A 542,968-nucleotide genomic window follows, 5' to 3' on the forward strand; every position below is an offset into this window, starting at 1 on the left:
TGAGGGGAGGGGAGGGGGAGGAGGGGAGGGGGAGGGGAGAGGAGGGGAGGGGGGAGGAGAGAGGAGGGGAGATGAGGGGAGGGGAGGGGGAGGAGGGGAGGGGAGGGGAGCCGAGGGGAGGGGAGGGGAGATGAGGGGAGGGGAGGGGAGATGAGGGGAGGGGACAGGGAGGAGGGGAGGGGACGGGGAGGAGGGGAGGGGACGGGGAGGGAGAGGAGGGAAAGGGAGGCAAGGAGAGGAGAGGGAAGGAAGCTGGAAACTTGTCGTTGGAGAAATGATTGCATTTGTACATTTTCTTGTGAAACAACCACCAAGGGCTTTATGCACCCAGAAAATGAAGATTCCCCCCAAAGGTAGATGAAGCTATATCACCTTTAGTTACTGACATGTGTGCAAAAAAACTGCCCATTACATACCAAACAGTGCAATAGGAGCAAGGAGAAACTGCCAGATCTCTGGTGCAGATGAAAGAAATTTCAAGGCAAGGAGAAGCTAGTGTGGCCAATTCATACATTATATAGGGCTATGGTTTCAGGCAACATGCCAAAGTTTAATTAGCAGCACTTGTCTTTCTTAGAAGTAAAGAAATAATGTATGCCTTTAAGGAAAGGCATCTTATATTTGATTAAATATATTCCTCCATTTTGCAGGTTAAAAAATTGAAGATTAAAGAAATTAATTTGCCCATTTCACAATGTCAGTAAGTTACAGAAACAAGAGTCAAATCCCAGCCAATCTGATTCTAGATCTCACAGTCATAATTGCAAAACTGCCCCTCACTGCACTTAGCATGGTGCCTGGTAAAATAAATATTTGTCAATGCAAACTAAACTGTCTAAAGAAGATGTATTCCTGGTGAGAAATAATCAAATACTTGGAGAACTTTTCTAAACACGGAAACATCATTCTGGTAGGAGAAGAACTCAGCGCACAGTTGCTTCCGAAGCTCTGAGCCCAGGAATAAACTGGAAAGCCAGAGGACTGCATTTTCACCTATAGTCTCCAGTCCAGACCCCTGCAGACACCAGGGATGGGGGCCAAGGGTCATACTCTTGGGCCTCTGGCTTGGAATTTTTTTTTTCTTAAGACAGAGTCTCACTCTGTTGCCCAGGCTAGGGTGCAGTGGCACGATCTCAGCTCACTGCAACCCCTGCCTCCTGGGTTCAAGTGATTCTCCTGCCTCAGCTCCCAAGTAGCTGGGATTACAAGTGCCTGCCATCACACGTGGTTAATTTTTTTTTTTTTTTTTTTTTGAGACGGAGTCTTGCTTTGTTGCCCAGGCTGGAATGCAGTGGCGCAATCTCGGCTCACTGCAACCTCCACCTCTCGGGTTCAAGTGATTCTCCTGCCTCACTCTCCCAAGTAGCTGGGACTACAGGCACCTGCCACCACACCTGGCTAATTTTTGTATTTGTAGTAGAGATAGGGTTTCACTATGTTGGCCAGGCTGCTCTCAAACTCCTGACCTCATGATCCACCTGCCTTGGCCTCCCAAAGTGCTGGGATTATAGGCGTGAACCACTGCGTCTGACCAATTTTTGTATTTTTGGTAGAGACACATTTTCGCTATGTTGGCCAGGCTGGTCTTTAACTCCTGACCTCAAGTGATTTGCCCGTCTTGGCCTCCCAAAGTGCCAGGATTACAAGCATGAGCCACCGCTCCTGGCCAGCTTGGAATTTGTAAGAGCTGGCCCCCAAGAGGCTAACTTCAGCCCATCAAGTGAATTATCTCTGATTTTGAAACTTAAATATTTTATTATGTTAACTATTTTTTCTGATTCCTAAAGTAACTTATGCAAAAAAAATATGGAAAATACATAAGAAAATGTAATCACTGTTCATGTCCTGGCATATACACTTATGTTTTCGTAATCTGTGATTGTGGGGTTTTTTTTTCTTTTTTTTTTTTTTTGTTGGAGACAGGGTTTTTTCGTTTTTTTTTTCTTTTTTCTTTCTTTCTTTTTTTTTTTTTTGAGACACTGCACTGTTGCCCAGGCTGGAGTGCAGTGGCACAACCTTGACTCACTGCAACCTTGAACTCCTGGGCTCAAGTGATCCTCCTACCTCAGCCTTCCAAGTAGCTGGGACTATAGGCACGCACCACCATGCCTGGCTATCTTTTATTTTTTATATAGATGAGGTACCACTATGTTGCCGATGCTGATCTTGAAATCCTGGGCTCAAGCGATCCCTCTGCCTTGGCCTCCCAGAATGCTGAGATTACAGGTGTGAGCCACCATGCCCCGCCTGATTTTATTTTGATTATCTTAAATCTTATGATCACAGATAATTTATAAACTCGTGTATGTCTCTTCTACTTTAATCCGTCTAATGAGTTGCCAAAGCACACATACACAATAGTTCTGTAGTTGTGTGTGTTTTTGAATAGCTGTTTCAAGACAATCCTAATTATAATTTGCTCTCGCCAGGCCAGGCGCTGGGGAGATTGAGTAGGGAGATCGGTGGGAGTGAGAGTGCGCCACTGCACTCCAGTCTGGGTGACAGGCGAGATTTTGACCATCTAAAAAAAAAGCACCTGACCTTATAGATCATCTATAAAATGTGAAAAGTATTAAATATTTTTTGGTATTACACAGAAACCACACTAAAATGCCTTTCAGTAAGTAAAAAGCCTGCTTTTTTTTTTTTTTTTTTTTGAAATGGAGTCCCTCTCTGTCGCCCAGGCTGGAGTGCAATGGCACGATCTTGGCTCACTGCAAGCTTCGCCTCCCGGGTTCAAGAGTTTCTCCTGCCCCAGCCTCCCGAGTAGCTGGGACTATAGGTGCATGCCACCACACCTGGCTAAGTTTTTGTATTTTTAGTAGAGACGGGGTTTCACCGTGTTAGTCAGGATGGCCTCTATCTCTGATCTCAAGTGATCTACCTGCCTTGGCCTCCCGAAATGTTGGGATTACAGGTGTGAGCCACCGCGCCCAGCCAAAAAGCCTGCATTTTAGATACAGGGAATTCTGATTAGATTAGCATAGTTAGGACCAAAAATATAAAGTAGACATTGCTATCTTATCTTCAGCCCTTGCCTTTAATACGCTAATGAACACAAATTAAACCACAGGTGAGTGTTACTTGGTTCTGAGACAGTGAAGATATTTCCCCAGTATTTAAATATATTCATATAACCAGATGTATAAATGTAAATATAAAACTGACCTCCAATATGTTTTGAGACATTTGCCATCTCTGTGAGAAGTTGGACATTACTAGTGAAGTCCAATCATATCTTCAGAAGGGGAAAATGGTAATAGTACTCTGAATTACTATCAAAATTCATAAAAGCTGATCATATTCATTTAGCTATAAGCCAGTCTTATTTAAATCAGGACTGTTCAACCAAAATCTCCTGTCATTCATGATCTGAATTCGGGCGTATGAGATCAAATTATGGTAACACATTTGAAAAGTCATGAGACATTTCTGTTCTGTAATAAATAAGGCAGTGGCCAATTATTATCCATTAGCAGCTTTTTTGAGATAAGCTATCAAGTCTGCCCTTTCTGACCTCTCAATGTCAGCAAAGATGATTTCTGTTCCAGGGATGTACTTCTTGGGATTCTCCTAAGACCCCATCGGTGTCTCCTCTCCCCAGGTGATGCCTTTGTTCTTGCTGGCCTCTGTGTGAGAGGATCCAGCTGCCTGACTTGTCTTCTGCCCAAAGAGACCATGGGGATTTGGCACAGTTATGTGCTTGCCTCCATTTTCCATGGTGCGGCAAGGGGTGCACTGTTTTTTGTTTGTTTTTTTTTTTTTGAAATGGAGTCTCTCTTGTCGCGCAGGCTGGAGTGCAATGTGGGATCTCGGTTCACTGCAACCTCCGCCTCCCGGGTTCAAGCAATTCTCCTGCCTCAGCCTCCTGAATAGCTAGGATTATAGGCACATGTCACCACGCCCAGCTAATTTTTGTATTTTTAGTAGAGACAGGGTTTCACCATGTTGGCCAGGCTGATCTTGAACTCCTGACCTCAGGTGATCCGTCTGCCTCAGCCTCCGAAAGTGCTGGGATTACAAAGTCTTCTTACTGTTCTCCACACCACCCCTATTTAATACTCTTTTTTGTTGCTCCCATTACAAAGGTTCCTGCTTAGAAGCCAGATGTCCCTCTCACTTCATGTCCACATTTTCAAGTTTTAGATCAGGTTGCTTTGTAACCTTTTCTTTAGATGTAGTATATTTTCTAAATCCCTTCTCATAGATTAAACATCTAAAGTAGAGGATTCCATTGTATAATTCTTTTTTTTTTTTTTTTTTTGAGATGGAGTCTTGCTCTGTCGCCCAGGCTGGAGTGCAGTGGCGCAATCTCGGCTCACTGCAACCTCCGCCTCCTGGGTTCAAGTGATTCTCCTGCCTCAGCCTCCCAAAGTGCTGGGATTACAGGTATGAACCACTGCGCCCAGGCTTTTTTCCTTTTTTTTGAGACAGAGTCTCGCTGGAGTGCAGTGGCGCAATCTCAGCTCACTGCAACCTCTGCCTCCTGGGTTCTACTAATCCTCCTACTTCAGCTTCCCGAGTAGCTGGAATTACAGGCACATGCCACCATGCCTGGCTAATTTTTGTATTTTCAGTAGAGATGGGTTTTTGCCACATTGGCTAGGCTGGTCTCGAACTCCTGACCTCAAGTGATGCACCCACCTTTACTTCCCAAAGTGCTGGGATTACAGACGTGGGCCACCATGCCTGGCCCTAAGTGACATTCTTGAGGGCTGTGTCTCAGGCTTCTCTTTCTGGTTCTCTATGCGCTGCCAGGCTCACATGCCTGCTATTTGTAGGTAGATGTCTCTCACTGACCTCTGTGTGAGTCCGGACCATAACATCCAACTACCCATGACCCACTTTCCCCCGAGTCTCACAGCCACTCGGACGCTCTGTGGCCATGGCTGAACTCTTCATCTTTCCCACGATCGTGGCTTCTTTTTTTTTTTTTTTTTGAGATGGAGTCTCGCTCTGTCGCCCAGGCTGGAGTGCAGTGGCACGATCTCAGCTCACTGCAACCTCTGCCTCCCGGGTTCAAGCGATTCTCCTGCCTCAGCCTCCCTAGTAGCTGGGACGGCAGGCACCTGCCACCATGCCTGGCTAATTTTTTGTATTTTTAGTAGAGACAGGGTTTTGCCATTGCTAGGATGGTCTCGATCTCCTGACCTTGTGATCCACCCTCCTCGGCCTCCCAAAGTGCTGGGATTACAGGCGTGAGCCATGGCACCCGGCCACTTCTTGCCATTTTGTTGTTGTTGTCTCAGTGAATGGTGTTCATGACACCCACTGGGCTGCTCCACCTGAAATTTGGGAGTCGTCCTTGCCTCTTCTTCCTCCCATGCCTCAGCATTCCATCAGGCATTCACCAAGCCCCCTGAGGCTCCTCCCAGTCTCTCCTCCATCCCTTCACCTGAGTTAGGGCCACCTCCGACTCCCCCCCAGATTCCTGCAGCCGCCTCCTAATGAGGTCCCCGCCCCCCATCTTGTCTTCTTCCAACCCACTTTCTACACTGTTCACAGTGATCTTTCCAGGATGCAAATTTGATCAGCATCCCACCCCTACCTCCACTCAAAACCCTCAAAGCCCTCAGAATAACGTTCAAACTTCCTAAAATGCCCCACAGTAAGGTGGCCTGTTCATGACCAAATTAGCAAACTGGAGTTTGTTGGGAAGAGAATCCTTTAAGACTGGATTTCCAGTCCTCCTCCTCCTGTGTGCCCAGTGGGATTTTGCCTTTGTCTCTCAGTAGCTTCCCATCTCTCCATCCTCCCAGGCAAGTCCAAGCTTTGGGGCTCAGTGGTACAGAAGCCCAGCAGGAAAGGAGGCAGTAGGAAGCTCTGAGAGGCTTTGCTTTTTTCATTTGTCTATTTCTTCTTTTTTAATTTTTTTTTAAAACTTAGAGACAGCATCTCATTTTGTTGCCCAGGCTGGAGTACAGTGCAGTGTTGGGATCAAAGCTCACTGCAGCCTCAATCCTCCTGCCTCAGCCTCCCAAGTAGCTAAGACTACAGGCATGTGCCACCATGCCTGGCTAATTTTTTAAAAAATGTTTTGTAGAGACCAGGTTTCGCTATGTTGCCCAGGCTGGTCTTGAACTCCTGGCCTCAAGTGATGCTCCTGCCTCAGCCACCCAAAGTGTTGGGATTACAGCGTGAGCCACCACGTTCAGCCTCCTTTGTCTATTTCTTTTGAGACAGAGTCTGACTCTGTCGCCCAGGCTGGAGTGCAGTGGTGTGATCTCGGCTCCCTGCAAGCTGTACCTCCCAGGTTCATGCCATTCTCCTGCCTCAGCCTCCCGAGTAGCTGGGACTACAGGCGCCTGCCACCACGCCCGGCTAATTTTTTTTTTTTTTTGTATTTTTAGTAGAGACGGGGTTTCACCATGTTAGCCAGGATGATCTCCATCTCCTGACCTCGTGATCCGCCTGCCTTGGCCTCCCAAAGTGCTGGGATTACAGGCGTGAGCCACTGCGCCCGGCCTCCTTTGTCTATTTCTTAATACAACATTGTCAGCGCACAGGCCCGTTCTCTGCTGCAAGGTGTTTCCATGTTTTCTTTAACACTTACAATCACCTTGTGAGGTAGGTTTTGTTCTTATTGCCATTTTGCCGTTGAGAAAACAGGCTCAGAGAACTTAAAAGACTTGCCCAAATTCCGTAGTCAGCAGGAAGCAGACCTAAATTCAAGTCCATATCCAAAACAACGAATGTCTTCCACTCTCTCATGCCGTTTCTCATACCCTTTCTGCTCCTTTTGCACTAGATTTCTCCAATGCCACTTCCTTCTGCATTTTCACTTCTTTTGTGCAAGGGAAGTGTTTCTTCTGGCTTCCTGTCTCAGCTCTCCCACGGAGCCCTTCTGCCTGTTCTATTGCATTCCACAGAGCTGATGAACGAGCTATCATTGAAAATGGATCTTCTTATTTGAAAATATAATTGTTAATTTAATTTTTGGAACAAGTAATTTGTATCAATGGCTCAAAAATTAAACACACAGAAAGATACAGAGGGAAACTATTTCTATTATCTCCCATCTTTTTGTTTCCCATCGATCATCACTTCCATTATTTTCTTATTTGTTCAGAGCTTCTCCATGTGGTACAAGTACCAATATCTATTCTGTTACCCCTTACCTTTTTTATTTATTTATTTATTTATTTATTTATTTATTTATTTATTAAGACAGAGTCTCGCTCTGTTGCCCAGGCTGGAGTGCAGTGACACCATCTAGGGTCACTGCAACCTCTGCCTCCTGGGTTCAGGCCATTCTCCTGCCTCAGTCTCCCAAGTAGCTGGGATTACAGGTGCACACCACCACACCTGGCTAATTTTGTATTTTAGTAGAGATGAGATTTCACCATGTTGGCTAGGCTGGTCTCAAACTCCTGACCTCAGGTGAACCACGTGCCCACCTTGGCCTCCCAAAGTGCTGGGATTACAGGTGTGAGCTACCACGCCTGGCCACCCCTTACCTTTTATACAGAATTTTGCATACTATACACTCTTCTACACTTTCCTTTTTTCATTTAACAATAATATATATAAGAACCCGTCTATTATCAGGGCATAGAAAGTTATCTCATTCTTTATTATAGCTGCAGAACAGTTCAATGAATGGATGTATTCCACGATTTATTTAGTTAGTTCCCTAGTGATGGAATTTGGCTAGTTTCAATTCTTTGGCTATTATAGAAAATGCTGCAAGGAATAACCTTGAAGATACTTCATTTTGCACACATAGAATAAGTATGCCTTGTCAAAGGAAATACTTGATAGTGCCAAATATCTGTCATTATTTGTCTAATATTATATATTGTCTAATATCCATTCCCTGAATGAGAGTGCCTGGCCAACAGTTTGCATTGTCAAAGTTGGGAGTTTTTACCAATCTTATAAACATTAGTATCTTACTGTAGTTTTAACATGCATTTTGTTTATGTGTAATGGGAACTCTCTCTTCATATTTTAAAGGAATTTGTATATATTTTTTAATGATAGCTGTTCATGTTCTGTTCTTTCTGGGGTGGTGTTCTGGCCTTGTTGACACTTAGAGATTTTTGTATATTTCGGAGAGTAGTAGTTTGCTTGTGATATAAATCACATAAATACTTTTTTTTAACATTGTCATTTCTTTTCTGACTTTGCTTATAATGCTTTGTGCTACGCAAAAAGTGACTTCGTTTTTTTAAATTAACATACAGTAAAATTGAATTGTTTGCTGTGGAATTCTAGGAATTTGAACACACGTATAGACTGTGTAACCACCACTGCAATCAGCAGACAGAACTGTTCCATCATCCCCCAAAAATTCTCGGTATTATCTTTCCCTCCACCCTTCCAGAGACCACTGATATGTTCTCATTCACTCTGGTTTTTTCCAGAATATCTTATAAATGGAATTATAAATATGGAGCCTTTGAGACTGGCTTGGCCCACTTAGCAAGCATAATGTCTTGAGATTCGCCTGATGTGTTGCCGCATTGATTGCATGTTCCTTTTGATTACTGGGTAGTACACCATTATATGGATGTACTGCAGCTGTTTGTCCGTTCACCTGTTGAAGGACAGTTCGATAGTTTCCAGTTCTTGGCAATTATGGATAGAGATATATAAGCATCTGTGTTGGCCGGGCGCAGTGGCTCATGCCTGTAATCCCGGCACTTTGGGAGGCCGAGGCAGGCGGATCACTTGAGGTCAGGAGTTCGAGACCAGCCTGGCCAACGTAGTGAAACCCCATCTCTACTAAAAACACACACAAAAAATTAGCCTGGCATGGTGTGCACCTGTAATCCCAGCTACTCAGAGGCTGAGGAAGGAGAATCACTTGAACCCAGGAGGTGAAGTTTGCAGTGAGCCGAGATTGCGCCACTGCGCTCCAGCCTGGGCAGCAGAACAAGACTCTGTCTCAAAAAAAAAAAAAAAAAAAAAAAAAAAAAAGCATCTGTGTACAGGTTTTTGAATAAACATGAGGTGAATACCTGGGAGCGGAATTTCTGTGTTGTATGTTTGACTCTATAAGAAGTGGCAAGTTGTTCTCCAGAGTGGCTGTCTCATTTTGCATTCCCACCATGAAAGTATGAGCATTCCAGTTGCTTCTCATCTTCACCAGCAACTGGTGACAGTATTTTTATTTCAGCCATTTTAATAGATGTGTAACAGTGTCTCATTGTGGCTTCAATTTGCATTTCCCTAAAAAATGGCTGTGATATTGAACATATTTTCATGTGATTATTTCCTTATGTTCTCTTTGGTGAAATATCTGCTCAAGTCTTGCCCATTTTTAAATTGGGCTACTTGTGTTTTTTTGCTGTTCTTTGTATATTCTAAACACAAGTCCTTTGTGGGATACATGATTTGAAAACATTTTGTTCCAGTGTGTAGTTTATCTTTCCATTCTCTTGGGTCTTTGCAGATAAAAATTTGTATCCACATGATACAAAATCATATAATTTTGATGATGTCTAATCATTTTTTTCTTTTATTGATTATGCATTTGGCATTCTGCCTGAGAACTCTTTGCTTAACTCAAGTTCATGAATACTTTCTTTTATGATTTCATCTGAAAGATAGCCTTTCATTTTACATTGAGATCTAAGATATATTTGGAGTTAATTTTTGCATAAGCTGTGAGATTTGGGGCTCGTTTTTGTATGTGTGCATATGTTCAGTTGCTCAAACACCACTTATTAAAAAAGATAATGCTTTCTCCACTGAATTGCCTTTGCATTTTACTCAAAATTGGTCATATTTGTCTGGTCCAATATTTAGGCTCTCTTTCCCGTTGCACTGATCAATATGCCTAGCCCTTGCCATACCACACTGTCTTGCTTACTTTAGCTTTATAAAAATTTAAAAATTTAGTAGTATGATCCCTCTGAATATATTTATTTCTTTCAAAATAGTTTTGACTACTCTAGTTCCTTTGCCTTATCAAATAAACTTTAGAATCAGCTCATCTATATCTACAAAAATCCCTACTGGGATTTTTTTTTTTTCAGATTGCCTTATATCTGTGCATTCATTTTGGGAGAATTGCCATATTTACTATGTTGAGTTTACTAATCTATGTTTTTGAGACAGGAGCTCACTCTGTTGCCCAGGCTGGAATGCAGTAGCACAATCACGGCTCTGCAGCTGCAACCTCCCAGGCTCAGGTGGTCCCCCTGAATAGCTTGAATCTCTTAATCTATGAACACAGTATATCTCTTATTAATTTTTGTCTCTTCAGTGTTCAAGTTTTATAGCTTTCAGTATTCAGATTCTATACATATTTTGTTAGATTCATACCTAATCATTTATTTTTGAGTGAGCGATTGTAAATAATGTGTGTGTATATATGTTTAAATTCTTCAATACGCTTTGTACTATTAGTACATAGAAACACAATTGATTTTCATGTTGACCTTGTATTCTGCAACCTACTAAGCACATTTATCATATCTCGGAGGCTTTTTGTTGATTCTTTAGGATTTTCTATGTAGTCAATCATTTTGTCTGTGCAAGAAAACCATTTGGATCCCTTCCTAAAGTGTATGTGCTTATTTCTAGATCTTGCCTTATTGTGCTGGCTAGGACTTCCAGCATGATGGCAAAGAAGATGCCAAAACTTTTGTAGTTTTTGTTTTTACTTTTCAAGGTTGCATTTATCAACCTTTTCTCTTTTTTTTTGTTGTTGTTGAAATGGAGTCTCACTCTGTCACCCAGGCTGGAATGCAGTGGTGTGATCTCAGCTCACTGCAACCTCCGCCTCCTGGGTTCAAGCAATTCTCCTGCCTCAGCCTCCCGAGTAGCCAGGATTACAGGTGCGTGCCATCATGACCAGCTAATTTTTGTATTTTTAGTAGAGATGAGGTTTCACCATGTTGTTCAGGCTGGTCTCAAATTCTTGACCTCAAGTGATCCACCCACCTCGGCCTCCCAAAGTGCTGGGATTACAGGTGTGAGACACCACGCCTGGCCAATCAATCTTTTCTTTTTAACTTTTATTTTAGCTTTGGGGGTACACGTGCAGGTTTGTTACCTAGGTAAACTTGTGTTATGGGGTTTGATGCAGATTGTTTCATCACCCAGGCCCTAAGCCTAGTATCCAATAGTTATTTTTTCTGATCGTCTCCCTCCTCTCACCCTCCACCCTCAAGGAGGACCCAGTGTGTGTTGTTCCCTTCTTTTTTCTATGTGTTCTCACCATTTAGCTCTCACTTACAAGTGAGAACATGCGGTGTCTGGTTTTCTGTTCCTGTTAAAGATAATCTATCAATCATTTCTTAATGAATGATAATGTGTCATTAAGAAATGATTGATGCATTATCCTTACATTTTTTATTTTGAGTAATGATAAAAATTGCTTTCTCATTGAAAGTTATTTTATAACTTTCCTTCCTATGTTTTTTGGAAAAATGATGGGCTGGGCACGGTGGCTCATGCTTGTAATCCCAGCTGAGGCATTTGGGAGGCTGAGGCAGGCAGATCATGAGGTCAGGAGATCGAGACCATCCTGGCCAACATGGTGAAACACCGTCTCTAATAAAAATACAAAAATAAGCTGGGTGTGGTGCTGCATGCCTGTAGTCCCAGCTACTTGGGAGGCTGAGGGAGGAGAATCATTTGAACCCAGGAGGCAGAGGTTGCAGTGAGCCGAGATTGCACCACTGTACTCCAGCCTGGAGACAGAGCAAGACTTCATCTCAAAAAAAAAAAATATATATATATATATTAGGGCAGCTACATTTGTGAGGCCTGGATGAGGGAGAAGGAGAGACTTAGCCATGTATTATGGTAGTTTATGTATTTCTTTTCATGGTGTCTGAGAAATGCTATATGAGAACTTGAGTTATTTTGAAATTAATTTTTTAATTATTGAACTCCATTCTTTAATCGCACTCCACTCACACTGGATGATGTGAGTGAGAGCTCTACGGGGGTCATATTACCTCAAGGATACAAAAGGTATCCACACTCACTTTTTTTTCTTGAGATGGAGTCTTGCTCTGTCTCCCAGGCTGGAGTGCAGTGGTGCGATCTCGGTTCACTGCAATCTCCATTTGCCAGGTTCAAGGGATTCTCCTGCCTCATCCTCCCAAGTAGCTGGGATTACAGGCACCCGCCACTACACCCAGCTAATTTTTGTATTTTTAGTAGAGACGGGGTTTCGCCATGTTGGCCAAGCTAATCTTGCACTCTGGACCTCAAGTGATCCACCCGCCTTGGCGTCCCAAAGTGCTGGGATTACAGGCGTGAGCCACTGCACCTGGCCCACATTTCAGTTTGAAAAAGAGTGTGTTTACTAATGTGAAGTGAGGCTTAAAATTCAAGTGTCCTGCAAATTTTAAGTACGATTTCAAGAACAACTAATAAACATATAAAAACATGCTCAATCTTATGAGACATCATAAAAATCAAATTAAAGTTCCAGTGTGACACTATTGCATACTCAACACAATGGCTAAATGGAAAAAGACAAATACTGAGTATTAGTTAGGATATGAAAAAAACAGAATGTTTACGCCCTGCTGTTGTGAATATAAACTGGTACAATCAATGTGAAAAGTTAGTGATATCTACCTAATGCTACTGTACATATCCCATGACCTGCCAATTACATACTTAAGTAGATGTTCAAGATAAATGCACAGCTATGTTTGACAAAAGATATACACAAGAATATTCATAGCAGCACTATGAGACTAGTCCGAATTGGAAGCTACTTAACTCTCCATCAACAGTGGAATGGGCCAGGTGTGGTGGCCCATGGTCGTAATCCCAGCACTTTGGGAGGCTGAGGCTGGAGGGTTGCTTGAGCCCAGAAGTTTGATACCAGCCTGGGCAACATAGGGAGCCCTGGTCTCTACAAAAACATTTAAAAAATTGGCCAGGCATGGCGACGTGTTCTTGTGGTCCCAGCTGCTCAGGAGGCTGATGCAGGAGGACTGCATAAGCCCAGTGTGAGGTTACAGTGAGCTGTGGTCACACCACTGCACTCAAGCCAGGGCAACAAAGCAAGACCCTATCTCAAAAAAACACCAAACACACACACACACACACACACACACACACCAGTAGAACAGACAAAAAAATTATGGTATAGTCACATTGCTGTATACAAAACTATATCCACTAAGAATAAAGGCCAGGTGCACCTTGAATCCCAGCACTTTGGGAGGCCAAGGGGGAAGGATGGCTTGAGGCCAGGTGTTTGAACTAGCTTGCTTAACACAGTGAGACCCTGACTCTGGAAAAGTTAAAAAAAAAATTAGGCCAGGTGCAATGGCTCATGCCTGTAATCCCAGCACTTTGGGAGACCAAGGCGGGCAAATCACCTGAAGTTGAGAGTTCGAGAGCAGCCTAGCCAACATGGTTAAACTCAGTTTCTACTAAAAAAAAAAAATGTTAGCTAGATGCAGTGGTGGGCGCCTGTAATCCCAGCTACTAGAGAGGCTGAGGAATGAATCCGGGAGACAGAGGTTTCAGTGAGCCGAGATCATGCCACTGCACTCCAGCCTGGGCAACAGAGCAAGACTCCATTTCAAAAAAAAAAAAAAAAAATTAGGTGAGTGCAATGGCACATGCCTGTAGCCCCAGCTACTTGGGAGGCTGAGGAAGGAGGATTGCTTGAGCTCAGGAGTTTGAGCTTGCAGTGAGCCATGATCACACCACTGTACTCCAGCCTGGGCAACAGAGCAAGACACTATCTCAAAACAATAACAACGACAACAACAAAAAACACGAATGAACAGCCTCTAACTACATACAATACTGTGGATGACTCTCACAAGCATACAAGCATAATATCAAGTGAAAGAATCTAGACACAGAATAATGCATACTGTGTGAGTCCATTTATATAAAGCTTGAAAATAAGCAAAACTGATCTATGGGGTTAGGAATATAAGACAGCAGATACCCTAAGGGCTGTAAGAGCAAAAAGAGGCATGAGAGAGCTTCTGATAACACTTGGTCTGTTGATATGAGTCCCATTACATGAGTGTGTTCAATTTGTGAAAATTTACCAATTTTACTATTATTATTTGTGCACTTTTCTGTGTATATTTTACACAAGTTTTAAAAATGAACATGTTTTTATTTAGTAATCATGATTGTTAATTGGTGGAATAAGACACAACTGGTCTCAAAATTCAGTCACATAATGCATTATTATTATTATTATTATTATTATTATTTGAGACAGAGTATCACTCTGTCACCCAGGCTGGAGTGCAGTGGTGCAATCTCGGCTCACTGCAACCTCCACCTCCTGGGTTCAAGCGATTCCCCTGCCTCAGCCTCCCAAGTAGCTGGGACCACAGGCATGTGCCACCATGCCCGGCTAATTTCTGTATTTTTAGTAGAGACGGCATTTCACCATGTTAGCCAGACTGGTCTCAAACTCCTGACCTCAAATGATCTGCCCACCTTGGCATCCCAAAGTGCTGGGACTACAGGCATGAGCCACCGTGCCCAGCCTGTGCAAACTCTTCACAGTTTACTTGACCGTCACCATCAATATCTGCTTCCCTGATCATTTCATCAACCGCTTCATCTGTTAACTTCTCTCCAAGGTTTGTCATCGCATGGTGAAGTTCTGCTGCACTAATATAACCATTGCCATCCTTATCAAACACACGGAATGCTTCTCTCATTTCTTCTTCACTGCCTGCGTCTTTCATTTTTCTTGCCCTCATTGTCACAAATTCAGGGAAGCCAACTCTGCCATTACTATCAGCATCTACTTCATAAATCATGTCCTGTAACTCTGCTTCTGTGGGATGCTGCCTAAGAGACCTCATTTCTGTTCCCAGTTCCTTTGTTGTTATAGTTCCATCACCATCTTTGTCAAATAGTAAATAAGCTTTTTTGAATTCTACAATCTGCTCTCCAGTCAGTTGGTCAGCCATGCTGAAAGCGCTACCGGTTTCCGAGACGCGACTGCACGACCACTCGGCTAGCTCGCTCCACTCGGACTCCCTTCTACTTTAAAGATCAGATAATCTCAATGCTCTTAATTCCAGACCATAGAAAAAAAGAAAACTATAGATCAATTTCACTTATGAATATCAATGCAAAACTCTTAAATATAACTATAGCAAACAGAATCCAACAGCGCATTAAAAAATAATACGCTGGCCGGGCGCGGTGGCTCATACTTGTAATCCCAGCACTTTGGGAGGCTGGGGCGGGCGGATCACCTGAGGTCAGGAGCTCGAGACCAGCCTGGCCAACATGGCGAAATCCCATTTCTATTAAAAATACAAAAATTAGCCAGGCGTGGTGGCAGGTGTCTGTAGTCCCAGCTACTTGGGAGACTGAGGCACGAGAATCGCTTGAACCCGGGAGGCGGAGGTTGCAGTGAGCCGAGATCGTGCCACTGCACTCCAGCCTGGGCGACAGAGAGAGATTCCATCTCAAAAAAAAAAAAAAAAGTTTGTACAAATGATGATAGCAAAGACCTTGTACAAAATGTGTTAAATTTCTTTTACAAAATTATTTATTTGCCTTTTCTTTGTTTGTAACTTATCTGTAAAAGGTTTCTCCCTACTGTCAAAAAAAAAAAAAAAATGCATGCATAGTAATTAGGACTTAATTCCTCCATGTTTTCTTCCCCTGTCTCACTGTCATTGTCCTGAAACTTTATTTTAGAAAATTGAGGCTGGGCGTGGTGGCTCACGCCTATAATTCCAGCACTTTAGGAAGCCGAGGCAGGCGTTTTAACTGAGGTCAGGAGTTTGAGACCAGCCTGGTCAACGTGGTGAAACCCTGTCTCTACTAAAAATACAAAAATTAGCCGGGAGTGATGGGACACGCCTGTAATCCCACCTACTCGGGAGGCTGAGGCAGGAGAATCACTTGAACCCAGGAGGCGGAGGTTACGTTGTTGAGATAGTGCCATTGCACTCCAGCATGGGCAATAGATTGAGACTCCGTCTCAAAAACAAAAAACAAACACCACTATATATATATATACATATATATATATACACATATACATATATATACATATATACATACATATATATACATATATACATACATATATACATATATATATATACACACACACACATACACTTAAAAGTAGCACTATTGCAAAACGGGCATATTATTCAGGTACTCTCATACTTTTTTTGAAATGGAGTCTTGTTCTGTTGCCTAGGCTGGAGTGCAGTGGCATGATCTCAGCTCACTGCAACCTCCGCCTCCTGGATTCAAGCAATTCTCCTGCTTCAGCCTCCCGAGAAGCTGGGACTACAGGTTCGAGCCACCACACTTGGCTAATTTTTATATATTCAGTAGAGACGGGGTTTTACCATACTGGCCAGGCTGGTCTTGAACCCCTGACCTCCTGATCTGCCCACCTTGGCCTCCCAAAGTGCCGGGATTACAGGCATGAGCCACCACCCCACTGGGCCTATACTCTTTTTTTGTACTGCTGGTTCTGTCCCAGAAACATTTTAATTGTTACTTGCTTTTTAAACTTTGTTTAGCCACTTAAAGAAAATCCACTTATGGTACAATTTGCCTCAAATTCATTCCAAGTTGCGTATTTGTTTTCTAATACAAAATTACAATAAAATCATCATAATAAAGTAGATGGAAGGTAGAATTCCCCTGTGAAATCTGGGCTTGGTGTATTTATTTATTTATTTATTTATTTGAGACAGAGTCTCACTTTGTCGCCCAGGCTGGAGTGCAGTGGCTTGATCTCCGCTCACTGCAAGCTCCACCTCCTGGGTTCTCGCCATTCTCCTGGCTCAGCCTCCCGAGTAGCTGGGACTACAGGCGCCCGCCACCACGCCCGGCTAATTTTTTGTATTTTTAGTAGAGATGGGGTTTCACCATGTTAGCCAGGATGGTCTCGATCTCCTGACCTCATGATCCGCCCACATTGGCCTCCCAAAGTGCTGGGATTACAGGTGTGAGCCACTGCACCCCGCCAGGCTTGGCATATTTTTGAGGAGAGCTCTTTAGTTACTTCTCCTATTTCTTCAATGGTAGTTAGCCTGTTTCAACAGGTTAATTTTTATAAGTAGCGTTTTTCTTAAAAATTATGTATTTTACCTAAGTTTTCAAATTTATTTACAAGGAATTGTATATGGTAATGCCCAATTTTTTATTTCCTCTGTGTTATGGTTATTTCTAATTTTGTATATTTATCCTAGTGGTTTAACTGTTCAGTTTACATTTTCAGAAACCAACTTTTAGATTTATTAGTTCTGTTTATTTTCCAACTCATTAATTTCTGTTTTTATATTTATTGTGGTTTTTTTTCCTTCTGCTTTGTTTTGGCTTATTTTTTCTTTAGCTTTCTAGAAAGGAGGTTTAATCAATTAATTTCCTTACCCCCAGGTACTTAATGGTACTTATATATACTTAATGCAATAAATGTTCCTCTAATCACTGCTTTAGTAGTATGACACAAATTCTGATACATCATATTTTCATTATCTATATTTTCAAGAAGTTTCCATTTCAATTTCATTTTGACCCAAGAATTATCTAATAGTATACTTTGAAATTTGCAGGTGGAAGAATATTTTGCTTTCATTATTTCTAGTTATATTGCACTGTGGTCAGAGACCACTGTGTACTTTCTTTCTATTTCTTGACATTTCTTGAGATATTATCTTTGTGCCCTAAAATGTGGTTATTCATGCATATGCACTTGAAAAAGTATATTCTCCAACGTTAGGATTTGGAGTAAGTTCTGTTCAGCCTACGTATTAAATAGGTTTTTAGTTTTGTATTCCTTCCTCCTTTTGTCTGCTTGATCAGGCTTCTATTGAGAGTGCTCAGGTCCACCCTTATCAGTGTGTTTGTTGGTTTCTCACACATGTCCTATAAGTTCTGCTTTATGAAAGTTTTAACTTTTAACTTTTTTTAAGTTTTAAGTATTTTTTAACTTTTAACTTTTAAAACATATTAATTTTTCTGAATCTTTTTTGAGATGTGTCTCTTGTATATAGCAGAGTGGTAGAGTTTGCTCTTTTAAACAAGTTCGAAAATCTATTGTTTCTTGGCAACCAGTGGCAGCCGACAAGTCTGATGACACTATGATGCCCTTTTTTAAAAAGCGACATGATTTTTTGTGTGTGTGCTTCAATATCCCCCCTTTTTTTTTGGCTGCATGCAGTGGCTCATGCCTGTAATCCTAGCACTTTGGGAGGCTGAGGTGGCAGATCACCTGAGGTCAGGAGTTCGAGACCAGCCTGGCCAATATGGTGAAATCCCATCTCTAATAAAAATACAAAGATTAGCCGGGTGTGGTGGTGCATGCCTGTAATCCTAGCTACTTGGGAGGCTGAGAAACGAGAATCACTTGAATTCTAGGGGGTGGAATTTGCAGTGAGCTGAGATCACAGCACTGCACTCCAGCCCGGGGGACAGAGCAGGACCCTGTCTAAAAAAAAAAAAAAGAAAAAGAAAAAGAATATCTCTTTTCTTCCTCTATTGTCCAATTGTTTTGCTAAAATATGACTTGGTGCTGGCTGTTCTGGGTCAGTTTCCCTAGGTATGACAGGTAGAGTGATCTTTTAGTAGGACGTTCTGGTTGTCTCTCTTTCAGGAGGTTTTTCTTTCTTAGATCACTAAACGTGCATCTTAGGCTAATTACTTAATCAGAAATGGAAGCCTCCATTTCTGTCTGAGAAAGGGAATAATGAGAGACCCTCTTTCACAAGAATGTTGTGAAAATTAAACATCATCATATGCGCAAAACCCTTGACTCTGTGTCTTGCAAATAGTAAGTGAATATTAAATATTAGCCAGTATGACAGAGAACCTTAATACCAAAAAAGATTCTTTCAGAACACCATTGATCTTCTTAGCATTAGAAGAATCAATTACACTTAAATCCACTGCCTTGTAGTAATACCCTTTCCTTGGATAATCACCGGTATAACACATACTAAAAATTTTGCTTTTTCAATTTTTCCTTTATAGTTTAAGGCATTTCACCTACATTACATTCATTGGTTTTACATAAGAATTGACAAGTAGGCAGTAGTTTTTAAATAAGCATTTAAAATGTCCGAATATAAAATTAATAGATGTTCATTGCAGAAACTTTGGAAACTTTGGAAAATAATATTTTTAAAGAAAAAACACCCAAAAAATACACCACAAAATGGTAGGTTTACCCCAAAATTTTCTTCCTGTGCATTTAAAAATCAAAGTTGTGATTCTCTTTTACATACAATCTTTTGTCCTGGTTCTTAAACCGAGTATAATGCAAATAATAACTTGTTAGCTTGAGCCACCAATCTCAGCACAGTATCTTATCCAACAAAAACATATGTGACCTTAAAAAGCCAGGAGAAGTCTGGGTGCGGTGGCTCATGCCTGTAATCCCAACATTTTGGGAGGCCAAGGCGGGTGGATCACGAGGTCAGGAGTTTGAGACCAGCCTGGCCAACATGGTGAAATCCTGTCTCTACTAAAAATACAGAAAAATTAGCCGGGTGTGGTAGTAACATGCCAGTAATCCCAGCTACTCGGGAGGCTGAGGCAGGAGAATTGCTTGAACCCAGGAGGCAGAGGTTGCAATGAGCCAAGATCACACCATTGCACTCCAGCCCGGGCAACAGAGCAAGACTTAGTCTCAGAAAAAAAAAAAAAAAAAAAAAAAGGCCAGGAGAAATCATGTAAAACTTTACCCAATATCTCTTATGGAGGTGGTGTTGGGGGAGATTGAAGCAGATGTAACAAGGAGAATTCCTAGAAAATTAGAGCAATGTAAAATGGATTTGGGGATGTTTTGCTGTGTTTTCGTGGTTAACACCCCCTTCAGAGTCCCCAGAGATGGTTACAGGACAATGACCCGTGTCTTGCTTGCCTTGCCTTAGCCCTCTGTTCTAGTTGTCCCTGACATCCATTCTCCCCTTATTTGCTATAACTGGGATTCTGGGTTTGACATATGGTGGCTCTACTGACTATATTTCCAAGACCCTTTTGCATGAATGCATCATCGTGACCAAATTCTAGCCAACAGGGTGTGCCTAGAACTGATGCATGTAACTTCCAGGCTGTGGTCCTGCAGGGAAGGGGTGTTCTCTTTTCTTCCCCTTTTCTCCTCCTTTAGAATGTGGGGGCTGGAGCAGTCATCTTGCACTATGAGATGGAGGCTGTGCTGAGAATGGTAAGGCCACAGAAGGAAAAGAAACTGGGTCTCTGATGATGTTGGGATTCCCAGACAACCTGCCTGGATGTCTGCAAGAAAATTAAACTTCCACCTTGTTAAATAGAAGTTTGCCTGTCAGAGCAACCAAACCTACATTCTAACTAATACACCTTCACATGTGAGTTTACACTCAGTTCTCATTGGCTTTGCACTTGCTCAGGTCTTTGATCCCCTGGTCTGGTATCTTTGCGAATGCCTCATCACACAGGTGGGTGATCCATTCCTGCCACCACCCTTCCCCGCCCAGGCCTGGGCATGGAGACCCTTCCCTTCTATCTTAGTGCCCCTCTAGCTCCATCAGGCAGAAGAGCCCATGAAGCATCTTATTAAAAGTAATTAAGGCCAGGCGTGGTGGCTCACGCCTGTAATCCTGGCACTTCAGGAGGCCAGGTGGCCCAGGAGTTCAAGACCAGCCTGGACAACATGGTGAAACTGTGTCTCTAAAAAAAAAAATTAAAAATTATCCAGGTGTGGTGGCGCATGCCTATAGTCCCAGTTACTTGGGAGGCTGAGGTGGGAGGGTCACTTGAGCCCAGGAGGTGGAGGTTGTAGTGAGCCATGATCGAGTCACTGCACTCCAGCCTGGGTGACAGAGTGAGACTCTGTCTCAAAACAAACAAACAAACAAACAAACAAACAAACAAACAAACACCAAGTGATGAATAAACCTTAAAGAAACAATGTTTTGATAGCTGAAAATATTCCATTCTAGAATTTTTAAATCAAACCCTATTATTGGTTATTTAGGTTTGTTTCCAAATATTTGCCGTTACCAAATATTTGCCATTACAAAAAAAATAACAAGGCATAATGGGAGGAAAATTGGCTGAGAGAGGCAGATGGGAGTTTGACCTCTGCTCCGACCACTCACCATCTGGGTGATTTGGGACAAGGCATTTTTCCTCCCTGGCCTTCAGTTTTCTCCTTTGTAAAATAAACACTATAATACTCATCTCTCTGATTTGTTATGGAGATTAGAGACCATTACATAACTCAACTAGCACAGTAGCAATCATATAGGAGGCTCAATACATGGTAATTACCAGCAGAGGAGTAGTTACATGCTTTTGTACATAATACTATTTCTAGGTACCAGAGTTTTTAGTGATAAAACTCCTGAAGCAGGAGATTACTCGTTCAAACAATATAACTTTTTCAGATTCTTAATACACACTTGATAGGAATCATGTCTGACATTTTTTCAGATGAAGAAACCAAGGATCGGAGAAGTTAAGCCATTCATCTTGGGTTTTAGGGCTCATTAATAGTAGAGATCAGATTTAACCCATATTTTCTAGCTTTTAATCTAGGGCAGTTTCTACTGTATGTCACAGACCCAGAACCAGAACCCTTACAGTACAGGAAACTGAATTAAAACCCTTTGTGAAAATCAGATAGGCGTGATGGCTCACATCTGTAATCCCAGTATTTTGGGGGGCTGAAATGGAAAGATCGCTTGAGGCTAGGAGTTTGAGACCAGCCTGGGCAACACCTTGTCTCTACAAATAATAATTAAAATGTGTGTGTGTGTGTGTGTGTGTGTATTAGCTGGGTACAATAGCTCACACCTATAGTCCTAGCTACTGAGGCAAGAGGATCACTTGAGGTTGCAGTGAGCTATAATCTGTCTTCCACTTCAGCTTGGGCAAGAAAGTGAGACCTTTTCTCTCATAAACAAACAAACAATAAAAGCATTTTGTGAAAATCAACTGTGTTTGTATCAGCTTCTTTCTAATACTGTTGTTACATTCTGACCTCTGCTTCCTTCAGTGAACTTTATGGGTGTCTAATACCATTGCTACATTCTGATCTCTGCTTCCTTCAGTGAACTTTATGGGTGTTCAGTAAGGGAAGGGTGTGGAGAGAAGCCACCAGCTTCAGGGAGTCAGGAGGGCTGGGATTTCTTCCCAGTCTTGTTATCTACTACTCATGTTCTCTTGGCAGAAAAGTCAACTTATCTGGGCCACAGGTAACTTATCTGTAAAGTGAGAGAACTCCGGGTGATACCTAAGGTCACTTCTTGTTTAAAGTTCCATCATCGAGTAGAGTGAGGTAGACAATTCTGAGTAATCCAGACTGAAACTGACTTCCTCCATGCCCTATAGTAAATATTAGGTCACAGCGGAATGAATTGTTGCAAGAGATATGTACATTTGTTGGTAGATTTTCTTTCAATTTTTTTTTTTTGAGACAAGGTCTCACTCTTTTGCTCAGGCTGGAGTGCAGAGGCACAATTACAGCTCACTGCAGCCTCAACCTCCTGGGCTCAAGCCATCCTTCCATCTCAGCCTCCTGAGTAGCTGGGACTATGCGTGTGCACTACCACAGTTGGTTGATTTCTTTGATGTTTTGTAGAGACAAGGTCTCAGTATGTGGCCCAGGTTGGTCTTGAACCCTGGAGCTCAAGCAATCCTCCTGCCTCAGCCTCCCAAAGTGCTGGGATTATAGGTGTGAGTCACCGTGCCTGGCTCAAGATATCTTTCTACATCAGAAGGACTCCTCATGTATGCATCATCCCATAAATGTTCAGGAGAAGTTGTGTTGAAAATTGAAGATGGGTCTACTCAAGAGTTTTATGTGTAAGAAAAGCATGTATTCATATGGTAAAGGGCTGGAGGGAAATGAAGAAAGGAGAACCACTTGATTTGGAGAGATAATATAAAAGTAGAATTTGTCAGGTTTTTGTTAAAGTGATGGAGTCTTGCTCGGTCACCCAGGCTGGAGTGCAGTGGTACCATCATAGCTCACTGCAGCCTCAAACTCCTGGGCTGAAGGGATTCTCCTGCCTCAGCCTCCCAGGAAGCTGGGAATATAGGAGCACACCACCACACTTGGCTAATTTGTTTTATTTTTTGTAGAGACAGGGTCTTGCTGTGTTTCCCAGGCCGGTCTCAAACTCCTGGCCTCAAGCAGTCCTTCCATCTCAGACCCCTAAAGGGTTGTAATCACACGTGTGAGCCATCATACCTAGCCCAGTTGTTTTTAAAATTTTCCTTAATGTTGTTTATGCAGTAATAACATCATCATCAACAATAACAATCATACTTCTTCTTTTTTTTTTTCTAGATGGAGTTTCGTTTTGTCGCCAGGCTGGAGTGCAGTGGCGCAATCTCAGCTCATTGCAACTTCCGCCTCCCAGATTCAAGCGATTCTCCTGTCTCAGCCTCCCGAGTAGCTGGGATTACAGGTGAGCATCACCATGCCCAGCTAATTTTTGTATTTTTAGTAGAGACAGGGTTTCACCATGTTGGCCAGGCTGGTCTTGAACTCCTGACCTCGTGATCTGCCTGCCTCGGCCTCCCAAAGTGCTGGGATTACAGGCATGAGCCACCGCGCCTAGCCAACAATCACACTTCTTAAGATGCTGGTGGTGAATTTGGACTTTGAGAACTTTGCTTTGAGGACTTTAAAAGAGGAGTCTTCTGTTTGACTTGGCATGGGTAAACATAATAGATGCAAGTAGCCTTGTGGTGGGGGCCAGGAGGGTATCTCTGAAATTGTCCAGAATCTACAAATGGGCAGATTTGTGCACATAGCATATTTAATTATTTGTTGCACAAACAAGTGTTTGAGATGCAGTGGCAGGGGATCGCCTAAGCCTCTGTTCCAGCATTTACCTGCTTGCTCCAACCCTCCCCTCGCTCCAGTCTTACTTTCTGCACCCACTTGAAAGCAGAGGCCCTGTGTCCTCTTCTTATTGCTCTGAAAGTGGAGGGCAGCTTGGCATCCGTAGTTCTCATCCATGGGTGGTTTTGCCCCGCAGAAGGGATATTTATCAATGTCTGAAGACATTTTTCCTTGACATAAACGAAGCATCTAGTGTCAAGGCCAGGGGTGCTACTAAACAGCCTCCAATGCACAGGGTAGCCCACATAGCCAAGAATTATGCAGCCCCAAGTGTCAATAGTGCCAAGGTTGAGAAACCATACTTTAGAGATAAGAGAAGCAAAGACAGGGTGGAGGCTTCTACCCTGGTCCCCTGGGGCAGGCCATTGTTTGCAAAGGGCACAGAGAGTGAGCAGGGGCAGGGGCTGGTCCTGCAGCTCTGCCCCAGTGATGTCATCAAGCCCTGGAATTCGGTGCCCTTCCTGGAAGGGCTTCGCCTAGATGGAGACTGACCTGACAGGAATCGGCTCCACCTGTGGACGTACAGAGTTGGACTTTGTCCCAAAACTGTGCCTGTGACATACATTCCTACCTTCACAAGGCTTGTTCATGCCAATCGCCCTGTCTATAAAGCCTGTTTCTCACTGCAGCAAGCTTCCTGCAAAGCCAGTTTCTCAAGCTTGTCATCCCGAGGGGTGTGGTGGCATACCCCTGATGCTTCCGAGCCTCCTCTTCCTTGATTACATGAATTCCAAGGCATGCAAGGATGTTCTAGACAAGGAGGCCAAGCACTTGGTGAAGGGGAAACTGACAGCAACAAGGATTGAGAAGAGAAGCTTTGAGAAATGATCATAAAATAGTCAGGTTCTGATGAGGAAGTGCAACTAGGATTGGCACGAACTCCATGCAAAGGATGGTGATGGCGCAATGTTTTTGTGAGTTGAGTTCTGAGAGTTGGCTTGGAGCATTGAAAAGGGAAAGGTGAAGAGAAAGGAATTGGTCAGAAACACAGAAATCAGAAAGGAAAGGGGTTCACAAGCAGGAAAAACAGTATCAGTCTCTCGATAGTGGAGAATGGGAACTTATTAGCTGACCATGGCTTGGTAAAAATATTTCTTCCAACAGCTGGCTTCTTTTATTTTAATTTCATATTCACAGCACAACTCCAATCCGAATGCATTTTTTTTTCCAAGGTTACTGACCTGCTAAAATGAAGATGTGACTGTTTTCACTGTAAATGTGTAAGTGAGCATGTTGGTTTTGTTGAGTCTTGCCCATGGAGAAGGCCTGTTCACCCTTGAATAAGTCTGAATGGTGGGATCTCTAACGCTGAGAATTCTGGAAACTGAGCTGGAGGCCTTTGGCAACCTCCATAGCAACAAGATGAGGACCCACGTTGCTTCTGAAAGAGTCTTTCAGAAACCAGGTATTAAAACTGGTTTTCAGCAAGCATGGGTCTCTGTGCACAGATTTGCATACCAGAGCGGTGCTCCTGAAATATATAGTCTTGTCCAACCCTTCATGGTTGACATCGCTGATGGAGAGAGGAGATAAGGTTTCAGAAACACCTGATTGTTTGTCTCTCCCTCTCCCCTAGAAGGATTTTGTCCCCCCATTAGTCCAGCTGAGGACATAGTCATATTAGTTAAGCAAGACAGTAGGGTATCTGGTTAGGAAAAAGCGCCTTTTAAGTCATAGGAATGGGTCAGGTAGATGGGCCCCAGCAGATCAATAGACATAAAAGTTTTTTCCAGGGTAAAACAGATTACAAGAGATTCTCAAAAGCAGACTCTCTGGAGCGATTGTCAAGGCCCATGTGGTGAGCAGGGTGGGGCAGACCCCTGTGAAACAAAGGAGGCTGTGTCTCCTTAACTCCCGTGCCCTTGGCACCTGCCTCACTCAAGTCCCTTCCCTGGTGGTTTGGGCCTTCTTATTCCAGCTGCTCCAACCACTGGCTTCTGGAATGTTTTCAGTCTTCAGTCTCCTGCTCCAGACTTTGACTTTGCTCGGTGGACTGTACCTGCTCAGATCTTGGTCCAATTTTCCACCCTGGAGCCCTTACTTGTCTTAATCACACTCAGACTTGCCTGGAGAGCTTAAACAGATTCAATGTAAAGGTTCCAATGGAGGGAAATGACTATGTGTCCCCTTGATGGAATGTTGTATTTCTTCTGCCAGATCCCATACCCTTCATCTGAGATCAACAAAACCACAGAAGAGTTTGAGCTGGGTCAGCTAGGAAAATACCACCTGCACTGTGACATTATTAAGATGTATGGAAACTCTGTAAAGGCCAAATTACAGTGTGGAGCCCATGTGGCAACAAGGAAAGATGCTTATGGTGAAATGGTTCAGTGAAATAGGACTAGAATGTATATGATGCCGAGATTACAGCCCTGTACAAGAAGATTTCTCAAAGACAATGCTCTCAGAAGTATCCAGGTCTCCAGTCGTAGGGCTGCTGGATCAGAGCTTTTGGGGCTAGAGTCCAGGAATCTGAACTTTAAATGAGTTTTCCAGGTGGTTCTTCTGCACTCTATAGAATGAGGTCAGCTATGTAAAGAACTGTGTGCTCAAGGCATCATACTGCAGCAAAGAATTGTGGCCAGATTCAGTGGGACTACTGATGGATTTTTCTTAACCCACAATTTTCAAACTTTATCTGTACAAATAAAGTATTTTACTTTTATAATAAAACAAAATACATGAAAATAAAAACAAAAATAAATAAAAAGTTAAAAACATATCAATAAAAAGGATAGATAAATTAGATGAAGAAGGGCCTGGAGACAGGGACAAAGGTAGGCAGCCACTGATTGGCCCAGGTGAGAGAGGATGAAGACAGGACCTTTGCAGTGCAGGTGTAGACAGGTCCTTTCGACCCCGACTTAGGAAGCTTTGATGCCAGCTCTGGGTTGCTGGCTGTTAACTTGGGGTGAGACATTGAGCCTTAGGATGTTGTTGTGAAGTCCAAATGTAATAATTGATGTTCTTGAGCACTTTCCATGGGCCAGTCCCTGTTCTGAGTGCTTCACATATCATGTGATCATCACAGAAGCTCTTTGGTGTAGATACTATCATTATCCCACTTTTTCAGATGAGAAAATTGAGAAACAGAGAGGGTAAGTAACTTGCCCAATGACACTCAGCTAGGAAGTGGCAGAGCTGGGAAGTAGGTATGGACATACACTGTGATGTGTACAGCTCCATAGAATGTTAGGGGGAAGCATTTTTCTGTCTCCTAAACGTGGCAGAGTAATCCCTTTAATTAGAAGGAAACCTTTAGATTCTTCTTAGTGGCTTCACATATTGCTCTGTTTCTAAAGAGTCTTTCTCTCTCTCTCCCTGTGATCAGCACAACCTGAAATGGAGGCTCTCAAGTGGGAAAATACCATCCCTCCGTGGCAAGTATTGTTGAGGGAAGCCCAGTCTCTACTGTCAGCCTTCTCTCGGTACATCTGCTCTGTGACCTGGAGGTGTTACTTGCACTTCCAGCTCCAGGAACTGGCTCCTTAAGCCAGAGCTTGGGTTCCCGTCAATAGATCTGGGCTCAAGTCACAGCCCTGCCACCTGCTGGCCATGGGATTGCCTGCAACATATTTAACGCAGGGGTTTTCAACCAGGCTGCCGTGTCTGGGGATTACCAGGGATTGGGCATTTAAAATCTCCAGGTGACTCTCGTGCACAGCCGGTGCTGAGAACCTCTGGCTGACCTCTCCAAAGTTTTTGTTCCTTATGTGTAAAATGGAGGGATCCACTCTTAACCAAGATTTATTCATTGAGCACCTTTGTTTTTTTGGCCATCAGCAAAAGCCCACAATTTCAGTACTACGTATCTCCCATGTAACAGTTTGTGATTAGCCGCAAACTAGACCCAAACCTAGCTGATCCGACTGCCGGCCAGCTCTTCCCACCATTCCACAGCCCTCCATCAACAGATATTTTCCACACATGGTTGTTCTGAGGATCAGCCACGAAACTCCAAGTACAATGCCTGGAGCATATGAGTCAGTAGCAGTAATATACTTAATTAACTTGAGATTAGAACATTAGAACTAATTCTAATTTACATCTTTCCAGGTATCTTGGAGCTCAGTACATACATACCTACATACTATATATATATATACACATACACACACACACATATACACACGCACACACATACATATGTATAGATGAAAAAATAAAGACAAACAGAAATTAAAATACATATAGCCGGGTGCGGTGGCTCACACCTATAATCCCAGCACTTTGGGAGGCTAAGGCAGGCGGATTACCTGAGGTCAGGAGTTCGAGACTAGCCTGGCCAACATGGTGAAACCCCATCTCCACTAAAAATACAAACATTAGCCGGGCGTGGTGGCAGGCGCCTATAATCCCAGCTACTCTGGAGGCTGAGGCACAAGAATTGCTTGAACCCAGGAGGCAGAGGTTGCAGTGAGCAAAGATCGAGCCACGGCATTCCAGCCTGGGCGACAGAGTGAGACTCCATCTTGAAAAAAAAAAACACAAATAAAATTAGGGCCATTACCCCTAGTCCTGGATTTCCTGGATCAACTTTTCTCAGCCAGGTCTGCGTCAGGTGGTCCTTGGGATCATTACAATGTGGTCTGTTTGCTGGAGTGGAGGAAGATGATGGCTTCCAGTGGAGCATGCGGGCTTGGAAGTGGTGTGGATGCAGGATGGCTTGAGCCATATCCCATTTGTCTCCCTGAAGGTCCCGTTTCAGGAAATCTTTGACTCTTGTTTTGGGGTATTTGAGTGACTTCCTGATATAGTCCCCAAATTCCAGGGCTGTGGCTCCAGGGGGCCAACTGAGGGCTGTGCATTCTCAGGGTGACAGCCTGAACCACACAGACGTCAGGAAAGCCTTCCTTGAAATCCCTGCCCACTTCCCCTCTCCATATCAGAATCATCTGGAGACTCGTTAAAGCACAAGTGTGGAGGGTTAAAGCAGAGTGTTTGCTTCAATACAGCTGTGGCAGTGCCTGAGAAGGCACATTTCTAAGTTGTTCTCAGAGGCCGCTGATGCTGCTGGTCCAGGGACCACGCTTTGAAAAACCACTAGACTAGAGAGAGAGCTGGCATCATCACCTGAGTCTTGTGAGGCTGCCTCTTGGGGATACTAACAGTGACTTTGAGGCCTCTAGGCCTGACCTGGTCCATGAACTCTTTGTTCACGTTGGAGGATAGAAGACCACGGGGAGAAGTAGGAGGGGGAAGTTTGGGCAGATCCACGACCAGGAGTGTAGGAACTCACACTTGAGGCTGGACAGGGAAGTCTAGATAGAGTACAGAGTCTGTTGTTGTTGTTGTTGTTGTTGTTTTAAAGAGGTAGGAGTCTTGGGTGTTTTTTTTTTTTTTTTGAGTTGGAGTCTAGCTCTGTTGCCCAGGCTGGAGTGCAGTGGTGTGATCTTGGCTCACTGCAACCTCCACCTTTCAAGTGATTCTCCTGCCTCAGCCTCCCGAGTAGCTGGGATTACAGGCATCCGCCACCAAGCCCAGTTAATTTTTGTGTTTTTAGTAGAGATGGGGTTTCACTGTGTTGGCCAGGCTGGTCTCGAACTCCTGACCTAGTGATCCACCTGCCTCAGCCTCCCAAAGTGCTGGGATTACAAGCGTGGGCCCCTGTGCCGGCTTTTTTTTTTTTTTTTTTTTTTTAAAGAGGCGGGAGTCTATGTTGCCCAGGCTGGTCTTGAACTCCTGACCTCGAGCCATGCTCCAGCTTCAGCCTCCCAAGTATCTGGGACTACAGGCATTTGCCGCTATGTTGGCTTAGTTACAGAAGTCGTACACGCTAGGATTGAACATCAAAGTCCAGGGATAAATGCAAGCCTTGAATGCCAAGAAAGTCTTAACAGCAGGCAAGGTTCAGAGGCAGCAAAATGTGGGATGGTGATGCCAAATGGGAATCACTGCCATGATGAATCCTCAGGCAGAGAAGGACCTGATATTCTGTGTGCAAAGGTGGTGAAAAGCGGGGTGGGATCCTGAGCTCATAGGGTAATAGCTAAAGCCAAAGGCAGAGTTGAAAGAACGTAGATGCATTCTGATTGGGCCTGGGGCAGAGGAGCCCAGAGCCCTAGGAAGCAACTCTGGCCAAGCCATGTGGAAATATCAGTGTGATAGGCATATGTCTTTTGCCACAGGAAACTTAAAAATAAGTTTTTTTTTTTTTTTTTTTTTTTTTTTTTAACATTTAAAATACAGCCTTTTTTATTTTCTTTTTTTTTTTTTTTTTTTGTTTTTTTTTTTTTGTTTTTTTTTTTTTTTATTGATCATTCTTGGGTGTTTCTCGCAGAGGGGGATTTGGTAGGGTTACAGGACAATAGTGGAGGGAAGGTCAGCAGATAAGCAAGTGAACAAAGTTCTCTGGTTTCCCTAGGCAGAGGACCCTGCGGCCTTCCGCAGTGTTTGTGTCCCTGGGTACTTGAGATTAGGGAGTGGTGATGGCTCTTAACGAGCATGCTGCCTTCAAGCATCTGTTTAACAAAGCACATCTTGCACCGCCCTTAATCCATTCAACCCTGAGTGGATACAGCACATGTTTCAGAGAGCACAGGGTTGGGGGTAGGGTCACAGATCAACAGGATCCCAAGGCAGAAGAATTTTTTCTTAGTACAGAACAAAATGAAAAGTCTCCCATGTCTACCTCTTTCTACACAGACACGGCAACCATCCGATTTCTCAATCTTTTCCCCACCTTTCCCCCCTTTCCATTCCACGAAACCGCCATTGTCATCATGACCCGCTCTCAATGAGCTGTTGGGTACACCTCCAAGCCGGGGTGGTGGCCGGGCAGAGGGGCTCCTCACTTCCCAGTAGGGGCGGCCGGGCAGAGGTGCCCCTCACCTCCCGGACGGGGTGGCTGGCCGGGCAGGGGGCTGACCCCCCCCACCTCCCTCCTGGTCGGGGCGGCTGGCCGGGCAGAGGGGCTCCTCACTTCCCAGTAGGGGCGGCCGGGCAGAGGCGCCCCTCACCTCCCGGATGGGGCGGCTGGCCAGGCGGGGGGCCGAACCCCCACCTCCCTCCCGGACAGGGCGGCAGGCTGGGCAGTGGGCTGACCCCCCCACCTCCCTCCCGGACGGGGCGGCTGGCCAGGCGGGGGGCTGACCCCCCACCTCCCTCCCGGACAGGGTGGCAGGCTGGGCGGTGGGCTGACCCCCCCACCTCCCTCCCGGACGGGGCGGCTGGCCGGGCGGGGGGGGCTCCTCACTTCCCAGTAGGGGCGGCCGGGCAGAGGTGCCCCTCACCTCCCGGACGGGGCGGCTGGCCAGGCGGGGGGTTGACCCCCCCACCTCCCTTCCGGACGGGGTGGCTGGCCGGGCGGGGGGCTGACCCCCCCACCTCCCTCCCGGACAGAGCGGCTGGCCGGGCAGAGGGGCTCCTCACTTCCCAGTAGGGGCGGCCGGGCAGAGGCGCCCCTCACCTCTCGGACCGGGTGGCCGGCCAGGCGGGGGGCCGAACCCCCACCTCCCTCCCGGACAGGGCGGCAGGCTGGGCGGTGGGCTAACCCCCCCCCACCTCCCTTCCGGACGGGGCGGCTCGCCGGGCGGGGGGCTGGCCCCCCCACCTCCCTCCCGGACGGGGCGGCTGGCCGGGCGGGGGACTGACCCCCCCCCACCTCCCTCCTGGACGGGTTGGCTGGCCGGGCGGGGGGCTGACCCCCCCACCTCCCTCCCGGACAGGGTGGCAGGCTGGGCGGTGGGCTGACCCCTCCACCTCCCTCCCGGACGGGGCGGCTGGCCGGGCTGAGGGGCTCCTCACTTCCCCGTAGGGGCGGCCGGGCAGAGGCGCCCCTCACCTCCCGGGCGGGGCGGCTGGCCAGGCGGGGGGTTGACCCCCCCACCTCCCTTCCGGACGGGGTGGCTGGCCGGGCGGGGGGCTGACCCCCCCACCTCCCTCCCGGACAGAGCAGCTGGCCGGGCAGAGGGGCTCCTCACTTCCCAGTAGGGGCGGCCGGGCAGAGGCGCCCCTCACCTCTCGGACCGGGTGGCCGGCCAGGCGGGGGGCCGAACCCCCACCTCCCTCCTGGACAGGGCGGCAGGCTGGGCGGTGGGCTAACCCCCCCACCTCCCTTCCGGACGGGGCGGCTCGCCGGGCGGGGGGCTGGCCCCCCCACCTCCCTCCTGGACGGGGCGGCTGGCCGGGCGGGGGACTGACCCCCCCCCACCTCCCTCCTGGACGGGTTGGCTGGCCGGGCGGGGGGCTGACCCCCCCACCTCCCTCCCGGACGGAGCGGCTGGCCGGGCAGAGGGGCTCCTCACTTCCCAGTAGGGGTGGCCGGGCAGAGGCGCCCCTCACCTCCCGGACAGGGTGGCTGGCCGGGCGGGGGGCTGATCCCTCCACCTCCCTCCCGGACGGGGTGGCTGGCCGGGTGGGGGGCTGACCCCCCCACCTCCCTCCCGGACGAGGTGGCTGCCGGGCGGAGACGCTCCTCACTTCCCAGACGGGGTGGCTGCTGGGCGGAGGGGCTCCTCACTTCTCGGGCGGGGCGGCTGCCGGGCGGAGGGGCTCCTCACTTCTCAGACGGGGCGGTTGCCAGGCAGAGGGTCTCCTCACTTCTCAGACGGGGCGGCCGGGCAGAGACGCTCCTCACATCCCGGACTGGGCGGCAGGGCAGAGGTGCTCCCCACATCTCAGACGATGGGCGGCCGGGCAGAGAGGCTCCTCACTTCCCAGATGTGATGGCGGCTGGGAAGAGGCGCTCCTTGTTTCCTAGATGGAATGGCGGCCGGGCAGAGACGCTCCTCACTTTCCAGACTGGGCAGCCAGGCAGAGGGGCTCCTCACATCCCGGACGATGGGCGGCCAGGCGGAGACGCTCCTCACTTCCCAGACGGGGCGGCAGCCGGGCAGAGGCTGCAATCTCGGCACTTTGGGAGGCCAAGGCAGGCGGCTGGGAGGTGGTTGTAGCGGGCCAAGATCACGCCACTGCACTCCAGCCTGGGCACCATTGAGCACTGAGTTAACCAGACTCTGTCTGCAATCCCGGCACCTCGGGAGGCCGAGGCTGGCAGATCACTCGCGGCTAGGAGCTGGAGACCAGCCCGGCCAACACAGCGAAACCCCGTCTCCACCAAAAAAATACGAAAACCAGTCAGGCGGGGCGGTGCGCGCCTGCAATCGCAGGCACTCGGCAGGCTGAGGCAGGAGAATCAGGCAGGGAGGTTGCAGTGAGCTGAGATGGCAGCAGTACCGTCCAGCTTCGGCTCGGCATCAGAGGGAGACCGTGGAAAGAGGGGAGAGGGAGAGGGAGAGGGAGAGGGAGAGGGAGAGGGAGAGGGAGAGGGAGAGGGAGAGGGAGAGGGAGAGGGAGAGGGAGAGGGAGAGGGAGAGGGAGAGGGAGAGGGAGAGGGAGAGGGAGAGGGAGAGGGAGAGGGAGAGGGAGAGGGAGAGGGAGAGGGAGAGGGAGAGGGAGAGGGAGAGGGAGAGGGAGAGGGAGAGGGAGAGGGAGAGGGAGAGGGAGAGGGAGAGGGAGAGGGAGAGGGAGCAAAAATAAGTTTTTGTATGATGCTAACTGAGGCAGGTAATTGATCTTGAGAAAATGCTTTGGTAAAAAATATCTGATGTCAATGGTTTTTGCACGTTTAGATAGAGCCCCCAGGCTGGTCTAAGTCAGCCATTGCTTTGAATCTGCTGGTTCTCTTAAGTGTCAACTTCATTCATTTGGAAATCGCATTGTATTCTTCTGCAGTATGGTTAAGAGCAAGTGAGGGCTGGGCTCGGTGGCTCACACCTGTAATCCCAGCACTTTGGGAGGTCGAGGCGGGTAGATCACGAGGTCAGGAGTTTGAGACCAGCTGGCCAATATGGTGAAACCCCGTCTTTACTAAAACTACAAAAATTAGGCTGGGCGCAGTGGCTTATGCCTGTAATCTCAGCACTTCGCGAGGCTGAGGCGGGTGGATCACCTAAGGTCAGAAGTTCGAGACCAGCCTGGCCAACATGGTGAAACCCCATCTCTACTAAAAATACAAAAATTAGCAATGGGTTGTGGCGGGCGCCTGTAATTCCAGGTACTTGGGAGGCCGAGGCAGGAGAATCGCTTGAACCCCGGAGGTGGAGGTTGCAGTGAGCCGAGATTGCGTCATTGCACTCTAGCCTGGGTGACAAGAGTGAAACTCAATCTCAAAAACAAAAACAAAAACAAAAAACAAAAAATTAGCTGGGCATGGTGGCAAGCAGCTGTAGTCCCAACTACTCAGGAGGCTGAGCCAGAAGAATCCCTTGAACCCAAGAGGCGGAGGTTGCAGTGAGCCGAGATTGCGCCACTGCACTCCAGCCTGGACGACAGAGTGAGACTCTGTCTCAAAAAAAAAAAAAAAAAACAACAAAAAAAAGAGCAAGTGAGATGCAAGGCTGGGGTTGGGACAGGTAACTGCTTTCCCTGCAGGAAACAGTGAAGCCCTCGAAGAGTCCTGAGCTTCCCCCAAGCTCTTCATTAATCATTCAGGCTCGCTTGGACATTTCCAGATCAAATGAGGGCACACTGCTTTAAATGAGAATAGGAGTTATTTTTTGTCTAGGAGTTATTTTTTGTTAGGAAAAAAAACTGTACTCTGACTCATCACAATAAAAAACATTTTCAACTGGCTGTTCTTCAACCGGTAAATTATTTTTATCGGAGCATCTTAACATCATTAGGCTAACACATGTGCTCTGAAATTCGCTGGTATCCAGGTCAAAGGAGGTTCACTTCTTTTGCTTGGAGCCTGGGATGAAAAGGACACCAGGATCTGAATGGTTAGCATTCTCCATTGACAAGCATGTTTTAGTTCTGTCTTCAGTGTGTTTTCTTCTTAATGGAATTTTAATTGCACTGAAAACTGTGTTGGCTAAAATAAGGCTCAGGAATGCATAGGAAGTCGTAAGGTGAGTAAGCGCACAAATGGAAGAGAAAATGAAATGCGCAAATGTGAGGCTGCCCATGAACCTGAGAACGGCTGAGAGGGCCTCGGAATTATATTGAAAGGGCTTTGGAACACAGAGGGAGTTTGCAAATACTCTCTGCCGTACTCCTCAGAGAGATTTTTAAGAGCATTTTTCCTAATTCAAAAAAGATCCAGAAAGTGAAATTCAGTGTGTTCATTGGGTTAAGTATTCACACGGGCGTTGTTTTGAGAACTTTCTTGGACCAAGCCCACATGACTGTCGTCACCATGCAAGGGAGTGGCTCTTTGTCCATTGTCAGCCAGGTTTTAACGACCAGATCACATCTCAACCCCCGTGTTGGCACGTGATTCCTTTCTCTTCATCCCAGTCCCTTAATTCTGTCAGGCCTACAAAATTTTTGTGAACAATAACAACAAACACAAAAACAAACAAGGTTCCAGGCGCGGTGGCTCATGCCTGTAATCCCAGCACTTTGGGAGGATGAGGTGGGCGGGTTAACTAAGTTCAGGAGTTCGAGACCAGCCTGGCCAACATGGTGAAACCCCATCTCTACTAAAAAAAACAAAATACAAAAATTAGCCAGGTGTGGTGGTGGGTGCCTGTAGTCCCAGCTACTCAGGACACCGAGGCATGAGAATCACTTGAACCCGGGAGGTGGAGGTTGCAGTAAGCCTAGATTGCACCACTGCATTCCAGCCTGGGTGACAGAGTGAGACTCTGTCTTAAAACAAAAACAAAAACAAAAACAAACAAACAAAAACAAAGAATACTGGCGTTGGCAAGGACATTCGGTGTCTAATCCAGTCTCTGATGGTACGGACATTTGGGGCCTGGTTGTTTTTTTACAACCCTAGAACAGCAGTCCCCAACCTTTTTGGCACCAGGGACTGGTTTCATGGAAGACAATTTTTCCATGGGGGGGATGGTTTTGGGATGAAACTGTTCCACCTCAGATCATCAGGCATTAGATTCTCATAAGGAGTGCTCAACCTAGATCCCTCGCAGGCGCAGTTCATAACAGGGTCCGAGCACCTATGAGAATCTAGTGCGGTGGCTGATCTGACAGGAGGCGGAGCTCAGGCAGGAATGCTCACTGGCCCACCACTCACCTCCTGCCGTGCGGCCCGGCTCCTAACAGGCCACCAACCTGTACCAATCCGCAGCCCAGGCGTCGGGGACCCCTGCCCTAGAACATCCCACATGGCTGAATTTACACCTTCTCAAAATACGGGATAAACCATTTTGGTGAGATAGGAGAGTTTTCTCTAAGACTTTAGTGTTTAGCCTTTCCCTAGCTCTCTCCAACACTTCCACACCAAATGAGGGCACACGGCTTCAAATGAGAAAAGAATTTGACCTCATCTAGGAGTTATTTTTTATAAGGAAAAAACTGTACACTGGCTCATCATAATAAAAAAATATTTTCAACTCGCTGCTCTTCAAGGACAAAAGCAAGGGACATCTCTGAATATTAAAGTTACTCCGTTCCTTGAAGGAAGAGCTGAGAAGGCATAGAGAACTCTACGCTGAGGTCTGATTCACTGTTGCCTTTGTTTGTTTGTTTTTTCTTGAGATAGGATCTGGCTCTGTCACCCAGGCTGGAGCATAGTGGCAGGATCTTGGCTCATTGCAACCTCAACCTCTGGGACCCAGGTGATCCTCCCACCTCAGCCTCCTGGGTCACTGGGACTACAGGCATGTACCAACATGCCCTGCTAATTTTTTGTATTTTTAGTAGAGGCAGGGTCTCACCATGTTGCCAGGCTGGTCTTGAACCCTTGGGCTCAAACGATCCTCCTGCCTCAGCCTCATGAAGTGTTGGGATTATAGGCGTGAGCCGGGCCCACTGTTTCTACTGGGGCCCCAATTCAGTCTTTGCCTACAGGTGGTGGTTGGCATGGAGGAGAGGCTTCGTGTTTTGTACCTAATCATTGCTACTACCAGTCATCTGATCCGTCCAGGGGTTGCCAAGGGTGCTACTAATTCTGTGGAGTCCCTAGCGTCTCCTTACTGCCCCAGCCATGCTGCCTGCTGCTCCACCATGGTGAGTTCTGCTGGAGACTTTAATTTGATTTCCCAAGGGTCACTTCCTGTGAAACTCCAACCAGATGCCCACAAGGCTGATGCCTGAAGGCCTGGAGCGTTCACGTTGGGCAGTGACTCCCGAACATCGGAAAACCACCTCAGGCCTCTGTCTCATTATTGGCTCTGGGAAGAGCAGGCTGGAAGGAGGGGCCAGGAAGAGGTGGCAGGAGGGTTGGGCGGGCAGTGGAGGGTTCTAGAGGTGAGAGGGCTCCATGCCACCCTTGGCACACGGATTTACCTCGGCAGCAGGGAGGACATTGCTCTCACCCAGCCTTGACCCTGGAAGGGTCTTCTCTCTTCCTAGGCAAGAGAGGCTGGTTCTTGCATCGGAAGGAATCAACAAAGACCACTCAAAGGAGCACAAGGAAAAGCAATTTATCCAGAGCTTGCCATAGCAAGGGAGCTGGCCACCATCACGGGCATTTGGCAGAGACTCAAAGACAGGCATGGGAATGGGGGAGCTTTACTGCTGACATGAGGGATGGCTTCAGGTGTGCCCTGTTGGAGGCTGTTGCCTGGGGAAGCCGGGGGCAGCTGAATAGCAGTGGGGCAGCCACGTGATTGGTCGGGGGCAAGCTGGCTGGTCCTAAGCTAGAAATGGGCACAAACATCAGGGAAGTGGTCAGTTACTAATCGAGTCCTGGCCATTTGGGGCCCACTATTGGAGGGGTTACTGTTTGGCTTCCTGGGCTGGTGGCTGGATGTGGTGGCCCGGGTCCCACTGGTCTGATTCATAGATATCAGGCCACGTCCTGGGCTGGCTGCTACAGCTGTGGGGTCAGAGTTCTATTTTCATGTATGATCTGGCCACGAGCCATCTGCATATTCAGCCTCTCACCTTCATCTTACTGCACAGGGGTCCTAAAGAAGGATAACAGGGACGGGCGCGGTGGCTCACGCCTGTAATCCCAACATTTTGGGAGGCTGAGGCGGGTGGATCACGATGTCATGAGACCATGACCATCTTGGCTAACACGGTGAAACCCCGTCTCTACTAAAAAATGCAAAAAATTAGCTGGGTGTGGTGGCAGGCGCCTGTATTCCCAGCTACTCAGGAAGCTGGGGTAGGAGAATCGCTTGAACCTGGGAGGCGGAGGTTGCAATGAGCAGAGATTGTGCCACTGCACTCCAGCCTGGGTGACGAGAGCAAAACTCTGTCAAAAAAAAAAAAAGGAAGAATGATAACAGAGACTGCGGACCACAAATGGGGAGTGGGCCGGGGAGAAGGGCTTCTTATTCCCCAATCCCAAAGGCCCTGCTGAAGTCAGCTGGCACGCCCATCTAATGGTCTCACCTCTGGAAAGGGAAGGAACGCCAGGTGGGTGTAGACAGAGCACGGCCCTCTCTCACTTTCCTTGGCGGGTGCTGGCCCTGCGTGCTGGTGTCCTTGCTGCCCTCCCCAGCCCTCTCACAACGCTTGGCCCATAAACGCTGGAGAGGGCCTCTCCCCAGGCTGCCCTCACCTACGTGCCCAGCTCCAGCACACTTTTTCCTTCTCCACCTCTCCTCCATCCTCATCTTCTGCCTCCAACGCTCTGTTCTCAGAGTGTGAGGTCTTGGTGGGCATTGCAAACAAGCAGGCATGTGAATGTGCCCAGGTGATCGGCCTCTCTGAAGAAGATGCTGGTTGAAGCTAACACAGCTCGCTCATGATAGCTCCGGGCTGTGTGTCTCAGGGAAAGATGCCCAGGTGATTGGTGTCCTGCGCAATGGGAGGGACGCTTTAATTTAGCTGGCTTGCTGGAGTGAGAGGACAGTGAGCCAGGAGATCTGAAGCCACCCAGAGTGGTGCCATTCATAGGAACCTCGCCACCCACCTGGCCTCTCAGCCTGGAGACCCAATCAAAGCACGTGGGCTGGCAACAGCCCTTCATGGGTAAACTTACAGAACTCTGTTCCTGTAGATTTGGGCTCAATATTTTGATGCTGATAGAGCATGTTCTGCCCACAACACAAAGTCTGTGAGTGAAAAATCGGTGGCTTGGAATCTGGAGAAGAAGCCAAGAGCGTGGGGTCTGGACCCCCTTTGTCTGATTAACAGAGAAGATTTGCATCTCTGGCCTCGTCCCTGACATGAAGTCTGCGTGCCTGGTGCTGCACAAAGTGTTGGCAAAATAGAATTAAAGTTTTTAAAAATCCACTCCCAGCCCAGAAAACCTCTCCTGAAAGGTAGAGAGGAAGAAGATACAGTTATCATTGAATAAGCATCTAAACCAGAACAAGATGAGCATAGCAGGTGACAGCTAAAAGTGTCATGGCTCTGACATTAGGCAGGTTTTACAATGTGGAGTCAGGTGATGCTCTAGGTTCTTCTCCTCCCAGGAAAGTGGGAGACGGGAGGGACGCTCCTGTCCTGGATGATTCCATTGCAAAGAGGGGGCTCCCCCTGGGTCCTCGAGGAAACATTTCTGAGTTGTAAGACTGGCTTATTTAACCATTAAAAAGATTCACATAGGCCAGGCACGGTGGCTTACGCCTGTACTCCCAGCACTTTGGGAGGCCGAGGGGCAGGTGGATCACTTGAGGTTAGAAGTTCAAGACCAGCCTGGCTAACATGGTGAAACCCTGTCTCTACTAAAAATACAAAAATTAGCCGGGTATGGTGTTGCGTGCCTGTAATCCCAGCTACTCGGGAGGCTGAGGCAGAAGAATCGCTTGAACCCAGGAGGCAGAGGTTGCAGTGAGCCAAGATCGTGCCACTGCACTCCAGCTTGGGTGGCAGAGCAAGATCCCATTTCAAAAAAAAAAAGAAAAAAGAAAAAAGATTCACATACATTTGAAAAGGATGGAGAAATAACTTCTGGAAGAAAAGGGAAAAGTGGGGGCATCCCTTTCTTTTCAGCTGGGAGAATTACCCCTTTGTTTTTAATTTGTATTTGCCAGATTTCAGGAATCAGGGACTGGTTCAGAGGGCTGACCCTGGAACCTGCCAGTGATCAAGCCTGGCACTGACATCACCCACGAAAACTAGCAGGAGTGGCGCAGTTTCCCCCTTCAAATGCCCCCTGCAGCCCAGAGCGAGACCTGGGGTGGGGGTCCTCATTCATGCTAGGGAACACTTCTCTGGCCAAGGTGGGGACCTGTGAGGGCTTACGTCATCTTTCCTTCTCCCCACAGAGCCTAAACGCCTACCCTCTGTTACAGAAAAGGGGTCCCGATCCAGACCCCAAGAGAGGGTTCTTTTATCTCGCGCAAGAAAGAATGATGGGTGAGTCTGCAGTGGACAGCAAAAATTGTGCCACTGCACTCCAGACTGGCGACAGAGCGAGACTCCATCTCAAAATAAATAAATAATTAAATAAATAAGAAAGTAAAGTGGTGAAAGAACAGGCTACTCCATAGACAGAGTAGGGCATTCCCGAAAGTAAGAGGAAGAGTGCGTCTGCCCTAGGTACAAGCATGTATATATATGTTGTGTATAGATATGCATATATACATTGTATATATATGCATATATACAATGTATATATATGCATATATATACAATGTATATATACACACATTGTATGTGTATACATATACACATTGTATGTATATATATACACACATTGTATGTATATATATACACACACATATGTGTATGTATATATACACACACATATGTATATGTGTGTGTATATATGTATACGTGTGTGTGTATATATATAACTAAAAAAAGATGATGGGAAGATGTGCTCTTCTACAAGGGTTTGTGATAAAGGATTAATTTTATTTAATTACTATATTTTGTAAGAATCAATATTATTAACTTTAAAACAAAATTAGGAATGCCTTTGTTTTCCAGATATTGGATATCTGGACATTCCCAAGTCTGGGTCTGTCTAGTAAGTATTATCAATCTGTTCCCTTAACCGTAAACTCTAGAGGCTCAGAATGCCTGACTCTCTGGGAAAGCAGCCCAGCAAGCCCCAGCCTCATTTTCCAGCCCTCACTCAAGATGGAGTCGCTGTGGTTCGAACGCCTCTGACACCTCCACAAGTCTCATGTTTCTTTCTGGTCCTGACTCACCAGATACGGTTTCTATAATGGAAAATACGAGCACAACCCATGTCAGGTGGTGAGTCAGAGATGTTCAACTGCGACTAAAGAAGCCTGCTCCACGGGGTGGCTCGGGCACTGACACCTACGCAGAGGAGGAACCTGCCAGGGAGTCGCGGCTGCTACACGTGGATGTTCTTTTGTCTTCCTTCCAAGTCATCTTTTCCCAATCTAGTCCTTTCTGGAACTGCAGCCCCTGTCCTCCCTGTGGCTTCTGGAGCTCTGAGTGGAGTGGGTGTTCTACTGTTTCTAAAACATTCCCTCAAAGCCTCAGGCATCTATTCGGTGGGTTTCTAACAAAACAATCAAATGTCAAAAAAAATGGCAAATAAATCAAATTCAAATCCTCTGCCTCCAGACAGGTCATTGCCTGATGTTTTCAAGGTGGATAACTGCTGGTCTTCTCTTAAACGAAATATCAACATTGCCACATTCTACCGACCATACATTCATTCACTTGTTGATTCCTTTTAACAAAAATGTATTGATGTCCAACTCTGCATTGGACACTCTCTAGATGGTATGGATTTAGGATAGATTCTGCCTCTGTATGCCCCAACAGATTGAACAAATCTGGCAAGCTGTGGGGTTTGAGCCATGCATCCCCAGGGATGCTTGTGTTCCTGGCAGTGACCAGGGACCGTTGGGAGTCATTTGCCATGTGGTCTGAATTCTGTATCTCTCATATTACTGAAAACTGTTCAGTGGAAAGACCGGGAAACCTTTGAAAACCTTGAAAAGCATCTGGTAGCAGATAAGGACACAAGGAAGTTTCATTTAGCCTGTGCATTTGGCCAAAGTCTGTAATTCAGCTTTGCAGTTAGGATTGCCTTTAGAGTGTCTGACAGTAAACTTCATTGGTTTTTTGGACATCCTGACCTCATGTACCTAGGTTACCATTAAGTCTAATCAATGTAGTGATGAATGCTGTTCAGGTTTATTATTATACCTGAATACTTGCTTTCAGATATGAGTGAATATTCCAGATTAATGTGTAATGAAAACACCCAGAAAACACATTCTTTAAGCAATGCATAGGTCTTAGTTTATGGGATTGCTTTGATGAGCTTGTATTTTTGCCATTGAGCAAATCTGTAAGCTCAGGAGTTAAAGAACAAATACATCTTTGCCTTTGTTGCTTGCCACTTGGAGAAGGGAAGCTTAATAACTTGGTAAACATGATCGACCCCAGTGCCTGCCCTGGCAAAGGTAATCCCCCAGAAATCTTGCTCCCCCACTGACTTTATTGGAAAGTGAGTGACAAATCTCACAAAAATGTGGTTTTGTGGCCACGAAAGAAATTGCTTTTGTGTTGAAACGTCAAAATTTAAAAACTGACTTCTTAAATTCTTGATAACATTGAAATAATAAATAATTTTTGATGAAATTTCAGATTTATTTTTGTAGCCCAGAGATTTAGTCTTTGATGATTATTTTTGGCTTCAGCATCCGCTGAATATTGAATTTAACACTCAACCATTCCCATTTGGCCAAAATAAACATTTGATGCACCTGTGGTCACAAAGACCTTCAGGCTGACTCTACCTCACTCTCCATGACTGGTCTGTGGAGGGGTTGGGGTGGGGACAATGAAGAACAATGAGGGCAAAGGTCAAGGGGTAAACAAAATAGCTGGAGAAGCTGTGAGCTCAAAAGCTTGTGACATTAGTCTTACAGCTTACCCTCCACTAATCTCCTTTTCTTCTAAAGGTAGGGACATTTGCATTTCTCTTTTGAGCCCAGGGCCCTGGTTGGTACTAGCATTTTAGCACCTGGACCTCCTCTTGTCCTGCTTCTGGTCTGAGTTCTTTGGTCCAGAGGCCTTGGTCCCTCTAGCACTGGGATCTCGTCTCATGCCCTAAGTCTACCTTTGAAGCTTTGCGCTCATGGCTCTGCCCCTACTGTCCATTGTCAGGTTCTCTGAAAGAACTTTCCATCTCTCAGAGTCTAAGCCTTGGTCTCACTGCATGGCCCCTTCCTGTGGCTGTTGGCTGACTGAGCCCCACTCTCTAGATTGAGAAGGTTCTGCTCCTGCATTGGCTTTCTCTGAAAACCCTGTGGCAAGGGCACAGCTGCCATATTGATTAAGTGTAGAAGCAGGCTTGGTCAGACTGTTAAGGCAAAATACACTGGAATTCAAGAAATCTTTGGAATAAACAGATAAAGGAAAAAACATACATCATAGGTACAGGCATTTTAAAAAATAGCTCTTGTAGCAAGCCAGATAACACCTGGTTTGGAACTGACACTGATGACATCAGTTAATGGGACTGAGGACCCCATGAGATGCCAGAGCAGGTAATGGGGAGAGGGCAAGCTCACTGCTACAATATCTTACTTCATCTTGATTATATGCCTGGAAGAGATGCTCAGAAATATTTGCCATAGAATTAAATGAACTGGAAATCCTTTTACGTCTGCCTTTCCAAAGCATGCTGTTAATATTTGATTTAACAATTTACGATGACGTTTTCATTTTTTATTCAAAGTTTTTACCCTGAAGAAAATCTCAGGCATCAGAAAAATTACAAGACTAGAACAATGAGGCGGGGAGCAGTGGCTCACGCCTGTAATCCCAGCATTTTGGGAGGCCGAGCCAGGCGATCCCCTGAGGTCAGGAGTTCAAGATCAGCCTGGTCAACATGGCGAAACCTCGTCTCTACTAAAAAATACAAAAATTAGCCAGACATGGTGGTGGACACCTGTAATCCCAGCTACTCAGGAGGCTGAGGCAGGGAGGATTGCTTGAACCCAGAGGCGGAGGTTGCAGGGAGCCGAGATCGTGCCACTGCACTCCAGCCTGTTCTACTAAAACATAGAACAACGAATTCAACAAATTTCGTACAATCTTTACCTGAATACACCAATTCTAGCCATTGTTACATGTTTGCTTTCTTGCTCTCATTCTTTCTTTCTCTTTCTCTCTCTCTCATAGTATAGTATCTCATAAGAACAAAGGCATTCTGTTACCTAACTAGAGTACAATTAGTCAGAGTCAGGAGATTGAATAATAACACTCTTCTACTAGCCCAGGCGCAGTGGCTCACGCCTATAATCCCAGCACTTTGGGAGGCTGAGGCGGGTGGATCACAAGGTCAGGAGTTCGAGGCCAGCCTGGACAACATGACGAAACCCTGTCCCTACTAAAAACACAAAAATTAGCCCGGCGTGGTGGCACATGCCTGTAATCCCAACTACTTGGGAGGTTGAGGCAGGAGAATCGCTTGAACTCGGGAAGCGGAGGTTGCAGTGAGCCGAGATCTCACCGTTGCACTCTGGCCTGGGTGACAAAGCGAGACTCTGCCTCAAAACAAAAAAACAAAAAACAGCACTCTTCTATTATCTAACCAACTGTCCAGTAATGTCCTTTAGAACATTTCTTTCTGATCCAGGATCTAGCCCAGGATTGTGACTTGTATTTGGTTGTCACGTGTCTTTCCTTTCCTTTATCAAGACCAGTTCCTCAGCCTTTTGGTTTTGGTCTCCAATTTTATATATATATATTTGTCTTTCATGACATTGGCATTTTGTAGGGGTAGAGGCCATGTGCTTTGTAGATTATTTCCCCATTTTATCTTTGTTTCCTAGTGATTATGATCAGCTTTCTTGATTAGAATCAGGTTGTTCATTTGTGGCAGGGTTTCTACATAAATGATGTTGGATCCTTCTCAGTGCAATGCATTAGGAGGCATGTGATGTCAGCGTGTCCCATTACTGCTGATCACTCAGGTAAGACAGTACCCTCCTGGTCTCTCCACTACAAAGTTCCCTTTTTTCCCATTGCAATTAATAAATTAATTGTAGGGATAGGCTTTGAGATACATCCTGTGCCCCATTGTATTAGTCAAGGTTCTCCAGAGAAACAGAACCAATAGGATGTGTGCATGTGTGCGTGTGTGTGTCCGTGTGTGTGTGTGTGTGTGCGTGCACAGAGACAGAGACTGATTTAGTTTAAGTGGCTCCTGCAACTGTGGAAGCTGTCGAGTCCAAGATTTGCAGAGCTGGCAGGTTGGTGGCCCGGGGAAGAGGAGATGTTGCAGCTTGTGTCTGAAGACAGTCTGAAGGTAGGATTTCCTTTTTCCTCAGCGGACCTTAGTCTTTCTCCTCAGGCCTTCTGCTGATTGGATGGCCCCCCTCCCCCATTAGGAAGGATAATCTACTTTGCTCAAAGTCTACTGATTTAAATGTTTAGCTCATCTAAAAAAGAACTTAACAGCCACATTCTGGTGTTTCACCAAATATTTAACCCAGCCAAGTTGACACATAAAACTAAGCATTACCCCTGTCAAACTTTCACTGTTTCCCAGTGGTATGGTATACACAATTATTACTTTGACGTATATAATTCCAATGTATTTCATTTTTTAGATATTTAAATCTTTGCTTCATTTGGAACTTATTCTGAGTGCAGTGTGACCTATGGATCTAACTTCATTTTGCTCCAGGTTAACTATCCTACTTTCCTATCATCGTTTGTTGAAAAGTCCATGTTTTCTCCCACCAATTTGATATGACAGCTTTATCGAATTCTAAATTCCCATATGAGTGGGGTTCATTTGGATCTTTATCTTCCATTCCATTTGCTTACTTGTCTTTTCATACACCTGTATTTCCTGTTTTAAGTAAAGAGGATGTAGACCATTGTCTTTGGGTCTCTTGCAGTTTTCCACATCTTGTGAGCTGAAGATGCCTTTGGTCCAGACTGTCTTTATGAGGATATTTAGATGGCAAACAACCTTGAAAGATAGAGATGGTGGCTCCCTGAAGTGAAGGACAGGCACGCCTATGCCCACCGTAAAAGATTTGGCTTTCCTAGGCTCAGAGCTCCTTCCCTTAGTGTAATCCACAGTACATGCCGGTGTCCCCTGGCCCACTCTATGTCACCTTATGGGAATCAGGGGTTGGGAAACCCACACAAGAAAATGTTGATAATGCGGACACGTGGCTTTCCCCAGGAATCTCATGTCTTCTACTGGCATCATGAAACTGTGCAGGGTAACTTGTTAGCTTGAGAGAGGACGAAACATCACACTCTCCACCATCCTTGATGCCTCATACAGTCGTCTCTCCCCGACGCTCTTCTTTTTAGTTTTCCTGATATTTTTCCATGTCTACTTGTCCCTGTGAACTTAGAATTATCTAGTTCCAAAATGAAATCAATCAAGTGAAGAAACAAAAGCTTCTAGTATTTTTATATAGAGTGTGTTAACTTTACAAGTTGATTGAGGGAAAATCTGTCTTCGTTGTCGAATATTCTTCTTTTCCAGTCTCATGCTCGACTTTGTAATCTGGGTCCTTATTAATTACAACTGAATTATAGCCCTTCTAAGAATCAAATCTAGGATTTTGTTTTAAATAAGTGAAACCTTAGGATGAAGAGCATAATGGCCAAAATGTGGCCTGTCATTTAGCAGAACCTGTGCTCCATCTGAAAAGTGAGGCAATAACAGAGCCAATCCTGTAGGGCTACTGGGGAGACCACGTGCATGACGGCATATGGGTCAGGCGTGAGGAGGGCTGGATAAATGGCAGCAACTGTTATTCTTATAACCGGTTCTTTGTTGTAATAGTGATCTTTCATCTCATTTGGTCCTAAAAGTCCCAGTTCTAACCATTGTAATATGTGCAAATCTGTACGGTGAGGAAAGTCAGAATAATTCTTGCAATATGGAAATATGATTTATTGGACTCCTGTTGAACACAAATTCATTAATTTGACTAATATGGTTATTATCATCTATAAATAAAATCATTTCCCGCAAATTTATCTTTTAATTGAAAAACATTTTACATTTCTCATGGAGGCCACTGCTTAATCATTTTTACAATGTAATGAGAATGAGAGCCCTGCTTATTCAGAGAGGGGTAATAATTGATGGCTGTGTTCCCTAGCAGAACTATTATGCTAAATCTGGGTCATCCATCCTTGGAAATGTTTGGTTCATAGATTAAAACCGATAGAAGGCACTGCAATCTTCAGAGTTTTACTGGAATTTGGCAATTTGCTTCATTCTAAGATATATTTTTCAATTCCCAATATTTCGTTTGGATACTAAGAGCCCTGCCTTTGAGGTCATAATCAAGTGACTGAGTGATTTCCATAATTACATGCTAATTTTTAAGGCCTAAATCTAAAAGCACAAGGGGACGCCTGCGTTGTTAAGGGCAAACCACTGAGCACAGTAACCTCGTCCAGAGGCAGGAGTGAAACTCAGGCAAAGCCTGCATGGGTCTCATGGAGAAGCCGGTGGGATTTAAGACACGGCGCCCTAGTCCAAAGACAATGCCCTCACTTATCTGTGACCTGGACACTCCCTCCCTGCTTCAAGTCTTCCTGCCTTTGCTTCAAGTTGTCCCGCCTTTCCAGATGGAACCAATGTACTTCTTACATATATTCATTGATGCCTCATGTCTCCCTAAATGTATAAAACCAAGCTGTGCCTTGACCGTCTTGGGCACATGTTATCAGGACCTCCTGAGGCTGCGTCACAGGTGCGTCCTCAACCTTGGCAAAATAAACTTTCTAAATTAATTGAGGCCTGTCTCAGATGTTCTGGGTTCACAATATGGACCACATTTTCTTTATCCAGTGTATCATTCATGGGCATTTGGGTTGATTCCCTGTCTTTGCTATTGTGAATAGTGCTGCGATGAACATATGCGTGCAGGTATCCTTATAATAGAATGATTTATATTCCTTTGTCTACCCCTACTCTTAAACATAGAGCAGACAGCCAAGGGTCATAAGACATCGAATGAGATCTGCTATTTGAAAAACATACCAAAAAACAAGCACATCAGAAAAAAAGGCAACTTGGGGAAAACAGAGATTACGTAGGGTAAAAAAACTTCAAAATCCGTATGTCAACTGTCTGAAACTTCTAAGAGAAGACACTGTAATCAAGAAGTACAAGCTGGATACTATAATCAATAACAATTCAGGTAATTAAAAAGCCCTTTGGATTGAAGACTTGATGAAGGAAGTAAAAAATACACGAGAGAGCTTAGAGCATAGCTGAAGAAATCTCAAAGTAGAGGCTGGGCACGGTGGCTCACACCAATAATCCCAGCACTTTGGGAGGCCAAGGCAGGTGGATCTCTTAAGGTCAGGAGTTTGAGACCAGCTTGGCCAACATGGTGAAACTCTGTCTCTACTAAAAATACAAAAAATTAGCTGGGTGTGTTGGCAAGCACCTGTAATCCCAGCTACTTGGGAGGCTGAGGCAGGAGAATGGCTTGAACCTGGGAGGTGGAACTTTCAGTGAGCCGAGATCATGCCACTGTACTCCAGCCTGGACAATAGAGTTAGACTGTCTAAAAAAAAAAAAAAAAAAAAAAAAAGTGAGAAAAAGAAGTAGGAGAGAAAGGATAAGAAAATTAGAGAGCTGGTCAAGGAGGACTAACCTCTAAATAACAGGAGTCCAGAGAGAACAGAGGAAGTGGAAGGGAGAAAATTAAAAATGAAAAATTCATAAAAATGTCCCACAATCAAAGGACATGAGTTTCCAGTTTGAAAGGGCACTGGAGCATCAGCACAATGGTTCAAAATGGGTCCATGCCAGATATATCATCATGAAATTTCAAATTTCTAGAACCCAACAGATGATTCTACAAGCTTCTGGAGAGAAAAACATTCTTACACACAAGATCCATAACAATCAGAATGCCTTGGGCTTTTCAATAGCTGAAGCATTGAAAGCTGAAACAGTGGAGTGATACTTTCAAAATTGCTGGGGAACACTGGGCATGGTGGTGTATGCCTGTAGTCCCAGCTATTCAGGAGGCTGACGGGGGAGGATCGCTTGAGCTCAGGAGTTCTGGGCTGTAGTGTGCTATGCCAATCGGGTGTCCACACTAAGTTCAGCATCAATATAGTGGCCTCCTGGGGGTGGGGGACCACCAGATTGCCTAGGAAAGGGTGAATTGACCCAGATTGGAATTGGAGCAGGTCAAAACTCCTATGCTGATCAATAGTGGGATCGTGCTTGGGCATAGCCACTGCATGCCAGCCTGGGCAACATAGTGAGGGCCCATCTCTTTAAAAAAAATTACCAGGAAAATGGTCTCCAGCTGGAATTCTATATGCAGTCAAATGTCAAGCAAAAGAGAAGGGAGAATACAAACATTTTCAGATCTGCAAGACCCTAGAAAAAGTTTACCTCCCCTATTACCTTTCTCAGGAAGTCACTACAGAAAAGTACCCCACCAAAAAAAGGGTCTTCTTTCTAAGTCAAGAAAGAAGATGATATGGGGTACAGGAGGTGACAAAGTGGAGAGATGAAGGGGACCCCAACATAGTTTTTTGTTTTGTTTTGCTTTTTGTTTTTTAACCCAAACCAAAAATGGTCAATACCCAACATAGTTTTAGAAGGATTTCTCTGAATTCTGCTGTACAATGGGCCTCCAGGTTGGAGTCCTTCAAAAGGTTCTTCAAATACTGAAATTAATAGAATACTCATCAGAGTTGACTAAAATATCAGCCTTCATTACTCTCTGCCCCCTACTCTCTTTGTTTCTGCTTTATGACACTTATCCACACCTGACATTAGACTCTCTGTCAGTTTATCTGGCCTACATCCGTGCCTAGAAAATAGTAATGCTTACTAAATATTTGTTGAATGAATGAATGGATGAGGACATATGTAAAATAATGCAAACCCTGGCATGTAGGAAGTGCTTTGTCAATGTGAATTTCTTTCCTGAATTTCTCTTAATTCAGGTAAAGCCCGTTGCTTCCACAAGATGTCTGGTGCCATCTGGAGGAATTGCGATCCCTGCTGGAATCCATACCAGAGTCCAGACAGACTGCAAGTCCGCTATGGCCAGTCCCAAGATTGAAACTTCTAGAAATACAAATACTCAGTTTCGGACAGGCCTTCTGATGTGTACGCACAAAAAAATTCCTAATTTCTGACGTTGAGAAAAGCCTTTTGTTGCCATGTTTTCCTACAAATGTGCTTTCCTGCCATCTTGTGGCCAATCTGGGGAACTTGCAAACAGTTTGCCCGGACCTCACTCAGTCTAAAGAAAAGCTCCGGGAGCTGGGCTTGCCCAGAGCCATTTGGCAAAGCACCTGTGGTCATTTGACCACACCCTGGGGCCATCCGGCTTCTCAGACGCCCATGTTTTCGAAACAGGAAGCCGCTGAGGTCACTGCTGTGTTTGGTGGCTTCTGCTGGGGACAGCTGAGAGAAGTGCCTGACCTTTGTCCTCCCGTTTAGACACAGCCCCACTATTAACCCTGTCATGGTTGGACCCCACGGATTTGCTCTGAGCATTCCGTGAACACCTGCAAACTCCTTGAGGGCAGGGCTTTATCTATTTTTTACTCCCAGTATATCAGGCAGCATTGAACACATAGTAGGTGCTTACTAAATAAATGTTGTTGAAGAGATACCATCATTGGAGCATCTAAGAGCACTTCAATGAGCCAAGTCCAAGCACTTTACATAGATTGTCTTATTAAATTAAAGTGACCAACTCATCCTGTTTGGCCAAGGACTGTCCTGAGAATCCTCTCAGTCCTGGACCAACGAGGGCAGTTGTTCGGTCCCCTTAAGGCAAATTCTGGCAATACCTCTCTGACATTGACACTACCATTATCCCCATATTTCAGATGAGAGGACTGAGGCTGAGAATTCTAAGAACTTGCCCATTATCACACAGGTCCTAAGAGCTCCCTACTTAGGGACTTAAATCCAAATCTTGGACTCTGCGACCTCCGTTCTCACCACCATTCTGTGCTATTCCCTGAGAGGCAGCGCAGGTCCTTGTGCCGCAGATGGGGCTGCCTGTCTCCAAGGCCTTCCCTGCTCCTATGACGGTGAAGGTGTGAAGGGGATTGGAAGTGTCCTCAAGTTCTTTCTGAAGAAACACATCAGGCAAATAACAGAATTATAAAGGTGAGCTGGGGGGGGGGGGGGGAGAGAGAGAGAGAGAGAGAGAGAGAGAACATGCTCTTCTTAGCAATTCCACCTTGATATGGTTACACACCTAGACTAGTTAACCAGGAAGGCAGATGGGAACTTGGATTTCCTACTTCCCAACTGTGGTTTCTGTTTCTAATCACAGACTACTGCAGTCACCTCTCTTTCTGTTGGAAACAAACGTTGACTCTCTGCTTCCTCCCAAGGTGCAGGCACTCTCAGAATTCGAGAGAACAGAGGTACAGGAAAGCCATCATCAAGCTTGGGTTTGTCTCTGTCACTTACAGAGTTGTAGGATCTCGAGCAAGTTATTGAACCACAGTGTGCCTCAGTTTCCTCATCTGTGGCATGAGGATGCTGATATGCTTACCTCCAAGGGCTGCTCAGGGTATTAAATGAATAAAATGCTCAAAGCCCTTAGAACAGGCCATGCTGAAAGTAGCAAATATCTTTCTCTTGTCTCCCACATTTCATCTGTTAGAGAATCCTGTTGGCTCCATGAACCTCCAAAGTATATCCAGAATCCCACCACTTCTCACCACCACACTGCCACCTACCTAGTCAGAGCCACCCTCCTGGAAGGTCACTTGGGAACCTGTATGGACACTTGGCCTCTTTCAGTTTATACTTTAATAATTTTTTTTGTTGTTTTTTCAAGATGGGGTCTGCCTATATTGCCCAGGCTGGAGTGCTGTGGTGCGATCGTGGCTCACCACCGCTCCGAACTCCTTGGCTCAAGGAATCCTCCTACCTCAGCTTCCTGAGGAGCTGGGATCACAGATGTGTGCCGCCATGCCTGGCTAATGTTTAAATTTTTTGTAGAGACGGGGTCTCCCTATGTTTCCCAGGCTGGTCTCCAACTTCTAGGCTCCAAGTAATCCACCTGCCTCAGCCTCCCAAGTACCCAAGTGGCTGGGACTACGGACGCGCCACCAAGCCCAGATCAGTTTATTCTTAAGACAGTAGCTAGAGGGGTCCTGCCACACAGCAGTCACGTGACTTGTAGGCTCAAAACCCTCTGGAGACATCTCAAAAGCCCAGGCTTTCACCCTGGCCTGCCCAACATGAAAGACACACCCTTTCTCTCCGCCCTCAGCAACTCGCTCCCCTCACTCCCCTGATCCTGTGTGCTGGGCTCTGGCTCTCCCTCACTCCCCCTGATCCTGTGTGCTGGCCTCTCAAAGACACCAGGCATGCCCCGCCTCCGGCCTTTGCACGGCTGCCCCTCTGCCAGGCACTCTCTGCCCTCACCTTGTTGAAGTGGCTGCTCACATGCCACCATCCCAGGAAGCGCCCTCTGACCATCCTTTTCAGTCACAACCTCTGTCCCTCTGCTCTATTTTTTTTTTTAGATCCATGGCACCCAACACCTCCTACTATACCACATCATTTTCCATAATTTCCTTATTCAGCACATTTGTTGCTTATGGTTCATCTGCTGCTGCAAGAATGCGAGTGTGCACAGAGGCAGGGGTCTGGCTTCTTTTTGTTCTGGGAGGTATCCCACGTGCCTGGCATATGTCTGCCCTTGGTGCATGCTCAGTAAGCATGGGTAGAACAACTAGCACAGGGCAAGGGCTCACCCAGGGGCCTTTCTTGGCACCACAAGGGCCTTACCCCAACCCTGGGAAGCGGGCACTGTCTTTATTTTACAAATGATGACGTTGACGCCTCCAGTGGCCTGCCCAAGCTCACAGCTCAAGGAAGGGAAGAACCAGGAGCATGACATGTTTCCACCCTCGCTCTGCAGTCTCGCTGCAGCCCCACCCTCCCGAAAGCACGCGTTCACCCAGGTTGCAGGGGTCTCTCCCCGTGTCTGCTTCTTGCCAGCACCTGCCTGCTGCCCGCCCCGTCCCACCTGCAGGCAATTTGCCCATCTCCACTTGCCAGAGGCACCTCCCAGGCCACACCACAGAAAGCCTGCACACTCCGATTTACCTCTGTGTCCTGTGTTGGTCACTGCTGTGGTTTGGGAGCCACCGCCGTCTGCTACTGACTTGGTGCCTTCCTGGACCTCCCTAGTGGGCTCATCTGTTTCATCTTTCTGTACACTCGTTAGGGAAGATGGGCACACACACACACAAGCACCCACGCACGCACGCACGCACACTCTCTCGCTCCTGCTGTAGGTCCTTAGCAACTAACGACTAGTTGTGCCTGTTAGTAGCTGGGTGGGACTTATTCCAGATCCTTTCCAGGTTTGTAAATCAAATCAAGGACCTGAGTCAGACTCCGGACTTACTGAAGTTCAACCTTCCTGAAGACGAAAACAGGCTGAGCAGCATGGATGGCAAGGCCATCTCTGCCCCAAGGCACCAGCTGGCGGACAGGATCTCAGTTCCATCTACCAGCCACTGCAAAGCAGGGACATGTGTGTTAACCGGGACCTGGGACAGGTGGTCTGGGCCTCCCCTCTCTTCCCTGTGGTGATGGGGACAGGGAACTTTGTAGGAGAAACCTACGAAATGGAAACTGTGAAGGGAAATGCTTTTTTTTTTTTTTTTTTTTTTTTTTTAATGAGACGGAGTTTCACTCTTGTTGCTCAGCCTGGAGGGCAGTGGGGCGATCTTGGCTCACTGTAACCTCCACCTCCTGGGTTCAAGTGATTCTCTTGCCTCAGCCTCCTGAGTATCTGGGATTACAGGTGCCTGCCACCATGCCCGGCTAATTTTTGTATTTTTAGTAGAGACGGGGTTTCGCCATGTTGGCCAGGCTGGTCTCGAACTCCTGGCCTCGGGTGATCAGCCCACCTCGGCCTCCCAAAGCGCTGGGATTACAGGCATGGGCCACCGTGTCCAGCTGGGAAACGCTTTCCTTGACTCAGTGCTAGGAGTAGGATGGCCCCCAAGCACAAAGGGCTGCTTAGTCAATCCTCTGACTGCCAGAAGGTACAAAGCTCTTGGAGCCTGACATGGTTTGGATGTGTGTCCCCTCCAAATCTCAGGTTAACTGTGATCCCCAGTGCTGGAGGTGGGGCCCAGTGGGAGGTGTTTGGGTCGTGGGGGTGGGTCCCTCCTGAATGATTTTGTGCCATCCCCTTGGTGATGAGTGAGTTGTCACTCCGTTAGTTCACATGAGACCGGGTTGTTTAAAAGTCTGGGATCCCCTCACTCTCTCTCATTCCCACTCTCGCCATGTGATGGGCCCGCTTCGGCTCTGCCTTCCGCCGTGGTTGTAAGCTTCCAGGGGCCTCGCTAGAAGCCAAGCAGAGGTTGGTGCCATGCCTGTACAGCCTGCTGAACGGTGAGCCAAATAAAACTCTTTTCTTTATAAATTACTCAGTCTCAAGTATTCCTTTATAATAACACAAAAGCGGACTGTGAATAATAGAGGGCCCCACGCTGGCCTCCAGAACATTCAGCCCTTAGAAATGCATGGCTTTTTGTTCCAGGCACGCCAGAACAGCACCCCACCAGATTCTCTTCCCGTGGCTTTTGAGTCTTAAACATATCTACGGCATCTAGGAGCCTCATTAGAACAAACCAGACATTACATCAAATGAAAACCCCAGTGGTTCTGAATCACCAGACGTTAGCAGGAGGTGAGATGAAAAGCCACACTCCTCTCGCAGCAGCTGCTGGAGGTGGCTGTGTCCTTGCTGATGGACCTGGAGGTGGCCGTGTCCTTGCTGATGGACCTGGAGGTGGCTGTATCCTTGCTGATAGACCCGAGAGTCCTGGAGACCCAGGCTCACTCCCTGCTCACTGCCTCAGATCAGGGCTGGAGACAGAAACCCGGACACACAGGACGCTCTTGAGAAAGCCCAGGAGCCCTCAACATCACAGGACACAGGCAAGTGGAAGGAGAATGGCTTTTTCGTTTCGCACACTCTGGTGGCCTCTGGGGTGAGGGGGAGTGGAGAGTTAGTGTGGAATGCGGACAGAGTTCCCGTTTTGCAAAATGAAAAAAGTTCTGGAGATGGATGGTGGCCATGGTCCTCCAGCAATGAGGATGTTCTTCATGCCACTCCACTGCAGACTTAAAAACTGGTTCAAATGGTAATGTTACCTTATCTGTATTTTGTCATAATTTTATTTTTTGAGACATTCTCACTTTGTTGCCCAGGCTGCAGCACAGTGACATAATCCTGGCTCACTACAACTTTCGTCTCTCGGGTTCAAGCGATTCTCCTGCCTCAGCCTCCTGAGTAGCTGGGATTACAGGCGCCCACCACCAGGCTTGGCTCATTTTTTGTATTTTTAGTAGAGACGGGGTTTCACCACGTTGGGCAGGCTGGTCTCGAACTCCTGACCTCAGGTGATCTGCCCGCCTCAGCCTCCCAAAGTGCTGGGATTACAGGCGTGAGCCACCACACCTGGTCTGTATTTTGCCATAATTTTAAAATAAATAAATGGAGGAGCCTGCCCCTTCTTGCTGCCCTGTGCTGTAGGCCCATGGACTTCCATGCTCGCCTTTCCTCTCCTTCGCTGTTTCTGGCCACTCCTTTTTCTGTGGCTTTTACTCACTCTGCCCCTAAGCCGGCTGCCCCTCCAGGTGAGATGCTGGCCTACTGCGTGGTGAGTTTCAGAGCTAATCACCACCGCCTTGTTGGAGGGGTCACCCACAGGGACACCCATAGGCAATAGGGCACTCACAAACCGGGCCCATGGGGGAGGGGGTTCCAACATCCTTACAGGAGGCCCCGACTCCGCTAAGGATAAATGTGCTGAATCTTTTCTGTTTAGCCCTTTGAGAGCAGGGTTTTTCAGCCTCTCCTTTCTACACACTTAAGCCCCTCTCAACCACCGAGGCCAGGCCTGGGGGTTCATCCTTCCCTTCAAGCGGACAGTTCACTCTCCGAAGCCCTTCAGTGCCCACTTTGCCTTCCCTTGCCCCCTTTACATGGCCTCAGCCATCACAAGTTTGCTTTCTGTTATATGAACAAAGATGGCATAGTGTTGTGGTTAACAGGGCTTTCTCTTTGCCCAGACATGCCTGGGTTCAAATCCTGGCTCAGCAAGCAGCCAGATATATGATCTTGGACCAGTTACTTAAATTTCACATTCTCCAGTTTCCTTGTATCCAAAATAGGAATAACAAAACCTTCCTTAGTTTTGTTATAAGGATAAAAACAGAATTAATCCATACTGCCCATTGAACATTGGCAGTGAGAGGCGGCTGTGTGCAATGACTGGCAGCTGGGCTCTGGAGCAGGACTGGGATGGCCTGGGGCAGGGTACTTGGTTTCACTGTGCCTATTTTCTCTTCTGTGGAATGGGAATGGGTAACGGTAATCTACATTACAAGGCTGTGGCAAGGATTGCATGTTTGTAAATTTCATTCAATAGAGTGCTTGGCATGCTGTCTGCACATACTCAGTGTTCAATAAATACTCACCACTTTTGTTAGAAAGTGAGGTGGCCATTTAGAAAGGAGGTGGCCAGGCACAGTGACTCACACCTGTAATCTCAGCACTTTGGGAGGTCGAGGCAGGCAGATCACCTGAGGCAGGCAGACCACCTGAGTCAGGAGTTTGAGACCAGCCTGGCCAACATAGTGAAACCCCCGTCTCTACTAAAAATACCAAAATTAGCCAGGCATGGTCGTAGGTGACTGTAATTCCAGCTACTTGGGAGGCTGATGCTGGAGAATCGCTTGAACCTGGGAGGCGGAGGTTGCAGTGAGCCGAGATCATGCCATTGCACTCCAGCCTGGGCAACAAGAGTGAAACTCCGACTCAAAAAAATAAAGAAGCTACCAGGCCAGACTCGGTGGCTCACGCCTATAATTCCAGCACTTTGAGAGGCCAAGGCAGGTGGATTGCTTGAGCTAAGCAGTTCGAGACCATCTGGGGCAACATGGTGAAACTCTGTCTCTACAAAAATTGGCGGCGCATTGTGGTTTGCACCTATAGTCCCAGCTACTTGCAGGGCTGAGGCGGGAGGATAGCTTGAGCCCAGGAAGCAGAGGTTGCAGTGAGCCAAGATGGTGCCGCTGCACTCCAGCCTGCATGATAGAGCTAGACCTGGTCTTTAAAAAAAAAAAAAAAAAAAAAACTACCAAAAATATTCCAGAATGCATGACAAAAATCAATGTCTAAAATAGTCAACAAAAATCAAACCTGGACATACATTAACTAAAGTAATTTTATAACATCTAAAAGAGATATCAAAATAAATATTTTAGTGCCCTGAAAAAAAGAAAGAACATTCACAAAATGAAAAACATAATTGGCTGGGCATGGTGGCTCAAACCTGTAATCCTAGCACTTTGGGAGGCTGAGGCAGGCAGATCACTTGAGGTCATGAGTTTGAGACCAGCCTGGCTAACATGGTGAAACCCCATCTCTACTAAAAATACAAAAATTAGTCAGGCGTGGTGGCACACACCTATAATCCCAGCTACTCAGGAGGCTGAGGCAGCAGAATCGCTTGAAGCCAGGAGGTGGAGGTTGCAGTGAGCCAAGATCGTGCCACTGCCCTCCAGCCTGGGCAACAGAGTGAGACTCTGTCTCCAAAAAAAAAAAATTATGGAACACATGGAAACAACAAGAATAGCACAACCTGAAAAATATTCATATATGCATTGTAAACACTTCTCAAGGTATGCTGGCTTTTAGGAGTAAGAAACGAAGTCCTGCTATGTCCAATTAAAGCATTTCCATCCCAGGGGCTTCTTTAGCTCCTCCCAACCCATGCTGAATTGTATTTTAATAGTCAGACAATGGTCAAGTCAGTGTACTATTTTGGTTATACATTGGTCATCATGGAATTTAGAGAAAGGCACAAAACACACAAAAAAAAATGAGTTGCAGGGAAAGTACAGAAGAGCAGAGGTTACTGATGGGGCCTCCGCATTCCCCTCCACCACCCCCATCCATGACATTTGCAATTGCATGAGGTCTTGCAAAGAGAGCACCCATGTTGGCCTCTGTCCATCTTGATTATGCTTGGAAGTGGTGAAATGAGAGCCAGAGGGAGGATTACTCTGAAAAGTCAACTCTGATGGGCAAAATGCCCAAGCTCCCCTCTGTGCTCTCTGCATGTCCATCAAAGGTTGAAGAAGAGCCTGTAGGCATCATTTCCACCCATATGCAGAGCACACTACATGTTAGTTACTCACACGCAAAGAACACTATGTGTTAATATCAGACTTGGTTGAGGGGCATGACAACGACCTTCATTCAAATATATGAATGCCTGTTGTGTGCCAGGCACCCTTAAACAAAGGATTTATTTTTTTATTTTTATTTTTATTTTTCTTGAGACGGGGTCTCACTCTGTCGCCCAGGCTGGAGTGCAGTGATGCAATCTCGGCTCACTGCAACCTCTGCCTCCTGGGTTCAAGTGATTCTGCTGCCTCAGCCTCCCGAGTAGCTGGGATTACAGGCATGTGCGACATGCCTGGCTAATTTTCGTATTTTTAGTAGAGATGGGGTTTCACCATGTTGGCCAGGCTGGTCTCAAATTCCTGACCTCAAGTGATCCACCCGCCTTGGCCTCCCAAAGTGCTAGGATTACAGGCGTGAGCCACTGGATCCAGCCAAACAAAGGATTTTTAAGGCCTCACATTGTCTGCCTGGTATTCTCTTTATTTCACAGGAGAGGAAATGAGATTAAAAAGATCAAAACCTGCCCAAACTTTTACTGCAACTATAAGAGTGAGCACTAGGGCTGGCTGCTGTGGCTTATGCCTGTAATCCCAGCACTTTGGAAGTCTTAAGCCCAGGAGTTCGAGACCAGCCAGTGAGACCCTGCCTTTACAAAAAAAAAATTAAAAACTTAGCTGGGTGTGGTGGCACAAGCCTGTAGTCCTAGCTCCTTGGGAGGTTGAGGTGGGAGGATCCTGTGAACCTAGGAGTTCAAGGTTGCAGTGAGTTATGATCGTGCCACTGCACTCCAGCCTGGATAACAGAGTGAAAACTTGTCTCTAAAAAAAAAAAAAATTAAAAATTAAAAAACAAACAGAGGATTACTATGTTCTGGAGACTGAACAGTGAACAAGATATACAGAAGAGCTTTTGGTCTAGGAAAAGCTAGATAGTGATGATCCACTGAGGTCTGTGCAACTTGAAAATGTGAAGCTGTGTTATGGGAGCTCAGAGCAGGGCCACAGCCTAGCATGGGAGGGAGGGAGGACAGGAAAACTCTCGGAGGACATGGCATGAAAATGAAGAGGGCTTAGCCAGGTGGAGGGGTTGAGGGTGGTGGGAATTAAGTATCTTGGGGTATTCTTTTTCTTGGCTTTTGACTTGGGAATGAGAATGTGATGTGTTCCAGGAAGGAGCAGCAGCTCCATGCTGGCAGGATCAGAGTGCATGGAGAGAAAGGAAGTGTGTCCAGAGGGAAAAAGAGCCTCATGGCCCCTAGTTAAGGAAATAGGACTCGATCCCAAGGCTAGAAAAAGTGTTAAGATTTGATAATCACATTATGTTTCTCACTCTGGACTTTGAGTCTCCCCTTCAATGCAGCCCCTACGGTGCAATGACGAGCTTGTATATAAGCATTTTAGAGGCCAAATGCGAACTCTTCCTTCTAATGCAGGAATCAGTTTCAATCATCAGAGTTATGCACTAGTTTGTCTAAGAACTGTGGCTTGTTTGTGTAGGAGTGCCAAGGTAGACTCATTCTGGACCTGATACCTGGGATGGCTAAATGATAAACATCTCTAGGATAAATTAGGCATTAGGTGTTTACAATGTTTTAGAAGAATTTTTACGCCAGCAGAAAATGTTCGTGAGTATCGAGAAAAACACTAGGAGATGGTACACAAATGTGCACATAGGACGGTCCTAGTAATATAAGTCTCTCCTATCTATCGATCTATCTAATCTATCTATCATCTACCTGCCTACCTACCTACCTACATTTATCTATCTATCTATCATCTATCTACCTACCTACCTATATCTATCCATCATCTATCGATCTATCTATCTTTTTTTTTTTTTTTGAGATGGAGTCTTGCTCTGTCGCCCAGGCTGGAGTGCAGTGGCGTGATTCCAGCTCACTGCAAGCTCCGCCTCCCAGGTTCACGCCATTCTCCTGCCTCAGCCTCCCCAGTAGCTGGGACTACAGGCGCCCGCCACCACACCCAGCTAATTTTTTATATTTTTAGTAGAGATGGGGTTTCACCGTGTTAGCCAGGATGGTCTCGATCTCCTGACCTCGTGATCCACCCGCCTCTACCTCCCAAAGTGCTTGGATTACAGGCATGAGCCAATGTGCCTGGCCTATCTATCTATCTTCTATCTACCTACCTACCTACCTTTATCTGTTTGTCTGTCTATCTATCATCTATCTATCATCTATCTACCTACCTACCTTTATCTGTTCGTCTATCTATCTATCTATCTATCTATCTATCTATCTATCTATCTATCTATCATCTATCTATCTGCCTATCTACCTTTCTTTGTTTGTCTGCCTATGAATCAATCAATCAATCAATCAATCAATCAATCATCCCTGGGGAAAACAGGACCAGGAAGAAATTTTAATGAGCAGGTGCTGCTTTTATAATCAGATAGTATGTTAAAGATTTCTTACCCTACCCAGAGATACATGAACACTTATGCTTAAGAACAGAAATTTATTTCACACCATTGAAACTTCAAAAAAATCATTACTGGCCTTCACCTGAGCTGTCTTTCGAGTTATCCATAATTTAAACACAGGTAGGGACTAGAAAAACAAAACAACAAAAACCCAAAGGTAAAGTTATCAGTTAATACCAGCCGGTCCTTATCACAGCCATTTCAAACCTGTACGTTCACTTTTGGCCTTGGCTCCTGCCTCCTTTAGAATAGTTTTTGTAAGAGTATTAGAAATGAACAGTATGGAATAGGAAACTTTGTTACCATTTCAAAATTAAGCTAGTCCAAAATAACATCATTTGTGTGATAGGGAAGATGACAAATGTGGGGTGGGCTCACAGTGCTCTAAGACAGTGTGTGTACGTGTGGCTTAAATAAGCCTTTCAAACAGAAGACTTCTTCCAGAGTTTTAGATTCATTGCTGGCTGCTTAGAAAATAGCGTTCACGGCCGGGCGCGGTAGCTCAAGCCTGTAATCCCAGCACTTTGGCAGGCCGAGGTGGGCAGATCACCAGGTCAAGAGATCGAGACCATCCTGGCCAACATGGTGAAACCCCGTCTCTACTAAAAATACAAATATAGCCGGGCGTGGTGGTGCATGCCGCTAATCCCAGCCACTCAGGAGGCTGAGGCAGGAGAATCGCTTGAACCTGGGAGGCGGAGGTTGCAGTGAGCTGAGATCGTGCCATTGCACTCCAGCCTGGACAACAAGAGCAAAACTCTGTCTCAAAAAAAAAAAAAAAAAAAGAAAAGAAAAAGAAAAAAGAAAATAGCGTTCATGGTTTAGTTCCCAATTCTGAAGTCTTCCTCACCAGGGGCCATCCAATGGAGTGTCCTGCTACCTGGGGGCAGAGGTCAGGGCATCTGCGGGCCCAGTCCATCCTCCACTTGCCTCCTGACCTTCACATCTGTGTCTGTGAATTGGCCCCTGACATGAAATATGGGTTACTCTTTTCCAGTCTGTTTTTCTTTTCATCCTCATCAAATTGAGCTTCGATCTCCGCTGGATTGATGTAAGTATAGAATCGAGCCATGACGGCAAAAATTACACAGACGACCAGAAGCAACGCGGCAAATAGAATGTACTCGGCCCACTTTGAAGAAATCAGAGTTGGAGCAGGAAAAAGAAAACAAAAATAAAACAGGTCATACTGATGAATACATGGTGCATACATTTTCTTGCTACATGCAGATGGAGAGTGCTTTGAAATTAAATTATGGAAAATTGGTAAGCAACAAATACAGATACAGTAAGGCCAGCTTTTCTTGAATGCCCAAGATAGATAGATGCTAATATAGACAACATGTTTTGAACAGCACTAAGGTACAGAAACAACAGACTTTGGGAAGATGAGAGAAAATTTCTGAAATACTCAAGCCTTAAGACATGTGGCTGGACTCTGGAAGGATGGGGCCCAAGAGAACAGCAAGCAGTCCCCACAAGGGAAAAATGAATATGCTGAACTCTAGCAAGAGCCCCACGTTCCTCCTTGGAAACACCTGGAGCTCATAAGCACACAGCATTAGCACATCTGCTGCTGGGAGCTGGTGCAGGAAGTCATGAAACGGATGGGATAACAGCTCCCTTATGAGATAGACATGCTACAGTGCAGAAGGAAAGAGTGTAAGTATCAGCAGAGCCCTCATTTAATTTTAGCTGGAAAATTTATAACCATCTCTGGGATGGCTTTAACTTCAGGTGTTATGAAAGTTTCAGGATAACATGTGTCTGCTTTGCAGCTACTAAGCTGCATTCACTGAAGCTAGGAGAGATGTTTCCCTTGATAGTAAAACACATAAGGGCAACTTCAAGTTAACCCATTCCAGCTATTTTGGTTGTCAATTTCCAGCTGCGTTAACAACAAGTGGAAATAAGAAGAATCATCAGGCCAGGTGCAGTGGCTCACACCTCCCAGCACTTTGGGGGGCCAGGGTGGGCAGATAGCGAGGTCAAGAGATCGAGATCATCCTGGCCAACATGGTGAAACACTGTCTCTACTAAAAATACAAAAATTAGCCAGGTGTGGTGGTGGGTGCCTGTAGGCCCAGCTACTCTGGAGGCTGAGGCAGAAGAATCACTTGAACCCGAGAGGCGGAGGTTGCAGTGAGCCAAGATTGCGCCACTGCACTCCAGCTGGGCAATAGAGTGAGACTCCGTCTCAAAAAAAAAAAATAATAATAATAATAAGAAGAAACAGCAGACACTTTGCCACAAGGCTATTTGGGAACAGCCCTGGCTGGTCTGGCAGTGTAATCCAGCTATTAGCCTAGATGACCACACAAAGCACACAGATGGCTAGGGAGGGCCACCATGATGACCATGAACAGGAAAGACAGAGGTATGTGCAATCTCCTCTCCCATGCCATACCTGTTTGCTGAACTGGCCTGCCCCTGCCACGATGAGCACAATGATGTTGCCAACAGCCACGGTCAGCAGCCATCCTGCCTGAAGCACCGACTTCATGTTGGAAGGAGCCTGAGGAAGCAAAGCAAAGTGAGTCCCGCTCCAGGTCTCACCCTCCGAGCAGGAGAACACAGCTCACCGATGGGCATTTCGTGAAGCAGACCACCCTAACAATGCACACGAAAAGTCAGGTGGCCTCAATGTAAAAAGGATCATCACTTAAGTAACAAGACACCCAAACATGCACAGACGAGTAGACAAGAATTCCTGTGTTTCACGCTCCACATCCTTGCAAAGCTGTCCCCTTAGTTAAATGGACACATCTACAGAGGAGCTGATCCTATTTCTACAGGAGAGCTTCCAAGCAAAGCCACCCAGCCTGGCATAGTCTTCCCCTCAAATGCAGGCTGCCCTGGGCTGCAAGCTTGCCCTTCTGTGGCTTTCCTGCCATATCTCCAAAATCTCTTCAAACACCTGTCACCTGTATTACAGTTATCTCCTTTATTAGACTGTGAGTTATCACAGAAAGTGATTTTCTGACTCATCTTGGCCTCTTTACTGTAAAAATTGATGGTACTAGGCATTGTGGGCTATAATGCCTATAACTATAGCTCTGACAACACAGTTCAATAATTAAGCTCTAATTTTGGGTATCAATAAAACCTAGCTCTTTAGTCTAACACACTTAAAAGCAATAATTCTTTTAAACTTTTTTTTTTTTTTTGAGATGGTGTCTTGCTCTGTTGCCCATGCTGGAGTGCAGTGGTGTGATCACAGCTCACTGCTGCCTCGGACTCCTGGGTTTAAGCAATCCTCCTGCCTCAGCCTCCCAAGTAGCTGGGACCACAAGCGTGCTCTACCATGCTCAGCTAATGTTTTTTTTTTTAATTTTTTTTTTTATTTTTAAAGCTAGACCTTATTTGTTATGTTTACTGGGAGCTATAAAGAGACCTCAACCAAACCTATCATGAGGACATAGACCTGTAATTGAGCTGTTTTATGAATGGTTGGTTACATTTGGTTGTTTCAGAAAGGAGAATCTGCTGACCTTCATCACTCTGGTAGCAGTCAGTAATAAATACTGGGTGCTAAATGTCTAGGGTATGACTGTGGGGCTATGGACACATGTGAACACATGCTCTTGCCAAGTTCAAGACAGTAACAATTCTTATTCACTAAGGACAACACTTGGTGACCTCAGAGACCTTGCTGTAGGGAAGATACCATAATGCTTTCTAGACTTTTTAAAAACATAGTTATCCCAGATTTAAATTAAGTCCCATCAGCATTTTCTGCGGGCAGGGGTATTGCAGATGGGTGGTAAATACAACAAACAAGAAACCTGAGAATATGAGAATTCCAATCCCGTGACAGAGAAGACCACTTCGCCACAGGTGAGAAGAAAATACTGCGGGATTTGCAGAGCCATGTTAACTGTGTTGGCTGAAATATCTTCAAACGCCTTCACTTCGGGGCAGCTGTCATTCTGCAGCAGTAAGGCAAAAGCAGAAGAAGTTGAGATAGCTTCTAAAATAAAAATTGTTCGAACAGGTAAATTGAGTTTGACCTTCTAGGGTTACATCATATGATTTGTCAAGTACGTATACATTTTAAACATAAGGCAACACTGCATTTTACACTTGCAATGGGATTTGAAGACACGTTCAGGAGGATTTTTCTTTTAGATAAGAGAGTAGGTTGGAAGTCATTTTAAAACACTGCCCTCTCTTTGAACTATGAGTTCCTCAAGTCCATGTTAGTAGTCTAGAAGGAGGCATCAGATATTGGTTAACATAAATTATTATCCAGGGGAAGTCAGTCTGTTTAGATTCTAATGATTAAGTCAACAATAAGTTAAAGAATTAGCCAAGCAAATTAATTCTAAGCCCATTTAAAATACAGACCCTAATATCACTCTAGTTAAATCATATTATGTCCTAAGTGTTTGTGAGTCTTCATATCAATCGAGTATGAGCAGATCTTCTGATACAATGAAATGAGTTACTAACCTTCCTTTGGACTATATAGGTATAAGCACTACCAAATTCAAGGTAGAAAGTATTGAAATTAGGTTGACATTGTGGCGGAATCTCTGTTGAGCTTATTGTGAAGCCTTTTCTATCAAAAGAAAGAATAATATTGGTTAACATTCTTGGCATTAAAAGTTTCAATGCATTTTTTAAAGAAAAATTCTTGAACCTTTGAGTGAAGCATTCAGTCTAGGTACTTACATGCCAGAAGGAAAAAACTGGTACGTGCTGGCATTGTAGCTGCTGATATTTGCATAAACTTTCTCACTCATTGTGATGGTGATGAGCTCGTTAAAAGTATTTACAAATCTGAAACAGAAAACCATCTGTCTTGTAACTGAACTAGAGAATAATATATTCTAGGTCACAGTACATGCACCTGAAGTTGGGCAATACTCCCTATTTTGAAGGAGTTTAAGATGTTTTCAGAATATTTCTAGAGAATAGAGACAAAAAGTGAAAAACTCTGGGTTTATCCCTGCTCACCCACTCATGAGAACACACCTAAAAGAATGTATTTAACAGTGTTTATATGTGCTGGTTACTGCTCTAGGTACTTTGTAAATCTAACCTAGTTCAATACGTTAGGAATATTAAGCAGGGACTGAAGTAGATACTGAGCCTCTTCCCTTCAAGAAGGTAGCCGTGCCTTTGTGTTCCTTGTTTCAGAAACTTTATTTATGTATTTAGAGATGGAGTCTCGCTCTGTCACCCAGGCTGGAGTGCAGTGGTGCAATCTCGGCTCACTGCAACCTCTGCCTCCCGGGTTCAAGCGATTTTCCTGCCTCAGCCTCCTGAGTAGTTGGGACTACAGGCATGCACCACCACACCCGGCTCATTTTTGTAGTTTTAGTAGAGATGGGGTTTCGCCATGTTGGCCAGGCTGGTCTTGAACTCATGACCTCAGATGATCTGCCCACCTCGGCCTCCCAAAGTGCTGGGATCACAGGTGGGAGCCACTGCGCCCGGCCAGAAACTTTAGCGCTCGAGTAGTGAAAGACCAAAACCAGATGCTGCCCAGTTCCTAAAAGATAGACCCCAGTTCCTAAACGACACCCCCTTCTTTAGGGAGTTGAGGAGGAAAGCCCACCTACTTCCTACCTCTAGGAGCCTCAGGTGGGGAAGGGCACCCGGGACCGGAGAGGAAGAAGTGGGCCAGCCCAGTAACAAGAGACGGTTTTTTTAGTCTTTTTTAGAGATGAGGTCTTGCTTGTTGCCCAGGCTAGAGTGCAGTGATACAATCATAGTTCAATGCAGCCTCGAACTGTGGGCCTCAAGTGATCCTCCCACCTTAGCTTCCTGAGTAGCTGGGACTACATGTGTGTGCCACAATGCCTGGCTAATTTTTATTTTTATTTTTGTAGAGACAAGGGTCTGGCTGTGTTGCCCAGGCTGGTCTCAAACTCCTGGCCTCAAGAGATCCTCCCTCCACAGCCTCTCAAAGCACTGGGATTATGGGTATGAGTCACTACACCAGGCTGAGAGACAGCTTTAAGGAATCCCCTTCAGAGGGTGGAGGCCTGTGCGGTCCTGGAGTGACAGTGGTCAGCATCCTGCTGGAATACAGCTTTGAATGGATACCCAGTAAGACCAACTTCCAGGTCCAAGGCTTCCTATCTCTACAAAGTCCCGTGAGGCTACGCTTCATATGGAAGCAGGTGAATTGTTTGCCTTCATAGCAAGACCATACAGATGGTGAACAGCACAGATGGCTGATTACAGACCCCTTTCATAGCTGTTCCAGGCTACAGACGACCCTGAAACTCTCATACAACCCTAGTGACCAGGACGGTGTTGCTCAAAATAAGACCAGTTGACTTTTCCTACCAAACACATGAGTGAAGGCCTAGAGCAGATTATCCAGTGTAGAGAACAATAAGTCTTACTAGTGTACACCTCAGCAGTGTAAAGAACAATTTAACCTTTCCATGCCTAAAATGTGGGGCCAAGTTTCATCAGTTTTGTGGCAACAAATAATACTGATCAAATTTTAGGTGCTGCGAGAAAATGTCTATGAATTAAACTCAGGTCCTGAAGTCCCGAGGCCTTCTACTTGGTGTCATTTGATAGCTGATTAATATAGAAAATGGAACCTGAGACAGATCCACACAGGCCTTAGCTAGAATTCCCACTGCTCTAGACTGTAAGAGCTGCTTTTATCAAAGATGAAGATCATCCACACAAAAGAGAGCATGTGGGCAGAGTATGAGCCGAGGAAGCAGAACGTTGGGCCTGAGGCCTGGCTTTATAACTTATCAGCCATCAGACTCTGAATGAAACCATCCCTAAGGCTAGAGGATTCTGAGCTGCCTGGCCTATGTCTTAGGGCTGGTGCAACAAGAAATGAAAACACAGTCCGAGTCACTTAATGATGGGGATGGGGTCTGGGAAATGCGTCAGGAGGCGATTCAGTGGTGATGGGAACCTCACAGCGGGCACTTACCCACACCTAGACGGTGCCACCCACCACACACCCAGGCTGCATGGGTGTGGCCTTTGGCTCCGAGGCTACAGACCTGTGCAACGTTGGCTGCACTGAATACTGGAGGCAACTGTGACACAATGGTAAGGATTTGCATGTCTAAACATGTCTAAATACTCCCATTCTTTCCTCCCCGGAGCCCTGGCAGCCACTCATCTGCTTTCTGTCTCTATGGCTCTGCCTGCCACTTGATTTCAATGGAATCATTCTATGCAGGTCTCTGTGACCAGCTTCATCCCTCTTAGCATATTGTCTTTCACATTCGTTCATATCGTGGCATGTATCCATGCTCCATTCCTTTTTTGTTTTTTTTTGAGATGGAGTCTCACTCTGTCGCCCAGGCTGGAGTGCAGTGGTGCGATCTCGGCTCACTGCAACCTCCGCCTCCCGGGTTCAAGCGATTCTCCTGCCTCAGCCTCCCAAATAGCTGGGACTACAGGCCCCCGCCACCGCACCTGGCTAATTTTTTGTATTTTTAGTAGAGAGGGGATATGTTAGCCAGCATGGTCTCAATCTCCTGACCTCATGATCTGCCCACCTCGGCCTCCCAAAAAGTGTTGGGATTACAGGCGTGAGCCATCACGCCCGGCCACTTCATTCTTTTTTTATGACTAACATTCCATCATATGGATATACCACCTTTTATCAGCTGATGGGCATTGGATTTATTTGTACGTTTTCTCTATTGTGAATAATGCTGCAATGAACATTCATGCACAAGTTTTTGTGTGGACATGTTTTCATCTCTTCTGGGTGACACCTCACATGTTACATTTGGCAGGCTTCCAAATCAACCACCTGAGGAAGGTCTCACAATGCATGGCTTATATCCTGTCTGTGAGTAAAGAGTGACTCCCTCCAATCTTATTGTGTTGATATCTGATTAATACATAGCCCACTAACACTGAAAAGGATGCAGATTTGCTTCTGAATCATGAGGTTTTGCTGATTGTCTTGTGGTAAAACATTTTAGCCCATATGTTGTCATCTGTAGCCAGTGATCATAAACTCTGTATTATAACCTCCAATGAAAATGGAAAGCTCGGGCGGGGCACGGTGGCTCACGCTTGTAATCCCAGCACTTTGGGAGGCCGAGGTGGGCAGATCATCTGAGGTCGGAAGTTTGAGACCAGCCTGACCAACATGGAGAAATCCCGTCTCTACTAAAAATACAAAATTAGCTGGACATGGTGGTGCATGCCTATAATCTCAGCTACTCAGGAGGCTGAGGCAGGAGAATCGCTTGAACCCGGGAGGTGGAGGTTGCGGTGAGCCAAGATCGCACCATTGTACTCCAGCCTAGGAAACAAGAGCAAAACTCCATCTCAAAAAAAAAAAAAAGAAAAAAGAAAATGGAAAGCTCTAATATGAGGAGTCCCCCTCTCTTCTCCTAAACTTTTTTTTTTTTTTTTTAAGACAAGGCCTCACTCTGTCACCCAGGCTGGAGTGCAGTGGTGCAATCATGGCTCACTGCAGCCTTGAACTCCTGGGCTCAAACAATCCTCTCACCTCAGCCTCCTAAGTAGCTAGGACTGCAGGAGTGCATCACCATGCCTGGCTAATTTTTAAATTCTTATATTTGCAGAGAGGGGGTTTTGCTTTATTGCCCAGGTTGGTCTTGAACTCCTGGCCTCAAGTAATTCTCCTGCCTCCACCTCCCAAAGTGCTGGGATTACAGCCATGAGCCACTAAACCCGGTCTTCCTAAACTTTCTTATAAGAGTCTTCCAACTTGCAGTAGACTCTGGGACATGCCCTACTTTGCTGATGTCTCTTTCCAGGTTGATCCTCACATTTGGCTTCCAATAAATCAAATTATTTCTGCCTCAACACCCTTAATTTTGGTCAACATGGTTATGTACCCAGGAGTGAAACTGCTGAGTTTTATAGTAAAACTCTATGTTTAACATTTCGAAGAACTGTTTTTCAAAGTGGCTGTATCATTTTAGATTTACCACCAGCAATGAATAAGGGTACTAATTTTTATTTATTTATTTGTTTGTTTGAAGACGGAGTCTCACTTTGTCACCCAGGCTGCAGTGCAGTGGCACCAACATGGCTTATTGCAGCCTCGACCTCCTGGGGCTCAGGTGATCCTCCCACCTCAGCTTCCCGAGTAGCTGGGACACACCACCATGCCTGGCTAATTTTTATATTTTTTTGTAGGGACAGGGTTTTGCCGTATTGCTCAGGCTGGTCTTGAAATCCTGGGTTCAAGCACTCAGCCCACCTTGACCTCTCAAAGTGCTGGGATTATAGGCATGAGCCACCATGCCCAGCCAAGGGGTCCAGTTTACCCGCCTCCTTAACAACACTTGTTATTGTCTACGTTTTTTTTTTTTTTTTTTTTGAGACGGAGTTTCAATCTTGTTGCCCAGGCTGGAGAGCCATGGCACAGTCTCAGCTCACTGCAACCTCCGCCTCCCAGGTTCAAGCGATCCTCCTGCCTCAGCCTCCCAAGTAGCTGGGATTACAGGCACCTGCCACCATGCCCAGCTAATTTTTGTATTTTTAGTAGAGATGGGGTTTCACCGTGTTGGCTAGGCTGGTCTCGAATTTCTGGCCTCAGGTGACCTGCTCACATTGGCCTCCCAAAGTGCTGGGATTACAGGCGTGAGCCACCGCGACTGGCCTATTGCCTATCTTTTTGATCAGAAGCTAGAAGGTAGGCAGTGGTATCTCATTGTGGTTTTAACTTAAATTTCCCTAAAAACTAACAACTTTGAGCATATATTCATATGCTTATTGATTGGATATCTTCTTTGAAGAAATATCTATTTAAATACTGTGCCCATTTTAAAAATTGCGTTGTCTTTTTAGTACTGAGTTGTGAGAGTTCTTTATGTATTCTGGATATAAGTCCCTTATCAGATATATGATTTGTAAATATTTTCTCTCATTCTGTGGGTTGTCCTTTCAATTCTTGATGACACCATTTGCAGCACAAAAGTTTTCAATTTTTATGAAGCCCAAATTCTTTTTCCTTTTTTTGTCACTTGTGGTTTTGGTTTTCTTCTATAAATTTCATTGTTTTGGTTATGTGAAAGGAAGTAGAACCTCAGGACCCCAAAATCACTATGCCAAAGGGAAAGCGAAGCTTGGGAACAGAGTCACACAATACTGGCTTCCCTTTGTTCTCAGATAGCTGTAATTTTACAACCCTGTGTCACAGTCTCACAGTAAGCCAGCTTCCACAATGATAGAAGGCCACATATCTCCCCAGGTGGCCTCCCTCACCAATTGCTTACCCCCTAAATCTTTCAGGATTTAAGGCTTTGATCCATTGAGTTAATTTCTGTGGAGAGGATCAACTTCAGTCTTTTGCATGTGGATATCCAGTGGTCCTAGCACCCATGGTTGAAAGCTTCACAATATATAGATGAAATCTTTTTAAAACATCAAATTATGGTCAATTATGCCCCACCGATACTCCCTTCTTGAAGTATCTTTTTCAGTATGACAGTCATGAAAAACAAGCATTGAAATGAACTGAACTTAAAGCCAGACTTTTGCATAGCTGTTTTCAAATCTTACATTGAGATTTTTAGAAATGAACAAAGTATATTTCAACCACATTATCTACACTAATGATTTCTGTACCACTAATGAATAAAAACATTTGTAAAATACTGATTTAAAAAAACTTTTCTCATCCGCTTTATATTTATTTTTTGCATTATTTATGAAGCACATTAATTTGATGCAGTTTATATATATAATTTATAAAGGATACCATACTCATACATAGTGGGTGCATGCTCAGAATATTTTCATTACATGTGACAAAAAGTTTTAAAGAAATCACTGCCCTAGAGAAACTTCATACATGTGGACAAAGAAACAGGTAAGAATGTGAATTTTGGCATTGTTTGGCAAAATCAGAATCATCTAAATGTCTTTGACTAGAGGGAATGAGTAAATAAATTGCAGTATATCCATGTAATGGAATACTATACAGTGGTTAAGTGAATGGATAAAAGATGCATTGGCTGGGCGTGGTGGCTCATGCCTGTAATCCCAGCACTTTGGGAAGCTGAGGCGGGTGGATCACGAGATCAGGAGATTGAGACCATCTGGGCCAACATGGTGAAACCCTGTCTCTACTAAAATACAAAAAAAGATTAGTTAGGTGTGGTGGCATGCACCTGTAGTCCCAGCTACTCAGGAGGCTGAGGCAGGGGAACCGCTTAAACCTGGGAGGTGCAGCGAGCCAAGATCACACCACTGCACTCCAGCCGGGGTGACAGAGCGAGACTCCGTCTCAAAAAAAAAAAAAAAAAAAAAAAAATAGATGTATATATCAATATGGCTAAATACTAAAATAACATATTTTCTAACATTATTTATAACATTGCAGAATGACATGCATGCAGGACAGTCACTTTCCTATTTAGTGTAAAAATGTGCTTAACAACGTGTTGTTTATAGACATATACATACGGAACAATGTATGACATTTAAAAAGTGCATGAGAAAGATCACTATCAAACTCTCAACCAGTTATTTTTTATTTTTTAGATACAGGGTCTCACTATTTTGTTCAGGCTGGCTTCGAACTCCTGAGCTCAAGTAATGCTCCCGCCTCGGCCTTCCGAGTAGCTAGGACCACAGGCATGCACTGCTATGCCAGACCCAATTTTTTTTGTTTGTTTGTTTAAGACAGAAGTCCCACTCTGTCGCCCAGGCTGGAGTGCAACGGTGCAATCTTGGCTCACTGCAACCTCCGCGCCCCGGGTTCAAGTGATTCTCTTGCCTCAGCCTCCCGAGTAGTTGGGATTACAGGCACACACCATGCCCAGCTAATGTTCTTATATTTTTTAGTAGAGATGGGGTTTCACCATGCTGGCCAGGCTGGTCTCAAACTCCTGACCCCAGGTGATCTGCCCACCTCAGCCTCCCAAAATGCTGGGATTACAGGCTTGAGCCACCGAGCCCTGCCCAGGCCCAATTTTTGGCTGATGCATTGCCACTTTATTCAAAAGGTTCTACTGAAGTTAATCACTTAAGTCTTGCAGCTTACTGATACCACATCGTCAAAGGATTCCATTTTGCTTAAAATAGTATATACTCTTCCTTTAATTCACATATTGCTCAGAAGTCTGACTTCCTGAGATTCTCCGTTGTTCTATTTCTCTGTTATTTTCTGACAACAGTTTTCTAGAACTTCTCCTTTTTTATGTTTTGTCCCTAGGGCCTCACTGAAATAATAAAACCTTTCATCCATTAAAAATTTGATGTTACCAATTAAAATTAAAAGGAAAAAAGCTTCCAGTTCATCTTTTACCACATGGGTGGGGTAGTCAAGTGTTGCTAATCTCGTGGGTCTGTCTTCTTTTCTAAGATCTCTTTGAAGACAATTTTTTTAAATGGAGCTTTGGGACTGGGCACGGTGGCTCACAACTGTAATCCCAGCACTTTGGGAGGCTGAGGTGGGCGGATCTTGAGGTCAGGAGTTCGAGACCAGCCTGGCCAATATGGTGAAACCCCGTCTCTACTAAAAATGTGAAAATTAGCTGGGCGTGGTGGCATGTGCCTGTAATCCCAGCTACTCAGAAGGCTGAGGCAGAATAATTGCTTGAACCCAGGGGGCGGAGGCTGCAGTGAGCCAAGATGGCACCAGTGCACTCCAGCCTGGATGACAGAGTGATTCCCTCTCAAAACAAAACAACAACAACAACAACAAAAAACCCAACGACAAAAAAAGGAGCTTTAACAACACCAAAACAAGAAAGGATCCCCCAATCTCAATTGCTCAAAGTTTCCAAGGTTAGGAAACATTCCTGAAGAAAGTAAAGCAACGGAAACCACATTCTGAGGCGAAAGGGAAACTCCAGAGGTGCTTCCAGCTCAGAATCAAATACAAAGACCAGGACAGGACCAGGTGACCACTGTCAGTGTGTTTCCTTCCAGATCAGCCATGGCAGCTGTGTATGAGCATGTGTGGGGGACAGGAATGATCCCAGAGAGGTGGGAGAAGGGGTGAGGGGCTGAATGGTGTCGCTCTCAAATTCACAGGCTGGAACTCTAATCTCCAGTACCTCAGAGAGGGCCTGTATTTGGAGAGATTTTTAAAGGGTTTCCTCCTTTAAAGGTGATTAGGATGGGTCTTAATCCAACGTGACAAGTGTTCTCATATGAAGAGATGATTAGGACACAGCCACACACAGAGAAAGGGCCATGTGAGGACCTAGAGGGAAGGTGGCATTTACAAGCCGAGGAGACAGGCCTCAGGAGAAACCAGCCCTTCTGGCATCCTGATCTTACACTTCCAGCCTCTGGAGCTGTGAGAAAATTAATTTCTTTTCTTTTCTTTTTTTTTTTTTTGAGAGGGAGTCTTGCTCTGTCACCCAGGCTGGAGTGCAGTGCCGCGATCTTGGCTCACTGTAACCTCTGCCTCCTGGGTTCAAGTGATGCTCCTGCCTCAGTCTCCCCAGTAGTTGGGATTACAGGCACGCACCACCACGCCCGGCTAATTTTTGTATTTTTAGTGGAGACGGAGTTTCACCATGTTGGCCAGGCTGATCTTGAACTCCAGACCTCATGATCTGCCTGCCTTGCCTTCCCAAAGTGCTGCGATTACAGGTGTGAGCCATTGCTCCTGGCCTGAGAAAATAAATTTCTATGTACATAAGCTACTCAGCCTGTACTATTTTGTCATGGCAGCCCTACTGACCTCATGGAGAAGGAAACAAAGAAAAGGAACGAAGGAACAAAAAAAAATGGAAGACCCTCTTGCTGGCAAGATGAATACAATTATAGCCATGTTTAGTTACACTGCAGAGAAATTTGGCAACACCAAAGAGAAAGAAGACACTGAAAGCTTGATGAGCAGAAATGGAAGTCAACCACAAAGACTGGCCGATGCTTTTTTTTTTTTTTTTTAATCTTTTAGTTAAGCCTCCAAAGTTATGGAAGAAAATGGTGTCTAGCCAATGATCCAAGTGTGAGAATATAAAAAGGCAATTTCAGCCAAGCAACAACTTGGAATTGACCTCGTTTTCTCTTGACAAGATATTTGGCCATACGCTGCCACAAAAGTAGAAAGAAGTCTGTGAAAGATGACATAAAATCCAAGAAAGAAAGGCATTAACCTGGCACACAGTGAAAAATTCTACCAGGATAGTGGTTCAGCAGGACGACAGAGCCAGTGCTCCCGTTAGCTCAAAGAATGTGCTGAAGAGTTGGTTTTTCAGGAGGAAAAGTGGATTCCCAGAATAATAGTATAATTAGGAAGCTGGTAACCTTGGAGACTGGGTAAAGGCTTATGTTTTTGTTAACAAGAGGCCAACTGGGTTACGGGGAAAAAAAATAGAAGCTGTGCAAGAAAGCCTTGGTGAAATGAAAGCAATCAAGATGGGCACCGCTGAACAATTCATCAATGTAACAGGAGAGTCCAACGCACCTGGATAGTCAAGACATTTTCAGTTGAGGGATACATTTTCAAGGATATAAAGTAACATTTTCTCTTGCAGACTGATCACACTTTATTATGTTGTAAATAATATTTATAGGGTCATATTGTAAATCCTGTTTATGGATCTATTATTTAGACTCAGCCTAGCACAGGGAAAACAGAAACATAAATCTAATAAATATTAACAATGTGAAGCAAACAGGAGGTGAGATGAAAAGTAAAAGTCCATTTCACCACCATTTGTATTAATAAGTTGTTTTTTGGTTTTGTTTTGTTTTGCTTTTTTTGAGACAGGGTCTCACTCTGTTGTCCAGGCTGGAGTGCAATGGCAAAACCTTGGCTCACTGCAGCCTCCGCCTCCACAAATGTTCAAGCATTTCTTCTGCCTTGGCCTCCCGAGTAGCTGGGATTACAGGCACATGCACCATGCCTAATTTTTGTATTTTTAGTAGAGACAGGGTTTCACCATGTTGACCAGGCTGGTCTTGAACTCCTGCCCTCAGGTGATCCACCTACCTCAGCCTCCCAAAGTGCTGGGATTACAGGCATGAGCCACCATACCCAGCCTACATTCGTAAGTTAATAGACATTGTCCCAAAATATACTTAATATATTTTTTGTATACTTTTGTATATTAATAGTATACAAAATATACTATTACTTTGTGTTTTATTGCTAACTAGTAAAAGCTAAAATCAGGAATTATCAAAGTTGTAGCTACAGGGGACTGGAGACTGGGGTTGAACGTTGAGGTGAACAGGATACCTACTCTCATTCCCCCCAGTTTATTCTTATTAAAGATTTATTTATAGTAAATTGGCTTTTGGGGTGCACAGTGCTATATAAATTTTAACATTATCTTGATTTATAAATACTGTCACGATTAGAATACGTAGACCCCAAAATTGTGCTACCCCATAGTCAAACCTTTCCTCCACTCCTAACCCACGCCAATCACTAATGTGTTCTGTGTCCCTGGAGTTTTTGGCTTTCTGCGAATGTCATGTAAATGGAATTATACAATTATTCTGTCAATGCCACTTTTTTGGGGGAGTGGGACTGGGCAAGAGAACAATTTCCATTTTTAACCACAGAGCTACGGCAGAAGGAACCAGTGAGCTGTCCCTCTGTTCCCCTTCTCCACATCTCCAATCACAGGTGTGAGAAAAGGAACTCCAGCCCAGGGTGGGACCAGCCCCTCCCCACGCCCTCAATGTTTAAGAAATAAAAGTGTGTAATTTTTTGAGGCTGGCTTCTTCCACAGCACAATGCATTTGAAATGCATTCACATCGTTGTATCAAGTTTGTTCCCTTTTTTGCTGAGTGGTGGGTGTTTATGCATCCTCCATTGAAGGACATTTGAGTGATTTCCAATCTTCAGTGATTATAACCAGAGCTTCTATAAACATTCATGTGTGGGCTTTTATGTGAACACAAGTTTCCAGTTCTCTAGGGTAAATATCTAGGAGTGGGATGGCTGGGTCACATGGTGAGTGTTTACCTGTATAAGAAATTGCCAAACTGTTTTTCAGAGGGGCTACAGCATCTTGTCCTCCAACCAGCGATGCAAGGGAGTTCCAGGTGCCCCATATCCTCACCAACACTTGGTGTTGTCAAGGTTAAAACAATTATTACAGCCACCTGATAGGTGTGTTGTAACTCATTGTGGTCTTCATTTATATTTCCCTTAATAAGACCAATGCTACTGTTCATGCGCTTATTTGTCATGTGTGTATATCTCCTTTGGTGACATAGCTGTTCAAATCTTTTGCGTTTTTAATTGGGTTATATAAAATTAAATTTAAATTAAGATTATACAGATTTGCTGTGAAAGAAGCCAGCCTCAAAAAGTTGCACACTGTATAATTCTATTTACATTGAGCTTTTAGACTACTTTACATATTTTGGATACAAGTTCTTTGTCAAATACATGATTTCTAAATATTTTCTCCCAGTTTATAGTGAATCTTTTTATTCTCTTCAGGGTGATACTGGCTGGGTACATGTATTCAAATTTGTATTCAAATCTTAGTGTAGGCCTGCACAGTGGCTCATGCCTGTAATCCCAGCAATTCGGCAGTCTGGGGTGGGAGGATTGCTTCAGCTCAGGTGTTTGAGACCAGTATGGGCAACATAGTGAGACCCCATCTCTACCAAAAGTGAAAATTAGCTGGGTGTGGTGGTACATGCCTGTAGTCCCAGCCACTTGGGAGGCTGAGGCAGAAGGATCACTTGAGCCCAGGAGGATGAGGCTGCAGTGAGCTGTGACTGCACCACTGCATTCTAGCCTGGGCAATAGAGCAAGACCCTGTCTCAAAAAAAAAAAAAAAAAAAAAGGGTGATATCGACAGAACAAACATTTTTAGTTTTGGTGAACTCTATCAAGTTTTTCTTCTATAGATTGTGTTTTTGATGTCATATCTAAGAACCCAAAGTCACAAGAGTTTATGTTTCTTGTATAAATTTTATAGTTTTACATTTTACTTGTAGATCTATAATCAATTCTGAGTTTTCATATAAGATGTGTAAGAATTTAATATAATTTTTATGTATGAATTGTGTATAAGATCTGAGGTTTAGGTCAAGTTCATTTATTACATATGAATGTTCAAATGTTTCAACACTGATTGTTGAAAATACTTCCCTTAATCCATTGAACTGTCTTTGCACTTTTGACAAAAATCAGTTGATTGGGTCTGGATTATTCATTCATCTGTGGGTCTATTTCTTTGCCAATACCATTTTGTCTTGATTGCTGTAACTTTATAGTAAGTCTGAAAACTAGTGGTAGTAAGACTCTTCCAACTTAATTCTTTTTCAAAATTATTTGAGCTATTCTAGTTCCTTTGCCTTTCCATATACATTTTAGAAGCAGCTTTTTTATACAAATAAAAATAATGCTACGATTTTGATAGGAATGGCAATAAACCTACAGGTCAGCTTGGGGAAAAATGACATCTTTACTATATTAAATCTTCTGATCAATGAATACAGCTGTCTCTCCATTTATTTAGCTTTTCACTGATTTCTTTCATAAGCAATTTTGTAGTTTTCACCACTCAAATCCTGCACGTTTTGTTAGATTTATATCTAAGTATTTCATATTCTGTGGGGGGAGATAGTATACATGAAATGGTTGTAAAATTTCAGATTCCAACTCTTCATTGCTAGTACATTGAACGGTGATGGATTTTGTTTTTGTCCTGTGTCCTGTGACTTTTCTAAATTCACTTATTGATTCTGTGAGCTTCTTTTGGTACAGTCCTGGGGACTTTCTATATAAACAGTTGTCATCTATAAAGTAGAAATTAATTAATTAATTAATTAATTTATTAATTTATTTATTTATATTGATTTATTTTTAGACAAGGTCTCATTCTGTCACCCAGGCTGGAGTTCAGTGGCAGGATCACGGCTCACTGCAGCCTCAACCTCCCCAAGCTCAGGTGATCCTCCCGCCTCAGCCTCCTGAGTGGCTGGGATTACAGGCACACACCACCACACTCAGCTAATTTGTTTTTTTTTTTTTTTTTGAGACAGAGTCTTGCTCTGTCGGCTAGGCTGGAGTGCAGCAGCACGATCTCAGCTCACTGCAACCTCCGTCTACCAGGTTCAAGCAATTCTCCTGCCTCAGCCTCCCGAGTAGCTGGGATTACAGGCATGTGCCACCATATCTGGCTATTTTTTTTTTAATTTTTATTACAGACAGGGTTTCACCATGTCCAGGCTGGTCTTGAACTCCTGGGCTCAAGAGATCCACCTGCCTCAGTCTCCCAAAGTGCTGGGATGACAGGTGTGAGCCACCACACCTGGCCAATTGGAAATATTTTTATTTCTTCCTTTCTAATCTAGATGCTTTTACTTCTTTTTCTTGTGTCTTTGCTCTTGCAACCAGAGGATGTTTAATAGAAGTGCGGAGGGTGGAAAAATCTTACCTTGTTCCTGATCTTAGTGGAGAGCTTTTAGACTTTCGCCATGAAGCATAATATCAACTCAAGCTTTTGTAGATATCCTTTTTCAGGGTAAGAAAGTTCCCTTCTATTCCCAGTTTGTTGAGAGTTTTTGTCATGAATGGATGCTGAATTTTATCAAATGCTTTTTTTAATCAATTGATAAGATGACATACAATTTCCTCTTCAGTTTACTAAGATGATGGGTTATATGGATTGATTTTTTTGGGGAATATTGAGCCAGCCTTACATTGCTGGGACAAACCCTATAATCTCATTTTATATCCTTGTTACATTTGGACTTTACTATGGGTATGCATTACTTTCATAAGAAGCTGATAAAACTTAAATTTTAAAGAAATATACATACCTGATTCCATTTTCTCCTTTTTCTGGCTTCTGGTTAAGACCATCCTTTACCTGAGAGAGAAAACAGTAATGTAAAAATATTTTCAAAATAATATTCATTAGAATGAGTTCAGATGAATATTTCAGTCTTTGAGAAGGTGGTATTGACACTTATCCTAGGACCTAAGGACATGGTTACATTAGAAGGGCTCTGGAGGCTGGGCACAGTAGCTCACGCCTGTAATCCCAGCACTTTGGGAGGCTAAGGCAGGAGGATCACTTGAGCTTAGGAGTTTGAGACCAGCCTGTGAGACACAGTGAGACCTTGTCTCTATTAGAAATTCCCAGGTGTGGTGATACACACTTGTAGTTCTAGCTGCTCAGGAAGCTGAGGTGGGAGGGAGAATCATTTGTTGAAAATTATTCTTGGGTCTGGGAGGTCGAGGCTGCAGTGAGCTGTGACCATGCCACTGCACTCCAGATGGGGCAACAGGGGGAGATCTTGTCTCAAAAAAAAAAAAAAAAAAGAAAAAGAAAAAAGAAAAGAAAAAGAGGGTTTCTGGGCCAGGCATGGTGGTTCATGCCTGAAATCCCAGAGCTTTGGAAGGATCTCTTGGGGCCAAGAGTTTGAGACCAGCCAGGCAGCATAGTGAGATCCTGTTGAAAGTGAAAGGAAGAAAGAGAAAGAATGAAAGAACAGATGGACGGACAGAAGGAAGGAGGGAAGGAAGGAGAGGAAGGAGAAAAGAGAAGAAAAGAGAAGAGAGAAAAGAAAGGAAGGAAGAAGAAAGAAGAAGGGCTCCGTTTCTTCAGCCTTGATTTTCTTTAAAGCTAACATGAGCCTCTACAATTTTTGATCATTGGTTGCCGGTGCTTCCACAGAACACTACTGTCCAAAACTTTAGAACAAGCCACTCAGCAGCTCCCTAATTAAGCAAATGACCAAGAGTCTTAATTCCATATTGCAGTTCCGTAGAAGCTCACTTAAATGCACTTTACAGAATGCCCACAACTCTACAACTCTTTCATTTAGCTCAACTATACCTTTGTAGCTGCTGCTGCTTTTTTTTTTTTTTTTGAGACAGGGTCTTGTTCTGTCACCCAGGCTGGAGCACATTGGCATGAACATGACTCACTGCAGCCTCTACCTCCTGGGCTCGAGCAATCCTCGCACCCCAGCCACCCAAGCAGCTGGGACGACAGGCATGCACCACCACACTCAGCTAATTTTTAAAATTTTTGTAGAGACAGGGGTCTCACTACGTTGTCCAGGCTAGGTTTCACAGCTTTTTATGTGCGAATGACATATTTAGATCTCTGTATTTTCTCATCAAATATTTTGTATGCATAGTATTTTATTGCTTTTACCTGGTAGGCTTATTATACTTTTCCAGAGACTGCTCTAATTTTCTGACTATTTAGTGCAAATTTTTAAATTCAGTGCAATTAATTATATATTTTAAACTATCTGAAAAAGTCCCTGAGAATTCACATATGTACTCTGTGTGACTTCCGTACACACACGCATGCACATCTGTGCACAGACCCCATACAATGTCCAGCAGTTGTCTTTTTAGAAATTTCAATTAATATTAACTTTTACTATCCACCAGTCATACTTTTATTGGAAGTCTGACAGGTGTTCTTGAAGTCTTGTGCTCCAGAAGAAGGAAGAAATTGAGGATGATCTAATATAACACTATATGGGAGTAAAACAAAGTCACACCATAAAAATTTTGGCCTCCAGTATCACAAATAGCAAAGAGTCAGCTGTAGGTGTTCACACACTTACCACCTGGTAGTGATTGGGGGCCCACACTAGAAGCGTGTGGCGCTGGCCCTGCTTGAAGTCGTCAGTTACAGCAGTGACTGGTGATCCAGGAGAAGAAATGTTTATACTTGTCAGTTTGTTTACATCAAAAGTCATAAATGCATTTGTCTATAGAGGGAGGGAAAGAGGCATAGTTAATATCACAGAGTCTCGGCACTATGCAACTGAACACTGGAAGAGCAGTTATCTGATATTCTGCATTTCCAGGTTCATGTTCATAGATACCAAAAAAATGCCTGTGGGGAGTTGGCCTTTATTTGCCTCAGCTTCCCACCCACCCTTACAGACACCGTCATGAAGTTTTTGGTACCAACACAGGAACCATACTTTTCACCAAGCATCTTACTTTTATTTTGCTTTTATCAAAAATAAATACTATGAGAATAATTTCTACTGTTAGGCAAAGAACAGCACCAGAGCAAAAGCAACAGCCCTGGTAAAAATCAATACTGGGCTGCTCCAAGCATTAGGAATCGGGCTTTTTGTTTTTACCTTCAAGATTATTAGTTTGGCAAGGTCTAAGGTTGTGGTGCTCATCCATGGCTAAACAGGAATGAGACTGGCTAAATCTCAACATCTCTGGGGCTAGGGCTGGGCGTGGTGGCTCATGCCTGTAATCCCAGCACTTTGGGAGGCTGAGGCAGGCCAATCTCTTGAGGACAGGAGTTTGAGACCAGCCTGGCCAACATGGCAAAATCCTGGCTCTATTAAAAATACAAAAATTAGTTGGGTATGGTGGTTCATGCCTGTAATCCCAGCTATTTAGGTGGCTAAGGCATGAGAATCGCTTAAACCCAGGACGCAGAAGTTACAGTGAGCCAAGATAGCACCACTGCACTCCAGCCTGGGCGACAGTGTGAGGCTCTGTATTTAAAAAAAAAAAAAAAAAAAAAAAAGATCTCTGGGGCTGGGACCCAGGTATCAAAATTTTCAAAGCTCTCCTGGTGATTCTGATATGGGCTGGAGGTTGAGTACTACAAATCCAGAACAAAGGTGATCTAGAGCAGGGCTTTCCATCCTTGGCACTGTGAACATTTGGACCAGGTAATCTTTGTTATGGAGAGCTGTATGTCAGCATCCCTGGCTTCTACATGAGACGCCAGCAGCATACTCCCAGTTGCTACAACAAAAAATGTCTCCAGAGATGGCTAAATGTCCCCTAGCATCAAAATCGCCCCCAATTTAGATCCTTGATCTGGTGGTTCCAGGCTCCAGCAGCAGCAGCATTCCTGAGAGCTAGTTAAATGCAGCATTTCAGACCTGCTGATTAAGAATCTGCATTCTGGCCGGGTATGGTGGCTCACACCTGTAATCCCAACACTTTGGGAGGCTGAGGTGGGCGAATCACCTGAGGTCAGGAGTTCAAGACCAGCCTGGCCAACATGGCAAAACCCTGTCTCTACTAAAAATACAAAAATTAGCTGGGCGTGGTGGCACACACCTGTAATCCCAGCTACTCAGGAGGTGAAGGCAGAAGAAATGCTTGAACGTTTGTGGAGGCAGAGGCTGCAGTTAGCCAAGATTTTGCCATTGCACTCCAGCCTGGGTGACAGAGCAAGACTCCATCTAAAAAAACAAAAAAATTCTGCATTTTACCCAGCTCCCTGGGCAATCTGCATACACAACACACAACACAGTGTGGAGCACACTGGTTTAGAATATAGCCAACATGAGATCAAGATCCTTAGTTCACTTCTGGGCTGGCCTTGGCATTTATACAAGGACCAAGAAAAACAGCTTCTCTAAATCCTATTATAACAGGGTCAGAAGATGAAAAAGAAGGCAGCAATTTCCTTCTACTTACTTGAGACATTGGGCCAAGTGTCACCATCTCTCCAGGAAGAGATATATTCATGGTATTGTTTCCTATATTCAAAACTTTAATTTGGACTTCGTTTCCTTTGGGGAAGACTGGAAGAGTTTTCTGAGCAAAATGAAAGAAAATTGGCAGTGAGGTCTTCAATACAACACGGAAAGTCATCTTAACCGTGACAAGGGGGTGCTTTCCTCCAGCTGGGAAAAGCTGTGCTGGCTGAAACACGCCAGGTGTCTCCCACTAAGCTGCCAATCACAGACCTCGTGGCACCCACAGAAATGACTTTTGCACGGAATACTGAAGTGATATGGTTTGGCTGGGTCCCCACCCAAATCTCATCTTGAATTGTAGATCCCATAATTCCCGGGTGTTGTGGGAGGGAATCAGTGGGAGATAACTGAATCATGGGGGTGGCTTCCCCCGTGCTGTTCTTGTGGTAGTGAGTAAGACTCACAAGATCTGATGGTTTTATAAGGGAAAACCCCTTTTGCGTGGCTCTCTTTCTCTTTTTGCCTGCAGCCATGCAAGATGTGCCTTTCACCTTCTGCCGTCCTATTGTGACACTTCCCCAGCCATGTGGAACTGTGAGTCCATTAAACCTCTTTTTCTTTGTAAATTACCCAGTCTTGGGTATGTCTTTATCAGCAGTGTGAGAATGGACTAATACGTGAACAAGTCAGAAAGATGCTGCTCTTATCTTATCTAGCCACTTCCAGCCCAAGGGCTGTCAAGATACGAAGCCGAATATCTGACGGCTCCGAGTCACTATAACCTAAACAAATATCCTTCTTGTCATGACACCTGAGATCTACCGTCACCCGACTCCAGTGTTCTACTGTAAGTCTGGAAGCCCAGTCCCCAGCCCTAGACATAGCAGTGTACACATCTCACAAGTGCCTTATGCTCTCCTGCCTCCATACCTTTGTTCAGAGTTTTTGTCTTTTTTCTACAATGCCCTCTTTCAAAACCCAGTGTCACTGAAGCAATCCATGTCCACCTTAGCCCACAATTCATCTTCCACAAAGCTAGCTATGTCCAAGAGGAGCGTGAGTACAGCCATGTTCATGGCGGCACTGTTTGCAATAGCCAAAAGGTGCAGGTAACCCAAGTGCCTGTCGGGGGTGAATGGATGAACAATGTGGTGTATACACACAATGGGTTTAGTATTCAGTTTACAAAGGAAGGAAATTCTGACACAGTCTACAACAGGAGGAACCTTGAAGACAATATACTAAGTGAAATTAGCCAGTCACAAAAGGACAAAGACCATATAATGCCACTCATAGGAAGTGCTAGAGTAGTCAGATTCATAGACTCAGAAAGTAGAATGGGGGTTGATGGGGCTAGGGAAAGGGGAAATGGGAGTTGTTTAATGGGTATAGAATTTCAGTTTTGTGAGATGAAGAGTTCTGAAGGCTGACTGCACGACAACGGGAAGGTATTTAACGCTACTGAACTGTACACTTAAAAATGGTTAATATGTGACCGGGCATGGGGGCTCATGCCTGTAATGCCAGGACTTTGGGAGGCTAAGGTGGGAGGATTGATTACCAGCCTGAGCAAAACAGGGGGACCCTGGCTCTACAAAAAAATTTTAATAAATTAGTCGAGTGTGGTGGTGCATGCCTACAGTCCTAGCTACTCAGGAGGCTGAGGTGGGAGGATCGCTTGAGCCCAGGAGGTGTGGCTGCAGTGAGCATGATTGCACCACTGCACTCCAGCAGCCTAGGCGACAGAGTGAGACCCTGTTTTAAAAAATTAAAAAGAAAAAGAATACGGTAAATTTTATGTTATATATAATATATATTTACTGCAATTAGTTTTTTTTAAATTTAAAGATATTAAAAGAGCTGCTCTGCCTGTGGAGTAGCCAGTCTTTATTCCTCTACTTTCTTAATAAACTTGCTTTCACTTAAAAATATAAACAAAGATATTAAAAGATGGGGGGGAGGGAAGGAACGAGAGAAAGACAGAGAGAGAGAGGCAAAGAGAGGGAGGAAGTGGTGGGGAATGGTGGGGAGAGGGAAGAGACTCTTACCCACCACATAGCCCTGTTTCTAGGAGCTGATCTCAGACTACCAGCATTAGGAGTCTAGTTTAGCCCACTGCGAGTCCAATAGATGTGTGGATTAACTTAGAAACCAATCCTTTTTAGAAACACTAGAATTCAAAATACATTCTCCCATCAAAAAGACCATTTACACACATTTGAAGTGATGCTTGTTTGTAAGTGATGAACTTCTTTTAACCAGATCCCCTGGGAGTTCAGATTGTGAAGGAACACGTTCTGTAAACTTCTTTTCCATTATAGAAACTGTATTATACATGCAAGCTACTTATGTAAGCCTTTTTCCCCTACTGAAGCCCACCCACTTTACCCTCACACCCATGGTGCCTCCCACTGCCCACAGCTCCAGGGCTCAGTTTACAGAGAAAGACCTCAGCCTCCCCTAATCCGCTTCATCCTGAAGAAAGACGATTCTGAACGCTCCACCTAAATCCACCAGGAAAGGACATGGGAGAACCAGGGGACAACTCACATCGATTTCCACCTGCACGATGGCAGCCACCACAAAGGCCATGGAGGCCAGGAACATGCCAACTGTCATCCTCTTCAAGGAGCTGATGGCAGAAGAGAAGAGTGACTCTCAACCAGTTTCACATAGATGAGCTAAGCTAAACCCCCACCTCCACCATCCCCCCAACAAAACTAAATTCCTCCAAAAACATGGGCTTGAAAGCACCTCTCCCCATCTTGGTCATGGATTCATGAGGATTCAAGGAGGATAAGTGGAATATAGCTTCTTGTTTGCATATTTACTTTTTTTTTTTTTTTTTTTTTGAGACAGAGTCTCTTTCTGTCACCCTGGCTGGAGTGCAGTGGCACAATCTCAGCTCACTGCAACCTCTGCCGCCTAGCTTCAAGCAATTCTCATGCCTCAGCCTCCAGAGTAGCTGGGATTACAGGTGAGTGCCATCACACCCAGCTAAGTTTTCGTATTTTTAGTAAAGATGGGGATTTGCCATGTTGGCCAGGCTGGTCTCGAACTCCTGACCTCAAACGGTCTGCCTGCCTTGGCCTCCCAAAGTGCTGGAATTACAGGCATGAGCCACTGTGCCTGGCCTGTATATTTACATTAATTTCTAGAAACTATGGTTCAGGTGATACTGCAGATTACAATGACCATTCCTATCATCTGCATAGAGAAGAAAGCCTTGATTAAAGGCCTTTTCAGGCTGTCAATCACAGCATTTTTATTTTAAAGAACATTTTCAGAAACATCAGCACACGAACATTTGTTTTCTTCATTCTTCAAAACCCTATCCTCTAGGCGAGGTTGCGGGAAGGGCTGCAGGCTGAGCGCAGCCCATCTGCAAAGCCCTGGGACCAAGGGAGCCTCAACCAACCCAACCCACCCGTCACCTACGTGAAATTGAAGCCACATTTTGCAATGAGAGGGTACAGCACAGCATCGAAGATCGGGACCATGATCACGATCAGGATGGCGTTCACGGTCTGCAGAGGAAGTGGAGGAGAAATGTTAAGCTTGTCTCAAAGACGACTCTGATCCCTGAAAGCAACTTACATGTCTTCTACCTGCATCTGATCGGGCTGAATTTCAAGAGCTCCCTAAAAAGAGAGGACAACAATCTCAGTGAAAAATGTCATGAAAGGGAAGAAGAAAGGGGACAAAGAAACTAAAGCAAAGGAGTCAAACTTACGATTTTCCCGGACATAGTTGTTGCCTGCAGTGTCCACCTGGAGCCCTTAAAAATGAATACATTTGCTGTATTATTTGGGGATGTGGGTTTTTAAAATTTTACAAGACAATGGTGAGTCTTTTCCAAATCAGGAATGAGGTCTGACATGTTATGGGATTTAAAGTTGTCTTAAACATCAAGTTAATCTCCCAGCTCTATTATAATACTAGGTCAAAAGAAACAAGTTGCATTTCTAGTGTACGAGGGAACACAATATGGAGTGCTCCAACCCCTCCTGAAGCTGCACAAAGCAGTACCCTGAGATGAAGCTATCCCTAGGAAATACAAAAATGCATTTCTGAGGCTCGTTGGAAAGCGTGGCATCGTCTGCAAGGTAAAAGCAGCTGTGTATGTTGCAGATGGTCCATATTCACTGCCATCCAAGATTCAAAAATATTATTGTTAACAGCCATTTTGACGGTCTAGGCTGGTTCCACCCAGATCTCCATCAAGAGAGTGGTGGATTTATACCTGGGCAGCCCCTTTACAGTCAACCTGTTTCACAGTGAAAGAGGACCCAGGACTGTACAGGTAAATATGATTATGTCTATGGAAGACTAAACATGTAAATGCTTCCGTATGAATCCATCAACTCCACTAGAAAGACATCATAGAAAGTCAGGAAATTGGCCAGGTGCAGTGGCTCACACCTATAATCCCAGCGCTTTGGGAGGCCGAGGCGCGTGGATCACCTGAGGTTAGGAGTTGGAGACCAGCCTGGTCAACACAGCAAAACCCCATCTCTACTAAAAATTGGCCAGATGTGGCGGCAGGTGCCTGTAATCTCAGCTGCTCAGGAGGCAGAGGCAGGAGAATCTCTTGAACTTGGGAAGTGGACGTTGCAGTGAGCCAAGATAGTTCCACTGTACTCCAGCTTGGGCGACAGAGTGAGACTCTTGACTCAAAAAAAAAAAAAAAAGAAATCTACCCCTGTTTGAGTTCTTCATACAGGCCAGTCACTGAGTACCTTATGGATATTCTCACACTGGACCCTCACAGCCTTGCAGAGGGTGATTAGCACCCTTTGGAAAATGTTAAGGGTTATTACAGTGACTCAAGTCTCACAGCTACCAGGTGAGGAGTGTGTTTCCAGTGACCGGCTCCTGTCCGCATGCAGTGCTGCCTCCCGGGTCTGTCTGACACATCTCAATCTCCTACTTAAAATGAGGAGATGAATGTGTACACTCACATTTCTCCCAAGCAATGGCTTATCCCTATCATCATCCTCCCTGCTCAAACCACATGTGTTCATATATTTTTTTTTAACTCAATTTCCTAAGAGAAACAATAGCTATTTTTTTGTTCTGTAAACCAGGATTGATCTTTAAAAACAAACACTTTCCAATAGCTTTGGTTACTGAGCCCCATGCACTGAGTTGTCTAACATGATTGTGAAAAATTCCTGGGTATGTGTCTTAGGGCTGTGGTAGAAAGAGACAATAGGTCACCTGCCAGGTTTTAGGTCCCTGCTTGGAGAGGAGTCATTTTTCACCCCATGATGGTACTTCTAGCCCAAGCATTCCATCTTACAGTGGAAGAGATCAAGTCCCTCTCCATTTATGTATGGGCTCCATAAAAGGCAATGTATCTTGTTACCACGGTGTATTAGTAGGAAAACAAACTCTTGACTCTCAGTTTTGATTGGAAGAGTGCTGGATGAAATCTTTCCCAAGGCTACTTGACTTGACCTCATGTAATTGTCTTCATTGTTAGCAACAGAAATGTGGATAGAACTACCTAGAATTGCTTTTGGTTTTGTTTTGTTTTGTTTTTTTACAATAAACTCAATGTGATCTAACAATTAAACAAATGAAATATAAATAAGAAACTGGAGGAGAACTTTTTAGGTGTGAAATACGAAGTGAGCCTTGGTACCTGGCAGTGCGGGATGTATGCTTGCTCCGTGAAGAGGAGCGCAAGCAGAGTTTCACATTACCTGCTGGTCAAACAAGGCCCAGAACATTGGGAGTGGAATATACAGGAACATCACCCTCGTAACCATCTTAATTTGGGAGATGAGCCGCTCCTGTAGTTGGAGTGGGGAAGGGACAAATCAGCCACACCCTGTGTCCTGTGCGACTCATGGCTTACAGGTGCTGCTGATTTCAGTGGAGACACAGATATTTGCATCTAGAGGCAAGCTGGGAGGTGATTAATCCAAAACATACTGCCGCAGTTTTCTTTAGAAAATCGAAAATGTCTAAACTATTTAAAATATGAGTGAAAACATCTATTTAGGAGGTAAATTACGTGAATTTACTAAATGTAAATCCCACCACCGCCGTCACCACCTCTTGACTCTCCTATATTCAAACTAAGGTTATGTGATCCCAATTACATATAATTAATGCCAGATTATACCAAATGAAAAACTATGGAAAGGTAATATTATTTCCAGATCTATTTGAAAGATCTAATTGAAAGATCAAGTTCTTTCAATTAAAAAAATGCACTCATGCATAGTTTTATTTAATATGCTGTAAAGGTTAGGAAGGTATCACTGATCATTTTGTCCATGTAACCTTAATCTGAATTGAGATTTTTGAGTGTTCACTTCCTGGGGGAATCAGGGTCATTGTAGCAATGACCGTTACTTACATCGTATTTCTCTTTAGCCCAGTCCAGCCAGTGCTCCCTCTTGGGAAATGCCTTACTCCGATGCCTAAATCTATTTTTGATGGCAAACTGAAGGAAGGAAGAAAAATCAAATTTCAAAACAGGACCAACAGCTTTGTCAGGGAAGCACATTTCAATTAAACTACCTTTAGTAGAAAAATATACGTGTGAGAAAAGCAAAATACACAATTGTATCTACTAGTATATGAGCACTTATTTCTATTAATAGTCTCTTTCCAACTAAGAGCATTTGAGTTGGGGTGAACAGAATTAAGCTGTGTCCACTTTACTCTCCAGATCCTCTAGAGAAGCACGCCCAATAGAAATACAACACGTGTTTGCAATTTAAGTTTTCTAGTAGCCGGCTTAAAAAGTGAAACAGGTGAAATTCATTATACATACATTTATATAACATGATAAACCCCACTATGATTTTAATAGGTAATCAATATTTAAAAATTAATAAGAATTTTTACCTTCTTCTTCCATATTGTCTTCAAAATCCAGAGAATATTTTACACTTATGACATAATCTCAGTTTATTTGTTTGTTTTTGAGACAAGGTCTTGCTCTGTCGCCTAGGCTGGAATACAGTGGCACTGTCTTGGCTCACTGGAGCCTTGACCTCCCAGACTCAAGTGATCCTCTCAGCTCGGCCTCCCAAGTAGCTGGGAGCACGGGTATGTACCACCATGCCTGGCTAATGTTTTAATTTTTTTTTTTAATGGAGACAGGGTTTTGCCGTTTTGTCCAGGCAGGTCTCAAACTCCTGAGCTCAGGCGATCCACTCGCCTCAGCCTCCCAACGTGCTGGAGTGGCATGAGCCACCATGCCTGACCAGCATATCTCAATTTGGATGCTAGATTTTTATTAGAAATACTTGATCTGTATTTAGGTTTTATAAAGTTTGTGTTTGAAATATCAGATTTACATACTAAGTTGTTTCAAACATACTTAAAGTCCTTCCAATAACTGAACTATTAGTTTTTAAGAGTAAGAACACACTACAGAGAAATACATTTATTAAAAAATTAAGGCTATAGGGAAACATATTTTAAGATATAATAACACAGGTCAGAAAAATACGATGGCCCACCCATCATAAAATTAGGGGCCACTAAGATTCCTTGTTAGTGTTGTTTAGGAAAAAGGCCTTTGGGAAGAGCAAAGTGCATTTGCAATGACACAGCAAGAGGTGAGGCTGGTGGAGGCTGGAGGCATGAGCATGATCGAAAGGCAGTAAGTTGGCCAGGCGCAGTGGCTCCCACCTGTAATCCCAGCACTTCGGGAGGCTGAGGTGGGCGGATCACTTGAGACCAGGAGTTCAAGACCATCCTAGCCAACATAGCAAAACCCCGTCTCTACTAAAAATACAAAAATTAGCTGGGCGTGGTAGTGTACGTCTATAGTCTCTGCTATTTGAGAGGCTGAGGCTGAGGCAGGAGAATTGCTTGAATCTGGGAGACGGAGGTTGCAGTGAGCCGAGATCGTGCTACTACACTCTAGCCTGGGTGTCAGAGTGAGACACTGTCTCAAAAAGAAAAAAAAAAAAAAAGAAAAGCAGTAAGTCGAAGCTACAGGCTGACTTTAGGATACTTCGCAATATAGTTCTCATAACCCTAAATAGCTTGAAGTTGTTCTTCTGGAGTTTGAACTAAGTTGTCAATGACTTGTTAAGGAAGGACTTGGATTGGTAATTGGCAAGGTCCCCTCTTTGCTTGGAAAAAGCTTTTTGGTGGGAACAGGTCTAATGTGAGAAGAAAAGAGTATAGCTGCCCTTGAAGGGATTTTTTTGACAGGGAGAGGGCACATTTATTTCAAAAAGTGAAATACAACACAATACAACAGTCTAATAGTACAATACAATTGAAATATAATACAATAATCCCAGCACTTTGGGAGGCTGAGGCGGGCGGATCACCTGAGGTCAGGGGTTTGAGACCAGCCTGGCCAACATGGCAAACCCTGTCTCTACAGAAATAGAAAACTTAGCCAGGTGTGGTGGAGTGTGCCTATAGTCCCAGCTACTTGGTAGGCCGAGGCAGGAGAATCACTTGAACTGGGAGGCAGAGGTTGCAGTGAGCTGAGAGTGCACCACTACACTCCAGCCTGGGCGACAGAGCAAGACTCCATCTTAAAAAAAAAAAAAAAAAAAGAAATGAAATATAATACAATAATCTAATGCAATAAGGCCAGGTAAGATAAAGTAAGTGATCTAAAATTATCTTAAGGCTACCTTTTCATCCACAAGATTCACACATGTGATTTTTTTTTTAATAAATGACACATTTACCTCCAGTTATACAACATATACAGTATGTTCACTAAAAAAAGTGGGGAGTGTATAAGGAAAAAAATCATTTGATTCCATTATCTAAGGATTCTACTCTCAACATTTATTTCCCACCCATAAATGTATGTGTATATGCATATACTATGGAGGTACTTATGGAAGAAACCATATTCTGCACATTCCTATTACTAAATATTCCTTAGAAACAAGACTGCTCCCGGTTGCGTGCTATGCCAGAGATGAACTGTAAGTTCAGCACTATCTTCCTATTTGCAGCAATTTGTGGGCTTACATTTTTGCTATTATAAGTATTACAATGATAATCTTTGTACCTGAGTCTGTGTTCACTTTTTAAATATTTTTTTCTTACTCTAGTTTTGTTTTGAGACGGAGTCTCCCTCTGTCACCCAGGCTGGAGTGCAATGGCACAATCTCGGCTCACTGCAACCTCTGCCTCCCAGGTTCAAGCAATGCTCCTGCCTCACCCTCCCGAGTAGCTGAGATTACAGGCACCCGCCACCATGCCTGGCTAATTTTTGTATTTTTAGTATAGACAGGGTTTTGCCATGTTGGCCAGGCTGGCCTCGAACTCCTGATCAAGTGATCCGCCCGCCTAGGCCTCCCAAAGTACTGGGACTACGGGCATGAGCCACAGTGCCGAGCCAATTTCTTACTCTTAATTCTTGAAAGCAGCATGACTGACTTGAAGCAACTGAACACCTGAGACTCTTGCTACACATTGCCAAATTGAGCCTCCCCATTTTTGATTCACTGCTCCCTGACAAACCTCAAGCACTGTTCTGCCATTTTGACAGATGAGGAGTCACTTTGATTTGCTTTTCTTTGACCATTGATCTTATTTTATAAGCTCAAGAGCCATTTCTATTCTTCCCTTATTAAGTTCTGTTTGTGTCTTTTTCCATTTAGAAGAAGCTACAATTTACTGAAACAGTTAAGAACACTAAAAATATATTTAAAGGAAAGTCAAAGCTTAAATTTTAATTTAAAGAAAGTAGAAGGTTCTGAGGTGGTTAAATAGCCTTGAGAAAGAGCAGCTGAGATACTTACACAGATGCACTTGGCCACTTTACCCATGATGTTGCCCTGTGGCTTGAACTTCTTGTACATCCCACTGCCAAGGACAAACACAACTAGATAGGGCAGAAGAAGACATGTCAGCAAAGCATGTGACCGAGCGACCTGTGGCCTAGAGAGATGCGCCTTTATTTGAGTTATAACTTTGTTTTGGGATAATGGGATTACTTATGGAATGGGTTTACCTTCCAACCTCACAGTTTAGAAAATGCTTTTAACTCTCACAATCCACGAAAACCTCTGAGTAACGTTAGGTTTGTGTTCTAATATGCAACCTGTAAGCCTGATATCATCTACTTCCCATAGCTTAAGGTAGCTCACGTACACTCACACAGCTATTTAAGCACAAGTTCTATCTCTATTTAAAGGGAGACAAAAGGAATCAGTACTTTCATATAACACATTAATGTACTATTCTACTAAGACAATAAATGGGGCCAGGCGTGGTGGCTCAAGCCTGCAATCCCAGTACTTTGAGAGGCCGAGGTGGGCGGATCACTTGAGGTCAGGAGTTTGAGACCAGCCTGATCAACATGGTGAAAACCCGTCTCTACTAAAAACACAAAAATTAGCTGGGTGTGGTGATGGGCACCTGTAATCCCAGCTACTCGGGAGGCTGAGGCAGGAGAATTGCTTGAACCCAGGAGGTGGAGGCTGCAGTGAAATGAGATCGTGTCACTGCACTCCAGTCTCGGTGACAGAGTGAAACTCCATATCAAAATAACAAAAATAAAAATAAATGGAGCTGTAATCTTCTGAATGCAATGGGAAGAGAAACCTTTTTCTTTCTCTTTTTAATATTCAGGAAAAAAGAATTAATCTTAACCATATGTGGCAGAAATTTTTTCTGTGGTCACTGTACAGAAGCAGTTAAAATTAATTGCATCTGCAGCTACAGTTTTATGAAAGTTAGAAGCACCTTTCCAATGAGGTCATTCTTCCACGGACGTTTTTGGCAAGTCATATTGTGAAAATAACTTAGAAAAAAACCATTCTGGGGCTGAGTGTGGCAGCTCATGTCTGTAATCCCAGCATTTTGGGAGGCCAAGGCAGGAGGATCACTTGAGACCAGTAGTTCAAGAGCAGCCTCGGCAACATAATGAGATCCTATCTCTATCATCTTATTAAAAATTTTTAAAAATTTAAAGCATTGTTGCAAGTATCTCTGAAAACATAGTCCATATACTAGGATTTCTGATTATCCAATACCACAGTTCAATAATTTAAAAACACCGATAGCTTGAATTCTACTTATTTTTCTCAATTAAGAGGGTCTGAGATTTTTGACAGGTGCTAGCTCCAAGTATGTGCCTATACTATAGGTGCTCTTTATAGCTGATAAAAGAGATGTTTACTTATATTCTTGCCCAATGTCAACATTTCTGAATGCAGACATGGATGGTAAAGATGTCCAAGAGATTGAGTCTATGTTTTCTTTTACCACTAATATTTAATCTTTAAGCTTCTGATTAACTGAAACCTAATTCAAGCATAGGAATTTCTAGAGGCAGTGTTGACACATCGGATTTGGCCTGTTCTCAATTCCTCCAGAAGAAAAAGCATAATCTTCGATAGAGGAATGACTTATACAGATGAGATAAGAATGTACCTAACGTGCTTAATACAGTCTCTGGTGTAAAGCAAGACTTTTGGAAATGCTCTCTGTCTCCTGCCAAGAATTAGAGAGGAGGAGGTATCAATGAGCCTGCTAGGGGACGGTGGCAGTATGGGAAGAACCATAGAAGAAAAGAGACATTAAAAAGAGAATACTGAGTTCTCACCTAAATGAAAGGGGAAAGCTAAATTGCTACACTGTGAGCAAAAGATATTGAAAATGGTCCTATTCCATGCACTACTAAGATCTGAAAACAAAAATTGGAGAGAGAGACGTGATTGTCAGCTGAGCAAAGCTGATGACAACCTCATTTGAGTGGGAGAAGGGGCTCTGAAGAGTTGAGGTGGCCGCTGGGCTGTTTTCTTTTTGCACCGTTCTTGGCCACCTTTCACATCCAAACATCCCATGTAGAAAACGCCACCTTTCCTAAAAGCCAATGCCAAGAACTAATGTGCCAATGAATGCCTCGAATAGACATATATGTTCTGTCCAGTGGGAAAGAATTCTAGTAGAAACATATGGGGGGCGGGGGGTGGTGATACTAGTTTGGTGCAAAAGTTATTGCGGTTTTTGCCATTACTTTTAATGGCAAGAGCTGTAATTACTTTGGCACCAACCTAATCGATTATGGAAATGTAGATGTTCATTGGAGTGTTTCAATGGCAACTGAACCAGGTTGCCATTTCTTCAAGCAAGTTATAGATACGTACATGTTGACAAGAACAAAAGCTTTTAGCCTTGGGTTCAGCTAATCCAGCAGATTCTATCACCTTCATCTTTTTTTTTTTTTTTGAGACAGGGTCTTGCTCTATCATCCAGGTTGCAGTGTTGTGGTGCAATCATGGCTCACTGCAGCCTCGACCTCCCAGGCTTAAGCAATCCTTCCACTTAAGCTTCCAGAGTAGCTGGGACTACAGGTGTAAGCCACAGCACCCAGCTAATTAAAAAAACAAGCAAAACAAACAAACAAAAACAACAACAAAAAAACCAGCTGGGTGTGGTGTCTCATGCCTATAATCCCAGCACTTTGGGAGGCTGAGGTGGGTGGATCACCTGAGGTCAGGTGTTCGAGACCAGCCTGGCCAGCATGGTGAAACCCTGTTGCTACTAAAAATAAAAAATACGTGGTGGCCGGTGCCTGTAATCTCAACTACTTGGGAGGCAGAGCCAGGAGAATCGCTTGAACCCCAGAGGCGGAGGTTGCAGTGAGCTGAAATCACACCATTGCACTCCAGCCTGGGTGACAAGAGCAAGACTCTGTCTTTTTTGTTTGTTTGTTTTAGAGGTAGGGTCTCTCTCTGTCGCCTAGGCTGGTCTTGAACTCCAGGCTGGTCTTAAACTCAAGGGATCCCCCTGCCTTGGCCTCCCAAAGTGCTGGGATTACGGGCATGAGTGACCATGCTGGGCCTCTCTCACCTTCATCTTAATCTGCCTAAATAGTATTACACCTTTCAATGACCAACTCAGTTGGTTCCTTTTCCTGTAATTCTTTTTTTGATCCTATTCCCTCAGAATTGATGTGCCAATCCTACTTTCTTTGAATACTTAGAGCATGTTTAACATCTGATGCCAATTCTTCTCACTACTGTTTGTTGCCACTTGTTACATGCACTTTAAAAAATTAGTCACAATCATTCACGTAGGGCCTGACCTGGTCCTAGGCTTCTATTAATTCAACCGATTTCCACTTACTCAGGGATACAGCCATGAGAGCAGCAGGAACCCCAAAGGCCAGTGGGTAACAAGCTTGTTTACTGTGAATTCCACATTGTTGAACTGGGGAGAAATGACAAGATTAAAATTGTTATGGCATTGGTAATGAGCATATAGTTCCCATTTGTAAAGATCCCTCACTGATAATTACATATTGCTTTCACGTACTGTTCTAGACACATCCATTTGCCTCACTGACATAATTGCCAGCTAAGTAAAGCAGCAGTGAAGCAGGAGGAGCAGGAGATGGAAACCAGTTCTAATCTCAGCTCCTAAATAGATGGGTGTTCCCGGCTTGGCCAAAATCAGTGGCCCCCTCTTGGTTCTGTGGATTTTCTTTACGGGGGAGATAAAGATGACCTGGATACACTAACTTGATTATATGGGACTCAGTAAATCAAAAGTACACTGGAAAATCAATATTATATGTTCCTGAATTCATGCCAATCAGGTAGCAATTCGATGACCTAGGGCAGGGGTTGGCACACTTTTCTGTGAAGGGCCCAACAGTAAATATTTCAGGCTTTGTGAACCATTGGTCTCTGTCAACTACTTAACCCCACCTTTGCAGGGGAAATCAACTGTAGACAATACATCAATGAATGGTCTTGCCCAGATTTCTGGATTCGGCCCATGGGCCACTGTTTGGCAACCTCTGACCAACAGCTATTTTAGCTTTGAAATCCCAGGCTTTATATATATATTTATAATAAATAAATAAAAATTATTTTAAAAGTAAGCCTTTGTAAGAAGTCATAGAGATTCCTGGAAATCCTTTCTATGGAATGCTGGCGCCTCCAGGCATGATCTGATGCTATCAGGGTTTTGCTTTGGTTCAGCTTTCTCACAATTCGGGAGAGAAAGAAGTTAACTAGCAGAAGTGACACTCATGCAAATGTTTCCTGTTCATGGCAAAAAATAATTTTCCCCCTATAAAGAATAGAAATTTGATAGTCAAATCTGTATTTGAACTGATTCATTATCAACTAATTAACAAGTTACATAAAATTTTTGTCACATATTCACTTTATATTTGTATGAGAGTCATGAATTTCCTTTTAAAAAATTATCCTTTAACAGATTCTATAATTTAAACATGCACCCTCTAGTAGAACATAGAGGTGGGAGAGGTGAGCTAACAGGACACACAAATAAAAGCTGTTACATTTTTATACAAAACAAGTTGGAAAAAAACCAAAAAATAAAACAAGTTGGAATGAGGTTTAATTGTCTGTCATCTTCAAACCACTATGCTGTGGAGGAATACATAAATCCCCCTGAAATCTTTATTTCATAATCTAATCTGATTCAAATGTGGACAGGATGGTCTTGTTAGTTTGTCACCAGTAACACCACATATTCCCTTCCACGTGGGAAATTCGCAAACTCTCAATGGAGCATTAGCAAGCACAAACCTCTGATAGTTACTGACACTGTCCCATTCTCTTTATCTGAGCAGTTCTTTTGGAAATACTTGAGATGATGGGAAAGCAAAGAAAAAAACTTTGCCTTGGCCAGGCGTGGTGGCTCACACCTGTAATCCCAGCACTTTGGGAGGCCAAGGCAGGCAGATCACAAGGGCAGGAGATCGAGACCATCCTGGCTAACATGGTGAAATCCCATCTCTACTAAAAATACAAAAAAAATTATCCGGGCATGGTGGCAGGCGCCTGTCGTCCCAGCTACTCAGGAGGCTGAGGCAGGAGAGTTGCTTGAACCCAGGAGGTGGAGGTTGCAGTGAGCCAAGATCACGCCACTGCGCTCCAGCTTGGGTGACAGAGCAACACTCCTTCTAAAAACAAAACAAAACAAACAAAAAATCAATACAATTTTGCCCAGTAAACTCTTCCTAAGTCACAGAAATATCACTGGGGAGCAAAGCTTGAAGGCTAAAATGGCAGCTACGGCCACCAGCTTGGCTTCCAAGGCACCTCTCTTGCCTCTTACCTCTTACCATGAGCACGACTTTGCATGAATAACAGTTTAGGAAGATGGATGCCCATGCTAAGGATGGCTTAGACTCTCCAGTGGTCACTGGGATAAGGGATTTAAATAAGACGAAAAGGAGGTGAAATTCACAGGGAAGGAAGCACTTACTCCAGATTCCAACGTGCATCCCAGCATGTAGCTGACAGCTAGAAAACAGGGCAGAAGGGAAGAACAGAACAACACGAAGAAGACACGGACTTAGCCTTACAAAAAAAAGACCAACAGAAGTTCCTTTCAGGTATCTCTTACCTCTGAGCATGGGTGTGATGATTGTGGAAAGCAAACTTCCAGCATTAATAGCCAAGTAAAAGATGGAAAAAAATCTGTTTCTTTGTTTCTCCTGCAATGAAAAGGAGAAAGTAAGATGACTTTGGCTATCGATCAACTGAGTAGAGGGAGCTGATGATCTCATTTTACTACTAACTTAGTTTTGGTTGGTACCTTACTTTCTAATGTACTTAAAAAGAATCCGATGGAGAACAGACTTTGTGCCCATGGCCTCTGACTCCTGGATGTGTAGTTCATTCACGTGGGCTCTGGGGAGGCCCCTACTCTTACCTGGCCCTCTTCAAACTGATCTCCGCCAAACGCAGACACGCAGGGTTTGATTCCTCCAGTCCCGAGAGCTATCAGGGCCAGGCCGATCATGGACAGCACCCTGGGAAAGACAGGTTGTTAGGGCCAACACGGCAGATCCTAGCAAGTAGAAGCCCTCTCTTTTCCCCAGTTTCCCTCAGTGGGCCTGGCATAGTGACACACATAGAGAAGAAGACAATCTCGCGAGAAGCCAGCTCACAGGAATGCAGCGTGATAGTCAAATGCAAACTTGAACTCATGGGCCTTCAAACTCCTGCCCCCATCTAATAATTTACCATCCGGAAAACATAAAACAGTAGCTGGCGAGCTGAGCAAAGCCTTAGGTTTGGGGTTCTTTTGTAGCTTTATTGTTTCCAGTAAAAGAGAGGATAAATGAAATGTTATTGAACAAATATAAGCATTGTGTCTGGTACAGTCATAACCGACTCATAATAGTCATTAAGTAACACTGGAAAACATGATTTCATTGCAAAGCAGAATATCAGGTTAGGTAGTATGATCTCAGTTTGTTTACAAGGTACAGAAAACTGGAAGGAAATAGACTAAAAGATCTATTGTCATGTCTAGATGGTGGGATTAAGGGTTATTTAATTTACTCTTGTATTTTCTAGGTTATTGCTAAGTATTTTAACTCCTGAGTTGAAAAAAAAATTCATAGCATTTATTGACCCTCACTTTGTAGTTTTATTAAATTTACGGGTAGGTACTACAAATTTCTGGTTTTATAGGCATGTATCCCATATCTTCTTGGTTGCTAATGTTGCTTTTAAACACTTAAAAAATTTTATGAGACAGATAAAGTCAAGGAAAATATTGCACAGGTAAAGAATTCTTTAAAAATCATGCTTCCTGAACCAATCTTCCTGAATTGGCTGGCCAAATCACCCCTTTAATCTTGTCTGCCTCTTAATACAAGTTGCATTTAATGTTGTCAATCTAAGCATTTTAAAAGACAACAAAAACACGGCCAACTGAATATTATATACAATTTACTCTTGTGAGAATTTTAGGTGTGCTCCGATACGAACTCCATGAAATGAAAAATGAAAAGCTAAGATTTCTTGAGCACTGATCACTTGCCAGGCAGTGTTCTCGGTGCTTTACTTGGATTAACCCACAACAGTCCTACATGAAGTAGGTACTATTACAACCAACGAAACTGAGGCACAGAGGTTAAGAAACTTGCTCAAGCTCACACAACTAGGAAAGGGCACAGCCAGAATCTGGCTCCAAAGTCCATGTTCTTAACTGATATTACAGATTAGAAAACTGAGGCGCAGAGAAGAGCACCTCCCCAAGGCCACAGAGCTGCTCTGTGGGAGGGCTCACAGCCGCTCCCTCCACCGACACAGTTCCCTCTGGGCACCAAGAGTGCTGCATCAAGAGATCCAGTCTGGACAGCAGTCTGATCAACTGATAAGCCAGCAGTGTGGGGATTGCCGATACTAATTTGAGTTTCTATTCTTCTTTCCCAGCTCATTAGATAGTTTACTTATAGATCAAGGAACTGAAGCACAAAAACAGGAAACTAAATAAATCTCTACAACTAGTCTACTAGGCCAGACTGCAGTGAAGCAAGATTAATCCAGCACGTGAGCATTTATCCATAACACCTGCCATCCAGAGCCCAGCACAAACAGCTGGAACAAATATTTATGAAACGGGATTATTGAAAAATAGGCAGAAGTGTGGTACAAGACAGAAAACCAAAGGTCCTGGAGTCCCGAGGACACCTGGCAGTGTGAAGGATCAAGGTCTGTGGGACTTTATATCCCTCCAGGGTAGGTCAAGACCAACATGAATCCCCTGCGCACTGACTGTACCTCACATGGGATATGACGGCCCATGACAGCTGAGCCTCAGAGTGAGCAATGCCTCTAGACAACTGTTAGGGTGGTGACATCCTGAAGACCCAGCTCAATCTATTTGACAGCCTTCTCCATGCTGCCCAAGGGGGAGGAAAAACCTCCTTATGCTCTCAGTGAAGTTCAAGGAAAAAGACGAAGACTTAAGGCATCAAATGAGCACAAGGTGGGAGGGTGATGGGGGCAGCAGTGAGCACCAACTCACACGTGCACAGGAAGGCTGTCGGGGGTGCCATCATGGTTGTGGTCTGTGAGGTCATTAATGGAGCTTACTGAGATGACCGCTTGTCCAATTGTGTAGACAATGGAGAGCGACACAATGGTCCTGTGTTTCCAAAGATTAAGAGAATCCAAGTTAATTGCACAATAGCCGTCCACTTCTGACTCCACCACAAAAGACCCCCTCCTTGAAAGCTTTCAAGAGCCCAATCCTGAATACACTTATTTCTCGAACTTGAGTAACACTGTTAACTCTCAGGAAGTCACATGGGCAAAAAGAATAGAACAAAGTTTTGGGCTAGGCATGGTGGCTCATGCCTGTAATCCCAGCACTTTGGGAGGCCAAAGCAGGAGGACTGCTTGAGCTCAGGAGTTTGACACCAGCCTGGGCAACATAGCAAGACCCCATCTCAACAAAAAAATAAAAAATTAGCCAGGTGTGGTGGTGCATGCCTGTGGTCCTAGCTGCTCAGGAGGCTGAGGTGGGAGGATCACTTGAGTCCAGGAGGTTGAAGCTGCAGTGAGCCAGAATTGCACTACTGCACTCCAGACTGGGTGACAGAGCAAGACCCTGTCTCTTAAAAAAAAATTAACAAAATTTTGGCCAGAGGGCCAGGAGAGGGGAAAGATCCGCCTCCTGGGTTCACGCCATTCTCCTGCCTTGGCCTCCCGAGTAGCTAGGACTACAGGGGCCCGCCACCATGCCCGGCTAATTTTTTGTATTTTTTAGTAGAGACGGGGTTTCACCACATTAGCCAGGATGGTCTCGATCTCCTGACCTTGTGATCCACCTGCCTTGGCCTCCCAAAGTGCTGGGATTACAGGTGTGAGCCACCGCACCCGGCCTATATTTTTAAACAGTAAGAATTACTTATATTCTGATTGGTAATGATATTTGGCCAGGAAGTAGACCTTTGGTAATTTTTGTAGAATTCTTTAGAGGTAGTGATTCTTCTTTCTTCTGTCTATGCTACAGTTTGGTTATCTGTCTCCTGCAAACCTCAAGTTGAAATGTGATCCCAGTGTTGGAAGTGGGGCCTGGTGGGAGGTGTGTGGGACACTGGGGCAGATCCCTCATGAATGGCTTGGTGCTGTCCTCATGGTCATGAGTGAGTTCCTGCAAGAGCTAGTTGTTGAAAAGAGCCTGACACTTCCCTCCTCTCTCTCTTTCGCTTCCCCTCTGGCTATGTGATCTCTGCACATGCCAGCTCTCCTTCACCTTCCTCCATGAATGGAAGCAGCCTGAGACTTTCATCAGATGCTTGGTCTTCCAGCCAGCAGAATCATCAACCAAATATACCTTTTTCCTTTATAAATTCCCCAGCCTCAGGTATTCCTTTATAGCAACACAAGCGGACTAAGACAGCCCATGTCATTCCTTTGGCCTGGAAGAGCCTCTACTTCCTTCTTCATTAAGTCCCAGGAAAACTTTCCTGACAACATCCCACTGGGTGTGCTCGTGGAGCCCTTCCTGGAGGGCTGGGTGACTTCTCTCCTTAGTGACCTCACACCATGTGACCTCAAGCAGCGTGAGCCCCTCAGCAGCCAAGGGGTTATTTTAGAGAGTTTCTTCATATCCCCAGACCTTAACTCCATGCCTCACACATCACTAATAATAGACAGTATCCCTGCTACTGTGTCAAGATGTGACAAAGATGCTACATTTGTTTGCATTAGGGAAAAACAAAAACCTATAGATGCTACTTGCAGTCACTAAATGTCAGGCACTGTTTCAGGCTCTAGGGACAGGATACTGAGCAGAAACAGAGCTGTAAATGCTCTCCTAAGGGTTTGTTTCTGTTTTTAATTTGTTTTTGAGACAGGGTCTTGTTCTGTCATCCAGGCTGGAGTGCAGTGATGTGATCACAGCTCACTGCAGCCTTGACCTCTGGGGCTCAAGCGGATCCTCCCACCTCAGCCTCCCAAATAGCTGGGGCCACAGGTGTATGCCACTATGCCTTGCTAATTTCTTTATTTTTGGTAGAGATGGGTCTCACTATGTTGCCCAGGCTGGTTTCAAACTCCTGCCTCAGCCTCTCAAAGTGCTGGGATTACAGGTGTGAACCATACCACACCTGGCCTCTTCTAAGAGTTTCTGTTCTTTGATTCATTATTCCCAGATTCCACCACTACCAACTACAAAACCTACATTTACTTTTTGGCTTGTTTGTGAACAAGAAATTTCCAGCCACTCACTTGAACTTTCCCAGCCACGAGTCGGCGATAAGAGCTCCGAGAATTGGCGTCAGGTAGCACAGAGCCACAAACGTATGGTAGACGGCGGTGGACAGGTTATCATCCCAGCTGATGAAATTTGTGAAGTACAGAATCAGGATTGCTTTTGCAGAGGACAGGTGGAAGAGGAGGGGGAAACAAAGTTAGGACCGGTTATGGCCACTCCCGCTCTTCCCCGAAGGGTGAGAAACGGCCAATACAGTTACCTCGCATTCCATAGTAGGAAAATCTTTCGCAAAACTCATTGACCACGATGAAGAAGATGCTCAGGGGATAACCAAAGAAACTCTGACAAAAAAGAAACAAGCACAGGATTGAAATACACCCCCCACTGGTCCATAGCCACAAAGGAGCACCAGCGGCATGAAAGGCAGCCAACGCAGAATCAGTAACTTACCAGTGACTGTCTAGAGCAGGAAACTAGCATTTAATCATTTTATTCCCTACACTAATCCTTCCACATAGAGACAGCAATGAAATAAAGCGTCCAGTGGTATTGTTAGTCTGAGGAGGATTATCACAGCATTTCCTCAGGAGAGGACAACTCACATGGAAATCCGGGATCATACCCTCACTGGTTCCAGATGTACAGATCTGTTAGGTGAATGAACCCTTAGGGGTAAAACAGATGATAAAATTTACAAGATGAAGATATGGAGAGAAGGAAAAAGGGTACTCACGTGTGATTTGGACATTCCTAAAAGAAAAACAGAATCCCAATATTAAAGTCAAGCCATTACAATAGTTTTTGCTGTGTCTAAACTCAGAGCCTCTGACTTTTTAGGGTGGTCAGAGGGGGCATTCACCAAACAGCTCCAGCCCTCCCTGGGATCCCGGCCCCAGACTCATGCTTCTTATCTGAGGTGGGGCCTGGCATCTGTATTTTCTTTTAAGAAGCTCCTCAGGCAATTCTCGTATGCAGTCAAAATTGAGAAGCAGCAGCTCAGAGAATCAGGCCTAAACCATTTCCTCCTGAAACACTTCAAAGGCTGCCCATCGGGATAAAATCCACACATTCTAGCATGTTCTTCAATATCTGACAAGTGTTTTGGTGGGGATGAAATTTCTGTAATATAAAATGCTTCTGAGTGCCTGACACACTGTGCACACTCAACCGCCACCTCCTATGGCTTGGGCCCTGCCTGCCAGGCTCACCCCATGATTTGAGTCTTGTCACCGATATTCCCTTCCCAAATCATCTCTGATGTGCCTACATCACCATACTGTAATGATGGGCAGTTTATATTTTTGCTTCCCTTCTGGACCAGGTTCTGCAAGCGGAAGAATCATGTGCCATCCATCACACCAACATCCCCACTTTCAACGTCCTGTACAATACCTACCACTGGTAGGGGGTTATGTCACAAGAATGAATGAGAAGAGCAGGAAGAAACAGCCTGAGAATACAAGGGAGCCGGTGCACGTCAAGTCCAGTGGACTCTCCCATCTGCATCCTAGGAGCGCCTCATCCCCATCCCGTCAGCACCTGCTCTTCTGTCTCCCCGGAATTTTGGCAAAAGCTGAGCTGTGCCCTTGTCTCTAGTCTTTACACCTCCTCACTCTGCTCCTACACAAACACATTGCCCTGTGTTCATCCGTGTCTATCACATACTACCCTGTTTCCCACAGGACATCCATCCCATTCCCCCTCACTCACCCTGATTTCCTTATATTAGAGTTCTTTGTTGCCAGGGCTTCCTGAACATGCTCCACCTCCATTAGGAATCTAGGAATCGGTGACCCCATAGCAGTGGGTCTCACACTGGAGTGTGCCTCAGAATCACCAGAGGGCTTGCAAGAACAGATGGCTGGCCCCATTCCTGGAGTTGTTGATTCTGTAGGCCTGAGATGGACACTTGAGCTTGCATTTCTAACAAGCTCCCAGGTGTGGGTGCTGCCACTGGTCCAGGCAGTGTGCTTTGGGAATCACTACACTGGAAAATTATTCTTTAGACTGTTCTTTTCCCAGTGTTTGTTCTTGGCAGCTGTGTCAAAAACAAGTTGGCTATAAATGGATGCATTTATTCCTGGGTTCTCTTTTCTGTTCCATTGGTCTATGTGTCTGTTTCCACGCTGATTTGGTTACTACGGCTTTGTAGTATATTTTGACATCAGGTGGTACCTCCGGCCCTATTCTTTTTGCTCAGGATGACTTTGGCTTTTCGAGGCCTTTTGTTGTTGTATATGAATTTAGGATTTTTTTTCTATTTCTATGAAAGTTCTCATTGGATCTTGTCATTTGCAGCAATACAGATGAAACTGGAGGACATCAGGTTAAGTGAAATAAGCCAGGCACAGAAAGATAGATATCACACATTCTCACTCATATGTAGGAGCTCAAAAATTGATCTCATGGAGGTAGTAGTGGGTAGAATGGTGGTTACCAGAGGATGGGAAGGGTAGGTGAAGGTGGGAGGATGAAGCAAGGTTAGTGGATACAAAAACACAGTTCTGTAGAAGGAATAAGAGCTGGTGTTTGGTAGCACAACACAGTGACTACAGTTAACAAAAATTTATTGTATATTTCAAAATAGAGGCTGGGCGCAGTGGCTCACACCTGTAATCCCAGCACTTTCGGAGGCTGAGGTAGGCGGATCACTTCAGGTCAGGAGTTCAAGACCAGCCCGGCCAACATGGTGAACCCCCATCTCTACTAAAAAACACAAAAATTAGCTGGGCATGGTGGCACACGCCTGTAATCCCAGTTACTTGGGAGGCTGAGGCAGGAGAATTGCTAGAACCTGGGAGGTGGAGGTTGCAATGAGCCAAGATCGCACCACTGCACTCCAGCCTAGGCCACAGAGTAAGGCTCTGCAAAAAACAAACAAACAAACAAACAGAATAGATAGCAGATCTGGAATGTTCTCAACACAAAGAAATGATCAAGGTTTGAGGTGACGGATATTCCAAATATCCAGATTTGATATTAATTGTAAAATATTGTATTAATATTAATATTGTGTACCTCTATTAAAAATCATATGTACCCCATAAATATGTATAATTATTATGTATCCATAACAACTTTTTAAATCCTTAAAGCCCTACGGCAACCCGAGTGTTGCGAGCAGCAGCAGAGCTGCCCATATGAAAAGCAGCTCAACTGGAAGACAAGGCCTGCCTCTGTGGCTGGTATTTGAGAAGACTGACTTCTCTCTGCACCTGAGATTTGCATCTCTAACAAGAGTCAAGGTGATGTCAATGATGCTGGTCTGGGGACTACACTTGGAGGACCACATGCAGGCTGTGATGTCCTGCTGCCTAATGGCTCTACATAAGAGAGTTTTATCACTTCCCTGGTTCCAAACGCCAGAAAGACCACGCCAGCTATCCAGAGCAGACACCGAATACAGGAGCCATACAGCATGCGGAAGCCTCCACCACAGCACCCTCCTCCATCTCCCACACCGTTTCCCTCTGGGGCCCTTCCTTGCAGATTTACTGCCTTATATTTTCACTATGTGCAAGTTCAAAGCCCTATCCCACAATAAACAAAGCCACAACCCTGGCAGAGGAACTCCCTTCCTGACCCTGACCACGGGGTCCTCCAGCCTTCACCACCTCTTCCTGGGCAGGCGCCTTCCCTCCTGATCTGTCAGCCTGTGCTGGTGTTACTTCCACTCCTGCAGCTCGGCGTGGCCCCAGGGGCCTCCTACCAGATGGTCTTGCATTTTTGCCCACTTAAGAGCATTTTAGGGCTGGGCGTGGTAGCTCACACCTCCATCCGAGGTGGGCAGATCACTTGAGGTCAGGAGTTGGAGACCAGCCTGGCCAACATGGTGAAACCCTGTCTCTACTAAAAATACAAAAATTAGCTGGGCGTGGTGGCGCATGCCAGCTACTCAGGAGGCTGAGGCAGAAGAATCGCTTGAGCTTGGGAGGTGGAGGATGCAGTGAGCTGAAATCGCACCACTGCACTCCAGCCCGGGCAACAGAGCGAGACTCCGTCTCAAAAAAGAAAAAAAGGAAGGGAGGGGGAGGGAAAGGGGAGGGGAAGGGGAAGGGGCATTTTAGATGCTATTTTTAGTCCTTGTCCTAAGGGGGAAATACACTGTACTGGTTTCACAGGACCCCAGTTCCCAACTCTTCCTGCCTATTAGAGTTCTGGACAGAGATTTCTCCACACGAATAACCTGGTTTCCTGCCGAGTGAGGCCTGTCGTGGGATGGGGCTGCTTCCAGGGCAATACACCAAGAGCGAGGGCCATGGAGTCAGCCCTGCGGCCGAGTCTCATGCTAGGACCTGCCAGCTGCATGGCGGGTGAGCCCATCTGTTTCGGGCCAGCCGAACAACCAAATGAGGATGACCTCCGCCCTGCGGGGTTGCTGGAAGAGTCCTGCAAACCCCACAGCCCTCAGTGCATCGTTACGGGGGAGACGCGACTGCCTCAGGGTCCTCAGCGCCTCCGCGCCGCTTCCCACAGAGCGGAAATTCAGTGTTTGTGGGACACGCTTCCTAAGGCCCCGTTTATCAGTCACAGAGGACAGTGCTCAGATCCAGCTCTGCATGGTGGGTCCCGTGGGCCCTTCCAGGACCGTCCTTCTTCTTCAGCCCCCAGGCTGACCTGCAAGGAGCTCATCCATGGCCCAGGTCTCGACCTGGCTCCCAGGTCTCGACCTGGCTCCCAGGTCCTTTGGCCAACAGGGAGCCCTGGGAATATCAGAGGCAGGGAAGAAACGTTGGGGTATTTGTTTTTCTGGTGCCCTCCCTGCAAGGTCACCTCAGACCGTCACTTCAAGTGACAGTCACGGCTTCTCTGACGTCAGCCCTTCCCACACAACTCTTTCCTTCCAGGTTTCAGTAGCGGTTCCTTCCCCTCATCTTGCAGGCCAGGGGGCAACAGGGAGGCTGCTGCAGGCCCAGGTGCCACACTACCATTTGTTGTGCCCGTCCACTGCGGCATCTTTCTGTGACCAAGCCCTCCTGTGCTGAGCATGGCCTCTGTCCTGGGAGGTCCGTGGTGAGGCAGCGCACCTGCTGTGGACTTGGGCTGTCTTTCACACCAGGCAGGGAAAGCACCAGTGTCCGGCGGATAGGAAGGGCTGGTCGGGCAAGCGTGTGTTTTGCAAGCTCGGTGCAAACCAGCCTGAAGGTGCAAAGCGTCATTGCTGTAGTGCTGTGCGTTCTTGAGGACACGGCAACAGCACGTTATGCTTCGCCTACTTAGACTTTGGGTAATATGGCCTTACCATTGCCTCCCAAAGCCAACGAGAGAGGTGAAGTCACACAAAGGTCCGTGTTATCCTTGGCCCTCTTCAGGGAAGCAGGAGCGAGCTCTGAAAACCCAAATCACCCAAATCCAGCAGAGAGAGCCTGGGGCTTCATCACAAACCTTCCTTTCCTGTGTTCCCCGGATTTTTATTTGCAGGGAAAGACTTCATCTTTCCAGAGTCGTCCTTTTGTCTTTGCTCAATATTTTGTACCTGTTATTTGCTTAATAGTGGTAAAGTTTTTCTCTACTTCAAACACACTACAGTTACAGAAAAGAGGTCATTCAGAAAGCTTAGGTCTTAACAGTCATTATACACCGAACTAAATTATGGGAAAGGCAATCCCTTGAAGTGTAAATCTGAGACTCGGTACCCAGCCATCACCAAGAAGGCATTTTGTTTTCTGAAAGTGTGTATTCCAAGAACCGCTTTTATTATTACAGGGCAGAGGTTGCTAAACTCTTTGATAGAATCCAGAGCCATCTACTGGGTGTAACACTGCAGTCAGCATTTCTTATCTTAATGTACCTGTGTCAACAGGATTGCTATCTTAGAAAGCTCAAATGCAGAAGTGGTGTTTACATCGAGACTTCAGACCGAACTCAAGTATCAACTCTCACAAGATTCTGTTTACTTTGGTGCAATCATGTTTACGTTGGTTCCCTGCTAGTAAACCTCAGAGGCATATTTGAGTAGCCTAATGTTTCTAGTATTACTCTGGGGTCCCTTGTGTTGAACTATGATCAGAGCCAAACCCAGCTTAGAATCTGGACTTCCCATAGGACTGTTCCTTAGCACCCAACACATTGCAATCACTGAATAAACACAGGCTCTTCTTGCTATTCTAGGCCCAGAAGTGGTTTTGCTTTCTTTTTGCTAAATAATTTGATGAAATAAGTGTATATTATATATTTATATGATTACTGACTTGGGGGTTGGGGGGGACAGGGAACACAGGAGAAAACAAGAGACTCCCCTCTTCCACACGACTCAATAAAATCTCCCATCCATATGAATATTTCCTACTATTTATATAAAGCATGCTCCATATTTTGAACCATTTCAGGATGGAAACTCTAACTTTGAAGTCTTATTACCTAAAAATTAATAATTCCCTCAGCAACTGAAGGCTGCCGAGAGTGCAGCTCTAGGAGTTGGACTTCGGAAGTTGGAAGGAACGAGGCATTTTGCTGAGGTCTAAGAGAGAAGGCCTCCCTTTCAGGCAGAGAGATAACTGTTTCCTATCGTGACCAAGAGTGAAACTGAAGGAATACTGTAAGTTTCACATACTGCTTTGAGGACGTGTTTCTGAAATTTCAAGGTGTGGTGGTCAGAATGGTGGTCCCCTAGAGATGTCCATGTCGTAATCTCTGGGATTCAGGGATACGTTTCCTCCCAAGGAAAAAGGGTCTTGCAGAAAAAAGGTCTTAGGGGCCTTGAGATGAAGAGTTTATCTTAGATTATCCAGACAGACCCAATATAATCACAAGAGTCCTAAAATCAGTCAGAAAAGGTGAAAAGCTGGGGAGTGACTGCAATTGTTGGAGGAGGGGTCCCCAAGTCAGGGAATGTGGTGGCCTGGAGAAGCTGGAAAAGGCAAGTAGGGTTCTCCCCGAGAGCCTTTCAATGTAGCACTGCCGACACCTTGATTTTAGCCCAGTAAAATTCATTTTGGACTTCTGACCTCCAGAACTACAAGAAGACACCTGTGTGAAGCCACTAAGCTTGTGGTTTTTTTTGTTACAGCAGTAATTAGAAACTAATACACATAGGTTTGCCCCAAACTCTGTAAATACAGGTCTTTATAATCACTACTTACATATAACTAAGACTCAAATTCCTGCCACATTTTATTTGTTGGTAAAATGCTCTCTTTATTAATTTTTTCCTAAACTATATTTTTCTACTTGGAGCTTAGAAGTGCATACCTGGCACTTGGCTTTTAAACTGGATTTGGCAGAATCTAAGCTCTGGTGCTTCCTCTGAAAATGGTTTCCTAAGCCAAGGGTAAAGGAGTAAAGTTACAAAGTTGGTCCCACAAAAGCCCCAGGAAGCCAATGGTCCCTGCAAGAACACAGCTTGGCCTTGCTAATGGCAAAAGCGGTTTTTCAGTTAAGGAGAGAATTTTCTCAATATTGCCCCTGCATCTAGCCAGTGGAAAGACATGGGCTTTTGGTAATCAGGAGATCGAACCTCAGTGTAGAGATATTCCTCCTGGCCATGTGGCCTTGATCAAGGTGCTTACCCTCTGGGCTTCCATTTCTTCATCTGCGATATAGTTTGCATGTACGTCCCCATCAAAATCTCATATTGAAATGTAATCCCCAAAGCTGGAGGTGGGGCCTGGTGGGAGGTGATTGAATCACGGGGGTTTAGCACCATCCCTCTTGGTACTGTCCTCACCACAGTGAGTGAGTTATTGTGAGATCTGGTCGTTTTATTTTATTTTTATTTTTTGAGATGGAGTCTCACGCTGTTACCCAGGCTGGAGAGCAGTGGTGCAATCTCAGCTCACTGCAACCTCCACCTCCCGGGTTCAAGCAATTCTCCTGCATCGGCCTCCTGAGTAGCTGGGATTACAGGTGCGTGCCACCATGCCTGGCTAATTTTTGTATTTTTAGTAGAGACGGGGTTTCACCATGTTGGCCAGGCTGGTCTTGAACTCTGGCCTCAAGTGATCCACTCACCTCGACCTCCCAAAGTGCTGGGATTATAGGCATGAGCCACTGCACCCAGCCTTAGATCTGGTTATTTGAAAGTATGTATCATCGATATAGCTCCCCTTTCCAAGATGGCCAAATAGGAACAGCTCTGGTCTGCAGGTCTCAGCGTGATCAACACAGAAGATGGCTGATTTCTGCATTTCCAACGGAGGTACCTGGTTCATCTCACTGGGACTGGTTGGACAGTGGGTGCAGCCACGGAGGGCAAGCTGAAGCAGAGTGGAGCATCGCCTTACCTGGTAAGCACAAGGGGTCGGGTCAGGGGATTTGCCTTTCCTAGCCAAGGGAAGACTGTACCAGGAAAAGTGGGACACTCCTGCCTTAATACTGCACTTTTCCAACGATCTTAGCAAACGGCACACCAGGAGATTAAATAGACGCAATAAAAAATGATAAAGGGTATATCACCACTGATCCCACAGAAATACAAACTACCATCAGAGAATACTATAAACACCTCTATGCAAATAAACTAGAAAATCTAGAAGAAATGCATAAATTCCTGGACACATACACCCTCCCAAGGCTAAACCAGGAAGACATTGAATCCCTGAATAGACCAATAACAGGCTCTGAAATTGAGGCAATAATTAATAGCCTACAAAGCAAAAAAGTCCAGGACCAGACGGATTCATAGCCGAATTTAAAGGTACAAAGAGGAGCTGGTACCATTCCTTCTGAAACTATTCCAATCAATAGAAAAAGAGGGAATCCTCCATAACTCATTTTATGAGGCCAGCATCATCCTGATACCAAAGTCTGGCAGAGATACAACAAATAAAGAGAATTTTAGACCAATATCCCTGATGAACATCACTGCAAAAATCCTCAATAAAATAAAATACTGGCAAACCGAATCCAGCAGCACATCAAAAAGCTTATCCACCATGATCAAGTGGGCTTCATCCCTGGGTTGCAAGGCTGGTTCAACATATGCAAATCGATAAACGTAATCCATCACATAAACAGAACCATAGACAAAAACCACATGACTATCTCAATAGATGAAGAAAAGGCCTCTGACGAAATTCAACAGTCTTCATGCTAAAAACTCTCAATAAACTAGGTATTGATGGGACGTATCTCAAAATAATAAGAGCTATTTATGACAAACCCACAGCCAATATCATACTGAATGGGCAACAACTGGAAGCATTCCCTTTGAAAACTTGCACAAGACAGGGATGCCCTCTCTCACCACTCCTATTCAACATAGAGTTGGAAGTTCTGGCCAGGGCAATCAGGCAAGAGAAAGAAATAAAGGGTATTCAGTTAGGAAAAGAGGAAGTCAAATTGTCCCTGTTTGCAGATGACATGACTGTATATTTAGAAAAACCCAACATCTCAGCCCAAAATCTCCTTAAGCTGATAAGCAATTTCAGCAAAGTCTCAGGATACAAAATCAATGTGCAAAAATCACAAGCATTCCTATACACCAATAACAGAGAAACACAGAGCCAAATCATAAGTGAACTCCCATTCACAATTGCTTCAAAGAGAATAAAATACCTAGGAATCCAACTTACAAGGGATGTAAAGGACCTCTTTAAGGAGAACCACAAACCACTGCTCAATGAAATAAAGGAGGACACACACAAATGGGAGAACATTCTATGCTCATGCACAGGAAGAATTAATATCATGAAAATGGCCATACTGCCCAAGGTAATTTATAGATTCAATGCCATCCCCATCAAGCTACCAATGACTTTCTTCACAGAATTGGAAAACACTACTTTAAAGTTCATATGAAACCAAAAAAGAGCCCTGTTTGCCAAGACAATCCCAAGCAAAAAGAACAAAGCTGGAGGCATCATGCTACCTGACTTCAAACTATACTAGAAGGCTACAGTAACCAAAACAGCATGGTACTGGTACCAAAACAGATATATAGATCAATGGAACAGAACAGAGCCCTCAGTAATAACACCACACATCTGCAATCATCTGATCTTTGACAAACCTGACAAAAACAAGAAAGGGGAAAGGATTCCCTATTTAATAAATGGTGCTGGGAAAACTGGCTAGCCATATGTAGAAAGCTGAAACTGGATCCCTTCCTTACATCTTATACAAAAATTAATTCAAGATGGATTAAAGACTTAAATGTTAGACCTAAAACCATAAAAGCTCCAGAAGAAAACCTAGGCAATACCATTCAGGACATAGGCATGGGCAAGAACTTCATGTCTAAAACACCAAAAGCAATGACAAAAAAAGCCAAAATAGACAAATGGGATCTAATTAAACTAAAGAGCTCCTGCACAGCAAAAGAAACTGCCATCGGAGTGAACAGGCAACCTACAGAATGGGAGAAAATGTTTGCAATCTACTCGTCTGACAAAGGGCTAATATCTAGAATATACAAAGAACTTAAATAAATTTATAAGAAAAAAATCAAACAACCCCATCAAAAAGTGGGCAAAGGATATGAACAGACATTTCTCAAAAGAAGACATTTATGCAGCCAACACACACATAAAAAAACGCTCATCATCACTGGTCATCAGAGAAATGCAAATCAAAACCACAATGAGATACCACCTCACACCAGTTAGAATGGCGATCATTAAAAAGTCAGGAAACCACAGGTGCTGGAGAGGATGTGGAGAAACAGGAACACTTTTACACTGTTGGTGGGAGTGTAAACTAGTTCAACCATTGTGGAAGACAGTGTGGCGATTCCTCAAGGATCTAGAACTAGAAATACCATTTGACCCAGCCATCCCATTACTGGGTATATACCCAAAGAATTATAAATCATGCTACTATAAAGACACATGCACTCGTATGTTTATTGTGGCACTATTCACAATAGCAAAGACTTGGAACCAACCCAAATGTCCATCAATGATAGACTGGATTAAGAAAATATGGCATATATACACCATAGAATACCATTCAGCCACGAAAAAGGATGAGTTCATGTTCTTTGCAGGGACATGGATGAAGCTGGAAACCATCATTCTGAAGCATCTGTCGCAAGGACAGAAAACCAAACACCTCATGTTCTCACTCATAGGTGGGAATTGAACAATGAGAACACTTGGACACAGGGTGGGGAACATCACACACTGGGGCCTGTCATGGAGTGGGGAGTTTGGGGAGGTATAGGATTAGGAGAAATACCTAATGTAAATGACAGGTTAATGGGTGCAGCAAACCAACATGGCACATGTATACATATGTAACAAACCTGCACATTGTGAATATGTGAACACTAGAACTTAAAGTATAATAATAAAAAAAGGAAATAAAATATGTAGCAGCTTCCCCCCCGCCACGCCTGCTTTTGCCATGTGACATGCCTGCTCCCTCTTCACCTTCTGCCATGATTTGAAGCTTCCAGAGGCCTCACCAGAATCAGATGCTGCCATGCTTCCTGTACAGCCTGCAGAACCGTGAGCCAATTATATCTCTTTTCATTATAAATTACCCAGGTGTTTCCTTATAGCAATACAAGAATGGCCTAACACAGAAAAATGGTACTGAGGAATGGGTCATTGCTATAAAGATACCTGAAAATGTAGAAGAGCTTTGGAACGGGCATAGGTCAGAAGAATGTGGAGGGCTCAGGAGAAGACAGGAAGATGAGGGAAAGTTTGGAACTTCTTAGAAACTGTCTAAATGGTTGTGATCAAAATGCAAATAGTGACAAGGACTGTGAAGGTCAGGCTGAAGAGGTCTCAGGTGGAAATAAGGAACTTATTGGGAACTACAGCAAAGGTCATTTTTGTTATGTCTTAGCAAAGAACTTGGCTGCATTGTGTCCATGCCCTAGGAATTTGTGGAAGTTTGAATTTAAGAGCAATGACCTAGGATATCTGGTAGAAGAAATTTCTAAGCAGCAAAGGATTCAAGATGTGACCTGGCTGCTTCTAACAACCTATGCTCATAGGTGGGAGCAAATAAAATGACTTAAAGCTAGAACTTATATTTAAAGGGGAAGCAGAGTGTAAAAGTTGGGAAAATTTATAGCCTGGCTATGTGGCAGAGAAAGAAAATGCTTTTTCAGCAGAGGAATTCAAGCAGGCTGTGGAGCAACCACTTGCCAGAGATATTTGCATAACTAAGAAGGAGTCAAGTGCTAACACTCAAGACAATGGGGTAAAGGCCTCTAAGGAATTTCAGAGACCTTCCTGGCATCTCCTCCCATCACAGGGCCCGGAGGCCTAGAAGGGAAGAATGGTTTCATGGGCCAGCCCAGGGCCCCACAGCCCTGTGCAGCCTCAGGACACTGCTTCTTACATCCCAGCCACTTAGTCTCCAGCCTTGGCTCAAAGGGCCCAAGATACAGCCCAGGCTGCTGCTTCAGAGGGTGCAAGCCATAAGACTTGGTGGCTTCCACATGGTGTTAAGCCTGCAGGCACACAGACTGCAAAAGTGAGGGAGGCTTGGGGGTCTCTGCATAGATTTCAGAGGAAAAGCCTGGATGTCCAGGCAGAAGCCTGCTGCAGGGGTGGAGCACTCACAGAGAACCTCTGCTAGGGCAGTATGGAGGGGAAAGGTGGGGTTGGAGCCCCCACACAGAGTCCCCATTGAGGCATTGCCTAGTGGAGCTGTGAGAAGAAGGCCATCATCCTCCAGACCCTAGAATGGTAGATCCACCAACATCTTGCACTCTCAGCATAGAAAAGCCACAGGCACTCAACAACATGTGAGAGCAACCTCTGGAGCTAAACACTGCAAAGCCACAAGGGCAGAGCTGCCCAAAGCCCTGGCACCCCACTTCTTGGATCAATGTGCCCTGGATGTGGGACATAGAATTACAGGAAACTATTTGGGAGCTTTAAGATTTAGTGCCTGCCCTGCTGGATTTTGGACCTGGGTGGGGCCTGTAGCCCCTTGCTTGTGGATGATTTCTCCCTTTGGAATGGGAATGTTTACCCAATGCCTATACTCTCATTGTATCTTAGAGTAACTTGTTTTTGATTGTGCAGGCTCATAGGTGGAAAGGACTTGCCTTGCCTCAGATGAGACTTTGGACTTGGACTTCTGCATTATCGCTGGAATGAGTTAAGACTTTGGGGGATTATTGGGAAGGCATGATTGTATTTTGAAATGTGAGAGGGACAAGAAATTTGGGGAGGCCAGGGGGAATGATACAGTTTGAATGCATGTCCCTGCCCAAATCTCATATTGAAATATAATGCTCAATTGTTGGAGGTGGGACCTGGGGGAGGACACTGGATCATGGGGACAGTTTCTCATGAATGGTTTAGCACCCTCTCCCTTGATACTGTCCTCACAATAGTGAGTTCTCATGAGATCTGGTTGTTTAAAAGTATGTAGCACCTCCCTGCTCACTCCTTGCTCCTACTCCAGCCATGTGACATGCCTGCTCCCCCTTCACCTTCCAACATGATTGAGCCCTCCCCAGAAGTGAGCAGATGCCAGCACCGTGCTTCCTGTACAGCCTGCAGAGCCATAAGCCAATTAAACCTTCTTTCTTTATAAATTACCTGGTTTCATGTATTTCTTTATACTACTGCAAGAACAAACTGACACAATCTACCACTTTCTCTGAAAGTTAGTTAATAAGATTGAATCTACAATGAATAAAATAAGGTTTTTTATTCACTTCATCTCAGGAAGACAACTTGGCAGATTCTTAATTGAGTATGGATGGACATTTAGAATGGACTGACTTAAAATACAGACAAGAATTTACCATGGGGGACCCCTGGCAGAGGTGAGGAGGTAGCCATCGAAGAAGAAAGAGCCCCCTCCAGGGTCACTTACATTGACCCAAAGTAGAAGTGCCTGATGATGTCACGCTGGAAGTCAGACCATGGGGATGAGGATGGTGTGGACCAGAGCCAAGTGGTCTTCTCAAATACAAGCCATCATGACAAGCATTATATTGTCTTTCAAACTGCTTTTTGGGTGGAGGTTGCTATAGTGTGCACCAGGCAGGAGCTAGGGAGAGTGAAGGTCCTGTCACTCCGAAGCCATGCTAGTGAGCTGATGCAGAAACATGCCTGGGGCGGGGAGGTGCTTGCTAGGCACGGCCCCTGTCCAGGGTCACCCGCTGTGCTCCGCACTCCACCTGGACTGTCCACCGTCCACACCAGCAACCTGAGCTTCCCCCAGTGGAGAACCTTGCTCCCAAACCTTGCGTGCTCTCTCCTTCCTGCAGGTGAAGTCCTACTCCTAGGCCCGGCATTCAAGGCCCCCCAGGGTCTGACTGTAGCTCCATCCTCCTCCACCCCAGCTGTCCATTCACATGACTCGTTTTCTGTCTCCACTTGGGCCCTTTCAGAATTCCATGTGCTATGTGGTCTCCCTCTGCCTCCTCGGCTTCCCAAATCCTCTCTCCTTTCTCAGGGCTCTTTAGACCCTTTACAGCTGCCCTGGCGGAGCAAGGGGTTCTACTTCAGAAAAATGTCACAGAGCCTCCTGTAGCATAGGATGTCTCTCACTTTTTTTTAAGAAAATAAAGCATGTGCCACTTCAAAAAGCAGCAGCGGGACCTGCACCAGGCTTCACTGTCACTGCCCTGAGGACAGGGGTGGGGTGGTGGGAAAGAGGAAGGATGTGGGTGCCTGGTGACACACACTTGGTTTGATGTCTTTTCCAAAATGGATAAACTTTGATCGAGCAATGAAAAGTGTTTTTCTTTCCTTAAATGGGCTCTTCTAGCATCAGAGGCAGGTTAGCTTTAGAAGAAATTCAGTGCCTATAACCCAAAGCCCTTGTTTCTGGAGTGGCTCTTGTTGAGGCTGTTTCTTGCCCAGCTTGATGATTTTTTTTCTTCTTGGATTTGAATGTTTTGCCGCCTTTCCCACCCTCGGGGACTCTGCTTGTCCACCCAGCATTCTGGTGTGGATTAGAAAAGTGTGGGCTTCTAGGCCGGATGCAGCCCAGTGGGGCCTGGTCTGACAAGGGAGCAAGGGCCACTCAATCCAATCAGAAAAAGTGTCTCTGATGGCTGCACTGCTGGTGACTGGAGCATGGGCTGCATTCCATACCAGGGGTCCTCCTGCTGGGACCGCCATGAAGGCATAGCCGGCACCCAGGCTGTGCCCATCCTCAACTGCTCTTCATAGAAATAGCCTCCTTTTCAGGAGCAGGCACGGTGGCTCACACCTGTAATCCCGGCATTTTGGGAGGCCAAGGCAGAGGGATCACTTGAGTCCAGGAGCTTGAGACCAGCCTGGCCAGCATGGTGAAACCCCATCTCTACTAAATATACAAAAATTAGCTACACTCCTGCAATCCCAGTACTTTGGGAGGGCGAGGCAGGTGGATCACTTGAGACCAGGAATTTCAGACCAGCCTGGCCAACATGGTGAAAGCCCGTCTCTACCAAATATACAAAATGTAGCCACATGCCTGTAATCCCAGCTACTCAAGAGGCTGAGGCCCGAGAATTGCTTGAACCCAGGAGGTGGAGGTTGCAGTGAGCTGAGATCATACTACTGCACTCCAGCCTGGGTGACAGAGGGAGACTCCGTCTCAAAAAAAAAAAAAAAAAGGCCTCCTTTTCCACAGCTACTTTCTTCCCCACTAGGAAGCTGCTGCAGTTCCTCTAATCCATAAACAAACAGGGCCATGAACACAGAACATGCTGATGTGTGGTTTTTGAATGCCATTTGCTCAAAGCAAATGAGGTATCAGACTCCAAGAATGAAGAAATCTCACTAACCCCTAACAGCAGGAAACTAACTTAGAAACCATGTGGGGAAACTGGTGCTGAAGGGAGACTGTGGGTTTATCAAGTGACTGGGTGTGTTGCCATGTGGACAGCAGCCTAGCCCTGCGGACCTTGCACGTGGGCCACTGGGCCAAGGCTTGACTGCAGCTGACCTGAGTCTCAGCAGATGCCTGGTGGTCCTCCCAGAACACAAGAGAATGGGAAGGCCGTGAGGGGCTCCACCTCCCTCAGGACCCCCAAGGATTCTGGTGAGGCGGTGGGGGAGCTTTCTGCCCAGCACCCTCACAAGAGAGACATGGAACACAAAACCACTCAGCCGCAGCCTGGCCCCGGCTCCTTGGCAATGAGCCACCTCCTACCTGTCATCAGCCCCTGCTGTTGCAGGGCTGCTTTTCCCGCCTACGTGGGTCATGAGCTGCCTTGCCTGTACCACTTCCGTGCAAAGTCAGGCCCTGCGCCATCTGGCGTGTGCTGGACAGCCTGCCTTCACCTTCCTTTAAGACAGTTCCTCCCTCAGCTTGGGTGTCCATGGCTCCAGCCTGGGGACAGCTCCTGGTCAGTGTAGGAGTTTGCCAGGGCTGTCTTACAGAGTGCCTCAAACCGCATGGCTTACAGCATGGAATTGTGGCCTTTCACAGTTCTGGAGGCCGGAAGTCTGAGATGGAGGTCGGCAGGGTTGGGTCCTTCAGAGGACGCAAGGGAGAATCTGTCCTGGGCCTGTCTCCTGGTGCTTTGAGGCCCAGCTTTGGTGTTCCCCGTCTTGTAAGAACATCACCTCCACCTCTGCCACCATGCTCACGTGGCACTTGCCCTGTGTATGAGTCTGTGTCCAAATCTCCTCTTTTTACTCATTTTTATTATTGTTGCTATTTTTGAGATAAGGTCTCACCCTGTTGCCCAGGCTGCAGTGCAGTGGCACGATCATAGCTCACTGCAGCCTTGAACTCCTGGGCTCAAGGGATCCTCCCGCCTGAGCCTCTTGGGCAGCTGGGACCACAGGCGTGTGCAGCCATGTCGGCTAAGTTTTAAAATTTTTGTAGAGACAAGGTCTGCTATGTTACCCATGCTGGTCTCAAACTTCTTGTCTCAAGTGATCCTCCCACCTGGGCCTCCCAAAGTGCTGAGATTACGGGCACGAGCCACCATGTCCAGTCCAGATTTCCTCTTTTTGTGAGGACACTGCTCATATTGAATTAGGGGCCACCCTACCCCGGTATGACGTCATCATAGTGAATTACATCTGCAACGACTCTATTCCCAAATAAGGTCACGCTCCAAGGTATTGGGGCTTTGGGCTTCAACATATGCATTTTGGGGGATAAATAATTCGCCCACAATAGTCACAACTTACTGCTTTAGGTTCAGATATCCTCCTATCTTTTAAAAAGGTTTCCACACACAACTATCTAAAATCATAGGCTGAAGAGGCCTGAAATGAACAACCTCTCGTGGTTTTATAAATTACCTACAACTTTCAGCATCTTGTTCCTGTAACTACAGGCATGAATCTTTGAACGCCATTCCTGTCCTCCTTCAGGAAGAAATGATCTCTCTGGGACCCAGGATCCAGCCACCTTTGGACATGCTGACAGACAGTTGATTTCCAACCTGCTCTCAGCTTCAGGGAAAGGTGAGCCAGGCCACAGAGTGCTCCAGAGTTCACATGCAGCAAAGCTGTTTGGCAAACCAGGAAAGATCTCAGGACAGTCCTAAGTCCTGCCTCAGGCAGAGGCCGGGTAGTCAGGTGAGATGATTTTCCTGGCTGTTACTACAGCAACCCTTGCTCTCCAAGTTAGCTTCCTGATCTACACCTGGATATTTTTAGTCTAGAAGAACACCTTTCCTTCAGAACTAAGAGTGAGACTCTCTTTAAATGCCAGACTGCTGAGGGTAAATAAACAAACATATGCTCAGGTTAAAGAGAAGAGAGACCCTTCCTCAGAGCAGACTCTAGAAGGAGAAAAGAGGAGAGAACACAAAGGGAAGCAGATACCAGCCTCCGGGACAGCATCAGCTCCACACACCCAGCAGGCAACAGAAATGGTGGCCCTAATAATATTGTATGTTGTCATAGGAGAAAATGACTCTAAAGATACATAAATATCGCTAAATTAAAAGGAAACAAGCCTGGGCAATGTGGCAAGACCCCACCTCTACAAAAAATAACAAAAATTAGCCAGGCATAGTGGCATGTGCCTGTAGTCCCAGCTACTTGGGAGGCTCAGGCAGGAGGACTGCTTAAGCCAGGGAGGTCAAGGCTGCAGTGACCTGTGATTGTGTCACTGCACTCCAGCCTAGGTGACAGAGCGAGACTCTGTCTCAAAGAAAAAAAAAAAAGAACCAATCTTTTGGTCTTTTGGAGGGTTGTTTTTCAAGGCAATGAGGTTGAAGACCCTAACTTATACACACACAGACTTTTTTTTTTAAAATGGTAAATCATGACTAGAAAAAAATGCTTTACAATCATGGTTAAGTATGAAGTTAGGGTATAAAACAGAATGCAAGTTTTCTGCCCACATGATAGATTAAAAGTAATGGCAAAGCTGGGTGCGGTGGCTCACACCTGTAATCCCAGCACTTTGGGAGGCCGAGGCGGGCAGATCATGAGGTCAGGAAATCAAGATCAGCCTGGCCAAGGTAGTGAAACCCCGTCTCTACACAAGATACAAAAATTAGCCGGGCGTGGTGGCATGTGCCTGTAATCCCAGCTACTCGGGAGGCTGAGGCAGGAGAATCATTTGAACCTGGGAGGCAGAGGTTGCAGTGAGCCGAGATCGCGCCACTGCGCTCCAGCCTGGGCGACAGAGCGAGACTCCATCTCAAAAAAAAAAAAAAAAAAGGCAAAAACCGCAATTACTTTTGCACCAACCTAATATTTGGGTTGCACATGGCTCTTTCCTATCATAAGAATATCTGTAAGAAAGTTCTTGACATAGAATGCTGTTAAAATATTATGTGTATTTTAAATTTCATTAGATATTATCTAACAATTCTCCATAAAAATGTCAGGTGACTTATTTTTTTCAGTCTTCTAATTTTAGAATTAGCATGCATAGCAGAAACAGCTATATTTTTCAAAAACCAGAAAAGTGAAACACTGCACATGAAGACTGCCTGGAAACTTTATCTGCAGGTCCACAGTACCACATCAACAGAATGGGAACGTCGTTTTTAGAACTGGAGGTAAATTGCCTGTGTCTCCTAGATCACTTTGGGGCCTGTTTTCTACATACCAACTCTCTTACTAAGTGGACCGTTTACAGTTGACCAGAAACTATGACCAGAAAACTCATCTGTCTTGCTGGGGGAAGACACTGGTCACCAGACATAGCATCCGAGCTGAGGACCGTGGTGGAGTTATCTTTACACTACAAATGTTTTCTACCTAAAGTCATCTATAAGCCATGGACATATTTCAGAGAGAATACTTTCTGTTACCACGTCGGGGTGTCAGATAGTGTCCTGCCCATCCCCCCACAAATTCACATCCTTCTCAATCTCAGAACTTGACCTTATTTGGAAATAGGATCATTACAGATGTAATTAGCGAAGACCAGGTCATACTGGGACAAGGCGGTCCCTCATCCAATGTGAGTAGAGTGCTCCTAAGAAGAGGAAAAGTGACACAGAGACAGATGGGCTGGCAGAGACGGCAGGGGTGTGTCCACAAGCCAAGGAATGCCAAAGACCACCAGCCACACCAGAAGCAAGAGAAAGGCCTGGATCGGCTTCACCCCCAGAGCCTTCGGAGGGAGTGTGGCCCTGCTGACCCCTTGACTCTGGGCTCCCAGCCTCCAGGACTGTGTGAGAAGACTTTTCTGTTGTTTCAAATTCCCCAGTTTGTGGTGCTTTTGTTACAGACACCATAGCAAACAAGTACACCACGTGAGTTTAGGTGTCTTGATTTATTTTTGTTTTTTTTAACTTGTAACATTATTTATTTACCATTTTAACTTTGATTTTAGGGGTACACGTGCAGGTTTGTTATATAGGTAACTCGTGACTCAGGGTTTTGATGCACAGATTATTTTTCCACCTAGGTACTAAGCCTAGTACCTAATAGTTGGTTTTTTCCAAACAGCTCTCTCCTCCTACCCTCTACCCTCAAGTAGGCCCCAGTATGTGTTGTTCCCCTCTGCGTCTTTGTGTTCTCATCATTTTGCTGCTGCTTATAAGTGGGAAAATGCAGTGTTTGATTTTCTGTTCCTGTTAGTTTGCTGAGGATAATGGCCTCCGGCTCCATCCATGTTCCTATAAAGGACACGATCTTGTTGTTTTTTTATTGCTGCATAGTATTCCATGGTGTATATGTACCACATTTTCTTTAGTCTATCATTGACAGGTATCTAGGTTGATTCTATGTCTTTGCTATTGTGAATAGTGCTTCAGTGAACATATGTGTGCCTGTGTCTTTATGGTAGAATGATTTCTATTTTTTTGGGTATATACCCCGTAATGGGACTGCTGGGTCAAATGGTAGTTCTTGGAGGAGTTGTCACAATGCTTTTCACAATAGTTAGACGAATTTACACTCCCACCAGCAGTGTATAAGCATTCCCTTTTCTCTGCAAGGTGTTTTGATTTAATGGAAAAAAAGGAAAAAGGTTTATTTCCTCAAGAACATCTCAAATGTATAAACATCTGCCATGTCCTAATAGAGCTTATAATAAAATCTTGTCACTAGGGGCAGATTGTAGAAGTTCTAAATGCCTAGTTTGAGAACTTTTAACGAGCCTTCTTATGGAAGTACATTTTGTGAATTTTCTATTTGTTAATCTGATCTCTGAACCAAAATTCCCTCTGGACACGGACCTGTTGTTCCATATCCCCACATCATACCTGGAGGACTCTAAACCCTCTCTCCAATGAGAGGCCCCTTTCCACAGCCCGGTGAGGGGCTTTGAGCAGTTTCCAGTCTAGGAACCAGGAGAGGAACTAGACCTTCCTCCTTCTTAAGCCTCTGTGGAAGACCCTGTCCCTCTGCCCCGTGGCTGTGGCACTTCCCAACTTCTGAGCCTGTGCTTTAACTGTGTTCTCATAGCTGCCCTCATCCTAAACCCCAAAAACCAGAGGGGCTGAGAGCAGAGGTGTGGCCCCCCACCGGCTGACACAGCCTCCTTTGTATCACATCCATGAGGTGAACCCAGGGTCCAGTGTCCTCCGCAATAGACTTCCAGCTTCTGAAACCAAGGGACAAAGGTACAAAAGAGTGACTCCCTGGTTCTTTGTGTTGCAACCCCGGGATGATGAGTCAACCGTGCTCGCTCAGCTGAGAATACTGCTCTTTCTCTCACTGTCCTCAAGGAAGAATGTGGAAAGGTTCCTCAGGCCTGACCCTTGTTTTTATTTCCTTATCGGCTCACCTGGGACACCTACCCACTTTCTCATCCTGCAAAGCATAGAATCAAGACGCAACTGTGTCTGAGAGCTTCTGCCTCAGCCATGGGAACACAGCTGGCTGGGCAGTCTTAGCTCCAAAGTTCTACACCAGGCCCCCAGTCATCAGCAGCTCCACCATGGGGAATAGAGTGGCAGTCCCATTTTCTAGGGAGGATTCCTGGTAGCTCAACTAGCCCATTGAGTAAGCCCTGTTTGTTCTTCATGGAATGGTACAGTAACTCAAAGGGCAGTAGAAAAAAATTATTAATCAAAAAAACCCAGCCTGGCACAGTGGCTCAGGCCTGTAATCCCAGCATTTTGGGAGGCCAAGGCAGGCGGATCACCTGAGGTAAGGAGTTTGGGACCATCCTGGCCAACGTGGCAAAACCCCGTCTCTACTAAAAATACAAAAGTTAGCCAGGCGTGATGGTGCGCACCTGTGATCCCAGCTACTCTGGAGGCTGAGACAGGAGAATTGCTTGAACTCAGGAGGCAGAGGTTGCTGTGAGCCGAGATTGTGCCACTGCACTCCAGCCTGGTTGACAGAGCAAGACTCCATCTCAAAAAACAAACGAACAAACAAAAAAACCCAAGGGAATCGAAAATGGAATAATCTTACTCAGGACATTTTGTAAGAGATGTGAAAGACCATGCAAACATTTAGCACTCCATCCAAACTGGGCAAACCTAAAGTAGGCAAACCCTCCTGCTTAGACAAACACTCCTAGTTGCTGCTTTCACTGGTCTCATAGTACCTCATTTTCCTCAACTCTAACTCGGAGTGGAAGAGTGTTGTTTACGGGCTTATGTTCCTGCCCCCTGAGGATATAATTTCTTCAGGCAGGATTATTTTTATCCTCACATGGTAAGTAAATACCCGCATAGATAAGCAATTCAGGTGCATCCTGGCCAGCCCAGCTGAACCACATTCATTTCTCACTCCTATTCATTTCTACTCTCTTTACTTCTTTGTTTTTGTCTTGTTGTTGTTTCAGACACAGTTTCTCTGTTGCCCAGGCTGGAGCACAGTGGAGCAATCTTAGCTCACTGCAACCTCCACCTCGTGGGCTCAAGTGATCCTCTGGCCTCAGCCTCCCAAGTAGCTGGGACTAGAGGTGCGCACTGCCACGCCCAGCTAATATTTTTGTATTTTTTTTGTGGAGACGGGGTTTTGCCATGTTGCGCAGACTGATTTCAAACTCCTGAGCTCAAATGATCCGCCTGTCTCAGCCTCTCCAAACGCTGAGATTACAGGCATAAGCCGCAGTGCCCAGCTATCCCTACGTTAAGACGGCACCGGCAGACTAGTTCTCAAGTTCTACCTGCTAATTTACCGAATGCTTCATCATCATGGACATGTACCCACATGGACAAGCCAGGGGCCAGACTGTACTAGACCTTCCCACAGCCTAATTTTTAGGGCACAGTGGCAACATGTTCACATAGGCAGGGGTCAAAAAAAAGAACCCAGGGGATCTTTAGAGCCGTGGTTCTCAAAGCATGGGCCTGGGAGCAGCAGCATCACACCACGTGGGAACGTGGTCAAATGTCAGTGCATGAGCTCTACCCTGCACCTGAGACTCTAGGCAAGAGGCCCAGCGAGCCCCACTGCTGGAACAGGCCCTCACTCAGATAAGCCTGATGCATGTTCAAGTTTGAAAAACGCTGACTTAGAGCAATATTAGCCCAAAAGAACCCAATGTTAGAAGTTCTCTTTTCTTGCTGCTGGCTAGGAGGAAGTGAGTTCCCCCGAAGGTCATATGCCAAAGGCCTCCTTCAGTGTGGGACCACCTCTATAGCTTGCAGCAGGGACACCAGCTGCCCTGGTACTTCAATATTGTTCTTCGGTTGACTCAAGAGTTGACAGGAGGAGGACAGAATGTGGAGGGACGCGCCAGGTGTGAGGGACCTTCACAGCCCATCCATCATTTTAAGCTCAGGCAGCTGGCTTGGAAAAACCTATCAGAATCACAAACAAGGCCAGCCAGGAGGCTGAGATCTGGTGGGGCAGGAAGAGAATAAAGTATCCTACATTAAGTGAGTGAGTATCTCCAAACAACCTGGAGGTCTTGGCAGATAGAGGCAGGTGCTTGCTGCATTGAACCTGAAGCCTTGTACCTAATTTTCAGAGTCCACTTAGCATAGTCTTGCTAAGCTTTGGATAAGGGAGTGAGGTGGGGTGGGAGGAAAGAGATCAAATAGTCAAAACCTTCAGCAAAAGCATCCCCAGCCCTATGATCCTACGAAGCCTTCGGAGGCTGCTTTTTCTTACTGACGCTTCTTCCCAGCATATAAGAAGTTTTCTGCTATTCAGAGACTGAATTCAACCTGACAGCCCTTGGGAAAAGAACATCTCTCCACCCCAGGCTCTGAGAACCACACAGATACCTTGGCTAGGATCCCCAAACTATGGCTCATGGGCTAAATCTGGCCCACTGCCTGTTTTTGTGTGGCTCACAAGCTAAGAAGAATGTAAGCTTACATTTTTAAGTGATTGTAAAAAGTTTTTTAAGATTTTGTGGCACATGAAAATTACATAAAATTCAAATGTCTCAGTACATAATGAAGTTTTGTAGAAACTGCTCTGCCCATTTGTTTATTGTGTACGGCTGCTCTAGAACTGCAGAGTTGAGAAGTTGCCACAGAGACCACCTGGCCCCCAGGACCCGAAGCATTTCCTACCTGGGGCTTTCCAGAAGAGACTGTCGACCACTGCTTTAAAACAAAGGAGGTGCCGTTCATGAGCCCAACAAGACACTCAGCCAGGTTTGGCTGTGCGTTGCCACACCCAAAGCAACATTTTTTTTTTTTTTGAGACGGAGTTTCACTCTTGTCGTCCAGGCTGGAGTGCAATGGCACGATCTTGGCTCACTGCAACCTCTGCCTCCCGGGTTCAAGTGATTCTCCCGCCTTGGCCTCCCTAGTAGCTGGGACAACAGGCACATGCCACCATGCCCAGCTAATTTTTGTATTTTTAGTAGAGACGGGGTTTCACCATGTTGGCCAGGATGGTCTTGATCTCTTGACCTTATGATCCGCCCGCCTCGGCCTCCCAAAGTTCTAGGATTACAGGTGTGAGCCACCGCGCCCAGCCCCAAAGCAACTTTGATTTATTCTGTTAACTGTTGTGGATTCTCCTTGCCTCTGTTACTAAGTCTAATAAATGCCTTAATGGTACGATTCTGAGTCTCATCCAATCCCTCACTTTCCTATTCATTCAGAACTTCTGCTCCTGGATTCTCAAGGAATGAAAAAGCACCTGCCGTGAAAATTTGCTCCAATTACAGTGGGACAAAGTCAGAGGCAGGAGGTACAGGCTTCTCTAAGGACCATGTCCTTTTTTTCCCCTGCCTCGTTTGCCAACTGCTTCAAGTGTCCCCTCAGTCACTGAGGGATCTGAAGCAATTCTGGCATGACCTAAGTACCAAAGATCTGTTCTTTTTTTTTTTTTTGAGACAGAGTCTTACTCTGTTGCGGAGGCTGGAGTGTGGTGGCACCATGTTGGCTCACTGCAACCTTCGTCTCCTGGGTTCAAGCAATTCTCCTGCCTCAGCCTTCCGAGTAGCTGGGATTACAGGCATCCGCCACTATGCCCAGCTAGTTTTTATATATTTTTAGTAGAAATGGGGGGGGTCTCACCATGTTGGCCAGGTTGGTCTCAAACTCCTGGCCTCAGGTGATCCACCTGCCCTGGCCTCCCAAAGTGCTGGGATTACAAGCGTGAGCCACCACGCCTGGCCAAGGTCTGTTCTTAAGAGAAGTTACTACTACTTTTTTTCCCCATAACAATCATTAAACAATTTTTTTTCATTTACTAACTAACCCTTGATATTGAAAAGTTAGGACTTCAGTAAAAATCAAATCGGTTTTTGCATATAAACTTTTTTGTTGCTATTCACATGCTATGTCAATCTCAGTTGCAAACAGAGAGGACCAGTTGCAGACTAGAACGCATCAATTCATTTGGAAAGGAGGCTTCAAATCTAACTCTGTATTCCTTCACCAATAACCAGGCAGCTGCCTCTAACAACTCTCGGGATTGGATCTGCTGGAAATGCTAAACACGGGTCATAAATTCCAACTCAACAAGGATGCTGCTCAGGTATTTGGTATTTGATGATCAACAGAAATATTTCAGAGCACCTCCCAGCAAAGTTGCATAGAGTGACAGGTGGGACTTGTTTGAGGGCGGGACCCAGAACTGCAGCCCAGGAATCTGCCTGCAGAGCTGAGCTCGGCCACAGTCTCCGCCAGAGAGGGAAGTTGCAGGTCTTTCTGGAACAGGCACAACTGGCTACAATTAGAAGTCCAAAGTGTGAACCACTCACTGCTTCTCCTTAGGAACCACCACATGCTGTGTCCGGCAGGCATTCTGAGAGCCAGAGGACGGCTGCACCTTGGGGCTGGGCACTGACACACATCACCCCACCAGGACCACTGAGGCAGCCACGGACCGACATTCCTGTCTACAGGCTCAGATCCCCCTCAACAACGTGGCCACATCTTCTGCAAAATGCTGGCCGGGGGCATCCATGGCACAACTTTGGGAAGCTGACTGGGCTTCCTCATCTTTAAGAAAGCAGCGGGCTGGGATGCTCTCAGCAGCTCTGGCTCTGCATCCGTTCATTCTCTCTGGGTCTGCCTTAGTTCCAGGGTGGTTAATTCGGAAGCGGGGCAGGAGTCAAGTTGCCTCCTAGCTGTTTTGCTGACGCTCCAGCCCCATCAAGAGCCAGCTCCTCACCTTCTGTAAGGCACAGAAGGTGCCTCAAATTAAGCCAGGGGACAGTACAGAGGGTTAAGAGGGGGCCACAAAGAGAGGCCCCATCTCCTCTTGGGCCAGGGTTCCCTGCGGAACTCCAGGGTCACCTCGCCAGCCAGAGGCAAGACAAGTGCAAAGGCAGCCACAAGGCTTCCGCCAGTTAGACGGTGTTTCTGCCACCCCTGCCGTCACCCGCTGGGTCCCGTCCCGCTCCAAGCGCACTCCCGGCCCGCAGGGTGGGAACACGAGGATTACAGTGCCCCACGGGCGGGCGGGCCAGGATCGCAACCTCGGCGGAGTCGGCGCTTCTGGGCACCTCTGGCTTCCGCGCCCCGGCCGCGCGGTGACCACCCGGGAGGGGATCCCGGGCGCCCCGCAACCTCCCGGCCCCCGTGGGCCTTCGGGTGGCCCCGCTTCCCGCCGCCGCGTACCCTTCGCGCCTCCCGGCCCTCGGTGCCGGCCCCCGCCCCGCGTAGCTCCGAGTCTTTAGCCCGGCCGGCCCCCCACCCGCCGAGCGTACCCATGGCGGCGGCTCCCAGGGCTCCTGCGACCTGCCGGCGGGACGTGCTCCTGGCAGGTGCTACTGCTCCGACCTGGCGTCCAGGCCCGGCCCCGTTGCCCCAGGTGCAGCCCCAGCTCTGCGAGGCGGGGCCGCCGGCTCCACCCGGGGGGCGGTGCTGCGGGGAGCAGAGGTCCGTGCTCCCGAGCCGTCGCGCGTGGACACCAGCCCCGGCCCAGATGCGGGTGGGCCCCGACGGGAGCGCGTGGCAGGCCGGGGGAGAGCCAGTCTAAACGCAGATTCCCAGGCCCCACCCCCAGGCCAGCTGACTCAGGAGGTCGGGGCTGGGGCCCCAGAATGTGCATTTCTAAGAAGTCTAAGGGGAGGTTGGTGCTGCTGGACCCAGAACCACACTTTGGAAACCACTGTGGGAGGAACGCACGCTTCTGGGTGGGGAGGCAAAACACGGTGGGACAGTGGTCAGCTGTGTGTGTGTGTGTGTGTGTGTGTGTGTGTGTGTGAGAATGTGTGTGTGGGTGTGAGGATTGTGTGTGAGTGTGTGTGTGAATGAGGATTGAGTGTGAGCATGTGTGAGAATATGTATATAGTTTGCATGTGAGAATGTGTGATGTGTGTGTGAGAGTGTGTGTGTGAGAGAGTGTGTGTGTGGCTTTATTTTGAGATTCAACCTTTGAAAGCATTTCTGGGGGATTCTACATTTCCTTTCTTTAAGAATCATCCTTTCTTTAAGAGGACACAACCAAATGGAAGAATATTCTATGCTCATGGATAGGAGGAATCAATATCGTGAAAATGGTCATACTGCTCAAGGTAATTTATAGATTCAATGCTATCCCCATCAAGCTACCAATGACTTTCTTCGCAGAATTGGAAAAAACTACTTTAAAGTTCATACGGAACCAAAAAAGAGCCCCCATAGCCAAGACAATCCTAAGCAAAAGAACAAAGCTGGAGGCATCATGCTACCTGACTTCAAACTATACTACAAGGCTACAGTAAGCAAAACAGCATGGCACTGGTACCAAAACAGATATATAGACCAATGGAACAGAACAGAGGCCTCAGAAATAACACCACACATCTACAACTATCTGATCTTTGACAAACCTGACAAAAACAAGCCATGGGAAATGGATTCCCTATTTAATAAATGGTGCTGGGAAAACTGGCTAGCCATATGTAGAAAGCTGAAACTGAATCCCTTCCTTACACCTTATACAAAAATTAATTCAAGATGGATTAAAGACTTAAATGTAAGACCTAAAACCATAAAAACCCTAGAAGAAAACCTAGGCAATACCATTCAGGACATAGGCATGGGCAAGGACTTCATGTCTAAAACACCAAAAGCAATGGCAACAAAAGCCAAAATAGACAAATGGGACCTAATTAAACTAAAAAGCTTCTGCACAGCAAAAGAAACTACCATCAGAGTGAACAGGCAACCTACAGAATGGGAGAAAATGTTTGCAATCTACCCATCTGACAAAGGACTAATATCTAGAATCTACAAAGAACTTAAACAAATTTACAAGAAAAAAATCAAACAACCCCATCAAAAAGTGGGCAAAGGATATGAACAGACCCTTCTCAAAAGAAGACATTTATGCAGCCAACAGACACATGAAAAAATGCTCATCATCACTGGTCATCAGAGAAATGCAAATCAAAACCACAATGAGATACCATCTCACACCAGTTAGAATGGTGATCATTAAAAAGTCAGGAAACAGCAGGTGCTGGAGAGGATGTGGAGAAATAGGAACACTTTTACACTGTTGGTGGGAGTGGAAATTAGTTCAACCATTGTGGAAGACAGTGTGGCGATTCCTCAAGGATCTAGAACTAGAAATACCATTTGACCCAGCCATCCCATTACTGGGTATACACCCAAAGGATTATAAATCATGCTACTATAAACACACGTGCACATATATGTTTACTGAGGCACTATTCACAATAGCAAAGTCTTGGAAACCAGCTCAAATGTCCATCAGTGATACATCAGATTAAGAAATTGTGGCACATATACACCATGGAATACTATGCAGCCATAAAAAAGGATGAGTTCATGTGCTTTGCATGGACATGAATGAAGCTAGAAACCATCATTCTCAGCAAACTATCACAGGGACAGAAAACCAAATACTGCGTGTTCTCACTCATGGGTAGGAGTTGAACAACGAGAACACATGGACACAGGGCGAGCAACATCACACACCAGGGCCTGTCAGGGGGTGGGGGGCTGGGGGAGGGATAGCACTGGGAGAAATACCTAATGTAAATGATGAGTTGATGGGTGCAGCAGGCCAACAAGGCACGTGTATACCCATGTAGCAAACCTGCTCGCTCTGCACATGTACCCTAGAACTTAAAGTATAATTTACAAAAAAGAATCACAAAACAAAAATAATAACACAGTGATTGTCTCCAGATTATTGTTCTGTTTTCTTGCCTGATCTCATGAGGTTTTGCAAACACAGAAAGGAACATTAAAAAGGGGAATGAAGGTGAGTTTCCACAGCCTTTTTGTTTTAATCATGCTGAAATACAATGTAAAACTATCTGAAGTGCACAGTTCAGTGGCATGAAGTACATTCTCATTGTTGTCCCACCATTCCCACCATCCAGCTCCAGAACTTCTTCATCTTCCCAAATGAAAACACTGGACCCATTAAGCAATACTCCCCATCCACACTCGCCCCCAGGCCCTGACACCCACCATTCTCCTTTCTGTCTCCATAAATCTGACAACTCTGTCATCCAGGGAAGAAATCTCCAGTGTTTGTCCTTTTGTGTCTGGCTTCTTTCACTTTGGGTAATGCCCTCCAGGCTCATCCATGGTATGAAGTACATCAGCCTTCCTTCCTTCTGAAGTTGAGGAATATTCTGTTGTGTGTCTACAACACACTTGGTTTATCCACTCACCTGACTCTATTATCTCTTGAGTCTTAGCATTCTCCCAGCCAGCCTTTCTGGAAGACTGTGGTGCCTAGGGAGAAACAGAGACCACTATTCCATGGAGGTGACTGAGCCTGCCCTTCCCCGGCTTTCTTCACTGCCGCTGAAGAGTAAGAAACTCTTCAATTAGTTGCAGCATTGATACACACAAGGTAGCGGTCAACGTTACCTCCAGAAATGGGGGCTGCAAGTCACAGGACCTCATTAGGTAGAAAAATGCAGCCTCGGCTGAAGGAAAGGAAAACTTTCTCTGGAAGGTTTGGAAGCACACTCACAGCTGCTACCCTGCGAGATATGCCGGGAGTAGAAAGGTGGAGCTTGTGATGGTTTGTTTAGGTCAAAGTTTTCTCTGCAGGGTGGTATTTCTGTGGCTGAGCTCATGAACCCTGGAATCCGGACTTCTGTAAACACACTCTTGGTCTAGGCCAGCAGTTCTTAAACTGTGATCCCTGGACCAGCAGCATCAGCATCACCTAGGAACTTGAGAGAAATGCAGATTCTTAGGCCCCGCCCCAGAGCTACTGAATCAGAACGTCTGCAGTGGGTGCAGCAACTTCTCAGTAGTTGCGAGACAAATGCTGTTTCTTCCACAGGCTTATTTAATCCTTCATTCAGGCATTACTTATTTATCACCTCCCAGTGCCAACTACCATGCTAGTGACGGCATTGGGCAGAGTGGGTGGCCAGCGCAGAGACAGGCCTGCGCCCGCAGAGCTCACATTCTTATCCGTTACAGCACGGCCAGAAGAGGCAAGGTCCTCAAGATGGAGAAGCCTAAATGAAGAACAAAAACCAAGGGGGTCAAAGAGACAGGCTCTGCAGATCCTGAATAGCTCAGCCAATCCCTGGAGACCTGTGTCTTGCTGGGCTGCTCCCTGGCAGGCTGTGTAGGGGGTAATAGTGTAAACCAAAAGTAAATTTCTAAGGCCCCCCCAACCATCTGAATGGACTTCCTCCTCTGCCAGGGCACTCTTAAAATTTAACCTGACAGACTGCTCCAGGCCATGATGGGAAGTGGGGATTGGACGTGCCTCCTTGTACCTCTTGGGCATGGCACTAACATCAACGCAGACCTTAAGTCTAATAAAAAACATTTACAATATATTCTCTCTGAAGCCTGCTACCTGGAGGCTTCACCTGCATGATAAAACTTTGGTCTCCATCACCTCTTATTGCAACCCGGACATTTTCTTTCGGTTGATCTCAGCTCTTTAGATAAATTCAGCCAATTGTCAACCAGAAAATTTTAAATCTACCTATAATCCAAAAGCACGCCTCCCCCCACCCCCTACTGCTTCAAGTTTGTCCCGCCTTTCTGGACTGAACCAATGTACCTCTTAAATGTATTTGACTGATGTCTCATGTCTCTAAAATGTGTAACACCAAACTACACCCGGATTACCTGGGACACGTGTTCTCAGGATCTCCTAAGGGCTGTGTCAGGGGCCTTGGTCACTCACATTTGGCTCATAATAAATCTCTTCAAATATTTTACGGAGTTTGACTCTTTTCGTCAGCAGTAGACTCAGTTTTTATACCCTCCATATGGGCAACACAGTCTATGTATTCTATTCGTTTCCTGTGGCTGCAGTAACAAACTGCCACAGACTTGGAGGCTTATGAAAACACAAGTGTGTTCTTTCACAGTACTGGAGGTCAGAAATCCAAAATCAAGGTATCAGCAGCATGCTCCCTCCAAAGGCTCTGGGGGGACCCTTTCTTGTCTCTTCCAGCTTCTGGTGGCTCCACGTGACCTGGGGTTCATGGCAGCATCACTTCCATCTTAGCCCCTGTCTCTACATGGCTTCTGCCCTGTGTCCTGTCTCCTTCTCCTCCCTTGTAAGGGAACTTGTCATTGGAGCTGGGGCCCACCCTAGTCCAGGATGAGTTCATCTCCATATCCTTAACTTGCTTCCATATGCAAAGACCCTTTTTCCAAAAGAGGCCCGGGTTCCAGGCAGGCACCATGAGCCCACTATACTCCCCAAAGGGACCCAAGTCTGGAATTGGAGTGTACAGAATTGGCAGGCTGGTCCTGGAGACACAGAAGTGTTGCTTGGCTTCCGAGAATTGTCCTTAGGCAAATGTTGTGATAAAGAGATCAGCACTCAGTGGTAGCAGTCAGGGTTGTTCAAAATTAGGCCTGTCCTTGTTTTCTTACTGACACATTTAAATGATACAAAGGTATACTAGTAGTCTATTCTAGGAAGAACGTGGCCTTGAAAAGGTGGCTTGCAAACTTTTTGGAGTAACAGAGTGTCATTTCCTCCAGTTCTGTTCCTCAGATTGCTTGGCTGTAAAGACCTTTTCATTCCATCTCAGAGAGAAATTGAGTAGATGTCAAATGTACAGCAATTAGAGTTGCTATGGAGATGCTGATGGTTAAGGAAGGGACTTGAGGAATAAACAATAAGAGTGAATCCCATAGCCATTATTTGAGAAGAGAGAGAGGCTGGGAAATGGAATGAGATGGTGGGGAGGAGGTAGGAGGGGAATAAACACGAGAAGTTTACCTGGAAAGCAGGAGAAGGAGGAAGACCAGTAAGCTACTCAAATTCATTCAAAGGCACTTGGGAACCAAGAGCTGGTGGACAAAATTCACATATTGTGGCACATGAACCCCCAAGGCCTCAGAATATTAAGGGACTAGCCCCAGGAACATGGGATTGGGGGGCTTCCAAGCCGTGATGTCCTATTTACAGCATCTAGAAGACAAGGTGATCCATAGTAAATAAGTACATTACCATGAGCACCAAACTAATCTGAATTAAAACAGACTTTCCTTGCAAATCTAGTTCTCAGTCTTGATTGCCTGTAGTGTCAGTAGTAATGATCAATATTGATTACACACTTGCTGTATGTAGATCATGTGATCAATCTCATTTAATTCCTTCCTCACTATAATGCTATGGGTATTATTATCGGGGAGCATTTTTTCTTTTTATTTATTTTTTATTATGAAAAGTTTCAAACATACATGAAAAGGAAGAAAAGAATATGGCCGGGCGTGGTGGCTCATGCCTGTAATCTTAGCATTGGGAAGCCAAGGAAGGAGGATCACTTGAGCCCAGAAGTTTGAGACCAGCTGGGCAACTTAGGAGACCTTGTCTCTACATAAAGTACACACAAAAAGTTACTGGGCATGGTGGAGGTCAAGGCTGCCATGAGCCGTGACTGTGCCATTGCACTCCAGCCTGGGTGACAGAGTGAGACCTCATCTCTAAAAGAAAAAATACAAAAAGAAATACAGACACAAATGTCCTATTTATTCACTTCAGGTTTAATTATACAATACCAGAACATATCTGACAACCTGCTTTAGTCAAGTCCTATACATTTAAAATACTATAGGTGATGGAGTTGGCAGTTATTTTGAATAAATATATATCTTGACACCTTATTACTCATGCACAATTACTCTATGTTTATCTTCTAGAATTACAAAAGACATGATCTCTCCAAATGCCACAGCTGACAAAGATTTTAGAAAATTCAGGTATTTCTATAACACACTGCTTAATTTGCCTTTCAAATTTTCTTTTTTTCTTTTTTTTTTTTTTTTTTGAGACAGAGTCTCACTCTGTTGCCCAAGCTGGAGTGCAGTGGCACAATCTCAGCTCACTGCAACACCTCAGCTCACCGCAACCTCCGCCTTCTGGGTTCAAGTGATTCTCCAGCCTCAGTCTCCCAAGTAGCTGGGATTACAGATGTGCACCACCACACCTGGCTAATTTTTGCATTTTTAGTAGAGATGGGGTTTCACCATGTTGGCCAGGCTGGTCTCAAACTCCTGACCTTAGGTGATCTGCCTGCCTCGGCCTCCCGAAGTGCTGCAATTGCAGGCATGAGCCACTAGACCTGGCCATCTTCCAAATGTTCTACCACTCATATGTATATTAAATAACTGGCAAAAATCATGAGTTTTTTTTTTTTTTTTTGAAAAAAGGTGTTCGTTTTCTACTGGTACTGGAATAAATTATCACAAACTTAGTGGCTAAGACAACACAACTTGCTGACAGTTCTGGAAGGCAGAAGTCCAGAAAGGCTCTTATGGGGCTAAACTCAAGGTGTTGGCAATCTGCGTCCTTTCTGGAGGCCCTGGGGTAGAACCATTGCCTAGTCTTCTCCAGCTTCTAGAGGCCGCCGGCATGCCTGATCGTGTAGCCTTCTCCTCCATCTTCAAAGCCAGCAGCATAAAATTTTCCAACATCTTCCTTGCTCTCTGCTTCTTTCGCCATCGCATCTTCCTCTCTGATCCTGACTTTCCTACCTCCCATCAATGAGGCAGAAATTTAAAGAAAAATAAATACTGCATTTATTCACTCCAAGGAAAGTAAGGGTTAAGTGAAAAACACAAGTTTTCCTCTACTGCAGGCAAGGCTATAGACAGGTCATGGTGACCCGGCCTGCAGAAATGAGCTCCACAAACCCCCAAAGCAAGGTTAAGAGAAGAACAACAAGGCCAGGTGCCGTGGCTCACGCCTATAATCCCAGCATTTTGGGAGGCCGAGGCAGGCGGATCACGTGGTCAGGAGATCGAGACCATCCTGGCTAACACGGTGAAACCCCATCTCTACTAAAAATACAAAAAAATTAGCTGGGCGTGGTGGTGGGCACCTGTAGTCCCAGCTACTCGGGAGGCTGAGGCAGGAGAATGGCATGAACCCAGGAGGCAGAGCTTGCAGTGAGCCGAGATTGCACCACTGCACTCCAGCCTGGGTGACAGGGTGAGACTCCATCTCAGAAAAAAAAAAAAAAAAAAAAAAGAACAACAACAAATTCCTTTACTGTTGCTCCTGTACTGAACTATTAGTTATGACTATGTTTGCCAATGCTTGTATTTAGTAAGATTTGCAAAGTTCCTGTTTGTTTGTTTGGTTGGTTTTTTGACACAGCTGCAAGGCCACTAGGTATGTAAGGCCATAAGTTATGCCAAGTTAGCAGTTATGCTATAGATTATGTGACCTGTCAATGTAAAATGTACTGTCTTTGTTTTGCTCTTGTATGCTAGCCTATTCAAGCTAAACTCTGTCTTTGTTCAATGCTCAGCTTTTTAGATGTGAATCCACTGAGCCAGTGTGTACCTTAAAATAAACATCCTCCTGTTTTCCCACATCGGTCTCTCTAGTCCTCAGTTTACCACAACATTTTGGTGAGCCAGCCAGGAGTGGAGATGGCAGGTTTGCTGTCTCCCTTGCCAGTGGGGCTGAAGCCCTGGGTCAAGGGAAACCTGTGACCCCAGGCACTGCCAGGAGAACTTCAGCCTGGAGGGGAAATCAGCTCTTCTGTGACCAGGCATCCCCACCCAGCAGTGCAATGGAACCTGAGAGGGGCTACCGGATGATTACTAGGAACAGCGTGCTACTGGACCATGGTAAGGTTTTGGGGCCCAAGGCGGGACCCGTCCCATAAGGACAGAAGGGGAGCCTGATCACCTCCCACGGTGTAGCTAGTAGTCTGACCCAGAGAGGTTGGGGGCAGCAAGAGTGGCTCGCCAATTCGGATGAAACTCACACACCAACCAACATAGGATGCAAGAGTGGCTTGCTAAGTCAGTTAGGAAAAGAAAACTGGAGGTGGCGAGAGTGGTTCACCACCACACTTAGGGACACAGGAACTGGGAGTGGGGAGGTGTGTGTGTGTGTGAAAGAGATTGTTCCGGGAGGAACCAATGTGGGGAGTGACGTGGGGAGTCATAGATCTCTTAGCATGGACAGTGTGCTCCGAGCAAAGTGTGGGGCCGACCTGGACTAGTGGCAAACCGCATACAGCTAATAGGAGCTGCCCCACAACTCAGAATTGTGGTGGGAATAAAGACCTCTCCAAAGCTAAGCAGCGTCTGAAAACTCCCATAATAGGAGATGGTCTGGTCAGTCTGAAACAAAAGGAAGAGTGAGTGAGCTGCGCCATAAGAGGAGGAAAATGGGAGGACAGTCATCAAAACTTACCCCATTAGAGTGCATGTTACAGAACTTTAAGAAAGGTTATGCAGGGGATTATAGAGTTAAGCTAACCGCCCAGAGATTGAGAACTCTCTGTGAATTAGAATGGCCTTCTTTGGTGTTGGATGGTCAACCGAAGGAATTATAGACAGGGAAATAATTGGCCATGTATTTAAGGTGGTGACAGGGGTCAGAGGACAGCCTGGGCATCCAGATCAATTTCGTTATATTGACTCATGGTTAATATAGCACAGACAAGACCAGCATGGATCCAGCCCTGTTTAGCAGCTTATTGCAAAACACTTGTGGCCCGAACTGAGCCAAAAATGAAAGTAAGAGCAGCTTCTCTGGCAGACACAGAGTTAAAGGGAAAGTCCCAGAGGGAGCAAGAAAGGCCAGTCTTATAGGAGCCACGAGAGGGAGCAGAGATTCCTCCTCCATATGTCCCAGCCTACCCCCCTTTACCAAGGCCAACAGCCCCCAAGGAACTAAATTCAGGAGCTAGCACGCCCCAAGTCTCAACCCAAAGGGAAGGATCGGAGCCTCAAGAGGCCAGGGAAGGAAATTAAGATAGTCAAGGAGGCCGTCTCAGATCTGGCTGTGCTCGAGCTATGCAAATGCCTCTCAGGGAGGCACGAGGACTCATTTATTATGATGACCAAGGCCAAGTCCAGGGGGGCAACCGACTTTCATCTATCAGCCCTTTACAACCACTGATCTCTTAAACCGGAAACACCATACTCCCTCCTATATGGAGAAGCCTCAAGCTCTTATAGATCTGATGCACTCCATCTTTCTGACACACAATCCAACCTGGCCAGACTGCAGGCAGCTTCTTCTCACATTGTTTAACACTGAGGAGCGTCAGAGAGTAACACAGGCAGCTCTCCACTGGCTAGAAGCCCATGCACCAGCAGACGCAGTGAATGCTCAGGCATATGCCCAGACCAAGATCCCAACTAGGACCTGGAAGATGCAACCCAGCTTCAGTGTTTGCAGAGGTACTGAGAGGCACTTCTGCAAGGGCTAAGTGATGGTAGAGAAAAGGCAATCAATATAAGAAAGATCTCAGAGGTGCTTCAGGGAAGTGATGAGAGCCCTAGCCAGTTTTATGAAAGACTCTGTGAGGCATACCAGCTTTTCACCCGTTTGACCCTGAGGCTGCTGAAAATCAGTGTATGGTAAATACATCATTTGTAGGACAGGCCTAGGGTGATACTAAGCAAAAGCTTCAGAAACTTGAAGGTTTCGCAGGCATGAACACCACCCAGCTTATAGAAGTAGCCACCAAGGTGTGTGTTAACCGTGACCAGGAGGCAAAGAAGGAAGCAGAATGGAGGCTTAAAAAGAAGGCTGATCTGTTAGCGGCAGCCCTCATACAAAGAGAAACTAGCAATGTGAGAGGACATAGACGCGGACATGGACGTGGAAGAGGTCAAGTTAGACAGGGATTCGAGAGCTGACCAAGATTAGAGAAGGATCAATGTGCACAATGTAAAAAAGAAGAGACACTAGAAAGATGAATGCCCAGAAGGCAATGAGGGAAATGGCCAAGGCCGCAAAACAAAGAGGTCACCAACCAGGGGCTGCTGCGCCCTAGGAGAACCAGATACTGATCTAATCGGGCTGGCAAGGGCTGAAGGATATGAAGACTAGGACAAACTGAGCTCCTTCTCACTGGGCCTCCAGGAACCTATGGTCACATTAGAAGTTGGAGGCCAATTGATGGACTTTATGGTAGATACTGGGGCTGAACACTCAGTAGTAACTCGACTCATAGGGCCTCTATCCAAGAACTATACGACTATTGTAGGGGCTACTGGAGTCTCAGAAAAGAGGCCATTCTTCCAGTCAAGGAGGCGTGTTATAGGAGGATGAAAAGTTCAGCATGAGTTCCTGTACCTCCCAAATCACCCAATTCCCTTGTTAGAGAGAGACCTACTTCAAAAACTGCAAGCACAGATTACTTTTGGCCTGCAGGGAGATATGACTTTAAATCTAACTCACCTGAAGGCCATGGTGTTAATCCTTACCATCCCACAGGCTGAGGAGTGGAGACTTTATAGAAAGAAACTACAGGCGCCAGTGCAGCCTTGTATGCAGGATGAAGAGAAGTTATTATTTCAGTTAGTTAGAGAAATTCCTAGAGTATGGGCTGAAGACAATCCACCTGGGCTAGCTGTCAATCATGCACCAGTAGTAGTAGAATTAAAACCAGGAGCAACTCCTGTTCAGGTTCGTCAGTACTCAGTTCCCCAAAAGGCTGTACGAGGCATCTGTAAACACTTAGAGAGGCTCTATAAACATAGGATTTTAGTCCAGTGCCAGTCACCCTGGAATACTCCACTTTTGCCAATACGAAAGCCACTGCCAGGACCAGGGTCTGATGAGTATAGACCAGTGCAGGACTTGCGTGCCGGGAACAGGGCCATGGTAACCATCCATCCAGTGGTACCCAACCCATATACTTTAATAGGACTCATTCCAGCAAGTGCTACCTGGTTGACAGTCTTAGACTTAAAGGACACTTTCTTTTGTATCTGCTTGGCACCAGTTAGTCAGCCTATCTTTGCATTTCAATAGGACAAAGAAGCTAACACAGCTCACCTGGACTAGGGTCCCAAAAAGGTTTAAAAACTCTCCCACAATCTTTAAGGAAGCATTGGCCTCAGACCTCAAGGCCTATACCCCACCAAATGATAACTAACGGTGCCTTATTGTGGTACATGGATGACCTTCTTTTGGTGGCCCCAACCTGAGAGGACTGTTACCAAGGAACACGAGACCTCCTCCATTTCCTATGGAAAGCAGGTTACAAAGTATTGTAGGGAAAAAAAAGAGATCAGAATGTTACTGTGTCTATGTAGAAAGGGAAGACATAAGAGACTCCATTTTGAAAAAGAGCTGTACTTTAAACAATTGCTTGCTGAGATGTTGTTAATTTGTAGCTTTGCCCCAGCCACTTTGACCCAGCCACTTTGACCCAACCCGGAGCTCACAAAAACATGTGTTGTACGAAATCAAGGTTTAAGGGATCTAGGGCTGTGCAGGATGTGCCTTGTTAACAAAATGTTTACAGGCAGTATACTTGGTAAAGGTCATCGCCATTCTCCAGTCTCAATAAACCAGGGGCACGATGCACTGCGGAAAGCCACAGGGACCTCTGCCCTTGAAAGCGGGGTATTGTCCAAGGTTTCTCCCCACGTGATAGTCTGAAATATGGCCTCGTGGGATGAGAAAGACCTGACTGTCCCCCAGCCCGACACCCGTAAAGGGTCTGTGCTGAGGTGGATTAGTAAAAGAGGAAAGCCTCTTGCAGTTGAGATAGAGGAAGGCCACTGTCTCCTGCCTGCCTCTGGGAACTAAATGTCTTGGTATAAAACCCGATTGTACATTCGTTCAATTCTGAGATAGGAGAAAAACCGCCCTATGGTGGGAGGCGAGACATGTTTGCAGTAATGCTGCTTTGTTATTCTTTACTCCACTGAGATGTTTGGGTGGAGAGAAACATAAATCTGGCTTACGTGCACATCCAGTCATAGCACCTTCCCTTGAACTTAATTATGATATAGATTCTTTTGCTCACATGTTTTTTGCTGACCTTCTCCTCATTATCCTCCTGCTCTCCTACTACATTTGTTTTTGCTGAAATAATGAAAATAATAATCAATGAAAACTGAGGGAACTCAGAGGCCGGTGCCGGTGCAGGTCCTTGGTGTGCTGAGTGCCTGTCCCCTGGGCCCACTCTTGTTTCTCTATACTTTGTCTCTGTGTCTTATTTCTTTTCTCAGTCTCTCGTCCCACCCGACTAGAAATACCCACAGGTGTGGAAGGGCAGGCCACCCCTTCAAGTGTCTAAAAAGAAAGTCCAAATTTGCCATGAAGAGGTTACATATCTAGGTTTCATAGTGAGCCACGAGGAACGCCAGCTTGGCGATGAGCGAAAGCAAGCCATTTGTGCACTTCCAACCCCAACCACCCGACATCAAATAAGAGAATTTTTAGGGGCAGCAGGATTCTGCCACATATGGATTCCAAATTTTTCACTGATGTCTAAGCTGTTATATGAAGCCACAAAAGGAGGAGAAAAAGAGCCCCTCCTTTGGAAAACTAATCAGGAAATAGCATTCAAATAGATCAAGGAAGCTTTAACTCAGGCCCCAGCCTTAGGACTACCAGATATAACTAAGCCTTTCTTTCTATAAGTTCATGAACGAAAAGGAATGGCTTTGGAGGTTCTGACTCAAGTTATAAGATTATGGCATTGCCCAGTGGCATATTTACCTAAACAACTAGACTCCGTGGCACTAGGATGGCCTCCTTGCCTTAAGGCGCTAGCCGCTACCATCTTGTTAACACAAGAAGCTAGCAGATTTACTCTGGGACAGCAGCTAACATCTGGGAGCCACACTCAGTTATAACCTTGACAGATCAAAGAGGGCATCATTGGTTATCAAACCCAAAAATGACTCAGTACCAAGGGCTTCTGTGTGAAAACACTTACATTATTTTAGAAACAGTGAACACCTTCAACCTGGCTACTCTGCTCCCTGTCCAACCGGGAGCTCCCCTCCATGACTGTGTCGCAACAGTAGATGAGGTATTCTCCAGTTGGAAAGATCTTACAGACTGACCCCTCAAAGACCCAGCTGTCGAGTACTTCACAGATGGAAGCAGTTTTGTGCTAGAAGAGGTTCGAACATGCCAGGTACGCAGTAGTAACATTAGACTCAGTAGTAGAGGCTCAGCCTCTGCCTACTAGAACACCTGCTCAAAAGGCAGAATTAATAGCCCTGACAAGAGCACCGTTGCTAGCAAAAGACAAGAAGGTTAATATTTACACTGATTCTAAATATGCTTTTACTACATTGCACGTACATGGAGCAATAAACAAAGAGAGAGGACTTTTAACAGCTGGAGGCAAAGAAATAAAGTACAAAGAAGAAATTCTACAGCTCTTACAGGCTGTAGAGGCTCCAGAAAAAGTAGCTGTAATGCACTACAGAAGGCACCAAAAGGCAGGAATGCCGGAAGCCAAAGGAAACAGAAAGACGGACAGAGAGGCAAAACGGGCAGCAATGATTACGCTGCATTTTAAAGAGAAAGCCAAGGAAGTCTTAGCTATGCCTCTCCTCCCAGAACCTCCTCTCCAAGAGAACCCAAGTTATACTCCAAATGAAAGAGCCTGGTTTGCCCAGCAAGCTGGAAAATATATTAAAGGAAAGTGGTAGAAATTCTCTGATAGGAGATTAGCCATTCCGGAGATGTTAGCTCCTAAGTTTGTGAAGCAAATTCATCAAGGAACTCATATAGGAAAAACGGCACTAGAAACGCTACTAAAATGCCATTTCTATGCGCTGTGGCTCTCTGCCATCACTCGAGCCGTTTGTGAACAATGCTTAACCTATGCTCAGAACAACCCGCGACAGGGGCCCACTTGGCCCCCAAGAATTCAGGAAGTAGGAGCCATGCCTTGTGAAAACCTGCTTATAGACTTTACTGAACTGCCCCGTGCCAGGGGCTATCGGTATAGGCTAGTGCTTATCTGCACCTTTTCAGGATGGGTTGAGGCTTTCCCCACCAGGACAGAAAAGCACGAGAAATGACTAAAGTATTGTTAAAAGACATTATCCCCAGGTTTGGACTGCTTTTAACTTTAGGATCCAACAGTGGGCCGGCATTTGTAGCTGAAATAGTGCAAGATTTAACAAGACTGTTAAAAATAAAATGGAAGTTACACACAGCTTATCGGCCTCAAAGTTCAGGAAAGGTGGAACACATGAACCAGACACTCAAACAGCTACTGAAGAAGTGTTGCCAGGAAACTCACCTGAGATGGGATCAGGTCTTGCCTATGGTCCTCCTCTGAGTCAGGTGCACCCCCACCAAACAAACTACGTATTTGCCCTATGATATTTTGTTCAGTCAGCCACCCCCAATCATAAGTCAAATTGAAAGTGATCATTTTTAATCACTAGAGGAAGTGACTTTAAGAAAGCGAATGCAGGCTTTAGGAATAGCCATGCAAAATGTCCATAGTTGGGTACATGAAAGAATGCCTACAAGTCTGACAGACCCAGTACACCCCTTTAAACCTTGAGACTTTGTCTGGGTTAAGAAGTGGACTCCAACTTCTCTAGGACCCATATAGGATGGGCCCTATACTGTAATCTTGTCCACTCCCACTGCTGTTAAAGTTGCAGGTGTTGTGCCTTGGATCCACCACAGTCGGCTGAAACCGGCAGCTCAGGACAAGTAGACCAGCCAGCAGGACCCAGATCATCCAGCCTGGCTGATCCTGAGACGAGACCAAGCTGCTGCTGAAGACAACAGCTCTGCTCTGGTCACTCTGGAAGCTGACCAGTCTACACATGGCTGCAGCTTGAGGAGACAACAAGGTCTGCTCTAGTCCCACAGCAGAAGCTGACTAGTCTACGCACGGCCAAAGCTTGAGGGCTCATCAAGCAAGTAAATGTAGTTAGAAATCTTAAGACTAGTAGATTTCCTTGTAATATTGTTTTTCTATTGTTCTGTCGCTGTACTCAACCTCTTCCCCCGGGGAAGGACCTCTTCTGCCCTTGCTAGGTATGGATAGCTGTACATTGCTTTGCTGTTGTTACTCCCTTTAACCTTGCTAAAAGAAGCACCCATAGAAGGGTGTCCCCACTGCACACATACTACATGGTCAAGGAACAGTATAACTAGAACTCTATTGTACCAGACCTATTATGAGTGTACTGGAACCCACCTAGGAACTTGTACTTATAATCAGACCACCTATTCAGTCTGTGACCCAGAGGATGGCCAGCCTTATGTATGGAAATGAAAACACAAAAACGGGTACACGAATGTTCATTGCAGGATTATTTATAATAGACAAACAATGAACACCCCAAATGTCTATCAGCTGATAAATGGATAAAGAAAATGAGGTATATTCATAAAATGGAATATGATTTAGCATAAAAGGAACAAAAATACTGATACATACTACAACACGGATGAACCTCAAAACATTCTGCTGAGTGTATGAAGCCAGACACAAAAGGCTGCACATTGTATGGGCCCATTTATCTCAATGTCCAGGATAGGCAAATCCATAGAGACAGAAAGGAGATTAATGACTGTCAGGGGCTACCGGATGGGGAAGGGGGAATAACTCTTATTAGGTACAGTTTTCTTTCGAGAGCTGAAAATATTTTGCAATTAGGTAGTGGTGAGAGTTGCGCAACTTTGCAGCTATACTAAAGATGACTGAATTGTGTACTATAAAAGTTGAATTTTCAACTTTTTCATATAAAATCTACGATTTAGAAAGGTTGCACTGGAGGTTCTCAGCAAATCATAAGCAGATAGCATGAGGGATTTTCACCCAACGGAGCACATCACACAACCATCACCTCAATAAAAACTAGAACATTCCCAGAGCCCCAGAGGCACCCCTGGTACCCCCTCCCAGTCACTACTCTCACCCAAAGGGTAACAAAAGATGAGTTTGGGTGGTTTCTGAACTTCGTGAAGTCACATGGAACATACTGTCTTTACGCCTGGCTTCCTTCATCCAACATGGTGCTATGAGATTCGTGCATATGGTTGTGTGTGCGTAGAGCATGCTCATCCCATTGTGGGACAGAATTCCATTTTGAGTTCCATTCTGTTCCATGCCACACTTTACTTGCTTATTCTACTACAGATGGACTTTTTGGTTTGTTTCTAGCTTTTGGCCATTAGCGTCACAAACATTTTTGTGCATGTCTTTTGACATACATATGTACAATATTCCTCTCGCATGTATTCTGCAGATTGCTGGGTTGTAAGATATGTGGACAATCAGGTTTAGTGTACAATGCCAAATAGCTTTCCTAAGTGTCAATACCAGTTTATACTCCCAACTTCAAAATATCAGAGTTCCAGGGGAATGCTTTAAAGCCAAAGTGTAAAAAATATGTGGTCCTCATTATGTCAAGAAAGGCAGGACTGTGGCCATACGTTTTATAAACGAAAATAAATAAAGGAAGAGAGAAGACATAATCACCTGGAGAAATGCAGATGGTGTATTAGTCCGTTTGCAACACTGCTGTAAAGAAATACCCAAGACTGGGTAATTTATAAAGGAAAGAGGTTCAATTGACTTACGGTTCCACATGGCTGGGGAGCCTCAGGAAACTTACAATCATGGCTGAAGGCGAAGGGGGAGCAAGTACCTTCTTCACATGGTGGCAAGAGAGAGAGAGAGAGAGAGCAGGGGAAACTGCCACTTATAAAACCATCAGATCTTGTGAGAACTCATATGACAAGAACAGCATGGGAGAAACCGTCCCCATGATCCAATCACCTCCCACCAGCTCCCTCCCTCGAGATGTGGGGATTACAGTTCGAGATGAGATTTGGGTGGGGACAAAGAGTCAAACCACAGCAGACAGAGAGCGCCAGCTGCAGGGGCCACGTGGCCCACACCTGCATCCTTGCGGCCTCTGCAATGTATGGTCTCATTGTGAAGGCAGACTTCCAGCTGCTTCTCCTGCCATGAAGTTTTCTTGTGTTAACTGTGTCACCAGATAGAGTTCATCTTCTGTGAAATACTCTTGCTGTGTTCAGTTAGTCCCCAGGTGTCCAGCTCTTATTTTGGTTTCAGCCCCGTGATAGGAACTATGCGTGATCCAGGAGGCCGTCAGATGATGTCTGCATCCGGGGCTCCAGTGGCAAGCACTGACAGCAGAGCTGGCAGAGATTAAACAAGCATCTGTGCACTGATATCTACCGATCTCACATGTCCCATGTTTCTCAGACTATAAGATGGAGAACAGGCAATAAAATGTCCCACCAAACTCAGGATGAAAACAGTAGGCTAGATTCATAGGCAGAGGAACAACCTTTATCAATGTGCTCTGATTCTGTCTTTGAAAATTTCCTGGGAAGGAGATGTCTTCCTTCTTTCTTCTTTTGTTTCTCCCCCAGCCCAGTGCAAAGCTGAAAAAGATGTCTTTCTAATGTCTCTGCACCAACATTGGGTCGTGGTTGGTTGAGAGTCCACCTGTGCCTGGTGCCATGACAAGTGGTTTCATGGACACTGTCACACAATCTGCCTGAGGCAGGAGTTCTCATCTCCATCCTATAGGTGAGGGGACAGAGGACAACTATTAGGACAACCCATTGAGATTCCTTAAACGAGGACACTCAAACACACACTTCCAACTCTATTAAGGGGAAATCTACACACAATAAAATTCATCCATTATTCTCGTATAGTATGATGAGTTTTAGGGAATTTGAGCCTAGGCCTTCAGGATAACCATCCCAAAACCATGTACACTACTAAACATCGATTTCAGCCATTTCTACGCAGAGAGGACCTTGGCAGTTGCATCTTGAATAAGTAACTGACCTTGGGATAGTCGGGACTCCACATGAAATACTGGAAACGTGAAGTTTTCTCGAGGCCATCAGACATCTCCAAATGTAGGCACCGTTAATTACGATAATTGAACTAGGACCCTCTCACTTTTAAGACAGAATCATGTGGTTCAGGAACGCAGTGAATCCCCTGCATTCCACAGCCTCCAATTCCATTTTGCTTGTCATTGAAGACTTCTGTTCCAACACTTACAGGTTTGCTACATTTCTCGTGCATAGCATTTTGGCAGCCTGATCCAAGACCTTTTGGTGACATATTTGAGAAATGTAAAATATTTTAACTGGAAAACTTAGGCCTCATGTTTCAATTTCAACACAATGCAGAACTATTTCTTCACCTGACATTCACTTTGCATAATGAGAAATCTCTAGAACCCTAATGGGCATGCAGAAGGATCAGTTCATCTGGAAATAACAAACCCCCTGTTCTAGGAGTTTCACTTGTTGACTGGCCATAATGTCTTCTGGGCTGTCGATTATAACCAAAAAACTTCTTGAAATGGTGCAGCTGAAATGACTTACCTACATGGTGAGTCTAGCCCTCAGCCTCTTCACATCCCCACCTCTGCTGGCTACTCCAGTTATTTTGCAGAACTCAGAGCTGGCCATATCTCCCTCTCTTCCCATCCCACCACCATGACAACACCTTCAGGAAATTCTCCCTGGCCACAGGTATAAATCCCAAACTCTGAAGGTTGCACATAACACACTTCACTTGGCAATGCCAGCTTGGTTTCCAACACCCGTTCTTGTCATCTCAGACTCTGAGCATGACGCTCCCTCCAAATAACCAGGTTTTTTTTATATCTCAGAACTATGCACAGGCTGCAACATCTGCCAAAAAACACTCTCCCCTATTTTGAAGTGTCGGTCTTTGTTAAGTTGGCCTGACTCTTCCTGGTGCAGTGTACATTGCTCTGGTACAGACACTGATGACATAGTATTGTCATGAGGGGTCCCCACAGTGCAGGACAGGACATGGTCCATAGTGGGTGGCCAGCATATGTGACCGTAAGAGGCAGGAGGACTTGGGGTGATTCCCGAGGCAATCGTGCTAGTGGCCGTGCTAGTGTGGGTGGTTCCATTTCACTATGACCCAGGCCGTTTCCATCTGCTGGTTTCCCTGTTTGCTTTGAGAGAGTGTGGTGGGAAGGGAGGACTGCCAGGTGGAATGAATTGGATTTAGGAGTGGTGGCTCTGGCCTTGAGCATAGCATTATACTTTTCCAAATGTCTGATAATAATAAAAACAGTTACTGAAAACACGGTCAGCTCCTGCTCATTAACAAGACGGCATGTTTCACAGCTGCCTGGGCAATCATGTGCCACTCAAATAGAATGATTTAATGTGAAACGAGCTTACTTTCAAAGTCACAAATTCATTGTTTAGGAAGGCCCAGACTCTTGCCAGAGTTTTTACTGGGTTATTTATTATTCATTCAAGACCAGGTAAACAGAAAGTTGGACGCAGGGCCACATGCTGGGATGGTGCGGCCCAAAAGCCAGGAGGTTCTGCCCAGTAGGAATAACCGTTCAACAGAGTCCCAGATGTCAAGCAGCCAGGTGCAGGGCTTCCAGCGGGGAAGGAGGCCTCCAAGCACAAAGGTCAGGTCGGTAAGAACCCAGCTGGGAGGGGGAGCATAGGGCCCCGGAGCTGTCCAAGTCACTCTAGAGCTGCAGGGAAGAGGTTGGGGTGGAGGCTGGGGCCAGAAGGGATGGGCATCAAGAGGCGAGGAAGCTAAGAATGTAGCTGAAATTGTTGCACATTGTTTAAGGTTGTTAATATGGAATCTGCTTTTTTCAAAATAATCAAGAGACCACATGGTTATCTTCACCTCTCAGGGTCTTGCTCTGTCACCCAGACTGTAGTGCAGTGGCACGATCACGGCTCACTGCGGGCTTGAGCTCCTGGGCTCTTCACAGGAGCTCAAGAAATACTTGTTGAATGGCTAAATCATCTCACTCTTCACAGGAAAGTAAACTCATAGGTAGATGCTCTTTCTAGCCTCCATTTCCTAGGGGGAGATAAGCTCTCGGCTCCAAGGCATTACACTCCACATATGCAGAGCCAGAACTCCAGGCCAGCCCCTCAGCTGCAGAGGCTGTGTGTGTCCTCCCTGGCTGTCCAGCTGCTCAGGGATGTTTTGCCCATACTTTTGTGTCTGACAGGGATGAGGTGAAGCAGGGCTGCCTCAACCCTTGGGAAGATGCGGAGTTTAAGGAGCAGCTGTTCTCCTTAGTTGAGAGATTCAGAGCCTGGGACTCCAGGCTGGAGAGCAGGCAGGCGACAGGCATGTTCTGCTGGGCCCTTTGGCTGGGGACTGGGGTCCATCCTGGAAGGAACCAGACCTGTAGAGGTGAGTGCTGGGCGGTGGTGCCGGGCGGGGGTGCAGCGCCCCTGGTGGGCTTGTTTGACGGAATTGCCCTTGGAGGTGCCACCCCTTGGTTGTCTTTGACCATAACGTCTACTGGAAGCCTGTTGAGGTCACCCTTCTCTCAGGGCCCTAAGGAGATGCTCACGTCCTGTCCTAGTTTCAGGGCCACTTAGGTTTTCCTCATCTATTGAAAACTGCATTTCTTTTTCCACTGGCAACTGACAGCCCACCGCGTCCCTTTCCTGCAACAGACGTCTAGGTCTGGAATCACAGGAGTCTCTGGCTTAGCCCCGCTCTTGTCTCTGTTTTCTGTTCCTGGATGGTTTTATTTCTTCCCTCCATCCACTTTCCACCTGAGAGTTGGCCTGGTAGTATTTATGGAGCAATGTGAAATGAGTTTAAAAATCACTGAGTTTAAAAATGGGAGGCCTCATGTTCATTAGGAAAGGTCTCTCCTTTCTTTCTTTGTCATTTCTTTCACATCCCATGGGGCTTCTGCTGTTGGTCCTGAACCAGGGAGCACTGGTCTGGAGGACTGAGAGTGCCCTGACCCTTCCAGGACCTCGCCCCTTGAGCCTGCCCCTCCCGTGAGGGTGATGAGAGGGGCTGAGGAAGAACCAGATGGCAGGCAAGGGCTGCCCAGGCTGAGAAGGGCTGAGGAGGAACAGGCCACAGGTAGGGTGTGTGGTCAACGTGGGAGCCAGCACTGAGCTGCCCTGCAGCTCCCAGGGGAAGTGGCCACCAGCCCTGGACTTCTGCCAAGGAGTCTCCTGGAAGGACAGCAGGGCGGGTGGGTGGTCAGGGTCAGGTCCACGCTTGTGCTGGCCCGTCCTGGAGCTCGCCATCCCAGGAGGGGTGCGCCATCGTGGGTGCAGGGGCATGTCCAGGCCCCAGCTGGTGACTTCCAGACAAAAAATGCCCAAGCAACTCTGAGGCCTGAGGGCAGCCTATGGGGAGTGGCCACCCGCTGAGTGTGGGAGCAACCACCGTGGGGTCGCAATTTAGGGGGCTTCGTCCTCCCGGACGCCAGATTCTGCGACCTGAGAGTCTCATGGCGGGGCTGGCCTGCCTTGAATGTGTGTGCATCCGATATTGAAAAAATGGATGGAGGGCCGGGCCCGGTGGCTCATGCCTGTAATCCCAGCACTTTGGGAGGCTGAGGTGGGCAGACCACTTGAGGTCAGGAGTTGAAGACCATCCTGGCCAACATGGTGAAACCCCGTCTCTACTAAAAATACAGAATTAGCTGGGTGGCACACGTCTGTAATCCCAGCTACTCAGGAGGCTGAGGCAGGAGAATCGATTGAGCCCGAGAGGCGGAGATTGCAGTGAGCCGAGATCATGCCACTGTACTCTAGCCTGGGCGACAAGAGCAAAACTCCGTCTCAAGAAATAAATAAATAAATAAAAATAAAAACATGGAGAAGGCAAAGCACTCAGGCTTGGTTTTCTGCAGGTGGGAAAGGACCACACAGAGGCCAGACCCCTTCAGACGTGCCTGCCCCCCACACAGCCGGCTTGGGAGCCAGGTGGCCATTTTCCCATGTGAAGGAGAATATTTCCCTCCTCATTCAGGGCATCTGGGGTTGGGGGCCAGGACCCCCTCTGTCCCTGCTTCTCCTACATCCATCTGTCCAATGGATGCCAAGCTTCGACTGGTTGCCAGGCATGGGGCTGGGCCCCAGGAGAACCGGAGCGAGGACGAGACCTCTTCTCCATCCTGGTGAAGCTTGGTTCCTGGGCAGGTTAGTCAGGTACTCAGGACACCACAGAGGGTAGTGGGTGGAGGGCTTCAAAGTCATGCCCTCTGTAACTGGCCAGCAAGTGTTGCCACCAAGAGCCGTAAGGGGGCTTCAAAACGCTGGCACCTGCTACTGAAAGGTTTGTGGAATCTTCTTGAGATTAAAAATGAAAATGCTGCTGGCCTCTGTCTCTACACATTCTCTAGTGACTCTGTGTCTTCATCAGGGCAAATCATTCCTTGCAATAAATATCTTGAAGGTGTTCAGTGAGCTGGCTAGTTAGAGCTTCTCTGGAGCCCCGTGTTCAAGTAGGACACTTGACTTTTGCTGTCAGGCCCCTCTTGGCATTGGGGTCACAGGGAGCGTGATTCTCACACCCTAATGTGCAGAGGAATCCCCTGGGGCTTGTTGGAATGCAGACTTGCGCTCGGTGGCTCTGGGTGTGGACGAGGACCCTCTGCCCGCAAGCTCCCAAGTACTTGTCTGTTCGCGGCTGCTGGGCTGCAGATCACCCTTTGACCAACAAGAGCTTAGATGGAGGCTTCTCCGCCGTGGCTGTACTGCCATCCTGGACAATCTCTGTCTGTTGTGGGGGCTGTCCTGTGCACTGTGACGTGTTCAGCAGCATCCCAGCCCTCCACCCACGGGATTACAGTAGCACCCCCACCCTCAACCATGACAACCAAAAATGTCCGCAGACGTTTTCGTTTGCATCCCCTGGTGGACTGGGGCGTGGGGGCGGGGTGTTGAGAACCACCGATTAGGAGACTTTCAAAGACTCTCCCAAATCCAGTTTTTTTTGTGATCAAAAGTCCACATCAAATCCTCTTAGTTGGAAAACACGCATCACTCTAAGGCTGAAAAAGATGACTCCACAGCTGAGCTCTAAATGTCCTCTTAAAAATATAAAATCCCAGATCAACCTGTCTTCACAACGGCCGCATGTAGCAGCCCCTCTGCAAAGGCTGGGTACAGTGGCATTTGCACCCTCCAAGGGACCCTGGAGTGCGGCCTGACTGAGAGAGTGGATGCGGAGGGGATGCTGGGTCTCTGGCTCAGGTGTTGCATGATGGGAGCCCACCAGGTAGAACAAGTGTCCTCCACCCAGCTCAGCTCCGGAGCCTTCCTCGAAAGGCAAGAGGTCAATTCATCTTCTGCCTCAGCAGAATTGTCCCTTCCTTTACAAGGGGACTTTGCTCCATGATCTGACAGACCTGGGAAGTGTGTGGAGGTTTTACACGATGACTCAGTGCACATCAGAGTCAGAGACAGGACGGCCGAACACTGATTCCAGAGATAGGCATGTGGGCCCCGCCCGGGAAGGAGAGCTGCCTGGGAGATGGGGAGCTGCAGAGAGCACCCAGAGGGGTAAATTTGCACAAGGCCACTGCATACACTGGTATGTGCTTCCTTGAAAATGTGACATTTTCAGGCAGGGCGCGGTGGCTCAAGGCCGGGCACGGTGGCTCACGCCTATAATCCCAGCACTTTGGGAGGCCAAGGCGGATGGATCACGAGGTCAGAAGTTCAAGATCAGCCTGGCCAACATGGTGAAACCCCATCTCTACTAAAAATACAAAAATTAGCGGGGCGTGGTGGCACATGCCTGTAATCCCAGCTACTTGGGAGGCTGAAGCAGGAGAATCGCTTGAACTCAGGAGGTGGAGGTTGCAGTGAGCCGAGACCATGCCACTGCACTCCAGCCTGGCAACAGAGTGAGACTCCGTCTCAAAAAAAAAAAAAAAAAGAAAACGTGACATTAGTTTTCATTGCTCTGAAAGAAAAGCGAGACTGTTTCAACAGTTGGGTAAATTACTGTGCTTCCAGTAATAAAGACAGGTTTTCAGATGCAAAGTGACATGTACAACTACTGTGGAGAAATGTCCATCAGATGGAGTGCTAAGTGGGGACAGTGTGCCACCACTGAGCCAAGAATGGAGGAGATGAATGTGTGTGTGATATGGAAAATAAATGGAAGGAGAATTCAAAACCTTTCAAATTTGTTTTATATAAGGAGTAGAGAAGAATAATGAAAACAAGCACAAAAGTTAGACTTTTTTTCTTTTTTGAGATAGGCTCTTGCTCTGTAGCCCAGGCTGGAGTGCAGCGGCACAATCACAGATTACCGTAGCCTCCATCTCTCAGCTCAATTGATCCTCCCACCTCAGCCTCCTGAGTAACTGGGACTACAGGCACACATCACCTCACTTGGCTAATTTTTGTATTTTTTGGAGAGATGGGGGTTTTGCCATGTTGCCCAGGCTGGTCTCAAACTCCTGGGCTCAAGCAATCCTCCTGCCTGAGCCTCTCAAAGTGCTGAGATTACAGCTGTGAGCCACCACACCCAGCCTAGACGTTTTTACATCTGTTTTCTCGCATAATTGGCTTTGGAGTCATGAATTTATAAAAAATTAATAGAACTTGTTTTTGTTTTTTTTGAGATGGAGTTTCGCTCTTTGTTACCCAGGCTAGAGTGCAGTGGCGCGATCTCAGCTCACCACAACCTCCACCCCCCAGGTTCAAGCGATTCTCCTGCCTCAGCCTCCCGAGTAGCTGGGATTACAGGCATGTGCCACTACGCCCAGCTAATTTTGTATTTTTAATAGAAACGGGGTTTCTCCATGTTGGCCAGGCTGGTCTCAAACTCCTGACCTCAGGTGATCTACCTGCCTTAGCCTCCCAAACTGCTGGGATTACAGGCATGAGCCACAGCGCCGGGCCCTAATAGACTGTTTTTTAGAGGAGTTTTGGGTTCACAGCAAAATTGAGGGGAAAGTACAGAGAATTCTCACATTCTCCCACTCCTCAACCCCCAAAACACCTTCCCCCGCTGTCAACGACCTGCACTGGCCGTACATTGTCGGACTCCATCAACCACGATAAACACATCATTGTCAGCGGGAGTCCGTCATTTACATGCAGACTAGCCCTTGAGTTTAACAAATGTATAATGACACATATCCACCATTATAGTATCATACGGAGTAGTTGCCCTAAAACCCTGCTGAGATGGTGCTGGTATTGTTATTCTGAGGTTGTCAGATATCTAACGTGGAATGAAGCAATAGGTCATTAGTGATATTCTATCATTCTTGATGTCCCGAAAGCCATGAATATCAGCGTGAGAGAAAGGGGATACAGATGGAAGGTGGAAGAGGAACCGCTGACATCTTGGATATGAGTTAGAAGTGTGGTTAGGAGCTCCTGGGCTCGGAAGTACTTTATTTATTTGTTTGTTTGTTTGTTTATGAGACAGAGTCTCACTCTGTACTCACCCAGGCTGGAGTGCAGTAGCGTGATCTTGGCTCACTGCAACCTCCGCCTCCTGGGTTCAAGCGATTCTCCTGCCTCAGCCTCCCTTGTAGCTGGGATTACAGGTGCCTGTCACCATGCCCAGCTAATTTTTGTATTTTTAGTAGAGATGGGGTTTCACCATGTTGGCCAGGCTAGTCTTGATTGAACTCCTGACCTCAGGTGATCCGCCCACCTCAGCCTCCCAAAGTGCTGGCATTACAGGCATGAGCCACTGTGCCCAGCAGAAGCACTTTATAGATGTGTATTTCCTAGCTCTTCCACTGTAAAAGCTTAAAATCCATGACCAACCCTCAGCCGTGTCCAGAGGGTGGCTTGCAAATTTCTAACTTAAAAAAAACCCCTGGAATCCTTGGAGAATGAGCTGATTCCATGTTTGGGCCAGGAAATGTACAAGATGAGCCACAACATCATATCCAATAGCAAAGATGTTCTCAAAGACTGTGAGGGTCAAGACAACTGGGCCCAGTAGCAACCTGGAGAAGCACACACTAGCCAAGACAAGACCATTTAAACATCAATAAAAATAAGTCAGTGCAACGCATCAGATATGTTTAAATCAATTAAGTTCATTCTGGCACGAAAGGGAAAAACAAACTCGTCACTGCGGGAGATGCAGGGAACTGACTCATTGTTTTGCAAACTGGAAATTAAAAGAAAACACTTACGTATTCATGCTGTGGTGGCTGTACTGGTGGCTGACCAAATGGTATAGATAAGGGGAATTTTTCCTTACCAGGAGTATTCCAGTTAATAGGTGAAGGCAGACATCACGATTTTGTAGCCTGTAATCAATGAAATCGAACATCATAACAGCCCCACAGGACATATCTGCCTTTAGATGGAAGATTACAGCACCATCTATCAATATTATCAGTAATCTCGCCAAAAAAATCCAAATCTAAATTTGGTGAAGCCTCTAGATCCAATGATCCATTTATAGGAAATACAAAGGAGAGAGGAAAATGTTAAGAGACAGACTCTGGCCAGGCGTGGTGGCTCACGTCTGTAATCCCAGTACTTTGGGAGGCTGAGGCAGGTGGATCACTTGAGGTCAGGAGTTCAAGACCAGCCTGGGCAACATGGCGAAACCCCATCTCTACTAAAAATACAAAAAATTAGCCAGGTATTGTGGCGCACACCTGTAATCCCAGGTACTTGGGAGGCTGAGGGAGCAGAATCGCTTGAACCCGGGAGGCAGAGGTTTCAGTGAGCTGAGATCGCACCACTGCACTCCAGCCTGGGGACAGTGCGAGACTGTCTACGAGAAAAAAAAAAAAAGAGAGAGAGAGACAGACTCCAGGGATGCCATCTGGGAAACCCAGCAGGAAACCCCGAAGGAAAAACACCCCATTTTCTTCAACAAACACATTTCAGGGAACTCAAAGGTGGAGGGGAAATTTATAGGTTAGAAAAGGCTTAAAAGAAATACCTACTCAAAATATGAGTACTGATGAGAAAACTGTGAAAAAAATTAGTATGGCATCAAAAGACAATTGGAGATAACACTGACTGGAGGTTTGATGACATCAGGGGATAATTGTGAATTTTTAAAGTCAAGCGAGTATCCTTATCTCTTAGAGAAATGCCTTGAAATATGAGGGGATGGAATGAGGTGGTGTCTAGGATGTGCTTCAAGTCACACAGCAGAGGAACTAGCCAAGCATTGATCATGGCTGAAGCTGGATGGTTCATGGGGAGGCATTGGGCAGTTTTGTCTCTTTTTAATTTTTATTTATTTGTTTCATTATATGTGTGTGTGTATATATATATACATATATAATATAGTTACACATATATATACACATATATTATTCATATATACATATATATATATTTTTTGAGATGGAGTCTCACTCTGTTTCCCAGGCTGGAGCGCAGTGGTGCGATCTTGGCTCACTGCAACCTCCGCCTCTTGGGTTCAAGTGATTCTCCTGCCTCAGCCTCCTGAGTAGCTGGGATTACAGGTACACACCACCATGCCTGGGTAATTTTTGTGTTTTTAGAGACGAGGTTTTGTTACGTTGCCCAGACTGATCTCAAACTCCTGACCTCAAGTGATCTGCCTGCCTCGGCCTCCCAAAGTGCTGGGATTACAAGCATGAGCCACCATGCCCAGCCTTTCTTTTTTATATGTTTGAAATTCTGTATAATAAAAAAATAGAGGAAATGCATAGATCAGAGTCAAGCACATATGAGAATCCTAAGCTCCAGAAGAAGTGGTGTCTTGGGCTTTGTTTGGAATTTCCTTTCTGGCTCGCTCACTATGTACCAGCTTTGTGATTTATAACCAGGAACGGAAGCAACAAAGAGCATTTAGGATGGCTTGAATTTGGAAGAATAGCATGATGGTTACACATGCAGACTCTGAAGCCAAGCTCATAGTTTCAAACCCCAGCTCCTAGCTGTGCGACCTTGGTCCCACTGTATACAACTGTATAGCCAATTTTCTTCCACATACCTCATCCTTATATGATGGTGACATCAGCTGGGCCAAGAAAGACTTCATTTGTTGAGTGCTTTGCTTTCGTGCATGTGGAATTTCAGATTTGAATCCATTTCCAAGTGGAGTTATTAAGTAGACAGGGAGACTAACAGTCCGGAGTTTGAAGAGGTCTGTGCCAGAGATGTACATTTCAAATTCATCACCTAGATGATGGATGTCAACATACAGTTAGCATAGACATGGAGGGGGGTCATCACATAGATGGTGAATGTAGTCATATAGTTGGCATATAGATGATGGATGTTGTCACATAGATGATCTATGTCATCACATAGATGATCTATGTCATCACATAGATGATCTATGTCATCACATAGATGATGGACATCACTCTGTCGCTCAGGACGTCAACGCTGTCATCACCTTGATGATGATCATCATCATGTAGTCAACACATAGACAATGGACATCATCATGGTCATTACATAGACAATCGACATCTTCATGGTCATTACACAGACAATGGACATCATCATGGTCATTACATAGATAATGGACATCATCACAGTCATCACATAGATGATGGATGTCATCATAGTCATCACACAGATGAAGGACATCATCGTATGGTCAGCATATGAATGAGATCATTCAAGCCACAAGAAGTGAGCGTTGCACCCAGGGGACCCGGGAAATAAGACACTGGGCAGCAGCACAGGAGGAACCGCTGTGGTGTGAGGGAGGAAGGAGGGGTGTGTCCTTCCTGGCAGCCAAGTGAGGACGGTGCTCAGGGCGGAGCAAGCTTTGGCTTCCACACTGCTGCTGGTCAAGTGAGGCAAGCACTGAGGACAAGGCCCTGGAAAACTTGGCAAGAGCATCATGGGTTGATGGGGGGAATCCGTGCTCCACGCATAGCCGTGACGGCTGTGACCTGGCTGGACACTGTGATGGTGAGGGGCATGGAGCTTTGGCAAGGACTCACTTTCTGTCAGAGGACAGGAGAGTTGAGGTCATAGAAGCATGGTCGGAACGTGGGTACCTCAGAGCGGGCCCCCAGGACCAGACAGGCTAGCTTTCTGGGTGCCTTGTTGGGATTGAGGACCTCCCACCCATCATGGCCACGGCCTCTCCCTAGAGGTGCATGGGAGGCACAGGTACAGGCTGCTGTTGGGGCTCTGGGGAAAGAAGGGACCCACGACCTGCACCTTATCACCCACTGCCTGCCACACTAAAGTAGAAGCTTCCTCTGACTCCAGGATTCCCAAGGAGGTGTGTGGTGGCCCAGGAAGAGCAACTGCCATGTGGACAACTCAGGAGGAATGGAGAGCAAATCCCTTCTGTCCCACATACACTCAAGGAAGCTGACCCGCTCAAGTAATGGAGGTCGGGGGAAGGGGGTTGGGAACCTGGACTCCACAGGCAGGGGGTCTACACTGACACTGGTGAAGCAGGCAGAGCCTCAGGCACCTCCGGCCGCATCATTGCGTCCCGGGGACCCAGCAGCCCAAAAGGGCTACACGGACTTTCCTTGCAGAGCCGCACAGAGGATTTCTTTCCTCTACTCAGTTCTAAAACAGCGTCTCTTGCTCCCTTCAGTAAGGCGACCCCTCCAATGGCACAGCTAATATGTGTGAGTAGAAAAATAACAGTGACACAATCCACACAAGATCCATGGAGCAGATTTATCTTAGGATGGAATTTTTCAATGACGCGCGTTAACGTGTGTGAACCTCCTTTGGTGGAATTTCGCGGGGTGAAATAGAAAAGGACAAGGAAATTCTGAGAGGTGCAGGAGGCTTTTTTGGCATGGTAATGAGACATCCTTTCTCAAAGCCCACCCTGTCTCCAGGTAAATCTTCACCAAGACAGTAGGAATAATGGGTGAAGGAAGTTACAGTGGCTCAAAACTACGGTTCTCACTCCACCAGGGGCTCTTACTATCTGCAAAGTAGAGCCCATTTGGGGGTGGGAATTGGAGGAAGTGGGTGCTCTGGACCAGCTGTGCAGAGCTCCTGTTGCAGAGACAGCTGTGGACCCAAGGCTCACGTGGGTGGGCAGAGCAAAGATGGCAGAAACCTGTTGCTCAATTTTTATCTTAAGGAAAATGAGCTCTGAGTCACGTTGAAAATCTGGTAACTCTAGGTGCTCCTACACAGTATTTACCGGGAACCAAAACTTCTAAAGTTGAGGCAACCTCAACTATGTGGGTCAAGAAACAACAGGAAACTCAGAAGACAGAAAATGCTGGAATGGAGCCAGTGAAGTGTCGATGGCAGTTATCTGGAAGGGATGAGGGTTGGAGGACTGTGGATATTTAAATTCTCATTTCTATTTTTTGGTATTTTATACACATTCTACTAGGAGCAAATAGTGCTTTTATAATTAGAAAAAAGTACAGAGGCCATTTTTGTAAAGAGAGGAGGGGGAGAGTTTACTGGATTTGCCTAGAACATGAGATTGTGACTGGGTGGAGATAACAGTGATAAATTCCTCTATTTTAAGCTACACAAATCTAGGAAGTCTACAACATCTAGAAATGTAGGAAATCGGAGTGTAGAGCCTGGCCATGGATTCTGTTCTTCATGTTTGAAATGTGCACGCTGAAAGAAAATTATCGTTTTAAATTCTGTACAGTGTGTAACTTTAAAAAAGTACTGTATCTTCTAAACTTCAAACATTTTTTTAATCTACTTTTGAAAGTGTTTCCCTTTTTCTCTTGGCTGCCAGGATGCTCAGAGCTAAATTTGGGGCTTAGTCCGTATTGTTAAGGATAACAAACAACCATCTCTTCCCTTCTTTCCTTAATGTCCATTATTTTATGCTTGCTTGAATGATTTTATTGATTATGTTTTTATTACAAGCCCCTACAATCCTTTTGGCTGGGGATATAGTAATAGTAAATGATGTTATTTGACAGAGAAACTGTGAAGTCAAGAGAAACAGGGATTTTCCTCAGTTATGGGTGTCAAAGCTGGAGCTCAGATGGTGTTGGACTCCACAATTGGGCCACTGAGCTAGAATCCAGCCTCTCAGACTCCTCATCCAGTGCTCCTTTCACACTGCCAAGCTAAGCAGAGGACATTGGGTGGCTGTCTGTGACAGCTTATGACAGATGGTGAGAGAGGGGCCATATTACCTCCCACTCACTTCCGGTCATGCCCACCTGGAAAGGTGGGAAGTCATTTACCAGGCAATGTGGGCCCTGCTGTTGCCCCACTCCTGGAAGCACCTGCTCAGAACCAGTCGGACAGGGCTGCCACAGCCAACGGTGACAATATTTCCCAATCTTGGTTTCAGAGCAAGGCTAGTTCCTTCAGAAACTTGTTGTCCTCATCCTGTCTTGGTTTGGTGATGTTTCTGTTCAAACCTCTGTCTCTCTAAGGATCTGAGTCTCCCCACATGTCCTGGAGCACCATGGCCCCATCCCCTTGTGTAGCATGGGGTCTGGCTGTGTTAGTCCACTCGGCTGCCATAACACAGCTCCACAGGCTGTGGTTTAAGCAGCAGACGTCACTGCCTCACAGTTCTGGAAGCCGAAGTCCGAGATTAAGGCGTCAGCAGGGGCGGCTGCTTCTGAGGGCCGTGAGGAAGGGATCTGTTCCAGGCCTCTCTCCTTGGCCTGTGGACGGCCATCTTCCCCCTGTGTCTTCACTCACCTTCCCGCTGTGTGAGTCTGTGTTCAAATCTCCTCTTCTCACAAGGATACCAGTCCTGTTGGATTGGGTTCCACTCTAGTGACCTCGTGTTGACTTAATTACCTCTCTAAAGACCCTACTCCAAATCCAGTCACTTTCTGAGGTGCTGGGGGTTAGGACTTCAATACAGGAATTTGGTGGGGGCACAGTGGAGCCTGCAGGACTTGCCCCTATCTCTGCAGAGGCCGGTGTGGCCTGGAGGTGCTGAGCACCTTGGCCGACCAGGCCCCAGGTCAGACGAATCTCCCCGTGTACCGTGTGACTATGCCAACTTCGCCCATCTCTCTGCCCATGGTTTCTTCACAGGAAGCCACCACCCACGTGGCAGCATTGTTCTGAGGATTAAGGGTCACACTGGAAAGTGCTGGCACCTGAGAGCAGCGTAGGAAGAGGGTGTGGTGAGTGTCCCTGACACAGAGGGATCAGCCTTTGTGAGGAGGAGGCCCTGCCTGCTCTCCTCCTGAGCTGATGGGTCAGTCACACCAGGACAAAGGTCTGCCCGGGGCTGTGTGGGTTCCTCCTTCCTGAGCTGCACACCAGCATCTGCTGAACACCTTCTGGAGCTCAGCTCAGTGTCTCGTCCAGAGACGCTGGTACCCTCGGCTTCTCAGCAACTCTCGGATCTGGGTCAGGGTCTAACCTCAGCGGTGGTCTTGCCCATTTCTAGGGCCTCACAATTCAGCCTCATGTCTTCACCTGTGGCTCTTTTGCAAGGCTCAGAAAGCTCTAGGGTCAGTTCCAGATGACTCCCACCAGCATGCCAGTAGGAGCCACCACCCCCTCTCAGCCAGCGCCACCATATTCCAGGCAAATTCCAACTGACACAGACTTCAAGGAACGATTGTAGCCGTTGTTCTTGCTTCTTCCAAATGGAAGAGCGCATTATTGGGGTCCCTTCTAGCACGCATTTCATTCCCCACCGTGAGGCAGGGGATGCCCGGGCTTTCCCCTGACTTGCAGGGGGAGATACAGGAGTGAAAATGAATCTGCTCAAGTCACTTGTGGACAAGAAGGTGCAAGCTCCAGACTCCTATGCTGCATCCTCATCCGGTGTATGCGCAGCATCACAAGCCCGGACCAGCACCAGATATCAGGCCAGCCTGTGCCGGGAAACCTCCTACATCAAGGGTGCAGGCTCAGCCCACTGGGGTGGGCAACCTGCGCCCCTTCCATCACTGCGTCTGGCTAAGCGGGCAAGTAGCCAGCCACCCAGGTGGGGCAGGTGATGGCTGTACCCCTGCTCCTGGCTGGAGTTGCTAACCAAGCACCCTTGCGAGCCACCCTCTGCCACCAGGGATGAACCGCAGCCAAGGAGGCAGGACAGAGGCCCAGTCTGTGTGGTCTCTGGAGTATTTCTCAGAGAGCATTTGTGGGACCCTGGCCGCGGGCCAGGCTCTAGAGGAGCAGGTGTGTCTGTCAGTGGATTTGGGGAAATAGTCATTAGCAGGGACCTGTCTTAGAAGCAAAGTTCATCCAAGAGGCTTTGAGAGGTACTAAAGGAGAAGCTGCTCAGTCTAACCTCTTATAACAAGGAAACCCAACCTCCTTTTAATTTTTTGTCCCTCAATGTCCCTGTTAACATCCCATGTCCTTGGAACTGGTAACGTTCCCTAGAACGCCTGTGGGAAAACATGGGTCAAAGGGAGTATTGAGCAAGAATTAATGCTGAATTCTCTCCTCTTCCCTTATTTGCGCTGAGTCCTGGTTAAAAAATAATAACAATAATAACATTTACTCAGGGCTTACCATGAGCCAGTCGGCAGTGCTTAGCCCATTTCCTCCTCGGGACCGCTCCAGGTGCGGCAGACTATTACCATCTCATTTGACGCATGAGGGGACTGAGGCTAAGGAAAGTCGAATCACTTGCCTGAGGTGAAACAAGCAGTAAGTGTGGGATGAATGAAGACACAACTCACCCTTGGGGGCTTCATTTCATGTCTTTTTCTGTTTGCTGAAGTCTAAGTAATATTGTTAAGTTGTACCAGGCACATTCCACAGGCTGTGAGTGCAGAGTGCATGTGAGTGCAGAGTGCATGTGAGTGCAGAGTGCACCGTAACCAGAACATTCGTCAGAACACCTTCAAAGACCACTACGAACCCAATGCAGATGCCAAGGCTTAAAGGAGATGAAATAATGAGCTTTGCCGGTTCCCTCGTGTTATTTTGTGGAGAGCAGTTCAGTGATGCTGGTCAAATTTAAAATGTGCCTTCCCTTTGACCCAGCAATTCCGCTGCTAAGAATGTACCCTTTGGAGACAGAGACACGTGTGCAAAGGTGAAAATATAATTTGTGCACGTCTTTTCTCCTACACCTTATCCCTCTCTCTCCTTTCTTTTAGTGGATGACCCTGCTTTTCATTTCCCAAAGAAAACAGAAGCAACCAGCAGAGAACCGCATACCCTTCAGCCTGTGTTCAGCAGAGCCTCCTTCCTTTCTGAGGCTCCAGACCCAGCTCGGGCACCCCTGCCCTCTAGTGCCCAATTTCCTCCCTCCTGCCTGTTGGAAGACATCACTCTTTTTTGCATGATCAGTTTTCTCCCTTTCTACCTGGCTATTTTCATCAGTCTGTACACCTGCTGTCATTCTGCTATTGAAAAAACCTGAGTCCTCTCTTTACCTGACTTAAAACTTTCCTCAATATCATCAAATTCTCCACTCCTCTTTATAAAGCAAAACATGAAGTGCTCATGCTCATACTCAGCGTTCCCATCCTTCCTGAAACCCACTCCCATCAGCCTTTGGTCCGTACCACTCTCTCAAGGGCTCCTTCCAACCACCTCCTGATACGGTTTGGCTTTGTGTCCCGACCCAAATCTTTTTTCGAATTGTAATCCCTGTGTGTCAGGGAGGGGCCTGGTGGGAGCCGATTGGATCATGGGGGCAGATTTCCCCCTTGCTGTTCTCGTGATAGCCAGTGAGTTCTCACGAGATCTGGTGGTTTGAAAGTGTGTGGCATGTCCCCCTTTGCTCTCTCTTCTGCCGCCATGTGAAGAAGGTACTTGCTTCCCCTTCACCTTCTGCCGTGATTTTAAGTTTCCCGAGGCCTCCCCAGCCATGCTTCCTGTGCAGCCTGCAGAACTGTCAGTCAATTAAACCTCTTTCTTCATGAATTACCCAGTCTCAGGTGGTTCTTTGTAGCAGTGTGAGAATGGACTCATACACCTCCACTTTGCCAAATCCAACGGCAGATTCTTGGGCCTCATTTTATTCTCATTGGATTCATTGGGTCACTGCCTTTTTGAAATACTTTATTCACGTGGTTTTGAACGCCCCTCTCTTGGCCCTTCCAGACCTCTGCTTCTCTCTCATGGTCTGCATTGTTGGTTCCTCCTCCTCTCTGTGGCCTCTCAACACTGCAGAACCCCCACGCTCTGCCATGGACCTCTCCTCTGTCCGCACTCACCAGGGCCCCAGCTGGTCCTCATAGCTTTACTATCATCTACATAGCAGTGTCTCCTCCAGCCCAGACGCTCCCCTGAATTCGACTTCTAAATCCCCTGCACTCCTGACCACACCACTCTCAGAGCCCTCTCAACCTTAACATGCCCAGAAGGGGGGCTGCTCACATCACTGCACCTTCCCAGTCTCCCTTTTCACTCTCTCCATTCTTCCAGTGGTTGACCAAAATTTTGGATCCCCCCAACTCCTGTCCCTCCCCCTGTCCCTCTCCCCTAATCCAGTCCCCAGCACGTCCTGGCAGCACTCCCTTCTGTGTATCTTCAGAATCTAGTTCCTCTTCAGCCCCTGCGCACCTGCACCCAACCTCAGCCCCCACCCCCGGGCCACAGCCACAGCTTCACCATAAGCCCCGCTTCACCCTTTGCTCGCAGCAACCCCTTCTCCACAGAAGCCAACTGATCTTTGAAAAACCCTAAGTCTGGTCGTGTCAATTCTGTGTTCAAAACCTTCCAATTGATTTCCATTTTTGCATAAAACACAGGGTCCTGCCCAGGCCACCAGGGCCCTCTGGGGGTCACCTGCTGTTCCCTCTGCCCCCGTGCCTCCCCTCCCTTGGCATCTCTGTGAACAGCCGGCACCCACCTCTGCTCCCTCTGCTGAAACACCTTTCCCCTCAGTTCCCCCAAGGGGCTTGGCTCTCACTCATGTCCCTCTCCAGTGTCCCTGATCAGAGGCCTCCCTGGACCCCCCGCAGACTGGCCGATGGAAACCCCTAGAGGATTAAACATACATGCAGAAGTGTACCATCTTAACTCTTTACAAGTGTACAGTTGTGAGGCGTTAAGTACACACACATTGTTGAACAACCATCACCACCACGCACTTCAGGACATTTTCCATCTTACCCAACTGAAACTCTGCACCCATTTAACACTCACTCCCCATTCTCCCTCCCCAGTGAGGCAGGAAAATAGGGTCTGGAGGCAGGGAACATAAGGCCAGCCGATTGATACTTCAGCTATGACAGGAAATATCCTGTCCATAGGGGGTACGCCGAGTCAATGATTTTGTAACCTTACTTCATCCTCTTCATTTACATAGGGCACACACCAAATTGCCAGTGGAAACCCCTAGAGGGTATTTAAACCCCCACAAATTCTGTAACTGGGCTCTTGAGCCCCTATGCTCTGGCCTGCTCCCCCCACCCTCGCTGTGGAGTGTACTTTCATTTTCAATAAATCTCTGCTGTTGTTGCTTCATTCTTTCCTTGCTTTGTTTGTGTGTTTTGTCCAATTCTTTGTTCAAGACACCAAGAACCTGGACACCCTCCACCGGTGACAGCAGCAGCCCCCATTCTACTTTGTCTCTATGAATTTGCCTACTCTAGGTATCCATGTAAGTGGAATCACATAATATCTATTCCTTGGTGTCTGGCTTATTTCACTTTGCGTGATATCTTCAAAGTTCACCCATGTTGTAGAATGTGTCAGAATTGTTTTCCTTTAAAAAGCTGAATCATGTAATAATTCCATTGTATTGAGACTCCTTTTTTTCAGTCCATTCATCCGTTGATGGATGCTTGGGTGGCTTGCACCTTTTGGCTGCTGTGAATAATGCTAGGAACATCCTGAATCTGTTCAAGTCTCTGCTTTCAGTTCTTTTGTTTTATACCCAGAAGTGGAATTGCTGGATCATACAGCAATTGTTGAGTTTTTTGAGGAACCTCCATAGCATTTTTCATGGTGGTAGCACCATTTTCCATTCCCATCGGCAGTGCACAGGGTTCCAGTTTCTCTACCTCCTCATCAGTGCATTTTGTTTTGTTTTTAAAATAATAGCCATAATAATAGGTGTGAAGGGGTGTTGGCCTTTTTTTTGTCTTTGCCTATTAGCATTTCCCTGTGGTTAGTTTCTTCGGCTCCAAGTATAGGATGTATGAAGCAAAAAGAAAATCAGAGAATTCACAACTCATCACTCGCTGGACCCAAGGCCTCTGGTGGGTCTGCCTTCTTCACTCCGCCTTCCAGGGTCTTCTGTTGATGCCTAGTGTGCAGGGATTTTAGCTGTACTTAGTGGGGACATAGGGAAAAGTGTGCCTACTTCATATTCCTAGACGTGGGCCCCGAAGTCTTTTTTAATACATAGGTTCCCTCTCCATCTCTTTTTTCTTGAAATCTGTTTATTGAAGAAACCAGCTTGTTTATCCTACAGAGCTTTCCACAGGATGGACTTTGCAGATTGCATTTCCCGCAGTGTCACTTAAGGTGTTCCTCTGTGCCCTGTGTGTCGTGGAGAATTGGTAGGTAGAGTCAGAGGCTTGATCTGAGTCAGATGCAAGTTTTTGGCAAGACTACTTCATAGGTGGTGGTGTGTACTTCTACCAGGAGACAGGAGAACGCTTTGTCTTTTTTGATAATATCAACTCCTTCAATAGTTACCAAGCAGTTTTCCTTTCATTATGAACTCGTAGACTTAATTACATACTTTCATCCCGTTGCAATTATTATTATTATTTTTTTTTTTGAGATGGGGTCTGGCTCTGTCACCCAGGCTAGAGTGCAGTGGCATGATTACCGCTCACTGCATTGCAATTATTCTTACTGATGCCCATCCTGCACCTTGCTAGTGGGAGCTTCTTTAAAATCCTTCTCACACGACCCCAAAGTGTTTTAATTTAACCCTGCTGGTCTCATAGACACATCTTTTCTTCTCCCATGTAAGAAGCTGGTTCCCGATGATACCAACATAAATACTCATTTACTCTCTGGCAATAAACATAAAACAGTCTCAGAATAAAAACCAATGCAACACTTAAACAAAACAATTACTGAAACTAGTTTTTATCAATAAACCACTAATAAATAAGTGGTTGCCACTTATTTGGCTGGGCGTGGTGGCTCACACCTGTAATCCCAGCACTTTGGGAGGCTGAGGTGGGCAGATCACTTGAGGTCAGAAGTTTGAGACCAGCCTGGCCAACATGGTGGAATTCTGTCTCTACCAAAAATTCAAAAATTAATAAATAATAAATAATTGATTGCCACTCTTCTTGACCTGAGGGCATATCACACTAAGAAAGCACAGTAAAACTGCTGTAGTTTAAACTTGTTTGAAATAATTCCTTTCTGTATGTTACCAACATAATATTATATGTTTAGGTTCATTTATCACATTTTGCCTTCAATTTCTTAGAAATTTAAAAATTCATTGGATAATTATGTAAATATTTGCATGGTTCTGAAGCCAAATCTATAAAGCAAATGATATTAGACAAGTTTATCTTCTAACCCTGTCCCCTGTAAGTCATTCCCTCTCCCTTGCTGTAGGTAACAACTATAAAACATGTTATTTGCCTATATACATTACTGTTACTGTGCACTTACAAATTTGTTAAGAGGGTTGATCTCGTGTTAAATGTCCTCACCACAAAACAAGAGGGGAGCACGAGGCAACTTCTGGAAGTGGTGGATATATTTTACTGTTTTTTTGTTTTTTTTTGTTTTACCTCAGTTGTGGTGATGGTATCACAGGTGTATGCGTGTCTGCTCTCATCAAATTGTATACATTATTATTATTTTTTGAGACAGAGTCTCACTTGTCACCTAGGCTGGAGTACAGTGGTGTGATTTCGGCTCACTGCAACCTCTGCTTCCTGGGTTCAAGTGATTCTAGTTCCTCAGCCTCCCAAGTGGCTGGGATTACAGGTGCCCGCCAGCATGCCTGGCTAATTTTTGAATTTTTGGTAGAGACAGAATTCCACCATGTTGGCCAGGCTGGTCTCAAACTTCTGACCTCAAGTGATCTGCCCACCTCGGCCTCCCAAAGTGCTGGGATTACAGGTGTGCGCCACCACACCCAGCCAAATTGTATACATTAAATGAGCAGATTTTTACAGCTGCATAGTATTCCACTGTGTGGATGTACCATGGTTTATACAAGCGATCCCCCATGGATGGAGATCACATTTTCTTGGAATGGAGTCACTGCTTTGAGTTATATGATGAAGCCATTCTGGATGGCTGCTTCTCGTCACTCAGGTTACCTTGCCATCCTGCAGTCCTGCTCTCAGCAGCTGTCCTCTGCGCAAGGGCCTGGCTCTATTTGTTCCCACCTGGCTAATATCCAGGACAAGGTCTTAGAGTTTTAATTCCAGTGTTGCCTCAAAAGCAGTGTTGTGAGGGGGAAGTAGGGAGTTCCTGTTTAATGAGTACTGAGTGTGAGTTTGGGAAGATGAGTATCTGGAGATGGAGGGTGGCGATGGTTGCACAATGAGAATCTACTTGATGCCAATGAATCTTACACTTAAAAATGGTTAAACTGGTACATTTTATGCATATTTTACCTCAATTAAAAGAAAGAATAAGTAGGACCTATGGGAAAAAACCCCACATTTACTGCAGAATAGCAATACGAATTCCCAAGAAAATGCTCCACCTGGCTTTGTACATAACGAAGGGAAGATTTAATTGATACGGATGTCTCCCTGCAGGATGTTCCCAACTTAGAGGTGGCTCCTCTCTCCACTCCTGTCATAAGCAAGGGTTGGTCGCCTTCCAAACTTACCTTTATCTGACATGGGCTCTTTCTAGACTTCTATTTATCTTACTACATGGTGACTTGAGTTTTATGGTTTCTGGATGAGGCATTTATGACTAGACGATCCAGCTCAGTGCCAGGCTCTTCTCCCAGACATGCTGATGTTTGCCTTGAGGTTTATTAGCCCGGGCTGGGATGTCAGCGACATGGAACAAACGTATGCTGGGTAAGTCCCAATGGCGTCACGAGTGCATAAGTGGGCTGTGGATTCTGGTGGGTCGTGGCGACCCTTTGCTACCTCTTCATCTCTTCCCAAGACCTCCTGCCTTATCATTGGTAGGTAGCAAATATTTCAGATGCCACAAGACCCTTGGCCACTGGGTGCTCGAGGGGTGCACAGCACCTCAAGTTTTCTTTCCTTAACTGGTCATGTAAAAAGACAGCCTTTACAGCCCTTCAAAGCAAAAACCCAGCTATTTTATTTTGTTCTGTATTTTATTTAGTTCCATCATGGAACTATATGGGGCTGAGTGACAAGGAGCTGACCTACCTGCTGGGGCCACTGGGCACACCAGAAGCAGGAACAGCACCTGCAATTGGAACCATCATGTGACCTGGTTCAGGGATCCTGACCACGTGGGGCACAGGGAGTGCACCTGGCCACCTACGCACTATCCCAGAGTTCTCATCTGGAAAGCCAGTAAGTGAGGGGATAAAGATGGACGTCTTGCTATAGCCAAAGGGGAAAAGCCAGAGCTAGTGAGGTATCCACGTGAACTTGGGAGTAACTGGTATGATTTAGATCCTGACCACGGTGCAACAAAGCATTCATCCAGGTCCTCTGAAGACGTGACCCCTGCTTGTGAAATCCGTATCACGGAAATTTCCCCAAAAGCAGAGAAACTGGTATCATGCTTCCCCCACACCCAACTTCAGCCTCCACAATGACCAGCATTCTGTCAGTCCCGTGGTCTCTACCCACTCTTTTTTTCCCCCGCTCAAGTATTTTAAAGAAAATTTCAGACCCTGTGTGATTTCACTGTGAGGATTTTGGTATCCTATTCCCTTAGGACTGCTGAACAATAAACACCCAGCAGCCACCCCAAATGGTCAGCAATGTCTTTTTAATACAGATGTGGTACAGAATGTTTAATTACAGCAGGGCAGTGATTCCAGTTAAATAAAATTAAAAACCTTTATTTTCCCAAATATAAAATTACTAAATTAATGTCTTAAAAGAAAATATAACATGGTGACAGCTTTAAAGTACACCACCATTCACCACAGGATTTATGATTTAACAATTACGTACTCCACCATTTTGGCAAAAGGATGAAATTCTTAAAACTGTTTATAAACCTAATATAGTAAAGACTGTATACATCTCCATATTGCACATTTTTATGTACAAGAATAAAACATTAAAGTGTATTGCATATACTGGAACAGCACAAATTTAACACAATTAAACTTAATGCATAAGCTCATGTGAGTATTAAAAATGTAGAAATGTAATACATATATGTACAGAATGCCAGGACTGTATTAACAATGATATGTACATAACAATATACTGTACTACTTTGTACTTTTCAGCATAGTTGTGGTTATTAATATAGGCCTTTGGTTCTAAACTGCTTGACTAGTTTTAAGCTCACATAATTCCTTAAGCTTTCATATTTTTTTAAATGCAAGGAAATGAATATAAAAGCACTAAATCTCCTGGTTCACTGGTACAAAAATTACAATGGTCAGTTCCCTTAGGTCATCAAAAACTAGTCACAAAAATAGTTCTTGTATTCAACCTGAATGTGCCACAGGAAAAAAAAAAATATTTTCAAGATTTTCCAGCTCAGCCTCGAGGCAAAGTTCCCCCAGGCATCAATGTCAGTGCAGCCTCCCTGCCATGTAGATCCCAGAACCTTTTTTTTCTGTAGGCCATCTATTCTAACACTACTCTGCAAGGAAGAATAAAATCTAAGTCCAGCTCAAGAGTGTCTACCACACCTTTGTTAAGACACAATGAAAACTTTGAATATTGCCAGTGAGATTTAAAAAAATATGTGCACCTTCTTACAACTCCTATAGAAAATCTGTTAAGAAATAACGTTGTTCTTTATTTCCTTTCTCTCCCCTTCCCCTTGGTTCTCCCTGTGCTCGGTCTCCCCAGTGATTGGCTTTGGAAAGCATCCTGAGTTTGCAAATGACAAAGCAAGTCCCCACACACGGGCCATAAGGTGTAATCACACGACCGAAGACGAGCTGGTCATCCCGTGAACCATTGTGCTTGTTGGAGTCCCACTGATGGCATTGAAGATGTGAAGGGAATTCGGTAAGACGCTCATCTTCTCCTCCAGGGGGCAGATCTCGAGGACAGAAACACAACGTTACTGAGTGCAACACAATGTTACCATATGCAATGCAATGTTGCCATGTGTGACACAATGTTATCATATGCAATGCCATGTTGCCATGTGTGACACAATGTTACCAAGTGTAACAAAATGTTACAGAGTTTAAGGCAATGTTGCCATGTGCAACACAATGTTACTGAGTATAAGGATGCAAGCAGATATTTCTCAATGTGTTGCACCCCACATCACACACACAAGTCTACACTCACTCCATCACGTGAGTGATGCGCAGCCGGAAAGCCTGGCTGCTGGTTTACAGAGGGAGATGTTCAGCTTATCTCATAAATGACTGTTTTCAGGTGAGGATTATAAGGAGAAAGTCAAGAACAGCACATTTTGTTTCTTTTACAAAGCTAGTGAATGGAGAGCCTTCTACGCTCACCAGATCATAAGGCAACGTGAGGTCTACTTAAGGCAACGTGAAGTCTACTTACATGTGCTTGACTGGGACACAACCTAGCCTTGACCTTGAAAAAGCCTTTAAAAATGAATTTGAAGCATTTGTGTTTCTCTCCTGCCTCCTTTTCTCAGGGTCTTACGGATTTTGTCTTGGGAGAGGGTGGCTACTCCTCTGACCCTGAACAAGTATCTTTCCATGCCCAGTGGTGCCTGGAAGGATCTGAGTGTAGGTCTTCGCCTCCAGCAGAGGCTCCCCTGGAAACACTGAAAGCAAGTCTACCCCCGCCACGGCCCTTCAGGGGTTCACGGGGGCTCAGTCTTCACAGCTGTTGGCATAATGGGAAGTTCAAGGTGCAGCTGACAGCAAGTGCATTAAATATCCCTGTACTTTGGGAGTTTAACAGTTTCAGCCTATGATCTCTTACTACTTTCATCTTCTCTAGTGCCCAATGTTGGCACCCACTGACCAAACTCTCCATTCTATAGGAATCTGGAGGCTCCACAGAAAAGATCTCAAGTTTTCTCTGAAAATCAGTTCCCATGAGTCCCTCCTGTTCTGCTTAATTATTCAGACATTCATTTCTCTAATCGTTTCAATTTTTTTCTATTTTTTTTTTGAGATGGAGTCTCGCTCTGTGGCCCAGGCTAGAGGGTAGTGGCACGATCTTGGCTCCCTGCAGCCTGCACCTCCTGGGTTCCAGCAATTCTCCTGCCTCAGCCTCCCGAGTAGCTGAGACTAGGGTATGCGCCACTACGCCCAGCTAATTTTTGTATTTTTTAGTAGAGATGGGGTTTCACCATGTTGGCCAGGCTGGTCTCGAACTCCTGACCTCAGATGATCCACCCATCTTGGCCTCCCAAAGTGCTGGGATTACAGGAGTGAGCCACCATGTCTGGCCTTTACTTTTTAAAATGTCCAGAAGAGGGTGCTTTCCTCTGCCCATGTACTGTCATTATGCCAATGTCTGTAGTTGCTCAAACTCAAAGAAGTAATAGCTTTTTCTAAGTCAGATTATCAGAAAAATAAAATTTAAAAATGACATTACCATCCCAGCTGAACGTGTTAGCATGGAGGAGAAAAAAAGCAAGTGAGTTAAAGCTCACACACTGACGTTCGTTTCCTGCAATGAAAATATACTAACTAAACTGTCAGGGGATAGGATCACTCCACAAACGGCCCTGACTTCCACTGTGCCAGACTGAAGGACGGTAATGGAGGGGCCAGACAGAGCAGTTCTGTGTTATCAAGGTGCTAATGTCAATTATAAAGAAAGGACAGTGACTGAGACAGACCCCTCACAAAAAAAAAAAAAAAAAAAAAACAATGTGGATGCTGCTCTAGGCATTCCCTGGGTACGGGACACTGTCTCCTCTGTGACAACTGAGCCCACACATAGAATCCTACTGAAGAAACCCACAGGAAAGAGATAACAGCAAAATAATCAGGGAAGATGCCCATAGTGACAAGGAACTTAAAGGAAGAATCCACTGGGGCACCAAGGCCCACTGTACATCGTCAAAAATGGAATCAGTCTGTATTTTTAAACAGCAAAAACATAGAATGCAACAGATAATTCCTTAAACCAGGTTGGCAAGTCCTGCTTTTTTCAAAGGATTAAAGGAATAAAGTTGTCAGAACAGTATGGATATTTTCGTGAGTTTTTCCTTTCTTTTCTTTTTGGCTAGACGGGGGTGGGGAGAGAGAAAGCTTAGGAAACATGGCCACCTCAGAGCCACGAGGAGGCGGGCCCGCTCTCCCCTGCTTGCCGTAGATAACAGCATATGGGCAATCTGTTAGCTGTTCCCAAATGACCTCGGGCTAGAGCATGGCAGGAGTGTGGTATGCTACATTCTCCTTCAGATGTCACAGTTCTGGAAGGATATCAGGCGGCCTAAGTCAGGATAGGGTATACTTGCAACCCCTAACCAAGAACTCCAAGTTGTTGGAGCCAGTGCGGCCCTCACCTGCTCATGCATGATTTCAGAAAGCTCCTTCGCCATTTCCCTGTAGTTGGCTTTCATTTCTTCCTGATACTCGAGCTGGTCTTCTTTAATCAGACGTTCGTTTACCGCTAAGGCTTGACCGCAAGCTTCCACAAATTGCCTGGAATGGTACAGGCAGGAGAAACAAAGGCACGCAGAGGATAAGGCATGAGTCCAACCAGCAGCATCTCTCTCCCGAATGAGTACAGAAATGATCAATACTCGAAGAGAAAAACATGCTCTCAGTGTGCTTTACCTGAAAACTTCCTTAAGCAGCTTCACTTTATTGTCAGGATATCGCTTTGTGTTTGTATCATCTAAGAAAGCTCGCGCATATGCTAGTGGGCCAGCATTGACCTAGACAAAGAGCAAAGATTTTCAGTTCCATTAGGAAGAAAATCACCATGACCATCTGTTCAGTTTCAGTTTGCAGGCACTAAAAAGCCCGTTCGCGTGAGCTACTCACAATCCCTGCCTTCCAGGAACTTAAGCCCAAAAAGAAACCACAAAGCTCACTCTGTTGCACACCACTTGATTCCATGATCTCAGCCATCTTCAGGGCACTTGTGATGATGGTTTACTTTATGTAAGAAGAAACCAATGCTTGGAAAACTTAGGGGCCTGTTGAAGTTTGAAGAGCCAATAAGCAAAACACCAGAGATCACAGCCCAGGTCTTCCAAATCCAGGTCAAGGATTCTTACTTCCAAGGTGTTTAGTCACTGGGATTTGTGCTGCACTACACTGAACTAACAGGCCAATGTGGTGAATTCAGTGAAAAATTGAAAAATGCAGTAATTATTCCAGTTTTTAAAAACCAACTGTTCATTTCATTGAATTGTATAGACAGCCATGGGCAAACTGATTTGCTATCCTGGGATGAAGTGAGCGTTTGCGGTGTGCTGGAGAGCTAGATGTTGGGAGCAGACAGCACGGTTGAGTGAACCAGAACCCTGCACCACCCTTGCAAGCAGCTAAGAAGGGTCTGCTGATTCTGGATAAGTAAGGAAAGGTAAGAACGTGGTGAGAAAGAAGGCTGGACACACTGGGATGGGAAGAAGAATGTTCCAGGTGTCTGAGACAGCCTGGGAAAGAACGTGACTATATGGTCACTGCTTGATATTTCCCGGAAGGTCTGGTGAGCTTAGCAAGGAATTAGGGGAGCTCTCCGTGCGTGGTTCTGACCCATGGTAGGCAGGACTTGTCTAGCAATGGCAGGAAAACTGAGCCACAGGAACTCACACCAGACGTGGAGAGACAGGAGGGTTCCAGGTTCCAGCCACAGTGGTCAGAGGGGGACCTCTGAGCCGGGCGGGGGCAATGGGTGAACAGTCCAAGATGCGTGAGGGTGGAACTCAGCACCAGGCTGGTGCGTGGGGGGGAACTGTATTCATCACCTGAAGACGACCCAAATGACTGATCATCTAAAATGATACAAGACGGTCTGTATTTGAAGAAGATAGAAAGAGGAAGGCTGATGAGACTCCATAAGGTCTAATAGCAAGATCTTGGAGTGCAATGACAAGAAGCTCCGCAGACGGCTCTGCCCAGTAAAGCTGCAGCGCCAGTGAGCTGCTTGATGAAACAATTACAGAAATACACAAATAAAATGATAAAGTTAATTTCCTCTGGCTGCAAGTTTGTTGTTACTTTGGTAGGTATGAGTATAAACTTAATCTTCTCATTTCAACATGGAATTTCTTGCTTTTTAAGATGATTGGGAATTTTATAAAACGCTAAGTTTACCATCAAATTAGCAGGGCATATTTTGCCTTTTACAAAGCTCAATGGTTCAGCCCTACCCTGGACTGGTGCCACACCCCTCCAGCGGCCTTTCCATAGGGGCTGGATGTTCCAAGATCATGTTGATTGAGTGGTTTTGTTTTTAGCTACAGAAAATTGTGGCCTCTGGACCTGTTACATAATCACTCATGTTGCTGGAATACTTATGTTCACTTGCTAACTTATTTTGGCACATATGTCTTTGAGACTATAAGGAAAGAGATTAAAAACATCTGTAAATGCTTTTGTGGTGAATGACACAAAAATGTTGGGCAACAACTCACGGTTCTTTAGCGTGGATCTGATGGGAAGTTGACAAAATATAATTTCAGAAAATGAACCAAAAAAACCAAAACCTATGTATTATAATCTACATGTAACTTTCATAAACATACCCTTCTTGAAAGATAAAACAATAGGATATACAAATACATATATACACACATGTACATATACATATGAACAAACATGTGCTTGAACTATATACACTTAAAAATACCAGAAAGTAAGAGTCATACTTGTTACTGGAGGGAGTGATTTAACATTTACCAATTAACTAGGAAACCATGTAAGTAAGATAACTTTTAAAAAACCTCTTACTAAAGTATAATATACAAACGGGAAAGCGCATATATCACAAGTGTATATAGCTTGATGAATTTTCACAAACTGAACATATATGTTAGTATCTAGATCAAAGATGATCTTTTCAATAAATTGTGTACATCACTTGGAAGGTCATATGGGAAAAATATATCCTGACCCTTACACTGTAACATATACAAAAATCAATTCCAGATGGACTGCAGACCTGGATGTGGATGCTGAGCAAAGCAGGAAAACCTAGGAGAACATCTGTGAAATTTTGGAGTAGACACAGATTTCTTAAAGAGAACATAAAAATGCTACCAATAAAGAAAAATTGATTGATTGGGCTATATTAAAATAATGAATTCATTAATCAAAAGATACCATTAAGAGGGTAAAACTTAAGGTACTTTTTTGGATACAATTTTCATAGAAAACTGCAAACAAGTTTTATAGGAAAATCTACTGCTCTCCACACTTCTTTGTATTTAGAAGAGTCTTGATGCTTCTAATCAGGCACCCAGAATTCCCCAAATACTGACAAATCAGGGTAGTGTATGAGATCTGGCTCTTGTCCCCACAGACAGTCAGTCCTCGTGGGGCGGGGGGCAGGGATCATGAGGTTTCCTCCCCCTCTGATATCAGGAGAAATGTCACAGACGTTGGGGGAAGGGAGCAGGGATCACTTGGTAAACCGAGGCTCTCAAGTAGACCTTGTTAGTGGAAACGACTCTCAAGTCACCCAGGGGCAAGGACTTCCCCTGCTGCCCTCCAGCCTGCTGTGCCTGGCTCACCTGAACACTCACGCTGCCCTGGAGTTTGAGCTGCAGTTTGATCATGTCCACCTCGGCGGAGGAGCACAGCTGCCGGAGCTCCGCCACCTTCTTACTCATCTCGTCAATGGCCACCTCAATGGGGTTCAGGTCAGTGTGGTGCTGGTACATGACAGGGATGCGCTTCTTCACATAAGGGAAGCAGTGTATGGCTGCAGAGGGTAAGCCCCAGAATTACTGCACGGCTTGCACAAGCTTTAGTGTTATTGAGCTGATTATTATTAGAAGTGATTATTATACATGTCGTTATTACTTACATTTTTAAAATAAGGAACCCAAAGCTTGCCAAAGACACATACTAGTACTTGGTGGAGCTAGAATATTGTCTTCCTTTACAATCATGTGTCTCGTAAAGTCAAGAGAGTTGGGTCCTTGTTATCCTTTTAATGTGACAAGCGTGTCTTTAAATAAATCAGGTTATCATTCCCCACTCAAACTTTCCTTGGAAGCTCTGAGGTCTGAATGAGTTAGTGGATATAAAATGACTTTGACAACATAAAAAAGACTAAACAATTTTGAGATACTACATAACAGATTAAGTCCAGAAAATAGTTTCATAAAAATATCCTTGAGAAAATTCATTTTTGTCCATAGAATAACTTTGAATCACATGCTAAGCTTGCACAAAGCTGAGAAATCAGTAGAAAATAATAAATAAGAATATATTCCTAGGGTGGGTACAGTGCTCACACCTGTAATCTTAGCACTTTGGGAGGCCAAGGCTGGTAGATCACTTGAGCCCAGGAGTTCAAGACCAGCCTGGGCAACATGGCAAAAACCTAATTTTTGTAATTTTGTAAAAAATACAAAAATTAGCTGAGTGTGGTGGTATATGCCTGTAGTCGCAGCTACTGGGGAGGCTGACACGGGAGGCTTGAGCCCAGGAGGTCAAGGCTGCAGTGAGCTGTGACTGTGCCACTGCACTCCAGCCTGGGCTACAGAGTGAGACCCTGTCTCAAAAAAGAAAACAAAAACCACTCCCCTAAAACCCAAACCAAAAAAACACAAAGAATATACTCCTAAGCAAAGGATTTCATGAACCGGAAATTCACAAACTTTTGGAGCTGTAGTGCTAATAAAGGTATTTTGAAACTTACAGCAATGAATAAGAAATAAAAATAAAAATATTTACTTTTTCTTATATATTTTTTAACCAAAAAAATCTGATTAATATTGTTTTCCTTTATCATAATGAGATACCTAAACATCAACACAAAGGAGTTAATTTAAAAAGAACAGAAAAACAGCAGGTTCTCATTTACTATTTCACATTTCTTATTGCTCTATATAATATAGAAATATCTATAATATTCTCACTTGACATATATTTACTAATAGGCAGGTAGATACGTACTTAAAAGCTTATTATTTTTTTTGAACAAGCAAATGTCAGATGGGAGTGGTCCTGGTCTCTAGTTAGCAAGTGGCTAGGGAAGAGTTCAATTGGGAAGGACTCATCACAGGATGGGAAACAGGCCCAGCCCCTGTGAAACACAGAGTTCCAATGGGCCACCCAACATCTGGACAAAGGCAGAAAACATGTCCACCCTGAGGCAACCTCATATGTCATGTACTTATAGGCCTGTTGTCTTTTCACAATGTTTTATCAGTGAAAGGTGAAGGGTTCCCGACTTGGTTTCACAGATTTTAAGTGGTAGCACTGGGGATCCACAAAGCTCCCTGGTAGGATGGTGAAGACTCGGCCTCGCTGCTCCCTAGTCAGGGAGGCAGTGCTGGCAGAGGCCTGCTTGTATTTGGACAGGGGGCTGTGCTTCAGGGGAAGAGTGGGGCTGCCTTCCTGTTTCTGAGGAAGGAGGTCAACTCCAGGTTCCCAGTCTCCTTTTGCTTTGTCTGGAACACAGATCACGTTCTACCACGGGTATATTTACTCATCTGGGTACTGTTTATCACCTGTCTCCTCTGGCTAGAATGCCAGCTGCACAGGCCCACAGATGTCTGTTTCATTAGTGTGCCAATGGGATCATGGTCAGTGTGCAATACATTTTGTTGAATGAATGAATGCATTACTGCCCAAATGGCTGCATGAGAGTCCAAACTGGCTCTGGAAGGTGGACAATTAGGTGACCGACTGAGCCAGCCCTTTAGAAAGGAGGACGGGGAATGCCCAGTGATAAGTATGGTGGTATGGTGACTGCTGGTCTGTGTGTCTTGAATAGAAAGTGGAGGGCCGGAAGCTAATCCAGGTTTGGAAGACTCTGGAATAGTGACTGGGAAGAAACTCCTTGGCAAAAGCTCCATGAAAGAAGTGGAGGAGGCTTCTCCTCACCCCCCTTCTTTGGGACAGGCTCAGAAATTTCCACTGAAGGAGGCTGGAGGGTGATCATGAGGTTTTTCAAATGATTGCACAGTTACAGTCAGCTGACTGGGAACTACCCAGGAAGGTGAGCCTTTTCCTGGTGTAGAGGGCAGGGAAGGCCTGGGCTCCCTTTGACCTTTGGAAGGCCAAAGGTTAGGTACAAAGCAATGCAATGGAAGAAGAACCTGAGGGGTTGATAACTTGAGGGAAAACCCTCAGGTCTAGCCTTCAGAACGCCCTGGTGTGTGTATCTAGCTCAACAGCAGATGAAATCTAGCAAAAAATGAAGAACGCTCTTTCCCCTGCTTCTTACTATTTACAAAGTTATGACAATATAATGAGATAAGTGTCCTAACTTGCATTTTACAGATGAGGAAACTAAGGCATAGAGAGGAAGAGCGACCTGCCCAAGGTCACACAGTGAGGCTGTGACCCAGGCCTACAGGACCCCCAGGACAGCCTCGCCATTGCTTAGGCTGTCTCAACCCACAGCTGTGGACGGCAATCCCCAAGCCAACAACACAGGTGTCTGCCCTACCTCTCTCTGAAGCGCACTCTCTGTCCCCTTGTTCCTGCAGATACAGAGCATTGCTCATGTGCTTTATCTAATCTAAAGTAGTCTCTAACAAAATGATGAACTGTAACCCTGGAGAAATGTGCCCTGGGAAAACAGCCTATGGTAATGAATGTTTATGAATCCACACACTGCCTTAACAATAACCATACTAAAAAATCCTGACCCTGACTCAGCAGTGAACCAGGTTTATTAAAGGCAGCAGTTCTCTAATCTGAGCATGCAACAGGGTAACCGGGAGGGCCTGTTGAACACAAAGAGCTGGGCCCCGCCCCCAGAGTTTCTGATCCAGCAGTTTCGGAGGTGGGGACCTGGAACTTCCATTTGTAACAAGTTCCCTGGGGGTGCTGATGCTGCTGGTCCTGGACCAACCTTGGGTAACCACTGACTTAAAGGGTCAGAAGGAAAGTTATCACAGCTGAACCATAAACACTGTAAGCTGGTGATTCCCATAAAGTGATTCCATCTGGAAGCGCAGTTATTTGGCTTAATGAGAATTTGCTACTGATGTGTGCATTAAAAAAATAATTAAATTATTTGGGGTGGGGTGATGTTTGTGAGGACAATATTATTTGTGCTTTATATATGCTGTCTCTTCTTATTTTACAAGCAGGATTAGGGACACTTTAAGAACACAGTTTTGTTTTAACTGTATCTCTTTTCCCTCATAGGGAGTGTGAAAAGCTCTCTGCAATACGCCGTCCTGGGCTAATTCATAAAAACCTGTATTTATTTATTTATTTTTTGTAACAGCTTTACTGAGATATAAACCCCACGCCACCCAGTCTCTCTTTTTAAAGCATACGCTTCGCCGGTGAGAGCTGATAAGCACCTGGGTGCAGCATCTCCACAGTGCTCCTTCCGCTTATTATGATAGTGTGTATTATTATCCAGACAGAAACTCAACAACCCCAACTTCCGGGGAGCAGGCCCTTTCCTGGTCTGACTTAACTAGGGCCACTCTTTGGAAGACATGTGGTGAAAACTGGCACACCTGGCATCCTCAACGGCCCTCCCACTGATATTTCTTGGTCAAAAAAGCATTTTATGTTAGGTTACCCCAGTGATGTCGCTGACCCTAATGAGGCAGAGATGGGTCAAGCTCTCCCACAGAAGGTAAAAATCACCCCAGGATGACTGGACACTTGCCAGGGACCGGGAAATGATGCAAAACACACTTCCCAGAGTGGGTTATCACTGGCTAAACAGTGCCAAAGGGATCAGTGAAAACTGCCTAAGCTGAACTCGTGGATAGCCACTGAATGCAGTGAGCTTCCTGGCAGAGGAGGCATTCAAGTGGCAGCTGGCCAGCCCCCGGGTGCAACAATGTGGGGCAATCCAAGCTCACATCCCATTTACTCACAGCCTGAGACCGCTGAGCAGGCCCATGCTAGAACCTGAGACAGGTGTGTGAGACGGGTCCCTCCCTGTGCGGAGACCCAGGACTGGGTGTGGCTGCTGGACCTGAAGTCCATAAGTCACCTTAGACTGTGTGCAAAAGCATCTAGGCACATAAGGCACGCCATTTTCATCAGATTCTCAGAAGGGTAAGTGACCTTAGATTGGATATGAGCTTCTGGTCTTGTGGAAGAAGGAAGTGTCAACAGATCAACAGAAAAACATCCCAAGTATTCAAAAGGAAGCACTAGATAAATGTGAAACTGAAATGGGTGTGGGGGTGGCTAACTGAGCTCGAAAGACCCTTCCAGTCCTGAAGCTTCTGAATCCCTCTGGACAGCTCTTTGGCGAGGCGTCCGGGCTCGTGTCCATGCGGCTTCTGGGGCCCATACCTGTCAGGATGGTGCGCCGTTTGCACTGCTCTTCCACCCCGCCCTGCCTCTTCCCGGTCTGCGTAAATGGCATCTCAAACATGAAGCGGCGGATGTTGTGGGATCTCTCAAACTCTGTTTTCCTTTCTTGCAACTCTTTTTCGTCAAAGAAGGGGATGACGTGAGTCACCTGGATGTATGCATACTTAGAATCCAGATCCTTAGGGTTGACCTTTAATTGAAACAGCACAATGGGAGATTGGTGCTCCATGAAGGAATTACTCAGTTCTTACCTACGTGGTATTTTCCAACATTTTATTAGTAAATATAACGGAGAGAAGAGTACAACAAACATCCACATATCCACCACTTGGATCAACAACTGCTAGCAGTTTGCTACATTTGTTTCAAATATACATACACATACACTTATGTATGTGCACACACACACAGACATACAGACTTTTTTTTTTTCCAGTGGAACCATTTCAAAGTAAGTGGTACACGTCAGGATACTACAGTCAGCTTCTCCTAAAAATAAGGACATTTGCTTCTATAACCGCAATACATTATCATGCCTACCCAAATTAACACTGATTCCCTAATACCATCCAATACCCAGTCTATATTAACATTTTCTCAAATGTCTCCAGAATGTTAGTTATAGATATTTGTGTTTGGATCAGAATCTAACCAACAATCACACTTTACATTTAGTTGTTATGTCCCTAGTCATGTTTAATTTAGAAGAATTCCCTATCATTCATTTTTCCCATAACATTGAATTATTTTATTTTATTTTTTTTTGAGACCGAGTTTTGCTCTTGTTGCTCAGGCTGGAGTGCAATGGCGCAATCTCAGCTACTGCAACCCCTGCCTCCAGCGTTCAAGTGATTCTCCTGCCTCAGCCTCCCAAGTAGCTGTGACTACAGGTGTGTGCCACCATGCCCAGCTAATTATATATTTTTAGCAGACACAGGGTTTCTCCATGTTGGTCAGGCTGGTCTCGAACTCCCGACCTCAGGTGATCCGCCCGCCTTGGCCTCCCAAAGTGCTGGTTTTCTTATTGAATGACCTCCAGTCTGGATTTCTCTGATTGTTTCTTAAACTGCATTTTTAATATATTTGGCTTAGAGAGATAAATGTTTATTTTAGGAATAATGTTTGGAAGCTAGGCCTCCAAATTATCATTAATCTACAGACAGCTGAGATTAGATGCAACAGCTGCAGATCAATTAATTTGATACAGGTACAGATTAATCTGGACTAATCTAATGATAAATTTAGTTTCTGTTTAACACATAAATGCTTTTAAAACCACATTGCTAGAATTGGTGGTACTTTCATTTCTGTGACATGATAGAGAATTAAACATAGGCAATTCCTATGCAGAAACAAAAGCTAATTTATTAGGAAGACAAATCAACACATCAATTTTGCACATTTTAATTGTATTTAACCTTCTAGAGCAATAAAAAGGGACACAAAAGAAATGACTGTGCAGAGCACATGGAGACCATACTGGTATAAGGCAGGCAAATGAAAGACAACTGTTCTCAAAACAGAGATGATTGTGAAGAAGAATGAAAAACAGATGGAAAAGTGCCTGAAACTTTAGAAGAAAATACATAAAGTCATAGAAAGTTATTATTTGGGCCAGACTCGGTGGCTCACGCCTATAATCCTAGCACTTTGGGAGGCCGAGGCAGGCAGGTCACTTGAGGTCAGGAGTTGGAGAACAACCCGGCCAACATGGTGAAACCCTGTCTCTACCAAAAATACAAAAATTAGCCAGGCATGGTGGCGTGCTCCTGTAATCCCAGCTACTCGGGTGGCTGAGGCACGAGAATCTCTTGAACCCAGGAGGCAAAGATTGCAGTGAGCTGAGATAGCGCCACTGCACTCCAGCCCAGGTGACAGAGCCAGACTCCAACTCAAAAAAAAAAAAAAAGTTATTATTTGTATTTTAGAAAAAGCCATTTGGCCATTCATTCTAATTGTATCCAAACCTATTAAAACTTAACTTTCTTTAGCAGGAATAATTTAAAGGCAGTGGGAGTGAAACCGTCTTGCCCCATGTTTCACCTTCAGGAAGCAGAGGGAGACCTGACCTCCTGGAGATGTCCTGAGGAGGGTGGGACACACAAAGGTACAGGACAAAGGTGCAGGTTCCAAAAGGGTCTTCATGAGAACAGAATGCCAGAGGACAGCTCTCTAAGCAGAAAATGATCGCCATTCCCACAGTCACGCTGCTGGTGAGTTCATTCCTTGGCCTGTCCATGTGTCCATTCACCCATCCGCCCATTTGTTCACCTGTCCTTACATCCAGCCGTCAGTGACAGAGTGGCAAGTCATGTGCTACATGCAGGAAGAGGTGCAGTGAGTAGCAAAGCCACGGGCCTCATTCTGTCAGAGTTTCTAAATAGCTGGACTAAAAATGACATATCCTGTCAGACGTTAATTATTTTGTAAAATTAGATGTTTCAAAAATTAGGCAATAAAGATTTTTTAATGTCAAGCATGTAATGGAAAGTACTAAAGATATTAGGAAGAAAATACACCTGCCACTCACGGCCAACAATCCTTAATATTTTTCTTGAGTTTTTTTCTATATACATTTAAAAATATATAATATGTAATCAATCACAACATTACATTGCTATGAAACTTATCCAAACATGGTCATACCTTGCCAGAATCCTGTATCATTTTGACATTTTCAGAACCAAATTTATCCGAGTACAGTTTAAGGAGTCTCTGAGAAATTTCCGACAGTGGTGTGAGTTTGGGTTCCTTGTAAATATACTCCTTTCCATCTTCATCTTCAAAGAATCCCTGTGACATAAAGCACAATTAGAGCTATCCCTGAATGTAAGCCCAGGGCTTACCACCTAGGAAGGGTTCTTTTATTACAAGGGGGGAAAAAAAAAGGAATGAGTCTAAAAATCCTACTTAAATGGGCTTTCTGAATGAGAAAGAAAATGCTAATAACATGAAGTCTAGGTGCAAAGATAAAGGAAAAACACAACATTGCAAACTTATTCAAGAATGCAGTCATTAAGTGTTGAGTGAACGGAGAGATTTTGGATACAAGACTAATGTGTCCCAGGGAAGTCGAATGGGAGTCAAGCCTCTTTCACTTTCCCAAGAAGCAGAACTCACTAGAAGATGATGAGCAGCCCACAACAGGCAGGCTCAGAAGTGGACATGCCTCCCTTCTCCTGACGGCTCCCATGCACACAGGATTTTATGGCATGAACTGAAGTGTTTGGGGGTCTGGAGTAAGTTTAGTAAAAGTTATGTAAAGCTTGTATAAACTGTATTTTGCTTTACCGATGAGAAAAAAATATTAAAGACCTGTAGCTCAATATCAGAAAATATTTTCATATCACCAGTCATCATCTGTTTTAGCACCAATCATGTTTGACTACAAGGCTTAGAATTGCATGGGAAGTGAAAAAGGTTGAAAATTAAAAAGTCCAACTGGGGTTAATGTTTAAAAGAAAATTTTTAAAAGTTTCTCACGTAAATTAAGAGAGAGAAAATGGTGCACAAAACAGTAAAAAAAAAAAAAAAATGGAAGCTAGCATGAAACAAAAAACATCCACATCAAACTAGGAGTTTAGATGCAGTAATTTCGCTATATTACTTGCTTTTTAGGCATTTACTGTAATTACCTCCACATCTGTTTCACTGTCTGTAAACTGGTATTGCTATAAAGTTATAAAAGACAATAACAGAATAAATCAAAGGTTATATAATGCTCATAGAAAACCACACGCCCTAAATGTATGTATTATAATTTATACCATTTAATAATGTTAGAGACTCGAAGGTTAAAATTTAAGTTAAATTTAGATAAACCCTTTCCTATAGGGTTTCTGAAAAACTGTAATTGTAAATATACTTGTGGAGATATTATACTACAAAGGATAAAGATGCACAGGCACAAAGGACACCAGAAAGTCTTAATTTTGGTTTAAAACATGCAATATAGATATATAAGAAAACAGGTGATTTATTTCTGTAAATGAAATAAAATGTTAATTTTTTTGGAGTTTGTAATAACTAGACAGATAAACATACAGACTTGAAAAGGAAACTTGCAAACCACACTGAAGTACCAAAGATGTTGCTAAGAATGTCTTAAGGAGGAAGAACTTACCGCTGCCTTAAGAAAGTAATAAAGAAAAGACAGGAAGAAAGAAAAAAAGCAGAAAGTTTACTACTGAGGAAGATAAGAATCATACTAAATATGACAAATTCATCAATTAGCAATTACAGAAAACAGAGAATTTATAAGATATAACTTTATTATAGTTTTTTTTTGTTTTTGTTTTTGTTTTTTTTTAAAGGACTTAGGACAGTCTGCAGAATGGACAGGAGGCTCACCTGCCCGAAGAAGGCTACCCGGAAGTAGGTCCCCAGAAGCCTGCGGCCCGAGTGCATGACCTCGGTCACTTTGCTGTAGGCCCGGTGCAGCGTGTCATACAGATGGGCCAGCCTCTGGAAAGCAGAACAAAGCCCATTTCTTCCCATGTGCAAAGAGGAGAATCGATTTTAAAATAACAAATGTGATAATGGAGGTGAAAAGTCCTTGAACTTGAATAAAATACACACACACACATTTTGGCTGCACAACTTATAGTGATCATTAATGAATGGTAACATTTCCTACCCAAAGGCCAGCCCACACGTGAGGACCCAACACATTTCCACATTAGAGTAAGCAAACTCTGTTTTCAAGGTAAGATGCGATGTCAGAGATGGTTCCCCAACGTGATTCTTGGCCTTTGCTTTTCCTGCTCTGTTTGACATGCCTAGAGAAACTGGATGACCTCCCAAGCCCAGGATGGACGGAAGGGACACCATTTTTTCACGCAGGTGGAGTAAGGAAGAGTTCTCAGAAAAGGGACACCTGGTGATCACAAAACTCTGTTCATGGCAGCCTTTCAAAAGTGGAGTGCCGGTTACTCTGTAGTTTGAGATGTGGGGGTCTCCACAGAGGCAGGGCCCAGGTCTGGGTGATACCTGATGACTATTTGGAGATGATGACTGGCCACCACCTTCAGCGTAACGTGGAGGGTCAGACCCCCACTCATCTCTGGCCCGTGGCCTGCTTCCTCTCTCGCATATATGCAGGTCTGGGTATATGTCACAGCGCGTCATGCTCTCAAATAGGAAAAAAACAAAATGGCACTCTCATACCTCAAAATCCCTCCGCTTCTCATAAATGGGGATGATAAGTTTGTAGATGTCGGCGATGAGCTCGTAGCGCTCGGCTTTCCAGAGTCCATCTGCGCACTGCTCAAGGAGCTCCATCAGCACATCCTGATCAAAGACGAGGGCCAACAGCAAGAGAAGAGCGTTATGGGGAATGTGACATGGCACCCGTTGCAGAATGCTAAGTGCTAAGACTGCCAGGAAGAATTTTTCACAATAGACAACATGTGTCAACACTCACTTCCACACTTACAACAACATTCTTTTTTAGGGAGCCATTTTTTCATCACCACGTTCTTTTTTAGGGAGCCATTTTTTCGATCATGGTCACAAGCAAAAACGAAAAAGGATCACCCTGCATAACTGCATAATACATGGAAAAACTGACACGGATACCATCACAGGGGCTCTCAATTTTTGTTCCTAGTTGTCTTAATAAATATCATCTAGAAATTTCTTTTTCTTTTCTGAGGAACAATGACAATGCTAAGACATGGAGCCTTACTAAGCATGATTTTAACACAAATTAAAGGGATTTAGTGATGGAGTGTGGCGGGCACCGTGCCTGCTTCACCTTGGACATTTCTACCAATTGAAGTTTGGGTAGTTACTCTGCTTCCACTAAAGCCCTTGAACTTTGGAGGAAGTTAACACTACCCATGGCTTAAGAATTGTGGCCTGGACTTACACTAATCAGCACAAATCTATTTCCTGGCCACAGTCATTGCTTCATCGTGGGTGGACATGTGACCTAAGCAGGCCAATCAGGGTGAATTTTAGGACCCCAGCTTGGAATTCTAAGAAATGCTCCTACCAGACTGCAGCTTGGCTGAGCTGGCATTCATCTCATGGCCATGGAAGGGGGCCTGTCTGCCTTAGTAGCAGAGTGAAGGGCCTCCCTTCTGCTGCCCAGCAAAGTGATGGTGTCATGAATAACTCTGTTAAAGGTTTGGATTGATGGATGTTAATCTCTCCGTGGAATTTCCTAGTGGGATCCAATACTTGATCTCTAATGTTTAAGCCCATTTTAGAGGGGTTTCATTAATGATGCTGAATTAATTTTAATTTGTTGATTTGTTATATATAGCTTTGGTAAAGTGTCTATTCAAATCTTTTGCTCATTTTTCTACTGGATTGCTTATTATTGAATTTTGAGGGTTCTTTATATACTGTGGATAAATATCCTTTACCACATAGGTGATTTGTAACTATTTCTCCCAATCTGTAGTTTGTCTCTAGGTTTTTTTTTTAATATTAAATTTATTTTAGCTTTTTTGAGACTGGGTCTTGCTCTGTTGCCTAGGCTGGGGTACAGTGTCTTGATCTTGGCTCACTGTAACCTCTGCCTCCCAAGTAGCTGGGATTACAGGTGTGCACCAACATGCCCGACTAATTTTTTGTATTTTTAGTAGAGATGGGGTTTTGCCATGCTGGCAAGGCTGATCTTGAACTCCTGCCCTCATGTGATTAGCCTCAGCCTCCAAAAGTGCTGGGATTACAGACGTGTGCCATGGTCTGTATGCCTATGTCTAGGTTTTCTTAACAGTGTCTTTTAAAGAGCAGAAGTTTTTAATTTTACAAAGTTTATCAAGTTTTTATTTCCTGGATTATGCTTTATATGTTATATTTAAGAAATATTTATCTAACCCAGGTTCACAAAGATTTTCTCTTATCTTTTCTTCCAGAAGCTTTATAGTTTTACATTTTACATTTTAGACTATGATCCATTTTGGGTTATTTTCTAATGAAGTATAAATATTCTTTTTTGCATATGTATATCCAATTGTTTCAATACCATTCGATGAGAGACTATGCTTTCTCTATTGGATTGCCTTTGAACCTCTGTCAAAAATCAACTGATCATAAGTGTGTGGGTCCATTTCTGGACTCTCTGTTTTGTTCCACTGATATATGTGCCCATCCTTGTGCCAAACCACAGGATAGTTTTTATGCTATTGTAAATAGCACTGTTTTAAAGTTTTGATGATCACTTTAAAGGAAAGTGCTTTGTTTGAATAAGATTAAATATCATCCAGCTTATTTGTTTCTAAAAATTACATTAAGTAATCATGAACTATACACTAAAACCATAGTATAAGAATGAAGAAGTTAATTTTTGTATACTAATCTTGTATCCTGTGATCTTGCTAAATGGACTTAACAGTTTTAGTAGCTTATTTTCCAAGTTCTTCGGGATTTTCTCTTTATAACTATGTCTTATGTGAATATGGAAAGATTTATTTCTTTTTCTTGCCTTACTACACTGGCTAGAACCTCCAGCATGATATTGAATAGTCAGTAAAGCAGGTATTATGGTCTTGTTTCCAATTTTAGGGGCAAAGCATTCAGCCTTTCACAATTAAATATGATGGTAGCTATAGGTTTTCTGTAGACAGTCTTTTTGTTTTCAGGTTAAGGAAGTTCCTTCTATTTCTCATTTTTTTTTTAAATTATGAATAGATGTTGAATTTTGTCAAATACTCTGTATGCATCTACTGAGAAAATCATATGGTTTTTCCTATTTATTCTGTTGATATGATGAATTAATTTGATTGGCTTTTCTTTTTTTTTTTTTTTGAGACGGAGTCTTGCTCTGTCGCCCAGGCTGGAGTGCAGTGGCGCGATCTCGGCTCACTGCTAGCTCCGCCTCCTGGGTTCACGCCATTCTCCTGCCTCAGCCTCCCGAGTAGCTGGGACTACAGGCGCCCGCCACCACGCCCGGCTAATTTTTAGTATTTTTAGTAGAGACGGGGTTTCACCGTGTTAGCCAGGATGGTCTCGATCTCCTGACCTCGTGATCCACCCGCCTCGGCCTCCCAAAGTGCTGGGATTACAGGCGTGAGCCACCGCGCCCGGCCTGATTGGCTTTTCAATGCAGAGCCAGCTATGCACTCCCAGAATAAACCCTACATGGTCATGATGCATTTCTCTGTTTTATGTATTGCTAGATTCAATTTACTAATATATTTTTTTTACTTTTAATTTTTTTTTTTGAGACAGAATTCCACTCTTGTTGCCCAGGCTGGAGTGCGACGGTGTGATCTTGGCTCACCACAACCTCTGCCTCCCGGGTTCAAGCGATTCTCCTGCCTCAGCCTCCCAAGTAGCTGGGATTACAGGCATGTGCCACCATGCCCGGCTAATTTTTTGTATTTTTAGTAGAGACAGGGTTTCTCCATGTTGGTCAGGCTGGTCTTAAACTCCCGACCTCAGGTGATCCACCCACCTCAGCCTCCCAAAGTGCTGAGATTACAGGCATGAGCCACCGCGCCCAGCCTTCAATTTACTAATATTTTATTAAGGGTCTATAGTTGCTTTTGAAAACGTTTATATCCTTCACAATACTGTAAATGAAGGGCAAGGCCTGTGTTTTTCATTACCAGCCCTAATGTTTCACTACAGGACTAATGCCTACAAAGATTACAGATTCAAAGTAAATAAACATTTGTAAAGCAGTTGTGACTCAATTTAGCAGAAAATGCTATCTAAGCAAGACCATTTACCTCCTACGTCATATTTATAGCACACGAGTCATAAAAGTGTCATTTGTGTGACTGAACTCTGTACTGGTGCTTATTAAAAGGTACATCAGTTTTCTCCTGCTTTTATTGCAGGTCTCATAAATACAAACACTAAAGCCAGATACATGTAGTAACCACCATAGCAGCAAAAGACACGAAGAAATCAGAAAAGGTTTTCACACCCACTCTTTTCCTTTGTATCTGTATTATAAAGAAGTACGTCTTTTTTTTTTTTTTTTTTTTGAGACAAGAGTCTCATTCTGTCGCCCAGACTGGAGTGCAGTGGCACAATCCTGGCTTACTGCAACCTCCGCCTCCCGGATTCAAGTGATTCTCCTGCCTCAGCCTCCCAAGTAGCTGGGATTACAGGGGTGTGCCACCACGCCCAGCTAATTTTTGTATTTTTAGTAGAGACAAGGTTTCATCATGTTGGCCACGCTGGTCCCGAACTCCTAACCTCAAGTGATCCACCCATCTCGGCCTCCCTAAGTGCTCATGCCTATAATCCCAGCACTTTGGGAAGGCATGGTGGGTGGATTGCTTGAGCTCAGGAGTTCAAGACAAGCCTCAGCAACATAGTGAAACCCCATCTCTATAAAAAATACAAAAAAATTAGCTGGGCATGGTAGTGCATGCCTGTAGTCCCAGGTACTTGGGAGGCTGAGGTGGGAGAACAACTTCAGCCCAGGAGGAGGAGGTTGCAGTGAACTGAAATTGCACCACTGCACTCCAGCCTGGGTGACAGTCAGATTCTGTCTTAAAATAAAATAAAATAAAATAAAATACCCTTAATTTTTACTAGGCTATATAATCTATGTAATCCCACAGGGTCTCATACACATTGGGTAGTCCAGTATCTATTGGACAAGTGAATCAATGTGTACTTTTCTTAGTAATATTAATGATATTACTAGATAATAATAGCTGTCCTTGTCTGTGAGGAAATAAGCTAAGATTCCCTTTACCAAAGCCTTGCATTTCTGGCCTATCTTAGGTCAAATACACTGCCAGTGTGTATTTATTATCTTTACTCTCAGTGGTGCTGTGGGACTGCAGTAGAGGTGGAAGAATTCTAAGAGGACCCAGCTTCCCGTGGGGAAGACATATTGTATAACAAGGCATACTTCTAATAATGAAACCATCAAGGGCATGGAACTTTTCCCATTTTAAAACTGTCCTTAGGTTTACTTACAGACTAATCATTTGGTCCCTTCGGTTCTCATTTTTGGGCCTTTTCAAAGAGAAATGTAAAGTTTTTTTTTTGTTTGTTTGTTTTGTTTTTTTGAGACGGAGTCTTGCTCTGTTGCCCAGGCTGCAGTGCAGTGGCACGATCTCGGCTCACTGCAAGCTCTGCCTCTCGGGTTCATGGCCATTCTCCTATCTCAGCCTCCCGAGTAGCTGGGACAACAGGGGCCTGCCACCATGCCCGGCTAATTTTTTGTATTTTTAGTAGAGATGGGGTTTCACCATGTTAGCCAGGATGGTCTCAATCTCCTTACCTTGTGATCCACCCACGTTGGCCTCCCAAAGTGCTGGGATTACAGGCGTGAGCCACCGCGCCCGGCCGAGAAATGTAAAGTTTTTGTGGAAAACTACGACCAGCCTACTAGTAAGCCATGGTCCACACAGTAGATGTAAATCTACAATGACACCCTGTCCATTGTGGATCAGACTGGAGACATAAAGAGTCTTAACTCCACGCCATACCAGTTATAGCATAATAATAATCTGGTGCAATTTTAATGCAATCTCATTAAAAATGAAAAATTCTTCTCAAAGAGTTACCAAAGTTACAACTATGTGTCCTCACCACCACATCATTGAGTCATCCATCTATTGTATCATTTGTTCAAATATTTATCAAGCATCTACTATATGCAAGGCAAAGCGCTTGACACTGGGGTTATAAAACAAATCTATATAAATAGGATTTAGTTTCTATAATTTGTAAAAATTACTCAATAGATTTTTACCAAATGTGAAGGGTAGGTTTTGGATGGTCTATTAGGCTATGTGTCAGAATGAAATTTGCTTCCTCAAAGACACACACGGTCATCCTCAGAGGAGCCAGAACTGACGTACTAGAGACTCAAGACTACCAACCAGAAGAGACGTGATATACATGGTAAGACACGGAGGACAGAGGAAAACCCGATGAATTCAAATACATGCCCAAGATGCAAGTCGCAGGGGCAGGCACTCTGACTTGCGAGCAACGGGTACTGATTCATTTAACAGTAGTCAGTGAGTCCCTGGGCGGTAGTGAGGTCAGGTGAAGAAAGAACAGTCAGGTGAAGGAACGCTCCCTGTCTCCTAGAGCCCAGAGTCTCGTGTGGGAGCTAGGTCCAGGAAGAGATGGTAAAAGATGGCGGGAGTGCACGGATAACGAAATGTGCAGGGAGGCGGGAAGGAGCAGCATGTCCGGCCACAAGGGAAGGTGAGTCATGGAAAGCTGAGGAGAGTGATGACTGGCTGGGTCTGAAAAGAGGATCGGGTTAGTCAGATGAAAGTGAAAGGTGGGGGTGGGAATACGAAGGAAAAGAGAGGAGACAGCCCAGGTTGCAGGAAAAGCCCAAGCAAAGGCAAGAGGGTGAAGGCAGAACAGCACGGGAGGATTTACATGTAGTTTGAGGGCCTAGACTCTAAAATCGCAATCAGAGTGCTAAGAGATGAGGCTGTGGAGGTGGAAAGGGATATGTTCATTGAACTGGCACACTCGGAGCTTCCTAAGTCAAACATAAATTAATAATCAACTGTAGATAATTTTATGAGACATAAAAACATATGTAGACACACATCAACTACCATAACAGACAATAAGGTATTATATAAGGAAGATCTTATTACTTGGTATTAAAATGATGGTCTGTGTATCCAAGCAAGATATCTGTATACAGCAGGCTTTCAGGTATATTTTAAGTAGCTCTAGATTTAGTCAGTTATTAAATATATGCCAAACAGAATTTATGGGTGGTCTCCTGAGTCAAATGTTTTTAACTGATAGACTAAGATTGGGGTTTTTTGTTTGTTTGTTTGTTTGAGACAGGTCTTGCATGTAAGACGTGCTTGCTTCCCCTTCACCTTCTGCCATGATTGTAAGTTACCTGACGCCTCCTAGCCATGCTTCCTGTTAAACCTGCGGAACTGTGAGTCAATTAAACCTTTTTTCTTTATAAATTACCCATCCTCAGGTAGTTCTTTATAGCAGTGTGAGAACAGACTAATACACCCAGCTTTTTTTTTTTTTTTTTTTTTTGGTAGGGATACGGTCTCACTATGTTTCCCAGGCTGGTCTTGAATTCCTGGGTTCACATGATCCTCCAGCCTCCGCCTTCCAAAGTGCTGGGATTACAGGTGTGAGCCACCACATCTAGCCTAAACTATGATTCGAATACATGCTATTTTTACTCTTGTGTAGTCAAATTATAAATAAGTGAATAGTTTAATAACAATGAAACCTGAATTTAAGTAGCATATAAGTATTGATATATGATATATGTATGTACCACATGATATAGATAATTGAGTTCATTATGGGAGAACCTGTTATATTTGCTAAAAAAAAAAAAAAAAAAAAAAGATGGGCTTCAACAAGGGAGAGTCTCCAAAATGGCTGGGAAACAGGAAAGTTTGATAAAGTAGATAGAGCTTAGTAAGTAATTATGAAATAAGTCTCACAATTTGATGGTTATCAAGAACTAGGAAATAACAAATCATTAAGTTTTATACTCTACTGAACATTATTTTGTCTTCTTTTCTGACTCAGAGGCCATTCAAATTCTATAGTTTATCAGTCCAAATATCACTTATTATAAATAAATGGTATTATACACTATAAAAAGCAGAGTTAGCACAGATTTTACCCAATAACAAACTAAAAATAGCTTTTATATTACAAAAGTAAGTCCATCTCTCATATAAGTAGAGTGTGGATTACTGAACATTAAATCCTAATTTAGTAAGCTGTATTATTCAAGTTAATGTCAACTCTATACCTAATCCTTTACAGCTTCTGCATCAAGTAACAATTCTTTGAATAGAAATAACTGGTAATCACTGGCAGTTAAGTTTGAGAGACCATACATCAATACAAAATTATTCAGTCACAAAGACCAAGACACAATAACTAAACATTGGAGCATATATGAATAACATTTTCAGCAGAAATTCCAGTTATTAATTTACTTTAAATTCTCAGCAATCATTGCACCTGAAAACCAGAACAAATCCAGACAATGGTCAGATAGTGATAACCTTATAGGGCAGTCATATGGAGTGCCTGATGGTTTTACCACTTTGCTTACAATTTAAATTCCAAGATTTTTTTCCCATATTGTTGACATATGCAAAGAACTGTTAAGTAAAAGCTGGTTGGGGGAAAATATTTTATAATATATTTATATTTTTAATATTATAAAATATGTTATAATATTTAAGTCTAGGCTAATATTTTATGATATTAGCCTAGACTTAAAAGGAACTCAGTGCAGCAAGTTCATAAGCCATCAAGGAAGCTTTTAAAAATGTAATTAGCCAGGCCCATTGTAGTGTGCCACAGTGATGCAATTGAAGGCACTGAGCATCTGTCTCTGGAAACAGCACACTAACACTGTGTGTGTGTGTGTGCGCACACACATGTGCATGAAAATGCCTGCATGAGCCTATGTCTGTGCAGGGTTATTTAAACATGTTTTCATTGAGATACCATTTGCTCTATTTTAGGATTAATTTCACTAACCTTACCTATGAAGCTAGATGCCATCGGTATTACCTACCATTTGGGAATAACTGCAAATGTGTGACCTGGCTTAGGCAACAGTGTGCTATCACAGCATAATGCGCATTTCTACTATATCATTTCCCAAGGTACGGTTGAGGACCACTTACATCAGAATAATCACCTTGGATGCTTATTAAAATACAGATTCCTGGGCCCCACACCCACCCAACAAAATGTGGGTTTGGGGGGTAAGGATGGGAATCTATGTTTGTAGCAGGGATCCAACTAATTCCTAAGAACCTGAAAGCTTGAGGATTCTTGCACTGGATGAAACTCTCTGAGGCAGGGACTTTCACTTACACATTCCTGAGCTAGCACACGGCACATGGCCAGTCTATGGAATTCATCAACATATGTCAATCTAGAAATTTCCAAGTCATGAAGAACTCAGACAACTTCCAGTTCAGACTGGAGGGACTGTGGTTGAGGTGTTTCTCCTCAGAGGGCAGAAAGCAGCAGCAGGAGTGTAGTGTGCTATGGCAGGGATCACAGCTTACTCACTCTCAGACCTCTGGCCCCCAGCTCAGTGCCAAGGAAGCCCAGTCCACATTTGCAAAATGAAGTAGGGCAGTATGTGCTGGCATCCGGCAAAGGCAGAACAGCTACCCAAACTCCACTGGCCAAGTTCCCTACTCACTGCCACTACTGTTGTGGAGAATCGCTGTAACACTGAGGACGTGCCATGTGACTTTCACGGCTCCAGGACCACTGTCAGTCAAGGGTAAAGTGGACATGAGCTAGCTCTAAAGGTTTAACCACCACACTTGGATGAGACGTAAACAGTAATCCCTGAATATGTTCTGTTGATGTCTCTATCTCCTGGGATAGTCTATGGATATAAACACTTAATGCTTCTTACTGGCAACTATTCCTGAATAGAAACAATTTTGACTAATAGAAGCCAGAGACTGGCCTAGTTAAGTTCATACGATGTTTATTACATTCAGCAGCAATTCTGCAATGGCAAGACCTGCTGTTCTGTAAAACAACAGTTTTGTGTGCTAGATACAGTCAGTTCTCGTCATCTGAGGTAGTTATGTTCTATAAAGTCACTGTGAATTAGTGAATGCTTGTCCGCTTCCTAGGGAAAATGCAAGGTTCAGTTCCTGGGAGCCTCTGGTTACAACATTTTCATTTACCAATCAATACCTACACTTGTTTTATGTGTTTTGTTTAAAGACATCTAACTAAATATATATTGTTGATTCATTAACATTAAATATATAGCCAACAGCACTAGAACTCACACTTGAACAAAGCTTATGTAACTTACGCATGGCAGTGTTCTTGCACTTAGGAACCCCAGAAAGCACTTAAGCGCTGCCCTGGGGCCATTCTAAACAGCAAACCGCCAACAAAATCCACACAAATGTGAAAAACATGGCATAAAGTAGACCACCAAAAGGGGGCCTGTTCATGGTGTTACAGGAAAGGGGTCCCAATCCAGATCCCAAGAGAGGGTTCTTGGATCTAGTGTAAGAAAGAATTCAGGGCAAGTCCACAGTGCAAAGTAAAAGCAAGTTTATTAAGAAAGTAAAAAGTGGTGAAAGTACAGCTACTCCATAGACAGAGTAGGCTGTTCCTGAAAGAGGAGGAACACATCCACCCCAGGTACATTACTCGTATATATGGGGAGATGTGCTCTGCTATGAGGATCTGTGATAAAGGATTAATTTTCTTAATTACTGTATTTTGCAAAAATCGATATTATTAGCTTTAAAGAAAAATCAGGAACGCCTTTCTTCTCCAGATATTGAGATATCTGGACACTCTCAAGTCTGGGTCTGTCTAGTAAACAATATTAATTTGATCCCTTAACCATAAACATCTAGAGGCTTAGAATGCCTGACTTTCTGGGAAAGCAGCCCTTCAAGTCCCAGCCTCATTTTCCTAGCCCTCACTCAAGATGGAGTCAGTCTGGTTTGAACACCTCTGACAATGGGATGAGAGCTGTAACAAGAAGCAGAGCGTTGCCTGGTTCGGCCTCAGCTGGAAACATAGTTGAGTGGTAAAATCTTTTGATGCTCTGTACATATCCCTGAATGACCACAAAAGTACCAAGGAGTATTGATTTGGGGGCTACAAAGAAATTTCAGCAGATAGGTGGATAATGAGGATCACCTGTACTTTCTACTTTTCCCTCTGGAGCTCCTCTGGTCCCTGTTCTCCTGGGCTCTGCTCTGGGAAGCAGACACTGCAGGACTCGTGCATGGCGACTTCCTCTCTGGTTGCTGTTGAGTTTGGCCAAGGATAGGCCCCAGCAGGAGGCTGGGGGGCAGGAGGAGAGTGAGGTGGGCAGTTACTCCTTCCCTCCCTGTGTGGGTGCCCTGAGGAGTCCTTTACTAAAAAGCTCACAGGTCCTGGCCAGGTGGTCCTTCTGTGTAATTTCTCCCTTTCTCCCTAAGGTTAAGGGGTGACGCCCAGCTGCTGCTAACCTCTGGGCACTGCAACATCCCTTGTTGGCTTCCCTAAACCCTCTCTGAACTTTTAAAAACAGTTCCTTTCTTAGACTTTCTTCAATCTCCCAACTATGCTACCTGCATCCTTCCAGGACCTTGGTACTGCATTCGTAAACAAGGGAGGGATCTCAGAACTACATGGGCCATGGGGAATTTTGACACCACAGGAAACTCTGAATTCTTCAGTCTACACAGGCTCAGCCTTGCAAAACAAAATTGTGAATAGGAATTGGAGGTTTCTCTTTATTAATCAAAAGCAGCTGGAAAGGAGTCTGCTCTTCGGATCAGAATCAAGGAAGGTGGAATTGGTGCCAATAAAAACTCATCTGAGGCCTGCTGCTAAGAGAATTGAGTATTTTTAGGTAGTGTCCCTTAAAAAATCACTTTAGAGAACATCTCAGGCATTTAATTATATCTAATAATGTAGATGAAAAGGGCAATGATTTTTATTCAACTGTGTTATACAGTTATTTCCCATCAGATTTTCCCCAAAGTCCTTCCTCTCTGGCAGAGATTTTCATCTCTCTTTTTCTTGCAACATCCTGGCAGCCAATGCAAAAACGTGCCTGGTAATTTCTGCTTTCCTGTCTTTTAGAACATGTTAGTCTTTCTGCTTCCCGTTAGTTTCAATCTGGATGTGCAAGGCTTGCTCAGGACTTTATAACCCTGCTGTGTCACATCCTAATCACCACAGATTGTCATGTACTATGGACCTTGTTAAAGATTTACTAAGTTTATGCTTCAAGGACAAGGTGACGAATCCGTCTTCTGAAAATAGCTGATAAAGGGGTCCTTGTCACAGGCTTAGTTATTACTTAGAGGGGACTCCATTCACAATTTCCCCAAGGCTGTCTGCACTTGATTTCACAGGCTAATTCATTAGGCTCTAACATAATAACTATCTCAGCCTGTTACTCAATCAGATGAGCAAATGCAAGCTTCATTTTATCAGCTCTGCAGGATAGGTCACTAAAAATAGTCTACTTTCCAATCTTTAATTGTTCCTGGCATCGTTGCTTTCCTTATCTAATTCCAAACAAAATGGTACACTCCAGAGGTCTGAGTTGGCAGAGGCGCCAGGGTGGTTTCTGCAAGGAGACAATGCAGTCATGCCTCTTCTCAGAGAAAAACTCAGTTGAAATTCGCCTGAAGTGAGGAGTTCAAAGCCAAGAGTATGTGGGCCTTGATCCTTCAGTGGCAGGTTTCATATTTGAGAGTAAAAAGTAAAACAAACAAACAAACAAACAAACAAAAAAGACCATCCACCCAGGCCTTTCAAGGTGGAGAAACAGCAGAACTGTTAAAACCATGTAATAACCAATCTATTTCTTTTTTTGTAGGATACCTAGAAAACTTTACTGGGGTTTAAGTTATCTTAATATTTAAACATGAAGTACACTCAATATGTTATCCTTTTAATTCGTGCTTAGGTTTTAATTTTGAGGGCCATTTGAGACTAGACAATTTACAACAGTGGTTCTTAAACTTTTTGAGCTCAAGACCCCTTCGTAGATTTTAAGAATTGAGGACCTCAAAGTTTATGTGACTGTTCTCTCTCAATATTTACAATACTAGATATGAAAACTGAAACAAAATTAAGATTTACTTATTAATTTAATGAAAACAATAAACCTATTACATATTTTAAAAATAGCATTTGTAAATAAAAAAGGATATTTTTTCCAAAAAAAAAAAAAGAGTGAAGAGTAGTAGTATTTTCCATTTTTACAACTCTCTTTACTGTCTGATTTTGCAGGATAAGCCCAAATGTGCATCCATTCTGCACACAGCCTGTTTGACAGGCTGTTTGGGTCATTGCGTACAAAGAAAACCCAGCCTCATAGACATTCAGTAGCAAGAGTATCGCCTCAAAGACTCACTGAAAGGTTCCAGGACCATGCTTAGAGAACCACTGACTTATGGCCTAGCTCATGTCATGAGGATGTGTGTTCAAGGGCCTGCCTCCCTGGCATGAGAATGGTTAAAAGCCCCAGTATCAACCATATGCCACATCGCTGTGGCCCTGGAAATCAGGATGAATCAGGATCAGCAGAGGCGGAAGAGACTGACTCCTTTCTTGGCTTGCTCTTCCACTCCATGGGAGAAATTGGACAACTTCAATTTCCTTAAAACATGGGCAGGATTAAAAAGCTTTCCCTCAGCTGTTTCATTCTGCCCTGGGCTGAAGGGAGGCAGGTACACACAAAGAACCCTTCAGGCAGATAGGCATGGAAAAGGAAACAGAGTGAATGAGTGAATGCCAGCAGAAAACTGGCATTTATTCAAATATCTAGTTTTATGTCAAAACTCTCCAGTTACAGATAAGTGGCTGCAAGGCTAACCTGTTTTAGCAAGAAACTGGAATTTGCAGACATTGCTACGGTGATCTAATGTCAAACTTGCTGGTCTCTGTAGGGGGTGCGACAGGGTGGTCCTGTCTCCTAAGGGCCCATAGGACCTGGGCCACAGCACACAAGCGGAGGCAGGGACCAAGGCCCTAGACAGGGGTTGCTATGACCAGGACCCGAGTCTGGCCTCTCATGCCTTTGAGTTTGCCCTGGGGATATGACTGGTGCTGGAGACATTAATTTAAAAGTCAGATTAAAACTAAGAAAACTCATGAGCCAGAGAAATTAACTGCTATAAAGAATGAGAAACTTTATGACCAATATATTGGAACTTTTACCGGATGCGCTCAAGCACTGAGCCTCACTTCATTACAATCTAGCCCCTCACGATCTCTTTCCAAAGAAAGGAGACACTACTAGAAGGGGAGAACGGCAGAAGCTTTTGCTGCTCTGCATCAGTTGTCTGGAGAATCATCTCAGTTAGAGCTACGTGTATAAGTAGCAGCTACAGGGAGGAAAAAGCCCTGGTCTGATGCACTAGCAGTGCAAACAGCAGGCTCCCAGATACCCCAGTACCTGAAAGCCCACATGAGTTCAAGCACGCACCTCGTTGAAATGGACATCCTGCATCCCCACGTCTTCCATCATGGAGGCCTCCTCGTCGATGTTTGGGGTAATGACCCTGAAGGCGGTGCATCCTTGTCTAAACATGCCTAGGAAGAGAGGGAGGAGGGACAGTCAGAGTTAGGAACCTGAACGTGGGTGAACCCTGAGGGTTTTTCCTGCCCTGTGTGTTTCTGTGTTGAATGAAATAACGGATTTTGTAATCTCTTAGGCACCAGGCCAGCATTCACGGAGGTACCTGGGGCTACTGTGTGCTTTTCTTCCCTATAGTGAGCCCTAACCTCTTTCACTTTCTTTTCCTTATCCCTTTTTATCTACCTTTATTAAAATGTATGCAATCTCTAAATATTAAACTATAAACTGAGAAATAGGTATTAAATCAAAGTAATAGTAAAATAACAATAAGTGAAAATTTGTCTTGGTAGGATGACTCGTGCTGAGATACTAAGAAAAACGAAGGCAAAGCCAATATAAGAGAAATGTATGATTCAAAAAGAACTGTTTCCTTCAAGCTGTCACCTCACCCACTCTGGCCGGGGAAGAACACATCTCTCAGATGAGAGCTTCCCTACACAACCCAGGTGTAGCTTCGTGGCCATAATGGTGAGCAGACAGGCTGCCTTAGCTGGTTCCCACCCCAGAGGCCCCGGGGTGGGTGGCTGGCTGCATCAACAGAGGGCATGGATGCCTGGGCACTCTGATTCTCCAAGAGGAAATGGTGTTAGCTTAGAGGCAGGATCAATGTCTGGGATAAGGATGTGTTTCTTAAGCAATGACAGCCCATTGGGGACCTTTCATCGTCTTAGAGTCACTGGAAAACAGCTTTAAGTCAGTTGAACCACGTCAGCTATGCAAAATGATCAAGTGAAGAAGGGCATGAGATGTTCCACTACTCTATTTTGAGATAACTGTTCACAATAAAATAAAACAGAAGTAAAAACTTGAATTGAGACTTCTACATTTAGGGAGAAAGAGGAACACAGGGTATTCTGAAATCAAGCCTTGAAAACGGAGATCCTAAAGTCAGAGATTTTTCTGCTGCACATGATCCCAGGTTTCTACACTATTCATGGATTATCCAGCATCTGCCACTATCCCAGTTTAGTTTTTATTTTGTTATATGGAAACAAGAGTCTCCCATGAAAAGCATTAATCTAGGAACTTGAGGATACATTAACATACAAACTGTAAAATTAAAAAAACCAACCACCCATCCTCTAGGCTACATAGTACATTTCACCACACAACTCGGCGCCAATGGAATAACAAAAATGGTGGCCAAGGTGCTTTCCTCTTGTGCCCACAGGAATAGACCACCAGCCAACCAGAGAGCCACAGAGTAGGAGGGAAGGAGAGTGAAGTCTGTCCATGCAAAGTTAAAAGGGCAAATCCCCCACCACGGGAGGGCACGTGACCAGGGCAGGGGGTCCCCGGGGGCTGGGCTGATCCTCAGGCTCACCTCCCCGGCTCCTCCTCAGGCAGGCGCTATGGCTGTGGGGGAGAAGGGGCGGCTCCCACTGGACTGCTTCTAAACATGAGGAAATGCATCACCTGATAAAAGGTCTCAACAGGAAATAGTACCGGTATTAAATGAACATGGAGCCCTTTCAAAATTTTTCTCTTTGGGGCTCTGCTGTTTCATTCCAAATAGCCAGCTGCACCAGAAATGTACAGTTTGTGGCCTCGGCATCTTTGGTTTCACACTATTTCTCACTTCGTACATCTATTCCTCATTAGCCCAGATCTGGTGCTGCTGTTTCTCCCATGTAACTCACGCAGACTACCAGCTTTTCTAAGAACCTCAGTATTCTAAAAATAAATGTCACCATTTGGGGCTGTGCTGATTTTGAAGTGGAAATGAGCACCTGCTGTTTAACCAAAGGGAAACTGTGAAAGAATTCATGGCCTGCTCATCTGGGAACAAACGGAGAGTGCACAAATGAAGCGTCACTCCTCGCCCCCTCTCCTTCCTCTGGGAGATAAGGTTTCCATCAGAAAGGCTGCCTTCTTAGACAATAAAGCCAGCTGGGCTGCGTTGCAGAAATGCTGTCTGATAATTCCCCATTACAACTTTTTGATTGCCTAAATGTTCCAGTGGGAACTATCTTAAGGGAAAAATAGTATCTTCTTAGCTCTAGATTTGGCCAGATGCAAAACTCATTAGCTAGTTTTTGCAGAGTGAAGCTATCAGAGGAGGTTACATGACAACATGCCATCTACTTTTCTGTCTAGTCCTGGCATTTCTGCTGTGCCCACCAATTCAAGCAAACATCACGCCAGGGGATAAAACAACGAATACACTTCACAAACACACAAATCCCCACCTTCCAATCTTCCTGAATGGCTCTCACTTGTCTGCTGCTTTGTGTGGTTTTATACTAATTAATTTCACAAAACACGGGAATAATTCCTTACCTTTCCGTGTGAGATATTCTGCCACTAGGGCTGTTACGTGGACATAGCACATTGCTGCCTATAATAGAAGACACATGCCTCAGAATCATCATTCATAACAGCAAGTCATAATGCTCCCACACAGACAGAAATCCAATCAGTGTATGAACGTATATATTAGATCTCAATGCACCAGCTAGTATTTCTAATAGCTGATATCTTACCTTTTGAAGAGAGTGGAATCACTCACATAAGCTGAAAATTTGAAATTAATTGGGAGCTGAGATAAATGGCAGTAAATTTGCTAAGGCTTGTTTCTATATAGAATTATTACATTTGTAAAGTAAAAGATAAAAGCAGCATTTTTCTCTTACTGTACCTAATACTTCTGCATCATTTCTCTCAAAGCGAAAAGAGGATGCTTTGAAGAAAACATGTGCTCCTCCCTAGATTCTGAGAGAATGGCTCAAATTTCAGGTGCTAATATATTTTTCGCTTGACTTAAAAATTAAGAGCAAGTTATAATTTTTTCCAAATATAAAATTCTAAATAAAAATCATAATTTAATCTCAAATAGGTAACATTATACATATCTTAAATTGAAAGAAAAAAGAAATTTTTTCACCAAATTGCCATGGTGTTATAAAGATCAAAGACAGCTGTTAGAAGCGAACCCGCTGCAAGGTTCTAATGCATGCGGTTCTGTGCCTGTCAGCAGGGTGAGCGCCACCACGTGGTGCCCTTGTCTAGACCCTCACCCCTAGCTAGCCAACACACACCAGCAGAGGCTGCTCCATGTGCACGTGTGTCAACGAATGTTAGCAGTGTGGCATGCACTCTGATGTGTGCAGAGAGAAGTCTGTTGGAGAGTGGAGTTATGTACTGTCCAGTCCTCAGAGGTAGAGTTCATGCCTCCCACGTGTGTCCCTCTTGCAGTGCACAGCAGAGCTGACACTGTGTCCCCAGAAGGGAATGCTGGAATACCTACTGCATCCACAAAAGGAAATGGACTACCTCACAGAGGAGAAAGCAACACCTGTCATTACCTTAAATAACAGGAGGAATTCATTTGATTATAAAATAGCTGAATTTTAGAACTACAGAGGAATTTTGATGTGTATTTTAATTAGCAGGAGACTGTATGAATAGGTTTAAGAGCTTAAACAATGCTCTTTGTTGACAAAAATAACCCCTTACAATTTGTTTTAAATTATTAAAATGCTCAGCTAACTATGAAGTCACCCTAAGCTTCATACTGTTTAAAGTTTTGCATACTTTTAATTGGTTTTTGATTAATGGAATAACTTTTCTCAAAACTGGCTTTTTAAGTGAATGGGGCCTCACTGGTTTTTTCAAAAACCCATTCAAGCGGCTGGTAGGGCTACTACCTCTGAGAGATCGCCATTTTTGACATGGATCCTGGCCATGCTGTCGAGCCATGTCTTCCTGAGCTCGGGCGTGCTGGCATAGGATTTGGCCAGGCTGTACTGGAGGTCCACCAGCATCTCTGGGTCGTTCTCATGCTCCTTCATCTGGGCGGTGGCCATTAGCACCGTGCGTATCCTTTTGGTTAAGTCCTTCACATCAGAGGAGAAGCTGGTGTGCTAAAACAAGGGTGGAAGAGGAAAGGACACATGGCTTCCTCTGTTTGCTGCCTGTCCACAAGCACCTCAGGTGCTGATGCAGAGTCTCAGGGTGAAACTGACATGGGCCAGGCTACCCACCTTGATGAGCCGGTCACTGTTGGCACAGTTGTTGATGATGGACAGGGACTGCTGGAATCTGGTTCCCCCAATGCCAACAACGTCTGCTATCAGCTGGCTGACAGATATGATGACCTTAGGGACACACAAACATGAGCAAATCAATTTACCTTCAAATGACTGTCCAGGCTGGGCTTCTGCGTTCAGTTAGGATGTGCCTAAGGACCCAGCAAAGTGGAGGTTGGGGGGTGCTTTGAGCAGGGGTCGCTCCAGTGTAGGAAACAATGTCTGAGGTATTTTCTTCCCCTTTAAGAATAATTACAGAAAGTGATTCTGCTATCCTTAAAAAACACTGTTTGCAAAGCAAAATGCTGATCAGGAGAGCAAAGGGAGAAAGAAAATGAGATAAGCCCATCCACTTGGATAGTTACTTACCTATTACCTTCTCTAACCAAGAGGGAGACATGATTTATTTCTCAGTTTTCAGTTTGAACTTAAATATATTAAATATGCTATGGGTAGATGGTCCTTTGCAATACTTTATCAGAACACGGATAGATTAACTATGCCACAGGGGGCTCTGTCTTTTTTTGGCTCTATGAATAGCACTGCCTTTACCCAGTTGCTTGAGCTAAAGCATGGAGGCCATCTTTATTTTCCTTTTCCTTCACCACACCCAGTTACAATCAGTCACCAAATGTTGTCAACTCAATCTCCTCTTCCTTCTTACCTCACCATCCCTGGTCTAGGATACCATCCTCTCTGACCTAGCTTTGACAATGGTCTCCCTAGCTGAGGTCTAGACTACCCTTGACCCATCATCAACACAGGAGTCCAGAAGATCTGTCCAAATATGCAATGATTTGGATATGCCACCATGGGTCCTCCTCAACTCCTTCTCACCCATATTCTAAACTCCGCAGTAAGGAACATCTCTACTTCCCCAGACGGGTGCTTCCCCGTGGTTCACTGTGGCCTGGAACATGCTCACTGATCTTCAACCATGAGCCCCTATGCATCCTTCACATCCTCTAGGTGCCCCTCCTGATACACTCAAGTTCCTCTACAATAACAGTGGTCACACTTGTACTCTCAGAGTTCCAGGGCTTGTCTGTGACCTCCATTAGACTACACTCCATGAGGGCTGGGAGAGGGTTGTTTTGTTCATGGTTGTATCCACGAATCCTATGTGGACAATAAATATTGTTTTTAAAAAAAGGGTTAAATACAGAGATGGAAAAGGGACACCTACTATGTGTTTGTAGAAAAAGAGAGTTTACAAAAATACACAAGTTTGGTCATTATCTTGGCTGGCTCTCAGAGCAGAGAATTTAGGATGCTTTAATTCTGCAGAGATAGCAGATGTGTCAGCAGATAGAGGACAGAAAAGAACCACTTCGGTTGGGCTTTTTGTTCCTTACCTAACATGTTTACTATTAAGCATCCTCACATAGGTTCTAATACTTCTTGATTCAATGGAATTTTAGTCAGTCCAATATTGATTCAATATTTAAATGTCAATTTACCAACAGAAACGCATCTCGGGCCCGTATCTTATAGTAATGGAACATGAAATAAACCAAGCCAGCAAATGTGGCTTCCCAGTTTTCCAGATCTTGCAGTATCTTTATGACAAGGTAAATTGGTTAATGTGATACTCAAAGTTTTCCTGATACAGCAGGATTCTACAGAGTAAGCCTGTATTGGAAAGCTAAACCACACGCACTTGCAAATGTGTCCGGACAAAGGACTTCTTTCCAGTGTAATCAAAGTTGTTCCTCATCAGGAAGTAGAGCAGCTGGGAGGCCTCCGTCCTGATGGAGCTCAGCTTGGAGTTACAGCACTTGAGAATCTCGTAACACAGAGCCGCACACATATCCGCTCTCCCTTCATAGAATGTTGAGGGAAACTAGACAGGATGAGAGGAAGCAGATAAACCACAGACAGGTCAGTGCTCGGTAATGTACCCTTCAATTCTGGGGGAAGAAGGAAAACATCTAACCACTGCCCATGAAGCAACTTACCTTATAAATTAAGGACCTTAAGGCAGTGAAGACATTTTTTAAAGCCGTTTCAGACTGATGTTTTTGAAGAAAACACAGGTAGACATCAAAAACTTTTTTCATGAGAGGATTATGTCCATGGTCGGCCAGGAGCTGGTTCTTAAAACACACATTGACGGCTTTGTTAGACATACCAGTCACCTCTAGTAGGTTTCACACAATTTCAGGCTCAAGAATTACATTTTCTAAGTATTAAGACAACTTATACTTTAAACAAACTCTGCCTTGAATCCTCTAGGAAAGTACAGAATTCTTTTATAGAACAAGCAAATCTATCAATACATTTATGTTTTGGGGATGAACCTCCCAGCAAACTGTAACAGAGTTGAAAGGAACACTTGCTTAGTACTGACTGGACTTCTATTTATTAATATGTACTCATTTTTACTGTCTACCAGCAGCTGATACAGAGGTGCCATTTGTGACATCTTAATTCCAACAGAGAAGTGCCATCACAGGTATGCGATAATTATAGATGGGAAAAAGTACTCAAGCAAGGTATATGAAACAGGTCTTCGAAAAGGGAAAAGTGATCTCCCCAGGCCTCTAAGGCACTCTGCTAAGCTATGAATAATCAGGGAGTTTGGTAAGGTGGAAAGTGTACAGGCTTTGGTCAGGTACCACTTATCATAGGCATGAATTTGCACAGGTAAACTGAGTCTCAGCATCCTCATCTGTAAAATGATGACCCTAAAACTGACCTTGAGCAGCGACTGTGAAGACATGAGATCAAGTGTAGAAACCATCTGACGCATACTTTGGTCTAGCTCAGTAGGCGGTATCTAGTAGGGTTTTGACATTCGTGGATTTTACTTATCAAAGAAAACAAGAAGACTATAATTTGTTCTAGTCATTCAAGATTTCCTCATGTCAGTAGAAAATTCACACAAATTAAACACTTTGGAAGCCTGGTTGGCTACAACTCCCATCAACTGCAGAATATACACAGCAGCTAGTGGTGTGGCCCAGCAAGCAGCCAGGATGAACTTCGTGTCTAATGTGCACAACACTAAATGACACAACACCACCTTCCAATACAGACAAGCTGTCTGAACAAAGCTCTGTCGGGGAACGATAGGTGTGTGCATTCTGCACAAGTAGGCAGATTTGACATTAATAAAAAAAAATGTCAAGAGGCCAATATCTCAAACCAATCTTACAATTTGGCCAAAGGAACAGGGGTAACTTATGTCCATATAATTTTGCTACATAGCAAATTATGGTTGCAGTCATAGTTTCAGAGCAAGATCTACCTTGTCTTGTTGTTGGAGGGAAATTTTTCCTCAAGGAGTAAGTTTTTGTTTTTTTTTAGGTCCAGTGAATTGTGACTCTATCACAGCTGGCAGAACACCTGGAATTCACAGTGATCTTTCTATCACGAAATACTAAGGTACCATATTGAATTCCATCATGTGAAAGGGGAGCAATTTAATGAGCAGAAAGTGGGACTAATTAAATGAATATGATCTAATTCTCAACTGTGAGAATTAGTTCTCAACCATGATCTAATTCTCAACCAAAAAAAAAAAAAAAAAGTGATTTCCAGTGTTTGGGGAACTGCTTACAAGTTTTATCTATGAATGCCATTTTCTCAGGAGCTGTAGTTTGAAAGCCTTGCTTTTCTCCAATGAATTTACATTCCTAATTATGACTGGATTAAGGTTTGGGTGAATCTGGAGGTGAGCTTTCATTTCTTAGCACTCTTTGCTGAGGCCATCCAGGAGATACGGTTTCTACAAAAATTCCCAAGCTTCCAAGTTCTGCTGTCTGAACTGGCCCAGGTTTCTAATGTTTCTCCACCTTTCCCATGTTTCTCTACTTCAGTTCAATTTCTCCTCCTTTTCCTCTGTATGGTCATGGCCTTTACTTCTCATTTTCAGGATTCAGTCCTCTTTAGCCCTGATCTCAAAACTTGTTTGCAAGAATGGAGTTAAAGCTCATTTACATTATGTATCCCATAACCTGTTGTAAACCTCAAATATATACAACAAAATTTATTTGTAAAAAGACGTAAATAACCTCCACTTAAACAGGTAAAGGACCTTTTGTCCCAGACACACCCCGGTTTCCTAACTACTTGCTTTTATTTTCCAATCACTTTTCTTCCCTCTTTTTCTGTGTCTCCCTGCTGCTTTCTCATCAAATAGAAGGTAACATACACTAAATACAAACACATCTTTGAACATTCAGAAAGGCTCACAGGGGACAAAAAGAGCAAAACACAAATCACCCTTAACTGTTCCACTCAGAAATATCCACAGATAACAAGGCAGGTTATCTTATTTCTATCTTTTTATCCCTATAAACTCTTGCTGAAGATGGGAAATTTTCACTTAGGAAAGTAAATGACATATTAGAATAATATAAAGGCATGGCTTATCTCTAGCAATACAGTGGAGACTGCTTCTCTAGGAATTCTCTGTCTTGGATTCAGGTTTGACCATTGTAACATGGTCTCTTATGGTGCTTAATCCAAGAGACGAGCCTTTCAGAAAATGAATGCTCAGTATCAGTAGTTTCTAAAAGATCCAGGAACACAGAGGAAAACAAATCTCGGGTGTCAAAATGAGGTAACTGGAACAAAGTTAATTTAAGATGGCAAACTCTTCCCAGTCAGACAGTTTTATGTACACAATTATTTTAAAATAACGTTAAAAAATCAGTTTGTAGAAGAGCCATTTGTGTTACAGATGCTTGCCAATCACTAAGACGACCTAAGCCTCATGTGTCTGCAGACCAGGCTCATCGTTGTGCAAAGCAGATCACAAGCTGCCTTGCAAGCCTCCGGTGCCCATGTGCTCCTCCCTGTCTTGGTTCCTATTGCTCCTGATTATGTGTTAGTCCTCACTGTGCAGTTCAAATCAAGAAGAGGCACTAAAAATGGAACTGCTAAAAACACATTTCCAGATTAAATCTGTGAACATATTAAAAATATTATAAACTACTTGAAGTCCAGCATTGGTTTGGGATTGTGTTAATAACAGACATTAGAAAAACCCTATTTTTCTGCATGTGACAACCTGTTTATAAAACAAACCCTTTTATGTACTAAGTGAGATAACATGTGTGAATGTGTCCAGATTTGTATATATCTGATACCTGCTAAGTGTTTGGTAATTTTCTTCTTCTGTCTGTATAAGAGATCATTCAAATACCTTGATCTTTACTCAACTCACTTCATCTTTCTCTCTCATACACACACACACACACAAACACACTCACACACATCTGTCTTAGTGGTGAACAAGACCTTTGGACAGGTCAGTTGTGTAGTGATCTTGGGGAAATTTCCTAATTTCTCCCAGCCACGATTTCCTCATCTGTAAAATGTGGGATAATTCGATCTACCAGGCAGAGCTGTTGTGAAGATTAATGCCTGAGGCACAGAAGGCACTCAATACATAGCAGGAAGCTCATGTAATAATAATACCAGGATTCTGAGCTTAAACCTTTCAAACATTTTATCTTATTAGGAAATTGATTTCTGGATTGTCTTTGGCAATTTACTAGATGTGGCCAATTAAGAGAGTCAGTAACCACAGAGCTACACCTGCTAAAGATGACTTTCTTGAATTATGTCAGCTCACTCACTGTTATATCTCTTCTGATATGGTCCAACTGATGCCTGAGTAAATATTTGCAAAGAAAGATCCCAGTGGCTGCGGTGCCAATGGACCTCTCGTATCTGTGAGTCTAAGCCAGGGAAGCCTGTCTTACCACATGGCCCAGCATCCAGTAATGCCAGAGAGTGCACCATACATTCGCCCACCTCCCAGTTGTGGGGAGGTGAGCTTTAAACAGGAAATATTTTTTGCATGCAGGCATATAAACCTGCACAGAGATCACCTTAGCTCTAGAAGCTCAATCTTCCTTGGATGTCTCAGGGATCAGGCCCTTTGCCATAGGACCAGTGAGGAGCAAACACAGGTAACAGTGCTACTGTTAACCTGGAATTCACATCTGAACTCTTACTACCTTCCCATTCCGAGACTGGAGGCCAGATATTTAGAGATCCAGGAATAGTGACAAATACTCTTCTTTACAACTCTTTTTTTTTTTTTTTTTTTTTTTTTTAAGATGAAGTCTTGCTCTGTTGCCAGGCTGGAGTGCAGTGGCGCGATCTTGGCTCACTGCAACCTCCGCCTCCTGGGTTCAAGCGATTCCCCTGCCTTAGCCTCCCGTAGCTGGGGCTACAAGCGCACGCCACCATGCCTGGCTATTTTTTTGCATTTTAGTAGAGATGGGGTTTCACCATGTTGGCCAGAATGGTCTCGATCTCCTGACCTCGTGATCCGCCTGCCTTGGCCTCCCAAAGTGCTGGGATTACAGGCGTGAGCCACTTCACCAGGCCCCTCTTCTTTACTATTAAGCAAGCAACTTGAAGGGGGCTGAATTAGAACTGCAGGCTGTTCAGTTGTTCGGTAAGGAAACTGTCACTGTTCTCACAGGTGCCACTCAGACTGCACTTGTGCCCCGTGTGCCTGTAGCTCACCCCATGATACTGCTCTGCAGCTCCAGAATTTTCTGCTTATTTACCTGGTGGGGCACAGGCGGAGAGGGGAAGAAGGTGTTGCCGCTGCTGTTCTGAACTTAATGATTCATGTTTGAGACTGATACAGGTGTGCATGGCCAGATATTCACTTTTAAAACCTTCCTTGCCTATTTACTAAGAATTTTTAACTAAAAATACCCAAAAGAAAAGAGAGGTTCCGAAGCTTCTTTCACGTTTCTAGTAGAGGCACTGTGATGTTCAGGTCTCATGCCCAGAGATTCTGATCCAGTGGGTCTGGGGAGTGGCCCAAGGATTTCCATTTCTCACATGCTCCCAGGGCTGCAGTGGCTGCTGGCCCGGATACCACACTCTGAGAGCCCCCGTAGTAGAGGCTCCAGGTAACGAGGCGCTTCTACCCCTGAGCTCATTTTCTTTAAGCTCTCATTTCCCCATCTCTCAAATGGGCTCCTAGTAATGAGTTTCATGGGGACAAGAGAGGGGTGGCGGCTAAGGAGAGTAAAGGTATATAATAATACAGTGACGCGATGTCAGGAAAACTCTCATTATTATTCCTAATAAAGGAATGTGCTTTATGAGTAGTGGAGACAAGTAAAGCAGAGAATGACTTGGGTCCTATTTCCCAAACACCCTTGCAAATAAGCAAACTGTTCCAATATTTATGGCATATAAACACTTATTCAATTTCTCCTTTCTATGCTAGAAATGGAAGTAATCATTTAGCAAGAATGAGAAGTATTGGGTTCCTAAAAACAGGAGAGTGGCTGAAGAGTCCATCTCTACCTACTTGAATATTACTTGCTAAAACTTAAAAACAAGACAAAAAAAAAACCCTTCATTTTCTATCTCCAAAATGTTTTTATCATTTAATGCAGTAACAGATAAAAAACTGAAAACATGAATGTGTCTGTATTTATTGCTCCTTTCTACATAAAAATCTAATTAAATGCTATAACATTTGGATATATTTAAAGATGTTCAAGGCAGAAATGCCTGATTAGGTGCCTGTATTCATCATCCTCAAGGTTCGAGCCAAGAGTTAACTGCCTCCAGAGACCGTGTTTCCACCATATCCAAGCACGCAGCACACACTGACCAGTTAAATTTTATTTCAGGGCATTCAAGCCATTCACTGTGGAATGATTTCATTAAAGGAATTTAAAGATTAATGGTTTCCTTACAGGGACAAAAATAATTGCTGAAGTAAAAATGCAACATAGTAAGTTTGTGCTCATTGAGCTTACCAAGCAGAATGAATGTGAAAGGTAAAACTAGGACCACGAACAGCAGATTGATACAAACCTTAAACGCCAATGTAAATAGAGAAAGCGTGTCCAGAGCTGTCAGGCAAACCTCAGTAGCAATGTTGGCTTCAAGTAATGACTGGTGCAGAACATCTGCGTCCGAGTGGCCATAGCCTGCATGAATTACAACACAAGATTACTGCCCAGTGGTTCAGAAGGCAAGGCTGGCAGGATGCGGTAGGCACAGTCAACTTTTGATTATTCAGAAGGCCCACTTTGGGACCTTGTCTCTGTGTTTGCCTTTTTTTAGGGGTAGGGGGCGGGGTGGGAGGGGGAAGGAAGAGAGAAAGTAGTAATAATGTTTCAATACAATTATAACTTTTTTCCCACTCTGAAAGGGCAATAACCACAGCAAACATTTATTATGCACTTGCTGTGTACCAGCCACGATTCTATGAACTTTACACATATTCTCTCATTTAATCCCTCAACAGCCCTGTGAAGTATGAACATTGTTGAACCCTTGGTGGAGATAAGGAAATGAAGGCACAGAAAGGCTAAACTTGTCTAAAGTCATACAGGTAGTAAACAGTGGAGACAGGACTTGGACCAAGACAGGCGTTGATCGATTCTGCTATCCAGCAGGAGTGCTGGCAGAGGCTAAGATTTCCAAAGCTTCCCATGTAGACGGAGGCAGCAGCACAACACAGGTTAAGAAAATGAGCCTGAGATCAGGCTGCTGGTCACTGAGTCCCACTCTGCCACTCACCAGCTGTGTGGCCTTGGCAAGTTATTTGGCCCCTTTATAACCTCAGTTGCCTCATCTGTAGAATGGGGATAATACAGTATCTACCTCAAAGGGTTGTGGTGAGGATTAAATTTGTTAATATTTGTGAAGCTCTTGGAACAGTGCCTGGCACACATTGAGTGCTATGGAGGTGTTAAGTCAATAACATCAGGAGCTATGTTATCAGCAAGCTCGTGAATGATAATCAAGAGTTGACTGCACTGTGCATAGTATTCTACTTGCTTTAAGAAAAAGCATAAAAGCCAACATGTCTGAAAGAAATGTTTAGAAAAAGAAAAGGACTTGAAGAATCTGTCATTTAAATTTAGCTTAGTCACACATAATTTAAATACAAACAGATATCTTCTATATGTGGCAAAATCAATTTAGTACTGATATAAATGCAGTTTGACATACAAGTTGAGATTCAATTATGAAATGGTATGCATTAGCAGAAATACATATAGGGATGCAAAGATGTTACAGTATTGATCTAGATTACAAAGAAAGATGGCAATATAATAAAACACCATGTAATGTCTTTCTCCAAGGAACAAAATTAAAGCAACGCCTCATTACTTAAGTAATTTTCCTAATACTCCAGAGAGGAGGACATTTTGTACATAGATCAAGAAAATGAAGTACAGAAAACCTAGGGAATGTTCTTGAGACCAGTAATGGGAAAAAAACAGAATCTACACTCCAAATTCCTTATCCAGGTCACTGTATCATAGTACATATTATTGGGAGAAAATCAAGTAACTAGCATGACATCATTCTGACTTAAATGTCAGAATTACAGAGTGGTTTTTAAAAGGCTACAAAAGAGCTTTAAAAGCTACAGAAGTGCTTTTTAAAATATGATAGAAATGCTGTTGTGTGCTTTTATCCAATGCTGCTTTGCTTTTACAAAGGTGGTGCTGAGATCCTGTTGTGGATCACGTCACTTCCACTCTGCAGCACAGCCAACGTCTCTCCAAATTTAGTGAGGATCTGTAATACATCTCGCACCATGCTAGTTCTATTTCATTTTTTGCCTTTGGGGTACGAAATCTCCCAGAGAAAATAAAGGTGGATATATTGGGGTACTAATGTTACTTGTACTGCCATGATGGTAAGCCAAGGCATGACTTTATTCAGCGAGGTTTGTTTGGTAAGATACAGAGACAATGAAAGAGGAAAACAAACAGGTCAATGATGACTGTTAAAGTGATCACATACTGTGGTAAGAGGGCACACACAAGAAATACAACACCTGTTATCAGACCAACCAAAATGATCATACAGGTCCAAGGGATCCTTTCCTGAGGGCTACCATTTGCCCCGAATGAGTTTTTGTCTGGGTTCAATTTTAACAAGGAACTGGCTTTATTTTAATTCCTTTCTCTGCAAAGAACTGTCCTTTTCTTGGTCTAGATCACCAACAGGTGAAGTGCATCTAGGTGATGATTACCAATGAGATGGCCTGAAGAACTCCCATAGAATTTAACTACTCCTGGCTGAAAGTCTGCAACGATTAAAAATTAGAATTTGGCCATGTGCTGTTTTAAAACATACCATCAATGGACTATGCTAATTAAGTTATTATATAATTATGTATACACATATGGAAACATGGTACTGGGAAATGTTATTACATCATCTACTCTCCTTTAGAGTCAGATTCATACAGACATCGGTAGGCTTGCCTGAGTCATACAGGAATCTAAAAGAAATGGTCCTTTTAGCCACATTTTGTTATGCTTTGCTTTTCCTCCAACTGTTTCATCTAAAAAATCAGCAGGACTCCTGAGCTAGTGCTATTTTTTTAAATCCCTAAAAATAATTGGCAGCATAGAGAGGCTGAACCAGTCACAGAGACTGAGACTGTCTCAAGGCCTGGAACAGAGCTGTGCAGGAGGCGGACTTGAATCAACAATCACCATGGTATAGACCAACACAGGAAAATGAAGCTGAGCTAGTAAATCCAAGAAGAGGCAGAGAAATTATTTAAACTAAGAGTTGGCAATGTTTTGAAAGCTGATTAAGCAGCTTTTGACCCGGGCAAGTAAGGAGTGCGGTGTGAAGCATACTGATTTCCACTAGGGGGCCGTGGTGCCTGGGGCCCTGCACTGATTTGCTCCAGCCAGGCTCTTCAGGGACAGAGCTGCAGGACTTCTGCAGGGACGTGCTATCTCTGACACACATGCCCCGGGATGCTTTACAGTCCTTCAGATTCACTGCTCAAATTTATACAATTTTCATTCTATTGTCATTCTGACAAGACTTATTCTAAAGCCCCCAAATCTTTCAAATACTCTGGGGCCACAGATGAAATTTGTCTACACTGAATTAACCTAACCCTGTTCTACAAACTCACGTTACCTGCATAGTTCAAATGAATAATGCTGACACATCGGTGAACCTCCTCCCTCCCCACCACCACGACATCAGAGGTAATGTGGTGGGCAGGACAGAAGCCTGAGGCCACATGCCTTTTCTGAATACCAGAGGACATTTGGGATAGAAGAGTAGGTCAGAGACGTATTCCTATAGGGGGCACTTCCATGTTGATAGCCACCTTCACTCTTTATGCAACCAAAATTCTTGTTTGTATTTTGACTTTTTCCCCCTCTAGCCCATAATATGAATCCAGAAACACAGTAAGTCTTATGAGAAAATATAAATACCAAATAACAAGGAATTTTCTTGCTGAAAGAACTCTCCAAATGTAGAAGACCTAGTCTCCTAGATATCTATTAACTCATGGCATATGGTTTTATTGAGTTCAAACATTTTTGCAAAATATCAAACTGATCAACATCTACACAATCTATTATTCATTTCCATCCAATTTTTATTGCTAAAAAGGTTTTCCTCACAGACTGGCAAAGAGTAGAGAATAGAATAAATAGTGATACCCCAAGGTAAAATTTATATCATTTGATATCTGTCTGCCCTTTGATCCACAGACAAAAAAAAAAATATGCTCAGAATGCCTTGTGGAGACACGGGCTGTAATCTAAGAGTTTATGCTTCGGGAGGTAGGCGTCATACCATCAGCTTTCTCTTCCCTGTGTCTTTTTTAAACCTAATGTTGAGTTGCATCTGAAAATGGGACCTCATATGAAGTAAAGGCCCCAAGTGAAAATACTTGGTTTAAACATACCACACATCTTAAAATCCTCTGTAAGGATATTACAAATGACTGACTTTAAACATACACTGTATCAGACCTGCTCAACTCTGAGACCCCATCAATTGCAAGAAACACCAATCAATGACAGACTACCATATCCAATGTAATGTGTAAGATATACCCAACTTTGGAAATACTAGAAAGTGTGCAAAAATGTGCCTCAGAATCAAGGAAACATATCTCAGAATCAAGGAAATAAGTGTCTTGTTTATAAACAAATTTTTTTTTTTTTTTTTTTTTTTTGAGACGAAGTCTCGCTTTGTCACCCAGGCTGGAGTGCAGCGGCATGATCTCGGCTCACTGCAACCTCCACCTCCTGGGTTCAAGCAATTCTCCTGCCTCAGCCTCCTGAGTAGCTGGGATTACAGGCATGCACCACCATGCCCAGATTTTTCTGCATTATTATTATTATTTGTTTTTAGTAGAGACGGGGTTTCACCATGTTGTCCAGGCTGGTTTTGAACTCCTGACTTCAAGTGATCTGCCTGTCTCAGCCTCCCAAAGTGCTGAGATTACAGGCATGAACCACCGTGCCTGGCCACAAACATTTATTTACTATTTTGAGTATATGTTTAAAGCATCCAAGCACATTTTACCCAATTTTAAAGATATATTATCCATGCTTTAAAACTTTTGGAAAATATTTTAACTCAGAGATGTCTACATTCTCTGTATTTTTCATATTAATTCAATATGATGTACAGTAAAGGAATTTAATGATCACCTATATTCATTTTCCTGCTTGTGCTTTAGGCAACAAAGACATTTCGGAGTTAAATGGGGCCTGACAAGCCACACCATCCAACTCCTCATGGCACGCTTAAGTGACCTGGACAATACCCCAGCTGGGCCTCCTCCAGTCTGTTTGCACAGCTCCAGCTGCAGGTGTCCACATGAACTTCACAGGCAGCTCAGCACATGCCACTCAAGGCCAGTTCAGTTAGAAAATACTTTCTGATTCTGATCTGAAATATTATCTGCAACTTGACCTAGTAATCTTTAACTGCCTTTTAGATCAAATTATATGAAATCCAGATTTTCTTTACACGCTGCTACCTCTTGGCTGGTGTTCCCTGCATTATACCAGTGGAAAATATGAATTATGCAAATGAACTTGATGTATTCCTAGAACAACACGACATCAAAGTAAACATAGTGTTATTTTATATATATTTTGCAAATGCACCACTTATTTTCAAACACATTTCACTAAGTTTTCACCTCATAATGTGGTTTATAGACATGCACATATATACACATATGCATGTTCATGTACCTACAGTATACCCTCTCTTTGTGGTTTTGTGCTATCACTCTCAATTTTTTATTTGACACAAATCTCTTCCACTGATACACAATGAGCACAAATTACACTAAATATGTCAAGGCCTAAGTGTTCTAAAGTTTATTTTCCATACACCTAAGTGATGGCCTAGACAACAAACCTGTCTTTTAAGGGTGTTTTTCAAATAGCTAAGACTACTTGGCCATCACGGGATTTGAGCATGGGGATTTGCTATTCTACTTCCTATCAAAATTAAAGAGTAAAGACAGGTTCTTGCTGGAGTTCCATGTGCAGTGCGTGTGGTGCCTTCTTCCATGTCCTGTTATCAGTGGTGATGGGGACAGACCGACAAAGGATTCCGTTTCCCATGGGCCTCTGCTGCTCCCTGCTGGTCAAGCTGAGTTCTGACAAAGCCTTTCCTACTCTAGAGATAAAGAGCGGAAATGAACAATGCAGATGTACCGGGACTCTTCCTATTTTTATTCTCTTCTGAAATAAAATCATTTTGGACTCCTGGGGTTCCCTGGCAACTTTCTCACATATTGGATCTATGTCATATTGGTTGGCCCAACAGAAGGTATTGTATTTGTTGTTAAATGGGATTTTTTTTAAAGACATATGGCCATAAATTTCCCAAAAAATACCCAGGTAGAGATGAAAACAAACATGTACATATATATAACACACACACACAAACATGTTCATGTACATACAGTATGCACTCCCTTCTCTGTGTGTTTTGTCTGAGTTGATGATTTGGAGCTCAAAGAGCTAGCGGAGGGAAAAGCTGAAGCCATTCAAACACATAATGAGAATTGGAGATGTAAAAGAAGGCTGAGTTCTAGGAGATGCAACAACTTAGGAGATAACAGAACCAATTCGGGATGAGCAGGAATTGTAGGAATGCAGGCAAGGACTAGAAGAATCAGCTACATGCTGTTTACTGGCAAAGCAGGAGAAATGTGACTGAGGACAGTATGCCACTGAAAACTGATGAAAGAGGAGGGAGACAGGAGGACAGGGCTCTTGTGGGTAGCAGGAAGACAGAATGGAAATAAACCATGTTAACAAGATGGCTTTTGGCAGCAGCAGCAGCACCAGGCCAGCTGTCTCTCTCCTCCAATTCAAGTTACCACCACATAACCCATTTGCAGTGGGAAGAGCTGCTGCATATCCGAGTGGATTAAGGTTATTTATTCACATGTGGACCATTCATTTAATTTTTGTTTTCTGTGTTTCCTAAATGATTATCGTTGGAGGTGCAGCACTGGTGTACTTATGATTTTTTTAAAAGTGCTTCAAAGTTTAAGCATTTATTTCAACCAATAGTGAGTTAGCCTCTGTGTTATAGAAATTATCTGAGCAAAGGAGGTCCGGCAGGTTCTGCTTATCAGTGGGGATTGAATTTCTGCTGCTAAATGGCAAAGAAAAACTAAAAATAACAAACTCCTGGTTTTGTTCCAATCCCTTTCTGCAGAACTAGTCAAAGCCCCAACAGAAAAGATGTTAAAAAATCAAGTACTGTAGCCTTAAAGGTGTCACTCAATTTGCATTCTACAGCTAAGTGTAGAACTCAGAAGTAGCATTTTATGGCTACCAACTCCGTGTGGCAGACTGACATTATCTAAATTAAGCCTGGGATTTTATCAAGACAGACTATCTTCATAACATTTTTGATTTTTTTTTTTTTGAGATAGGGTCTTGTTCTGTCACCCAGGCTGGAGTGCAGTGGCACAGTCTTGGCTCACTGCAATCTCAGCCCCCCAGGTTCAAGTGATTTCATGACTCAGCCTCCCCAGTAGCTGGGTTACATGTGTGTGCCAATAAGCCTGACTAGTTTTTGTATTTTTAGTAGAGATGGGGTTTCACCATGTTGGCCAGGCTGGTCTCGAACTCCTGGTCTCAAGTGATCCACCTGCCTTGGCCTCCCAAAGTGTTGGGATTACAGGCACGAGCCACCATGCCCAGCCAATCTTCGTAACACTTAAACTGCACCCGGACAATCTTCATAATGCCCACGTTGCTGGGTCAGAGGTGTGGGAAGCTGCTTTGTTTTGGTTCCTCAGGTGTCTTACTTTGAACTATTATTAATACAATGCATTGGGAACACTGCCTTTACTCTTGGCCTGTATTTTAAAAAGAGGTGTGAAAAATCACAGTGAATGGAATTTATTATTAGACATGATGGAAGGATATTAATAACCATGTATTAAAGACAGCACTTGGAATAACAAATAATTGTTGAGATAAAACAATAACTAGCTGTGTCATGCTTGGAGAAGAGATGGAACAATTTAGAGAACACAATGCTAGCAGAAATGGGTATTATAAATGATCTCATCAATTTTTCAAGTGCTGTATGGTTGATATCTTTCAGGTGTTCTGCTTTGAGAAACCCTTAAGAAGATAAAGCACTTAAATTATTAGAAACAGCACACAATGCCTTGTCCCCTCTGCTGACTGATAAAAGTAAATTAAAAATATGCTCCCTTGTTTTGGCAGAATCTCTATTGTAAAGTTAGAAAGCCCCAAAGTTAGGAAGGCAAGATGAACAAAAAGGGTCTTGGCTTGCAAGTGAAGCGACCTCATAAGCAGACTTCAACCTGATTAAATCTTACCATTGTCTACAGAAATTCCAAGCACACTTGATATCTTTCTCACACTGAAAACACAGAAAAAGTCACTTTGTTATTGGACGCTTTTCCACACCCTCACAAATTGATTCATGGGCTTTATGTTTTCACAGTAGTGCAAGGATTAACATCCATTCAGAGATGGAATGTCAGAATGTGGACGCTTGATCAATTACATGCACAGGATCAGGAAGGGTGAAAGAAATCCATCCCGAATGTTCTCAGAGTTGCAGGGGAAAGCCAACATTAAGTTGGCTCTAGGTGATGAATCCAAATTTTATGTTTAGAATACTTGAGAACGGCTGGCTATGGACCCAGCCAAGTTTTGTTTTGAGGATGGGGAAAGGGTCAGGCACTTTTAGGTTTAGTGCTGTAGTTGAGCATGTTCCACATTGTGTCACTCCCAAATGCTGAGGACGCTCCTCCAAGGAAGGGAACTGTGCCATGAGCTCTTCATCCTACTTGCTTTGAGCTAGAAGAAAAATTGAGTTGGTGATGTGGTAGGTGTGGCCTGGGGCTCTCCCCTCTGAGATGGCACATGAGATGGCTGGCTGTTACGATGGCATGTCATGGGACTTACTGTGGTTAAAAGTGAGAGAGTTATCCAGGCTGCCCAGTTGCTGCAATCTGGCATGCATCATTCCTGTTCTGTTACGGGAAACAGGCAATGTCTGAGACTTTCGATCATGAACTATGGGTCCCAACCCCTCCTGGTTCCTGCAACATGAGTGAAATGGGATAGAAGCAAAAGTTAGACGTGTTACACTGCAGCGAGACGGGGAGTGTTAGTGAAGCCAGAACATGGCACGAGGGAGATGGCCATGCACTGACTGAACACGGTGGAGCAGCCAGAGACACAGACAGGCGGCAGCTCCTGCACACTTCACGGCAAAGCACCTGATGATCCAGAAGCAAAAATCAGGCCAAAGCAGGGACCTTTTTATTTTTAGAAAGTACTTTAGAGATGCTACTCTGAAAAAAGTGAGCATCACTCCAATGCAGTACTAATGGTTAGTGTTCTGACAACTGTCAAAACGTCACTAATCTTTTTGGATTATATATGTTCTGAAAAAGCAAAAGACACGTATTTTTTTTTTAATTAAAAAATGCATTGGAAGACACAGAGAACAAACATGCAATGGAAGGGATTATATGAGTTTTAACACCTTTATTCTTACCCAAGCAGGAAGGAGAAGAGCCACACACTTTGTTAAACTTGTCAGCAGTCAAGTAGAGAAAACAGAAGAGTGATTTGGGTTAGCAATCAAACAGCTAACTTCCTGCTGTGTACCATCACCAGAGCAGATGAAAATGAGACCAGGGCTGCAATGACACCTGTCCCCTGTCCCGGAGCCAACCGTCCCCCTCACTGTGTTATTGTGTGTAGGAGAACAGGGACATGCATGGACTATCATCGACTGCATGCTGCTGGGTGACTTCAAAGTGACAATAAGAAGGCACAGTGTTCATCAAACTGGACCACCGTGGATGGCAAACATGTACAAGGTTCACAGTCTAGTTCAGGATATTTTTCACATGCAGCAGAGACCCATGGCAATTTTTGTATAGAGCAGAGCATATCTTTCCACAGTGCATGGAGCAAAGTCACACCATCTCCACTCCTGTTTTCCCTGGCCCATCTATTTTTAAGGCAGTCCACACTTTTATATGCAAATATATACAGGGTGCTTATGAAGTAGGAAGATTTTCTTTTAAGAAGTTAAATTTATATCCACTGAAAAAAATATGTTAACCGTTTCACAAAACCCGATTCTAAAACATTTTGTTGGGACAGAAATCTTCAGCTTCTCACATTCACTGTTTTAAGCTGTGAGGCATTTTATTCTACTTGGCACGATATTCTCCAAATGCCATCTTGTGACGTAGGTGTCACTGCAAAAAGTGAAGCTAGCCCAGCACAGTGCCTTTCTGTGACAGAATTTACTGTTTGCCCATCTTCATGGGACAAAGTCAGGGAGAATCCAAGTCAAGGTAGAAGACGTTGCTGGTATAAGGACACCTTGTATATACTTGCATTTAGTACTCCAAAACTCAAATATAAAATTACTGTTGTGATAAAAAATAAAACAGTTAAGATTAGAGAACTTTAAGTGCTACCACATTTCAATGAAAAATAGAAAATATTAATAGGAGGAAAATGCAAAAATTCTAAATCTGCTTCTTTTAAAAAGAAAACATACATGTTTACTTCTTAACATAAAATGTAATTCCGAAAATTTCTCAAATATCCCCAGAAAAGAACAATGTTAACAGAAAAAGAAAATCTTCACAAAGAGGAAGTCTACAAAAAATCTCTGGCCTATTTCATCACTATAAGACAAAATTGTCGATATACAGAGAAACAAACGTCAATGACAATGACATTTTTAAGTTTTTCTTAAAACATGTTTACTTATAATAAAGCTGTTAAAAACAACAGTAAAAAATATAATACTTAGACCAAGACCCCACTAATGCAATAACACAGAATGGCTCACAACACAGAAAAAACAGACAGACATTCCGAATGGCAATGGGGCAGGAGGAAGAACTTGGTAAGGACAAGAGGTGCTGTGAAGAAACGCCCCCAAAGAGGGCGTGTCCAGCCACACAGCTGCAAGGAGTTTCTAGGAGGCTGGTTCTGCACAGGAAAGTGGGAGTGACGCTACTCACCAGGGAGTTCTGGCCAAGAACATGGAGCGTTTACCAACTAGTCAAGAGTAGGAAGAGAAAAGGCTCCATTTTAGAGAAGGTTTGTGGAAGTCCACACAAATTTGGGATGGACTGAAAACATTCTTTCATTAAGAAAGAAGAAGAGTGGTTAGGTGAGATTTTAGTATCTTTGTAGTTGGGAGCAGGAACAGTCAAAATGACCTTGGAAAGTCAAACAGAGGAAGAGAAATCACTGAGGAAGGAACATAGGAAGAAGAACTGGGGAGAAGAGGATGGGAAGGAGACAGAACAGAGAAGGAAGGGGAGTTTGGACGAGAGGATAGAAGGGTAGCCACAGCCCGCTAAAGGAATGCTTTCCAAGAGATAACATGTGAGGTGAAATGAGACTTCGCCGGTAGGAATGCAGACCAAAGACACTGCCAGGCTCTGTGGTGGCAATCCAAGGGCCTGCCATCAGTCCCCATGGCCGCTTCCATGAACCCCAACTGCCAACCGCCACTGATGACCATTCCCACACAATCAGAGCCAGGCATCACAGAAAACAACACGTTTCGAATGAAAACGCCCCACAGTACCTGGCTATGTATCGCTTCCCCATGTACTGGAACTGGTGCAGGCAGACTCTGCAGGCAAGATGAAAAATTATTAGGGAAATGCAAAGATAAAATTATTTTCAGGACGTTATTTATCTATTAACAATAACAAATTCAATAAACATTATGTCTAGTACCAGCATAAGTCACATTCTCATTCATTCAGAATGGTTTTTGGGAGTTCTCTGGAAAGTGCCTTCAAACCCAGAGAAATTTATTAACCTGTGAGGGAAGCCCCATCTTGTGTAGCTGTCAGTGTGGTTGGTGGTGGCTGGCTAAAGCAACACAGCGCAGAGGCCCACGACCGACAGGATCGTCCATCGACTCAGAGGTGGTGATTCACTCCACGGCAGTGTGCCCGAGAAAACATATTCAAGACCATGCACACTGTTCCAAGTTACTTATTCATCCTCATTTACATCTATATAAGGAGCTCTCTCTTTTGGCTCAAATATATGGATTATACACACCAAGTGAGTAGTTTTTAAAAATATATATCTAACAACATTTTTTTAAAATCATGTATTTAATGAGGTAGTTAAAACAATGTCTAGTGAGCTCCTCTGGTGTTGAATCTCGTTTCACCACATAACTCCCGCCTTTAACTCGGCAGAGGTCAGGAGACTATGAGCCAAGCGTCCACTGAGGGCCAGGCCCACAGTCTCTCATCTGTAGTTCCAAAATGCATGAAACTCTGAAAACCAGCTTTCCTCCTGAGTTCATGCAAATACATTTGGCACCAAAATATGACCCAAAATAATAGACATAAAGCTACTTTTAGTTATGATTTATTCAATTATGAACAATAATAGTACTGCAGAATTTTTTTTTTTATTATAGAGAGATGCTGCTGGGATGTAATGGGATACAGTCTATATGTAAATTTTTCAGAAATCCAAAAAGTTCTGAATTTGGAAAATCATCTGGCACCAGCAGTTTTGGATAAGGGATTGTAGATTCACGTTTCTAAAAGTAAAGAGCTTAAAGGAAATCAGAAACTTATACTGACAAACCAAAATGAGATAAAGATGCTACATAAGATTTCACTTTTACTTCTTATATTTTAAAATTATAGCAACTTTTCTGACTCAGTTTCTGCATCAGCTTAAGTTAGGTTCAACTTAGAAAAGCAGTGTCTACCCAATTCAGCTAATAAATTTCACGTTATTTTATTAAGATGACTTATACACATAAGCAGTTACCTCTCATGTAAAACAGGCACGTATCTGTAATACTTTAAGGGTGACCACTGATCACTGGGTCACAAGCCCTGAAAATATGTTTTAGAGCCAAGCCCATGAGAAAGGGCTTAAGGAGTAAGTGAGGATGTGACATACACTACTCCTCTGATTCAACTACATAGTATTCTTCAAGCCTCTTAATGACCCAGGAAAAAATCAAGAGGCAGTGATCAAAGAGAAAGCTACTTACTCAGATATTGTAAAAAAATCCATAAGTTCAGATGTTGAAGCCTTGTTCCAATATGTAAACAAAGCATCTAGAAAATAAACATTTACTTAGAATCACAATACATATGATATACATTATGGAGAATCACCTGTTGTGAAAATGGGAAGGAACCTTGGAGTGTAGGCCTCTAAACCCTTCCCCTGCCCTCTTTTATAGCTGACCACTCTACACTGGGTATCACACACCTGAGGCCTATTCACCTTCAACACGCTGCATTTGAACTTTAATTCCATCATACGTCATTTAGTGCTATATTCTGGCACAATGCTCATTTAACTTATATGTAACATGCTCTTAAATAGACTAGAAAATTCAAAGAATACAAGTGGACATATAACCTAAAGCTGGGCTCTCTTGTCTCCTACTACAGGATCTCTCCCCAACAGGGAATTTGTTGAAAATCTTTGCATGTTACACACATAATTTTGCTCTTTGAGTTTTAACTGAACAATATAGCTTGGATCTATCTCAAGTTTTCCCAAGTTGCATAATATTCCTCTATGTGGATAGACCATAATTGAGTTAACTAGTCTCCTACTGATAGGCAGTTACTGTTTCTCCCCCCTAACTTTTTGCTATTATAATTATGTTTAAATGAACATCCTTTTATGTGGGTCTTTGCATGCATGTCTAACTATACCTACAGGATAAGTTCTCTGAAGCGAAACAGCTGTACCCAATGGTATGTGCATTTAAACCTCTGTGTGAACCCTTAACAGTTTAGTATTACTATCGTTTGAGTTCTATCATCTAATAGCTAACCTTTTTTGCATTCTTATATTTTACACTGAGGTTGAGAAATAGGTAAAGAGGTTTCTCTTAGGGAAAAAGCCAGAGTCTTTGGGGCCTGAGATAAGCAGAGAGGGTGGCTATGGGGATGCTGATGGCTCATGAAGATGTATGGCCACAGGCTTTCACTCTACACTTGCCAAGAACAATGATAGGCAGAAATGACATGGGATATAGACTGAGAATCTGTTGTGTGCCAGGCACTGTACTACGTGCTCCCACAATTTCACATAGATTGTGCCATCTAATCCTCACCATAATCTGGGGCAGAAGAAAGTCCCCATTTACAGATGAGCTAACAGAGGCTCAGAGAAGTAAAGTAATTCTCTCATTTACCAGTCTGAAGAATCATGGCTGAGTGGGGATTTAAATCGCGTGCATCTGATTCTAAAGGCCGCTTGGCCTATTAGACCAGTAATAAGGGTGGGTCATGGGCTTCCATCTTTAGGGGTTTCAAGTTTAGATTCCAGAGGAACAGACTCTGGCTACTTGAGGCTGGCCATCAGGGTAGGGTGAGCCCCCAGGGAGCTCAGTGCATGCTGGAGAGCCTGGTGGGTTCACCCTGCAGACCCCTGTGGCCACCCTCAGCACACATCAGACAAAGCGGCCAGCGGCATGGGCAATGACGCTGCCATTCCTTGCTCTGGGCCCCAGGTACTGGTTGGGGAGAGTGGGAAGACAAAGATAAGCTCTGTGAAGAGGGAAATGGCACAAGAAGGACAGCAAGGAAGGGCCCAGCATGTAGAAGGTGCTCATTAAATATGGAATAAATGAAAGAGTAGCTACAGAGTTACACAACTGATTTTGGTTGTCTCTGTGTTAACTATCTCTGGAGGCAATTTCTCCCCCTAACCCATATGACACACAAAAGCCAATTGTAGGTAAATTTTTAGAGTTCAATGTGAAAATTTAAATAACACTGCTTTCAAAGAAAATATGAGAATATTTTCATGACCCTGGGGGTAGGAGAAGATTTCTTAAATGGGAGGCACACACACACAAATTCTAATTATAAAGGGAAAACAATCGATAACTTGAAGAAAACTGAGAGAAAAATATATTCTAAAATTGTTTTGAAGAGGTGGTTGCATTTTAAAAATATGCGTATGACTTTAAAGCATAACTTTTACTTGAATTCAAATGTTCTTGTATATTTGTCTTCAAAAAGCAGTTATGTTCTTATTATAGGTCATATTCAATATTTGAAATTTAAAATATTTTAAAGAAAACTTTAAACAAAGGAAAAACAGAATTATAATGCTCGCTCAAACTCATTATTACCATGAAGCAAAGTTTAGAACTTTTGACTTAATGGGAAGAATTTCAACTTTATAAACCCAAATATGAGACTAAGTGCCCTGTGCTAGTGTATTTGGTCATCATTCAGGGAAACTCTTGCGCATCTGTTCTTTTTTAAAAAATAGCATTTTAAAGTAACAAATCAACAGAAGAACGAATTACCCAGTCCTTATTTTAAGGGCAAGAGGGATTTTCCTACCATCTGAGCTAAAAAGTCAGGCTGTACCTTGGCTGGGGTTGGGGAAAAAAACAGCCAGGCTGTTAATGCTGCTGAAATGGAAGCTTGATCTAAAAGAAATACTATTTTCAAGCAGAAATACCTTCCACTGGATGTTTAGTACACACCTCCCACCCCCAGATATAAGCAGCACAAGAGGCCTTCAGGTTCTCAAAAAATGGCACTTTGTTTTTAGGAGAGTTCATCCTAATTCAATCACCTTAATGAAGTTCACAGCACACCTTTTAATTCGTTGTAGGAAAAATAAGATTTTTGCCCAGGATAAGAACTGTGACATTGTTTACTGGGATTGTTTATATTACATAGCCAGATACACAGATGAGCTAACAGAGTTGAAACTGTCCTGTCATACACATTTGCAAGCCTTATACGGTCCAGATAGAGCATTCATAGTTCTGCTCATTCTTATTTTAAAATGTGGTTGTCAAACCCTTAAACAGAAACATAATCTACTATGATACTACCATTTCCATTAGAAAACTAAAATAACATATCTCCCACTTTGAGCCAGGAATATACACACTGTAAATGGAAGGAATGCTTAGGTCCCCCCACAACATATATTCTAATTCCAGAGACTAACACAGTTATTTAAGTTGACAGTAAGTTTGTCTGGACAAATAAAATTTTTTTTAAAGTTAAAAGCTATTTTATTTATGTGCTTCTATCTCCTTTAGTTAAGATGGCAGGTCCCAGTTTAATATAAATTTAAGAAATAGGCCCATTCACATTTTGGAACTCATTTTCTAGAATAAAATAATTAAGGAAATGATTTTCCCACAATAAGGTTCTTATTTCTAAGAACCTTAGTCAATGAATTGCATTTTAACAATTACATTTAGTCAATGAATATGCATTTTAAACAAGGAAGAAAATCCTTTGAAGTCTTTGTATCATTTCAACTTATTACAAGTTAAAACCAAACAAACCAAGTGCTGAAACAAGCAAAACAGAAATCTCCATTTTTTAACCTACCATCAGACATGCTCTTTAAGATGTAGAGGAAACACATCAGTAGGCTCTTAATCTCAGACTGGTCAAGTTTATCACAGCGAACCACGGAATTTCCCAATGTGCTACTTTGTTGGTGCTAAAAAGAAAATACAGGTGATTTTTCTATTTAATTACGGGAGGAAAATGTGTTTCCCTTTTCTCCCTTGGAAGAGAAAGATTCTTAGAACCAAGTCAGATCATACACATTGGAAGGTGCAAGTAACTTGCTGACAATTAAACCACAGGCACCCTTCACCCAAATATAACACACTCAGATGCTGCCCATAGAAGCCCTAGCTTGTCTCCTCAGCACGCTCTCCTGAGGGACAAGCAGAAGGCACAGACCTTTCTCACTGGATAAACACAGCTTTAGCTATGCCAAGTAAAACCTTCTGAGATGCCAAGTATATTGAAACCTCATGCAAGAAAGTATGTGTGCTAGGATCAAGAACAGAAACCATGACTCAGAAGACACTGCACAACCAACCACCTCCTGAGGACAACAGTGGTGGCTGAAACAGCAAGTGCCTGTGATGCTGCTGTGACCAAAGCACCCCAGAGCCTGCAGCCCAGGTGCCATCACCCAGGGTGCATTATGGGGCGTGCTGTGGGCACTGCTCAGGGAACACAATAGGCAGGTGCCCAACCGGGACAAACAGGGACACGTCAGCACAGCATCGCCAGAGGTCCTAAACTGATGAGGTCACTCCCTCATCAGCTTAGCTCAACACTGCAAACGTCAGAAAGCCTGGGGCAAACAAGAGGGCAATTTTGCCACTAGGCAGCAGGTTCTTGTGGAAAAAAAGCAGAACAAGAATCTCATCATGTGATTGCAAACACAGGAGATTAAAAAACTCTCCCAGTTGAATTTCCAATTGAAATAAAAAAAATTTTTTTGCCAAATATCAAAGCAAAAACAATAGTGGAAAAAAGATGTTTTATTCAAGGTGCTGGTGGCCAATTGAAAAAAAATTATGTGTGTGTGTGTGTGTGTGTATATATATATACGTGTGTGTATATATATATATGTGTGTATATATATATATATATCAGGCTTAATAAAATATGTGAATATTTTCATTTACAAAAAAATACAGGGGAAATTAGTGGCAAAACTGGTATGGATGCACCCTCTGGCCTGCCCACTTGATCAGAGCCACTGGAGAACTCAGTACTTCCGGCAGTGGGAGGGAGGGTGTTGCATTCAATGTCTCCTCTGGCAAAGGTGGAATCATTAGAAGGGAAAAATCCACAGTGACCCGGTTTTTCCTGGCTGACTGGCAGCTCTCCTCCTCCTCTTCAGCGCTGCGTATGACACAAGCAGAGTGCCTTCGGAGCAGCTTCTCCCTCTACACATGAAGGCATGTTGGGGTCAAGGGAAAAGTTCAATACATCATGACACACCCAAACTGAGCTTCTCGCACATCAACAGAACTGCATTTAATGGTAACCATGTCAATGCCAGCCATGGGATGCATGACAAGATTATAAACCTGATGCTGAGGAAGGATGTCTTCCGGGTGTTTTTGGAGAACTAGGGATAAATCCCTAAATGGCTCAGCTGTTTATTGGGATGGGCACTTGCCTGTAACTTGAAGTAACTTAGAAAATCTGTGCCCAAAGTGATACCAATCTACCATGGCTCCAGGTTTAAACCCACACTTTATCCTTTCCTACAAAGTTCCAAATGGTCTGAGCACTTAGTAGTTTCAAGAAAAAAGGCTAAGTATGAGGAGGAAGTGTTGTGTTGTGGGTGGGTGCTGTGTGAATAAAGTGATTTCTTACCCCTGAATCACCTATATGATCAATTATTCTCTGGAGCTGGCTTCAGACCTAACACCCTTGTGGGTGGAGAGCTGTGTTGATGACGGTGTCTCTGGTATAAAGACTACAGGGAATTGGCCAGGTGTGGTGGCTCACGCCTGTAATCCCAGCACTTTGGGAGGCCGAGGCAGGCAGATCACAAGGTCAGGAGTTTGAGCCCAGCATGGCCAATATGGTGAAACCCCATCTCTACTAAAAATACAAAAATTAGCCGGGCATGGTGGCTCGTGCCTGTGGTCCCAGCTGCTGGGGAGGCTGAGGCAGAGGAGTCATTTGAACCCAGGAGGCAGAGGTTGCAGTGAATCGAGATCGTGCCGCTGTACTCCAGCCTGGGCGACAGAGCGAGACTCTGTCTCAAAAAACAAATAAATAAATAAAAAGACTACAGGAGATTGAGATGGGCAGCATTTTGAGTCCCTCCCCGTTCAACCCACTAGAGCCATTCACTCAAGACGCTCCACTGCAAACCCTGCCCAGGATCTGAGGTCCTGGAAACAGGAATCAGAGCACTTCAAGGAATGGGCCCCAACCTTAAAGCTCTCATCACCTACTCCAGGTCAGCTGGGTGGTTTAGAAAAAAACAAAAGGTCACACTTAAAAGGCACTAGAACATGAAGTACGTTTACTTTGGGCTAAATCCATTGATTATAAGAAACATTTGTGTTGGGTGAAAAGCAATTACCTTATCCAAGGAATTGTTCTTCTCACTATTCCTTTCTGGAAGGCTGTTACCCGAATCTGTGCTTATGAGAGATCCTCTCGAATCAGCATTTCTCACACTGTTGATGTTTGGAGTTGAGGTTGTATATGGAGAAGCTAAATGGAAATCAAGCCAACAATAAAGTTTTATTAAGACAGAACAAAATAAAGATGAGTACTGAACTTTAAGTGAAATTGCTTTTATTGCACTTATTTTTTCTGTTAGGAAGTTGGCTCAAGAGTTGCATTCCATTACTTCACCTTTAAAGAACCAGGTCATATACAATGAGATAAAAAGAAACTAGTCTGAAACATTCAGATGTAAACATCAATTCACTTGTTAGAAACCACCTTTGATCGCTAAAGACTAAATGCATACCTGTTTCAGAATGTGATAGAATGAAGACTTAAAAAAATTAAAAGATAAATCCACCTACAACTATCAAATCACAAAATTAAACCACACAACAAACTCGTAGCATTCAAACTGGTAATAAACACTGAGGAGCCTACCCAACTCTGAGGGGTGTCATGGGATATTTTAAATTTTCGAGGAGAACACAGTGATATGCGACCTTGGCCAGAAGCTGCTGTTTCAGCAGCAGGTTGTGCTATGCTCCTTTTGAAGACATATTTGTGAAGCCGGGTATTTGGGGGCCTGCTATGATAAAAGGCAAGTAATCAACGAGGGACAGGAAATGCGAATGGTGCTGGCCAATCTGACCCAAAAGCTGAGAAGCTGTCAGTGTCCAACAGGCACACACCACCCATTTGTAGTGAGTTGTGGTTATTAAAAATAAAATTAATTGTTTCCTTTAAATTTATGTGTATTATTTCTTTTAAGTGCCTACTAAATTGTTAGGATGTAAGTACTTGTTAAGTTATTTGGTCCTAAGTACCTAATAAACAGAACTGCTGGGTGTGTCTTTCAGCCTAGGGATGCCATGAAAAAAAGTGACACTAAGGGTGCTGTGAACGGGGAATATTTGGGAATCTGCTATAAACAACCATGAGCAGAAAGGAAATCTAACGTGGAAATAAAATTTGTGATGTCCATGAAAAAAAACAGTATTTGAAGGCAGAAATCACTCCCTATCTTGGTACTATGGAATTTTTTAAGGTAATAGATTGACTTCCTGCTTAGATAAGATTTAAATAAATCACATAATTTAAAATGACTCTTTGGACTTGTACATTCCGTGCTGAACCAAAAGGCGTGCCTCCAGCGGAAAGGCCTGGCTGGTTTGGCAGATGGCATCAGGAGATTTGGACTCTGTGTCTGGCAGCTGTGAGCACACATTCTCCCAGACGCAAGCTGAAGATGCCATTACTTGGCACTTCACAACAGGCTGGTTGTTTTCAGATCTCAGTAGGCAAATGAGCTGCCATGGACTGGGACACTTCTAAGTTAAAAAATAAATAAACAACAAAATAAATATAGCCAGCCTCTAGGTTACACCAAAAGTATATTTGAAAGTAACTCCTCTGCCTCAGCCTCCCAAGTAGCTGTGATTACAGGCGACTGCCACCAACCCTGGCTAATTTTTTTGTATTTCTAGTAGAGACGGGGTTTCACCATGTTGGCCAGGCTGGTGTCGAACTCCTGACCTCAGGTGATCTGCCCGCCTCGGCCTCCCAAAGTGCTGGGATTACAGGCATGAGCCACCATGCCCGGTCAGTCTTTAACTCTTTAACCTTAGAAGGAAGACCTGTGACATCAAGGTCATAAATCCTTCCTCTGTTGAACACTCAGATTTATTCACTGCTATCCCTGAAACTGATTCAGTGTATTAAAGATCAAGAAAAGAAGAGCCAGGGGAATTTGAAAAAAGAAGCAAAGGCTTGAACATGGTTTCATTAAGCCTTATTGTCAGCCAGTGGCTGCGTCTCCCCAGGACAGAAACCATGTGAATGATTGTCGCAAGGCACAGGTAAAAACCCTGTGAAAAAACGATGGCCTTTTTCTGAACTCAGATAAGAAACACATGCTATGACCAAATTATAATTTTTATAATATAATCACATTTCATATTTAATGTAGAACAGCATTTGAAGAACACAGAAGTCATGAAAAAGAACACAGAACTCAAGAGAAAGAGGTCCTCAGTAAAGTAAAATTAGGCCCTAAGTTCTCAGAGTCTCAAGCTTGACTCCAGAACTAGAGTCCTAATTTAAGACAAACAGATGGAAATGCAATATATCAAAATCAATATGCTTAGTTTGTTCCTATTTTGTATGTCTTTGTGTATGTGTTTGTATTTAATATCCTGGCCCAGTGCATAGCTTTTAAAGTCCTTAAACGACACTTGAGTAAAATGAAAAGAAGATATATTCGTCCCTCTTCCCTTGGTACCACTAAGTAGGTGGAAAAAGAAACCCTGAGCCTCAGGACGCTTGCCTTTTAAAATGAATGTAATCTCAGAGTACTTTTTATCCAGGCAGTGAATCACTTTTAAAACTCTCAGGCACCATGATCCAAAGACATTTAAAAAACTGTGACGGCACATTCTCAGTATGTGTGGAAACAGGATTCTCTAACAGAGATGTAAGGAGAGTTTGCTCTTGAAGGAGAAGCACCAGGACTAAAATTAGCTAGAAACTCCCTGATGAACAAAGAATTGTTAAAGCTGCCAGAAAAAAACTAGCAAACCCAGTTCAAAGATGAGGCTTCCCTGGAAGGTACTCCTAAAAGAGAACAGGGATTTAAATCTTCAAGAAAGGAGGCAATATAGATAACCTGAGTATAATAAGCCTGTCGAGGTGAATTCCTATGAAAAGTGGATTTGGATCTTAAAATTCAAGAGTGAAAAAGGATTAAGTCAGTTTCAAGTACTTTTCACAGCTGCAATGTCAACGCGGAGCAATTGGAGGCTATGATGCTAAAGATCCCCAATGGCCGATCTCCAAGTTCTAAAGAAGTCCCCAATCCTAACAAGGTGAATTCTGAATTGGAGAAGAGTCAAAAGAGTCAAACAGAAGTATTAAAACTTTGTGGAAATGATCAAGGTTACAGTGAAGTGATGTTTCCACTCATCTGACTACTCTCTGCCAACCACCATACACTTTGTATCAGCTCTTAATCCCTCTAACGACCGTTTTGAAGACATGGGTATGGAGGGCAAAGAAGATAGACAACATCCTGCCATGGTAACTAGTAAATGGTCGATTCCAGATCCAAGGCTGCATCTGTCTGACTTTAAAGCTAGTGCTGTGAACCACTGCAGACAAAACCCTCTAAGGAAGGTCCCCTCCCTGCTTCTGGAGCAGTGGCTGGGAATGGGGCAAAGCAGGGCAGAGACAGAGTGAAGGCCCAGAAGAAAGGCAAATGGAAACTCGTGACAGCAGCCAACATTTGCTGAGCATTTACCGTGTGCCAGGCTCTGTTGCAAGCATTTTGCATGAATTAACTCTTTAAATCTTTACAGTGTCCACTAAGGAGAGCATAACTGTGAAAAAGACACATAAATATCAACCAGATTAAGGACTGGTATTATTATTGCAGGATAAATTTGGGCATTGGTGTGGGGTTTCTCATGTTAAATTCTACCCAGTTTCATCCCCTACATGAAATGGCGTATTAACACCACCGCTACCAGCAAAGGTAAAGACATAATCTCAGAGTGGGCAAGTCCTGTGAGTTAATTGGATAAAGGCTGCCATTTATTTTATCCCATGAATTAGTCCCATTATTGGGTAGTCTAGCCACTAGCCATAGTAGGATGCTTTCTTTATTCAAAATGTGATAAAGACAGGGAGAAATAAAGACTGAAGAAGGCTGTGAGCACCTGTGACAATTCTTGGAAGATGTGTGTGTGTGTGTGTGTGTGTGTATATATATATATATATGTATATATGTAAACTGCTATCTCTGAAGAAAAGCTAGCACAGGCGTTCATTTAGTTAGAATATTAATAAGTACATTATGTCCGGCATTTTCTTATGGAGAAACTATTAGAATCTTGATTTGTGTCATGTGTTTTTCTCTCAGAGGTGGCCGCTCTTCTGTTATTTCACACAGAAAAAGTCTTGTGGGACAGAAGACTTTTGAGAACTGATTTTAGCATTGAATTCTAGCCACAAACTGCTACGTTCTTCTGGAATTACTATGTCATATTTCATCAAAATCGCTAACACTACAAATCAGTGTTCCCCTCCCCCCACCACCTGCAAAAATATCCCTTAACAGTATACACAATCCAATTAAGATTTAAAATGAAAACTCGACAAACGTTGAACAAAAAGCAAACAGCGTGAGCCAGTGATTAACTGTATGATCCTGAGGAGTCACAGGCATCCGGGACCTTTATTTCAGGGCATGGCTGAGGGGTTTCAGTTGTTGACTATCACAAGCGGGAAAAGAATACTCAGGACAGAAACTTAGACTTCAAGGTCCTACCACACAAGTGTGACACGTTCACCAACTATTGGCTCCAAGACACTTTCAGAGTGATGGTGGAGAGAAGCCCACAAAAGCATGGAGCATTACCAATGCCGGAGATGGCGCCCAGCAGGTCCTTGTGCAGGCTGTTGTCCAGGGTGCTTCCCTTCTGCGGCGTCACCAGCGGATTCACAGCTGGTAGAGCCAGGGATTCATCCTTCACAGTCTGTCAAGGAGAGGAAAGCAGAAACAATCAAAGATGACTGGAAAGGATTCCTCCCCTGTTCTTGGAAGTGCCAGGGCAAGTGCAGGACCAAGACAGCCTGATGCATTCAACGTGCCTGCCTGCATGGGAGGAGCAGCCTTGAGGCGTGGGTGAGGGTGGAGGGTGGGATGGGTCAGAGGGGGAGCAGGGGGCATGGGATATGGATGCTGGGTGGGGGTGGGGGAGAGAAATCACGTTCCATAAAGTCTTGTTTCTCTTTCCCCAGCATTTCTAACACCTTTCCCTTTCCAGAGCTCCGACGCCCAACATTTCCTTAGATTATTGTTTTGTTTTGTTTTTTTTCCTTCAGAGAAAGCCTCCCCTGCTCTTTCTAACTGGAATGCTGGCTTTTATCTGTAATGCGGGGAATTACAACAGCAGCAATGACTGTAGATGTTTGTAGCATCATGTGAACTCTCAGTCAGTGGAGAAATCATATTAATTTTGAAGTTAGGTCAAAAAACGGGATTTTACTTTGGTGAAAGTGTTCATTTTTGTTAGGATTGAAACAGTTCAAGGAGGTCACATTCTACTCTGAATTACTCTGGTTTGAAAAACAGACAGGGTTAGAGAATACAAGTGTGAAATGTAATGTTGTACAGGATGAGATAAGTGAGGTGCACTTAGGATAGAGAGAGTTTATGCCCTTTAGAGCAGCCACACATGCACAAAAGCTATACACACGGCTCATCTCAGTGTAATGTTACTTAGGAATGTAATTGGAGGTGAAGAGGTAGTGTAAAAATGGGACACTGCATCACTGTTGGGGTGGGACGGAGGGACAGAAACATACATGAGACTCTGCAAGTGTACACCCATAATGACAAGGTAGGAAGATGAACAACCAAGCCAGTTCATGAGTCCAAAGTACCAGGGAAAGAGGAAATGCTGAAATAACATCTGCTGAAATTCATAGCAGATAAGCCCTCTGAGGCCAAGAAGAGAGTATCAGAAAGAGAATGAGTGCAGGTTTTAGATGTAAAACTCTTATAAACTTTACTAATTAGAAATTATTATAGGTTAACCTTTAAAAAGCCTTTTGCAACTGAAATGTGACAAGAAATTTGATAGTGATAAACCTCTGAAAAAGCTGAATTGCAAGATGATTCCAAGAATCCTTTTTAAAAAACAATCACATGAAAGGTACCAGAGACTGAGTAAAAAAGAGCAAAACCATCTCTAATCAAAAACTTTTGAGATAATTTCTGGGGTCATCTCTCTATCTACTCAATTTCCAATGCATGTTTAAAAAACAGCACAAAGATAATATAAATTAAGGCAGTCAGTTCTTGGAGGTGCAGCCTCATGTCCCTCACCTTGGCATCCCTGATGTCCAGTCTCACTTCTAATATGACAGAGGGAGAGAAACTGTAGCCCACAGAGGTGGCCTTTCTTAGACTGTGCAGCACGTTACTGTTATAACTGGGGCTACCATGACCTCTTCCAGGACACAGGTTAGGTTAGAACTACACCTTTTTTGTGTCTCCTTCCCCCCCATAAATTTTTAGTGAATATACAAATGAAAATTCTGAGGCCTCACAAGACATTGGTTCATCACGAGAACATGGTTTTCATACTTATTTTTTAACAAGAAATGAAGGTTTAGTGATTGACCCCATCTTAGCCAGAAATGCAACTTACCAAGAGTTGCACTGGCAAAATAAAGGGGTGTGTGTACTGGGTTGAATAGTGTCCCGCAATAAATTCATGTCTACCTGGACTTCAGAATGTACCCTTATTTGGAAATAGGATCTTCCATTATATATCTAAGATGTAAGTTAAGATGAGGTTATACTGGGTGAACCCTAAACCCAATCACTAGCGTCCTTATAAGAAGAAGAGAGGGGACTGGGCACGGTGGCTCACGTCTGTAATCCCAGAACTTTGGGAGGCCAAGGTGGGTGGATCGAGAGTTCCGGAGTTCAAGACCAGCCTGGCCAACATGGTGAAACCCTGCCTCTACTAAAAATACAAAAAAATTGGCCGGATGTGGTGGTGGGTGCCTGTAGTCCCAGCTAGTTGGGAGGCTCAGGCAGGAGAACTGCTTGAACCTGGGAGGTGGAGGTTGCAGTGAGCCGAGACTGTGCCACTGCACTCCAGCCTGGGCAACAGAGCAAGACTCTATCTTGGGAAAAAAAAAAAAAAGAAGAAGAGGAGAGGGACACAGAGGCACAAACACCATGGAGAACGAACACCAAGTGAGGATAGAGGCAGAGACTGGCGCGATGCCACTACAAGCCAGAGAGCACCAAGGGTTGCCTGCAGCATCAGCAGCTGTGAGAGGAGCACGGCCCATGAGCCTCCAGTAGGAACCGACCCCACTGACACCTTGATTTTGGACTTCTGGACTCCTGACTGGGAGAGAATAAACTGCTGCTGCTCTAAGCCACCCAGCTTATGGCGCTTTGTCCTGGCTTCCCTGGGACCTGATATAGGCTGAGTTAATGTGACCATGCTTACGTACCATGCCCGCGTTCACAGGGAAGGGTGACACATCCCTCACATTGATCCGCTGGACGTTTTCAATCAGCAGACCAAACAGAGGCAGGTAGAGGGTGGCTATCCTTGCCTGATGACTCTGAAAAGAAGACACACATGGTAAGTTTGACCCAGGATTCTGAGAACCGAACTAAGTTGGTGCTGACCATCTCCTTTATTTGGATCCTTCCTATAAAGACAGATATTTGATTTTAGTCCCAAAATAGAGCAAAATCTTAGTGCTGTTACCATGAATTTTCTAACTGATTACTTTCTTTACACCACTTAAAATAAAGGACATTATCAATGCACATTCCTTCCATTGGGGACCACTCACCCTTGAAGCATATCTGTCATCAAAAGAATGCTTTATCAGCAGGTTCTTGAGCACACTGATGGCGATCAGACGGACCTCCCGGAACTCCTGGAGGGCTGTCCCCACCTCCCTCAGTAACAGTCCCACCAAGAAGTGGTTTCTGCAGAACTCATCTGTTAATGAGTAGTCAAGCTGGAGGTCTGAAATGAGGATAGAAACTACTTGAGTTAGGAAAGATGCAATGCTCTTTGAATAAAAAAAAAACAAAAACAAAAACAAAAAAAAAAAACTAAGACCCATCCTCTGCATTCAGCCCACCCTGGGTGTCAAGAGATGATGAGACTTGGCTTCAAATGAGAAAGAATCAATTCTACAAGGCTGCTCTATGTCTTAGCACAGGAGGATCTTAAATGAAAACCAAATTTGAATACAATTCAGTGCACCGGATTTTGGAACATATTGCATCCTCCATACTTAAATTAGTGAACAGTTTAAGTACCAATTTTTAGACTAGAGCACAGCATATGTTATATTACAAATATAAGTTTGTTATTGACAAAGTTAAAAACGTTATTATACTAGCTAACAGAGCTGTATAAGAGCAGTTTGTGCATAACAAACATGTAATTAAATAATAAACATACATGGCTTATTACAATGTTATTACATGAGTTCATATATTCCTTTCCTGGTCATTAATGTCTATATACTCCATTAAAACCCAGTGGATTTAAAATAAACAAATTAACATATAACCTACTTATTCTGCTATCCCTGAATGAAGAACTTATTTAATGCAGTATTTCCTAAGCTATTCTCCTAATATTTCTCCACCTCTGAAAACAAATACAAATTTAATATAAACTAAAATTGAAGTGGACAAAGCATCAAACCAAACTGGTAAATCACCAGCAAGCTAAATGACAAAACTGAGAGCTCTTCTGGAAAACAGATAGGAGCAAACATGAACTCTACTTAGGAAGGGTACATAAAAACAGCTAAACATCACTCTGAAGATAAAATACAATTTCAGGAAGCTGAAGCTAGGTTGTGAATTGTCAGACTGACTCCATTATTAAAGGAAAGTCTATAGACCTCTCCCTTTGCCTTTTGTCCCCTATCAGACAGCTACTCCTAAATCTACCCAAAATATGGACCCAAGTTCTATGAAACCCTTTAATAGAAGGGGGAGAGTATTCATTTTCTAGATTATGTTCATTGTTTATGATTATTTCACCTAGTTTATCAAAACTATAAGTCATAGCTTGAGTTCACATGTCTCCTGGAAGAAACTACTTATGGTTTAACTGGGTGTGTGCTCACACATCTATGCTTGTGTGTATAAATGTGCATGAGAAATTACATGGTCTGGATGTGTGTCCCCTCTGAATCTCATGTTGAAACGTGATCCTCAGTGTTGGAGGTGGGGCCTGGTGGGAGGTGTTTGGGTCATGGGGGCGAATCCCTCATGAATGGCTTGGTGCCCTCCTTGCCATAATGAGTGAGTTCTCGCTTTGAGTTCATGCGAGATCTGGTTGTTTACAAGAGTGTGGCGCCTCACTCCTCGTCTCTTGCTCCCTCTCTCGCCATGTGACATGCTGGCTCCCCCCTTGCCCTCCACCATGATTGGAAGCTTCCTGAGGCCTCACCAGAAGCCAGTGTTGGCGCCATGCTTCTTGTACAAACTGCAAAACTGTGAGCCAAAATAAATGTCTTTTGTTATTTTTTTTGAGAGAGGGTCTTGCTCTGTTGCTCAGGCTGGAGTGCCGTGGCATAATCTGCCTAGATTGCAGATTTCACTGCAATCTCTGCCTCCTGGGCTTAAGCCATCCTCCCACCTCAGCCTCCCATGTAGCTGAGGCTACAGGTGTGCACCAACACATCAGGCTAATTTTTGTCTCTGTTTTTTTGTAGAGACAGGGTTTTGTTTTGCTTCCCAGGATGATCTTGAACTCATAGGCTCAAGTGATCCTCCCAGTTCAGCCTCCCAAAGTGCTGGGATTATAAGTGCGAGCCACTGCACTGGCCCTCTTTTCTTTATAAATTACCCAGTCTCAGGTATTCCTTTATAGCAACACGAATAGACTAACACAAGAAAGGAGGTGAAGGCAGGGGTGGGAGGTAAGTGAGAAGAAAGAAAATGAAAATTCTAAAAAACATTTATTCCTGTCAGTGTAGTAAGGCAAATTACTCCCAAATGTCCCCCCACCGACTGAGCGAAGCCCGTCTTGCTACCAAATACCCTAGAATTCTATAAGAGCTTGTGCTGCCCTGCTGGGTCATGGGGAGATGGGCATCAGTACACATTCACTACACAGCCACAGGGCAAAAAGAGCTCCCTGGGCTCTGTACCAGGTGGAAGGAAGGAGAGTCCCCAGGTACAGGAGACTGGGCTGAGGGAGGCTGTGGTGAGGTTGGGGGCACAGGGCAGGAAAGAGTGGTTAATTCCAGTTGAGGAAGTGGAAGAGAGTGAGGAGACCCTGGGAGGCCCCATGCAGGAGGTGTGGAGTGGCTGGCTTGGGGAGGAAGATGAGGATTCCCCAGGGAGGGGGCTATTTGAGGTGGAGGGGTGGCATGATATGTTTGAGGAGCTGGGAGTTGGCAGGGATGCCTGGAATGTGCAGAATAGGGGGGCGTGAGACCACAGAGGTGGGGGGCCAGGGTTAGATCAGGGGACACTGAATACCTATCTGTTCTCTCAGCCCAGAAAAACTCTCCCCCAGATATGCGGGTGCTTGGCTCACCCCTCACTTTCTTCCAACTGTTATCTGGCCACCCTGTCTCAAATGTCACCCCTTTTCACATCCCCTTTACTTGCTTTGTTTGGTCTCCTTAGGATGCATCAGTGTCTGACATTCAATGTATCTTGTGTATGTAGAATAGCCGGGGATTATCATCCATGCGTATGTACAATAGCCGGGGACTGTCATCCAGGTTGTACACAACTTATTCTGAAGCTCGACACAGTTGGTGGGGGGTAAATATTTGTTGCATGCATGAATGCCAACTCCAGGGCCACAGTCCCCCTCCCTGATCCTTAAAAGGCAGTACCAGTCTGTTTGGGGGAAACAGACTGAATGAATGCCTTAGTGTGTTTCTCTCAGAATTCAGAAGCAGTTGATTCAGGTGCCATTAGCAGTTTGGTGGCATCCTTCCACTTTTTCTCTCCTTTAGCACAAAATACCTGAGCACATACAAGGAATTAAGCTCAATAACTATTGCTTGACAGACCTGACAGACTAATTTGTTCAATTTGATTTACTCAGTGAAGACAAAGACATCTCTATGAGCTCAACTCTCTTCAAACGTAAAAAGAATACAGGACATTAATAAAGACTCAACATACAAACATTAAAAGCATGTAAAAAAGCCACATTGCTTGTGATTTTGATTACTGCCACCACTATGGACAAGGGCTATGAAAATAGTAGAATAATGAATTTTGGGGGTGAAGCAGGGATGTTTGTTTTACTTCTTAAAGAAACATCCTAGAGTACCCAGTGACTTCAGAAGCAAAAAACTGGATGCCTCCCTGGGATGTTACAGCAATGTCTTAGTTCCAGTGAAAAAATTCACTAATTTATGGCAAGTTTAAAAACTGATCAAATTATATAGGAAATACTTAACAGAACAGCATATGGAAGCAGTTCAGCCATCACTTGCATTCTTTATTTTTTAGAGGAGGAAAATGCAAGAAAGCAAGCGTCATACCCCACACCTACCTACAGGAGTGTCATTTGACTCCACAGTTGGTGAAAGAAAAGCTAATTCATAAGAAAAAAGGAAAAGTGAAACAAATAAAAATAAGCTATAGCAACTGAAATAGATTCCTTTTCTTTAAGCAAAGGGATTTTTCAATGAAATAGCCATACTGGCATGATCTGTAGTCTGATAAGTTTGCTGAAAAGTAAGTTCCCATATTTTACCAATACTTTTTGAAATGGAAATTTCATAAGAAAAAAATTAATTCATCAATGAAAAAAATCAGAAAATTCAAATATCATGTTAGAATCAATTATCTTTTCTTATTGAAAATAAATGTCTCTGTTTGTGAAAAGGTTAATAGAAATAAAGATGGATTACCTTGGTATCTTTGAATCCTGCCTTTTCCAAATGGCATTGGTAAGTTCAACGGAATATAATGTTCATGGTTGCACACTACACGGAGAAATTCAAACTTGTATTCAAAGAGGGTCTGCAGGAAGAAGTGTGTAGTCATAAATACCTCACTGGATATTTTATACAGGATTCTAAAAAACCTATTAGCAATAGTATGCTAGAAATAGTCATTAGCTTCTTGACCTTCTTAGAACTGCATACTCTATTGCACTGTACAGATTTCAGGATGGCTGCAGGGATTGATTTGAAAACTAAGGACACATTTCAATAAACAATGTCTTCAACTGATTTTTAGGGCCCCTCCTACTTCAATGAAGGACTTCAGGTAGCTTATAATTACAGACACAGGCTCAATACAATAAAAAAATTAGTAAGGCAGAGCTTTAAAAAAAAAAAAGGAAAAAGATAATTCTACCAGAGAAAGGCTACATGGTGACTTCTGTTACCAGTAACAACCCCCGCACTACCTTTGGGTCTCCAGGAGCAAAACAGCTAATGTAGTTGTTGATCTGCTTGAAGACAAAGCCCCTGTCCATGAAGGTGAAACATCTCTGTGGAGGAAAACAAGCAAAAAAGGTATTTCAGGTCCAAACATTTCGGAAATTTGGATTCAAAGCAGCATTTATTGCTAATAAGTTTATCCACTGACATAAAAAACATGCCATCAACATTGCCAGAGCACCTACTCTATTCTAGTCACCCTGCTAGACAGCTGGTAAAAAGCACATCTTTGTCCCATAACTGATATCCTCTTCCCTGGAGGTCCCCACCTTGATGAAGACAGCAAGGCTATGATTCGCGTTCTTAGATGCCTCTGGATTATCTCGAAACTTCTGAGTGATGTGTGGCATCAGCATATTTACAACGGTTTCCACTGCATGATGATAGGATGCAGGAAATCTCTGGTTTCGCAGCAACTAAAAAGAATTCAGAGCAAACATTTTTTATTTATTAAGTTGCAATCATTTGGGAGGAAAAAAATATCTCATCCCTGAGTCCATCTTAAAAAACCCAGAGTTTCTAGCTGGGTGCTGTGGCTCACACTTGTAACCCCAGCACTTTGGGAAGCCAAGTTGGGAGGATCACTTGAGCCCAGGGGTTTAAGACCAGCCCAGGCAACATAGCAAGACTCCATCTGTACAATAATTAGGTGGGTGTGGTGGTATGCACCTGTAGTCCCAGTTACTCAGGAGGCTGAGGTGGTAGGATTGCTGGAGCCCAGCAGTCTGAGGCTGCAGTGAGCCAGGATCAGCCACTGTACTCCAGCCAGGGTGACAAAGCAAGGCCCAGTCTCAAAAAACCCCATAAAACCTCAGAGTCCTAGTCTTGTTTATCTGAAATTGGAAAAAATGAATTAACCCTCCTTCTTTCAAAGTACTGTGAAAGTGTTCAAATACTTCAAGTAAGTGCTGTGGATTAAAACTGGAACCTCAAACTTCAGCATAATAAAGATCACCTAAAAAGTGTTTGTAAAAAGGTGGAGCTTCTGCATCCATTCCCAAAGATTCTGATTCAGGAGCCTGGCAGCGGGTGCAGGGAGAAGGGGCAAGAACCTGCATTTTTACTGAGCATCTTTGATGATTCTGATGCCTGTACCTCTCAGAGATCTCTTTAGAAAGCACTGGCTTACATTTAAGCTCCAAATATTCAAACTGAAAATACAGATTTTGATGACTGTACATGATTAGTTAAAACTGCTTGGCAGCAGTCTTCTCACAATCAACTTTACACAGTAATCTTTCCCCAACAGGAACCTACAAAATTACACTCAGATTACTTAGCAATTAGCTAACACTTATGTATATCTTCTACATGTCAGACACTGCACTACATATTTGTATGTACTTTTTCATTCAATTCTTGTAATACCCCTATAAGTTTAATCCTCATTTGTTAAAGGGTCAGAGAGGTTAGGTACATGTGTCCTCCGTCACACAACTAACAACAACGATTCAGACCCAGGTCTGCCACAGAATCCAAAACTTGGGCACTTTCTGTTACATGAAGCTGCACTCCCCCTGTGTCTATAAACAGAATAATTTACTGAGAGCCTGAAGTAGGAAGGATGCTCCATTACATTGATCCATTCATGCATTTAATTCTAACAGCCACAAGAGGGGGGTATTTTCATCCCCATTTCACAGACAGGAAAACTGAGGCTTAGAGAGCTCACTAAAAAGTACTAATTGACCTTTAATAAAACTGTCCTTGTCTTCCTCCTTTTAGTAACTGAAGAGTAATGGTTTTACAGGGGCACATGGCTGCCCAGCCAGACTATATTTTCCAGCCTAACTTACCACTAGGTATGAGCCACATGACCAAATTATGGAAGGGATGCGTGCCTTGTTTAGGCCATGCTCCTAAAAGGAGCTGCTGGCCTCCCTTGTTCCTTCCTGTGCCACTGCCTGGACTGTGCTGTGGCGGTGAGCCAGCTTCTCAGCCACGTGGATGAGGTGAACATCGCAGGCTGGATAACTGGATTGGAGGAGCTTGAGTCACTGAATGATCTTGGGGAACTAGCTGCCCTGTTCTCCAAACTGCCTACCAGCTCATGATTGTCCAAGAGAGAAATGAACCTTCTGTCGAATTTAAACCACTATTATTATGGCCTGTTTTTGAGCAGCCAAACCAATGTCCCAATATCAAACAAATAGTCTTTTCTAAAACTGGGAACTGCAACCTAGACATTTCTGACATGACAGCAGGCATTATATTATGCATTAAATGCCAGAACCTATTAGGAATATTTGAAATACCAGCTTTAAAGCAATTTCAATTCTCAAACCAATAATGAGGAAATGTTTATAACCTTACATAGAGTCAAGAATCCAATGAGGAAACGATCAGTAACAAAAATGTGAAGCTCACCAACTTTAAAAAACAGAATGGCAAAATGTGAGATTCCAAAGGGATTTTGTTGCATATGTGCAACCAATAACTCTATATCCTGAGATGACAGCATCAATAGATGACCAATTTCCAAGACCGCAGGCAAGGCCAACTCTAACCCCCGGCATGACTGCTAGCTACCCAAGCTGGCCACTCCTGAAAAAGAGGTATCCCAAGAAATGCTTGTGGCCTTCACAATGGGGCTGAGTCAATGGCTGCTAAAACCAGGAAAAGTAGATGGAGAACTCTATCATGGACAGGTTGAGTGGGCACCATGTAAACCTATTAATCAACATTATTATAACTAAAAGTAGAACAGCTGGGTATATATGCCTCCTGATGTGATGCAATAGTAACAGCTATGAGGTATCCTTGCCAGAAAAAAAATCAAACCTGAATCAAATTAAGTCTCTAGATCCAACCACAAGTTCACAGGGAACACATGGGCAGAGAACCACATATGTAACACGATGAAGCTACCATCAGCCAAATCTAAACTGTGGGGCATTCTGCTGGACAAATGGCCCACTTTCTTCAACAAATACGTTGTCAAAAAAAAAAAAGTCCAAACAGATGAAAAGAGAACAGTTTAAGAATCAAAGAAACTTCAGAAACAGCAACTAAATGCAAGGTGTGAACTTTGTTTAGATCCGGAAGCAGACAAACCCAACTATAGGATGACATTTTTGAGACACCTGGGGAAAACTGAATATAGACTGGGTGTTAGATGATAATAAAGACGTTTTGCTAATTTTATGTGGTGTGATAATGTTGGTAGTTATATCTTTTTTAAAGGCTTATCTGTTAGAGATGACATGCTAAAAGTGTCTAAGATGGAGTAAGAAAATAGCTGGGAACGGCTTAAAATACTACAAGGTAAAAATGTGAGGGTGGGTGTGTATCAAGCAAGGGCAGTAGAACATTGACAAGTGGGGAGGCTAATCCCTCTACTTCTGCACTTATTAGAAAATATAGTAAAATGTTTGTATTAAAAAGAAAGAATACATGGAGAAGAATGATGGATAATTTACATACCAACCCATCATCAGCGCTGTTCAGTGACTAGGCAATGACAACTCATGCCTGTGAAGGCTGAAATGAAGTTCTCCCTGCAGTGGCAAATAGCTGTTGTGAAGAGTCCTAATTGGCAATAAAACAAACTAAAGCCTTTTTATGAGGTATCATACACATTTCAAGGTAATGAAGACCTAAGCAACAGAATGTTTTTATGGAGATTACTATAAACTGAAACAGAAGAGGAAAATCTAAGATGATGCTCAGGTAGTGAGTACCTGATAGAGGCTTGGAGAAGAGGACGCTGAGACACTAAGGGACTTCTCAGCCAAACCAGCCTCAACTCCCGGCCACGTCCTGCTGGAGGATCTCTTGCCGTGTGCTGTGCTGTACTGCAGCATCCCTTTCTGTCCTGGCACCACCTGACAGATGCTGCCTGTGTGGGGTCAGCCAGCCCAGCACCTGTCCTCACAAGATCAGCCTCTCCAGCCACATGCTGGATGCCATGCCCCCATCCTCTGCGAGCCACACTTATGTGCTGCCCGCTGGCTGCTCAGCGCCTACCAACTGACTCCTCGAATGAACGGGGTCTCCCTGAAGACCCACACTCAGCCTGGCTGTGGAGGCCCCTGTGGGGATGGGCTACTCCCCGCCCTACAGGTCATCTGCTCTCCCACAGCTGTGCTGCCCAATCATTGCTTCACGGGTGAGGACTTCGGAATGGTCTTCAAATGTTCACTTCTTTGTTCTGCACTGTGTTCTTCCACTCTCTGGTGTGGTTTAGAGGCCTCTTCTCTATGGGCTATTTTACTGCTTTCCGAGGTAAATAAGACTTTTAATTAAGAAACTTCCTCTTTGTGGCTTAGCAAACAACAAAAGTAATGGGTCTGAGAAGAAATTTACCAATGACATTTCCCTGCATTCTGGTTACTCCCCTTTATCAAGATCCCTATGTTATTTCCTCTTTCTCCCATTTTCTTCTACAACTTGGTTTTGTTTTTGTTTTTGTTTTTTGTTTTTTTTTGAGACAAGGTCTCACTCTGTCACCCAGGCTGGAGTGCACTGGCACAATCACAGCTCACTGTAGCCTCATCCTCCGGGGCTCAAGCAATCCTCTCACCTCAGTCTCCTGAGTAGCTGGGATAACAGGCATGTGTCACCATGCCCAGCTAATTTTGTTCACATTTGCAGAGATGACGTCTCACTATGTTGCTCAGGCTGGTCTTGAATTCCTGGGCTCAAGCGATTCTCCTACCTAGGCCTCCAAAGTGCTGGGATTATAGATGTGAGCCATTGCGCCCAGCCTACAAACTCCATTCTTCCTACCTCGTCATCATTTTCATTCCCAAAGATCAGTCTTCTCTCTATAATCTGCATGTTTACCTCACTCTCTGCCCTGCTGACACAATGAGAATGGCACCTCACATCTTCAGTTGCAGGGAACATAATTAACTCCTGGCCCCACCACTATGCTGTGGAATCTACAGCTGCATTTGTACCAAGGCCACCCGTGCCTCCATGCCTCACATGGCTGCTCCCCGCCAGTGACTGCGGGTGGAAAGGAAGCTGCAGCAGGCTTGTTGCTGGGGGATGTGGGACTCCACTGATGACTGAGGAGGAGGCTTGAGGCCTCTCCAGTGCCTTGCTCACCTCTCTTACTTAGAATTCCACTGTGGCCCAAGACGCTTCCTTCCTTCTCTCTCTTCTTAACCTTGGGTCACACATGTGCTGCCCTCTGATGGCTCTCCCACTGTCTCCTGAGCGCCTTCCCGTTTTCCCTTGTAGTCATTGCCCCAATAAGTCTCAAGCATGACTACTCCTATCTGGTGACTCAGATCAACACAGTCCTTTTCCCCAGAGAAAAGCTTAGGCTTATGGTTTCAGCAGATTGGTACTCACAAATCTATTTCTTTAGTTCTGTCTGTTCTCTTCCCTGTCCAAGGCTGAACCTTCACCTGCCAACTGGAAATGTGTTTGGCTATGCCTCAGCCCTTTGTGAAACAATGGCTGGTGACTTCCCAGTATCTGTTCTCTCTTCCCTCTCATGGTAATAGAACCTCAACTTTTAACTAGGTTCATGGATACCCAAAGTAAAGACTACATTTACCAGCATCCCTTGCAGCTAGGTACCATCATGGCTAACTCTGGCCAATGGGATAGCAGTGGTAGTGATGTGGCAGTGCAACTTCTGGGTCATGTCCTTAAAAGGAAAGGTGCATCTTCCCCTCCCTACTGGCTCCAGCATGGATGTGGTGGTGAACCCAGTTAGATCAAAAGGAGGAGCAGCACTCCAGGGGGCAAACAAGATGGAGGCCTCCCATAACTGTGGAACAGAAGCCTCTTTTGAGCTTGGGGTTTCAAGTAAAAAGAAATAAACTTTTACTTTCCTGTTTAACTCACTGTTACTTCAGGTCTCTGTCATAGCCACTGAAACCACAGCCCTAAGCATATGACATCCCAAGCCTAACCTTGCACCTTCCCTGGTAAACCAAGCCCTCTACTCTACTGCCTCTCTCAAAAACTCCTTCTTCTATGATCTCACGCTGAATATCTAGGTGGCCTTTCTTCCCCCACTCAAGTCTGACCTTACTGTGCTCTGTTTTGTTTCAGTCAGGTTTATTGAGGCATAATTTACATACCATAAAATTCAGACTTTAAAAGTCTACAGTTTGGTGAGTCTTGACAAGTGAATATAACTGTAACCATCACCACAGTCAAGAAGAGAAAGTACATCTGTTGTCCCCATCCCCACCTCCAGTTCTGGGCAACCATGGGGCTGCTCTGTGCTCTGTAGTTTTTCTTTTTCTATAATGTCATATACAGGATATGGACCCAAATGGTATGTAGTCTTTTGTGTCTAACTTCTTTCAGTTCATAGAATGCTTTTGAGATCCAACCATGCTGTTGCATGACTCACTACTTTGTTCCATTTTATTACTAAGTAGCATTCTATTGTGTGGAGTTACCACAATTTGTCTATCCATTTACCAGCTGATGGTCATTTGGGTTGCTTCTAGTTTTTGATTATTATGTATAAAGCTACTGTGCACATTTGCATTTAGGTCTTTACATGGATACATCTTTCATTTCTCTTCAGCAGATATCTAGACGTGGAACTGCAGGGTTGAATGAATGGTTCTGTCTGAATAATCTCCCTTACTCATTCATAATGCTCTCCATCCTCATCCTCAATACCACCTTATCCTCCCAATGCCAGATCTTCATCAGCATCACCATAAAATGTCATTTCATATTATTGCAGTTAGAGAGCTAAACAAATAAATAAATCAAAATTTAAAATGTCTGGTGAATCTGTTCCACAGGCTATTTATACTTCAGGGGATAAGCAGACTTATTGATATAAAAGTTTCCAAGCCACTCTGCTAATCTTTATACTCTCTGTCATCTCGCCACTCCTACTAAAGAACCCACTCTACCTCTCTAGGTCTCTACCAATTCATCTGCTGCTTGGCTTCACAGCTCCCCATAATCTCATCTTTGTTTCTGAGTTAATCTTGTTTTTCACTCTTTCCCCTCTAATCTCAATCTATCCAGCCTGAACTCTGCCCCAGCGGCCTTACCTGGGCCTGAGCTATTTCCTCTGCCCGGTACTCATTCTCCTACCCCTAGATTGTGGTATCCTGCAAGGCCCAGGTAAAGGGCCATCTGTATCCCCACATAAATCTATGATTCTTGAAGCTCACATATACACCTTCCTGCATGCTGCTCTAAATGTTCCAAGCTGAACGTTTTCTTTCTCCAATGACTAGGTGAGCTTCAAGGTTAAGGGTTCACTCTCAACTCCATTTGCATTTTTCCTCAATGCTTTGCACATTACAAACAACTGTTCAAAACACTCGAGGGTGACGTATGCATACTAGCATTCTACCTATCACATATGTATAGTGTTTACAAATTTGGTTAAGGGGAAGTCCAAACAGTCCATTTAGACTATGAGCCACATCCTCCTTCTTTCACTTTAAAAAACAGTTCTTTTCTTTTTCAATTTAGCTAGAAAATGGTTGGAGGTTAAACAAGCAATGTTTAAGGGCATATATTCATCCTACCCTATGCTAGGTTTTCCAACCTCCTTTCTTGCAGTATACCTGTGGAATGCCAGCAATGTGCTTCACTCCATGTGGGAGGAAAGGAAATGCAAAAGGAGTCTGCTGAAATTACAGCTGCTAAATATACATGGTGGAAAAGAAACACCAACAAACTGTTGACCATAGGGGCAGAGAGTGAGGAGAGGACTCCTCCACAGACCTTGATGATGTCTGCTTTACATTTTTCTCAAATATCACTTGTACCCTCCAAGTACATGTCACCTATGAAACTAGAGTCTGGCACAGTCATACGCAATCCATCCATACTTTGCAGGTCCATCCGCTGTAGTAAGGAAATTACTTATTTTAGATGCTAGTTCGAAGGGGTTCTGATTCACACCCTTCCTCAGTAAATGTAACAATGTACAGTTTGGTTGGCTGGGGACAAGAACGTGGCCACTTCCTCCTTCAACAGGAGTGCAGCACTGGAAGTAAGCATAACGCTGTGCCATGTCCCTCCATGTAAATATGCATTCAATGGACTCACTCGACTACCACCAAGAATGACATAAATTGTACACTGAAAGCATCAGCTTAATACACAACATGCATGTGTAGCTATCCTTGAGTAGAACACTTTAATCGGCACTGAAAGCACTATCTGGCTGTTATGAATCCAGGGCCCAGGTGCTCCTACAACACTGGTGTGTGCCTCGTCATGACACTTCAAGAAAGGTTCCCTTGGCTGGGCGTGGTGGCTCACGCCTGTAATCCCAGCACTTTAGGAGGCCAAGGTGGGGTGGGTCACCTGAGGTCAGGAGTTCGAGACCAGCCTGGCCAACATGGTGAAACCCTGTCTCGATTAAAAATATAAAATTAGCTGGGCGTGGTGGCCCATGACTGTAATCTCAGCTACTTGGGAGGCTAAAGCAGGAGAATCGCTTGAACCCAGGAGGTGGAGGTTGCAGTGAGCCCAGATTGCGCCACAGCACTCCAGCCTGGGCAACAAGAGCAAAAAATATTAAGGTCAGAATAAATTAATAATTTTGGTCTAAAAATATTAAAAAACCTAAGGGGATGAGATCAAAGTTTTGGAAATCACAAATGGTATAGGACATAAAATTCTTCAGATGTAAATAAGACAAACACAAAAACAACTAATTCAAACAGAAAACTCATTACTCTTAAGATACGAGACACACTGAATGAAGGCTTTAAGAAAATGTTAGAGGAGCTCTCAGCTCAATAATGTGTGATTAGGGCAAAGAACAGCAGGGTGTCTGCAGGGCCAGGGAAGCAGAAGCCAGAGAAGAGTGCTCTAAAAGTGAAAATGTTGAACCCTCAAGGTGGTAAGCAGGTGTTTGTGAATCTCTTTTTATAGTAAATTATGTTATGGTTAAGCTTTCTCCTGTGGGATACCAGAGTTTCCTCTTAAGCACTTAAAAAAAAAAACAAAAACAAAAAACTACTTCTAAAAACTCTCTGAATATTGTTTTAGGGTCAAAATATAATTAACTTACAGAAAAGGTTGTGCATGGTAGCATCTGAGTGGTTTGTGTTAAGTTCCAAAAACAAACCATTTCCCAGAGCAAAGGTGTTGACAAATCATGTTATAAGGCTGGAAATGGCAGCACCTCTAGGAGAGGCCCACTGGGACTCTGCCACAAGTTCTTGGCTCTGCTCAGTTGTGTGACCCTGGGCAGGTCACTTCACAGTCTATGCTTCTGTCTCTACCTCTGTGAGGTAGGGGAGGAGCTGGAACAGAAGATACCTTTCAGGTCATTACCACCCTTAAAGTGCTATGGTTTAATTTGGCATCTTGAGAACAAACACATGCAAGTAAATTCCTTTACTTATTTTCTAATGCAATTCTCAGAAAGGTGTCACTGGTGCTTGATTTTGAATATCCTTGTATGTATTCCTGGAAGTGTTCGTTACCTCCCTGACCATCTCTCACGTGGTCTTCCTTGCAGTCATAAGGCAGAAAAGCCTTATGTTCATGTAGTTCCCTGAACTGTGGTGCTGGGTCCTAAGCTTTCGCCAACACCACTCTCTCTCCACCTGGTCCTCATTCTCCTTCTTCACCTAGCCAACTCCTGTTTACTCATCAGAACCCACTGCAACTGACGCCTCTTCCAGGTGGTCTTCCCAGATTCCCCACACTACTGAGCACTTTGTTCCTACCTCTTCAGAGCACTCGTCATGAGGTAGGGCAGCCACTGAACGAAATGCACACCTTCCCACCTGAACTCCTTGAGGGCACAAACTGTGATGCATTGAACTTTGTAATCCTTGGCGCCTCAAACATAGTAGGGGCTCAATGAATAGTTGCAGAATGAATTGGTTATATTTTGAATATAATCACGTTACCATTGCTTTTAAGGGATGACATTTATTTAGAGCCAAAAATAATAAAAAATCCACTGGCGCCTCGTCATGGGCTGACCTGTGCCCCCCTCAAATTCATATGTTGAAGTCCTAACCCCTAACACTTCCGAATATGGCTGCATTTTGGGCCAAGGTTTTAAAAGAGCTGATGAAGGTAATGTGAGGTCATTAAGGTGGTTCTTAATCCAGTATGACTGGTGTCCTCCTAAGAAGAGATTAGGACACAGACACGCACAGAAGGCTGCATCTACAAGCCAAGGAGAGAGGCCTCAGAAGAAACCAGCCATGTGCACAGCTTGACCCAGGACCTTCAGCATCTCAATTGTTATAAAATAAATTTCTATTGTTTAAGCCACCCAGTCTGTGGTACTTTATTATGGCAACCCTAGCAAATGAACACAGCCTATAATCCTATTCTGTATATAACATGAGAAAATGTATAATTTACCATCTTTACCAGTTTTAAGTGTACAGTTCAGTGGTAATAAACACATTCATATTCTTTTTCTCTCCCATCACCTCCTCCCCTTCTTTCCCAGTCTCTGGTAACCACCAATCTATCTTCATCCAATCCACTTTTTTAGCTCCCACATATCAGTAAGACAACATTTTTTTACAGAAAAGTAATATATCTACATGATGTGTGTGTCTGTGTGTGCATGTGCATGCACACTTAGCTGCATACTGCCAAGCAGACAATCTGCTAGATTTTTCCTTGGCAGGCTGCTCTGGCATGATTTAGATGGAGCATTTCTCCGTAGAAGGCAGGGCCCACTTCCATCTGGCATCTCCCTATGCACTAAAATCAGAAGCTTTAAACTGGATTCAAAAGAGAGAGACAGAAAAAAGAAAAGGAGAAACCACCTGGCCAGGCCCAGTGTCTGCTTTACGGGAGGAAAAGGAGGGCTTTAGGCCTGAACCATCAACCTTCTGCCAGCAAAATCTAGCAGGCTTTCCAAGGCTTCCTCGGAGAGCCCAGATCCCTTGTGCAGGAGGCCTAGATTCTGCCCCTCCCTCCCTATCCCCTCTCCTGCCTACAAGGATTGCAGCACAAGTGTTCATTGTGAGACAGTGCCCAGCACCACCCGCTCCCTGCACAAGCTCCTTCTATAATACTTCAACCAGACCCTGCCTCCAAACAACTACACTACTTCACTGTCACAAGGACAACTCCAGGACCTGCAGGTCTCAGAGGAGCCCTGGAAACTTCAAAATGAGAAAGTGACACTGCCACTTCTGTTTACTACACTGGAACTTTATAGAAACTTATCTACCTTGAGCCTCAGAGAGCCTGAGGTGGCCAAACACACCTCAGTGGGCACCAGTCCAGAGACAAGACCAGTCATCTCAGGGCTGAGCGCAGTGGGAACCAGGGGAAGCAGGGGGGACCCACAGTCAGAAAGGAACACGCATCCAGGCTTCACCACAAGGGGACGCTGGGGCAGAGAAGAAATTTGAGACTGCGCATCTGCCCCAACAAGATGGATAATCTCAGAGTCTGTTGATTGGTTTTGGAGAACATGAGATTGGTGAGATACTCCCATCTAAGAATAAATGTCTATGATGGTCAAGACACTTAATAAATCATGGGTAATGACACTTAAAATTTATGCTGAAACCACAATTTCCATTTCAACAAACGTGAAGATTTCTAAGCTAGTCAAAGGAAAAGACATATTTTTCTTTAGGTTAATAACCAAGTGATTCAGGAATACAACCTTTGGGGCCAGACTGGACTCAAAACCTGGCTGCTCCACTCACTGGTAGCATGACCTTGAGCAAGTAACTCAAGCATGTTGGCCTCAGTTTCCCCATCTATAAAACAGGTAAGAACACTACTTTCCTCAAAGCGTTGTTATGAAGCTAAAATGATTTATTACTTGTAAAGCACTTAGAACAGTCCTGTAACTGGCACAGAGAAAGCATGAAGAAACGTTCACTACAAAGCAATGAAAGAGATTTCTTTTCCCCTAAGAACACAAGCTTCCACTTGAAGTAACATACCTTAACTTTGGAGTTCTCTATCAAATGCTGAGCCATGGATTTGATCAGTACATCAAAGAAAAACCATGAGTACTAAAAGAAAAAAGAACAGGACCCAGTAAGAACACAACAAACTGGTAGGTAAGACATGAACTCTCTCGGGCTGACAATATGATTGACATAAAGCAGGTGTGACCCTAAAACACGGCTGCACCTCTTGGCACATTATGATCAAAGCCAACAGGCGAATGGCAGATGTCTTCTGCTTGCACAAGTTTAGCAACAAAGAGCTGCATCCTGCCGGGAAACTGGACACCTGTGCTCAGCGTGGCACAACCAGCACGAGGCTCTGCGGGGTTACGGGTGTAGTCTTTCCCCTTCACTGACCTCTGCTTGGTGACACTTGTCTTTAGAATCTCTAAGTCATTGACCTTCATCACTGATTTGAACATAATGACTATTAATCCTCAAGAGCCAACACTGAACACAGTGATGCTTTGCAGCTCTTCTCTCAAGACACAATTAGAAAAGTTGGTATCAGAGAACACTACCCCTTTTTAGGGGGTGGTGATTGTCTCTAAGAGCACTCAGAAAGGCTGTATTGATCAGGCTGTGGAGTGAATTCCTGTTAATCAGTTTCAATCAGAGCCACACTGACTCTCCTGACATACCTTCAGTAGTTTGTTGCTGGTGAGGAAATCGGCGGAAGGCTTGAGAATCGTGGTCATGGATTTGGTCAGTTCTTCATGCACTGTCTTGTATTCAGAGGCAACATATGGCTCAGCCTTATATGCGTACTTTGAAGAAAAGAGAAAGAGACTTTAAAGCACTGGCTCTCCAACGTGGGCTGAAAGCTTGAGAGACTCCCAAGAATGGAGATCAGGGACTGAGCTACAATCTCATTTGTGGGAGAGGAAGGTGTGGATACAAAGATGGGAAGGGTGAGTGTCATGTGATAAAAAGGAGTCCAGGATGTCTTCAAGAAAATATGTGAGTCATCTGACCCGGTCAAATCAGTGACCAGCCAGCCCGTAACTCCACCTGTGCCAGGGGCTTCAAGGAATGTGTGGCACAACAATGTATGACTGATACCCTAAAGGACCAGAACTTTACTTTTTAAATTATCACATACTTGTAATTTACAAAGGTATTTAATAGTAAACAGAATATGTGCATCTGTTTAGAATAGTAACTGCCACTCTACTTACTGGATGTTGTATATAAATAAATAACTTGTTGATGTTTATGCTAACAACATCTCTTGCTGTCCCACAGAGTCATCAATTTGACTGTAGCCAGAGCTAACCTTCCTATCTGGGAGAAGCAGTTTTGCTGGAAATTTTAGATGGGAAGAAAAAAAAAAGGAAGACAACTAACGTTAGCAGAGGCCTAGCCAAGAACAACTTAAAATTCTTCTTTAAACTTCCACATTGAGTCATATTATTTGGAAAACCCATTAAAAGAAACGTAACTGAAGGAACGGAATTAAGTAAATTAGTGAATGGCTGCCCCTCTTCGTACCTCCCCTATTTGGGTACAAGCATTGGCTATGAGAAATAGAAGAGAAAGCATACGTTACAAGCACATCCTCAAATAACCAGGCTTGTGAAAAAATAAGTCCTTAGAAGGAAAACTGGAGAGCCACAGATGTAAGTGATCAGAACAGTGTGTTTTACATACCTTAACATATGACCTCAAGTGGCTCTCCAATCCTTCCTCATGGCACTGGGCAACCACATGAACAATGACCCTACACACCACAAGAGTGAATAAAGCAATGAATATGTAAAAATGGAAACATTTCATTATTATCACAGCAGTAGTAGAACAATGATGATGCTATCAGCACTTAGGAAACAAGGAGACAAGGAATCAGATGGGGTCCTTACACATGGGATCAAAGACATTTCTTAAATATAATGTTCAGCACACAGTAGCATCCCAGCTATGCATGACTATGCTCCAGATGTGGACAGACTAGAAGTGAGGAAGAGCATCCATCCACCTCCCTTACCGAGTGACGTTAACCGCGACTTCTTCCTGTGTGGCTCTGGTGAGGACTCGGAACAGCTGGTTTAGGATAGTGGGCAAGAAGGCGATCATCACGTGGCCTTCCATCGCATGCAGACTCTATGGACACAGAATGGCACAGTTCATGTTATCCTTCTAAAAGTAAACCAGCCTAAAGTAACTTCCACTCTTCCAAACAAGGATGGAAGAACTCCCTCTAAAACAAAGGGAAGGCTGTGGTGGGCAGAATGTCCCCAGAGGTGTCTGTGTCTTAGTCCTCAGCACCTGTGAATACATCACATGGCCCAGGGCAGGTAAGGCTGCTAGTCAGGCCTTATGATAGGGATTATCCAGGTGTGCCCATGGAATCGCAAAGGGCCATAAACCAGAAGAGGGAGACAGAAGGGGAGAGGAGTCAGAGGGAGCTGGGACAGAGGAAGCAGGGTCAGAGAGATGCTGTGTGGCTTTCTTTGAGATGGAGGGAGGGGCCGCAAGCAATCACATTTAAAAACTTCATTGTTTATGTGGATATGTATTCCATTTTCCTTGTTAAACCAAACAAATTTCTATCCCACTTCTCACATTTCTTGTTTTGTCCCCATGCCCTTTTAGCTATTTCCCCTTTCCAAAATGCTCCCCACAGCCACGTTCTGGATGAAGCTCTCCTAGACAAACCCTGCCTGGCTCTTGCTGCTTAGACACGCCAGGAACCCCTTGCACAAAGCTGGGACTGGTTCTGTGCATTATTTCTTTATTTGATTTGTCTGCCTAGCATGCAGTCACCAAGTTTATAGTATCTCCTACAACGAACTAGAAGTTCCCTAAGGGTGAGGACTGAAGTCTCTGCTTCTGTGCCCATCACTGTGCTCGGTACCCAGGGAGGTCCGTCTCAAGTGAGGGGTTTTCCATGCGTGAGAAACAGTATGTTTTAGAGATCCTGCCTTGAGCAAAGGATACATGGGACTAGGACACAGGCAGGAGTAGTGCCCTTCCTAGGTCCACTTCTTACCACTCTCTAAACCTCATAGAAGCTACTGATGTGAGACATCCAGGTAAGAGCTTCCAAGGGGTGAGAACAACACTCACCACCAAAGAGAAAACCCAACCTACTCCAAACTCATTTAAAAGGGGATACTAAGAAAGCCATGTGATACCTTCAGGTACTTTACAAGTTCGTTTCCTAAGGCTTGGGCTCCAGATTCGGTTTTCTGACAGTACTGGAAAAAATTATGTAAATGCTGATCCTGAGGTAGGGAAAAAGGAAAAGAAGAAGAAAGTCTATTAGAATACACGCTGTGGAAATAGAAGCATTTGTTTCTTGCAGCATGCTTTTTTGCTGTATGTTGTTGTTGTTGTTTTTGAGACAGAGTCTTGCTCTGTCGCCCTGGCTGGGGTGCAGTGACATGACCATGGCTCACTGCAGCCTTGACCTCCCAGCCTCTTGCAATCCCCCTACCCTAGCCTCCTAGGTAGCTGGGACTACAGGCACACATCACCATGCCTGGCTAATTTTTGTATTTTTGTAGAGACAAGGTTTTGCCATGTTGGCCAGGCTGGTCTCAAACCCCTGGGCTCAAGTGATCTGCCCACCTTGGCCTCCAAAATGCTAGGATTACAGGTGTGAGCCACCACACCCAGCCTCATCTTATTAAGACTAAAAATTGATCGTGTACAAATAATAACATCAAGAAGATCCTCCAACGAAAGGGGAAATCTGTTTCAAAATGATGCTTGTACTAGTCATTTATATGAATACATATGAGCACTTCAGTTGTACTTTCTTTCTTTAGGAAAAGATCTATAGAGTAAAAATATAGTAATACAACACATTAGGATTTTTTTCTTCTTGCAAAATGGTGCAAACTTAGTCACAGAGCAGCAACTGCTAATTTTGTTGAAGGAGCACATACCTGAGTATACACTGTAGAAACCAGATGAGTGGAAATTTTCAGCAGTGGCTTGCCTCCATCTACCCATTTAATTTCCGGACCATAATGCTAAAAAAAAATATGGAAGAAACAATATCCCTACAGATTAGTTATTTTGGCTCTAACATGATTATCAATGAGGGTAATGATGAGGGACTGAAAGAGGGCCCAGAGAACTTTAGTGACTTGGCAACTGTGCCGGGCCCATGGCAGGAATGCAGCTGATACACATTTCTGCCCCCTTTCTTCCCCCAAAGTACAGTGCTTTTATTACTGGATTTTCTAAGTTATCTTTTCTGTTTCTTTGCAGCTGTATGAGTTATTGTTCATCTGAGAGGGAAAGAATCCTATTACACCAGCATCTGAACCCAACTTGAGCTCAGGATTCTGAAGAAGCCAGTAAAAGGTGCCAGATAAAGCAAACAGCATAATATGCAGGCCTGGCACAGGCAAAGGGTCAATCGTCTGCTCACATTAATTTCAACTTTTGAAACCTCCATTTCTCTGTCATGCTCAATTATACAATTTATTCTTCTTTGGGAAAATTTAACTATTTGTCTATAATATGAACTTAAATTTGGCATCATTTAAATGCAGACAAACATAAAAAGAACATGCTTTATTTAAGCATGTTATAAAGCCGCAGTCTATAAAATTTAAGATGGCTAAAAAGAATGCAAAACCAACAAAGCAACTGAAGAAATCTGGGGAAAATTAGGCTTTCAAGAATCAGAAAGGTTTCAGAATGCAACCCTGTGGGTGAGAGATCTGGCGTACTTGACTTACTTTAAGCTGGAGGAAAATTCCTAATAGTTTGCATGACCCTAAGAACTCATCTTTATTTGAGCATGGCCAGTCGGCAGAGACAGACCTTATCCCAAATTTCCAAGTCTCTATTTTTCCGCTGAGACACCACTAGTTCAGGGCTTACAAAATGCCCAAACTGTAATTCTGACATTGAGGTAACTGCTAACAGCACTGTCTTCAATTGGCCAAAGTTTACTTGAAAATGAATAACTAATATCAAAATGGTGGAAGAGCAAAAATACTGTTTGCTTTTTGTGTGTTATTGTTGTTTTAGTTGTTCTTTAATGTTTTCTGAAGAAATTGGGATGAACCAATCTTAAAATGTGACATACCCTGCCCATCCCAAGCTCCTGGTAGCCAAGATAGCCCGAAGGAAGGTTCGCTGAGACTGGGATGTGCTGCTCGCTCGTCACCACCCTTCCGTCTTTCAGGAGGGGAAGCCAGGAGTAGCCAACTGTTGAAAACAAAGAACAACAACAGCAACAGAACACTGTGAGTGTATGAAAACTTATGAAAGCAAGTCAATGTAAAACCGTCTGATTTTTAAGAACTTTTCCTATCAATTAGAGTAAGAAATTTAAAATGCCCTAAATGTAATCTCTGCAGAACATTGTCTACAATGTACTTAAGCCTTTTCGGGGTTAGAATTCTACAATCTTCTTTTATAAAAATGTACATATGCAGGCTGGGCATGGTGGCTCACACCTGTAATCCCAGCATTTTGGGAGGCAGAGGTGGGCAGACTGCTTGAGCTCACGAGTTCGAGACCAGCCTGGGCAACATGGCGAAATCCCGTCTCTACAAAAAAATACAAAAATTAGCCAGGGGGTGTGGTGCATGCCTGTAGTCCCAGCTATTCAGGAGGCTGAGGTGGGAGGACAGCTTGAGCTCCAAAATTAAAAAAAAAAAAAAATTACATATGCAACCCAGACATGCTACATATCCGTTACCTATAAAATTCATTTAAAGATCCCTTTGCAAAAAGATGGAAATTCAGAATCTTAATACAATTTAAGAACCTAATGTTTCAATTATTTAAAATCAAAGGAATGGTGAGCCCCCCCAACCTTGGGTTTCAACGACATCCCTCTTCTTCGTGCTTCCTTTACTTGAGTTGTCACAGCTGACATGGAAGAATGTGAGCAACAGGTGGTGCTTTTCGTGCAGCTGAGTGGGCAACTCTATCTTAATCTGCAAGGGAAGACAAAATAACAACGAAATATTCTAAAAACACAGAAACTCCCAGTGGAAGCAGAGACAGTATGTGTTACCCAACGCATAAACGTGCACTTGTTCTCCGAGCGGATATTAACATTTGCACTCAAAGATACTGAGACTATAAATTGTGCCAAGCAAGAAATGAATCCTGAATTCACCACTCGGAAACAGGAAGAGAGTTGATGGTATTTCTAGGAAGAATTGGAAAACACACAACAGTAACTGCTACGCTAAGTTACCACAGCCAAGGCATTATGAAGAACCAGGATAGAACATTCCCAAGTAGCATGCATACAGTGGTTTCAATGAATTACATTATATTTTATGTAAGCAAACCCAACGATAAGAAAGAAAGATTCTCAGGTCCAACAAATGTAACTAAAGTATGAATTTGATAGGAAATATACCAGAATATTAATTGTGGTAGTGATAGTGGGATTATGACTTTTTCTTTTCTGTATTATCTGCATTATCCAAGTTTCTATTTCTTTTAATAATGAAAATGTTACATTTACAATCAGAATATATAAAAGAAATACTTCAACATGCAGTTCTAGCTCTGTAATTTCAGTGTAATATGCAACTTCTCTTGAATTTTGCTTTACCAGGCAAATACATTAAAGTTTCCCTTAAAACTGGTCAAATTCGGTTTTCCCTTAAAAACATCACTTACCTCATCATAAAATTCTGGGTTTTGGTGATGGTGTAAAACTGCAGCAAAGGCGCTTCTGGTGAAAACTGGCCCACCAGGTCTGCCATAAATGCACTAAAATAAGAGTTACCAAAGGGAAACATCACGGTTCGATTAAGTAAGAAATTAAACTCGGATATATCGTAAAGGAGGAGGCATTCCTACGGCATAGACTTAGCATCGCCACCTCTGATGGACCCCAGGCCTGTGAGCCCCAGACTGCTGGGTCCTGCCCACCTTCCAGCTTGCCTCGAAGCCCATCTGCCTGCTCCCCTTCCTGCCCTTCCAGGTCACAGCCCTGGATGATGCCTTGCTCACTGTTCCCTTTCACATTTCCATGCCTTCTCTTATGCAATTCTTCTGTCCAAATAACCTTCGCTTCTGCATGCATCAAGAAAACGCTCAAGCATTCTTCAAGAAATTGTCAACTCCTTCCATGTGTCCCCTCAGCATTTTTCTGTATTAATTTTCAGTTTTGTCCAAAACTCCATTTCGTACCATCTGTCCACCAAGATCTTTTTCTCCACGACTGTTTTTCCCACTTGACTGAATTTCTTGAGGACAGACACTATATTATATACATATACATATATTTGTTTTTTTTGCATCTTTGTCTCCTTCTCCTCTTAGGAAGTCACTTGAACATAGTCACAGTAAAACAATTTGGGTTATGGAGCCAGACTGCCTGGGTTTGAATCTTGGTTCCACTAATGTTTTACCTTAGGCAAAAAATTCTGCACTACTCCCCTCACCTAAAACATATGGATAATAGGCCGGGTGGGGTGGCTCACGCCTGTAATCCCAGCATTTTGGGAGGCCAAGGTGGGCAGATCACGCGGTCAGGAGATGGAGACCATCCTGGCTAACATGGTGAAACCCCGTCTCTACTAAAAATACAAAAAATTAGCCGGGCTTGGTGGCAGGCTCCTGTAGTCCCAGCTACTCGGGAGGCTGAGGCAGGAGAATGGCATGAACCTGGGAGGCAGAGCTTGCAGTGAGCCGAGATCACACCACTGCACTCCAGCCTGGGTGACAGAGCGAGACTCCATCTCAAAAACAAAAACAAAAAAAATGGATAATAATAATACTTAACTCAAAAGACTATTGAGAACCAAAAGAGTTAAACACACACTAGAGCAGTGCCTGGAGTACAAACAGCTTTCAATAAAAGTTACCTATAATCTACTGCTATTATTATTACTATACTGTAGTAAACATTTAATAGAATTATCAATTGTTGATCAGTTATTATTATTTCTATGATCAACATTATTCATATTCTAATTCTTGGCACCCACAGTATGAGCACTTGGATCACAGGTGGACAGTAAGTGTTTGCTGAATTGAGTGTGTATAAGAAACTTTGATCCTTAAAAAGAATAAAAAACAGTCAATTAGGAGCAAGAACCTAAATATTCCATATTCGATAAGACTGAGTATATATGTTTATACATTGTAACATTATATATTTTTGATTTGTGTCAATTAAAATGTGCTAAATTGTTTTAGTGTACGGTATCATGAAAGTGCATTTTGAAAATGGAAAAATCAGAATTCGTAGGTGAACATACGTTAAAAAAAAACAAACCTTAAGGGGCTGAGAGTCTTCCTCATCTGAATCTTTGAATTCAATGCAAATCGCAATATTTCTAGCCTGCAGCAACAAACAAAACAGAATAAGAAAAAACAACAGAAAGTCAGACTATGTAAGTATTTATAAAAGAACATGGGACGCTGAATCTAAAGGGAGGGTTTGACATCAAGAATGAAACCTCCAACTTCATACTCACCTTGGCAAAAGACTTCTGACTGTCGTATTTCAAGTACTTAGGATAAACGTAAAGGTGATTGGTGTAGATGGTGTAAGGCTGAGTGTGTTTTGGTATGCAGGGCACAAATTCCTCCACTTCAAACGTGATGGGAGTTTTACTGCAGGTTTCAAATTGTTTTGTGGGAATGTATGATGAATTAACATAATCTGCAAAGATATTCAAAATAACTCAAACTGAAGTAAAACCCAAACTAACAAAAATTCTGTCTATTATGTAGAACTGACACTTACTAGGGAAGTCTGAGGAAACATTATCAATTGTAATGTCTAGATTGCCTAAAATCACTGGGAGCTTAGCCATCTTCTCAGGTCTGCAAACAAAAGAAGAGAAAAATTAAACATTTATAAGTTAACTCTAAAACCGACACTCTAGAGCAGCACTTCCAAGAGAAATACAAAGCAAGCCATAAAGACAATTTTAAACATTCTAGTAGCCTCATGAAAAACAGCAAACAGGAACTCGTAACATTAATTTTAATAATATACTTCACTCAACCCAATAGGTCCAAAATATTACCATGTCAGTATTTAATCAGTATAAAAAATGTGTACTCTAAGTCTTTAAAACCAGATATGTATTACTGGTTTTATACTTAAAGCACATCTCAATTCAGACGTCCTGTATTTCACAGCACAGCCACACATGGCTAGTGGCTGCGCACTACACAGTACAGGTCCAGATAAAGAATATCAGCAAAACAGTTATAGCTCAAGTGTTCCTGAATCACTCCAGCCTCACCATAAATATTTGGCTCATTTAGAATCATCACCATTTGGGGGAGCTAAGCTATGAGGATGCAAAGGCAGCAGAATGATACAATGAACTTTGGCGACTTGTGGGAAAGGGTGGGAGTGGGGTGAGGGAAAAAAGACTACACACTGGGTACAGTGTACACTGCTCGGGTGATGGGTGCACCAAAATCACAGAAATCACCACTAAAGAACTTATTCATGTAAGCAAACACCACCTGTTCTCCAAAAACCTATTGAAATAAAAAATAAAATAAAACATACAATCATCACCATCTTAGGCTCCAGTGTCCAGCACAATGCTGGGTACAGAGTCGAAGCTCACTGAAATTGTTGTATTAATATTTGTTCTGACTCAATCCAATATAGGAATCCCCTGTGACACTCCTGAGAAGTGCTGCTACTGCCTCACCCTTCCTAGTGACAATGAGACTTCTGACTCAGCGGTTTTGACACTAGTCTGCTCTTGCTCATAGCATGGTGAAATTCACCTCCCTGAAACTTCTACTCACCAAGGGGTCTAGCGATGTTCCTCTATCTTTCAACCACCTATACTACACATTCTGAAGCCCTCTATTCTCAGCACTTTTGCACCTGCCCCCATGTCATTCTCTCCCAGAAGAACCTGCCATTTATGTTACAGAGCCTGGAACTGCATACATCTGGCCAGTGTGGGTGCACAGCTGGGTGCACAGCTCTGTCTGGTTTTCAACAATATACCTGTCTACTAACACAGCCCCAAAGCTATTACTTTTAGGTAGCCATACCATCCTAGTGACTCACAGGAAATTTACAGTCACCTAAAATTCCTACATCTTTTTTCACATGCTTATTTCTTTGTCCTTTATTTATATATTTTTGGACCTCAGAGGAGAATTTAATTTTTGTCTTGCTGAAATTTCATCGCATTGTGTTTGAGCTATTTCTACTTTATCAAAGTCCTCCTAGATCCAGATTCTACCACCTACTACATTAGATATTCCTAATAGCTTTATGTCATAAAAACATTTAATCAGCATGTTATAGTCTCATAAAAGTCATTGATAAAGATACTGCACAGAATATTGCCAAGAACAGGCTCCTTCCCAAGTCTCTGGAGGCCCATTTCCAGACTGACACTAGCTCATTCATCACCCTCCCTAGCATCTGGTTTTTCCAGCAGTTGAACAACTGCCCACTCACGTGTGCAGCGCTTCTTTGACCCATTCACAGGCTACCACAGCACCCACACGTGGTAAATACATTCTGCTGAAGCCTTTGCACTCCTCTACTACACAAGCTTAGCGGCGCAGTTACAAAGAGAGAAGAAATGCAGTTAGGATGACTAGTTCAACACGATATGACTTAGTCTCAGGAAACAGAATGCCGCCTCACAGTCCTTCCTAAGCCACCTGTTTCAGATTTCCTTTAGAACATTGCCAAAGATCACCAAAGCACAGGGACTGGCAGATTCAGCATTTGGTTTTGTTCCCATTTTTGAAAAGTTCCTACCTACAATTTTGCAGATTCTTTGGACATGACTGCTGACTATTAAGCAGCCTCACGTGTCACTCCTCAGTACATCTTGGAATATTTGTCACCTCAATTAGGACTTCCCTAAAATTTCTAAATTCCTGCATCCTTAAGACTAGAGACGATGTTGAGAAGATCCATCGTGGCCCATCGCCAGCTCTAAGCTGCTAAATCTCTTTCTCTCAGGGTCCCTCCCTCTCATTTCCACTTGTCTTCTGTTTACATCTGAGTTTAAATGAACAGTTCCTGAAAGAGGTAATGGTCAGGAAGGCAAGTCAATGATTTTTCACGTGTTCCGCCTTCCGTTGAAAAGATTTCTGGCCAAGAGCTCTCCAGGTACAGCCAAGCACTCCCCTGCAGTTTGCCCCTGTGCCTGCGGTGTGAGCTGCTTCACACACACAAGATCCTTTTCTGTTGGTGGGAGGAGGGGCAGCAGCCTCCCCTCAAGGGTCAGTCATTTCCTGAGAGCTTTTGACCGAGCATCTCCCAAGCTCTGGGCACTCCTACGATGATATCTTGTGGAGCCTCTCTCAGCTTCACATAGAACTCTTCAGGGGCATCAACCTTCAGACAGGGGGTTTTATGAAGGTATCAATTTTCTTGACATACAGGGCCTTGCTCACCTCTTCAGTGGAGGAATTCAACACCACAACACATCACAAGACACTGCACTCCACAAAATTGTAGAGACACCTATGAAGTTGTATCTGCTTTGAGTTAGAAATACTCTGTTTATTACAAATTATACTTTTAAATATAAGTAAGTATGCAAGGGTAACGGATTTCACCCCCTCCTAATTATTTCCACCTATGAATGAACAGGCATCTTCGTCACCATTTTTAAGATCACTCCAACATCCTCCACATATAAATTTTTGAGAGAGGTGGAACACAATTAAAATACGTTTCTAAGCAACATATTTTAATTAAACGATCTTCACTGGAAATCTTCCTATAGTGTATTGTGTCCTTCTGTGCCTAACTATAGTTATTTCTTATTCTATTTCCTCCCTCTGCTAAGAGATTTTACTTCTAGTTGCTGCTTCTGTAAAGACATTCTTTCCATGTGTTTCCAAGCACATATCTGAGTTTAGTTCCATATTATGTAGCACATGAGCTTTTAAAAGTTTTTTTTTTTTTTTTTTGCCAGCTTTAAGTTTTTAAAAACCCAATCTCAAACCCATTTCAAAAGCTTACGGTTTATGTTGAATCTGGTTTATTAGACATCAAACACTCACAGGCAATAAAGATTTTACTGCCTTTTTATGCACTTCCAAAGTGGTGGTTGTGTGCGTGTTACACAAACTGAATTCTTTCATGACTGAGAATAGTTTTGGTTTTTTTGCTTTGTTTTGCTAAAGAGTACCTATATTCTATGCAAAATTTATAAAAGAATCCTTGAACATGAAAACTCATCTTAAAATTACACGAATTAAGTAAGCATGCAATACAGACACTTGCAGGATGCCTGGCCTCTGGGAACTGCTCCTGTCTGTGTGTGAATGTAGAAGTAAGGCTCAAACTCTCTCTTAGGAAAATTTTCCCTTCCCACTGCCCATCCATTTCTGCTGAGTCAACAATTCCCACAGAGGAAATGGGAATGGTATCATCAACTAGCAGTCCTCCCATGCCAACAGATTTGGGGTCCTTATCTAAGTGTTTCTGCAGCCGGTCCTCCCTTCCTGACCTCCTGTATTGGCTCGTTAAAATGATTAGCTGGCAATACAGGTATGTTTGGACTGCTATTGGTGGCGAGTTTAATCTTCTAACTGTGTTTTGTGAAAGGAAATATTCCCTAAAAGCTTTGGTGTCACTTAAAAAAAAACAACTATATATGATTGAAAGAAATTTGAGATATTTTTGTTTCAACAAAAACCACTGAGTTTATGTCTAAGAAGAAAATTCAATAAGCATTTATCAAGTGCTTAGGATATGCTGTAATGTATGTACTCAGGACCATGGAGGAATGCAAACAAGACATAATTTCTTTCTTCAAGAAGCCAAAAGTCCAGTAGACACTGTAAGCTACTTATGGCATATGAGGGCAATCACTTTCACAGAGTATGTACAAACCTCTACCAGAAGGCAGAGTATCTAGATCTATCGAGAGGGAACACGGGATGAGATCAGTATTCATGGTGGGAGAAATCACCTTAATGCCTTTTGCATTTATTCCCCACCACGGTTTTAGGGGGCAGGGGCTATTATTATCCACCCTTAAAAAGAGGAGGCGGCTCAGGCAGAGAAGCCAAGTAACCACCTCCAGGACTCCCAGCACAGAAGTGAGCCACAGATTGGGCTTTGAAAGATGAGTAGAGTTCCCTGAGAGAGACAAAGGAAAAGGGGAAGTGTGTATGCTGTATGCGTTTGTGATTTATGTGCTGCTTGATGAGGCAGGAAGGGGACACAATTTGGGCAGAGAGAAAAGCATGGCAGAGGGAAGTCCACAGTGGGTTTAGAGAAAGTCAAGCAGCCCTACTTGGCTTGAGTGCAGTGTAACCAGAGCAAAATCGGGGTAAGACTGTAAAACCTGGATGCAAAGAAAATGAGTGTACAAATAAACATAGATACATTAAGTTGCATATGCAAAAACTTTAGTAGTATTATTACCTAAACTATCCAACGCAGTACCATCAAAAAGGTCTACATTTTAAAGAAAACGTTCTATTTTTATACTTTGCCTTCATGCCTTCACATTTCCTGCAGAAGTTAGAAAAGATGAGATACCATCTTATCCATGAGATACCACCATGAACAAATCAAATAGAAAGCACCAAGTCTCTCTTCTTATAAAATGTTAGCAATATCATCTGTCTGACAGAATCGCTTTCTTACTAAATCTTGGAACATATCCCTGGGTAATTATTGCAAGGGAAAAAGGAAAGTGGCTTATGAGCTTTGGCAGCTGTTTTGTAAAGACTGAGACAGCGTGAAGAAATTTTTTTCATGCATTATTAAATAACATTTTGAGACAATCATGGGGGTAGAAACAATAGCTTTGGATCCAAGCCGGTGCCCAGGCCACTGACATGAGATTATTTCCTGTAAAATATATAGAGGAAAGAAAAATAGCAATGCAAACATTTTTTAAAAATGAAAAAGGAATCCTCCACGTCCCCTAACTCTGTTGTGAAGAATGCGGGGAGTGGGCACCAAAGTTTCTTTGGATACTTATTGAGGAGCGTGGCCTCACTTATCCTGCTGTGTCTTCTACGCTGTCACCATCGGATCCCTGTTTTCAGGTTTCTGGGTCTCTAACTGGCCACCTGGAGCACACCCTTCACACCAATGCCCTCCTGCTGAGCACATGCATGAAGAAGTGGTGTGCAGAAGAGAACTCACACTTGGTTTTCCCTGGGCTCTTTGCTGCCTGGCCACAGACTTTCTGCTCCCATCACTTTCAAATTAGTGACCATGTGAAGCCCCACTCCCCAGCCTCCACTGAAGACAGGACCATGCACTGGGGCTGCCCCTGAGGAGCCGCCACTGTGGGGAAGTCTCAAGCTAACCAGCCTAGGAAGTAACTTCTGAGACAGGGCTCCAACCTCCAACACATATCAAAAACTTCATTGTTTGTTTTGTCTGAATATAAAAGTAAGTGTTAGTTTTTTAAAAGTTCATATAAAAATGACAGAATGTTATAAAGTGGAAGGTGAAATATCACCCATCAACCCATCCCTCAGAGATAACCATGATTATTTGGCATATATCCTAAATAGCTATTTTTATGCCTATCTTTCCATCTAGATAGCTACTTGCTTATCCATTTCTTCATTTACATACAAAAGAAATATATGATATTTTCTTTCAAAAAATATAGTAATACAGATATATTTTTTCTTCCTTAATAATACAGTGTATTCACTTTCCTAAGTACACGCAGACCCACCTCATGGTTATTAAGAGTTGCATGGTAGTTGAGCGAAGGAAAATACTGAAATCTATCCAACTAAAGGTGACTGGTTTTTGAAAAAATTAGTAAGAATGAAATTTTCTTGAAACTCAAAAAATGACAGTAATCACTATATGATAATATAGTATGTATGATAATGTATTACCCACTACCAATAGAGAAGATTTTTTTAAAGATTCTAACTGTGGCTTATAGGTATAATTCTGAAAAATCAGAAACACATTAAAAGTCAAAAAATGGCTGGGCGTGGTGGCTCACAGCTGTAATCCCAGCACTTTGGGAAGCTGAGGTGGGCGGACTGCCTGAGGTCAGGAGTTCGAGACCAGCCTGGGCAACATGGTGAGCTATTTAGTATCTCTACTAAAATACAAAAAAAAAAAAAAAAAAAAAAAAAAAATTAGCGGGGCGTGGCGGCATGCGCTACTCAGCTACTCAGGAGTCCCAGCTACTCAGGAGGCTGAGGCAGGAGAATTGCTTGAACCCGGGAGGCGGAGGTTGCAGTGAGCTGAGATGGTGCCACTGCACTCCAGCCTGGCGACAGAGCGAGACTCCATCTCGGGAAAAAAAAAAAAAAAAAAAAAGTCAAAAAATGGGGGAAGAGTTAAATAATCTATGGTCTATCTCAATGGACTATTATAATATTTATGCATTAAAAATGATGTATAAAAATGTATATATAACACTTTCAGAAAATACTTGAGTTGTGCAGGGAAATATTACATATTTAGTATGATCATAGCTACATAAGATAAACTAAAATAAAATGTAAAGGAATAAAACGTAAAAAAAAATGTTCCCCCCTAGGCTGGGCACGGTGGCTCACGCCTGTAATCCCAGCACTTTGGGAGGCTGATGCGGGCAGATCACAAGGTCAGCAGTTGAGATCAGCCTGGCCAATATGGTGAAACCCCATCTCTACCAAAAATACAAAAATTAGCCAGGCGTAGTGGTGGGCGCCTGTAGTCCCAGCTACTTGGGAGGCTGAGGCAGGAGAATCGCTTGAACTCGGGAGGCGGAGGTTGCAGTGAGCTGAAATCGTGCTACTGTACTCCAGCCTGAGGGACAGAGTGAGACTCCATCTCGAAAAAAAAAAAAAAAAAGTTCTCCAAAAGTTCACCACAAAGGTTAAAACTAGTAGTAAACCTTTTTTCATCCTTTTATTCTTCTGTATTTCTCAAAATTTCTAAAATGAACATGTATTATGTTTGTAAACTAAAGAACCTCTATGATTTAAAAGTAAAAATAAGGTACTATTCTTTCATTTAGTCTTTCATGAATAACAGATTCATAGGGATCCAGGGGCACTCCCTGGCCAAGACCTGTGTCCTTACCAGGTCATAAAACTGTCAGATAGTGACTGGGAATTTGGGGCACCTGTATGGTCCAGAAACCCTGGAAGGCTAACCCAGCAGGCCTCATCCTTCACCAGTATCCTCCTCTCCCCCTTCTCCAATTCCCTACGTGAGCTGTGAAAGGTTCATTCCAAATCAGCCCAGCGGGCATGCACACTGCTTTGCTGAACAGGCCAACCTTATCTGTCCAGGTAAGATTAGCTTCATGTTAGCAAAACTGAGGTTGCACTTCTCATTAAAGCTCCAAACAGGGGAAACATCAAGACAGTCAAAAACTGTATGATCACATAACTGAAAGAGACCTTGAGAATCCTTTCTACCTTTTTGAGCCTCTTGACAAGGGATTTCACGTCGCTGTGAAGGCTGAAGCTGCCTGCTGACGTGGACGTGATTGGATTCAGATTAGGAACACATCTCTGTGTTTTCAGAACTTATTGAGCCTGTTTCTATGACTCATATCGTTTCTATTCCTACTACTGAAGACAGATAAGAAAAAGGTAAAATAAGGTTAAAGAAAGCTAAGCAACCATTCTTGAGTTCTAGACAAACTGATAAGATTGCTATTTTGATATGCACAAAAAAAAAAAACAAGGATACCTTTGGCATAGAATAGTTAGCATTTGGCTCTCAGCTATTCTTTTCACTTCACATCTTCTAGCGCCCTCAGCTCTTTCACATTCCCAGAATTTCCCCAGAAAAATTCTAAGACCCATCTCCCTAGCAAAGAAAATCAGTTTCAAAGGTTCAGAGTGAACTCTTTAGGATGTAGCAGCAAAACAGCATAGAGGTTAAGAACACAGACCTTCGGGTGAGACTGACTTGGGGAAGCTGCCGGCCCTGTGATGTTGCACACATTCCTTGCTCCCTCTTTGCCTCATTGTTATGGGTTGAATTGTGTCCTCCAAAAGCATGGTGAAGTCCTAACCCTTTGTACCTATAAATGTGACCTATTTGGAAACAGGGTCTCTGCAGATGCAATCAGTTAAGATGAGGTCACTAGGCTTGGCCCTGATGCTTTATCACTAGTGTTCTAAGAAGGGAATTTAGACAGAGACACACAGGAAGAGGACCACGTGAGGCCAGAGGCAGAGTGGAGCAATGCTGCCACAAGCTAAGCAACAACTGGTGCCAGAAACTTCCAAGTTAGAAACCTTGCAAGTTATTTATCTTAGACTATTACCACCCCAAGCCAAGACCCAGTCATCGTATCTCTTTGGCACGACTTGAATTTGTCCCCTTCTTCCTGTTTGCACTTGCAGTGGCTTTGCTGAATCCTTTCTCACCTCTTGACAAGGTTCCTCAACTGTTTCCTCCCCACCATAGGCTCATCCTTACCCAGTCCACCCTTCACAGCACCACCCAAAACATCCTCTACCGAATTCAAATTAACTGGTTATTCTTCTGATTTTCACCCCATCTTTCTTCTCAAGGGTTTGAGGAAATGCTTCACGCTCATTTGCCATCCCCTCTGATGTCTAAATCGAGCAACCTAAGTGACTGCTCCCCTGTTCCTCCCTCCCCATTACACAGCTTCTATTTTTCAGGTGTGGAAATAAGACCTTGAAACTCACTTCCGAAAGTCTGCAAGTAACTTGAGCATGTCATCATTGGATAGCTTATTGCTGTCTTGCCTGTAGATGGCAGAAAATCTGGCATTTTTGTCAAGATTTCCAGATGCATCCTTAAACAATGTCCTGAAATGGCAAAGCAACATTTCTAAACTGGGCTTCCAAAACACCAAAATCAATTCATTATTTAAGTCTAGTTTCTATGAGAAGTCTAATTATTATTCCATTGGCTATAGCCAACAGAAATCTCATTATCTAAAAACATGGAAAACATCTATGGGGATGAGGACAACTAAATCAATTTTGCATAGAAAACAGTTCCAGCCAATGGCTTGTGCTTAGGAAACAACATACACAAGTCAAATGCTTAACGAGTAGAGTCAAGAGATAAAGATCACCCCAGGCCTCACTGGATTGCCCTGACTTCCAGCTGAAGGCATGTGGTTGGGTCCTTGAATCCCAGCTCTGCAGCTAACAGTCCCGTGCACCCTGCCAGTTCCAGGTAGCACTTCTCCAGACAGTGTCTATCCTCTCTGTGACTCTACTAAATGATTTTTTCAAATCTGGGCTTATGTATTTCTCAATTTTACACATTCAAATCCTCTTTGTCTCTGAACAACAAACAGAATAGGCCTATTGACCCATCCATGCACCTATCTATATTGATTTAAAAGGTATAAAAGGTGTTCCTTACCTTGCTGCCCAAGCAAATGGCATTCTATACTGTCCTAGTCTTTGGCATGCCTGCTTGGCATTCTTCAGCACCTTCTGGGCCACCTTGAAGACATGAGAATAAAGCTATGAGATACTGCGTCTCACTGAAAGAACTGTGACCTCAAGAGCCATCCTTACATGCTCACTAAATAAGTCCTTACCATAGCATCGGATGCATAGAAAAGCACATCATACAGTAATGAATATGGCTGGATTCACACTCTGTGCAGAGTACTTTATTTAAGGCATTCTCTAGCAGTGATTCTCAAAGAATACAGAACGAAGACTTTCCAAAATCCATGTCTCTTCTTTGGTCTTTACGGGCAACAAACATGCTGTTTCAGAGGTTTTCATACATCTTTATGACTAAGTGCTACTTATTATAAGTCTACTGAGTTATTAATAATTACTATTTGGTATCCATATCAAAATATATCACATTATTAGGATTGAAATGAGAACACTAATTAAAATACTAAGCTTTCGCAGCTCCTAAAGTGCACTAGCTTATGCTGATTCCCACAATATAAGGGATAAGATATTAAGATACTGACTTCAGTTAGGCCGGGGTTCTCAATGCTATATTCTTGCTTTCTAAATATGAATTACTGCTATTTCTACTTCCTAATGATCAATTTTGGTTTGTTGTTGATTGATTGATTAATTCACAGTGTACAATGAAGCTTATTTGCTTTTAGCCTAAGGCAGGCCTATTATTAATCATCAATACCCCTATTGCTAAAAAAGATAATGCTTAATTTTTCCAAATTTGTCTGTACTATGATAGTGCTTTGTCATCAATGCAAAGTTTGATTGTCTCAGAGTTACAGTGAAGGGTCTTTTACATTACTTAATTTTTTATTTTTTTTTTTTACTGAAGGGTCTTTTACATAAGTATATCAAAGTCAAACCAATTTTGGGAAATGTACTCCAAAACCAAAGTGTGCTATAGCATCAGCATCACTGTAGAAATGCAGAGTCTCAGGCCTTGCCCCAAACTTCCTGGATCAGAACGTGCATTCTGACAAGACCTCCGGTGATCTGTGTGTACCATCAGCCACAGGAAGGATCTAGAAGGATCCAGAAGGATCTAGATGACAGAGCTGTCTGTCTCTAAGTCACACTGAATCCAGCTGTATGACTCTGTAGGCCATCAATCCTCTCTGGGCTCCACTATCCACACCTGAAAATGGGGGCTAGGCTATACTTTTCATGATCCCTTTCAGTTGCAAAACTTTATAATCCTACCATAATCATGCTGTAGGAACTGCTGCCTTCATGAGTAACCTGGAAAATACATCCTAATTGGAAGAGATGTCAGGGAATCATCTAGGACCTTCCCCCTTCTCCAATGAGGTATGTTCTTGCCTCCCTGGGTGGGGCGACTTAGTGGGGTCTTAGGTGTATGAGTTATAGGGTACAATGGCCTACCTAGCTGCAGGGTCAATTTACTTAAACATTTTCAGGTTCAAGATTTTTTGGTTCTAACAATGATGAATATGTTGTGGAGTAAAATGCAGTAATTTCATAAAATTTAAAACTAAAACAGCCTTTTCTGCAGTGAATGAGGATTTAGCTCTCAGACATATGAAGGGTGCAAATAGAACACAGTATGTGTGAAAGTCAGAGTAAGAAACTTATTTTTTCCCTTTGGGCTTTTTTCCCCTTCTTTTTCTTTTTAAAACATCTATTCACAGGAGATACCTACAGAGACTTTTCATAAAAATTTCCTCCAAAATGAAAATTTACTCTAAATGATGTTCTAGACCATCTTGGAAAACATGAAGAAACAACTTTGACAGACAGAAAAAAAATCATCTCACTGTAACATCTCTGCCAAAACTGTGCTAAAGTAAGATAGTTGAGCCTTAATTCCTGCTTTAATTGAATGCTTTGGAGGTGGCAGAAAAGTAAATGCATGAATAATGTACACATGGATGAGCTTTACATTCCATAAAAAATGAAGAAAAAGCAGACTTCAGCAGATGCTCAGTGGACATGGAGGAGTGTGCAGAGGTAAGTTTAGCCTACAGTGATATGTGATTTTTACACCAATATGAGCTGCCAAATTTCAAACCATGCATGCGGCAGGCAGAAGTAACAAAGTTGCTGTGGATGGGCCTTGGAAATGTGTTGCATACACGGTCGGGGGAGGAGATCTTATCTTGGGCCTTCATTGGTTATTGATCACAACATAAAAGAGCTAAAAGAGCTTCTCGTCCAAGGTTTTACAGACTTGGTTTAAAAAAATAAAACAGCTTCTCTCCAGAGACCAAACTTTACACAGCTTTTATCAGCCAAAAAGGCTTACTGTTGGAACCAATGTGCCTGGGTAAATGGGCTTTTACTTCACTGGGGCTGTAATAAATGACGATGTCTTCTGGGCTTTCTGTGATTTATGGTGCCCACAGCACTGACTCATACATGATCTGTTTGATCCTAACACTGTCCCTATGAGGAAGGCAGAGGCAAGAAGTAACATCATCCTTCATGCACAGAGGGAACATCTGGAGGCCAGAGAGGTGATGTGATTTGTCCAAAGGACCCAGATGAGTTAAGCATGCAGCACCCAGGTCTTCTGACTCCAAAATCCATTTCTCAATGGCCATCGTGCATCCTGTGGACACAGCTGTGACGCATGGGCGCCCATAGAGGTGAAGATAGGAAGCTCTGAATCCAACTTAGTAAACTTCACTCACAGCCTCTGGGGTATCCACTCCTACTGCTGACCAGTCCTTGTCAGTGAATTCAGGCCTCTCAGATGACCACACAATTTTTTTTTTTAAATAACTAAAAATATGTAAAACTGGCAAGGATAATAGCACTTAACAGATTACACTAACCAGGTAGCACAAGGTGTTACGAAGTGACAGTCAAGTGCCCCCTGGCAGCTCCAGCCATGAGACACTGAGCAGATCACTAAGCCTTGGTGAGCCTCAGTGTCCTGAAATATGAAAGCACATCTTGGACTAGATGACCTCTAATATTTAATAATTCTATGGTATGTCCATGCCTAGGCACTTCCCAAGCAATGAACACTACTTTGAAAAAAACCAAACATACATCATGTACGTTTTCTTTCCATCTTCCACCTAAAACTCTGCCCCTTCTAGCAAAAACCAAGTGGACCTGAATCACTGACACTGCTGGCCAGGTCATCTGAGCCAACGGCATCTCCTGGTCTCCAGCCTCATATATAAGTGTAAGTGGACCAAAATAGAATTTCAGAACCCAAGAGGCAAATTAACAAATAGAAGAAACTCTATTTGAATATCATACATGTACCTTCTAACACAGAAAGTTTACTATTAAGCTGGTAATTCCTTTGCAAATTATTTTAGGATGTCAGAATTGTCTAGTCAAGTGGATCATTTTATTTACACATAGGACTACATTTCCTTCAAAATCAAGACATAAAGTTCAGAGTAAATACAGGTAGCATATTCTACATCTTTTAGAGTATAAATATGGCTTATGTTTGATTTCATTAAGCATTTATAGTTTCACATAAAGGCCTCTTTTCAGATTGCTTTTTACCACCCCAAAGCGAAAAAGCCATTCATACCTTAGAAGAGTCTGAACTTTTCATATATGGCTCAGCGCAATGTGTGATGCTCCCCTGAAGGACTTTTTCAATTCTGGCCACAAGAAATATATCTGGATGAGGACAAGTGACTGAAAATATTCCCTAGGAGGCAAACAATTTTCTTCAGTAAGCAGAATTCACAGCTACGTTAAACAAATCCCATGAACATTAAACAGCAAAGAACAGTGAAACAGGACAACTAGTAAAAAGCACCCAGTGCCAAACCAGTTAGCTGACAAACAGTTCATCATCTGCTCAAAAAGTCTATTTGGTGAGGGAGGTAACTAGGAGAACGTTTAGAAAGAAGAAATGAAATTAAAAGCCACTTATTTCTCAGCTTGCTTTTATTGTCTAATAATAAATACTATTAATTAAGAGTCTAATGACCCCACTTGTGCATTACAAGGTCTAATTTGAGCATTTTTGGTGCATTTAGGTAGCATGCAAAGTGAGTCTGAGTAGTAGGAATGCTGGGCTCATACTCCCCACCTGCTTCGGATACTGCATGGCGGCTTCATGAAGGATGCCCTTGAGGACAGATGGGCTCTGCCCACTGCCATTCATCAGCGCCGGGGACGTAGTGGCAAGCATTTGCCTCACTGAGAAATGGTTCAGGTCTACATGGAAATCGGCAGAAATCTTCCGGTTGTATTTTATGTCAAACAGGGACAGGGTAACAAAGAAAGGTTCAACCTGAACAAAACAAAACAATCCAGTGATCACTATGGCTCAAACAGGGACAAAAGAATGTTGCTATCAAAAGAGAAATGACAAGACCTATTTAGGACTGTTGCCATAAATTACTACTAAACAGTCTCATCCTTTTGCATACAGAGAATTAGCTTATAAAACATTTTAGGAAACAAACAAAACAATTATTTTACCTTTATGTGTTTTGCTACATAATGTATGTTCCATAGAAAACACAGTTGCGTTCCCTGAAGCATCTAAGATAAACTCTGTCTCCTGGAAAGCTGAGCACAAACCTGCCACCCTCATCTTCCATCACGAACATCCTGTCCTTACAGGCTAACAACCTCCATATCCTGATCCAAACACTGCACCTCTTTGATACCAGGGACTAGGATTTCTTATCCAGGCTGCACTGTAAAGGTACATCTGAAACCTCTGCCTATTTTTTTTTAATGTTTATTTTTAAAATGAAAAATTACATTTGTAGTGGGTCCTTCTTCATTTTCGGCAACACAGCATTGCAAATTGAAAGATAAATCATTGCACTTGACAAGGATCCTTTTTCCAAACTTCTCTTCAAATGGCTTCACTTCTGGCTCAGCTGATGAGAAGTCAAGCTTCTTTAAAAGAAAATGTAAACATATAAATAAGTTATGCTCTTATTTTAAAAAAACATCATAAATGCCTCCAAAGGAAATGGAATAAAATATGGAAAAGCTATATACACTTATTTACTCATAATAGTGTTGCTATTATATAATCAGTTTCTATGGTTTATAGTAGTTACACACATAGTTTATAACAATGGTCAAAGACATGGGCCGGGCACGGTGGCTCACGCCTGTAATTCCAGCACTTTGGGAGGCCGAGGCAGGCGGCTCACCAGGTCAGGAGATCGAGACCATCCTGGCTAACCCAGTGAGACCCCGTCTCTACAAAAAATACAAAAAAATTAGCCGGGTGTGGTAGTGGGCACCTGTGGTCCCAGCTACTCGGGAGGCTGAGGCAGGAGAATGGTGTGAACCCAGGAGGCGGAGCTTGCAGTGAGCCGAGATTGCACCACTGCACTCCAGCCTGGGCGACAGAGCAAGACTCTGCCTCAAAAAAAAAAAAAAAAAGAAAAAAAAAGAAAAAAAAAGACATGATGGTATACCTACTCAATGGATGAACTGAAAAAATACAGAGCCTGAAAATTATGATCATGAACAACAAAACCAATGTCCATCAAGTATCCAACCAAGTGTCCATCAACAGATTTATAAGGATATATAAAAGGTAGTATATACATACAATGGAATATTCAGCCACAGAAAGGAAGGAAATTCTGACACATGCTACAACATGGATTGACCTTGAAAACATTATGTTAAGTTTAAGAAGCCAGAAACAAAGGACAAATACTATATGATTCCACATTTATGAGGTTCCTAAAATAGGCAGGTTCACAGAGTACAACAGAGGTTACCAGGGGATGGGGGAAGAAGGAAAGGAAGGTTATCATTTGATACAAAGTTTCCGTGTGGGAAAATGAAGAAGTTCTGGAAATGGATGGTGGTAATGGTTGTACAACAATGAGAATGTATTTAATGCCACTGAACCGTACACTTAAAAATGGTTAAAACGGTAAATTTTATATTATGTATATTTTACAATGATAAACAAAAACTTCTTAAAAGCAAATAAAAAATATAGACATATAAACACACATACGTATGGTTATGAGGTTTGTGAGGAAACAGAAAAGTACTTATCGTTAGAGTTAAATGGAAAAGGTTTGTATCTGAGCCTGAGCCTGGGCTAGTCGGGAATTATCACTGACTCCCAGGCATCTGCAGTGATACCTGTTATTTTCTGATGTTTATTTTAACAGGTAAATTAGATGTTCTTTGTGAACTTGAGAATGTCTTTCAATAAATCTCTCCCAATTTTCAAACATCTATTGAATATCAAATATTCACAATAGTAATGCTATGGTGATAAGATTATACATTTTTATTTTTCCTCTTTTCCCCAAATTTTCTATAGTTATTTTGCTTGTTTTTCCAAAATAAACAAAGCAAACAAATAAACAAATAAGCCCATCGATGATTTTCTCTCCCACACTTGGTTTTAAATATTAAACATTTAGATAGTTCTTACCTGGGCATCTGGGTCCAAATAAAAAAGTTTGACTCTGCTTTCACTTTTCAGTTTGATTTCTGCTTCTCTTGCACTCTGATAACAAGATACATGAAAATTACATTTAACACAATCCTTTTCTTGCAAAGGTGCCCAAATACATTTAAAAGCTGCCCAGTCCTGAAGGTTGAGGCTGCTGGAAAGCTCTGCCTCGTGTTGGAGAGCCGCTGTGTGTGCCAGGGAGTGTGCAGCACACAAAGTAAGCACTAGGAGGAAAAATAAGTGAAGATGAGATCCCTGCCCTTCTGAAGCTCACAACCAGTGGCAGAGTCAAAGTCAACACAAAGAAAGCAAAAGAGAATAATTAAGCATCTGTGTGTCAAGAAAGGCTTCATAAAGTAATGGAATATGGGACAGGCTTGGAATGAAGGGGCAGAATCGAGCTGAACATCCCTGGCTGAATGAAAAGGATGCACAGACAGACACTGAGGATGGAAATGAGCCCAGATGCTAGAAAGGATTTAATAGAGTCCAGTCTGTGACTGGGTGCAAGAAGGGGAAGAGGAAGGAATATATTTTGAATGATGAGATAGAGAAAATGATGGCTGATCTTGAAGGACAAGATGCTAATTAATTCAATAAATATTCATTAAGCACCTCTTATGAGCCAGGCCCTCAAGTTATGTGAAATGTGAATGAAGGAAGTCCCTAGTCCCAAGGAACACCAGGTGGGGAGAGAGCATATCAACAGGTAATAAGGAAGACAAGAGAAAGTTTAAAGTACAGTGGGAGCTGACTCGGACTAGGGGGTGGTAGTCAGAAACCACCTCCCAAGGGAAGGCCCATCTGGAAGGACAAGAACACTTGGCCAGGAAAGGAGAAAAGTGCATTCTAGGAGAAGGCACAGCAGGTGCAAAGAGACAAGTCACACCTGAGCAATGACCAAGTCACTCATCATAACTGAAAGGCAGGGCATGATTGAAAAAAAAAAGTGAAAAGAAATGAGTCTGGGATTTGAATGCCAAGGATTGGGGATTTCCCACCCCTTGTTTAGCATATCATCAAGAAAAAAACATAAAAATGGGCAACCAGCAGCCCACAGGGCTGCTTTGCCAATGGCATAGCCATTCTTTATTTCTTTACTTTCTTAATAAACTTGCTTTCACTTAAAAAAAAAAAAGGACTGGGGATTTCATTCAGAATCTAAAATATCCTGCAACCTTTTAGGTAAGAGAATAAAATGAGTTCCACATTTCAGAAGCATCACTCGGGCAGGGCTGAGGCAATGGGTTAAAAAGGATAAGACCCAGAGGCCCACAATGTCTTTCTTGGGTTATCACACCAGCCTCCCAGTCTCACAGCAGGGCCGATTAACAAATCCCACATTTCTAGCTTGGGCAGCCTGCTGAATGGTGAATCCATGAACAAGACAGAAAACTCAGGAAAAACAAATCTGCCAAAAAGATGATAATATCTTTATCATCTTTGTGTAGAGACGCCTGGGTAGAGATGCCTGTGGAATTTCCAACTGGAAACATCCAATAGACAGCTAAAGGGATGAAACTTGAGCGCAAGGCTGAGAGGAAGGCTGGAGTTCCAGCCTTGGGAGTGGATGAGATGTCCTGAGGGAGAGGGTGAAAGTGAGTCTGAAGACAAAATCCTGGGGGCCCAACATTGAAGAGGTGGACAGAAGAGAGGCCACGGAAGAAAACCGACAGATGGCGGCAGAGATGAGGGCTGGAGATGAAGGATTTGGGAACAGAAAGAGAGAGAGGCTTTTCAGACATTCACAAGATAGAAGTCATCTTCATCTTTATGATTTTTCATGCCTGGTGCCTCTAAGTCTATATTATGTTTCTTCTTGTCAGTCTGAGCTCTCCACTACTCTCAGTCTCCACAGTTAAGTCTATGGAGTCGGAATAGAATGTACTCTCTCATCTGCTACTTTCCCCAAAGACATGAGTCACATCTCAGCACTTGATGGGGCACTCACAACCACAGCAGAAAAGGCGTCTTGTCTCTTCTGTTGGTGGCAGAACAAAGTCTATTATTACATTTCTAATCATGGATAATGAGAAAATAAGCATCTTAATCTTCTTAGCCATACGATTGTTGTATATAATAGGTCTTTAGCAATGATCCAAACTACCGTGATCAGCTGTCTATGTTTATATAAAATGGGCACCAGAATACTAGGAAACTGGGTTCTGGTTCTAGTTCAATTAAGTAGCTTCGCAAGCTACTTAGCCTCTCTGGATTCCATTTTCATTTCCAGGTAAAAATGTTAAACAAGATGATGGCTCAAGTCTGTTGCCACACGAAGTTTATCTTGATGCTATCGATGGGAGCCTGAAGGCTATGGAGGTGAAGGGGCGTTCCTGCAATCTTCTGTTTATGCTTCCAGGGCAAAACATGTGTCTGTGGTGGCAGGCGCTCTCCATATGGGAGATGGGACCACTTCATTTTATTCTATCCTGCCTATCACCTTTCCTAATTTTTCACACCAAAAGAGTAAGAACACGTGCAAGTGGAATCTATTTAACTGAAACCAAAGAACTTGCTTTACATTGTATACTGCCTGTGGTGTTTCCTAACAAAACCATCAGTACTAGGTGCTGCAAGCCACCACCAACAGTTATCTATTCTACTTCTGAATCATCCGCTTGAGCCCTTCAACAAAGGCAAATACTGTGTTATGTTCTCAGACGCTAGAGCAGAGGAGTGGGTTCTTAATGTAGATGCAATTCCTAGTGCCTTTCTGAAAGATGCTTGTTGTCTTGAGCTGACTATGCTAGGAGATAAGAAATGAATAAAGCAAGAATAACTGCTAATGAGCTCGGTATAATTAAAGAACAAATAGGAATGCAGACACAATAAAAGAAAAACAATTAACTACTAGCCAAAATAGACACAAAGCATTCTGATTTTGTCACTAACACCCAACAGATGTATTCTTTACCACAGACATCATTTATTGGAAAAGAAGGGACAGCTTTAGATGCAAAAATAACCTAAAAGCTTCTAATCCACCTAATATACATCTATTGCTCTACTACGAGATAAATAAAAAGCAAATTCGGCTTCTTAAAGTTCCTCCCATCCCTCCTAAGGTCTAGGATGATGCATTAAACACAGAGGATGCCCAACAGTGGCTGATGGAATTACCAAGTAAAATCTAAGAGGTAGAAAAATGTGGTTCAGGGGTAGCAGGACTTTGCCCCAGAGTCAGGAAACAGTATCTGGAAGAATAGTAATGATAAGAGCTATTATTGATAATAGCCAATATCTACCTGCTAGATATTACCCTAAGTGCCCATTTTAATTTTATACAACCTTAGGAGGCAGGTACTATTATTATCCCTGCTCATTAAAAGAGAAAACACTAAGGCATGAACGTTAGGTACTTTGCCCAAAGACCTACATCATGAAATAGAGGCTTGGCTTCTAACTCAGGTTGCCTGGCTTCAGAGTCTAAACTATTACACTACACAAGAAAGAAGAAAACAAGGTAAACAATGTGAACAAGCAAGTCAGGAAGAAAAAACACAAATGGCAAATAAATATATGAAAATATGAAAAATATCACTAATAACCAGCAAAATATAAATGAAAGCACAGTAAAATACCATTTTACACTCGTCTGGTGAAGATGCAGAGAAACAGAAATGTGGATTGTTATAGCCTTTTGGGACGGTAACCTGGCAATGTTTAAAGCATTAAAAACACAATAAACTTTGACTTAAAAATTCCACATTGGGGAATTTCTCCTACTGAAATAAGAGCACAAGTATTTAATGTCATGTTGTTTATTGTGCACTGTTTGTAGAGGCTAAAAACTGAAAAAAAAAACCTTAAATGTTCATTAATAGGGAGATGGATGAATAAACTGTGCAGTATCAATAGTTGAAACATCATGCAGCTTGCTGATATGTATGTAAGGGGGAACCAGATCTTCCACTGGCCCAGAGGGACATCTATGAAATATTTTTAAGTGATACAGAAAATTTCAGAATAATGTATATATCATGAACATATTTTTATAAAAAAAACTTAAAAACCTTACATATGTTTATCTATATTTCTATGAGCAATCGGTTTGGTGAAAGGGCAATTGCAACCGGTTATTAACTTCAGTGTTCTCAGGAATGTGGGAATGGAGGATGAAGGGAAAAGGTGAACTTTTCTTTAAACAACTTTGGGTATTTTTACTTATTGCGGCAAGCACACTTCTTTTTAATTAAAATTTTAGTAAAGATAATAAAATAAATACTTGTAATATGTACTTTCACAATCTAAGAGTGGACAAAATACAGCTATAACAAATATCATCCCAAAGTCTGTAGTTGAGCACTTCTCAGAGTGATGGAAACCAGCTCTGCTCTTAAAATAACCTATGGTCAGTCTATATTGTGATGGTAAGAAGAGCCAACTGGCTTTTCCCCAGACACCCTGTTGCCACTTTCCTGCCCAAAGCCCAGAGGAGAGGAGAATGAGAGGAAAATGGAGACAGAAAATGCACAATGGCAGAGCTGTTCTCTGTAGAAACTGGTGTTTGCTGAGAAGACAAGGAAAAGAATGATTCATCTAAACCAAGGGCGATTCCCCCACCCCACCCCATCCTGTAAACCCTACATTCAAGCACTAATGACACACCCTGACAAGGTTTTCTTCTTTGTCTTAAGAAGTAGTTATGGACCAAACATTCAAGAGTTTCCAGAAAGTCTGCTGTAGGCTTTAGGCATACTCTGTGTCTTAAATTTATTTGCGAGTAGATAAAACAATCTAGAGACAAAGACTATGGCCAACAGCATCTTATTCTGAGGATGAATTATCAGAAACATTGTGTTGAATGTTGGGTCATTTAAACAGATTGGGTTGGAATAGGAGGACTTTGCAAAATGTTTTGAGGCCAAAATATATACTCTTCAATTTAAAGAGTTATCATGATTTATTTCCACTACTTCCAAGACACCTAACTTCTCAGGACCATCAGTTCATCCTCTTCACAAAGGAGGCCCAGAAATGCAACACCAGCTGACCCCACAGAAACAAGCCTAGCCAGCTCCTTTGTATAATAGTGCAATGATATTGTTTTCTGGATTGGAATCTAGGGAAGAAAGCACTTATTATAGACTTGGTTTAAAAATTAAGAAAAGGTGTCCGTGAAACTGCTGGGTCCTGACAAGTTCTGCTGAGCATGGCCCTTGATCCTCACTCCATCTCCATGAGACTATAAAGTCTGAGACATCATACTTTCCCCTGCATGCAACTGTGGAAGATTTACCTGGAACAATAAGTTCATTTGCTTAAAACAAAGTTAAAAGGTAAAAGGATGTGAGCAATTCTGGATTCAGAAGAAATTCTACTTCTCTTTCAGAACCACATGGGGAAACCAAAGTAAAAGTCAGATACTATTCTTTGAGTACAAAAATAAAAGCTCACAAACAGAAAAGCTGTGGAAGAAAACATAAGGTGGGTTTTCTTCACACTATCTTTATATAAGGAGGTGACACATATATGTTCTGATGTCACCTAAGATATAAATGTAACCAGAGAAATAAATTATTAAATAACTAGTAATGAAGTTTATAACCTGATTATGTTACTCCTTGACTTTCTAGGGAAGAAATCAATTAACTAACTTGAACTACGGTTTGTGTATCAAACTAAAATATTTATAAGACTGATGCTACACACTGTTATATTTACAATAAAAATTGTTTGGTTCCATAATAGACAATAGGAGGAAAAGAACCAGTTTTAGGGTAAATACAGTGTGTTCTCTAATAAGAAAACAATACAGATGTTCAGTACTAAATGTACAAACATAAGCTCCAAGATTATACAAAATATTCTGAAAACCTGGGTTTACATCACTCACACTGTAAGTAATGAGCCCTTCCATAATATTCCAGAATGAGACATCAGCTATTTTTGCACTGAAACAACTTCCTGTCGGTCATATCCTGTTTGGCTATGTCTTAGTCACAGTGGAAAACAAAAGCCGGGGCAACAGGATGAAGGAGGTTAGAGGAGCTGATTAGAAAAGGAACCTGCCATGAAATTACACCTTCAGCCACCTTCTGCCTGCCCTCATTGTTCTAGGCCCTTCTCTGTAATCTTACTGAACTGTGGCCCAGCCTCCCAGCCTGACCCTTTCTTGCACCTTCCTTCCCTGATACTGACCTCTTTACCTCTTCATCCCCTGGGTAAACTCCTTGCACAGTTCTCTCTCCCCACCCCTCCCTCTGCATACTTCAGTCTCTGATTCTGTAACCATGGAATCCATCCTTCCTAATGGGATGACCAACAGTTATCAGATCAACTTCTTTGCCTTCTCAACCGGTGCAAATAGTTCAGACACCCTGAAGGGCGATGATAAACAGCCAAAATTGCATTTTTGCTCAAGGCTGGGGATGGGGAACACAGGGCTCCCCTTACTGCCTGGGCTGCTCACACTGACACCAAGCTGGGCTTTAAAAGGCAAAGCCCACAGATACCCATGTGCTGAGTGAATAACTCATCTCCATTTTCTTCATTCTTTTCCCCTTCAAAAAATTACTTTCCACCTTTCTACCTTCCTAAATAAAAGTATTTTTAAAACACCTGAAAGCCAGGGGGAAAGAGTAAAAGCCTCTAAGAAGGATTCATTTTTCAGGTTTTGACCATGACTCCTGGTAAGAAATGTTTTAAATTCCCGACACAAAGATAAATGTTTGAGGTGATGGCTATCCCAATTATCCTGATTTGATCATCACACATTGTATACAGATATCAAAGTATCACATGAACTCCCAAAATAGGTACATTATATACCAATGAAAGTAAATAAATATACATAATAGCACACTAAGAAAAACAAATATCTTTTATATCACTATGCAAGACACACATACACACTATATATATAAATAGTACATTGCCCTTAATAATGACATTATTTTATGTAAAAAATTATGTAATTCACTTTAAAAAGTTTTTTTTCAGGTTGGGCGTAGTGGCTCATGCCTGTAATCTCAGCACTTTGGGAGGCTGAGGTGGGTGGATCTTTTGAGGTTAGGAGTTCAAGACCAGCCTCGCCAACATGGTATAAAACCCTGTCTCTACTAGAAATACAAAAATTAGCTAGGCGTGGTGGCAGGTGCCACCAAAATAATAATGACAGCATTTTATATAAAAAATAATGTCATTATTAAGGGCAGTGTACTTTCATATTCTCCATTCAATTCTATTACATTAAAAAAACACTTTTTTTTTTTTTTTTTGAGACACAGTCTTGTTCTGTCACCCAGGCTAGAGTGCAGTGGCATGATCTCGGCTCACTGCAATCTCTGCCTTCCAGGTTCAAGTGATTCTCCTGCCTCAGCCTCCCAAGTAGCTGGGATTACAGGCACCATTCCGTTCACCCAGTAAGTGCAGAAGGTTACTTTCTGAATTCTAGATGGCATCACATATATTACCTGCTGCAACAAACTAAAACCCAAATGGGTACAAATATTTTATTTTGAGAAATTATGAACCCCCAAACATCCAGAAACAAAAAAGCAAATCTCAATGCAAAATATGATACACAGACATTCATAACACAAACACACAAGCCAAAACTCTTCCCAGACTAGGAGGTGGTTTACAATGGTGGCACTAAAATTAGCTTTAATAGGCAGGTGCTAAAAAGATACTGTGGTAGCAGTCAAGTCCTAAAGAAAAACAATGCTCTAAAGTCCTAGCCAGGGAGGGAGATTTTACACTTGAGAACAGCCATGTTGTCTTAAAATAAAGGTCAATGCTGAATGCTGGTCTATTTATAATCCTATATAGATAAACCATGTTTCTATTATAGTGTTTAAGATGTGGGTGTGGAGGGTCGCCATTTCACTCTAGTATCAAAAAAGAATAGAAGGGCAGTAACAGAGTAAGAGTGCAAAGGGCTAGAGAAGACAGATATTTCTCTCGTTTAAGAAAGAATCATTCAGATACACACAAGGGCACAAGTACAAGGATAGTCATTGTAGCTTTGTTTATAATAGAAAAAAATGAAAATAATAGAACAGCTAAAATAAAAAGTCTATATAGTACAAATAAAAGGGGTAAATTTAAAAATTTTTTAAAGTGCAGAATACATATGGTATGTTAGCATTTATAAAACATTTTTAAACATACCAAATCATACTGTATATATCATTATGATAGATTTATTTGTAAAGATATAAAAATGAAAGTAAAACTTTCAATAGTGCTTGTTTCTGACTGGGGTTGCGGGAGAAGAAGAGAATGGGAATAAGGACAGTGTTTAAAAAGAACTTCAACTATAACTGATGTTTTATATCTTTTAAGAATATGGAAGCTAAAAAGGCATCATCATAATAGATATTTAATCTGGGAAGTAGCAGTATGGTTGATTTGCTTTTCTTTGTGCTTTTCAGTAACTTTTAGATTTCTCAAAATTGTAAGACACAGGAATAGCTTATTTTTTTTCCATTAAGAGTGACCCGAAACAATTTCTGTAACTCAGGCAACCCCCGGGTTTCGTGGCAAGATTACAGGTCCTTCCTCTTTGGAACCGTGTCTATTACCCTGAGTAAGGGAGAGCACATGTATCAACATAGAAAGTATGATGCTATTATGAGAACATCTGCCTGCATATTTCAGTTATTTCTTCAGTACCTGTGATGCAGTGTTAAGCATTATCAGGGAAAAAAACACTTAAAATAATAATAAAAGGAGAATACTTTGTAGGGTACTTTTTAGAAGACAGACCTGAAATCATACTGCATGAGTACACGTCACCTCATAATCAGGTCAGAAAAAGAGAGAGGTAATCACAATGTAATTTTTATGATTTCAACAGATTCCATTCTGAACAAACCAATGAAATGAGACATACTTCAACAGCATTCAACGAAGAGCAGAAGATATAAGATGATGTTACCTTGGCAAGTTCCGGCAGGTAGCTATCTAAACCGGAACCAGAACCTTCCAATTTGCTTTGTTCATCATCTAAAATGGCAAAACAGATTATCGGAATCACTTGTAATTCACAGCATTTCATTTGAAACAGGAGGAGGAAGGCCGTTTCTCGCAGGTGCCTTCAAATGAACACAGTGGTTCCCCACTCTGGATGCTCCTGGGAAACACTTGGGGTGCTTTGAAAAAATACTGATCCACAGGCCCAGTGATGAAAGTCAAAACACTGAGTAGCTGGTATAGCATGGACACTGTCCAATTAGAACTGACACTAGCTATGAACAACAGCCCACATGGACACGTCCATGAGACCCCCTAAAAGTCAGACCTGCCCAGGCTCCACCCCAGACCAACTAAATCAGAATCTTTTGTGGGACCAGGTAAATGGTATTTTTAAAAAGCTCCCAGGTACTTCTAAGGGGAAGCCAGGGTTGGGAATCACCTAAGGGTTGAAGTAAAACATGAATTGTCAAGAACATAGCCAGATTTTTCTCACCAACTTAATCTGAGGCTCCCATGCATTCTAATTATTACTAATATTTTATAATACAGTAAAATTCTATGCCAGATACTTGAGATTCATTTTCTTATTTACACTTCCCATCTTCCCAGCAATTTTCATGTTTATTCCCATTTTATAGGTGAGTCAACTGAGGCTCAGAAAACATAAGTTGTTTACCCAGGGCTACACAGCTGAAATATAGTATTTATGGCACTCAAACCCAGGTCTCCCTTTCTGCCTCCAAAGCTTTGGTTCTTCCCATTACATGATTTCCATATACAAAATGTCAGGGAAGTAAGTTATAATGTGACAAAACCTTTGCTGACAGGCTATTTGTAAAGAGCTCCTATCCGTCCCACCTCTCATGTACTTGTGCAACACAGGTCTCCTTCTTATACCCACCTGGCAAAAATAAAGACACCCACAGAGTGTGTATGTGCCTGCGGGAAGCCAAGCCTACCTACCTTCGTGAGAGTCGCCATTTCGCTTTTCTTGCATTGCAGCTTCAAAGTTGAGCTGGAGGATCTTATTTAGAATTGTGATCCATTCTTCCATTTCCACTTCACTGTCTGCTGCCAAGAGATAACTACTTTTGTCCTGCATCTTGAGCTCAAAAGCAAAACGCCTGACTTTGTTGTTCTGAAATGAAAAAAGGATAAACACACATACTTTAAAAGAATTAGAACTGCTTTAAAATAATTACTCTCTCGTTGGTGAGTGCTATCTCATTGGCATTTAGAACCAAGCTATTTTAAATAGCTTGCCCCCTCCTCATGAAAGCCCCCTCCTCATGAAATCCCATTACCGTCCACCTTCCCTGCTTCACTTCCTGCAAGCTTTATTTTTCCTTCTGACTCATTACCTGCTTTACATACTCATCTGATTCACTGTGTCTCCCTGCAGTGGAATGAAACCTCCTCAGTGCTCCCATTTTTGTCAGTGCTACACATCCTTAGTCTCTATGGACTCTACAGTGACTTGCACATAGTGGGCATTTGAAAAATATTTGTTGAATATATGAAATTTCATGTAAAATTTTCATATTTCTTCAGCTCCTATTTTTTTAATGAAGTAGTGTATGGTATTACATTTTTAAAAGCCAACCATTATATTATTATGTTTGGCTTACTTATCTGGAATTTTCCCATCCTTTATGAATCCCAAAAGGTATTTGGACTCCCTGTCCGTGGCCTTGCCTCATGCCTCCAGTTTTCATGCCTGCAAGAGGGTGACTGGCTCACAGAACAAGAACAGTAGTCCACGTGCAGTAACAGACGGAAGATGAACATGCACTAGGCCAGGATTTCTCAATCTCGGTACTACTGACACTTGGGCAGCCAATTCTTTGTTGTGAGGGGCTGGTCCATGCATTGTACAATGTTTAGCGAAATTCATGGCCTTAAGCCAATAGATGCCAGTCTTCAGACATTCCAAGATGTCCTCCAGGGAGCAAAATCTCCCCAGGTTGGCCGCAGTAGACAGAGGTTCAGCTCTGAGGATCATGGCACAAGATCCCCTGTAAGGACAGGCTGAGTGATATGAAATCAAACACTCCCACTAACCTGAGCCAGCAGGACAGCCCCCCATATAGCCACTAAAATCCTACTGGGTTATCCATAGTCTCTCTAAGAGTTCCTTGGTGGAGGTCTCAGGGACAGGGCAACCCTCCCAAAAGTCTCTGTGATTCTGCAGCACAGTTCTTAGAAATGCAAAGTCAAGTGCTCCCCTTGGCAAAGCCACACACTCTTGTGCACAGACTGTCTGCTGCGGGCTCAGTAATTGCCACTTTGGATTCCACTTAAACTTCAAGGCAAGAACCAGGGAAGAAGTCAAAGGCTTGAAACAAAATGAATTTTCTCTCCTCCTTTCCCTGCATACTCACAATCATGAAAAGAGAAAGTTAAAAGTGGAGAAAAAAACATTAGGCCTCAATTCTAAATTTCTGTTTCTGAGCCTCAGTTTTCTCATCTGCAAAATAAGTATAATAAATTTCAAGGGTTCTAAAATGCTTCAAAAAAATTTTTTTTTATACTTTAAGTTTTAGGGTACATGTGCACATTGTGCAGGTTAGTTACCTATGTATACATGTGCCATGCTGGTGCGCTGCACCCACTAACTCATCATCTAGCATTAGGTATATCTCCCAATGCTACCCCTCCCCCCTCCCCCCACCCCACCACAGTCCCCAGAGTGTGATATTCCCCTTCCTGTGTCCATGTGATCTCATTGTTCAATTCCCACCTATGAGTGAGAATATGTGGTGTTTGGTTTTTTGTTCTTGCGATAGTTTACTGAGAATGATGATTTCCAATTTCATCCATGTCCCTACAAAGGACATGAACTCATCATTTTTTATGGCTGCATAGTATTCCATGGTGTATATGTGCCACATTTTCTTAATCCAGTCTATCATTGATGGACATTTGGCTTGGTTCCAAGTCTTTGCTATTGTGAATAATGCCGCAATAAACATACGTGTGCATGTGTCTTTATAGCAGCATGATTTATAGACATTTGGGTATATACCCAGTAATGGGATGGCTGGGTCAAATGGTATTTCTAGTTCCAGATCCCTGAGGAATCGCCACACTGACTTCTACAATGGTTGAACTAGTTTACAGTCCCACCAACAGTGTAAAAGTGTTCCTATTTCTCCACATCCTCTCCAGCACCTGTTGTTTCCTGACTTTTTAATGATTGCCATTCTAACTGGTGTGAGATGGTATCTCATAGTGGTTTTGATTTGCATTTCTCTGATGGCCAGTGATGATGAGCAAAAAATGCTTCAAAATTTTTTAGTTTAGGCACTTTTTTTAATTCACAGCACCAGTCAACTAATTTTTTTATAATATCCATAAGTAATAATTTTTAAAAACACTTAAATCACAACTTTTGATGCTTAGTTTACAAACAGACGCAGATAAAAACAAATTATTTTACTCTTTTGAAGCTTTGGATACACTTTATTAAATGCAAACACCATCAGCTGCATCTGCAAAGACAATTTGAAGGAAGAGACTTCCATTGAAGTCAGAACCTTAGATTTTGAAATGCACCCCGGAGACTAATTGACAGCTCAGGGCAGTTGTACTTATAAACATCTGTCCCTGGGCCAGAAACAGGCAGCAAAACTCTCTTATAAAACAAAAATAATTACTTCCTACTTTAAAAAATGAGGTTGCCAAATACATTTAGTTTTGCTTTAACCTTCTTTTTAAAGTCAGTGCCAGAAAATTCAGCTAAAAAGTAACTTAAAGGTCTTTTGACTAAAGAATACAAATAACACTCCTACTTGGGAATCCCACCCTAGAAGTCAATTCACTGTCACTGATAAATCACTCTGGCACTCCTTACTTCACAGACATTGTCAATAAACATACTCTGATATAATTAGATTGTTCATAGTGGTGGCCTTCAGAGAAGGCTGAATTGCCAGCTAAGAGACATCCACATTAGCTGTTGACTGAAAACAATTTTCAGTGAGCATTAAGTGGTGCTACAGTCTTGAACGTGGGCCCAAATATACTTTCATGTATTTTACCTTTTTTTTCTTTTTTTTTTTTTTTCGGCAGGGCAGGGGTACTGCACAGTGGTATTTTGTTTGTTTGCTTTTTTGTATCCTCTCAAATTACCTTTTGGTGTTTTTTATTTATTTTTCAAAGTGGTTTTTAAAGTTAGTTACCAATAACTAAAGTTACCAAAGTTTAACTCAAATTCTGTATTTCTTGCTTTTTGAGAAACCAGATAATCTGGCACCTTTGAGCCCGGGGTTCCACCTGGCGGCACCAGCTGCAGGTGTGCAGGAGATGCCCCCTTTAAATGGGGCACTGGGCTCCAGGTCACCCCGGCATTCCCTATTGCTTTGCAACCAGGGCTCTCTGTCACTTAATTTACCTCCTTGGTCCCTGCAGACATCTGATTCTGGACCCCTCCCTTCCACTGCTGACCATAAGGAAGAAACAGGATCTGGACTTAGCCTCCCACCATCATTGCTAGAAAAGTGGACAAAATACATGAAGTAACTGTTTTCAGATAGGGGACAAAAGGCAGTGCAGCTCTTTCTCTGTAGAAGGGAAAGACTGAAGTGAGCTCCAAATTGCCTCAGCTTTCTGCCTGGAGGCAGTATCTGAATTGCAGCACAGGAAGGGGAATCCAAAAAGAGCCCTGCCATCTTGCTGAGTAGAAGACACTGACGAGACCTGGGGAAGACCAAGGTGGCCAGAATATGCAGGGCAGAGTCTCCAGAATGACGGGAAATAAAACAGCACAAAGATAAGAAAGAGCCGAGCTCCAGAAAGATCCACCGAGTCACACATGCATTAGGCATATATTTTCTATTTATATGTTATACCTTATTTTCTATTTATATGTTATACCTTAACAAAAAAGCTTACCAAAGCATAAAATAAAAATCAAGACACAACAACCAAAATTTTAGAACACTAAAGAGAAGACCACAAAGAACAGGGATTTAGAATAACATGAGAACCCTCCAAACGACAGTGGAAACTAGACGGCAATGGGATGCCCTTGAAATTCCAAGGTAAAATGATTTCACTCTGAATTTTATAACTAGCCAAGCTATGAGTCAAGCATGAATGCAAAAATTAAGATATGAAGAGATACCCTAATTCTCAAAAAATTAACATCTCACACACAATTCCTCAGAAAGCTGCAGAAGATGCGCTCCCCCAAAACAAGAAAGTAGAACAAGAAAGAGGAAGGCATAAGGTCCCAGAAACAGGAAACCCAACACAGGGAGGAAGACAGGCCAAATGTCTACATGGCAGGTGTGTGGGGCAGGAAAGCAATTCATCCAGACTAGAGGCCAAAGGAGGGTGCCAGGAGCTAAAATCCGATCTACCAGCACAGGAAATCATGCAATGACGTCCAAAACTGATGAATGAAGAAACAGCAGTGAACACTTGTGATCTAGCACCACTACTATTTCAAGGGAATAGGATGTGAGTGGGTAAGGTGATGCAGGGGTGAAGCACTGCCCTTCAGCACTGCTGGGCTGTTTCTCTTTTTTTTTTTTTTTTGAGATGGAGTCTCGCTCTGTCACCCAGGCTAGAGTGCAATGGCGCAATCTCAGCTCACTGCAACCTCCGCCTCCCAGGTTCAAGCGATTCTCCTGCCTCAGCTTCCCAAGTAGCTGGGATTACAGGCACCCGCCACCACGCCTGGCTAATTTTTGTATTTTTAGTAGAGACGGGGTTTCACCATGTTGGTCAGGCTGGTCTTGAACTCCTGACCACCTGCCTCTGCCTCCCAAAGCGTTGAGATTACAGGCGTGAGCCACTGCGGGGCTGGGCTGTTTCAATCAGACAAATGTATTCCTTGGAAGAAAATGCACTTTAATTCTAGGTAAACATGTAAATATGTAACAAGTATACCTTTAGTCAAACCAGAGAGCTGTGTCACACTGGCCCCACCAAACAATCTCCTTACAGAATCGAGCTACAGGCTGATGTGATCAGCCATCATGGAGTTATCTGAAGGGAGAATTCTTTGATAATGGTGACTGAATCTTTTGTGAGGGGTTGTTAGGAAGATTGTTCATCAACCACAGAGCCTTCTGTCTGAGGGGAACCCTGAGAAAAATGCCTGAATCATCTTCATTCTGAGATTACTTGGGCAGCTTCTGACTAATTGGATTGTCTTTATCTTATGTGCACTGTGAATTGTGTGACTGAACAGGTCTCCAAGTGAGAAAGCACAGAGCCCAGGTGGTGGCCCACCCATAGCAGGTGTTAGATCTTCAAAACATATGCTTTCTCCTTAACTCTATTTTCTCTCACCCTTATCCCAATCCCCTGTTTATCTTTCTGCTTTCACCCCCACTTTAAATTTATGCTATCCCATGTCCTGTGTATGCTTATAAGCTGCTGCCTTAAATCTTCCTTGAAAGTGGCAAGGCTGGATGAATGGAGGGGTGGACAGATGGATGGATGGACAGATGATGGACAGGGAAACTGACAACTCTCTTCCAAAGACAATGCTAAAAAGCTACAGAAGGATGCATGCAAAAGTGGTAGTAGCTCCCCTCAGAAAAGAGACACTGAAGGAGGGGAGGAGTCCAGAAGGACTTTCACTTTATCTGTATTGTCTGATTTTTTACAATAAAAATACATTCATGTGTTATCTTTAATTAACAATAATTTTAAAGGATAAGTACATAAGCCCTATGATATAAAAGTACAACAGCCCTATGATAACAAAACTATCTAATATTGACCAAATGCTTACCATTTGTTGGCACTGTTCTAAGCTTTTTACATGTGTAATGAATTAACCCTCTCAGTAACCATATTTGGTACTGCCATTATCCTTATTTAACAAATGAAGAAACTGAGGTACGGAGAGGTTAAATAACATCTCCAAGGTTACACAGCTGGTAAGTGGAGGAGCAGGGATTTGAACTCAATCTGCGCTGAAACCTAATCTCTTTACTGATCTACACCGCCACTGGTACTACAACGCTAGCGATAAAAATCACCACTGAGATACTATGAAGTGTTTTAAGTATTTTCCTGCACTGATTCATCCAATGTACTCATTTGCCATATTAAAGAAACATTCTCATTATCTGAATTAAGTAGCCTGTTAAAGGTCACGCAGCTATAAAGTGGCCGAGCCAGAGTGCTCCTGCCTGCCACAGCATAATTCTGCCTCTACATTATCCCTTCCATCTTCTACAATGATGAAAAACAAGGCTTGCCTCATTTAAAGTTATATGTTATATTTCTACCATGCATATTGCCATTTTTGGAAGTGTTTGCTTAAATCTGCTAATTTACACATAAGGACTACTGCAGATAAGAAAACATAATGGTAAAACTCTTTTCATATTTACCTGAACGACACCCATACAGGAATCCAGAAATATTGATCCTTTTGGTTCTTTGGAGATCTTTTCATCTTTATAAAAATTCAAATTATAGGATCCATCGCCAAGTTGAATCAGGTGGAAAAATCGTCTCTTAAATGACTGAGAGAAAAATACACACACAGCTATTCTTTCAAAATGAAGAGGGTCACAATCTCTATCAATAACCCACTTATGACTACATACATACATAAAACCTGTTTCCGTTCTCACTGTAGCTGACGCTCCAGGTCACTGTGGGGTTAAGACTCCCCATCCCATCTAAGAAGCTCACTGCATCTCAGTTCTGAGGAGGTGGTTCCCCTAATATCCATGGGTCATTTTTCTCACCCACGGAATCAGAGATTTTACATAACTACCCAAAAGCAGTGCAGGGACTTCCAATTTGGGATGCAGCACAGAAGGACAGAAACCTTCTCTAAAATCCCCAGGGTTTCTTGCTCACAGATGGGAACTATTTTTTGCCTCATGACGCTGAATGATTTTCCAGCCTAGGGTAATGACAGTCACATTTCCTCCTTAATTTTTATCTCCCTGACTCCCTTGTTTCTCTTCCCTTTGTTATTAATCCTGATGTTTCTCTGGTCCCACTTTTCTCCTGAATAGCTTCTTCTATTGGTTTGACTTCTCTCTCTGCAACCTTCTCTTCTATGCAACTGTTTTCTTTTTTCGTCCTCAATTTTTGCTTTACTTGACTTTGTTGCAGTACACCTCCACAGAAGTGCTCAGGATTGGCATGACAGATAGCCCCTTGGTGACATTCTGTGAGGTACCAAAGAGCACTTTTCAGTTATTACAGAGAAGAAAGCCTATGTCAGTGTCTGCACCTTCACACCAGCCCAGGGATGGTCTCCTTATGCTGGTGGTCAGAAGACAGTGAGGGAAAGTGGGTGGATGAGGCTGTGCCAATGGGGGTGCTATCACCAGGGGAGCATCCTAGGAATCAGACAATGTCCCTTTTGTGGGGAAGAACAGCATGCACATTCATCTTGAGCATTGTTCTCGAGCTCTATGGCAGAAAGGGCTTGTGAGAGGGGAGGGCAAAGTGATGTGCGTCCTCACCCTCATGGTCACGCTGATGGCACTGTTCATGTTGCCTTTGTACAGCCAGCCATGCTTGGTGATCCCACCCTTCTGGGAACCAAGGGAGGCAGCATCCTAGGAGAGAAGGAAAACACCAGCAGTCAACCTCCCGTTATTACCTGGGTTGCTCGCTGTGAGTTTGGTCAATGGGAAGGTCATTCCCTTTGTGCCAAGTTGTCCATTGCCCCTTTACTGAAGTACCCATTGACACCAATGCCTACAAGTCACATAAAAGTCCACTTAGCGGTGAAAGAGAGAGACCCGCCTACATTTCTGAAAACTTTATTCCATTAAAGGCAAAGCTAGCTCCTGTCCAAATTTTTATTTGTCAGTGTTTAATGAGCCACAAAAGGACCAAAAAGGACATACCTCAACTGATCACTCACGTTGGAAGGTCTTGCCTGGTTTCACGAAAAAATGTTTTCAAATGACACTCCCCTATAGTCAGAGGATAAAAGCACATGCACATTCCTGGAAACCTTCCCAGAGGCTTAGTTCAGGGAAAGGTGAATAAAGAAAGGGAGGAAATTGAGGCAATACAGAAAGGAGAGATAAAGTGATGGGGGGAATAAAGAAGGAGAGACAGGCAGGAATGCAAGCAGGGATAGAGGGGAAAAAAGGGGGAGTCAGAAAAGTGGAAGGAAAGAGCTGAGAGAAGTGAAGAGACCTGCTTCTTAAGCACAGACCCCACACTGCAAGACCTGGGTTTAAGGAGAAGAACGTGGAGCTGCCAGCTGCTGCTACAGATATGTTAAGCACATATTTGTATGTATAATAGACAGATGAAAAATACACACACACACACACACACACACACACACACACACACACAATCTGACGAAGCTTTTGTAATCATACAGACAGTTGCAGAAAGACTCATCATATGCTTTGTCTTGGACCATCTCAACATTAATATTGGTGGTTTTACTATTGCTATTAATAGCAATAATAGAAATAATTTACCATCTAGGATTTTACAGTTTAGTGTATGCTCTTACATGCAATATTTCCATTGGTCCTCCTGTCACTATTCATGCCAATCAGTTCCAAGTTCCCAATATATCGTTCATTTTGAATGAGCAGTAATTTTTCTTAGATTTTAAAAGCAGTTTCTAAAATAATTTGCTACATGCACATTGCTTAATGAGTGGCTAATGTTAGAGCTCAGCTGACAATTTTTTTAAAGAAGGAAAAACCTAAACTCACAATGGGACACTTAACAATCAATGGGGAGGATGAGAAATGCAGAGATGGGCATTGTCTTCTTGTGAGGTTTCCCTCACTCAGTGGGCAGACTCATCTCAATGCCCTACTCCCTTTATATAGTTCTTTTTTTTTTTTTTTTTTTTGAGACGGAGTCTCGCTCTGTCGCCCAGGCTGGAGTGCAGTGGTGCAATCTCCGCTCACTGCAAGCTCTGCCTCCCGGGTTCACGCCATTCTCCTGCCTCAGCCTCCCGAGTAGCTGGGACTACAGGCGCCCGCCACTGCGCCCGGCTAATTTTTTGTATTTTTAGTAGAGATGGGGTTTTACTGTGGTCTCGATCTCCTGACCTCGTGATCCGCCCACCTCGGCCTCCCAAAGTGCTGGGATTACAGGCGTGAGCCACCGCGCCCGGCCTATATAGTTCTTTAGCCATGAGCTTTTCTCTAGGAATAGGGGGAGTGGGCTTGATCAAATCAGACTTCACTAAAAGCAATCATTGAAGAAACAGCCATTTAAATCTACTGGCTGGCAGCTGTTTCGAGATCTGTTGAAAAACAACCTAAATTCAAGGTCTAAGTCATCTTGATATCTTTTAACAATGTAGCCAGATCTGATCCAACTCTTTGAAAATGATCTCAGAACAAATAAACACAACCAAGAGAACATGAAATGCTAAGCAGTAAAGTTGAAACAGAGACCTTATTCCAATCAATCAATAACATTTTTAAAAAATTATTCCCGTTTCATGTAACACTCCAATGCCTGTTTTGGCTAAATGTCGGTAATTTTCTAACTAATCTTCTAAGTCTGTAAAATTGATGTTTAAATCTAGAGTGAAAAGAGAAGCAACAGCAAGCAGGTATCCCACCTCATCTTTGTCGACCTCCTCGTCAACTTCATAGACATGAACTGGAAGTTTATCCAACTTGACCACTTTGCTATAAAAACAACAAAGAAAATTTGTTTTAGAAATGCCTAGTCAAGGAAGAGGCTTTGCATTTCTTCCTCCATCATAGGGCCCGGCCTTTACTAAATCCAAAGATGGCCCAGCTTCTTTATTCAGACAAAGAATAAAACCATCTATGCCCTTGCTTTTCAAGGTGGGTAAGCCAAGAGACTTGAGTAAGAAAGCTCCAAAAAGCTATGTGGAAAAGACAGCATAGCTTCTGGGGAGTTAGCAGGCATACTAAAAATAAGAAAGTGGATTAGTTTTTAATAAACAAAGACTTGGTAGAATAACTTTTAATACAAAGTTTATGAGAAAAAAAGGAAGATTGAGTTGTTGCATTGAAACCGATTAACAATGATGGTATTAACTACAACAAAAACAAGACACCAATACCAATAAGCAGCTTACATTTACTCAATGGGTATGACGTGCCAGGCCCTGTGCACTTCTCATGTGCCCTCTCATTTAATCCTTTAATCATGGTGACTGTTGTTAAGGCCATTTAACAGATGAGGAAAATCAGGCTGACAGACGGCAGAGTCGTCTGAGGCAGAACACAGAATCTGTGTTCTTCACCACTGTTACAATTCTCCCTCTCTTTCTCATCACACATTTGGAAATTCTCATTAATGCCAAGAGGGAAAATGTATCAGCAGTCTATTAGATAGTAAGTATACGACATGACATAGTCTGATATCTTTCAACCCTGAGACTATGAACAAGAGGATCAACAAAGATGGGTTAAGCCAATCCAATGGGAAGAATTAAAAAATCCCTAAGGGAGGATTGGGTAAATATAGAACTAAAGAGCATACCCATCTGGAGAAGATAATACTAGGAGGGAGTGTTCCTGGCTGAGGTTTAAAAAGAGGCAATCGGGGAATTGGCCGAACATTCTTAAGGAGTGGCAAAGCCACACAAGGAGGAAAAACAAACAGCTAGGTCTACTGAGAACCGCATAAAAGGTTCCAGCTCAAAGATGTAACAAACGCAAAGAAAAATACATTAATCAGGTCTCAAGTAATATTTTCATTGGTGATGGTTAGTTTTAAAACATAATCCATCACTATTTGCTTTCAATTTTCCCAAAATCAAGTATAATTCAATTTGCCAGCTGCTATGGTTTGGATATGGTTTTTATTCCCACCAAAACTCAGATTGAAATTTGGTCCCCATTGTTGCATAATTGGGCCTAGTGGGTTATGGGGCAGATCTATCATGAGAGGCTTGGTGCTGTTCTCACAGTAATGAGTGAATTCTTGTTCCTGGCAAGATGGGATTACTTGTTGCTGAAATGGATTAGTACCCAAGAGAATGGGTTGTTATAAAGTGAGTTTCCTCCTCCTCTTTGGTCTCTTTTCACAAGTGCCAACTTTCCCTTTGACCTTTTCCATCATGTTTTGAAGCAGCACAAAAGTCTTCAACAGAAGCTGAGCAGAAGCCAGTGCTATGCTTCTTGTACAACCTGCAGAACTATAAGCAAAATAAATCTCTTTTCTTGGCTAGTCTTGGTGGCTAACACTTGTAATCCCAGCACTTTGGGAGGCAGAGGCAGGTGGATCACCTGAGTTCAGGAGTTCAAGACCAGCCTGGCCAACATGGTGAAACCCCGTCTCTACTAAAAATACAAAATTAGCCGGGCGTGGTGGCAAGTGGCTGTAATCCCAGCAACTCGGGAGGCTGAGGCGGGAGAGTTGCTTGAACTTGGGAGGTGGAGGTTGCAGTGAGCAGAGATAGTGCCATTGTATTCCAGCCTGGGTGACAGAGCAAGACTCTGTCTCAAAACTAAATAAATAAAAATAAATAAATAAATCTCTTTTCTTTAGAAATTACCCAGTCTCAGGTATTCCTTTAAAGCAACACAAAATGGAACCTTTTATAACAGATAGTCTGTCAAGGCAATACCTAGCTACTCCGATTCACTTTGGCCACAACTATTCAATCTAAATACATTTGCTTTTGGTATAGTCTAGAATAAGTTAATACATTAAAGGAGGTAAAAAAAAAATTTAACTGGGAAAATGCTTGTTTCTTGATTTACTTTTTTTAAAAACATAAAATTTATTCAATGTAAAATGCTCTTTATAATTATCTTCTTCAAAATATTCTTTTCAAGGAAAAAATGCACTGCAGCATATTTCAGTTCACTTACGTTTTGTTTGTTTTATATTTCGTAGTGAAAAAATTTCACCTATTTATTTATCAGTGGTACCCTGAAAAGAACCACTGGACATAATTAAACCATCCACATGTTTATTACTACCTATCAATACCAAAGTAGCATGTTTGAGTCTTACAATCAAAGGCCCTGTAAACAATAGTTACACCACATACACATAAACCATCTAGAAATATTTTCCTCAATTACTCTGATTGCATATGAAGTTACATACCTCCCCCCAAGCATTTCAAGTACAAAGACTTTTCCCTATGTGTATAATATAGCTTACTCACTTCGGAAGCTGTCGAAACTCTCCTGAGTAATCTTCATATTTATAGTTCACAAGATGCCAGTCAGAGTTATAGGTTTTGATGCACTATTGAAGGGGGATTTTAAAAATAGAAAATAAAAAACAGAAAGACGTGATTTTTGGAAAACACTTGGGAAAGTTTGTGAAGGCATACCCATAGAAACATCAAAAAATTTTTTTCCCATCAACGAGCTAATGCCTGAAATTCCACCACCAGAGATTCCTGTGAAGCTTGAGACTTTGAACCACTGAAACATTACCCTTGGGGGTAGTATCACTTTAAGTTATCATCATTAATGATCTGAGAGCAGGTTTTACAAGGAGACAACTTCACCTAACCTGGTGACATTTACCTAACAATGGACTATTTCAGAGTAAGCACCTGGTTCTTAAAAAGCCATGTGGCCTCTACTATGACATAAAAGTGAACAGAATGCGTGAACTTAAAGACGCCTTCATGGTATTTACTAATATTAGAACTAGCTAGCTCTGTTAGTTAATATTACCATATAAATCTGCCCTCAGTTTTTCTTTCCATTCATAAGGAAAAGAGTGAAATAATTAGAAAGAAACATATGCATTCCAATTAATATTAGCACCATGACATTTTCATGTGTGTGTGTGTACAGAATGTTTAATGTAGTCCTCCACTGCCAAGGATTCTATTAGTGACCTAACCTACACAGACTGCATTCAAACTACCTCGCCACATGACAGATTCAATGGGCCAGCCTGGTGTCTGTCGTTCATCTACCCATGAAGATCCTCCAATAGTGCATAAAGCCTAAGATTATAATGCCACATCCACCAGATCTTCAAATATGAATGAGTCAAAATCAAAATCTAAAGAATTTTAGTTAAAATCAGCTTAGTTCAAAGGATCTTCTGTCCAGTCAGCACTTGACTATTTATGTGCAGACTTCAGTGTGGGGGGAAAAAAAGCATGAGTGAATCAATGAAAACATAGGTCAATAAATGTATTTATGCCTTATCTAGTTTATTTGGCTCTGGCTGTAACTAACATGAACAACGTCTCTATTCTGCTTCTTTCACTTCATTGTTTCTACTGTCAACCTTTCTATCTGTGTCATAGGCCATGCCTGAAGGTCTTCTGAAGCAAACTCCCCTCCACCTCCAAACTCATGAAAGTAAGAATCACAACAGCAGCAAGTGCTTATTTTGTGCCAGGCTCTACAATAAGCACTTTACTGGCAAGGGTGTGATGTGTGATGTGAAGGTAATGTAAGTTTTTAAAATTATTCTGAGAGGTGGAATAAATGGCAGAGAAGGGCTAAGCGCAAAGTCAGATTTTGGAGCTGGCAAACTTTTTGATTTTTTTACTCTGTAGTTACGAATATTTTAAAATGCTATTTTATCCTTGAAAATGATTTTTTTAGATTTCTCAAAGCATTTTCACATTTTGAGTATCATACATTCACCCTCAAAATTTCACTCCAAAACCAGTTAGATTTCAGAATAATCCATAGTTTTGGATTTTCCCACTACTGCCCCTAGGTCCACTGGCACAGCGAAGTAGTCAGGCCTGACTATGTACGACGTGGTCTTGTGGGTGTGATCCTATTCTCTTCAAAGAGCTACAGCGGTTTTTCAACAAGCTCTGGAACTGAAACTGTACCACCAAGTCTCCTGCAGGACATTAAAACTATTCTGAAGTATAAAATGTACCTGCCCAATTAAAAACTAAATAAACCAGCATAAATTTGTATATTATAAATGCATTTATGAATGGAGCCCAGATTTTTATTTATTTATTTATTTTTTTAAGACGGAATCTTGCTCCGTTACCCAGGCTGGAGTGCAGTGGTGCAATCTTGGCTCACTGCAACCTCTGCCTCCCGGGTTCAAGCGATTCTCCTACCTCAGCCTCCTGAGTAGCTGGGATTACAGGCGCACACCACGACGCCCGGCTACTTTTTGTATTTTTAGTAGAGACGGGGTTTCACAATGTTGGTCAGGCTGGTCTCGAACTCCTGACCTCGTGATCCACCCGCCTCGGCCTCCCAAAGTACTGGGATTACAGGTGTGAGCCACCGCGCCTGGCCAAGATTTTAATACCTTAGGCAAAATGGGGAAAATAATTACAGTTTATTATGTTCAAATATTTATAATTATAAGGAATCGCACATACAAAAAAAAAAAAAAAAAAAACTCCACAGTGAATCTGGCTAAGTATTTAGAGATTCATGGATTTAACAAGCCAGTGTTGACCATCTACATAGCAGGCATTGGCTAAATTCCAAAGCAGAAGCACAGAATTAGGCAAGCAACCCCCACCCCTCTGGGGATGCAGAAAGTCCAGGAGATAAGGAGTTCCATCAGAAAGCCAGATCCTGAGAACTGTACCTTCAAAAAGACAGGAATGTGACTGACTGATTATATGATTAACATTTCAAACTGGTGAAATTCAATAATATTTTGAAGTTACACTGAAAGGTTTTTGAAGTTTTTTTCTGCTTTGTTTTGCTTTGTTTTAAGCCATTAGGTCATTCCCTGGATCAGAGGATGAAGAGGAAGTGATGTTCACTCCACCCAAGTGGAAGGGTCCCAAAAGTGTTTAGTTATGTTGGCTCCAGCAGCATAGGATGAAGCAGCTATTGCTCAACCTGCAGTGATTAAATAACTTAATGGAGAGTTCTCCCTCAAAAAACCATATTTTTTTAATCAACTGGGAGAACTGAGTTAGCAATTAATAATTTTGCCACATGCTTTAAAACATAGATCAACAAACTTTTTGTGTAAAAAGCAAGATCATAAATATTTTCAGCTTTGAGGGTCATATTATCTCTACTTAACTTTGAGTTGCATGGTGACAGTAGCCATAGGCAATATGTAAACAAATGTGCTTGGCTGCTTTACAATAAAACTTTATTTACAAAAATTGACTACAGGCTGGATTTTGCTTGCAGGTCATAGTTTGCCACTACCTGCCTTAAAAAGACATTTATAACTACATTCACAAACATATCTGGCTGTATTTGTCAGGAATTAAGTTTACTAATATAGTGGCAAAGGAGGTAAGACAGGAAGTTACTTCTTCAGAAAGATGAGAGAACACACTTAAAATTTTTTTTATTTTATATTTAATTTTTCAAAAATCTCAATGGAAATTAAATATTGTTACTTAATTGGTCTTTATAAGAGTATATATAGCTTCCTTATAGTAAGCAATTTTATTGATGAGCATATTTATAATCTAAATATCAACTAGAAAAACCAGGATTAAAAAAAAAATCATTATTTTTAAATGAAGGAGAACTTAAAGAAACAAAATTAAAACATCTAATTATTCCTTCCTACCTAAAATTACCTAGAGGAAAAAACAAACACTCCAAGGGGAAAAACTAAAGCAAACAACCTAAATTGTAATAATTTCTCTTTCTGGCCAGGCACAGTGGCTCATGCCAGTAATCCTAGCACTTTGGGAGGCCAAGGCGGGCAGATCACTTGAGGTCAGGAGTCTGAGACCAGCCTGACTAAGAGGCTGAAACCCTATCCCTACTAAAAATACAAAGGTTAGCCAGGCGTGGTGGTGCACGCCTGTAATCCCAGCTACTTGGGAGGCTGAGGCAGGAGAACCACTTGAACCCAGGAGAGGCAGAGGTTGCAGTGAGCCAAGATTGCTCCACAGCACTCTAGCCTAAAGAACAGAGCAAGACTCTGTCTCAAAAAATAAAAATAAAAATAAAAAAGTAAATAATTTATCTTTCTTCCATAAGATAATTTTATTTGTATTTTCAAACAAAAATAATATTAATCAATGTATCTTGATTAGGAATATATATAGTAATCAATATATATAATAATATATATAGTAATCAATATATATAATAATAAATATTGACTAGCAATAGACCCTGCTTATTATCAGCTAGTACTTCATGAATACTAGTCAAAAATAACCTGCAAATATAAATGTATAAATGAAATAAATGATACATAAATGTGTGTGTCACCCTTAAAAACAGTATCAATAACAAGACCTCCCACAGATTTCCAGTGAATTCATTTACAAGTTACTGCTTATTTTAAGTCCATGAGATAAATTCTGTGGAATTCACTTTTTGTAGTCAGATATAGCCCCCTCCAAATAAATAAAGTTTTAAAAATAATAAAAATGTAAAAAAGAAATAGCCCCTGTGGACATTTCCGTCCAAGTTTCAGAGTCTGAAAAATTCACATTATTCTATTTGAACTTCCATCACAGAAATATAATTACCCTTTTGACACTTTCTTGACAATTTTGAAATTTAAAGAAGAGGAGGCAGTTAGGGGAAAATGACTTCAAAATGTAAATTAATGCAGGAAAGAGCCTTACCTCTGTAACAAACAAGCTCTGTGCTTCCTCTTCCGCCTTCGCAGGCACTGTTGAGCATATGTATCGACCCTGTCGTCTCAGGATGGCCGTCTGGAAACAAAAACAGTAGGAAAAGCCTTGGGTAAGTGAAGGAGGCAGGTGCCAGCCTCAGAGTGCAGCTGTGTGCCCTGCAGCTGGCCCTGGCAGCCACAGAGTCCCTCCAGTTTCTCCCATCCAGTGCAGCTGCCTCCTTCGGTCACACACAACAGATTCCATTGGGCAGCCTCAAGTTCCAAAGCCAGGCTGGGTTACAGCTCCTGCTTCTTTCTTGATCAGGGGCCCACAGATCCCTCCAGCTCAGCCCTTCCCACAGGGTAGAGGCCCCGTTCAAAGTCCCTAACACCCCACCCCTAAGTGCTTGATCTAGTCCCACGACACAGCATCTTACTTGTCTTAACTGCCTTTTTTATTGTGGTAAAATATACATAAACTTACCATTTGAAACTTTTTTTTTTAAGATGGAGTCTTGCTCTGTTGCCCAGGCTGGAGTGCAATGGCGGGATCTCGGCTCACTGCAACCTCCGCCTCCCGGGTTCAAGAGATTGTCCTGTCTCAGCTTCCCGAGTAGCTGGGATTACAGGCATGCGCCACGACGCCCGGTTAATTTTGTATTTTTAGTAGAGACAGGGTTTCTCCATGTTGATCAGGCTGGTCTCAAACTCCTGATCTCAGGTGATCCACCCGCCTCGGCCTCCCAAAGTGCTGGGATTACAGGCGTGAGCCACCATGCCTGGCCATTTTAAACATTTTTAAGTGTACAGTTCAGTGGCATTAAGTACATTCACACAATTGTGCAACCATCACCACCATCCATCTCTTGTCATTTACATCTGTTCTTGTTCACTGCCACATCCCCAGCGCCTAAGAGCATAGATAACTAGACACACAGAAGATGCTCAATCAGTAATTGCTAAATGAATCTATGAACTGTGAATGCTACCTCCCCTCCAAGGAACATTAGAACTGTTCGTGTTCATTAGGCTTAAATGCTTCTTTTAAATAAAATGACAGGGCAGGGGTAGCATCCTGTCTACCTCAATAACTAGGCTTAAGGTTTCCTTTTCTTTTTCTTTTTAATTTTTTAATTTATTTTATTTTATTTTTTGAGATGGGTCTCGCTCTGTCGCCCAGTCTGGAGTGCAGTGGCGCAATCTCAGCTCACTGCCAGCTCCGCCTCCCAGGTTCATGCCATTCTTCTGCCTCAGCCTCCCGAGCAGCTGGGACTACAGGCGCCCGCCACCATGCCCGACTAATTTTTTGTATTTTTAGTAGAGACGGGGTTTCACCGTGTTAGCGAGGATGGTCTTGATCTCCTGACCTCGTGATCTGCCCGCCTCGGCCTCCCAAGTAGCTGGGATTACAGGCGTGAGCCACCATGCCTGGCTAATTTTTGAATTTTTGGAGAGATGGGGGGGGGGGGTCTCACCATTTTGTCCAGGCTGGTCTTGAACTCCTGGGCTCAAGCAATCCTCCCACCTCAGCCTCCCAAAGTGCTGGGATTATAGGCATGAGCCATCGCACTGGGCCCAAATCTAGCCTTTAGAAAAACTGGGAGCTTCCGTTACCTCATTCTTGGAAGCCAGTCACCATATAAGTTCTACCATCTTGAGACCACCATGGTGACAGGAAGTACAAGGTAGCCATAAAGAGGATATATACAAGATGCCCCACCATCTCCCAGCTGGTCTCGGCTATCGCAGGCGAGATACAATGTGAGTGAAGAACCATCTTGGACATTCCAGTTCCTACAGACAGTGTAAAACAGAAGAACCACCCAGCTGAGCCTTGACCAGATTTTAGAACTGCAAAAAATAATAAAGTATTGTCTTAAGTTACAAAGCTGTGGGATGGTTTGTTACTCAACAACAGAAAACCAAAATCAGATTGTAAGACACTAGGAACATCTCCAAGTTACAGTACTGAAGAATACTGCCATTTTCATGAAAATGGATTTCAAATACTAGCTACACTACAGAGTTAAGACAGAAGAACTGAGGAGATACACTATGCTGCAGTCTCATTTCCACAGTCACCCTTCCACTCAAGTCAATGCCATGAAAGAGGTCAAGTAAGATACAGTAAATGCCTGTTGGATCTTGAGAGTAGTTTGTAGTGTCTTAGGAAAAACATTCTACTGATCATTTAAGGACTCAGCATAAATGTTACTTTACCCATTCATCTATCCATCTATCCACACCTTACTGGGTCCCTACTTTCTTCCGGACACTGAGCTAGCAGCTGGAGACACAAAGTTTAATAAAATATAGTTGCTATTCTTTTAAAGCTTACAGTCTGATGAAAGAGGATGATGAGGAAATAATTATTAGAGTATGATAAGTACAGAAGAGTATAGAGAAAAGAGCACAGAAGCACAGGATGATATGAGAGAAAAAAGTTAGGGCATCTAAATTCAGTAAGGTAGAGAAGAGGACATCAAGAAAAGGTAGACTGAGGGAAAGCTAAAATTAACTTAAGCTAAACTGTAAAGGATGAGCACAAGTCATATTCAGTACAAAATGAAGAGAAACATGGAGATAAACTTGCCCTTGGGAAGTTCAAAGCACAAAATTAAGATATAATGAATGAGATTAACTCTTTGCCAATAAATAAATAAATAAATATATCCATTAAGTCCTAGAACTAAAAACTTAAGTCAAAGGAAAAACTGCCTAGAATTCTTACTGATCTTGAATTAAACAACACTAAAAGTCCACATCTGGGATAAGAATAGGCCAACAGAAAGAACCAGGCTTCCATGGCTGGAAGAATTCTGTCAGTGTCTCTATCACTATTTCAGAGAAAGGTTGGAGCTGGGCGTGGTGGCTCACACCTGTAATTCCAGCACTTTGAGGGGGCCGAGGCAGGCAGATCACTTGAGATCAGGAGTTCAAGACCAGCCTAGCCAACATGGTGAAACCCCATCTCTACCAAAAATACAAAAATCAGGCAGCGTGATGGCGCACGCCTGTAGTCTCAGCTACTTGGGAGGCTGAGGCACGAGAATCGCTTGAACTCAGGAGGTGGAGGTCACAGTAAGCCAAGACCACGCCACTGCACTCCAGATTGGGTGACAGAATGAGAGCCTGTCTCAAAAAATAAATAAAAAATAATAATAAAAGAAAGGTTGGAACCCATTAGGCTGGACCCATGGGGGAGGGGAGGACTACCAGGCTTGGCACCAATGGGGCCGTCAATGTTTGATACCACCAGCTGCTAAGGTCTTCTAATTCATTGCCCTTGCTCTGAGTACAGCCTCACTGAGCCACTTGTTTATAATATGCTTCCCATTTAGACTTTCCTACTGGGAGAAAATGCACAGCCAGTATAGTATTCTGATCTGCTTGTGAATTCTAGTTCTCAATGCATATTAATAAAATGACATTCTGGTTTGTGCTCTTGTGGGGTTGCCTGCAACAAGTCAGTTCCCCTGAGCCTGAAACACTCTGGGTGACCAAATCCCATCTTTGGACTTGCAAACCTGAGGTCTGATCCTGTACCATGGTGACCTTATAAACCACCCCGAGACCTGTCTGAACAGCTAGTCAACCCTGACTCCATTATCCAAAACTCTCCTGTACCCACATGCCCTTCTTTACCCCACCAGATTGCAAATTCCTTTAAGAACAGGAGATACATCTTCCTATTTCTAGCTATGTGCTAAATACTCGATAAATGTTTCAAGAATGAGTAAATACACTTTGGGAGGCCGAGGTGGGAGGACTGCTTGAGACCAGGAGTTCGAGACCAACCTGGGCAACATAGCGTGACCTTGTCTCTACTAAAAATAAAAAATTTACTCAGGCATGGTGTCATGCACCTCGAGTCCAAGCTACTCAGGAGGCTGAAATGGGAGGATCTCTTGAGACCAGAAGTTCGAGGCTGCAGTGAGCTGTGACTAGGCCACTGTGCTACAGCCTGGGTGATGGAGTGAGACACTGTCTCAAACAAAAAAAAAAAAAAAAAAAGAAAGAAAAAAAAGAATGAATAAAGCAGTCAATGGAGACAGAAATAGGAACCTACCAATAACCATCCATTACTTGCATATAAGTTTTTTCTCCCTATTATTACAAAAAGTTGTCTGGTCCATTATAGGAACTGACAAGGGAAGACTATAGCATGAGTGAGCACTCTGTTTTAATTTCTCCACAGATTTTATGTATTAAAAGTCATATTCAGATAATCATCTACTTTATGCCAAACTAATTCACACTAAATTTCTATAGTTTTATTTATTTAGCTTATAGCGAAGTCCAAGTCAATACTAAGAGATTTATACTCCAAAAGCACTAAAGCCCTTCTCAACAATAAGCCAAGTTTTCTTTTTCATAGCTGTGGCATTCTTTTCTACTTTTCTATCAGTTAAAATCGTATTTCTGCTAAAAGATAGGTCTATATCCACTTTATATAGACCCAATGCCCAACATCATTTGAATGCCCAACATAAAGGTGGGCATTCATAGCATACCAGTCCTATGTCTATGTTTGGAAACAAGCCATTTCCATTCCGCTAATAAATCTGTACATTTGAAAACGGAAAGGGGAAAAAACATTTCACACCATAATTAGTGTAATATGGATCTGAAAATTAAACCTAAACATTGCTAGCATCTCAGACAACTATTTGGATAGAAATCTTCACAGCACAAACATAATTTCAAAATAAAAGCCCTTTACCAAGGTATGCACCTGCAAGAAAGAAAAGGAAAAGAAAAAGAAAAAAAGAAAGGTAGATAGATAGATAGATGATCGATAGACAGATAGGTAGATAAAAGCCCTTTCCTAGCTATTCTAACAGAAGATAAATTATTTTCAGTCAGTATTATTACTTAGGTTAAACACGTAGCCTTTGACACTAAGAAATTCTTAGTTACCTTCTGCAAATATGGACAGGAGTCTTATAGGAAGTTCCACAAAATCACAGGCATAATTAAAAAGGAAGAAAAAAGGGTGACATCCTTTGACAAAGGGCTCATATGAGGATGCACAGATACCTGAGAGCCCCAGTCTCAATATTTATGGGACAGTTTTTTGTTTTGCTTTTTTTTTTTTTTTTTTAACAGAATGAGCTAGAAAAGCACAGAGTTGCTCCCAGAATAAAAAGAGTGAAATTTACAACTGTCTCCAAGTCTAGTTTGGAATGTCAAATTTCAAATAGATCCTTTTTACTTAAAAAAAGAAAAGTTTTTTCCTCTTAGTTGAAATTATCTCCTCCAAACACTGGGGTTACGGTGATGTTTCTGAGCCACTGTGGGAAGCCACTTAGCCCTGGGCAGCAGGGCAGGCCCACCTAAAGGGAGCGAGTGGAGGTACCTGTTTCCTCACCTGGGCCGACCCCTGGGGCCTCTGGCATTTCCTGCTTCTATCATCACTCACTGCTCTCTCTGCAGCTTAAATGTGGAATCCCTCTCTCCTAACGACATTCCTGACCCCAACCTGGCCGGGGCTCTGTCTGGCCTCCATCAGTGGCAGCCAATACGTTACCCTGACCCCACTGAAGCTGGAGATTCTGAGAAGCTCATGTTTCAAACCACAAGAAATGTGAAGCGAATCGTTTCATTCAACTTCTGATCTTAGAATTTGAGAAATGATATTGGAAAGAGATTTGAGTTGAGAGCCAGGAAACCTGAGTCCTTACCCCAGCTCTGCCTCTAATTAGCTGTGCAGTCTTGGGGGATATTTGAACTTTCCACATCCACAGAGCAGTCTTCTAGGATCTCTAGGTTTCCTTTGTGGTTTAAAAATCCCACAGTTCTGTGAATATGGAATTCTAAGTCTGTTCCTCTCAAATGGTTTATCTGAGTGCTGGAAATTGCTTTGTAAGAAACTAAAACATAAAAGGCATCCAGAAAAAAGAAAAAAGATGAATACCAGATTTGCTTTGAATTACAGTTGCATTACCTTAATTATTTTTCTTTATGGAAAGAATCGTTGGGTAAAAGGGAGGGAAGATTCACTATGTAGATTTAAATAAATGTAAGAGTGAGTATTAACAAAGATTTCTATTATTTTTCTAACCCTCTCAACTCATGGCACTGGATTTTTTTATTAATTACTTTACAATGGGCTTAAACTATGACAAAACAGCCCTCTTAATTCCTGGTGGGAAGTATGCAAATCCTTGGGATATTTAAAACATCTTATTTTATAAAATTTTAATTAAAAGACCAACAATAGGCCCACCCTTGCCCTGGGACCATATGAACAATGAGCTAAAGACAATCTCCCAGAGAAGTGGGTGGGTTGTAACCTGAGCCAGCTGCTGGAACCGGTGACAAAGTGTCTCCGCATCTCTGCTGCTCAAAGGTGCAGAGAGCTGGGAGTGTCCTCCCTCAACAGAGAAACAAACACCAGGGACAGCCCAAAAGGGGAGCACAGGCTCTGATGCAGGAAGAGATGGGGAGTACCCAGCAGCCTCCCAGGTAGTTCTCGAGAGCCAACCCGAGGAAAGGGGAGACCACAGCGCTCCAACTGAGACACCGAGTCAGGACAGGGGAAGATGCTTCTCTTCAGGAGGAAACTGTCAGTGAGAGCAGGACTGCAGACCTAGGGAGCTGGAGGGTAATTTCAGGGTACCTGGGGTCCTGCCTCTAAGATGATCTACTCTCTCAGGACTGAGGATGACCTAAAATCAGAGAGAAGAAGGCCCGGGGTCCACAGTAACCACCTGTTAGAGAAGCCCAGCAGGCCTCAGACCCCATCAATTCCAGTCTACCCTTAGGCTAAACTGTGGAGCCATCAATCCTCTCTCCCCTCTTTGTAATCTCATGTAAAGCACCCACGCTTGTGCTTATTTTTGTGCTTGTTTTCATTTACTTAGAACTATCCCTTCAAACACCTGAGGACCTTATGCATTTGTCAGAGAAATAGTACTTGAATCTGCTGAAGGAAGGGCAAATCTTAGGGTGGGCCTGGGGCGGGGGCAAGGCACAGTATGCAGAGCTCAGGAGACGGAGGGACCTGGATGCAGCCAAAAAGCAAAGCCCAGGAGGTTCGAGCAAGACTGAGCTCTTCAGGAGCATTCCCTGGGCCTGGCCCATCTCCCTCACTGAGTTAACCCTAGGTTCAATTGTTATTGTTCTCAGCTGGGCCAAATGGAGAGCATCCACGTCCATGTTCCAAAGTTATCTCTGATTGCAAACTACTCCCTCTCAGATGGCTCACAAGAGCTCCTTCCTTTTGTCTCTAGGCCTCAGCCAAACTGCATGGTGCCTCACGTCTCTGTAGAATTATGTCCCTTTGATATCTGCTGGAAACCCCACTTGGTTGCACTGGTCTGTACATTAAATATTTTGTATCAAGTGCAGTATTAAACATTACTATTCAACAACTCTGGGAACATAACTGAAACTTACTGAGCGCAGAGGTGATGAAACCTTTCCAAGTTATCTGGCAGATGCATTTGTTTCAGAGCATATGACTTGCTTTTTGAGAGGATTCAGTACCAAGCTAGACTGGAAACTAAAATTTACACAGGGCGTTCCCACATTTTACCTCACAATTCATGTCTTGGCAGTTAACCCACGATGTTCTATTAACGTCAGACAAATTCCATTTTCAGGCAAGCGTTGCCTAAAGAGCCTCGATGTTTAATTCCCTAATAATTAAGAAAAGGAGCAAAGCATAGGACAGAGAGGCTGAAGAAGGAATTCCATTTAGGTTTCTGGAAGGGATTTAATGAAAGCCAATTCCCAAGGAACACATTTAAAACATTACAAGGGCTGAGTTTTTTTGTTGTTTTTTAAGAGATAGGGTCTCGCTCTGTTGCCTAGGCTGGAGTGCAGTGGTGTGATCATGGCTCACTGCAGCCTTGACCTTCCAGGCTCAAGCGATCATCCCACCTTGGCCCCCCAAAGTGCTAGGATTGCAGGCGTGACTCACTGCAGCTAGCTGGGCTGAGTCTTGATACGAGCAGAGAATTACACGTTTCTCATGGACTATTTGAGCCTAAGCTCACCTAACATAGATTCTATAATCCATCTTGTTGGTGGTCTTGAGGTGGGGGGGCCTTCTCTGCCTCTCTAACTGCTCCTCTTCACTGGCACCTGCATGGTCCCCCATTTCTTTCTCTGGTCCTTCAACAGTGCCACCCTTCACTCTGCCTGATGTCAAAGTACCCACAGCGATGCACAAACCACAGTGCAGCACCCTAACCGGTAGGCCCACCTTCCCTCCATCATCCCTCTTATCTATTCTCTGCACACCTGCCATTTGTCTTTCTAAATCTCTCATCTGATAGCATCATGCCTCAGCTGAAATTCTTTCAGTGACACCTCATTGCCACCAGAATAAAATCCAAACTCCTCAGCATGACCAAAGACCTCTTGTGACCAACTGTACTAACTTTTCTGGACTCTTCTGCCCTTCTCCAACAGTCCAGCAACATGGACTATTTCTGATTCCCTAATGCACCAGGCCCCTCTGACTGACACCAAGTTGCTCAGTCTGGTCTCAGGAACACGTACCATTCTGCTAAGATTACTCAAAGATACTTCTGTGTCTCCTGCCAGACTTGAGAATCTGACCACGTTATTCATCTTTAATTCTCCAATACCCAGCAGAACACCTGGCACAAGATGAATGTTGCTGAGTAAATGGGAAGTTGGGACTTTAAAAGAGGGACTGCACAATTTAGTTGTGAGATCACATGAGGTTCCAAATGAGACAGCGTCTCAGCAACACGTGAGACTTTAGATAGTTCCTTTCACCAAATAATGTACTGCTTCCTGAAAAGTCAGATTTCAGTAGACTTTGAGAGTCATATGAATTTCATTCTGCCACCTTCTCAAATCCCTTAAATGGAAGAGCACACGATTGTTTATTAAAATGCAGTAAACTAAATAACATAAATGTTCAGAAACCTTAATAACTAGTTATGAATTAAGTGCATTTTTGTAAAGAATTATATATTTTTTTTGGTCTTACAAAGAAGCAATTTTAAAATCACTTGCTAAGTACTACTGCACAGCTGAGGACAGGAGAGTTACCCAGAAAACCAGGAGTAGACTTGTGGTCATTTGGGGCCCAAGTGGTATGTCTGCCTTCCCATTTAGTAAGGGATTGAGCCTGCTGAACAACTAAAGTTGAGGATGGCAACTAAAAACAGCCTCCTCAAAAATAAAATGACATTCCCTAGAGGCGAGAATAGAGGCTGTAATAAGCTCCCTAGTAACCTGGCGTCTGCCCAGCAATGGAAGGGCAGTAGCAAGGGCGTGCAGAACTCTCCTGGACGGTAGTTATCTCTTTGGATTCTCAAACATCTGTGAGAACCAAATTTTAGGGGAAACATCATCACTGAATTACAGATTAAGAAAAGTGAGTTTTAGGAAGGTTTATCACTTATGAAAGGATCAGAGTAATAAGAGACAGACCTGAGTTAAAACCCCTGTGGACATACGACTAAATCTTGGGTCCTGTCACTACCTCTAGTGTCTAAAGCACCTACCAACTCTTTCATGTGCATTGCACTCAACCTTGAGGTAGGTGTAAGTAAGTGTACTTTCTTTACTTTCTTTTGTTTTCCAGTTGTCTGTATGTGTCTCTGGTTATCTTTTTTTTTTTTTTGAGACAGAGTCTCGCTCTGTCCTCCTAGGCTGGAGTGCAGTGGTGCGATCTTGGCTCACTGCAAGATCCGCCTCCCAGGTTCACGCCATTCTCCTGCCTCAGCCTCCCGAGTAGCTGGGACTACAGGCTCCCGCCACCACGCCAGGCTAATTTTTTGTATTTTAAGTAGAGACGGGGTTTCGCCGTGTTAGCCAGGATGGTCTCGATCTCCTGACCTTGTGATCTGCCCACCTTGGCCTCCCAAAGTTCTGGGATTACGGGCATGAGCCACCGCGCCCAGCTGGTTGTCTTTCTTTAGAATTCTATTTTAGTTGCTAAAAGGACCATAATTCTGTGTGAACATCTAGCACAGTGGATATGCTTCAAGTTAAAACATGTCCATCACAGTTACGCGTTGCATAACGCTAGAGATACATTCTGAGAAATGCATCATTGGGTGACTTCGTCCTTGTGCAGACTTGATAAAGTGTACTTACACAAACCTAGATGGTATAGCCTACCACACACCTAGGCTATAGGGTGTAGCCTATTGCTCCTAGGCCACAAACCTGTACAACATGGGACTGTGCTGACTACTGTAGGGAGACGTAACACAATGGAAGTACGTGTGTACCTAAACATATCTAAACACAGAAAAGGTATGGTAAAATACAGCATTATAATTTGATGGGACCACCACTGTTGACTGAAAGGTCATTATGCAGTGCATGACTGTATTTATACATCTCGATACACCAATGAACTTTCCTTTGGGACTTGTCTTAGGAAGACATACTCCCTACTGTGCCACCCATCATCCATATGTAAGGTTTCGCTTATGCACTGAGTATAATTTCACTCAAATCCCTCTGAGTTGACCAGCGCCACACTGCTCCTGTCAGAGCAGCATTTCAGCTCCTGGGCTGCCATCCAGAGTCTTACTTCAAACACAGCAGAGAGTCAGCTTTGTAGATATAATGCTAAGCAGATGGGGAAGGCACTGTGACTCAAGACTTCTGACATCAGGGGACTTTGATAAACTTACTGAATCTGTCCTCTTTGGATCTCGTGCACACACTCGAGGGTGTTGCTCAAACCCATGTGGGACACACTCAATATTATCTAGGTTCTTCCAGGCAACCCTGGTAGAAAAAGGCAGAGATACAGACATAGCGGGACTTGCTTTTGTTTTAGGAACCATAGAGATTTTGTGCCTGGTCATACGTTAAATGACATCTAGGAATTCTGAGGCCAAAACCTGGATTTCCATTTCCTTTAAGGACTCTTCGTTTGTGTGTGTTCGTCTTTGCATGCAAACTTACTGTGTCTCCTTTACTTCTACTCCCATGATTTGCCACCTTGAGATATGCTCTAATGACCTCAAAGGCCACTGGTGCCAAGATCTCATATCCATTCATTTGTGTAATACCTATTAAGTGCCTACTATGGATAAAATACTATTGTAGGAATGTTGGCAAATGTAAACATGAATTTTCAAAAAACTATGGTTTACAATTTAAAAAAAATTACAGCTTTCTAGTCTCATGGAGGCTTTATTTTCTATTTAGGGGAAAAAAAGCAGTTTCATACTTACAAATAATCATAATAAAGAGGGATAGGGGATGAATGCTAGAGACACAGTATATACTTCATAAATTTCCATCTGATTAAGCTACCCCTGACGGAAGATATCATCCTTAGTTCAAATCTTCCTCTATCCATGCCTGTTGATCACCTTTAATATCCTAAGACATATACACTAATCACATAGATAAAATTGTCCTTCTATGCCTCATTGGTTTGCAAATATGGTCTGCATTTATCCAGTTCCACCAATTGTAGAATTTTACCATTCTCTCTGACATATTTAAAATGTCAGCTAAATGTTATTTTAAAAAGAAAAGAAGAATGTGACCTCTCATGGGGAACACAAACATACAATGATGGACTACTGGGTTCATCGATATCCTTCATTCAGGATAAGAGAATGACATCTTACATTTACTTGATGTATACAGGTGGTATTTCATACGTGTGTGCTCTCTTTCATCTAGTTACATGTGTAGTTAATGTCAACTACCCACTTGATCCTAGGTTTTCCTGAGCACAACATGGAGCAAAAATCATGTCACAGTGTCCACTATATGAAAAAAAAAAAAAAAAAAAGCTACTACCCTCAGCAGGCTGAGGAAAAAAAAAATAAAGAAAATGATGAAATACTTTGTAAGCATAAAAATCAACACACTGATCTTGTACCCTAACTGTTTCAGCAGGAGGCATCACGGTTCCGCTGAGTTCTCTGGCTCCTGAGGGCACCATTACACTGTGTTCCATGTGCGTGTCCTGCTCCCGCATAACATGTTCAATCACATCCCCTACAGTCCTATGCCAGGGCACATGGGGACACAGCTGCCCACACACCCTCCCCTGCCTGTAACAGCTCATGGGGCTGCAGAGGGATACCCTGGGAACAGTGAGGAAGGCGGGAGAACCCTCTGAGGTGCCAATCAGCTGAACCTCACTTAAGGACAGCGGGGTCATGACCAGATCATCCTCCTAGCCTATCAGGCCTCCACCTTCATTTAGAAAGGCTGGCACAAATACAAAGTTAATTATGCTTCCCCAATATGTTTCTGTGGTTGCTGATTTGGACTCAGGCATAGAAGATGTTTTTCAGAAGCAGTTTTCATCTTTAACACTTCCTTCAGTTTAGGAAAATAACACTGAATTTGCACAGTCCAATGCTGATCTTCTTGAAGTTTGGTGAGCTAAGCAAGATGGTTTTAAACAAATTAAAGAACAAATGAATCAGTCAAGGAAACAATGATTCTAAATGTTTATAAATCACTTCCTTTTCCTACAATATTTCTAATAAGAAAGCTTGTAACATACATCTTCCAGGGACCTGGGAATCCAGCTGAAGCTTAAATGCTCAAAATAGCCACTTGAAGAGCTCTACCCTTAACTTCGTATTTCAATTTGATATTATATCTGATTGACGTTTAGTAGGCCTGGTAAGTGGGCTGAATGTACATCTATGATTTTCTGAATTTCTTCCAAATGATTTAATGCTTTGTTACATGCTGATTCTCCTCACCCAAGAGCCATCTAAAGTCACTCCGCCATGGTCCATGTTGTCACTACACCTTCCTCCTGTGAGCTCTCAGACACTGACATGTCCCTTCCCTGAGTGTGCCCTCGTACTCCTCAAACTACCCCACACCAAGTATTTTTGCTCTTTCATCCTCTGGGCCCTCTAGTGTCTTCTTTTCCCAGTCCAGCGTCCACCTCCAAAGACTCTCCAGCCTTGACTCCCTGGGAGGTCATTTTAGGACCTTGGGTCACTCACTCTCACCTACATCCTGCCACCATCACAGCCATCCATCCTCTGCTTTCTCTTCTTTATTCCCAGGTGACTGACATTTCCAACAAGGCTAATTGTTTTCACTGAAATCTTAAGTGGAAAGACCCCCCTCTTGGTTGATAATTCATTTGTTTAATTCTACAAATATTTATTGAATATCTACCACTTGTTCTACATGCTTAAAAACTAAGATCCCTGCCTCCTGGAGTTTACATAAGAAGCAAGAACATATACCAGTGTGAGAAGCTGTTAAGAGACAGGGAGAGAAAAAAAGAAACCAGAGCAAGGTAGAGAGGACCAGTAAGGCCAAAGAGGGGTGGAGCTGCAGCAGTCAGCAACAGCCTCATTGCAAAGGTCAGATTTGGAAAAAGGTTTGCAGAGGGCAAGAGATAGCCAGGTAAAGAATTTCCAGGGACAGGATAGGTCCCAAGTCAGGAGCCTGCCTCGCGGGGGAAACAGGAGCCCAAAGAGGCCAGTGTGGCTGCAGACAGACAGTGGATGGTGAGAGAGGCGGGCTGGGAGAAGGCCTGGGAGTAAATGGGAAACAAGATCACAGGGACCCTTGGGCCACTGTAAGGCCTTTGCTGGGGGATTCTGAACACAGGAATGATATCCTCTGACTCACTTTTTAAACAGTCTCTCTAGCTACACTGTTAGGACAGACTGGAAGAGGGCAAGGAGAGAACCCAGAAGACTTGAGAGGAGTCTCTCGCATTAATCCAGGTAAGAGGGACAGACAAAGGCTGTGGCGATGGTTCCAACAGGGGGAGAACAAGCTGGTGAGACTTGACTCCCCCTGCCACTCTCCATGGCCTGCTTTCCAAACCCTTACTCACCCAAGCTCCCCCTGCCCCAGGCCAGCCTGACATTAGCTCCCTCAGCACAATCTGCCGCTACACTTCTCAATACACAATGCTCTCCTTCCATTTGGAGCTGGCAGTATTTCTCCTTCCTCAACTCCTCCTCTAAAAGACCCTCAATTCCGTCCCCAGAGACCCCATGCGGAACCCTGCTTCAAAACTCAGACCACATTATCCTATATCTTCGATCTCTTCTCCAGGCCTGGGTTTCACCCTTCTCAGCTCATTCTTGCTTTCCCAATCCTGGTAAAACCTCCTGCAGACCTTGTCACTGCTCTGAGCCACTCTGATTTCTTCTTTCTGTTTCCAGCTTACTCTAACCTGTGTCTCCCCACTCACTTCTTTACCCCTTCCTGGTCACCAACTCCACCGCCCTTTCCCGGGACCTCCCTAGCCATGGAGAAACTGTCTGCCCTCTCTGCCTGCCTTCTTCCAACTCTTCTTCTCCATTTCCTGGTTCTTATCCTAACTTCTGTCTCTGCTTCCCCTGCTTTTTCCTAAATGAAGGCACTAGCCCAGGCTTCAGTCTGTCATGCTCTTGGCCCCTTTCATGCCTGTCTCACTTTTCTGTGGATGAGTCCAGATCTTCCTTTTTAAACACTTCTCTCAGGGCTGGACTTCTGCGTTTCCAGCCACTTCAAGAGCTGACAGCACCTAGGTGTTCCACTAAACTCTCAAATAATACTGCCACAGTAGATTCCCATGGGACTAGATTTATGTCATGACACTGGTCCTAGTCCCCTGCTTATTAAGACATACCTTTATCTCCTCTCCTAAGTTATGAGCATTTTGAAAGCAAGGATCCTAGCTTATCTTTATGATTCCAAGCACCTCACAAAGCTGAGTCTTTTCACAAGTCGTTTAAGAATAAACATAAGTTAAATAAATATACCCTTAAGCTCAGCTGATCAGTGCTACCTGAAAAGTAAGCTTTTCTTTTTAAGGACTATGTGATGATAATTAAAAAAAAAAAATCAATCACTATTTCCTGTAAAAGGCATTACTTGAACTAGAATTAAAATTCTCATATCCTGAAGGTTTAGATGTGTCTATTCAGAATTTTTTTTTTTTTTTTGAGACGGACTTTCACTCTCATTGCTTAGGCTGGAGTTGCAGTGGCACAATCTTGGCTCACTGTAACCTCCGCCTCCCGGGTTCAAGTGTCCTGCCTCATCCTCCCAAGTAGCTGGGATTACAGGTGCCCACCGCTACGCCCAGATAATTTTTGTATTTTTGGTAGAGACAGGGTTTCACCATGTTGGCCAGGCTGGTCTCGAACTCCTGACCTCAGGTAATCTGCCCGCCTCAGCCTCCCAAAGTGCTGGGATTACAGGCGTGAGCCACCGCGCCCGGCCCAGAAATATAATTTATCCAGATTTTTCAATTAGGTCTAAGCCTAGACATGAACTAATATCCCACAAACCACAATGTTCACCGAAAGTTACACTGTTGGCCACTGAATTCTTACTGATAAGAATTTTGAGGAATTTATGAAAAGAACACTTTTCAATAAAAAGCCAAAAACAAAGTATTGAGGGTTTTTTTCTTTTGGCTCTATATAAGAAAAGAGTGAGGACAAAACATCGTGAAAAGTAAGTTTTTTTCTTTTCAAAAGGACAGATGGGAAATGAGATCAGGGACTTCCAGGCCTTTGTAAGCAGCAGGCATGGCTTCCTCTCCATGTCAGTGATTTGTAGATCATTATCAGTCTCATGTAAGTAGAAGAGGAAAAGAACCAGAGGAAAAATAAAACTCAGGATGTTATTGAAAGGGAAATGGAGTAACCACATTTTTCTATACAATGCTGAGAACACTCTAGGATTCTCCTGTATTCAAACATTTCCAAAAAGTAAAATTTCTAGGATTGTCGATTTTGAATAATCTTTGACCTGCACTCCTACCCTTTCTTTTCAATTCTCTTGCTAAGACATTTATATAGGTAATACACCATGAGTATCAGTGGGAAAAGCACCTAAGGACTCACTCCTCAACCTGATTTTGCAAACAGTTCTAAGGATGACAACAGTTTCCCACCCATAAATATAGCACAGAAATCCTATAACGAAATCCTATGCTTTCTAAAAATCATTATTTTAAATACATAAAACACAAAATATACCATCTTAACCATTTTTAAGTGTACAGTTCAATGGTATTAAGTACATTCTCATTTTTCAACCATCACCACCATCCATCTCCAAAACTCTTTTCATCTTTCCAACTGCGCCTCTGTTCCCACTGAACAATAACTCCCCACTGCTCCCCACCTCCATCCCTAGTAACCACCATTCTACTTTCTGCCTCTAATGAATTTGATTCTTTAGGGACCTTACATATGTGGAATTGAACAGTATTTGTCCTTCTGTCACTGGCTTATCCACTGAGCATAACCTCCTCAGGGTCCATCCATATTGTAACATGGGACAGGAGTTTCTTCCCTTTTCAGGCTGAATAATATTCCATTTTTTGTAAACACCACATTTTCTTTCTCCATTTATCCCTTGATGGACACTTGGGTTGCTTCCCGCTTTCGGCTACTGTAAATAATGCTGATCTCAATAGGGGTGAACAAATCTCTCTTTGAGTCCCTGCTTCCAAGTCTTTGGGGCATATATCCAGAAGTGGGATACAACATGCTTTTGAGACAGGGTTTCGCTCTGTCACTCAGGCTGGACTGCAGCAGCACAATCATGGCTCACTGCAGCCTCAACCTGTTGGGCTCAAGTGATCCTCCCACCTCAGCCTCCCAAGTCGCTGGGACCACAGGTTTGCGCCACCATGCCCGGCTAATTTTTTCTTTTTTTTCCAGAGACAACTGAGTATTTATTTTTGTACCTTTCTTCCTATGTGTATTTCAAGTCTTCAAAACAAGGCCCCAGGAACCTCCAGACTCAATTATGCCCCTGGGCTTGGTCCACTGTTATGGGAGTCTTACAGAGCCTTGTACATAAGCTTGAGTTACTCATTCACAATAATAAACCATAAGACAAAAGATGCAACTAAGCAGAACTCCCTCCTCCATTCCTCCATGGCAGATGCTGATTTCAGATGAGGGGGCAGCCAATGTAGAAAACATTGGAATTTTTCCTTGGAAATGACTGTGATGAGAGGTGTCTGCCATGAACATCACCTACTGTCTTTTCTTCGACCCTTCCTTTCCAGCTTTTGAAGATTAAGCAGGAAATAATCTTATCTGAAGATACTTGATAATAATTCCAAAAAAAAACAAAACACACTCTTCCACTACACTGTGCTTTCAGATATTCTGGGTTGGGTTCAGCTGGTGGATGAGCTGATTGATGTGTTCACCCCAGGTGAGGCCATCTCCTTGAGGAAGCCCACTCTATTCTTGGTAGCATGATGGGCCACCGAGAGGTGGGAAGGGTGCAAGACCCATGAGATCTCCTGGAAATACTTCCCTGGGAAGGCAATTTCATGTATGAGGTCTCCCAGGCAAATGACACCAAACTCCCCCAGGTGCTCCTCAATTGCTGTGCTGTCTGTCAGAGGGATGGTCTCGTTCTTGACCTTGGCTTGTTCATGTTTCAAAATGAGTTCTTGGACAGACTTTAGACTGGAAATCCCCAGTTCACATAAGGTTCTACTACAAGCAACATTTTTAGGCTCTTGGGGGTGACTTTTACAAAGATACCACTGAAAATTTTCTTCAGGCAAAGTCTTGCAATGGTTCTCTGCACCAGTAAAGTCACACCATTAATTCTTTGGATGCGTAAAACAAAGGCCAAGGAATGTTTATCTGGCAATTCTAAGGCATGAGGTTTCACTTCTAGTTGTCTGAGACGCAGCTTGTCATGTTTCTGCCACCAGGAATCATATAGGAATGATTCCAGTTGCTTAAACCTGAGCTGTTTTCCTTTCTTCTGCTCCTTCTTTGCTAAAAGTGCCTGCTTTGCCTGAGTGGCTTTGAGGGCTTGATAAGCCTTCCTCTTTTTCAGATTTTCTAGAACCAAAGGGATTTTTCTTTGCTCTTGCTCTGCCATCTTTCTAGTATCTAATATTTTTTAAATTTATTTTTTGTAGAGACGAGGTCTTGCTGTGCTGTCCAGGGTGGTCTTGAACTTCTAGGCTTAAGCAATCCTCCCACCTTGGTCACCCAAAGTGCTGGGGTTACAGGTGTGAGCCAACGAACCCGGCCCAACACGCTCTTTTTATCCTTCCATACAAGCTCTGTCCTCTGTTTGTTTACACCAGACACCAAAGTCTAATTTTTATGAAATATGAATGGTAGCTTAAATTGTCTCCCAACATTCTTACTACTCACTACCTTTCTCATATTCTGTCACTTTACATAGTCGCACAAGCATAAGTAAGCTGTGTAACAAGTCAGGATACAAGGAGCTTAAAAGCCAGATGAAGATGCCGTCGGTTAATCGCAGGGTTAACAATGTCCCCACCAACAGGACCATCTGGTAAAAAGACCTCCACTTGAAGAAGAATCGTCATTGGAAATCAATAGTCAGCTGCCACCCAAATCCCATGTCTTTGATGGAAAAGGCAGGCGTCCTGGGCTTGACTTTCAGTTAAACAGAGGCTCATCATGTCTTAAGCGACAAGTCAACTTATACAGCTTGACCTAAAACCTTTTAATCTAAAGGTCATTACCTCTGTCTAACTGCTTGTTAAAGTTTACCTCTAACTTTGCTCATGGAAAAAGTAAGTTCTCAGATTTACGCCAAATAAACTGGGTAAGACAACAAAACGATAAGAAAAATAAAGGTTTCTTAATCACTAGAAAAAAATACTCCTCTCCAGTTCCTGTTTTACCTGCATTTTTTAATTTTAGAAATTACCTACTTCTGCCAAACCAAATCATTGATCCTGCAAATATTTTTACAAATCTAGTCGCTGGGACTATCACATGTTCCAAACAGTATTAATATTTACTTGATGAATCAAAGAAAATAACCTAATGCTTGTAAAAATTTTACTATTAGTAAGGTAAGCAATGGGTATTCAACCCTAGCACCTAGCAAGAAAGGGATTTTGTGCATGTGGAGGTGGGCAGGTGGGTGGGAGGACAGAGGCTCAAAGCCAGCCCTTCTCAGGACCACAGCACGGGGCGGGATGCCTGCGTGCAAGAAGCCTAAGAAGTAGGTCGTGAACAGCCAAGACCACATACTCAAGTGTTTATGTGCACGGTGCAGACAGGCAGTAGGAAAGGAATTGAGACAGTGGGGGAAAAAGTTTCTGTGGACTTAAATAGCTTCAGACAATATGGGATTTCAAGTGGTCTCTAAAGGGTAGGAAAGATCTAGAAGAGAAGATGCTGCTGGCAAGGAGAACCATGAAGCCAAAGCACAGATGGCAGAGATCCCTAAGCAACAGGATCTGATTCTGCAAAAAGAAGGGCCATCAGCTAGTGACGGCTGCAGGCCCCATGGCGTTCCTGTCCCTGGCCATGGCAGATCACATGTACTTTACTTCATTAATATTCCCTTTTTTTTTTTTTGAGATGGAGTTTTCCTCTTGTCCCCCAGGCTGGAGTGCAATGGCGCAATCTTGGCTCACTGCAACCTCCACCTCCCAGGTTCAAGCGATTCTCTTGCCTCAGCCTCCCAAGTAGCTGGGATTATAGGTGCCCACCACCATGCCTGGCTAATTTTTGCATTTTTAGTAGAGACGGGGTTTTGCCATGTTGGCCAGGCTGGTCTCAAACACCTGACCTCAGGTGATCCACCTGCCTCGGACTCCCAATGTGCTGGGATTACAGGTGTGAGCCACCGTGCCCAGCCTACTTCATCAATACCCTGATGGCTGGGAACTATTATTTTGATTTTTTGTTTGTTTTGAGATGGAGTCTCACTCTCGTCGCCCAGGCTGGAATGCAGTGGCACGATCTCAGCTTACTGCAACCTCTGCCTCCTGGTTTCAAGAGATTCTCCTGCCTCAGCCTCCCGAGTAGCTGGGATTACAGGCATGCACCACCATGCCTGGCTAATTTTTGTATTTTCTGGTAGAGACGGGGTTTCACCATATTGGCCAGGCTGGTCTCAAACTTCTGACCTTGTGATCTGCCCGCCTCGGCCTCCCAAAGTGCTGGGATTACAGGCATGAGCCAGTGCGCCTGGCCTATTCTTTTGATTTTTAAAAATCCACGTTTACTTCATGTCTCTCTTCTTTGCTGCTGTTGTAGTAACTACTCTTCTGTCATCCTCAGGCAACTACATGCAACCCGTAAATCTTTTCTTGACACAACTCATTTTTAGAGAACATGTAGATGCCTTTAGGATCTGACCAGTAAAGGCTCAAGATCAACATGTGCCTACTTGAAAAATGTACACAAGCATCACCACTATCCATGCTTATATTTTAGTAAATTGTCATTTCAAATATATTTGGCAGAAATGTACACCAAGTTCTATTATTTTAATAGTTAACTTATACTGCTAAATTATTTAAGTGCAGTAAATCACCCCTCAGCATGCGTTTTGCTGCTGCCATTTCCTAACCAATTTGGTATTACTTTTCCATACGAAATAAAACACTTTCCCCAATCTAATTTGTTCCCTCTGCCTCTAATAATACAATAATTCTGCTCTTATTCTGCCTAAGAAAACACAGATAGAAAGAATCTGTGGCACTGTTAAGACCTTTCACTCATCCAGCTAATTAGACAGTTAATAACATCACTGAGACAATTTAACAAGAAAGCACAGAGTACATGGCTTTACCTGATAAGAAAGTGGGAGTCTATAAGAAAACAAATAATTGTACCCAAACTTCACTGGGGCCCATCACAATTCCTGTGATGAGGATTAAAGCTCAAATTCAAGCTCCTAAATCTCTAGGAAAACTTCTCCCCAAACAGAAAATAATATTTGCTCATCACCTTAGCCAACAAAATGCTAGCGAGTTCTTTGTCTTTCCTAGAATATTTGTGCCTGCTATCACCAGAGTAGTTAAAAGCAAAGGGGACACAGAAGTTTTCTCAAAGTTTAAACTGTCTGATTCTGCAACTGCTTAAACATCCAGATACCTGTTCCCCTGGGATAAAGATGATACTCAACTAACTGTATCTCGTTTCTTTGGTTTGTTTCTTAAGCAATTTTATCTCAGTCATACAAATAGAATTTTTCATTCTAGGTTGCAAACTCAAAAAAGTTGTTACTTTAATTAATACCAAGAAGAACACATACTTCATGTTGAGAGAAATTTGAGATAACCTTTAGCTTCCTCAGACAACACTACAGGAAAATCTTGTCAACATGCAGTACAATTTATAATCATTTGATTTTGCTTTTCATTTGTTGCCAAATCACAGGCAAAAGGCATCATTCAGAGGTTCTCATTTATTAGTCCATTCCCGTGCAGTTTAGTCATGAAATGAAGTATGCAAAGCATGGTATTGTTTGGCATTACCTCAACCCATTTACCTGTTACTTTGGTAGCAACACCACACGAATGGTCAATTTCATTCCTATGGGCATTCCTTTTATGCAGGACAGAGCTAAAGAATAATCATTTTGGGGCCCATATATCTCTAACAAGTTAGAAAGAGTGAACATTTGTGAAAATTCTCACCTCTGTTGTAAGCTGGAGTCGCTTAAATTTGGTGGGAAAAAACCTTCAAGTATCGTAATTTAACAATTTCTATTAACATGGAAGTTTCTAAAGACAAGTATGCACAGAGCTGTATACAGTAAGTCATGTTCTGTGGGATGGGATTAGAAGGCGTGGGGAGGCTTTTCATGTCAATTATTTCAATATTTCCCTCTCATTTATCTTTGTGTACATGGATGTAACACTTGGAATCAAACAACAAAGAATCAGTGAAGCTTAAAAAAAAAAAAAGGCAGCTCGATTCACAAAAGACAGGGCTTAAATGGTAACAGCATCAGGTAGAGAAGTGTCCAACTAAGAGCATCAAAGGAGAGGAGAAAGAAGTGCCAGGATCAGGTCCCAGGAGAGCAAGGAAAGTAACCAGAACCTCCAAATGGACCAAGGTGGCTTGCTGCAAGGCATTTAACACCACCGGGTTTCCTGGAGGAAGAATGTCATTCTCATTCCTCAACAGCCTCACAGCTTCTTGTTAGTCTCTTAACCACAGGCCATAGCCTGAAAGAGCGGCACACAGCAGGAGCTGTGCTGAGTCCTCCACATTTCTTCCAAGGAACAGCACCCACATTACACTACAGAGGTAAACTTCAGGCCATTCTTGGCTAACCTTGAACGCTTTGCTGGGAGCCCACACATAGTGCAGGGCCTCTGAAGGCAGGTTCCCAAATGCCATCCTAAAAAAAGGCATGACGAAATCTCCCACTGCTCCCCAGCAAAGCCCATCATTAAGATTCTAAGGTACTTGGCCAAAAAATATAAATCAAAACAAATCTCAAAAGACAGAAAGGCACTTGTGCCCACTAAATCAGCCCAGAGTATAGCACTTTTATTCAAGATACACACACACACACACACACACATTTTTGCATACTTATAATTAATATGCAAAAATAATACCATTAAAAATTATCAACTCATGAAGGATGCTTGGAAGAATATAAAATAACTTTTCTTTCTTAAATAACATCTTATTTTCATCTTTTAAAAATCATAATTAGGCCGGGCATGGTGGCTCATGCCTATAATCCCAACATTTTGAGAGGCCAAGGCAGATAGATCACTTAAGGCCAGGAGTTTGGGACGACCCTGGCCACCGTGGCAAAACCCTGTCTCTACTACAAAGACAAAAATTAGCCAGGCATGGTGGCACACGCCTGTAATCCCAGTTACTTGAGAGGCTGAGGCAGGAGAATTGCTTGAACCCAGGAGGTGGAGGTTGCCGTTGAGCCAAGATGGCACCACTGCACTCAAGCCTGGGTGACAGAGCAAGACTGTGTCTCAAAAAAAAAAAAAAAAATCATAATTAACTAACCAAACACTAAATCAATACATAGAAAAATACTGCTTGTTAAGATCAAACACATGGTTCTACGGATAGAAACATAACGTTACTTACCTGAAAGTCATCGTAAGGGAAGAGCAGCATCTCCCGTAAACAGTCGTTCAGGATCTGAGTCTTCTTCTGGACGATGACATTTTCATAGTCGAGTGGCTCAATTAGCTTTGGCTTTGCCTGGAGGGCGAAAAGATAAGCAAGACATTCTCATACACAAATGCCATTTCTTAAGATAAAGAACTTTGTATGTTCTACTCTATGTTTTGTATTTTCTACAATTAGAGTATGCTAGTTTTGGTATCACAAAGAAACAGAAATAAGAGTTGTTTCCAAAGGGACAAAAAGTGCTGGGTGGTGTCCTGCTACACAGAGTGATGCCTGTTCAGTTATTTAAGCACAAAGGAAGCTCTGCATTCTGGTGGAGCTTCCAGTCATTTCTCGGGTCATCCCTGACTAGCTATGTCCCCTTCCAAGCTTTAGGGTGTGCCAGAGTTGCCCTGGTTAGGTGTCCAGCCATGGCCTGCCAGCTGAGGCCAGATGCCCAGAACGGCTCCAGCCACGATACCATCCCTCCTTGGCCCAGGGCCTAAATGTATCCACAGGACTCATTATTTCAGACAAGGGGCTCCAAGATGCCCTTCTCTGAGTCTCAAAATATCCCTGCCTATCCCCAGATATCTATACTTAATATGTAATATCTAAAGGTAGAAAGATAATGAGCTGAGCCCAAACCAGCCAAGAGGCTGGGTCACAGCCAGGCGGGCAGGTACTACTTAAACCAGGGCTCATGGGTGAATCCGAGGGGATGGGGACGTCCATCCCTAGCATGCACTGAGCAGGAAAAAGAGGTAACGAGTAAGTAGGGAAGAAAAGAATATGGCTTTTCTAGCTATTTCCAACGTTAGCTCTCTTGGTTAAAATCCCTTTATCTATCGCCAGTCACTGCCACCTTGTTTATGGCTCACTTTCCACATGCGAGGCATTGACTGGGCTAGGTTAGGGATAAAAATACATATTCAACTAACTATACTACAGTATGCCAAATGCTAAAATAGGCATATAGAAGATGTTATCAGAAGTAACTAAGTCCAGGGCAGGCGTGGTGGCTCACACCCGTAATCCCAGCACTTTGAGGGCCGAGATGGGTGGGTCACCCGAGGTTAGGAGTTAGAGACCAGCCTGGCTAACACGATGAAACCCTGTCACTACAAAAAGTATAAAAATTAGCCAGGCGTGGTGGCACACGCTTGTAATCCCAGCTACTTGGGAGGCCGAGGCACGAGAATTACTTGAACTGGGGAGGCAGAGGTTGCAGTGAGCTGAGATCACACCATTGCACTCCAGCCTGGGTGACAGAGCAAGACTCCATCTCAAAAAACAAAAATTAAAAAAAAGTAACTAAGTCCATTATATCAATAGTTACTAGAAGATTATTTTTGAAACTATAATCATCTGATATATACAATCTCAATAAATGCTTTATATATTAAAATGACAATTTTTATATAAGAAGTATATTAAGGATATTTTGTATGTGGCATCCAAATTGGCAATTGTGACTGAGGCTTGCTATTTGTTTCCAAAACCTGTCTCCTTTCCAATACAGGTGGACCACATTTCCCAGCCTCTTCGTGTTTTGGTGCACCCATGTGACTCTCTTCTAACCAATTTTATTCGAGTGGAAAAGATGTGGCCACTGCCTCATCTGGCCCACAGAAGCCTTCCATGTGGCCCCTCCTCCTTCCCTCTGCAGCCACGCACACAGGATCCAACGCCGAACTGGGTGGCCTGAGGAAAGAATGGAGCCTAAGATGGAAAGAGTCTGGGTCCTGAATCCCCTTGTAGAAGACCGCCTGCTTAAACAGGCACTGAAATGCCCCAGGAGCAAGAACTGAAACACCTACTGTGTTCAGCTGCTGAGATTCTGGAGTTGCCTGAAGTAGCAGTCAACTTGCTTTGCCTATTGCACATACACATGCTCATATTTAACTCCAATTACTTGATTTAACAACACTCTACAAAGATGTTTTGACATGCTAAGAAAAAAAGCAATGACCAAACAAGTACACAATTATTATAATTAAGTAAAATATGTGCTATGTGGACAGAGACTAAAAATATGCAAAATCAAAAAAATTAAAGCTATAAAGTGTTGGTAACAGTAAACTGGTTTTACATTCAAAAAAGGAAAAAAACACTTTATACAAATTTTTTTAAATAAGAATTGCCCAGAAAATTTTTTTCAAAATATTTTAGTTAAAAAAAAAAGATTTACTCTTTTATTTGTTTGTCATACTGCATAGAGTAACCAGTCAATAAATGCTTGCTGGCAAAATGAATGGATGTCGTGATTAATAACATTTTCCCTAGGAACCATAATCATATTCCTAATAAAACCCAACTATGCACACAGCTTTCTAAAATTCCATTACAAAGAGGTCAGATGGACCAATACTGCAGACTGGGGCAGACATCATGTTCTCCCTGGCTTATGTGGTGGCTGCCCCATAACTACGGGCCAGGGAGACTCTTTCATGACAGCCCCAGCTGCCTGCACAGGCACAGGCACAGGCTCAGGCTGGGCAGGGCTGAATCCTCAGCTGGGTGCAGCCCCCTTGGCTCCACTCCCTCCAGGTAAGGCCCATGATTCTTCAGACTGCCAGAAGGCAGAGGTGCATTGTGAGCCCTGGACAGGGGGTTGGAGGGACACTGCTGAGAATGGGCTGTTCCCAGGTGCCAATGCTATTAGGTTTGGGGATTTTTTGGCTTTGTTCCTACAGCAGGGCAGCCAGGAGGCTTTCTGGGAGAGACAAAGGGCATGCCCTCCAGGAAGCTGCACTGGCATCCCTGCGGGCAGCCGTCTAAAAAGCCCTGCTGCCACCCCTTCAGCAGCTTCCCCCCAGTGGGTGGCTCCCTGCCCACCAGCTCCAGCCCACAGCACCTCAGCAACCTTGGCCACCAGCCACCATTGCTGGGCCACAACCACACTCTCCAGCTAGGCCTGAATCTCTGCCTTGGGTGGGGGTGAGAGGCTTTTCCCAGTTTGTTCCTTCCTTGGGGATCTCTGTTCCTGAACTTACTATTCTTGTATTCTTAGAGCAGGAGTCGACAACTCTTTCTGTAAAGGACTTTGCCAGCCTTACAGTTTCTGTCACAACTGGTAAACTCTGCCATTGCGGCACAAAAGCAGCCACAGACAATAAGTAAACACATGGGCATGGCAGTGTTACAATAAAACTTTATTTATAAAAACAGGGAGCAGCCAGATTTTGCCCAAGGGCACAGCCTGCTTTAGAGTTATCTTTACCCCCTAATAGAGTTAATCCCCTTTCACCAATTTAGTAATTCTTTATATTAATTTTCCATGTTCAATTACTGATGTGTTTCCTGTCTCTGGACATATAATATACAGATATGTTTACAACTCTTAACATATTTAATGATTTTTTTGCATCTATCTGATTAAACTTGGGTTGCTTAAAATGTTTGATAATAAAAATATTCATGGGTCAGTTTCATGTATTTAGGGCACCAAATAATACTTTAAATAGATGAATTTCTGTTTCCCCCCAAGGTGTATCTTGGAGGTATCTAATGAAAGGATGCAATGTTGTGGCTACTGTCTTGCTTTTGTGTGACAAAGTGTAACTTTCAAGGTGTTTTTACTGTCACAATTACCACTCAACAACTGAGGCTGGAAACTGAGGATCTCAAGTTAAGCTAATTGCTACAAGTGTCCCACAAAGTACCCAGCAGGACTGGATTGGGACAGGACACAGTCTTCTGTTAAACAGAACTCTTTCTTCTCCCATACTGGGCTGCCCTTTGAACAATGTGTGCTTAGCAATACTCAACCATAGTAAATGTGTGAAAGACAGTTTATAAGCCAACATTTCTGTTAAAGACTGGTCATGCAGTACCACGACCAGGAAAACTCATGGTACTGATTGAACAATAAGAGAAATCTTATGGAGGATTAACATGAATCAAGGACTATAAAAATTTTCAACTTGTACAAACCCTACCTCAGGTCACTTAATGAAAGAACTCCTAGTGACCTCATAGGGCAGAAGTCTTTAGCAGCTGCTGGAAGCACTTCCGGGACACATGACTGACTCTAGGGAAAAGGGATCAACTGGGAGTGGCTCACCTGCTGCCTAAGCTAAGAACAAGGCAAAAATCTCTTGCTTCAAATACAAATACTGGGCACAATGCCTCCCTTCTACAGGTGTCCTTTGACGGGGGAAAGAAAGAAACAATCAGAGGAGAAAGGGTGGAGAACAGAGACTGGTGAGGGAGACAGGGAAAAGGGAGCAGAAGGAGATGCAGGGGAGGAAAAGGAAAAGAGAGGCAGGGATGGAGGCACCCTGGGGAGGAAACTGAAGACAGAAATGGCAGAAGAGAGGGGCTTGGGAGACTTGGAGGTGGATCTGTGGGAAGTCACACCACTGTATCTACCAAATTGTGGGTTAAGAGGATAATTGCCTATTTTCAACTCTTTTTTAAACTGTGATTCACTGGTGACAGCTGTTCACTGTTCTTCAGCCCTCCTAAGCTTTTCCAGGTGCTGGTGGGGCATGGAGGCGGGGACAGCCCACTAGGGTAGCGAACTGATTGGCCTGAGACATGATTAGTGACAAGAACATCACGCTAACAGCAAAATGACATAGGCTAATTACCAGACTGCCGGTTCCCACTATTATTTGCAAGAACGAGGCCTGGCACAGATCTGGCACACAGCCGTGGTTTTAAAGCTATCGCAACATGCTCACATTCAATTCTTTCCTTGGTGACAGACTTCTGAAGGAGAAGTTTTTAATTTTCTATCTTCAAAAGAAAACCAGATTTACCCAAATTCTGGTTGTTGGTGGAGCTGCTCCGGGGCCATCAGCACCATCATGTTTGAAACCCTGAGAATTCATGAGTTTGAATTGTGAATATTTCAGGATACTATTTCTCCCTAAGCATGGTGAGGCCTGGCTGACTCCCAAGCCTATGACATTCAGAACATACACACTGGGTGACTGCTGCTTTTATAATGTATAAAAATCTAACTTGGTCTATGTACAAGTCCTTCAAGCTTTCCCCGTCACGTAGAGGCTCAAGTCCTTATCTGTGAACATTCATTCCTCAGGCTTTCCGTGAAATCAGAAAGGGAGAGGGCGTACTTTCGGTCCACAAATAGTCCACAACGGTGGTTCTGAAAGTGATTTCCCGTGAAATCAGAAAGGGAGAGGTAGTACTTTCAGTTCACAAATAGTCCACAACAGTGGTTCTGAAAGTGGGTTCCCAGGAACTGGTGATTCAGCGTCGCCTGGGAACTGGTTACAAATGTAAATTCTGAGGCCCCAGTCCAGAGCCAAGTCAGGAGCTCCAGGAGCAGGGACCAACTACCTATACTTGAACATGCTCTCCAGGGGATTCTGGAAAAACCCTGATCAATCATGATGCCCCAGGAACTACATTAGAATTTTCAGTTTCAGGGAGGAAGAAGAAACAAGGCTGGTACTGAGCCTCCTCCTCAAGGTTACAGACCCCTTTGAGAGCCTGGATCTTCTCCCCCTGAAAACTGTATACATTCTTTGCTTTCTATGATTGTATACATAGCTTTGAGGGGAGGGCTGTAACTCCCTGGAGAGTGGTCATGTGGAACTGAGTTGAAGCAGCCCTGGGCTAGTGGAAGAGCCAGGCCTGTAAACATGTAGCTCAACGTAGTGAGAGGTACTGGCAGAAGTTAAATGCAGAGCTAAGGTCAAGCCCATTGCCCTCCATGGGCTGTTAAGTTTCTTCACTTTACTAAGGAAGGGATGCTTGGAGAGAGCAAAGAAGAATGAGAATTCTTCAAGTGGGCAAAAGTTTGAACTCCCTACCAACAACAGAGCCCCCACTTAGCTAGGCAGATGCAAGGTTTCCAGTCTCATGGTAAGCCCGGGGGCCCGCCCAGCAAAGAGGCAATGTTGCGTCCACTGTTTCTGACACAAACCGGCTCCAGTCCCTCCCTCTACAGGGATAATGTGCCCCTCCCACCTCTACACCTGTCACAGTCCTGCAGCCCCTTGGGTGACGGTCTACAAAGAAAGCAAATGTGGCAATGCAGCAAAAAAGTTAAAGCCAAGCTGCTCTAGCCCCAGGCAGGCATATAGCACTTCGCATGTAACTGGGGGGCCACCTCCCTCCTCCCCACAAAGGTGGCCTTTGGCGCCTTGCTGCCACATCCCTACTTAGCAGCAGTCCTGGGATGCCTCTCATGACAGTCCTCGGCTTGCTGTGACCTGCAAACACTCAGCTCCACTATCAGTGCCTCAGGGCAGGGCTGAGTCTTGTTATCTTTGCCACCCTCAACATCCCACTCAGGCCCCAGGGACACGTCCTGTGGGGCTAAAAGAGCTTGCCAGCGGTTCCCATACAGCTCCATTGTTGCTGGGCACCTTGGCTTAGGAAGATTTCCAGGAACGTGCCCACTGTGTCCACCCAATGTCATGACACAGAAGATGGGAGACCATGGCACAATTCAGACATGTTCTAAGGTATGTGGCCCCAGGACTACTTGGAGGTATATAAGATCAGTCATTGCACAAACTGAGAATGCCCCCAAACTGCATTGCTCATGTACAAAAGAAACCTCACAGAAGCTTTTCCAATCCTAAAAATTCCTGTGACATTCCCAGATGTTGTGGAACTAGAAGAAACTTTTCTAAACTCTCAATAATAAAATACAAATTTGGACTAATCATGCCAAGGGAAACACTGATCTGTTCTTGCAATGAAGAATGATAATACAAAATCATGATCATATGAAGAGACAATAAAAGAATATGAAGCCCTAAAACTATAGGGAAGTAGTATGGAGGTGTATCAAGAGGTTCATTGATAAAAATGTGTTGTTTCCCTGGATTTCTGGTGTTTATGGCTTATGTCAGCTTTTTAAAATTTCTTTCTTTTTAAATTCTAAATAAATGTTCACCTCCGTGCCTTATTTTGTTTTCAAATGTTCAATTATTTTTCTTAAAGAAGGCCCCTAAAATTCTGTAAGCTTTGTCCCTCACAAAACCTGACTCTGCCCTGATAGGGTCGTGTGTCCACACGAATGCTGACGAGGATGGCCGCATGGTTAGGAAAGCCGAGCTGTGCAGTCATGTGAGGCTGTTGCTGGACTCAACTGAGTCAATGCATGGAAAAGGCAAAGCCTGGCAAACTGTAAACACATATTATAATAAATAGAGCTATTCATATTATTAAATATGTTGCTTGCATGACAGGTTTTTAAAAAAAAAAAAGAAAAAAAAACTTTCCTCGACCTCCAGAAACATACAAAATAAAACAGGCAATAATGGCAGGGACATGCACAAAGAAAGACAAATAATGACCCAACATAGAGAAAACTGCATCCAGACACTGAAATTCAGGGGCTGAACCCAAAGGAAACAGACAGCTGCTTATACTGTAGACAGGACTGAGTATTGCTGTGGTGTGTGCCAGGGAAGACGAAGAATAACCACAGCTGGGGGTGGGCGATAGAGAAAAGCACTCCTGACCCCCTCCCATTAGGGCAGCTCCATGACAGGAGCAGGGTCTTGGATTGTGAAGAAGAGAGCAGGCAGGCAGGACACCCCATGGGACACTGCTCACAGAGGGTTATGTGGCATGATCAGAGTGGTTGGGGAGAAAGAGTTCCTCATCTCAAGGTACAACATGGACACAGGTGAGCCACTGATACCGAGGCCCCGCCAGTCCCCATCTATTGAGCATGGCAGCGGGCAGCATGGCGCGCCTCTAGCAATCACATTTCCCTACACCTCCCATGGGGGCCAGAAAGCAGGACCCCAAAAGGCCCCACCATGATCCCCCCACCCTTCAGTCTCTTGGAACTCCCTCCCTCTCACAGCATTTGCTGCTTAGGGTCTGGCGGCCCAACATCATGCAAATTGAAATTCCAGATCAAAAGGCAATCAGAAGCAGGAAATGTTCTTAGTGCCAGGAAAATGAGATTCCTCTGGATCCAGCAGACCTGCACAATGTTCGCCCACAAACTGAGTTCAGTTCTGGCCAAACATGTACAAAACCTTGAAAACCATGGGAAGAGCTAAGCTCCAAAGAGCACAGTAATTTCACTGCTCTAGCCTCGGATGTGATAGCTTCAAATGAACTTTCCAGTCATTTCTTGCCCTTGTGTCTCTGGTGATTAAATGTTAAGAAGAGCTGAAATCCCAAATGCCACTTCTTGAAATAGCAAACTAAATGGCAACTCTTGGAGCTATTTTAAGAAAAGAGAAATTCGTCATTTCTGCTTATAAAGAATTTAGGACTTCCTTGATTTATCTGCATGGCTATAAAAGCTACTTGATAGGCTGAGATAAAGTTGGTCCACTTTCAAAGCGCTTCTCAATGTTGCCAACAGGACACCAGTACTGTTGCTAGGGATAGGAAAAAGGAGATGGCAGCTTGCAACAAAAAGGGGCTTCTGAAGCCACGTGCTCACAAGTGTGGGACACAAAAGCCTTCCTGCACTCCTATCGTGCACATGACTCTCGCTACGTAGCCCCACCAGGAATTTCTTGAAGTTGTCAAGTTTGCAGGAAGGATCCTCATTTTCCTATAAGTAGGGTGGGCACAGGAAAATAACAGCCGCCTCCCTTCCTTGTGTACACATGTGATTAGCAGTGTGAGTTCCCTCTCTCCACAGGTATTTACTGAGCTGGTTCACATGCACTGTGCCAGAGACATCAAGATAAAAAGAACACAGCCCTGCCCCAGGGAGCTGGCAGTCAGAGGGAAGGCACATGTGTGAACAATCAGCAGAATGAATGACAGCAGCAGGGACCAGGAGTGGCATCTGGCCCACTAGAAGGAACCCAACCTTTGCCCAGCTAGATTATAAGCTCCATGAGGGCAAGACAGCCCTATTGTATTTGCTGCTTTCTCCAGCACCTAGAACAGCACCCAGCATAGCAGAAGCACTCAATAACTGTGTGTTGGATGAGTGAGGGACCCCAATGATGTGGGGTGCTTCTTAAAGGAGGTTCCTGGAGCTGATCAATGAGTTGAACAAGCCAGCCAGGATTCAGGGCAGATTGAGGATTCCCTGCAGAGAAAATTGAGACACCAGGGAGCATGTGCATGGATGGAAGTAGATTTTGTAAGGCCTGAAACATGCACAATTACAGTGAGGTCAAAAAATACAAACTAATAGATATAAAATTGCTGGAATCTCTTCCAGTGCCTTGAAAGGGATCCTGAAACTTAAGCTTCATGAGCTTCATGCTAAATTCTCCCTGAGCATGGTGAGTTCTGGAAGCAGCCAGGAGTTCAGAATAGCTGGATAAGGCTGCATAAAGGGGGCTTGGGGTCCCAGGCTCCACAGGTGCTCTAGCACCACTGGAAATCCAAGGTGATGGGGAAAACTATACTTAGGAGAAAGCCCTTCTGAAAAAGAGACTCCACACAGCTGCTACCTGAGGTGAGCAGCAGGCCTCCCAGATGGACGTGCTTGAGGAGCACCGGATGGGCCAGTGCCCTCCCATCCTGCTTCCTCTGCAAGGATGGATAACACTGGAGTCAGAGAGCAACACTCCTCACAAGAGCCCCCTGCTCCACCTTCGCCCATACAGCCCTCAGTCTCTCCTCTGAAGTAAGCAAATATTGTAATAGTGTTCATTTGAGGGGGTACCAATTATTAGCTCACCTGGGGTGCCTACATGTGCCAAAGCCACCCATGGACTATAGCCTGCAGGGAGAGATGAGGCCGGAGTGGCAGGTAGGGCCACAGTAAGAAGGGCCCTCAGGAAGGCCACAAACAGGAGGAGGGGTGGAGAGACACACAGGTAGGTCCCATGCCATCCTCCAGTGGAAGAAAGAAGCCCTCCATCAGCTTGTCACAAACATGCTCTTCTGTCCCTAACTCAGGACATTACAACTAGTAGATGGTGATAATCAAGATAGAATCCCACTCTCATTCAGTAGTATATGTTCTTCTCCAGACTGCTCATGAGTGTCTGTAGGGACAATGATCTAGAAGCTGTTTGGAAGCATGCTTTTTAAAAGGTACTACAGATTCAGTAATACAGCTTAAAAGCTTTTATTTAGCACTACAAGCTTGTGCAAACATCAGAACCTGTGATTATCCAGTCCAGTCTTCTCATTTTACACATTGGGAAACCCAACCCTAGGGACTGCCCTGGGGTCCCAGGAGGAACCTCCTGAGCCCTGGCCCAGGATCTTGTCTCAGCCCCTACTAAAACGATGCCTACATTTTAATTTTGCACTTTCATTGACAATGTGCATACACATGTAATCTAAATACTGGAGGAAAAAGGAAAACTTACCTAAACTTAGATTTAGAAATAAGCTCAAACCTGAGTGTTAAACTGCAGCAGTTAATGCTTTGGAGAATATTTGGAAGAATGCATAAGAAACACCAAACTCCCAGACATCTAAATATATTTTTCATGCTCCAGTGTGGTGTTATCCTAAGAACAGACTAACACCAACAATTAGACATTTGTGAATGCAGTTTTTTATATTATAAACACACACGATGGTGAATTTCCTTTTTATACAGCAGTTATACAGATTTGACAAATCTGACAAAATCTGATTTTGTCAAATCAATAGCACCTGAAATAGGTAAGAGGAACATGATAATGGAAATGGAAATAATAATAAAGACAGGAATAATAATACCAATTAAGGAAAACCTACACAACTCCTCGCCTGCCGTCAGCTGTGCTCGCTGGGGATGCTGCTGAGAATGTCAATGAGGAGAGGAAGACAAGACGGGAATTTAGGAGACTTCCTCCATGTCCTGTGCCCGGGGAGTCACATGAGGAGAGAGCTAGGTGGAACGGGAGCAGCTCCCTTGCAAGTGCAGTGCTTCAAGTGTCTTCTCCCTACCCTGATACCGGCCATGGGCCAACACCAGGCCAGGAAGGGTAAAAGGGGAACACAGCGAGAACCAGGTAGAGCGCCTGCAGTGGGCCCACCATGTGTCTCTCACACACACACAGTAGTCTTGGCTTCTAATTCTGCCTATTTTTTCACATGTGGAAAGAAATAAAATCAAAAAAGAAAAAGATGTGCTATCACAGTTGTATAAATAATTCTATCTCAAATCTAGACTGTAGACTCTTCCAGGCATTTTTCTTCCTTTTTTAGCATTATGACCTAAAATTGTTAATTCTTCCTAGGTCAGTAAAAACTATATTTGGAACTCTGAAATGAAGAGGGCAAGTAATTAAGCTAAAAGGCTCTAAAAGCCAGATTTAGTCAGATTTCAAAACAATGTACTTTAAGCTACTTATTTTAAGATATTGGGGATAGGGAATGGAATATTCATAACACATAGTTCACAAAACAGTTTCTGCAGACTCCACTGCCAGGCAGGCAGTATAGAGACCAGTAAAGGGCAGGTGTTGGGAGTTAGAGTTTAAATCCTAGTCCCAAAAATGTGAACTACTGCCAGAGGTGGTGACAGGTATATGGGGGTTCATTACATCAGTACAATGGTTCTCTAAGTTTGGTCCTGGGCTAGCATCAGCATCACCTGAAACATGTTAGAAATACACAATTCACCCCAGGCCCACGGAGTGAGAAGCTCTGAGGTTGGGGCCTCACAGTCTGTGTTAACAAGCCCTTCAGACGATTCTGGTGCCCATTCATGTTTGATAACCACTCTACTAGTCCATCTACTTTCGTGTATGTTTGAGAATTTCATATTAAAACGTATTCTCAAAAAATCCTGGCTTCACTGCCTATTGGCTATGTCACCTTTGGACAAGTTGCTTATTTAACCTTTTAATCTCCATACTGGCATCTAAAGATGGGAAAAGTAACAATTTCTGTTATCATTATCACCAGGTTATTGCCAGGGTTCTATATACACTGCCTGGACAGTGCACGAATGCACCAAATGGTGGTGGTGGGGACCACACATAGTTATGTGTAGTTCACATTCAATAGAATTTTAGCCCCTACAACATACACACCTTGCTGGATTACACACATATTGTCTCATTAAACCTCCCCACAACTATATGGTTGCATCATCACCATTTCACTGATGAGGAAACTGACACTTAGAGAATTAGATGGTTTACTGAAGGTCACACAGATGGTGATCCTTGGGTCTCCTGGCCCCAAGACCAGGACCTTCCCCATCACACATGAACAGTAAGCATGATGGTATTTCAGATTTCTAGAACCAGAAGTGCCTCTCCAATGCCTCTGTTCCTCTTTATATGAGAAATGCTGAACATTGCTCCACACGAGGATGCTTCAGGCTCCACGTCGCCAGGGAAGAGGGAATTCTCCCCACTCTGAGATCTGCCAGGCACTGAACTACCCAGGCTTTACAATCTCACTACAGCAGAGATAAAAAGCAGAGTCCCTTCCAGGAAAATAATCATTTTCCACTTCAAAAATATTAAAAATCATACTCCAAAATACTAAATCTTTCCAAAGAACCAGGTTTAAATGTCTTGACACATATTAATGCCATTAAGTAGTATGTAATTTATAATACCACCAAATATTTCAAGGCATGACCTTTGTAAGGAAAACTCACATTTAAATCATGCATTTTTTTCCTACAGAAAAAAAAATCACAAATATTTGTCCTCATCCAGTGACTCGCCCCCAAAATGACAGCTTTTTAGTTTGAGGCTTTTAAGCTAAAGAATGTGTAAGTATAAACCTGCACTGATCGGTGTGGTAGCTACTAGCCACAGGTGACTACTGAGCACTTAAAATGTGACGATTCTAAATTCAGATGTGCTGTAGGCATAAAACAGACACCAAATGTCAATGACATCTTACGAATGAAATATAAAATACCTTTTTTTTAAATAAGAATTTAAAATTGAAATGGTAATATTTTGGAAATACTGGGTTAAAATTATATTACTAAAATTAGTTACACCTTTTTCTTTTTACTTTAACTTGGCTACTAGAAAATTTTAAATTTGACCAGGCGTGGTGGCTCATGCATGTAATCCCAGCACTTTGGGAAGCTGAGGCGGGGGTATCACTTGAGGCCAAGAGTTCGAGACCAGACTGGCCAACATGGTTCACCCCGTCTCTACTAAAAATACAAAAACTAGCCAGATGTGGTGGCGCACACCTGTAATCTCAGCTACTTAGGAGGCTGAGGCACGAGAATTGCTTGCACCCGGGAGGCGGGGGTTGCAGTGAGCCGAGATCACTCGACTGCACTGCAGCCTGGGTGATAGAGCAAGACTCTGTCTCAAAAAATAACAGAGCAGAAATTATATGTATGGCTCATGTTATATTTCTATTAGATAGCACTATTATAGACTGTAAGAAATTTTAATATACAGGTAATTTTTTAAACTTCATGGCAAAACAAAGGACAGTCCACTTCCTGAAATTTTTACTTGGGCAGACAACAGTTTGGAAAAGCATACCACATCAGAGATAAAAGTTAGGTCTAGTCTTGGTTCTATAAAGCAGCGGACCACATTCTCCAGTGTCTCCAATAGGCCCCTCCTTTCTGAACTCTTTCTCCCTGGAAGAGCCATCTTCTCTGCCTGTATCTTGTGGATCTCCACCCTTTCCAGATATAATCAATTTACTGAGAAGCTGTTGTGACAATGTCACATGGTGATTTTTCCAAGTGTACTATGACCATCAAATATGATGTTAGGGTTTCAGGTACGGCTGCCAGGAAGAAGAGGTACTGATAACAGAAAGGGGTGCTGGCTAAGAGAGGAACAGGAAGGGGTTTGACTCTGGGAACCTATGTCTGCACTTCTGTACACAAAAGTACTCTGATAAAATGTTCACCAACATTTTAATAGAGATGAAAATCACAGATGCACAGGAGAGTAAAGGGGCACAATAGCCACGTCGCATGTAAGTCCAGCAAGTTCCTCTACTTGCATCCCTTTCTACTTTTTGGCAATTCAAGACATTTGGATATTGGTGGCTAAACCTTTGCAGGTGGAAGGGAGGCAAATGAAAATGTGAATGATTTTCAGATCTAGTCTTTCCTGCAGGCCCTTTCGCAACCTTTTTTTGCCTATACGTTCCCCAAAGAGTCACCAGGACCATGCTGAGAAGCGGGAGAAAGAAAAAAAAAAAGAGCTTTGACATTATATCAGAGATCAAATACAAAGAAAACAAAACCACTCGGGTGGTTCTTGTTGGGCAGAAGCCCCGTTAGTGAGGGAGACTGGAGTATAAACCTTCACTACAATAAAGCAGAGATGCCTGACAACAAGCTGGAACAATGACGCCATGATGGGCTACAGGAGCACACAGTCTACTGGGAAACGTGGGGAGAGGGTTTGCAAAGGTTTCCCAAAGAAGCTGGCATGTGAACTGGGGCTTGAAGCATAAAATGATGATTTTATCCTTTTATCCAGTGCAGTGCATGCCAGGCAAAGGCAGAGCTGTGCCCAGGTGTGAAAGCACCCCAGGTGGAAGGAGGACTGGAAAGCTGGGGTCAGGGCACATTTTGGAGGCTGCAGGAGATGAGGTCAGCAGGCAAATTCAGGGTCAGCCTCTGCGAATCAAGGAAGCTATGCTTTGCTTTCTCTGCAAAGGAAGAGTCAGAGAAGACTTTTAAGCAGATAATTAACAACTATATCTGTGGGCTGTGTTGTTTTGTGTTTTGCTTTTGAGACAGAGTTTCACTCTGTTGCCCAGGCTGGAGTGCAGTAGCTCCACCACAGCTCACTGTAACCTTGAATTCATGGGCTCAAGCCATCTTCCCGCCTCATCTTCCCAAATAGCTAGGACTACAGGTCTGCCCCACAAAGCTGGGTTAATTTTTTTATTTTTTATTTGTGTAAAGACAGGGTCTTGCTATGTTGCCCAGGCTGGTCTCAAACTCCTGGCCTTAAGCAATTCTCTCACCTCAGCCTCACAAAGTACCGGGATGACAGGCCTGAGCCACCACGCCCCACCCGTCTCTGTTTCAGAAAGAGTGGTCTGATAGCACAATGCAGCACGGCTTAGTGTAAGAAAAGACAGAACGTGGTAGTGGAACAGGCAGTCCAGAGAACCTTCAGAGATGGGGGATCTGGAGGGCAGCCACTGCTACTACCTCTGTCTGATATGCAATGCAGTCCTGGCTTAGAAATGCCAAGTGAGCCTCCTGTGAGTGAGTGCTGGCTCTCTGCATCGCTTGCTGCTGCCTTTCCCTTGGCAGTGACAACTCTCCATATTAAGGAAATCCCAAAGCAGAATACGAGACTGACTCCTCCCCGGGAACCTGGCAGAGCCCTTGAGACCCACTGGTAAGTGGCACTTACATTTGTCAGGAAAGGGAATACTGAAAATTTCCAAAGCCTCAAAATGTCATTCTAAAAGAGACTTAGCACTAGTATATCACATTACAGGGTATTTCAAACTTCTGGAAAGTTGGGGGAAAACTATAATTTCCAGTCCTTCTTGGTTCTAAAAGTATCCTCACAGTCATATGCTATCTGTAGGCTGGAGCTAGGCTGTCTTGTTATCTCCTGCCTAGAATGCCCTGCTAACTCCAAATTTTTGATTCATTTCCAGGTGGCCAACCCATTCCCTTGGTCTTACTTCTTACACTGGGTGGAATTCCAAGATCCCATTTTGTAGCTCCAACAACTCAAAACCCAAACAATTTTGAATAAACAAAGCTTAAAACCTGAAACTCAAACTCCACAGTCCTAAACCTGGCTCCATCCCAGGTTATTTTGAGATCAAAGATGCTAACACTGGAGCTTGAGTCCCAGACCTTAGAGATTATGTACGACAGGCTCCTCATTTTACAGGTAAGAAAACTGAAGCCCAGGAGGGTGGTGATCTGCAGAGATTGAGAGGCAGATGCAGGATCAAAATTAGGTCCCTGGTCTCTTGGCCCACCCGTGCCACCAGCCAGCTGGACATTGTTCTGCAGCCTCGTGTTTAGCTGCTACCTTTCCAAGAGTAGAGCACACCTGCACCAATGGCAGCCTCTGTAAACACTATGGGGACCACAGTGCCCATTTTACTAATTAGGGAATAAACATTTCAGGATTAACCTGGATCATCTACAAATTTTTTAAAAAGGAAAATAGGGGCCGGGCGCGGTGGCTCACGCCTGTAGTCCCAGGACTTTGGGAGGCCAAGGCGGGCGGATCACGAAATCAGGACATCAAGACCATCCTGGTTAACACAGTGAAACCCCATCTGTACTAAAAAATACAAAAAACTAGCCGGGTGTTGTGGCGGGTGCCTGTAGTCCCAGCTACTTGGGAGGCTGAGGCAGGAGAATGGCGTGAACCCGGAAGGCGGACCTTGCAGTGAACCGAGATCGCACCACTGCACTCCAGCCTGGGTGACAGAGCGAGACTCCATCTCAAAAAGAAAGGAAAACAGGGAGGAAAACGGGATGCCTGCAGACTCTTAGACTCTCACCAGTCTATGCTCCTATGTAACCTTCTGGGAAGATGATAAAATGTAACACCCAAGATAAGAGTGACTCCTGACGGCAGCTCTATTTCATTCATATTTCTTAGTTCTTCACATGACCACCATTGTCTTCATGCTATTCAACCACTGTTGGTTATCACTTATAAACTGGCCTTTCTCTAACAATTTTTAAGTTTTTAAGGGCAGTGTGTTTTTCCTTTCTTGTTTATTGTTACAGTCTCAATGCTAAGCTCAAGTGAATACGTTCATTTTTGTTCATGAATCGTGCATATGTGTCCAGGTATGGATTTTAGAAAACCTGACCCAAAGTCTACAATCCTGGCTCTGCCATTAATTGAATGTGTAACTTTGAGCAAGCTGCCTAACTTCTCTGTGCTCAGTTTCCTTGTCTGAAAAAGAAAAGAGCCTGCCTCCTAGAGTTGTGAGGTTTAATTGAAATAACATTTAGCAGGCATAAAACAGTTCCTGGCACAGAGCAGGGAACCATGTAAGTAGTGGCTATTTTTATTATTACATGACTATTGGCATTACCTTGCTATAAAAAAACAGTCACCAGCCATTCTCCCTCCATGCTGATGGCAGATCATGAGAAAATAAATGCCGGAGCTGGGTGGATTTTAGTTTTTAGTTTTCTATACAAGCGATTTTAGTTTTCTATATACTGCTACCCAGGAGGTAGCAGTGACTTGGCATGGCAATGAGGTAGGGAACAAACTGCTGAAGCCCCATGTCTGAGATCATTTTCCAGGCCTGGCATGGTAATTAGATTCATTCAGACCCTATCTAAGCATGCACTCCCCAAAGATTCCTTCCACCGACCGCTCCACAAAATAGGTGTGCAGCAGCAGGAGCCTCATGTAACACTGATCACATGAACAGTTAGGGGTTCGGCCTGCGCCTTCTGCAAAGCCTGGCTATGCCTATGTTAGCTGCTAAAAAATCTGAAGCACGTCCTTCCTGGAGCTGCTGATGGTTTAAGTGTTGTCTGCCTAAGTGTCTAGAAAGGACAGGGCGGCATTAACACTCACTGTGCCTGATAAAGATCACATGAAAGCATTCCAGAGGAATGAACCCCTTCCTTCCTCATGCCTTGCTGCCTGGGGAGAGGGAGAGTTTTGATCTCATTTGCCTCAATGCACTGTCCAATAAGATTGGCAAGTCTCCATTCTTGTAAATGTGGGTTGAATGAATTAATGAATAAACAAATGAAACACAAAGAGCATTGTAGTGAAGGTGTATGGCTTTGAATAAATAAAATTTCCTGTTCTTGTCACTAGGAATAGGTCACTATATAAAGCTTTTGGGAACATCTTTCTTTCACCATCCAATATTTTAAAAACAACGAAACTACTTATTAAATATTATTGATGTAATATCATTATCTTTTTCTAAAGTTGTCTCTAAGGGTGCAGGAAAACCTATAGGGCAGAAAGGCTATTGTCTAAGCATAATTTAATTAACTCAATCACAGTCACCTAAAGTCTAATTGAAAATTAACAACATGATCATTGCCCATAAGCTTATACCTCACTTAGTCTGCTATTTCCAGAGCAAACAGAACTTCAGGGATAGGAAAGATTTTCTAGTCTCATTCCTCCTCTGTCTGAGAGACAGAAGAGTTCCCAGATAACATACTGGTGTGTCCAACCAGAAGCCAAGTCCTTCTGCTACTTTCTACATCAAGTACTCGCGCTGCCTTCTCACAGAGTTATTTAGCTAGAGTAATCACGTGGTCATTCAAACATTAAAATAAGAACTAAAATTCTGCTTTTAACACTTGAGGATCCCAGGAAAATATGAGCCACCCAAAAGGTGTCTCTGAAAAGAAACTTTTATTTTCTTTGAGACAAGGTCTTACTCTGTCACCCAGCCTGGAGTCCAGTGGCGTGATCTCTGTTCACTGCAGCCTCAACTCTCCCAGGCTCAAGCAATCCTCCCACCTCAGCCTCTCGAGAAGCTGGGACTACAGGTGCATGCCACCTCGTCTGGCTAATTCTTGTATTTTTTGTAGAGACGGAGTTTCGCCATGTTGTCCAAACTGGTTTTGAACTCCTGAGATCAAGCAATGCCCACCTTGGCCTCCTAAACTGCTGGGATTACAGGCTTGAGCCACAGTGCCCGCTGATCCTTTTCAAAAAATACCTAATGAGTACACCTAATAGGAAAATTCAGCTCTTCTCAATCTTCACATCCTTCAACCTTAAAAATTCCCAAAATAAGACCTGTGCTGCAGTCCCTACCAGCCTCACAAAAGGAACCCAATGAAACGGCTGCATAAATGGCATATAACCCAGCCTTTTTTGGCACTTTGAAGCCACACCTTTTTCCTCTAAACTGTTGAGCAGTAACAATTAGAATAAATTGTTTCCAGGAATTACGTTAGAGTTTTGAAGGGGGGTGGCGGGTAGGGGGTAAAAATAGGTATTCAAATGTGAGCAGGGAAACTAACATGCAGACATCAAGAATATCCTGCCTGTTCCCCTGGTAGTGATTTCTAGCCCCCAAAGCCATTTCTCAGTGGGTTTGGCAGTAAGCCTGGATAGAAATGGGGAAGTTTCACCATGTGCTTCCTCCCTCACTTACTGTCACAATGCAGGGGACAAGACCCACCCATGTAGGTGCCTGTAAGTTGAACCTTACAGCCTCTGAAACTTTATAATGTCCAAACACATATTCTCTTGGAAACACTAACTTTTAGCCAGTCGCAGTGGCTCACACCTGTAATCCCAGCACTTTGGGAGGCCAAAGCAGGTGGATCACCTGGGGTCAGGAGTTCGAAACCAGCCTGACCAATATGATGACACCACGTCTCTACTAAAAATACAAAAATTAGTCGGGCGTGGTGGCATGCGCCTGTAATTACAGCTACTCAGGAGGCTGAGACAGGAGAATCGCTTGAACTCAGGAGGCGGAGGTTACAGTGAGCTGAGATCATGCCATTGTACTCCAGCCTGGGCAACAAGAGCAACTCTGTCTCAAAAAAAAAAAAAAAAAAAGAACAACTCCACCTCCAAAAAAAGAAAGAAAAAGAAATACTAACTTTCCCTAACACTGAACAAGCAGCCACTGCTAAAGGAAACCTTCAAAGCGGCCCTGGCAGAGGAGAAAAAACATTACCACCAATCATAAGGGCAGGAGGGAACTTATGATAGAAAGTTTCTAGAACAAATACTGGCTTGCCTACATGCTTTAAGATCTACTTGCAGGTACATTTATGGTAGCCTCATTACTAATGCAAACAATTAGAAACAAATTAAATAACGATCCAATTATAGTACAGACCTAAAATGAGATAATGCAGCCATTAAAATAATGGCATAGGCCAGGTGCGGTGGCTCACGCCTGTAATCACACTTTGGGAAGCCGAGGCGGGCGGATCACCTGAGGTCAGGAGTTCAAGACTGGCCTGACCAACATAATGAAACCCTGTCCCTACTAAAAATACAAAAATTAGCTGGGCATGGTGGCGGGCACCTATAATCTTAGCTACTCGGGAGGCTCGAACCCAGGAGACGGAGGCTGCAGTGGGCCGAGATCGTACGACTGCACTGCAACCTGGATGGCAGAGTGAGACTTTGTCTCAAAAAAAAAAGGCATAAATCCACATATGGTGACAAAAGATGTTACTGACATGTTCTGGGAGAAAATCCAGAAATCTACCATAATAGTACATTCTCTAAACACATACACACACACACACACACACACACACACACACACACACAAGTTATACTGTTCTAGGCACAGGAGAAAGTCTGGAAGTATATACACTGAATTATTAATAATGGTCACCACTGGAGAGTAAAAACAAGGACACTGTCTTTCCTACTGCTACACTATTTGCATTTCTTGTTTTTCCTACTTCTATACTACATGCATTAATTAATTTTATCCTTTTTAATTTATGTAATATTTTCCCCCAAGGACTGTTTCTGTACATAACTAAAAACAGCAAAACTTTGTTTCAAAATGCTACCTCCTGAATAAAGCATGTTACCTACATTTAAACGTCTCTAGGTATAATTCATTCAAATGATAGACAGTCTTGGGGATTCTTACCAAGCCCGTGGGCCACTGACATTAGAACAATGAATAGTACTGCCACAAACAGGTTGCACAATGGTGTCTGCCTCCTTCTGAAAAATCATCTTGAGAAACAAGTTGCCTTTCCAGCAGTCTGTTGAACTCTTGTTTGCCAGTGGGCAGTAACAGCCACAGGTAAGAGATCTGCCCTCGGCAAAGGCCCTGCTGAAATATCCTTGCTTCCCTGATCTGACATTAGCTCTTTTTATCTTGTTTACCCTGCTGGAAGAAGAGAAACACTGCCTGATAAGAAAAAACTTCTGGTATCACTGTTGGCTTCCTCACTCCCTCACGCCTCTCTGCAGGTGCGCAGAGCTGAGATCACACTGCCACAAGCTGCTGGGCCCTGACAAGTGTTCCCACCAAATGCAGCTGTAGCCAGCACAGCTTTATCCATTGCAGTGGGAAAAGACCCCCAGGGGAACTGCCTGGAGTGAGATTTACCTAAACAAATAGCTGGGACATAAACGGCAAATTTCTTGAGCACTAGAAAGAGAAGTAAGCTTAAGAAGTCACTTGTCTGCTTAAAAAAAAAATTGCACAGCATCTTTCTACAGTGTATTCAGTCCTGTAGACAAATATTTCTACACAGCTGGAGAATCACTGACAGAAGATTTTTAAGAATATTCACAAGGGAACCTAAACCACACAACTTCCTCCAAGAAATCCTAAGTTACATTAGCTGCTTTAAGCAGTGAAATCCATATAGCCTGTGAGCAACCCAACAGAGAAGCGGGCTATTATATTGGCAGCAAGGAATCCAGAACAATGAATTACATCTCTAAACAATGTAGAAGAGGGTGAAGAAAAGAAACCTAAATCTCTAAGATGAAAATCTGCAGTGAAAAAGACCATGATATTTTACTAACTTTTCAGTTCAGGGTTAGCAATATAGTTTTGAAGGCAATAAAATATAGGGCAGTCTCACGAGTCACAAAGAAAGCAACTCAGTTCAAATCAAATCTGTTATAGGAAAGTTTAAGTTCAGATTCCTAGACATTAATTGAAAATTAAGTAAATTAGTAAGCAAACACTTCATGGTAACATCAACTGAACCTCCACGTTAAAGAAAAAAAAAATCACTAAATAAAATCACTACATATCAGTTTAACAATCTCTTTAGCAGATAATTTGAAAGGCTCAATTGTCCCCCCTCTGCAGGGCATGTTGGTGGTTTTGTGCAGCTTGCTTAAAAAATTATGTGCCTTTATTGTACTGAAGAAATTCCGAGAGAAGCACAACCTACTCACTGATGATAACAACACAACCATTTTTCACATTCCTCCCCTCCAAAGTCCACCAAAGCACTTGGCTTTAGACAAATGCTGAGAGTTTAGCTGATGTTAAGAACAGAAACGTTTCTATCAGCTGGTTCACAGTTTAGGTTCTTCCCTACTTTATTCAAGGCAAACCTCCTGGTAAAATGAGTGAAAAGAACATATGTAATTTTATCCTTTCTAAACTATGTAATATTTCCAACAGTTATGTTCCTTAAAACCCCCCAATGGGACCTGCCTCATTTTCTCAATAGCATAAATAACGTAGAAAAGGTTTTAATTTTGCAAAGCACATCTTTTTTCAACCCTATAGTTGCAATTAAAATATGCTTCCTGGGTTTACATTTGCAAACACTGCAGCTAGGTGGGACATAATTGTGAACAATACATAATTGTCCCATACAAAGAAACCTCCCAGAAACCATATTCACCCACAAAATGTCAACATTTCTTTCTTCACAAAGAAGAATCAAAGGGGAATCGAAGTCATATTACAGGGAAAGAGTGGAGTTCACAAGGGACAAGCAGAGCAAGTTTTGAAATCAAAGACAGGCAACAGGCGTCAACCCCGTCCACACGCACAATAAGAACCCAGCATCGCGGTAGACACAGCAACACTTTGTACGAGACCCTCTTACCGGCACGGGGCCCGGGCTTTCTGCTTCCACTTCGCCCTGAGCTGCATCCTTGTATTGCAGGGGGGACTCAATCACCAGTTCCTTTTTGACACTTCTACTACTTGTCCTGCATTTATCAGCCTGCATTCTCGGCTGAAAACGCAAGTCAGAAAGTCTGCAACTGGAACAGCTGCGAGTCCCTGGCCGTGCAAGGCACAGGCATGCCAGTGGTCCAAGGAAGGAAAGGAAACTGGCTTCCCAGGCACAAGTGGTCAGCCCCGCTGGCTGGGTCTGCAGAGCCTGTGGGGTGGGAAGGCATGACAGCGAAGGCCAGCCTCCAGGGGTGTTACTACTCCATGCAAAAGGGGAGGCTCCTACTTGCTGGCCAAAGGAAAACAAACTCCAAGCTGAACAATACACAGTGTACTGCCTCTCTGATAAAGACCGGCTTTATTGTGTCTGTTCCACACAGCGTGGGCCAAATCAATCGGAATCAAAATACTGCAGTGTTTAAAAGAAAACCAGTCACAGTTAGACTCCTTCATAATTACCTTAAATCTGAAGCTCGTGGAGCTTAAGAGACAGCAAGGTTGTCTGCTTGTTCTAAAATTCTTCCAGTTTTGGAATGCTTTCATTTGTGTTATGGCTAAACACCAAATGCCTGGCTGATGATTAAAGCAGGGAAGAGCTACCAGCAAGTATGTTCCCATAGCCTGCACCTCGTGGGTACAGGTGGAGGAAATGAGTTTCACCCCGCATGACAGACCACAGCATGAAACACTTAATTTATGTACTATTTGATGCCAGAAAGATGAGGTCATCAAAACATTTTCATGGGATACCACATATCATAGTAAATGCATTTATTAAATAGAATATTACTTTAAGTCCAGGTGTGTGGGTATCAGAAGGTACCCCCAGTACTAGGTGCTGAGAGGATCATACTAAAAGTATAAGGTAGAGTATCTCTCCCTTCAAAGAACTTCACATCTAGCTGGGAAGGCAAGAAGAGCAGACATCATAAATGACAAATTAATAAAATTAAGAGAGAGATGCACAAAAGCACGGGAAAATAGCTGGATCACCAACCTATGGTTCAATGGTGGTTCAGTAGCACCCAAAATATGTGTTCCTAGAAGTCTGTATTTTTATTATTTCCTCACATTTAACAGTGGAGTCTTTTTTACCTCTTGGGAAAAATTAAAACAGAGGTATTAAGGGATTTGTCTAAAAGTTATGTGGAAATGAACATTAAAGGGGGGATCAAATATTACTCTGTACTTCATGGATACCGCAGAGCTTTTCCTAGTTACCCTGAGTATTTCCTCGACATCAGGGAAGATTTAGTAACAGTAGACAACAAGCAGCAGCAGCAGCAGCAGCAATAATAGTAGTAGTAGTAGTAGTAGCAGCAGCAGCAGCAGCAGTATTCAGTCAGTCAACAACGAGAGTAGTTATCATGTAGCAACAATAGGTGCCAGAGGTGCCAGAGGAACTCTACCCAGGGAAATAACATAAACTATTATACAAGTCACAGGTAAAAGTCTCCCACTTTCCAGACAATGGAACGCAGCCAGGAGGGCTCAGTGGAGGCAGTGGGGAGAACTGAGATGCCACCCAGTCCTCGCACGGCCGCCTCCCTCTCCTAGCACCTGCTGCAGCTGCTCTACTTCAAGAGTGAAGCTGAAGCTGGGTCTCTGCCACTTGAACACCAGGAACCCTTCTGAGTGTGAATATCAATTATGTAATGACCTCAAAGGATCAATGAGTCCATCAAATAAATTAATGGCTTCTATAATTTTTTTTAAACTACCCAATCTCTCAACCTTGGGTAGTCTTTCAGGGTTAATAGAAGTCCTCCTACCAAATCTGTGTTCCAAAATAATATTATCTATAAATTTTAAAAATCTTTCTTTGTAAAGTTACAACAGAAAAAACCCAGTAAGAAAAAACTCTCACTTACCTATAGAGTCGAAATTATAGTAAAGTAAAAACTTAGGAATGTCCTACAAATCAGAGAAGGAAGGATGAAGCCACAAGCACAAAACAGACTAACTGAGCCTTAGTAAAGGACAGCCCAACCAACAACTCAGAAACCTTTTTGAGATGGTTCAGGAAGTTCGAAATAGTCCAGTTCTTCCTCAAATCCCCATCGCCATTAAGCCATCAGAATGTCTGGGCATTAATAAGAGAAATGCTATTCTATTTGTTATTGTTGTTGTTTGAGACAGGGTCTTGCTCTGTAGTCCAGGCTGAGTGCAGGGGCTCGATCATGGCTCACTGCAGTCTTGACCTCCTGGAGTCAAGGATCTTCCTGCCTAAGCCCCTCAAGTAGCAGGAACTAGAGGTGTGAGCCACTGTGTTCAGCCTACCCTACTTGTTGGGTCAAAATACCCTGGTATTCTGTAAGGAATGAGAAATGAACTTTAAGATATTTATTTGACAAACACTGTAAGTGCTGGCTACGGCCCATGCCTGTTCAAGCCCTACAAAGATTGTTTATTTAATCTTCATAACAACTCTATGTAATACTGTTATCCTCATTTGACAGATGAGGAAACCGATGCCCAGAGACGTTAAATACTTGCAGAACGTTATACAGAGAGCAGGGGCAGTATGGATCCAGTGTACACACGCTTAACCATGATACTATGTTCAAACTGCTAAAAGGCACAATACCAATCACCAGTCAGCAATTAAAGACAGCAGCATCTGGCTTTAACCCCATCATGGGAGTGAAGAGGTAAAAAGGTCTTTAGATGGTCTTTAAGTGCCTTGTGCAAAGCAGGTATTCATTTGATGGTAACTACTGTATTGTTGCTGTTCTCATTCCAACCTGAAGAAATTAATTTTAGTCTTAAACTCAGGGCTTTTGCTGTGTGATCTAAAATGACAATTCCACCAACCGTGTTGCTATCACACATTACAAAGAGCTTCAGCAACTTAGCATCAACCATTCTTCCCTCTCTGTGGCTTGATTATGACAGCTGCCTTCAAATATTCATTTTGAACCCCACATGTTCATGTCATGAGCCAGGCCTTCTTCTTGAAGTTTTTCTATATTTTTCAAAATGGTTAGCAATGACTATATTTTTGTTTTATAATCAAGGAAAACACTTTTAATTTGCTCTGAGTTTCCAAGTAGCCAGGACAAAAAGGAAAACATGATCAGTTCCATAATATATATCATCAAAAGGAGAAAATATATCAAGTTGTAAAGCAAGTAATTTGTTTTTGTTTTTTTTTTTTTCAAGGCGGGGTTTGGCTCTGCTGCCCAGACTGGAGTGCAGTGGTGCAATCTCAGCTTACTGCAACCTCCACCTCCTGGGCTCATGCAATCCTCCCATCTCAGCCTCCCAAGTAGCTGGGACTACAGGTGCATGCCACCACACCTGGCTAATTTTTATATTTTCTGTAAAGACAGGATTTCACCATGTTGCCCAAACTGGTCTCAAACTCCTGGGCTCAAGCGATCCTCCCACCTTGGCCTCCCAAAGTGTGGGGATTAGAGATGTGAGCTACCATGCCTGGCCCAAGCAAGTAAACATTTTTTTAAATGCCTCACACACAGATTTATGTAAAGGGGGACCATCAATGTGCAATGTACAAGGCTGGCAATGTGTTTGTAGGAAATGCAGTGACAAAATTCACATAGCTATTTCCTACTCCCATCTCAGAGCAATATACTGAAATCCAAGATTGAGAACAGCAATACTGAGAGCAAGGCAGTCATCTGAGTCCACCGCCTTCCAGCTGGCCCACCTTATGAAAGAAGCAAACCCTGAGGGCGTGGAGGAGCGAAGAAACTGCTGTCAGCTTTCCCATCACACAACTTCTCAGGCAGTGCTGGCGCTCTCCCCTGCTCACTTAGGACAAACCAACACTTTTGGAATCTGACTGTCAAGGAGAGTCACATGGCACCGCGTTTAACCTCAGATCCCAAGCCTCCAAATGGGATGTGGTTTCTCCAAAGGGCTCATGAGAGTGATGTGTGAGGACATGAGGATGACATCCGGTTGGTGCGGCCACTAGAGGAAATGCCATTTTACCAGGACAGGAAGTAGGTGGCCACATTTTCCTCTACAACACTTCAAACAGCAAGGTGTATGTCTGAGCCCCGATTCAACTTTCACAAACCTGCACTGAGCTCCTACCATCTACTCACCTTGAGTTCCTTCACATACCAGCTTGTTTAACCCACAACAAACACATCTATGAACACGTATGAAAGGTATAGAGTTTCACTGTTAAAAATGTTGTAAACCCTGTGGGGAAGAGGAAGGCTTCAGAAGCAGGATGGAATGAATGCTTCTGTAATGGGGTTCAGGTCTCAAATTTTAATATGTACACAAATTTATTATACAGCTTGGGTACTCAAAACCATGAAAACCTCACAGGAAATTTAAGAAATGTTCCAAGGGCAATTTATGACTCAAAGGAAAGCTAACTTTAAATGCAAAACTCCATCTTCCTCTTCCACCCATAAGATGGACTTCCATCACACTCTGGTTAGTGGAAGGAGTGACTCTCTCTGTAGAGGGAACTGCTACCCATGCCCAAGACCCAGTTTAAATACCATCTTCCCCAAGAACCCCTCCAGCCAGAATGAATTGGCTCCTTCTCAGTTAACCCTCTGAGCACTACTTTTTGCCTCTATTATGGAGCTTTTCAGAGTTTACCTTTTATTAAGTTTGCCCCGGTAGAAGAACCCTTTAATGGACTGTTAATTCACTGAGGGCAGGGACTGTATCTTAACCACCTTTGAGTGGCCTTAGGGACTAAAAGCACTCACAATGTATTTGTTGAACTGAATGCTGATAGCAGGTTTGTCATCTTTGGCCCTAAAGTGAAATAGTGTATTTGTAAAAATATGCAAACATTTTCATTCGTTAAGGGCCCAAATTAAGGCAGAAGCTTTCAATTGCTTGAAAATAAAAACCCAATAATAGTTTATTCATAAATCAAAACCCAACAATTTTCACTACTACTAAAAATAAAAATGTTCCTTTCTCCCAGGTAAGAAAATTTTATTCTGCAAAATTTGCTAGATGTTTTTTGAGACGAAGTGTATTTGAAAACAGTAAAACTAAAGTTTTAAAATGTACAAATAAATGTGTTTTTAGCAATAAATCTATATAAATTTTGAAACTGTAGATACTGTAGCTAACCATAGCTAATAACCATCTGAGGAATAACAATACAAGGAATAAATCAATTATCTCAACCTAACAGAAGTTATTTACTGTCTTTATTAGGGGTTCTTGGCATATCAGAAGGATACTTGTAACAAAGGCAAAAGAAAAATATGTATACACACACATATGTACACGTATATTACTTACATACGTGTACTTGTGTATACTCCAAAGTTATCATTCCTTTTCTCTTGTTCTGGGGAAGTAGAAACAATAAGTAGAAATTAAGAAAAAATGCAAAAGAAAACAAATGACTAAAGATTTTCTGCAGTATACTGTTGCTGGTCAGCTTGCTGGCCAAAGAAAAGGCGGCACAAAAATGATCTGCCCTTCTGAGAAAGACAAAAGCATGGTAGACGGCAAGACAGGCAGCAAAACAGAGAGCAGAACAGCACTGCAGACAACTGATTCAGGGAGTGAGGCAGGAAAGAGCCAGCGAGGGAGGAGACAAAGCTACAGCAAGAGAAGATGTGGTGGCAGCCAGTGGTGGGAGGGGGAGACAGTTTCTCGACCACAACCCTTAGGGCCTCTTAGAAGAGTTAATATAGGAAAAGATACATCTGATATAAAGTCTCATGCCCTCCTCAATTATTATTATTATTATTTTTTTTTTGAGACAGAGTCTCACTCTGTCACCCAGGCTGGAGTGCAGTGGCATGACCTCGGCTCACTGCAACCTCTGCCTCCTGGGTTCAAGTGATTCTCCATCCTCAGCCTCCCAAGTAGTTGGGATTACAGGTGCCCACTACCACGACTGGGTAATTTTTGTATTTTCAGTAGAGACAGAGTTTCACCATGTAGGCCAGGCTGGTCTCGAACTCCTGACCTCAGGTGATCCACCCACCTCGGCCTCCCAAAGTGCTGCGATTACAGGTGTGAGCCACTGTGCCAGGCCTCCTCAATTATTTTTTATCATTACAGATTTAATCAAATAGTCACAGAAATGTAATCCACATTATCACCTAGTCTAGTGTCTCTTAGCCCAGAATCCAAGGCTGAATGTTAGGGAAGGTGGTCCACAAACCCTCTAAAATTACATATGAAATTGTATGTCTGTGAGTTTCCTAAAGAAAGGCCAAGGGAGTTCACCTAGTTCTCAGAAAAGGGACCATTGGAAGGCCCTTCACTCATAGAACAAGGAGACCGAGGCCTGGAGTGAGGAGCTAGAGAGCCAACCAAAGTTCTGTGGTACAAATCTCTTCCCATGGGCAGGTTCACATTCTATTTAAGGAGGGGTAACAACAGGAATTTAAACATCAGGCATGAGGTAAACAAACAACCAGTGGATGCCAGTCAGCAGTGTCAACATGTGCACAGTCTACTCATTTGTTGACACAAGTCAGTAAATGGATCATTTGAAGCCTAACGCCAGTTGGACAACTCGAATTCAATAATTGTATCTCCAAAACAGGGCAAATAACATAACCAATAAAAACTGTTTTCTAAGAACTTTAAAGGACATTGAGAAAATGCTCACACTATCACACACACAAGACTAAAAAAATTACAACAGAATGTAACTACTGATTACCTCTGGTATATGGTACTATTAGTGATTCTTTTTCTCTCTAAAGTCTTCTATATTCTGCAAGTTTTCTGCAAAAGCTTTCATCACTTCTTTAGTCAGAAATCAGTGAGCTGGATTATGAGATAATGCTATAGAGGAAGCTCATGCTGGGGTTCTAGCCACTCACTATGCCCCACAACAGCTGTGTGACATTAGAAAAAGTCACTTCACCTCTCTGGGCCCCACAAACTTTACCTGTAAAATGAAGGACTTACACCAAAAAAATCTTTCCAGCTCTATATATCTATAATATTAAGTATGAGAACTTTCCTTATTGATAATATCTGGGGAAAAACAAACTACTCAATGGAATGCACTGACCTACTATATACAGAAGAAAAACACAAAGACAAAAAAGTGGGTATCTTTCTAAACATGTCAGATTCTCATTTCCATCAGAGCAGGGGCTGAGCCAAGGAGCCAGCAGACAACAAGAACTATAACAGAACTATAACGTGCTATCAGTGAAGAAGACTATGGGGGCAGGGGGGTGGGCAGTTGGGGGGGTGGGGCCTGCGCTCTCAGCTCTGGGAAAACCCACAGCACTGGCACAGCAGGGGGCAGTCCCTAAAGAAACCTCTGTTTCCAGATGAGGAAGCTAAGATGGGAGAGTCAGGCTGACGAAGGACACATCCCACTGTTTAGAGAAGGCTCTGTCTGCAGCCATGGAAGGTTTAAGAAGCTTCTCATTAAAGACAGCCCCACCCCCACCTGTAACATCCTCCCCCATTTCCCGGCCTTCATTTTTCCATAGGCTCTATCACCATCTGGCATCCTATTCTACTTTTCTTATTTAATGTCTGTCTAACCTTCCCTACCCCCAGGTAGAAAGCTCCACGAGGGCAGCATTTTTGCCTGTTTTGTTCATTGCTGTGTTCCCAGGTCCTAAAACACTACAGGTGCTGAGAAAATATACATTGAATGAATTTACTGAAGGGTCAGGATCCTCTCAGTTTGGAAATGGAGCTGTTAAGCTCTGGACACCAACGGTTTTTCTGTAAACTATCAATTTATTTTGATCGTGATAACAATAATTCAGTTAGCTAATGTCAATAATTTATTTTAGAGATGGAAACTTACAAAGCCAAGAGAAACATACTGTGCCTGGCATTTTTCTCAGGAAACTAAACTCCTGGTATGGGTTACCAAAACCTGGCCTCAACCTTGTTTCGCGTGATCTGTAACTGTTTTATCTCCCTTCCTCAGCTTTGAGCGCTGGGTGAGGAGGGCAGGGGGCTATCCCCCTACCCCACCCCACGCCCGGCACAGTATTGTGTACACAGTAGGCAATCCATAAATGCTTGCTTCTAGAATAAATGATGAAGGTGCCTCACTTTGGTATGATTTATCACAGGAGTTCACAAGCTAGAATTTTCTCACTTTCCTCACTACATCACAAATGCTGAGGTTAAGGGCCAGAGAATGTATTCTTCGTGAAAAACATGATCAAAACTTTTTAAAAAGCGCTCAAGTTTTCCTTTCTAAATAAAATGCATCATTCAAGTATAACTAAAAGACAAATGTTCTTTTGTTCACTTCTCCCTGTCCAGCTCCCAAAGCACCCTGGCGGAAAACACAAATTGCCGCCCTTTAAGTTCATTGGTTTTGTAGACCTTATATTTGTATGTTAAACTTACTTAAAGCAAGTTCCTTCAGTGCTTACAAAGTGCAAAGCTGGTGGACCATCTCAATTTATAGGTGATGGAGATGGACCAAGCTGGCAGGAGTCGCAGTGTCACAGTCCACAGCAATCAGCTATCTAGCATCGGGGGTAGAGGGGACAGGCCGCCAGGCCAACTCTAGACTCCTACTTCTGCAAAAAGGAACACACTCTCAGGTTACAAGGGTAAAGTCCACTAGAAACTTTACAAAGGGAATTGTAGCATTTCCCCTAGCACTTCTGGCTGAATTTAGTTTGCATTTAGAAGACAATGACCATGTATAGTAATAACAGCTCCCCAACAATCATCTGGAAGTCCCCTCTTCTAAAAAGCAATAGGTTATATCCCTTCCATAAAATAATATCATCAGCAGCAAAGATGATGTATCCCTTTCTCATCCTGCTGCCTAGAGGAGGGCCTCCTATTTCCTCCAAGCTCATTGTAACCGATTTCCTATGTGAACTTAAGAGACCGCCAAGAAATAGAAAACACTGCCAGATAGTTTTAGGGGCTCACACGTTGTTATTCCTGGGCCACACGTCCTAAGAAGTCAAACTTTTCCCCCTGGGTGCTTGTAAAATATGTAAGTAAACTAAATTAAACTTATTCACAGGTAGATATGCTACAAATAAAGGTGACTAGAGTTGGAGATATAAACATGGCAGGTGAGCAGGGTGAATGTTAAGGAAGGCCATCAAAGCCTCCCTTCTCTCTGCTGTCAAATCAAAGCACACATCATATAACTTAGAAGTAATCTTAGACTGTTCAGCAGCTTTATTAAAAGACCAAAGGTCACTACAGCACCATCACCATCTTCACCACCACCACCACCACCGCCGCCACCGCCACCGCCGCCGCCACCACCGCCGCCGCCGCCACCGCCGCCGCCACCGCCGCCGCCACCACCACCATCACCACCACCACCACCAATGGGTTTCTGTTACATTTCCAAATAACTTTCAAATTGCTTAAAGATTTGATTTTAAATGTTCTCATCACAAAAAAATTGATTAAAGTGTCAGGCGATAAATATTAGCTTGATATAATCATTCCACAATGTAAACACATATCAAAACATCACATTGTACCCCATAAATACATACAATTATTTGTCAATTAACATAAAATTTTAAAAAGAATTATACATGTAACACAACGGGTTTCATCTTCCCCTCCTGAACAAAGAAAAGCACTCTTCTAAGAAAAGTGTGGTTAAAAAAGACAGTGAGATGTTTAATCAAACTCTGAAAACTGGAACTTTGGTGGATATGAACATTCCACTGGCCCATCTACAAAGAGCTAGGTCTTAAGCCTTTCTGTCGTTTCAAAAACAGGAGGTTAAATACAAAACAAGTGAGGTTTACAATGTTACATAAGCATTTAAGAACTCTCCAGACACACTCTTCCATTTAGGCTTTGCCAAGACCTAAAGCTAGAAGTCAATACTTTTTTATTATAACTGTGCCACAGGTGAGCAAGAAAAACATTTAAGGGACCCCCGCCCCCCTGCACACACACTTGACATACATCCTTATTCAATTCAGTTCAATTTAACCCTCGATGCTCTTATGAATTAAATAGCTTATCAAAAGTTCACATAGTTACTATGCTTTGGAGTTATGTTCCAAAATTAACATAACTGGTAAATAATAGATCCGAATATTTTTAAGTTTTGTTTCAAACATAATTTTGTCTCCTTTTTGAGCATATATCTCCTTTGGGAGAGCCACAAAAAATATTGGAGAGTTGTCCAAGGCCTGAAAGTATTAAAAGATAACAGCATATAAAAATTTTTTTTTAATTTACAAAATAAAAACATTAAATTAAAAAAATTTAATGTTAACAGCAGTGTGTCGGAAATGTGAAACAAATGGCTTTTATTTTCCCTTCTTTCTACTTATCTGTATTTTTTAAATTTTCCCTTAAAAGTATGAATTACTTTAGGCACTTTAAAAAAATTTTTAAGTTATTTATTACCACTTGGGAAGTATTTTAAAATAATGTCCAGGAAAGTAGCAAATGCTTACAGGGTGCTTCCTTCAGAGCTGGGACCAGAGGCAGGTGAGCGAGGTATTCATTTCGGGAACAAAATATACAAGAGCACTAAAAACTCAGTAATTGAGATACTATTTTAATGAAATACTTAAATTTAAAAATAATACCTTCCAAAAGCCATGATAAACAGTCAAAACTTGAAATAAAGATAGAAACAGTATTCCAAGTTATTTTCTTTTGCCTCAAGTTCCAGTGGTACTGGGATAAGCACTGTATCTGGTCCTCCGTCCACCCTGAGACAGGTCTCTTATTTTACAAAGGAGGACAGCGAGACACAGAAGTTAAAGAACCGGTTCAAGGTCAGAGCTGTCACGTGGCAGAACTACTTTAAACAGATTCTTTAGAGGTAATTTTTACATTCCTTAACCAGACAGACAAAATCAAGACCCATTTTTAAAGATACAAGTGACCAGATCTTCAAATACCATCCACTGTTACTATAAAGACTTAAAACTGAAGCTCAACGTTCTTCTTCTTTAGAAGATAAGTAATACAGGGCAATCTGGGCAGAGGACCCAAACCCTACTGTATTGAAACCTTTTTTATTTTATTTTCTTGTGCACACATAAATGAAGCTCCTCATGGCTGAAAAGTATTGAACAGAGGGAGGAAAAGAGGAAATGCAGATGCAAGAGCAGGGATTCCTCCTCCCACATTAATTCCCCCGTGAAAGAAGTGGGGAAGGAATCTGGAGATCTCGCTCCCAGGGTAGGACGGCATCCCCATGTGCTCAACGGCAACCACTGGCCCGGGGCCACCCTTCAGCCACTGTCTTCAGGGCTGACACACCCTGGCCCTTCCTCACCACTCCCTGCCTCAAACCTTTGCAGTAAGAACACTGTGTTGCCTCCTGAAGCCTCACCTCATGTCTCCAGAAATGCTGTCAATCTGCAATGTTCGCCCACCTCTTCCTGATCTTAACCTGTCAAATGCCTACTCACCTTGGAAGGTTCTCCTCTTTCATGAGACCCTCCAGAATATTCCATCCCAAAGAATATTTTCCTCCTTGGTACTCCAGCAAAAGTGAGGTGAAGCCAAGACCCCTGTCTTGTAAGGGTTGCCAAACCTAGTTCTGCCTCAAGTCATTTTGGGAGCTTGAAAATTAATAATGATGATGATGATAATAATAATAATACAGATTCCAGGACCTCACCCAGAACTTCTGAATCGGAATCCTGAGCTGAGCCTCAAGGATCTGAATTTTGCACAACTTCCCAGGTGAGACCTATGCTGCAGGCTTTTCCCCACCCACGTTTCGGAATCACTGATCTTAATATAACTTAAGATACAGGAAGAACACCCACAATGTTTAAACACAGATCCAAGACAAGGAAACACGAATGGGTTCCCAGAAATATCTCTGCACAGATATGACACATATGAGGGTATTTGGCTGAAAGTGAGAGGTGGAGTGGGGTGGAGATTGAAGCCAAAAGTTTACCATCCTCCACAGGACAGAACACACACCTTAGCCTTATTCCAAATGCCATGGTAGACGTTGACTCATTAATGACTGATCATTTTCTATTTAACTGACTTTTTTAGAAAAAAGAAAATTTTGTATAGGTTTCATGCTATACAAAGTCTTAGAATCACCATTCCCCCTCTTCCCCCACTCCTCCTTCCACTCTCAAGTAAAATGCCTTTCAATTTCAAACCGATAAGAAAGGGTCTACAGAGCAGTACAATATTCACACATCTTTCAAATATTTGTAATTGTGTGATCACATATTGAAACACTTGCTTAGCAGTATACTTTCCCAGAACAAAACCAACCCTAGTGTTCTGCTACCTACAATTCAGTCACAAATGCCTTAGTTGCTCACAGCCTCAGTTACAAGCTCTTGAAATTCAAGTTCAAATGTTTGACCATCATAGGATGGTAACTAAAAGCAATGAACCAATCTGTTTAGAGAAGAGTAAAGGCATTTCTAAGGTTTTCCTTTCTCTCCACCATAAGAGGAAAAAAATGCAGAAGTCACGTCTTCTGTATGCATTCTTCACAATTCACTGCAATGAAAATAATGCCCCATCCAGTGTTACAGACTTAATGTACTATTATTTTCCTTTTAAACAGAATCTGTTACTCAGACACTGTATCGATATAACTTTCATGAGCTTGTCTATTCCCTGGTATAAGACTTGAAGAAAAGACGGTAAAATAAAAAATCTTAAGCAAGTTTTGTTTGGCAGCATTTTACAATTGAGAGTATGTTAAATAACACGTTCCCCAACAACTCATTTTGAAATAACTGCAGCACATACTACTACAGCTTATAGCTCTTCATTAATTTGGGGAAAAACATGAGACTTCTAGATTAATTGTAAGAGACTTAAGGCAACCACAAGTGCTGGGGGATTTGCTCCCCAAGGCTGGTGTGCCACCTCCATGTTTCCACTTATCTCAGGGCACACATCCACAAAAATGAGGACAGACAATCCCATGGTCAAGTTCTTTTCAGCCCAAACTCTGCAATTCAGCAATACATATGAGCACCCCAGTTAATGGGCTCACTTTATCCTTCTACTATACTAATTTTGTCATACTGTATGCAACCCAGCACTTATCACAAAAGAGAACACCTTAGGACTCTCACTAAAGTAGTCAAAAGAACCAAAAGGAATGCTCTCCTGTATTTACTCATTAATCCATTCATTAATGGATGGATTCATGCATTAAATTCCTTCCCTGCTAATCACTCAGCAAGCATTTCTTAACCACAGAGCGCTGCACAAGGATTGGGAAATAAGGAACACACAATCTAGTTCAAGAGCATGACGTCTGAAAGTGGACTAAAAGGGATGCAAACAATTTTTTCTTTTTTTTTGGAGATGGAGTTTTGCTTTGTTACCCAGGCTGGAGTGCAGTGGCATGATTTCGGCTCACCACAACCTCCGCCTCCTGGGTTCACGTTGATTCTTTGCCTCAGCCTCCCCAGTAGCTAAGACTATAGGCATGCACCACCATGCCCGGCTGATTTTTGTATTTTTAGTAGAGACGGGGTTTCACCATGTTGGCCAGGCTGGTCTCGAACTCCTGACCTCGTGATGCTCCTGCCTCGGCCTCCCAAAGTGCTGGGATTACAGGCGCGAGCCACCGCACCTGGCCGCAAACAAGTAATTTCAATAACAAGTGTGACAGGAGTAGCTAGACCTGTGCTGGCCAATATGGTAGTCACTAGCCACACGGGGCTACTCGAGATTTGCCTAGTTGAACCTGGATGTGCTATACACGCTGGGTTTCAAAGACTCTGCGTGACAAAAAGAATGTAAAATATCTTAAGAGTTTTTTAATTGATTACTTATTGAATAATATTTGAATATACTGGGTTAAATAAAATATATTAGTAAAACTGATTTTATCTGTTTCTTTTTATGGTTTTTAATATAGCTAGCAGAAAATGTAAAATTACATATATACATATACAAAAATATTATATTTTTAGTGGAAAGTGTTGGACTAGACAATCCCCAATCCTGTCTCTTCTTCCTAGGCAGTCGACTTTCCAATCTCCTTGGCAGTTAGGCTGAAACTACGTCACTAGGTTCTGGCCCAAGAAAAAAGTAAAAAAAAAAAATAATAATAAGGTCGCAGAGACCAGGCACAGTCAAGGAACATGCTGCTTGATGATCCCTGCTTTCTCCCCACCTGTGGGGCCACTGGATGCAGGGAATCTGGAGGAGCCTGAGGCCCTGGCTACACGGGAGCCACAGAGGTAAGGAGCCAGGCTCCTTAATCATCACATGGAAGACCACCGCATGTACACCTGGTGGGATCGTGTCACACATGAGAAATAAACCTGTACAGTGTGAAGCTACAGCAGTTAGCCTACCCTGCCTAACCAATACAGTGAAAAAAAAAAAAAAAATGCCACAACAGGAGGGATGGCTGACTACCTGTTTGAGGAGTTATCAGGATAAGCTTCAGGAGATGGGGTGCTATTTGAATGGTGTCTAAAAGGTGGTGGTTCCCAAACTCTTACCATGTCAGGATCATTTAGAGAGCTTGTTAAAACAGCCCACTGGGCCCTCTTCTGATCCTCTCAGAAGACCCAGATGGTCTATGTGGGAGTGTCAGCCCCTTAAGGGCACTCTGATCTCCCCCAGGCCCTCCTCAGAGCTACCATGAGCCTCCCCTCCCAGCTTCCCTGCAGTTGGGTAGGTCTACTCAGTGGGTCTAGAATGCAGCTGATATGGTTTGGCTCTGTGTCTAAACCCAAATCTCACCTTAAATTGTAATAATCCTCACGTGTCATGGGAGAGATCCAGTGGGAAGTAAGTGAATCATGGGGCCAGGTCTTTCCCCTGCTGTTCTCATGAGTAAGTCTCATGAGATCTGATGATTTAATAAAGGGGAGTTCCCCAGCACACCCCACTTGCCTGCCGCCACATAAGACGTGCCTTTGCTCTTCCTTCACCTTCCACCATGATTGTGAGGCTTCTCCAGCCATGTGGAACTGTGAGTCCATTAAACTTACTCTTTCCTTTATAAATTACAGTCTCAGGTATGTCTTTATTAGCAGCATGAGAATGGACTAATACAGCAGCTGAGAATCCACAGCTCTCCTGATGCTGCTGGCTCAGGGAGCAAACTTGAAAAGCAAAGTCTTAAAGAATAAGCAAGATGTTCTGAAGCAGTGAAGAGAGTAAAAGGTGTTCAAGCAAAAAGGAAGTACATATCCAGAAAGGTGTGGAAGTCTGAAAGAGCATGGTGTGTTTGGGAAACAGCAAGACTTTAGATGAAGCAGCACCCCCAGCATGGCAAAGCAGGAGAAAAAGAAAGGTAGGTGGAATCACAATGAAGACAGCTGCAATCTTAGTCAGGAGTTTGGACTCTGCCTCCTCAATGAGAAGTGTAAAACACAGCCTCTTTTCCACAGCATATGCAGTAATAAAAATAATTACTCTAAAGTAAATATGGGTATCTGGTAGTTAATACTTCAATTACCGGCACAATTCCTGGGTAAATGACAGGGGCGTAATATGGTAACTTCATCATTACAGACCCCATATGAGACTCCAAATTCCTAATTCTCAGATTCTCTACCCATATGTTTTTATCTCATTATGTGACATGAGAAACAATTTAAGCAGAGTAACATTCACCTTCAAATCTACTTCACAGCAGCCTTTGAGAGGTAGGAAATTTTTAAAATTGTTCCTAGGAAGATGTGTATTAATTTATGTGTCTATTATTTTAGGTGGCTGTCTTGGAGAGAAGCAATCAGAAATAAGAAACCATGATAAAGAAAGGAAAGACTGATGGGCTTGTGATCAGTGAAGGAAGGCAGTAACTATGGAAAACAACATGTCTTCACTAGGAATACTTCCACTAGGTGGTGGTGGGCACCTGTAGTCCCTGGAGGCTGAGGCAGGAGAATGGCGTGAGCCCGGGAGGCGGAGCTTGCAGTAAGCTGAGATTGCGTCACTGCACTCCAGCATGGGTGACAGAGCGAGACCCCATCTCAAAAAATAAAAATAAATAAAGTTTGTAAAGTTTCTATTGTAAATAATAAATAAATGTTTTGGTTTTTAAAGTTTATTAAATGTTTTCTCTCACTGTAGTTAGAATTATCTAATATGTGAAATTTGCTTATGTTGAAAATTCAAGGAAGTAAATAAGTTGTACTTCAAAGAGAAAAAAATATTATGACATTACTATCAACAATAAACCTTAATATCATCAAGTTGCAATGTGAGATTGCGGGCAATCCAATTCACAGGAGTAAATGTGTGATTGAAGGAAGAGCTCCTTGCAAAGCTGGATTTGGGATGGTCCTTAAAGAATAAGAAATATATTAAAATAAAAAAACTTTAAAATAAAAAAAATAATCAATGGACTAGACTTTATCTACTTTAGAAAAGTCTACTGCAGGTGAAGGGCTGTTGGCGTGAGTCCCAACAGAAGCTGGGGTGCCCACCATCTCCTAGGACGGAAGCTGTTCTGCCCACTTGGGCTTGTTTTGAGCACTTCTCCTTTGTAACCTGAAGCATCAGGTATTCTAATCTAGTGGCTCCCCACTGGGGGTGATTTTACCCTCCGGCAGGGAATGTGGCACTATCTGGAAGCATTTTTGGCTGTCATGACTTGCAGAAGGGGGGTTGTACTGCCATATACTGGGTAGGGCCAAGGATGCTGCCAAACATGGTATAATACAGAAACCGGCCCCCTCAACAAAGAATTATCCAGCCCAAAATGTCAACAGTGCTAAGGCTGAGAAATGCAGCACCAATCCTACCGGGAGAATTACTTTTCAAATTTGAATCTTCTTCTGTGACAAAGGAATGTGTGTCCAGAGAGTTCAGTGTATTCATCCTACATTTACATATAATCGTGTTACTCATATATAATCAGATATGAGTGTATATATTATGTAATTATATATCTAATATATAATTATATCCTTGATCAAGATCAATTAATTCATTGTTCCTTCCTCTTAATTGTGCTCCTAGTAAAATGTCTTTTTTGTCTGTATATCAAGTGGTAATTCCGCTTCCCCTTTCTTTCCATACATTCTTTTGTATGACTTCTACAAAAAAATTAAGAACATATATATGGTAACCAATTCTTTGTGTCAAATATATAATCATTACATATTAAAATATTCTAGAAGCTCAAAAATATTAAACACTTAAGTTTTACTTTTCTGTTCACTTTAAATTGTAAACGAGTGAAAAATTCTAAGTTAGCGAGGTATGGTTATTACCCTTTGACAAACAGGAAATTGCATAAACAACCCAGGTGCTCTAAAGAAATGTACGCATGGGAAAAAAATCAAAAGGATGTGAATTGTGCTGTTAGAAGTGTATCTGCTAGATAGACATATGTGCAGGCCCATCAGTCATTACAGACTCCAAGTCACACCATGACAGAAACAAAACACCGTTCCCGAGGAAATCTTTGTTTGCAGACTGTTCCTATTAATTTATTTCACTCATGAAAAGCTAATGCTGGGGTGTCGTGTGAAGTAATAACATTACAGTGGGTCATCATATACACCAGCAAGCAGGCTGGAAGGAAGGAGTATTGGGAGATGTGCTGACCAGGCTTTCTACAAGCATACTCAGAGACCACAATGAAATCAACCAGTAAACAACTAGCAACACGATTACTAGTTTATTTACAATTGTGTTAAGTGCAATGAAAGAAAAGTGGAAGATGCTTAACTAGTCTCAGGTTAAATAAGCCTCCTTTGAGGAAGATACTTTTTTTTTTTTTTTGAGACAGAGTCTCGCTCTGTCCCCCAGGCTGGATTACAGTGGCGCGATCTCGGCTCACTGCAAGCTCCGCCCCCCGAGTTCACACCATTCTCCTGCCTCAGCCTCCCGAGTAGCTGGGACTACAGGCACCCGCCACCACGCCCGGCTAATTTTTTGTATTTTCAGTAGAGACGGGGTTTCACCGTGTTAGCCAGGATGGTCTCGATCTCCTGACCTTGTGATCCACCCGTCTAGGCCTCCCAAAGTGCTGGGATTACAGGTATGACCCACTGCGCCCGGCCGGAAGATACTTTTAAACATGGCTAGAAGGAGGAGTGAATTCTGAATAGTGGCTGAGTTAGTGCAAATTGAGGGGTGAGGAAATAGCATGTGCAAAGGCCCTGAAGCGCAGAATAGTTTGCCCTCTTTGAGGAGCTGAACAGTGGCCCATTCAGTGCAGTGGTCCGGGGAGAACAGCACACGATGAGCCCGGTGGGGTAAGCACGGTGCAGATCATACTGGGCCTTGTTAGCCATGGCAGGCATATTGAGGATTGTGTATTTCAACCTGAGCTAAATGGAAAGCCACCAAAGGGCTTTAAATAGCAGATGGCATATGGACATATACGCACTGGGATGAGGTATAGGCCTTCAGATGCAAACAGAGATGACCACACACAGACAGGTGGTGGCTACAACAATGAAAGTGAATGTCATCACCTAAAAAGAGGATGCTGGCCAAGGATGGAGCCCTCAGTAATACAAGTGCTGCTCGTAATTACCACAACCCATCCTTCTCACTCACAGTGTCCACGGCACAAAGCAGAACACAACTAAGACAGCGGTCATACATCTTTTTCCAGATCCCGAGTAGTACTAACAGCAATTCATCACTAGCTGACTTATGTTATACCTTGTAAGCCATCTAGAGCTAAGATCAATACTAATATTACATAACTATTTAACTCTTCACAAATGTATATTTCACATTCCAAATGGACTGTGCCTTACAGGTCCTTACATTACCCATATATTCCAATAATCGATTTCAAAATCAAAGATTTTCTGACCTGGAGGGGATAATCTAATCCAAGCTTGTCCAATCCACAGCCCGGGGCCATATGTGGCCCAGGATGGCTTTGAATGCAGCCCAACACAAATTCGTAAACTTTCACTTTCTTAAAACATTATGAGTTTTGCAATTTTTTAAAAGCTCATCAGCTATCATTAGTGTTAGTGTATTTTATGTGTGGCCCAGGACAATTCTTCTTCTTCCAGTGTGGCCCAGGGAAGCCAAAAGATTGGGCACTCCTGATCTAATCCTTTACCTTCCTTGGTTTTATTGTTAATATTTCATATTATAATAAATTGGAAGTAAGTTGCTCTGCCAATGGTAAAGCAAACAGCATAGTTTTACCCCAAAAATGCGGGTCTTCTGAAATCCAAAGACACTCCTTGCATACTAAGTCCAGTCGGTACTCATTCCTCAGCTGGCGTAACAGAAAGAAGACAAGAAGACATGTGCTCCCCTCTCACAACCTGAATGGGAAAGGAGTATTGGGAGATGTGCTGACTATCCAGGGTTTCTACAAGAGGACAGTGGAAAAGAGGGAAAAGAGGGCTTCTCGAATGTGTAGTCAATGTGTGCAGTAGACACTCACAGGGCACTTACCCTAGAACACGCCGCTTCGCAGGGCACCTGTGTCTGCTGCCTGCAGGCCCACACGTCTCAGGAACTAAAGCGAACACTGTAAATCACTCAGCTGTGGCCCTCTGTGGATCACTTCACTTTCCTCTGGTTATTCAGGCAGGGTTCGCCCACCCCACGCCCAGAGGCAAACAATACGAAAACTTGGAGTAAAAAAGAACTTACCAATTCAGCTCAAATTTCTAACTAAAGCCTTTTATTTGACCAGCTCAGTCCTGCTGAGCCACGCACCTCAGAGTTGCTTTGCCTAAACATCTGTAAAGAAGACCTCTCTCAAGGGCATGACAGTAAGTCTCCTGGCTGACCACTAGATTCCTATTTGCCACATGTGAAAGGAGCAGACCAGTAGCGATGTGAAATGAGGTTTGTCTTCAAAACCACCCACTCTTTTGATATCCTTTGTTGGTCTCTCAACACTTCCTTCCCTCACTCCATCCACATCAGACTATTTCCAGGGATTGCCATGGGCAGCCTTCACTGTTCTTTGTGGGAATTATTTTCCTGTCTCTGTGCATTGCTGGCTTGCAATTCCAGCCCTGGCTGGTCAGGAATACTCCAGTCGCCCCCTGACTTTGTGCATCTTTGTTATACAATAGAAAACATTTCCATGTGGGGATTCGGGGAGAATAACTGAGAAGCATGCTGCTTTCCAGCGCCGTAGCTAACGAGAGGTCTGTTCTGCCAAAGTGTGGCACTGGCCCAGCCCCACCCTTGACCAACACAGCAGATTCTCCTAAGTCCCCAGGATCATCTCTGTAAAAGCCCTGAGGATTTTCTCAGACTAGGGCTGAGGCCATTCTGCTCTTCCAAGATTTGCTGCAAACCGCAGAAACATCTCCAGGGTGATGGTGAGGGTGTCATGCATGTGACACCTGCCATTCTCCTCAGCTTTTCCTCTGTACTTGGTGGACCTCTGTGAATGAGTCACAGATGAGAACAGCTGAGGTGGGGCCGGGATAGACAGTGGATCCTTGGGGCAAGGGTGATGGCAGCTGGCAGGCATGCATCATCAGAGAAGCCAGACAGGGCAGCAAGGTCCGGGCACCCAGACACCCACAGCGCACATGTCTCAATTCACTAAAGGAAGTGGAAGCCCCTGAAGGTAGGACCCACCCTACCCTCAAGATGCAAACTGTGCTCACCCTCTGGGTATCCACTAAGACTGATTATTTGTCTAGGCATAGAGACAAATGGGAAACACCTGGCACCAATTATGTGTGGAGCACTCGACAATCCTTTTTAACCTCGGATGCACTTACAGCACTCACGGCCTTGGTTTCCATCTGAATCATCCGGGCAGAGTCTCACACCAAGCTGCCAAAACACTTTTAAGAATTTCCAAACCAAGAGACTTGGTGAAATCCATGAATGAGGAAGTCCTGTGGTACAGGAAGCATGGTCCAGGTCACCCCTACCCTACCCACCTGGCCTCTTCCAATCCATCACCCACCCAGGCACAGAGGAGCAACACTCTCAAATGGGGCTGAGATTAGGCTGTACGACCCCTAATCGTCCAACTGCTAAAGTCTAGGCACAGACTCGTCGGGACCCCTCATCTCACCCTCCAATGATTACCAAATAGTCATGGAGAGAGGCGAAGGCACAGACAATCCAAGGCCTTCCAGATTTCCCTGTGGGTCTGAGCAAGCAGGCTCATCTTCCTAATGGTGTTTCACTTTGGGCTACTGTCAAAATTAGTTTGCAACCCCAAACTCACAATAAGTGGGTGGTGGAGGAAGCCAACCATAGTGTCCTTGGGGTTGGAGAAAGGGAAGCAAGCTCGGATCACACTTTTGCTACGTGAATCACCTAACCACAGATAACAGGGTGACAGGAAGTCAATGATTCGTATCATCTCCCCCTTTGACTCTTGTGATAAAAAGACCTAACCCAAACTTCAGAGAGTCACTGGCAATGGAGGCTAAGACACTGCAGATGTGGGGAATAAAAGCCCAGTGTGGCGATTCCCTGAGTTCCTTGAATAGTCTTTCCAATTAATTAATCTTCTTGTTCACATGTTCAGAGGGTGAGTGTGTGACCTGGAACACAGGTCATAGGAGCAGCTTATGAACAGATGTGCGCACGCATGCGCGCGCACACACACACACACACACTCTCTTTCTGTGTCTCTCTCTGGAAGATGACTAATGAGAGGATACCAAAACAACCCTTCTTTTAACAAGAAAAGCAAAAATAGTTTTAAATTGGCTTTTAAAATCTCATTTCCTAATAGAAGGATTTCTTGAATGATGATTTCCCTTGCTTGTTTCCAGATCATCTGGCCTTCTCCTGAATTCTCCAATTGCCTGATTTGAGCCAAGTCCTACGTGTCTGGGGTTGCAGGACAGACAACAAAACAGTACTAAAACTTATCCTCAGTGTTTCTTTCTTTTAATGTTTCTTTTTTAACAGAAAGAGAGTGATTCGAAATTATAAAAATGAAAAAGGGTTTAAATTCCTGATGCACAGAGAGGTTGTTTTTAAAATTAAGACCATTCCTGCATACTTTGCCTTTGGATGGTGTCCAGCATTTTTCAGATAAACATGCATCTGCACAAACTATCAGAGTTTCCACTTGTTTTACAAAACTGGTCACAAAGAGTATGATTTGGACAGAAGCCTGTATCCTTCTGTAACACAACAGCCCAGTCCAAAAGGTGGTTGAATGCTAAGGGTGAAAAGTGAAAACGGAAATTCAGTATCAAATCTCTCGCACCAAAGTTCCCAGGCACCATGACCACTCCCTGGCTTGTTATTTGGCAAAGAACTGGTTAAAAAAAGAAAAAAAGAAGAAGAAGAAAGCAACAATAAGACGATATACACTTTTGGGGAGTAGCTAAAATGTTTAGGGCTCTGCTTGCCTTAATATTCAACCTACCTGACCCCCTAAATCAGCTTGGTAAAAGCAAGATGACCTGATCTGATTCTGGGATCTGGGAGAAAATACATGCAGAAGGGGCTCCTATCACCAACTCTCATTATAAATATGCCATGATCCTTTTCACAGCCCTTCTCTGAGTCTTCTCCTGCCCTGATGTGTCCTTCTGAAGATGCAACACTCAGTTCTGAACAGAATGCAGAACCCCAGCAGGTCATGCATCTGAATGAGAAAGCAGTATCTTCCTGTCCTCTCTTCACAAGGCCCCAGGATGTTAGGACCAGCAATGCAATCTGCTGATGTTTTCAGCTCCTTTCAAAGCAAGGTGCTAGATTCCCAAACTTCTCCTCCTGAGGGCTTGCTTGGCAGAGGAGCTTAGTAGAGGGTGGCTTGCAGGTGGCAAGATACAGCACGGTAGGACACCATTAAAAATCTCATGCCCTCCACAGTTAAACATTTGAAATTTGCTCAAGAAAACTGTCACATACTTGAAAAAAGAAAGAAGAAAAATGAGGTAAAATCATTCTCCTCACTCGAAATAAAAATTGAAACTCATGCACAGAGATGGGCTGGCATACAGACTCCATTTGTTCCGCAGCTTGGAAATGAACGACAAAATGCCCCCAAACCTTCCATATTCACCTCCAGTGCCACCCTCAGTTAACAAACTCCCCTCCAAAATGCAAATACCCTTTAGGAGATATAAGTCTATTAGCTATTTTTACCATAGTGTGATTTTTTAAAATCAGATAAGAACGTAACATCTAGCTGAGGTCATTCACATGCAGAAACTGTTAAGTTCTGGCAGTGAAAACAGACGAGTGGCAGTGGAGCTCAGGAGCACCTAGGGTGGGAGGGCGAGGCTCTGCAGTTTGGGGTTCCAGAGGCCAAGGCGCAACAGCAGAAGAGAGGACAAAAAAGGACAAGAAGGGGCTTCTGTGCATTTCCCCAAATATACCCTTACCCCGGCGGCGTCAGCACTTACCTCTCAGCAAGGAAAGGCCTTCAGCCTGAGCTGTGAAAGATGCAGACTAAACAATGATTCTAAGGTTCTCTTCTCCACTCCCATCTACAGAACTCACTTCGCAAGTAGTAAAGGGATAATTATTTAAACATACTGCCTTACATTTACTTGCTGGTATGAAACCACTTGTAATCTCTATTCAGAAACCACTTAAATTTGGTTTCAAAATTTTGTTCTCAGTGAGGGACTTTAGGTAAAGTAGTTCCCCAGAACTCCCTAATAACAGGAAAAGTTGGAAGTGCTATGCCCATTACATACACAGCTACCAAGTCCTGTTGACAATCTAAATGTAGAGAGTATCTTTTCATCCTCTTTCTGCCGTGGGTAGTGATCACAGACTGGGGCCCTCATCCCATACAAGCCCTTTGTGGCTTTTTCATTCAGTTTCTCTTGTGTGTTAGAAGAGGTAGCAGGGTAACTTTTTCTGTGAGAAAATCAGAAGGCACGCCTTAGGTGTATGGGTCTTTCCAGATATCACACTAAGGTAACTCTTGGATTAACTTAATTAGCTCTCACAGTCAAAACAAGATGATAAGCCTATGGCTGAGAGAGGAGGACTTGGGGCCTTTCTGACACCAAGGAAGACACAGCATGGAGACATGAGAGAGGACAGGACAGCCTGAGATATCGGCCATGAGGCAGGAGCAGGCTGGGAAGTTATCGAAGCTCAAGCGTCCGCATGCTCCCTTGCAGGGGCTCCCCCTACGGTCTCGTACCTCACTTGGTATTTGTAATTTTCTATTCGTTTTCTTAAAGAGGGACTTCCAACTGGCAAGAATGTTAGCGCCCTATGAAAGCTGGATCTGTCCTTGACCTGAAAGTTCCTCAAGCACTCAAACTTAGCAAGACCAAGAATGAGCTCCCGATCTCTCCACCCCATTCCCCACCTACGCTTACATCCGTCCTTCCTCTGCGCTTGCATCTGATCGAGGGCACCACTACCACGGAGTCAGAAGATGGGGCACGGGGCACTGTTACCCTTGCTCCCTCATTCACTTCCATTGTGCATCAGTCAAGTAAATTCTAGTAAAAAGTAAATCTATAAAAATTCTTCTAGTTTGACCCTTTCCCTTCATCCCCTTGGTCGCAGGGTTTGTGTGGGGGCTCAGAGCTTTCACTTCTGCTCTCCCTGTGTCTCCCTTTCTGATTCTGATCCCACTCTGATGTGAGAGGAGGATCTAATACCACCCCTCAGGGGCCCTGCAAACCTTCAGGCTTGAACACAAATTTCTCAGCCCACGTGTGCAGCTCTGCACAAATGGCCAGAGCATTCCAAAGGCTGAGCTTCTCAGGCTTCCTTGAGCATCACAGAACACACTACTCCCTTCAGGGGCAACGTCCTCCCCACCCACATCCACATTCTAACCTCCTAGGCATCTGTGTTCATCCTTCAAACCCAGCTCAGGTGTCACCTTCTCTTCTATCCTTCTCCACGGTCCCTGGTCAGTGGGTTCACACAGCCTTTGGTTGCTCATGGAATTCAGCAACTTTTTTCTACTAATGTTACCTTTTGCTTCCCAAGCTAGACCAGGCTCCCCATTCAACTTTGTCTCATCTTTTTCTCACTCTTCCGCTGTCGTGGGGTTTGCTCATTTCTGAGAACTTTTCCACGCACTGTCCTGACTTCACCTTTCTGCTAAGCTCAGCTGACACGCAGGACTCTGTGTATGGAGGGAAAGAGCACACAGGGCTCTGGAACTAAGTGACAGGTTTGAATCCTGGCGCGTCCTACTCACTTGCTGTGTGATTTTAAACAGTATTTACCCTTTTCTTTGTTCCTTGGCTTCCTCATCTATAAAATAAAGGTAACCACAGTTTCTACATCAGGGGGTTGTCATAAGGATGGAACAAGTAAATAGACAGAAAGAGCTGGAATACGGCATGATAATTAGTTAACAATAGAAGTCTGCTCTTCTGATGGGAGGGAGGGGAGGGGAGGGGAAAGAAGAAGAGAATGGTTTTACTCAATGATCAATTCTTTCCCCAGTCTACTACACAAGCCCCTTCCAGGCCAAGGGGATACCTTGAAATTCTGTTGTGCCTAAAAGGATGGTGTGCACATAACATATTTTGTTAAATGTTCCTGCGGACAGTAAAGATGACGGTGTTGGTGAACTAGAGGCAAGAGGCTTAAACAAACACACTCAGACAGAGGTCTTCAAGCCATTGGCATTTATTTCTTTAGCTAAGATTCTGTTTCCAGATGCACAGCAGGCTCTCCCCATCCCTGAGCACTCAGCTCCAGGCTCCTTTCCCAGCTCCTTCTCCTGTCCCTTCCAGGGCCCTTGGCTCTTTGCCTTCTGAATACGCTCACCAGGAGATCTCATCCCCTTCCATCCTTCATTACCAGACATCTGTCCGTGCTAGGATCCACACTCTAGCTGTGGTCCTACTAGTCGCATCCCACTGGTTTACATGTTGTGATGTGCTAAACCTCAAACTCAAGATGTCTGGAACTGAAATCCTCCTTTCCCAGTTCTTCCTGATCCATTCCTTCAGTGCTCCCACCTCAGCAGGTGGCACCCTGGAGGTGCCCAGGGCACAAATACGAACACTCTTGACTCCTTCCTCTCTTATTGAACTGCCAAATCTCTCATTTAACACTCTCTTAAATCTTCTATCTCCTCCACCACCTGCTTCAGGCCACCATCACCTGTGACCTTCCAATGACCTCCTCACTAGTGTTCCTATCTTGAGACCTCTCCTTTCTCTAAGCCGTTATCCACCCTGCAGGATAAGTACAGTATGAGATTCATTAAAAACATGAACGTGTTTCTTTAAAACCTTCACTAAATGGCTTCCCTCTAATACAGGAATAAAGTTCCAACAAGACCCACCATGATATGTCCCCTGCTTACCTCTCCAGCCTCACTGGTCACCCTTCTACTCCCACCATTGTCCTACAGCCTGATAAGACCCTCCAGCACTGTGGAATTACTAGCAGCTCCAAGGAGCCCTCAGCTCTCCCTCCTTGGGACTTTGCTCCCTCTGCAGAAATGTCCCTCTCCTTCTCCTTCACCTGGTTAAATCCTCCTACAAGGACCCCTGCATAGGTGCTTGTGGTACCTGTGCTTACCCCCATCATGGCCCATATCCCACGTGGCAGCCTTATGGGCCCTCTGAGAGCAGAGATTATGACTCTTTCATATCATACCACCCTGTAATTGGCAAGCATCCAATGGATGTCTGAGAACTGAAGAAAATATGGGAGGTTTGGGGAGAACAAGGAAAAGACCTCAGGATTCTCTTCCAGTTGTTCTTCAACAATAAAGAAAGCACAGGAAATAATAAGTTACAAGACTGAGTCTTTGATAATGTTGTTACCTGTTTCTTAAGCCTAGAAAACATACAGGAAATACCAAACATCCATAAAACTATTTAGCATATAGGACTGCATCTGAGAATCCCATAAACACTCTCACTACACAGACTCTACAAAGGCAGAACCTACTCAAGAAGCAGAGAAAACACCTATCATCGGCAATTGGCTCCAAGTGGTCCCTCTGCTTCTGTTCACCAGTCATTTCTACTTTGAGTCTCCTAGGATATGTGTTTTTCCTTGGCAGAGAAACAAATGCTGATTGAAACGTATCCTAGGATGAGGTCATTCATTGTTCATTGACATTTGAAAAATAGTAAAGTACACCTTTATTCAATATTCTAGTACTGCATTGACCAAAAAACTATAGAGACACACACACACACACACACACACACACACACAGTCACATGTACTTCACACACACATATTCATATCCAAACCTTCGTATACACTATAAAATCTAGTTAAGGAGGGAAATTAATTATCCTTAGAATTTGTATAATGTATAAAAGGAAAACCAGAATGTACTCTTCATCTATAAATGTACAGATATATTTCCTGCAGACATGAATAGACTTTGTTTGGAAACTCTGCTAGCACCTTTGCTTATATTTTGCTGGGACTTCTTTTGTTAGCAAAGACCGGATATACCAAAAAAAAAAAAAAGAGTAGATTCAAATCAAGGTTACTTGAGGATGCAGCTGCCACGTTGGAATTTTTCTTTCATCAAAATGCCCCAGAGAGTCCATATAAAGACAAGCTTGATCTATTTTATGAACAGGCTATTTACTGAGGAAACAAACCTACAAATATAATTAACTGTTCACTTAAACCTTAACCCTTAGCTCCTGAATCTTAACCAATATGTCTCATAAGATCACTTAATTCAGCAACTTACGCAGTACAGTCTGTTTATTCTATCTTTAAATTATAGAATTTATGTCTCTCCCCAAATTTCTTGTTTTCATTTTTCCTGAATTGCAATTAAACCGACAGCTGGATAAGAACCTTGCTTTTGCAGTGCACAGAGAACACTAAAGAAAAAAATGGGGAGTAGGGGAAAAAGGAAAAGGCTTTAGGGTTTTCTTCCAATTGTTGCAAAGCTTAGTATATAAAAGAACATAAAATATAATAAAGGCAGTATCACAAACCACTGAGTAAGGAATGGATTATTCAACATGGGACTGGGAAAAATGGGTATTGAGGTTGAGTAGGAAATTGAATTAGGATATCAACTAAACTATATATCCAAATAAATTCTAAATCTACTAAAGCAGGGCACAGCAAACTTTTTGCAAAGGGCCAGCTAGTAAATATTTTAGGTCAGCTGATAATATTTATCAGGTGACTTTATCAGCTGACTTAAATAAGTGTCTGTCCTAATGACTCAACTCTAGCACCATTAAAGCAGGCCTGGACAATATAAAAAAAACAAGTGTGGCTATGTGGCAATAAAACTTTATTTACAAAAACAGACAGCAGGACAGATTTGCCCCATAGACTTAGTCTGCTAACCCTGAGGGGAAAAGACAAATAGTAAATAAACAAACAAATTCCAAAAGAAAATACTGGTGAATATCTGATCTCAGATAGGTAAGAATTTCTAAGCATAAAGGTAATGGAAGAAACCACAGAGGAAAAGATGGTTATGTATACCATTTACATTCAAACCTCAGTTAGTAAAATAAGTACCATAAAGAAATTAAACAAAATCAAAAGGCAAATGACAAAACAGAGAAACACGTGATGAATATAATGAAGGATTTAGAGTTTGAAAGGTGTATCTTTTGTTTCTCAAACTGGCAAAAATGATGCTAGCCAGGATCATATATAAAAAAAGCACTAATAGTCCCTGCTGCTAGGAGTGTAACTTGGATCAGTCATCACACAATAAAACAATATGCCTTAATAGGCCTTTAAAAAATTCATTCTTGCCTTCGCAAGTTCACTTTTATAAATCTAGCCTACAAAAATAATTATAGATCCACACAGATTTTTGGGTAAAGATGTCTTCTGTAATCTCGATTTATAACAACCTAAATACTGAACAACAGAGAAGTATTTAAATAAATTCCAGTACATATATTACAATGGAATACTATACATATGTTAAATCATGTTTTAGCAGAACTTTATGGGCATAAGAAAATGCTCATAATAAAATATGGTAAGTGAAAAATGCATCAGAAATTTTTATGGACAAGTATCCCTTTTTAAATATTTGCATAAGCAGAGAAAAATATCAGAAAACACATACCACAAATCAAGCAGTTTTGGTTTCTGGGCTGTGAGTTATGGGTGATTTTTGTTTTCCTCTTATTCTTCTTTGTGGTCTCTAAATTTTCTACAGTACTTATGTATTCTAAATATAAAAGACAACAAATGTTACTTTTAAAAAGCAAAAAGCATGGTGGGGTGTGGTGGCTCACACCTGTAATCCCAGCACTTTGGGAGGCCAAGGTGGGTGAATCACTTGAGTTCAGGAGTTCGAGACCAACCTGACAACAAGGTGAAAACCCATCTCTATAAGAAATACAAAAAGTTAGCTAGGCATGGTGGTGCTTGTCTGTAGTCCCAATTACTCAGGAGGCTTAGGTGGCAGGATGGTTTGAGCCCAGGAGGCAGAGGCTTTAGTGAGCCAAGACTGCGCCACTGTACTCCAGCCTGGGTGACAGAGCCAGACCCTGTCTCAAAAAAATAAAATTTAGGCCGGGTGCAGTGGTTCACGCCTGTAATCCCAGCACTTTGAGAGGCAGAGGCGGGTGGATCACGAGGTCAGGAGATCAAGACCATCCTGGCCAACATGGTGAAACCCTGTCTCTACTAAAAATACAAAAATTAGCTGGGTGTGGTGGCACGTGCCTGTAATCCCAGCTACTCAGGAGGCTGAGGCACAAGAATTGCTTGAACCCAGGAGGGGGAAGTTGCAGTGAGCTAAGATTGCGCCACTGCACTCAAGCCTGGTGACGGAAGAAGACTCCATCTCAAAAAAAATAAAAATAAAAATTTAATTTAATTTAAAAATTTAAAAATAAAAAGCAAAAAGGTCACTGCTTCTCACTAAGGCCATGGGAGAAATAGAAATCAACTTCAGCAAAGCAGTAGCAGCTTTATTCATCTGTTTCTACTCAGTATTTCTGCTGCTGCTCTTTACTTCTGAATATCCATGAAATAGCTATATCAACTCTAAAAGGGTGAAGACCTCTCAGAACACATTCCAGCCCCCACAATGGAACATTTCAGAACTCTCCTGGGATGTTTAAGAATGCTCATGATCATGCTTCCAGAAGTAGAGGCAAAATTAGTGCTAATTTGAACCCTGATATGACTGTGTTACTTGCCTAAGTATACAGCAATCTAAGTCACTGTATTCTGTTCAACAGGTGACCCCATCATCAACTTCATAAATAGCAATGATGAAAACAAACTGCTTGAAGTCAGAAGAGGTGAACACAAACTTTCTTATCTTGAATTTTTAAAAATCTCCAAATAATCTTTCTGGAGGGCAGTCTGGCTATACATACCAAAATCCTTTAACAAGTAAATATATTTTGAGCTAGCTACTCCAGATCTGGAAATCTGCTAAGAAAACAATTGTATAAATGTTTAAAGTATATATGCATAGATATTTATCACAACATTTATAATTGGAAAGGAAAATGGAAGAGAAGGTATAGGTTAAATAAAATGTTACATCTGTAAAATGAAATGACACCATTAAGAATGAGACATAAATGTCCATTCATTGACATGAACAGATGTTTATGATATATTGTGCAGCCTCTCTCTCTCTCTCTCTCTCTATATATATATATATATATTTTTTTTTTTTTTTTTTTTTTGAGACAAAGTCTCATTCTTGTCCCCCAGGCCGAAGTGCAATGGTGTGATCTCAGCTCACTGCAACCTCCGCCTCCCGGGGTTCAAGCAATTCTCCTGCCTCAGCCCCCCGAGTAGCTGGGATTATAGGTGCCTGCCACCACACCCAGCTAATTTTTGTATTTTTAGTAGAGACGGGGTTTTACCATGTTGGCCAGGCTGGTCTCAATCTCCTGACCTCAGGTGATCTGCTCGCCTTGACCTCCCAAAGTGCTGGGATTACAGGCATGAGCCACCGCGCCCGGCCCATGTGGAGTCTCTTGAAAGCAAGATACAAGACTATATAACATAACAACATTCTTCTTATACTCTACTTGTATCTTAGTCATCTAAAGCTGCTACAACAAAATACTATAGACTGGGTGGCTAAGCAACAGAAATGTATTTTCTCACCATTCTAAGACTGGAAGTCTGAGATCAGGGTGCCAGTATGGTCAGGGCCTGGTGAAGGCTATCTTGGCTTCTTCCAGTGTCCTCACTTGAGTTGGGGGGGTCCCAGGAGGATCATTTCCTCTTTAAGGCCACAGTACTATAAGATTAGGGCCCCGCCTTTATGACTTCATGTAACCTTAATTACCTCCTAAAGACCCTATTGCCAAACACAGTCCCATTAGGGGTTAGAGCTTCAACATATGAATTAGGGAGGTAGGGGACACAATTCAGTCCATTGCAACTTGTTACATATATTTTTATGAATAGTGGTATTTGTGAACGATATCTGGAAAGGTTGTGTCTCAAAATGTTTAAAACAGCCGTTGTCTCTGTGTTCCTGGACACTGGCATGCTTAGTTTCTACAATAAGTGTGCATTACTAGTTTATAGTTTAATAAATATTAAAGCAAAGGAATCCCACTGATAAATAAGATAGTATATTTTAACAAAGCTCTGGGGAAAGGTCTGGCCCTCTCTCGTGCTCACACACATTGGCTGCACTCACGAAAAGCAGCCACAATAGAGCAGGGCAATCTTAGTTATGACACAGGAAATGGATCAAGGAATCAGAGCAGACTGTTCCTTGAAAACATCAGCCTAGTTTACTGTTGTGATCAAAACAGACAACAAAATCCACCGGGCATCATTAGGAAAAATATTAGAACTAAAATGGAAAACAGCCTACCCAAACCATGGTGCTGTGACCAGACTTGGACCCAAAGAGTATTCTGGCACTAGAAGGCAGCCAAGCAGGCTCCAGGCCTTCATGACACCTCGAGGCAGATAAAACCGATATAAATGTACAAGAAAAAGCCATGAGAACACCTAAGATAATCAAGATCTAGCCTCTACTTTCCCTGCCTGCCTCCAGCTAACAGGTATTATTATTCCATTTTCACATACCTTGTCACTGATTATTCACTTACCTCTCAGCCAGCCCCCGAGATCCCACCTGTCCCCACCCCCAAACCCACAGACACACAAGCAGGATGGGGGCTTTCAGGGGCCAGAAAGCATATCATCTTCAACTCTGCTGTCTTTGCACAGTGCACACATTCAACAAATGACTGTTAAATAAGTACATGATCAATTAAAGGATTTTGTTCATAGCCAGTAGGTTTTTCTCATTAGAAAAGACTGTTTAGTCCTTCGGGACTGTTTGGGGAGATTAAAGTGGTCTGATAAAAGTTTATATAGTACTAAAGTCTGAAGACATGTTGAAGACAGTTAGGAAATCTTGTAATGACAGAGACATGAAAAACTTTAAGGTTTTAAGGCCATAAGGTAAAAAAAAAAAGAGAGAAATATTAATTTACAATGGGTAAAATTACAGCTGCATTATCCCAACATGTCACAAAAGAAACTGAAGACAAGTTTATTTTCTCCTCTTGTGACAAGCACTTTGCCTGTATTACTGCTCTTCATTAAGCAGCTGACAGGGTCCTAGCTGCTGTTAAAGTTCTAACTGAGCAAGTTCTTCCACTTCAGTTATAATTGGCAAAAACAGAACATGTTGAGAATAACCCAACAGCTCTTCAATTCTTCCACAGCTACTTGATGTGGAATATGATATTGGTAGCTATGAGTAAAATAGGTCAATCCTAGCCAATAAGGCTAGCCCCATCACAAACTTGCCTAGACAAGGAAAAATTGAGTGACAATGTGTTTTGTTTCAGCCCAAGCTTCCTTCTGAACCTCCACTGGAGATTCTAGGCTGAGCTATCCTTTCCTGTCCTCAGACAGTACCTGCATGTCCCATGTGTCAGCGTCCCCATCATTTTTGTACACTCAGCACACATAAGCAATCAAGACTGCTTCCTAAATGAGTTGAACACAGTCAATTAATCAGAAAAGGGGAAATACTTTAGGAAAAATCTACACTCAGGAATAAAATCTTTCCAAATCAGTCTTGTCCCTCAACTGTGGTAGAATTACTAGTCAAAATGTAGGTGTCTATACTTGAAATTCAGCCTGTCCACAACTGCCAGAGAAGTACATCTCCTAATGTAGCGCCCACCATACGGCTGATTCACTGTTTAAATATAAATTCCAGTAGGAGCCTGAACAGCCCTAGCCTTACAAAGCTAAATCCTGCACTCAAGACATCTGTTTGTTACTTCAGAGCCATCCTTAGTGATGGTAAAAAGGCTTTTTCTTCACTATATGCTTCTCTGTTACCCTTTTTACCTTTTTGAGTCAGGGTCTCACTCAGTCGCCCAGGCCGGAGTGCAATGGCGCAATCTCGGCTTACTGCAACCTACACCTCCCAGGTTCAAGTGACACTCCTGCCTCAGCCTCCTGAGTAGCTGGGATTACAGGCAGTGCCACCATGCCCGGCTAACTTTTGTATTTTTAGTAGAGACAAGGTTTCACCATGTTGGTCAAGCTGGTCTTGAACTCCTGACCTCAAGTGATCCACCCACTTCGGCCTCCCAAGGTGCTGGGACTACAGGCATGTGCCACCATGCCCGGCCTTACCTTTTAATTTATATTGTAACTTATTCCAAAAGGATTTAAAGTGATTTACATATATACATAATAAAATTTAAAAGTATTTTAATAAGCAGATGATAAAAAGCAGACTGATAAAATGGCAGGTAATATAAAAAAATAAGCAAAGTTGAAGGGCAATATAGAAGTCATTTTGAAAAAGCCTAGAACCTGCTAGAATTTGGTCATATGTTTGGAAATAAGCTTTAACAGTTAACTGATGACTTGGCTGGGATCAGTTACATGAACCAGACTGTATATAAAATGAAAACAAAGTAGTTCCTCATGAAAAGCACAACCATTCATATTATGAAGAGAAGAAATTTATTCCAGGGCTCCTCATAAAAGGAACACCAAAAAACAGAAATGACAATGATTATAACAGCTAACAATTAACACTTATGTGCAAGACAATCACCTAGGAACTTTAGACATACTCACTCATTTAATAGCCCTATGAGGCAAGTACCATTATTATCTACAAATAGCAGATAAGGAAACTGAGGAACAGAGTGGTTAAGTAAATTGCCCAAAGTCACACAACTATTAAGTTGTGAATTTAAGAGGATTCAAACCCCAAAGGCTGTCTCCAGTATCAGCATTCTTTTTTTGTTTGTTTGTTTGTCTGAGACACGGTCTCCTTCTGTCAACAGAGCTTGAGTGCAGTGGTGCAATCACAGCTCACTGTGGCCTCAACCTCCAGGACTCAAGTGATCCTCCAGCCTCAGCATCCCAAGTAGCTGGGGCTACTTGGCATGCACCACCACGCCCAGCTAATCTTTGTATTTTTTGTACAGACGGGGTTTCACCATGTTGCTCAGGCTGGTCTCGAACTCCTGGCTGTCCACCTGCCTTAGCCTCCCAAAGTGCTGGGACTACAGGTGTGAGCCACAGCGCCCAGCCCAGAATCAGCACTCTTAACCACCATACTACAGTGCCTCTTGCCATTCCAATAGCAAGTAAGCAATGCCCTCAATAACATCCTTATAGTAGATTCCACTTTCTTAAGTATGTTTCTTACGACGTGCTTCAGTATAGGGCAAGAAAAAATCACAAAGCTTAGATCAGAAACAGAAATTCCACTGAGGACGAACTAGGCAGACCAGGCATGTGGTTCTCTGACAGATGGATAGATATTTGGGACATCTAGGGTCTTCAGAAGAATGGGTGGCCTCGAGCCCTTTAGGCCATCCTTCATGAATGTTACATTCCCTCCACAAAGGCTTGGTGCACACTGAGTAGCTGAAGTAGGGATTTTGCTTTCTGAGGGCAGGTGAAATACAGCTCTTACCTGATGACAGTTAAGGCAGAATCACAGGCTGGAGTCACCACCTGAGCTGGAGGTAGGACAGACATCCTACCCAAGCTGAGAACCCTGGTGCAAACCCACATATGAAGATAAAGTCAGCCTATCTTTGCATGGGGGTGACCCAAGGAAGTACCAATGGGCAGGGCTCCCTTAAGAAATGCGTCATCAATAGAGGTAGTCTGGACAATATCCAATTGTCAGTCATTACCACTGCAAGCCCAGCGAACATTCAGCCATGAACCACACAACTTCTTGGTGTGTGTTCTTGGTAACCATGACAGAAGGGTTAGAAGCACACCTCTAGGGAGTGGAATGGTCAGCAGGCTCAGAGAGATCATTAACAGAGAGCCAGTTACTGTTTGGAGAAACTAAAAATTTAAAAAAACACACATTTTGGCTTTAGAATAAATGATTTTAACTAATCTTCTCAGTAGTTTCTCCAAGTTCAAGTTCAGGACCGTAAAGCCATTTCATCAGTATTCCCTCATTGATTGAGCATTTACTATAGAGCCAGGCACTGTTCTAGCTGTTAGGAGAAGAGCAGTGAATAAAGCGCACAAAAATCCCAGGCATCATGAATCTGATTCTTTTTTTTTTAAGCAATAGGATCTTGCTTTGTTTCCCAGGCTGGAGTGCAGTGGTGCACTCACAGCTCACTGTAAACTTGAACTCCTAGGCTCAAGTGACCCTCCCGCTTCAGCCTCCTGAGTAGCTGGGACTACAGGTGTGTGTCAACATATGTCTGGGTAATTATTTTGTTGTTGTTGTTGTTGGTAGAAACAAGGTCTTGCTATGTTGTCCAGGCTGGTCTCGAACTCATGGCCTCAAGCAATCCTCCTGCCTTGGCCTCCCAAAGCACTGGGATTACAGGCGTGAGCCACCACACACGTGGCCATGAATCTTGTTCTTGTTGTACTATAAGTGTACTTCTAGTAACACATACTACTAATTACTATTACTACGCTTATGCTGTTATTCTGGACAAAGAATACGTCAGGTGAAGAAGAAACTATACAGGATCTGGGGAAAGGTGTGCCGGGGCATTTTAGGGTTAAGCAGGGGGTCATAGGAGCCTCACTGAGAAGGGGGTCTGAGCAAAGGCCAGGCAATGAATGGTGCAATCCCTGGTGGAGATGTCCTGGGAAGTAGAAACAGCAAGGCAGCCTGGGTGCCCAGAACGAGGTGAGGAATGAGCAGCAGAGAAATAGACACACAGGTGAAGAGAAGGAGGAAGTGCTAGGCAGTGCTGGAGACGGGGCTGGAGGCCGCTGTAAAGATTCTGCATTTGACCCTGAGCTGCAGAAGGTCCAGAGCAGAGGAGTGACATGGTCTGACTCGTTTTCAGAGGGCCACTCTGCTGCGTGCAGAAGAGGTCCCAGAGGTCAAGGACACCAACAGAGAGACAAGCATGGAGTGAGAGGGTGCATCTTTCCATCCAGCAGCACCTCTGCCACATGCACAGACGGCCTGCTGGTGCAGGCAAGAGTGGTGGGCAAAGAGCAGCCAACAGGATGCATGACAGCAGTGTTCTAGAATCCCAGACCCAGAGCTCTGACAGAGCCCCTGGCAGGTTACTCTTCCCCCAGGCAATAAAAGAGAAAAGAAAAACAAGCAGAATCCCTTAAAGTCAGGTTAACCAAAGACAAGTCAGTCTGGCCTGAGGGAGCAGAAGCTTGCCGCATGGGAGGGGCATTGCCATTACTGGCCCAAGCAGGTCCCAGGCTGTCTGGTTATGGATACACTAATGGAACAGAGCGCTATAAGGAGCTAGTCCTTCTAATCTCTGATACCAGTTATTCGCAAAAGCATATTCCAAAATACCTCAGAGCTTAAAATATTTAACAGTTAATATAGCACCACTTAAATTCCAACATACATAACACTGACTTGCAAAATGCATCTGATGCCTTGAGTGATGCTCTCCTTTCTTCCTCCCACATATTGCAAGTGCTAACATAAGACCCTCCATAAAATGCATCCTCTCTCTGGGTTCCCGCAGGCTGGGACCACCCAATCTGATCACAAGGGCATATGACATGCCAATACCCCCTTCTCAGTCTCAGATGGTAGCCTCACCAGCCGGGAAAGGTCTCAGCGTTTCTGCATGCTTCGCTGTACCAAGCAGCTGCTGGCAAGACACACACAGAAACTCTGAGATATATTTGTCCCCACTCATTTTGACAAAAGCTGTGAGAAGAACAGAAGGAAAAATGGCAAGGCATCCTGAGAGAGGAAGAGACCCATATGTGGCTCCTCACAAACCTGGTGCTGGTGGGAAGGCCACAAGAGGCACACCCATCTGTGACTTGACACCTCTTCATGCCTGATAAAGGGACAGAACACGGAAGTGTCATGTCAAACTGCACTTCCTCTCGCTCTCAAGACCCTTCACCCCAAAACATGTTAAGTAGCTGGATTTTTTTAAAAAATAAAACTATAAATATTTGTCTCATACCCATCATAGTTTTCTTTCATGCTCCCTTTAAATTTCTCCACCACCCCCACCCCCCCCATCAAGGACTGGCCATAAGCCATTAGTAAGAAAAACCTGGCCAACTAGAAGACTGGAATGTAAAGGGGCTAAATAATTCACTATCACTGGGAGAGGGTTCACATATATAATGCCCTAAATATACACTTAACCACATATTATTTCTAGGACTATACCAAGAACATGTAAGCTGATAAAGCTACATTAGAAAACTATTCTTTAATAAAATATCTTATTCCTTTCTCTGTATGTATTTAGCTTTGATGACTACATGGCATTCTCACACATACAAACACTCACTTCATAATTTAAACTTAAGGCCACTAATTACCCATTTATACACACAGACTACATACATATAAGTACACTTAAATAAATATATTTGCTTTACAAGTAAAGACTAGTTTATTCTAACACCATTAAACTACTTGTTAATTAAGCAAGATAGCATTTACCAGCCAGGAGGAGATCAATAGTTCTGAATCTTCTTTTGTCCAATTGTATGCTGTATATTCAAGGGCATTATTCTCTCCTTGCTGTTTGCACATATAAGCACAGTTTCTTTCAAAAACGGTGCGGATGCCTTTAAACAGAATCACACTAGTAGTGCAACCCATCCCCAAGGTGTGGATGTTCAGTTTCTTAGCAATCTCTACTCCATTTCCACATCCTCTTCCTTGGCTCTTCCGAAACAGGCTCCCACTGTACCATCTTCATGACAAGCAGTCACCGGTACCGGAACAGAAGGGAAGCTCTGAGCTGCCGTACTAGAATCCGCTCCTGCTCAACAGCCTGACAAAAAATCCAGACTCCGAGTGTAAAACAGGAGGGGTGGTGCAAACACAAGATGACACACCTCGGATGCACCAAACCTTTAAAGTATCGTTTTTCTAGCTGATTGCTTCACTCTTAATACCAAAGAACAAATAAGCAGGAGATTTACATGTGGCTCTACTGGAAAACTGCCGGCTCCTGTGATTTGCTTGGGATTGTTCTGAATCTCAGAACCTGCCCAAAATGAAAAAGACAGTGCCAGACAGCCACACTGCTGCAGATGCTGCTGGGAGGCACAAAGAATGTTCATCTGCTGCAAGAAATCGCTCTCCCAGAATGCTTAGCCTAGCATCTATATTAGCAAACATCTCTTTCCTTGACCTAAATATGCTGTTTATTTAATCCTGCATCAGCGGGAAACAGAGAAGCAAAGGAAAAAAAAAAGTCCAAAAAACGAGTGAAATCTCTAAGATGACTGCTGCTATGGAAACACATGCAAGCCCACTTCAAACAACCTTTTGCACGTATGGATAACAGCTTGCTGACAGCAAACCACAAGGGAACACAACATTGCTGTGTCGATCTTGACTTCAGCCCACCTCTACTCTTTGCTAGAGAAGGCTAGCAAGATTGCACTGCTTAAAAGGATTCTCCCGTCTCTGGTACCCAAAGATGCAAATGAGAACATGAATAAAGGGCTACCCAGTCTGGCTAGATGCATGCCTTCTGAAGCAGCACTCCAGTATGCAATGGGAAATACACGCTGAGGTCTCACAGTCAACATGATTATGTTTGGTGTGCAAGTAATCCAACTCCTTCTACTGTAGACTGAACTCAGTGACACTACACTACCTCATGTGAATCTCTGGGAATGGCTAACAGGGAAGCTTGTCAATGATATGATAACAAGTTGACTCTTGCCATTTTCCTTCTTCAACAATGAAAGGCTAACTATATAAAAAGACCATGCTGCACATACAGGAAAACTTTTCCCAGTCACAATATGTAACTAGGAAAAAAGTGATCAATCTTTTAAAATCTGCTCTGATATTATTCCTTATTTCACAAGGCAACAGATAATTTCATTTCTCTCTACAGATGTGAAAGTTAGAGTGAATTAACTGACTGAGTACCTGGGGGCTGTGTAAACCCATGTATGTAGTAAAATCATACCTGTAGGGAATACCATCCAGGCACGTGATCCCACAATGTCTGTTTTCTATGAGTAGTTTAGCCATTGGGCCCCACAGAAAAGCAAAAATCTAGGCTTATTCTCTCTCTTGTATTTTTATGCAAAGTGTGTCTGATAGCTGTACAAGATCAAAGATGGGGAGATGTTGGCCACATACAAAAAACAGGATGACCCTCTGGGGTCTAGAGCATTCCACTTCCAAAGGGTGATTCTGTGAAAACAGAGCTATAGGGTTCAAGATTACACCCAAGTTGTGACACTAGGAGAATCTTCATGCGAAATCACAATGCTGACAGATAAACAACTAGAAACTCACCTACCCAGAAACTGAATATTGGAGACTATAAAACACTAAACACATAAGTTAAATGTCAGTTTTGAGAATTCAGAAAATCTACCAATTAACCTGACTCCTATACAGCAAGAGAAATAGCTTTAAAAGCAATAGTTCATTCAACAGAAATAAAGAGAGTACCTGGAAATGTAAAATTAATTTGTTATTGTTATGACATATTTTAGACATCCTGCCTGCAGAAGCCAGGGAATATTATTTGAGATACAAAAGATTATGTTTGAACTTTACCAAGAATTAGAAGTAACCAAGCAAATTGGAAGCTGCTGGTATATGCTGTTTGATTTACTTTTAGAACCCTCCACTCGTGTTTAAAACAAGGGTCTAAATCAGGAGTGTCCAATCTTTTGACTTCCCTGGACCACACTGGAAGAAGAATAATTGTCTTGGGCCACACATAAAATATGCTAACACTAATGATAGCTAATGAGCTTAAAAAAAAAATCACAAAAAATCTCATAATGTTTTAAGAAAGTTTACAAATTTGCGTTGGGCCACATTCAAAGCCAGCCTGGGCCACATGTGGCCTGAGGGCCGCGGGTAGGACAAGCTTGGTCTAAATGGTCTCACCACAAAAAAATAAAGAAAAAAGGTAACTAAGTGAGGTGATAGGTGTGTTAGCTAACTCAATTGTGGTAATCATTTCACAATATATATCAAATCATCATATTGTATACCTTAAATTTACATAATTTTGCCAATCATATCTCAATAAAGCTAAAAAAGATAAATAAAAGTAAAAGCTAAATTTTAAAAAAACAATAAGAGAGAATGAAACAATTTCCTAACTCATTCAAAGGAAAAAGCAATGTTTTCTGGAGATAAATTAATAAAATGTTACAGTTTGAATGTGTCCCCCAAAGTTCATGAGTTAGAAACTTAATCCTCAATGGACAGTGCTGGGAAGTGGGACCTTCCAGTAGTGATTAGGGCAGAGCCTCACTGATTAATGGTGTTCTCAAAAGTGGGTTTCTAATAAAAGAATGAGGTCAGTCCCCTTTCTCTCTCTCACTCTTGCATGTTCTCTTTTCCTTCCACCTTTCACCTTCCACCACAGGATGATGTGGTTGTGGTATGAAGACCCTTACCAGCTGCTGCTGCCATGCTCTTACATCTTCCAGACTCTAGAACAGTGGGACGAATAAATTTCTGTTCATTACAAATTACCCTGTTTGCGGTATTCTGTTATAGCAGCAGAAAATGGACCAAGACATATACACATTGAAGCAACTTGTGCCAAATTTTAAGTATTAGTCATTTTCCAACCAACAAAGTTAGTGGGCTCTTGAAAAGCAACAGAAAATATTTAGAGTGAAGTATTCAGAAACAGGTCTCATGATAATAGAAGCAAGACAAAATGAGTAATTCAAAAGGTATGTTTGGTTTCACTGACTTTTCTGTATCAGAATGAACTTGAGTTGTTCTAAATTGAAAATTACCATGAATTTCATCAGAGGACATGAAAAGATGGATGGTATCTATTGGCAACCAGTGCAGCCACCTAAAAGAGTATATATTTCAATTTGGAGATCACATTTACTCTCCCATCTTTAAATGTCACTTCTAATTTATACAGCTCCTAAGACTAAATGTCTGCCTTTGAGTCCCTTTTGAGATGCAGGCCCATGTCTTCCTCTCCTGCTAATACTGACACCTGACTCTCCTACCATCTCACCCTCAGATGTTCCAAATGAATCATCCTTTAATATGACAAACTCATATGGCACATCCACACAATGGAGTATCATTCAATCACAGGCAGGAACAAAGTACTGATGCATGCCACTACACGAATGGCCCGAAAACCATTATGTGAAGGAAAGAAGCCAGGCACCAAAGACCCCATATTGTATTACTGAAAGGAAATGTCCAGAACAGACACATCCAGAGAGATAGAAAGCAGATTAGTGATTATGGAGGGCTAGGGAGACCAGGAAATACGGGGTCATTGCTAGCAGGTATGAGGTTTCTTTTTAGGGTAATGAAAATGTTCAGAAATTAAACAGTGTTTCTAATATATATTCTCAAATGTATATATAATCTATACACACATATAGTCTGTGACTACTGAATTGAACACATTTATGGCATGTGAATGTAATTTTTAAAAAGTGACTACACTTGTGATGCTTTGAAGCCTCATTCCTCCTTCATCCCTTTCTGTCCACATCTGGGCAGGCAGAGAGAAAGTCCAGGTGGCTCCCTCTTATGACACCAGCAGTAAATTCAAACCCTTCAATGGGAACCCTCACTCCACACCATCCCCCAATAATCATCACAAAAAAAATGCCAAGCCAGTCTCTTTTCCCTGCTCTCTCAAGCCATTTTAGGACCTCTTGGGAGCTGTCCTATTCTCCCCAGAAAGCCTCATTATATTTCACATCCTCTTGGGGTGGGTGTGATGTCAGCTGACTCAGTATCTAAAGCAAATGTGGCCAAGTGGAGGAGATCCATCCCATTTCTGTGGAGTGGCCCCGGCAGTGAATTCTATCTCAAAGCTGCTATTAATAATCGGGGTGGGGAGGCCAAGCACAGTGGCTCACACCTGTAATCCTGGCACTTTGGGAGGCCGAGGCAGGCGGATCACCTGAGGTCAGGAGTTCGAGACCAGCCTGGGCAACATGATGAAACCCCAACCCTACTAAAAATACAAAAAACTGGCCAGGCATGGTGGTGTGCACCTGTAGTCCCAGCTACTGGGGAGGCTGACGCAGGAGAATCACTTGAACCTGGGAGGTGGAGGTTGCAGTGAGCTGAGATGGCACCACTGCACTTCAGCCTAGGTGATAGAGTGAGACTCTGTCTCAAAAAATAAAAAAAATTTAAGAATGAGGGTGGGGAGAATGGCACCTACTCTGCCCACCCCATAGGTTGTCAAGTTCAAATAAGGTAACAGGAGAGAACTCAACAAGAAATTGCTAGCAATATGTAAGTACCTATTGTCTTATACTTCACAAAGGATTTACTGTGTAACCTAAAACAGCACCTTGCTTGATAAATTCAACAATTTCTGAACATTGTTTTGGTCCCACTTCTCAGCAATATACTAAACCACATTAACATGGGAGGTGGCTGGGGCTACCTCAGGGTGTGCATTTTAGACCTGGGAAAGGGGCTCCAGGCTGCACAACCCCCCAGAAAGCCTGCACAGAAAATAAATTCAGGTTAAGACCTGCCAGCCCACTTGGTGGTCATAACAAACCTCAGCCATGCAGCCTGAGACCATAGCTAACAGGTCCCAAGCTTTGAGCTCCTGAAAAGCTTAAGCATCTGCAGCTGCTGTTCCCACCTACCGCGCTCTCTTTGCTGACTTTCTGTTTTAAATGTATTCCAACAGACAAATTAGTTTGATTGGTAGACGTATTTACTACTCTCCTAGAAACATGTGAATAAAGAGGAATCTAGAGTGACACCTAAAAAATCTAGAACTATAAACTGGAATTAATACTGTATTTCAAACAGATATAAGTCTTCTACTTATATATCAGACCTGGGGTCTATCTTAGGAGGCCAGGAAAGGAGAGGAATTCTCTCCATTCTGCAGTGGCTGAAAGGAAGATCTCACATAACGATAATACCTCATACATGATACAGCACACTTCACCAAATCTAAGTAAAGGGAGGACAGATAGAATTCAGTCTAACACGTCATTCATTCTATTTAAATGCCATTATGATAGCCAGTCCATTTGAAGTTTACTTCCATATCTGACAGTCCATATTTCATAAATCAAGGCAGTGAATTCTGCTGAGCAAAGAAACCTTATGTAAGTTGGTCTCTCAATGCCTCGTTCCTTTTATAACCAATCAATATAATCAAATGTAATTAGAGTATCTGGCACAGAGCCTAGTATATACCACATGCTCAATAAATGCTGGTCTCTCTTCTTCTTTTGTCCCAAATTAAATGGTTTTCTTCCCTGATAATGAGACTAAAAGCAGGGTAATTCTTCTAAGAATACAAGCATCTCATACAAAATTCAAATACATGAGAATTTCAGATCTAGCAAATTCAAACAACAAATTTTATTTTTGTTGAAAAAATGATTTAAAGAGGGAAGGCCAGGCGTGGTGGCTCACGCCTGTAATCCCAGCACTTTGGGAGGCCAAGGCAGATGGATCACGAGGTCAGGAGATTGAGACCATCCTGGCTAACACGGTGAAACCCTGTCTGTACTAAAAATACAAAAAATTAGCCGGGCTGGTGGCGGGCGCCTGTAGTCCCAGCTACTCGGGAGGCTGAGACAGGAGAATGGCGTGAACCCGGAAGGCAGAGCTTGCAGTGAGCCGAGATCGCGCTACTGCACTCCAGCCTGGGTGACAGAGTGAGACTCTGTCTCAAAAAAAAAAAAAGAGGGAAATGGGGATGTTGAAACATGAAAAAAGAGTTAAGATAGCTTGTAAAATAAGGAGTGGAGCTTTCAGCAATGACCATTAGAGACAGGTTTTTCTCCAAACACCACATGTTCTCATACATAAGTGGGAGTTGAACACCGAGGCCTGTCAAGGGGTGGGGGACAAGGGGAGTGAGAGCATTAGGACAAATACCTAATGCACGCGGGGCTTAAAACCTAGATGACGGGTTGATAGGTGCAGCAAACCACCATGGCACACGTTTATTTATGTAACAAACCTACACATTCTGCACATGTATCCCAGAACTTAAAATTTAAAAAAGACTTTAAATAATGGAAATTAAGAAAGTATTATTAAATAAGGACATTTTAAATAAAAGTGTGAACTCTTACCATTGTGCATTTCAGGAACATAATCTTCAAAATTTTGACTTATTGCATATTTAAATTTATCCATCATCTATTATCCCCATCTCAATACACGAGAGAGTTAGAACACTTTGAGATGTCTAGTGCCAGTTACCTTGAAGTGAACAAAGGTGACGGGCAGGTCCAGAGGGCACAGTGTGGACAGGAGTTGTTGGACCCCTGCAAGAGCTCAGGGCTGTACTCCTTCTGCCTGGACCACTGTGAAGTAAAATATTTTTGCTAAAAATATATCCCTAAAGTTATGACTACATAAAATATTGGAGTCAGGTCTGTTGCTAATAGTGTTATTTAAATGTTCTCAAAAGTAGAGAACGCAAAAGAACACAGGTTTCTCCAGGTTGGTGCTAGAATGTCAGGGTGGCAAACAGTTCCTGTGGGCAGCTCTAACAACTGGCAAGCTCAATGAGTGACCAAGTGAAAGGAAGTGGAAACAACCAGACCTAGCTCCAGGGAGCAAGCATCCAGGGAGGGACGGTGGGGGTCTTTCAGAGACCACAGTCACTCAAAAGAAATGAGAGAATCTTCCTTTTTCTGGTAGGAGATCAAGTTAAATAGCTTTTAAAATAACACAGGTCAGCCAGAAATGCTGGCACCTATAATTCCAGCACTTCTGGAGTCTGAGGCAGGAGGATCGCTTGAGCCCAGGAGTTCAAGACCAGCCTGAGCAACATAGCAAGACCCCAGTCTATAAAAAAAAAAAATTTGAAAATTGGCTGGATGTGATGTCACAAGCCTGTAGGTCTGGCTACTTAGGAGGCTGAGGCGAGAAAAATCACTTAAGCCCAGGAATCGAAGGCTGCATTGAGCTATGACTGTGGCACTGCACTCCAGCCTGAGAGATAGAGAGAGACCCTGTCTCTAAAAATCAATCCATCAGGTCTTCAAAAGGGAGAAACATTTAAGAAAAACAGCTTATTTGCTGGTAGAAATGTAAAATAGTGCAGCTGTTATGGAAAGCAGTTTGGCAATTCCTCAAAAAATAAAACATAATTACCATATGATCCAGCAATTTCACCTCTGGGAATAGACACAAAAGAAATGAAAGCAAGACTTGAAGAGAGATGTGCAAACCCAGGTTCATAGGCAGCATTATTCACAACAGCCAAGGGGCGAAAGCAACTGAAGCGTCCATCAGTGGATGAACAGATAAGCAAAATGTGGTATCTACACACACAATGGAATACTATTCAGCCTTAAAATGCAAGAAATTTTACATATGCTACAACATGGATGAAATCTGTGGACTCTGTGGTAAGTAAAATAATCCAGATACAAAAGGACAAGTACTGCACGATTCCATTTGAGGTATTTAGAATAGTCAAATTCATAGAAACAGAAAGTAGCATGGTAGTTGCCAGGCACTGGGAGAAGGCAAATAAGGGGTTAGTGTTTAATGCGGTCAGATTTACAGTTTCGGAAGATGAAAAAGTTCTGGAGATGAATGGTGATGATGGCTGCACAGCAATGTGAATGTACCGAGTATCACTGATGTGTACACTTAAAAATAGATGAGGTGATAAATCTTATGTTACAGGTATCTTACCATATTTTTTAAAAATAGAAAACCAACTTGTTGGGCATTGTTTTCCTATCACTTCTAGAAACAGGTGAGGTGTAAGACCAGAAAAACGAGGATGGTAACTGGTCTTTTCTCCTCCTCTCTCCCTTGGCCTGTCAGCCCCTCACAAAGGGAAGATAAGCTACAGGAACTATTCCTGTTGTTAAGCGATGAATGACTGCATTGCACTTCCTAGAAAAACCCTTCCAACTATATAGCATCATAGAAAAAAAGATGCCTGAGATTTAAATTTCTGATTCATAGACAACTTCCACTACTTTCATTGAGAGCCACGAAATGAATGAACAAATACAGTGTACACAGGTCCAACTGACCCCTCAGCTCAGGAACCTGCCAGAAGTGGCAACTTAAATTACTGTTACAGGAGGTCATGGAGCAAAATCATGGTTTCTGAGGGAGCTCAGTTCTTTAAAGAAAAACCAATAAATCCATAAATGCTGATGCTATATCAAACATAAAAAGCTGCCAAAGAGCACATCTATTGGCAAAGCCATCGAGCATCAGTGAACACATCTGCAAGGGCTGATGGCACCAAGGATCACATGAGCGCAGGAAGCACCCGTGGCCCACAGTAAATTAGACACTGGATGAAGAACAAGGAAGCAGGACAAACTCAATGGCATAATGAAGTCAGAACTCAAGGACCTCTTCTTGGCCTCCACCAGCCATTCCCAAAGAAATTATATTTTAGGCAGACACCCAAAAAGATCACTTAATGGCAGGGTATACTGACTTTAAACAATAAAAGAGATATAAAGTATAACTTGCATACAAATGCACCCTTGAAACTGTTCATGTTCTTCATATATGGAGTTATGGCTGTTGAAAAGTTGTTCCAACATGTGAAGAGACTAAAATTCAGATTCTACATACATCAGTTACTTTTATCTTACATTTTAGCAGCTGACTGTTTTAAGTCTTTTACTGTCATTGTGGCAGTATAGAAATGCTGTCTCAACATGAAGAAATATTCCTTGAGGGCAAAGAGGAAAACATAAAACACACATAAGATTTGAATTTGACTTTTTAAAAACTATTGCAATTTAGTGAGAATTTCAATTAGATTAATCAAAAGTAATAATGATACTAATGTGGTTACCTCTCTAAAATATAGGAGGGAAAGTGCAATTTTTCAAAATAGTCCTATGTTTTTTTTAAAAGCAGTGTAAAAAGACACAAAATAAAATATGTACTCTCTTGTCCTGGCTTACAGTCAGGTTAAATGGAACTAGACATTCCATATTTCCCTGTTTATAGAAGCTCATAAAACTTTACATTCTTTAGCTGACTCCTTACAAGGTTTTAATTTCTTTTCACAAAGACACAAAATTCTGAATCTTCACAAGACTCTCTTTTATGTACAGCCAGTTGGGTTATGACTTAACTGTAACTATGTTTTAAAAGAGTGTTACTTCAATCAAACATTCCTTGACGTTTATGTGAATTTAGGTCAAAGAAGTGGGGAAATGTAGGAGAAACTATCCTCCACATAAGAACTGGACAGATTACAATTATTGCTATCCCTCCCCGTCAATTAAAAACAAATAGGTGCTTGCTTCAACACCACATATACTATTATAAAATTGGAATGATACAGAGAAGACTGGCATGGTCTCTGCACAAGGATGACACACAAATTCATGAAGCATTCCATATTAAAAAGAAAACAAAAACAAAAACAAAACAAAACAGATAGGACAAAAAAAAGATGACAATAAGCAAGTGAAGAATCATTGGGGAAATGCAAGTCAAAATGACAATGAGCTTTCACTTCACACTCACTAGATGGCTAAAATCAAAAAGACAAGTATTGGTGTAGCAATTGGATTGGTATACCAATTCGATCGGCTTTGCTAATCAAAATAACAGGTATTGGTGAGGATGTGTTGAAAGTAGAACCCTCGCACACTGCTGCTGGGAATGCAAAACAGGGTAGCCGCTATGGAAAATAGTCTGGCTGTTCTTCAGATGGTTAAACCCAGGTTACCATATGATCCAGCAATTCCACTCCTAGATGCCCCACGTTGAAAATATATGTTCCCACAAAAACTTATACATGAATGCTCTTAGCAGCACTGTTCATAATAAAAAATTGGAAACAACACAAATGTCCATCAATTGATAAATGGATAAACAACTATAGAATACAATGACATATTATGTACCAATTTTTAAAAAATGAAGTATGATCCATGCCACAGCATGGGTGACTCTTAAAAACATGCTAAGTGAAAGAAGCCAGGCATAAGGATCACATAGTGCATGAATCCACTGCTGTGAAATGTCCAGAACAGGCAAATATCTAGAGACAGAAAGCAGATTAACAGTTCCCTAGGGCTAGGGGGTTGGGTGGAGCAGAGTTCCGGGGTGATCGCTAAGGGGTCCAGTGTTCTTTTGGGAGGTAATAAAGATGTTCTAAAATTGACTATGGTGATGGATGCACAACTCTGAATATACTGAAAACCACTGAACATTTTAAATGGATGAATCATTTGATGTATGAATCATATCCTGATAAAGGTGTTTCTTTAAAAACAAGACAGCACATATCAGAGGGTACATCAATCCAAAGTTGAATTTCTCTTGAAAGTACCCTAATTTCAATACCGTTATCTTTCCAAAACATATCACTACCCTAACACAGCAAATGCCCAAAAGCACTCCCGGCACTGCATATGCAGAAGACAGGACAGCTAAGAATGGTAAGATGATTTCTTCATCAAGAGCCAGTTAAAGCTATTCTGCTTTAAAATTAAAGAGCACTTAAGGGAAACCTTTTGTCTGGTCAATAACTGGTTCATTTATTATGTTAGGCAAGGTCTGGACCTGAGGGCCAAGCCATCTATCCCAATTGATTCAAAGAAATTTATTTTGCAGATGTTTTCCCACAAAATTTTCATCTCTGCTTTAACCACACAGTTCTCAAGATCCAAGAAAAAAATACCAATTGGAGAAAAAAATCAGAGGAGGGATGGAGAAAGGTTAACAGGGGATATGAAATTTTATTCATATTTAAAAATCGGCTCTATTTAGGCCAGTCTAGTCATCTCAACAATGTAGGAGATTTAAATTTTAAATGTAAAACCTAAAGATAAACATTACATAAAGAGCACAGTGCAGAGTACCTCTAACAGTGTGCTACACGGGAATGAATTCCTGCTATATTCCAAATACCGAGCACAGAACTGAGTCACATGGTCTCATTTAATCTTGTTGTTGTTGTTGTTGTCGTTGTTGAGACGGAGTATCACTCTGTCGCCCAGGCTGGAGTGTAGTGCCGCGATCTCGGCTCACTGCAACCTCTGCCTTCTGGGTTCAAGTGATTCTCCTGCCTCAGCCTCCCAAGTAGCTGGAACTACAGGCGCCCGCCACCATGCCCAGCTAATTTTTGTATTTTTTAGTACAGACAGATATCACCATATTGGCCAGGCTGGTATCGAACTCCTAACCTCGTGATCCACCCGCCTCAGCCTCCTAAAGTGTTCGGATTACAGGCATGGGCCACCACATCCGGCCTCATTTAATCTTCTAAACAACCCTAAAGGTTGAGTTTTACATGGGATCCCATTCATAATGGCCATCTTTTGACCTTGTTCCAAGGAAACAAGATTTTGACAGAAGCCCATCCTCATGCTCAGGCCCACTGAAGGGCTGCAGCCAATGCGAACACCACGTGGAGTGCTACTGAGAAATCAACGCATTAAACCACCAGAGGCTGGGGATAAGGGAACCGCAAGGTCAAATGTCTCTTTAGACCTCTAGCTTTCAAAGTATTGTCACCATGAATCATATTGAGAAATTCATTATAAGTCATGATACGGTAAATGTGTGTAAAAATATTTCCAAAAATACAATTGCAATTACAACCTGTGTCATACAATATTAATTGCTATTCCAGCGTCTCTGGTCTATTAGAGTTCACTGGAAGGAAGAGAGGGAGGGAGGAAAGTGGTATAGCTCACAGAACTGTTTTCAGGACCACTCGTGGCTCATGGCCTACAATTTGAAAAACCACTGAATGTGCCAGTTCTGAGCCATCTCTCAGCACTTGGAATTCACCAGTCTCACTACATATCCCATCATCTATAAGCAGGTGACCCAGCGGAAGAATGGCACAGCCTACTGAAGACAACAGTTGTAAGGCAACATTCTGAAAGATGGAGTTCTGTCTCACACAACACAGTACATGCTTTGACTCACCTATCTCCCCAAAGTAAGAAGACATTAGTCCAGAAATCAATAGAAGAAGTACGAGTGGCCCCTCTCACTATTACCCTAATAACCCACTCTAAAAATTTTTGGTTTTCATCCCTGCTAGTACAGAGGTCCTGGTTTTAAGGGAGCTATTAAAGGTAGGCAGCAATGTTTCCAGTGAACGGGAAGGTGAGACTGCCACTGAGTCATTCTAGGCTCCTCAAGCCACTTAGCCAAGAGGCCAGTGAGGAGGATACACTGCCAGTGGGGGTGAGAGGACCCTGGGATGCTGCCTCCCAAAGAGTCAGGAAGGACCACAGCTTCCTTCATCAGGGCAGCTCTTAGTACTTCTATCTCCAACAGTAAAAGTTAATGGAAAACCACAGCAATCCAAAAAAAGGCAGGACCACTGAGAACTCAGACCTTCAGGTACAGAAACCTAATCAGTTGAAGTCCTGGCTGAGTGCAAAGGAAACAAGGAACAGGTAACAGGAGAAGAAAGATACAAATCTCAACTACTGCCAAGTGGCAGATATGCATATTTCCTTCTTGCTTTTGGAGAGGGAGGGAGGGAACGAGAACCAATTTCTTCTCCTTCTTCTTGCATTATTTATACAAACATTGTTGAAACTTACCTCTACAATTTAACTCTGGATAACACAACATTCAAGCAGAACTTTAATTAAATTTAAGGAGGAATTAACAAAGCCCAGCAACAGGTAATGTGACTACCTCCCAGAGATGGACACACTAATGAGACTTTGTGACACCGCATTTTAGGGAGCTGGTGAGAACATCTTCATTTGTGTGAGAATGTTTATATTCTGTTAGACGAAAAGAAAGTAGTTTTTGTTGTGTGGAAGTTAAAATATGTTTAGGAGGATAGGTCTAGATACTGAATATTCAAAGGGGTGGGCTGGCCAATTATATAGGTATTCTCTCCCAGCTCCAACCGTACCCTTCCAAACTTAGCTTTGTAACTCTGAAACCATATTTCTGTTTTACCAGTTGGCTCCCTGTTAGGCTCTGCCACCAGGGGACACTAGAGGGAGACTAGCTCCTTCCCCTCTGCTTCCTGCTGGCTTTAGCTCTCAGTGTCATCCCCAGCAACACTTCTTCACCAGGGCAGCAACAGTTCCTTCTAGTGCAGCAGCTGAATCTGGCCTGCAGTTTTTTAGCACTTACAGAACCAGCCTTGTCACATTCCCCTCAGAAACGGCTGCACCATCAACCACACCTCAGAGGTCTGGGTTTCAGCTCTGTGGGGCCTCTCCTCTAAGCTTCTAAAGATTTAATAAAGATTTCACCCTATTTGCCCCCAGCCCTACAGTTGATGGCTGCTTCCTACAGCCACTACCTCTATGATATCTTAGTGTTTGCTTTTTATCTTTTCAGTTACCTACTTATTAACAATTTTATACCTAATAACAATTCTTTATATTTAATTACCTCTGTTAAAATAAGCGGAATAACTTTTGTTTCCATGCTGGACCCTGACTTTGTATTACATTAGGTTATAAACAATTTTTAAAAACTAGGATCATCAAAGAAGATATGAAAATGGCCATGAGCACATAAAAAGATGTTCAACATCATTAGTCTTTAGGAAAATGCAAATTAAAACTACAATGACATCCTACTACATATCTATTAGGATGGCTAAAATTTAAAAAGACTGACATAGTGAGTGTTGGCAAGGATGTAGAGTAGGTGAAACCCTCATACATTGCTGACAAAGCCACTTTGGGAAACAGCTACCACCTGACCTAGCAATTCCACTCCTAGGTATCCACCCAAGAAAAATGAAAACACATGTCCACACAAAGACTTGTATACAAATGTTCACAGCAGCATTATTCATGACAGCCAAAAACTGAAAACAAACCAAATGTCTATCAACTGGTAAATGGATAAACAAAATGTGGTTTATCCAGACAACAGAATGGAATACACTATTTGGCAATAAAAAGGAATGAAGTACTGATACATGCTACAAGCACAGATAAATCTCAAAAGGGACCAGATGCAAAGGCTACCTATTGAGTGATTCCATTTATATAAAATGTTCAGAAAAGGCAAATCTGTAGACAGATTAGTGGTTGCCTGGAGTTGGGGGTACAGAGAAACTGCTAATGGGCATGAGACTTCTTTCAAGAGTAATTGAAATGTTCCAAAATTAGATAATGGTGAGGATTGCATAAATGTGCAAATTTACTAAAACTTGTTGAATTGTACATTAAAATTCAGAGTGCTGTAAAATAAAAGACTAGGAAAAATATTTCAAGAAAATCTAGTGTCACAGGCATATGAAATAAATCATAAGAAACCACAATGCACTCACATACAAAAATGGAACATTTGTTTCTGTACATATATAATTGCATGTAATAAATACAGCAAGCCTAAGAACCAAACCATGTTAGCAAATGATTAAAGAACAGGTTTCAAATGCTTAAGGACAGGTTTGGTAAGAGACATTAAAGAAATGTCTAGCTTAAGGGAAAGATGGTTTCACTCCTTCAAAACAGAACAGATGGGATAGTACCAGCATTCAAATCTAGCTAACATCATTAAAGAGAAAGATAACATTTTTAAGTTGAGAAAATTCTCTCTTGTGAAGAAACAGGCTTTTTTTTCTTTAGGAATGCCTCTTAATAGTGACATTGCCAAGGAAGACAGACTAATGATGCCTCATTATAAAACCACAAAGCCTAATTGACCATTGGCATCAAATACAACCAAATACATCATGTACATCACTGAAATTGTGCTTGACTTTGAAAACGAATGTGACTTTGAACTCAGGTATCATTACAACGTACAAGTAAGGGAACTCTGAAGACAGAACCACTCCCCACCCTAACCTTACCATTCAAAAACATGCAAATTCTTTCTTTTTAATGACTGACTCAGATTTTGAATTCATTTGTTGATTGCTGGATGATGATAAATGTTCATGCTTGCTACAGAGTTTAACAGGAAAAGAACTAATCTTTAGCCCAACGTTCAATGCATTCATATTTTAAGAAGATTTTTCTCCAAAAACTCATGTAAATTATCTCAAAAAAAAATTAACAACATAGACTTTATAATAAATATCTTACTTTCTGTAATTGATGTTTTTTAAAAAAATAAGTATCCTTATCACTTTTTAAAATTAATTTCTGGTGCTTTTATAGCATAAAATTATTTTCTGCAATAGAATCCCAATTTGTAACATTGTGCCAAGGAAATGGCTATGAATTTAAAACAGATCACTTCAAATATTATCCAGGAACTAATTAAGCCATGAGACGTGGGTCACCTGAACACTCTTCCATTACAGATGAAGGCTCAGAGAAATAAGCTAACTTGACCAAAGTCACCCAGCTGGTATCTGAAATATGAGCCAGGGCTCTCTGGCTCCAAAGTCCCTGCTCCTTCCAGCATGCCACATTAAATCCTGTTAATAATAATGAGGATAATATAAGAAGGAATTAAAAATCATAAAGTATTTACACACATAAGATTCTGAGGAACATGAACTTACAGTTCTTTATGTAGTTACGTTGGTTCCTTAATATAGATGTGGTCCTCTATTTGAGAAACCTAAAGCTAAGCTAGGTCTTTTTCATCAACTGAAAGGGGCAGTATAAAACCACAGAGCCAAAGAGCATCGATGAAAATGTTCAGTAAGGGGTCAGGTGTCACTACTATCCCAGGCCCCCTAGCAAAACTTGTAAAACAGCAAAGGTGGTTCACGCATAGCCAATGTAAAGCTTTTGTTTTCAGGCTTGCTTCATGTTCCACCTTCTTCCATGGAAGATGAGGAATTATTCCTAATGTTCCTGATGAGAACCAGAGTAAATTCAAGGGCTGATGTCACAGCAGCCTGCTTAGGGCATTCCAAAACACACCTCTAAAGAGAGGGAGAGATTTGATTCCTCCAACTTCCACAAATGAACACGCACAAGGACACTTCTGGGAAGATATGCTTCTTGATTTCATAATAGCCAGTACCTGGGTTAAATCTATTATGTAACCAAAGAAACATCCTGATGATTCAAATTTCCTGGGGAGAACTAATGATAACCCATCAGAGTCATCAATGTGGGTCACTGGAGGTCACCAGGAGATCAAGGTACATTTTAATGCTAAGTGGCTTCAGTCCAAGGAGTGCCAATGAGATTATACACTGTTAAAACTGATTCCAGGCTGGGTGCGGTGGCTCACGCCTGTAATCCTAGCACTTTGGGAGGCCTAGGCAGGCCGATTGTCTGAGCTCAGGAGTTCGAAACCAGCCTGGGCAACATAGTGAAACACTGTCTCTACTAAAAATACAAAAAAAAAATTAGCCAGAAGTGGCGGCGTGTGCCTGTAGTCCCAGCAACTTGGGAGGCAGAGGCAGGAGAATTGCTTGAACCCAGTAGGTGGAGGTTGCAGTGAGCTGAGATCGCACCACTGCACTCCTCACTTCAGCCTGGGCAACAGAGTGAGACACCATCTCAAAAAAAAAAAAAAAAAAAAACCTGATTCCAAAATTCATTCAAATATACGCACCCCTAAAACCCCTCTTTGGGAAAGATAAGGCTGAGGCTAGGTCCTCTTCCTCAACTGAAAGGGGAAGTACTATAAATTTATTAATTTATATGACATAAGTTTATTAATTTACATGACATAAATTTATTAATTTACATGACATAAATTTATTAATTTATACGACATAAATTAAAACAGAGTTGGTGTTTTGTAGCTTTCCACTTGAAATACAAAATCTGTATAGTTTAAAAGGAATACTTGAAGAGTCTGTTTCCAAATATCACAAACTCTTGTATTTGGCAAACAACAAGAATGTCAACCTATGTGAAAGTCTTTAATTTAGCAGATGTGTATTTAATTAAAAATGAACAGAAATCAGGAGTAGTGAGGTTACACATTCCCATAGTTCAAAGCTACCTACAAATGGAAGTTTTAATTTCACTTCATTAAACACTTAGGAGCAGATTCCAGTAGTCTAAGTAAGACATCATTGGCTTTTAGGAACAAATGTGTCAACAACTGTTAAAGAATAGTTCCTTGTTATGAAACCTTAAAATTCTAGGACATATGATGTTTTAAGACATCTGAGTACAGGTAACAGATTTAAACATACATAGCCACCTTCCTATCCATCAGGTGAGAACTAAAAACTAAAAAGCATTTTGATAACATGTCTAATTTCTTATATAGCATATCATTCAGGCAGGACCAGTAGCAGAGAAGGCAAAAAACAAATATTCCACCTTAGTTCTAAAACAGAAAATCTGAATATGAAAGACAGATAAGATTACAAGATATGGGCTGCTCTGGAAGGATCAACCAGGACCAATAAGTAAAAACTCTAATAACCAGTGTTGCCCTAAAATAGGATAAACCATTTGTGAGGGAATGAAACTACTGCCCCAAGGAGGGGTTCATGCACGAGCGGGAATGTCCATGGGTGACGGAAGTATCACAAAGGCAAATGAACTAATGCCGTCAACAAACCCTCCAGTCTTCAGTGGGATGGATTTTCCATGTTGTAGACACTGTCAGCGAGTGCAGTTTCAAGGCAGGCAAAATAGAAGCTCGTGCATCTTTGATCGCGCAGGTGGTCTGAAGGGATGGCACAGAGGCCCAATATACCTAACCTGCAGAAGGCACATCTCACATCTCACCTATTGCAACAGTGATAAAAGTGAGGACACTGAGGCTTAAAGATGGTTAAAGACCAAAGTCACAGAGAATTAAAGTGTCTGAACTAGGACTTCTACTCTCACATCCCCAGACTTCAGATTAGAATTCTTTCTACTCTACCATGATGGTTTTCTGTCAGGTCCCAGAAGAACCTCAAATGCTCCCTACACATAGATGTGCTGAGTAAATAAAAATTTTATATTTAGAGAGGAAAAAATAGAGATCAAAATGCCTGGCCAACTTCAGGGGGTCTGTGACACGGCTCTGATATGAACACAATGTCTTTTCTTCCAACTTCTAATCATGAAATATATTCAAACCAGCTGCTCCATCTAGTGGATTAATGGAAGATCCTCAGGATGAGAGAAAAGCACATTTTTAATACTGTTCAGCTCACACAACCCTAAAGCATTCATCTGCTATCCCATACCTCATATCCAAAATAGCAACACTAGAAAAGAGATTATGAAGATTACAAGCTTTCAGGAGTCAAGGATGAATTCATTCCAACTGGTTAAAACCATATTCCAAATTTGCTTCCTCCCTCATTTCCCCAGTTTCCCCCAACATAAGTACAGAGTCGGCAAAGCAGGTCACATCACAAGTCACTGAGGTAACAGCTCTCCAGTAGCACACCAAAGAGGTGTAACTCCAAACTGAAGCTGAAGCTCCCAGAGATTCCACAGCCCCTTGATATACTGTGTTTACTAATCATCTTAAGCCTAAGACCTTCTTTCCAAAGAGAACAATATGTGGTGGGAAAAACCCAGGCTCAGAAGTCAGCCAAAATTCCTGGTTCTGTCAGTTTCTGACTGTTGTAACCTTGAGTCAGTCATTAAACTTCTGCCTCAGCTCCTCATCTGCAAAACATGGATAATGGCATACCCCTCAGGGGTGCCATGAGGATGGAGAGGTGACAAAAAGAATGCACCTAGCACATTCCTGAAACACTGCAGCACTCAAAGAACAGCAGAGACAGATAGGTGTACCTGAGTAGGCTCCAATTTAAGGGCCCTTTATCTCTTTTCCTTAATCTTCAAATTTCTATTTTAAAAAGGTAACAAAAATGGTGAGCAGAGTTGTTAGAAGACATAGAGATGCGTAATAATAAGGAACAGTGAAGGAACTGTGATTCGGTGTGGCCAGAACACAGGCAGTAAAGGTGGATGCCAGGAGTTGAGGTGAAACAGACAGGCAGTTCCTTGTAAGCCATATGGATGCATTTGGATGTCATCCAGCAATCAATGTGGAACCACCGGATTATCTTCCCATTACCCCAATCTGTCATATTCTAACACTGCTCCAAAACTTTCACAGTCACCTACTTCCTAAAGAATGAAGTGGAACAGTCTTAACAAGGTGTGTTTCTGAATCTGTGTTTCTGTCTTCTGTCTCAGCTTCCCATTTGGTATGTCAACTTTCATGTGCAGGTTTGCTCAAGACACGTGCTTTAAGATGCAGAAGAAAGATCAAATTCAATAACATTAATTATGAAACTTAAGTTGTGTCACAACTCTCAATCTCTCAAATTTGAATGAGCAGATTTAATATTAGTAAACATTCTGAACTCCAATCAAATGTAATGCAACACAAAACATGAATGAACACTATCAGAGACTGATGAATACCTCCCTCACCCCAACATCTATCCTTCCCTTTTGATATAGTAATAGCAGTGCTGGTGGGCCTCTGGCTACCCAGCCAAAAACTACATTTCTCAGTCTCTCTTGCACTGAAGTGTGTCTCCTGGACTGCGTTCCAGTTAATGGGATGGTTAAAGTTAAAGCTAATGGGACGTGTTAAGTGATGTGTGCAATTTTAAAGTCATGCACTTAAATGGGAAGGAGTACACCATTCCCATACCATCTCTCTTTTCTGCTACAATGAAGTACTATGTGGAAAACGGCAGAGCAACAAGATAGAAGGAGCCTGGGACCCCAAAATGGTAGAGTCATCAATCAACCCTGAACTGTTTACACTTGGACTAAGAGTAAACCTAACTTCCATCCTTTATAAGGCATTGTTTTTTGATCTTTGTTAAAGTATATCCTAACTGTGATGGTTTCTTTTATGTGTCAACTTGGCTAGGCCACAGTACCCAGATATTTGGTCAAATACATGTGGATACTTCTGCAAAGGTAATTTTTAGATGAGATTAACATTAAATCAATAGACTGAGTAAAACAGATTGCCCTCCATAATCTGGGAGGGCCTCATCCAAGCAGTTGAAGACCTTAAGAAAAGGACCGACCTTTCCTGTGGAAGAAGAAATTCGGACAACAGACTCACTTTGAACTCCAATTGCAACATCAGCTCTTCTCTGGGTCTCCAGCTTGTCAGCCTTCCAAGCCTGCCTGCCTGCCTAGCCTAGCTTTGCAATTTTGGACTTTTAAGCCTCCATGATTGTTTAAGCCAATTCCTTAAAATAGAAAGAAACATATGGATACATGGATGTATAATATATACACACATACACATCTTATTGATTCTGTTTCACTAGAGAACCCTATTATACTGTTACAAATGGAATATTTGTGCTCCCTACCCCACCAAATTCTTATGTTGAAACCCTAATCCCAACATGATGGTATTTGGAGGTGGGAACTTTGGGAGGCAATTAAGTCATGAAGGTGAAGTCCTCATGAATGGGTAGGTTTAGTGCTCGTATAAAGAAGAGGCCAGAGAGCTTGCTAGCTCTCTGTCTGCTATGTGAGAATACAATAGAAGTCATCCTTCTTCAACATGGAAGAGGGTCCTCATCAGAACCCAACCATGCTGGCACCATGATCTCAAACTTCTGGCCTCCAGAACTGTGAGAAATAAATCATTGTAGTTAGTAAGCCACCTGGTTGTTGGTTTTCTGTTTTGTTTCATTTTGTTTTTGAGACAGAGTCTTGCTCTGTCACCAGGCTGGAGTCCAGTGGTGCGATCTCGGCTCACTGCAACCTCCGACTCCTTGATTCAAGTGATTCTCCTGCCTCAGCCTCCCGTAGCTGGGATTACAGGCACACACCACCATGCCCAGCTAATTTGTGTATTTTTAGTAGAGACGGGATTTCACCATGTTGGCCAGGATAGTCTCGATCTCCTGACCTCGTGATCCGCCCACCTCGGCCTCCCAAAGTGCTGGGATTACAGGTGTGATCCACTGTGCCCGGCCAACGGGATTTTTTTTATAGCAGCTGGAGCTAAGACACTAACACTGAAACAACTAAGAAATCTGAAAACAAACATTTTGTCCATTCAACAAATATTTGGACCTAGTATGTGCCAAGCATAGTATAGGCTCTGCAAATATAATTGAGAATAAGATACAGTTTCTGCCCTCATAGAGCTCAGACTCTGATGGACTTTTTATGACTTTGGACTACAGTATTTTTTAAAAAGGCAACAACATGAATGTACTTCATGCCATTGATCTCTACTCTTAAAAGTGGTTAAAATAGTAAATTTTATTATGTGTATTTCATTACAATAAAAAATTGCAAAAAGAGAAGAAAATTATTCAAAAGAAACAAAACTTAATTCAGTGATTTAAGGTTTTCAAATCACATACCTGATTAAAGATTTGTATCCAGATATATAAAGAACTTTCAAATCTCAATAAGAAAACCAATTAAAAAATGCAAAAAAGATTGGAACAAACATTTCGCCAAAAAAAAATACACAGAAAGCAATACATTAAAGATGCTCAAAATTATTACTAATCAGGGATATTAAATTTAAAACTGAATGAGATACTCCTACCTACTTATTAAATGACTACAATTAAAGACTGCCCATACAAAGTGTTGGCAAGGATGTGGAGCAAATAAACTCTCATACTCTGCCGGTGGAAATATAAAACGGTATAACTACCTTGGAAAATAATCTTGCAGTTTTGTAAAAAGTATACATTTACCAGCTATACAACCCAAACATTCCACTGCTATTATAGATATTTACCCAAGAGAAATTAAAACACATATCCATACAAAAATTTGTACACAAATATTCATGGCAACTTTATTGGTAATAACCAAAAACTGGAATAAACCCAAATTTCCATCAACAAACTGACTGATAAATTACAGTATATATCCACATAATCAAATTAATTCATCAATATAAAGAAATGAACTCCTGATACACACAACAACACAGATGTGTCTCAAATTATGTGAAGAAGACAAAAAAGAGTTCATACTCTGATTCCATTTTTATAAAAACTAATTCAGAGTAACACAAAACAGATCTGTGTTAGATTACCTAAGGATGAGGAAAGAACAGGAAGGACGGATCATAAAAGGCACAAGGAGACTTTGGGGGTGATAAACATGTACATCATCTTGAATGTGGTAATGGTTTTACAGATGTGTATATAGTCAAAACTTATCAAATTGTATATTTTAAATATGTGCAGTTTAATGTACATCAATTATCATCAATAAAGTGATTTGAGGGGAAAATTGTCTTTAAGGCAATATTTTCACACAACAGCCTCTCAGATTTACTACGCTCACTTGTTTTAGCTTGAATCTATTCAGACTCTAAAGTTATCAAAATATCCTAGTCTTTATAATTAACTGGAAATAATTATTAAGCTGAAAAACTGGCTTTATGCCCCCATTTTTTTTTTTTTTTTTGGAGATAGAGTCTCACTCCTGTTGCCCAGGCTGGAGTGCAATGGCGTGACCTCGGCTCACTGCGACCTCTGCCTCCTGGGTTCAAGCGATTCTCCTGCCTCAGCCTCCCGAGTAGCTGGGATTACAGGCACCCACCACCACGCCTGGCTAATTTTCTGTATTTTTAGTAGAGATGGGGTTTCATCACGTTGGCCAGGCTGGTCTCTAACTCCTGACATCAGCTGATCCACCCACCTCAGCCTCCCAAAGTGCTTGGATTATAGGCATGAGCCACCACGTCCAGCTTATGCCACTTTCAACTCAAAACTAGCTTCTGATAAAAGAGAAAAAGAACTAATATTTCACACCCTGTCCCTTGAAAAACAAAAGGATTTCAGTTTTCCCACGTGCTATTTTTGGCATCTGTCTTGGGAAAGCACATTTACACTCAGCCTGTGCACATGTGTATTCTTTAAAGGGGGATTACAAAAGGGAAGGATAAGTAGTACCTAGAAGTTATTGAGCATTTGTGGATAAACCAAAGTCCCCCTAATTCCACTATGAGAATTTCTTAAAGCACAATGAAAAACCCACAAATATAAGATCTAATGGATGTCTTGGAAGCTATGCATGTTTGCTGCATGACATTCATTATTCCACATCATCTTCTGATTATAAAACATTAAATAACTTTTTAATCCACTTGATTTACATCCGCCTACTTTCCTAGAGAATTTCTAAACAAAACTCTGTGCTATTGCATTTACTATACCCAGCAAAGACTACAAAAGCTGTCAGAAAACATCTTTTACAGATTAATTTTTTAAGGCACTATTCTAAAAACAACATCTGTCTGGGTAATAGGTCCAGCAAATAAAATACTTTTTGAAGTTAGAAAATTTATTGTTTTGTACACAAAATAATTATGTTCACAAACTCTACCATACATAAGGCAGGAGTCTTAAAAGCCATGGCACTCCAGCTCACAAAATAAAACCTATAATTGATGGGTGTGAAAATGGCTCTACAATCTAACTTTTAAGTACACATTGCCAACCATGACTCATGGGAAGAAAACCATTTTTTTTCCTTTCTTAATACTTGAAAGTTACTTTACTTTTTACTAAAGGAAAACCCTGCTCTTAAATGAAACTGTGGGAAAATGTTACAAAGAAGAAAATGTGTTAGAAAGTCATGTGTGTAATATTTTAATTTAATATCAATGATAATAATAAAACATCATGGCTATTCTCTGCAAAATGATGCCATTGGGTTACCATTCTCTCAACAAGCACTATGCTAGGTGGTATAAATATAGTGAAGTAATTCATTCCCATAATGATCTCTGTCTAGCAGAGACGTTTTCTACTAGAGGTGAAGAGGAGCCCATTCTTGGTAACAGAATGAGTGTTTCCCTTTGCTCAACCATCAACGCAGTAACACCATTAAGGGCTAAGTACCATCATACCTTGAACACAAAATCCTATCTGGACTGTCCTATGGAGTTAAAAATTTCTGATAGCACTGAGGGTGGACAGCCCTGATTTGAGGAGTTCCAGCTCCACTTCTTACTGGCATGTAACCCTGAACAAGTTACTTAACTCCTCTAAGACTCAGTTTTCTCATCTGTCAAATGCGGACAGTAACAGTACCTACCTCTAGCATATTAACTAATGTGAGCTATTGCCATATAATTCCCCTATGAAGTGAATGCTTGTGTTTCCCCAAAACTCATATGTTGAAATCTAATCCTCAATGTAATATTTGGAGACAGGCCCTTTGGGAGGTGAGAAAGCCCCAGGAATAGTGCCCTTATAAGAAAAGGCAAGAGAGTGTTTGCTTCATCTCTCCCCGACCCCTACCTCATGTATGGATACAATGAGAAGTCACCATCTTCAAACTAGCAAGAAAGCCCTCACCAGGCACCAGATCTGCAGGTACCTTGATTTTAAACTTCCAGCCACCAGAACTGTGACAAATAAATGTTTATGTTTAAACCATCCAGCCTATGGCATTTTGTTACAGCAGCCCAAACTAAGGCAAGTCCTTTTTATAACACAGTCAGCAGGAGCAATAATCTATCAATACTGCTAAGACCCAAATGGAAATTGAAAACAAACAAACAAAAAAACAAAAAAAATCCTGATGCTGACTTTCTGAGAAACCAATAATATCATAGTCAGAAATATATAAATTTTAAAAAAATTTGTACATGGTGATTGTATAAATAAAGCATTCTACTTTAAAATTCAATCAAACATTATACCAGATTTAGTGACAGCATAAATCATTCATGGATCCCCCAGAATTCAAAATGTCATTCACCAAACATTTATGAAGCACTTCCACTGTGTGCCAGACAAGGGAGAGGATACACAGAGACAAGATCTGTCCCATCCTACAGGAGTCCACGACAACAGAGGGTGGAGAAATTAGGAGGGAGGGAGGACACAAATCATAATAGGATGTATTTGACCAACCCCTTCCTGACTCCTGCTCCATCCAGGACCCCCCAAAGCATGGTTAATGAGACTATTCCCTAAGTCAGCAATGTAACAAAAGATGGCTTTATTCCACTAAAAGCAAACAAAATGAAAACTGGTTTGGCAGCCTACATAAATATTTGAAGAGTTGGTTTTCTGATTCCCAGTCATTCTACTAATACCCAAGGTGGGCCCTGCAGAACCTTTTATCCAGAGGTGTCTAAGAGTCATCAGTCAACAGTGTGGAGCTACTGTGTATGGGGCCACTGGACATCTGTGGCCAGAGCACCTATGAAAGGAATACTGGGGGCATGAAGAAGTTCAAGCAGGACAGTGGGTAGAAATAAGACAAGCAGATGCATTTTTTCCCCTGATTTCTTTACACTCTCCTGTATTTTTAAAATGTTCTACTGGCCAAGCACAGTGGCTCATACCTGTAGTCCCAGTACTTTGGGAGGCCAAGGCAGGTGGATTGCTTGAGCCCAGGTGTTCAAGACCAGCCTGGGAAACATGGTGAAACCCTTTCTCTACAAAAAATAGAAAAAATAGCCATATGTGACGGCATGTGCCTGTGGTCCCAGCTACTTAGGAAGTTGAGGCAGAGAATTGCTTGAGCCCTGGAGGTCGAGGCTGCAGTGAGCTATGATCAGGCTATGACATTCCAGCCTGGGAAACAAAGTAAGACTGTCTCAAAAAAGAAAAAAAAAAAAAAGTTTTACCACAAGCTAAGAATGAACTACATTGTCTAAAACCATCAATCCCCAGAGGTGGACAGCTAGTGCAGGCCACAGGGTTCCTGAAGTACACTTCCTACTCATCAGGATACAGATGGAGACTGTGGTAGGTTAGATGGTGTTCCCCAAAAAGGTATGTCCACATCCTAACCACCAGAATTTGTGAATGTGACCTTATTTGAAAAAAGAATCTTTGCAGATATAATGAAGGATCTTGAAATAAGATCATCCTGAATTACCCAGGTGAACCCTAACTCAAATGACAAGTATGCTAATAAGAGACAGAAGCGGAGAAGACACAGACACAGAGAAGGCCATGTGAAGACAGATGCAGAGATTGGGGTGACATGGCCACCAGCCAAGAACCACCTCCAGAATCTGGAGGAGGCAAAGAAGAATTCTCTCCTTAAGTCCCCAGAGAGAGAACGGCCCTGCCAGGCTTCAGACTTTTGGTCTCTCAGAAGTGTGAGAGAATAAATTTCTGCTGTTTTCAGCCACCAGGTTTGTGATAATTTGTTACGGCAACCCTAGGAAACAAATACTGAAACCAGTATGATTACCATGGGACCAATATGGTTAACATGGGAAACTCTGTGGTTGGAAGAATTTTCTGGTGGCCTTTAATTGGCAGCCTGCAGTAAGTCAGGCCCCTTTACTTCTGTTACAGACAATAATTCTAACAAGTCTAACAGGTATTATCTCTGTGCTACAAATAGTCACTGATGCACCAAAAGTTAACTGCCTTGAGATCAGGCAGCAAGATGTGGCAGGGCAGCATGTTGTGAGGTTCCTATGAATCTGGTCTTTCTTCTTCCCTTCCATACCTTCTGTCCAAAACATGTCCAGCACAAGTACACTGTCCAGCCTTCTCTTCCTGCACATCAGCTGCCTCCCGTCAGTCCTGCTGAACGGGGATCGTTCCCAGATTTCTAAATGGGGGACATGAGTCCCACTGTCTGCTTGGATGTCAGGGAAGACGGTATCGCTACCACCCCAGGCAGAGCAGGTTTAGGGGCAATGACTGACTTTAGTTTAGGACATGGATTGGAGGTGCCTAAGGGACATCTGGTGTAGGGGCCAGCAATCTCCTATCAAAAGAGGAAGGAACGTGAAAATATTTTTAAGCTTTGATTGAAATATGTTAACACCAATGAGTTACTATTCCCCAGGCGTTTACATTTTTAGACATCTTACTTTCAACTGTGGAACAGAAAGATTTGTCACAGTTACATAAATGGGCCAAAGATTGTCCCTAGGTAGTTTATTTCTTCACTGCAGGTGGAGACTAGTTAGCACAAAAGCCCTCTAGCGTCAAACTCAAATTTTTATACATCCAATTATTTTAAAAATAGCCCCAAACAGGCAGATCTTTTGCCATGTAGCCTGCTTCACAGACCCACTGAAATCTTGCCTGAAAACTGTCATCCACTGACAAGATAGGGCCTTACAAGGCCCCAAGCAGCTATGGCCCTTCTGAGCTCTCTGACCCAGAGACTCCCACAGCACTGCTGGGTGACATCATCTAGGCACATGGCACCACCTAGACACAGTCCCTTCTGAGTGGTGGCCCCAGATGGCCTCAGCCCGTGAGGGACATCCCCTCTCAAGCAACCCTGTCCCACCGCCATCCAATAAAGCTCATGGGTCACTGCCCCTCAGGGTCACATCTTCTTCCTTGGTCAGCTCTAAATCCCTGGAAGCCCCTACAGTGACCTCAGTAGGACTTTTAGGCAAAAGGAAGAAACTGGGGAAGATATCATCAGTCTATTCCTTGCCTCAGAAATCAAACTTCTCTTCCAGCTGGCCCTGAAGACAGCCCACCCTCAATGAACAGCTGTAGGCTGCCTGAAGCCCGGGCATTTGTGGGGAATCCACCCATCCCGGAGGCACCCCTGCCCCAGCCCAGAAATCCTAGGTAGGCTCTCTTCTCCCTGAGAAGGGGCAGCCCACCTGTCTCTCTACGGTCTCATGTCCTGGGAAGTCAGCCCCTCTAGCTTTCCATCAGTTGCCATGCAGAACCCAGGAGCAGAGGACTCAGACACTTGCAGGTACGTGGGGGAGAGAGGGAGGCTGCCAAACAGGTCCACAAACAGGACCCAAGACACATAAAAGTGCAGCTGCCAAGGCTATCTATTTTCTTGTCCACCGGGGTAAGGGAAGGGAGCTGAGGACATCCCAGAAGGAACATGGGGTCTAAAGTAATTGCTAATAATGAAGGAGAACTTACTCCTTCACCCTGCCTCATCTTACCCACATCCTTTCCACAATCAGCCTGCCCCCTCCTTGAAGCCCTCCATGATGGGACGGCCAGCTTCAGTGTTTGCTTGTCCCCGCCCACTGCCCTACATATGCCACTACTGTAGGCAGGACAATACTGGTGTGACCATCCCTCCACACCAGCCTCAGAAGAGCACCTCATACACTGCCTGGCGCCAGAGGCCTCTAATAAAAGTTTGCTGAATGAATGAATGAATGAATGTGACTCACTCACTTACCATTTATATTTAATTACCATGTAACCCAATTGTGAGTCTTATTTATATGACAGATTAGCTCTGCTCTAAAGTTATCTGCTAACAATAGCTCAGGGAGACTCAGCCATGGTTTGCTGTTTACAAGGCATGTTCAACTGCTCATGCGACACTGTTGAATGCTCGTAACAGGAAAGCCAGGGCCAACCCTGTGTATTCACTGCCCTGAGTTTTATTAAGCAAATTAATCTTAAACACAGACATTGAGTGAAGCCACCAGCCAGCCTCCTGTAATTGATTCTGGTGAAATCACTGAATCAAGAACACTGCAGGCAGTGGGTCTTATTCATGTTTGTTCCCTCAGCAACCAGCAGGATGCCTGGTATACAGTAGGACATCAATAAATGCTTATTGTGAAGTTCTTGAAGCAGCAGATGCTTCCTATAGCTGAAGAATTTCAGCTTCTAGAGACCACAGATGTCTGCCACCTGGCTGAGCACCCCAATCAGACCCACACTGATCAGGACCACCACACCATGGCAACCAGAAAGGAACACCAGACTATTATGTATGAATACCAGGATTGCTTCCTAGCTCTTATTTCAAAGTGATACAGACTACTCACTAACACTTTAAAAATGTGCAAATTTTGCCACCAAAAATAAATGAATTTGGAAATACAAAAGTTTAGAACAAAAAGCTACTGAGCTAACTTAAAAGACACATACTTTGGGCTCCCTTATTAACAATGTGTTGAAGACAAGAGCAATCATTCTCCCCAAACTATAATACAGTGCTTAAAGCTGTAAGTAAAAGAAAAACCAAAAGGACTGTCACCTGACTGTACAGCCAGGTTCTTCCATCACATGCACAAGCTCCTCCATGCCTTCCTACCCGTGTTTCTCAGGAGCAGGACAGGATTTTACCATACTGAGAGCAGAGGAGAACTCCCACCACAATTCCAGCCCATAGACATATTCACCCACAAACCATTCAGTGGTACCCAAGTTGACAGACCTTCTTCAAGAGACGTCTCACTAAGAGGATGTGGTGGAAAGGGAATCCCTGCATGCTGTTTGTGGGACTGTAAATTAGCGAAGCCACTATGGAAAACAGTATGGGGGTTCCTTAAAAGATTAAAAATAGGACTAGCATATGATCCAGCAATCCTACTACTGGGTACTTGCCCAAAGAAAATGAAATCGCTGTGTCAAAGCGATATCTGCACTCCCATGTTCACGGCAGCACTATTCACAACAGCTAAGATACGGAATCAACCTAAGTGGCCATCAGTGGATAAATGGATAAATAAAATATGGTGTATACTGTGTATACACAATGAAATATCATTCAGGTGCAAAAGAGAAAGAAATCGTTTGCAACAACATGAACATAGAGGACACCATGTTAAATGAAGTAAGCCAGGCAAAGAAAGGCTAATACTACATGACCTCACTTAGATGTAGACTCTAAAAAAGTCAAACTTACAGAAGTAGAGAGTAGAATGGTGGTTACCAGGGGCTGGGGGTGGGGTTTGGAGAGATGTTGGTAAAAAGATACAAAATTTCAGTTAGCTAGGGGGAATACAGTATAAACATGGTGACTACAGTAAATAAATAGCTGAGAGTAGAACTGAGTTCTCACCACAGAAAATGTTAAGTATGTGAAGTACTGCATATGTTACTTAGCTTGATTGAACCATTCCAATTTTAAAACATCATGTTGTATACCCTAAATATACGGAATTTTTGTCAAAAAATGTATATATAAAAAGAGATGCCTCACTAGCTTAATCATCTTTTTAAAAACAAAACAAAACAAAACAAAAAAAAACAGCGGCCGGGTGCGGTGGCTCACACCTGTAATCCCAGAACTTTGAGAGGCTGAGGCGGGCGGATCATGAGGTCAGGAGATTGAGACTATTCTGGCTAACACGGTGAATCCCCATCTCTACTAAAAATACAAAAAAAAAAAAAAAAAAAATTAGCCGGGTTTGATGGCACATGCCTGTAGTCCCAGCTACTCAGGAGGCTGAGGCAGGAGAATGGCGTGAATCCGGGAGGCGGAGCTTACAGTGAGCCGAGAATGTGCCACTGCACTCCAGCCTGGGCGACAGAGTGAGACTCCGTCTCAAAAAAAACAAACAAACAAACAAACAGCATCACTGTGTCTAGAATTCACAAGACAACCAGGAAATATCTTAAGCAAAGACAGAAAAGGCAGAAATGTATGTCCCAACACTGAGCCCAGGCTCAGCACGGGGCAGAACAAGCCGAGCGACCTCCCACCTGGCATATCTTCACTTGGAAGGTGGGACGCACACCAACAGGTTTTGCTGGAATGATGCCCTCCTGCTTTGAGTAGGAGGATCCTTAACTCCAGGGCCATAACACATTGCACAACCAAGGGCTTGGCCTGGGCTTTGCCACTCACCCATCAGAGATTAACAGAGGAAGTAGTTTGTTGGTTTTGAGGTTTTCAAAAGGAGGAACGATTTTGCACCCAGTATGCTAACCTCCTTAGCTGCGCTCCGGAAAACAGCACTTAAAGGGTTGCCCAACTTGTGGGACTTGTCTCGACAGTAAACACCTCATAGAACATGCCTGGTTATGAGGGGGCACACCTAACAGCAAAGTCCAGGACTCACAGATGAGGGGCCTTGAAGAGCCACTGTGAATCACTGCTGTGTTATCACATACTGTGTGTAAGTGCATGGGTGTAAAATAAACACACACAGCCTGGAAACCTGTTTTATTCAGAGTATAAGCTCAGATGCCAACATCTTTCTCTGCCTAGATCTATCACTTACTTTACTTTCATTCTTACATCTAACTCCTGACCTCTTAACCCTCCTGAAGACATCACCAGAAATGTCTCATACTTCATGCCTGCGTTTAAGGTACAAAGTGTAGCTTTGGATAGGTTTTTAAAAGGTTCCTGTTTAGGTTATGCTCCAAAGGAAAGCCCATCTTGACACTTCCTCTCCCATAAGGATGAGCGTGAAGAGAGCCAAAGTTGGACGAGTCCAAGTTTAATCTCCTATCTCTGATGATTAAAAGACAAAATATTTATTTAAAACACTGCCAAACAGCCACTGACATCTGTGCAATTTTTGGTGGCTATGTTGGACATATTCATGGGGGTCAAATAAATAAAAATGGCCAAGCCTATGAGTAAACTTTTCCTCATGGTAAAGTTTCCCAAGATAATGTGCTAATTGAAATACATGCCAGCTGACCCTAGAAGTAGGGCCTATTTAGAAAATTTTAAAAGTACATATTTTTTATTTCCTCAGAAACACAGCCTTTTCTGTGTATAGATTCAGGCTCTCTCTGGATGGGGCAGAGAACCACAGGCTGAAGAGTATGAGCTGCCATCGCAGCACATAAGCACGTCTGTTACCGTCAGGGTCCCCAGGTTAGAATAAGGAGATTGTCTTTCTACTTTTAAACATTCTGGGGCCTAAGAACATCTTCGTAGTCTCATTTATTTTCACTCCTAGGTGTTGTCTGAAAATAATGAAAGTCAAACTTTTTCTGAGAATCAGTGGTTCTAATCCTTTTTTTTTTTTTTTGAGACGGAGTCTTGCCCAGTCGCCTAGGCTGGAGTGCAGTGGTGCCATCCTGGCTCACTGCAACCTCTGCCTCCCACCTTCAAGCCATTCTCCTGCCTCAGCCTCCTGAGTAGCTGGGACTACAGGTGCACACCACTATGCCCAGCTAATTTTTTTTTTGAATTTTTAGTAGAGACGGGGTTTCACCATGTTAGCCAGGCTGGTCTTGAACTCCTGACTTCAGGTGATCCACCCACCTCGGCCTCCCAAAGTGCTGGGATTACAGGCAGGAGCTACTGCGCCTGGCCCTAATCTTGAAGCATCAGCCTCAAGCAACCACCTTTCCAGAAAAGTGTCCCTGGATACAAACTCAATGTATTGTTCTCCCTCCCTTTCACTCACCTTTTACAACTCAATTCCTGCCCTCCTGTATAATACCCAACAGCAGAGCTCCTAGGAGTCAAATCCTGGGCTCTGACACAAAGTTTCACCCTGGGCAGGCCTCCAGTTTGGGGGCAGCACCAGGGACCTCAATGGCAGCAAAATCATGAATCAAACACTGATGTCCGATGACAGTTCTCACTGAGAACATATTCCATTGTATTTTAAGGTTATGGAAAATCTTCATACGGTGTTTAAAAGTGATCATGTGCTGCTTCTTGGTTTATAGTTTTATCTGTTTTGTTTTGTTTTGTTTTGTTTCTGCCGGCTCAAAGCCAACAGCAGGATTTTCACCAAGTTTCCAGTTTTGGAGTAAGAAGCACGCCTGAAGACAGCCAACCTGGAGACAGCCTGCGTGCACCCCAGCGGAGCTTCCCCAGTTACCATTCCCCTCTGCTACTGCTCATCTTCTCATCACTCTTATTTGTCCCTACTCTAGAAAAGAAAATAAGAAGGAATTTTGAATAATGCATGCTCTGTATTCATCAGTGTTCATTAATGTAACAAGCACATAACTAAAAATACAATAATAGGGCTTATCACGGAAAGCAAGGGTGGCCTGGCTCACCCACTCCACTCCCAGCCCTGCTCCTCGGAGGCAATTCCCTTCCATATTTTGGTGCTTCTTCCAGTGTTTGCTCTCCTCCTGCTGCCCCCATAACTGTAACATACAGATTTCTCAATTTTATCCTTTCCAAATATTTTCAACTGACTTTCTGCTATGACAAATGGGGACAGCTCACATGCAACACTCCCATCCTCACAGTGCCACTATTTCTCATTCTCTACAGTTCTCTTTGTAACTGTAAGCACTAATATACTTGTACCTTTATTATTCCATCACTGACCACTGCTCGGGACTTCCCATTTTGTTAGGTAAAGACATCACACCAAAAAGCGAAATTCAAATCCCTGACATTAAGCTCCGCTACTAATAAACAGCAAAGCTTAATAAGCTGAATAATCACAGCTAAATACAAATAATGAATATAATAATAATAAACAGCTGAATAAGTCTGACTGTGGAGTTCATGTTTAATTTTTTGTTTGGTTATTTTCTGTATGGCTAAGAATGGAAAGAAAATGAATAGTTAAAAATATGTTTTGGCATTGTACAGACTTCAATCAATCACTCTGTTTTCTGGACCCAACAGAATCATCAATGACTACCCTTACTCAATTCTCTCATTACTCAAGAATTTTGGAGATGAAACCCAACTGTGAAATGAAAATTCTTAAATGGTAATACTGTTCATCTGAGTATGTTTACAGTACTTCTGAATCCACATACCTTATCACCCCTCACCTTCCAACCTCAGAATATCTGGCTAAAAGGAGGTAGCAGGCAATGCTGAAGGCTGCTCCTTGGACAGGGGCAGTGTGGTCGGCCTTGTCATTGGGAGGCATGGTGTGGCCATGGAGTAAGGACATCTTAGAAAAAGACAACTCTAGCTGGGCATGGTGGCAAATGCCTGTAGTCCCAGCTACAAAAAAAGGAAAAGAAAAGAAAAGAAAAAGACAAATCTGGACTGAGGGAGTGTGTTAAAGGCTACTGATGTAACAGCTGAAATTTTTTTTTTTAAACAGGGTCTTGCTCTGTTACCCAGGCTGGAGTGCAAAAGCGCAATCATGGCTCGCTGCAGCCTCAACCTCTAGGCTCAAGTGATTCTCCTGCCCCCCACATAGCTGGGACCACAGGTGCGCGCCACGGCGTTCAGCTAATTTTCTACAATTTTTTTGTAGAGACAGGGTTTCACCATGCTGCCCAGGCTGGTCTTGAACTCCTGGACTCAAAAGATACTCCCACCTCAGTCTCCTAAAGTGTTGGGATTACAGGAATGAGCAGCCACACCCAGCCAACAGCTAAATTTTTGAAAGCAGGACACATACTGTATTATCAGATAATGATCCCTAACATACAAAACTGGATTTCATTAGGAAATGATTGATCTTTCCAGATAATGAATGCTGCAGGTTCTCCCCTAGGCCAACATCTTCATCACATCTAAAAATACAAGAAGCAATTATGCTACAGATTTAAAAAATTGTAATATGATATGTGAAAATACTGAAAATAACCTATGGAGCTATCAAAGTTTATGGAGGATATTTAGGTTTCAACATGTAAGATGACACCTGCTTGCATGTTGGATCCTGTCTAAAATTTCAAGCCATGGACAGCAAGTAAAAACAAATCAAAAATGGAAAGACACATAGCATATGTAGTTTATCTATGTCACAGAGCAAAAATAACGCTTTGGTAATGCTTTAATTAAAATCAAGTACCTAGAGTTCATTCCATATTTCAGGCCTGTAGGAGAAAAAAAAAGCAAAACCACTTCCCCTTGCAGTGATACACGAATGGAAATACCCGAGACAGTGAAACCTGAATCAGCTACAAACAGTATGACCTTGCATAACTAACTTATTCTCCCATCCAATCAACATGTCATGACCGGGCGCAGTGGCTCATGCCTGTAATCCCAGCACTTTGGGAGGCTGAGGTGGGTGGATCACGAGGTCAGGAGTTCAAGACCAGCCTGGCCAATGTAGTGAAACCCTGTCTCTACTAAAAATACAAAAAATTAGCCAGATGTGGTGGTGGGCACCTGTAATCCCAGCTACTTGGGAGGCTGAGGCAGGAGAATAGCTTGAATGCGGGAGGCGGAGGTTGCAGTGAGCTATTGCACCACTCCACTCCAGCCCAGGTGACAGTGCGAGACTCCGTCTCTAAGTAAATAAATAAAAAATAAACATGTCATAAGCACCCACCATGTTGTAGACACTAATGACAAGTCCCACAAACTCTCTCCATCTATCCCCTAGAGCAGCTGTAGCCCAGCCCACTTTAATGTGTCGTTGCTCTAAAACCAGCCTCCACTTCATATACATGGCCCCCCCAAGTGTTGGTAACCCTTGGATCCAAAGATGTCTGATTCTCAGAATCAAAGATCAAAAGTTTTCAGAGACAGCTGCCAGGACGTAAGGCCAAGCACAATCAGCTCATCCTGCACAGGTGGACGTAAGAAGGATGAAGAACTCAGTGGGAGACTTCCTCTCCATCACCTGCCCACCCAGCTTCCCAGCCCACCTCTGCGAGGACCCCTCCCCTCTCCATCCAGCAATAAAGGGCTGTGCGAGCCACTGTGTTCTGTGCAACTTCCAGTTCCTCCACTGTCACCTGAAGCAATGGGGGAGGGAAGGGGAGGTAATAGTGGCCTTGAAAGGCTGAAGGGAAGCCTCTGGCATGTTCTTTGCCTAGGAGCCAGCTCAGTGCTTCCTTTGACACTGTGAGCTCTTCAGGCTCCCCCTTTCCCGCCAAAGCTCAGTTCTTGCTCTTTGCTTTACTGATTTCTGCATGAGCCCACAATGCAGGCACAATACACCTGCAACTTCCTGAAAGTCCCTGAAGCAGACAGAGCCTGAGGCACAACTTCTTCACCGAGGGCTTGGGGCCGAGTCCCAAGGACTTTTCATTCATTCTTCTCCCTTCTCTCTTGAACCCCGCAATGGAAACATGAGGTCTGCAGCTTTCATACTAATGAAAATTTCATCCAAACAGGAAAGAAAAATACATCTTTTCAATACCCAGAACTTAAGGCTATCCGAATGCTCTAAAGGTCATTTGCTGATAGTGATACAAACATCCTAGGCAAACCAAGCAAAGTAGGAATGTGAATGATGAACACGACCTGCAGATGACTTGACTCAGCTGTAGAAATGAGACCTTCACCACCACTACACTCATCCTTTTCACCTGCAATTACTTCAAACCCCAGACAAAAGTGGTCCCAATTGCTCAGGATGATCCACAAAGCAAGTACACCCTATCAAAATTCAACCAATAAAAACTACGTTTCCAGTTTGGAGCTAAAGAACATGTTCCACTAGTGGCAAAAAAAAAAAAAAAAAATCAGAACTCACAATCTGCTGAATTTCCTCGTAATAAATTTGTTCACAAAAACACCAGAACCACAGGAAACACCACATATGAAAGAGAAATCAGTTGGCTTCTTGAAAATAAAGAAGACATGCAATGAGCAACAGAAGCCAAACTGATATTCAGCCAAGTACCATTCCTGTTTAAAGATTCAAAACATCCTTAATAACCATAAGTCATTAGCTCTCAGCACGACCAATTTTCCCCATGGAAATGCTCGACTATCAGAGCTGGGGGCTTCTAGTGGGGATGATGGGCACAGCTCCACAGCCCCTAGGGAAACATGAAGGCCCTGCAGGGGGCAGTGGGTATGCAGCAAAGGTAAGAGTGTGCCCTGTCTAATGTCAGCATCCTGTGCTTCCACAGAGACCCTCACCCCTGGCCCACTACTCACTGCCTGGCCATGCAGCAGGATGGAAGGATCTCCTGGTAAACAAATGCCAGCACACAGCTTACTTCTCCCTGACCTCGGCTCCCCATCTCCCTAGATTCCACAAAATATTCTGCTATCCTAAATGATTTCAAAGTACAGACCACACTCCGTATCCAAGGGTTCCATGGTGTGAGGTGGTATCTCACTGTGGTTTTAATTTGCATTTCCCTGATGATTACTGATGTTGAGCATTTTTCCATACACCTGTTGGCCACTTGTATGTCTTCTTTTGAAAAATGGCTATTGCCCTTTTTTTGGGGGAGGTTTGTGGGGGGAGAGACAGGGTCTCACTGTGTCACCCAGGCTGGAGAGCAACGCAGTGGTGCAATCATGGTTCACTGCAGCCTCGAACTCCTGGGCTCAAGTGGTCCTCCTACGTCAGACTCCTAAGTAACTGGGACTATAGACACATGCCACCACGCCAGCCTTCTTTTTTTTTTTTTAAGTACAGACCAGGGTCTCACTGTTGCCCAGGCTCTTTGCCCATTTTTTAACTGAGTTGTTTTCTCACTTTGAGTTGAGTTTTTTATATGTTTTGGATATTAATCCCTTATCAGATGTACAATTTGCAAATATATCTTCCCATTCCATTGGCTGTCTCTCCACTCTATTGATGCTAATGAATTTCTAATGGTAGGTTTTTCAGGCCTCAGTAGGGATTCTCCGTTGGGATGAAGTCTTTCCCATTACTCCTTCAGTCAAACCACTTCCAGTTCCCAATTTCTTGGTTGTCTCCAGGAGCCCAGTTCCTAAACACACCTGAAAATAAAATAGATTACCACTAACATCACTCCTGCGCCCTCTCCCAGCTGCCACTGTGTTCACATCCCTACTGTCCTTTTCTATTGAAATCAGATAAGAATTATGTCCACAGTAACTTAAGCCACAGAGATTTCAAGAGCTTTGTTAAATGATAAAATTTCCTAAGCCTATACAAATTTGCAGGAGAGCAAAGAAGATAAATTTTGTCACTCTTGTTCAGAATTCCAAGCTACTATAAATAATTTCCCATGCAAATCACGTTTTGTGGCAGAAGGAAAAAACCAGCAACCTTAATATATATTTCTAAAATAGCTCATTATGCTTCTAAGAAAAAAACTTAGAATATAAATTTAATTATTCAAATTCAATATAATTTAATTAAATGTAATTGAATTAAATTGCTTTCTAAGGTATTCTTTCTGTAAGCCACTTGAACCAAGAAAGCCACCTGGTTTTATTTAAAGCCAATGGTAAGAACTTTCTGAGACAAGGAGAAACCTCTGTAACTCAGACCCTTGTACAAAAGAATTAAAGAAATTAAAACCGGGAACCAGGTTTCAGTAACTGCAGGAGGGTTCTCCTTCCTGCCAGGGCCTGCAGTGAGGATCAGTTACTGTAACCAAGAAACCTCAGACTGTTACCTGGTCCCCAGTGATAGCACAACATGTGGCCTGGGCCCATCAGATAGCACACACTTGAGGGTTATTACAAGAGGAGCGAAGCACCCCACACCCTCCACCTCCCCTCACTCACCCTCCTACTCCCAAGAAAACACCAGGAGGTTTTGGAAGCAGGGTTAATCTTGCATTGAAAAAAAAACACAAAGCAGATGGGGCTGAGTTAGTCTGACTACCACATCTCAAAGAAGATTATCTGCCTAACACGGTAAGCAAGAAAGGGGAGTCATGAAGAAGTCAAAAGCCAAAACCAGGGGTGAATTTCTGCATAGATCATTTTTCACCGTCTTCCTTTTCCACTGTAAGACACTGCAATTCTTTGCCGCATCTCAAAAGAGGAGACTCTTCTGGTGGCTCACTCTAAAATCTAGTTCATGGGGATTACTCAGGCATATTTATAAACCCAATGGCTGCAAAATTACAAATATTAGTGCTCTCACTTAGAAAAAAAACAGCCTTGGTCTAGAGTAATTAAAACATAAAAACATTACTCTCCATGCTCTGAGACCCTTAATGGGGTAATTTATGGCCTCGCCAAAAATTTGAAAGGTGGGCTTCCATGGCCCACTATAACCTAGAGCTCTAGACCAACATAGCCTCACCCAGAATCTTTGTACATCCTAACAACCAGACACTGACACTGAGCTCACAATAGCAGAAATAATAGCAATGGTAATAAAGCAGGTTTTACAGAATAGCTGAGAAAGCCACACAAGTCCACATAAAGCAGTTAAGTCCCTAACTGTGATAAATCTAAAAACTTGGTTTGCTGTTAGTTGTTGGTTGGACAGGGTTTGAGGGCAAGTAAGAGGGAAGGCATAAGCCCAGAATCACATCTAAGTTCTTCCATTGCTACTGCCCTGCCTCAGGCATAAAGCACAATAGTCTGATGAAACCTGCTCCTCTTTTTACCTTTGCCATGTTAAGTTCTCTCTCCTAAGCTGGGAGATTCTTAACTACACCAGTATCACCAGCAAATCAAGCACTATCACAAGCACCATCAGGCTGAAGTTAAGGGATGAGGCTGAACCTTATATCACCTTCCATCTCTGCTTGCCTTTACTATGAGAAAAATTTTAAATGAATATCCCACAGAGAAGACAAAAAAGATGGCACCTCAGTTTTAAAGTGCCTTCTTCACTTACTTTCCTAACTTAGGAGAGGTTTTCAGTCATCCATTTCACAAACCAAAGAGCTAAATCAGTCATGAATTGCTAATAGTAGAAATGAAGCAGGGAAAGAACTGCCTCATCCACTTTTTTTGCACAAAGGTTCTGCTATGAAATTTTCTTGAATGAACGTATGAATGAATGGCCCATTACTCTACTACTATGGATTAGCAAAAAATAATAATTTAAAACAACCGGGGTATCTAGTTAAAGGGTACACCAGGACTTCCTTATACTATCCTTGACTTTTCATGTAAGTCTGAAATTAAATAAAAGTTCCAAAAAACAGAATGGGAAGAAAATAACTTGCCCTCTGTGTAGGGTAGGGTTCCATTGGAGATTAGCACTAAAGGAACTTTCTACAAACTTTCAAAAACAAAATCTGTGTCCCCATGCGGTAGCAGGAAAAGAGGACTCCCTGTGAGAAATGAGAAAGGAAGAGGCGATTCTGTGTGAACAGGAAGTGGGAACGTCTGCGTTGGCTGGGCAGGCTCCAGTGCGGGGAAGGGGGCATCGCACCTAAGAGAAAGCGAGCCGGTGCTTAACTGTGGAGGGGATCGCAATGGGAGAAATTAGAAGAGAGGAGCAGCCAGGTGCACAGGGTCAGTTGTGCAGGGCAGAGCGGGAAGAGAGGCATATGGAATGTGAATTGGGATTTTAATGGAAAAGTATATGCAGTTCTTTGTGGCCTAAGCTGTATTACTCAATTACATTGATAATATTGACTACACTGATATTATTAATAAGTTATACTATTACCATAATATTGCACACAGTTGTCAACTGTTCTCTAGGTTCCTAACAGCTGTGCCTAATAAGCCTGTACAGCCTTTCTCCAGCCTTAAATGAAGACAGACACTACATGCAGGCTAAGACAGCTTTTAACATATACTAGCTGTCTGCAGTGACTAGACCCAGGATCTGAGGCCTATGATAAATTCCTAGGCCAAAGAATCTGGGATTTTTTTCAGAAATCAGCCAAGCTTTCCAAAAGCACTGTCAGAACCAAATATCAGCTGCACTAAGCATCACAGGGACGTGGAATGGTAACAACAAAAGTGCCTTTGTAGCTGAATGAAACAGAACCTGGTCTGGTTACTGTATTCTATACCAAAGGCTTTGAAGATGACAAATTTAAATTCCACAAGGTCTTTCCAGTTTAGTGAACATAGAGAGTTTCCCTGGAAATATATATTTTTTTCCTGTAAATGGAGTGCCAAATGTTTTGATCATTTTTAGAATATATGTGTAAAAAATACTTTTGAAAGTGCAATTGTGAGATGTTTCGCCATACAAACTAGTAACAGGCAATTCAGCTTCCCTGGCTATCCAATCATTGCTTGTTTGACATTGTTTGGGAACATTAAATGGTACAGATAAAGTTGTTTGAGAGTCTGTCTTTTAAAACAACAAATCTTATTGGAAAACATTATCAAAGTAAGGTTACATACTAAATATGCAAAAGTATTATAAAGATACATTAATATCTTTAAAAAAGATAAGTAATATTAGTTTATACATTAACTGAGGGGAAAAAAGATATTATGTCTGTAATGATTCAACTAGGTGTGGCCCAGACTTGGCTAAAAAACCAGCTCCCAGTCACCCAGAGCAAAGAAATGAGCAACCTAGAAGTCATTTCTGGATGGATTTATGTTTGGGGGCAACAAACTCCTCCCCCACCAATTCTATTCTCTCAGCTAAAATAAATTTAATGGAGAGTACACCTGCTGGGGTGGCTGCCCGGCACCTCCCTTTCCCTGTAACGTGTTGTTTTTCTGAGATGTCCTCTTTCCCTTTCCCCAGTGGCAATCAGGGTCATTCATGCCAGGTCTGATGCAAGGCCCGCCAGGACAGGCCTTCCCTGGAGGCCAAGGAGCAGCTCCTCGCCCTGAGGAAAGACAGTGGCCCTGAGGAGCCATGCGTACAGCAGCGGGGATCCGAGAAGCCACATTCCTACAGATGACCCCATGACTTGGTATCGGACCCAATGTGGATCACCTCCCTGGGGGATTAGAGCAGCCTGAGAGAAGGAGCAGTTTCTTGCCAAGTAGCTGGTCTCTCAGACAGCGAATTCCTACCATGTAGACTGGAAGCAAAGAAAGTCAATCTCCAGGCAGAGGACCAAAAACTCTAGAGAGCAGCCGAGATAAGAGAGGATCTTGAAGGCTGGGACCCCTTCAATACACTCAGCTGGACCCCCACCCTTTAGTTCTTGGAGACATACTATGTCCTTACAACATATATCCCTTTTTTCCTTTAATTACTTGGAATGAGTTTCTGTCACTTGCAACCAAGAGTCCAAATTAACACATCTAATTCCTAGCACACAGACAAGAAAAAATAAGTAGTAGTCTCAAAATGTTACGAGTTGACATATTGGGCCTGAAATCTTACAGCACAAAACAGGTAACCACTGAATAGGGGGAAAATGGTATTCTTAAATCTTAATTTTGAGACAATTACCCTGCCACTAAGGCAGGGTAAGACCTGGGTGAGCTGAGGACTAGATCTTCATTGCACCTCTGATTTCTTTACTAAGCCACTGACTCAGGGACAACCTTGCATTTGGGGGATTTCCACATCTTGCTGTTATGCAATATTTCCCAAATAAAAGAATAATATTTAACACCTAAAGGTTTCCATAACACTGATTTGCTGCCTTAAAAAAGAAAAAGCAAATGCAACTTATAAAGATTAAAAATACAAATTATAAATTTACAAGTGGAACAGCTTCAAAGCTGTTTGAAACAATAACAATCCCTTCCTTAAAGAAAAGCAATTTCAAAAGCATAGATAAGCAATCCAGGAGTGCCACACCAGCTTACAACACAGAGATCAGCAGGCACTCGCCTTGGACAGTAAACTAATTGACACACATTTAACTGAGTTTGAACATACTGTCATTCCCATTTATTTTTCTTATACTGATAATACACTGTAATAATACACTGTAATTCTGTTATGTTGAAAACTGATTGTATACTGATTGAGACCTAGATTTACAATCCTAGAATAATTACATAACTTTTATTAGACAATATTTCAAAAGGCAAAAGACGGCCAAAACAGAGGGGGAAGGGTATTTATACAATATCTCTCTCAAACTGTACATGACCAACAAACCAAGAAAAATACGAAATGTCTCAACTTCAAAAACACCCAGGCCTGGGTGGGGTGATTCTGACCCACAGCGTACTAACAGTACTTGATATCTTTTTTTTTTTTTTTTTGAGATGGAGTCTCACTCTGTCACCCAGGCTGGAGTGCAGTGGCACCATCTCAGCTCACTGCAACCTCCGCCACCCAGGTTCAAGTGATTCTCCTGCCTCGGCCTCCTGAGTAGCTAGGATTACAGGCATGCGCCACCACACCCAGCCAATTTTTGTATTTTTAGTAGAGGTGTTTCACCATGTTGGCCAGCCTGGTCTTGAACTCCTGACCTCAAGTGATCCACCCGCCCCGGCCTCCCCAAGTGCTGGGATTATGGGCATGAGCCACTGCACCTGGCCAAGAGTACTTGATATCTTGATACAAACAGTGCCAGGGGCCACAGAGCACAGTGAAGAACCAGATGAGACATCTGCTTGTGTCAGCAGGTCCCAGGACCCCCTGCCCTAACGCTGCACCTCTTCCCTCATCCTGCTCTATGTGCCCCATAGAGCCGGGGCCATTTACCAAGGGTTTCCCCCATCCACCCTCACCCAGTGGAGGCCTGGAAGCACCTGGTATGCTCAAATAAGGCCACACTGTAGAAGGTAACAGAGCCAAGGAAGGCAGGCTGGGTCATGCTGCCCTTCAAGCACTGCAAGGACTCCACCCCCTAAAGGACTCATAGGGCACATGTAGCAGCCACATACGAGCCCTGCTTTGGGGACATCTCTGCAGCACACATGGCCCTTACCAAAGCCATCACTTCACTGGTGAATCCAGTGCAAACTCTGCATGTACACCCCACCTCACCTCTCAGAAGGTTGTGGCACCCCAGGATGCCTCCTGGCTTTGGAAACACTCTTCCCTTGGCTTCCCTGACACCTGACCTCCTGGAGGCTTCTTATCTCTCTGGCCTTGGCCCAGTCTCCTGTGAGGTCCTCTCTCCACTACCCATCCTGTAAATGGTGAGGGACTCACTCCTCATCTCCTCTACACACTCACCACTGGAAATCACACCCACCACTGTGGCTTCAAGGCAGGCCATGGTAAATACACCATGACCAGAGATCCTGGCTCAAATGTCTGCAGTAGAGTCCAAGAATTTGCATTTTTAGCAAGCCCCCTGAGATTCTGGGTTCCTGAGCTCTGTATCAGCTGCCTACTCAACACCTCAATGGGCCTGTTCCAGGGACATCTCCACGGGTCCAGCTGTGGCATGCCGAGGTCATCTTTCTTCCCTCACCTGCTTGTTCCTCCACCCATGGATCAGCTGGGCATACAGGCATCATCCTTGATTCCTCTCCCCTCCCTCCTACATCTAATCAATTACCCAACCCCACTGAGTTTTAGATTTTGGACCTGTCTACTTCCTATCATTCCCGCAGCTATTTCCCAATGTTCCTCATCTGTATTATTCTAACAGTCCCCTCCAAGCCAACTCTTCACTGCAGCCAGAATGATCTTCCTAAAATACAAATGCAACCACATCACTGTCCTGTTTAAAATCCTTCAGAGGCTCTCAACCAACCTCAGGACAAAATTCAAACTTGTGTTTTTAATAAAGTTTTGTGATATAATTCACATACCACAAAACTCATCCAAAGTATACAATTCAGTCATTTTACTATATATCCACAAAGTCATGCAATCATCATAACAATCTAATTTTCACCACTCCAAAAGAAAGCTCACACCATCAGCAGTCACTCTCCATGCCCCTCCCTCCAGTCCCTGGCAACCACTCATCTACTTTCTGTCTCTATGCTATTCTGGACATCGCGTATAAATGGAATGCAACAATATGTGGCCTTTTACGTCTGGCTTCTTCCACTTCACATAATGTTATCAAGATTCATCCATATTGTAGCATGTGTCAGTACTCCACTCCTTTGAATGGCTGAATAATATTCTATTGGATGGATATACTACACATCAGTTCATCAGTTACAGACATTTGATTGTTTCTACTTCTTTTTTTTTTTTTTTTTTTTTTTTTTTTGAGATGGAGTCTTACTCTGTCTCCCAGGCTGGAGTGCAGTGGCGCGATCTCGGCTCACTGCAAGCTCCGCCTCCAGGGTTCACGCCATTCTCCTGCCTCAGCCTCCTGAGTAGCTGGGACTACAGGCACCCGCCACCACGCCCAGCTAACTTTTTTTGTATTTTTTTAGTAGAGACGGGGTTTCACCGTGTTAGCCAGGATGGTCTCGATCTCCTGACCTCATGATCCACCTGCCTCGGCCTCCCAAAGTGCTGGGATTACAGGCGTGAGCCACTGCGCCTGGCCCGATTATTTCTACTTTTTGGCTATTATCCATAATACTACTAAGAACACACAAGTACACATTTTTATGTGAACATATTTTCAATTCTTTTGGATATATAACTAGGAGTGGAACTGCTGGGTCATAGAACTAGGTCAAATAACTCTATATTTAACTTTCTGAAGAAACGCCAAACTGTTTTCCAAGTGCCTGCACCATTTAACACCAGCAATGTATGAGGGTTCAAATCTCTCCACGTCCTTACCAACATAACAATAACAGACATGGTATCTTATAATATCTGTCTTTATAAGATGTCACTCCTTGGGTCTAGAGCAGGTACCTTTCTCATATCATCACAGGGCACCCCACACATCTGCAGTATCCTGTCTAGGGTATCTTTGGGTCCCTGATCCCACTATACTGGAACTGTCTGATCAGCTACTTAGGTCCTGACCAGACTGTAAAGTCTGCAAGGTCAGGGGCTGAGTCTGTCCCATTTACAGCTCTATCCTCAGGGTCTGGCAGAGTGGCTGGTGTGTAACAATACTCAGTGAATGCATGTTAAATAAATAAGTTACCAAAATCAACAGATTATCCAGTCTGAGCCTTCACTTTCCCTTTACATGTTAATCCTACATTACCTGTAATAAAATAACCAGTGGATTTGACAGTAAATATGTTTTCACAGATACAAAAAAGCCCAAGGCAGTTTAATCCCTTGCCTTTTAAGGATCTATCTTTATAAGCTAAAGCTGACTGAAAGTATACTCTACTGACAGCTGCTCTATAAATGTTTACTGAGATAAAACAGTGAGCCCAAGCTGCTTCATTCCATAGAACACCTAAGCATTTGTCAATATGGCAAGACACTGAGGGGAACAGGAGGGTCAAAAAGACAATGAAGGGTGTCAAGGACTGCTGTACACTTTCTCCTCCCCCCAAAAAACATTTTATTTTACTTTTCTGCATCTTTTAAAAAATATTATCTCCCTTATAGCCAAGATTCTCAAAGAGTCACACACACAACACTCCCTCACTGATAGAAATCTGCCTGTCTTAGAGACCCTCCTTGCCTAGCACTCCCTCGCCTTGACTAACAAGATGTGAGATGCACTGGATCAACTGGTCTTGCAACTTGCCATTACAGTTTTCTAGTGCCAAGCAAATCTGGAATGATCAGGTCTAGACCCATGGCAGGCTGGGGAAGCCAGCGTCAAAGGGTATAAAGTCACAACAGAAGGTGTAGTATCAAAGTGAGGCAGCTTCACAGGAAGGGGAGTTCAGTGGGGGCCTGAGTATCCCAGTGAGGTTTCCCTGGCCCTCTCCCCACCCCCACTGCTCCCAGGCGACCTTCCTTTTCCTTCTCACCACACCACTCTCATTTTCCACCTCCATGCCTTTCTATCCCATTCCGGTACTGTTTGGTTGTCTGTAAATGTTTTCTAATTTTCCTATAATAAACATGTATTGCTCATGTAATAAGAGAGGAAAAAGCTTTTTGTTTTTGGTTTTGTTTTTTTTTTGAGACACAGTCTCACTCTGCTGCCCAGACTGAAGTACAATGGCACCATCATAGCTCACCGCAGCCTCTAACTCCTAAGCTCAAGTGATCCTCCCACCTCAGCCTCCCAATTAGCTGGAATCACAGTCACATGCCACCATGCCTGGCTAATTTTTTTATGTTTTGTAGAGACGGGCTCTCGCTATGTTGCTTAGGCTGGTCTCGAACTCCTGAGCCCAAGTGGTCCTCCCACCTTGGTCTCTGAAAATGCTGGAATTGCAGGCATGAGCCACCATGCCCATCCCTAGTTCATTGTAAAATGTACCAAAGAATGGTCCCCTAAGAGCATCTGACAAGCCAACTTCTTATAAATCTAACTCAGTAGGAATTGTGCCATCTTTAAGTGATTTTAAACTTAAAAATAAATAACACTTGTATAAAGTTTATATTTACTTTTACAGTTCATTGCCCCCTCCCAAGCAAACTTCGAATGACCTCATGGGAAACAAACCAACCAAAAAACCCACCAATCTATTTCGTTTTTCTAATTTGTCATGTGTTATAGATCTCTGGTCTGACAAGTTTTTAAATCACAAAACATACACTTATGACCTCCTTATTAAGCACCATAAATAAGAGGAAAACCATTTGGATGTGGCCTGCAAAGTAACCAATTTCCTTCCCATCTCCTGGCTTTTCTTAAAGACACGGAAAGAATGAGGGGCACTTGTCTGCATTCGCTCCCTCCCACAAGCCTTCTACAACAGGATATCGCCATCCGCTGACTGCTTTTCTGCTTTTTGTTCACTGCTCGTAACAGGAAAACTTGCTTTCCTGCTTTCTCAATACCAAATGGGTTACTCCTGCGAGGGAAAACATCCCTTCAGAATCCACCCCAGGGCTCCACAGAAGGCAAGAGAAACAAAAGCTGCACCATTCTCTCCCCAAATATTCCATTGGCAGGCAGCCCAGGACCGCGCCAGTTCAGTGGTTTAATATCCTGTCTCTTTGGCAGAAAAGGGAGAAAGAATTATGGAGCTGCCAGCCCAGGGTCCCCGAATCTACTCTCTACTACTCTGCGGGTGTTACCATTTGCTGGGCATCCATCATGACACCATCTTTTGAAGAAAGACAAACCAGCCACTGTCAGATAAGGGACCGAATTAGGAAAAGACCCATGTGAAGGTTCACAACTCAGAATACAAGAGGTCCAGGAAAGCCAGCAACAGAAAGAATCACTCTCTATGTCAGAATATTAGAGAAGGATTTAAGAAACAAAAGAAAAGAACCAACAGGAAGGCTTGTGCAGTAAGTCTAGACAGAGGCAAGGTAGAAAAGAACAGGGACAAACGAACGATGAAAAGCAAGCCTGGGGCATACTGAAAGATGTCGCACTCTATTCATGGCTAGTGAGCCAAAATGACACTGCTGGTGACAGCCCTACGGCCCTACTCAGACTGTGGGGAACCCTTCCCAGCCTAGAAGGCCTCACTGAGCAGAGAATACACACATTCCTACCAAATGCTGGGGCTAGGCCTCACCTGGGTGTGGGTACCCAGATGTCCAAACACCTTCCTCCACCCTGCACCTCCCACAAGTCACCGGACACCATGTCATCAGGGCTCCCTTTGTCTCGGGTGAGCATCCATATGCCTCCCAACCTGACACCCCTTGGTTTCTGGGGCCCAAAACAACCACTTCAACTGAAACATCCTCCAACTACCATCTTCACATACCTACAACAGGACCTCTCAAACCATGTGTGGTGAGGGTCCTCTTTCTCCTCCAAGCCACTGGGGACCAATACTTTTAGAAAATACAAATAATCTTGACAATTACTAATAAATGAAATAAAAAACAAATCCATACAAAATATAAGCCCCAAATTTTTGCTAGATTCAACAGATTTAAAGTTACCCTGTCAATTTGTTAAAAGTTTCTAAACACGAATTCTCAACTTTTTTTTTTTTCATTCATCTTCAAGCACAACTCATCTTGTCACAGGTCAGTTATAAACAGTTGACACACCAACCTGTCCGCAGGTTTCACGCTGAGGAGCACTCCCTCCCTTCCAACATGAAACGGAGGCTCAACACCTTCATAGCCTCACCTCCTACTATGTTTCTCTATTCTGAAGCCTTCTACTAAGACCTGTAGATCTTCTTCCATTTGAAGTAAACTCTCCTTTATCCTCCACCTTTTTCTCTCATCTTCTCTCTTCACCAGCTAGCTTTCTCCTGACCCTCACAGATGTCCTGGTCAAAGATGTAAATCAAGACTTAGGAATGAGTCACTGGAACAGAGGCAGTAGCTCAACTCTCTGAAAGTGAAAGGAGAACAGCAAGTCCCCATTTTCCATGGGATGGCCACAATAGGAAGCTGAAAGGGAAAATAATGAAACAGAGAGAAGGATGCAAAGAAAGACTTATCATTATAACTGCTGTCACTATATTGATAAATAACAGGTGGCAGTGACAGTATTTGGATATCAAAGGAAGGTGGAGTTTCAAAGAGAAGAGAGAGATCTATGGTCACATGAAGCAAAGAAATCTAAGAGGAGGAAAACTGAGAACAGTTTTCCATCTATAATTTATCAATCCATGCAGTGACTGAGCTTTTATTTGGAAATATGAAAGAAGCTCACATCTAAAAATGAACCGGGGCCCCCGTTGCACATTTATTTTCTCTCACCTGGAAAAAGTAAACTACAAAAACGTGCAAAAAAGCATAACAAAATAAATTACCTAACTTTATATCCCCTCTCTAAATAACTATTTATGAGCTTACTATTTTTAAAGGCTTCTTTCATTTTTCCCTTCAAAGGGAAGCATGGAAAGGACATTCCTGAAAACTGATATGAAGTCAAAATGTCAGCTTTGAAGACAGTGGTGGAGAAGACAGCTGGTCGGGGGCCTCATGATTAAGCACACTGATTATGACTGAGTATTTTAAAGAGGACAAGATAAATGGTTTTTAAAGCTGTCTGTTCTACCCTAAACACTCTCTAAAAAATGAAGGCCCCCTAATAGCTCACTGCTAATCCGTTTCTCTGCTGGTGGTTTATAAGGGGAGATGAGATTCTCATCTGTCTGCAATGGTTTATCTGAAATTATCTGAAAGCGAAGGACCAGATAAATTCTACACTCTTCTCAAGGCCTGTGTAACGGGCTGGATGTTCTCAGGTTTCTGCATCACCACACTCCCAGCACAGTCACGCACGGCTGAAACCTAAGGCTATAGTTAATGCCTCTTGCTTCTTGACCTCACCTGGCCAGGGAGCTCCAAGCTCACTGTGTGGAGAGAGGAAGGAGGATTATTAATCAAAATGCATTGAATAAATATATGTCCTAATCTAATCAGGTTCAAATACACATCAGCTTAGTCCCAAAATACTTCTTACACATAACTTACACATTACTTTCTGCCCTCATTACCTGCTGCCTAAATTATGGCAAAGGTCTCCTGAGTAACACCTCAACCCCCAGCTTTCTAACCCCACCCACTCCCCAGCAACTAAGCTCTGACAACACAGTCACTGTATTCCCACAGCAAAGTTCTAATCTTGAGGCCTTCCAGCTCGAAAACCCACAACAAAGCATCAAGTCAACACTCCACAGCCTGGCCTTGTCCACCTTCCTCACTCCCTGGGTGACCAGAATCTGTGTACCTCTAACCCTCCATACATGACACCAGACTCAACTACTCACTGTTTCCCAAGTACACGCCATGATTTCCTTCCTCAAGGCCTGTGCTCCTACGGGTCCCTCTATCTAGAATAATTTGTATCTCTCACATTTCCTTCATTACCCTTTTTCTGATTCCCTCCACTGGAGGTAATCTCTCTCCTGAGACCTCTTTAACGCTTTACTTATAACTCTCCAATGATACAATCTTCTATTAGGTATACATGAAGCTCATTTTGCAATCTCCTCTCTCCTATTAGTCAGTCGGCAAGATGGGACAGGATCTGTCTCACTCATCCTGATTCCTCAAAGCACCTAGCACAGTGCTTGGCACTCAACAAATGTGTTTGGACTCAACGACTGTGTTCACTTAATTGATGCATGTGTGAAATTTAAAATTTATCAGTTCAGATATATGTGGGAAACAGTTTTCAAGCATCTATAAAATACATGTGCATGCTTGTTTGCCAATCAAATAAATACTTGCTCATTTCTTTACCCAGGAGATTAACATGACCCACACATGTCCTGAATGGCAAAAGTAAAAAAGATAAAACTAAACAAAGATCAAGGCTAACACAAGTGTACACATCTTTATCTAAGAACCAACTTTAGTACTTTAGCATGTTTCTTGGCACTCAAAAAGTGGTGTTTTTCTAGAAATAATGATCATTAGCCCCACTGCAAATCAGCAGAATGTCACCTTGTTTCCAAAAGCCCCCAAGCTAAGTATTCAGCATCTTTTACAATCACTAAAACCCCAAGGAATGGTGCCATGCAAATTTGTGTTCTATGGAGCTTAAAAAAAGACTGAATTTTCTTTTCATGCCCAGTATACACAATCATTTCAGATTATTTTTAATCTAGAACTCCACAAAAACTGGTTTCATTTTCAATTCAAAGGAAAACTTGTTTCATTTTCAATTCTATATCAACTATGATAGACAAAGAACTATAATAATATACTATGTTACTTAATATAAATTTAATATGTTAATATACTATATTATTTAACAAGCTTAACATGGCTTCTGGAGTTAATTAAGGACATCGTCAAGATCCAACTCCTTGCATATTTTGGGGATCTTTGCACCTATGGAGCATATTCTAAATTCCAAGAGAAATAAATCTCTTAAATGCTCTGTTTTCCCTAGTTAGCTTAAAAGGAAATTACCTGCATATAGCTACAAAATGCTAATTTTAGGAGTCCTTAGGTTGTCAACAGCTACATTACCATAAAACTAAAAAGCCTCCCATCCCATCTCTCTAGCCTGTTCCTTGGAGTCCTGACCCACAATTCTCACTGCATGTATCTCATTCATGGTAATTTCTTCTGCCACTACCCAGAATCTTTACAAGAGAAATATCCTATCACTACTCCCATGAGTAACAGCCATATTAAACATCCGGTTTCTGAATCTTGCAAAAGGAGTGTAATAGATAAGTAGGTCCCAGTATGTTTCTACTACCCAGAAGGCTGACTTCAGTCTTGACACCTTCCTACAAACTCCATCTGCACCGGTCACAACCTTCCTTCTTCCTTCCAGGAGCAAAATAGCCAAGCGGCAGAGGACCCCAAAAGAGGACCTCAACACCAAAGCTCCCTGGGTCCCATCTGTCTTCCTTTGTCCACTCCAGATTCCATGCTCCTTGAGGACAAGGATAGTGTCTTCACCAAATGTTTACCTTTCTTTAGTGTTTGTTGAGTCAATGAATCATCAGTGACAACCTGAGACCTACTCAATACTAAGGTATGAGAGCTTTAAAAACTTCTAACAGCACTGCATTTTTCTCTGCTAACATCATCTTTAAGAACTCAAAAATGACTCAAGATCTGCTAAGATCCTCAACTAAAAGAGGACACTGAATCCTCTCCAAATTCCCGGGAAAGATGCCCTGGCCTGAGAATGTGGAAAAAGATCACAAGGGAAGCCTGCAGCAGAGAAGACTGGATTCCATCTGGCCTCTGCCCCCTCCTCTCCCAAAGGTCACTGCAGATGGAAGTGAGCTCCAGGTCTGCACCAGGCCAGACTCAAAACCAAATGATTTGGTCAGAAAGGAATCAACTCTGCAGCTTAAATCAACTCCAGGCTGGTCAGTGACTTCTCCATTGTGCAGGTGCCACCCATAGGCACCAGGCCAAGACCATAAAGGAGTAAGTAGTATGGGTAAAATACCATTTTCCTGACATGAAATGCAATGCTCACTGGAATATGCTGATTCTCCCACTGAGTTGCCCAGGAGATGGAGAGGTAGGGCTGCTTCGGGGCCTATTGCCCAGGGTGGAGGATATCCAAGATGCCAAGATTCCACATTGTAAGGACAGAAGCTTTTTTTTTTTTTACAATGTCTAACAACTGAAGCCATGGAAAAAACATCTGTAGTTCTCTCAAATTCTGGGAGCTATTTTGAAACTCTCCCCCATCAAATAGAGTTCCCTAAGCCTACAGAAAGAACCGATCCCCAGTACCCCACATGTAGTTCTCCACAGCCCATAATCGTCAACCCCCCACCTCCCGCCCCAGCACTGATACTCTAGACCAGGATATGGAATCATCAACTGTGACTATCCTCAATTCAAGAAACCCTCATCTGCTATTGGTGATCCCTTTTCTCTCATGCCACCTCTTACACATGACGGAAATCTCAACACCAATGTGTTTAGTAACTTCGAGAAGAAACCAACACTGTCAGGAATCTCCGCCCGTCTGAGAGTTTTCAGTGGAGAACTAATAAAGTCCCTTTAAAAACCTAATACCCTGGCCGGGCGCAGTGGCTCATGCTTGTAATCCCAGCACTTTGGGAGCCCCAGGTGGCAGATCACCTGACATCAGAAGTTCGAAACCAGCCTGGCCAACATGGAGATAACCCCATCTCTACTAAAAATACAGAAAATTAGCTGGGCGCAGTGGTGGGCGCCTGTAATCCCAGGTACTGGGGAGGCTGAAGCAGAATCACTTGAACCCGGGAGGCGGAGCTTGCAGTGAGCCCAGATCGCGCCCTGCACTCCAGCCTGGGCGACAAAGTGAGACTCCGCCTCAAAACAAACAAACAAACAAAAAACCCTAATACCTCAATCAGTTTTTCACGAACTCCACAGAAATTAGTTAAGCACATACATCCTTCAGTTAAAAAAAAAAAAAAATCACTTAACAGCAGTTACTTTCGATCTTTTAGGAAAAAAATAACATAGAAGATTCTTAAAAGAATAGCGAAGGAAAATAAAAATGGCAAAATGAACACAGTAAAAGCCTGGGAAGGAAAAAGTTAACCTAAGAGATTAAATATCCTGTAAATTCTAGCTAGTATAATAGTTTACAGATGAACCTACTATACTATAAATATTATGGCACCTCTGCTATCACCATAGGAACTCTGCTTTCTACTTAAGAAAACAGCAATATGTTAGAGTGACAGATTAAATAAGTCCTCTAAACAATCCTAGAAATGCAACTCTTTCTATACTAATACAGTTTGAACCAAACTGTCATTTACAGCTGAATATTTATTTTAGCCAACGCAAAGCAGCCTGAAATGTAAAATGACCTAGATTAACAGAGCTTATTCTACATTAACAAATTTTAGGTTAATAGGCCTAGGGAGGTTTTTTCTCAAGCCATATCATAATTTTAACCAATGTACGTGTAAAACTGTGATATTCTGTCCCTTCAATAACATTGACTACTAAATTAGTTCTTCCTTCATGAATAAGTTACTACTGAGACCTTTTTTAGATTAATTTTCTAAGTTTTGCTTTTTATTTCTTTCTCCCTTTCATCCTAATACCCCTTAAACAGAAATGCAGAACTCCTTTCTTGGCTTGTAGAAACATGAGTATCAATTTCACCAACAAACTAGCTTGGGACTAATGAAATATACAAGCACGGAGGAGATCCACAGTGCAAATAGATGTTTCATAGTCTCCTATTATCTGATTACCAATGACACTTGACAACACACAAGTGTAAACAAAGTAATGTGATTATTTTCTATAGTCACTGGAAAATTCACTGGACCAGGAGTCGGCAAACTCGATTTTGTTCTTGTCTCTATAACTAGCTGTAGACCACAAAGGTTTATCCATGGCTGATCTCATCTTCCTCATCTGCAAAATTAGGAAGTTGGACCAGATGACCACCAAAGATGACTTTCATCTCCAAAAGAATATTTCACTTTCACATCACCCATTTCTATAAACCCAGAGAATTAGTGGTACTTTCCAAAAAATACATTTAATGATTCAAGTTAATCACTTAAAAGTTTTCAAGAAACTCCAACTTCAAAATTATATCTTAAAATGTTTTGACACTTTTAGACAATCTCTGCCATCTTGCCAGGAAAAGGGTTAAGGTTAGCCAGGTGACCTTAATTAAGCAAGTCACTTGATTTCTCTGGTCTTTAATTCCTCATCAAGAAACAGAAATAATAAAACTATCCCTGTCTATCTGACTAGATTTTCCAGAGGCCAAAGATAGACTTTTTTTTTTAAAGAACTTTATAAAACAGTCAAATGCAAAGTTGCATTGTTTCACAGGGGCATCCCGCCTCTATAAGCATTTAATGCAGGGCTCTTAACTGTTGACAATATTTTTGCTTCCAACATGCATGTGTGTGCCCTCACTTCAGGAACATATTTTACATCACAATGCCCATGTGTACAAGCACTAAGATATACAAGTGTAGTTTTCAAGCATACCAATTTGAACATCTTACATGTAGTACAAACTTTCCTTCCAATATTCAATGTATTTGCTTTTTCTTAATAGATTGTTACCTATTCACTTAAACAGCTGGGAAATCCTAGAATATATAAAGAACAAATCATATTCCTATCTTTTCATGTGTTTCCTTCCAATATTTTTCTTAAACATGTTTTCACACAATTGTGACCACAAGCATTTCTGCTTACTGCGTTTTTTTTGCTCAACATTGTAATTTTCCTGTGTTATAAATTCTCTGCAAGCAGCACTTTAAAGGGTTATATGGTATTTCTTTAGCTTGCCCCCATAAATAATCACGGCTTGCACTTAGTGAGTATTTACTGTGTGCCAGGCCCTATTCTAAGTGCTTTATATGCAATTGCTCGCTTAAGTACAAAGATCTATGGGGTAAGTGCTATTAAAATGTCCACTCTCTGGGTGAAGAAACTGAGAAGGCAGAACTAGTAGATGAAGAGCTGGGGCTGAAGCCTCCTGAACCCAAGTTCTCATGCACTATATCCTACTGCCATCCATGGCAAGAACTATCCCCCTAGTAACAGAAACTTGGTTATACAACTGCATTTCTATGTTTAGAACTGAGGGAATAAACATTTGATATTTAACTTATTCTTGAAACAAGAGAATGGCTTACTTTAGAATCTGTAAGATCATAAACTTTTTTCCGTGAACAAAATATTGCTTATTTTTTTCATGAAAAAGTAAATAGTTCTGTACATTACAGTTAACTCTTGAACAATGCAGGAGCTAGAGCTACCAACCCCCTGCACAGTCAAAAATCCACCTATAACTTTTGACTCCCCAGAAACTGGCTAATAGCCTACAGTTGACTGGAAGCCTTACTGATAAACAACACACAATTTGTATGTGATATATATTATACTGGTTTTTTTGTTTTTTGACACAGGGTCTTGGTCTTTTGCTCAGGCTGGAGTGCAGTGGTGTGAACACAGCTCACTGCAGCCTCAACCTCCCAGGCTCAAGCCATCCTCCCACTTCAGCCTCCCAAGTAGCTGGAACTACAGGTGCATGCCACCATGCCTGGCTTTTTTTTTTTTTTTTTTTGCCATGTTGCCCAGGCTGGCCTTGAACTCCTGGTCTCAATCCATCCATCTACCTTGGCCTTCCAAAGTGCTGCAATTACAGGCGTGAGTCACCGTGCCCTGCTATTACACTCTATTCTTACAATCAAGTATGCTAGAGAAAAGAAAACATTATTAATCATAAGGAAGAGAAAATATACTTACTATTTGTTAAATGGAAGTGGATCATCATAAAGGACTTCATCGTCTTCATAGTGAGTAGGCTAAGGAAGAGGATGAGGAGGGACTGGTCTTGCTGTCTCAGGGGTGGCAGAGGCAGTAGAGGTGGAGGGTGTGGGACAGGAGGCAAGAGAAGCAGGAACACTAGGTGTAACTGTACCAAAATACATAATTTCTGGCTCACTTTTTAGTTTTTTAATTTCTCTAAAAATGTTTCTATATAGTACCAATCCTTCCACCATTTGCTTTAGTTTCAGTGCCCGTATCTTAAAGGGATCCATGCCATAAAAGTCAAAAGCACTTTTGAATAATTAGCATGCTTCTGCCAGACTGTCTGACATCAACTTCTTTTCTGGCAGTGCCTCTTCTTCTACGTCTTCTTCCTCATCATGGGGCATTAGTTCTGAAGCACTAGTCTCCATCAGACCTCTTCTGTTAATTGCTCTGGTGTGGTGTCTATTAGTGCTTGAATTTCTCCAAGGTCTTTATCTTGAAACCCTTCACTCCAGCCCCACCTTTTTTGCTATATCCACAATCTCTTTCATGGTTTCCTTGATTGGCTCTGTCGTAAATCCTGTGAAGTCATGCACAACATCTGGACACAGTTTTCTCCAGCAGAAATGTTTCAGACTTGATGGCTTTCACTGCTTTTTGTATAACAATGACGGTATCCTTCAATGATACACTCCTTCCAGACTTTCATGATGTTCTATTTGGGTTGTCTTCCACAGCGCTATGGTCCTTTCCATAAAGTACAGTGTGCATTGAGCCTTAAAGGTCCTTATGGCCCCTGATTTAGAGGGTGAAGTAGGACATTGTGTTTGGGAACAAGTAGACCACTTCATTGTCTTTGGTGTTGAACTCATGTGTTCTGGGTGGCCAGGAGCATTGTATAATATCAAAAGAACTTTAAAAGGCACTCTCTTGTTTGCAAGGTACTTCCTGACTTCAGGGACAAAGCACTGATGAAACTGAGGGAAACTAAAGATGGGGTTTGACATCAGCTCACCCCAACCAGAGCATTCTTTCATGCATCCCCAGTGATCACAAAACCCCATACCACTACCTCGCTGATGCTATCTATACCCACTAACCCTGAGGCTTTAGTCAGACAAAGAAAACACCCATTCTAAATTGTTCTTCTGTGTTCTCAGAATGTTTAACCATGCCTTTTACTTAAAGAATTCCAGGGGCCAGGCATGGTGGCACGCATATGTAATCCTAGCACTTGGGACGCCGAGGCAGGAAGATCACTTGAACTCAAATTTGAGACTAGCCTGGGCAACATGGCAAAACTCCATCTCTACAAAAAATACAAAATTGAGCCAGGCATCATGGCACACACTTATAGTCCCAGCTACTTGCAAGGCTGAAGATGGGAGGATTGCTTGAGCCTGGGAGGTCAAGGCTTCAGTGAGCCAAAATCACACCACTGCACTCCAGCCTGGGTGACAGACCCTGTCTCAAAAAAAGAAAAAAGAATTCCAGGAATTGGCCATAGGAGATCCAAAATATGGAACCAAGGTTGCAGAGTGTCTCACCTCAGGAAGGAATGCTGACCAACTGATTTATAGCCTTGTTGCCACCGGCCAGACCACCATGTGGCCCATCACTCAAGATAACCATCGCAACCAGATATTCTGACCCGCATACCCTACCACGTGCTTTGCCCAGCCCACCCTGCATATCCTACCCCTGATGTCAATTCCCATGCTTTGCCTAATAAAAAATCCCTACAGGCTCAGAGAGTCAGCTAAGGAATTCTCTCATTCTCATTCTCTCTCTCTCTTCTCTCTCTCTCTCTCTCTCTCCTCTCTCTGTCTCTCTCTCTCTCTCGTGCTTCCTCCCTTATGCTCAGGCATAAGCTCCAATGAAGGCTTTTCTTTTGGCCTCGGGTCGATTTCTATTGCATTGAGGGCCCAAGAACCCACGGCTGGTAACAAAACCAATCCAGAAAAAGGGTTCTCCTTGACCAGGTCTTCTTATACAATGAACAGACTGGCAGCTGGTATTGATCTTTTCCCTTTAAGGCTTGGGGGTTGGCAGCTTCATAGAAAAGGGCAGTCCTGATCATAAACCTGATTGCATTTGCACAAAACAGTAGAGTTGGCCTAACCCTTCCTGCCTAACCCTTCCTGCCTTCAATCCTAGTGTTCACTTTTCTTCCTAAAAAATGTCCTTTGTGGCATTTTTTCCAGAATAGGGACTTTAATCTGTATTAAAACCCTGTTCAGGCAGATATCCTTTCTCCTCAATGATTTTCTTAACGGCATCTGGGAGCTTATATGCTGCCTCTTGGTTGACAGAACTGCTTCTCCTGTTATCTTGATATTTTTAAAGCCAAAACTCTTTCTAGAATTATCAAACCATCCTTTGCTGGCATTAGATTCTCCAGCTTCAGATCCTTCACATTCCTTTTGCTTTAAGTTGTCATATAATGACTTCACTTTTTCTCAGGTCATCAGTCTATAGGTATTCCTTTCTATAGCAATCCTGTGCCCACATAAAAGCTGCATTTTCACTACAAGATAAAAAGGTATTTTGCAAGAAGTGCAAGGTTTTTATGCCTGCTGACGCAGCTACAGCTCAACAGCTCACAAATTTCCTTTTCTTTTTTCACAATGGTCCTTAAACTGGATTCATTTATCTTAAAATGGCAGGCAACTGCAGCTGCAGACCACAGTCTACAAAACATATCAAGTAATTCAACTATTTCTTGTAATGTCATGACTTCTCTCTGTTTCCTAGGAGCACTTCCAGGATCTTTGTAAGGGCTGGCACTTTGTAAGGGTCCAATGGTGTTATTCAATGTCTATGGCATTACACTGAACATCATATACAAGAAGGCAAGAGATCACTTTTTACCGCAATAAGCAACTTACTAGAGAGAAAAGAAAAACAGCTCGGAGCAGTCTGAGCTATGTGAAGTATGCAGGCCCAGAGAAGAGACATGAATATGAGACTTCGGGTCGCCCCACTCCGTGCCCAGCGGCAACTGTTTAAAGTCATTTGGTTCCCGACTAGCTGCCTCCCCCATTATCTTCATGTTCCCAGAATGTGTGATACAAAGAACAACAGATAGCCAATCAATAGCTCATGTTGTTTTCATGTGAATTCTTGGTAAACAACTCAGAAACTGCCTCTTCTTTTCCTTTAAAAATCCACTTGTAACTCCTGTTAATCAGAGTGTATATTCAGGGCAATTTGAACCTTTGCTCCTGAGTTGCAGCAAGCTTGGCCCAAATAAACTCTCTACTTACGTTAAATTTTGCCTCCTCTTCTTTTTGGGTCAGCACTGGAAAGAGGAACTGCTCACATAGGGATGATTGGTGTCACACGGTGTTTTAAGTGGATATTCACAACACAACACTCACCACAATAGCTACAGGTGGTGGCTATGAAATCATTACAGTAGTACAATATGTACTGTAGTTAATTTTATGTAGTTATGATTTAATGTTGCATCTTTATATTTGTTTCTCTGGACTGTAAATGGCACCACGTATGGTCTGTGTTTGTGTGGGTAAGTTTTGTTAAATTTTAACTTTTTATAATAGATTTGTGTATCATTTACAGTAGTAAATGATAAAATAGACTAGTATCTACACATTATTTTATATATTAATGACATACCTTTTTCTTAATTTCTTCAACGGCTATGCAGTTCATCTGTGAGTTTTTTCAAATTGTTGCACATCTCCAAAAATGTTTACAATACACTTATTTTTTAATCTGCATATAAGTGGACCTGTGAAGTTCAAACCCATGTTGTTCAAAGGTCAGCTGTAGTACTTTTTTTTTTTTTTTTTTTTTTTTTTTGAGACAGTCTCACTTTCACCCAGGCTAGAGTGCAGTGGCTCAATCAGAGCTCACTGCAGCCATGACTTCCTGGACTTAAGCAATCCTGCCATCTCAGCCTCCTGAGTAGCTAGGGACTACAGGTGTGTGCCACCAAGCCCAGCTAATTTTTTCTTTCCTTTTTTTCTTTTTTTTAGAGATGGGTTCTCACTTTGTTGCCCAGGCTGGTCTGAAACTCCTGGGCTCAAGCATTGCCCCACCTCAGCCTCCCAAAGTGCTGTGATTACAGGTGTTAGCCACTGCACCCAGCCAATGGCACTATTTATAAATTTTTTTTTTTTAACTTAGCATGGTAAACATCTTTCCTTAGAACATCTGCCTAACTGTATGACTGAACATCTACTTTGTTAAGACACAATGTTTAAAAAATAGACACGAATCTCAATTTGAATCTCAATCTATTTTAAGAGTTTTAAAATAAACTTCATGGGCTTAATGGAGACCCTGGGTAGTTCATGACCATCTGCTTTCAGATTCACTTTCAGATTAACATTCAATAGAGGGGGGAAGTCTCTACTACAGGCCCTAACCCAGCCTGTCTTCCAGTGTCATCACACCCAAGCGCTATCTTAATTATCTTTATCCCTGTCAACCTCAAAGAAAGAGAGGCAGGAAGATTCAAAGTTCTGATCAGATAGTAGGTCTCTTGCTACCAATTCACCAACAAAGAGTCAAGAAAGAAATAGAAAGTAAAAGTATAAAATAAGATAAATTCACTGATAAGGAGTCAAAAAAGAAACAGAAAATAAAGATGTAAAAGATATAATGTCACCATCCATGTGCTCCTTGCAAAACTCATTATTCAGTGAATGAAAAGCACTCCCAGTGATTTTTATTCCTTGTATTTTTGTTTTGTTTTGCTTTCTTCCAGATAAATGAGTTACTAAATATTTAATATAAGAGTTAGATCAGTGTCTTCTTTTACACATTGGAGCTCTATGGAATTGGTGAAAACAAATGGTCCTAATATAGAAAATTAATCTTATACATTTTGTACCAAGATGTGTGGCTGCTTTAAAATCCTATGCAAAGATCCCCATACGGATTTATAGACAATCTGAACAGCTTTTCCTAAACTAAAACAAACACAGAACCAGCCTCAAAGTGATACACCTTCTGATGTGCAAAAATATTGGCAAGTTAGTCATATGTAGCAATGAGAAACTCATGATATGATAGAGCCTGTGCATTAGGAAAATTAATCTGGCAGCAGGAGGTAAACTGGGATGAAATAAATAGAAATGGGTGCAGGGAAGAGAAATTAGAGATAATAGGAAATACGAAAAGGATAAAATTAAGATACAGAGTCAGATGTAGCGTCTTCAGGGTTTGTTCATTCATCCAAAAAATATGACTGAGCCCCTGCTATGCACCAGGCCCCGTGAAAACCACGGTGAACCAACAGTCCAGGGAGGGAAAAAGACATTAAGCAAATGTACAAAAATAAATAAATAAATAAATTGTGATAAGTGGTCAAAGGAAAGGAACAGGTAGTGCATGTTTTAGTTTGGGTGGATAGGCCAGGACATGCGAGTACAGTTTCAAAGGCCAGAGAGAGTGGCCTGGCAACTGAGAGGGGTGGCCAGGGGTCATGATTATTCCAGGCAGAAGTGAGAGCTTTTTACCTCCTGGAGTATGAGAGAGGCTGGCATACGTGGGAGGGTGGTGTCTGATAAGGAGAGAGCCTTATGGTCCAAGGGAAATAGTTTGTATCCCAAGGGCAATGGGAAATACTAATGTCTTCAGGGTTTAGAATTGAACCTATAAGGATAGATTAATTACGGTAGCCAAGAAACCAGATAAGAAGGATCCTATCCCCTATGATATAGTTTGGCTCTGTGTCCCCACCCAAATCCCCAGTGTTGGAGGAGGGGCCTGGTGGAAGGCGACTGAATCATGGGGGCAGACTTCCCCCTTACTGTTCTCATGATAGAGTTCTCATGAGATCTGGTTGTTTAAAAGTGTGTAGCACCTCTCCCTTTGCTCTTCCCTTTTCTTGCCAGCCATGTGGAGATGTGCCTGTTTCCCCTTCACCTTCTGCCATGATTGTAAGTTTCCTGAGGCCTCTCCAGAAGCAGAAACCTGTACAGCCTGCAGAACCATAAGCCAATTAAACCTCTTTTCTTTATAAATTACCCAATCTCAGGTATGCCTTTATTGCAGTGCAAAAATGGACTAATACACCCTACTACTGCACAGACCAGGAAAGAAAGGAGACAGGAAAGGGGATGCCAGGTTGCAGCAGGCATCAGTGCTGCTCACCAAAGATGTGAGTCCTCCTTGCAGACACATAGAAAGGATTGTACTTCCCTGCTCCTGGAGTTCGGTGCTGCCATGTGATTTGCTATTGCCACACAGACCTGCCACATTCAAGATGGGGGCTGTCCCATCAACTGAGGTCCCAGGACAATATGGAACTAGGTTCCCAGCCCACACTCAATGGAGAGGTAGCGTGTGGAAGAAATAAACCTTTCTGTTCTAAGCCACTGAGATCTGGGAGTCCTTGGCCCATAACGACTGATTCATGACAGAAAGTAACGAATGTAGCGGTTCTTGAATGAGGAAGGCAAAGGAGATAAACAGAAGAGACATAGGAGGAGTTACAGATTTCAAAGTTGGTGATGAAATGACACTCCCCACTAAAACAAGAATGTAAAAAGGACAACCTAACTTGGGATGAAAAGTGGCAATTTATGTTTCATAGATGCTGAACTTAAGGAGCTGGTAGGACAGCCAAGTAGAAGAGTCAGGCAGGAAAACAGAAAAGCAGGTCTAGGGCGGGGCACAACATGCGGTAGAAGCGGGGAGAATCAGAACTGAGATAAAACTGTGGAAATTGCAAAGAGGTGGTGCCCCCCTTCGGAGTGAAGGGAAAAAATTAAATTCTATAAACCAGTGGTGGAGAAGAGACCCTTTAGGAACGCCCCTTTGTGGTGACTGCAACAAAAAGAGTGAAGAAGATAAAGGAACAGACATCAGAGAAGGAGGAGGAGACGCAGGAGAATCCTGTTCCACAGAACGGAAGAGGGTGCTTAGTCGTATGGGGTGAGCCCTGAGAGGCCGCCCCACACTAAGGACAAGAGCAGGTCACAGGGATAGGGAGCTGTGGATGGTGAGGAAGCAGAGGCAGACCAGCCAGTGTAGAAGTAAAGACAAGAGCTGGGTCAGTAGAGCCAAGAAGCCCCAGGCCAGGGAATAGCCAAGGGCAGAGCCTGTGACAGATAGCCTCCAGCATCTCAGAAACTCCCAGCCCTCCTCTTTCCACCACTTGCTAAGTTCTGAGCAACTTTTTAAAATTGCAGAAGCTCAAATATACAACAGGAAGAAAAAGAACTATCTCTTAGGAGTAAGTGGCTTCGCTCTGAGGGCTCCAATTATCACAGCACATTCTCAAATCATTTTCCTGTCAATATTGACCAAAGTTATAAAAGTAATACATGTCAACTGTAGAAATCTGGGAAGGACAGAAAATCGGAAGAAAAAAAAGTGAACTTCCCATCATCCCACATCCAGAGAACCACTGTTAACATTCTGCATTCTGGTTTATGTTAAAGACTAAACACAGATAGGTCAGGCCAATAGCCAGTCAACGAATGTACATAAGAGATTTATGCTAAAGAAAAACAATTTTATGACAGGTACACTTTTAAAACCTCATTCTTATCAAACCTACATTCCATACTGTACAGTACAGCTTATGTCCATGTGAATGCGGCCGAGGAGTTGTAGAATGGGGTAGCCCTCCAAGCAAAAAGTTTAACTTAACACTATGACCAAGAGATCTCTATAGACAAATAGCTACGGGGCAAATATTGTTTCTAAGCTTACTGTTTGACTTTTGTATGGTACTTACAGAGACAGACGTTTAGTGTTAACATGGGGAGGCAACAGGCAGAGTGGCTAGGAGCTCAGGGTGTGAAGTTACAGTGCCAAGCTTCAAGACCCAGCCCCCGTACCTACACCTGTGACCTCGAGGTAACTTAACCTGTGTGTGAAGCCTTCAGATGCATTCTAGGGCATCATAGGTGGTCAATAAATGCTGGCTCCAGAAATATTTAGTCAAGATAATCAATCTTCTCCTTTAGTAACATAATAAGAGCTTGCATTTGCTAAGCACTCACTATTAACTACTTCACATGCATTATCTTACTTAATCTTTACTTTTAAAAAACTCTGTAAGATAATACCTACCAATCCCAATACTCAGATGAGCAAACTAAGACTCAGGCAACGTATGTTGCTCGAAGTCCTCAGCCAATCAGTGGCAAAGCCAAGGCTCACCTCCAAAGCCCAGGTCCAACTGGTTTCTTCCTGAAATTTCATACTTCAAAAATCCCTCTCCAGGCCGGGCGTGGTGGCTCATGCCTGTAATCACTGCACTTTGGGAGGCCGAAGTGGGTGAATCACTTGAGGTCAGGAGTTCAAGACCAGCCTGGCCAACATGGTGAAACCCCGTCTCTACTAAAAATACAAAAATTAGCCGGGTATGGTGGCACACGCCTGTCATTCCAGCTACCTGGGAGGCTGAAGCAGGAAAATCACTTGAGCCCGGGAGGCAGAGGTTGCAGTGAGCCAAGATTGCACCACTGCACTCCAGCCTGGGTGACAGAGTGAGACTCCATCTCAGATAAATAAATACATACATAAATATCCCTCTCCAGTCTTACATGATTATTTCCCCACGTTTTATGTGGTTTCTTTTATTTTACAAATAACTCATATTTCACTATAATTTATTTCAGTATGTGCTATAACATATATAATAATGTTACAACATTATTATTTGTAACACCATTTACTGAATGGCAACTCACCATATCCGACTACTGCTCTCATGATACCTAAGTGCCTACACACACACAGGCCTGTTACTGGATTTTCCCTTCCACGTCACACCTCCCATCCCATTCTTGGGCCTGCCTGACAGAAAACAGTCACATTATTTACTCTCAGGATTACACTTAGGGAAGGTCTCTCTAGGAAGCACATGTCCATGGCTGGTTTGAACTTCTTTCCTGAAATAGTTTCAAAAAGACAAAGGAAAAAAAATCTATTTCAGGATGTGTTCTCAGCCAATCAATGAAATTGTTCCCAAAGTTGGCAACTGTAATTTCTCAAAACCTCTCTCCCTTCCTCCAAAAACTTGCTCTTCTTTGCCCAAGCCGCTCTGCTCCTTCTTGGTCCTACCTGAGCATACTAAGCATTTGCTCAATTTCTTATTCTTTCCTAGAAAAAAAGGATAAAAGTCTTCCTTATCTCTGCATCTTCCAGGTCCAGTTTAATTCTTAATAAATTCTTTCCCGAATACACTGGTTCTGTGCTTTCATCTTCCTCTGGTCACTGAACCACATGTTTGACTCTTTCCATGGTGTGCCTTAGTACTGTTAGTCACCTTAGCGTAGGTGACTGACCCGTCCACCTGTTTAGATCATAAACCCTGCACGGGCAAGGGCCTACTCTGACGTGGTATCATGTTCTTAGCACCCAGCAGAGAGCCCTGCCCCAGGGTCGGCCCTCAGTAAATGTGGACAGTGATTTCACAGTTCCTTCCCTCCCTGTTCAAACTCAAGGCCTCACTAATGTCCTCCTGGCAGTGTACTAATAATCAAATGGACTAGAAGCCAAAGGAATGGAACCTGCTGTTAATGATCTAGTCCAAGATGGGCCTCCACCCTGCTTCCGATATTTTGGGACATTTCTGTTTTCTCCACTGGAGGGTGGAGAAAAACAGTGCAGAGAAGCCCTGGCCAGTTCAGTTATCAGCTTACTGACATCTGATTTTAAATTATAGCCAAAAACGACATTTTACCTTACTTGAGAATTTCAAATAACACCATTACCGGGGTCTCACGTTACCTCCGACAGCACTGGAATCTTGAGCTGAATAAACGGGGCAGTGAGGGAAGCCTCAGGCAGACTCAGGGACACTACCATCCCATACCTTCTGTCTGCCCTCCTTCAGTAACACCAAGCGAAATCTAGCAACGACCTGACTTGGTTTCATTTGTATTGTTGGAATTCAAAGGGGTGAGGAGTGGCATCGCTGGCAAGTGCTTGACATCGAAGAAGAGTTTGAAGTTGAACATAGTGAGATAAGATCAGTAAGTAAGCCGGGCAGCCAGAAGACTTGTATATTAATACCCAAGTGCAGGACAGTCAGCACGCCCATGCAAAGGGATGTGACCTGATATTCACACAAATCTTTCAGAGAAAGGACACTTGTAGGCTTTGAGTGGTATTAATACATCCTCTTAGATCTAGGCCATTATGATGCCATCTTTAATACATCTGAAAGACCTGAGGTAAAATCCTTTCAGGAGCTCCAAAAGTAATCACAACTCAACCCTGCTCAGGGAATTCTTTCTAGCTTTTCTTCTGAGTTCGCATACGTTTTGAACATGCTACCTTCCTGACTATTCCAAATTATGGAAAGCTAATTCTGAAATTGTGAGGATTCTTCCTTCATTACCAAAAATCATAAATTACTTTTCCTACAGTTAAAAATGTTCCTAGTAGTACCTCCACTACTTTTATAAAAGCAGCTTAGGGCTGGGTATGCTGGCTCGCACCTGTAATCCCAGGAGTTTGGGATTGCTTGAGCCCAGTTCAAGACCAGCCTGGGCAACAGGGCAAAACCCCATCTCTAAAAAAAAATACAAAAATTAGCTAGGCGTGGTGGTGCATGCCTGTAATCCCAGCTACTCTGAAGGCTGAGGTAAGAGGATTGCTTGTACCCAGGAGTTCAAAGGCTGCAGCAAGCCATGATCGTGCCACTACACTCCAGCCTGGGTGACAGATTAAGATGGTCTCTAAAAGAATAATAAATAAGGCCGGGCGCAGTGGCTCATCCCTGTAATCCTAGCACTTTGGGAGGCCGAGGTGGGCGGATCACCTGAGGTGAGGAGTTCAAAACCAGCCTGGCCAAATTGGCAAAACCCCGTCTCTACTAAAAATACAAAAAATTAGCCAGGTGTGGTGGTGGGCGCCTATAATCTCAGCTACTCAGGAGGCTGAGGCAGGAGAACCACTTGAACCCGGGAAGCGGAGGTTGCAGTGAGCCAAGATCATGCCACTGCACTCCAGCCTGGGTGAAAAGAGCAAGACTCCATCTCAAAAAAATAATAATAATAAATAAATAAATAAAAACAGCTTCAAATAGAAGCCCATTGGTGGAATAAGGGACTCCAGAAAAACCGAGTATGCCTCTTATTTAACAGAGCAGGAACCTTGAAGTTCAGAGACATTAAGCAACAGTCCAAGGGGACTTAAGTAGCTGGTAGAATATATGCCAGCCACTGCCTAAGAGCTTCACCCACATAGCTCAATTAATCCTTCCAACAACAATACAAGGAAAGCATAATTATTATCTCCAATCTACAGATGAAGAAACTGAGCCCCAACAAGGTTAAGTTATATACCTAAGATTGTACAGCTGGTGAGGCATAAAACCAGGTTTACAACCCATGCTCTAAACTACTAAACCTCTAAGATTAAAACCCAGAAGTCCTGACCCCATGGAGGGTTCTCTCCATTATAAAGAATTCTGTCTGGGTGTGCTGGCTCACGCCTGTAATCCCTACACTTTGGGAGGCCGAGGCAGGCAGATCACCTGAGGTCAGGAGTCTGAGACCAGCCTAGCCAACATGATGAAACCTCATCTCTACTAAAAACACAAAAATCAGCTGGGCATGGTAGAACACACCTGTAATCCCAGCTACTCCGGAGGCTGAGGCCAGAGAATCACTTGAATCTGGGAGGCGGAGGTTGCAGTGAGCCGAGATCACGCCACTGCACTCCAGCCTGGGTGACAGAGCAAGACTCCATCTCAGAAAAAAAAAAAAAAAAGAATTCTAAGGCTCATGAAAGAGCTAACCATGTTTGACAAGGCCTACAAAGCTTTTTTAGGTCCTTATTAGAACAAACTAACAATCAAAGATTTTTTAATATAATCTGGGAAATGTTAAGAGCATACTAACAAGTTGTTAATTTTATTATGACACAGTTATGTAAGAATAGACCCTATTTTTAAGTAACATATACTAGTTATATAGAGGTGAAATGATATAAGGCCTGGGACTCACAATCACACATGAAAAATAATAGGAAGAAGAGACATATGAAGCAGGTTTGGCAAAATCTCCATAATTATTCAATCTGGATGATGAAATATGAAGGTTCATTATACTATTCTCTCTACTTTTTGTATGCTTATTTTCAAGCTTTTCAAACAAATTAATACAAAATCATTCATGAAAGTCCATGAACCTGAACCCATGAAAAATGAAGCTACTGAACAATGAAAAATGGATAAGCCCACATTATGTTTACATTTTAAAGCTTGTTTTTAATGGCAGCCTTTATCATCCACTGAACTATTTAATTTTGTTGTTTCTGATCTCATGACCATCCACTCATCAATACTTGAAGTGTGGGAAGAGCTACTAAACCCACACATAGTTTAATTTTTTTTTAAATCCATCTGCAGAACTGCTTTATTAGCTAGATAAGAATATTTATTGAGCATTTATGTTGTGGGCATTGTATTAGTGCTGACCCAAGTTATCAGACACAGAGCAGAGTAATTATTTCCATCTAAGGACAGATGCACAGACCATGGGATTCTGAACCTGGCGTGGTTGCTGCTCTGCCTCCTGAGAAGTCCAGGGTTACCTTACCTCACCTCTCAAACCTTCATACAACAAAGCCCGGCCAGAACTTATGTGGCAGGTGCACCTGCTGTGGCTCCCTGGCAGACACTGGAGCCACTAGAGAAAGTAAGCAGTGGCAGAGTACCAGGAAGGAGGTGGGGGGATGAGGTGTGTGGGTAATTTTCAGTATCTGTAAGCCCTCCCAGATTCTTCCTTCTGCAATTCAGAACCATCACAATGCATTTCCTATTTCCCATTCAGCCAGGGGCCCTCACATGCCAGAGCAGGCCCACCTGCTTCCCTGCATTTTGTATCTGTTCCATCACAAGTTTCATCAGACAAGTGACCACAGACAGACGAGACTAAGAGTTAAGACAACAGCCGGGCATCTGGCTCTTCATGCTTAAGGGTGTCCAGGGAAAACGGATGTACTACTAAAGTATCATGAGGTAACACAGTTGGCAGCCTGTCACACGTGGGAATGGACACTCCTAGGTCACCATTAGTAGGCCATCCTCCGATGGGAAGGGCAGATATTCGGGGACTACTGCACATCAGCAGTGTTGTGTCTGCACCAGCACTCCTGGGCTCCATCTACACGGTTTATTAAACCAGTACCTGCAGCACTTTGGAAATCACGGCACACTGGTACACTTTATTTACTCTTCTTCTGCCTCAAATCCCTGATGACCACGGCAGGCCCCAGATAAAGGAACCAACTTCTGTGTGAGAACAGAAAAGATGCCAAAGAAGTTGCAGGCTTTATCCTTAACATGCACTGGCAAAAGTCAGGAAGATGCAGGAAGCCACACAGAAGTTAGCTGGTTATGGAAGAGATGGCCAGGTTCTGGTCTATTCCCAACTCCTGCTCTACTCCTTACCTAATCGACTCCCCTAAAATAGAAAAATTAAATCCTTGTTTACTATGGATCAAACTGGAGTTTGAGAAATTTGGAGTTGGCAGAGCTAGCAATCGAGAGAAAATTCAAACTGAGCAAACTGGATATAGAAATCAGCGAAGCTTCATCTCCAATCTCCACAAACGTCATTCACGCAATTCTGTGTCTGCCCAGGAAGGGCATCGATCTGCCACCAAAATGATGCATCCGCCCCTGTGTTAAGGGGCCCGGCACTCTGCCCCGACAATCCCCCACAGGGCCCAGACAACCACTTCCAAGGCCCATCTTCTTGCACTGTTCCAACAAACACAAGTCACACCCACCCACAAACAAGCCCGTTTCAAGAAAACAAATGCCGGCGGCAACGCAAGGAGCTGCTAAAAGTTTCCAGCTGCCCTGCAGAGCTCGCTCCTGCTCAAACGTCGCTCCACTCCCGCACCATCCAGGTGAATCGGGTTGTAGTGCATTTCCAAATACAGCAGGACCAGCGCTGGCTGTGAAAAAGTTAATTGAAAACTTCATCTTCCTCACACCCAGAGGCCTATTCTCTAAAGACGTTCTGCCACGGGAAGATTCATTTTGGGCTGATGGCTTTGCTTACTTCGAACCCCCAAACGTCACAGGAATTTGCACCAATACTAAATTAGCGAGGGTTCCCATCATGCCCCCCAAGCCTTCCTAAAAGGCGGCCAAACTTCAGGATACCGACTTGGAGGTGGGGGTCGCAGGAGAGGATGCCGAAGTCCTTCCCTCCTGGAGTTCAGCCAACTCAAAGGGTTCGCAGGGGCATCTCCCACCCTGAGCGCAGACTGGATGAGGAAGCCCCCACCTCAATTCCCCTGCGCCCCTCCAAAACACGGAAGGAGAGGGAGGCCGGGGGAGGGATGCGGGGCAGGGGGGAGAGTGTAATCTCCCAGTTGACAGAAAGCAGGTAAATTGGGAGAGAGCGGGGTGAAAAGAGTGACAGGGCGACGTCACTCCGCGGAAATTTCCCAGGAGGAAGGGGACAGCGATGGGGACAGGATCTTGGGTGGCAGGGAGGGGTCTGGGAGTTGCAGCCCCTCCAGGACCTTCTCTTCTCCCCTGTCCAACTCCCTCCCGCCGGCCCCACCTCTTGATTCCGCGGACCCAGCAGGGTCGGCCGCTCTGCCTCAGCCCTGCCGACTAAGAGGCGCCCGGCCCGGGCCCGCAGCTGCCTGCGCCCCCGCCACCCTCCCCCGGCCCGCGGTCGTCCCGCACTCACCAGGAGCACGGAGCCGCGCACCACCTCAGACACGCTCTGCCGCAGCTCGGCCGCCGTGCCCGGCTTACTCAGCGCCCGGGTGAACTTCCGAGTCTCCGCCGAGGCGGGGAGCAGCGGCGGCTGCGACATCCTCCTGCCCCCGCCGCCTCCGCCTGCTCCCGCGGCCCGGCCCGGCCGCGCGGCCGCCAGGTGCGCCCTCGGCGCCCGGCCCGCTCCGCCCGCCGCTCCCGGCGCCGCCGCCGCCCGCTCCCCCCGCTGCTCGCCGCGAGTCCGGCCGCCGCAGCCCGGGCCGCGCCCTCTGCACCGTGTCACGCCCCAAGGCGCCCCCCTCGGCGTCCGCGGCCCCCCGCGATCGCAGCAGCGCCCGGGCTCGCTCCGGGCGACCGTGCGTGTGGCGGCGGCGGCTCCCCCATGCCACCAGCCTCCCTCGGCGACCACTCGCCGGGCCGCCTCCTCGGGGCGGGGTGTCCGGCGCGGCGCGGCGCGGGCGGGGCGGGGCGCCCGGACGGCGGAGGAGGGGCCGGCGCGGCGGGACGGCGGGCCAGGCAGGTCGGCGCGGCCCGGCGCTGGAGCTAGGCGGCCGGACTGGCAGGGGCGGCGTGCCGCGCGGGACCCTCATTGGGGAAGGTGGGGGGTCGGGGCCGCCTCCGCTCCGGGCCGCACGTCCGAAGACCGGCGGAGGGGACTGCGCACGCCACCAAGAGGGCGCACAGCCGAGGCTGGAGGATGCGCGGTCTCGGAGCAGGGTTTCCTGCCCAGGGAGCCCGGCTGCTCTCGAGGGGACCCCGAAGTCACCGGCAGGGTCGGAGCTCGGTGCACCACGCCCCCGCTCTGCGCCCGGGGCCTCTGCGGGGACGGAGGTCTCAGGAAAGTAGCCTTTATTTATGCGGCACCGATCGGAACCCGCGGCTGGCCGGGCGGACCTGGACGGAGCGTCCCTGCTCGGAACCTGGCGCGGGGCCCCGCGCGCTCGTGTGGCGCCTCGGCCTCCCCACCGTTCCGTCCCCGGAGGCACGGAGCTCGCGGCGGGACGATGACGGTTGGGCCGGGCCAGGCGTGGGAGACTCCCAGACTCCGGCCCGCCGGGACGGCCAGCTGCGTCACCTTGGACGTGGGCAATACTTCGGAGCCTCGGTTATGTCGCCTGTAACCTGAGGACAACGGCCTGGAAGGGGCTCAGGTGACACGGCGGCCCTCACGGGGGCCGATTTAGCCGGTCTGCCGCCCCTCCGCGCCGGACCGCCAGGCGGGGTACCAGGGAAACTGGGATGCGCCGGCTTGCGAGCCCACCGTGACGCAGAGCTGGCGGCCGCTAGCGACAGCCACCCTGTGAGGGACTTTCCCCCCAGTACCCTAACCGCTTTCCCGTCCCTAAGGGTCCGCTCCCGCCCCGGCTCCGTTTCTGTCTCTCTGAGGAAGCCCGGCGCAGCCTAACCCTCACAGGGCCGCGGAGAGGGCGCGCCAGGCGGGGATTTGCGCCAGGCCCGCGGCGCATGCTCAGTGGTTGGGGACTGGGCGGGTACCCCGGGCGGGGAACCTGACTGAAGGGCGGCTCTGCTGATTGGTCGGGCTGCTCACGCCACGCCCGTTGCCTTCCGATGGACAGTTCCTTACCTGCCGGGTCGGCCTCCGCAGAGAGCGGTGGCCTTGAAAACCCAGTTTTGGGAGAATCCCTGCCGCGCCTCCCGCCCAAATACCCAGAGGTTTCATAGCCGCCATCACTGCGGTGGAGGAGGCCGCCTGTTGCGTCCCACCCCACCAGAAAGCCTAACACTGGCCTGAAGCGTAATCTTAAAGTGGTAGGGGAAAATACCGATCTAGCGCAGAGAGCAAAACACCTCCGTTCTAGGTTTAATGGGCAGATCTGGAGGTAAGGCATGCCGTCCGCACTCAATAATTACTTGCAGGATCGGATTGTTTCTCCAGTGGGTGGGGACTGCAGGATGTAGCATTGAGTGAGCCTGGCAGATTGGAAGATAAAACAAGGGTGATGATAAAAACAATTACACACTAACCCATTTCCTCCTCCGTGAAATGAGGGAATGGCCTAGACATTTTCCAGACCTCTTCTGTCCTAAGAGTGGAGCTGGGTGACAGAGCAGGTGCAAGCCGGCCTTTCCCTGCCTCCCCAGGGAACGCACTCTGTTCGGTGAGAGCAACTCAGCTCGCATTGACACCTTTGAGCTGCAGGAGTGTGGCCGTTCAGTTCTCATTTGAACTGTTGACAACAGTTGTCTTCTGAGAATCATGAGTTAGAGCCTCCCTTCAGGCTTCTGACTCCCCCAAAGGTACCAGACAACACAAACTTTTCCCTTCTTGTTACCTTGGCTCTCTAAGCTGTATCTACTTCTATACAAGGCGAACAATTTTGTCTTTTTAAATTAAAAACAACAACAAAAGCACCTAAGGTTGTAGGGTTTTATATTCTTTTTTCTTTTCTTTTTTTAAGAGCTATATGATTACAGTAGAGTGTGTGTGTGTGTGTAGTCTAAAGAAAAAAATTTCAACAAATGGTTTTAAAGATCTAATTGGCTTCTATTAGCAACGCATGAACCAGGCAGCATTCTGACTACAAAATAGACAGGAGCTCTGTGGGAATGGAAGAACAGCTGGGTTTTGTTAAGGTAACTTAAGCAGGAACAAGGGAAAAGCATAGTGCCGAAAGCACATTGGGTAACTTCAGGTTACTCTCCTTTATGGGTTAAAGCAGAGGGGGCTGCCTTAGCTGGCTCAGGCTGACTGGGCCCCGTTTGACTGGTTGCTGTGAATCTCCTGGTTTTTGGAAAACTGGCCCTTTTGGGGATTTTCCTGTTTTTTTAAAGTCTCTGTTTAGTTACGTGGCACCTAACACAGTGGCTTCATTTTAGTTTGGTCTGTTGGGGCCTAGTTCAGGAGCTCAGTCCAAGACAATGACCTACCATAAATTTTATTTAAATATATGTATATCTGGAAAGTGAAGAATTCCCCAAACCTACCAATTTTATCCATATCTCTACCACTCCTAAATTCTGTACTTGCTTGCTGATTCAGTATATTCTAGAATTGGCAGATTTTCATTTAGGAAGCAGAGAACAACACACAATGTGCCAACAGTAGTCACTGGCAATGTCTAACCAAGCACAGGTTCTGACAGACAAGGCGGCATGGAAACGTGAACTAAGCCCAGGAAGATGGACCCAGCAGCCCAGAGTGGAGACTCTTCTTCCTGGTGAAGTGTTGATAACAAATGGGACATTCCTAGTGTTAAAGTTTCAGCAGAAACTTGGTCCCTACTGTTCTGGGTTGAATTGTAGTCCCCCAAAAGATATATTGAAGTTCCAAACCCAGTACCTGTGAATGTGGCCTTATTGGAAATAGGTCTTTGCACATGTAACCAACTTAAGGTGAGGTCCTACTGGAATAGGTGGGCCCTAATTCAATATGAATGGTTTGTTTGTTTGTTTGTTTGTTTTGACGGAGCCTCACTCTGTTGCCCAGGCTGGAGTGCTGTGGTGCAGTCTCAGCTCACTGCAGCCTCTGCCTCCCAGGAGGCTGGGATTACAGGTACCTGTCACCACGCCTGGCTAATTTTTTGTATTTTTAGTAGAGAAGGGGTTTCGCCATGTTGGCCAGGCTGAGGTCAGGTCGAACTCCTGACCTCAGGTGATCCGCCCATCTCAGCCTCTCAAAGTGCTGGGATTACAGGCGTGAGCCACCACCCCCAGCCTGAATGGTGTCTTTATAAGAAGAGACACAAATACATACACAAAGGAAAAATACTATGTGACAACAAAGGTAGGAAGGAGAATACTGCACACCTGCAAGCCACAGAACAGCAAGGATCACTGGGAACCACCAGAAGCTGGAAGAGGCAAGGAAGGATTCTTCCCTAAAGTCATCAGAGGGAGCATGGCCTGCTGACACCTTGACTTCAGACTTCTAGCCTCTAGAACAGTGACAGAAGAAATTCTGTTGTTTTAAGTTTGTGGAACTTTTACAGCAGTCCTGTGAAACCAACATGCTGGCCAAAGGCTATTTTTAAGATTTCCACCAGAGTGGGCCTGGAATTGTGTGAATTCTTTTGGCATCACTATTTCCTGGAGAGCAGTCATACCTACAGAGGGGCAGAGCATCAGCCCAAAAGAGGGTGCTACCTGGCTACCTGGGATGAGGCTGACTCTGGCTGGACTGGGTGGATGGTGTCTCAGGTACGGTAGAAGATACATCCACCTACATTAGCTTGATGGAGTAACTTCATCTTTGTTTTTCCAAACTATAGGAAGAAACCTTTTCTCTCTGTTGAAAATTATACTAGTAGGTAGTGGAGATGAAATATAATTGCAGCCAGTTCTGAAATTTGCATATAAATGACTGTACTACACCCAAATTTATAATTCAAGCATTACTCATGTTTAATGATAACCTCTTACTACATCATTTCCTTGTTAAGTTTGCTTTAGGATTTGTATGTGTCTTAATAACATATAATTAGTTTAAAATCTTTTCTGGATATATCTTGAAAGAGCATATCTGTTTTTAGCAAAAATAACAAGTGACCCATAAAAAGGAGGCACTCCTGTGCACTGTCACAGGGAAGTGTGAAAGGGGACTTTCGTTCTTTATTTTATCCTTGCACTGATTGAATTTTATTTATTTATTTATTTTGAGACAGATTCTTGCTCTGTTGTCCAGGAAGGAGAGCAGTGGTGCCATCATAGCTTGCTGCAGCCTTGAACTCCTGGGCTCAAGCAATCCTCCCACCTCACCCTCCCAAGTAGCTCAGAGGACAGGGGCATGCCACCATGCCCACCTAATTTTTTTTACTATTTGTCGATACAGGGTCTCACTATGTTGCCCAGGCTGGTATCAAACTTCTGAGCTCAAGTGATCCTCCTACCTTGACCTCCCAAAGTTCTGGGATTATAGGTGTGAGCCACCATGCCCGGCCTGACTGAATTTTTTTAATGAACATTCACTACCTTTATACTTCATTTATTAGGTTGGTGCAAAAGTAATTGCGTCTTTTATTTCAGTGGCAAAAACTGCAATTACTTTTGCACCAACCTAAAAACTCAAATTTTTTTTTTTTTTTTTTTTTTTACAAATTTGTTTTTTTTTTTTTTTTTTGAAATTAATCAACTCATGCTTAGAAGTAGGCTCTTGTTTATTCCACTAGGTAACATAAGTAGAAAACACATCTCTTCAAGACAGAACATCTGGGAAAGGTATTACAATTAATCTAACACATGTTTCCAGATACCACTTAGGGTTCATGTTACTGGAAGAATGTAATCCCCTCTTTCACTTCTGTTTTACTTAGGAGACATTCTTAGAGGAAATGGAATATGAGGTCTTTAAGAGATAGCTGAGACGAGGGCATGTCGCATTTTATTATGTGTATAAGTCACCTGTGGATCTTGTTAAAATGCAATTCTGATTGAGATGGTCAGGTGTGGTGCCCAAGAGCCTACAGGGCTAACAAATTCCAGGTGATGTCAAGCTCCTAAATCAGATGCTGCTCACCTACAGACCACACCTGGAGTAGCAGACAGTTTGACTTCACTGCAGGCTCTTGAAGATTCTCCAGCTGACTTTCAAAATTTAAGCAGGAAGGCGGCCAAACAATAGGAAAACAGGCAAAACTCATGACCAAACAATTCACAGAAAAGATATAAAATGGCTGGTAAACATATGAATAGGTGTTTGACCTCATTTATGATGTAAGAAATGCAAATGAAAACTACACTGATATACAATTTCTCACCAAATTGGAAAAATTATAAGGTATCACACTTTATGTGGAAAGGCTATTGGGAAACAGGCACTGTCACACATCGCTGGTAGAGATGCAAGGTGACACAACTGCTATGCAGTAGAATATGGCAATATCTGACAACACAATGTATTCATTTGCCGTTTGTGCCAGCAATCCCACTACTAGGAATTTTCTGTGAAAATACACCTTAAACAAAAGGAAAATATTATGCACCAAGTTATTCATTGAAGCATTATTTATAATGGCAAAATATTGGAAAATATCTAAATACCCAAATATTGGAGATAGAGCAAATGTGGTGCATGCACACAAAGAGATATTATTCAACTGAGAAAATGAATGAGAAATATCTATTAATATATGTGAAATGATTGTCAGGATATGTTGTTTTAAAAAGCAAAAAAAAAAAAGAAAAAAGAAAAAAAGCAACTGAACTATGCTGTCTTTAGGTAAAAAATAAGGGAAAGTATGCTAGTATCTGCTTATTTCTACCAAACTCCCCCAACCCACACAGGAAGGATAGCTAGAGATTACTAAGTTTGTCACCTTCAAACATTAGGTGGGAACAAAGCAGAAAGAAGAGGAGGAATGGGGAACACAGGTTGAGTGATATTTCTCTGAATACACTTTTCTGTACAGTTCTTTTTGATGTTAATGTTTTACATATTCAAAAAAATAATAAGGCAGAACATAAAATTAACAAGAATAAAGAAAACTCGGTCCGGCACGGTGGCTCACGCCTGTAATCCCGACACTTTGGGAAGCAGAGGCGGACGGATCACAAAGTCAAGAGATCAAGACCATCCTGGCCAACATGGTGAAACCCTGCCTCTACTAAAAATACAAAAATTAGCTGGGCATGGTGGCACACACCTGTAATCCCAGCTACTTGAGAGGCTGAAGCAGGAGAATCGCTTTAACCCAGAAGGCGGAGCTTGCAGTGAACCCAGATTGCGCCACTGCACTCCAGCCTGGCGACAGACAAAGACTCCGTCTCAAGAAAAAAAAAAAAGAAAGAAAACTCTAAAATGGAATACAAATAAACACATGGACAGACCTATATAATCATAATGTAACCACACTGAAGTCAAAACATTTTTTAAAGAACAAACCCCAGTAACTTTGAACAAAGCGTATGAACTATATGCCATTAGATCTTTAACCTAAAGAACTCTAAAAAGTATTGAACTCTGGTAAGCTGGCTGTTTTTGTTTGTTTGTTTGATGGATTTGCAGATGTATGGACTAGACATTCTGAAATGAATTTCTGTATATTTCAAGATTGAGAAAATAAGTAATATATTCTTCATAATGGGAAGTGGGTTTCTCACTGTCAGAGAAAGGATTTAAAAATATGGAAGGAAGAAGGAAAGAATAAACCCTGTGGTGTTGGATTGGCTCTGGGGATATCAGTATAAACTCATGAGTTTTAATAGATAGATGACAGAGAGAGAAAGAGACAGAGATAGGTCCATACATATCACATCAGTGGTATGCCACTGGCCTGTACCAGCTCAGTTTTCAAGAATTTTGCAGCAGGCTGGCCAGGCGCAGTGGCTAACGCCTGTAACCCCAGCACTTTGGGAGGCTGAGGCGGGCAGGTCACGAGGTCAAGAGATCGAGACCATCCTGGCTAACACGGTGAAACCCCATCTCTACTAAAAAAATATGAAAAGTTAGCCGGGCGTGGCGGTGTGCGCCTGCAGTCCCAGCTACTCGGGAGGCTGAGACAGGAGAATGGTGTGAACCCGGGAGGCGGAGCTTGCAGTGAGCCAAGATCGCCCCACTGCATTCCAACCTGGGCGACAGAGTGACACTCCTCTCAAAAAAAAATAAATTAATTAAATAAAATAAGAATTCTGCAGCAGGCTGATATTAAACTGACTTTTAGATTGACAAGGATGGGAGTATTATCACCAAGGAAACTGGTAAATGCTACAAATCAGGGACTTTTTTTTCCCCCAGAGAGCCAACTGTTGAACATTCATCAGCACACTACTGTGTGTGTATGTGTGTGTGTACATACATGTATTTTCTAGTTCCATCCACTAAAATGTCCTACGAGCAGTCACTTTCATAGTAATGAGTACATCTAGCACTTAGAACTTGCTTTCCAAGTAGCAGTCTCCAATAAAAGGAGCCAAGGCTTCCCAAACAAAGAGTTGATTTCAGAACTGGGGTGGGGAAAGTTCAAGACAATCCTGCAACATCTTAGCCAAACATGCTAGAACACAGCCTGGGCAGGTGTCCTGACTGTGCTAAGTCCAGTGCTTCCCAGAATGCATGGCCCTGCCCAGTGACTCCCCAGAGGGCTTTTGTACGCTCTCAGTGAAGCTGAAGCCCATCACGACCCAGAGACTCTGTTTAGCTTGTTCGCTCCTGGGACCCTCCACCTAAGAGTGCCAATATTGCCGTACACAGCTCAGTGTGTGCTCCCTACTTCATTTTTAGAATAATCACTATTAAGTTACATGTATATGTAAATAGTTCTTGACAAAGTAAAATATTTAATTGAGAAAATTCAACAAACAGGTTAAAATCAGAGTGGGGCAGCAAAAGAAAGAACTAGTAAAAATAAAAGACAGATCAGAAGGAATAATGCATGGGTAGATGCAGAGGTTCACCACCTAGGTCCCCCTGCAAGGAAAAGCTTGTTGCCCAAGAAGTAAAAAGGACAGCCTCGACTGCCAGCTCCATCAGGGTCTGCCTCTGCTTCTGCTGCAGAAAGCACCTCACCAGTAATCACATACTTGCCAGGGAAGCTCACACTGAGTGAAGGAATAAAGTAGGAGCTGGAAGTTGTGGCGGTTTCAGGCTGATGTGGGAAAACTCTGATAGACGATATTGATTCCAAAGCTCTCTGGCTGGTGGGCAAGTGTTTTGTCAAGCCTGCATCACTGTTCAACTTCTCTCTCTGCACACACCTGGATCCTCCTCTTTCCCTTCACAGGTGTTGATTCCTAATAAACATCAGCCCAAACTTGCACCCCAAACTTCATCTCAGCATCTGTTTACGGAGAACCCAGTCTGCAACAATCCAGAATGCAGGACAGAGAATCAGATGGAAGATATGAGGAAAGAGTTGAAAGAAATGGAGGAAAAGTGAAAAAAATCTAACATGAAATAGTAAGACAGAGAAATAAGAGGAAATCCATACATACCTAGATGCATCATAATGAATCTGCAGAACCAAAGAGAAGATCATGAATGTAAAGACAGACTGTTCACAAAGATAAATGACAGACAGCTCAACATCAGTGAAAGCTAGAAAACAATGGAATAGGCCAGGCACAGTGGCTCATGCCTGTAACCCCAGCACTTTGGGAGGCTGAGGTGGGTGGATCACCTGAGGTCAGGAGTTCAAGACCAGCCTGGCCAACATGATGAAACCCCGTCTCTACTAAAAATACAAAAATTAGCCGGGCGTGGTGGCAGATGCCTGTAATCCCAGGTACTCAGAAGGCTGAGGCACGACAATTGCTTGAACCTGGGAGGCAGAGGTTGCCGTGAGCCAAAATTGCACCACTGCCCTCCAGCCTGGGCAACAGAGCGAGACTGTCTCAAAAAAAAAAAAAGAAAAGAAAAGAAAAAAGAAAAAGAAAACAGGGCACAACACCAATGTGCAGACAGATAATACCTGCCAACCAAGAATGCTATGCTGAGTAAAACTACCTCTCAAGAATGAAGGCAAAATAAAGATATTTTCAGAAAAAAATTTTTGCTATCAAAGAGAGGTCACAAAATAACTTTTAAAGAACGCACCTTAGTGAAAATTCCTAGAAAGATGCAAACTGTCAACTTGGTATGTAGGAGAAATAGAAAATCTGAATAGGTCTTTAACAGGTAGTGATTGCATTAATATTGCAAAACTTTCCACAAAGACCTAACATGGTCTTGTTTATAGAAAAGCCTAAGGAATCCACAACAAGACTACTAAAGCTAATAAACAAGTTCAGCAAGGTTGTAAGATACAAGACTAATATGCAAAAATCAACTTTATTTTTATACACTAGCAAAGAATAATCTAAAAAATGGAATTAGAAAAACAGCTGTTTACAATAGCATCAAAAAGAATAAAATACTTGGGACTAAATTTAACAAAATAAATTCAACATTGTACACTGAAAACCACAAAACATAGTTGAAAGAAATTAAATAAAACCTAAATAAGTAAAAGACACACTGTAATATTGGATTGCAAGACTTAATATTATTAAGATGACAGTACTCCCCAAATTGACATATAAATTCATCATAATCCCTATTAAAATCCCAGTTGTCTTATTTTGCTGCTGATGAGCTGATCCTAAAATTCATATGGAGATGCAAGGAACTCAAAATACCCAACACGGTCCTGAAAATAAGAATAAAGTTGGCCAGGCACAGAGGTTTGCACCTGTAATCCCAGCACTTGGGAGGCTGAGGCAGGAGGATCACCTGAGGCCAGGAGTTTGAGACCAGCCCGAGCAACATAGTGAGACCTTGTCTTCATTTTTAAAAAATAAAAATTTGCGCCGGGTGCAGTGGCTCACGCCTGTAATCCCAGCACTTTGAGAGGCCAAGGTGGGCGGATCAGAGGTCAGGAGATCGAGACCATCCTGGCTAACATGGTGAAACCCCGTCTCTGCTAAAAATACAAAAAATTAGCCGGGCGTAGTGGTGGGCGCCTGTAGTCCCAGCTGCTCTGGAGGCTGAGGCAGAAGAATGGCATGAACCCGGGAGGCGGAGTTTGCAGTGAGCTGATATAGTGCCACTCTGCTCTCCAGCCTGGGCAACAGAGCGAGACTCCGTCTCAAAAAAAAAAAAAAAATTAAAAATTAAAAAAAAAAAAAGCAAAATTGGAGGACTCAGCCAGGCGTGGTGGCTCACACCTGTAATCTCAGTAATTTCGGAGGCCAAAGCGGGTGAATGGCTTGAGCTCAGGAGTTCAAGACCAGTCTGGGCAACATGGCAAAACTCTGTTTCTACAAAAAAAAGACAAAAAAAATTAGCTGGGCTTGGTGGCACATGCCTGCAGTCCCAGCTACTTGGGGGACTGATGTGGGAGGATCACTTGAGCCCAGGAGGTCGAGGCTGCAGTTTGCCATTAGGGGACTCAAACTTCCTTCCCTATGTCACAACTTGTTACAAAGCTACAATAAACTAAACTGTGTAGTATTCACATAAGGATAGAAATACAGATGAATAGAATATATAATTCATAGTCCAGGAATAAACCGGTATGTTTTGGGCAACAGTGCTAAGACCATTCAGTGGGGAAAGAATAGTCTTTTTCAACAAATGGTTCTGGGACAACTTGATATCCATGTGGAAAAAGAATTAAATTGAGGCTGGCCATGGTGGCTCATGCCTGTAATCCCAGCACTTTGGGAGGCAAGGTAAGAGGATTGCTTGAGCCCAGGAGTTCGAGGCCAGCCTGGGCAGTGTAGTGAGACCTCATCTCTACAAAAAATAAAAATTAATTAGTCAGGCATGGTAGCATATGTCTGTAGTCCCAGCCACTTGGGAGGATCAGATGAGAGGATCACTTGAGCCCAGGAGGTGAAGGTTGCAATGAGCTAAGATCGTGCCACTGTACTCCAGCCTGGATGACAGAGTGAGACCTGCCTCCAGAAAACAAACATACAAAAACAGTTAAATTGAGCATTACCTCACCCCATATACAAAAATTAATTCAAAATAAATCAAATAGCTAAAACCATGAAACACTTAGAAGAAAACAGAAGTATATAACTCTGCGACCTTGGATTAAGCAATGTTTTCTTAGACATGACACCAAAAGCACATGAAACCAAAGAAAATAGATAAATGGGGCATCATTAGAATTAAAACTTTTGTGCTACAAAGGATACTATCAAGAAAGTGAGAACGGCCGGGTGCGGTGACTCATGCCTGTAATCCCAGCACTTTGGGAGGCCGAGGCAGGCAGATCACCTGAGGTCAGGAGTTCGAGACCAGCCTGGCTAACATGGTGAAACCCTGTTTCTACTAAAAACACAAAAAATTAGCCCGGCATGGTAGCGTGCAACTGTAATCCCAGCTACTCAGGAGGCTGAGGCAGGAGAATCACTTGAACCTGGGAAGCAGAGGTTGCAGTGAGCCGAGATTACGCCATCACATTCCAGCCTGGGCAACAGAGCGAGACTCTATCTCCAAAAAAAAAAAAAGAAAGAAAAAAAAAGTGGTGGACTCATGCAATGGAATATTATATTATTCAGCTATAAACAGGGGTGTGTATTGATTTATGCCATAACATGTATGAACTTTAAAAACATTAAGTGAAAGCAGCCAAACACAAAAAGCCACTTATTATATGACTGTATTTACATAAATGTCCAGAATAAACAAATCCATAAAGACAGAGAGTAGGTTTGTAGTTGTCAGAGGCTGGAGGGCAGGAAACGTAGGAAATATCTGCTAATAGGCATGGGGTTTCTTAGTGGGGTGAAGAAAATAACTGCAAAAGAGTGAACAGTGTGGCTCGTTTCATTTCTCTATCTATAATGTATAATCCAGAACACCATTAATACTCACAGTAGCAATGTATACTACAAACCCTAAGCCTGCCATGTCATCATTTCTTTTTTATTTTATTTTTATGTATTTATGTATGTATGTATGTATTTATTTTGAGACAGAGTCTCACTCTGTCACCCAGGCTGGAGTGCAGTGGCACAATCTTGGCTCACTGCAGCCTCTGCCTTCAGGGTTCAAGCGATTCTCCTGCCTCAGCCTTCTGAGCAGCTGGGATTACAGGCGCCCACCACCACACTCAGCTAATTTTTGTATTTTTAGTAGAGACAGAGTTTCACCATGTTGGCCAGGCTGGTCTCGAACTCCTGACCTCAAGTGATCCGCCCCCCTCGGCCTCTCAAAGTGCTGGAATTACAGGCGTGAGCCACGGCGCCCGGCCATGTCATCATTTCATAAAAGATTTGGTGACTGATGTTGAGTGAAAATTATCTTCAACGCCATTAAATATCAACAATCTCTTCTTATTGCTGTAGTACATATAATCACATAATGATCAGACATAATAACAGTGAATGCATAATGATAAAAATAATAGCTTAGTTTATAAAGCACTGTTATGTAAATGATTTTTACCTTATGAAATGAGTTCCTACAATATTCTTGTAAGATAAGTTAAAGTTCATGTCACAGGTGAGGTGCACAAACACCAATCAAGATATGTCCCTGAGTAACTTGAAATCTCTTGGAAATGGCTAAAATGGGACTTGGGTGTTGTATTAGTCAAGTTTCTACAGAGAAACAGAAATATATATAAATATCTATAGAGAGAGATAATGGAATTTGTTAGGCAGCCCCATGATCTGCCATCTGTAAGCTGGAGACCCAGAAAAGCTGATGAGGTAGTTCAAAGGCCTGCAAGTAGGAGAGCCAATGGTGTAGATTTGAACCCAGGTCTGAAGGTCTGAGAAACAGTAGCACTGAGGGTGGAAGACAAACGTTCCAACTCAGAGAGTCAGGCCAAGAGACTGACCCACACTGGGCTACCTGCTCTCCTCAGTTCACCCATTCACATACTCATCTCTCCCAGAAAGACCCTCACAACCACACCCGGAAACATGTTTAACTAGCTTCCTGGCATCCTGTGGCCCAGTCAAGTCGACGCATAAAATTAACCATCACAGGGCCTGGCATGGTAGCTCACACTTATAATCCCAGCACTTTGAGATGCCAAGGTGGGCGGATCACCTGAGGTCAGGAGTTAGAGACCAGCCTGGCCAACATGGCGAAAACCTGTCTACTAAAAATACAAAAATTAGCTGGGTGTGGTGGCAGACACCTGTGGTCCCAGCTACTTGGGAGGCTCAGGCACAAGAATCACTTGAACCCCAGAGGCAGAGTTTGCAGTGAGCCAAGATCACACCACTGCACTCCAGCCTGGGCAACAGAGCAGGACTCTGTTTCAAAAAAAAAAAACCCCGTCACAGATAAGAAGGCTATGTCTGAGGAAGTAACTAAAGCTTTCTTCTCAATTATTTCCACTGTAGATACATCTTTTCATTGAGCCAATACAGCAGAAATTGGGCAAAAATTCCACATGATTTTAAAATAAATGTCTTCCTAAGTTGACTGGGTGAAACAGGAGTCAAAACCAGTTTCCTTTGGAAAATATTTATTTAACAAAACTCACACAATTTTTTCCAGAAAACACGGTAATAAAAATAAAAATATAAAGTTTCAATAGATGGGGGCTATCTTCAACAGTACAAGAAATAAGAATCAGAAAAAAAATTGAACAGTCATAAAAAGACAAATACTATATAATTCCACTTTACAGGATGCCTAGAATAGTCAAATTCATAGAGACAGAAAGCAGCATGGTGGTTTCCAGGGGCTGGAGGGAGAGGAGAATGGAGACTTGTTGTTTAATGGGTACAGAGCTTCGGTTTTACAAGATGAAAATAGTTGTGTGGATGGATGGTGGTGACGGTTCCAAAATAGTGTGAATGTACTTAATGCCACTAACTACACACTAAAAAAAAATAGTTAAGGTTGCAAATTGTATGTGTATTGGCCACAATTAAAAATTATAAAACTAGGCCTGGCGCGGTGGCTCACGCCTGTAATCCCAGCACTTTGGGGGGCCGAGACGGGCGGATCACAAGGTCAGGAGATCGAGACCATCCTGGCTAACACGGTAAAACCCCGTGTTTACTGAAAAAAAAAAAAAAAAAATTAGCTGGGCGTAGTAGCGGGCGCCTGTAGTCCCAGCTACTCGGGAAGCTGAGGCAGGAGAATGGCGTGAACCTGGGAGGCGGAGCTTTCAGTGAGCCGAGATGGCGCCCCTGCACTCCAGCCTGAGCGACAGAGCTAGACTCCGTCTCAAAAAAAAAAAAAGAAAAATTATAAAACTATATATATAAATATATATACATCTCCAAGAAGGGAATAGCAGAAAAGTTGGGAGCATGAAAGTCACTTGAGTGTGAAGAGGGGCTGTTCCTAAGGCAGGACACCTAGAAATTTACAAGAATGGGCAAATCCTGTGTCAAGTGGCCTGAATCATATGCAATTTCTAGGGGTCCTCTTGAAAAAAATACAAAGTTTTAAATATCAACTAGAGTACAAAAGTATTTAGTATAAGAAAAATCATGTAAATTATAATTTTTAAGCTACTTAATACCACAAACATCACATAATCCTAAAAAATAGTATTTTTATAAACAAATTTTCTCATGCATCTCTAAAATGCTTTTTTTCTTATAATTTTTGTCTGCAGACACTCTGATAGCCTCTTAAAAAGACAGTGATTTTGTAATATTTTGTTTGGCAAGAATAGAAAGAAAATTATCTTTACTTAAGCGTTGGTAATTGACATTTTAAAATGATTGATAGTTTAGAAATGCTTTTTCTACTTCTATCAAAGCAACTAGTTGTTGGTAACATCTCGTAACTTTCTTGGATTTTGTCAAATTTCAGGAAAATTGTTAGTGAACAAATTTATGTATGAGCCGTAATATTTTAGGATACTTTCAGTTTTTCTGTGTCTGAGTCCTCAAGTTGACAATATTCATTACCTAGTTTGTCATCAATGTCTTCATTGTATTGGAAAATTAAGAGTTTTGTGGAGGCCGGGCACAATGGCTCACACCTGTAATCCCAGCACTTTAACAAGCCAAGGCAGAAGGATTGCTAGAGGCCAGGAGTTTGAGACCAGCCGGAGCAACAAAAAATTAGCTAGGCATGGTGGTGCATGCCAGTGGTCCCAGCTACTTTGGAGGGTGAGATGTGAAGATCCCCTGAGCCCAGGATTTTGAGACTATGGTGAGTAATGAACCGGACACTGCTCCAACCTGGGCAACTGTATTAGTCCATTCTCATGCCGCTAATAAAGACATATCCAAGACTGGGTAATTTATAAAGGAAAGAGGTTTAATTGACTCATAGTTCAGCATGGCTGGGGAGGCCTCAGGAAATTTACGGTCATGGCAGAAGGAAAAGCAAACACATCCTTCTTCATGTGGCGGCAGCAAGGAGAAGAATGAGAGCCGAGCAAAGGAGGAAGTTCCTTATAAAACCATCAGATCTCATGAGCACTCACTCACTATCACGAGAACAGCATGAGGGAAACCACTCCCATGATTCAATTACTTCCACAGGTCCCTCCCACAGCACGTGGGGATTATGGTAACTACAATTCAAGATGAGATTTGGATGGGGACACAGCCAAACCATATCAGCAACAGAGCAAGACCCTGTGTCTTAACAAAAAAAATATTTTTAGAGTTTTATGTTCTCCTTACCAATGTCAGTATTTCATGTTTAACCCACATAGATTTTAAATTATTTTTCTTTATTTTTTTTTAAGACAGGGCCTCATGCTGTTGCCCAGGCTGCAGTGCAGTAGCATGATCATGGCTCACTGCAGCCTCAGCCTCCTGCACTCAAGAGATCCTCCCTGCTCAGCCTCCTGGTTAGATGGGACTACAGGCACATGCCACCACACATGACTAATTTTTTATTTTTTGTAGGAACAGGGTCTTGCTGTGTTGCCCAGGCTGATCTCAAACTCCTAAGCTCAAGCAATCCTGCCACCTTGGCTTCCCAAAGTGCTGGGATTACAGGCATGAGCCACCACGCCAGGCTTAATTCTATGTGAGTTCATATAATTCACAACTCTTTATTACTCAGATTTCAAATAATCTAAATATAGAACCATTTGTTTCTCCTAACAGAATATCCCTTCCTCCTAATGCATGATTGGTTTTGGTATGATCTGGAAGTTTTGCGTTATACTTTCCTTTTCAGTGTCGGAATAACTCCTATTGACTTAATCACTCATCTTAACTGTTTTGTTTCATATCTCACTAAGTTTTACCTAATTTTTCTCTCCCTTCTTTAATAAATAAATATAAGGATTGTAAAATAAGCTATCTTTGTGTATGTCTAAACAGGACATTATCAGCTGGGCGTAGTGGCTAATGCCTGTAATCCCAGCACTTTTGGAGGCCGAGGCGGATGGATCACCTGAGGACGGAGTTTGAGACAGCCTGACCAACGTGGTGAAGCCCTGTCTGTACTAAAAATACAAAAAATTAGCTGGGCGTGGTGGGGGGCGCCTGTAATCCCAGCTACTTGGGAGGCTGAAGCAGGAGGTGGAGGTTGCAGTGAGCCAAGATTGCGCCACTCCACTCCAGCCTGGGCGACAGAGCGAGACTCTGTATCAAAAGAAAAGAAAAAAAAATAGGACTTTATGGTTTCTCATGTGCTTTTATTGAAATGTCCCAAAACATCTTTGTAAAATGCAGTTAATATGGTGCCTTCCTAACTCAACTTCCCTTTAACTAACCCCAAAACTCTCCATGAGGGAAGCCGAGGTGGAAAGACACAGTAGGCATAACTGACGGCAGTTATGATATTTTCCTTCCGCAGAATTTGTAAACACTTCAGACCATCTGAACCCATTGCCAACGCTCCTCCCAGGGTGAAGAGGGACCCTAAAGCTTAGGCACATCGACCTCTACCACCGCCCCAGCAGAAGCTGCTCCCTAGGAGAAATGTTCAGAGAACAAAGTCAGCAGTTTGCCAATTGTTGAACCATACTTTAATTGTTTTCTTTTGTTTCATGACTACCCCTCCTGCCAAACTCCTCCTACTCCTGCTATAATTGGTATAATTATGAATTCTTTGTTTCTTCCTCCTCCCCTCCTCCCTCCTTTCTTCTTGGCTGCTCTTCCGCTCCTCTTGCATTCTGGGAGGACGGGCTCTGGATCCCCTGCTGTTGCTGACAGGTTTCATTAGCCTGATGGAAACGTTTCTCCTTCTCAGCCCCTCCTTTGGCAGCTGCTGAATTTCTCCCATCCTCTCAGCGAGCTGAGTCTCAGATCTACACCGACAACCCTCAGCTGCTGCAGCTGATGTTGTCCGTGTGACACGGATTAGCGGGTGGCAATCAGTGGAAATCCAATCACAGATCTCCCTTTCATTCATACAAAGAAGGAATAGAGTTTAATCGATGAAAATAATAATATAACTTTTAATGCCCCAACTTTGATCTCTGTTCTTTGATCACTCTTTGCCTTTTCACATGTCTTTGATAGTACATGAGTGAACTGAAGACTCAGGGGCCTGCGGGCTTTAAAATAAGGTGATATCCAACTGTCAGGTGCATTGTCAACACCGCATAATCACAGTTTTTAGCACACGCAAAAGAGAATTCTACTGTCAATGCCAGAAAATAAGGGTTTCCGTAGACAGTCTGCTCTTAGCAAAGCTCCGATTTTCTTGATAGGCTTCAAGTTGAGTGTCCTGAGTAGGGCATGGGAATATTCTCTGAAAAGAGACGACAAACTGATGGGAACTCACTCTAGAAAATAATAAAATATTAATCTGTTACCAGTGCAGGGTGTCCAGGTTCTTGGCGTTTTGAACAAAGAATTGGACAAAATGCACAAACAAAGCAAGGAAAGAACGAAGCAACAAAAGCAGATTTATTGAATACAAAAGTACACTCCAAAGGGTGGGAGCGGCCTGAGCATAGATTCTCAAGAGCCCCTTTACAGAATTTTCTGGGGTTTAAATACCCTCCAGAGGTTTCCCATTTGTTACTTGGTGTACACCTATGTAAATAAACTAGCGGCCCATCATCAGTCTGATTGGTTGTGGAAAGCAACCAATCAGAGGCTGAAGTGAAGTTACAAAGTTACCCTTCTATGCAAACGTCTGATTGGTTGCAAAAAGCAACCAATCAGAGATACGTACAATTTTCCATCTGCCACGCAGAAAAAAAGGGTGAGGGGTTTTGCAAAAGGGGTAGCCTCAGGTCCTTTCGTTACTTAGGTGTGGAACGTTGGGGTTTTCCTTTTGATTTAGTTCTAGGAAGTCAGCCTGAATCAGCCTTAGGTTCCCTGCTTCAAGACCCGGATCTCCTGCCTCATTATCTATTGGAGTATGAGTGTATATGTCAGATAACTGTCTAAAGATAGGCAAGGTTGTCAAAAGACTGCAAGACGAGAATCAGATGTTATGTAATTTCTGAGAAGACTTCCTGAATCACACTTTCCTCACCTGTAAAAATGAAAAGACTGTTAAGCTCCCTCCACCTCTGATATTTGAACTCTATACTGTTCTATTAATGCCCACAGAGTTTATCTTTTCCCTCTTCATCTTCCTTCTTCTTGCCTCATGCATTTCCAGCCACTCTCTTTCTACATTTACATATCACACTAGAAAAAAATTTAAAAACCAAGTTCCATCAGGTCTAAACATAGCACAACAAGAACCCCTTGAATAGGAGGAAAAATTCCAGCCCAAGATTATAGTCCTAGGGTTTGATTTTGCTTGGACTTTCAGGCAATAATTATTCAGTCTTTGCCATTGTCTAGAGCAAGGGTCAGCAAACTTTCTGGAAAGGACCAGTTAGTAAATATTGTAGGCTTTGCTGGCCAAAACGTCTCTGTTGCAACTGCTCCTCTCTGCCACTGTGGTGCTGAAGCCGCCATAGGTAATACAAAAATTGACAAGCATGGCTGTGTTCCAGTGAAGCTCTATAAGCATGGAAATTTGAACTTTGTATAATTTTCACTTGACATGAAATATTATTCTTCTTTTGACTTTTTTTCAACAATTTCAAAATGTAAACCATTCTGAGTTTATGGCCAATGCAAAAACAGGTAGCAGTAGAGATTCAACACAATGCCTATCAAAATTTCAACTACCTTTTTTGTGGAAATTGACAAACTGACCCTAAAATTCATATGGAAATCCAAGGGCCCCAGAATAGCCAAACTAATCTTGAAAACAGCAAAGCTGGCGATTCACATTTTCTGATTTCAAAAATAACTATACAGCTTCAGTAATCAAGACTGTGGTATTGGCATAAGGATAGACATATAAATCAGTGGAGTAGAATTAAAACTCTAGAAATAAGCCCATGAATTTATGGTCAATTGATTTTTGACAAGGGTGCAGATAAAATTAATGCAGAAAAATAGTTCTTTCAAAAAATTGTCCTGGGACACCTTGATATCTTCATGAAAAAGAATAATGTTGGAACCTTACCTTATACCATGTGTAAAAATTAACTCAAAATAAATCAGACCTAAATATAACAGCTAAAACTATAAAACTCTTAGAAGAAAATATAGGCATAAATCTTCACAACCTTGGGTTAGACAATGGTTTCTCAAACACAACACCAAGAGCTCAAGCAACCAAAGAAAAATTATATAAATTGGATTTCCTCAAAATGAAAAACATTGGTGCTTCAAAGGACACTATTAATAACATGAAAAGATATCTCATCAAATAGGATAAAATTTTTACAAATCATGTAACTGATGAGACTTGTATTTAAGATACATAAAGAACACCTACAATTCAAAGATAAATGACTCAATTAAAAGTGGACAAAGAACCTAATTAGACATGCTCAAAGAAGATATACAAATAGCCAATAAGCACATGCTCAACATTATTAGCCATTAGGAAAATACAACTGAAAGACGTGAAAAACTATTCATAGCTAGGCACAGTGGCATGCTTGTAATCCCAGCACTTTGGGAGGGCGAGGCAGAAGGATCACTTGACGCTAGGAATTCACAACCAGCCCAGGCAACATAGCAAGACCCCAGTTTCTACAAAAAAAAAATTTTTTTAATTAGCCGAGTGTGGTGGGGTATGCATGTGGTTCCAGGCTGAGGCAGGAGGATGACTTGAGCCCAGAAGGCTGAGGCTGCAACAAGCTGTGATCATGCCACTGCACTCCAGCTTGGATGATGTCTCAAAAAAAAAAAAAAAAAAAAAAAAGTAAAACCATTCATACTCATTAGTATAGCCATAATTTAAGAGAGATAATAAGTATTGGTGAGGATGTGGAGAAATTAAAACCCCCATACACTGCTGATGGGTATATAAAATGGTGCACCTGCCTTGGAAAACAGTTTGGCAACTCCTCAAATGATTGAACATAGAGTTGCCATATGATCAAGCACATCCTCTCCTAATTTTATATCCAAGAGAGTTGAAAACATATATTCACACACAAACTTGTGTACAAATGTTTATAGCAGCATTAGTCATAATATCAAAAAAATGGAAGCAACCTAAATGTCCATCAACTGGTAAACAGACAAACAAAATGTATTTTAACCATACAATTGAATGTTATTCAGCCGTAAAAAGGAATGAAGTATTAAAACCGGCTACAATATGTATGAGCCTTGAAAACATTATGCTAAGTGAAAGAAGCCAGTCACAGAAGACCACATATCATATAATTCTATTTTTATGAAATGTCCACAGTAGGCAAAGAGATAGAGACAGAAAGTAGATCAGCAATTGCCTAGGAGAGTGAATAGCATGGAAAGATTGAGGGCGACAAATAAGAGGTGTAAGATGTCTTTTTAGAGTAATGAAAATGACTCAAAATTGATCACGATGACAGATGTGCAAACTGAATTTTAATCAAAAGCCATTGAATTTTTCTAAAAATGAAAAAGATCTCAAATTAGCAACATAATCTTCCATGTTAAGATACTGGAAAAAGAAGATCATCCAAAACAAACCCAAGAAAGGTAAAAGAATTAAGGCCGGGCATGGTGGCTCGTGCCTGTAATCCTAGCACTTTGGGAGGTCAAGGCAGATGGGTCACTTGAGCCTAGGAGTGCGAGACCAGCTTGGGCAACATAGGGAGACCCCACCTCTCCAAAAAGTACAAAAGTAGCCAAGTGTGGCGGCGCATGTCTGTAGTCCCAGCTACTCAGGGAGCTGAGGTGGGAGAATCGAGCCCAGGAGGTTGAGGCTGCTGTAGGCAGTGATTACATCGTTGCACTCCAGCCTGGGTAACAGAGTGAGAGTCTGAAGAAGGAAGGAAGAAAGGAAGCAAGGGAGGAAGGGAGGAGGGGAGGAAGGGAGGAGGGGAGGAAGGGAGGAAGCGAGGAAGGGAGGAGGGGAGGAGGGGAGGAAGGGAGAAACAGGAAAAGGAGGAAGGGAGGAAGGGAGGAAAGGGAAGGGAGAAAGGAAGGAAGAAGGAAGGAAGGAAGGGAGGGGAAGGGAAGGGAGGGAAGAAAGGGAAGAGAAGGGGAGGGAAGGGAGAAAGAAAGAAAGAGAGAGAAAGAAAGAAACAGAGGGAGGGAGGGAGGGAAAGAAAGAGAGAAAGAAAGAAAGAGAGAGAGAAAGAAAGAAAGAAAGAAAGAAAAATTGATTAAAATCATACGTAGTGTGTTCCCTGATTACAGTGGAATCAAACTAGAAATTAGTCACTTGGAAACTAAACAACACACTTCTAGATAGTTCAGGGGCCAGAGATGAGGTCTCAAGAGAAATTGAAAAAAAAAATACATTAAATTGAATGAAAATGAAAATATATCACCAGGCGCGGTGGCACACGCCTGTAATCCCAGCACTTTGGGAGGCCGAGACGGGTGGATCACGAGGTCAGGAGATCGAGACCATCTTGGCTAACACGGTGAAACCTCATCTCTACTAAAATACAAAAAATCAGCCGGGTGTGGTGGCGGACGCCTGTAGTCCCAGCTACTCGGGAGGCTGAGGCAGGAGAATGGTGTGAACCCGCGAGGCGGAGCTTGCAGTGAGCCGAGATCGCACCACTGCAGTCCGGCCTGGGCTACAGAGCGAGACTCCGTCTCAAAAAAAAAAAAAAAAAGAAAAAAGAAAAAAAAGAAAATATAACATATCAAAACTTGTAGGACAAAGCAATTCTAAGAGGGAAATATATAAGTACTGTACTAAGTGCATATATTTTTATAGAGAAAAAACCCTGAAATCAGTAATTTAAAATTCCACCTTAAGAGCTAGAAATAAAAAAGAGAAAAATATAGGCTGGGTGCAGCATACCTGTCATCTGAGCACTTTGGGAGGCCATAGGCCGCTTGAACTCAGGAGTTCAAGACCAGCTGAGTAACATGACAAAACTCTGTCTCTACAAAAACTACAAAAATTAGCCAGGCATGGTGGCACACGCCTGTGGTCCCAGCTACTCAGGAGGCTGAGGTGGGAGGATCACTTGAGCCCATGCAGTCAAGGTTGCCATGAGCCAATATCAGGCCACTGTACTTCAGCCTGAGTGACAGAGCCAGACCCTGTCTAAAAAAAAAAAAAAAAATTGTTTTAAAGAGCAAAATAAACTCAAAGCAAGTAGAAGGAAAGAAATAAAGTGCAGAAATCAACAACACTGAAAATAGAAAAACAATAAAGAAAAATTAACAAAACAAAAAGATGGTTCTTTGAAAAGATCAATAAAATTGACAAACCTTTAGCAAGACAGACAAAGAAAAAAGAGACAAGACACAAATTATCAATATCAGGAAGGAAAGAGAAGACATCACTACAGACCCTGCAGACATAAAAAGATAACAAGGAAACACTATTAATAACTCTACATACATACATTTGACAAATTAAAATACATGGACCAATTTCTTGGAAAAAAAAAAAAGAACTACATGCCAGGCACGGTGGCTCATGCCTGTAATCCCAGCACTTCAGGAGGTTGAGGTGGGTAGATCACAAGGTCAGGAGTTCGTGACCAGCCTGGCCAATATGGTGAAACCTTGTCTCTACTAAAAATCCAAAAAAAATTAGCCGGGCATGGTGGCATATGCCTGTAATCCCAGCTACTTGGGAGGCTGAGGCAGGAGAATTGCTTGAATCTGGGAGGCAGAGGTTGCAGTGAGCCGAGATGGCGCCACTGCACTCCAGCCTGGGTGACAGAACGAGATTCCGTCTCAAAAACAAAAAAAACAAACAAAAAAAAGCCTACAATTCTTCCAATATGAAAAACATCATTTGAATGGTACTATGCATAAAGGAAGCTTAATTTACAATTTTAAAATTTCCAAAAGGGAAATCTGCAGGCGCTAATGGTTTTCCTGGACAATTCTCCTAATGTTTAAAGAAGAATTAACACTAATTCTATACACTCTCTTCAGAAGAATAAAAGAGGAAGGAACAATTCTCAGGTTTTTAAATGACGGCAGTATTCTCGATTTATTTTTACTGAAACTATTTGACGATTACAGGCTCATGCCTGTAATCCCAGCACTTTGGGAGGCCAAGGTGGGAGGATTGCTTGAGGCCAGGAGTTCGAGACCAGACTGGGTAATATAGCAAGACCCTGTTTCTAAAAAAAAAAAAAAAAAAAAAAAAATAGTTGAGTGTGGTGATGTGCACCTGCAGTCTGAGCTACTCAGGAGGCTGAGACAGGTGGGTCACTTGAGCCCAAGAGTTGGAGGTTACAGTAAGCTATGATTGTGCCACTATATTCCAGCCCAGGTGACAGCACTGAGATCCTATCTCTAAAAAGAAGGGAAAAAGAAGGCAGAAAAAAGGGAAAATCTTTGGGGCCTAGGACTAGGCAGAGTTCTTGGACTCTTCATCAAGAGCATGATCCCTAAAAGGAAAATGTAACAAATTGGGTTTTCCTCATCCATTGCTGACACTTTCCTGATATTATCGGAAGGTATCAATGGAATGTTTTCTGACAACACCAGGACTCATATTCTTCCCACATGTGGATCTTAAATGGTTTATTGATTAAATACCAGAGATTTCCGTTGTCCAGTTATTCAACTATGAATAACAACCAAGGTCATATGTTCACAGGCAATGACCATTATCATGGTCTCTCTGTCAATAATGATTATCATGCTATCACTTTTAAGACAGATCCACATTTCTGTGGTGTAAAAATGCGGAAGGGAAATGTGCAACACAGTTTCTATTGCTATTTGGGTCTAGTGAACCTTTCTTAAAGCATGATGAATGCTATAAAACGCATTTGAAGGCACTTTAGGGGATCCTAGGGTAGAATATTTCCTCTCACTCCCATTCAGCCATCCAGGGAGCGTTCCCATCTCACGAATAAAGTATGTAGTTTTCCATAAAACACACATTATCAAATAAAAGGAATACTTAAATCTAAGGTATAATTATATATAGTTATATGGAACAAATATAATTATATAAATGCGTATTTTACATACACTTTATTATTATTGATTTACAAGGTTGTGATTACTTCATTGGGGTTGCCATAGCAATGAACTTATTAAATAGGGAAATACTTTCATTTTTCAGCATTAAAAATGAATAATCAAAATAAACCATTGGACCTAATATATCCTACTCTTAATTATCTGCAATTATCAAAGATTAGTTGACCTTTGAAGATGATATACAATAGCAGCTTCTGGAAGAGAGGAGAAAAAGATTTCCCAAGGTGGTAGGACCACCACTATGGGAGGTGAGGAATGTGATTTGTGGGAGAGTCCAGTGGTTCCTTCCCCACTCTTCTTTTCCTACTCAAAACGATATCTTCTATTGGCCTAAAATTCTGTTTATACATTAAGGTGGTGGCATTTGCCTATAGGAAATCTCAGTTTGCTCCTGCTATAGCTTTTACAAATTCCATATATCAAAAGCACACTATATGCCAGGCCCTGGGCTTGGTGTTTTACACATAAAGCACAAGTTATCTACAAAAAAAAGCTTAAAATGAGTTAATTCAAGGAACAGCTTTCTAACTTAACGAGTTGTGTACAAAACCCTCTGGACCAAGGTACTGTTTTCAAGGGGAGATCTTTTTTTTTTTTCTTTTTTTGAGATAGAGTTTTGCTCTTGTCACCCGGGCTGGCGTGCAATGGCGTAATCTTGGCTCACTGCAACCTCCGCCTCCTGGGTTCAAGTAATTCTCTTGACTTAGCCTCCTGAGTAGCTGGGACTACAGGCACCCACCAACATGCCCGGCTAATTTTTGTATTTTTTGTAGAAATGGGTTTTCACCATGTTGGCCAGGCTGTTCTCGAACTCCTGACCTCAGATGACCTGCCCGCCTTGGCCTCCCAAAGTGCTGGGATTACAGGCGTGAGCCACCGCGCCGGGCCTCAAGGGGAGATCTTAAGGACATATGGGGAAATCGTGGAGTGTCAAATTTATTAGTTTGTTTTGACATAAGGATTGGGGCTGCTGCTGGCATTTTGAAGTCAGGAGCCAGGGATGCTAGATTTAGGGCTCCCCTCCACGTAGTTGTTAATTTTTCTACCACACAAAGGCACTCAGCAAGGGAGTGAGTGGGGCTGAAAGTTCCACTTGCCAAGAAGAAAGTTGCGTCCATTTTGGTGAAGGGCTCCATGTTGGAAATCTTCCATCCAAAGGGGATGCCTTTTTATGATTTGTCTGCCCAGAGAAGGTGAACTTTTACAATTGAAATACAGCTGCCTATGTGTGCTACCTGCAGCCCTGGCTACACATGCTGCAATGAGACAGGAAAGTACAACAATCCCTTAATTCTATCCAACTTTTAAATTTCTCACTGGCCATTCCTGTAGGTGAAAAAAAAAAAAAAAAAAAAACCAGTTTACAAATTATCTAAAAATATAAATAAATAATTACCTAAGCCTAGACTCTAACCCTGTTTTACATATAAACACAAGGTATCTTTCAATCTTATTTTTTAAATTAACAATAGAATGACATTTTTGGGTTCAGTTTTCACACATGTATAGATATGTGTGTATGTGTAATTACTTCCACAGCTAGGCTATAGGACAGTTACCTTACCACCAAACGCCCCCTCTGCTTATCTATCTGCAGTCATCCTCCCGTGACCCCAAACCCCAAACCTGGCAATGACTGATCTGCCATCCCTTACGATGGTCTTGTCTTTTTGAGAATATTGTATATATTGAAATCATACAGTATGTGGCCTTTTCAAAGCGGCTTCTTTTACTCAGCATAATGCCTCTGAGTTTCACACAAGTTATTGCAAGAATGAATGCTTCATTTCTATTATTTCTGAGTTACAGTTCATTGCATGGACGTACCACAGTTGGTTTATCCATTCATCCCTTGAAGGGCATTTGGATTATTTCCAGGTTTTGCCTATTATGAATACAGCTACAGTAAAATGTTCATATATCGGTTTTATGAGCCAAAATTTTTACCTTTCTAGAGTAAATGCCTAGGAGTGGGACTGCTGGGTCAGATGGTAATTGCATGTTTAATTTTATAAAAATCTGCTAGACTATTTTCTGGAGTGACTATACCATTTTGCACTCCCACCAGCAACATATGAGGGTTCTAATTGATCCACGTATTTGCCAGCACAGGAGTGACAGTATTTTTAAATTTATCCACCCCAATAGGTGTGTAGTGGTATCTCATTTTGCCTTTCCCTTGCATTTCCTTAATGGCTAATGCTGTTGAACATCTTTTCACTTGCTTATTTGCCATCTGCATATCCTCTCCAATGGAGTGTTAAGTCTTTTATGCATTTTCAGATTGGGTTATTTGTTTTCTTACTCCTCAGTTTGGAAGAGTTTTTTTAATATTCTGAATATAAGTCCTTTGTTGGATATGCAATTTGAAAATTATTTGCTCTAAGTCTTTAGCCTCTTTTCATTCTCTTAATAGTGTCTTGCTGGGCATGTGGCTCACACCTATAATCCCAGCACTTTGGGAGGCCGCGGTGGGAGGATCGCCTGAACCCAGGAGTTAGAGACCAGCCTGGGACAAAGTGAGACCTCGCCTCTACGAAAAATACAAAAATTAACCAGGTGTGGTGGCATGTGCCTGTAGTCCCAGCTACTTCAGTGCCTGAGGTGAGAGAATAACCTGAGCCCAGGAGGTTGAGGCTGCAGTGAGCCAATGTCACACCACTGCACTCCAGTCTGGGTGACAGAGACCCTGTCTCAAACGAAAAGAAAAAAGAAATGGTGCCTTTTGTAGAGCAAAAAAAAAAAAATTTTTTTTTTGAGACGGAGTCTCGCTCTGTCGCCAAGGCTAGAGTGCAGTGGTGCGATCTCGGCTCACTGCAAGCTCCACCTCCTGGGTTCACGCCATTCTCCTGCCTCAGCCTCCCGAGTAGCTGGGACTACAGGCGCCCGCCACTACGCCCGGCTAATTTTTTGTATTTTTAGTAGAGACGGGGTTTCACCGTGTTAGCCAGGGTGGTCTCGATCTCCTGACCTCGTGATCCGCCCGATTAGGCCTCCCAAAGTGCTGGGATTACAGGCGCGAGCCACCGCGCCCGGCAGAGCAAAAATTTTTTAATTTTGATGCCACTGCACTCCAGCCTGGATGACAGAGACCCTGTCTCAAACAAAAAGAAAAAAGAAATGGTGCCTTTTGCAGAGCAAAATTTTTTAATTTTGATGAAGTCTAATTTACTTTTTCCAGCTGGGCACGGTGGCTCACGCCTGTAATTCCAGCACCTTGGAAGGCCGAGGCGGGCAGATCACCTGAAGTCAGGAGTTCGAGACAGGTCTGGCCAACATAGTGAAACCCATCTCTACTAAAAAGTACAAAAATTAGCCAGGCTTGGTGGCACACGCCTGTAATCCCAGCTACTCGAGAGGCTAAGGCGGGACAATCGCTTCAACCAGGGAGATGGAGCTTGCAGTGAGCCAAGATCGTGTCATTATACCCCAGCCTGGGTGACAGAGTGAGACTCCATCTCAAATAAAAAAAAATTACTTTGTGTTTTTGATGTCATGTAAAATAAGTCTTTGCGTAACACATCTAAGATTTTCACCATTTTGTGTTTTACATTTAGATCTATAATTTATTTTGAGTTAATTTTGGTACAAATCATAAAGTTTTTGTTTGTTTGTTTGTTTTTGCATATGGATGACCAAAGGTCCCAACACCAATTACTAAAACTATCCTTTCTCCATTGACTTGGTTTTGCATCTTTGTTGAAAATCAAATGACCATAATTGCCTGAAGGCTTGGAATCCAGAGAATAAAGAAAAGAAGAGGGGAAAAAAAAGAAAAATGGCAATTTACTCCAAACTCTCTGTTAACAATTCTCCTTTTTTGGATGGAGCTGGAGGCCGTTATTCTAAGTGAAGTAACTCAGGAATGGAAAACCAAATACCCCATGTTCTTTTTTTTTTTCTTTTTTCTTTTTTTTCCCCTATATTCTCACTCGAAAGTGGGAGCGAAGCTATGGGTCTGCAAAGGCAAACATAGTGATATAAGGAACCATGGAGAGTGGGGGTGGGAGGGAGGATAAAAAACTACATATTGGGTACAGTGTATACTACTCAGGTGATGGTGCACTAAAATTTCAAACTTCATCACTATACAATTTATCCATGTAACCAAAAACCACTTATACCCAAAAGCTATTAAAATACAAAAACATTTTTTAAAAATCAAACAAACTCGGTGAAAGGGCAAAACAAGCTGTCTTATCAGTGGAAGAAATTATAGTGGAACATTTGCCTACTCAACAATGTCAAACTATGTCAGATGGGCAGTGATACATTGGGGAAATATTTGTAGCAAATGTGCCAAAGGTATTTATTGTATGTTATTAAAGATCTTGTGCCCATGAAAAACAAAGCAAGTTATAGAATAGAAAAGAAAAATCATATTTTACCCTAAACTCTCTGACTGTTAGGAATCCCCTTCTCAGTTGTTATAGCCAGAACTAGAGTGCTTTCCCTGGAGCTCTTTCTCTCCATGAGTGGGGCCCACTTCCGGGTTTAGTACTGCCCTGGAGCCAGGTCTGGGGAATACTGGAAAGGGCAATACTGGAAGGAACAAAACCAGGAAACTCTTCTGTAGTTTGAGCTCCAAGAAAAGCTCTCTAGTTCTGGCTATAGCAACTGAAAGGGGGATTCCTAAATTCTGGCCTTTTTAACCAATCCATCTGCTACTATTTACTTTTTAGAGTCCTCAAACAGCTATTCCATGCAGATTTTATAAATGCATTCAGTGAGTAAGACAGGATAGGATATGCTTTCTCCATCTTACCCACGTCCAGAACTCCTAAACACAGGATATTTGTTTACACTGTTTTAATATAGACTGATATTTTCAGAAATGTACCTAACATGTAAAATCAGGAAATATTCTATTTTATTTTGTTATGAACTATACAAAACTGTGGCCTTCATCTTCTAAAGTCACCAAAGGCAGTGTCATCCATGGCATTTGGGTTGCTAGCAAAACACTCCCATTTGAGCCTGCATTTGTAGTTTTGTATTTCTAGAAATTGTAAATATACACCCGTTCTTTTTTATTTATTTATTTTTTTGAGATGGAGTCTCACTCTGTTGCCAAGGCTGGAGTGCAGTGGCACGATCTCAGCTCACTGCAACCTCCGCCTCCCAGGTTCAAGCAATTCTCCTGCCTCAACCTCCTGAGTAGCTGGGACTACAGGCGTCCGCCACCATGCCTGGCTAATTTTTTGTATTTTTAGTAGAGACGGGGTTTCACCGTGTTAGCCAAGTTGGTCTTGATCTCCTGATCTCATGATCTGCCCACCTCGGCCTCTCAAGTGCTGGGATTACAGGCGTGAGCCACTGTGCCTGGCCAATTTTTGTATTTTTAGTAGAGAGAAGGTTTCACCATGTTGGCCAGGCTGGTCTCGAACTCCTGACCTTAAGTGATCCACCCGCCTCAGCCTCCCAAGCCTTTTTTTAAATAAAAGGAGTCTCACTCTTTTGCCTAGGCTGGAGTGCAGTGGTGCCATCTCGGCTTACTGCAACCTCCGCCTCCTAGATTAAAGCAATTCTCCTGCCTCAGCCTCCCAGGTAGCTGGGATTACAGGTGTGTGCTACCATGCCCTGCTAATTTTTGTATTTTTAGTAGAAACAGGGTTTCACCATTTTGGCGAGGCTGGTCTCGAATCCCTGACTTCAGGTGGCAGCCCACCTCAGCCTCCCAAAGAGCTAGGATTACAGGCGTGATATATCCGAAAAGCTATTAAAATACAAAATATTTTAAAAGAAAATAAATGCAAAAATTTTTTTAAAAATATTCGCCCAGCCAGAATTCTTTATGACTACTACTTTGTGTTTTGCCTGAGGCATCAAAATATTGAAATATGTATTATTATAAATTACTTAACTTTTATTTTCCTTCGTATTATACGTCAGGCATCATCTTGATATTTTTGAAATGATGTGTTTTAGCAGATTAAAGGTGGCTTTAGATCTTCTGACACTCAACCTTCTAGGAGGTGCTCTGGGAGGTGGCCAGGCATCTCAGTCTTCATGCACTTTCAGGGACTCTTCACGTGTTTCTTGAGCAGGGTGATCTCAGGGTAGTTGGACTTCCAACTGGCAGCTCAAGGCCGTGAGTGTTCCCAGAACTCCAGATGGCAGCTGCAAGAATTCTTATTGTAGCAGGACGAGCCGCAGACAAAACTCCTCAGACACTGAGTTAAAGAAGGAAGGGGTTTATTCGGCCGGGGGCATCAGCAAGACTCCTGTCTCAAGAGCTGAGCTCTCCGAGTAAGCAATTCCTGTCCCTTTTAAGGGTTTACAACTCTAAGGGGGTGCGCGTGAGAGGGTCGTGACAATTGAGCAAGCAGGGGGTACGTGACTGGGGGCTGCATGCACCGGTAATTAGATCAGAACAAAGCAGGATAGGGATTTTCACAGTGCTTTTCTATACAATGTCTGTAATCTATAGATAGCATAACCGATTAGGTCAGGGGTCCGTCTTTAACTACCAGGCCCAGGGTGTGTCGCCGGGCTGTCTGCTTGTGGATTCCATTTCTGCCTTTTAGTTTTTACTTTTTCTTTCTTTGGAGGCAGAAATTGGGCATAAGACAATATGAGAGATGTTCTCCTCCCTTATTATGACCTAGCATTCGAGGTCTCAAAACCACATTATCTTGATCAAGCAAGTCACTAAGGAGCATTCTAGAATTAGGGGAGGTTAAGGACAGTAGCTGCCCAGAAAGGGCTGATGCCAGGAATGGCTTGTTGATAGGACAATGACCTGGAGGGCCAAGGCTCCCCAGACTCCAATTAATGAACAAAATGCTTTGCATTGGGTGATTCTTGATAATTCATAAAACAAATGGAGAGGAAGTCCCTTTCGTTGGGTGAATCTGCATGCAGTGTCCTTGGTATATTTCTTGACCTGGAGCAGAGCTGCCAGGGATTTCCCTTGAATGCCTATATGCACAGAGCAAATAGATATTTATTCAGTATCGCAGTGCTAAGCATTATGAGTAATGGAGTTACATCTTGTCTCTGCCCTTGAAGGCTACAATGCTATTGTAAAAACAGGTATACCAGTATTTGTAAATCAAGCCATATGCAAAAATTGCCGTGAGAAAGAGTTGAAGAGCTGTATGAACCCAGAAGAAAGAAATATCTCTTTTCATGTCTGACCATCTCTCTGGGATTTCAACTCTTGCATCCCATTGGAATCACCTGGGGAGTGTTTTAAACATAATAATGGCCCTCTTCAGATTCTGATTTAATTGAGGGGTGGGTTCAAGCATCAGTATTTATGCTTTTCAGATGATTCTCATGGTAAGACAAACTTGTGAACAATGCGCAGTATGCCCCTGCTTTCCTGATGATGAGACTCAACTTAGCACAACTGTGAATGGTATCATTTTCCCTGGAAGACAGCGGATTCAGCAGGTCTGAGAAGGACGAAGTATGTGTTGTTTTAGCAGTTGCCTGGGTGATTCTTATCATCAGGGAAGTTTAGTTAACACTGCTGATATGGTTTGGCTGTGTCCCCACCCAACTCTCTCCCATAATTCCCATGTGCTGTGGGAGGGACCCGATGAGAGGTAATTGAATCATGGGGGTGGTTTCCCCCGTACTGTTCTTATGGTAGTGAATAAGTCTTCTGAGATCTGATGGTTTGATAAGGGGAAACCCCCTTCTCTTGGTTCTCATTTTCTCTCTTGCCTGCTGCCACGTAAGACTTCTGCCTTCTGCCTTCAGCCATGATTGTGAGGCCTCCCAAGCCACGTGGAACTGTGAGTCCATTAAATCTCTCTCTTTTTTTTTTTTTGAGACGAGTCTCTCTAGGCTGGAGAGCAGTGGCGCCATCTCGGCTCACTGCAAGCTCCGCCTCCCAGGTTCACGCCATTCTCCTGCTTCAGCCTCCCGAGTAGCTGGGACTACAGGCGCCCGCCACCACGCCTGGCTAATTTTTCGTATTTTTTAGTAGAGACGGGGTTTCACCATGTTAGCCAGGATGATCTCGATCTCCTGACCTCGTGATCCGCCGGCCTCGGCCTCCCAAAGTGCTGGAATTACAGGCGTGAGCCACCACTCCTGGCCAAACCTCTCTTTCTTTATAAATTACCCAGTCTTAGGTATTTCCTTATGAGCAGTGTAAGAATGGACTAATACAACTGCCTTACTCCAACCCCTCTCAGTACTTAATGCAAACTCCACTCTGAATGAACCTCTATTTTAATCGCAAATATAGAGGTGATGCCTACCCCAAACCTTCAATAAAATCGTAATTCTAATGCCAGCCTTAAATTAAATCTGAACCCAAGTTGTACTTCGATTCCCGCCCTAACAACTACTTCCAGTTTTAACTCTCAAGCCCATTCACTCACACCTCTGAGAAAGAGCCTTATTTTAAACCATATTTCTTCCATCCTTTTCTCCATCCTTCTACCTCTATCAGCTTGTTGACTTCAACATGGGAGTTATTTGGTACTTTAGCTTTAGAGACCGGCAGACCTCTGCTTCCATCTCTAGTTCCACTTTTAGCATTGTTTAATCTAAGCCTCACCATTCTTATTTGTAAAGTACATGCCTTAAAGAATTTTTTGGAAGAATTAAGAAAGTAATGCCTGAGAGGCAGTTAGGGTTAATAGATGCAATTAACATTCTTGTAACCTCTGTGACGATTCCATGCCAGGCTTCAGTCACGCAAACATCAGTCTAAACTCCTGCTTTAGAAAATCTAAATAAGATGTATTTGGCAGTGTTGTGAAGGTGGAAGAAAAATCTTGCCTTACTCAAAAAAATGAGAAAAATTATGACACAAGAATGATTTGCTGATATTTCTGGTCCTTTTCTCTTCAACCTATCAATGAAAATTCACAAAGCACGTTTGAAAAATTTAGACCTTAATTTGGAAATTAAAAGACTATTATCAAGAGATGTTTCATATTCTCCTCTTTTGACCTCACTTCTAAACCCACCGTTGTTTGCTCTGTTTATTTTTTTAAATAGCTTGTTTTTCCTTTTAATTTGTCATTACCTTTCCTCTAGGTTTTAGATTTCATCATGAATTCACATTTCTCTACTCCAAAGGAAACAAAATAATGTATATAGATGACTTCAGAAAATAGAGAATAATTTTTTTTTAAGTGACAACTCCCTTTCATGTGTTCCTTGTCTCACACAGGCCCTCTTCTAGAAGTAGGACATAACCTACTTTTATGTCCGTTAGTAAGAAGTATTAAAAGAATGGGAAAAAATACCCTTCACCTAACTTTAAAAGGGGTTTCTTTTTTAGTAGGATAGAAATTAATGCAACGGAGTTCCCGATGAAAATGGGAAAAGATATTAATCATTTAGAAAAGAAATATATTCACATTAAATACACACAGCAGATTCAGGAGCCATAATACTTAGAAAAATAAAGTGTTTTATCAAAACAGATATCTATATCTATTTATCTTGGAGAATATATGTGTAAATTATCCAGATGTAAGTTTTTAAACTATATTATTAATGAAAGTTACAATTAAAAATTCATTACTGAGATATCTCACATTATTAGATCACTAGTGAAATGAATGAGAGCTGGGGACAACCACAAGTGAAAAAGAAAGGGCTATTATTCTCCATGCTGGGAAAGCCCCGTTCTAACTCCTTTATTATAGGCAAGAAAAATAATCTTATTCTTCTTCACAAGCTTCTTTTTTGTGGAATTCTCATTCTTGTTCTTTTCCTCTTTTGGGTGTGGCTTGCTGTTTCTCTCCCTTTGGTGTGGGTGCCAGCTGTAACCAGAACACATGATTTTTAATTTCTCAGGACCTCATAAACATGCAACTAAAATGAAATAGAAAATGTTTCACTTCAAAGGTACAAGCTCTTTCGGCCAAACTTTTCAATTCCCTGCTAGAACTTCTAGGTTCATCTAATTATCTCCACTCGGTGGTTGTGCTTTAACACAGGGGTGGTGCTTCAGAGCAGAGTGAACAATAAAAGGCTTGTTTCCATCTGAGGAAAAGCAATGTTTCAAATCCTGATTGCAATGTAAGAATATCGTTTATACAAATTCACCAAAGTACAAGGGGGCAGACTTGCCAACACATGAGCATCATGTTATTCATTCTTAAAGTTGCTGTTTTGGCTAAACAAGCAAAAGGTTGTTTTCCTTTTGCTTTTGGGTAGAATGCCAGCTTTGTGTTTTGTTATTGTGCTTTGTCACCTAACATGCAGAGCATTTCATTCTAAACATTTCCTATGCTTTAAGTTTCAGTTAACATAAAATGAATGAAAGTCCTCCTCCCCCTCTTTCTTCTTCTTCAACAGGGTCTGGCCCTCTCACCCAGGCCAGAGTGCAGTGGTGTGATCATAGCCCACGGTAGCCTCTACCTTCTGGACTCAAGCGATCCTCCTGCCTCAGCCTCCCAAGTAGCTGGAACTACAAGCACATGCTATTTTAGTTTTTATTTTGTAGAGACAGGGTTTTGCCACATTTCCCAGGCTGATCTTGAACTCCTGGCCTCAAGCAATCCTCCCACCTCAGCCTCCCAAAGTTCTGAGATTATAGGGGTGAGTCACCATGACCAGCTGAAAGCTCTTCTTTATCGATATGACAGGTTCACAGTGTGGTAAAATATGGGTATTTCAATGAGAGATAATCCGAATAAATGTTGAGTCCATTTAAAATCCTTTAAGAAGCGTGGACATCACAATACAGGGAAAGCCTGGTGGTGGGTATGGAACGGAAGAGCCAAGGAAAAGGAGAAAGACATTTCTGCTGGAGCCAGTGCCTGGCATTGTGAACCCGAGATGGGAAGTCAAAGGGCAGGGATGAGGAGCGTGGCAGGAACACACTACACACCCTACGTGTATCCACGGCAGAGTTGTTTTCCTGGAAATATATGGACTAGAACAGTCTAGCTTGAAACCAGGGAAACAAAATCATTAGTTCCATCATCACAAACCACAAACACCTATCCAAAAGGGAATCTTTGTCAGCAGCATGGGCCAGGTGCTGTATTCTCAAAACTTTCCTGGGACTCATCAGGGCATTCCAAAGGGCAGCAGTAGAATGAAGGGAAAGTTCAAGGTAGGTAGACTTCAGTCTGCCCAAAGAACATCCCAACCAACTGCAGCACTGGCCGCGAACTGCCTTACTGAGGAAAGTTGCCTCCACCTGCCCTAGCACACCGCAGACTCCACTAATGATTTCGGACTTTTTCCAGGCTTAGCCCTGCCTAGTTTCATAACCCAAAAAACCTACAGCCAGCGGGGCATGAGCTCCCCCTCCCCACAAGCAAGTGGGCTTAGGCCAGCCTCGGCTGGCTTGGGTGACAGCACTGAACAGTGCCAGGTCTGCTGAAAGCATGGCCGTGAAGCCTTTGCACTTCCACACCTCTGGGGTTAGCCTGCCTTGCTGGCTCTCCTGCCAGGCTCCCTACACTCATTTTCAACTAGTTCTCCCCAGGGAAGGAGGAAGAGCTGGCAGCTCTTCCCAGATCACCTGCTTCCTTCCAACCCTTTTGCCTAAGGTTCGACTCTGTACCAGGGTTTCCCATTTCCCTGGGGAGAGCCAGACAGCTGTGGAAAGCTGGTATTTCCATGTCATTCCTGAAAACCTCATGTGGCAACTGATGACTAGTCATGGCCTGATGTCATCTAGAGCCATTTTTCTTCTCTCTGCTCATCTGCACGCTCAGTTAACTCAGGTTTTGTCCATCTTCATTCAAACTCATCACCTCCATTGCTCCAGGGCTTTCCCCTTGGATTCCACTGGATTCAAGGAGCAAATGTCCCCGTTTGCTCCTTCAGATCAAAAGTAGGGAGAAGAGCTCAATTCTCTGTCTTCCTGAATGTAGCAGATGGTATCAGTGGCCCCACCTCCCACTGGCATTCACTTCTACTTATAGCTGACCCCTGAAAATCTCCACTCAAAGCCTTTTTTTTCTGACCTTGAAAACACACTGTGCCCATGCATGGAGAAGCCAGACATGCTGGAAATTTCATTCCCCTGAAAGCAGCCTGAACCCATGACAGATAGAGAATTGGTGGATTAATACCCCAGATCCCTGGCCCCTTGGTTGGATGAATTCTGAGTCTTGGTTTTCAGAATTCTCTAGTGGGATCGAGCTCTATCTGCCCATGGTGGTAATTTGCTTGATAATGTGCATCCTTTATTGGCTTTCTTGTCTTCTCTGTCTCATGTCCACTATTTCCAGTGTTTTCCGGGACCCTTTCTCAAATTCCTGGCACTTGAATTCTTATCTCAGGGTCTGCCATTGTGTGAGGCTCAGCACAATGCCTAGCTAGCACATAGTAGGCACTCAATTAATTCATCCGTGACAGGTCATTGATCAATATTGCAGATGGGATTTCTGCCTTGGGAGAGAGGCGACACTATATGACCGTGAAGGATTCTTTCAGGTGCAACAATCTTCCCACGTAGAAATCAATGTCTTTCCAACTAGGAGACCTAGAAAAGGAGCTGTGAGGTGGAAACATACGAAAAAAAAATTTTCTCCCCTCTGTGCCAACGTGCTTTCAGATGTGAAGGAGGAAGTGAGGCTCAAAGGTTGGTTATGAAATCATTCAATTTCAATTTCTTGAGCCAGCATATCGCCTTTTATGGACACTGCAGCCCAGGGTAATGTGCAGGGAGTGATTTTCCATCACGTTCTATATAGTTCACAGCAGAGCCAAAAATAAGATGTTCAAACCCTAGAGTATTATATTATGAATAAATACGGTCAAATCATATACCAAATACAATTATGATTACTCTATGACCAGAACTCTTGTAACACTCCTTTATGGTTGGTTGACACTGCATTCATATTTCTGTGTCTCAAGTGAGGAAATGAGTCACCAAAACGGTAAAAAAAAAAAACGCGCTGAAAACTGTCTGGCTGCTGTCTGAAGAGAGCTGGAAGAAAATGTTCCTGACCTCCCCCCCCCCATATGCTCGGGCTGATGGGGGCTTCATCACAGTCCCAGACTGTCAAATCTTTCTGACATATTTTCATAAGAGAATAAAACACTGTAGTTAACGAGCTATGTAAGTTCCATTTGTGAACGGGTGTTTGATGAAATGATACATTGTAGAGGTAAAATGGGAATGTGAAAAGCAGGGTGTTTTTTTTTTTTGTCCTAACGACTGAGTGTTTCATATGGTTGAGCAAAATCACATTTTAATATAGTTGAGCATGTTCCAAATGAGGTCTCTGCCTCCAAGGAGCTGCCTTGCTGGGAAGTCTGTAAAGTTCACATCCTTTTTAGCAGAACCGGAGTTGACGGAACAGGACAGTCAGAGAGGGGTCTGCACCTGGAGTTGAGACATGCCTGTGGGTGAAAACGGTTGCTTGGAGGGAGGAGACCCCCACACAGGCAGTGATCGATCACCTGCAGAGAGGACCGTGCCTGGCAGAGGACTGGGTGGTGCCCAGCACTTTGGAAGTCTAGAAAATAAGTAGTATATGGGTGTAGCGCAGACTGAGGCCTGGCAGCAGGGAGCAAGTAATATGTGATGATCCAAACAGACAAGCACTGAAAACTAAAAGTAGGCCGGGCACAGTGGCTCATGCCTGTAATCTCAGCACTTTGGGAGGCCGAGGCGGGCAGATCACGAGGTCAACAGATCGAGACCATCCTGGCCAACATGGTGAAACCCCGTCTCTACTAAAAATACAAAAATTAACTGGACATGGTGGTGCACACCTGTAGTCCCAGCTACTCGGGAGGCTGAGGCAGGAGAATCACTTGAACCTGGGAGGCGGGGGTTGCAGTGAGCCGAGATCGCGCCATTGCACTCCAGCCTGGCGACAGAGCGAGACTGTCTCAAAACAAAAAACAAAACAAAAAAGAAAAACTAAAAGTAGATCTACCATTAAAGAACTAAAAGGAGAACTACCATTTGATCCAGCAATCCCACTACCAGGAATCTACCCAAAGGAATATAAGTCATTATATGAAAAAGACATATGCACACACATGTTTATAGCAGCACAATTTCCAATTGCAAAGATATGGAACCAACCTAAGTGTCCGCCAACAAGTAAGAAAAAGAAAATGTGGTATATATACACCATGGAATACTACTCAGCCATAAAAAGGAATGAAATGTCTTATGCAGCAACCTGGATGGTGCTGGAGGCCATTATTCTAAGTGAAGTGACTCAGGAATGGAAAACCAAATATCATATGTTCTCACTCAAAAGTGGGAGCTAAGCTATGAGGATGCAAAAACATATAGAGTGATGCGATGGACTTTGGGGATGCAAGGAAAGAGGTTGGCAGCGAGGTGAGGGATAAAAGACTGCTCAGATGATGGGTACATTAAAATCTTAGAATTCACCACTAAAGAACTCATCCATGCAACCAAAAACCACCTGTACCCCCAAAACCATTGAAATTAAAAAAAAAACCTGAAAACAAACAAACAAAAAAAAACAGAAGCAATGATGTCTGGAAGCCCCAGTACTGGCTAAAGGAACAGTCACTTGTCAGGCTCCAGAAGTAAGTCTAGAAGGCTTTGGAACTGTGTGCTTAGTGGCAGTGAGGAATTCAGTCACTAGAACTAGAACTGTGGTTCAAGAAAAAACAGCAACACAACAGATTTGGTGAGGACTCACTTCATCTATTGAACTAAACTTTTAAATATCCCTGCAGCTAAAGCCAGAACTGGCCCCAAAGCTAAGCATGGGAAGTTCAAATTGCTGAGCTTGTAGTGGGGCGCATATTAGTCCATTAGGAGGTGGCTGGGCAGGTGCAGGGGCAGGAGATCTGGCAGGTCACACTATGAGTAACCCTGAAGAAGAACATCAATTTCTAAGAAGTAGATGGAGGGAGAGACCCCTCTGGTTAAAATTGAGACCCATGATGAAAGGGACACCAAGTTTCCTAAAGCAAAACTGGAACAAAAGTAAATTTAATTTCCTATTTTTAAAAAAGGGATCTTAGAAAATTGAGAGACTAAGATAAAAAATTCATTGTATCCTAAACCAAAGAAACAGTTTCTGGGATGTATCCATGGCTCATACTTATTTTATGTGTTTGTCTTTTCACTAAGTGAAGATATAAGATGTAAAGTTATCAAAGCAGGGCATGATAAAATTCTGTAAAGAGAGCAAAACTCTGGATTATAAAACTGGACTCAAAAAGAATCCAGAGAAACTTAAAATTAAAAACATAAAACCATTTATTTAGCACCAATAAATTAAATACTCAAGTATACATATAACAAAATATGGGCCAGGCATGGCGGCTCATGCCAGCACTTTGGGAGCCCGAGGCAGGTGGATCACCTGAGGTCAGGAGTTCAAGACCAGTCTTGTCAATATAGTGAAACCCCGTCTTTACTAAAAATACAAAAATTAGGCCAGGCGCGGTGGCTCATGCCTGTAATCCCAGCACTTTGGGAGGCCAAGGTGGGCAGATCACGAGGTCAGGAGTTCGAGACCAGCCTGACCAACATGGTGAAACCCCGTCTCTACTAAAAATACAAAAATTAGCCGGGCGTGATGGTGCGTTGCCTGTAATCCCAGCTACTCAGGAGGCTGAGGCAGGAGAATCGCTTGAACCTGGTTCTAAAGTTTATATGGAGAGGCAAAAGGCCCAGAATAGCCAACAAAATATTGAAGGAGAGGAACAAAGTTGGAGGACTGACATCACCTGACAAGACTTACCATAAAGCTCCAGTAACCAAGACAGTGTGGTATTGACAAAATAATAGACAAATAAATTCCCAGAACAGAATAGAGAGTCCAGAAATAGACCCACATAAAATTAGTCAACTGATCTTCGAAAAAGGATCAAAGACAATACAATGGAGGAAAGAGTCTTTTTAAACAAATGGTGCTGGAATGACTGGACATCCATATGCCAAAAAATGAATCTAGACACAGACCTTAGACCCTTCACTACAATGAACTCAAAATGGACCACAGACCTTAATGTAAAGCAAAATCCTAGAATATATAAAACTTAGAATGTAACATAGGAGAAAACCCAGGTGACCTTGGGTTTGTGATGTTTGTGATGGCTTTTTAGATACAACACTAAAGACACAATTCATGAAAGAAAGAATTGATAAGCTGGACTTCACTAAAATTAAAAATTTCTGCTCTGTGTGAAACATTGTCAAGAGAATGAAAAGATAAGCCAGAGACTGGGAGAAAATGTTTGCAAAAGGCATCTCTGATAAAGGACTGTGATCAAAAATATACAAAGAACTCTTAAAACTCAACTGTAAGAAAACAACATGAATAAACAATGGGCCAAAGACCTTAACACACATCTCACCACAGAACATATACAGATGGTAAATAAGCATACGTAAAGATGTTCCCACCAGCTGCGGTGGCTGACACCTGTAATCTCAGCACTTGGGAGGCCGAGGCAGGCGGATCACCTGAGGTCATGAGTTCAAGACCAGCCTGGTCCTCATGGTGAAACCCCATCTCTAGTAAAAATACAAAAAAGAAAAAAACAATAGCTGGGCGTGGTGGCACGTGCCTGCAGTCCCAGCTACTTGGGAGGCTGAGACATAAGAATCACTTGAACCTGGGAGGTGGAGGTTGCAGTGAGCCGAGATGGTGCCACTGCACTCCAGCCTGGCAACAGAGTGAGACTCCATCTCAAAAAAAAAAAAGATGTTCCACAACATGTTTCATCAGGGAAATGCAAATTGAAAGAACACTGAGATACCACTGCACACCTATTAGGTTAGCCTTAATCCGGAACACTGCAACACCAAATACTGGCAAAGATGTGGAGCAACAGGATCTCTCAGGCATTGCGGCATTGCTGGTGGGAATGCAAAATTGTACACCTATTTTGGAAGGCAGTTTGGCAGTTTCTTAAAAAACTAAACATACTCTTTACCATACAATCCAGCAATTGCACTATATGATATTTACCCAGAGGAGTTGAAACTTATGTTCAAACAAACACCTGCACATGGATATTTATAGCAGTTTTATTTATAATGACAAAACGTGCAAGCAAAGAAGCTGTACTTCAGTAAGTAAATGGATAAGTAAACTGTGGTACCTCCAGGCAATGGCATACTATTAAATGCTGAAAAGAAATGAGCTATCAAACCATGAAAAGACATGGAGGAAACATAAATGTATATTACTGAGTGAAAGAAACAAATCTGAAAAGATTAAACACTGTCTAATTCCAACTATATGAAATTTTGGAACTGACAAACAATGGATACAAAAAGAGATCAATATAGTTGATCCTTGGACAACAACAAGGTTAGGAGTGCCAACCTTCCATGCAGTAGAAAATCCATGTATAACTTTTGACTCCCCCAAACTTAACTATGGGTAGCTTACTGTTGGCCAGAAGACTTACTGATAACATAGTCAATTAACACATATTTTGTATGTTATATACTATATTACAATAAAGAAAGCTAGAGAAAAGAAATGTTACTAAGATAATCACAAGGAAGAGACAATATACTTAGTATCCGTTAAGTGAAAGTGGGTCATCATAAGGATCTTCATTGTTGACAACTTCACACTGAGTGGGCTGAGGAGGAGGAGGAAGGGGAGGACTTCTCTTGCTGTCTCAGGAGTAGCAGAGGTGGCAAGGTAGAGGAGGTGGAAGGGAAGGCAGGCATACTTAGTGCAACTTTTATTGAAAAAAAATGCATATCATTGGGCCCATGCTGTTCAAACCCATGTTGTTCAAGAATCAATTCTAGTTTCCAGAGGTTTGAGAGAGGAAGGGGAGCACAGAGGATTTTTAGGGCAGTGAAACTATTCTGTGTGACACTATAATGGTGGATGCATGCCATTGTACGTGTTTCCACACCCATAGAGTCCACAGCACCGAGAGTGAATCCTGATGTCAACTACGGGCTTTGGGCGATGACGATGTGTCAATGTAGGCTCATCAATTATGGCAAATGTACCACTCTGGTAGGGGAATGTTAAAAACAGGGAAGGCTATGCATGTGTAGGGGGCAGGGAGCATAGGGGAAATCTCTGTGTCTTTGTCTCAAGTAAACCTAAAACCGCTCTAAAAAATAAAGTCAATTCAAAATAAAAAGAATCTTAAGAGAAACTTTGGGGAAAAGGCATCTTCAATATCCAGATGTTCTGCTTCTTCTGAACTCCAATCAACTCCAGAAGAATCTGGAAGACAGAAGGGGGCCTTGGGCTCTGCCACCATTCTGTTAGAGTTGGCCAGGACCTTCCCCCTGCCGGATCGGAGGGGTGAGGCTGGCCAGCAGCAAAGCCCTGGGGTAAGATCAGAGAAGCCTTCTTGGAGAGAGTTTGGTCTGTGGAGATCCATAAACCCCATATTAGTCAGCGTTCTCCAGAAAAACAGAATCAATAGGATGGTTCACTAAGGAATTGGCTCATGCAATTGTCGGGGGCTGGCGAGCCTGAAATGTGCAGGGCAGGCTGGAGACCCAGGGAAGACCTGGTGTTGCCGCTCTGGTCTGAAGACAGCCTGGAGGCAGAATTCCCTCAATGTTTTTCTTAAGGCCTTTCAGTGATTAGATGAGGCCCACCCAGATTATGGTGGATAAGCTGCTTTACTTAGAGTCTACTGATTTAAATGCTAATGCCATCTAAAAAATACATGCATATCACATCTAGACTGGCATTTAACCAAGTGTTTGGGTACCATGGCCAAGGCAAGTTGACATAAAATTAACCATCATAGATCCCCCACCCCGCCAAGAAGAAGAATAATTCTGATCCCTTACAGGCATCTTGGGGGAGAGCCTACTGGTATCCATGAATTCCAATAAGCTGGAGAAGAAGGGAAGGAAGGAGATTGATGCAGCTTTCCTGATGAGGCTGAGGACATGAGCCCACATAGCTCAGAAGATGACACAGCATCACAATAGAGAACTGATTTTATGTCACCTGTCACACTGCAGGTCAACAGGGCAGACACTGTCTTGCTTTTATCATTCACAGGATGGCCTCCATTTAAGTACTGGGATAGACTGATAATACCACCCCAACAATGTCCACATCCTAATCCCTGGAACCCATGAATGTATTACCTTCTATGACAAAAGGCACTTTGCAGATATAACTTTAAATCTTGAGATAAGAGATTGTTCTAAATAATCCAGGTAGGCCCTAAGTGTAATCACAGGGTCCCTATAAGAGAAGACTAGGAAGGTCAGAGTCAAAGAGAGAAATATGACAACAGAAGCAGAGGTTGGAGTGAGTGCTTTGAAGATGGAGGAAGGGACTGCATGCCAAGGAAGGCAGGTAGCCTCTAGAAGCTGAAGAGAGCATGGAAATGGATTCTCCCCGAGAGCCTCCAGGAGGAATGCAATTCTGCTGACATCTTGATTTTAGGATTTCTGATCTCCAGAATCATAAGACAATGAATTTGTGTCATTTGAAGTCACAAAGTTGTAATCTTTTACAGCAGCCATAGGAAACAAATACAAATAACTTAAGGCGACACAGTAGCAACAGAGAAAACATAATCAGAATACCCATAATAGGCTGGGCACGGTGGCTCACGCCTGTAATCCTAGCATTTTGGGAGGCCAAGGTTTGCAGATCACCTGAGGTCAGGAGTTCAAGACCAGCCTGGCCAGCATGGTGAAACCTCGTCTCTACTAAAAATAGAAAAATTAGCTAGGCATGGTGGTGCATGCCTATAATCCCAGGCACTGGGGAGGTTGAGGCAGGAGAATCACTGGAACCCAGGAGGCGGAGGCTGCAGTGAGCCAAGATTGTGCCACTGCCACTGCACTCCAGTCTTGGTGACAGAGAGAGACTCCATCTCAGAAAAACATCAAAGGATGTTTTTAGGTTTTAGGGAAATAAAATTGTTAGAGAAGACAGACAAAAACTTCAATTAAAATATAAGAGCTCATAACAGAATTTGACTATGGCACATGCACACACACATACACATAAACTTTCTGGAGCTAAAAAAGGTTTAACTAAAAGATTAAAAGACAAAATGGTGGTATAGAAGACAAATAGAAAAAAGGCTTAAAAGACAGAAAATGTACAAAGAGATGCCAATCATGAGGGGAAAAATGAGAAGACATAATGAGGATAAATAACAGGATTCAGAAGCATAAAAAGAGATGGGCTTGCTAGAAAACAGAATCAAATCTGATGCACTAACAGGTCAATGGGGAGTGTGGTCTCCAGGAAGCAGTTTGAAGGGAGAGGAGTCTGGAGCAGGGAGGAGGGAGAGCAGGCACAGAGGCCCAGCCAGCTGGCTGCAGCTTCCTAAGAAGCACAGCTGAATGCTTGGTCTCCTGGGATGTGTTCAGACAGGTGGTGTAGACCACTGGATCTCAGAAAGTCCTTCGGAAGGAGTAGTAGGTGCTCTCCAGCTCCCACTGGTCAAAGGTCAGGTGTTCAGACAGGTGGTGTAGACCACTGGATCTCAGAAAGCCCTTCAGAAGGAGTAGTATGTGCTCTCCAGCTCCCACTGGTCAAAGGTCAGGGATGCCAGTGACATGGATGTCACTGTTACGTTTGTTACAGCCCCACTGGTCCCTGACGCTGTGTTCCTTTTTTGGTTCCAGTCTATTTTCTCTCTGTCTTGCTGTCTGATCTTCAAATGCACATTTTGTGGCTAATGCTCATTGTGCCTGTTATCAAACCATCGTTTGATTATATAACTGTCCTTATTTGTACTTCAGTGTTTTAAAAGAATCTAGCCTAAGAGAAATGAGCCACAGACAAAATACACAAATGCTCAAAACAGCCAGTTCCTAAATAAATAAATATTAGATTGAAAACTAAAGCTGGTCCCTAGGAGGTAGGTGATACATATCCATCATTACAAGCCAAATCTTTACTGAGTTGATTAACACAATTAATTAAAATGTTAACAAGAGGAGTAGGAAGGTAACCTAAAAGTCACAGACTGGTATAACAAATAATAGCTTGGAAAAATCCATTTTTACTGTTGTTTTATCTTCTGTAACACTTTCCAGGGAAGATGGAACAAGTTTGGCTAAGCCGTAATGTCTAAAATAACCCCCAAGAAACTGCACATATTTTTTGCCAGTTTGCTCAGTTTGATCATATGAAGTTCAGTAATAACTGTAGGTCTCCTGGCTGTCAAGCCAGAGGAGACTTGGAGTGTGACATGTGACACATTGTCCTGCTGCCATCCCCACTTCCTATAACGCCCTCTCAGAAGACAGTGCTGGAAAACTCAGACAGCAGAATGAAAAGAATAGCACCAGAAGAAGTAAAAGCTTTCACAGCCAAAAGGCAGAGGAGCACTTCTGGCTGAGTTAAAAGGGTGATTGGGGCAAAGAGAAATGAAGGGTACCATGTTGTTTAATAAGAAGGAAGAGCTATGAACTGTATTTACTCATTTTTTAAAGTTTACTCGATTTTTTTTCATTGCTACTTGTCCCTTTGGCCTTATCACCAAAGCAGTGAGGTGGAAGTCTGAGTAAGGAAGGAGAAAAATCAGTGCTGTGAGGAATATGGAATTCAGTCAGGTGGGTTTTAACCAACTTAGAAATTCACTGGGAAGATTCTATGGGGAGAAGATATAACAGGAAAAGTAACAGATTTTGTTTGTTTTCCAGAAAACTGTCAGCTCTAATTCTCATCATGGGGTCAGGGCCAGCACATAATTTTCAAGCCTTAGAGCTCGCCAGGCACCAAGGGCTCCTGAGCACGGAGCTGGAAGAGCTGTGATGAGCCCCCTGGGCTTATGCAAGGAGCAGGGAAGAGGCAACAATGGCACCCAGCTGAGGACCGGGCCATGGTGATGAATGGGAAGCCCAGGCCATTTCAACAAGATCCATGCTTGGAAAATCAAGCAAGTAAGATGATGTGTTACAGAGGATAATGTGTGTGCAAAAGGGCATGTGTGTGTGTGTTTGTAGATGCGTGAAGGTTTTTGTGTGAATGTAGAAAGCAGGCTTGGCCATGGCTAGTTGGAGGTCACCAAGGTATAAAAATCCTTCATGGGCATCAGTCTAAGATTTTAAAAAATGAGACTGGAGAAGAGGCCAGGCAATGGAAAACAGGCTCCAAAATAAGGGAGAAAGCAGATTCCACCCCTCTGGCTGAGACACAGGGGACAATGCCCCTCAGCGTACTGCAACGCTGAGGGCACATTAGCTAAGCTCCAATGTGAGACATATACTCTGATAAGAATGCTTGGAAATGTGTCCATTCCAGAAAATCCGGGACCTACAGTTGCTGCATCAGCAACTTGCCTTGGCCAGGTATCGGTGAGTGCATTTGATTCTACTTCTGTGGTGTCCCCATATCTATGCCTCCTTCCCACACCACCAGTGCTGGCCAGATCCTCTTTCTCTTTCATCGGGGTGCCTTTCTCTCCACCCACCTCTGTCTTCTCCCAATACCCATCTTTCCTACACACTGATGTTAGTCCATCCTCCATTTTCATCCTCCGTTACTCAAAAGTAGCTTCACTGACTGTAGTAAAACGTCCAAACTCTTTATTTTGGTGTTCAAGACTTTCTGCACTTAGACTTTGTGGCCAACAGACCATCGGGTGGCACTCATGTTTGTGCCCTGTATAGTCCTCTCCACATGGGCATGAGTGGGACTTGAGACTTCCTTCTGATAGATTATGGCAAAGGTGAAGGGATGCCATTCCTGTGAGTTTATATGTACAGGGTGTGTGTATCGCCAAATAAATATATAATGTTTTTGACTTGCTAGCATGTGCTAGATACTCTTTCCACTGCTGGTTTAGAAGAAGCAAAGTAGGCCAGGTGTGGTGGCCTACTGTAATCCCAGCACTTTGGGAGGCCGAGGCAGGCGGATCACCTGAGGTGAGGAGTACGAGACCAGCCTGGCCAACATGGTAAAACCTTGTCTCTACTAAAAATGCAAAAATTAGCCAGGCATGGTGGTGGATGCCTGTGATCCCACCTACTTGGGAGGCTGAGGCATGAGAACTGCTTGAACCTGGGAGGTGGAGGTTGCAGTGAGCCGAGATCATGCCACTGCACTCCAGCCTGGGCAATAGAGAGAGACTCAGTCTCAAAAAAAAAGAAGCAAAGTAGCATGGCATGGTGGCACGTGCCTGTACTCCCAGCTACTCGGGAGGCTGCAGCAGGGGGATTGCTTGAGCCCAGGGATTTGAGGCTACACTGAATTATGATTGGGCCACTGTACTCCAGCATGGGCAACAGAGTGAGATCCTGTCTCTAAGCATAAAAAATTAAACAAATAAAAGAAAAAGCAGCAGCTGCCATGCTATGAGGGGCACATGGAGGAGGCCAGTGGCAAGGGACTGCCAGAGGGCTGCAGGAGCTGAGAGCAACACCCGACCAACAGCCAGCAAGAAAACCTCCTTCCTGTGGAAGTGGGACTCCTCGGGAAGATGAAGTCTTTCAACAACCTGAGGAAGCTTGGAAAAAGATTTTCCTCCAGTCATGCCTCTGAGGGCCTGTAGTCCTGGCCAACACCTGGATTGCAGCCTGGTGAGATCTTAAGCAAGAACTCACATATGCTGTTCCCAGACTTCGGACACATACAGGCTGTGAGAAGATACATCTGTGTTGTTTCGAGCAGTTCAGTTTGTGCAACTACACAGCAACCCAAAGTTCACACATGGCTCAATATCTGTCAGACCTCAGCTCCTAAATTTGTATTAAGTGGAAAAAATTAATGGATGAATGAAAGTGGCCTGGGGTCAGTGCTATGTTCCAGAAGTTGCAGGACAAGCAGAGGTTAGCACCTGAGAATGAACAATTGTCCAGAGCCTTGGGAACAAGTGGAAAGGCTGCTGACCAGGGAAGCCCGTCTCCATGGGCCACATTGCACATTATGTTGCCAGGAATGGGCTCTGTGCTGGGAAGGGAGGCCTGGCAGGGTCACCACAGTGCTCAAGATACCTGTGTCAGCAAAGCTGCAGGAGCCAGGCACATAATGAAAGCATAAAGCCACCTGGAATACAGTGCAAAGCCTGAAAGTGAGCCTGAAGCAGACACCGTAGAAAGGCGCCAGTTGAGTCGGAAGGGTAGATCCAAAGGCATGATCGCATCAGCATCGCAGGTGAGAAGGAGGGACATCCAGAGTCTCTGGGAGTCCGTCACAGTGAAAACCGCTCCAGCATCAGCAAGGGGAGCCTTGCGTTCCCTCATTCAACCATTCACTCGTGTACTCAGCCAGACGACATTAGTGGTTGAGCCCTTCCTATATGCCAGACACTCCCTAGTGCTACAGATCAAAAGCCCCGTTGAACCCTGCCAGGCTCTGCAGGCAGCTCACAGGTACCCAAACTCCTCATAGTCATTGGGCTAGACAGCTGCCCTGAAGGCCCCCTGCAGGCCAGGGCACGCTGCTCAGAGCACTCCAGGACACAGTGGCCACCCCTTCTGCAGCCTTCCTGTCCCCATAGCCTGCCTGACTTCAGGTCTTTCCCAGACTTGACCTGCCCCTGGTGATGTGACAACCGAGGGGCTCTGCACATTGGCCCTCTGACCTGCACAGTCTCACCCTGCAGGCGTGAGGCTTGGCACTGCCCCTCTCCGGCTGGATCATAGTGGTCTGCTATGGCTGGGCTGGGAATGGTCCAGGGGCCAGCCCCATATATGTCCCCTAATTTCCTAAACCCTGGAGTCCAATTACAGAGTGAGTACAGGGGATTTTGAAGGATCATGGCTTCATACATTTGCTTTTGGCATATATTGTCCAGCAAGTCCTTGGCCAGCAAGAGAACCTACAGTTATAGCATTGTTTCTAAAGATAAACACCATGCCTTTTTTGGGGGATGCAGTATCCAGGAAGGTGTCATGTTAAAATGCAGGGTTTCTGTATACACACAGGAGTGAAGGAATCTGACTCGGTCTTTGGCCTTATAGTCTTGCCCTACATATACTGAAAGGATTCTTTTTTGCTTTTTATAGAGACAAGGTCTCACTATGTTGCCCAGGCTGGTCTTGAACTCCTGTGGGCTCAAGTGATCCTCCCACCTCGACCTCCCAAAGTGCTAAGATTACAGGTAAGAGCCACCACACCTGGCCAGAAAGGACCCTTGAAAGCAGCATTCTTCAGATTGGGTTATCTGTCTTTGAGGGACACATGGGTAAGCTGTGGCTCAAACACATGGGCTAAGTGTAGAGGGAATCACTTCCCAGGATCTCAGCTTCCTTTCTGAGGTCAGGGTCTCCTTTCCCAGCTCTTCGCTCTCAGTCGCTTCTGCACTTACTGAAGAAAGGGAGCCTCTCACCATCCTGAACCTTCCTATGGTGCATTGCAGGGGTGAAATAACTTCCGGGGCATTAAATAAAGGGATTTTTGAAATGCTAATTGGTGTTAAAAGCGGGATGATTCTATTGATGTGGTTGAAAAAAATCATTACGTCAGGTAGTTGCTTTTTCTTTGCATACAACCAAATTAAAGGAAGACCAAATCAAAGTTTCAGCTGATAAATCATTACAAATTATTTTAGATGATAAATATTTGTGTGGTGGGGGACATAACTCAGAAGGGGTTCAAAGAATTGAAGGTCAAGGCTATGGCAAAATGCTTCCTTCCCCATCTACTTAATTAATGTCTGTATGTTTTCTCAGTGCTTACATTTAAAAAATAATCGGCATGTAATTGGTGCTAAACCTAGTGTTAAGTCTACCAAGAATTAATATTCTCTGGATACATGAACTGGTTGAGAAATTCCCACTCATCTCAGTAAGAGATGCATTTTCTTTCTGTTTTTTTTTTTTTTTTTTTTTTTTTTTGAGACGGAGGCTCATTCTGTCGCCCAGGCTGAAGTGCAGTGGCGCGATCTTGGTTCGCTGCAAGCTCCGCCTCCCGGGTTCACACCATTCTCCTGCCTCAGCCTCCCGAGTAGCTGGGACTACAGGCGCCCGCCACCACGCCCAGCAAATTTTTTGTACTTTTAGTAGAGACGGGGCTTCACCGTGTTAGCCTGGGTGGTCTCCATCTCCTGACCTCGTGATCCACCCGCCTAGGCCTCCCAAAGTGCTGGGATTACAGGCGTGAGCCACCGCGCCTGGCCTGCAGACCAAAGTTTTAACATGCAGGTGAAGCCTCCAGGTATCAGGCTTCAGAGACAGTAGATGATAAATATTTCTTATCAGACTTAAAGAGTCTGTTCTGTCAGTAATTCCAAAAGGGAGGAGGGAATAATGAGGCACGTCCGGTTCCCTCTTCCCATCGTGGCCTGAACTCATTTTTCAGGTTAACTTTGGAATATCTTTGCCGAAACGAGGTGTCCATTCAGATGGGTGGGGGCTTAGAATTTTATTTTTGGTTTGCATTCTCCCCCTTCTGGCCAAGATTTGCCAGAGGCAACATTAATGGCCACCAAGCTTTTATTTTGTCCCATAGAGTTGCTGGGGTGGCATGGCTGCCTGACCCAAGTCCATCCTGTCCTTCTGTGTGATGCCCTCGTCCATGGCCAACGGACTTAGAGCCAGGAGACTTATAGCCAATTATACATTCTAGGCCATATAGGAAAGGACGTGGACAGGCATTCATTACCTCTTAACAATTTTAAAGTAATACAAAAGCCAACAAACAAAAAGCCAAAAGTGAGGTTACAAAATTGACTTTATCTGTCTTTAACTTCCATGCATTGAGCTACTGTAATCTTGGTTTTTGTTATGGACTCGTAGCAGTTAGCTATTCAACACATAAGCATTGTTAAAACCTTTTAGGCTAAGGAATTTAGAGACTTTGTTGTGTCACAGTGCTTTTTGGGGTCTTTTAGTAATTTGTCCTAAGGTGGCTGAAATTTTTTATTTTTTATTTTTTGAGATGGAGTCTCGCTCTGTCGCCCAGGCTGGAGTGAAGTGGTGCGATCTTGGCTCCCTGCAACCTCCGCCTCCTGGGTTCAAGCGATTCTCAGCCTCTGGAGTAGCTGGGACTACAGGCGCATGCCACCAGGCCCGGCTAATTTTTTGTAATTTTAGTAGAGATGGGGTTTCACCATATTGGCAGGCTGGTCCCTGACCTCAGGTGATCCACCCACCTCGGCCTCCCAAAGTGCTGGGATTATAGGCGTGAGCCACTGCGCCCTGCTGAAAAAATTTTTTTAAATACATATCTATCTTCATAAATCTCATAAGTAGGAGTATTATTCCCGGGAGGTTTTGTCATGAGGTATCCTTATATCCTCTCAGTAATAATTTCATTTTAATTCTATGCAAAGCAGAAAATTCTTCATGGTTGGGATGAGTGAAAAGGTGCCACACCGTAAAAATCCAGGAGGTAAAGTCCCTTATTTCACCAGCTGTTTAGACATCTGTGTACCCATCCTTGATTTGGAGGGTCTGAACTAATTCTGTCCCTCAAAACCAGCCCTCACAATCTCATGCACCCACCTCTTCCATGATAGTCCCCGGGCCCAGAGGGAGGGTGCCTGTACAGTTTTAGTAGCTGGGTATTTGCAGTGAAAAACAGATCAGGCCAAGTGGGATTCCAAGTACAGGAGACGCACAGGCTTTGTCAAATCATCTCTAGTCTTCAGAAGACCATGATTCTGGTTTTCTTGCATGAAGTAAAACTATGAGAGATAAGTGATGTTAATAATTTGACAATTAAAAGAGAACGTGTGTGTCAGAACAGAAAAAGGAATCTATTCCATTAGGGTGCCAACTAAAAACATGAAGAAAATTATAACCTGGATTCTTGTAGCCAGAAATAACTCATGATTCAATCTGTACTCAAAAACAAAACCCAGGGCTGGAATCTAGTAATAGGTGTTATAGTTTTCCTTTGAAACAATTTCTCTCTCTTTCCAGCCCTCCTTTTCTACTAAAGAAAAATTATTGGAAGACCAGCATTTACTATGGCCTGAGTAATAGTCATATTCAGTGGGAGAATATCTGAAGTTTATTTAAAGGTTATATATAAATGGTGAAATATTCACATCTTAAGTGGGCCATTTAGACAACTTCAGTCATCTGTGTAACCCAAATTCTGGGTGCAGAGGTGACACACAGCACATTACCATCACCCAAAAAGTTCCCTGATCCCCCTTTTTTTTTGGAGACAGAGTTTCACTCTTGTTGCCCAGGCTGGAGTGTAATGGCATGATCTTGGCTCACTGCAACCTCTGTCCCCCAGGTTCAAGAGATTCTCCTGCCTTAGCCTCCCAAGTAGCTGGGATTACAGGCAGGTGCCACCACACCTGTGTTGCAGGAAGTCAGGGACCCCGAATGGAGTGACCGACTGAAGCCACGGCACAAGAACATAAATTGTGAAGATTTCATGGACATTTATTAGTTCCCAAAATTAATACTTCTATAATTTCTTACACCTGTCTTTACTGCAATCTCTGAACATAAATTGTGAAGATTTCATGGACATTTGTTAGTTCCCCAAATTAATATTTTTATAATTTCTTATGCCTGTCTTACTTTAATCTCTTAACCCCGTCATCTTCATAAGCTGAGGATGTATGTCACCTCAGGACCCTGTGATGATTGCATTAACTGTACAAATTGTTTGTGAAACATGTGTGTTTGAACAATATGAAATCAGTGCACCCTGAAAAAGAACAGGATAACAGCGATTTTCAGCGAACAAGGAAAGATAACCATAAGGTCTGACTGCCTGCGGGGTCGGGCAGAATAGAGCCATATTTTTCTTCTTGCAGAAAGCTTATAGATGACGTACAAGTAGGAGAGATATCGCTGAATTCTTTTCCTAGCAAGGAACATTAATCATTGAGACCCTGGGGAAGGACTGCATTCCTGGGGGTAGGTCTACGAACGGCTGCTCTGGGAGCGTCTGTCTTATGCGGTTGAGCTAAGGACTGAAATACTGGTCTCCTGCGGTGCCCTCAGGCTTACTAGATTGGGAAATTCCAGCCCGATGAATTCTAGTCAGACCAGTTGTCCGCTCTTGAACCCTGTTTCCTGTTAAGATGTTTATCAAGACAATGCATGCACAGTGGGACACAGACCCTCATCAGTAATTCTAATTTTGCCTTCGCCTTGTGATCTTTATGGGCTTTTGAAACATGTGATCCTTGTGACCTACTTCCTGTTCGTACACCCCTCCCCTTTTAAAATCCCTAATAAAAACTTGCTGATTTTGCAGCTCTGGGTCACCATCACGGTCCTACCAATATGTGATGACACCCCTGGAGGCCCAGCTGTAAAATTTCTCCCTTTGTACTCTTTCTCTTGAAATATTGGGAGCTGGTTCCCCCGATAACCTGGCTAATTTTTGTATTTTTAATAGAGACGGGATTTCACCATCTTGGCCAGGCAGGTCTCAAACTCCTGACTTCAGGTGATCCGCCTGCTTCAGGCTCCCAAAGTGCTGGGATTACAGGTTGGAGCCTCAGCGCCCAGCCTCTGATACCATTTTTGAATTACTCCTGGCTCCTACTCCTCCCCAGAGGCAACCACTATCTGATGTTCTTACCCCTTAGGTTAGTTCATCTGTTTTTGAACTTCATATACATGGAATCATACCATATATACTCTCTTGTATCTGGATGCTTTTGATCAGAATAATGTTTCTAAGATTCATCTGTGTTGTTTCATGTATAAGTAATTTGTTCCTTTCTATCACTGAGTAGAATTCTACTGTATGAATATACCACAGTTCTTTTATCCATTCTCCTATTGATGGACACCTAGGCTGTTTCAGTTTTGTGCTACATTTTCAATCAAATTATGCTTTTAAAAATTATCATTTATTGGCCGGGTGTGGTGGCTCACGCCTGTAATCCCAGCATTTTGGGTGGCTGAGGCAGGTGGATCACCCAAGGTCATGAGTTCGAGACCAGCCTGGGCAACATGGTGAAACCCCATTTCTACTAAACATGCAAAAAAATTAGCCAGGCGTGGTGGTGGGTGCCTGTAATCCCAGCTACTCAGGAGGCTGAGGCAGGAGAATCGCTTGAACCTGGGAGGCGGAGGTTGCAGTGAGCTGAGATCATGCAACTGTGCTCCAGCCCAGGGAACAAGAGCAAAACTCCATCTCAAAAACAAACAAAAAATTATCATTTATCAAGGTTTGTAATATATTTTTGTAAGTTTAATCAATGGTGGACTAAGAATAATTATAACAGCAACTTCATCCAAGGGAAATGTTTAACACTTTTAATTTTATACTCATGGAAAGTTAAATTCATATACATATTTTTATTGCAAACTATCAAGAAAGAGTAAGCAATAAAACACATCCAAGCATAAAAAACTTTAGGATAAACTTCTAAGTGGGAGGTGGAAGGAAATAAGAATTCAAAAGGAAAAAAGAAACAACATGAACTGTCCAAATGTTAATGATGATCTATATTTTTTAAATGGATGATGTGAGTTTTAAATTGATATAGCAATTGCATTCCAGTGGGTATATCTGAAAAAGTTACATAAACAGTTTAAGCATCAAACCATCAATATTTATAATACTCCAGAAATGGCCAACGTAGGATGAAAAAAATTAGATGTCAACATAAAAATATGTGAAGAGGTTCATAGTTTTCCTAAATTATTTTAGGGAATAGATAAGAAAAATTGAACACTGCTGAAGATGATTTCTTTGGAGCCTCTAGTCCTACTTTTTCTGTTACAATTGCTGTGTAACAAATTACCCCAGGATTTGTGGCTTAAAACAACACCACTTTATTTATGCTCAGATACTGGGGGCCAGGAATTCAGACAGTGGGAGTAACTTGTCTCTGCTCCACAACATCTGGAACCTTGACTGGGAAGTCTCAAATGCGGGGTGACCTGAAGGCAGGGCTGGAATCACCTGAAGGCTCCTTCACGCACATGTGTCACCCAGGCCTGGCAGGACTCGAGGGCCTGGACTGCTGACCCCAGGCAGCCAGGTGGCCTCTCTCACTGGCTGAACTCCATGTGTGGCTACTGGAGTCTCTGAGTGAGAAGGTGGCAGTGGGCAAGGACAAAGAGGCATCACCTTTTTGACCTGCCCTTGGGAGTCACCCAGTGCCACTTTTGCTCATTCTATGGGTTGAAGCAGTCTCAGTTTGTTAAGGGATGAATTATGTCCCCTACAAAGACATGTTGAAGTCCTAACCCCTGGTCCCTGTGAATGTGATTTCTTTGGAAATAGCCTTTGCAGGTGCAATCAAGTGAAGATGAATGCACTCAGATGAATCCACCCCCTAACCCGGTATGACTGATGGCCTTATAAGAGAAGGAAATTTGGACACACAGGCAAAGACACAGGGAGGACGCCATGTGAAGACAGATCAGAGATCAGAGACAGAGATCAGAGGCAGAGATTAGAGTGAGGAGTCTATAAGCGAAGGGGTGGGGAATGAGATTTTCCCCCAGAGCCTCCAGAAGGAACCAATCCTGCTCTTAACCTGACTTTGGACTTCCAGAACTATGAGAAGATATGTTTTCATTGTGTAAAGCCACCCCTAGTTTGTGGTCACTTGCTGAGGTAGGCCTAGGAAACTAATACACATCCCACTGAGATATACGGAGAGAGGCTCTAGACCCCACCTCCCCATGAGAGCAATGTCAAAGAGTTGTAAACTCTACAGTTTCTGTGGAAAAAAAATGAGCTGCTGTATTTCAAGCACTTATATTGCTACTCATTGGATAACTCATAATTAAATATAGGTGAAAACAAATCTTTTGTACATAAAACAATTCAAAAGTCCATTTAAAATACCAGGAAGAGGCCAGGCACTGTGGCTCATGCCTGTAATCCCAATACTTTGGGAGACGGAGGCTGGAGAACCACTTGAGGCCAGGGGTTTAAGACTAGCCTGGGCAACATAGTAAGACCCCTGTCTCTACGAAACAACTAACCAATTAGCTGGGTGTGGTGGCACACACTTGTAATCCCAACTGATGAGAAGGCTGAGGTGGGAGGCTCACTTGAGCCCAGGAGGTCGAGGTGGCAGTGAGCCATGATGGTGCCACTGCATTCCAGCCTGGGCAACAGCGTGAGACCATGTCTCTCTCACACACACACACAAAAGAAAACTAAAGAAAAAAAAATCAGGAAAAGAAAAATAGGAATCTCTTTCCCAATAGCTATTATTTATTATCCTAAATCTAGTCTTAGGCTCTAATTAATTATTCTGTAGTGGCAATTGTCATCCATGGATCTCACTATGTTTTGAGAACACCATCAATTAGGCAATCATCTTGGGTAGGTTTGGGTCATATTTTGTATCTCAGAAAATTGAAACTGAGGTAAGCAGTTTGGGCCAACTGCAACCCAGATGGTCAATCAGTGTGGTTTCATTAAAATGTCATCGTCTTCTTGTCTGTGGTCAAGCTCTAACCCCAAAGCGGAACTGAATTGACTTTTCAAAGCCTTCCTTGGGGAAGATTGCCTGTCTCACACCAACGTCTCTTCCCTTTTTCCACCAACGTGGCTTGGAACACACCTAAGAAAATCGTGAGTGCCTTCACATTGGTTCATTGATTTTTCCTTTGAAAAAGTCTCTTTTTGCTGAAAACTAACATGCCACAGATCCTGTTACAGAAAATAAACAGTACAGAATTTTACAAGTTCCTGGCATATTATCAAAAGAGCTCATTAATTTGTGAAAAAGATGGTAAAATTGGGGAGTCTTGCAGAACAAAACAACTGACTGATGAATTTTTCTTCTTCTTTTTTCTTTTTTTTTTTTTCTGAGACAGAGTCTCGCTCTGTTGTCCAGGCTGGAGTGCAATGGTGTGATCTCGGCTCACTGCAACCTCTGCCTCCTGTGTTCAAGCGATTCTCCTGCCTCAGCCTCCCAAGTAGCTGGGACTACAGGCACACACCACCATACCCAGCTAATTTTTGTATTTTTAGTAGAGAAGGGGTTTCGCCATGTTGGCCAGGCTGGTCTTAAACTCCTGACCTCGTGATCCATCTGCCTCAGCCTCCCAAAGTGCTGGGATTACAGGCATGAGCCACCGCGCCCAGCCTGATTTTTAAATTTGGATATCCTGGAGCCTTACCAAAACCTAAGGGTCATGGGTGAACCCAGCCATTTGGGAAAGGGGGAGGTGAGTACCATACCCTTGTGTAATGTTTTTATAATTGTTCTTCCAGAAAACGTTCACTTTTTACATGTCAGGACAGCAGAGTGTAGCACATAATTATTCCTAGTTATTTAATCTGTATTTGTTTCCTCCTCGATTAAGTTATAAGCCTCTTGAAGGCAGGAAATGTTTTTGTTTTTTTTTTCTGTTGCTCACAGTTCCATCACGACTAGGTACATAACAGGTGCTTAACCTGGGGATGACAGTCAAAATCTTTAGCAACTGACCAATTAGAAAGAGCACTGGCCATAGCATTGAAGTGTGCCCCCAGCTGTGCCAGGCACTCTAGTTACTGGATTATAGGAAAGTCCAAGGAAATTACAGGGAAGGAACCAAAGCAGTGGAAAATATCTGGGGGCCCCAGGGCGGTGGCTGTTTACCACTCAGTACAGGACTATTTATATAGTTCGACAATCAATGTGTAGCTATAGCCGTAAATACAAGCTGAATATCAGCCCAGAAAAGTGAACGTTTTCTTTAAAAAAAAAAAAAAAAGAAGAAGAAGAAGAAGAAGAAGAAGAAAAATGCAGGCTGGGTGCAGTGGCTCATGCCTGTAATCCCAGCACTTTTGGGAGGCTGAAGGGGGAAAATAACTTGAGGTCAGGAGTTTGAGATCAACCTGACCAATATGGCAAAACTCTCTCTACTAAAAATACAAAAATTAGCCAGGCATAGTGGCCAGCACCTGTAGTCCCAGCTACTCAGGAGGCTGAGGCAGGAGAATCACTTTGAGCCTCAGAGGCAGAGGTTGCAGTGAGCCAAGATCGAGCCACTGCACTCCAGCCTGAGCGACAGAGTGAGACTCCGTCTCAAAAAAAAAAATTGCGAAACTATTATTATTATCTCCTTTTACCAGAAGAGTTCACTGAGGCCCGAGATGCAAAGTTATGCTTTCAGAATTACACCAATAAGTTAACCACGGGACAGGAAACCAGCAGCCAGTGTTCTTGGCTCCAAATTCACTGACCAGACAATCGGATGTATTGGGTGATATTACGGCTTTGCCTCTGTTCCCTCGGATCCCTTTCTACTGTTTCTGTAGATTCCCTTCGGGATTTCTTTGATTTTCAAAAGTGACGTCTGCTGCTTTTCTGTGGAGAACCACCATCTAGCACTGGGGGGTAGTCTAAAACCTGTGACCTGACCAATGGGGTGCTGGGGCAGGAAGCCCAGCGCCCTCGCCTGGGACGCCCACTCTATGTTGCCGGCTGTGGGACTTGGCCTAGCTCGCCCCTTTCGAGGCTCCCGCGGCTGCTCTGTCCACCTCTCTAGTCCCTTGGTGGCTTCAATAGTGGGCACCCCCTTAGCAAGTCACTCCCACGCCAATCGAATTCTAGGGAATCCACTGCACAGACTGGGTGGTTTCAAACCACAGAAATGTATTCTCTCCCAGTTCTACAGGCTTGGAGTCCCGCAGGAAGGTGTACGGCAGGCCAGGCTCCCTCTGAAGGCTCGAGGGGAGAAGCCGTTCCAGGCCTTTCTCTTGCTTCTGGTGTTGCCATCAGTCCTTCTGTTCCTTGGCTTCTAGACGCGTCCCTCCCGCCTCTGCGTCTGTCTTCCCATGGTATTCTTCCTGTGTCCTGATCCCTCTTTTCATAAGGACACCTGCCATCTTGGATTCATGGCCCACCCTAACTCTAATAAGTATGACCTCATCTTAGCTTGATGACATCTGCAAAGACCCTGGTTCCAAATAAGGCCACAGTCACAGGTGCGGGGGCAGGTGTTGGCTAGGGCTGGGAGGGGAAAATCTGTTCCAGGTCTCTCTCCCCTTGGCCATCTTCTCTCTATGTCTCTTCAGATCGTCTTCCCTCTATGCATTTCTGTCTCTGTGTCCAAATGTCTCCTTTTTATAAGGACACCAGTCATAGTGGATTAGGGCCCACTCTAATGACCTCACTTTAATTTGATTGCCTCTGTAAAGAGTATTTACAAATAAGATGACATTCTGTGGTATTGGGGGTTCAACATATGAATGGGAGGGCACAATTCAACCCATAACAGCAACCTGAGACATTTTATGTATTAATATTTCATGAAGATCAAGAATATAAACACAAAAAATAGCATACACTGTATATAACACAGTAGTCATAGTTGCCAATTGTTATTCAAATATCTTCAAATAATTTTTGTTTTTTTTGAGATGGAGTCTCATTCTGTCACCCAGGCTGGAGTGCAGTGACATGATCTCGGCTCACTGCAATCTCTGCCTTCTGGGTTCAAGTGATTCTCCTGATTCAGCCTTCCGAGTAGCTGAGACTACAGGCATATGCCACCACACCCAGCTAATTTTTGTATTTTTAGTAGAGACGGGGTTTCACCATGTTGGCCAGGCTGGTCTCAAACTCCTGACCTCAGGTGTCCATCCACCTCGGCCTCCCAAAGTGCTGGAATTACAGGCATGAGCCACGATGCTTGGCCTAAATATCTTAAAATAATTTTTTAATTTGTCTGAATCATTGGCCATAAAATCAGAAATATTATTACAACTTTATATATGGGACTTATGGATTTTACAACATTTGCACTTTTATTTTCTATAGTTAAGGTTAGATTCTATTTCTGCTATGTACCTGTTTTGAATTGGAAATTATATGCCCTTAAGTATTGTTTTGCAAGAAACAAATGACTCATTAATAACACCATAAATAACCCATACGGTGGGTAAGCATGTGGGCTCTGATGTCAGAGTGCTTAGATTTGCATCCTGGCTCTATAACTTACTAGCTGTGTGGCCTTAAGGTAAGCCCATTAAATTCTGACCTTTCGTTTCTTCATCTTTAACGAAGAGATGAGGGCAGTACTGTTGTTATTACTATTATTATTATTTAGAAACAAGGTCTCTCGCTCTGTTGCCCAAGCTGGAGTGCAGTAGCTTGATAATAACTCACTGCAACCTGAATTCCTGGGCTGGAGCAACCTGCCTGCTTCAGCCTCCTGAGTAGCTAAGCCTATAGACGTGTACCACCATGACTGGCTAATTTTGAATTTTTTTTAAGAGACAAGGTCTCACTATGTTACCCAGGTTGGCTTCAAACTCTTGGGCTCAAGTGATCCTCTTGCCTCAGCCTCCCAAGCTACTGAAATTACAGGCATCAGCCACTGTGCCTGGGCTAGTACTGTTGTTTTGAAGCACTTTGCACAGTGTTTGTTCAGAATAAACACCCACCAAATATTAGCTATTATTTTGTCTGCAGTATTGGTATATATGTATTTGTTTAGTAAGAGATGGAGTCTCGCTCTGTCGCCCAGGCTGGAGTGCAGTGACGTGATCTTGGCTCACTGCAACCTCCACCTCCCGGGTTCACGCCATTCTCCTGCTTCAGTCTCCCGGGTAGCTGGGATTACAGGTGCCCACCACCACACCCGGCTAATTTTGGTATTTTTAGTAGAGACGGGGTTTCTCCATGTTGGCTGGACTTGAAGTATTAGTTTATACACAATAATTCTGAAAAGGAAAAGATGTAATAGAAGTGGAATTTTTATAATCTAAGTAAAACCTCACATTTTCTAGAAAAGTATTACTAATATTTTCCTTTAAAATGACTGCATATAATCAGTTCCTTTCTTTTCTTTTTTTTTTTGAGATGGAGTCCCACTCTCTGGCCCAGGCTGGAGTGCAATGGTGTGATCTTGGCTCACTGCAAACTCCGCTTCCTGGGTTCAAGTGATTCTCCTGCCTCAGCCTCCTGAGTAGCTGGGATTACAGGTGCACCCCACTACACCTGACTAATTTTTGTACTTTTAACAGAGAGAAGGTTTCACCATGTTGGCCAGGCTGGTCTTGAACTCCTGACCTCAAGTGATCCACCCGCCTCAGCCTCCCATGGTGCTGGAATTACAGGCGTTCAGCCACTGCGCCTGGCCTACCAGTTCTTTTCTCTTTGTCTTAACAGTTTTGTAAAAATAGGTCATTCTTAAATATGGTACAAATTAAAACATCATAAAAGGAAATACAGGAAAAAGTAAATTTCTTCTCCTTTACTCCAAATTCTCACATCACCTTTCCAGAGATAACCACTGTTAAATTTCTTACATATCTTCCCAGAAACAATCTATGCATATGCAAGCAATAGATGTAATGTATGTGTGTACATCCCTACCCACATTTGTATACGATAGCATCTTGTATCTTCTGCATCTTGCTTTTTATAATTTAATGATACGTCTAGAAAATTTATCTTATCCATACCAAGTAATATTGTTTCATTCTTTTCACTGTTGGATTGTCTACTCTATGGACATACCGGAATTAACTTACCCAGCCCCTACCAATGGGCATTTGGCTGGTTTCTTTTGTTGCTGCAACGTGCATTTGCATCTTCATGTTCATGTGCAAATATATCTGTAAGATACATTCCTAGATGTAGAACTGCCAAGTCAAAGAGCATATGCCTGTTAAAATTTGGTTGGTGCTTTTTAAATTGCCCTCCAAAGAGGATGAACCAATGATACCAGGCCCCCTCATCACCATCCAGGCATTTTTACACTTTTTGAATTTTTCCAATTTTCTAAGTGTCAACTGCATCTCATTCAACTTTGAATTTGTATTTTTGTTATTAGAGTGAGACTGAATATCCTTTCATTTGTTTAGAAAGGCTTGGTTGGGCACAGTGGCTCACACCTATAATCCCAGCACTTTGGGAGGTCGAGGCAGGTGGATCACCTGAGGTCAGGAGTTCAAGATCAGCCTGGCCAACACGGTAAAACCCCGTCTCTACTAAAAATACAAAAATTAGCCAGGTGTGGTGGCAGGAGCCTGTAATCCCAGCCTCTCGGGAGGCTGAGGCAGGAGAATTGCTTGAACCCAGGAGGTGGAGGTTGCAGTGAGCTGAGCTTGCACCACTGCACTCCAGCCTGGGTGACAGAGCGAGACTCAGTCTCAAAAAGCAAACAAATAAACAGAAAACAACGAAATGCTTTATACTTTATTATGAACTATTCAAAATTGGCCCATTTTCTCTTTGAATATTAATTTTTCTAATCATCTTTATTAGCTTTTTTTATACTAAGGAGTCTAACCTTGAGCATGTCTGTTGTGATATTTTTCCTGTTTAATAATTGTTGTTGATTTTGCTATTGTCTTTTTTGTCTGGTAGACATTTTTAATTCTTTTTTTCTTCTTTGGTTAAATGTATTAGTAAGCCAGGAAATCATTGCAGTTCTTTAGGTGAGAGAGTGAGTTGGCTTGGGCTGGAGTGAGGCTGGTGTGTACAGAGAGAAATGGTAAGTTTGAGGATATAGGTATTGTGTTCCTGGAACCAACAAGCTTGGCTGATGTATTAAATATGGCAGTACGGAGAGGGGGGCAGATGAGGTGGGAGGAAGAGAGGTTGACTGTGAGGCTTCAGGGCTGAGTAACCATGTGGACAATGATACAACTGACAGATGGGCAAGACTTTAGGAAGAGCCAGTCTCCAACCTGTTTTGGAAACTTGCTTCCACATGCCTGGTTTCACGACACCATACACGTTTGGGTCTTGTCCATTCATTGTCAACTGAGGTTCTTTCCATCAAAGTGAGATGTTGAGTCAGGCTATGCATTGAGAGTGTCTGAAACCATCATTACTATGTTGCATATATTCCTAAGTAATGACTTAGAGATCAAGAGCGCTGACATAATGCCTGCCATGTTGTGGCCTCACCCTGTGTCTGCTTTTGATCTCTTCGGGGGACTTCAGCACACCATGCAATAAATGGGGACACACTGACCCACCTCTGTGTCTGGGCCTGAATTAAATAAATTTGATTAGATTTCCCTGAGTTCACAAGTATTTGAGGAAGCAAGTACATTTAGCAACCTGGCCTGGCAAGCCAGTAACAAACAAAAACAGACTCGTCTGTGCGTGCCCTCAGGGCCATGGTCTGTGAGCACCGTGGGTGAAGGCAGAGGAGAGGGTTGATTTTTTTAAGAGGCTTTGAAAATATAAAATTCCACATGGATGATTAATACTTCTATGCAGCATAATGGGTGTTGGCAACCAATGTGAAGAAATTCTTGTTGAAAGAGAAAAGACGATGTTATGGAATAATCTCCTCTGGGAACTAAAGCCAATTACAAGGAAATATTTGAAAGTCTATTTTAATTCCTATCTTATTCATGTCTTCCTTTGACAGTAAGTGAAGTGCATAGCACTATGGGACATGTCTAAAATCAGCTGCTAACTATTCATTTGGCTCAACTGCTGAGGCCAATGATCAATTCCTTGTGCTATATTGTATTGCCTGGAACCTGGTTGTGCTCATGTGTACTGTATTGTATTGTATTGTATTGTATTGTATTGTATTGTATTGTATTGTATTGTATTGTATTGTATTGTATTGATCTATTTGCTTATTTCTGTAGAGCTGGAGTCTTACCACTTTGCCCAAGCTTGTCTCAAACTCCTGGGCTCAAGCAATCCTCCCACCTCAGCCTCTGAAAGTTCTGAGGTTACAGGCATGAGTCACCGCACCGGGCCATGTCTATTTTATTCTTGACACAAGGCCATATTTGCAGTGAGATTAAGTATGGGAGTAGCCATGTGACTCAGCAGAGTGAGGAGACCAGAGCAGCAAGACCTACCCAAGGTGGACAGAGCAAGTGGTCCCCTGCAGGTGCAGCGTTGTCTTGGTGGCTCCTAAGACTTTCTTTCCCTGGGCTGAACGGTCACATCACTGGCATTATTCTACGGCATGACAGTGTTATATCTTGATGGCTACTGTTCAAATGCTTTCTTTTAAACTAGAAGTTAAAAAGACCGTTAAGTCACAATATCCACATAAATGGACTGGCTAGAGTTGACTCACCTTACCAAACAGGTGTATAGGACTCTAAAGGGGCCCAGGAGACATATAGAACCGCTAACTGCCAGTTCCAGGTGGGGAATTCTAGCCAGCAAAGTGGGAAGTGCACAGGGCTTCGCCAGACTCAAGGGCCCCAAGGAGAGGGCCCATGACTACTTTGTCCATCCAGATACCCTTGCCAGTTAAAGCCATATGTGGAACACACCAGTGGCCATTCTTGAAGCCTTTGTTGATGAAGGAACATGTGAACCGGCTACAGGGAGGGGAGTCAGGCTCCATAAAGAGGCAGGGATGCAAGGGGCTGCTTGACATCAGCTCCCCTATCCCAAATCTTCCCTGATACCCGGCTCAGGCACAGTGATAGCTCCTGAGAAGATGAAAACAAACAAAACGACATATTCTGCAAACAATTTTTTGTTTAATTTTTTTAAATTTAAAAAATCAGGAAAAAATCATGTGCAAGAAAAAAACTATTATGACAATCTTTAAAATTTTTGTTTTTACTTTTAGAGATAAGATATACACACACAGCAATACACACCAATCCGAACTGAACAGCTCTATGAAAATTATTTCAAGTGACTTTGCATGCTTTCTTACTTCCTAAATTTTATAAAATTTCAAGTGAAACACTTGACTTGCTTTGTCCAAGAGAATGTGCTGGAAGTGACACTCTGGGACTTCTGAGGACAGGTCACAATATGCCTTGCAGCTTCTGCCTGGGAATCTTGGATCCCTTGCCCTTGGAATGCTCCCTCTGTGAGCCCAGATATCAGGCTGTGAAAGCTGCAAGGTGAGGTTGAGTGGGAGTGCTGTGAGGCACAGACCCAGCGGAGCTTCCAGCCAATAGCCAACTTCAATGCACATCACGAGAGTGAGCACCCATGGGTATTCAGCCCCGCCAAGTCTTCAGAGGACTGAAGCCCCAGGTGACATTTCATTGCGACTGCATGACAGACCCCAAGGGAGAACTTCCCAACTGAGCCCAGCCAACCCACAGGACTGTGGGTGGCTTGGTATGTAGGAAGAGATAATGGAACTGCCTGCCGTTCTGGGTGAAATCAGGGTCAGGAAAAATAAAATCAACAAACATATATTGAGCATAAGACTCTGGAAGATACAAAGAGTATGTGTATAGTTGAGATGGGGAGAAGGGACATTTATATAAGAGAGTAACAGAAGGTTCAAGGTAGCACGTGACTCCTAAATACAGGTATGCAGGGGGCAAAAAGATCAGCGAAGTCTAGAAAGTCTCTATGGAGAGGAGAGATTTGAAATGAGAATGAAAAGCTAGGGGAGTAGACTCAGGCAGAGAGGAAGCATGAGGCGTAGGTTCAGGCATGGTTTTGGAAAAGGGCCTAAGTTGAAAGATCAAAGAGATCAACCTGGCTGGAACACAGAATTTGCAAACTCATGTAGAGTATGATAAAGTTGGATGGACCTTGAATAACAAGGAAAACTGCTTTTCAAGAGAAAGGTTAGGGCAAGAGTTTTAGATTGAAGGCTGTCTGTGCTTAAGTGAGGGTAAGGCCATGGAGGAGAAGGTCTCTGAAGAAATGAGCTTCAAAATAACTTTGTAGGAAGAATATAATCATTTAAACCCATCACTTCTTTTTTATAAAATCCAGTTTCCTCAAAAGCAACTCCACACTGATTAGCAGGAAAAAGGGGGGCCATGCAAAGAGGGACCCGCTCAAAATTCTCACCATTAAAGAGCACCATTGCAATCATGAGCAGTTCCATCCCAACAAAGGAGAAATGTGGGGATCAAAAGCAATCTAATTGAGCTGGGTGTTGTGGCTCATGCCTGTAATCCCAGCACTTTGGGAGGCCAAGGCAAGTGGATCACCTGAGGTCAGCAGTTTGAGACCAGGCTGGCCAACACAGTGTAACCCTGTCTCTACTAAAAATACAAAAATTAGCAGGGTGTGGTCGCACACGCTTGTAGTCCCAGGTACTCAGGAGGCTGAGGCAAGAGAATCACTTGAACCCAGGAGGCCGAGGTTGCAGTGAGCCGAGATCACGCCACTGCACTCCAGCCTGGGTGACAGAGTGAGACTTGATCTCAAAAACAAAACAACACAACAACAACAACAACAAAATGCCAAAAGGAATCTAATTGAAGCTGAGGCCACTGATACCAGAGGGTAAGGACAGGGCCATTGCAGATATCTCAGTTACTCTTGAAGTCAGTTTCAGGAAGGGGCCACATCCTCTTTAGCCAAATACTCTAGGCTTAGGGTTTTGCAAAGTCGTCATAGGGTAGGTGCTCTGAAAGCAGACGCCGAGATGGAATTTGGAGTGTAAGATATTCATCAGGGGCCAGGAGTGGTGGCTCACACCTGTAATACCAGCAATTTGGGAGGCTGAGGTGGGCAGATCACTTGAGATCAGGAGTTCAAGACCAGCCTGGCCAGCAGGCTTTACTAAAAATACAAAAATTAGCTTGGTGTGGTGGTGCACACGTGTAATCCCAGCTACTGTGGTGGCTGAGGCAAAAGAATTGCTTGAACTCTGGGGACGGAGGTTGCAGTGAGCCGAGATCACACCACTGCACTCCAGCCTGGGTGACAGAGTGAGACCGTGTCTCAAAAAAAAAAAAAAAAGAAAAAGAAAAGATATCAGGGATCAACATCCTTAAAGAAAAGCGGTTCCTTGGCACTTTGAGAAGCCAAAGCGGGAGGATCACTTGAGCCCAGGAGTTTGTGACCAGCATGGGCAATAATGCGAGACCCTTTCTCTACAAAAAACAAACAAACAGCAAAAAAACCCATAGTCTTAGCTATTCAAGAGGCTGAGGCGAGAGGGTTGCTTGAAGCCAGGAGTTCGAGGTTGCAGTGAGCTGATTGCACCACTGCATTCCAGCTAGGTTACAGAGTGAGACTCTGCTTCTAAAAAATAATAAAGGACAGGCCGGGCGTGGTGGCTCACGCCTGTAATCCCAGCACTTTGGGAGGCCGAGACGGGCAGATCATAAGGTCAAGAGATCGAGACCATCCTGGCTAACACGGTGAAACCCCATCTCTACTGAAAATACAAAAAGTTAGCCGGGCGTGGTGGCGGACCCCTGTAGTCCCAGCTACTCCGGAGGCTGAGGCAGGAGAATGGCTGTGAACCTGGGAGGTGGAGCTTGCAGTGAGCCAAGATCGTGCCAGTGCACTCCAGCCTTGGCGACTGAGCAAGACTCCGTCTCAGAAAAAAGAAAAAAGAAAAAAAAAAAAAAAAAAAAAACAATAGGTAGAGGTGGGCCGGACGTGGTGGCTCACGCCTGTAATCCCAGCACTTTGGGAAGCTGAGGCAGGTGGATCATGATGAGGTCAGGGGATCGAGGCCATCCTGGCTAACACGGTGAAACCCTGTCTCTACTAAAAATACAAAAAATTAGCCAGGTGTGGTGGCGGGTGCCTGTAGTTCCAGCTACTCAGGAGGCTGAGGCAGGAGAATCGCTTGAACCCAGGAGGCAGAGGTCACAGTGAGTCGAGCTCGCATCACAGCACTCCAGCCTGGGTGACAGAGCGAGACTCTGTCTCAGAAAAAAAAAAAAAAAAAAAAAAGAATAGGTAGAGGTGAAGACGTTGAAATGCAATGCAGACCCAACAAAGTCTTGGCCAACCCATTGAGGAGCTTTGGAGTGAATATTGCCCATTGGAGGTGTACTGCCTTGGCCTGCAATGACTGGGTCTTTATACCCACACCTCACTCACCAGATGTGAGCTGCTCCAAGAAGGGCATGACCCCAGGTGGGGTGACCCCCTGTGTTTGAGGCAGACCCTAACAAAGCTGCTGGGTGGAGGCTGCCTGCTCACCATGCCCCACCACAGCTGGGCATCAAGTGCTTCTCAGAAGCAGAGTCCTCGGTCCCCACCCACCAGTCCATATTGGACTGTGGCTCTTTTGGACAAGCCAATGAGATTTGGGTATTATATGTTTCAGTAGTAAGCCTCTCCTGACTGATACACACCATACCTCTTAGATTCTGATGAAATTGCCAATGACTCAATAAGTGACACCTGTCCTGTGTCTGAACCCTGGGTCTGTAGAGCACAGGACACAACTGCTGCTCTTGGATATCTAACACTGGGGCTACTCTTTTTTAAAAATTAGCAAGTAAAACATCATATATATTTATGATGCATAACATGGTGTTTTGATATATGTATATATTGTGGAATGGCTAAATCAAGCTATTTAAAATATGCTTTACTTCATACACTTATCTTTTTTTATAATGAGAACATTTCAAATCCATTCTCTTAGCCAGTTTTGGTAAACAATATATTCTTCTCAACTGTGGTCATCACAATGTATAATAGATCTCAAGGCCAGGCGTGGTGGCTTATGCTTGTAATCCTTGCACTTTGGGAGGCCTAGGCAGGAGGATTGCGTGAGGCCAGGAGTTCAAGACCAGTCAGGGCAACATAGCCAGAAGTTGTCTCTACAAAAAAAAAAAAAAAAAAATTAGCCAGGCATAGTGGCACATGCCTGTAGTCCTAGCTGAGGCAAGAAGATTGCTTGAACTCAGGAGTTCAAGTCTGCAGTGAGCCAAGTTTGTGCCACTGCACTCCAGTCTGGATGACAGAGCAAGACCCTGTCTCTGAAAAATAAAAAAGAGATGTATTGAACTTATTCCTCCTGTCTAGCTGATAGTATGTGTCCTTTGGCCAACATTTCTCCAATATCCCCAACCCCAGCCTCTGGTTATCACAGTTTTATTCTCTGTTTCTATAAGTTGTGACTTCTTTAGATTCCATGTAAGTGAGATTATGTGGCATGTGTTTTTCTGTGCCTGGCTTATTTCACTGAACACAGCAGTCCCCAACCTTTTTGGCACCAGGGACCAGTTTTGTGGAAGACAATTTTTCCATGGACGGGGCAGGTGGGGTGGTTTGAGAATGATGCAAGCACTTTACATTTATTGTGCACTTTATTTCTATTATTACTATATCATAATATATAATGAAATAATTATACAACTCACCATAATGTAGAATCAGTGAGAGCCCTGGGCTTTTTTTCATGCAACTAGATGGTCCCATCTTGGGGTGTTGGAAGACAGTGAGAGATGATCAGGCACTGGATTCTCATAAAGAGTGCACAACCTAGATCCCGTGTGTGTGCAGTTCCCAGTAGGGTTCGTGCTTCTATGAGAATCGAATGCTGCCGCTGATCTGACAGGAGGCGGAGCTTAGGCAAGTAATGAGAGTGATGGGGAGCAGCTGTAAATACAGATGAAGCTTCACTGGCTTGCCCACCGCTCACCTCCTGCTGTGTGGCCCAATTCCTAACAGGCCACACAGATCACTACTGACTTGTAGCTCAGGAATTAGGGACCTGACCTAACACAATGTCCTCCAGGTTCATCCATGTTGTCATAAATGACAGAATTTCCTTCTTTTTAAAGCTGAATAGTATTCCGTTTTGTATATATACCACGTTTTATCAGTTATCTTTGTGTTGTGTGTGTGTGTGTGTGTGTGTGTTTTGGTTTTTGTTTTGTTTTGTTTTGTTTTTTTGAGAAAGAGGGCCTCACTCTGCTGCCCAGGCTGGAGTGCAGTGGCACTATCACAGCTCATTGCAGGCTCAACCTCCTGGGCTTAAGAGGATCCTCCCACCTCAGCCTCCCAAGTAGCTGGGACTACAAATGTGCACCACCACACCTGGCTAAGTTTTGAATTTTTCTGTAGCGATGGGGTCTCACTACATTGCTCAGGCTGGCCTCGATCTTCTGGCTCAAGCCATCCTCCTGCCTCATCTTCCCAAGTGCTGGGATTGCAGGTGTGAGCCACTGCACCCAGTCTCATTTATCTGTTGATGGATACTTAGTTTGATTCCATATCTCAACTACTGTGAATAGTGATGCAGTAAAGATGGGAATGCAAATATCTCTTTGACATACTGATTTCATGTCCTGCAGATATACCCAGAAGTGGGATTGCTGAATCTATTTTTTATTTTTTTGAGGGGACCTCCATACTGTTTTCCATAATGGTTGTACTAATTTGCATTCCCACAAACAAGGATTCCCTGTTCTCCACATTCTCAACAACACTTGTTATCTTTTGTCTTTTTTATAATAACCATCCTAACAGGTTTGAGACGATACCATGCTGTGGTTTTAATTTTCATTTCCCTGATGATTAGTGATACTGAGCATTTTCTTATATACCATTTGGATACTTACATGTCTTATTTTCAGAAGTATCTATTTAGGTCCTTTGACTACTTTTAAATTGGGTGATTTGTTTTCTTTCTATTTTTTTTTCTTTTTGAGACGAGTCTCACGCTATTGCCCAGGCTGGAGTGCAGTGGCGCAATCTCGGCTCACTGCAACCTCCGTCTCTCGGGTTCAAGCGATTCTCCTGCCTCTGCCTCCCAAGTAGCTGGGATTACAGGCGCCCACCACCATGCCTGGCTACTTTTTGTATTTTTAGTAGAGACAGGGTTTCACCATGTTGGCCAGGCTGGTCTCGAACTCAAGTGATCCACCCGCCTTGGCCTCCCAAAGTGCTGGGATTGCAGGCGTGAGCCACCATGCCTGGTCTGTTTTCTTTCTATTGAGTTGTTTAATTCCTTATATATTTTAGAGATATTATTCTTATCAGATCTATGATTTGCAAATACTTTCTCCCGTGCTGTAGGCTGTCTCAGTCTATTGATTGTGTCCTTTGCTGTGCAGATTTTTAGTTTGATCTAATCCCATTTGTCTATTTTTGCTTTTGTTGCCTGTGCCCTTGGAGTCATATCCAAAGAAATGCCCAGACCAGTATCATGGAGCTTTTCCCCTGCTTTCTTCTAGTAGTTTTGCAGTTTCAGGTCTCCAGTTTGTCTTTAGTCCACTTGGAGTTGATTTTGTGTATTGTCTGTGCTATGCTCCTGTGGGCCCCAGGCAAGCCCCTCCAGATGCTGTTGTTATTTCACTGTTCATCAGCGTCCATCAGCCAAGCTGCCTTAACAAGCAATTTCCCCGAGGGCAGTTAGTCCTGTCTCTGAGAAGAAACTCTGACGTTCAGCGCTCCCTGCTTTACTGATGCATCACCTCTGCCTCCTACAACTCTGTTAACACGCCTTTGAGCTTCACTGCCCCCTGGAAAGTGCCCAGAATCTCTCCCACATTTTCTTGAATGTGTACTTTGAGATTAGGAGCTATTTCTACACAACAGAGCCTGACCCACAGTGCGGAAGCTTTCAATGACATGCCAGCCCACTGGGTTCCCAGAGAAGTAGAAATCGATTTTCGTATTCCCCTCAAGTTGTCTTTTGTGTTCCCAGAGAGAGAGATGCACAGATTCATTCCATTTTTGCTGTAGAATGAGTCAAAATATAAACCAATCATTTGAACACAACTGACCAAGTTTTCATGTATTAAGCTCAGAAGCCCTCAGTAGATTTAGTAAATGAATGGATTTCTCTGGCTTCTCATACTTTCCAAATGTGTGTTTCAATTGACTTGGCTTCACAGATTTTACTGACTTGGCAATACAAGGTGGAGAGAGGTCTGGATATTGTTGTCTGTCTCCTAGAGGCACCTTGATGCTAGATGACCCCATGTGTAAATGTGGGCTGTGATTCAAGGAGTTAGCTGCTGACAGTGCTGTTGAATGAAAATGTTTTGTAGTATTTTGCTTCTGGAAAAAAATGTTTATGGTGGTATGAAAATCAGCCTGGGCCCATGGGCGTGTATTTTTGCTGAAAAGAAACAATTGAGAATCACTGATCTAAATAGCGCTGGATTTCTTGAGGCTTAGCACGCAAACACCTTTGTCCTTTGTATTAATCTCAATTGCTTGTCACGTTATCAGAACTACATTCCTTGTATGTGAAACATCGAGTGACAGATGGCATGGCTCGAAGTCATCATAGAGACATTATAGTTCAATCTCCTCAAGTGACCGTCACAGATCTAATAATGCACACAACTGGGAAGAAAATCAAAGGTTCTGAGGCAGAAATTTCTAAAAGCTTCCAAAGGAGATGTCATTGCTCTGACATTCACAAATGTAGGCAAATTCATGCCTCTGAGGAGTAAATTGATGCTAGAAGGAATATGATTACATGTAAAAGAACTCCATATGCTATAAAGCACTGTATTAAATGAAGGTTATCGTTGCTTCTTTCGTTATAAACATTTATTGAGCATCTGTAATATGCCAGGCACTGTTCTTAGCCATTTAGATTCATCAGGAATCAATTCAAAGTCTGTGAAGCATGAGCTCTATGCAGGACACATAATTTAGAATCGATTTCTAATATAAGATCAGGAGGTGACTGATGATACTTTGCTATAGAATAAAGCAAGTCAGTGTGTAGAGAGGGACAGGTGCTGCTATTTTACATGATGTGGTCAGGGAAGGCCTCACCAAGAAGGCAACACTGGAGCAGAGGACTGAATGGTGGGAAGCAGTGAGCCATGAGGAGACCCAAAGGGATAGGGGAAAGAAGGGGAAAGACATGAACATGGTGTGCTCAGCATACAGCTGTGGCTTCCAGCCATGGGCTGGGATGAGGGTACCTAGAGAGAGAAGGTTGAGAGGATCTGGACAGATAAGAGAGGAAGGGCACTCCCAGGACACTCCATCACTCAGACAGTGCAAAGAGAAGAAAAGCCATCAATGGAAGTCAAGAAGTAGCAACAGGTCAGGTGGGGGCAAAACCTGGAGTCAGATGGGAGACGTTCCTGAAGTCAGGTAAAGAAGCTGTCTTAGAAGGAGACGAGCAAGTGCTTATCCACATAGCAACAAACATTACCATTAGATCCTCACCTTCCCTGACACTCAAAACAGGGCCCCCTTGGATGAAAAACCTAACTGTAAAGGGCAAAACAAAAAACAACTTTTTGAAGGAAATATAGAGGCAGATATTTTTGTGACCTCAACGAATGAAAGAGTGTCTTTAAAAAGACATAAATAGCTCATACCACAAAGGGGGAAAAGTAATACATTTTAAAATTCTACTCAACCAAAAACACCATTACCCATGTGTGGTGGTGTGTGCCTATTCGGGAGGTTGAGGGGGCAGGATTGCTTGGTCCCAGGAGTTCTGAGCTGTAGTGTGCTGTGCTGATGGACTGTACACACCAAGTTCAGCATTAATATGGTGACCTTTCAGGAGCAGGGGGCCACCAGGATGCTGAAGGAGGGGTGTATTAGTCCATTCTCACACTGCTAATAAAGACACCTGAGACTGGGTAATTTATAAAGGAGAGAGGTTTAATGGACTCACAGTTCCACATGGCTGGGGAGGCCTCACAATCATGATGGAAGGCGAATGAGGCGTAAAATCATGTTTTACATGGCGGCAGGCGAGACAGCTTGTGCAGGGGAACTGCCCTTTATAAAACCATCAGATCTCATGAGACTTATTCACTATCATGAGAACAGCATGGGAAAAACCCACCCCCATGATTCAATTACCTCCCACTGGGTCCCTCCCACAACACATGGGAATCACGGGAGCTGTAATTCAAAATGAGATTTGGATGGGGACACAGACAAACTATATCAAGGAGTGAATTGGCTCAGGTTAGAACCAGAGAAGGTCAAAACTCCCATTCTAATTAGTAGTGGAATCACACCTGTGAATAGCCACTGCACTCCAGCCTGGGCAACATAGTGAGACCCTGTCTCTTAGCAAACAAACAAACAAACCAAAACACCATTGAAAAAGCAAAATGAGGCCAAGCATATTGGCTGACACCTGTAATCCCAGCATTTTGGGAGGCCAAGGCAGGAGGATTGCTTGAGCTCGAAAGTTCCAGACCAGCCTGGGCAACACAGTGAGACCCTGTCCCTACGAAAAAATATTTTAAATTAGCCAAGCATGGTAGCACATGCCTGTAATCCTGGCTACTCAGGAGGCTGAGATAGGAGGATCAATTGATCCTGGGAGGTTGAGGCTGCAGTGAGCTGCAAGTGAGACCCTGTCACAAAAAAGAAGAAAAAAAATATACTCAAAAACAATGAGAAGTGCTACTAAAAACAACAGGTATAGGAAACAATAGAGATAGGATATTAAAGAAAGGAGTGCATTATACATACATACGTAGAAAAAGCATTATCCTCCTAACAGCATTAAGGTTTGAAATTAAATATTGGTAGCCTGATTCTTTTATTTTTAATGCCTAATCCACTGTCCTTAGATCTAGTTTGGAAGTAAGTAGCCTCTTCTTTTACATCAAGAGCCTCTACTTTATACAAATCATTCTACATTCTCCAAATCAATTTTGAGGCACTAGAAATATTTTGCTGGTTCTATGGTATTTCAAAAGGATTTTCTTATTATTGTTCCCATATTTTGCTCTTTTATCTATGTTGCTTCCAATTTCATCTGACTGGAATGTGTTCCAGTGTCCTAAAGTAAAACAAGGTCAGTCCACACAAAGTTTTTGTTCTAAAAATTTCTACTCTTGTTCTATTGGGGGAGGGGGAGTTGCAAGTGTGGAGATCTGTGACCTGATTTTTTTTTTTTTTTTTTTTTTTCTGATCTTGTTTTTATGTCATAGGTCAGGAACTCTAGCATTTTTCTGCCTCTGAGCCAGAGAGAAGAAAGAAAAATGTAACATGAGTTTGGTGCAAACTGCCTCCAGTGAGGGACAGGGTCATTTCTTGACCCCAAAGTGTATCGGATCATATTCCTTCAAAGTGTCCTCTGGTCGTCACTGCTTTGAAATAGAGAAGAGATAACCGTGGACAGGTCTGAGGGTGGTGGTGACGTTCGGCAGCAGAGCGGAGGGAGGTGGGAGCAGAATTCCAAGCAGAAAACCTGGACTGGCCACCCGTGCTGCAGCCTGCACCCAGCAGAGCCAAGGCACTTCTGTGTGAATTCAGGTTAATTGCTGCTAAAATTATACTGGATTTTTTTTCTCTCTTTATTGTCATACGAAAAAAATCTAGGAAATTCTGTAATTAACTGCTCAGTAGAAGAAATACAATAAGGAAGGCTTTAGTGCTTGTCCTAAGCCAGCCCTGTGAAAGTGAATTCTCTTTCCTTGAAGACTCAGGCCTGCCCCATTTTGGAGCTGATGTTTATGAGTGCATGTGTGCATCTGTGTATCTTTCCTCACTTCCAACACCATCACCACCAATTCAGGCAAAAACTTGTTGTGAGGCCGGACATCGTGGTTCATGCCTATAATCCCCATAGCTTAGGAGGCTGAGGTGAGAGGATCACTTGAGGCCAAGAGTTCAAGACCAGCCTGGGCAACATAGCAAGACCCTGTATCTACAAAAAAATTTAAAAATGAGCCAAGTGTGGTAGCTACTTTGGGAGTCTGAGGTGGGAGGAGTTCCAGGCTGCAGTGAGCTATGATTGCACCACTACACTCCAGCCTGGGTAACATAGTGAGACCCCATCTCAAAAACATTTTTTAATTAAAAAAAAAAAAAGTGGCTGGGCGCAGTGGCTCACACCTGTAATCCCAGCACTTTAGGAGGCTGAGGTGGGTGGATCATGAGGTCAGGAGATCGAGACCATCCTGGCTAACATAGCGAAACCCCGTCTCTACTAAAAATACAAAAATTAGCTGGGCGTGGTGGTGGGTGCCTGTAGTCCCAGCTACTCGGGAGGCTGAGGCAGGAGAATGGCATGAACCCGGGAGGTGGAGCTTGCAGTGAGCCGAGATTGCACCACTGCACTCCAGCCTGGGCGACAGAGCGAGACTCCGTCTCAAAAAAAAAAAAAAAAAAAAAGTGCCGTTGGAGGCATGGCATTTCCTATGTGGAGTACAGACCTTCTTGTGGCTGAATTGTATCTCCTTAAGATTCATATGTTGTCAGGCATGGTGGCTCACGCCTGTAATCCCAGCCCTTTGGGAGGCTGAGGCGGGAGGATCACTTGAGCTTAGGAGTGAGAGAACAGCCTGGGCAGCATGACCCCATCTCTACAAAAAAAACTTTATAAATTAGCCAGGCATGGTGGCATATGCCTGTGGTCCCAGCTACTTGGGAGGCTGAGGTGGAGGATTGCTTGACTCCAAAAGTTGGAGGCTACAGTGAGCCAAGATCATGCCACTGCACTCCAGCCTGGGTGACACAGAGAGACCCTGTCTCAAAAAAAAAAAAAAAAAAAAAATCATATGTTGATGCTCTAACCCTCAGTACTTCAGAATGTGACTGTTTTTGGAGACAGGGTCATTAAAGAGGTAATTAAGGTTAAATGAAGACATTGGGGTGGGCCATGATCCAATATGACTGGTGTCCTAATAAGAAGAGATTTTGACACAGACACACACACACAGACAAAGCTTGTGAAGACACAGGGAGAAGACAGCCTTGGTCAGGCAAGGAGAAAGGCCTCGGAAGAAACCAGCCCTGCCAGTACCTGATCGCAGACTTCGGCCTCCAGAACTGTGAGGAAACAGATTTCTGTTTTTGAAACCACTCAGTCTGTGGTCCTTTGTTATGGCAGCCCTAACAATCCAACATAGGTCCCAAACATTCGGTCCCACCAAGTAACAGCTTTTCCTCTCTCCTCCCCATTCACCAGCCCATGAATGGGCTTCTGTTTGGAGCTGTCCTAAACCCATCCCTTAATGAAGAGCCAATAAATGTTTTCTGTAGACAGTAAATATTTTAGGCTCTGAATGGCAAGAGGCAAGAGAAGAATGTTCTGTCAGCATTTCTGTGAGCATTTAGAATGGTTACCTGCGTATTCTTGTGCTCCCATGTTCATTACAGCCCTATCTACAATAGCCGGAGGTGCAAACACTCTAAGTGTCCATCAACAGATGGATGAGAAGAGCAAAAAGCGGTACAGGCATACTATGGAATAGTATTCAGCCTTAAAAAGGAAGGAAATTCTGCCAGGTGCAGTGGCTCACACCTGTAATCCCAGCACTTGGGGAGGCTGAGGTGGATGGATCACCTGATGTTGGGAGTTTGAGACCAGCCTGACCAATAGAGTGAAACCCCATCTCTACTAAAAATACAAAAATTAACTGGGCTGTGGTGGTGCACACCTGTAATCCCAGCTACTCAGGAGGCTGAGGAGGGAAAATCGTTTGAACCTGGGAGGCGGAGTTCGCAGTGAGCCCACATTGCACCACCACACTCCAGCCTGGGAGACAGAGTGAGACCCTGTCTCAAAAAAAAGTAAAGAAATTCTGGCACACGCCACCATATGGATGAACCTTGAAAACGTTAAGCAAAACGTTTGACTAAGCAAAGTGAAAAAAGCCAGACACAAAAGAACAAATACTGGGTAATTCCACTTATATGAGGTTCCTAGAATAGGCAAATTGTAGAGACAGAAAGTAGAATAGTGGTTAGCAAGGGCCAGGTAGAGAAGGAATTATTGTTTAATGGATACAGAGTCTTAGTTTGGGATGATGAAAAAGTTCTGGAAATAGTGGTGATGGTTGCACAACATTATGAATGTACTTAATGCCACTAAACGGTACACTTTGAAATGGTCAAAATGGTAAATTTTATGTTATGTATAGTTTACCACAATAAAAAAAATGCTATTTGTAAGAATGTATCCATTAAAAAAATATAAAACCACGGGAGGCCGAGGCAGGCAGATCGCTTAAGGTTAGGTGTGCAAGACCAGCCTGGTCATCATGGTGAAACCCCATCTCTACTAAAATACAAAAATTAGCCAGGTGTGGTGGCACGTATTTGTAGTCCCAGCTACTCAGGAGGCTGAGGCAGGAGAATCGCTTGAACCCAGGAGGCGGAGGTTGCAGTGAGCTGAGATCACGCCACTGTACTCCAGCCTGGATGACATTGGCCCATGGACTTCAGTTTGTCACCCCTGCCCTAAATAGGGACTTAATTTTCCTTTAGCAAAGAGCGAGAGAACTTCCTCAAAACAGAACACCCATGACTGCAACACTGTCATCGAGCATTGTAACAACTGTAACTACTGTCTGGAATGACCTCTCACTTTGCCCCCTCTAGCTTGCATGCTTTGGATATTAAACCAAGCCTGAATTTCTTAGCTTCCCCAGACCTTCTTGGTTGTTCACTTCTGGGGATAACCCTGCACCTGGGTGGTTGCCCAACAGCAGGACTTCTGGGCCTGTTTTGTCTCTTTCCCCATCAGCTTGCAAGAGTGAGGTCTCTGTGTGCATTGGGGCCTAATCCATGGAGGCTATGCATGGAGATGGTTGAAGGCTTTGCTGGGGAAATGACTTATTCAAGGAAGATACAAACAAGTTAAAGAATATGATTTTGGTTTGATTGTAACAGAAAAACCACTTAATACCTGAAATAAGGAAACAAAGCTGAATGTATCGTTTCCCACAGGAAGGGAGAGCTATGCTGGTTACGCTCCATCTCTCTGAGCAGAGTATTAACTTATATAGGGTTTTGGAGGGTGTGGAGCTCAGGAGTTGGAGGCCTTCCAGAGGCATAAGTTGGGTGGCAGCCTCCCTGGAAGTGTGGTTGCTGCCCGAGCTATTGTTGATTGGTTGGCTTCCACGGATGTGTTTAAGTGAGCCAGTCACATCAGAAGATGATTGGTTAGCTTGTGGAAGGTAACCAAGTCCTCACGGATGGATTGAACAGATGGGAAACTGGTTCCGGTAGCTGCTTGTTACCATGGCTAGGGACTAATCCATTTTTTTTATTATACTTTAAGTTTTAGGGTACATGTGCACAACGTGCAGGTTTGATATGTAGGTATACACGTGCCATATTGGTTTGCTGCACCCATCAACTTGTCATTTACATTAGGTATTTCTCCTAATGCTATCCCTCCCCCTGCCCCCCACCTTCTGACAGGCCCTGGTGTGTGATGTTCCCTGCCCTGTGTCCAAGTGATCTCATTGTTCAATTCCCACCTATGAGTGAGAACATGCGGTGTTTGGTTTTCTGTCCTTATGATAGTTTGCTCAGAATGATGGTTTCCAGCTTCATCCATGTCCCTACAAAGGACATGAACTCATCCTTCTTTATGGCTGCGTAGTATTCCATGGTGTATATGTGCCACATTTTCTTAATCCAGTCTATCATTGATGGGCATTTGGGTTGGTTCCAAGTCTTTGCTATTGTGAATAGTGCTGCAATAAACATACGTGTGCATGTGTCTTTATAGTAGCATGATTTATAATCCTTTGGGTGTATGCCCAGTAATGGGATGGCTGGATCAAATGGTATTTCTAGTTCTAGATCCTTGAGGAATCGCCACACTGTCTTCCACAATGGTTGAACTGGTTTACAGTCCCACCAGCAGTGTAAAAGCATTCCTATTTCTCCACATCCTCTCCAGCACCTGCTGTTTCCTGACTTTTTAATGATCACCATTCTAATTGGTGTGAGATGGTATCTCATTGTGGATTTGATTTGCATTTCTCTGATGGCCAGTGATGATGAGCATTTTTTCATGTGTCTGTTGGCTGCATAAATGTCTTCTTTTGAGAAGTGTCTGTTCATATCCTTTGCCCACTTTTTGATGGGGTTGATTTTTTCTTGTAAATTTGTTTAAGTTCTTTGTAGATTCTGGATATGTAATAGTAGATTGTAAAAAATTTTCTCCCATTCTGTAGGTTGCCTGTTCACTCTGATGGTAGTTTCTTTTGCTGTGCAGAAGCTCTTTAGTTTATTTAGATCCCATTTGTCAATGTTGGCTTTTGTTGCCATTGCTTTTGGTGTTTTAGTCATGAAGTCCTTGCCCATGCCTATGGCCTAAATAGTGTTGCCTAGGTTTTCTTCTAGGGTTTTTATGGTTTTAAGTCTAACATTTAAGTCTTTAATCCATCTTGAATTAATTTTTGTGTAAGGTGTAAGGAAGGGATCCAGTTTCAGCTTTCTACATATGGCTAGCCAGTTTTCCCAGCACCATTTATTAAATAGGGAATCCTTTCCCTATTTCTTGTTTTTATCATGTTTGTCAAAGATCAGATGGTTGTAGATGTGTGGTGTTATTTCTGAGGCTTCTGTTCTGTTCCATTGGTCTCTCTGTTTTGGTACCAGTACCATGCTGTTTTGGTTACTGTAGCCTTGTAGTATAGCTTGAAGTCAGATAGCGTGATGCCTCCAGCTTTGTTCTTTTTGCTTAGGATTGTCTTGGCAATGTGGGCTCTTTTTTGGTTCCATATGAACTTTAAAGTAGTTTTTTCCAATTCTGTGAAGAAAGTCATTGGTAGCTTGATGGGGAGAGCATTGAATCTATAAATTACCTTGGGCAGTATGGCCATTTTCATGATATTGATTCTTCCTATCCATGAGCGTGGAGTGTTCTTCCATTTGTTTGTGTCCTCTTTTATTTCGTTGAGCAGTGGTTTGTAGTTCTCCTTGAAGAGGTCCTTCACATCCCTTGTAAGTTGGATTCCTAGGTATTTTACTCTTTTCAGCAATTGTGAATGGGAGTTGACTCATGATTTGGCTCTCCGTTTGTCTATTAGTGGTGTATACGATTGCTTGTAATTTTTGCACATTGATTTTGTTTAAAAAACAAAACCTCTTTTTTTGTGAAAAAAAGAGAAAAAAATCTATTTTTTTGTTGTGTCTCTGCCAGTTGATTGATTGTATCCTGAGACTTTGCTGAAGTTTCTTATCAGCTTAAGGAGATTTTGGGCTGAGACGATGAGGTTTTCTAAATACACAATCATGTCATCTGCAAACAGGTACAATTTGACTCCCTCTTTTCCTAATTGAATACCCCTTATTTCTTCTTTTTGCCTGATTGCTCTGGCCAGAACTTCCAACACTATGGTGAATAGGAGTGGTGAGAGAGGGCATCCTTGTCTTGTGCTAGTTTTCAAAGGGAATGCTTCCAGTTTTTGCCCATTCAATATGATATTGGCTGTGGGTTTGTCATAAATAGCTCTTATTATTTTGAGATACGTCCTATCAATACCTAGTTTATTGAGAGTTTTTAGCATGAAGGGCTGTTGAATTTTGTTGAAGGCCTTTTCTGCATCTATCGAGATAATCATGTGGTTTTTGTTGTTGGTTCTGTTTATGTGATGGATTATGCTTATTGATTTGCATATGTTGAACCAGCCTTGCATCCCAGGGATGAAGCCAACCTGATCGTGGTGGATAAGCTTTTTGATGTGCTGCTGGATTCGGTTTGCCAGCATTTTATTGAGGATTTTTGCATCGATGTTCATCAGGGATATTGGTCTAAAATTCTCTTTTTTTGTTGTGTCTCTGCCAGACTTTGGTATCAGGCTGATGCTGGCCTCATAAAATGAGTTAGGGAGGATTCCCTCTTTTTCTATTGATTGGAATAGTTTCAGAAGGAATGGTACCAGCTCCTCTTTGTACCTCTGGTAGAATTCAGCTTTGAATCCATCTGGTCCTGGACTTTTTTTGGTTGGTAGGCTATTAATTATTGCCTCAATTTGAGAGCCTGTTATTGGTCTACTCAGGGATTCAACTTCTTCCTGGTTTAGTCTTGGGAGCCTGTATGTGTCGAGGAATTTATCCATTTCTTCTAGATTTTCTAGTTTATTTGCATAGAGGTGTTTATAGTATTCTCTGATGGTAGTTTGTATTTCTGTGAGATCAGTGGTGATAACCCTTTTATCATTTTTTATTGCGTCTGTTTGATTCTTCTCTCTTATCTTCTTTATTAGTCTTGCTAGCAGTCTATCAATTTTGTTGATCTTTTCAAAAAACCAGCTCGTGGATTCATTGATTTTTTGAAAAGTTTTTGTGTTTCCATCTCTTTCAGTTCTGCTCTGATCTTAGTTATTTCTTGCCTTCTGCTAGCTTTTGAGTTTGTTTGCTCTTGCTTCTCTAGTTATTTTAACTGTGATGTTAGGGTGTCGATTTTAGATCTTTTCTGCTTTCTTTTGTGGGCATTTAGTGCTATAAATTTCCCTCTACACGCTGCTTTAAATGTGTCCCAGAGATTCTGGTATGCTGTGTCTTTGTTCTCATTGGTTTCAAAGAACACCTTTATTTCTGCCTTCGTTTCGTTATTTACCCAGTAGTCATTCAGGAGCAAATTGTTTAGTTTCCACGTAGTTGTGTGGTTTTGAGTGAGTTTCCTTTTTTTTTTTTTTTTTAGACAGAGACACTGTCCCCCAGGCTGGAGTGCAGCGGCGCGATCTCAGCTCACTGCAAGCTCTGCCTCCCGGGTTCACGCCATTCTCCTGCTTCAGGCTCTCAAGTAGCTGGGACTACAGGTGCCTGCCACCACGCCCAGCTAATTTTTTTTTTTTTTGTATTTTTAGTAGAGATGGGGTTTCACCATGTTAGCCAGGATGGTCTCGATCTCCTGACCTCATGATCCACCCGCCTTGGCCTCCCAAAGTGCTGGGATTATAGGCATGAGCCACTGCCCCTGGTTTGAGTGAGTTTCTTAATCCTGAGTTCTAATTTGATCGCACTGTGGTCTGAGAGACAGTTTGCTGTGATTTCTGTTTCTTTACATTTGCTGAGGAGTGCTTTACTTCCAATTATGTGGTCAATTTTGGAATAAGTGTGATGTGGTGCTGAGAAGAATGTATATTCTGTTGATTTGGGGCTGAGAGTTCTGTAGATATCTATTAGTCTGCTTGGTGCAGAGCTGAGTTCAAGTCCTGGATATCCTTGTTAACCTTCTCTCTCGTTGATCTGTCTAATATTGACAGTGGGGTGTTAAAGTCTCCCAATATTATTGTGTGGGAGTCTAAGTCTCTTTGTAGGTCTCTAAGGACTTGCTTTATGCATCTGGGTGCTCCTGTATTTGGTGCATATATATTTAGGAAAGTTAGCTCTTCTTGTTGAATTGATCCCTTTACCATTATGTAATGGCCTTCTTTGTCTCTTTTGATCTTTTTTGGTTTAAAGTCTGTTTTATCAGAGACTAGGATTGCAACCCCTGCTTTTTTTTTGGTTGTTTTTTTTTTTTTTTTTTTTTTGCTTTCCATTTCCTTGGTAGATCTTCCTCTATCCCTTTATTTTGAGCCTATGTGCATCCTTGCACATGAGATGGGTCTCCTGAATACAGCACACTGATGGATCTTGACTGTTTATCCAATTTGCCAGTCTGTGTCTTTTAATTGGGGCATTTAGCCTATTTACATTTAAGGTTAATATTGTTATGTGTGAATTTGATCCTGTCATTATGATGTTAGCTGGTTATTTTGCCCATTAATTGATGCAGTTTCTTCACAGCATTGATGGTCTTTACAATTTGGCTTTTTTTTTTTTTTTTTTTTTTGAGATGGAGTCTCACTCTGTTGCCTAGGCTGGAGTGCAGTGGCTGGATCTCGGCTCACTGCAAGCTCCGCCTCCTGGGTTCACACCATTCTCCTGCCTCAGCCTCCCGAGTAGCTGGGACTACAGGCACCTGCCACCACGCCTGGCTAATTTTTTTGTATTTTTTTAGTAGAGATGGGGTTTCACTGTGTTAGCCAGGATGGTCTCGATCTCCTGACCTCATGATCCACCTGCCTTGGCCTCCCAAAGTGCTGGGATTACAGGCACGAGCCACCACACCTGACCCCAATTTGGCATGTTTTTGCAGTGGCTGATACTGGTTGTTTCTTTCCACGTTTAGTGCTTCCTTCAGGAGCTCTTGTAAGGCAGGCCTGGTGGTGACAAAATCTCTCAGCATTTGCTTGTCTGTAAAGGATTTTGTTTCTCCTTCACTTATGAGGCTTAGTTTTGTGAGATATGACATTCTGGGTTGAAAATTCTTTTCTTTAAGAATGTTGAATAGTGGCCCCCACTCTCTTCTGGC

General features: G+C 43.3%; 2 protein-coding genes, 1 non-coding gene and 1 pseudogene across 40 annotated transcripts; 1 reads left to right on the top strand and 3 right to left on the bottom strand.

Annotated features, from left to right (window-relative positions):
- Positions 1-60,165: 60,165 nt before the first annotated feature.
- Positions 60,166-128,959, bottom strand: SLC15A1 (solute carrier family 15 member 1). Its single transcript, XM_004054676.5, has 23 exons — positions 128,765-128,959; positions 103,197-103,213; positions 102,723-102,804; positions 102,478-102,619; positions 100,268-100,387; positions 98,159-98,258; positions 97,850-97,940; positions 95,591-95,674; positions 92,257-92,339; positions 88,878-88,964; positions 88,216-88,305; positions 86,241-86,285; positions 86,116-86,148; positions 85,946-86,034; positions 85,058-85,139; positions 82,506-82,625; positions 80,663-80,809; positions 78,893-78,942; positions 64,879-64,986; positions 64,657-64,765; positions 63,990-64,133; positions 62,612-62,719; positions 60,166-61,336 (listed from the first exon to the last, which is right to left on the bottom strand). Exons 1-23 carry the CDS (start codon positions 128,766-128,768, stop codon positions 61,145-61,147), a joined length of 2,127 nt encoding a protein of 708 aa, XP_004054724.2. The 5' UTR covers positions 128,769-128,959; the 3' UTR covers positions 60,166-61,144.
- Positions 128,960-169,693: 40,734 nt separating this feature from the next.
- Positions 169,694-459,227, bottom strand: DOCK9 (dedicator of cytokinesis 9). 38 transcript variants are annotated; one of them, XM_019039759.4, is made up of 56 exons: positions 458,915-459,128; positions 328,316-328,432; positions 305,539-305,628; positions 301,186-301,268; positions 298,651-298,720; positions 296,558-296,653; positions 295,463-295,597; positions 289,071-289,245; positions 288,070-288,137; positions 279,162-279,236; positions 277,502-277,642; positions 276,819-277,022; positions 276,309-276,431; positions 272,724-272,806; positions 272,033-272,155; positions 263,166-263,245; positions 262,894-263,081; positions 262,692-262,757; positions 261,086-261,178; positions 260,262-260,385; positions 259,527-259,648; positions 258,370-258,456; positions 257,614-257,703; positions 256,464-256,579; positions 256,130-256,199; positions 255,121-255,246; positions 254,471-254,542; positions 242,900-243,046; positions 242,597-242,680; positions 242,094-242,205; positions 241,733-241,774; positions 238,032-238,210; positions 237,681-237,794; positions 235,060-235,177; positions 230,557-230,690; positions 228,033-228,147; positions 224,693-224,759; positions 223,244-223,291; positions 220,576-220,712; positions 212,171-212,286; positions 206,320-206,457; positions 206,022-206,204; positions 204,317-204,430; positions 203,981-204,196; positions 202,614-202,671; positions 201,658-201,726; positions 200,181-200,287; positions 186,452-186,574; positions 185,636-185,749; positions 184,921-184,956; positions 183,932-184,078; positions 181,265-181,475; positions 176,545-176,735; positions 173,639-173,739; positions 173,365-173,503; positions 169,694-170,952 (listed from the first exon to the last, which is right to left on the bottom strand). In XM_019039759.4, exons 1-56 carry the CDS (start codon positions 459,041-459,043, stop codon positions 170,830-170,832), a joined length of 6,429 nt encoding a protein of 2,142 aa, XP_018895304.3. In that variant the 5' UTR covers positions 459,044-459,128; the 3' UTR covers positions 169,694-170,829. The 38 variants fall into 38 exon arrangements, with proteins under 38 accessions (XP_018895304.3, XP_055215958.1, XP_055215952.2 ...); XM_055359983.2 differs by lacking the exon at positions 458,915-459,128 and adding an exon at positions 388,305-389,010 and having other exon boundaries at positions 169,694-172,453; XM_055359977.2 differs by lacking the exons at positions 220,576-220,712; positions 458,915-459,128 and adding exons at positions 219,981-220,024; positions 388,305-389,007.
- On the bottom strand, positions 322,598-324,202 carry LOC109029296 (ribosomal protein uL30-like; annotated as a pseudogene).
- On the top strand, positions 398,087-398,190 carry LOC115930520 (U6 spliceosomal RNA). The gene has a single exon (XR_004067151.1). It is a non-coding gene; the product is annotated as a U6 spliceosomal RNA (small nuclear RNA).
- Positions 459,228-542,968: the final 83,741 nt, after the last annotated feature.

The sequence above is a fragment of the Gorilla gorilla genome, chromosome 14 (genome assembly GCF_029281585.2).
Source record: "Gorilla gorilla gorilla isolate KB3781 chromosome 14, NHGRI_mGorGor1-v2.1_pri, whole genome shotgun sequence".
Lineage (NCBI taxonomy): Eukaryota > Metazoa > Chordata > Mammalia > Primates > Hominidae > Gorilla > Gorilla gorilla.

Excerpts from the sequence above, each read along its gene's own strand:
- SLC15A1 (XM_004054676.5), bottom strand. Across the intron at positions 102,620-102,722 it reads TTCCTACTATGGAATGCGAG|CAATCCTGATTCTGTACTTC; the intron begins GTAACTGTATTG and ends CCTCTGCAAAAG. Across the intron at positions 88,965-92,256 it reads AAGTGGCCAAGTGCATCTGT|TTTGCCATCAAAAATAGATT; the intron begins GTAAGTATCTCA and ends TCCTTCCTTCAG.
- DOCK9 (XM_055359968.2), bottom strand. The coding sequence starts at position 388,466 with ATGGGTTGCACTACTAGTGTGATTCTGTTTAAAGGCATCCGCACCGTT. Across the intron at positions 242,206-242,596 it reads TTGCTCCTGGAGACCCAAAG|ACCCTCTTTGAATACAAGTT; the intron begins GTAGTGCGGGGG and ends TTCTTCCTGCAG. Across the intron at positions 237,795-238,031 it reads ATGACAGATATGCTTCAAGG|AGTCATCAGGCAAGGATAGC; the intron begins GTGAGTGGTCCC and ends TCTTCTTTTCAG.